Source organism: Periplaneta americana, chromosome 8 (assembly GCF_040183065.1).
Source record: "Periplaneta americana isolate PAMFEO1 chromosome 8, P.americana_PAMFEO1_priV1, whole genome shotgun sequence".
Lineage (NCBI taxonomy): Eukaryota > Metazoa > Arthropoda > Insecta > Blattodea > Blattidae > Periplaneta > Periplaneta americana.
This window is the reverse complement of record NC_091124.1, coordinates 66,796,778-67,284,364: the sequence shown is the minus strand read 5'-3', so window position 1 is coordinate 67,284,364 and position 487,587 is coordinate 66,796,778. Positions and strand designations below refer to the sequence as shown.

The following is a 487,587-nucleotide window of genomic DNA, read 5'->3' as shown; positions in this document are numbered from 1 at the left end:
TACTACCAGGCATTTAATAGTTCCCGATAATTGTCCATTACGGAGACCTGTGCCTAATTATGTCATTAAATTCCGATTACATAATTTACTTTTATAAAAATATATCTATTTTATGTCACGATCTTTTAATACGCATATCCCTACAGAGCAATACAAATTTTAAACCAAGTCCGCTGTTTAGAAGGCGTTGACTGACAATAGAAATTTAGTATCTTTTCGCTAGGTGGCAGCATTTTACAATACGTCAATAATAACTAAAAGGGGATATAAGTAATTTGTTTAGCGTTTTATAATTTCATGAAGCTCATTATTTATCCTGGGGCGGACAATTTATTACACATCTGAGTTATCTTTGTTCTTTAATTATCCAAATACATATATAATTTCGTTACAGAGGAACGCCATAATGCTACATTAATCGTATTTTTATAAGTGGTGTTTCAATCAAGGTGAAGGAAGGTGTGTGTCTGTGTGTGCGTACGATTTACTTGCGAATCTTATATGATTTCCATTTTGAAATATTAAACTCTTTCGCCATTTATACCTTTAATTTAGAATTACAGATTAATGTGTTGTCTTGTAGTAGATATGTAGTATTTAAGCTTTCTTTGCTGAAGATATTTTTCCCCCGAAATATTTTTTTTTTCACTTACATTTTTTATGTTCTTTACTTGTTCCGCTTATAGCACTCCAGTAAGAAGATATGAGTGAGGAACAGCAGTTTTGTCTGCGATGGAATAATTTCCAGGCTAACATTACGTCACAGTTTGAAGCTCTCAGGGATGAGGAGGATTTTGTAGATGTTACTTTGGCTTGTGATGGTCAGAGACTGAAAGCACATAAAGTAGTTCTGTCAGCCTGCAGTCCATACTTCAAGGAACTATTCAAAGTATGTATATTTTCTTAATAATGCATGACGTGAGATGATGATTTAAGTTCGTTCTTCACATTGATAATTTATGATTTTATTACGAAATATTGTGCATGATTATGTTGCGTAAATTAATATAGGTATTATTAATTATTTATTACATAGTGAAAAAAAACTGTCTTAGTGCAGTCGTTTTTTTACAGTTTCAGATCAAAATTGTCAGAGCCGTCACACTACTATGTAAACAGAAGTAATAATAATACACCAGTGAAACAGTTTGTTTTTGCTGCATATTTGATATCTTAGAAACCTTTTTTTAATTGTAGCTGCTAAAATTTCTCTTATAGGCCTAGTTCCACCACTTCATTGCAAAGAATAGTAGATAGGTGGCATTGCTATTCTGTTATGTAGTTTTAATATTGTAATAGCTACTGTATGTAGTTTTAATATGTTGCCTTGTTGTTATCAAATGCTTGGCTTTGGCAATGAAGCCATAAGTTCTCGCTCTCTGGAATCTCTCTGTGATGGATCCAGCAGGTAGTGCTTCACAGGTTTGAAGATAGGGGCGCGCTTCCGAACGGGGGCAGCAGCATTTCCTCTAAGGTTAGACCCCAGTTTAGTTACGTGTATATTAATCGAAAATTAGGTGCTAGAAAATATTTTGAATAGGAAGCATGTTTATATGACATTTTTTCGATTAATACACACACACCTAAACTGGGCTCTAACCTTAGGGGAAATGCCGCTACCCCTGTTCGGAAGCGCGCCCAGGTTATGATATTTAGTATGTGGAATGTAACTAGTCTTTATAGAACAGGAGGGGTAACATTAGTAGCAAAAAAAAAAAAAACTAGCTAGATATAGAATAGACTTCGTGGAAGTACAAGAGGTTAGGTTAGATGGGAATGGCATATCACAAATAGGAGATTGATTACTTGTTGTATTACGGGGAAGGAAACAATAATTACCAATTAGGAACAGTCTGCTGTCAAAAAATCTGAAAGTTAGAATTTATAAAACAGTTATATTACCGGTTGTTCTGTATGGTTGTGAAACTTGGACTCTCACTTTGAGAGAGGAACAGAGATTAAGGGTGTTTGAGAATAAGATTCTTAGGAAAATATTTGGGGCTAAGAGTGATGAAGTTACAGAAGAATGGAGAAAGTTACACAGCGCAGAACTGCACGCATTGTTTTCTTCACCTGTCAATTAGGAACATTAAATCCAGACGTTTGAGATGGGCAGGGCATGTAGCACGTATGGGCGAATACAGAAATGCATATAGAGTGTTAGTTGGTAGACCGGAGGGAAGAAGACCTTTGGGGAGGCCGAGACGTAGATGGGAGTATAATATTAAAATGGATTTGAGGGAGGTAGGATATAATGATAGAGACTGAATTAATCTTGCACAGGATAGGGACCAATGGCAAGCTTATGCGTGGGCAGCAATGAACCTCCGGGTTCCTTAAAAGCCATTTGTAAGTAAGTAAGTAGGTAGTACATATTCATGACATACATAGGGACATGCAATGTTGTACCTAGGGACTGTGGAAAATGCAACCAAGCATATATATATATATATATATATATATATATATATATATATATATAAACAGTTGAAGATTCTTATTTTTAGGCCTATAAGAACAAGAAATGAGGAAGAATTTATTAGGCATAGTTTTTTCTAATCTTGTTACCAGTTAACTCAGCACTGAGCTACAGTTATTTCATGCAGCTCGATTTAATAAATGGTAAGAAATGTACGTACCTAATGAGATTTGATGGAAAATCATCATTGAAGGTAGAAAAATCTTCTAATGTGACGAAAGCATTTCTTTGGTTGGCAGGAAAAGGTACATAACTAAAAAAGTAGATTTTTCTCTTGTATGGTACCTAATCACATGTCAAGTATTTTTTCTAATTTTTGAAATAATAAAATTTGTTTTATGTTAAATTGAAAAGGGTCTTACTTTGACCAACATACACGAATTTCATTATTATACTTTTATTTAGTTAATAAATTAAAAAAAAAAATCTCTCCTGAAAAATTAATTTTTTTGACTTACGTGCCTTATCCCAACAACCAAAGATTTATTTTAATAATAAACTGAAAATATTGATATTCTTTTAGCTCATGCTTTTCTTTTGCTGAAAAAAAGAGAGAGAGAGGGAGAGAGAGATATATCTCCATGCCAACCCTAAACACTATAATCTACAACCATCTAAATAAAATAACATACAAACCATCGTTTCATAACACTTGCAGTACTTTCTGGCAAACATAAAAAAATAATTTCTAAACTAGAGAATTAGCTACGGTAGCTTTCAACTGTGCCATTACAGTTACGACCAAATAGAACTAAATACACATTGTTGCCAAATAAGGGCATGACATTGACGTATGACATTGTCAGAAGGAGAAATTTATTTCTCTCTCTACCTCTTTTGTTCTCAACATTACTGAGAGATACCACCACTGTTAGCGACAATGTTAGATAGGATTTATGAGCAGATACATTTATATTAGTCTAAATTAGATACACGGACAGTGATGAGGCTTATTAATATTTTGAAATAGGGCGATACTCTCGTTAGGATTATGTTGTTTTTTTTAAGTATTTTGAAATATATTCTCTTTAGAATTATGTCGTCCCTTATGAGTATTTTCAAATATATTGATTTAGCATTAGATACTGTTATTTTTCTTATCAGAAAATCCCTACAGTAACAGTTTGGCTGTGGCGCATGTGTGGACCTCTCATGCAGTGCCAGCATGATCCTTATCTGGATTTATTTTTGCGTACACATTCCAGATCAAATTAAGAAGTTCCCTTTGTGCTCCAGTTACGCATCTTGCATATACAAAGGTTAGATTAGGTTAGTTTAGGTTTTTATTAACCAAGTCTGCGCATGCACAGCCAAACTGTTCCTGTCGTGAGCCGCACGTAAAACGCTGTCATAATGACGTAATTAACGCTAAATGGCAAATATTAACCGCAAAATTACTTTCGTTCATCTCAATGATATTCCCTTTACCACACCTTTTTTTCCCCCTATGGAATCAATTATATAAGAATATAGTTGCGAATTTTATTACTACCTTTCGATTGTCTTTTGTTTCACAAGGCTCTGTATGACTCAGTGACTAGTGGCCAGTGTAATTGGCATTGCTCTACCGTATGTATTATCCAGTTGTTCCAAAATAATTAATCATAGTAATTGATGACGTTGTTATGACATCCATTCTCCAATCTAGCAAACATAACTCAGTACCGATATACTATAATAGTAAAACCGAATTTCAGTATATGTTCAGGATATGATTTATACTTGGCAAAAGTATTTACAAGTAACATGCACTATTCCACATTGCCCTTCATTTTTTAAAGTCTACCTCGGCCTCAGAGAAACTGGACTATAAGATAAGAACAGTTGATTGCCGAAGTACCTTTCTCATGTAATAAGTACAGCATCAATCTGACTATCTGCATACTGAGAATTATGGAATAACTTCCTCATATGGGAGAGTGGGGACGTTCGAGATTTGAAGCACTGTACTTCATTCACTGCCCTGTCCTTACACGAACTTTTGTTCCTCAAGTCTTCTTTGCATATCTGAATAATTGTAGATTTCTATGCAAAATGATGTCAAAGAAAATGGTATTATTGATAAAATATATTAATGTACCCACAGACATTCCCTTGTACATCCATCTCTTGTGTCCATTTGTATATCATACTATAGAAAGATGGGTAACTTCTGGTGCTGGATCCTGGATTCATTCTGCTGGTATTATTACCTTAATTTCATTCAGACACTAGATAACCATAGCAATTGATAAAGCGTCGTAAGATAAACCAATTAAAATAAAATAAAAAATTGATGTTTTCATAATCATTCAATTTTTTTGTCATAGCAGGATGTCTTTCGCCCTCTTTAATTAATTGTTCAATATTCTCCTCTTGTAACAGTGCTAACTTCCATACTCGATGATTATGGAGAGAAAAAATGTGGAGCGAAAGTGAACAAGAGAATGACTGTTTAATCATATGTGTACGCATGCTCACTAACTGAACTGTTGTATCATTTATTAGCTACATGCTTCAAGTAACGACGACAGGACAGTTGCCCGATGGTTAAGTCTTACTTGTGTGCTAGTCCTAATAGTCATTTATCTAAATTCTTCCTCAGACTGTCTGTAATGGATTTCTCACCCTACCTTTGAACATTGCAGTTGATCATCGCTTATTATTTAATCTTTCTTTATTTTTTGAGAGGAACATAGATCAGTTAAAAATAAGATAAAGCAAAAATTTGCTGCTGTTCATTCGAAGTTTTGCTTTGGCAACCATTTTCATTTGTTTCTTTTACAGTCTCTTACATCATACCTTTGAAATATAAAAATCTGAGCCATTTTTTGTCATTTCATCTTCAGTTAGAAAATAATCTTCATTCCCACCATTTTGAAGTTCTTAGGCTCACTTTTGTGATTTAAATGCTTCAAAAGTCAAATTTTTGTGCTCATTACACTTACATTAATTAATGAATCAATGAAATTAATTAATTATCAAATTCACTTGATTTATTTTTAACAATTCAAATATATTCTTACAATAAAGTGCTGTCATACCCGTTTTGGGGTTTGCAGTGAGCCAAAATTTAAGTTTTATTCCATTACCAATGTACTGTCGTGACATGTTAGCATGAAATTAGGTTTTCCCTGAAGCAACATACGACATCATAGTGACAGCAGACAAATATTACAGAATATCACAGCATGATGCAACGAACCAGAGAAGGCTTGGTCATTAGCAGCTACGTATGGTATGAGAAATGACGTAGAAGAGCCTGTTTTATGTAACTATATTTTAAAGGGAAACTCATGTTGCAAGTCTTCAGTGATAAGGAAATAGGTGTATATTGGTGTAAACACATTAAAGAAAATACTGATGTCGTATACTAAGAATTGCAAAATTTAATTTACTAAGCCTGAAATTTGACAGTTGTGTTAGACCAAGCTGGTGTATTGATTATTTCTGTCAGAACATGGCATTAAAAGAATTAGTTATGTAATGGTACACAAGTAGGAAAGTAGGTTACAAAAGTAACCACTGTATTAAGTAAAGTTTGTCAGATTGTCATTTATTATCCAACAGTGTACACTTGACTGATAAATGTAATGCTAATCATCCTTATCCACGAATATCATATAGTGAAACTATAGTTTACTTTGCTTTCTTCGACTTTGTCTATGGTGCGCTATATGGAGGTGATTCTACATTCACCAAGCATGGCAATAACAAAATTATTGAATGGTTATATGGAAAACAAGACTACTTCCTGAAAATATACTTCAAAAATAGTCTTTTTCTACCTCAAATTCCACTTGGATTTTCCAGTGTTTGACCTTGGATCTCTGATGTAGAAAAGCAGTATGCTATACCCCTTTTCATGCGACTTAGTTCATGGAGGTAGTGGCTTTTTAGCTGTCCAGAACAACATGGGAACCACCAGCGTGGCTCAATTGGCTAAGGTACTTGCCTCCCAATTCAGAGTTGCACTTGGGTGCAGGTTAGATCCCTGCTTAGACTGATTATCTGGTTGGGTTTTTTCCGATGTTCTTCCCAACTGTAAGGCGAATATCAGATAATCTGTGGCGAATCCTCGACTTCATCTTGCTAAATACCATCTCGCTATCATAAATCCCATCAACACTAAATAACATAGTAGTTGATACAGCGTCGTTAAATAACCTAGTATAAAAGAAACATGAGCCATTCGTACTTGTGCAATGTTTCCTAGTTTTAATGTTTAGAATCAGTTGCTGATAGTTATGGTTAAGTTAAATATTACATGTGCCCAGACAAAATATTGTAGCCACGAAGAAGATGAGCTGTATGAACTAAATCGCATGAAAAGCATTATAGTATAACACTAGGTAATTATGTAGTAAACATTGGCCAGGCCATCTTCCCACAGTAGAGGTCCAGGTACATACTTTCCTGTTATAAAATGTAAAGAGGTTGACAATAATATGTCAATCATAAGAAAACGTTGAACATTTTATTAAAATATACATATTCCATTTCCAGAAATTCTTACCTGCTCTAATCCATAATCCATAAATCTACAGTCACATAATAACTACTTTTAAGAACTGAAATGTTTCTCGTCTCTAGGCTAAACCATATGCTTGCTGTTCTGGATATCTAGACTTCGAAAGTTAGATACTAGTTGACTAGTTGGCATGGTGCTGGAAATAGTTATGTAGGTATCATTATTCTGAACCATAACTTTTTGGGCCTTTACTGTTCCATTTGGAAAATTTTTGTGAAAGGAAAATTCAAGAAGAAAATATGAAATCCAATGATAAGAGAGTTGGCAAAAAAAAAATAAATAAATAAAAAAAATAGAAAACACGGTTTTTCTTCTTTAAACTTCTTTTTATACTGTTTTAAACAGTGCCATGAAATAGTGCATTTTTTAAAATACATTGTTGTCATCATCGTCATCACTAATGCTGAGAAAACATGTTTTTTACATAGGATTGCCAGATGTTTATTGTAAAAATTAGTGAAATTCTCGGTTTTTAAGAAAAATTCGGGAAACCGGCATTCTAGACATTCTAAATGTATTATGTTGTTATTCATAAAATTAACTACAAACTGAAAAAAAAATGTATATATATTTTATAAAACATTGTGAATTTAATAAAAAAAACAATATTTTCAAATTTACTTCAGTTTGATTGCTTACTTTTCTCTGAAGATCTAGCATCTTTTAACAGTGAGGAGTAGTTTTTTGACATTATAAAAAAAAGCTTGAGAATTCAGTTTTGAATTGGCACAAACTTTAATTCTGATTTCACTAAAACAGTGGAGCGAGCATCTGTTCCTTCAGTTCCATTTGTGATTCATTGTGAGCTTAACAGGGATTATTCTGCGTGGACACAAGCCAATTATACACAGCTTTCCAACTCTTTAAATAAACACATTTATTTTTTTTTATGGAGGATCCTCAACAGAACCAGGTGGCCCGGGTTCGAATCCTGGTCGGGGCAAGTTACCTGGTTGAGGTTTTTTCCGGGGTTTTCCCTCAACCCAATACGAGCAAATGCTGGGTAACTTTCGGTGCTGGACCCCGGACTCATTTCACCGGCATTATCACCTTCATATCATTCAGACGCTAAATAACCTAGATGTTGATACAGCGTCGTAAAATAACCAATAAAAAAAATCCTCAACAGAATTTCGCTTCCCTAAATATTTAGATAGCATAATTAAAATACCAATTACTTTGGGTTTACTATTTATTACTTGGACCACACAAAAGAAACACAAAGACACATTTCCAATCGAACTGAATATCCGGATTTCTGCTTTCTTATGATGTCACTATTGAGTATCAATTAGGCCTAGTGAGCAAGTGATCATGATCGAATGATTACTTGTACCATAGAGAAGGCTGCCAAACTCGCATGTGTTTTTCATGTACTCAACAACCAAAACACTTTATGAAATAGAGACTGTTTTAATGTTAAGAAGTCTGCTATTGCTGGTGAAATTTTAGAATGTAAAAAATTACTAGAACATACAGAGGAAGAGGCTATTTTTTTAATTATGAATAACTTCAAAAGATTAGAATTAAGTTTGTAATGGGACTGGTGTGTGTGCCCATAGATGGAATTGTTTTATTGACAAAATGGATTTGCGAAATTAACCCCAAAATAATTTGGCAACATTGCATATACACAGAGAAAACTTGATCACAAAAAAATATAACTCCTGATTCACACGAAATGCTGAACATTGCTGTAAAAGTGATAAATTTAATCAAGTCGCTTGCACGAACTCCCGTCTTTTTAAAACATTGTATGAGGAAAAAGGATACACTCACACACACTCCACTGGTTTTTGCACACTGAGGTGCAATGGTCATTATGAGGACATGTATTGACTTGGCTCTCTGAATTGAAAAAAGGAGATAAAGTAACCCATTTCCTTAAAAAATTGAAATCGGATCTGGTGACATATTTTGGAGATGAATGGCTTATTTGACAGATATTTTCAATAAAAATTAAATTATCTCAATCTTTAAGTCCAAGGTTTCGACAAAAATATATTTAAAGCTACATACGAGAAAGTGAAAGTTTTATTTTGGATTGACACATTAATAAAGTTTTTCCAACTCTGAATATAATGGACGAAATGAAGTTATTGCTGATGAGGTTTTGGAAATCAAATCACCTAGAAAATCTCAGCATACAGTTTTTGAAATACTTTCCAGAAATTGAGAAAAAAGATAACACACAAGATTGGATCACAAATCCAAATACCATTTCCATTACAGACATCAGTTCCTCTGAACTTCTCTTAAAAGTGAAAGAATGTCTGCTAAAAGTGTCTGTTGATAGTTCACTGAAAATAAAATCCGAAAACTTGTCAGTTTGTGACTTTTGGTGTTATGCTCACAAAGAGTATCTGGAACTTAATGTTACTGCCATTTCACACTTTCTGTCATTCCCCTCTAGTTGTTTGTGTGAACAGGGTTTCTCTGCATTGACATCAGCCAAAAAGAAACACAGAAATTGCTTAAATCCAGAATTACCTCTGATACTTGCACTCACGAAGATTCAGCCAGAATTGGTGGCGTGCTGAGACCAACCTCAGCCATTTCATTAACAGCTCAGAACCATTTAAGTTAATATCTTCTCCTTCTTCTTCTTCTTCAGTCCCTTCTGCTGCTAAGTGTCAGGTTCGCCGCTCTCCATCCATTTCATCCATTTTTCCCTGTCTCTACACATTCTCTTCATCTCTACCATTGTTTAAGTTAATATAATAAAATAATTTATCTTTTCTATAATATTTATTTAATAACATGATTCTCTTTTTTTATCCTCTGATTGAGATTATGGCTGATATGTACATCTATTATCAGGCAGTACACCTCACTTGACAATATGTGTCAGAGGAAGAACAATTGTTTGTATGCATCTGAAGTCTGACTAGTGTAATATGTAACTAGTCGGTGATGTATGCAATGGAGGGGGGAAAGAAAGTGGCCACCCTACCCCATTGTCTCCTGGCCTAGTTGCCTCATAAGTGGTGCCGTCTTGGTATCACTTGTGAGGTTCAGACCTGTCTTTGGACAGTTGACTAAACAACACAGCATTCTCTTATTTGTAGTTTAAAACTGGGTGATTTGTTAATTAATAAATTATTAAGTTTAATTTAGGTAAGGTATAGGTATGTATAATTTGAATGAAACATAACTTTGGGGGTACAAGTTTCAGGGGAATAGTGTCTCTAGGGGTATGGTGAATAGAAATGTAGAATACTACTGTTTTAATTATATGGTTTTAAACGTTGTTTATTATTAATGGAGGTACACGCAAAGGTAAGTCTGTACAAACCGAAATCCATAGGGAAATACCCTCGTGTATGGACGAAATGTGTTAAGGCTTTTGGCCTTCAGGTTAGTCTCCAGATTTCTGCAGCTGCTTGAATTTTTACGACATTTTCCAAATTAAGCAGAAGAAAAAGTAAACATAGAAACAAATGACATTCTGAGTATGTGGTCGAGATTTCGTCATTTCGTTTTACGCAATTCTCTGTAGTGAAATGGCATAAGCTATGAAAGTACAGATTTGAAAAACTATTCTCACGCATTTATATGAACGTAGAGCCATAAAGAAACAGTAATTGGGGAATTATTGATATCAGTGACGTCTTTTTTAACTATGTCTATGAGGTAAGTCTGGGATTGTATGGACAATCTTTAAGTTAGACATAACTCTCTTAGGTAAGTCTGTACAGATGTGTCTGATAAATCTTAGCGTGTGTGAGGCCCTTTAGTCATATCTGCAGACAGTCCTCTAAGACTCTTCTTGTGACTTGCTATCATAACAGCATTAACAACAGCTTTGGTTTCGAGAAAACTTCTACATCCACCAGTGTGTCTTTTGTTAACAGATCCACTTTCTTTAAACATGTGATACCATTACATTATCAACTTGTAATTTGAACACTACACCTTATAGCAAACACGACATTGAATTGATGTTATACTTTCAAATTCTGTAAGCCACAACCAACATGCTCACTGCCTTGCAGTAAACACCAGTTGTTTATTAATTTGTTGCAAAATTATAATCTGATTTATTTTGTTTGTAAAAAGAATGATACAAAGTACTTGTGTTTTAACATCATCCCATTAAAACTGAAATAACTTTGTATTACTCCTGATATAATATTATTTTTGTAGCGATTTTATGTCCTTATTCTGATACGATCAGTTTGAGAGGTGACGAAAGTGTGGAACACATTATTCATAAGTAGCACCAACTAGCAAAGGAATGGAAATAGATCAGAAAAATGATTGGTGATCTTCATTTTAAATCTTCACTTTCGTTCTGTTGAGTTATTTCATGTAAATTTATCTTTATTTTTTTAATTGTAGTATAACAACTACCCCAGTCATTACTGTAGTAGGTGCAACTGTGCAACATATTGGTTATTTGTAATAAAACTGAATTAATATTTTCTGTTTATGATGGCTGTAGGTAGTTCTTCTTCCCCTCTTACCATATTGATGCTCTTGAGTTTCATATGTTTAAATTTTTGTTTCTTTTAAACTTACAATGATGATTATGTCTATGCACAATTTTTGTGCATTATTTAATTAGCATTTGCATTTATTAACATGTAGAATTAAAATAACATAGTAAGAAAAATAAAAATATGTTGTAACACTCCAGAATGGGAGCAACTTCTATCCTCAGGACAAGTGTGCGTAATAGATATTCTGTTAAGATTTTATGGGCAGCCATACAATTTTACTGTAATCTTCATTCAATACAAGAAGACTCCGCATTTCAACAAACAAGACACAAAATCCTTTTATGCCTTGACTGCTTATTGGTACCCATATTCATGCCAGAAAGAATGTACTTACATTATGAACCATCCACAAATGGTAACAAGACTGAGTTTAAGTCACTGCTGAAAGAATCGTCTGCAGTATTGATGACGATTTGATCAACAACATTGTCAATTGTTATATCCCACTCCCACATCTTCTGCTCTTCTCTGTCCATGTGGTTTATTGCAGCTTGCCAACTTCTAATATTGATTTGAGAAAGTGCATTGCTTAGCAATGTCTACACATCCTGTGACTTTAAGTTGTGTTTTTTCTGGCCACACAGCCCTTAATTCACCTTGAAATCAATTCAGTGGGATTTAAAATCCAATTGGTAGCAATCTTAGAACTTCGTCACCAGCTGAACTGTCAATTTTATCCACAATGTACATATCACAATTGCTCAGGAATTTTTCGGTTAGCTAAAACTAAGAGTTCAGCTTGGATCAGGTACTCTTCAACAATCTCATTTTTTATTTCAGCTAGTCAATAAGGCACCATTCCAGGATTTATTGTGCCTTTTTTCAATTCTCATTGTGATATAGAGTGCTATTTTTCACTGTTGCACTGTTTGGTTCTAGTTTCGATGGTACACTTTCAAACCTCACTTCAAACACTTCCCTGTTCATGTCTTTGGGTAGTCATCCATCTTATTCGATTCAAATAAGTAGCAGCAGGCTGGCACCTTCACAAAACCACTGACATGTGTGTGACAGTTAACCTCTTGACCTTCCCAGATGGATTTTTTATGGCAATGGATAACACCTCCAAGAAAGCTTAACTTTTGCTTTTGCTGTAATGTATACCTATGTTTTCTTTGTCATGTGTTCAGCATTCACCCATGTCTCATCAAGCTAGCATATTCTGCGTTTTTCTTCCATGTGTTGTCATATTGACTATAAGTATCATCTCTATCGTGATGCTACATCATCCTTGTTAAGTATCACAGATTTCTTGTCTCTTTCTTTCGTACATAAAACCTTCAATTAATCGGTATAAAATCGTCCTACTGAAGTGTGGCAGTTCTGAGTCAGAATTTTGTCTGTAGTTGGTTGTTTATTTTTATAAAAAACTTATGTAATGACGAATAGCACTTTTAACAAATTTGTCACACACATTGATTACATGGTTTTCCACATTCCGTTTCTTCTGGGTGTACGAACAGTTCCAGTTGTTCGAAATTCTCTCAGAATCATTCCAACACTACTGACATCCACTTCTGTGAGTTCAGCTATCAGCTTTTCAACTTGTCTTCCAGGTAATGTTGGGTTTTTCTGTGACAGTACCTCAAAAACATAAAACAATTTGTTTGTCACTGCTTCTAAAGAGTTTCCTTTTGTGATGTTTGAGCTGTGAACTACCAGCCTACACTATCACGTATGTTGCAATGTCACACAGCACTGATTCTGTATACAGAACTAAGAGCATACAGAAACTAACTGATTGACCACTGTTCCCATTTCTGTGTTTAAGTTATATTGTGAGTGGCGACACAGTCATATATAAATTACACAATCTGGTTGTCATCTTATCATGCCTCCTGCTCGACCCCACCTACAAATCACATTTCTTCTTGACAGCATTTATTACTTTTCCAAGGACTTCATATATTGTATTTCCTTTTCATATTTGGAATAACAGCACATTTCCTATTAAGTCTTCATAAATGTGGAGTGTCGTTTCAAATTGTATTAAATACATCCTCGGTCGAAATTTAGTTTGAAGCGATTTTGCATAGCTGAGACGGTATTCTTTAAGACCCTGATCTCATATTGGAGCAATTCGTATTCTTTCCCGCCTTTTTTCTACGATGAAAATTATGTGTTGGATCAAATCGTATTATGTACAACTCCCATGATGTGTCGGATCAAATCGTATTATGTACAACTTCCATTAGTTAAAATCTTAAATGGACAGCATTGGCCAGCGTGTTGTATCTTCCTGCCATTATTGAGTTTCCCGCTGTTTTACAACATTGTGATTATCAAGGTATGTACAATAGCAAAATCTATTAAGAGCAGTAAGGGAATCAGAGAGAGGAGTGGTGGTGCCCGAAAGAGAGCACTATATGTAGCTAAGAAGAGGGAAGTAGTGTAATTTATCTCTAAATTAAGAGCAAGTGGTCCACACCTGTGGAGTAACGGTGAGCACGTCTGGCCGCGAAACCAGGTGGCCCGGGTTTGATTCCTGTTCGGGGCAAGTTACCTAGTTGAGGTTTTTTCCGGGGTTTTCCCTCAACCCTATATGAGCAAATGTTGGATAACTATCGGTGCTGGACCCCGGACTCATTTCACCGGCATTATCATCTTTACTTCATTCATATGCTAAATAACCTCAGATGTTGATAGAGCGTCGTAAAATAACCTACTATAAGAAAGAGCAAGGGAATCACATTACAATAGAAGTAAAAGTCAGAGACTTTATTTGGCTTCTGACTTAAATATTACAAAGCTCTTCAAAATGTACAATTAAAGTGTTAACACCCGACTTAAGAGTAAAAAGATTGTTTCTTTTTTTTCCCAAATATTTCTCGGACAGAATTCAATAGGCTATAGGATTTTGTACACCGGCCAATGATGAATGCAGTTATTGCGCACACATGCTGTTCCAAATAAGAAACTGCGATGATACACTGAAAAAGTCTAGGCTCTTAGTCGATTTAGGCGCACATAAGCTTCGTGCCAATACGTTCCATAAATTTATGAGAACAGAACCTAATGAGACACAGTCATTTTGTTTCGACTTACAGCAACTGCAACCGCTCTCGAAACTCAGCATAGGTGAAGTATATTATTCAAGACAATTAGCTTTCTATACTCTCTGTGTAACTCATAAAGCTTCACAGAAGCCAAATTTCTTTACATGAAATGAAGCACAGGCTGGGCGGGCGCTATTGAAGTGGCATCTTGTGTCACTACGTTTATCAGTGAATTTAATTTCGACAGTTCACCAAATGTATTAGGCTGTTCACCGATGAATGTGGTGGACAAAATAGCACGCATTTCGTGCATGTTCTTGGTCTTTGGCTCCAAAGAAAAGCACGTCCTCAGGTTTCTGAAAATCTGTTAGTTTTTCGGTAAGAGGCCATTCTCTTCTACCAGCTGACAGAGCCTTTGGGCTACTAGAAAAGGTTTTGCGTGAGAAGAATGAAATTCTTACTCCTGAGGAGTATAAGGCGATATATGAAACAGTGGGGACAGTAAAATATTTAGGCACAGATTGGCATGTCAGGGATTTCAAGCTCTTGGCTAATGAATTTCATAACCTCAGTGGCATAAAAGAAATGAAAAGAATAATGCTAAAGAAATGCGAGAAGAATGGGAAAGTGAATGTCACTTTCAAAATGAAACCTACATATCGATATGACTATCCATCTAAATCATGTGCTAGTCTGATGAAACGTGGTATGTTCATGGATCATGTCAAAGTACCTCCGAAAGTCACCACCTTAAGATCAATCAGTAATGGCAAAAAATCTGATTTGCTAAATCTACTCAATAGTACATTCGGAGAAAATTGGAAAGAGGTTGATTCAGTGAAATTGTATGATTTTGTTATTAATACAAATCAGATTAGTGAAAGTTAAAACAATGAGAATGAAGAATCTGATTGTTTGCATGAAGAATCACGTATAGATAGAATTTAAAATGTTAATGAAATTGTGTGAGCAATTTAAAGCAATGACTAATACATTTTCCAGTGTTCACGCCACATTTCATAAATTTGTTACAAAGCTTACTTACTTAAATATTGTAATACTGTATTTTAATACAAATCTTTACAACATATTTTTTTAAATTTTATTATAAAGTTTACAAAAATATGTAATATTGTAATACAAGTGTTCACACATTTCGTAGTTTTGTTATTAAAGCTTACTTAGATATTGCAGTAATTAATACAAGTGTTCACACCATATTTCATAATTTTGTTATAGAGCTTAATAAAATACTGATATATAAGGATTGAGGAATAAAGTATACAGAGTGGGCAAAAAGTCCCATTACTCCATGTTATTTTGTGTCATGAGAATAATGGGGAACATCTGACTCTTTAGATACTTAGGTATACACAATTAGTGTACAGTGGTTATTTTGTTTGTATGTTTGAATTATGACCACAATTACATCAATAGTGTGCATATTTGAGATATTTAAGATATTTAAGGGGGTAACGGAACTTTGTGCTCACCCTGTAGATGCCATAATTATTTAAAATTTATATTCAATGTGAGTTAGAGATCGACCCGGGTGGCCGCACGATCCAAAGTATGTCTCTTTAGGCAGCTCCGTTCGAAAGGTTGCAGGTAAGAAACTCGCTGTCCCTTATCATTATTTTTCAGCAGAAAGCAATAAAAACTATTGATGTATCGTCCTACGTAGTATGCTGCTGTAAGAACCACAGAAAAAACTGACAAATGACAGGGCACAATTCAGCATGGTTTATAGATGCAAATCGTATTATGTGACAAAATCGCTTCAAAACATATTAAATACACTGTGTCGGTGCAAAACGTATTAAGTGCAAACTTCAATTGACAATATCATGCATTAGATTAAACAATCAGTGTCAGTGTTTATTACATTTGGTGTCATTTCACAATGCCTAAAAAATGACATTAAGATATTTAAAATTTTTCCATTATCTTAGCCGTTAAACATTTTTTACGTTTCCTGTAAAATTTGTTTTTCTGCATTTAATACGATTTGAAACGACACTCCACAAATGTGTTTTCAGACAGGGAACTAATTAATGTCATGTTCTAGGTGCAATAAAGAGGATCTTTGTCCATTAGCCAATATGATGGGCTTCAGATACGTGTACTTGTTTACATGCAGAATCTTCTTGTATGGAATGAAGGTTAACAGTGCTAGTCTCTCATATTGCAGAGAATACATCAAATCAGAGCATACATTTTTTTTGCTTATTTCTGCAGATGATTTGCTTGAAGATCAACCATTCAAATTTTCATATCAATATATTCCCACATTTAGCTTTGCATTTATCCAATTCCTTTTCAGTTTAATAATTCCTGTATTTCATTTTACTTCAGTTCTCTTTGCTGTGTATCTTTCATCGTGAAATCAAGAAAAACATAATTAAATTTCCATTGTTGGTAGCTGCATTACACTAGACTGGAATGCTTGCGTGAATGACTCAAGTCAAGTGTCTGCCATTAGTAAAAAAATATATATCGATGGCCCAGTTCAAAAGGGAAACAACTCAAAATTTAAAAGTTTTGAGAAACTGCATTTTAAAGCTTTATTTTGCTGTGAAAAAAAAAAAAAAAGATCGTTGAAATTACTCCAAATTTTGTTAATGATGTTTTATATTATATACTATAAGTTTCAAATTAATGTGTTAATTGGATTTTTCACAGCAACACAAAGCTTTAAAATCCAGGTTTTTCAAAACTTTAAATTTTGAATTGGGTCCTTGATACAGTATATACATATTTTGTGGTGGAAACATTGTAGCTCTCTTTTAATACTAGATTTAATGTAAGTTGCTCAGTCAACATTGTTGTTGAAAGGATGTGTATTATTGATCCAGGATGTAATCACAGTAGAAAAGTGGTCACATTTAAATTAGGCCTACTGTAATTCTTCAATAGGTAAACACGGCATTCACTTTTTTTTTTTTTTTTAAGATACAGAGAAATTGATAAAATGGATTGGGAATATAGATATGGCGTTAAAATTTCATGAAAACTTGGAAATTATGCATTCAATTGTTCATACTGCTTGAACTACCAGAAAACTGATTAAATATGGGTCCAGAAAGAGCTTAGAGATGAGAACAAAGAAATTATATTTTTAGGATATGCAGTGTTCTGAAAAATCGTCTGGCTGAAGGAAATGAGTTCCAGAAAAAATTGTATGTGATGAAATGTAGATGCTTCATTTCGAGCCAGGATCCAGAAGGTAGAACATGAAGTGAAGGCATCCATCCTCATCTGTTAAGAAAAAGTTTAAATCTCAACCATCTGCAGGCGAAGTAATGTTTTGGATATTAAAGGGGTAATTTACTGTGAATATGAATAACGAGTTCACGACTTGCTGAGAGCCAAAGTAAAGCCAGCATCACAGCAGAGACATCGTAGAATACGAAAAAGGGAAGGGCCTACTTCAGGATGACACTCGTCTTTACCATGCCCATTCCATTATCGAATCCATTGGACAAGTAGCCTGGGAGAATCTGCCATGTCCCCACTACTGTCAGACTGTCACTTGTTTGATCCCATAAAAGACACCCTCAGATGAATCAGATTCAATGTTAACAGTCAAGTGAAAACAAAAGTATGACTGCAGAATAAATATTTCTTGTCTGCAGAAATTAGAAAGTTTGTAAATTGATGAGACTAATGCATACTTGTACAAGGGGAATGTATTGAAAAAGAGAGAGTTTTATTTTTTTAATTCATACTGAATCATTCTAATTTATTTATTTATTTATTGAATTATCTAGTACAGTGTTTCTCAAACTTTTTTCAAATGGGGACCACTTTTTTTAAGTCAGAACAGTTCCGCGGACCACCTTACTTTTGTTCCCTTCGAAAGCAAATTCATTATTTTTGTAGTAAGCCTATATTTTAATACCAATATACTTATACTTTAAAATAGAATTAATTAATTATAATACTTTTGTAATTATATTTTTTGTAGCCAATCACAAGTAACTTATAACAAATTCTGTGCATTGTTGATTCATCGCTTGCCTGTTAGCAGTTAGTTGTTTGAAATTCTTCTTATGTGGTACACGCTAGTAGTTGTCCATGTCTCTGTTAAATAGTGCCCCTTATAAATAATGGAAAACTGGCTTTGATCCGGATCTTTGAAAAGAAAGGAACATGATGATACACTGCATTTAGGCAGTGCTAATAGTTTAGAAGCTGTGTGTGAAGTAATATATTAATTATAGTGCCATTAAAGAAATACCTAGTCCTAGTGGTAGCTATTCAAAGAAAAAATACTTTCGTAAATATGACAAGAGTTACTTGGTATGGCAATGAGAGTCAACCAAAACCTCGTTTGTTACGAAGTGCTTTCAAACGAGTGTATGAAACCCGCAAAATTGAAACAGCACTTAGAGATGAAACACTCAAGTGTAACTGTCGGATTTTAAAATAGGCGGAGTCTAAAATTTCTTATATCGTCATCTGGAAAAAAAAAAAAAAAAAAAAAAAAAATTAATGCAGAAACATGTCCGATTTTCAACAAGTAAAGATGCAATTTGGCACGTTGTATTATTGATGTGCGAAGTACAGTACATGTCCATTTCAATGTGCAGACTGAGTGTCGGCAAAACTATTAAGAAAGTCATCAATACATGAAAAGGTTCGGTATTTTAATCCTCTGTTATGAATTCGAGTGTTCTCTGGCTGGGTTACAGTCTCGGCACCAGGTATGCAGGGAAAAGATGGCGAGAAACACCACGTTCATACTGCTTTAAATCCCTCTTTTGTTGTTGAGAGTAGAGTGGGAAGTGGGTAGACGGGTAGGGTAAGAAATTTCATAAAATATTAGTACTGGGAGAAAAAGTGAAAGGCGATTGTCATTTGTAATTTCCAAAGTCTCAGATTTTCAGCTATAGTGTGATACACAATTCATTTGAATTTTATTTTTTCTTCTGTCCTTTTTGAAGACCGCAAGGACAGAACAGGTGGTCTGCGGACCATAGTTTGAGAAACGCTGATCTAGTATATTTCGCAAAATTGTTAGAAAAAGTCACAAAACGTTGAAAAGAGACCGCAATGGATCCACCAGGGTATGCTACATGAAGGCAGAAGATACTTTAAAACTACTGATGGTCACACAAACCTCCAACCTGTTTGGAAGCTGTCACTGATAAATTGGGAGTTTTAAAACAATTCAATTACATGTCTTGTATTATGTTTTAATTATTTTAAATTAAAATGTATAGTTATAAATTTTTTGGTTTCAGTTTTGTGTAATTACTTAGAATTGTTGTATATTAAATGTTTTCAGAGCAATCCGTGCAAACATCCTATCTTGTTCCTTCGTGATGTTGCATTTCATCATTTACGTGCACTGGTTGAGTTCATGTATGCAGGTGAGGTTAATGTGGCACAAGCACAGCTGTCAGCTTTCCTACGTACGGCAGAGTCATTACAGATCAGGGGGTTAACAGAAGCTCCACAACGGCATAAACAAGCCTATATAAGAGTAAGTAATATTTCATTGCGTTACATAAAATAATCGCATTTTTAATTGATTCATAGACATAATTACTTTGAAATTCATATTTCACTATTTAGTCAAGCACATCTTGTGTACAGTTAGGTATAATATTTATAAAGATCTCTTATGAAGTAAAGTATGACAAGTGTTATCCATAATTTTATTGCTTCATCTTTAAATTCTTAAGCAGTTTAAAACATGAAGGGATGGGAGAGGAGGAAAGCAAATATTTTCCATAATATTGGGGAACAAACCTGACAGGCCGCTTCCTGCAAAGGAAACATTGGTGAATGTCGAACTTCGCCATATTCGACAAAATGAACTGAGCATAATGCCTGTCATGCACGATAATAATAGGTAGTATGAAATAATTTAGACCTATTTTATTTATTAACAGGTTGAATATTCTATGCTAAAATAATGTGTAGTATGAAAATGAATACTGTAATTATAGACAGTTTGGATATTGTAGCTTTTATTGAAAACAAGAATGTAACTTTATTGTTACGACAATAATAATCACTCTCTACAATTTAATTCTACTCCCGTCAACAATGGGATTTCCACTCCACACAGTAACACAGTATTCGTTGCACTCCACAGACGACAATGACAATTTACTTGGATTATTGAGAACAACAATGAACTGTTAATCTTAACTAATGTTCACAAAGCACTATTTACAAAACAGAACTGTCAGTTCTCAGTTCACAGTTCGTTTGCCTTGGCTAGCTCTTCTAGCTCAGTCACTCAAGTTCACAGTATCTCGAACCCCAGACCTTCAGAGACAATCCGCTGAACTTCGAACTCAGGTCCCCCAACTGCGGTCCACTGCACTCAAACTCAGGACTTCTGGCTCCACAGTTACGGACACAACTCAAGTCGAACTTCGTTCTCAAAGCTGGCTTCACTGCTACACAAGACTGGCTGGCTTGTTGTCCACTGACTATAACAACACTACTACTACTACTACTCAAGTTCACTTGCGTGTTGTATTTATAACTAAACCATAGTTACGAGAAATTTCTACGATGCTAGAGATTTCCACGGATGTCAGGATGGCATTCTCGAATAATCTGGATATCTCCCCTCTCTGCCGCGGTCGCTCTCTCTCTCCTCTCCTCCCTCCTTTCTACGCCACAGCACATGCCACAGGAAGCAGATGCGCGCGCACTTGCGCCGAACCACGGCCAACCTTGTAATCCTTCTGCCAGTCGTAAGATCGTATCCCAGCTCTGTCACAATATTATAAGTTATAATGATGTGCAGCATGAAAATGAAACTATTATTTCTATGGAATTATGAAATTTATTTTATATTATGCTGTTCATGTCATTCTACTTCCATCATCTGTATAGTCACACATCTACTGCTGCTGAGCAACTGTGGTTTATTTGAATTTTATGTGAAGAATGTAATTCTGTCGTTCACTCGTACAGTAAACACTATCAAGCATAAAAATATTGTGATTTATTTATATGTGTATTTCTGTTAATGTTTAATCATAATTTTGTAACAAAATTATCTGCAACTATATAGAACTTACAAGATTTGTTCTAAAATCCTTACGCAGCTAAAAGCGTCAAGGGTTGAGAGAGGAGGGTAGGAGAGGAGAGGCAAGCGAGTTTGAAGGGGCAAGTTCGAATGAGTTGGCCAGATCCGCTTCTTCAAAGTAGACTTCGGTTCTTGTCACGCTCGATAAACTAGAACTGAACATAGTGCCTGAAATGCATGACACTAGTCCCTAACACCACGGCATGACGCGTCCTCAGGTTCCAGTTAGAGGAGACGGTCTCCAGTTATGGAGTGTAGCTTCTGAATAAGCAGTCGCAGACAGCTGATAAGAGGTGGTCCTTCAGCTTTGGGGTTGAGCAAAGGCTAACAACCCATCACCATAAAAAACAGCTTTTTATGAAACCCCATAATAAACCTCAGAATGGGACTGATCCTCTGGCACGACCACAGCAAAGAGGTCGGAGGGAAAAAGACCTTTTGGGAGGCCGAGACATAGATGGGAGGATATTAAAATGAATTTGAGGAAAGTGGGATATGATGATAGAGACTGGATTAATCTTGCTAGGATAGGGACTGATGGCGGGCTTATATGAGGGTGGCAATGAATCTTTGGATTCTCTAAAAGCCATAAGTAAGTATTGTCCAAATATCGCACTTATGTTAGGCCCAGGGTCGTTTCCCTTCTGAATTTCAATTGCAGCTTGATGAATTATACATTGATTTGCTCTCTATATAGTATATCCAGTCCATTTTATTTGTTTGCTTTAATTTTAGTCACAACATTTTGTTCTTTTAGTGAATCATAAATTTCGTGATTATGTCAAGTGTCTCACTGGATTAAATATTGGCCCATTAGACCGAATATGCTTCTCAATATTTTTTTTTTTCAAAATCCTCAAGTATATAAGTTTCGTTGCATTGCAAATGTGAATTATAAAATAAATATATAAAATAGGTAGAATAAATTGAAAATGTTATAGTCGCATATATATGGATCATATGCAGAGGCTAAGAGAAAGGCAGAAAAAAGGAAAGACTGGAGAATGCTGGGTTTGCAGTGAAAGACCTGCCCTTGGGCAGAACACTGTGAATGAATGAATAGTCTTATATACGTATTAGTAGTAGTGTGAAATTATAGCATTAATTTTTTGTATATAAAGCAAAAATATAAAAAGATAGCATTTTTTTTAGAATTAATTATTTGAAAATTGGCTAAAACCTGTTCTATTATTTTATGTATTTGAGAGTGGTAAATGAAAATAAGATATGTATTTGGAATGGACGTACCATTGTAACATTTTACGTTGTTTAGTTAAATAACTATAGTTTCAATTACGTTTATCTAAAAAAAAAGGACACAGAGAAACAAAAGCTATGTTATACAGTTCTAATATGATTTTCTAAGGTCACTTTTTCCCCACTGAAGTCGAGTAATACACACACCTTACATTGAAATGGTACTGTCACATAAAATTTATGTCTCTTTATGGATTCGATCGCAGTGCACAGTTATACATTCAAGATGACCCATTTTGCTATAACATTATAACTTATAAGACTGAATGAATGTTCATAGTATAAGGACATATACTGTGGAATGTTTGTGTTTAAATTCAATGGCGACTGCAATTATTGTGATTTAAAAATAACAGTCGAAATATTACGAACAGCTGGTGTCTCCCCTCACCCCTACCTGGGAACAGTAACCATGTACATGTCGGAGAGTATCAGAGTTAAACTCTTTGGTCCACTTGCTTTGCAACAGATGGAAGTAAGGATAATATTTTGCATGTGTGGTTCACGATATGCCAGTCCACAAAAATTAAGTTCCTGGTTGTGTCCTGAAGAATGAAACATGATCGGAAACATTTATTCAAGATGAAATTTAAAAGCTGATTATGCATTTTTCATAATCCCACATAATATTTCACTGAAAATACAATTTATTGAGGTAATATCAATTTATAGCATTACTTCGCTATAATAAAACTGACTTCAAAGAGTTGCAATTATAATGAAGTGTTAAGAAAACTGAAAAAAAGGAGCAAAAAGTACTCTCCTTTATTTTATCATGTTTATTGCAATTGCGATATTTTCATGCCTCTTCGTATTAGTATTCCAGCATTTCTGTTGCTTTCATATATTTCAGCAGCAACACCATCAGCAGTCACATCATCCTCAACCACAGCAACAAACAAATGTTCCATCAGAGGTAGTGACAGGTATCGGTCTTGACTCAAGTTCAGCTGCAGAGGAAATAGCCTCTTCCCCTGAATGTGTGGGAATTGACGAGGATGAAGACGGTTTAAGTATGAGTCCTGGGGGAGGATCGTCTCCAAACCCAGCGAAACGACAGTGCCTACAGCAGGATGGTGACATTACACATCAGCGTGCTCAGACCTCCACGTCGTCATCCCATTCTGACCTCAGACAAGAGTTAGAGGTGTCATCGAAGGACAATCCAACAGAACTTGTGGAGGTCAGCTTTTGTTAAAAATTATTTTTTGCCTTAATTGAATTTTATTACAGTTACTATTTTTATTCACTGAAACTTTGATTTGTGATTGAAACACCTAGATTTTATGTTAATTTTTTGTATTACTCTCACGTCATAATGTTTCATCTATACATTAGGAATTGGGTTTAAGAAATTGATGGAAATTAATTTTCTTTTAGACTAAGAATGGAACTGTTAATGAGCTCATGTCGAAACTTTCCTCAAACTGTGCAAGTTGATTTCTGAAGCAGATTCGCGAATATAAAAAAAAAGATTTACTGCCCCATACTAAGTGTAAGGATGTGAGAACTTAGAACGTTGAATTAAGAAACAACTGCACATACTAGGAGAGAATAGTTGAATTTGCTATCCTTTGTGAATCCCTACTTTTTTTTTTGTACTTCTTTATCATACAATATGTTTCATTACACAATATAATTCTACATGCTTTGGTTGTCTTATTAGCAATTTATAAATATTTTTCTTAGTTATGTACAATACAATAATTGATGTTTGAAAGTTAGACAAATGACTTAGTGTCAAGTGTCTGGGCATTAAATGAAATAATAATAAATGCTTTGAAAGTTCGCACAAGTTTATAGTTCATAATGATAAATAATATTGATATTTATTTGTTATACTCCAATTTTACCTGAGATAGGTATGTTAGGGTTATAAATACATCATTATAATATTTATATGATTTCGATTAATTAAATCTCATATTGAAATTTTTTTAAGTACAGTCTGATATAATTTATATTACATGGCTGGATGAGGTAAATATTGATATAATCAGGAAAATTAAACATAAACATATTTCATATTATAAAAGACTTGCATAGTTTGATATCACCAACTTATATATTTATGTATCAATTACAGAAACGGTAAATATACTGGAACAAAATATTGTATAAAAATAATATACCATAACGACAAATAAAGGAAATAATTTATATTTCAGAAACAATCATTAAACAAAGTTATTTCCCATACAATAATAAATACTATATTATACAAACAGAAGGTGCCACGATTTTGTGATCAGGATCTACATATGTAATATATTTTACAATGAATAAATATCACAGTTAATGTTGTCGAGTTTATAAAATTTTACAGTGTTTCTTCTTCTGTGGACTTTCTGGGCCACTATATTTCAATATAAATTAAGGATTTTTTGCTGTTTCTGATATGGATCCTTTCTCTAATTTGTTTTTCACTATGTAATCATGAGCACTAATAACTCATTTCTTCGATTGATTTATTAAAGTACTGATAGATTTTCGTCTAGGAGCTGGGTGCTGTACTGTCCACAGAGATGCCTGTATTACTTGTCTTACTTTATTCACACCACTACTTACACTGTTCATTATTCACAAATTTATTTTAATTGTCTTTATTATCTACAACAACGTCATTATTTACATTAACTTCACATGGTCTGCACATCTTTGAAAACACTCATGTCTCTCGATAATTGCAAGAAGCAGTTGGACGACTAATAGGAATATTGGCAATGGTCTCTTCTTGCTGGGTTTGAGTGACACATGCTTTCGTCTGTGTCTTCTGAAAGCCATAAATTTGAAGGCATCCCGTCAGGGGAGGCAAAGGTTTCATTAAAGCATGCTGACCTATATGTCCACCGAGCGAACAAACTTTATCACAAGGAACTTCCAAGTCCTGTTCTAATATTAAGTTCGGAGAAATTCGAGCATGAAGAGGGAATTCTCTTGAAGGACAAGGAAAATTTTTCCAAAAGAACTTCCATTACTGTTATAGACTTGTTTTTTTTTTCTCTATTCTTTTAGAGGAGAGCCTGTAGGCAAGCTCCGCAGCCTTAGGTTTATTTTGCAACCTCCTGTGTTGTAGACTTAATTGTAACTCAAGTAGTTCAAGGCCAGAGTTCGTTTTCCAACAAATTCTGTAAGATTATTGTTTGGTAAACAATATATGGTGGCATGGCAGATTTTGTAAGAATATGGGTGCCGAAACAGGTCTAAAAAAGCCGAATTCTTGATGGACGACCATTTCAGTTTTCATTACCATACCACCGTTCTTATACAAAGTTGTTTCTGATCTCTGGAAATAAATTTTGAATGACGTCATGTGCGTCAGGAGTCACACGACAGCTGAACTGTGGTGAGAGGTGACAGACCAGTAGTGAGTGATTTCATAGTCAGAGTGCACGGTGTCTCACAGCAGGAATGACCAAGAAAATCGAGCCTTTTTTGGGAGGGGTGCATTACGACCCTATCCAATGTGAAGTACAGTTTAGTGAAAATAAAAGAAGTCTGCAAAAACCTTGGTTTCATTATTTCCAAGAAAGGCACCTTCTGTGTACCTAATAAGACTGGCAAAGCTCAGATGGGATTAATTCCAGAGGGGAAAAAGCAAGCAAATCCACCCCCTGCCACAAACAGCACCCCCAAAATGATACAAGTAATCCCATCCAAGCTTTACCAGTCTTATTAGGTACACAGAAGATGCCTTTCTTGGAAATAACGAAACCACGTTTTTTGCAGACTTCTTTTACTTTCATTAAACTGTACTTGGCATTGGAAAGGGTCGCAATGTACCCCTCCCAAAAAAGGCTTCTTTTTCTTGGCTATTGCTGCTGTGAGACACCGTGCACTCCAACTATGAAATCACTCACTACTGGTCTGTCACCTCTCACCACAGTTCAGTTGTCTTGTGGCTCCTGAAGCATATGATGTCATTCAAAATTCGTTTCCATACATTGAAAACAACCCTCTGTATATCATTATCACTGTGACCTCTGCAGTGAGAAGCAGTGTTAAAATGAATGAAAATTTACAGTGGTTTATATTAATTACCACAATCTTATGGACGTTGTCTCCCTTAACGTGTAATAATATGTATCAAATTGTTTGTACAGCCGAAGTTGGAGCTCCCTGACTATAGTAGTGATGGGGAAAGCAAGACTGGTACTGCAGCTTTCCTTGGACTAGACTCCAATTCCGTTGATGTGAATGCATCGTTTGCAGCTGCATTACATGGTAAGTTAGGGAAAGTGGTATGTACTGTAAAATTAACTTCTTGTGTTGAACAGTGTTGCCAGAGTACTCCAACTTGTTCAGCAACAATAGCAATTTATTTTTGTTCTGAGAAAGATATTACACAATCTTCAGAAGTTGAAAAATATTATTAGGGTTTAAATATCCAGTCCAACTGTAGCTTGTGTCTGATATTTTGATGTTGATAATCCTCCAGCATTCCATTGGAGTATTTTGCAAGCTGCAGTCTTGGACTGTTTTGCTCTTAAAAGAGCAGTTTTTTGAGAAGCATGGCCATTTATGTTACTCATTTTGCACTACCCAGGGGGACACATATGACTTAAAGAACGTCATGGACGCGAGTAACTTTATCCCAGAAGCAGAAGTACTCCATAAAATTGATCAACAATCACAAGGGAAAAATGGGCAGATATCAACAAACTTTGGAAAACATATAGCTTAAAACCAAGACAAGAAGCTGTTGCCACCTTCAGATTAAACACCGGTCATGACTGCCTTGTAGCACATCTCTGCAAAATTAGAATCCTTAATACTGAAGAATGCCCCTTATGCAACTTACCAGGTTCATCTATGGGAAGAGAACACCTATTCACATGCACTGCACTTAACAAGGAAGCACAACAAAATAAAAATTTCTCTCAACTTTATTGGGAAGCAAGAAGCAAAATGGGTTAAATGATCCCAAATTGCGGCCATTAAGAGAACAACAACAACAACAACTATAACTATAGCTTGCGTTAGTTTCTTACGATATTTTGTTGTATAAATGTAAATTATTATTTGGAACATTTGTTAAATTATTGATTTAAAATTGGGTTTAATTGCGTATTTTTTAACGCCCTAAAAATGATTTCATACTGTACCCAGTCTTGCCATAAGTACTGTTACAAACTATTGATGCATACTGTAAACCAGTTTTATGGGTAATAAACCACTCTTGTGTTGACTGTCACCCTGGATCATTGTGACTTCGTCGTGACAGAGAAAGCACATACGAGCAGTTTTCAGCATGGAATGAGGAGACTACGAAAATCATGTTGCTGTGATAGCGTTGCATAAAATTGGAAAGTGCTAGTGAAATTTTCCAGATCTTTAAAAGATAAAGGGTGCTATTCATAAACATTTCGCTAGCCTGCACTACGAGCATGCTAAACTAGCCGCGGCTATCGACTGGTTATTTGTACAGGATTCATATCATATCGCTAACACTGGTTTATGAATACGAAAAGCGTTAGTTTGCTGATCATCCACTGGAAGCCTGGGCTAAGAATGTCTATGAATACGGCCCAAAAAGACTAAAGATTAGTCGAATGTTTGTTCACCTGACCATCCAAAGGTGCATTGAAACTGGGTTTGTTAAGAATCGCCGTAGGGAGAGTCGACCTCGAAATGTACGGATCGCAGTGACACAGAAGGCAGTGGCGGCACGAATATGCCGAAATCCTGTCTGGAAGCAGTCAGTCATGGTGCCATAGCTACTCATATTGAAAAGATATATGTCCAAGCTGCTTAGTGAGGATCTTGGACTTACTGCTTATCGCTGAAGTACCGGACATTACCTCAACACACGGTTGAAGAAGCATAGACTGCTAAAATGCAGACACCTCCTGCAGCGTTATGCTCATAATGGACATCGAAGAATTCTCTTTACTGAAGAGAAAATTTTCACCATTGAAAAGAGATTGACTCGCCAGAATGATAGGGTGTATGCTCTTCCTCTAAGGAAGCCCGTGCAAAAATTCCAGAAGTTCAGAGGGACCATTATCCCTCCTAGTTATGGTTTGGTGCTGGATGAGTTATTCTGGTGCCTCCCAGTTGCATTTTTGTGTGGTCAGTGCTTGAGAGCATTGTTTGTAAGAAGAGACAGCCCACAATTGTAAGTTTGAAGTGTTCGTTGTTGGTAGCAGTGGCGGATTTTTCAATGGAGGCTATGTGTGCTGCAATAGAAGAATGGCGAAAAAGACTTTGAGCCCATATGAGTGCAAAAGGCTGTCATTTTGAAAACTGATCAGTGCTATATGCGTCAAAAACATGTAAGTACAACATGCTAAAATAGCATTAAAATATTTCAAACCATATTCGAGTTTTCAATTAATTACTTCGTGACAGTATTTATGGTAGACTGGGTATTTACTTCTCTGTCTCTATTTGCTCAAAATTCGGATGCGAAAAATCGGGGGAAGAGGGAGGACACAATGACTACAGAAGATTGGGAATGAACTGGTTATAAATAACATAAAACAATTCATGTACTAATCCAATTAATGCTATTTATATATGAGAGTTAGTCAGAAAGTAATGCCTCCTATTTTTTTCTCCTTAAATAAGTTGATAATGTGAAAAATTTGAATTTTGCTCAATTCCTCCAACCTTCTTCTTCAGTCCACTGCAATAACAGCTTCCTAAGTGAAGAGATTGTAGCAGTGCATCAGTTCAGAAAATGGCAGACATCGACATATGTATAAGACAGCATGCTGTGATAGAATTCCTGAATGCAGAAGATGAAATACCCATTTACATTCATGAAAGGCTAAAGAAGGCTTATGGAGATGCAACAGTGAATGTCAGCACTGTTAGATGATGGGTTCGTTGCTCTACAAGTACAGATACTGAAGGGGAAACACTGTTGGCTGATGAAAAGTGAAGCGACCGGCTGGTGACTGCAGTGACTCCACACAACATCCAGCAAGTCGACATCATTCATGATGACCGCCAAGTAATAGCAGATGAATTGTGTTGTATGTTCTTCATTGGTAGAGGCATTGTGTGAGGCCATTATTGATAAACTGGGCTACTCTAAAGTTTGTACACACTGGGTACCAAATTTGTTGACTGACCCGAATAAAGAGGCAAGGAAAACAATAGCCTCCGACCTGTTGCAACTCTTCAGGTGGAGTGGAAGGAGTTCTTGGCGAAAATGGAGATGAGACTTGGATTCATTTTTTGAACCTGAGTCCAAGGGGTAGACGGTGAAATGACATCACACAACGTTGTCGAAGAAGAAAAGATTCAGAACTGTGCGATCTGCACAATAAATTCTGTCCAGTTTGTCGAAACGTTCAAGAAACTTAAAATGCGTCTTCGGCGAGTTCACCCATCAAAAGCATCTTCTTTTGCACAATGCAAGACTCTTTGAAGATGAGGAGACCCTGAAAAATTCTGTGCGCCAGTGGCTGAAGAAGAAGGACCGTAAGTTTTACCGCACTGGAATACATGCTCTTGTTTCAAGGTGGACAAAAGCTGGGGGAAAAGTGACAAATTAATCGTGAATGTTGTGGCTGTTATGCTATGTAAATTTCATTTCATTTAATTTTCTTGTAAATTAAAAGAGAAAAAATAGGAGGCATTACATTCTGACGCCCTTCGTACTAATAAAATTAATGTTTAATATTAAGCTACAAATACATAATTTTATACAATTGCGTAATTATGGGAAGTTTTGTGGCTTTTCTTTGTAGGCTTACCTTTGTGTGTCAGTTCTAATGGTGATAGCCTACCTTGATTAACCTCGGATCGTGGTCTTAAACTTGCATACGCTATTAGTATCAAAATTAATTTCTTACTTACATAAAGCATATAAACTTAAAAGTGTTCTACATTCCACTACTTTCCTCAGACAAATTCAGCTCATCACCATGTTGTCAGGAGAATCTCGAGTCTCACTATAGAAAGGATAGATAATGACATTGTGTTTTCCACGCATGTTTTTGCGATATTTAGAATCTTCACGAAAGGTGCTTTTGAAAGAAAAAGGGATGTCCATTTTTTATCTAAGAAGGGGAAATGGATACAGTGAAAGACCTGCCCTTGGGCAGAACACTATGAATGAATGAGGAGGATTATGTTAGGAAAATGGAATTCTGAAAAATATGATCTAAAACTATGGGTGCGGAGAATTACTTGAGTAAATATGAATATGCCATTCTTTATTAAAATTAACTTTCCCATCGCTTTTGTAGACTTTGTTTTTAGTATATTGGTCCGAATCTAGTCTGATGTTTTTGCATAAAAACAGCCATTTAAAAACCGTACTCATATTATAATTGCAGCCTAGCCCTTTTCAATCATGAAAGGAGTGTATTGTATAGGATGTGTAGACTTTAAACAGTACAATGTTTATAATAACATTCTGACAGTAAGGATATTTTTTGAGAGGATTACTGGTGTGAAAAGGAATTCAGTTCCAGTTCAGAAGATAAGGCGATAGGAGGAGGAATGAAAGAAGATGAAGAAGAAAAAAGATTATAATGATGAAGACTGGCAGTGATGAGAAGAGAATGTTGCTGAAGAATGAAACTTAAACTTGAAAATAGCTTTAATTAAGTGTAGAAGTTTTTGAAAATGTAGGTAGTATTGTATTTAGATTTTTTTTTCCACATAGAACAACTGAAAACTTTGAGTTGTATTATATTGAACATTATACTAGATTCAGATCTATGTAGCATTGCAGCTCGAAGTGTGAACTGGAAAGTTCTCAAATAATTTTTAATGAAAGTTTCATTTGGATTTGGTCAATATTTTCTTGTGATCAAGTTTTATTAGTAAAATATACGTATTTCGACTAATTATGATTAGGAAATGAGCAGAAAAAAATATTTTTACTATGAATTAGCTCTACTCTGGTAAAATTCTGTTCATTCTGTTCATATATTTTTAATAATTTGTAATGATAATGCTTTAAATTATAATATCAACTTTGGTAAGAAGATTTTCGAAATATAAAATGTGCTGTATTTATGTCACCATTGTGGTCCAATGGCTAGAGCTAGAGCACTGGACTAATTTTGTGGACCTGGATTCGATCACCAGTGTACTCCTAATCTACGAAATGTGTTGGACAAACCCATGGTCCAGGTAACATAGAAGTTTTGCCCGGGAGCTTTGGTTTCCCTGTGGCATGCCAACAAATCTCCGTCTCATCTCGTTGCAATTGTAGTGTAGACTAGCCTCCTGTGGCACAGCTTGTGCAGTGACTTTGTTGATAAATTGGTCTACACAACTAGCTCCATATGCCTGAATGGCAAATAGTCAAGTACCTTCCATTAGAAAAAAAAAATATATGTATATTTAATTAATGTAAAATGTTTATGGACTTACTCTTTACTTGAACTGTAAAGTTTTCTTTAGGGGTAATGAAGTACAGGTTAATGGAGCTAGTTATAAACAATTGTGGTTATTTGTGTTATATTGGGTAAATAGCCACAAATGTTGCAATAAAATTCGAAAATTCGCGTGGAAAGACCTGCAAAGCTGATTTTCAAAATGATATTGAGAGAAACTGTAATGATACGTGACTTTTGAAATAGTGATTTATTATTCTGTTCTAGGTGGAGGAATGGACATCCTACCTGGGCCTTCAGGACAAAGCTTTTTAGGAGAACCTTCAGGAAATTTGGATTCAGGGCAAGGTAAGATGATCCATGTTAAGTTTGAAAAAGAGAGGGCAGGTAGGCAGGGTCCTGGTGGGGTGCAGTTTGTGAACGGTGGTCTGAAGGGGTGGGCATGCAGAATGTAGGGTTAGAGGGATGCAGATTTCAAAAGGCTGTGGCACTTTTTACATTATGATATGCACTATATGCAGCCAAGAAACATTATTTTTTAAATAAAAGCATATACATTGAATTTATATCAGCTGATAATTATTTTACTGTAACTGCAAGTAAGTGCATACTATATGTACAGCATTAAACATTTCTGATATGCGTTTTTTCTCTTTGACATAATTTGTGAACATGGTGGACTGAAATATATCAGTGTCATTGAATTTTGAATTGTTTCCAAAGTAGTTGTGCACACTTACAGTTTTTCGCAAGACAGTATTCTGATTTCACGTGAATTCAGTACGTGAAATTAAAACTGAATGATTTCACGTGTTACAGACCTGAGACACATGTTGGCTGTATTGTAGTGCACTTCTAAATTTGGAAATGAAAGAAAGGACATAAAGTCACTCTTAATGAATTTGAAAAATTAGTGCCAAACCTCTAAATCCATCAGTTGAGGAAACGCATTGCGTTATTCTTTGTTACTTGTTACAGTGGACCATCGCAAACTGCACTCGCTGGACCCGCGCCCCTGCCCAATCTGCAACCGCATGTACAGTAACCTGTCGAACCTCCGTCAGCACGTTCGCCTGATCCACAACCCCCAAACCGTGGCTTGTCCGCTCTGCAGCAAGCCGTTCAAGACCAAGCTCTATCTCAAGCGTCACCTCATGAGCTTCCATGAAATACTTTGTGGCAATAATGGTCAAGGAGGTTCCAAACAGGGTGCTGAGTTCTATCCTCCTCCACCACAAGTATTCCTGGGCCCCCCTCCTGTTAGTGAAGAAGAAGAAGGCAAGAAAAACTCCGAAAGTTTGTCTAAGGGCAAAGATCAACAAAATCCTCTTGAGATATTTCACATTCCTCGAGGCAATGTGCTACATCATTCTTTACCACAGACTATGCATGAAGATAAGTCTGGAAGTAAGGCCAAGGATATCTCTGAGCTGTACCATCATAGAAATTTCATGGGTTCGTTTCACCATGAAGACAAAATGAACTACCAAAATTCCATTAAAACTAAACATAATTCACCGAATATGGATATGTTTCATATGCCACGCATTTTCCAGAGTATTATCACACATGCATCGACGCACGGAAATGAAGACAGAAGTAATTTTCTGCCATCCGCAAATGCTTCCCAGCATTCGAAAACGAAGGAAGGTCAGCTTTCAATTAGGAATTTCCAAAACGAAGAAGAGAAAGGAAGTTTTCACACAAAGAATAAAGAAATACAGCAAGGACAGAACTCTGACTTCTTCCAATCTCCTCGAGGTTTTCCAAGTGCCTCACAATCTACTTGTGAGGAGAAAACTGGCAATTTCCAATCCCAATCTTCTGCTCATGGAAAAAGTAAAGATCTTTCACATTCTGACATGTATCATACAAATCGAAGTTTCAGCAACAGTGAGGAGAAAAATATTTATACTGGTACATCTGAAGAAAAAGATGTGTATACAACCCAAAATCATAAGGAAGAGCAGGGTCTTTTAGGTCCTTCACAAGTTCGAAATCAAGATAATACAGTTAGTAGTGACTTCCGTTCCTCTGTAAACCAAGAAAACTCATCATGTGCTAGTTTTATGGGTGCCCTGTCTCTGTCAAGTAACGAAAATACCAGGTTAGCCCTCATGAACCAGTCCTTGCAAGGATCTAGTGGTGAAGGACTGCATTTTCTCAACCAGCAGTCCAATGGAAAACAAGACACATCATTTCTGAGTGAGCCATTTACACAAACGAAACATGCACAACCTGAATCAGAAATGGAGACCGAGTCGATTAATCATGAACAGAATACTTAAGAATTGCTGATCTACGGTCCCTTTTCAATCCTTCATCACCAGCACCTGTGAATTCCACCGCTATATAGACGGAGGTATCCAAAATAATGTAAATATGAAAGCATTCAAAAGATAAAAATGCCTCTATTGTCACACACACAGTAATTTGGTAAAAACTAATGTAAATATTGATGTAGATCAGCAGCTCTCTCTATCGTTTCTCATGAGAAGAGCACATATAATTATGTGTCACTTTGAAAAAAGGTTGAAAATCATCCTTTCGTGTTGAAAAAGGTTGAAAATCATCCTTTCGTGGATTGTTTGTGTTTTATAGAAATTTACATAAAAATTGAAGTACAGAATTGGTATGATAGTTTCTATTATCAAAATGTCTGCTTGATTTGATGGCTTTTCAGTTGCTACAAAGGCAGTCTAACAAGTTAGCATTGTAGATAATGCTGATCTCTACCTTAACATCTCTTTGGAATAGGACTAGCAACGAATATTCACTTGTATCTGTATGTGATACTGAAATAGCAATATCTTCTTATTCAGATTTCTTGTAATGATACAGAATTATAAAGAAATTCGTATTCTGTCCAAGAATACTTCGTCAATTAGGGTTGTGCTCAGGCATGGGTTCAAATCCCATTTGGGCTGATTATCTGATTGGGGTTTTTTTATGAGATTCTCCCCAACTATAGTGAGGATCACGTAACTGTAGTTCCTAAAAGTATAATTTGGCCGTCACTTCAGTGTTGCCAACTAATACCAGATACCACCAAAGAGGGAAAAATCACAATGCTACATACTGAAATAATAATAATTATGTTAGTTAACAATAACAATGTCTTACTTATTTACCCCACATCTCATCTTTATATTGCGAGATGTTTTCTAAGTGGTTCAATAAATTATGGAATAGTATATTTTCCTCCTGGACTTCTCGCATATTACGTTGATAATTAGGATTAGTATGGTCTAATATTAAAATTTATTTTGCCTGGCAACGTGAAATTCATTGCTTTAAGTAAACAGTTTACGATTCACGAGACCTAACCTAAAAATGTGTTTCATCACGTGAAATGATTCCGAAAACAGAGTACTATTTTAAAATGTATAGTTTACTTAAAATATTTACAAGCACTTCTTTTCTTGGAGAAGTCGGCACCATGCTTTTTCCTTTCTTGGACATTTTAATAAAAATTTAAACACGAAAGAATTTAATTAAAATGTCAAATATATTTACGTGCATGTTTCATACAAAGTAGGTCTATAAGCTACTACTTATTTAATTACACTTACCTGAATATAGAGTTGAATTGGAATCACAATGCAACAGAACTGAATTGTGTCTATTGATATTAATATTAATATTAGTATTACTAATTAATTATTAATTCACAAGCCTAGGTACTTGCATTTTCATCAGTTTACTTTACTGCAAACCGAAGTTATTACTGCCAACATAACAGTTAGAAAATAACTGCCAGTTGTAGTATTTGTCAGTACCCGAAATTCGAAATGAAGTTGGTAAAAGAAAATTCAACCTGAGAGCTAGAAAATCACTATAATCCACTAGCCTATATAGTAATAGGGGGAAAATGGTTAGGATTCACCCTTAGGGTATTAAGTAAACTGGCCTGGACTATATGAGGTAAATGTCAGGCAGTCACATTATGAATCTTCGGACTCATCTCACCAGATAACCGTTTTACTATCACCATTCCCACTAATGCTAGATAACTCATTGCTGAGAGAATGTAATTGCTACTTCGATATCCTAAGTCATGAAAACACTGCATAAATGGCCAACTTCTTGCCTCATAACAGTTATTAGTAGAGGTGTGGAATTATAACGTTAAGTTTTTGTATTCTTAGCAAAAATGTTTTTTAAAATAGCATTTTATAGCATTAATTATTTGAAGAAATAGCATTTATTAGATAAAATCTGTTTTGCTAATTTATGTATTTGAGAGGGGTAAATAAAAGTTAAATATGGACATACCTGATCAATGGTGCAATGTTTAGTTATACAACTATAGTTTTAATTATGTTGCCAAATAAAAATAAAAAAAGGGCATAAAAACTTATTTTAATGTGAGATGCAGTTTTAATATGTTTTTCCAGGGCACCTTTTTTCCTCACTAAAGTCATATATTACACATGTCTCGCATATTAAAATGGTACTGTCACATAAAATTTATATTCCTTTATGCAGATGAAAACAAAGATCAATATTGCATATATTACACATGTCTCGCATATTAAAATGGTACTGTCACATAAAATTTATATTCCTTTATGCAGATGAAAACAAAGATCAATATTGCGCATGCACAGTTCATGGTATGCCAGACTTCACAAAAACGAAGTGTCCTGAAAATTCTGAAAACTTCATTCAAATTGAAATTAAAAAAAAAGAGTACCAGTGTGTCTACTGGTAACGAAAATAACTAAAGGGTAACTAATTTAAGCACTTGATAAGGAAATGTAACGAATTTAAGACTCAAATGGTTCTGGGAAACGAAATTATATATATTGCTCTGCTTCACTTATTTAATTTTGGGACTACTGGTTTAGTTACAGTGGTCGGTAGTCAGCAATATTGCATGTGCGAGTCTAATACAGTCTTGAAGGCTGGGACAGAAGTTGGTTTGCGTCCATTGAAATGAAGAGCAGAGAACTTAAACAAGTCTGATGACAGATCGTAAGATGACTGAAATGTGTTTAATGTTTTTTCCCATCATGCTTATGAATAATTATTAAGTTGTGGTAGTTAAAAAGTAACTAATTTTTGTTTCACATTTTCGATAGACCCCTTGATTGCTCATTCTTCAAAATTGTTTGTATTTATCTGAAAATACAATTTATCAACAGTAATCTCACTACAGTTTTTGATTTATCTGGAGAATATCAAAACTCGAGTGGGATTTAATTGACTATTACACGATTAGAAGAAAGTATATAAAGATTAGAAAAAATAAAGTACTCTAATACAATAAAATAAGTATTAATTGACTTACTAAAATTTTGTTTCACTAATGTTAACTTCACAAAAATGTTTGAACAGAGCCGCCATTTTCAATTGACTGTCTATGCAGGAAACAAATAGTGGTTGCAAAGCATGTTTTATTGTACTGTAAAGAATTTGCATTTTAAAATGTTAGCAAACAAAGAAACAAATGCTAGGGAAGTGATAAAACCAAGCAAATGTTAAGGAAGTGATAAAAACAAACAAATGCTAGGGAAATGATAAAATTGTAGCGATAAACAGCCATGATTGGTTGAAACACGTCCTTTCATGCCGTTTTATTGGTCAAAAATAGTCACAGTCTTATGCATTTATAGCATCAATTCGCAGTTATGATACTCGTTTCAAAGGGTTGCAATTGTGATGTCTTATTTTTATTACATTTATTGCAATTGCTATATTTTCATGCCTCACCTCATCTAGCCAAAAAATTATATGAAACTTAAAGCTACAGTGCTAATGTAAGGTCTGTGGAATACAATTAATGAAAATATGGATTCATGACAATGGCTGTATACTTTTCTAATTTTTGTTAATAATTTCATAAATGATAGTGAATGAAAAATGGCAAAAAAAAAAAAAAAAACATAAGAAACGGGAACAGAACTCGACAGCACTCCAGTTTTTGACAGTAATATGTAGAGAAAAAAAAATTCCTGCATAATGTGTGTATTACGTTTTCAATTGCTACTTGTGATAATATACAATTGTAATGTTGGATGCACTTCTCATCTATTCACTCTTAGGTTATACTGTATTACATTTTTTTTTTTTTTTTTTTAAATTTCGTATGTTATGCCCTTTACATTATTACTGCTCGTGTTTGATATATCGATGCTCTCAAAGTTGTACAATCAGTCTTTTTCAATATTACTTGAATGTCTGATGTCGAAACCAGCTGTGATTGTTATTTGGGATGTCAGGTAGTTATGATTTTTTCCTATAACATTTTTTTCTTCACATATAACACGCACCCTGGATTTTTAATTTAAAAATTATGGATAAAAGTGAGTGTTGTTACTCAAGTAAATAGGGTAATTACAGTTCAGTATATGATATCTGCCCTGCAATTAATTAACTGTTGAGGATTTTCATATATTTTTGGGTTTTTACCCAAAGCTTATATTTATACATTTTAAAATCTTATAGTAGGTTGGTAACGCCATTGCCCTCTGGTGGTAGAGTTATTGTGATGTTAGATTTAAACAAAACAGGACATTATACTGACAGAAAGCAAACATCCATACTTTAAACACAATTTGAACACCTCTATGCAGTATCAAAGCTGCGCATCCTTTAATGAAACGAATAAAATGAGACCAATTACTCCTACAGGATGGATTACTGTTAGGAATTTTTTTTTAAACATGTGCGAATGTCTCTAATAGATGTCACTTTTTATTAATGTTTATATAACCTGTTTTGAAAGAATTTGGTATATCCAAATTTGACTAGAATTCATGAGAATCTTTACCAAATTACCACTATGTGTGACTATGAGGCATATATATATTTACACACAGATAACAGTGACGGTGGTGGCGTGGATTTGTGTTAATTAGCAAGTGATAATATCAATGGGAACTGCTACCTCTGTCTTGACTTAACTGTGGTTAGATATTTTTTTGCTGAATGCTCCATTATTGAGTGTGCATTTTTATTCATTTTGATCACTTCTCTTCATCATTCTTAATTAATAATAAAAAATAGAAAAAAAATGAATTTGGATGTCTACTACTTAATATAATTAAGGCGAAAATTAGCAGAATGAAACCAGCCTGGCTAGGAACTACGTAGTGTCTTCATCTTAAGAACTTGACTAATAAGTTAAGAATTATATATATATCGCATTTCAGTTTTCATTTATCCACGTTATTCAGAATATGAGTTAATTAGTAGTTCTAAATTACACTTAGCCATAATTAATAAGTATTTTACTTGCATTATATACTTTAATGAATTGGGACGATAATTTATAGGTTAGAAAACATTTACTTTGTAATGAATATAAAATGAAATGCTGATACATAGATGATAGTTGATCTTAACAGATAGCTGGTTGCTTTCTGAATATGGTGTTAATTCACCGCAGATACACCACTTTTTATATTTATGAGACTTTATTTGCTTGGACAAAACTACTCTTTGGAAATGACATGCATGACGGGTGGTTGTTTCACCAGATATTCCGTACTAATTGGTGTCTTACTAGATATTCTGTACTAATATAAGTGTGCTGAGTGATGTTACAAGTTAAATTTACGTGGAGAACGTGAGAGATATGAGTCCTTGACTTTTCTCAAAATTGTTTATATAGCACTGATGAGAGTAAATTCACTTACATGTCTGTATTTCCGTGAAAATTTGAAAGAATCGCATTATTAACATGTCTTATTCCACTGTCTTGTATTTCGTGGTGCAAGAGACAATACAGGATATGCTGCCGTACTGTAAGTTGTGAACTTTTCAGTACTTTAGAGTTATATGCATTAAGTTGTTTTAAAAGTACAGTATGTTGATGATTTTTCATATCTGTAGAGATGGTATCAGTGTTTTGTGGGAAGGTGGGTGAAATTAGAAGAAGGTAACTAACAAGGAGATAGTTTTCGAAAAATAATGAGTTATTCGAATTGGGTAATCCACCTTGTCTTTGAACTTGAAATTTCAAATGTTTTGGAACTACAAAACGCGTCCATAAAGTAACTTTCCCACTCGTCCCACACCTAGCAAACCATATGTTGCGTGAAGTGACTGCATGTATGTGATAGAGTAATGTCCTGGCATGGCGCAGGTGCTAGCGGAACTTCAGTAGCTTCATTGCATTGCTTGAAATTGGACATCCCTATGCCAGCTCCCGCCATGTATGAAGTGCGTTCAGTGATGAAGTTTTTGAATGCACAGGGCATAGTGCCGATTGAAATTGATCGTCAGCTGTGCCAGGTCTATGGGCCTAATGTCATGAGCAAGCAGATGGTGTGTTGCTCCACAAGATCGTCTGTGATGATGGTTGGCCTCCCACTGCGCTCCTCGTCATGCACATTTTGGTGTCCTGAAAATTGTCTACGGCAGCATGTCTGCTTGCCCATAGACCTGGCACAGCTGACGATCAATTTCAATCGGCGCTATGCCCTATGCATTCAAAAACTTTATCACTGACTGCACTTCATACACGGCGGGAGCTGAAATAGGGATGCCCATCTTCAACCAATGCAATGAAGCTACTGAGAGCACTCGGGAATTTCCGCTAGCGCATGCGCTATGCCAGAACATTACTCTATCACGTACACGCAGTTGCTTTCTGCAACATATGGTTTGCTAGTTGGTGGGATGAGTGAGAAAATTACTTTATGGACGTGCCTCGTACATACAGGTTCCATGAGGATAAGACCTAGAGATTGCCTACTTTGTTGGACTTGTTACACCAGACTAGCCCGGATGACAGAGTAGGGGACCTCTCTGGTCTTAATCTGATTATGGAATCTGTATGTAATTCCGAAACATTGGAAATGTCAAGTTCCAGGACACGGTGGCTTACCCAAAAGCCTGATTCTAACCATACTCACTGTGAAAGCCTAAAACTCATATAATAGTGAGTTATGTTTATAAAGTACCCAAATCTCAGAGATACCTATATAGGCATTCAAAGGCAAGCAAACAATCAAAGTAGATTAAGCAGATATGAATATGCAAGATAGAAAAATTGTTTACATATACTGACTAAGAGACATTCTGAATCTGATCACTAATTTGTGGGGACCTTGAATGAGGATACCAAAAACTGAATTTCATCAGAGATTCGTCTGCATGTATAAAGCACAGAGATACATGGGTTGTTTTTTTTTATCAACATTTCTATTGGCTGTTTGCATATTTTTGTTGTAAATAATGTTTTGAAGCACATGTAAGGGTCCTGAACAGTTACCCCACTTGACAGTACCTCAGACTGGGGTGAAAGAAGATGAAGAGGTTGTATACATTTGAAACTTTTAATGAGATCAAAATAGGTAGATGATGTAAATGAAGCAAATCGAGCTTTCAGGTATACAGTAACTCCCTGTAAAGTTGATTTGAATAATTTCGAGGGAAAAATTGTTCTGGGGCCGGGTATCGAACCTGGGACCTTTGGTTAAACGTACCAATGCTCTACCAACTGAGCTACCCGGGTACTCTACCAGACACCGATCCAATTTTTCCCTCTATATCCACAGATCTCAAAGTGGGCTGACAACCGTCAACCAACATTGAGTGCACAACTAACTCTGTGTGACTTAAATTGTGGTTTTCTGTTAACAACAGTGATGTGTATTATGCAAATCAAGCTTTCAGGTAAAGTTGATTTGAATAATTTCGAGGGAAAAATTATTCTGGGGCTGGGTATCAAACCCGGGACCTTTGGTTAAATGTACCAATGATCTACCAACTGAGCTACCCGGGTACTCTACCAGACATCGAAATTATTCGATGTAAATGAATTTATACAATTTAAAATTGTAAGTTATTTAAACGTTTGTATTACAATATATGTATGAGCATCACTGTGTTAATAATTTTAATTCTGGGCAGGGTCAGTTGTAGTTAATAGTCTTTATCTTTTGCACCACAAGAGAGACGACAATGGAATGAAGATGCATCATTGGCTTAGTAACAGAAGTTAATTGTATAAACGCCATAAGAAAATTGTTTTTCTATTGTAAAAAGAAACAAAAATAAATTCAAGAAAGCATATCTTACATATGTTCTCTAACACTAGTGATTATCGTAACATATACAAATTTATCAAAATTGATGATGTGAAGTAGCACAGTTGTATGCACATACAAGAAAAATGTATGTTTTATGATTGATAATCAGAAGAGAATGAGAAAACAGTTGTGGTAGGAATTAACCTACAGTTTTATGGATGTAATTATTTATGTTGTCTTTAACATAATTATTGTCATATGCCATGAAGTATATAATAGTTCCATTTTTTATAGACTGGGGGATTACATTACCTTGAAACGTCGCATTACAATGGTAGTTCTAGACATAGTTAAAAATGTTCAAGGTTTAATAGGTAACCAATGGAGTGAAGTCTCTATTTGACCATTAGCTCTTCAAACCGAAGTGCTTCTATGCTAATGTATTAAGAAATGGAGACCGACACACTTTTCCTATAAAATTATTATTGCTGTGAAAGTTATTTTGAATGTTTTCAACTAAAATTTTGTCATCTATAATCATATATGACAGGAGCTTTACACGCAATGAATTATTGATGAGATCAACAAAACAATATTATATTATTCAGGATTTGAGAATTTTATATTATGTAATTGTGTAGAAGTGTTTTAACAGTGTTATTGTAACTATATTTTCACAAAACACACTATTTTATCGTTAGGAAGTGGAAGTTGTATTAATATAATAATTTACTTAGCATTTTTATTGTACATTTTTAAACATCTACAAATTACAGAAATATTTACTACAATTCAAAATTATTAATTTAATTCACATTTTGTTACTATCAGTAAACTTTGAGAGTCAAAGAATTAATTGGTTAATTGTTAGATTCCAGCCAAAGGAACTGAGATTCAGTTTTTTCTTCAGATTTGTCAGATTTATAATAGATTTTATGCTCGACCATGCCGTAATGTAGTAATTATACACCTGATAGCAGCCCTTTAATGGACCTCGTTAAAGTACACCTATTCATTAAAATTCAGGTGTTCCACCAATCAGAAAATACCATTGTAGCAATATGAAAGCGCAAGTATCGATTATTCTCGGATATGCAATCGGAAGACAACTAGCAAAACGTCACAGAGGCTGGAAATCCAATACTGTCGCAGAAGGTTATGTTGAAGAATCGATCCAAAATAAAATTTAAATCTCAAATACAATATTAAACTCAGTCGAAAAAAACAACACACAAATGAACATCAATTCACCATCATCTTCCAGCCTTTCACAAAGCACATTCCCGCAAATTCATTTCACCAATTGCACAATAAATCACCTATATTTGAAATAAAGTCAGTTCTGTTACTATAATAATTAGCGTTAATTGTAAATAATATTCAAATAAATTCAATTTGTCATCTCATTTTTCAGTGTCTAATTCAATTTCAAGGTTATATCAAGATTAATGTTTATTTCACTCTCTAGATTATATCAAGGTCAATGTTGACTCTCTGAAAAAATCAATACTTTTGCGTCTGCGCACATCTCACAATTTACGAGGTATTGCACAAGGTCAGTTCCGCTCCTTAGTCAGATAAGAATAACATGAATACTTATGAATAATTTCAAGTTAGAAATATGGTCGAGCATAAAAAGTCGTATGAAACTTGCCTATAATGGTAATTAAGACGCTCGTATGAAAATTATGAAACTCGCTTGCGCTCGTTTCGTAAACATACTTGCGTCTTAATTACTCGCTTGCGCTCGTTTCATAAACATACTTGCGTCTTAATTACTACCATTATAGGCTCGTTGCATAATGTACTATTTTCAAACTATCTACATTTTTTCGACACATTATAACATTATATAGATTGTATGCGAAGAGAAAGGCAGAAACTAGGAAAGATTGGAGAATCCTACATTTGCAGTGAAAAACCTGCCCTTGGGCAGAAAATTATGAATGAATTAGGTATACCGTTATGTTATTATCGTATTATCACATTGTCTCTGAAAAATCTTTGCATCTTAAAAGAAACTATTTAAATTATTACTGGTAGTATAATCGTGACTCAGCCGAAATGTTTTTAAAATAAAAAAGAATGCCTATAAGTCAGTATTAAATGAATATATGCTAAAAAAAATTAACAAAATATTACTTGTTCATTCCAGTACAAGGTATACAACAGTAGAGTTCGTTTCATCTGAATCAACCTTACATTTTGTGTCCGTAGTAGTATTTTCTAAAATGAATGTCACTAGTTTAAGCACTATGCATTGCCTTTGAGTATTGTTCTGCGTACTGCATGCATTTTCATAGTCATTATTAGCATGCCAAACTAATTGTGGGCTGTGTAATTCGAACCTATTATACTTGCAGACACATGAAGTTGTTTTGAAAGCATTTGTTGTTCTGTGTGTATTCAGTATTTGTATAAAAACTGAAGAAAAAGAGACCTTTCAGTCCAAACTGGCAAATGTTACAAAAATTAACTGTTGCAGCAAATTCCTCGTACTGTCTGGATGAATAAGGTCCAAAAATGTATGGATAAATGAGAAACACGTAACTTCATAGAAATTAATATTTTAAAAGATAACATATGTAATAAGAAATACATTACATATCTCGTTAAAACATTTCACTCTGTTTTTGTGAAACAGTCGTCCATTTCGTTTTGTTTCAATTTATCATTTACTTTTCCTTGTTATGTTCTCAAAGTCGTGAGTTTTTACCTGAGTACCCTTCAGTTGTGAATGTGTTGATGATTTTAAATTTGGGCCCATTAATTATTTACTATAAATTATTGTATATTAGGTGCTTCATTCCTGTATAAATTAATGAGTAGGTATTGAATGTGAACAATGATAAAAAAAATCTGAAGAATCACGCATAGAAAGTTCACAAACCAGCTCATTTGGGCTGAGATAATCGAAAATTTGTTGTGTATATTTTTGCAATTAGAGTATTATGACGAGGATTTATAAAGAAGTTAGCATTGTCTGGAAGATGCCAAATATAAGATGACACGTCAATAAAATCTGGTCCATTACTATATCCGTAGCATGACAGCCTTTGAAGGCTAAGGCAACCAGCCTCATGCCCACATGCCTCAGCAGAGGTGAACGATCATTTAACCAGAACGGAGGTATTGTGTGGTTAGCATGATAATTACCTCAGCTGTTACAGATGGTTTTCTTAATCAGATTTCGCTAATGTAGCTCCCCAAATTCATCACAGTGCTGGGTGGACGCCAGTATCATGCACTGGCCGAGATTTCATGAGAAAATTTCTTCCCCATGAGGTATCAAACCAGCACATTCCATAATGCAAGATCTGGGTATGATGCCACTGCGCAGGACCCATTATTATAAGCATTATCAGTATAGGCCTATATATATTAATTAAGACATTTGTGTTTTGCCACTTGTTTTATTATTACAATAATTGTGATAATAGCAGCAACAAGAAAAGTAATAATAATAATAATAATAATAATAATAATAATAATATCCCCAGAATTAGAATAAAGTGTAACATGCGACAAGTTATTAATTAGTTTAAAAGAGTTCTGGTGCAATAAAAATTTATCTTAAAGAAAATGTAATTTGCCATCCACCGTTTTTTACAAGGAACTTTCGAGTAATTATTTGAAATGAATAACTACGACATAAAATAACACGGTTAATAATTAGTTGAAAGTTTCAGGTGCAATATGTATATAAATTAAAAGATTCGTAATTTGTTGTTTAATGTTTTCTTCAAAGACTGATGACACTATTATTTCATTTTGTGTGACACACTGAAATGAAATGAAAACTGTGTCGCGAAGTAAGTTTAATTATAGTTATGTAAACTGTTAGATGTAGTGATTTCATAGCTTCGTATACACTATACGTTTGATATGAGTTAGTATTTAACAATAGAGATTTCACTTTATTGTGTTATTGTACTGGTATTTACAACATAAATGCATATAAATGTATGAAGTGTCATATTTGAAAAACGATTTGAATATTTTAAATTGAAAGTGCTGATAATTCTGGTACATTTTAATTTTTCAATAGGCAAAGGAAGACCTCTTAAGTGGTTTTCCTGAGAGTGTAAACATCAGATAATGCATAAAGATATATATTTTATATTAATTTTTACAAACCACAGCAAACCTCATGTGGCCATGGACCATGATTTGTAACTTCACTTTCAAATGTTGTGTTGGTATTTTGAATTGTTACAATTACATTTTACTCGTGTGTATATACACATATCATAAAATGAAAGAAATGTTCGTGTGTTGCTAGCAGAAGGAACATTTTGTACATGACTAATTCTATGTTTAGGTGATTCATTTGCTTCTCCCCTGACCTATTTATCCCCAAGAATCAAAAGTTGATTACTTATTTTTCAAATGGTCTCATTCTAAACTGATAAATTTGTTCTATTGGCTCCTCAACATCTCTATAGCCTTCACAGCTTCCTTACTTCTTCATTTATTAGAAAATGTCTTTCCACAGATATTTTCTTCGAGTTTCGGAAACAATCGGACTAAATCTGGTGAGTAGGGAGTGTTACTGAGAACTTTATCTTGATGAAAGAGACCTAACTTGGTCAACTATTCACGTAATTTTCTCTCATGTTTTATGTTTGATGTGAGTATATCTCCTTTTGTAAATAATCGACAATGATCGTTTCTTCATCATAGGAAACTGAGGCCATAACTTTGTCTGCAAATGATTGTCTTGAATTTGTGGAGAGGCAGAGATTCTTGATGCTTTCATTGCACACTTTCAAGTTTAGTCTCTGGATCATCATAATGTAACCAGGTTTTATCCATTGCAAACTATCCGTGAAATTACATTTGTTTGCCTTGTGCATTGTTAGTAGTTGCTGAGGAATTACAGCTCAAGATCTGTTTTGAGTTATAGTTAGTATCTCACTGATAATTTTTAATGACTAATTCATTGATCAAAATACTATGTATTATATGGTAAGATAATTTCTTGTACAGTTTGCCTGATATGCAATTGTCGGTTTTGCTTTACGAGTTCATGGATTTTGTTAACATTTCCTTCAGGGGTTACAATCACTGGTAAACGACTAGCATATTAGTCTTCACACAGTTCTCTACACCACTCAGACTTCGTGACAATACCCAAAGCTTTGCATAAATTGCATTGGATTTGAGTTGAACTCTTGCCCCTTTTCTGCGGGTATTTTGCCACAATTGTGAATAATTGTAACTGTATAGTTTTTAATGTTCAAATGTAAGTGTGATAGGTACAGGATTGAAACAGTATTGCATTGGAAATGTGTTACAAGCGGAGTAAATGGGTCACACCTCGTATTTCAATTAGCTTGTGGGGACAGTACATTCATTTTTTACAATTCTTCATTTCAGTAATGTTAAAAATAAGATTGTATATTTGCATAATATGAAATTCATATACAGTAGAGCCCTGATTATCCGTCACCCTATTAACTGATTGGTGGATTATCCATCTGTCTTTCTCTCGCTTTTTTTTTCCTACATATATATATATATATATATACATATACATATATATACACACACACATATATATGGAGTATGCTACTGTACATTATATTAGCAAGTTATTTTTTCTAGAGAGGGTTATTACAAGACTATCCTTACACAGTATGGTCTACTGTTCGAGTAGACCATGTCTTCCACGAGTATCAAAAGAAATTGTGTTGTGCAAAGTATACAAAAGTGCAAATAGAGAGGTTTGGGGAACGAGAAACTGTGACTCATCTCAGAATACGAGATTGGAGTCACAACTTTATGCAATTTAATAAAAAAAAATTAAGGATGACATATCGATGGCTGAGAATCAGATTGTTCAAAGTCCAACTTTTTATAAGAAATAAATCTGTGTTTCATTGTGTTCCAGTTCTTGTCTGCATATATGAATCGAACAAAATTGTAAATATTCCTCTCCATAAGGTTGCTATGAAACTATTCCAAGTTGTTTCATGAAGCTCTGAATGTCAGGAGCTTAAAATAACTCTCCTGAAAAAAAAAAATAGTAAAATGGACTTGGAACAGTCTGGTTCTGAGCCATTGATATATAAAGTATGTAAATCTACACTGCGAGACCTTCACTATTCCTATCTTTCCACAGATAACCATTACAAGAAATTTCCTTGTCCTCTAAAATCCCATTGTTTACAAAGACTTATATCAGTGAACTTCTGATCCACTACCTAGCATGTTCAATACAAGACCATAGAGGAAACTACGAAAGTGTAACCATTATTTATGAAAATCTTTTAAGGTACAGATTATCCGATTTTTTCCTATTAACCATTCAGCCTACCCCCTTCATTACCACGGATAATAGGGATTCTACTGTAGGTTCATTGCTTTAAAATTAGAAACATTATTATGTTATTATTATTTTAACGAGCATCTTAATTGACTCACTCCTAAGTTACTACAGTCCTTTCTTGTTCCATATGCTTTCTACTTAGATTTCTTTTATATTATAGTGAACTCTAGCAGTGAACATAGAACAGTTATATTAATTCTTAGAGACAGTTAAATGGAGTGAATGTTCACAAAATTGAATTGTTGAGGGCTGTTAATATCTTTGATATAAATGAGAAAACTAAGTGATATACGAATCCTCTAAGGGCACCTCCTTGTTTCATGTAATCTGTAGACAACAGTGAGAGAGATATAGCAGTGATAAAAAATTTTGGTTCCTCAGTGATGTAGTTTGATCATAATATGGTTGATAGTTTTGATGGGTTTGATTCCTGGAAATGGTGCAATGGCCATGGAGTAGGTTATTTTCTCACTGTGAACAGCTTTGTTATATCAATATTGCTCCATCATCATACCACAAATTATTCATTGTCAGGTAACCTCTCCACAGAAATTTTTGAAACAAGGAAATCAATCTGATTTTTTGCTAATTATGTTGTTTGATTCAAAAGTTGTTAAACATGAACATGACATTTATTTAACAGCAAATTAAATGACAAACCTATATCATTCTTCGAAATAAAGTCCAGAATTTTCGATGATAGTCCGCCATATTTCATTCAATAATTTAACTTTTATTGTGATTTCATTGTTTGGACTCAAGAGGCGATAATCTCATATAATGAATGCAGTATGGATCTCACCAAAATTACTGAAGTGTCATCCAGCAGAACATGATCACTGATCAGAATAAATTGTAATTGTTAGGTGTATTGTCTGGGATATAAGCCGGATGCAGTAAAATCTCAGTCCTTACCATTTACTTAATCTTTGCTTGTGTCAAATGAGATTTGATGGGCTGGAGTGTTGGTAAAGAACTCACTTTTGGTTGACTAAAGATGGATAGCAATTACGAACGTCATATATGGTATACGATCTGTTTCTTCAAAATACAGTATAGTTCAGCATCAACAGCAGATAATCCAGAATAAGTTAAGTATCCTTCAAAATTCCACTAAACTCAATGTAGTCTTGTGTTCAATTTAGTTTTTTCGAAGTATAGGTTGCACTTAATGGTTTCAGGGTACTCTCTGTCTTATTCTCTCTGGCACCCAAGAGATACATTTTTTATTATATGTGACTTGTTTCCTTCCCACATCGATCATATGGAGAATTTTGAAGTAAGTAATGGCTGATCTGTTACATTTGTCAGTTTATATGGATCTTGTTGAGGCCATTACTGATGAATTGAAATTATCGCAAATGATGGAAAACATTTGATTACGAAAGACTAGATGTTATCTACAATGGTTCTCCTAAGTTTTATTTGCAGGATATCAGATGACTGCGATGACAAGAATTGTCAGATTCATGTCATCTTTTTTGTAACACTGGATTCAAATTCAAATTGGTGCCGTACTTTAGTTATTATTATTCCTTTACCTTCAATTTTACAAGTTTCTTCGGCAGTTCCTTTGTACTTCAGATGCAAAAGCATATGAATAACTTTTGTCATCATCACACAATAATTCAAGCTTTTTTTTGTTATAACAAAAGATAAAAGTATTATTGTGATAGTAGCTAATTCAAATAATATTAATAAACCCTTTATAAATTTAATTAAACATTTAAAAGAAATTGTTTCTAATGACTTCTGAATCAGTCTAATGATTTTATTAGGATGTTGGAGCTCATTTGGTGAGAGCTTATTGGACACTTAATTGCAAGGATAATGTCACTTTTTACCAGAAGGAACGAGGATTAATGGGGTGGTGATAATGAGTTGGTGATTAATAGGTAGAATGATGATAGGGGAAATGGAAATGTCCTGAGGAAACCTGTTCCATTATATTTCTCCCTGCCCCCCCACCAAAAGTTCCATTTGGTTATCAGTGCGCCAAGCATTTTCTTTTCATTTTATAGCTTAGACCTAATGCCCATGTATTATTGACAGAATCTCGCATCCTGCTACAAACTTTTAAATATAAATCAGCAGGAAGGAGGGATATTGGATGTCTGAGGAGAAAATGGAAAGAATCTACAGTGTGAGTCGGAAATACTGCTACACATTTTATTGCTTCATTTGATGACAATGTTATGACTAGAGGTAATGAGACATTATCATTGGAAAAGCAGTTCTTCGAATTACAGAACATTACACAACAATACTAACTAGGATCACTTTATTGCCTCAAACTGCTTGCCGTTTACATTCAAGTATAATTGGCAATGCTTTGGAAAGTCACTCATTGCTTTATGATACTATGCTACTGTACTCCAACCACGAGAAAGTCTCAGGGGAATGAGACGCAGTGGGGTAATGCTGTGAATGAATGTTGATCTCATAAGATGTCATAAGGTCACACACGTGGGTGCACGTATCTCTATTTGCTAACTCTCACAGCACAAACAATAACACTGATACACACATACTTATACTATCCTAGTCACAAAATTAGATCACTGTTAATCTCCTGGTCTTTTAATCCCTCCATACAGGAAATAACATATGCAGGAGAGTGCATGGTTTTTAAACTGACGTTATAACGGTAATATTATCTATCTACTTCGCTCCAATAGATGATGCAATAGTAAGCACATTCCTTTCATGGTTAATCTCCTGGTTGGAGAACAGTATAGAAAATTCTCGAGTTATTGAAGAAACACATTGAAAATGAATTGCCAAAATGGATGAGAAGGATTGCTAGGAATGTGGATCTTGGAGGAGAATTTTAATGCTGTTTGGTATTGTGAAATCTTTCATGAACTTTTGATGCAAAGTGATGAACACGAACATTGCTTATTTTAACAGAACGGTACACCCCGTCATATTACTGCAGTTAGGGATATTTTGAAACATGAATTGTGAAATAGGTGGTTGGAGAGGAGAGGACCGACAGAATGGCCAGCCCACTCCCCTGATCTCACAGCCTGTGTCTGTTCATTGTAGGTTTATTTGAAGAAGAAGGTTTATACTTGGACACCGACATACTGAAAACAGCAATTGAAGAAATTCGTGTTATTTCAGTGGACATGTTTTATAAAGCAATGAGTGACTTTCCAAAGTGTTGCCAATTATGCTTGGATGTTAACGGCAAGCAATTTGAGGCAATACTGTGACTCTGGTTGGTATTGTAGTGTGTTCTTTAATTATCTGAATTGCCTTTCCAATGGAAATGTCTCATTTCCCATAGCCATAATCATATAAAGTGATCAAACGTGTAGGTATATTTCTGACTCATCTGTATTTCAACTAGTTCACAAGCCAGAACAGGACACACTCCTGCTGCTGATGCTGTTAATGGTGATGACGATGATGATGGCCCTGTTATGGTCTAATTCCACTGTTTTAGCAGACTGCCCAAAGATCTTTTTCCTCGTGGATGATAAACTTAGCATTTGGCAAGGTGTTCTTCTAGAAGTCATTCTAAGGACATGAGATCTCTATTTGTTTTCTAAAATTGGATTGATTTTTAGTTCTTCCATAATGTCAGTATTTTTGTGCTTGTCTAATTTTGTGTAGCCTGCAGTTCTTCTTAGAAACTCTATTTCATTAGCTGTGATTTTGTGTTCGTCACATTTATGTATGGTCCTCGTTTCACAAGCATATGTGAGAATTGTTTTTGCCATTGTGTAGATTCTAGTATGTTTTTGAACAAGCAAGGGTTGAAAATGTTACTAATTGCATTTGTTGCATAATTTAAACTGTTCAGTGTGGTAATATATCCTTTTCCAATTCATAACTCAAATGGTTTATTGTAAATGTATTATTACGAAGATTACCCCCATTACTTTAGTTTTATCAAGTGACATTTTCATCCCATATTCATCAGAAATAAATCCTAATTGAAAAGGCAAATTTTGAAGTCCGTCTTCAGAATCAGACAATACCACATCATATGCAAACTTAAGTATAGTTGTCTGTCTTTAAATTTCTGTTGATGCTCAAGTTTCCATGTCTTGAGGATTTCCACATTTTCGTCATGTGTATGTAATAAACATCAACGGAGATAGACTGTAAGCTTGGCAAAGACCATGATTTATCAACTTCCACTCTGTTTCCTACATGCACCGGAATGTAATTTTGTAAATTACATCTGTTAACTGGTTTGGAGCATTGCCATCTTTAAAAATTTCTAGTAATTTTTATCTATTAACTATGTCAAATGTCTTTTTAAAATTGATAAATACTAGGGGCCGTATTCATAGACATTCTTAACGCGAGCTTCCGGTGAATGATCAGCGAACTAACGTTTTAGTGATGTGATATGAATCCTATACAAGTGACCAGTCAATAGCCAGGGCTAGTTTAGCACACTCGTAATGTGGGCTAGCGAAATGTCTATGAATAGCACTCTAGATGTCTCTCGATATTACATTTTCTCTGTTTGTTAGTGTTTTTTAGTGTAAGTACTTATCTGCACATGATCTTTCTGTATGGAATCCATTTTGCTTTCCCATTAATTTGTTTTTTTAGAATGTATATAATTTTTGTTTTAAAGAGTTTTGTGTAAATTTTGTATCCAGAATTTAAGAAACTGATATCTCTGCGTGAAGAATTAACATTGATATGTGGAATATGTAGCTGTTTGGATGCAGTTACAACCAATTGGAGGTGTCTTGGAGGAGAAGTGATAGAGAAATATAAGGAAGTTAATAGTGTAAACAAAATTGAAACTATAATAGCATTTCCAAAATACCGATGACACATTAGTGGATATGTGTAATTGTAACACTTCATGTTAACTGTGGAATGATCTACCAAATCTTGGTTCCATGGCCTCACACCACTTATGATGAAGGGAGGTTGCTATATGACATTACATAGAGTTACGACCTTCCTTCATCCTTTGCAATAGACACACATACATGCATCTCAGGTTTCACAATAGAATAATGATGTCTCTGTTTAAAAGTGTATGTTTTAATTGTGGATGGATATGATTTAGCTCTCTAAGTCAAGGACGAAATGAGAGATAACATTTCTATGTCTCCATCAAAAGTCTGCACTCTTGGATGAACATGAATTAAGAAAAAAAAATGTAATATTTTTTATTCTATTTTTATTGCATCCCTTTTCATAAATATAATTTTAACATCATTTTAAAAATGAAAATAAATTCTATGTTATCTTAATTCTCTAAATCAGTGTTTTTGATATATTTACTTATTCCTTGACAATACAGTTTTATGTTTTCATCCACTGTGAGAGGACTGTGATATTAGTTACACTTTTAAACGAGACATCCCCATACAGTTTACTTGGAGTGCCCAGCATTCTGAGTTCCTATAGAGTTCGTCTTTGTTTGAATCAGATGTAATAAATACTGCAGTGCTTCAACATGTTATACATACCATACGATTAGGTAACTAATAAAGGAACTGATTGAATTTAAGAGTATTTATTAACCCACATTCTCACGAATAGCTTAATAATGAACATGAACGAACTTTTTATTCGCTTGTGTTTATTTTTTTTTGGAGCATAAGTAAAAGAATCTGAAATAACATGTTTTATCGAATTTTGGTAGTATTCAAAAGTAGAAAGTCGGTTACTATAATTATTATATTAACGTTTTGTATAAATCTATCTTTAATTGCAATTTTGAATTTGTCAATTTACATCTCTTCACCTGAAGATGATTTTTAAAAAATCGAAAATATTTGTGGATATATAACCTTGTGATGTGAAACTTAAAAACAGAAAATTGTTTTCTGTATTAATTGATAAGTTGTTGACTGAAATTATAAAACAATTCTTATTATATTTAATTGCAATGGTTAGTACAGTGACTGCAGTTTTTAAGCACTGTCTAACAGATTAATTCCATTACCTTCATATTAACTGACTTAATGTGACAATAAGTTACGAGGAGTCGATATTTTCGTCTGAAATACTTTACTTCAGATGTTGCCAACTCATTGCACTACAATGCATGACTTATATTTGTCCGCTGGACCGTTCCAGCATTCAGTGCAAATGGACAGCAACATGCTAGGAAAATGGGAGGGATCACAACTTAAGTGCGTAGTTGGTGACAAATTAAAAACATGTATTTTATGTATACAAGTATATACTTTTACCAAAACTAATTCTATACATACCGTATTTTCTAATGTTTGAAATAGTTGAAAATTACAATAATTATCCAATAGAATAACCAGCATGGAGCTATGTATAATGTGCAAATTCAGACTGTACCCTTGAAATACAGTAAAATCCCTCAAACCGGAACCCAAATAACTGACAATACCAAAACGACAACACTTTTGGCTGGGCCCACAAAAAAAATATATATATAAATATATATATATATATATATATATATATATATATATATATATATATATATATATATAAATCTGCCACAGTCTGGACTGTCAGTTTTGCCACATTAGGGAATTCATACGAACTGTCACTTTCAGTGAATATGCTAACCTAAAATTAGTGTATTATTTATGTTGTGTGGTGTGTTTTAATAAGGAAAATCCACAGACTTTTTATGTTTATTTAGTTATATTCGGACTGTCAGTGTTGCCACATTAGGAAGTTCGCAGGAACTTTCATTTTCTGTGAATATTCGAACCTAGAATTAGTGTATTATTTGGTTGTGTGATGTGTTTTAATAAGGAAAATCCACACAGTTTTTATGTTTATTCAATTATGAGAAAGTGATAGAGAAATAAGCTTCACATGGCTGCAGTTTCAACATTTGGCACCATGAAATACGAACTTTTTTTTTGTATATACCGGTATTTATTCAATTATTCGGGAACATCTCATATCCGGAAGTAGCTTGGTCCCTTTGGTGCCAGTTTAGAGGGATTCTACTGTACATTTAATATTAACACAGATTAACATTTTCTTCAATAGTTCAACAATTCTGTAAGTTTTGAAACCAGATGATGATAAAGATGGTGACATGATACCTCCAATTTTTTTTTCTGAAAATTTTGACTGAAAAACGCTAGGAGGGAAATTATGGGAGTTTTTTTCCTGGGGGGAATTGATAAAGCAGTTATTAGTGCTTGATAAGACAAATATCGTTTTTTTTTAAATTCACTTCTATATTGGATGTTGGATCTAAGTATCAGGTAGGTTCTTTCAGTTTGTGGGAAGAGATAAGGTTTATAAGCCATAAATCAGGAATTAAATTTACAAGACAAGAGAGATAAAAAAATTAAATTTACGATTAAAAAACATTAAACCAGTCATTTACTTACTACTTACAAATGGCTTTTAAGGAACCTGCAGGTTCAATTATTTAACACAAGTAAATAGCTTTAATGGGATGTGCTGTGGTACTGCTGTTAAAGTGTAATGCTGCAAAGCTGGAAGAAGGTTGTGGGTTCAATTCTCACTGGTGTCATGGATTTTCTCCATTGATATAATCCTTCTACGTCTCTGAGGTTTACTCACAGCCTCTAATAGAAATGAATAAGGTAAAGGTAACTCCTTCATATGCCATGAAGGCACTTGGGGGGGGGGCATAGCAGTAGAGCACCTCTGTTTTAGAATGAGTTGGTGTGGGCGGCACCACACTTCAACTACCTTTTACCCCCAGGAAAGACCCGGTACTCAATTTTATAGGAGGCTGACTGAACTTGGGGCCATTCTGGATGTTTGGCAACGAGAAAATTCCGTCATCACCCATGATTTAATCCTGGACCTTCCAGTCTGTAGCCAACCCGGCTGCCTAATAGAAATGAGTACCAGTGGTATTTCTATGGTGAGAAAGGCAACAGGCACAAAGTACAGACATTTCTACTGTCATTAATGCTGATTAACTGTAAAGGTGGAAGCCTTAACTTCTGCCACCTGCTGGGCCGATTTGACCTGTATTGGGGTTGGTTTTATGTTTTAAATAGCTTTAAAATAGAAAACATTTTACATACCTGGAATACTGTAAAAACTGTTAATTCACGAATAGTCTTTCGTGATTTCTACAAATTCGTCTGTGTTCAACAGAAAATTCTCTTCTACAAGTTTTTACAAACTTCACTTTATTATTAAGATTCAGTGTCAATATTTGGAAAGTAGATTTTTATTGCTGTTCAGAAATAAACCGAATGTTCTTATCTCGTAATTGAAACTTCTCAGTCACGAATATATCAATGAAAGTGGGACTGTGATGCTTTTGATTTTTTTCTTTTTGCTAAATATCGCTTTCAGCATGATTTATTGGCATATGCAAGAATGAGATTCACTTGGCCACTACTATAGCTCAGACGGTAGCAGGTTGGACTCAAGATCTGAGGCCGAGCTCGGACATGGGTTCGAGCTCGGCCTCTTGGCTGATTATCTGGTTGAGTTTTTTGTGAGGTTTACCTTAATTCTTGAGGCGAATGTTAGGTAATGCCATGGCGAATCCCTGGACATATTCTGCTCTTACCAATGCTATAGATAAGAACAATAAGTCTTCAGATCCCAGTGTGTTTGGAATAGAGGAAAAAAGGGATGAAATTCACTCTTTTATGTGATGCAAGTATCTGTGCTGCAGCAGACAAGTTAATACAGACATAGTTTCATAACAGAATCCATGTATTTTCTGTGGTCTCTGTTGCCACTATCTCAGGATAATCGATTTTAGAATAAAAAACTCAGAACTGTTGTAAAATGTTGGACCATGTCTGTAAGCTGCAAATATTGACAGTTTCGACACGTAACCAGCCCAGTAGGGTAAGGGGTTGCTGTTATTGGTGCAGTTTAGGGTATAATGAACATCACAACACAAATGTGTCTTTTAAAGCAGTGGTGGGCAGACTTCTGGGATAGCAATGTGCTGAGGTTTGTGACAATGTTAAAAATGTTTTCATGAAGGGTTACTTAAGTGACTGGCTGAGGTCTGTGAGGTCCATGACACACAGCTTTGAGGTCTGTGACAAGATTAGAGTAGATTAAATGAGGGGATAGCTAAGTAACAGGAGACCGATGATATGCACTTAGTGTTGTATCCTCTGCATATGTTGGTAATTGACATAACATGTATTTGAAAAATGGTATTTCGGCATATAAGAAAGGATACAATTTGGAGCGGATTGGTTCATGGCTTTTATAAGGGTGTCTTTTCATTTTCTAGGCTATCCCAGTGATTCCAAACATACTACGAAATAGTGCACTCTAACAAACACCTGCATAGAATTGGAATATATGTCCCCTAACTGCCCATTGTGCAACTCAAACCAAGAAATGGATTCGAAACACCTCAAAATCTGTGCTTCAGTGGCTGGCCATGATAATATCTTTGAAAAATATTGGAGTGCAAGAGGTCAAATGACTTTATTGTCAAACTCCTGGTATTAGAAAACAACAACAACTCTAATTTGTTCTTTACTGCAGGCTGCTTACACTGTCATTGATTTGATTGATTTCACGAGGGCTGGATTTGTAATGAATCTTTGCACTTAGGCCATTTAGGCCCATTGTACGTTCTATATGGGATGATTATCTAATTCTGACAGATGGCCCACGTGGCATTCATGAACTCGACGCTGACAGGCAGGCCATCCTACCTGGGCCATGCAGGTAAGGTCCCATAATTTACTGATGAGTCCCAAGCCCTTAGAACCTAGACCAGCATTGGAAACCTGTACCAGCCACCCCATATCACCCTAGCCTATTTTTACTATAACGGATGATACAGTGACACTGTTTTGTTTAGCTGCGTGGTTTTCATTTTCCGGTCGCCCGCGGCAGGAGCTTATCTGCGGCCAAGCAGCCACCCAGTCTGCCGGCACTGAAACATTTAGTATAGGAATTTGTACTTACCCATCTCAAAGTAGGTGTTGAAAATGTCCCCCACCAACTGCTACACACTGTTGACCCTTATGAAATTGTTAATTACTTTAAGAAGTTCTGCTTCACTGATTGACTCAGTTTCATAATTTCTTACATAATCTTTAAGCTCATTTATTGTATGCAAGTTTTTTTTTGCATAAACCTTATTTTTAAGTACCCTCCCCATAGATAGAAATCGCATGGTGTTAAATCTGAACTCAGTGGGGCCCACAAATTTTTACTGATAATTCTTCTTCCGAAAATTCGATGCAATTCTCGCATGGATTCTTCAGCGGTATGAGCAGTGATGGAGTCTTGTTGGAAATATACTGAGGAACGTTCTCCATAAGTCAATTGATCTAAAAATGGGTCAAGGATCTCATTCACATAATGCTCGCTGGTAATTGTGCCCTGAGTGAAATGAAAGAATCTCAACTTGGAAAGTTACTTTATTTACTTTCTATGGTTACACAGTAACTTTTCATCTAATACCAGATATTAAGAAAATGGTACTGTATTGACAAACTGTAGGAACTATTCAAAATTGCGACTGCATTGCTGACACACAAAGTATAATGCTGTATGATTGAATAATGGATCCTTTGAAATATCTATGGTCGGTTACGAAGCTCGCCAAAAGCAAGAATAATTCTAACAACTAATTCTTCTGATGTATCAATGACTGTTTCATAAACAATTGATTTAATATGATCCCAAACTCAAAAATCAATTGGAGTCATATGTGGGGAACCTGTCTGCCAAGGAATGAATCTGCCCTCCCTATCCAATGATTCGGAAAATGTACATTTAAATAATTTCGACAATTTAAGCCGAAAAGTGCGGGTGCACCATCATGTTGAAAGATCTTGTTTCTCCGAATATTAATCGGGACATCTTCAAGTAGCTCTGGAAGCATTTCCGCAAGAAAAATACTATAAACATGTTCATTCAATCGCGCAGGCATAAGATATGGCCCCACTAGATAGTTATCAACAAATCCAACCCAAATAATTACAGAAAACTTCCAATGATTGTGGAGATTCTTCACAGCTTTAGTATTTGTGTCACTCCAAATATGACTGTTGTGTGTTTTAAAAAGCGATCCCTTGATAACATGTCTCGTTTGTCCAAAATATCGACCCATCATTTTTTCCTTCATACCACTATCACTTGAAAACGAAGTATTTTCGACATTACTTTATTAAGAAAAAATATTCAATTTCATGCTCTCTATCACATCAGAAAATTAGGAATAGTTATTCTGTTACACTCTGTAGAAGTGAATTTTTCAGCTTTCCAGAAATTACAATATTACTGTATGATTTACGTTTTCTTATAAATAGAGTGCTTGGTTTCCAGTGCTGAGTACTTGACTGGATGTGTTGTTACACATACAAGTTCAGGGAGTTTTAATGTGAGATGTTTATGGCCGAGGGTCAAATAGATAATATGCTACGGAAGTTTTAGCATCTGACATCACTTGCTTAGCAACAGATCAGACTCTTGCATTAAGCGTATTCTGAATCTTACAGGACTGGTGGACAACAATGACGTCAAACTGCAGCAAAATAGGAAAAAAACTGCTGGAAGGTTTGATGGCTATCATGGCGGCTGTACAAGTTGTTGTCTGTGCTATGCTAGTAAGATTTTGCGAAATTTCCGTACTGCCATCTTGTTCAAAGAAAAGAGAGCATAAACAATTTATTTTTCGAACCGGTAGTAATAACTGGTGCGTTGACATGTTTGCTCATAAGCCATTAACATATTTTTTTCACGTTGTGCTCATTACAAACAATACATCAGAACCAAAGCAGAACACAGTGCCATGACACAACAGTGCACGATGTCATTTGTCTGCTAATTCCCGCCCTATACAAGAACCAATCAGATTCACTGATGGATCTGCCACCACCTCTGCAAGCTGATGGAACCGGTGCGACACCGTTGGAGCATCAGTGACGTTATCGTTGAAATTCGGAACACCGTGATGCTATCAGATTGCTCAGCGCTGAGATTTGGAATACGCTCATTGAATGGCATTTGCTAGAGAAAGAGACTTACTTGCATGCATTATATTTATTACGTCTCTCATCTTAGACCCATACTAATGGCTCTCCAATGAACTAGTTTAAAGGAAACATTGTAAATAAATTGCATTGCACATAAATTGTATTACATTTGACTCATCATATCCACATTCTTTATAAATAAGAACTAAGAATTCCTTAAAAATCTAAATCACATTATCACAATAACACCCAACTGAAAACATAAAAGTTTTACGCAATTATGGTGATCCTGTGAATCTACTGTCACTCTTCAAGGAAATAACCAAAAATTGAGAATAGTGTGGTGTGGATCTGAACGTAGGATTTTACCTTTTTTCATCGTTATTTATGAACAAAGTAATCTTCATATGCAGTAAATATACAGCATAATATTGAAGATAATATTTTCTCATCTGGTAGCCTCATTTCAGATTTTTGTAACCTAAAAATCCATCAACTTTGGCTGGTTTGAACAACTCCAAAGGCAATTAATAACTAGATTGGTAATGTCAAGCTCGAATGTCATCACAAACCACGTGGTGCATTCTAAAGAGTTGGGATAGATAGGTTTATTGCAGTATAGACAATAGATTCGAACCAAATTGAGTGAGTAGGTATTAAGATGTAGTCATAGTGTTTGGTCTGTATACTGTTCGCCCAACAAATAGAGAGACCTAGTTAGGAATAGAAGTACAAGTTCCCTCAGTCCCTTTCATCTTTTCTCCACTCAGTAATGACAGCTTTGGTCAACTTCTTTCACTCCTACATATTACTAGAAGTTATACAAAGTTAGATAGTAAGATACATTATTGTTTGTCTAAAAAATAAAGATACCCAATGATAGGTTTGGGTAGTTTGGAAATGCGAAGTGGTTTTTTTGCGAACAGGCTGCTGAAAGCTATAGAGAGGAAGAAATACGAGTAGCTGGAGATATTACTTAAAAAGTGACATCTGTTTCAAGAATGATTGGTCAGGGCTATACAATATTGTAAGAAAAACAACAATCTCCTTGATGTAAGATCTTCTAATTACGTGATAAACAAAATGCAGATACTTCTTATATTAGTATCATTGATTGGGTTCCCTGCTAACCCTGGTCGGATGATTGATATGATTGCCCCTGTATCTACTAACCACTTAGTCACCTTTGGTACTTTATATTGGTGTTAAATGTTTAGCAATATTAACCAAATTGTTTTAGCATGTAATAAAGAATCTAGAGTGTCTGAAAGAGAGAATTACAACATTGACTGCTTGAGGAACCTATGTTATACAGCTTAAAGTTACAATTTGACAAAATAAAATTGCTGACTTCAACAATTTTTCTGACATTTTAAAACTACAAATAGTGAACGTGTACCTACACCATTTTTTGGATGTAGAATCCCAAAGTGATACTCCAGTGCCTGCCCTGTACAGTGCAATTGTAGACAAGTGCGTAAAAATGGTCTGTATCTCAAAATGGAACATTTCAAGATTAGTGCTGCTTTTCTTTGCTGCAAGGGATATTAACATTTATGGGTGGTCTATCAACAGGAAGTATCGTGGTGGTTAAATATATTCCATCAAAGTTCTTGTCTTCATTGCTGTGGTCTTATAGCATTCTTAAAACATTTTTTTTTTCTTTTTTATTATTTTCTTTTTTTATAAAATGTGGGTTAGACTGTTTTTCCTCACATGTCTTCAATTTATCTGCATTGATTTTGGCAGTAACAGCTGTGATTCTCCAGCTTATGTCTTCCAGGTCAGCTATCCAAGTGTTGTAATTGAAGTTCTTGATCAACCCTACAAGAAAAAGTCATTGGGTATTATTTCGAGTGACGGTGATAATATGGCACCACCCAAACCCCAGTTAACTAATTAGAACATTTCTCGTTCTGAAACTCACGAATAATCAAAACCCAATGTGGTGGAGCACCATCTTGCTACATGTATCAGGTTTCAGCTTTTCTAGCTGTGGACAGGTGAATTCATTGAGTAATGTCTAGGTGAATGTTGGCATTTACAATTGGTTCATGGGGGGGGAGCATTTTGTTTATTAACATATCCTGATACATGGGATTTATTTGGAAAATATTCTTTCAAGAAACGTATTGTCTTATTCCAGCTGGTGAACCACAGCCCATGAGAGCAAATTCGGTAGGGGCAACCATATTATTTTATGTGATTTTGTGTGTGGTTTTCAATTTATAATTAAGCTTTTTTTTTAAATACATCATGAATAGTGAGCAAGGCATCTATACCATACACATAGCGTAATTCCCTCCCTTTCTTCCTATGAAATTTTCGGCCGAAAACACCAGAGAGGGAATTATGTCAGTATATTTTCCAAAGGGTGTATAAAGTAGTCTTAAGTGTTTATAAACGTAAATATAATTTTTCATTCAATTTCATGAAGGATCTGGCGGGAAAAGTGAGGATAAAAAAGATACATAAACAAATAAATATACAAGACAAAAAGAATATTATAAATTACTACAGGTAACTTAAATAAATACATCTATTTCAAATGAAAACATGTTGCATACCTAAGTTCCTTTAAAACAGTTGAATGTACAGTGTTGAGTCACAGACAGTAACCATTTATATTTTCTTCCCCTCCCATTGTCATAACTTTCATTGGTACCATCACTATTTTCACACACATCTGATTTAGATAAGACATCATCTTGTTCATTTTCACTGTTCGACAATCTATCATCCTTGGACCCATTAATAGCACAAGATATTCCATTTTTTTTTTTTTTTTTTTTTTTTTTTTAAGCTTTTGTTAGTAACTTCCTCAGTGAACAGCCAGTACTCACAAATTGTCAGCTTCTAAGGGTACCTGTAGTGAGTTAGAAAGAGAAACAACTTAGTTGAGTCAGGTACAGGTCTATTGTTAGGAGGTCATTGACTCTGGGCCTTTATGTTCGAAAATTTACAGGATGCGAAACAGATGCTATAGAAAACTTTCAACCACAAACTTTTGGAAAGGAATTCCAATATCCTTTGAGGAGAGGAAAATATGTAGTATTTAATTTAATTTCAATATTTTGAATAACAAATCTTGGGCATGGGGTAATTACGTGAGGCAGGGGGTTATGTTATGAAATACAGTAATTCACATGCTGATGTTCATGTAGACTTGCACGGACTGTGAAGGAACAACTTTCACACTCGTTCAACATTTTAATCTAACTTCCATGTTGCCAGTAACCTTCGTCAACACTTCCAGCAGTCATAAATTTTTCGTATCGAACATACATAGATGGTTGGTCTTGATTTTTATATTCAGTTATGCTGCACACTATGAACTTCGTAGAACTGCTACTGCTGTACCCAGCTTTATTTTGAGTGAATCACTTAATGCATTGCATCTTCTCTTGTACATGGCTACTCATTGTTACAGAAAACAGGCTTCTTGACAGACAATCGCCAGGTAGTAGCAAATGCAAGCTGCATGTGATCATGAGTGTCATCTAGCATTTTTTTTTAATTCTCTTTCATATGAAACCTGCACTGCAATTCTGTAATGTACGGTTAAATTTTTATTGATTATTAAAATCGTAAAGATTTTTTTAGATTCATGATGTATTTTCATCTGGGGATAGGGTGACCAACTTCTGATCACAAAAATATGGGAGACTTGGTCACGGAAAATTTTAGCACAGGTCTTTGAGATGTGAAGCCAGAATTCAATGATGGAATGGTTTATATTTATAATGTAAAACTATTAATTTAATTATAATACGAATATGATTTAGGTCACAATATTGAGCACAATAATATTTCAAAATATGCATATTTCTCAATTTTAACTTATATTTGCCAACAAAATACTAGAGAACATTTAATTTTGTCCTATCTTATCTTGTTCTTTGCAAAGCACATTCAAGACTGATGTGAGAGTCATTCATAAGAAGTGGCAATGTCGTATCACTTTAGACATAATACACCCACAGTCATTTATATGCTTTTCTTGCACTCCTTGAAGATGAACTCAGAGGTTGTGATAATTTCGTTATCTTAAGCACATTCTCTGTTATTAAGATCTAGAGTTGTTGATTATAGACCATTGGCGAAGCTAAGGTGTAAATACAGGATAGACTAAAAAAGAATCTGCTTACTTTATATCTTTTTATACAGCAGATGTTTCTCGACTTTTCAAAAATTTTTTGTGACACAGACTCCACAAGAAGGTGATCACAACCCCCAAACACAATACAGATATCGCAATATAACTTAATTGTCTTAGAGCATCCTGTTACCCAAGGATATTTCTTATACCACTAAAATTGAAAATTTCTATTTTGTCTTCCTCCATCCGGTATTTTAATATGTAAATGTAATGCCGATCACCTATCTCTGTAAGTTCATTTTGTTTCATATACCTAACTTGAAAACGGTTTCTCTTTTAATTCTTCAAATAATGGGCTCAATGTTCTCTCAGTTTAAGTCATTTTACACAAAATTAGACACATGTGCATGCACTTTTGATTGAACTAACACTCAGCAATGCAGCACATTCACAGAAGATGAACACAGCATGGCATATTATATCACTGTTGAGGCTAACCCCATGTCCTGTTAGTAAGTTGTAGCAAATCGATACCTGCTACTCCCTGGCCTTCCCTCAAGCTTGCGAGGCCATTGCATGTCACTACGAGGCTTTTGCCACAAGCCTCTTGCAGTGTAATGACTGCCAACAGTGAATTTAATATATGGAAGGATTGGAGTGAAACCAAGTGTTATGATACATCGTTAGTATGAACTTATACAGTTCCTAGATATAATAACTCAAATTTTTTGGATAGGCTAAACCTCAAAAGCCTCTTAGGAACTTCGCTACTGAAATGAAGACGAGTTTAAGTTGTATTTTGATTTATGTAATCTACAAAATCGCTCCTCCCTCAGAGTTCAGCAGTAAGTTGCTTGTAATTTGTAACGTGATATTTGCATTGAGAGAAATCGAGTGGTAAACAGAGCATGGTTTCTGTTATAATGTTGGTAACTTAAACTGCGAAAATTTCCCGCAGTTTCGAAACTCGTCTTACGTTACAGTCATGTTGCGCAGTCCATCTTGAACAGACCCATGCACGTTTTGCCCGTATGAGCTTTCTCTCGCCCTGCTGGCAAGGTGAGTCCATAGTTCTGCTCTCGGAAACAAGCTCCCCACACCAATGGCGTATATTGTACTGTAGAATTTTATGACATGAAGTGTTTTAAAGTTCAGGGAGTAATTATAATACAGAAACTATAATATTGTCATTAATTACAAATGTTATCAAAGCAGTGACGCGTTTTAATGCTAAATTCTTAACTAAAAAATATTAAAATGCATTTCAAGCATATCTCTGCTCATAAACCAACTTTTACATTTCTTTAGCAAAACATATTTCTGAGTTTCACAGTGCTGTGTGACATGGCAACAGACTGATACATTTTCATTAGATTAGGACAAAATTCTTCTGCAGACATTATTAAACATTCTTTAACGATATCTCCTTCAGCAACATTTTGAGAGGTCTTGCTAAATGTAAACATATTCAGTAACAACTGATAAGCTGGCTCGTTGTTTCTCTAAAAGCAAAATATATTTAAAATGTAATAGGTAATGATGACAGTGATAATAATAGTAATAATAATAATAATAATAATAATAATAATAATAATAATAATCTCAATTTCACTTCTTTCGTGGTGTAATTTTATCCATGTTCGCTGTGACCAAATATCGCCCCTATCAGTTATTTTAAACTAATTCAGACCTCTTTTTGTAGCAGTGCTTCTTTGAGTTCATTTATTAATTTTATTTGCTATTTACCTAGTCATAATGTTGTTGGCTGTGATATATGGAATAATGTTTCATAAGATTGAATATCTTTCACTGATTTAAATTCTTCGCACATATTAAAATATTTTGCACTTCCTTCAAATTCAATAAAGAACATTTCTTCCCAACCACACTTAAAAATAAGTTTTCTTCATCTGTACACTTGTAGGTTATTGATGTAGAGGTTAATGCTGTAACTCCATTGGTATCTTGGCAGCTGATGTCACATGAAGCAGCTTGGCAACTTGCCACATGGTGCTGTTGGTGCTTAATTCGACTATGGACTAGAGAGACTTTAGGAATTTCTCTGAAAATGAATTACTCAAGATAATGGGACCTATTTTAACTTATTTCTCATTTTATTTTACATTTTGTCGATTGTTGACAGGCAGACATGTTTAAAATAACGATGAGTAAGTCACGTAGTTCTCAGCTCGCTCCATTTTTTTTTTAGAGTTTTTTAGAGTTCAGCAGTAAGTTGCCGAGCCTGTAAGTGGTAACATGTTGTTTGTGTCGCGAGAATTTGAGAGTTAAATAAAATGTCGTTTCGGTTACATTGTTGATAACTTGAACTGGAAAAATTTCCCGCAGTTATGGAACTCTCCTCACTGCGCTGCCCCCCTCCTCAGAGCCCGTAGCCTAGTGACTAATTCGTCACTAATAATGGGTGGGGCAGGGACAGATCAAGCTACGGGAATGGAGTCAGATGGACAGAAAGGAAGAAAGAAGAAAGAGATAGAAAAAAGGGAGTTAATATAAGGGAGAACACATAGATAAATGGCTTTCATTTTTAACTTTTAGTTCCATTTTATAAAATTGTTACATTGGAATTTTTTCCAGCAGTTTTCTGAGGTCAGTTTAGAAAAATAAATTATTATGTTTGTTCTTAAAAATCCTTTATTATTTTGGACTTTTACAATATTAATAATTTTTCTGGCAGTGAACTCTTTCTTAGTAAATGGTTCCAATATTTATAAAGTGGGGCCCAGTTGTATTCTGCTACTGAGAACCGAAGTTAGAAAGTCAATACAAGTGATTAAATTGTTAATTTTTCCAAAATGTCTGGTACAATAAAAGTGATTTACATAAATATTACAGAGCTCATGGTTTCCTGTTCCTGAAATGATTTCCCCCGTTCCTTTGGCTTACAAGAATCCTGTATTCCTTCCAAGCTTCAAAATTAGAAGTTGATATATCAGTTTTAATGCATGGCAGTGTATTAGAGAATAATGCTTGAGAAGGGAATTGAATTTGACTGTGATATCAGAATAAACTCTCAGCTAATATATTCAGTAGGAACTCTATAGTTCTGTAATCAGCATGAGCTGTGCTGCACTAGAAACCGGGACCGGTCAGCAGCTTGCTGCAAATAATTTTTTACTTTAATTTTTATGAAATTTGGAGTGCTGTAACTTGCATGGAAATATGCATTGCTTTTCTTTCTAGATAAATTATAGCGTCTTACATTATGAAAACTGCTACTACATTTAACAAATAATAACCTGTTTTTTGTAATTGTCAATGTTGATTCACTTGCAAGGGCCTTAAAATTTCCAAAATACACCACTCGAATTATTAAATTGATGTATTACCCACATTCTCATAAAGTGCGGTCTGCCTTACATTCGGTAGTACATTTACAATAACTTTCGAAATCTCTCAGATACAGAATGAAAATCATAGCTGTGAAGTATATACAGTACAGTAAGAATCTGAACTTTGGAATGTTTAATGGTGTGCAATAATTTTGAAATAAATAGAAATATATAAAAAAAAATAGACATAAAACTTCTATGGATGATTTCTTCAGCCTACAACTTTTAAGCTTTGATAATGAAAATTACATTCATAGCACCTGTATATTTTGCAGTTGAAAGGAATTCTTTGTTAAGTTTCTGATTGTTCATCATTATTCGTGTAACAATGAACGCGAATGTGAGTAAATTCGGCTGGTACATAGTAATATTACAAAATCAATATATTCGATTTATACATAGTTACCATTTTAAAAACTTAAATTCTTAGGGTAGGCCCATGGATGTGAATTATTGTAGTGAATATTTATATCATGTACAACTTACAAAATTAAAATTTTCTTTCTTAATTGTGTTCATTTAAGAGTATGAATTCGTGGCTACTAGATTATGTGCCCATATAATTGTATATTATTAGCTGTAAATGAGATATATACATGCATGAAATTGAGATTTATAGGAATCACAAATTTCTTTCTATGAAATCATATTTTATTAATTTACTATAACTAAAAAAAAAATCTTATAGAGAGAAAATATTCATATTATAGTATATTGATACCTGAATTTGTAGTAAAATAATTATGTTGAACAGCTTTTAAGTCTGTGCCAAAAATATCTGAAACCTGCAGCTAAAGTCAACGTAAAAAAATACCATTGAAATAATCAGATTTTGTTTCTATTTTGCTTGTTATTTTTTTTTCTTCTAAAAATATTACGTTGATTAAAATATATTTGAAAATTATTCCAATTAGTTTACAGTTATGAATTACAAATTTATAACTAGGCCTACATTAATATAAACATTTTATAACAATTTTTTAAGATTGAAAAAATTTGTTAACATCTTTTAATCTTTGATGGACTTTCCTTATTTTATATTTTAATCAGGTATTACGAAATACATACAGTTAAAGGAAGTGATGATAATATTGAAATATACGTACATAGAATGTCTGAATCTTAATTTGAAAGTTGCGATGCTATAGGGATTATCTTTCAAGTTTATGTTAGAAATTAGTTAACGTAATTAATTCAATCTGTTTTCTTATCTTGAAATTAAATCCTGACTGGCCGGTGTGATTGCCAACTATATGTATAGATTATGGCAAACTTGATCTTTTCACATTTTACAGTTCAATAATACAGTGAATATAGACGTTTAATTTGTAATATCATAATTCTAGTGTTTATGTAAATGGGGTGGGTAGTCCAACCACAGGCATAAGATGAGAAATTTGTAAGTTTTACTTTAATGTTTCCTTCCTAATTAAAACATGTAGGATGAATTTATTGTGTAATTATTTTACAATTCATCATTACATCCTGTTACCTATTCTTTCCTGCAAGCCTTGTCCTAGTTTCATTTTTAGAAAATAACTATCATACTCTTTCTTAGTTTTCGTCTCTGATATTATCCTGAGTAATCATGCTTCATTACAAGTCGTAAAATACTTCAATGTATTTTTTAAATTTATTGCATTATTGGTTTTTTTCTAGAAAATGGATTAATAGAGAGGAAAATTCTAGTATATTGTTGTATAATTATATTTTCTGTGCAGTGATCAACAGGTTTGTAGATTCGTATAATTATATAATTTTTAAAATTTGAGATAGTTAAAATAGCCATCAGGCTCTTTTCTGCAACAGTATCTTTTAGTACATTTTAAACTGTTGTTTTAAAGATTGTGTCTTCGTCTGATATTGGAATAGTTTTGAGCAGTTTTCTGTCTGAGAAGTACCGATACTGGTGTAATATCAGGGAGTATATTTATTCTTGGGAAAGGTGATGTCACTGTCGTTAAGCTTCATACTTCGGTAATTTATTTTTATTTATTTATTTTTTAGTTGTCAAGGTCTTTCTCATAACAAGAATTGTGAAGTTTCATATTCAGTGCCATTACTACCTTAGGGGCCAGTTGTTTGATTAGCATTCTTATGCTTTATGGCCACACAATTAAACTTTTTCTCATTTGTTGAACTAAATTGGCGAAATGTTATGTGCATCAAAAATGCTTTCTTGAAAGTTATATTAAATACCTATAGTATATCTTAAACGGGATATTTCAAAAATAAAATGTTTGTACATTATACAGTCTTTGGTCTCAAAACTTCTACACATCTTACACTTACGTGGTCCGATGTTTTTGGATTTTTTCGCTATGGCGTTGATCTAAAAAGATCTAATGTTGCGACTCCATGATCAAGATAGGCAAAAGAAATACGATCATGTATGTTAGTTCCGTAACCAAGCTCTTGGTAATGGTCTTTTTTTTTATTTTTCTGTTGATGAAGCTGACACATACTTGTAGTTCCGAAACGTTGTAAGTTTTTACGTCTATTTATTTATTGAATATCCAAATTTATTGAACACTACTTTACCTTAAGTTATATTAGAGTTATTGAGATGGGCAGGGCATTAGCACGTATGGGCGAATCCAGAAATGCATATAGTGTGTTAATGCATATAGACCTTTGGGGAGGCTGAGACGTAGATGGGAAGATAATATTAAAATGGATTTGAGGGTGGTGGGATATGATGGTAGAGATTGGATTCATCTTGCTCAGGATAGGAACTGATGGCGGACTTATGTGAGGGCGGCAATGAACCTCCGGGTTCCTTAAAAGGAAGTAAGTAAGTAAGAGTTATAATTAAATACATATCTGTTACAATTACACAAAGGTTACTTACGAATACATAGGAGTAAAGTATATATATATATATATATATATAAATTACTTTCACGTGTTAATTTGAACTAAATTTAGAAATACCTTAGTTCAAATTAACACGTGAAAGTAATACACTTTATTCCTAAGTGGTAAGTATTAAAAGTTGTGTAGTCAAGATGTAGGAATACATATTACTTATAACAGACAGACTTATTACATGCAAATACATAATTATGTACACACAGAAACATAAAAAGTAGATGTATTACATAAAAATTACATACATATGACATAAAAAGCAGACATATTACACAGAAATTACATATATGACAAAAACAGATACATTGCATAAGAAACAGACACATTACGTAGAAATTACACGCATATGACATACAAAAATCATACATATTCCCTAAAAATCACACATATATGAGAAACAATGCATATTGTATAGAAATTTTACGTCTATTGTATGGTATAGAAATCAAAATACCTCGCATCATGTTGAATACCGTGGAAGTATTAAATTATATTTAATCTAGCCCTTATCTTACATAGTGTCCCAGACTATTTCTAGCTCTGAAACCTCATGAGATTTTTACCATTGTTGCTGCTTATTGGACCTTGCTGAAAAAGAAAAATAGAATTTCTGTGTAACGAAGGATTATATTGAATTTCTAGATTTAGACTATGTAGGTGATTTAAATAAACCTTTAAGAGAGGCAAAATAATAATTTTATTGTTGTTGTTATTTAGTCAACTGTCCGAAGACAGTTTGAATCTCATAAGTGACATCAATAAGGCATCGCTCATGAGGCAACTAAGCCAGAGATAATGGGTTCCTTTCCCCCTCCTTTGCATACATCTCTGACTAGTAACTTATTACACTAATCAGACTTCAGATACAAAATTATTAAAGAATAAAAATATGTTTTAGGTGACTGCTTAAATTTTATTTCTTCTTATTCTTTCCCTTCTGCTGTAAATTTCAAGTTTGTTCAAGCTGGACTTAAAAATGTAGTCCTATTGTTGTCTTGCTTGCTTACATTATGTGTTCATTATGCCTGCTCTACATTCGCGAGCGTGGAAAGATAAAATATATGCACTATATAATTGAACCACTGAGTGTAAATTATTTCATTGTTATTGTTAACAGTTTGTTAACATTGATTCGAAATTGTGCTTGATTACTTTCCTTTGGTTTGACAAGAATGAATTGCAATCTACTACAATGTAGTAGCTAAGACTATCACTTTCTGTTGCCTCTTAAAATAGCTTATTCGATAAATTTTCTGCACGCTTTTTTCTATGAAAGTGTCGAGAGACAGAAAACTGGCACTGAAAGTAAATTTTTTTAGAATGAGTGCAGAAATAAATTTTCCACTCTTACTTTCCGCACGCTTGCTAATAAATGCATCTACAGAAAAAACTTTTATTTAATTAACATTACGGTATATTGATAATAATATTCGAGTGAAATGTTTCTACAGTGATCTACAAATTACTGGTGGTTAATATTAGTATTAATCGTAAATTCTTTGATTTAATTTTCATCACCATAATACCAGTACATTAATTTTGACACATTGTTGAAACTGTAATTACACAATGTACTTAATTAGAACTGTAGTTTACATCCTTAAAATATGCGTTTCGAGATAAAATATGAAGACTGTCATTTTGATATTTATACATTTTTTCCTCATATATTTAATTCTATCATATTTGTTGAAAAAATAGCTTGTAACATATTTTTGAAAATGGTAATTGCAAAATTCGTGTTATTGGAGCGCTTGTGAACATTTTGCATTGCCCTTTCCACACTTGTATTACAGTATATTATTTTAATTTCTCGTAGTATTACTAATTTTGGAGCTTATTTCACACGACAAGTTTTGAACTGCAAATCTAACCTCGTTAGAGACGTTAGTAGCGATTTTTCAGATAACAGATGTATCTTTAATCATTAATACTACTTAAAATTTGTATGGATTATATTTTGAGACCTTGACTTGGTCTGTTTCATCGATAGCCTCGATTTCGTGCAATTTCTTGAGCAACATATATATAATATTGTTGAATGTTTATAGAGTATTTATATTGGAATATTTGCGTATAAACCTTCTTCTCTACGATTTAAGCACTTTCTATTTTCCCATTGTACGAATTGTAAAGAAAAATTGTATTGCTACGAGAAATCATTTCTAGTTTTTGAAAATATACATTTTGAATAACTCATGAACGTGGAATAACAGTGGCTCTAGAACTGTTGTGCTGCGCACTGGACAGCATACCGAAATGCATAAGGAGAAAGTATGTGTAATTTGAGATGGCTATTTATACAAATTTATGCCTTGTATTCAGCATTTTCATTTTATTTATTGTATCCCATAGATCTGACATTTGCATTGGGACAAGTCAAGAGTTATACAATATTTTACTGACATGAGTTGAGGCATATCACGCAAGCTAATGATATAGAGACATTATTATTACTACACTTTACGTTAAAGAATACTGTATTTCACCATTTGCTTAGGGACTTTTGTCAGTCTGTGAGTACAGTTCAGTGGATTGAGGTGGAACCTGTATGGTTTATAGCAGAGTTTTTATTTTGTGGCTTCCTTTATTTCATATATTTGCTTTGGATTTTCCATTAACTTGTTTATTTTACAAAATACTTCGTGAGGAGAAATAAATTGTTTAAACCCAGCTATAAGACATAACACGGGGTAACTTTGAAACGTTTCGACTATATTAAAAAAAAGAAGGAACTATTTGATTTTTTCTTGTAATAAAAAATGGCTACTTTACAGTTTAAGGGGTTAATTTATGACATTTATTGACATAATAGAAATAGTAACCCAGTCAGTTAAAAAGAGAATGAATGGAGTTTCAAAGACACCCTATATGATGGGTTTACTTTGAAACCCACTTTGATAACCAACAAAATGCAGGATTTTAACCTTGAAAGATCCATTCTCGCCCCACAGTGAAATCTGTTTGTCACTTCTCAAGTTATAGTAGTTTAACTTTATTTCTGCATGGGATGACTTAGAAACATCTTAAATACCATTATGGGAGAAGGTATATGTTTTTTATGTTTAATTTGAACTTAATATAATTAGGAACATGGTTTTACACTAACTGACTGCGCTATAAACATATAACCTAATTACAAGAAATAGAAAATAATAAAAAATACAAATATCAAACATATAAACAACAGAATAAATCCTGACAATGTTATGATTATATTGGTAGTTTCTCTTAGCTCAAGCACTCCATGACATGAATGTGTCCAGAACTTTTCACTGCTGGATCTGGTATAATAGCTATAATGTCATCACCATCCATTGTGAAAACATGTTCTACAATCCTGAACACTCTTTTTCCATTGTCGATAGACTTTAGTCCCACCACTTTACATTCACCATTCCCTACAAATATTCTGAATCACTGCCAGTTACTGGAAGTTCACTGTTTTACGTTTACCAGCCTTGAGGAGTTCTATTAAATCGGGCTCATTGGCTGCAACATGGCTGGGAGCAACATGGTACTCCTTTAGGACCATTTTCAGTCCACTTATCCCACAGATATTCAGACTTGTAGTGATATATGGCGGTAAGAGGACACCTGAAGCTGAACCACACATCAAAATAATGGTGGCTGACTTGGAGTGGTTCATTATCTTTTCAGGATATTTTATTCTTCATCGATATAAAACTTTCATTTTTCCCGGGTCATCAGAAACATTTGTTTCATTATAGTTGAAAATGTGTGTCTCTGGAATACTATCTAGTGTAACAGAGAGGTTATCAAAATATACTCTGATAACATTTTCTCTTACACTTGCTCTAGCCTTGGAAATGTTCGATGCTGTTCTTTTCCCCAAAGAATTCTTGTGTTCCCTTAACAGTCTGTATGTCCAGTCCCACCCTGGTACATACATTGTTGCTGAACTTGCTAACATCTTCTTGTTTGCCTAAATGACTTTTGACAAACTTTTGAACGTCAAGAATAGTTAGAGGAAACCCCCAGTCAGCACTTTTATTGATGGCTTGTACAATGGTTATTTTTCTCTTAGTTCATGAAAACCACTGACTGGACGGTGATGCTTCCAATGAAATTTGTTGTGAACAGTCCCTATAGGAATCTTATACCATATAGAAGCTTTTTAGTGACAATTTCCCTTCTGAAATTTTCCTCAGAGCCTCATTCAGGTCGTCCTCAGTGTAATTCTTATAGTTCCTACTGCCTAATGATTTCTTATATGAATGAGGCATTCTTTTATCAGGTTAAGTCCAAATTCTACACAAATTGCGCAAAAGATATAACCTATATTTAGTTAACATATCAAATTAATGTAAAGTAAAGAAACTAATAGAGTTCATCGCTGAAAGCAGCTCAGGGGCTTCAAAGTCACTCCGAGCATATAAAATGGTTGCCACAGATTAAATACTGAAGCCAGCTAAATAAAAAAATTATGAATACAATCTCAGAGGACCATAAAGAAATAATTTTACGTAAGAATTTTCGAGGAGCACTTACTTTGCTGTAGTTATCAATTTGAGGAAACACTTCTGTAAATTATTGTGTGTACATAATATGTGCTTACTAAGAACCAAGGATTATCTTTGCTGAAGCTTCTATGCAACCTACTGTAGAGTGCCAAAACTGCCCAGAATTGCCATTTATTAGCAAATAGTCTATGTATTATATTTATCATAAGGTTTCAACCCCCCCCCCCCCAAATTCAAAGTCACCTCATCCTACAGTTGAGATTTAGATAAAATCGTTCTGTTGAAGTTATTTGTGACTTCTGGACATGATATAGGGGAAACTATGGAGATCTGACCCATTTTAAGTATTCTGTTTTTATTTTGTTAGGGAAATCTTGTAAAATCAAATTAATTATATTGTAATAATAATAATAATAATAATAATAATAATAATAATAATAATAATAATAATAATAATGATGATGATGTTTTATTTTCACTGGCAGAGTTAAGGCCATAAGGCCTTCTCTTCCACTCAACCAGCCTTAATCAATACAATACATATTTAAATTACGAATATTTACACTACACTTAAAAGGTTCTCCAGCAATATTCTTCGGTTAAGTTTTAACGACTAGTAGACTACATATTTATTTAAATTTAGATAAACCTATAAGGTAAAGTAGTAACTTAGTTTATGAGCTAATTTAATTCAATCAATTATAATTAATTTGAGATTTGAGATAGCTAGTAGGATAGAGAAAGCATTGGGTGACTTGTAGTCATTTTAGTAGCTGCCTACTATGAACCTATATCTGTAAATATTTATTTTTATAAACTAATGCATAGCTGGTCAAAACTCTCCAGCTAAGGGAAGTTTGACCCATAGGTAATGGGAGGTTTGATCCACGTAAAAAAAAACCTTATATATATTATGTGACAATTTCTACATATAGTAAATACAGATAAACTTGAAATGAGTTATCTAATATAAAAGTAATACATAACTGAATTATAAAAACAAATTGCTATTTCTTTTGTCTTTGAAAAAAAATTCACTCAGAGTTGTCAGATTAAATGCTGTGTGTTAGCCTGTTCTTTTTCTCCTCTCATTTCCCTGGTACCTTTTCACCGCTATCTACTGCGTATTCCTAGGAGAATTATAGAATTTCTTTTGGTATTTGTTCATAATTCAATTTGGATGTAACAATTAAATAATTTTCGAGCTCGGGATTATCATATGCCGAAAGAGTTAACTTCGAACTGGATTGATGTGGATTTAGTTTTGATTTGTTGCGGACGTACATTGAGGATGATGTTAGCAAATGTTTTGTGAAGACGATTTTTGATTTTGAATCATGTATTGAAATTTAGTATCTCCTTACTATTTAATATATTATTTTTACTTGTATTTAACGATGCTTTATCAACTATTACGTTATTTAGTGTCGATGGAAATGATGGCGAGATATTTCGCGAGATGAGGCCTAGAATTCTCCACGGAATTACCCGATATTCGCTTTACAGTTTGGGAAAACCCAGGAAAGAAATCCGATCATGTAATCAGCCTGAGCGGAAATCGAACCCACACTCGCGTGCAGCTCCGGATCAGCAGAGAAACACACTACTATCTGAACTACGCTGTGACTCTCACTATTTAGACTAGAGGTTCCCTATGTCTCTAAAAACTTGTAAGGGTCGCTGTTCTCTGACTGTGAAAGTCTTATATTTTAAAATTTAAACCCTGTAAGGTGAACTAAAAAGTAGATGGAAGTATGTCAAGTAGGGAGCGACAGGTATGTAGTTGATGGCGATAACTGGAATTGGATACTTTAAAGTAGAATGGTGCAAAGTGCCAAAATGAAACACTGGAGATAAGATAAAAAAAATGTAGCTATAAGAATAATTGTACACATATTTGTCATGTTTTTTCTTACTGATAGAAAACAGCAATAGTATAGTGTTTACTCATTAATAATTGTGGTATGTAAATACATTATTTCTCCATATTTAATTATATAACACAGATTGTGAAAAGGGTTAAGTAATGGGTACAGTTGCAGTAGAATGATGCAAAGTCCAATACCTATTTTTTCCTATTCTGGAGCAATTTTTACTCATAGATCTGCTTATAGAACTCCTATGCTCCTTATTTGGAAGATAGGGAGTCATTGCTAGTAGATCCCCCTTCTTTTTTTCAGTAATTTCCTATTTTATGCTTTAACTTGAAACAATGCTGACTGCAAATCTTTCACGTTTTTTTTTTTTTTTTTCCTTTTTAAGCACTTTAATGGTAATGCATTGCTTCATTATCATGGGACTATTTCACAGAAACACTACCTGCTTTACTAACATCACACTGAATGCAACATGTCTTAGAAATATTCAAGTTCTTGATGGAAATTAGTTGATCAGCAACATCTTGCATATTAAGGAAATATGACTCTAGCATTGAAACGGTTTGAAATGGTTTTACAACTTTAGAGTCTTGTACGATTTTAAGCAGGTCACTAGGAATGAAGGCTTTTGTCACTTTCTGTCGTTTTTCAATCAAAGAGAAATCAGAATCGCATTGCAAGAAACTGTGGCTGCTGGGAAAGAAACGTTGTTCTATGTGCCCAAATATACCAATGGCAACTAAAAAGAGACACATGAAAACCATTACACGATTTTTGTTTTCAGCTGCACAGCTATCAGATTCTTCTTATTTGTTATGTCCATATTCATCAGTTTTAGTACACACGAGGCAATCTCATTGGCACCTCTACTCGCAATGCTTTCATCCCACATACACATGTAAGACTGGATTTTATCACATACACAAACTCCAAAGTTATAACGTGAAAGCTGACATCTGTAAAATATTTCGCTGTGTGTAAGTTTGGGCACAAACATGACCTGTTGAAGGTCCATTGCATTCTATGATGCAGCTCAATAGAGCTCTTACCGTCTGAAACTGCATGGTGCTGGCAACGTAACATCTAAATATCTCGCTTATGAAACATAAGTGGATGTAGCCTCTTTCATACATCATCCTCCTAGGCACATTGCACTTTTCTGCATAATAATTTCGTTTTCTATGATTTTGGCACTTTGCACCTTTCTACTTTAAAGTATCCAATTATACCTTTAGCCAAATACACTGACCATACTTTTTACGATTTTACTTCTGAATTAGTGAGACTTATACAGTGAGGTAAGCGTATGATCTCAAATGGAATGGTGATTAGTTGATTCCCTTCCCATTCTTTTCGCTGTTCTAGCAGCGTGTAGTCTGCATTCTGTCCAAGGTTATTGATCTTAAATGCGTGCGATGCTTTCTGTTGAGAGTGAAATCTGTAAATACTCCTGGAATACTGGAGAAATTAAAACATTATATACGTTTGGAAACTGAAAAAATCTTATTCACAACCAAATATTCGATGAAGCCTGATATGTCAGTATATTTGTTTTTTAACTGACATATTGAAGAACCCCGTATATCAAATTCTGGAATAATTTGACTAGTATTTTTATTTGTATTTATTGCTACGTACTACAATACAAAATTAATACACAGAATAAACATGGAACACATCCGTCTGAGCAAGCTTGTTCAGGGGAGTTCCTGTAATAACAAGTGTATAGGTACTAAACTGCAATGTAACAAGAATTCAATAAAATTATAAAATTTAATACAATAACTACAAAACAGGAATTATTGAGATAAAAATCAGAGAATAAAATCAAGAACAGAATGTAAGTTTGAATGAATAATTTTTTTTAGTTGGTTATTTAACGATGCTGTATCAACTACGAGGTTATTTAGCGTAGATGAGATTGGTGATAGCGAGATGGTATTTGGCGAGATGAGGCCGAGGATTCGCCATAGATTACCTGGCATTCACCTTACAGTTGGGGAAAATCTCGGAAAAAACCCAACCAGGTAATCAGCCCAAGCGGGGATCGAACCCGCGCCCGAACGTAACTTCAGACCGGCAGGCGAACGCCTTAAACTGACTGAGCTACGCCGGTGGCTGAATGAATAAATGTGTTGATATTAAGAAAAAGAAAAAAGAAAAAAAAAATACATGAATATTAAACAATTTCTTAATTTTATTCTCAAATTTATTAGTATTAAATTTACCTAGGTCTAGATTTATTGTTAATATGGAGTTGTATAACTTTGGTCTGTAACTCTGGCTGTGATTTAATCCAGCGGTTGTGTATCTAATATTTAGGTTCAACTATAGGTCATTTCGAGATTATAATGAATAAGAGAATGCAGCATTCATTGAAGTTTAAGTATATTTGTAACTGACAGATCTTTGACATTGTTATATCAATAAGTGTAAAAAAATTAAAATTCTTACTTTTATTATTTTTCTTATAGCCTACTTAGTGTTATATTTTTATATCTATTGTCTGTTTCTTTCCTCTGTTAATGAACTACAAAACCTGTCACCTATTCCGGCCTTTAATTTATTTAAAAATATGTTAATTTGCGTTTGAAAACTTGTTTACATCACTCAGCAAGAACAGAGATATTTGCTATTAACTATATTTGATTTGTACAACTCATCATTACCTTAGCCAGTGGTTGGGCCTGCACACTCTGATATAAAACCTAAACACATATTTGTTGTCTAATAAGAGAATAGATCTGGTAGCTGAGGTAAACCAGAGGCTGGTTGGTGGTGGTGTTCACAGGTGGTGGTGATGGTGGAGGAGTAGGCGGGGAAGATGACTCCGAGTTGACCTTCCTGAATGCAATCTCTCTTCCTTATCACTATCCACGACAATGTCCGTATTGCCCCCGTGTTCTCAGTCACTCAGGAAACTGGAAGAAACATGTAGCCACAATACACGGTAACCAAGAACGTAATATCCCGTGCTGGATGTGTGAAGGTCGCTTCAGGACATCGGAATATCTGCAGAAACACCTGGTGCGAGTTCACAAAGTGCCATGCACGCGTGGCAGGAGATCTAGCAAGCATCAGACCTGAGGGCAATGTTTAGCATTTATTTAAATGTATGTTATTTTGAAAAGTGATAAACTTTTTAAATTTAAAATGAGTTTTTGTTTCTTTATGGCAAATATGTGCAAGAAATAAGAAGAAATGAACAGTGGATCATCGAAAGAAAATGGGATCAAGTGATTTGAGATTCAGTGTGGAAGATGTTAATTATATGCAAGTAAATTAACTGAAACAAGCTAACCCTTTCAGTGGAAAAATGAATTTATATGCTGATTAACACGCATGGTTATTTGTAAGATTTTTATTATTTTAACTCTTCCTTGTCGGTAAGAAGCTGTGCATGTTGTAAAGATAACATCGTGTCACGTTGGACAGTTACTGATTTTCAGGATTTTTTTTTCTGAACTTATTTATGGAATTGTTTGAAGAGAATTTGAGAATTGATGCTAACCAACATAAGAAAAATTCAGCCATTAAATCTAATTAGATACTATGTGTCTGTGAAATTATTTGGTGGAGGATGTTGAAGGGAAGCTTTTTGTGTTTCGTTGGCTTATTGTGCTGTAATATATGTACATGAAAAGGTTCAAATCTGTTTATGAATTTTGAAACGTAGGTATCATGATTGTATTTGCAGTTTCAGATATTGAAATGTGTAAACATCTAGAATCATAGGAGAAGCTAATGAATTTGCAGTTTTATATTTTATATTTCAGTACTTTTCTATGATCAGTTGATACAAATATTGCCAATCACTTCATGTGAACTGTCAAACAAAGTAATATTCTCGGAGATACCTTCAGTGACTTGTTTATGTAAACTGAGCATTTGATATGAAAATTTGTAATTGGTTGTATCTGTGCAATTTCTTTGCATTTTTACTTTAGTTGATTAATAGTGTCATGATCCATTTCAAGATTAGAATTGGAACTAATCAGTCTGTTGAAAGATGAAAACATACGATATTTAATTTTTAGAAAGTAAAAATTTTTAAATTTTACAAAAAGAAGAATTTTACTGCGCATTTCAAAGACATGGACAAATTGCAGGATTTTTTAAATGTTTGTGTTTTATAGATAAATCACACACATTGACTTGTTTGTGCATTGTGCAGTAGGCATATTTCCTGCGACACTCATATATGTTACTTTAATTTTTTGCATTTTGAACAGACATTGGCTTTGAATGTCTGATTTGAACCATTTATCATTTTTTGAATTATAATGGCAAAAATAAGTTGTGTCCTAAAAAGTATTTTTAATCAAAATCTCTAAGTATACAGGGTGTTAAAAAAGTATCCAATATTTTAGGAGGTACTACTATGCATCAAAACAAGAAAATAATGTCTAATAAACATGAGTCCTTCAACACATACTTTCTGAGATAACACTTGTTCATAGCAGGTGCTCGATGTGACGTCCATTCCTAGCAGTGTATTCCTCTGCCCTTCAGCGTAAGGAATCACGCACTCTTTGAAATTGACCTGGTTATTCTTGATAACCAAAAATCTAGGGGATTTGGGTTTGGGGAACGAGCAGGCCAGTCAATCCAGCGGTCCTGAAATGTCAGTGTCCAGTGTTCACGCTCATTGCGGAAAAAATGTGCTGGTGTGCCATCATGCATGAACCACATCTGTAGTCTTTGCTGACATGGCACATACTCCAGCAATGTAGGCATTATGTTAATATGAAAGTCCTGATAACGAGCCCCAGTTAATCTCTATGGTAGCACGTATGGCCCTTAATCTATCACCAAGAACGCCTGCCCATAAGTTGTTTGAGAATCGGTGCTGATGCCTTATTTCTTCAACTTCAAGGGAATTTTCATCAGTCCACACATGCTGATTACGAAAATTCACAACACCATCTCTGCTGAACGCCGCTCATATCTGCAACCAGACTTTTGTTTTCAGTATTCCTTGCAACGAATCGGTATTCCATGCCTGGGTGTCAACTACGGTATGATTATCTGGTAGTCTGCTGTATTGTAGGGCAGAGAAATGCATTGCCTTAAATGGATGTTACATTGAGCACCTCCTTTGAATAAGTGTTCAGATCGCAGAAAGTATGTGTTGTAGGACCATTAGACTTTTTTTTCTTGTTTTGATGCATACGATCACCTCCTAAAATATTGGATACTTTTTTTTATCACCCTGTATATTTAGGTAGGTAGGTGGTTTATGAGGTCACGCCCAGTTCTCAATGTAACTTTCAGAGTATGTAGAAGTTAATTTGCGTTTGTTATTCCAACCCTGCTGCAGTGTTTACGAAATCATTGTATGTAAACAAATTCAAACAGTAGATTATAAAAGTTATTTTAATCGAGCAGACTGTGTCATGGGAAACGTTGCTACTTACAAATAAGTTTTTATCCCTCATGTGTGTTGATCAGGGTTGCCAGATTCTCTCGTCAAGAATCCAGGACTGGTGATGGTAGTACATACCTACACATTTGAATTAATTCAGTTTGCAGTACACTGATTTTATTTGTTTTATGTATTTCAACTGACTGTATAGGTTGTAAATTTTTAATATTGTTACAGTTTAGCTAGATCATGAAATTTCCTTTGAATTACTGATAAAGTCTGGAAAAATAATATAATATTACAGCCTGATCTATACAGAAAAAAATACACGATACAGTGTTTAAATCCTATCAATAATATGACAACTTCCAAAGCGAGTAAAGAATAAAGATACTGTATAATACCTAATACATACTATAGTATTATCATTTTTATTTCAATACAACCAGTTATAAGGTGCCAGACGGTGTTTACGACGTTGAACATACGTAGGTTGGACAGGATATTCAAAAAATTAATAAAGACTTTTAAACATAATTTTACAGAAATTAGCAATGAATTGTGTTTTTCCCCATCTTTTTGACATTCAGGAACAAATATAACTGTACCCAGGACAGAGGCCACACCATTAAAATCCACAACAATCCTGGGAAACCCAGGACGTCTGGCAATCCTGGTGTTGATATTTATAGCGAATTGTTAGTCAAACGGCTAGGACATCATCTTTCTATTGTACAGTTTTGAATTGAAATTCTGGTGAATTCAACTGGGATTCAGCAAAGTGATCTGAAACGTCAACACATTACTCATAGAAGTACATATTTGGCAAATGATGATAATATTCAAGTATATACTGTTACTAGGCTGCTTAAATAGTTCTTAGACATGGCCATAACCTTTATTTAGGAGCGAATTAAGTAACAACGAATAGCCTGTATTTCATTGTTTGAAGTGAAGTCTATTATGTTCGATTACAATCTGCCATCTTTCTGGCAGTAGTTAAATTTGGCGCTGAAGCACTCGTAATGCCGTATAGACCTCACCAATATAGGATTGAAGTGCTGTTTACGTAGAAAATGAAGTAACGATCGAGAACAGAAATGGTAAAAGATGCAGTGTTGGGCCTATTAGGAGGATGCTGTAAAAATCTCAAAACATTTCAGTTCTGCAATCTTGGCTTGTGTCAAAAGTTGTCAATAAGCTGGAACATTGCCATATTGGTAAAGTCGATGTCGGTTTATTAAAGAAGGAATGCTATTATACAAAAATATTCACCGTCAGTTATTGAGAATACAGCTCGTCAAGGAAAATACGAAAATTCAGAACAAGTTCGAAGTCAGTTATATTATAAAATTTTCACCAAACACGTGACATTGTTCTGTATCCAAAGAAATCTTGTTAAACTACGAGTTACACTTTTTGGTTACAGAATACCCACTATTTTCTTTAGTTTCTATTGCGTAACATGTTTAAGTTTCACTCACTTATGCTGTCTCTTTCAAAGTCAACGATTTTGGAGTAGGCTAACTGGCAGCAAATCGTCTGTCGTTCGGCTTATGATTTCATTAATTCGTATGAACCTTGTCAAGGGCCTTTACTGGTAAGCTGAAGCCTTTGCAAGTGACGAAAAACTGCAGATTGCGAAAGACCAAATGTTATTGACAGTGATCATGTGCTTGTAATGATCCTTAGGCCTCGGATTTCTATGACCTAAGAACTCTGGAAATATGCATGTATTTATGGCCTGAAAAAATACCAAGATATGATATAAAAACTAGGAAACAAACAAATTAAATATTAATATCCAAAAATTACTTACAATTTTTTTTACTCGCCATTCTACAAAATTGTTTTTCTGAATCTGAACTTCTTGTATTGACCATAGCGGACTGTTCAGCCTATAAACATAGAAGGCGGAAAAGAGGTGTGAAAAATGTCCAACGTGTGTCTTCTGCGTGGCTAATTTTTGTACAGGTATGTGAACAGGGTCACTGACTGTTTATGAATTACCACCTGGCAACAGCGGGGTTGGATCCTCATAAGGGTCACATATTTGGGAGGGATGAAGAGGGTGAAGGTGAGACTGACCAGCAACAATCTGGCCATATTCCTAGCATACGTTTGTCCTTTGTCTTTTGACAACTTACTGCTGGCTATCCAATTACATTCAAACTTTATAACCATAAAATATTTCTAAAGATAGGGAATCCAAAATAAATAACTAAACGCAAAAAACGCTATTATCGACATTATTTTTACTATTTTTTGGTGAAATATGACTTTATGCTACTGTAGAATATGGTAACATACATTTTTATTACTAATAAAAACTCATCGTGTTCAGAAAAGCTAGAAAAGTGTTTAATTTAACTTAAGTTTATAAAAAGTGACCAGGATAAAAATACGACATGTCATAGAAATCCGAGCCTAATAATCCTTCTTTCAATACAAGTCGCAGAGCCTTTCATTGTCAGATGGCTGCTCCGACCGATGTTTGTCTACCAGATTGATGTCACCTCCCTCATTGAAGCGCTTGAAAGAAATCGTTGGAGTACCTACTTCTATATGCCACTTCCTCACATTCAGTTTTACGGATTTTTTTTGGCAGATGCTTTTTACTTAATCATCTTCTCAGTAATGACGCAAAATATTCCTTATCTGTAGGCTATTTCTGTCATCACACATTCCGAACATAATATTCAAACATTATTTTATAACAAAAGAAACAGGAGACCACATTCATATAACAAACTGCGAATTAAATAATATAAATATAGTATTAGTGTTTCCCCAAGTTTCCCCAGACGAGTGATGGGATAGTACCAATTATAAGGGCCACAAACCGCTTCCTTCACAGTCCTGAAGTCCTTCATAATATAATTTTGTTCGTAAACTTCTCAACGTTTACGGAACAGGTCAGCCACCTGTAGAGAAGTATTGCAACTGGCTGCGTGTGCTCCCTTCTATTGAGAAGAAAGAGCATTAAAGGCAATCGCTGAAGAGCGGAAACGTCTAACAAAAAAATTAAAATTCAAACATTGGAGAAATTTGAGCTTATGTCAAACGATATGGTAGATTGACCATGTTTATTCAAAAGACATAGCACCATTGTCACGTTTGAGCGTGAACTCAGTGCGAATGGACTCTATCGTTTTCAATTAATTACATCATGTGACAAAACGTATCCCCTAGCGACCAGTTGTAGTGCAGTCAGCTGACGGTTTCTCACCATAGAGACTAGAGTTTGATCCTCGGCAGATCTGTAAGATTTGTGGTAGTTAAAGTGGCTTTGCAGGTATTCTCTGAATACTTCGATTATATATAGGACTCCATATTTTAAAATAGACATCAATTACATAAATAATACAATTGCAACGCCTCCTTTTCGGCCAGTCTTTTATTTTGTTTCGGTTTGCTTAGCCCATTAAAATAACGGCTATTTTGTTAGTGTGTTGTGTGTTGCACTGCACAGTGGGCCAGAACCAGGTAAAAATGGGACAAAAGTATAAAAATCACATATTCATAATTAGCTTTTTGATACTCTAAGACAGTCATCAGCAGAATTGTACTCACGATGGCATCAGGCAATGCAACCAGCAATACACATGACGTCGCATGGTTGTGGGTAGGGTTGAGGGCCCGCTCAGACATCAGTGGCGTGCAGCCATCACAAACTTCATATTTACTGTACCGTAACTTTCAAGGTGCCACAGAATTCTAAATTTATGTCACAAGTAGCCAATCTCAAGATAGCGAATAAACTTCCATATTTCAGCCGCGATCTTTGTTTTGATTTTTAAAGTTTCGATTTTGAAAAAAAAAAAAAAAATGTTTGCAACTGTAAGTGGAACCAAACATAGCCGCTATATTGGCGGCAAATAACCTAGGGAAGCATATTTTTCCGTAGATAGGATTTTAAATAAATTTAAACCACACAGTCTTTGCACCGTGTTTGTAAATATGTATCACTCTGTAAGTCTGCTACTACTTGCTGCATATCTGGCTTAACCTTGTTTATGTCTCTGATCAAAGGATTCGCAAAAAGTAAGAAATCATTTGCAATATTTTTAAAATCACCGAATCTCCGTTGTTAAATTTCTATTTTTAGATTTTGATAAGCATAATTATTTAAATTTGATTCAGAAATATGAGAAAGATTGTAAGCATGGGAAATAATGGAACTGTTTTTCCCTCATACTTGATTTCCAGATATTTATCATTGTAATGAATGATCGCACCATATCGTAAATATCTACTACGGTTTGCTATTGCCCTTCGTACTGCAGTTTGGATTTAAAATGTTCATAAATACCTGTGATGTTCTGATGCTCATTATGACATAGGCTACATTATAATGACGTTTAATATTGTGTTTATAAATGCCTTTTAAAACTTTCGAGCATAATAATATACTATTGTTTCCATAAGCGCAAGAAAGATACGACTCCCCATTCTTCTTTAAATAAGTTTCCTACCTTCGGACAGAGCCATGCTTACTAGCTATATGTTACGTCACTGGTAACTGCTGTACAATGTACCTGCAAAGGGTTGGTTGGGAGGGGAGATGTGTATTCCTTGCCTGCCCCTGCAACGTCACTTAGTAACAGGCATCGCGTTGACATTTCTGCCGAAAACGGGAGTGACCTTGAATCTATCATATGAACTTTATTTGTCTATTGTTGACTGCCCTGAATGTTACATTGGTGGCGACACATGTTAGATGAGCTGCATCAGCAAGTGTGGGAGTGTATAAGAGGTTGATTTTCTTACTGTAGACTGAAGATAATAGTGATATGATGGTAGCTATAAATACTTCAGACTGTGAGTTTCAATTTGCATATTAACCTTTTACAAAATAAGTAGACACTAATGAGATTATGCAGTTAATGTATAAGGTTATGTTTAGACTTTTAAGATGTCCTTCACGTTTCTTCACGCTGATTTCTTCTTTGAGCTATCAATCATATCTTACAGAGTATAAACTTGAAATCCCAGTTTGCCCTTTTTATGTAGGGAATCATTTGTCTGAAACGCGGTAATTTTCATTGCTATTGCAGGTGAGTGACGCTTTTCACGTGAGGAACTTCCTGAAGTGTTTCAGTCAAACAAAAATGAAAAAAGTGCATTTAAGATTTCATAATTTCAAAATTAGGAATAGATAATAATTATTCTGTTTTTTTTTTTTTTTTTTTTTTTTTTTTTTTTTTTTTTTTTTTTCCATATTGAAAGCTAAAATAGAGTCACATTACAGTAACTTTAATACAAGATGGCGAAAGTGCCATAGAATGAAAGAAAGATTGAAAAAAGTATGGTGATTGGTTCAGCAAGGAATTTGAAACCTTAGCACTTATAATAGATACTAATCTGTCAGAACACCAATATTCTATCCTGAGACTTGAAGCCAAATGTATAAATGCAGATTTATACCCATATTATAATGTACGCGAGGCTAAGTTTCAGTGCCATCCAGATGAAGATTTAATTACTATAACTGAAGTTAGCGCTGAAATAAGCTTACAAGGGTTGTTTGACCATACAGTTAAACGGATTGTTAGAAGTATAGAAATGATCCCCTCTCATTTTTTTGAATAGAATAACCTGACATTGTTTCGTAAAATGGGGTTGTGATGGGAGCTCAGGCTACAATTAATTTAAGCAGAAACGTACTGATGGAGACTCGTTTACTGATAGTGAAATCTTCTTAGTGTCATTTGTACCGCTATTACTGTATTGTGAGAAAGATTACAAAACAAACATTGTGTACTGGGAAAATCTACTACCATCTTAACTGAATATTGCAGGCCTATAAACATTAAACTCGAACATGAAACAAGTGGTCTGATAACAGAAGAAATTGACTGTAGCCTATTAATAATCAAATGAACAGTTTCTACATTGGACAAACAGGCAGATCATTCCAAATTCGATAAAAAACACATTAAAGCAATAACCGGAGGACACAGTACATCTACATATGCCGAACACATAACTAATGCTAACCATACATACAATAACACAGACATGGAAATCCTACACATACAACCAAAAACTCAACACACTAGAACAATATGAAATATACAGACACCAGTGGCGGCTCCTGCATATTTCTTAAGAGGAGGAAAGAAGTTAACAGCACTAAATGACACCTTCTTGAATGAAACATGCTAAAAATTAGCCTACATGCATACATGTAAGACCAGGTAGTGTTGGGGTTGGCCTTCCCTTCTGTATAGCAATAATCTGTTCTTGTAAACTGAGTTTCCTAACTTGTCCAAAATATATTATGTTTTCACTTTCATTCATTGTTGAATAATTGCACAAATTAACAATTACAAGGAAATTCACAACCTCGTAGCATTTTTCGAGCACACTACATCATCACACGTGTTGGAAGAGACTAGGTACTAACTCGTAACCGGAACCGTTTTAGGGAAATGGAAATGGGAATGGGAAATAATCTGAGGAAAGCGAGAACACTGCACCCACCCACGTGGTCTGTGTTGCCACATGTACATTTTACAAGTTCAGTATCACATACTTTTGAAGAATGTCAGTTCTTGTAAAGAGATACTATCATTATTGTTCAAAGCTGCCAGTGGCCGATTAATTTTCTATGTTAAAAACGATGTAGTTTGGAATACCTACTTTCAGTTTCAAATATATTTGTACAAAACTGACAACTTGGCTGTTGCCCTATCTAGTAAACAATGAACAGAATTGAATTTCAGGGACCAACTACGTAAAACTACTTCCTCTTTGTTTTACATAAACCCGACTTTAACTTTCAAATATCCACGAAAGTTTAAAACCATGAATAGTAGCCTATATAAAGTGCAATGAATAATATTTTTGATTTATAATTTTTAAAAAAGTTTACATGGTGTCTTTCATAGCGTTGCGTTAAAACTGTTTTTGTTGTGTCTCCTCCTAGATGTGTTATAGTCTGGTTGAATGCAACATCGTTAGGTGGCAACGATAGCGAGCTTGTTGCACGACCAGTCGGTTTCTATTTCCTGCCCATGACTGATTCAGAGGAGGATCTCCTCCCTCTCCGTTCATTTACTTGCTTTAAAACTCTGCTTCTTTCTCTGGCCGCTAGTGCGCTGTTGTCTATGTGTGTTAACTGCAGTAGAGGAGGAATGGAGTGCCTTTCCTCTACACAGGCAATCTCGCATCTTTCTCACAGTTTTCTACAGCACATGAGCGCGCGTCGTTTAAAACTCGATCAACTGAGTTTTTCTTATAGCTGTGAACTTAAAAATTATCGAATCTTCCTCGAATTTCAAGGCACATATTTTATTTGGTATTTACTTTCAAAAGAAGAAAATGTGAGGAGGACGTTCCTCCCTTCCCTCCCCCGAGGAACCGCCACTGACAGACACACTAAAACACACCCTGATCAAATTCTCAACACACAGATCAATTTCAGAACACACACTATTTGACACCACATTTCAACACTTTTCAACAATCGAACGCACCCACACAACAGGCAGCGAAGTTCGAGATGACGCCGAGATCTAATAGGCTCTGAGGATAGTGTGAAGAAGCACCGAAACAGCTGTAAGATCGCCATTTAATCAATTATTTATATTCAAGTGTTAAAAGTAGTGTACGAAAGATTCAACATGGACAACAAAATTGTTAAACAGCAAAATTTTTGACAATTTTTCGCATAATTTTTCCGAATGCGAACTTGAAGTTGCTGTCAACAGCTATAGGCTACTATACTGAACAAAAGAGTGTTAAAGACAACTTGCAGTTCTATACGGAAGACCCGACTTTCGAAATATAGATGGCTGTTCAATTGTTACAATACATAGTGTCCAACAATTTACAGGATCCATTCTGTGAAGTAACGAAGTTGTTAAATATTTTGGGTACAATACCAATGACCACTGCTGAGCTAGAAATATGTTTTTCTTGCTTGAAACGCATAAAAACGCTTTTAAGGAACACTATGTCCCAGGATCGTTTCACTGCTCTTGCAATACTGTCAATAGAAAAGAGTGTGATGTCCAAGATGGAGGGGTTTAACACCAGGGTAATTGACAAGTTCTGTAGTAGGAAGGAACGTCGTATGGACTTCATATTTCGTCACTAGGCGAGTCTCAAATTAAGATAAATACATATAAGTGTATACATTAGGTCGATATAGACATAGAGATTGCAGCACACTCATTATTTTGACCACCAGCCGCTATTGCACGTAGCGTATGTTTTCATATTATATAAAATATATGTACATTTTTCTCAGCAGAAAGGTGGAATTTTATTAAAACCTGAACAACTGTACCGGTACTCATCTATTTTATATCATTTCGAATTTCCAAGAAGAATTTTCTTGATGGCTTGTGTGCAAAATTCTTCATTAATATTTTCTTTCAGTTATTCTAAAGTGTGTGAATTATAATTAAATGTTTTTTTTTTTTTTTTTTTTTTTGCACACGCCGTGAAATAGAAAGATTTTCAGTTTCATCCATTTTGTTTTTTGTTGCGTCACCGTCACCGTTTTTGTTTGTGTATATATATATATATATATATATATATATATATATATATATATATATATTCATATGGTCGTTCATTCGTAAATTCGTTTATTGTTTCATTCGTACTTACGGCTATTAAGGAACCCGGAGGTTCATTGCCGCCCTCACATAAGCCCACCATTGGTCCATATCCTGAGCAAAATTGATCCAGTCCCTACCATCATATCCCACCTCCCTCAAATCCATTTTAATAATATCCTCCCATCTACATCTCGGCCTTCCCAAAGGTCTTATTCCCTCCGGCCTCCCAACTAACACTCTATATGCATTTCTGGATTCGGCCATACGTGCTACATGCCCTGCTCATCTCAGACATGGGGATTTAAAGTTCCTAATTATGTCAGGTGAAGAATAAAATGCGTGCAGTTCTGCGTTGTGTAACTTTCTCCATTCTCCTGTAGCATCATTTTCCTAAAATTAATTAATTAATCAATTAATTCATTCATTCATTCATTCATTCATTCATTCACAGTTTTCTGCCCAAGGACAGGTCTTTCACTGCAAACCCAGAATTCTCCAATCTGTCCTATTTTCTGCCTTCCTCTTAGTCTTCGTATATGATCCATAAATCTTAATGTCGTTTATCATCTGATATCTTCTTCTGCCACGAACTAAATGTACAGTTACCCTTAAAAAGAATGAGACGATTCTTGGTCGTCGGAAGTTAAAGTTCTACAGCGCGGTTCACTCGATATCGACGTAACGATACATAACATGAGAAATAGTACAAGAATTGTTACAAGGACCACAACAAGGACAAGGACCAGAATAAGGATCACGAAGAAGACTGCCATTTAAGGCCAGGATTTCACAACATAGTTCGAGTCATAAAATATCATTGCTTCACTGTACCGAATGGCAAATGCCTGCTAAGGGATCTACATTCTGGACTGCTGCTGTCACTGTCTTGTCTCGGTAGCTCATACAGTAGCGTGTTGGTTCCGCTGTATAACCGAAACGTCTCGTGTTCGATCCCGGGTAAAACATTTTTTTTATTGAGGTGTAATTAACTTGTTCAGAGTTCCTCGACTGTCTAATTTGTCGAAAAATATGGAATAATTTATGCCCAATTTCTGGGTTTTACAAGTTGGCTGAACCTCGTCAAAAAAAATAAAACTTACTTGGAAGTTAAAAGTATTCTTCCTCAAACAAAAATCATAAGAAACAAAAAGAGACCCGTTAACTTAAAATCTTGTCCACATGCCATCAGCTTCTATTACAGATCTAAGTCGATCCGGCATGGATGTCACGAGATTGTGAAATAAGTTCTGATCCCCGGCGAGATCTTCCCAGGTGTCAACAACTTGATCCCACAATTCGTCTCGATTTCGAGGGCGTCGGTGGGCATAGGGACTATCCTTCTCTTTTTCAATTCCACCCATAAATTTTCGATGACATTCAAATCAGGTGACTTCGGAGGCCAATTAATGATTTCGATCTCGGGTCTCCTTTGAAACCATCTTTGAATGCTTGCAGCATAGTGCACGGGATGACTATCCTGCTGGAAGAGCAATGTTCCTTCGGGAAAACGTTCTCGGGCAGAGGGAAGGAATATATTTTCCAGAATGTGCTCGTAAGTTCCCGCATTAAACCGGCCATAGATGCTTCTATAACGCCAGGTCCATCGTAAGACATCCACCCCTAACACGATATGCTAAAGCGCCCCGATCTTTCACGTCGGTGCACATAGCGCTGGTCATGTCGGAGACCATCCTCACGATAGACACGGACAGGACCTTCGTAATCACTCGAGATGGTTGTTTCGTCGGAGAAAATTACATTTCTCCAATCGAAATCCACTCGATTGGTAGCGAAGGCAAGACGGTCGACAGCTTGTGCTTCCCCCAATATTTCCATTTGCGCAGCCCTCCGGCTCCTAATACCGCGGTTCCTCAACCTGCTGATCACAGTCTGTGAAGAGCCGGGAAAGTTAAATACTGCTCTTATTTCGTTAGCAGTCAGAAAGGGGTCCTGTCGAACTGTCTCGAATAAGAGAGCATCCTCTTCCAATGAAGAAATCCGCGGACGCCCAGGAATAGGGCGATTTTCGACCTCCCCTAAATTTTGGTAACGATAATCCACCTCGCGGGTGTACTTCCAGGAACACCGACCAAACGGCCAGCAGATCTAGCCCCATATCCAGCCTCAACTAGAGCTATAACTCGCTGTCTCATGTCACGTCGGTTCGCCATTACGATGAGAAATGAGGGATGACGATAATACTTTATTGTAGACAATGACTATTTAACGTGATATAGAATTATTGAAATAAGAGACATCTTGCATAGTAAGAGTTAATAAATCAACCCTAAATTAAATATCTAAATAACAGGATATAACAGGAAGTCCAACTGTTGCGAAACTAATCAAATTAAATCTAAGCTGAAGTAGCACAGCCATTGATAAATGTTTTGTACACAGAATTAGACTGAATTCCTATTCGACAGAACCTATAATCAATGGCTTGTCTGAACATGATAAACAAATTCTAAGTGTTTCCAATGTCACTGAACAATTTCAAAATATTAATTTAAAAACTAAGAAACGATCGTAAATGTTGTATCTAATGATTATTTACATTTATGTCTACAAAATGAATCTTGGAAAAACGTATATGATACTCGTACTACTGATATTAAGAGTTAATGTATTGCATTTTTCACTTAATTTCATAATCACTTCAGTGGATTTTCTCCATTCAATGTTGTGAAAAAATTCAAAAGTAAAAACATGTAGATAACGCAGGGACTTCAAAATCTCATGTATTAAAAAGAAGAATCTATATGTAATGAGTTGCAATGTAATGATCCTCATGTTCTTAAATACTGCAAGGAGTACAGTGTAATTTATCAAAAATTATGAAAGAGGGAAATAGAATATATTTGAATAGAAAAGTACAAAATTCAGATAATGCAATTAAATCTATTCGGAATATTATTAAATTTAAACTTGTAGATATCCTAAGAAAGAAAATATTTTTTCACTAAAACCAATGATTATAAAGTAGAGGATCCCAAATCTATTGCAAATTCTTTTAACGTATTATAGTATATAGTACAGAAATATTATTGACAACTTAAACATTCAAGATTTTGCAAAAGATACTGCAATTGGTTACTTAACAGATGCATTTAATAATTAGTATTAATATATGTAATTAGTCAATAACTGCAACAGTGCTTTTCCATTCAATCATAACATGAATAAAATTGAATGCATACTAAATTAAACACTATTGCAAACATGTAGATAAAATAGTTAAAATTAACTGAAGGTGTGAGAATGAAATAATCTAAAGCCATACTTTTAACAAAAATTGTTTTGTGCGAGTGCATTTCTTACACATATGGGAAAGCTATTAATAAAATATTGTAATAATTACTCAACAAATTACATAGCCTAAGGACTCTAAACCTTTGTAAAAGTTTGTCTATTATTATATATATTTTTATAATTTCATTTTAATTGTTAGTTTTTAATATATATGCATTTACATTGTATATGTGTGTGTATAAATGCATTCATTAGATTAACGTTTATAATATTATAACTTGTAATTTTGTATTGTTTGCGATCATTAACACTTAATCTCAGGACTTTGTAAAACTCTATTTCAACGTTACTTAGCTATTTCAACGTTATTTAGACAAAAAAAATCGTTGTATAGACTAAGAATCGAACTCGCACTCTTCTACACAACACGCAGAAGTCTTACCGTCTGAGCTATTGAAACGACATGAAAGCTTTCCTTTCTGTGTGGAGTGTCGATCTAGTCATGAAGGTCCATTGTCGATTTAATTACACGATTTATGTATATATTTATCTTTCATTTACATAATATTATCATATTTTTTGCAGTTTTTGAAGTGAATTTCGGAACGATGCTAGTAACAAACCAAATAGTCTGAATTTAAGTAACTCAATATTCGTTATCTTGTGTATCAGTGCTCTGGTCTCCGATCATGCGCAGTGTCTCACATCTGAGACTTAGGAATATTCAATCGTCTCATTCTTTTTCAGGGAAACTGTACATATAGGCCCTATATATAAAATAGACCCGGTATTTTGTATTCTGTTCCTAGTCCTATCCATATTTAGGATTATTAAAAATTCACAAAATATTTGAAAGTTCTCCAACTTTATTAAGAAGTAAATTTAAAATATTAATACAATTTTGTTCGTAAAAGAATGGGGTTTATTTTCAGAAGAATATCTGTTTAAATCATTTCAATTATAGCAAATGAAATAGGAATTCAGGCCAGTCTTCTATTCTTGAGTGAGTTAATGTACACATAAGAAGCCGAGATAATGTGATAATGTGATACGTGAGCTATGCGATAGGGGAAGGAATGAGCCATCAGAAACAGAGTTTGTTTCAGACTAAAATCTATCTTCCCCTCTATACACGAAAAAAAAAAAAATGGTTCATTTTCATCTCATATTTCATTCAAAGATCCTCAGATTTGGTTAATGAAGGTGAATATGACAGCCTTTAAGAGGATTTTGCAGCTTGCTAGTGGGATGATTTTCCTGTATACATTAACTTATACATGGATCTAGAATAGATGCAGATTGGACCCTAAATTGCAGATTTTTGTGATTAAAATGGACAAGTAAAATATAAAATAAGGAGAGTTGTGCTTGGAGTACTAAGTGTACTGCAGATTCTTCTGCAGAAACAGTATTCAATGTTGTGAGAAAAATTCAGACATAATTTGGGCCTACATTAAACACATCAACACTGGAATCACTTCTGATCCAGAAGATTAAGATGGCATCACAACGAGAAGTTTGCTTCAAGAAAAGAAATTTACAGAAAAACAGCTGATAAATGCGAAACATACTATAAAGCAATTTCATGTTGAAGATATACCGATAAGCTGTCACAATTTGACTATAATTATATGTATATTTACCGCCTTTGCTTATCATACAAAATGAATGAGTTAATTAGTCATATTTTCCTCATTAACGTTTTCGGTACGTAACTTGTACCATCTTCAGATGTTTGTATATTATTTTAATTGTAAACCAAGCCTGTGGGTGCATGTATCTGGACTGAAATGGTCAGTGTTTTTGTGTATGCTGTGCGGTGTCGGTGAAGTGTTGTCATGATTACACAAATGATCACCTTAACTCTTATATGCTATTTGGTACCACACTTTATCAAACTTGAATTGCAATGTTTCTGTCGTTGTTTAAAACACTATGTAAGACACTGTTTAAAAACTGTTTAAAACGATTTAAAAATATTTAAAAGCACTTAGTTTTTACATCACTTTGACTATGTGAAGTATGTGATCACTGCTGGTTGGAAGTTAGATGAGGCACTTGTGATGATCTTGTTTAGCGTTGAGTTGGACGCAAGGTCGTGACATGACTATGTTTCTAAAAGTGATGTTGAGACACTTCTATTAGATTGATGGCTTATGTAATGTTATAACAGGATGAAGATTGTCAGGTCCGTGGCTATAGTATCGCCTGGCGTGTAGTTATGGATGTATTGGTCTGCTCGTGCTTGATGCTAGGTATCAGCCTAGAATCAAGCACGAGCAGACCAATACATCCATAACTACACGCCAGGCGATACTATAGCCACGGACCTGACAATCTTCATCCTGTTATAACATTACATAAGCCATCAATCTAATAGAAGTGTCTCAACATCACTTTTAGAAACATAGTCATGTCACGACCTTGCGTCCAACTCAACGCTAAACAAGATCACCACAAGTGCCTCATCTAACTTCCAACCAGCAGTGATCACATACTTCACATAGTCAAAGTGATGTAAAAACTAAGTGCTTTTAAATATTTTTAAATCGTTTTAAACAGTTTTTAAACAGTGTCTTACATAGTGTTTTAAACAACGACAGAAACATTGCAATTCAAGTTTGATAAAGTGTGGTACCAAATAGCATATAAGAGTTAAGGTGATCATTTGTGTAATCATGACAACACTTCACCGACACCGCACAGCATAAACAAAAACACTGACCATTTCAGTCCAGATACATGCACCCACAGGCTTGGTTTACAATTAAAATAATATACAAACATCTGAAGATGGTACAAGTTACGTACCGAAAACGTTAATGAGGAAAATACGACTAATTAACTCATTCATTTTGTATGATAAGCAAAGGCGGTAAATATACATATAATTATAGTCAAATACTATAAAGCATTTTTTTTGACAGAAGTAGTGACAGGTAACGTGTAGTTATATATATTATATCTGATTTTATACACTATGAAATTACTGATAACCAGGCTTCGGTCCTGGGCACAGAAACGCATGAAGTTCAGAACGCATGGGCAATAGTGTTGTGTTGGTCGAGTGGACTGGGAAATGGTGTGCGCCGTTACTTTGTGTCTCAACATGTAAACAGTCCGTCATAGTACGGCACAAAATATATTTCACCCTGTACAGATGCAGTATATACAGTACATTCCTAGTGTAGACAATAAATGTCTACCATTAAAGTATTAACGTGAGTTGTAACCTTCAATCAGATGTCCCTACGCCGAAGCCTGTTAAGGCTGGTTCATAATAAACCGGGAACGGAAACGACAACGAGAACGGAAATGTTAAAATAAATGTATTTAAATGTGAGCATTCGCAATAGTTAATTGTGAACGTTCACATTTAAATATATGTATTTTAACAATATTTCCGTTCTCGTTCTCGTTCTACTTTCCTTTCCCGGTGTATTGTGAACCAGCCTTTACACGTACCGCAGCCAAGCAGCAATACACACAACGGTAATGCACATTAGGATCCACCTGCGCTGTTACAGGATCCCATACGGGTCATGAGGTCATTTATACTCCGTGTACTCTAAACCTCATACTGGTTACTCTGTGTCCCTAGGCCGAAGCCTGCTGATAACTAAAAATAGGAATTTATCCACAGACTACAAGGTTAGGTATGCATAGTGTTTGTTATTGAAAGAGGGAGTGAGTGTAGCTAGCAATGCAAGTGCATGGGTACCTGTTAGGGAATTCTGCTGTGGTATAGGCAGGATGAGGGTATTGCTTTATGTGGTTAACCAACCAACGAATCACAGTCCAGTGTAAACAAACTAATTGAGGGGTTCACTGCAAGAGGGAGCTATGCCATAAAATTCTGATTAGTGAAATGTCAAGTTTTGTAGGCTCTTCCTACCATTTGTTGCTCATAGATGTGGCAGTGCACGAATCAATGCCAGAGCACTCTGACTAATTCTAGGATACGACCCTTTTCGTAACAGACTTTTTCTTCTCACGTTATGGTTAATGTGACAACTCCCTCTTGCAGCGGACCCCTCAATTGCCGGAGCACAACGCTGAACCCTACGCACGAGAAACGTATCCGCATTTAATTGCTGCGATACACATTTCAGTTGTAACTTGGCCATAACTCAGGCTTCACGTCATTCACGACGTAACAACAGTCTAAGTACATCTAACCTAATATCCTCATGTTGTCCTACCTTTACTGATAACGCACTGGAGAGCTTGGCACCTCTGACAAGGTAATCAGTTCAGAAGAAATTCGAAACCATACCCAAGCACACCTGGTTTTGGGCCAATTTCATAGAGATTTCCTTGTGAATAATTATTAGAAACTTTGAATTGAACTATAACTGAGGATTTACTTAAGATTTTCCAAAATAAATGATAACTTTTATTTATGTCATAAAGTCATTTCGATTTGTGGAAAAGGAATACCGATTTCGAAGGATGAAAGGGTACTGACCTCATTGAGGAAATCGTGAAGCACTATTTCGTGCTTTATTTACAGAAGGAACGGAATTAATGAGAAATTTCTCAGCTTTTTATTCCACCCATAGAATGAAATGGAGCAATAACTCCAAAGTGATGGATTAAATTACTTTCTTCCCCCTTCCTAATTTAAACACATCCCAGAGAACTTTTATGTTTCGGAAATTCTGCAATATTAAGAGAAGTAGTATTAATAATAATTTGCTGAAATATAAGTTTTTATTTGCCTATTTTATTCCTATTTCACTCTTAATCTCGTTCAGTTGAAGTAGATATTGAGATAGAAGCTCTTACTACGTGCCAGAGAATATGTTACAGTGCTCTCTGAACACCTTCTATTGGGGCGGTGATAATGAGAGGCGATGGAATATCGGCAGGAGAAACGAAAACCGTCTTTGTCCATAAACATTTCACTGGGACTCGTCTGGATTTGAACGTGGGTTCTTTCCGTGTAACTCAGCAGCCATAGTTATGCTTATATGTAATATTGATGGATGTAGACTGATGTATGCAAATCCTAGATGGCGATATTGGTAACAGGACACTTTGTGGTGAAAATGCAAGTTTTCGGAATGTCTGTCCAGCCGTGATTGTTATTCTGGGAAACCACGAAATGTAGCTTAGGTATTATAATAATCCATGATTGCAAAATTCTCTTCCGCAAAGCTGTTAAGTACAGAATGTTGTTGGGAATATGCGTCTGTCTTATGCTTTTATTGGAAATGTATTATATTGAGATAATCTTCCATCCGTGTAGTGCACACATGTTTGTTCATGTTGAATGCGATTTTATAGTGTGAAGAGTCTGGCGTAATGCTCATTAGGTATTCCGTCAAGCTTCTCTTTGATGCCTGGTTTTAAAATCTGAGTGAGGGTAGGGAAATACTGTGGAAGACTCTACACAATATTTTTTTCACTTTTTCTCAATATGGTGTCTTGAAATTTTAACAAAGTTGCTTCTTGAATTCCTAAAGAAGAAAAAAAAACATATATGAAATAATTATATACAAGTTGAAGCAGTATGACTATTTTAATGTAATTTTGTTTGGGATATTATTAAATCTTGCTTTATTTTTTTAAGTAGGCTATTTTACGACGCTTTATCAACATCTTAGGTTATTTAGCTTCTGATGGTGAGATGAAGATGATAATGGCGGTGAAATGAGTCCGGAGTCCAGCACCGATAGTTACCCAGCATTTGCTCGTATTGGGTTGAGGAAAAACGCCGGAAAAAGCCTCAACTAGGTAACTTTCCCCGACCGGGAATAGAACCCGAGCCACCTGGTTTCGCTGCCAGACGAGCTAACCGTTATTCCACAGGTGTGGACCTCTTGCTTTCTTACCTGCCTGTTTTTAACACTATAAATTGCATGACGAGGCAATAAGAAGAGTTGCTGTCATGTTTGTTATTAATTATAAAAGGTAAACAAAAGGAAATGGAAAGAGAATACACTTAGAATCCTCGTTGGAAAACTGACGAAACACATTTTATACTATATTATATATCTTTAGGGGAGAAGGAAAGAAAACGTGGAGGATGATTAAGAAGATAACGTTAGCATGCCGAAACAAGCTGTTCAGTATTTCACTTCTGATGATGGCGACTACTGCTAGTAAGTAGTAAATGTTACTTCACCCATTTCAAGAGAAATATTTTTATTAAACTGTACCACATCTTGCTATTATCTAGATCAGTGGTTCCCAATTAGCTAAGGACTGCGGACCCTCTGTTTTTTAAATTCGAACCACGGACCCTCTGCTTTTGAAAATGTTGATATCTGTATATTAACGTATGCGAAGCATTTAGTTTTTTTAGAAAATATGATTCAGATCTAGTTAGAAAAAGAGAGAAACATTGAATTTTATTAACTTATATTACAAAATATAACATGTCCTGAAACAACTCAACCTAATAATTATGATAATTATGATGAGACAAGTGAATGCCTCTTTTTGTTCTAAACTATCTCTTCTACATCCTCTTCAACACTTTATACTTTTAGTTTAAATCTGGATCAACATTGTGCCGATTTATATCCTTGTCCATTAACTAGATTTGGAAATGTTTTTTCCGTAAAAATATGTGGAAAAGAGGGAACTAAATAACTTATTTTAAAATTGTTTTCACGTAATTTCTTATAATCAGGAACAAAATAATCACTCAGAATGAATCTAGTGTTCATTATTAATTTTTTTTAATGAATAGTCACAAACCTCAAGTGCAACTTGTTTTTCCACAGACTAGTTACCTGGTTGAGCGTTTACCTGGAGTTTTCCCTCAATCCATTAGAGTAAATGCTGGCTAACTTTCGTTGGTTGACCTTGGACTCATTTCGCTGGCATTATCACTTTATTTTCACTCACGCTAGATAACCATCGCAGTTGATAAAGCGTCGTAAAATAAACCAATTAATCTTCCACTGATAGAGTGGTTAATTGTGCATCACCACATTCAAAAGTATTCCTTGGCTGTGAGTTTTCAGTATTTGGTGTAGAGAAGAAATTGCTGAAGCAAGCACTAAATCACGCAGATGATAAGTGATGTGCGTTGTCATTTGTTTAAAATAACTGTAATAAACATAATATTACGTTGACACTACTTTTTTTGACGGAAGCTCTTCTAGACATTATGTTCCCGTCATCTCTGGCACAATCCTTAATTTCAAAGTCAATTATGACAATTAAGTGCAGACGCGAAATTCTATGTAGTGATTTTGAGTGTGTCTACATACATGAAACAAAAATGTAATTATTGTTGTTAAATCTTATTTAATTATTTCACATATCACTAAAATATATTTCAGAATGTTTACTTATTATTTTAAAGCTGGTTTATGCCAATAGTTTCATTGTGGGTAGACTATATCCTACAATGTTTGAAATCATGTGGAAACTTCAGTTGCCAGAGAGCCAGTGAGCAGTACGGTATGCAAAAGTGTGCACATTTTGTTCTATATGTCAGATGATAATTTACTCACTGTGAGCCAGATTTTAAACGCCATAAAAATCATCTCTCTAGTGCTCAGTGGCAACTAAAGTTTCCATGAAATTTTGGAATCTTCTGACGCCTGTGGAATTTTTTTAGTATTTTTTTCCTATTATATGAGCGATGAATAGATCAGGAATATGTGAAAGAATGTAGAAAATTAAAACGAAAATAATTCTTAGCACTAATGGGTTAACTCCTGGTAGTAACTCTTCTTCAGTGAATTCCAGAAATATCTCTAGTATTCACATATTAGCAATGATACCATCTTGAACTCAGTTTGTCCACAATTGTAATTAATTAATTACTACGTGATTCTCTTATTCAATTTACATAAATACCTTGAAGCCTAGTGATGAGATCGTTCAAATATGCCAGAACATCTTCTTCGATTAAGTAGGCTGTACTATATACAACTGCGCAAAATTTGTTCAGTTGACGACTTGAAAATTTTGAATCTGTAAGAAAATTAGTTACTTCATCGGTGGAGTTTTTCCTTGCAAGAACTCTATTGGTTGTGTTATTTGGACCCCCGGAGATTCCACGTACCACTATTTGTAATCACTAACCTAGATAATGTTCTCCTTTTTAATTAAATTGTGTATTTACAAGCACATACGCTATACTAATAATTGAATATTACTAATATGAATTGCACCATTTGTTAGAAAAATAGATATAAATACATTTTTTAAAAGCCATTCCTAAAAGTAGCTCTTTTAATGCCAGGTAAGCGCGTTAAAAATTGCCTTATACTGTAGCGTGTGAAAAGTACTTTTACCACTAGTGATAAAAGTGTTTTAACACTGACAGTTCAATGTTTGTAATGATAACGTAAGGTTCAGTATTTTATGAACATAGTCACATGAGTTGGTGGAGCCATATGGTCAGTGTCAGTAGTGTAACCACACAGTGTTATGTTAATTCGAGGCACAGATGGTGTGACATTATGAGGTACCTCGAGACAGCTAAAAACAATCATATTAGGGTAAACCGGCTAATTTTGTGGTATTAAGCTTGACCTATAGAAAGTTGGGAATACAAATTATGGAATCAATAAACAGTTTAAAACACGCTTTAATATTCGAGCTCAAAGAAAATTGCATGCTTTCAATATTTCAATAACTTTTATTGCTTCTCTTGAAGAAAATAAATCTATACTATTTCATGACAGTTTTTTGCACTACGTCTAATTTCGTGGTATACTACGTTTAATTACATGGCAATAACTTCATTCTGAATTTCTCAGATTGTGAAGAGTAACGGTAACATTTAAAGTTACATTTACAGTTTGAAATTCCTTGGCACTTTTCATGACACCAGTAGTTGCATTCTGTGCAGTGAATCCAGATTTCACTATTGATATCATCAGTAAAATTCCCTGAGAAAGATGCACAGATATATCCACTAACTTTATTCCTAAATTTATTTCGCATTTCTTTCCTGTTTCCCCTTGCAGAGCATGAATGCTTTTTGACATTTACAGTTTTTCTGCATTTTGGGGGGGGGGTCTGGCATTCTCAGCGGCGCTGTCTTGGCGTCTTGAGGCACCGTTCGTGGATCATTCTCTTCTTCGCAGAAAGATACGAGGTTTTTGAGTAGCACTTTTCCTTTTTCTTATTTCCAAAATAGATGTAATGGACATCAAAGGGCTCCTTAGAGTGTTGCAACAAACAGCAGCTTCCTTTTGTTCGGATTCCTTTTCACTAGGAGGTGATCGATGAACTTTGGACACTTGCAACGCCTGATCTTTGACGGTTGATAGGGGAAATCTCAGTTTTCGAGTTTACGATGTTCCTTCCTTCAGTATTGGAAGGTAATCTATTTCGGTAGGCTTGCACCCCTTCCTTTTGAGATGATCAAGAACCCTACAACGCCATAACGTCTTCAAAGAGCTGTAGACACCAACGTCCAAAGGCTGTAGCAAGTGGGTCGTATAGCGTGGAAATGTTTGAAAAACGATGCCGTTCTCCTTTCCGAATCTGAGTGCATTAGGTGCCACGTAACTGCTATGAGAATCCAGCATCATAATTATGGGTGTCTCAGTAGGGGTGAAGTCGACGAAATACCTCGAAAAATATAAGCAAATTTGTGATGTTACCCAGACGTTAGATGGAGACTATGCATTTGGATGGAGCTGCTCTGCGAACATCGTCTGACAAAAGCTGCCCTTTAGAGATGACGAGTGATAATTCAGCTTCACCAGTATAGTAGTCGTTTCACCATTCGTGCAGTTGTCTGCTGGAAAACGTTCCTCATTCCTTTCGGATTTATCACTCTCTGCTGTTTTGTAACAATACCGAAGCCGCTTTTGACGAGATCTCATATTCTGTTCAGAGAGACCACTCTTCTGTAGTCAGACTTCCGAACTGTCGTAAAATCTACCAACTATCTCCCTCTTTGAAGACTAGAGTTTGGTTCATGGAAATATTTTGAGGCTGTCTCTCAGCCAATTTGTAGCATTTGGAAAGTGCTGTCAACCAGTCCCACCCCGTTATTCCTTTTTTGGGCATTGAAATACTTTTTATTTCTGACTGAAAACTTCGCGTCTCATGTCAGTAGCCAACAGTCCTAATCATAATTCCTGCATCTCTACAACATAAGTGACAAGCTCAGTCTCTTGTTTTGATATTGAGCAAAAAGATCTGCCCATTTTTACAGTAGACATCTTGAGGGCGTAACCTTCAGTCTATCACGAAGAACCATTTAAAATATCTTGCACTCTTTAGTCGCCTTATAAGCTGTCCACCCTTAATCAAGAATGCACAAAAAAAGCATTTTGCTTGTTCTTTTCGGCGTATTTAGCTCCATATTTGCCCCTGTTATTTTCAGACTTCTGTAACCCACAACATTCTTTTTTATTAATGGATTCCTCCCCTAAGATATCATTGTCTTTTATCTAAATAGTTTGCGTACCTGTCGTCAGATATTGCTCCTAGTAATGTTTTACAAAATGAATGCTTACTAAGCGGTTAAAAATGATGGAAAAATGCTAAGAAATGGCCTGCCCAACTTAAGGTCTCCAGACTCTAAATAATACAAAAGCACATAATTGTTTATGTAACATTGTTTGAAATGTGTACTAACCTTTCTACTAGGAAAAGAGGAGAAAACAGCAACAACATACCAATAATCTTGAGTTAACTTTCACACTCACGAAAATCTTGAAGTTTTGTTCCCCAGGTGAATACACAAGTTAAATTCTACAAGTGGGTGTGCAAAAAAACAAAATTATACTAGCATTTGATGCGTTTTATTTGTGTAGAAAATTATTTGCATTAATGGCCCAAAGTTTAATTTTCATTGATCTCAAAACTCATTTTTATTACTTATCTCCCTTTACCCAAACATTATCGATAGCGCATCCTCTGTGTAGGCCTACTGTTTAAATGTAATTTATGCTTAAGAGAAGTAGACGAGGGCGTGATGTTACGTCACGGACGAGAGAAACATCCAGAGAATCGCTGGTCATCAATTATAGATTAATGCTTGATGACTGTGGTTGTGATGTTGGTGATGATGGTGATAATAATATTATTATTATTATTATCATTATTATGAATTGCAGATTATTTATAAAGCATGCTGTTAAAGTAGTAGTTTGATTACAATTATGTAACCGCAGAGTATGTAATTCAACAGTATTGAAGTAACGAAACTGAAATGGCAATCAAATGAAGCAGCATTGGAATGCATATGAAGATTGATTGATGGGTTTGGGGTTGGCTCTCAGCTGTTCTGCCTACCGACTACAGCCTATGTTTGTATGAAATTCACGGTCAGCGATTTACTGGATTGTTAGAGTGCTGTTTTCATAAGCGAGGCGTGTGATTGTTCACAACTTCAATGAGCAATACGGTACTGAATAATAGCCTATTCATTAGAGCGCATCCGTCGTTCAGATAACTATCCGACGTTTTTTTTTTTATTTAAAGGGCCCTCCAATCCCGGATGCACTGCAGTCTATAGGCTCACTGTACACTGTGATGGTAATCATATACAGGGTGATTGTGAAGTAGTAGTAAATATTTTTGTGGGTGGTAATATCACAGTCTAGTATATACAGTCACGAAGCTCAATACGTTGTAAATATGCATCCATAGATAGTTGCTAACCACTAGGATCGCTACTATCGCCTCATCACAGACAACGCGAAATAGTACCGGCACAGTCTATTGTTTCTAGTACCTTCAAAACTCAAGCTTCGTGACTGTATGTACTAGACTGTGGTAATATCGACTATTCTGAGAATAAATTTCTTGTAAACTTGTGTCCAAATTTCAGTGAGTGTCGAGATACAGCTGTTTGAATGTTACGCATGACAGCTCTTACAAATGGTACAAAGGAACGATAAGTAATTAAGTAAGCTACTGTTGACTGCGTACAAAGGAATAGTACGTGTCGTTTTTCTGAGATCGTCTGGGGACAGCACTGTTCATAATGGGTGTAGAGCAGCCGTGTCGAAAATGTGACTCACGAGCACATTGTGGCTCGCAATGATAGCTGTGCATTTCTCTTACTTCCTGCCTTCCTCAACCCCACCCTCTCACTCACTGAATCAAACTTCGTTCCATTTGCTTATTTGTCTCTCACCTACGAGTGGCGTATCGTCCAGTGTCTCTCTTGAAACCAATGCACCTCTGTAAAAGTGAAAGTTTCAAGGAGGATGGGAGGACGTATTTTTTGTTGCCAATATGATGAGAATATTAAATATATGATTTGTTCACAAGTATTACGAGGAAAACGGTTGCATAACATAAAACAGCATTATACTACATGTCACTCATGAAACATTAAAAGGTGAAGTATTATTATTATTATTATTATTATTATTATTATTATTATTATTATTATTGTTATTATCATCTCTGTACGTCGATCCTTTTTCAGCAGATATATGAATAATGCCGTTAGATCTTCAATTTAAACTCGCAGATTTATAATGTGATATTAAATGAAAGCTATATGTAAGGACTTGACAAATGTTGAACTTTTCAAATCTTTGCTAAAAAATAAATACCCGAAGCTTCGTTTTTTCGCTTGCTCTGTTGAAACCATGTTCGCTACAACTTACGTTTGTGAAAAATTATTTTCAACAATGAAAATAGTAAAAACCAAATTCAGATTACAACTGACAGACAAATACCTTCGTGATCAACTACGACCGGCAGTAAGTGACATAATTCCTGATTTTGAAACTCTGTCGCAGAGACATTCTGAAGACAATAGGTTGTAATAATGTGTCCTATGTTTTTTTGTTCATTTCTTTTTTCGTTACACGTACTAAACATTAGTTTGTAACCTTATACTGTATAAAATTATATTTAAGTGCTTGACTAAGGAAAATGAAATCCGTTAATAAGTCAGACAGTTGCTTCACTTCCCCTTCGGGAGTCCGCCTCCCTCCATAGGTGCTATGCACGTTGCAGGTTACACAGTGGCTCGGCGCACGATGATATTTTCGCCACGGCTGGTGTAGAGAAACAGCTGTTTGTAGTTAGCCCATACAAGTCTGAAACAGATGACAAGCACTCAGCACTCTGAAGAACATGTGACTCCAGCTGTATTCTTACGCTGTTGGGTATTACAAGAATTTCTAACAATGCCGCACATCTTTATGATTTATTTATGGGTTTTGTGTTGGAAGTGTTATAGCTGTTCATAGCGGTATTGCAGTAAACGATGTAGAGCTTTCCGCATTGGCCAACGCATGGAAAAACATTTTCTGTCACAGTAGTGTTGCCCTTGTGGACGAAAAAATTGAAATGAAGGACTACCATGAAGCGCTGATTAGTGATGATGACTTGAGACCGGAATTTAGCCACTACTCTTTGAAGTTAAGCGAGTACGGAGTTTGTGCAATGAGCCCCATATGACTTGACGAAGAGTAGTGGCGCGTGATGCTGTATGACAGTGGTCGTCAGCACTCGCTGAAATGGGTAAAGGGTAAGCGGAACCGTCTCGTGTGCCCCGTCGTGCAGCAGGAAGAAGTAGAGAGCATACCCGCTAGCAGCTACGAATGCACCGTAGTGCAGTGTGTTCTCCGTGGGTAAGAGATGCTAGCCTCAGGGTGCTCTGTGCTGATGATCGCTGCTGTTTGATTAAAACAGACGGTTCCCGCATCAAGGGCAACAAACACACACATGAAAGAATGATTTCAAGAGTAGGGCTGTGTTGTGTATTACAAAAGAATAAACATAGTCTTTGTTGTAAACTTTTAAGTTTAAATGTTACTATTTCACAGACAATACTCATAATGAAATATTTAAACGTACATTATAACAACCTAAGATGTAAAATTTTAAGTTAAAATGTTACTGTTTCATAGGTACCGCTCTTAATGGAAAGTTTAACGATAATCTTTGTTGTAAAATTTTAACTCAAAATAACGGTACAACTGTAACACCGGAGCTGCCCTGAATGAAATGTTTAAACGTGTATTACAATAATCTTTGCTGTAAAATTTAACTTAAAGTACCTTACTATTATAACACGGGTACTGCTTTTCTGTACACGTGTACTTTCAAACATAATTTTTAAAGTGCTTGTCCTCAACTTTGGTTGAAAGGAAAGTTGGCCTGCACCATCATTTCATATAGATCTCTGCTAAATTCGTTCTCTGGCACTGAATTACTAGTTGAAAGTAGATCGCCAGACTCCGTTCTTTCTATCAATTTCAAATTTTTATATGTTTTTTAATTACAATGCTGCTGTAAATACCATCTTTTAGAACAAATTATGTCAGTCTTACATAAATTACACACAATTATGTCGCCATTTAGACATACTGTCTTTCGAATTTCTCTACACACTTCTGTACTTTCGTACACTTATTTTTAGGCACCTTTATTTCAACTAGTAGTGCATAGCCTAATATCTAGGGCACGGATTTTTATGCGCTAAAAAAAGAGAAGAGAAGAGGAGAAACGAAAGAGAAACAAAAGTACACATTAAGTTGGAGGTCTTTGTATGTTTCGAGTATTTGTCTGTGGTATTGAGTGTGTATTATCGACGCTCTGAAAAAGGTATCGAATGTTGAGTATTGAGAAATTGTGATGTCGATTTAGCTGTAGTTGGCAATCTCGGTTATTGTGTATCCACGCTGCGGGAAACTGTATTCTGTATGAGAAATTGTGGTGCCAAGGGGGTGGGAGGAGGAATCCGAAACATTTCCCAAGGTAAGCGTCTCCTTCTAAGGTTTTCCTACGCGGTTTACTTGTAGTTATTTATTTAGCGACATTTTTAAATTGCAGAGACTATTTAAAACCGGTGAAATAATGATAAAGAAAATATATCTAAATGATCGGAAGAAACCCGCCCCATAACCGTTTGTGCTTTACAAAATCTCATAGGCCGGGAGTCGAATTTCTGCGCACTATGTGAGAGGCCGCCTATCTGATCAGATTGCAGAATGTGAGGTCGAGCGTGATAATTATGTGAAGTGTTAGTCTTGGTCGCGAATATTGATGCCTGGGTGGCGCTTGTTGTGTTGTTGCAGTAGCGATGGGCGGCGACGTGGTCTCGGGTGGGCTGGCAGTGCTGCGCGTACCCTGGGAGGCTCCCCGGCCGTGTCCCGTGTGTCGCCGCATCTACAGCAACAACAGCAACCTGCGCCGCCACATGAAAACTGTGCATTCGGACAAACCTCGCGAGCGCCTGCGTCCAGGGCGGTCCCGGTACAAGTACTCGCTCATGTTCCAACAGGGGCAGCCGCCGTCGCAATAGAGAAGCTGCGGTCTAGACGTTAACTACACTGTGTGTGCCATATGTTTTAGCTCGAGCAATGTACGGTTGTCGCCATTTTCGAGTGGAGTTGTAGCTGTCTACAATTTAACTGTTTTGGAAACTTCAGATCAAGATTTTGGGGTGATTGTATTATTGAAAAACTCTTAGGTGTTTACGCCAAGATAAGTACGAAAATTTCCACCATTTCGTAACTTTTCGGTTCCAGCTGCAGTTAGATAGCTTTTTTATGTTATTACACTGATGATACAAGATAGTCCTGCTATTTCTCAATTAAGAGTTTAAAGTGAGAAGGTTTCTAGGAATGGATGACTGATTCCCGGAAGATAATGGGATTCATATATCCAAAAGTGTTGATAGAAAACGTCTACATAAACGAATTCTTATATAGAGTTTTTGAAAAGTAACGCGTGATTACAATTAAAATTGAATGAAGAAATTTTGGATAAAAAGCTTATACACGTTAAACCCTTTATTTTGAAAAGGATATTTCTATGGTATCAAAATATTCTTGCGACTATTGTGCGGATTATGCCTTATCGAAAACATAACGTCCTATAATTTTCTTTTTACGAGTATACATACAGTATTATAAATTCATTTATATGCGCGTAACATCTGTGGTCATATCGCGTGTGCAGGATCTTTGAGTATATCATTAGGCCGTTGACTATTGTCGAGTTTCTGTTTGTATTATCGTGTGTTATAGATGCCCTGTGTTCATGTACTGTCGGTAACTCAGGAGAAGACGAGCGAGGAGTGAAGAAAAAAGGGTGATTAATAGATAACGTTACGACAACAAGTGCAATACTTGTACTACTAGTAAGTGGGAACATTATTTCCGCTTACCAGTAGTACAAGTATTGCACTATTGTCGTAAAATTATCTAGTAATTACCCTTTCTCCTCACTCCGCGCTCGTCTTCTCCTGAGTCACCGACAGTAACTGATTTAGATTTTGTTTTAATATTTATGATATTTGTGATAAATAATGTTATGTAAATTTCCAATTAGAGTTTGCCTTTGTGACTGAGGAAAACCATGAAAAAACCCTAGTCCCTAGCTGGCTACGTGATTTGAACCCGGGACCTCCCGAGTCTCAAACGTTAGTCTACTGTCTGAGCCATCTCGTTCAGTATATAGCTTTCTTAATATCACCTAAAAGAGCATATCGTCGGCTTACAAGCAAAACACATTAAGTCAAAAATATTACCTCGGATGAAAGCTCTTGACAAAATTGAACCCTCAAAATATGATTTTTAGTAAGTTGTTTCTTTTTATGTGTATTTAATTTTCCAATTCTAAGTTTATACACATATATTATGTAATGCACATTATATACACCTTTTTCTCAGAAATAATATTTTTGACTTAATGTATCTGACGATATTTTTATGCATTTACTAATTTTCTTTATGCAGAAGCACTATGGTTATGGTTACTATGGTAATAATTTAAAATTGTTCATATACAGTATTTTGTTAGTCTTCTCTCTATGAAACAGGATCTACAGACCAATTATTTAGTCTTGACAGCTCAGCGACGCGAAAGAGGGGAAGTAGTAGGAGTAGTGGGGAGAGTTCCCGAGTAGAGATAAGGGCGATCGGCCGATAAAGGAATGCAGTACAGCTTAACTATACTGGAAACAACGCTATACCGCATGCGTGACATCCGATCACTCTGACTGCAGGCGACAGACTAACCTGAACATTCCTTGGCGTAACTTAATGGACTCGCCTGACCAAGACGCACATCGCCGGCAACTGTCAGAACTAAATAATCGTACTGTACATTAGATACATGTCTCGAAAGCAACTGCCTTGAGAATATTGGAAATTAGTGAATATCACCCTTATGAAGTTCAACCCTATCAGGAGTTGATGGAAGACGACTTTGATAGGAGGTTGCGTTTCATATTATCTGAATTTAGCTTCGATTCTACTCACAGTTGACTGAAAAATTGGGGGCCGAGTTGAATGAGTTTTGTTAAAAAGTTGCATACCTCTTATTGTCTACGTCTTCTGTCACCAAATCCTGTTATAGTCAGGATCTCATTTCTCTCATTTTCTATTAAAATTGTCTTGTTTATGTTGATTTCATAAAGAAACCTTTTCATAACACAAGAACTAACAAAATTGATCAATAATAAAATCATCGACCACCTCTAGCATACTGGTCTCTTATGCAGAGGGCCCGGGTTCGATTCCCGGTCGGGTTGAATTTCCTGGTTGAGGCTTTTCAGGGTTTTTCCTCAACCGTAAGGCAAATGCCAGGAAATTCGGGCCACAACATCCCTGAAAATCACCGGCCTCATTCATCACCGAAATCATATTCATAACAAATCAGTAATATATATATATACAGTCGCCATCTAGTTCACAACAATAGAACCAGTCTCAACAATAGTATACAGATCTTCGGACTTCAACCAAAGATTAACTCGCGATATGATCAAAGATGTTAAAGCGAGTATAAATAACAGCGAGGAAAAAAAAATCATAGTGACTCTAGTCATAGTGATTCTGTATAATACAAATTAAATATTGCATAAAAAAGCCTACTCTTTCAGATGATATTAAAAATCTATAGGATTTCATTTAAAAATGTCGATGACGTCACAAGTCGTACAACAATAATCGCAAAAATTATTTTGCTCCCATAAACACAAGGCTTGACGTGCTAGCTTTCTGTCCAAAATACTCTCCTTCAATTTTAATTTAAGTTTTGCTTCACTTTCGAAAAACCTAATTTAAAGGAGATATAGGAAAACAAAAGAAAATTATAAAGGTCAGTATTGGTGCTGCTGGTTTCCCAAAGCATGAGAGAAAAGGAAGATCAAAATAACACGATACAAGAACTGCAAACCGTCCACAGATCTTTACCTGGCATGTTGTGGCGGACCTCTGAATTATAATCCGTTTCTGGAATCTGTAGAGTATAGGAGACAGAACAATTCCTTGGCGCAGCTGTCGAGTGAAGGGGAGGCAGTCCAGTGACTGCTCTGGGGGAAAGCATTGCTTGAAGACGAGCGTCTAAAATGCCACCCTACCTATCACCTTCTGCTACTCGCATCTTACCCCTTAGCGGCCGTGAGCCGTAGCAGCCCGCAACACACTCCCGCACTGATAGGCTCCGGCCATTCGCTTGTCATCGACTTCATCCAAATACGTCGACTTACTTTACGGATTTCAGAAACGGAGTGTAGTTGAGGAAATTATACGTAAAATTGAAACACATTTTCTAGCACACTCTAAGCAACGGAATTAGTAAGTTATTTATATTTTTTGTTCAGTAACTTCGAAGCCATGTCATTCATTGTATTGCATTCAAAACATCCAGGGAAAAATGTTCTTCGATTTATTTGCGGACAAATCGCAATATAGCGAACGTAGAAGCTCCGCCCACGACTCCTTCCACTTTTCCCCTACTAGCTCACCAGACACTCTACGTGATAGGCGAGTGTTGTGTCGAATGCACATTTCATGTGGGTGGGGATAACTTCCCCTACTGGCGTTCGCTATATTGCGATTTATCCTTATTTGCATATAAATTAACTTAGAATCAAAACGAATATGTAGGGGAGAGTCGGGTAGTATCGGACATCGGGTAGTATCGGACAGTGCGTTTCTTTCATGTATCACCTTATGGTAGTACCTGAATGACATGGTTACGTTTCTCTGTGCGACATCACAGAAACGTAACCATGTCAATCAGGTACTATCATCGTGTGGTAGATGAAAGAAACTCACTGTCCGATATTACCCGCTGTCCGATACTATCCGACTCTCCCCTAATGTTTTTATAATAATTGAACTGGCTTGTAATAGATGTAAGTGTAGGACTTTTTGCCGTCTTTCATATTATTTTCATTGAATGAATCTTTGCTGTTCTCACTAAAATAGGCTATTTCATATGTTTTTTTTTTCTTTTAAGAATCTTTCTAACCCCCTTAAAGGAATGTACTGTTGCATAAAAAATTAGAAATAATAATAATAATAATAATAATAATAATAATAATAATAATAATAATAAAAATTGTTAAGTAAAGCAGCAAGATTCCGAAAATTCCATGCCGTTGTGGAGCTGTATTTGATTAAATTCTATTGCTGGCTGTTGAAGATAACGTACATTCGTCCTCTTTTTGAAAGTTTCACTGTTCTCTTTCCTCATTTCTGTTCAATATATCTGCCCGTCTTTGAAGTCTGATTACAAATTCCTCTTTGCCGTTCTTAAAATGCACTTATATTCAGACGAGTCGCTCATTTTTTTGCAATTGTAATGCAGACTCTCTCGTTCAGAACAGTCACAACCAAAATCAGGGGTGTCATGTCGCAAACGTGCCATACAATGCTCTCTGATAATTGTATTTCTTAATGGGGCTCCTTCAGCAATATTTTGTATAAATTTATATGTAGAACATAATTACAGTGAAACTTCTTTGAATTGATAATAATTTAAGAGGAGAGTTGGTGGCTAATAGCTTATTTTCTGAATGGGAAGAGAGTTTTAAGTACAGCACTATTGTAGTCATTAAGGTATAGATCTATCACAGTACAACAGTATACTTTATGAAACTAATTCTAATCTAAAATAAAAATAGACTCATTGTGTATCTACCCGTCAGTTTTCTAATCGACAAATGAATTGGAATTTCGTACTCATTCATTTAACGACTCAAAAAGGAGGTCGCGATAATTTAATGATCTATATAGGGTGTTTCGATTTAAGTGATGTAGAAAGGTTTCACTGTAATTATTTTTCATAGCCATTGTTTACAAGTCTGTATCACACTCTGAAGCTAAAGAATGGCTTGAATCCTTACGGATCAGAGTTGAATTTTTAGTAGACAAAAAGGATAAATAAGATTTTTGTTGCACTAGTAATAATATCTAAACTGCCAAAGACAATGAATGTTAAATAGTAACATTAAAGGTGCGAAATTAAAAATGTCTTAAAGAAATTGGTTTACATAAATTGAAATTTACAGTTTCACAATTTAAGATAGTGAAATTTTGCAGTAAAATAAAAAATACAGATAAAAACAATTAAAATAAAATGTGAAAATTCAATTGTAATTGGAATTGAGGTACGTACAAGTGTCGCCGTAAAATCTACAAAGCTATCATAGAAATTTCATTAATTATTGTTGTTGTTGGGAGTCAAAATTTATGACAGAATGACACGAATTGTTTTGTTATGGTCCCTCTAGCGCCCACCATTAAACCGATGACTTGTATGTCCCTGAGTTTAAGTGACGTTTTGTAATAGTAATTGGTTCATAAATTGCCCTTTTCTTTTGATTGACTTCCTCGAGTTGATTCTGATGCGTCTCGAATCTGATGGTTGGATCCAGGATATAACCTTTTGTCTCTCCAGGTTTAAATGTTATAATATCAATACGCCAAAGACTTCCAGTATCCGCTAGTCCGTGAACTTCTTCGCAGGTAGTGTAGCCATTGGACTTAAGGAATGTTGTTTTGTAAGACTAATGTGATGAAAATGGTATTGTATAAAATGCCTAACAATCAAGCCTAGAATATAGATCTACCCTGTGGTTAGAGTGATAGAGTTCCAGACTACAAATATAGTAGAGATTCTGACATGAACTTTTAAATTTGTTTTACTGGATGGGTGTCTCTTTTTTGTATTCATCCTACATTACTTAATGTGGTGTTCCGCGTCGTGCTAAACACATTACCGGTATTCCCTCATTTTTAATCTCTACTGTACCGCGGACAAAAATTTATTCCTGTAATTGGAGCCTGCCATAGCGCAATCAGCGACACGACTTTCTATTCACTGGTGCGGGGATCGATCGCTGGAAAGTCCATTGAAATGTGCGGTGGAGAAAGTGACTTTGGACATGTTGCCTCCAGTGTTGCCAACACGGTGCTTTACACACTAAATTTAGTTTTTTTTTAGTCCCCTGTCAGTGGCTAAAATTCATTAAACGGTAGGCAGTGGGAAATCTAGTTTATTTTAATGTCAGTGGAAATTTTTAGTGATTTTTCAATAATTCTCAAGCACATCTGTAAGGCAGATTGCATATAAAACACTTTCGACACTTTCGACGATGGCCATTATCTTTTCAAAATACTTGTTTTGCAATATTACATGTCTAGCAATGTACAGTAGTGGCAAAAAAAACCGGACCGACCCTTGTAGCTGATTTCAGAGCTTTGTTCACTCCAGAGCACGATAGACTGGTAACTAAGACTTTCGTGGTTCGAATTCTGTCTGGGAAGGAAACTTTTTTTTTGTTCCTTATTCAAATTTATTCCCAATACTTTTCGTTATTGGCCCCTGTCCTTGGCTAGTGAGCGAGCTTTGTGTTGCGTCATAAGAAAGAAATTTAATCACAAAATTTGCATAGGAGGGGAAGAGGGAAGAGGAAGAAGGAAAATAATATCTATGCTAGTAGCCGAGAGACACTCATGTCAACAAAATATGTCAACATGACATTGTTTAGTCAACAGACGTAGTGATTAGTAAAGAGACGTGTGAACTAATATATTGTGTTTTAAGACGGAGTGTACCGCGACATGATAAAAGGAAGTGTTAGGTGTTATGACTGTTCGACCTCACCTGTGTGACTCAGCTCACCAGTAGTGATGAGTAACTCGCTCTTAGTCTATCTACTTACTTTTTACAGGGGCCAAAATCCCTGAATCAAGCTATACACTGATTTGAAAGGATGGCGGGACTAGTCGTCAGGGTGTTAGCGGTTAGATCGGTTCGGCGTAGGTGGGATCGGTGAGCTTGCAACTCTCAGGGGCGCACGATAGACCTCAGTTCGCAGTGCACAGGGATGTTTCCCTCTCGCCCTCATACAAATGGAAAAAAGCAGATTGTGGTAAACTATCCCTCATAGATTTTTAAAGTCCATTACTACCAACACTACCATTACCACCGCTTAGCTTAGCGTGGGTTCGATTCCCGCTTGGGTTGATTATCTGGTTGGGTTTCCCGAGTTTCTCCCAAATGAAGGCGAATGTTTCTTTTGCTAACAGCATTTCCATTGACGTGAATTAATAACCTGGTAATTGATACAAAACCGTTAAAGAACTTAGTAAATAATAATAATAATAATAATAATAATAATAATAATAATAATAATAATAATACTGTAATCACTGATGCTTTTACGATTCGGCTACTTTGGCCTGTTCCGTTCTCAATTATGTGGAAGTTAGAACAGCATTTACAAATAACGAGACTTCTTAGCTATTTAATATTTTTAACGCAAGATTACTGCTTAAGATAACATAGAAAAGAAAAATATAAGCCAAGAAACATTCACTAGCGCCATTAAAAGAATATAATCTTCGCTTCTCTGCCGAGAATTGACTGGATTTGTAGCGAGATGGCTGTCACTTCGGCCACAGCGTTGACCTATCTAGAATGTATAAATGGCATTAGCTGCCAAATTTTTACAAGTGGTTTAGCACAATCCACTGAACGAATATGTTTAATAGAGTTTTTGTGTTTATCACACTTCACTTCTTAATGTAAAATATCATGTTTCTGAGATGTTACGTAGTTATCTTGGGAGAACAGCAAAAAACGTTGAAGTGGTGCGGAAAATCGACACTCTGGAGAGCTTTCTGCATGAAATTGAAGCTGTGACGTGTCACATACAGTACCTCGTCTATATGTAAATAAAGTGAACATTATTAAGCTTATAAGCAGAAAATTCACCAACTTCGTCCATATCTGTTTTCAGTTGACTTAAGTGTTGATCAAAATTAAACCTTCTGTATTTTAAAATTATTTGCGAATTTAATTGGATTCTTTTCTCTTAAATATGTGTATTGCATGAATTATTTATTCGTGAGCATTGTAATTTCGGAAATTGTGACTAGACTTCTTGAACTGGATATGCATTGCAATATAACTGATTGTGTAATCTAAACACGGAATGTGACTTTGGTAAGTGGAAAACAGTTGTCAGAGATCGTTTTATTGCATATATGAAGAATGAGAGTTAACTTGACAAAATAAACATTTCATTTCTGTTAGGTATTCCCGCACAATATGATGGCATACCAAAATTGAAAATATAAATTGAAGGTATGAGAATGGAATAGGGGTAGATTCAATAATAGCATGACAAAATGTAGAGATAACTGTACGTTTCATATGAACAAAAATGGTATTTCGAGACAAATTAAAGTACAAGACAAGAAGAAAGTCATAAAATTATTATACACTACCGGTAAAAAGTTTTCCATCACCAATGACAACTATGGATTTGTAGTTAAAACAGGGATTTCGTTTTGACTATTCTATCATATCGTAATGCTATAAAGAGAAAATATTTATTTTGTTGGTCTATTTAGTTTTTCCGATGTCTTTGTACATTGAAATAAAGTGTATCGTCGTTGTTCCTGCAATAACTCCTATGTGCAAAATATAAAATTTTTCAGTAGGAAGAAAAAACACATTTTTTCATCCTATAGCAGCCATGCATAGGAGATTGTTAATCTTATATTTTCGAAAGAAAGAAATAAATATAATTACATATAGGAGATTTTATTATTTGCTGTATCACTATTTCAGTAATTTAATAGAGCAAAAATCTTAAAATCGGTAAATATGTGACATAGGAGTTATTGCAGGAACAACGGCCATATAGTTATTTTCATAGCTGATCGAAAACTTTTAACCGGTAGTGTACCTGAAAAAGACAAATTTAACACCAAAAGGAGATGCTTATGATATAATGATGACAGTGACAAAGTGATGATTATATCCATTTTATAATAGCAAACGTTGGACTTCAAACAGGTAAACTATAACTTGGCAATTTTGGTGTAACAGCTTGAGATGGAATGTTGCTCTAAGCTCGATCGATGCAGTAATGAAGATGTAAAGCAAGAACTGAGTAACAGTCGCATGTTGTAATCATAGATAAACACGAACTATGGGGACGAACATTTGTTAGAAATGGAGCAATTAAGATTTTCCGAACCGGTCCTTTAATTTCATCCAAAATCAGAAGGAATAGAAGGCTAGCGGGAATTGTATCATAATGATAGTGGTTATCACAATTTATTCTTGTAAGAGTACCTCACAATTAAAGCAACTGATACAAGAAGAGAGTTGTTTGGTAAGTGTTGTTGAAACTGGTCACTTGTTTCGTCAAAATTTAAAGTAGATTTGGACGTATACTAACAAAATGAACGAAACAAGTGTATCGGTAAATTATTCTGTGTAGCTTCGAGTTCTGAAGTCATGGTAGCGATTGATGAGAACTGGTGATAAAAAAATGGACAATTGAAGAAGTGTGCCGTAATGTTACCAAGTATTGAGGTTAGGTTTATTAAGTTTCAATGATTTAATTCAACCATGACAGCCGTCTTTAGATCGTTGGTATCAAAAGAGCCGAAACAAAGCGCAGCCGACTCAGAAATTTCCCTCTGTTCTGTATGACAGGAGAATACATGAGATATATTCGTGTATTTTCACCATTCAGAACTAGATTCGAATAAGATATTATAATAGGTACACTTGCAGTTTTGTTTTTGTAATTTTATTTAAAAAAACAGTTGTATCGAAAGAACTATTTCTTGGACATTATAGTCTCGTTATTTGGCTGATTGATTTTTACCTTCATAATATTCACGATCTGCTGAACATTTAAAGTATAATTTAACCAAAGACACAAAACTAAAAGATTCAGGTCGTTCTTCTTTTTTTCCTTGCCCTAGATGTATGAGGATGCTGTGCTTTGTGTAGGTGTTCGAATGACTTGACCTTGAGACGTCTTTCGTTAGATAATTAATATATCTGACTTAGTACAGACAATTTTTGAAGACATGTATTTCTTGTATATGGAATATTTTAAGAGAAAGTATCATTTCTGTGGGCCTCATTCCGATCTTCTTTGTGTAGACTGGGTTTTAGACTAGAGTTTGAAGCGTCATTAACGACAAAACAGATGACTATCAATACAGACAGCTTCATTATGAGCTCAGTTTACAGTACTGTAATTTTTCTTAATAATTTGTGTACAATTCTCTCTTCATATTTAAAAACGTTATAATACGTGAAATAAAATGTCTGTGTATGTAACACTGTCTCAGTGTATTCTCCACTTTATTAGTTATTATTTAAGATTGACTAATAATTATATTTGAAGAAAAACGACACGTACAATTTTGAAAATATTGTCTGTAAAATTATTATCATGCATAACTAAAATAAATGCAATGTAGTTTATTTACGGCTTGTTTGATTTCTTTAAAAACGATACCCTGTAAAGCAATGAATTTGATCGCAGGGATTTTCATTTGTACGTGAGAAAAAATACGAGTAATTTCTCTTGAGCGGAAAGTTTAACGACACTATTTGTACATTCAGTCATCCACTTATTCGTCCATCTATCAATCCCGCTACCCGCGCTTTGAACCACCTACCTTCCCATCCACGCACACACCTACTAATCCATTTATCCATATCTGCATTCATCATAGCCCATCCACCTACGAGGGTTGTTTGAAAAGTTCATAGCTTGGCATAGAAATTAAACTACAATTATTCTGAAACAATCTTTATTCCTCAACATAATCCCCACTAAGATTCACACACTTGGTTCACCGGTGCTGCAATGCTGCTGCACCATTCTTGTACACGATTCCTCGAAGTCTGCAAAAAAGCCTTCTGCTGCTTTGATAATCTCTTCATTTGACGAGAATTTCTTCCCAGCCAAGTGGGTTTTGAGCTTCGGTAAAAGAAAGAAGCCTGAAGATGCGAGATCTGATTAGTAAGGGGGCGCGGCAACAATTCGAACCGTAGTTCTTTTAGTTTAGATACCGTGATTGCAGACGTGTGAGCAGGTGCATTGTCGTAATGAAACATTTTATTCTCGGCCATACCCGGCTTCTCGCGAATTTTTCCTTTCAGTTGCTGCAGGAGATTTGAATAATCGTTATAATGATAACGACGATTGGTAAAACCGGCCATGAATCTTGAGCCAGATGAAGATTCAACGCTCTGGGAAATTGATGAATACGTACGTGATCTTGTAACTATCTCTGGCGTTGACCAGAACTTGGACATGGATTTTAGTAACTTTAAAAGGGCATTATTTCATGGAGATAGGTATTGTTCGAAGTATTATCTGCCCAAAATTTTACAAATGGAAAAAAACAAAAGAGACGTTGAGTGGCTATGTCTTCTTCATCCGATGTTTCCTATTTGGTATACTGAAAACGGAGATATTCTTTACTTCTGGATTTAATTATTGGAAAAATTCCTCAAGAAGATCGCAGAAACACGATAATCCACCTCATCACAAGTCAAATGCGACAAACCTGGAATTTTTATTTTTTTTATTTTAGTAGGTTATTTTACGACGCTTTATCAACAGCTTAGGTTATTTAGCGTCTGAATGAGATGAAGGTGATAATGCCGGTGAAATGAGTCCGGGGTCCAGCACCGAAAGTTACCCAGCATTTGCTCATATTGGGTTGAGGGAAAACCCCGGAAAAAACCTCAACCAAGTAACTTGCCCCGACCGGGAATCGAACCCGGGCCACCTGGTTTCGCAGCCAGACGCGCTGACCGTTACTCCACAGATGTGGACTGACAAACCTGGAATTGAGAGGGGATTCAAAAGGACGGGCAGACTCTCATCTGGTGGAGCAGTTAGAGGAGAAATGAGCTATTGGAAGAATATTTTAAAAAGGGATGTTGCCAAAGACAAGCAGATGGGAAATTCTAGTAGTGACAGTTTTGTCGGTTACCTTGAATTTCTTGCTGATCGATTGTAGCTGAACACTTGGCAGTCTACTAACATGGGTTCCGACTGGATTGTTTCTCTTGAAGGCGAGGAAGATTAGAGCTGCAGCTGTCGAAGTTTGCGACGGGAACTGAGGAAGGGATAATAGTATCCACCCAACTGTACACTTTTATGTCTTTTAGGTTAGGATATATTATATAATGTGTTTTATTGTGTCATTTCCATTTTTAATATTGTGTTCTTTTAGAGAGTAGTTGGATGTAATTATAGGTGGGGGGGGGGGAACCTACAAAGGAGGACTTGTTTTGGGTACAATGCACGTACGGTCAGAAGATCCGTGCATTGGATTTTAGACAAAATTATGATAATATAAAATTTGTATGTATAATATTAGTCAATAAATCCATCTATCTATCTAAAAAAAAAAAAAAATGGGTTCCGGAAAGACCTCGCATCTGTCTGAAAGTATATATGAAGGACTAATTAATTTAATTAGTGAACATGCCCTTACATAAGTTGCGAAATATATCAAACAAACGAAATATTTCTGTATTAATATTCTCTCCACATTTGATATGATATGTAGACGAGCTTACAGCTTTACTGTACCTACGTTATGTGGATATTGACGAAACGCCAGTTGGACGGTTTCTTTGCTTCTTGCAAAATGTGAGCTATAAATCAAAATATACTGCAAATGCAATACTGAATGTTTTAAGAAATACGACATAGATAACTCAAATTGTAGATATCAATCTTATAACAATGCTTCAAACACATCTGGAACGTTCTCAGGAGTTCAGACAAGAATGAGCAACTTTGTCCCCAAGCTGACTACGTTCCATACGCTGCACGTTGTCTTAACCTTGTGGGTTCTTGTGTAGTTGAGAGTTGCAAAAATGCAGTATCCTTTTTTCTTAGGTGTTCCAAGAACTCTATAACTTTTCACGGCTTTTGCGCAACGTTAGCTAATTCGTAATCTAAAAAACAATGGAACAAAATGGTGTGGTCTGTTCAGCATGTCATGTTCCATGCTTTGCAGTAAGACTGGCAAGGAAACATCCAATTTTCAGAATCAATTTTCGATGACCGAACGTAAAAAAAGAAGATACGAAAAGAAGTTGCACTAGAAGGATATCACTACTTTGGAAAAGCTGGTATGACAATCTTTGGAAGGTTATCCTGAAAATATTTCAAGCAGAGAATACTAGGCTTCAGGAAATAAATATTGATATATGCCAAGTGGGTGACTTGTATGACTAACTGTCCGATTTATAACAGATTTAAGACAATATTTCAGTTTGAAGACCTGCTAAGCGTTCCTCTGGACTTCATACTTATGAATTTTATTAAAAAAGAAAGAAACCATCATTGAAGGTGTCATCGAAGACTCATTCATATAAATTTTGGAATCAGTACATTTAGTGAAGCTGGATAGTTGCTTTACTATAAATATAGTGTGTCGTTCAAGAATACTCTACAAATAGAGAGTAGGGGTTTAGGATAAGAGAAGAAATTAATAGAAAATTGTCTTTGTGTAACTAACGAGCATTATACCAAATGTCTGATAAAGTGAATGCAATGATGTGGAATGCAAAGCAGGAAGTTCTACATCTTCAGGATATAATAAGTTATAATGTAATATGATATTATATGGTATGATATGATATGATTTATGATATAATATAATATAATATAATATAATATAATATAATATAATATAATATAATATAATATAATATAATATAATATAATATAATATAATATAATATAATATAATATAATATATAATACAATACAGGGTGTTTCCGAGGTGGTGTTGTACAAACTTTCATGGATGATGGCGAAGGGTTCATGTATCAATTTGAGATAAGGAACCCTGGTCCAGAAATGACCGAGTCGAAAGTTACAAGCAAAAATAGTTCTGCGGAAATGAAATAATTTTATTCCTCTGTACACCTTATTTATGTGTATTTATCTGTACATCTTACACATACTGTATTTATCTGACGTTGTTTACGTTGTCTACTTACAGTATTCCATTTAGTGCGCTGTCTAAGGGATGGGGACAGGAAACTACACTAAAGCAATGCAGATAGCGTAATGTGTAAGGGACATGGTCGGTCCTGATATGCACGTCTGTAGACAGTAGTGTATGTGTACAAGTTGCAGTGTCCAGTCGATCAGTCCTAGTGAAATGGAGGAGTACATGAGAGCGGAATAAGCAGACCTGATTTTCGAATCCGGATGAGCCAATGGGAACAGCAGACAAGCTCACAGATTGTATCGGGCAAAGTACCCACGTAGGAGACATCCGGCCCTTACCATCTTTCCACGACTGTTCCAAAGGTTAAAGGAAGGAGGGCACGTGGTGCCAAATTACAATTCCATTTTCACACAACTATTTTTGCTTATAACTTTCGACTCAGTCATTTCCGGACCATGGTTCCTTATCTCAAATTGATACATGTGCCCTTCGCCATCATCCCTGAAAGTTTGTAACACCACTCGGAAACAGCCTGTATAATATAATATAATATAATATAATATAATATAATATAATATAATATAATATAATATATAATATAATATAATATAATATAATATAATATAATATAATATAATATAATATAATATAATATAATATATCTTCATATAAAGCGACGTTCCGAATTACGTCCCTCAAAACAAACTTTTCACTATGGTTCACTCAAAGTGTATTGTGCGTGTCTGTTATCACTTTAAAATTACAGGACTCGCGATTATAATTCAAACGATTAGTCGTACAGGTTTGTAGCTGCTCTCGATGCCGAGATATTATTTAGAGAAGCCACGCGGCACAGCTAATATTTATACGCAAATTCGGCGCCCTCGCGCACGTAGCGAGGGAGGGTGGTGTCATTCAGTGTGGTCACACAAGTTACATTAACTCATGGCGTAACTGCTAATAACATCAGTATTCGGATGTTACTTTTAATCTTGTTAGAGTAAGCATTTGAAATTTTATTCCGCTATATTTTTGTTTCACCACGGATCCAGGAACGGATGCCCATACTCGGTGCTGAGAAATACGTTTTCTACGTCAAAAAGTCTTCATTCTACTTAAACCGCACAGCGTACGTGAAGTGAAATGCCTTGTTTTCGGGATTATAAAATATGACACTTGTACAACACAGAAAATAGTTTATCACTTTCTGATTTTTATGTATATTAAATGATTTGACTTATGTTTGTCTCTTAAGGAGTAAGCTTACATGAAGAAGAAAACTATAAACGGTAATACCGTTACTAACATGGTAAAATAACTCAACTGTTGCGAAATTCATTAAACGTATAATGAATAATTAATTACGAGTGTAATGTAGACCCACAGTCTGTAGCGTATTCTGTATAGTCTTTGACGAACTACGCTTCTCGGCACTAGAGACATCTATGAACCACGCTCGTAGAGTCAGGACGAATAATGCCAAGATAAGCACTCTGCCATTGAACAAAAATATGTATATTATCTTCGTGACAATATGTTTTTAAGGGAAATCATATCATCGTTCTCCCGACATATCTTTGTGCAGATATTATCTCATCTCATAACTTCGTAAGTGATGTAGGTTTTGCAGCAAAATTTTAGTTGGAGTGTGTTGTGACAAGAAATTAACCTTATCTTGAAAGTAACGACAATTCGATTATATGCTCTTGAGCCCCTATTCAGCGAGGTTTCTTATCCCACTATGGTACCAGTTTCTGGTTTTTAAATGCGAAGAATTCGGTGATACCCATTTTGAATGGCTTCCAAGTTTAGGAAATTTCTTCCATGCAGGAAGTGGACCATGGATCGAGATGGTAATTTGAAAACGAAAGATCAGATTCCTCCATGGTTGTTCGAGCTGCATAGAGTCTCGCATTTCCCTGTTGCACGATAATTCTATTTCGATTAACTAATGCCGGTTACCTCTCTCTCAAAACTTCATGAACTCGTTCTAGTTGTTGAGAATAAAGATCCGCATACATTGAAACAAACTCCCATCAATCACACTTTCAAAATTCCACTAGACGCATAACATTGTTTTGGGGCAGGACTGATTTTGTTTAATGACGACTTGGCAATCTCTCGGAGATCAAGTCACTGTTTTGAGGTGTTAGGATTGTGGAAATATACCCATTTTACATCACGTGACAATTCTTCTGATGAATCTATCAGCCATTGAAATTAACGGTAAGTAGGTGACAGACATCCGCTTTGCGTTGAGCCTGTGCAGGTGTCAATTCATGAGGTTCATATCTACAACTTCTGTATGAATTTCTAAACTTCTTAATGTGGCGATGTATTATATGTTTTGAAGTACATTTTTGTGGATTTTCTTCCAGCTGCGTGTATTCTCAATATTCCATCCCTTAGGTCTTCCAGGACATTGTAAATTTTTAATGTCCTCTTCTTCATTACTAAAATCTTGAAACCTTCATTGTACTACACACTCACTAACGACACCTGTACCCTCGACTTCACATATTTTTCGAGCCGCTGCAGCAGATTTATAATGTTGTTTCCAGTAGTGCTTTAGAAGGTCTCTAATCTCAGGTTTTGTCACCTCAATTTTATATACTTTGCATGAACAAGTGACTGTCACATTCTCACAATACGCAATAATAACCATAGCGTCCTGTGAATTCTATTGCCCAACTGAAAATAATTTAAAATCTTGCTGAACACCAAACTGGAAAAACCGACATTATTTGCGAGACGGCCTAATATTTTATTTAGGTTTTTGTAGATTAGAATGAAATCTCCATTCAAAGAAAAGAGAAGGAACGGAAGATCTTGTTCCTTTTCTTTAATTTCGAATCTTTGGTTAAGAAGGCTTATGCTGTTCTGGGTGTGTCCTGTAGAATATAGACATTGAGATTCACAAACATCGTAATATTGAGGCTCGACTGTTCTTAAAACTTTTCATTCAAACGCAATATCCATTTTACAGCCGGTTGAGTTATTTTTTTTTTAATCAGACTTGTTTGTATGTCTTGTGGAAATCATTTCTGTGCAGCAGAGCGTTTCTCAAACACATGAGCCGAATGTCCAGTTCTATGAAATATTGTGGGTTTAATATTTATGTTTTCATTATTTGCCACATTTCTTCCGTACGCTATGCGTAATGTTCATTCGTACGATACTTCATCTATCTCCTGTTTTTTTTTTTTTTTTTTTCCGTTTTTACTAAAAATCATTAAAATGAATTCTTTGAAAGTTACCTCTCCCAACCAGTTTATTCTCTTATCTCAACAGGTGTTAGAATGACTTCAGACATTTTCTTATCGTTATTCGTTTGTTATTTTGCATGAATAAACTTTGTATCATGTGCTATATACGGAGCCTGAATCATTCGTTACTTTAAATGTCTTCATTTTGTTTTCTTATCTGGGTTGTCTGTAGGTGTGCATTGCAGGCAGTTGCACAGAAGAGAACTCGGCGGCAAGTACTGAAGATTTGAGGCTCGATTCCCAAGTTACACAGGACAGAACTTGTTAGGTTAAGTGTTCTGCTGCCTATTATCGTGATGTAATGCTGTGCCCGAAGAAACTGTGTTCCATGGGCCACTATAGTCCCGTCGCTCTTATTTCCGGCAGCCAATCACGTTGCAGGTCGGCTACATTTAAACATGTGCGTCTTGTGCTTCGCTGCTGATGACATTATGCACTTCCTAAGGTTCGATACATACTTAATATAATCATCCGCCATTTTGGCTCTTTCGTTGGCGTTCGCAGAAATTACACGAGGACGTTATTTGCCGCTCAATTATTTGCTGAATTACAGTGCGTTTGATTTATTATCATAGAAGCAACGACATGATAATATTTAACGGTTCGGCAAAGAGATTCCTCGTCTGGTAGCTCGGCAACGAAAGGACAAATATGGCGAACGATACTACACCTACCTAGACGTCATAGAGCTTTCACTTCCTAAGGCGTAAGCAAAGAGGAGGAGTCACTCCAGAAATATCAGCGACGCGACTATAGTACAGTTCGACAAAAGACAATTCGAATTCCTTGCGGAGAGCGCAAAACTACTTGAGTTCTGTGGGAAGTCATTTGGGAAGGCAAACGAATTCATTGCCGCCATGATAGTAACAATTTGCTTCCCACTTTGCAGACTTAGGACTGCCAGAAACAAGATTACATATATCCTAAATTAAAACTAGTCTGATTATTGTAAAATGTTACTAGTCAGCTATGTATGAAATGGAGGGGGGTTAAGAAACTTGATACCTTACGCCATTAACTCCTGGCTTATTTGTCTCATGTGTGATGCCTTATTGGTATCACTTATGAGATTCAAACCTGTCTTCGAACAATTGATTAAACAAGTAAATACTAACGAATGTCGCGAATATGATTAAAAATTGTTGCTTATTTTTATTTATTATTTATTTATTCTGGTGTAGTTAACTATTTTGTATAATTAAACTGAACTGTGCCCGAGCACGAGCTTCTGCTTTTTCGGGCTGCAGTGCCTAATGTAGCTGAAACGTAATGTATTAAATAAATAAATTTGAAATTTTGAAATTTCAAAATAAAAATGTGTACAACAATAAAAGGACTGTTTAGAGTTTTTAATTTAATAATGATGATGATGATGATAATAATAATAATAATAATAATAATAATAATAATAATATCTTCATATTCTTCTTCTTCTTCTTCTAAACTTCAGAAATTAGACATTTCTATGTCCATTACTGCAATATTCTTCGCGGACGTCTGTTTCTTTTTCCTTGAGGTTTATATTTGTTTCTCAAGACCGGAATCCTTTCTTCATTCATTCGGTTCGTTTGCTCTTTCCAGTTGTGTTCATTTTCTTCACTTTTATCATACACTTTATAGATATTTATATACATAGCTCTCGGATATTTTCATTTCTTATTTTTTTTACTTGGTTATTTAACAACGCTGTATGAACTGCGAGGTTATTTGGCGTCGATGGAATTGGTGATAGCGAGATGGTATTTGGCAAGATGAGGCCGAGGATTCGCCAAAGATTACCTGACATTCACCTTAGGGCTGGAAAAAAGTCGGAAAAAATCCAAGAGGGAATCGAACCTGCGCCCAAGCGCAACTCCTGATCGGCAGGCAAGCAAGCTCCTTATCCGACTGAACTACACCGGTGGCCCATTTCTTATTAGGTCTTATCTAGTATATCCTTTCATTTTCCTTAAAATTCTAATTTCTGCTGCCTGTGTTTTACTTCTGTATTTTTATTTTATTATCCACGATTCACTGCCATACTTGAGCACCGTAACTGCCATTGTAGTGTAGAACTTCAGTTTTGTTTCTTTGTTTTTCGTTTTATAAAATTGTCATTATAGTTCTGCATATTTGTTGAAATTTAATTACTGTTTCTTCTTTCAGTATATTTATCGACACCGAACTTATATCACAGCCTGTTCCAGGCATTTATTTTCAACAGGTATTTTCGATCTTAGTGGATATTTACGTCGGTGCACCATTACTTTTGTCTTTTTTTATGGAAATTTTAATAGTACATTATGCAACGAGCCTATAATGATAGTAATTAAGAATCGAGAGTATATATGTATGAAACGAGCGCAAGCGAGTTTCATAATTTTCATACGAGCTTCTTAATTACCATTATAGGCGAGTTTCATACGACTTTTTATGCTCGACCATATTTCTAACTTGAAATTACCGGTATTCAGATGTATACATTTTATTTGTAGGTATCTGACAAGATCGAAAGTGACCTTGTTCTAGGTCGTGAATTGTGAGATTTGCGCAGACGCGAAAGTATTGATTTTTTCCGAGGAACAATAATGTCATTGACCTTGACGTAGTCCCGTTAAACTTGATAATATTATAATATTATAACCTTGATTATTGAATTCGACATTGAAAAACGAGATGACAAATTAAATTTATTTGAATATTATTTACAATTAACGTTAATTATTATAGTAACAGAACATAACCTTTTGCGACAGTATTGGATTTCCAGCCTGCGTGACTTTTCGCTAATTCTCTTTCGATTGCATATCCGAGAATAATCGATACTTGCGGTTTTATAACGGTACAAAGCTGACTTGTCATTGGCTGAACACATGTAAGCTGAGTTATCATTGGCTGAAGACCTGTACTTTAATGAGTAGGTGTACTTTAATGACATGCATTAAAGGACTGCTACCGGGGCGGGTGTATAATTAGTACATTTCGGCATGGTCGAGCACAAAATTGTATTCGCTGCTCAATTGACTCATTGTGTGTACGGAGGTTTTCTTTACTATCTTGTATGATCGAAATTTCGTCAGCATATGGTTTAACTTCTAAATGAAAATTTTTACGCAACTGTATCACTTTATTATTATTATTATTATTATTATTATCGTGTATTTATTTTTCATACAGCTCTAATAATGAAATGTTTCACATCATCAATTCATAGTTTCTCTTGAACGTTAGTACATGGATCAACAGCCTACAAAAATGTCAAAATAAAACGAATCTCACATACAATTTTTTTACCTTATTCGTAAACAGATCTGTGGAATCTACTTTATTTAGCGTGGGTTTATGAGGATTTATTCCACCTTCAAAATGAAATATCAGAGGTAGGGGGTTCCATTTGAAAATTTCAAAGTGGTGTTCCTTGGCGGTAACGGAGTGGTACCTAAAATGTTATCAATGTTGGTTTTATACTTATCCCTTCATATCTACTAGTAAATGGAACGTGTTTTTTTTTGTTTAAATGAACTTTCCTTTAAATAGATAGCTATTGGGACTGACTATTTTTAAATTGGAAGATCTGTTATATGCGTACTTCCATACAAAAAAAAAAAAAAACAGTAGTGGGGTAGAAACAAAAATTATTTTATTGTGACTTTTGTTATTAGACGTTGCTCCCAGTAACATTTTTCAAGTATTCCTGAAACGACTGACTGTCTTAACAGATACTGTGTGAAAATACTGTATAACTTAATCATAAACAATGTGAAGTTTACATTAAATCATTTTGTTATCCATCGGCGTAACTCAGGCGGTAGGCGCATTTGCCTACTGATCTGGAGCTGCACTCGTGCATGTGTTCGTTACCCGCTTGGACTAATACATTGGTTAGGTTTTTCCGAAGTTTTTGCCAACTGTAAAGCGAATTACAGGTAATTTCATAATGAACTCTGGTTTCATTTCTTCAGATATCTAGATATCACTAATTCCATGACCCTAAATAACATAGTAGTTGAGGTAGTGTCATTAAATAACCGACTAAAAATTATTTTATATTTTTGAATGTGTTCATTTCTTGTCTTGTCAGAATTTGGAAAATATAAACTAATTTATGTACAATGTACAGAGGATCTGATTTATTTTAGAATGTGTTAATTTTTTTGTCAGTAATATCTTTAGAACTTAAAGCATTAATGAATATTGTTGCTACGAGTATTATTGTTTTGAAGCAGCTTTGTAAATACGAATACTATACCTACCTGCTTCGAGGTACCGGCACGTGAAATTTCAGTGGAAACTGTGACCTAGTTTTCCGAAGAATGTGTTCATTTTATGGAGCGAAGAAGCGAAATGATTATGGTAAATTACTAATTAAGTATATTTGCGTTGCTTGGTGGTAATTCTCTTCCTGTTTGTCGATTGGTCTACATTATATTTCATGGCTGAGCATGGTGAATTCATCAATAACGATTCTAAGCTATCTATTCAGTAGGAAGGTCTTAAGTCAGTCACATCTATCTGGTTAATTAGTTCGTGTTGCGAGATGCCTTCACTCAAGCTATTCTCTATAGCCGCGCTCTCTTTGTATCTCTTCTAATTAGTGTTTGCTCACGATCCGAAACGAAGTCTCTGATGTGTAGGAATCGACTGCTTAAGTCATAAAAGCCTTTTGTGGAACGAAGTGCCTCTAAAATACATTGCAATTATATAGTTTTTTAACGCCACCACTCAGTGGAACTGCTCAGCAGTGCCACAGCAGTTAGTTTCAATTGAGGTATTTACACATGGAGCACAACCGAGCCATTCTGATGGCCGGTGGTCAATCCTTGGCGCCATTGGTAATAAAACATTGGTTTAAATTGCTTTCACACATGGAGCGCAACCGAGACACTGCGACTGCCAGTCGCGAATCCTCAATGCCAGTATCTCTGCAAGTTTCAGCTGACAAAGTAATGGAGCTGTTTACGTAATGAAGTTAATGACGCGTTTAAGCCACACAGTAGCGCCACTCGAGAGCGATTCTAAGTGGCTGTGTGTAAAATGACAGTTTAAGAAAAATATCCATATTCATACAGGATACAGGGAGGTAGGGTGTTCATGCTTTCTGGAACTCGGCATTATGGGAAGTGATATCATAGCTTCACATTTCGACTGCATTTGATCCTTAAAATAAATTAACTAGATACGTAATTGTGCATGCGGTTTCGTTTGAACCAATCAATGTTAGTTATCTGCTGTAAGGACTGTGGCTTAGCGTTAGCGCGCTGGTTTTCCATCCGGATGTCACTGTTCCATTCCTGGTCTGATCGTGATAGAATTTTTGGTCAACAAATCAGACGTTGCAGAGTGGTTTTCTCGTTGTACTCCCGTTTCCCTCTCATTCCACTAACACACTGCCCCGCCCAGCCTCCCTCATTTAATCTATCATGCACAAAAATAAAAATTGACTGGAGTGAAGTCTTTGAAGTAATACGAATTTGCGATGCTGATATGGGACCTACCTGCGACTTTGAGCTGCATATACAATGCTCTCATTTTATGAGGAAATTTCGCACCATTCCGCCGCCGGCCGACTTCCTGCTCTCCCGACCGCAGCGTAGGAAGCTAGTTGTACAAAACATCCCGTGCTTTCAGTTAGTTGATTTGCCAGTAGTAACGGAACACGCCGGGGTTCCGCTGTAAACTAATTTCCTCGTAAAATGAGAGCAGTGTACGAGTATGTGGAATGTTATTTAATATCATTTTTTTTCGCAACCAAATTTTGATTATCTGCATATAAAATTGTTTCAATAATTTTACGTTCAGCTACTTTGGTTCCATTTGTTTTCATGAATTTCCAAAAAATAAAAAAAAAAGAAATAAAATAATAATAATAATAATAATAATAATAATAATATTTTATTTAGGACTGCTTCGGTGTCTTAGTGCTAGTACGCTGGGCTTATAAGCCAGGAAGTCCGAGTTCACATCCCTTCGATTCACCCTGAATTTATAACTTGTGTTGGATAAGCCCATTGTCTAGGCAGCACAGGCGTTTTACCCGGGTGCTCCGGTTCCCTATGACATCCCAACAATTCTTTTTACGAGTATAATGTAGACCCACCGCCTGTGGTGAACTCTGGACATTGTCTGACGAAGTAATTGGTCTACGATTATCAGTACTGGCGGCATCTATCAGCCTCGATCGTAGAGGCTGTGCGAATAACGGCAAGTTAAGGACTCCGCCAGTGCACAAAAACATTTTATTTAGGTAGAAGTAGAAATTTAGTGGGAAGACAGATAAAGGTATAGAGATGCTTGTCGGGTGGAACGTCGAGCATCCCCATGCATTTCAGCGCAAAAATGTTTTTTGGGCACCTGTGATGGAATGAATTGCGTGCCGATTATGCCGGCCCCAACATTCTCCTCACTACGAATTCCTTTCTAGCCTTCATACCCGTATACCATAGCTCTGATGGTAACATACCGTTCTTCATAGAACTACAGAACGGAAATGATATAACTGTACAGAGTCAGGGAGGCAATAGAATACCTTAAATTTTATAAAAACACCTGTTATGCGTTTTGTAATTAAGTGCACGGGTAATTAGAAAATTATGCTGACAGTCTACGTAGTTTGGCAAGAGAGCATCGCCGGCTTACCTACGAATACACATACGAACTCGGGTCTGAAGGGCTTAGTCACTGCAGCAGGATTTCAAGACTTTCAAATGGCAGGAAATAACGATACAGATTAATATTTTTATTTAATTTGCAAAAAAAGTCAATTTTATTGGAAAAGTACAAAGGGGTAATTCATTCCTTATGAGTTTTTCTAAAGACAGAAGAAAAATCAGTATCGTATGGATGGTACTTAACGAGTAAAACAATGTTAACATTTAGGAGATTTTTTTCTGAAAATAGTATTCATTTGAAACTAATATTATAGGGTGTATTAGAATTTTTTTTTATACTTTATCCAACGGCTGCCAGGAAATTAAAAGGAAGATAGCAATGGCCAAGGAAGCTTTTGATAGAACAAGGATCATCTTCTGCGGACCTCTAGAAAAAGAACTAAGGAAGAGGCTAGTGAAGTGCTTTGTATGGAGTGTGGCATTGTATGGGGCAGACACATGGGCATTACGACGAAGTGAAGAGAAGCGAATAGAAGCATTTGAAACGTGGATATGGAGAAGAATGGCACATGTGAAGTGGACAGAATAAGAAATAAAGTTGTGTTGGAAAGAGTGGCTCAAGAAAGAATAATGCTGAAACTAATCAGGAAGAGGAAAAGGAATTGGTTGGGTCACTGGCTGAGAATAAACTGCTTACTGAAGGATGCACTGGAAGGAATGGTGAACGAGGGAAGACTTTGGGGTAGAAGTAGGTATCAGATGATAGACGACATTAAATGTATGGATCGTATGAGGAAACAAGGAGGAAGGCAGAAAATAGGAAAGACTGGAGAAAGCTGGGTTTGCAGTGAAAGACCTGCCCTTGGGCAGAACACTAAATGAATGAATGAACTCGGTGCAAGGAATAAGGTATTAAAATCTGCACAATGTATTCCTTCCACTCTGTATTTGAGTCTTCATATCCTCGCAAGGGTGTGATCCTGTGGGGACTCCGGTGCCTGTGTATAAAAATACAAGAGTGGTCTAGAACTCACCACCACTGCCATCTAGCAATGTTTTGAGAAATCGCGAGGAACATCAAGTAGCGGACGATAGATTTGACGTCACGTAGCACAAGAGACACCCTATTTTATGAAGCTAAAATAATAATGAAAGGGATTAATTTTAAGAGTATTAGTGGAATGAGGACGGAAAAACTTGAGAACCCCGAGAAATACCTTCACAGTCTTGGCTTTGTCCACCAAATACAACTCCGCCATCGCCGAGATTTGAACTCGGGTTCGCGGCTTTCGTAAGCCAACGCTCTGCCGATTGAAGTAACAGGACGGTTAGTCCATCGCTGTGAACTAACGGTTAGCATGTCCGACCGTGAAACGAGCGAATCCGGGTTCAAATCCTGCTTAGTTGAGGTTTTTTCTTAGGTTTTCCTCAGTCCATTAAAAACAAATGCTGGGTAACTTTCGGCGCTAATCCCTGGACTCATTTCGCTGGCATTATCAACTTCATTTCACTCAGACGCTAGATAACCAACGCAGTTGTTAAAGTCAAGAAAGTCAATGAAAAACAACGCTGGTAAAGTATGGGGAACAAACCACAGACTTGCTGTGAGCGTGGATTAATTTATTGATGTGTGTACGTGTCGTAATTGGAAATGGTTTTTTTTTTTTTCCGAGTGTCAGGGCCTGAGAAGAGGAAGGAGCAATCCAAACAAATATGCTTGAAATCGGTGCGACGTATATGATGTCAAACTACATCTTCTTTGCCCCATAATCCTCCGCGAAATACCACCAATCGCCAAATATTCAATTGCTACTATCGGTTTTGATCATACGTAAACGGTTCAGAATGGATGTGGAGGTAACAGAGTATTAGCAGATTATTATATCAATGTACAATTCACTGTATATTTATTAAAAGTGTTATGGTTGTGACATGGTCTGAACACTTCATTTCCACATCCTTTCTTTTATCAAAAAGAATGTTGGTACTCCTTCATATGTTAAAGCATAGGGGAACATATCAACGGACATATTCTACAGTTGAGCCGAACATAATATTAGCTTATTTATAAAAAATAACACCTGCTGAACTTGACTACACTTTTGAAATATTCACAACACGAAACAATTTGTATTGTAATAATATTAACAAAACAGCTGATAAACACATTGGAAAAAGAGATGAATTATGGGTAATTTGACGACTATATTAGTACACCTTTTTGGTTCCATTGTTTCAAGCTTATGACCCGGGGTTGATCAGAGCTCTAACTAGCCGTTATTCGCTCCTACTCTAAGAGTGGGCTCATAGGTGTCTGTAGTATCGTGAAGCGTAGATCACATATTTCGTTAAAGACTATCTAGGGTGCATCACAGGCCATGGGTCTATATTATACTCATAATGAATGAATGAATGATGATCACGATGACGACGACGATGATGATGATGATAATGATGATGAATTGTTAGGATGTCACAGGGGAATCGGAGTGCCCTGAGAAGAACCCTATGTTGCCTGGACCACTGGCTTGCCCAACAAGTTATAAATTCAGGATGAAACGGAATTTGAACCTTGGCTCCTTTTTGGTTTATAAGCCCAACGCGCACTGAGTCACCGTGGCGGTTGTTGGAAATGTCCAAAGTAAAATATTTCTGTAAATCCTTTTCATGTTTTCTCCACTTCTTGTGAGAAGTTACTGTACATCCTATACAATCAGTACCTGTGCTCTTTCTCTGTAATAAGAAAGTCTGTATTTATCCTCTTTTCTTCGCCAGTAATCTGGTCTTCAAAGAGGTAATTCAATATCTGCCCCCTACCTTATTGTAGTCTCTTAAACGCCCACAAATGGGGGCGCTGTGTGTCTTTTGTCACGTTACACTACATCTTCAAGATTGTATGTTAAGATCGATTTTAACAAGGAAAATATAGCAATCATGCTTCCTTTGTCTCTGAAACAGGGCAAACACGTCTCGGGTATCTAGAAAATATGCTAGCTCTCGAGATAAGAACATAATGTAATACATGTTGTGGAATTAGGTTTTGTGAACAGTGTAACCTTGGAAAACATACACTTGTATTCTTACACCTTTATACACATAAATTGTGGCAGACACCATGTTATTTAAAAAAAAAAAAATGTAAGCAGGTCAACATATCTGAATACATACGCTTACTTCTTAACTGATGAAATAGATAGCAAATTATATTTAAACCTGTCTTTGTGCGCAATTTTAAGAAGTGTTTATTTGTAATGGTTGGTACGTACATGAAGCTGATTTTTTTGCAGTTGCTTTAGTGTTATCCTAGATCATATTGTATACCCCAGATAGGTCGGCCTTATAGGCTTTGACGTTAACAACTTTTGTCAGGTTTACTACGCTGCCATCTAGTTGCTACATAAGAAGTCACGTTATAATTTCCATTTGAATTGCATTAGCGACTGTACTGCCATCTCGTGTTCGTTTACGGCGGTCGGGTGGCGATCCTGGCGGTTGTTCTCTTCAAAGTGCAAACGATTTTAACATAGCGATGACCTATCTATTACATATATGATCTAGGGTGTTATTCTCACTGCCCCATGGAAGACGAACTATTATAGTCGCGACGCTGTTATTCCCGGCGTGACTCCTCCTCTTTGCTTACGTCTTAGGAAGTGAAGGCTCTATAAAGTCATCATCATCATCATCATCATCATCGTGATCATCATTCATTCATTCATTCATTCGTGCTATTTGTAGGCTAAAGAAGATGGAGTGTCAAGTGAGAAAAAAACGAAAACGAACACTTCCAACATATTCTTATGTTCGCTATTTTTGTTCTTTCGTTGCCTAGCTACCAGACGAGGGATCTATTTGCCACACCGTTAAACATTATCATGTCGTAGCTCCTATGATAATAAATCAAACGCACTGTAATTCAGCAAATAATTGAGCGGCAAATAACGTCCTCGTGTGCTTTCTGCGAACGCCAACGAAAGAGCCAAAATGGAGGGCGATTATATATTAAGTATTTATCCAGCCTTATGCAATGCTTTACATCTTCATCAGCGAATCACAAGACGCACACATTTAAATGTAGCCGACCTGCCGGAAATTAGAGCGACGGGACTATAGGTTGATGTATAAGTTCGTAGCGTTTTTGTTCATTGCAACACTGCATTGTTAGGAGGTTGTTTATCGTTTATCATTTGTCATTTGTTTTTGGAATGTCGTGCTTGTAATTACGCTTTGCATTTTGCGGCTTTTAACAATTCTCCATCATCATCATCATCGTGATCATCATTAATTCATTCATTAGTGCTATTTGTAGGCTAAGGAAGATGGAGAGTCAAGTGAGAAAAAAACGAAAACGAACACTTCCAACATATTCTTCTGTTTGAGTTTAATAAAGAAGCAAAGGCAGCGGAGACGGCTCGAAACATTTTTGCCGTGTACTGGAAGAATGCCATAGGAGAAAGCACTGCAAGAAAATGGTTCCTCTCGTTACAACACACAACACCCCACATAAAAGTCAAATGTCCACCGGCGTAGCTCAGTCGGTTGAGGCGCTTGCCTGCCGATCCGGAGTTGCGCTCGGGCGTTGGTTCGATTGCCGCTTGGACTGGTTACCTGATTGGGGTTTTTCCGAGGTTTTCCCCAATCGTTAGGCGAATGTCAGGTAATCTATGGCGAATCCTCGGCCTCATCTCACCAAATACCATCTCGTTATCACCAATCCCATCGACGCTAAATAACCTTGTAGTTGATGCAGCGTCGTTAAATAACCAAGTAAATAAAATAAATACACAGAAGATGATGTTATGCGAATGGCGGGATAAAGAAGGCGTCGTGTACTACAAATTGCTTCTCAGAAAAAAATATTTTTTTTTCGTTAGGTACTAGAAATGTTGAAAACTTGTATTCCCATGAAAGTTTCAAGATCGACGTTTTCAGCTTTACCTCAGTTTGTTCTTGTGTGTTGTGTAATGAAAATATATCTAATTCTGAAGCTTCATTACCTTTCTCAATAAAAAGAAAACCAGTAGAGAGATGGATTAAAACCATTTTCCTAAAGAAGCTCTAAATTATGAAGTGTCAGGCAGAGGGGATATATAAGGCAAGGAGGTGAGCCATATTTAATAGGGTTGAAAAAGGCGGCACTTTTCCTGAATTATACAAGAATAATAATAATTGAGTTTTAATCGTGCTCTGGTGCCTTTGGAAAGAAAGTGAGTTGGCCGAGCTAAGGCTGAGCCGTGTAAATGACAGGACAATCTGAAATATTCGGATGGACTCTTTCCCACATCCATTTAGTCAACTACAAATTTTTCAAGATTTGTTGAAGATCGAATTCTGTATCTTTAGTGAGAAGCGGCCAGATGATTGAGTTACAGACAGATGAGCATGTTTCCAGGTTTTATGCTGTCACAGGTGCAAATTACGCTACTGATGTCAGACATCGCTTTCGCATGGCAAACACAAACAATTACCGTCACTCCAACAAGCTCGAATTCAACCTGCCACAATGGATGGGTTTGAAGGCAAAGTTAAGTGTATGGCTGCAATTGCAAGGTCGTTACACGGTTAGAACTTGTCTTATTGGGCCCTTCATTATATTATTATTAACTTATTATTATTATTATTATTATTATTATTATTATTATTATTATTATTATTATTATTATTATTACTAATACTACTATTACATGCAGTGGCGCCAAATTTTTGAAAACATTGAGTGGGCTCGAACCAACCTCGGGCCATAAGCTTGAAACTGTGGAACCAAAAAGGTGTACTAGTATGGCCGTCAAATTACCCATAGTTCATCTCTTTTTCCGGTTCGTTTATCAGCTGTTTTGTCCGTATTATTATGATTACAAATTGTTTCATGTTGTTGTGAATATTTCAAAAGTGTAGTTAAGTTCAGCAGGTGTTATTGTTTTTTTTTATAAATAAGCTAATATTCTGTTCGGCTCAACTGTAGAATATGTCCGTTGATGAGTCCCCCTGTACTTTAACATATGAAGGAATGCCAACATCCTTCTTGATAAGAGAAAGAATGTGGAAGTGTTCAGTCCATGTCAGAAGCATAATACTTTTAATAAATATACAGTGAAATATGTATTGATATAATAATCTGCTAGTAGTCCTATTACCCCCACATCCATTCTAATCCATTTACGTATAGGGTAACTTAGTCGGAATCGGGTCAATTTCAAGAATTTGTTTCCCACGGCAAGCATAAATGTTTTCTATCACGTGGTGCCATCTATCGTCAATCAGTAGAACTTCTTCTATGTGTTTGGCGCCAAAGCTTGTGGTTAATGTTTGTGTTAAAGCTGTGAATAATCGAGGAAGAAGACATGTAAAAGATAAGAGCTATTTGTAGATTGTATTTTAAATTATCTTTTTTAAGTTTTCCGTTATTGTACAATGAACGTAGTTCAGAATTTCCCTGACTTGTGCATAGAATAAAGTGCATTTCCTATAGCATAGGTTATGGTATTGAGGATGGTGTAAAGTTTACGTCAGTAGTACCAACCTATGTTTTCTAATGTCACTACATTTCGGGTGAATAGGGTCACACAATTACTGGTAAATAGGGTCAATGTCTACACGGATTTTAAGTGCATTTTTTTATTTCTTTGTCGCATATGCCTAGTAATACAAACAATATGTCTCAAATGCAGAAAGCCATCAAGGAATTTCGAGGGAGGAGTCAACACCATGCAGCCCATCTCTATGGAGTTCCGCATTCATATCTACAGCGCGTCTGCAAAGCGGTGAAGATATGCCCTTAAAAGTAAAGGTGGTCAAATAACGTTCAATCAGAAACAAGAGAAGGACCTTGTATCCAGAATAACAAAACTAAATGCTTGCGGATTTGGTAAAGACTCTTTAACTGTACGTAAAGTGGCTTTTGATTTCGCTGAGGCAAACAACATCAAATATCATTTTTTAAAAGAAAAGCAGATGGCCGCAAACGATTGGTTAGTTGGTTTTCGGAAACGAAATCGAGAGATAGCATTGAGAAAAGCAGAGGGTCTGTCACTCGCTCTTTGGAATAGACTCAACAGGAAAGACGTAACTGAGTATTTTAACCTTCTGAAGGAAACTGCAAAGGCACTTGATTTAGTTAATAAACCGCATATAATATACAATGCCGATGAATCTGGTTGCCAGTTGAATAACAAGCCAACCAAGAACATTTTTTATACTCTCAAACTTCTGTTGAAAGAGGAGAGCTCGTTACTGTATTAACTTGTACCAATGCCACAGGAAATTCATCCCACCATTCATAATTTTTAAGGATGGATTGACAAGGAAATGTTCCTGTGTTGGCTGCGTTATTTTCAAACTCATCGGATTCCTGGACCGTGTGTTCTACTTGCTGATGGCCATGCATCTCACAAGAGTTTGTCTGTACTACAATTTTGTGAGGAACATGATATTCATATGGTATGTCTGCCAAGCCACACAACCCATAGGCTACAGCCTTTAGAAGGTCCTTTTTTAAACCTATCAAAACATACTACGACAGTGAATGTAACAAGTTTTTTCGGAACACAGAGGGTGAAATAAAAATAAGTAAAATTACCTTTGGTAAGATTTTCAGAGAAGCTTGGTTGAAATCAGCTACACCAGCAATTGCTAAAGCTGAATTCAGGTCAACAGATGTCTATCCTCTGAATGAAAATACAGTTTCAGAGCATGAATATCTACCTGGAGAATGCTTGATAAGTTGATCTCAACCAAAAACTTCAGGAGAGCTAGATGTTCCTAAAGAATTGAAGATTAATGTTCCTGAAACCGATACCGACCATGAAGCAACGGCTAGTGTATTCTTCAATGGTTTAATGCCTTTTCCGAAGAAAACTACTCCGCAAAAAGAATCAAAAAGTAAGCTGAAAGCTGCTTTGCTAATTTCTCCGCAGAGCATTAAAGAAAGGAAGAAATAGGAACAAAAACGTTCTTAGAAACAAAACAAATAATGTAATGTCGTGCCTAAAATAAATAGGCCTAGGCCAGCAGCTGCAAAGAAACGATTACTTTCAGAGTCGTCATCTTCTGAACACGAAGACATGGACACAGAACATGAACAAAATAACAGCCCTTGTGGATTCTTTCCGTGAAATATAGTGATCCTCGCTCAGCGGAACTTGGGGACTGGATTAAATGCATGGGAGGCGGAAAAGAATGGTACCACGAACATTGTGTTGGGGCCAAGGGAAGGAAGAAGTTCATTTGTGGCAAATGCAGGTTGAATGATTAAAATTTGGAACTTATTTGTGATCCAAAGAACATGTAACAGCATTGTAAGAGTGACCCCATTCGCCCTAATGGTTGACCCGATTTAGCCTAACTTCGTAGGGTGAATAGGGTCGTGCAGTGGAGTGAAATTAATATATATCGTTCATAGGTTTTTGTTGTTATTGAATTTAACGCTAATGTGATTTGTTGCTTAAAGACTAATCTAAACGGTGCTGTATTTTATTTTTAATAAATACTAAATTGTTAAACGTCATCTCGATATTTGTAAATTTTGACCCTATTCAGACTAAGTTACCCTAACCAAAACCGACAGTAGCAATTTAATATTTGGCAATTTGGGGTATTTCGCGGTGGATTATGGGGCGTAAAAGGTGTAGTTTGACGTCATATCCGTCTCACCGATTTCAAGCATATTTGCCTTGGAGTACTCCCTCCTTTCATTTTATCCTCTCAGGCTCAAACACTTGAGGTATAAGTTAAGATAAATCTCATACGTAATAATGATAAAACGGCAAATTATTGCTGAAAAATAATAAGTGTTGCGTACTTATCCGATATTTTTTTGTTTTTAAATTCTAATCTTCAAGGTCCAACTTTAACCGTGTTCACCGTTCAGGATAAGATTGAAGCAACAACAAAGAAATGAAACTTGTGGTGTCGCTGAATTATTAATCGAGAATTCGATTCATTTTCATTCTCTCAGTGATTTTCTAGCAATACAATGATGATGAACTCTCGTCCGATATGTTTGGGCGTATAAAGAAACACTTTCATTGAATGATATTAAAATTAAAAGCACATTATCCGTTCTGCAATAAAAAGACAACAGTGTGAAAAATCTCTTCTTCGAGATGATAACAATTTGTCCGTAAAAAGTTAAGAGGCGCTGTTGAAATGATTACAATTGGATACGGTACTTAACAGTAGAAAGGTGCACATTGCCAAATTTATTAACAGTGTTTTAGCAATGTGTAACTTTTGATCTTTATAACAATTTTAAGAATATATTTTTTAGAATAGTACTTACGACAACACTTTTCACCAATCTTTATCAATAGTTTGGTGTTACTATTTAAATTAATACACTAAGAGACAAACAAACTTCACAATTTATGAAATGTAGTCTATTGAGTCTCAAAAACATTTCGTAGGTACTGTGATCCATTTATTATCCACAAATCTGTTAATTTCTGCAAATACTTCCATTAAAGTGGTTTTGCAGACTGGAAGAAAATCAGCTTCACCACTTGAATATCATATGTGCTATGTTGACTGGTATGACAGTAAAGAGACCTAACAGAAACGTTGATTGTTGATTAATCTTGGTCATATAATTTAGAAAATAAAGCTATTTTCTATTTGGGTGTCAGTTCACTGCATTTTATTCTGCATTTTCATGCCACTTACATTAAAGAGGGTCGACCTGGTTGGCAAGTGGTATAGCGCTGGCCTTCTATGCTCATTAAAGAGGAACGTGCTAATTTAATGATATTTCCTCCATTTTCTAGATTTGTAATATTGGGAATTGAAAAGTTTAATACAAACCAGTTTTGTCATCTAGAGGTAATACATTATGTTTCTATGTAATTCATTGCTCTACATTATCTACATATTATGTTGCATATACGATTTACGTACTTTATCTTCCTTTTTGTAGAAAACATGCCTTTTTCCATAACTTCACTATTAATACAACAAGTAAACAACGGAGGGAAATCAAAACGAAGGCACATTGCACTTTTTTTTATGACAGAGCCCTGGTAACTTTGCACGACTGTCGTCTTTTGGTGGTCTTACTAACACGCTACAATCTTCTCTGGCCCTAGCCCTGTTGATATGTAATGCCCCTTGGCAATTTACATCATTCTAGTGAAATATCACATTTTTGGCACTTAGCACCTTTATACTGTTAAGTATCCAATTATGTTCTGATTCGAGCTTAAAAGTCGTGTTTCCTACGATATCCCTGTTGCATGCACCACTCATATCCTGATGTTTTTTCTAATTGCAATTAAACATCAACATACTGTACCCGAGTACATGCTCATTTCGGGTATCTATTCAAATGTAAATTATGAATGAATTTGAACTTATGTGAGATAGCATTTCTTGCTCAATCTTCTTGCAAACAAATATAAAATACTGTACACTTAATGTTAAAATAGACAAGCGACATTGAATCCGATTTCATGAACCAACATCAGCCGTTCCACTGATAATTTCATGACAAATGTAAAAACTGATTTCATTTTCTTAGCAGATACATGATAGAACGTAAAATAACTTCGTATTTATGTACAGTATCTTCAGATTATAACCAAAAGCTAAAACTGAAATTAATATCTCTGTCAACTTTTAAAAATGTTAAAATCACCACATTATGAAAATTGTTGATGAGTAGATCATGAATACCAGCCTAAATTGTATAAAAGATTTTGGGAGCTCGCCAAAATGAAATATCAGCTTCAAGGGGTCCGTGACACTAAAAAGGTTGTGAACCACTGCCCTATACAACACCACAAGAGATTACGTTGGCAGCGAAAAAACATCCACGTCCTAACTAGGATCAGATATCAGGATTATGGCTTCCACGCAGCTTTTGCGTGACCGGAAACTCGGTGAGATTGGTTTGCAAATTTTATAAGGTACTGTACAGGAGGACTTAAAAGCGGCTGTTGTTCGTAAAGAGAGGAATAGAGGAACTTACTAATGTTATAGGTGGCAGTAAAGGGAACCGATACCACATAGAAACGGATTGAGATGAAAGTCTCTGCGAAGTTTATTTGGTGTCCACCATTGTTTTCATCTCACAGCACGGTTTACAATAGAACTGTGTGGCTCAATTAGGTGTAATTAGTGAAGGGCTGTTTGATTAGTAAGACAGATTAGATTTATCGCCATTGCAGCGAATAGAGGAAGCTTTCGTAGCACGTATCGTATCTGTCATTTGTTTGTTGGTCCATTGTTAATTTCTGACGACGTCGCGTAGAAAGAAGATTAATTACATAGAAGTATCGTTATCTAGCCTCTATAGAGGTCAGATAGAATACTCCTCCATCATACGCGTCCTATGAAGGCATAGGGAAATATGAATGCAAAATTCTTGTAGGCTATTCCTTATAAATAAATAATTACGAAATTAAGATTATCGCATTTTGATGGTGATTAAACAAAGGTGAAAATAAATAAATAAATTTATGACTATTTTAAAGCGAAAATTTTTCATAAAAAAAAGGACAAAAAAGGGAAAGTTATAGCCAAAAAAAAAAAAGGACTTGAAAAAGGACTATATTACTCCCCAAAACATACTTCAGCACATTCATGGATATATATGGCACACACAATCTTACTTTTATCTCTTCACAACATAAGGGAAGTGTTGTATTTGATATGGTCAAAAAAGGACTTCAAAAAGGATTATATTACTCCCTGAAAAAGGTGCTATTTTAATTGAAAACACACTTCAGCACATTCATGGATACACATAGCACACACAAGCTTATATTTATCACTTCACAACATAAGGAAAGTGTTCTATTTGATCATATTCAACATTTTAATGTGTTTCAATATGATTGTGTCTCTTTGAATGCAGAATGTCTTTATAAACAGAAAATGGCCACTCAACATCAACTGAAACCAGGGGTGAAAATTTTCTTTATATCCTGAACTCTAAATCAGCACACATTAATAGTTTTTCAGTGTCTGGAATCAGAAGAAGAACGATATTTATTTTCGCTTGCCCAGGAAGTTTTAGGCCTATCGGAGAAAATATAGGAAAATTATCTAAATGTTTGCGATATTCTGTCAAAAAAAGGACCAAAATAAGAGATGTTTTCAAAAAAAAAAGGGGGAAAAAAAAGGGAATATGGACTGAAAAAGGGGGAAAAAGGGAAGTCAAAACCACATAATTTGGTTGGTGGAAGATAGTTTTGAACATCGTAATTAATTATTTCATGTTTCGTGTTGAAATAAAAAAAGGGATTCCCTTTACAATTCGATCTCTATTGATGACTAATTAAATAAATAGTGAGTGAGTGAATAAATAAATAAGTAAATAAATAAATAAATAAATAAATAAATAAATAAATAAATAAATAAATAAATAAATAAATAAATAAATAAAGTAATTAAGTGAGTAAGTGCATGAGTGAATGTGTAAGTAAGTGAGTAAGTGCGTGAGGTGATTTTAATATATTGACTATGTTTAATATAGGTGAATCTAGATTTAGTATAATTAAGGGAATATTGGATTTATTATTTATGGCTATTATATGTGGTGTTTTTCTTAGTTGAATTATTTTTGCTACTCCATTAATAATTTGTTTACCTTTTTATTTAAAAACTTTAGTATTGTTGGTTAGGTTTTTGGGTGGTTAATTTGGGTATGATGGGTGTGTGGTGAGAAAGTGACTGAGTGAGTGAGTCAGTAAATGAGTTAGTGAGTAATTAATGAATAAATAAATAAACAAATAAAGTAAATAAGTAAGTAATTAAGGAAGTTATTAAGTAATTGAGTGAGTGAACGAGTGAGTGAGCCTTCCTTTTCATTCGACCGTTCCCTTGTAGCCACTCCTTTATTGTTCCATCTTTTGTTTAAGCGTGCCGTATATTTGCTCTTTATCACACTTCAACCGCGTCATTATTTCTGTAGCGTATTATATATTTAAAAAAAAAGTTAAACTTCTTTGGTGGCATGCGTCCTCGGAGGAATTTCAGGTGCATTTTTGTGTGTATTTTAGACAGAAAGGGAAAGCTCACGAGCGGTTTCATTGGCTTTAAATTACATTTGGTCTGAAATACGGCAAGACAACTAACAGTATTGGGTTTTGCCATTTATTGTAGTTTACAAAATAAATTACTTAAAAAGTTTGTATTGCGGTAAATTGATTGGAACGGTCGTACGGAGAAGCTTGCAGTCACTGCAGGAGTTCAGTTGCAGGATTTTAGTCGATTTCCACTGAAAAGACCGGTTGCTTATTTGGTTAATGTCTCCTTCAGCTGTGATTGATGATCCTTACTGTACTGTGCTAGTTGGCTAGTGTAAAAAAATTCAATGCTTTAAGTGGGGGCACAATCGGAGCAGAATTCATTACCACCGATGAAAGAGCGATGGGCAAGAGTGATGACTGTGAATGGAATTTCTGTTTTGCGGTAAATAAAATTCAAACTTTCAGTTGATGAATTATTCATTTTGTGTAAATCGTAGTAAATAAGATTTTATTTTGTTATTTCGTGTTAAGCAAGTATACATTATTATTATTATTATTATTATTATTATTATTATTATTATTATTATTATTATCATCATCATCATCATCATCATCATATATTTTTTAAATTTACTTTCAGTGGTTACTTCAATTAACACAGGAATACTTGGCGAAGGGAAAATTGTAGAAATAAAGCAACATCTTCTTTAGCCGCCTTGGTAACTCAGTTGACAAAGCGCTCGCTTACGACGACCACGAACCCGAATTCAAATATCTGCGATGGCGGAGTTGTATTCGTGGTGGACAAAACCAAGTTTGTGAAGCTTTTCCTCTGGGTCTTCTCGTTTTTCCACCAACACTTTCCACAATAATTGTTCCCCTTAAATTATTATCTCCGTTTCGAGAAATAGGACATCTCCTGTGTTTGCGTGAAGCCAAATTGGCCGTCCGCCGCGGTAGATGTTCCTTGCTGTTTGTCGAAAGATTGGTAGATGGCAGTGGGTTCTAGTTGACTCAAAGATCTATAATAAGAGGCATCGAAACCCTTACGACCACCTGGGATGTGGTATATGGATTTCAAGGCAGGAGAGAAATGTGTACGGTGCGGACGGGGGAACTGACCTATCTGAGCAGCACTTTCGGCACGGAACTCATTTCATCACGGGTGCACAAAGAGCCTTTTTGGCCTTTTTATGCTAGAATGCTTAGAAGTGCTTAATGTCCCGCCCGATAAGCACCTATACCCATACCTATATATTCTTTTTATTAATAAATATTAATATTTTAAATAAAAAGATGGGATTATTGCATTATTTACCTGCATTACTCATCTCCGATTTGCACATAATTGTATTATATAAATAATCTTGTTCATATACCAGTACTGTCCACACCTGTGGAGTAACGATTAGCGCGTCTGGCCGCAAAACCAGGTGGCCAGGGTTCAATTGCCGGTCGGGGCATGTTACTGGTTGAGGTTTTTTCTGGGGTTTTCCCTCAACCCAATATGAGCAAATGCTGGGTAATTTTCGATGGTGGACTCCAGACTCATTTCACCTGCATTATCACTTTCATCTCATTCAGACGCTAAATAACCTAAGATGTTGATAAAGTGTCGTAAAATAACCTAATAAAATAAAAAATATACCAGTACTGTGCCAGAACATACATACAAATAGATAATTTTAAATCCGAGTTTACGTTGTTTATGGAATGAAAATGAACATCACAATGAAGCAGTATTTTGGTACAAATATTCTATTAAATATCTCTCTGCCTCTGTGCAACGTCACAGTTTTGCAGTGAGGGGCACGAGATATAGAAGTTCGCAATGCTTTTTGACGCTCTGACGTCCCCGACCAAGATCATCCACTTGAAATTTACCGCTCATTCACCGGCAGAGATATAATAAAAGAACTGTAATCTAGTAGCAATGCCCGTATGACAATGTGCTTGTCTACCTTATTAATGCGGGACTGTTTTCACATTTAACAAGTGATTGAATGGATTCAGTACTTGGGATATTCTCCAGCACAGGGATTGTATGTTTTATTTCTGTAAGCGTTTCAGTGTCTTCAAGATAGGACTTTGAAAAGTAATCGAGGTTAAGGAGCGATAATAATTATCTTGAGTAAAAAAAAAATCACGAGAAAATGTTTTCTATTTTGCATAGAAAGCATTATATGTGAAACTTAATATTTCACAGTAAGGTATATGCCATTTTTGTTTTATTTCGTCAATGAAAATATATCGTTTGTTCCTCATTAACAGGTGAAATTATTAACTTTTGTACTGTTTCTGCACATTTCACGTTTCCATCGGGTCTAGGATATTTCGTAACCGGAAATTTCGTCACCCTTATAGTTTGTCACCTATTTTTCGTCATTAGTTTTTTGGTCATAAAATACATTTTGTCATCATGTTTTTTTTGTCACTTTTCTTTTATACTGAGGTGCGTTCGTCATCAAAATAATACAGAAAATTACATTCAGGCTGTTTTTATTATGAGTCCAAAGTATCTGTATAATTATTTTAGTGCTCTGTATTAACATGGCTTTTAAATTGCATACATTCATCCTGTTTTTATGGAGATTCAACCAAAATTCCCACTGAAGTTGTGCTCTGTAGGTTCTTTTGTAGGTCTAATGGTTTTCTTATCTGAGGAAATAGTCATCAGTGAATTATAAATGTCGCGCTGATCACATCTCTATACAATCCCGATCTTCGTAATTTTGTGCTTTGTATGCATATGTCCATTATATGTCGATCAACTTATTTCTTGCTGCTCTATTACTTTTTATGAATCGCAATAATTCCGCCATACCTTAACTTGAAGATTTTGAAACCAATGAATCCTGTAACTTGAAGATTTCGAATCCAAAAAATCAATGTATCCAAACGAAATGAATGATATGAACGCAATGAATCCTGTAGGCCCTAACTTTAAGATTTCGAAACCAAAAAATGAATGTATCCTTGGAAACGAAATGAACAATGAAGTAGGAGGTTTTATATTACTCGTACGTATCATTTTATATAGGTATCATCAAGGAAAGCGATACGAAGGGGGGAAAAATTGTGGTGGCGAATAGTGATGAGGAAATTAAATTGGTGACAAAATATGGTGGTGATAAAAGTGATTTGGTGACAAAATATGGTGGTGACAAAACTGAATCGGTGACAAAATGTTGTAGTGACAAAATGCCATATGTGACGAAATCACCGGGTGAAGAAAAATCGGTGACGAAAATTCCGGATCCCGTTTCCATCAATATTGAAAATTTATTCTGTATCTCGAACTATGAATTTACTTTTGAAAAATAGCCGGTATATTTTGACTGGAGCGCTCTCTCTCAGATACAGAATTCTTTTATGTATCAGATATTCGATACACTCCTACCGCTTTACTCACTAAAATATGAAACAATATTAAAGGTTTTTATTATTGTTACAAAACCAGCGTTCATTGCCTGGTTCGAATTGACATGTGTATGACTTTGCGCTAGTGAGGCCTGAGATTTCCGTTCTCTATCCAACAATCTTCAAGAGAACTCGTTTGACAAGAAAGATGCTTTACAAACTTGGCTTGGCTACTTCTTTATGCAAATCGGCAGATTTCTTTAGAAGCGGAATTGAAAAACTACTTCGGCGTTTGGAAAGTGTAATAGATAATGTAGGAGAATATAATACTGATTCATTTCGGTCTTATATTCCTCTAAACTAAAATAATAACTTTTTCCACAGCGAAGAAAACGCTACGAAATTTTGCATCAACTCTATATAATGTATGGTGTGAATGCCGTTTTAAGAATGTAACATATGAAGATAGATAGAGTAAGTTAACTGCAAACATCTTTATTCCACGAACCGCCACTGACATGATAATGTAAGGAAACATAATCTTTAGGTACAACTGTACTTCAAGTTTAAATCACCATCTTGTGTCCCCGAGTGTACGTAACAGACTGTTGTATGGCTTAGCTTGGGTAGACTATAAAGTGTGTTGAATAGTAGAGGCAAGTTACTGCTAGCGCTGTTCTTCGCAGGTGTAAGTTTCATTCCCTGTTGATGACTGTGGTTCATAGTAATAAAAGGTCTCAATGTCCGTTACCGTGCGAAAGATAAAGTTTATGGAAGGAAGGGACAGAGCATTTTGCGCGTGTACACAAGATCTTTCCACTCTCCAACTTTTCCATGGAAACACCAAGTTCTTTCTTACTGCGAATTCTTCCCATAGCTTTTTATTTTATCTTACAGTTAAAGTTTTAGAATATTTATGAAAATTAGCGTAATGAATTAGTACAATTTTCTATAAATTTATGTAATTTAAGGTAAGTTATCGTTTAATTTGAAGGTAGTTGTTGTTTAGTCAACTATGCGAAGACAGGTCTGAACCTCACAAGCGATACTTTTATTCACTTTTGTATTTATATCTGCTTTCTGGCAGTAGGACACACTGAACAAATAATTAAAATTAGTGACCTGCTCAATAGTTCTATTGTTGATCGTTATTTTGCAGCCCATATATTCTTTCTCTATGGATGCTATTATTATCGTTTTTGTTTCAGAAATGTTTATATGGAATTTGTTTGCTATTTAGTTTAATTTATGGGCGGCCATTTGAAGATCTTTTTCTGAATTGCCAGAGACTGTCTGATCATCTGCAAGTAGAATAGTGTTTAAAATTTTATCGTTAACTTCAAAATTACTGGTTAAGTACAATTGTCCCACAATTACTGTATAGTTTAGAAGTGAATTCACGTGTTTACTGTTTTTTTTTCGGAAATTATAACTGATTCAAGTGGTAAAGGTTTATATGAATCATCCTGTATAACCAATTTTCAAAACGTTGTAAAATTATATTCTTTACCAGCAATGAGAAATGTCCAAGCCAGATTCTTCTGATCAATACACCATTGCTTTGTCCCTCATGTAGAACCATGAAGTAAAAATTTTAAATTTAATATGCTGAAAAACGTAAGCCAAACTCACGACATACCAAACATTTAACGCAGTCAGTAAGACTTTTTCTTAGTCTGAGGATAAAACTCCAGGGCGTCCTGTTGCAATTTCTGTTGTAGTTATAGCAGGTATTAAATCGTTTATGTCCATATGCTCATTCTTATTTACGCTGACTTTACTACAGAAAGTCGTAAAGGGTACAAGAGTTACTTCATTTCTTTCCGGCACAGACTTTTGTCCTCCTACAACGTATTTTATTGCTCGTTGCATGGAATTACTGCTCCATTGTATACTAGGCCTACGTTATTTTATTTTGTAGTATCTTACCATCTAAAACTGCGAACACAAATTCCATATGATGCAATTCTGAAGGAAGTGTGCTATCCGATTACTTCAAAATATGTTATGAAGTCCTGTGCTTCGGCAATAACCTATCGTGACATCATTTTGAAACAGATTTGTCAGTGCCGTCTTATTGAGGTTCAGATATATAGCTATTCTTTTTGTATTTTTCCAGGATATAGGGTAAACTGTATAGTGATTGACCACTTAAGCTAATGAATAATAAAAAAATGAAATAGCGAAAAACAATGGTAACTTATTGAGAGAATTTTAAATGCATTGGGTCAAGTGAAGATTCAGAAACAAATCAAAATCAATAAACGAAAGAAAAATTAAAATTTTAATGCAAAGATAAATTAAATAAACACAACAAGTCCACTTTTACAGTTATTGACCTTCTACTGCACAGTTATTGACCACACGCTTATTAGTGATTGACCGTCTACTGCACGGTTATTGAACACTCACTTATTAGTGATTGATCAACATATTTTCACATTTTTCACTTTTTTCTTGTCTGTTTCGTTTCTCTTGTTCTGATCTTTCTCATTAACAACTCTTCGCCACCGGCGTAGATCTGTCGGATAAGGCGTTTGCCTGCCCATCCGGAGTTTCGTTCGGGCACGGGTTCAATTCCCGCTTGGACTGATTACATGGTTGGGTTTTTTTCCAAGGTTTTGCCCAACCGTAAGGCAAATGTCAGGTAATCTATGACGAATCCTCGGCCTCATCTCGCCAAATACCATCTCACGATCATCAATCCTATCGACGCTAAATAACTTCGTAGTTGATACAGTGTCGTTAAATATCCAAGTTAAAAAAATAAAAAAGAACTCTTCTCGCTGCCTTTTCTCTCATCTCTTATTCGCTTCCTTTCTTCTCTTGCCTCTTCTTCCATTGTTCTCTTTTGTGCCTTATCAGAAGCAAGTGTGTGTCATTTCTCTGATGTTATTACAAATGGCTTCCCCAGCACTGGGCGAGGACCAAAGGACACTTTTCCTTCAACGGGATATTTGTTTCTGGACGCCAAGGTTGCTTTCAGGAAAGTTTTCTTGGCAGCTTCATTTAAATCAATTCCACTGCGGACAGGTTCTATAGCGTTTCGTAAAGCTTCCTCTGTATAATGCACTTTACCTGGCTTAGGCATTATAATATTGTATCAGTCCTGTAAAAATCCCCATCATTTAACCGATAACATGTATAGAATTGGAGCAAATTGGTCGTTATTCTAACAAATAATTTATAAACGACCAGTCGCTGTAGTTTGCGGACATTCACTTTATAGTGATTGACCACGGGGCATTTTTATGTCATATAAAAACTTTTACAAAATAATATTCTGTGGACGGAAACGTTATACCTTTTCTCACACTATGAGTGCGAAAACGAGCACCATAATTTATGTATTCTTTGCAGAATAAATAAATTATTGTGTGCATTATTCTTAGCAATTACTCTAGTTACTTACACTTGTTTACGTTCAGTTGCATTTCCAATCGATTTCAGTCCTCTCAGACAACAGACACTAACTCAGTGGGATGAACAGTGACAACTAGCCACAAATAAGGGTTGTTACTAGGGGTATATGCAGCAAAAAGTGAAATCACGATCGTGGTTTATTCACAGTATACTTGAAAAAAGGAAGCGGTCAATCACCGTATACTGGTCAATAACTACCTAGTTTACCCTATTCTTATTTTATAATGTTTACTTCTACGAAAAAGTACGACGTTAAATGCTATATAGAGTGTTCATTTAATATATAGAATACGAATCATAACTTCTTACGTTTTAATTTTGCAAAAGAAAAAGTCTATAAAAACTGTTGGAGATAAACCATACAATATGATACACGTGTTCAAAAAAGTAGTTATTCAGTCATACAGGGTATGATATTAGGCTTTAATTTTTTTAATGGCACCGTATTTTAAGATTTATATATTCCGAGTCACCATTAAATTTTACTTATGAATGCGTAGAAATTTTATCCGTTGTGCAAATCCAAGTCCACAGGCTAGTCTCCTCGTGTATGGACGAAAAGTATGAAGGCTTTTGGCCTTGAGACAACCTCCAGACTTCTATGCGAACTGCATTTGAAGCCCTTAGGAACAGATATCACGTGACTCAGTTTCGGGAACACAGCATACCTGAAAAAACCTTTGACGTTCTGTCAACCCACTTGAGGTATGTGGATATAAGGGGAAAATAGAGCCGAGCTTTACAAAGAGTTATACCCGAAAAAGCCAAATGTGTATGTCTTTACATACTTATTTGTCTCAAGTTTGAAGTCCATGAAACAAGAATAAAATAATATATACAGTGGATACAAAAAGTATTTGCACACCCATGTTTTTTTAATGTTCAAAGAAATAATAACGATGATTTTATGAATACAAGTTTAGTAAGTAGCAGCATGGAAAGAACAACTTATATAATCAATAACAATTGCATATAGTTACAAAATAAAATTACAAACTAAAAACTGCATTTTTAATCTTAAAAAAAGTATTTGCATAGCCAGTAAATTAAATGATAAACTCAAGCAAACTAGAGAAGTCTCTCTCAGTACTTTGTGTGAAATCCATTGGCTTCAACCACGGCTTCTAGTCTTCGTGGCATGGCGTGCACTAACTTCCTTGTTGTATCGGGAGGAATTTTAGTCCATTCTTCCATAAGAGCATTATGAAGATTTATCTTGTTTGATATGCGGTGTTTTCTGATTTCTTTGCCCAATAAGTGCTACAAATTCTCAATTGGATTCAGATCAGGTGATTGAGGTGGGGTCACAAGCCTTCTGGGTGTGTTATACAACAACCACATCTTTATTATTTGAGCATTGTGGTTGGGGTCGTTGTCTTGTTGGAAATAATAATTTTCAATTTTTCTGCGCTAAGTAAATTATGGCGCAACAGCTCGATATACAGTCTGTAATTCATTATTCCATGAATTATTGCTAAATTTCCCACTCCAGAGGATTCCATGCAACCCCAAACCAAGATATGACCGCTACCGTGTTTTACTTTGACTGTAAGATTTTCCTTTTTCAGTTCCTGATTATGTCTCCGCCATACTGACTTTCTTTCATCAGAACCAAATAGATTGTACTTGCCCTCGTCGGAAAAAATAAACTTGTCCCAAAATTCCAGGGGCTTACCTTTGTATTCTTTAGCGAAATCCAACTGTTTGTTCCTATTGGTTTCACTAAAGTAGGATTTTTTTTCTCGGAGTTCGGCCATGGAATTTAGTACTATGCAAAACATTCCTGATAGTCTGAAGACTAACCTGCTTGACCGACGTTGTAGAAATGTCAGCAGCTAGGGTTACAGCGCTTCGGAATGGATCTTTGATGACAGTGTGAATTATTTGACGTCTCTCCCTAAGTGTAAGAATTTTGGTCTTCCTGTTCGCGGTTTATTGACTGTTCGAGTCTCCTCGTACTTCTTGCACAAATAACACAGTATAAAAAGGCAGGAACAGATCTCTTCAAAATTTACGGCAATTCTGGCTTTGCCAAAGTTGAAAAACAGTTCTACCCCGCATGGACTCTGGTAACTCTAATGCTTTCGGACTCATGTCGCTTATTGGTGTTCTATCCTTCAATACACATACTAATCTCCACTATAACATCAAATATTTCATTTGATGTGATTTAGCCAATAAAATAGGACTTATGCATTGAGAGTTTTAATCTGCAAATACTTTTTTTACTACAATAAATTAAAGTTTTCAGATCCTTATTTCAATTTGTAGCTGTACGCAATTCTTATCAAGTACATAGCTCTTAATATTACTACTGTTACTTGTTACAATAGTATTTATAAAATTTTCCTTGATATTTATTTAAATATTAAGAAAAACAAGAGTGTGCAAATACTTTTTGTATCCACTGTACGTAGTTAAAAGACACGAAACGCGGGTGAATGAGTGAAAATTCTACGCATTCTAAAAATTTAATGGATATTCGGAATATGTAGATCTTAAAATAGGGTGCCATTACTTACTTACTTACTTACTTACTGGCTTTTAAGGAACCCGGAGGTTCATTGCCGCACTCACATAAGCCCGCCATTGGTCCCTATCCTGAGGTAGATTAATCCATTCTCTATCATCATATCCCACCTCCTTCAAATCCATTTTAATATTATCTTCCCATCTACGAATCGGCCTCCCTAAAGGTCTTTTTCCCTCCGGTCTCCCAATTAACACTCTATATACATTTCTGGATTCACCCATACGTGCTACATGCCCTGCCCATCTCAAAGTCTGGATTTAATGTTCCTAATTATGTCAGATGAAGAATACAATGTGTGCAGTTCTGTGTTGTGCAACTTTCTCCATTCTCCTGTAACTTCATCCCTCTTAGCCCCAAATATTTTCCTAAGCACCTTATTCTCAAACACCTTTAACCTATGTTCCTCTCTCAAAGTGAGAGTCCAAGTTTCACAACCATAAAGAACAACCGGTAATATAACTGTTTTATAAATTCTAACTTTCAGATTTTTTTACAACAGACTGGATGATAAAAGCTTCTCAACAGAATAATAACAGGCATTTCCCATATTTATTCTGTGTTTAATTTCCTCCCGAGTATCATTTACATTTGTTACTGTTGCTTCAAGATATTTGAACTTCTCCATCTCTTCAAAAGATAAATTTCCAATTTTTATATTTCCATTTCGTACAATATTCTCGTCACGAGACATAATCATATACTTTATCTTTTCGGGATTTACTTCCAAACCTATCTCTTTACTTGCTTCCAGTAAAATTCCCGTGTTGTCCCTAATCGTTTGTGGATTTTCTCCTAACATATTCATGTCATCCGCATAGACAAGCATCTGATGTAACCCGTTCAATTCCAAACCCTCTCTGTTATCTTGGACTTTCCTAATGGCATACTCTAGAGCAAAGTTAAAAAGTAAAGGTGATAATGCATCTCCTTGCTTAAGCCCACAGTGAATTGGAAACGCATCTGACAGAAACTGACCTATACGAACTCTGCTGTACGTTTCACTGAGACACATGTTAATTAATCGAACTAGTTTCTTGGGAATACCAAATTCAATAAGAATATCATATAAAGCTTCTCTCTTAACCGAGTCATATGCCTTTTTTAAATCTATGAATAACTGATGCACTGTACCCTTATACTCCCATTTTTTCTCCATTATCTGTCGAATACAAAATATCTGGTCAATAGGGTGCCATTAAAAAAATTAAGTTTACTGTCACATCATGTATGCCTGAATAACTTTCTTCGAACACTAGTATCATGTTGTATGGTTTATCTCAAATAGCTCTCCTATAAAACTTTTTTTTTTTTTGTAAAATTAAAATTTAAGAAGTAAAGAGTAATATTCCATACTTAATACTCTGTACAGATTCATAAACTGAACAATCGTCACACTGAGAAATCATAATTTTTTCCATCGATATGTGTTCGTCAAACACAGGGAATTAAGACTGTTAAAATAAAAAAACAGTGGCATACTGTCACTGTATCTAGTTTACGTAACTGTGCTTTATTCATTAGTGTAGTGCATTACATTCGCTATGTTCGGTTCACATTGTCAAGTATGGCGGCGAAGTTCGATATTCACTGATGCTCGGTCTACAGAAGGAAACCTGTCTTGTTTGTTCTACAGTAGAGCGTCTCGTTTAGGCACAGTGGAAACGTAAAGAAAGTGCAGGTAACGTGTGGGAGAGGACGAGCCGTACGATAAACACGAGGGATGCACAAGGTTTTAGTTACAACATTTATGGCGGAGCATTAAATTGAAATTATGTTTTCGAAAACACCCAAACCAAAAGAACACAAATTGCATAACTTTATCAATCATACACACATTTTAACAAACAAGCAATTGTAATGTTGAAATAATTCAATATAACAAATCAAATTTTGCTACTTATATGATATTGCTTTCATGAAGTATTTTTACGGTCATAAATTTCATTCTCTGTATGACTAACATAATATCACCGTCTTTTGTGGCCGAATTAACAATACTACAGTATATTGTTCTAAAGTGACAACACTATTTCCTACACATAATAATTATCCCTTCTCAAAGTTCAATTTATTTAGGTACAGTACAGAAGACGGTGATATTATGTTAGTCATACAAAGAATGAAATTCATGACCGTAAAAATGCTCCTTGAAAACAATATCATATAGACCAGAGGTCTCCAAAAAGCGTATCGTCATTCTTGCTCTCGATGCTGCCCGCCGAACACAGTGTGCTGTAGGACTAGAGAAGGGGAAGAGACTCGTACCTCAACAGATGGGAGCGGTCAGTGGGGGATCGCGGCAACGGTCTGCTTATGTTTACAAATAATAACATCAAAAGAATAAGAAATATCATACGTTTGTATATTATTTTGACATATTATGAAGCTGGAGCCCCGTCTGTTGCTATAGACACAAGCCATTGCAAATTCAACTTCGTCTGTTCTATGGTGTCTTTCAGTGCCTGGAAGAGATGTTCTCCAGTTGTACTTTGTAATTACATCTAGAAGACATTCAGACACAGTAAAATGTTCATTAACTCCTCGAATGAAAATGGCTAGGTTAGCTTCGTCATTTCTATCTGTGCTTTCGTTCAATGCAAGTGAATAAGCTACAAACTGGTTAATTGTGATTTCGACTTCAGATTCAATTACATTTACAATCTTAAAATTCCTTCTCTGAACTGTAATTGGAAACAATTTAATTTTCTTAAACTTTGACTTTGTTCTGAACACAGTATTTTAGTAACGTCCTGTATGCACGATTTTACAAATGATGCTTGTGTAAAGGGCTTCATTGATTTTCCAATATTCCAAGCTAGAACATAGCTAGCAAGAAGCTTTTTTGTTTAAGACTGAGAACACTTGTATGATTTGTGTTTGCATTTTCTTGTTTTATATTTATAAAATATTTGTAGGCCTAAGCATTTCACCTAAAATTAAACAAAAAACTATAAGTATGTCATGCGGAACTGAGTGCAAACGTATTGTAATATACTGATTATTATGTATAACCAACAGTTATACAGATAGCCCCAAAATAAATTATTTTCGCATGTCCAACATTCCTGTAATTGTGTGATATTCTTTGTGAAGAGTCGAGTAGTATCATCGCATGTTGAATTTTAACACATCCTTAAGAATTTTCTAACAAATTAAGGATTTCACATTCTCCCCACCAAGACAAAATATTTATCTTCCCTTTCATCCTTGAATGTACTACGTCCATGATTAGGAGACATTGTGAAACAGTGGAACACGCCGACCAACACAGTGATAATGGCAGTCCGCCACTGCTCTTCGTTTGCGCATAAACCTGAGTATAGTACAGGTTGGGATGGGTGAGGCGGAGCGCGCTCATTACATACTGGCTCGGTTCCGTTCAGGGGCTTACTCGCGAGTACGATTTTGGAGACGTCTGATATAGACTAAGTAGCAAAATTTGATTTGTTATATTGAATTATTTCAACATTACAATTCCTTGTTTGTTAAAATGTGTATATGATAATGTTATACAATTTGTGTTCTTTTATTTTGTGTGTTTTTGGAAAATATAATGTCAATTAATGTCAATTAATATAAAATTAATTGTTACTAAAACCTTGTGCATCCCTCGTGTTTATCGTACTGCTCGACGTCCCCCACACGTTACCTGCACTTTGTTTACGTTTCCACTGTGCCTAAACGAGACGCTCTACCGTACCTTGTTATAAAAGTATTCGATGTCCTCCATACCACTCCTTCTTGTTTTAACCGTATAAAGATTTCAGCACAGATCTTGCGTTTAGTTTTCCGTATGAAATAAAACGGAAATTTGTAATGTCTTGTTAGACTGTCTGATGTTCGAACGTTGCAGGACACTAATATTTACATCAAATTATTTTTCGTGTCTTTTTATTTTATTTTGTATTTTATGTTTCTGTGACCTTTCTTTATATTTCTTATTTATTAATTCCCATCAACTTTTATTCGCATCCCTTTTCTGTGTGTATTCCAGTCTATTTTTTATTTATGTTAATTTTGTATCTTTATTTCATTCGTTTTCTATCTTTTATTCCTATCTTTCTTTTTATTTTCTTCCTCCATTTTATTTGTTGCGATTTCTTCCTCTCTTTATACCTTTATACCTTTTCTGTTTTCAATTCATCAAAAAATGTGTTCTTTGTTAACATTCGCTACGTAGAAAGTAGGGTAAGCATTACGATACAGTGAGACTGTAAGTTATTGATGACGTGTTCCGGCAGTGGACAAGTTGATTAAATTCTGCTTCCGCTTGTGTTCACCGTCGGTCTTCCCAATACGACAAAGGAAAGCGTCCAGACATGTCATAGAATCAATCTCCTGATACAGGGTTGCCCATGCCATCATTAAGACCGATGTGTTTTCTTTAAACTTTCACCGACGAAGACTTTTCAAGGAGACTAAAGTTGACCTCTTGAAGTCCGTAGCGCTTACACAAAAGATACAGTGTACAGGCCGGAGGTATATGAAAGATAGAAGCTCATTAGCTTGTCTCTTTGTCTGTCAGCTACGTTATACGAAGCGGCTAAACGGCGTAAGTTTCGTACATACTATATAACTTAGCTAATCCACTATGAGACGGTTGCACCAACACAAGAAACATACATCCACACTAGTTCTTACACAATTCACTCCACGGTCGTCCTGGATATAATAGCGCCTGTCTGCACGAGCGTATCTGCCGGCAGCAATGATACCACGTGGCGGTATGGCGAATTTTTGCTCACTCTGTACATTCATATACAGATTACTATTGTTGTCTTGCTTTTTGGCCAATTCCTTTGCTAGGCGAGACGCAGAGAAAAATGTAGTGGGAAGAGCTAGGGAAGTCTTCTGCGCTTATGTGGCAGTTTACGACCACCCCTCCAGCACATCGGTCTGTGAATACATAGGCCTACAGTCTGATGCTTTGTTAATATGGGATATTTTATTTCAACAAACATGTTTTATCTTAATTCACAGAGAAGCTATGTACTTTCCATCAATTCCTGTAATCCCAAAACTGATAAATAAAAAGTAAGAACGCGTAGGATGGTTTAAGGCAATGTTTTCAGCTCAAATAATACCTTATCCCAACCTTTTTTGACTGACGACACACTTTACTGAACGCCTCTAATATAGCGACACACTTATTTGTTTAATAATAATAATAATAATAATAATAATAATAATAATAATAATAAAACAACAACCAGTGCTTTTCTTCTGGAGAATTTGTGTAGAATACTTGTATAGGTCTATTATAACGAACGGGAAGATGATTACTGTTCACTGCACGAGAATTTTGTCGTTTTTAACCTCCTTTTCGTCCAACTAAGACTTTCAAAGCCTAAGCGGAATTTAAAAATATATGTAATAATAAAAACACACATATTTTGGTTCAATGATGAAAAATGCAACAAAAAGGTACCGGAATGTCGTTGTAGCGCGTTCCGCCAGAAAAAAGCATTGATAACAACTTATATAAATAGTATCGGACATCCAGTGTTGTAGATAAGTCGATGTTAACACGCAATCGAAAATTCTATATAAAAAACAAGCAACAACTTGAGTGGAATTATAAAAAAAAAAACAATAGTATGTGTCAAAAATCCCCATCTATCTATGTCCGATAAAAGATTTTTATTATCGTTTTTAAAACTCGTCTATTTAAATTAATGTGAAGTCTGCGCTTGTTGGATTGCATAGAGTTTCTCTGTACTACGTAGTCTTATGGTTGACAGTCTAAGACGTAAATCATCTTCAGGATGTAATAGTCTATTCCTTTTTTTAGATTTCACTATTTTCATGGTAGAAAATGTTGATTTACACAAGTATGACGTTGAAAATTGGAGTTCTAAATGTCTTTTTAGTTTATGCGGCACCATCGACTGATTTGACAAAACATTTCCGCATATAAGACACTCGGGATTTTGTTTATATTCAAAGCCATGCCACGTAAATCCATATTGCAATTAGTACTCATCACTATATTTACGAAACGCAGTACGTTTTTGTGAACACTGAAGGGAATTTTCGCTCACATTATTTGAATTAGTACTGCTGTCATCTAACTCAGAAGTTGATTCAGATTGTCTTTTTCGAATTAAAAATGTTATCATGATAAAATCTAAATAAAGCACTTTTGGTAAAATAGTTGCACTATTACCCGCTCACCCTATATACAGAAAGTGACCAATATGTTCGGACGATTCTAAACTTAGTTTATTACTAAGTGGGAAGAGTAAACGAATTAGTAAGTATTGTTGCAGGTGTTCGATTTCATTCGAATTATCGCCAGGCAGAAAAATTAAACTGAGCATTGTTACAGTTATTCACGTTTCATTGATAAAGTCTGTCTCAAAATAAAATGCACCATATCAAAGACTTCGTTGTAAATTTAAAATTCTGTGCAAAGAGATTTTCTGGATGGTATAAAATTTATTTTTCAATTCCAAAATTTCGCGACACACTCCATGGGGCTGCGCGACACACCGGTTGGAAACCCCTGCCCTACCGTACGAGAAGCTGTAAAGTCCGATCGCTCATTTGATACCCTTTGCATTATTATTCATGTTTTCTAAAGGTTATCGCCGGCGATGAAAGGGAGGCGGGTTTTCTTTCAATAATAAACACAGTCGCGGAAATGGAAGTTTCTAGTTATGCGCTGTTGTCACGTCCCTTTCATTCATTGTTTTTGTAGTAGATTATTTTGCGACACTTTATCAACATCTTAGGTTATTTAGCGTCTGAATGAGATGAAAGTGATAATACCGGTGAAATGAGTCCGGGGTCCAGCACCGAAAGTTATCCAGCATTTGCTCATATTGGGTTGAGGGAAAACCCCGGAAAAAAACCTCGATCAGGTAACTTGCCCCGACCGGGAATCGAACCCGTGCCACCAGATGCGCTGACCGTTACTCCACAGATTGATGTGAACTCATTCATTGTTAAACAATAGAATCGAATGTGATTGATATATAAACAGAGCGCTAATAAAAGCTTAGACACAATCTGGCAACATGTAAATGACTCCACATGGACTTAGTTAACAACTGCCAATAAATAATAAGAGAACATGCCGAACGACGTAGCATATATGGAAAGTGATTCTACTGAATTTCTGCGTTAGTTACAAGCAATGGATGGACAATACGAGTATATTATGTCACGGCTTCCTTGCTACAAAATATACTACGACCAAATAGCTTTTCGATGAGAGCAGAATGAATCTAGTAGGCTGTGATCGGAAAAGAGAACTGCAAAGTTAAAACTTAGCCAACTTTTCGTTCCGGGCTCCGGCAAACTTCTCGTTAATTGTGAATGCTCACATTTAAGTACATTTATTAAAAAAAAAAATCCGTTCTCGTTTCCATTTCCGGTTTATTTTGAACAAGTCTTTATTCATAGCTTATTTCATTCCTTTCGTTAGAGTCACTAATCTTACATCAAATCGTATTTATTTATCCTAATTTCATAACCTTAATCCCTATAATAGACGTTATCACGCGATTATAGAAATTACCTCAAATCTCCCTTCAATTTTTTGTTTATCAAACCGTAACGATTTCGGTTTAATTTATTGTCCAGTATTAATCCCACAATTTTTAATTTTTTTTACTATTCTATTAACTGTTCTTCCATTGAGCTTAGTAATTCCTGAAAAACAAACGTTCCTGAAGTTCTTTACTGCTCTGGATAGCTGAGTGTTTTTTTCTGGAAAGAATTACAATAAATTAATATCTTTCATTCAGTAGTAAATCTCTAAGCCACTTTTCGGAAGTACACCCACACAAGCAACGAAATATTACTGAACTGAAGCTTATTGGTGGATTAACTCAGCGCCACTCAATCCGGTGTAGCGGCCCGCCTACACAATTTGTATTCCAACCTACAGAGGTTCGAAACAAATGAATGACACTGTATACAGGTGGAACCATAAGTAATGTCATTAATTTCAGGGAATTATACTTCGAGATATTTCTAACAAAAAAGTTAAATACAATTTTGCCCGTTTCTGTTTGCTTTTCGAGATTAAAATTGTTTTATATGAAACATTTTATAGCATATTGTTGTGATGTACCGAAGTACATATGATATTTCCGTCCAGGAATTCTGCGTTATCATATGATAGATGGGTGGAGCGGAGAAAAATTCTCTCCGGCATCGGGACTCGAACCCGGTTGTTCAGCTCTACGTGCTGACGCTTTATCCACTAAGACACACTGGATTCCAGTTCCGACGCCAGATTGAATCCTCTCGGTTTTCCTTTTGTGGTCAACCCTCATGCACTGTGTCACAGATGTGTGACAGTGGCACAATGTCCAACACACTATGTGCAGAGGTGCACTCATTACGAGTGACCAAGTGGCCAGGATCCGACGGAATGAGCGTCGTCTTAAAACTAAGAGATTCAATCCGTCATCTGAACTGGAATCCGGTGTGACTTAGTGGATAAAGCGTCAGCACGTATAGAGCTGAAAACCCGGGTTCGAGCCCCGGTGCCGGAGAGAATTTTTCTACGTTCCACCCATCCTTCATCATATTTTATAGCGTGTTTTTGGAAAGCCATTGATTTAATTCCCAATACGTTCAGTCAGTTTAAGAGAGTAGGGTCCACACCTGTGGAGTAACGGTTAGCACGGCTGGCCGCGAAACCAGGTGGCCCGGGTTCTAATCTCGGTCGGGGCAAGTTAACTGGTCGAGGTTTTTTCCGGGGTTTTCCCTCAACCTAATCTGAGCAAATGCTGGGTAACTTTCGGTGTTGGACCCCGGACTCATTTCACCGGCATTATCACCTTCATATCATTCAGACGCTAAATAACCTAAGATGTTGATACAGCGTCGTAAAATAACCTACTTAAAAATTAAGAGAGTAGGTTATTATTATAATAAATAATTGAAATAATTTTAGTTTTGTCCTTTAAATGTGGAGAAATTTGATATGAACAAATGTAACATTTTAAAATTCCTTTTCAGAACGAAAAGTTATATTCGTTCGGATCAAATTTCTGCATATTTAAAGAATAAAACAAAAATTCCTTCAATAATTTACTATCGTAATACACTGCTCTCTTAAATTGATTGAGCATATTGGAAATTAATTCAGTATATCTCTCAAAGTACGCTATGAAATGTTTAATATAAAACAATTTTTATCTCGAAAAGGAAGCAAAAACGAGCAAAGTAAAATTGTATTAAACTTTCTGTTTGAAATATTTCAAAGAATAGCCCTTTCAAATTAATGGCATTACTTACGGTTCACCCTGTATGTTTTTATTAATTAGTGCCGCACGATAGAGAAACATGATACTAAATTTGGCTATTCTATAGTGAGACACGGTAGTAGGCCTACTATAATTCACTGAATAAAAGACGAGCATTTTCATAAAAACGGTATGGGGTTTCGCATTGTCCTGTTTCGATTAACGAATGCCGGGTACCTCTCTCTCAAAACTTCATGAACTAGTTAAGCTGTCGATAATAAGATCCGCATCGACTGCACGTCCGTTTGGAACAAACTTCCAGTGAGTCACGGCTTTAAAATTCTGCCAGATACATAACGTTACTTTGGGGGCGAACCGATTTTTACGACTTTGGCAGACTGACAGGGATTGACCCACTGTTTTAAGGTGTCAGGGTTGCAGCGAGATACCCATTTTTCATCACATGTGATGGTCCTTCTCATGACTCTATCATTCATGCGATTAGCGGTAAGCTGACAACAGATATCCGCTCTGCATTGAGCCTGTTCAAATGTGAATTTATGAGGTGCTGATCTACAATTTCTGTGTGGTTTTCTAAGGGTCTTAGTGTAGCGATGTATTGTATCTTTTGAAGCACCATTTCTTCTGATAACCTAAGAGTACTTTTTTTTTTGGTAGATTTAGGCTACTTCCAAAACTCTGTGTTTCAATATTTCGTTGAGGAATTTCAAGCGCGGGCATATTGTACCTTGTATTGACAAGGAGTCTAGAGACGTTCCACTTAGGCCGACTGCATCCTGCATCCTGTCTCGGACAGGACGGTTTTGTCTCGGACCGTTCAATGTGACGATTATTACATACATTGTTTTGAAGTTGCAGCATTCTGCATCGGACATTCATCTCGGAACGACATACCTGCCTTAGGTCTTCCAGAAGGATGTAAAACTTTAATGTCTCCTTCTCCATTATTGAGGCGCAAGAATCATCATTGTGCTTTTGGGCATCAGTAGTACATGTCGAACGGAGTCGAACGTGATCTCCCTCCCTCCACACCCCTAGCTGGGGTACCTGTCCGACCGGTTGAAGCACTGGCGGTCAGCGGTGGATTTCACTAAAAAAAATGTCGCTCACTAAGGAAGCTCCTGAAGTAAAAAAGTGCAAAAATATTATTTCCACAAAGAATGGAAAAATGAATTCTTTTGTTGCGAAGAAGGGGAAAGCGTTAGGTGCTTATTATGCTACAAGATTTTACTAGCACATTGAGCGACATTATGAAAAGACTCGTTTTAATGGGACAATTTTTTTATTTTATTTTTTATAATAATAGTAGTCCACACCTGTGGAGTAACGGTTAGCGCGTCTGGCCGCGAAACCCCAAGTGCAAGTGCACAAATATGGCTGGTTTAGATGTATATAAGCTTAAACAACTTTGCAAAGTAAAATATTCACATCTTTGGAGTTATGTTATGAAAATTGCTTCTATGTTTGGCTCAACCTTTATTTGTGAACAGTTTTTTTTCTCAGTTGGCCATTGTAAAATCCAAATCAAGATCACGCATTTCAGACGAAAATTTATTCTATCAGCTCACAATTGCAATGTCTGACATAACTCCCAATTTTGAAACACTTGCTGATTTACGTGACGAAGAAAAACAAACGAATCCTTTCTTTTAAGGGCATGAGTCAATTGACGTAAATTGACAAAAACAACAAAGAACTACAGTAAGAAGTTAAAAAAATAGCCTAATTGTTGTTTTTCTGTTTCTTAGTAATCTGCTTGATATTTTGTTAAGAATCTATTTTTCCTTAGTTTCTTAATTTTATTTTGAAAGGATGCAAATTAGTGACTGATGCCCTTTCAAAACAAATAGGTTCAGATTATGGCATTCCTTTTTAACTGTTGTGGAATTTTACGTTTTATATCATTTTATAAGGTTTTTACAGTAATTGTTTAAATTAGAAATACAGTTATGTTTCAGCTTTTTGTAAAATAGTTTGTATTTGTTTTGGAAAATTTGTTTTCTTTCATTGTCATTATTCATAAAAATAACATTTGTAGAAAACTGTGTATCTTTTTGTCCTGCATAATTACTTAACGTTCCGTGTTTCAATAAACGCGATCCACCGCTGAGTATTACGTTAACAGGTGATGCGTGTTGCAGCAATCAGAGTAGTACGGCGCATCTCTTTAAATGCCCACGTCTAGTAAGAGCGTATTCCGAATCTCAGCGGTGAGCAATCTGATGGGATCACGGTGTTCCGAATTTCACCGATGGCGACACTGATGCTCCACCGGTGTCGCACCGGTGCCATCAGCTTGCAGAGGTAGTGGCAGTCCCCATCAGCCGCCATCAGTGAATCTGATTGGTTCTTGTATAGGGCGGGAATTAGCAGACGAATGACATCGTGCACTGTTGTGTCATGGCGGTGTGTTCTGCTTTGGTTCTGCTGTATTGTTTGTAATGAGCACAACGTAAAAACAGTATGTTAATGGCTTATGAGCGAACATGTCAAAGGACCAGTTATTACTAGTGGTTCAAGAAATAAATTGTTTATGCTCTCTTTTCTTTGAACGAAATGGCAGTACGGAAATTTCGCAAAATCTTACTAGCATAGCACAGACAACAACTTGTACAGTCGCCATGACAGCCATCGATCCTTCCAGCATTTTATTCCTATTTCGCTGCAGCGTGACGTCATTGTTGTCCACCGATCCGGTGAGATTCGGAATACGCTGCAAGAATCTTCACTATTCTTCGAGCCGCGGCAGCAGTTTTGTAATCTTGTTCGCAATAGTGCTTTAAAAAGACTCTAATCTCAAATTTTATCATCTCTATTTTATATTCTTTGTATTAACAATCAACGACTGTTACAAACTTACAATATGCAATAATGACCATAGCGTCAGGACTCTACAGTAAGTTACATTGCCCAACTAAAGACGGTGACGCTAATATAACCTCGGCAGTTGCGAGCGCCGTTAAATAAACCATGATTTAAATTTCTACCTACACCCTTCTGTCTCCATATTCATAACGGGATTGACATAAGCCCTGCTTACCTATAGTACACTAGACGAATGCACGGTGAGACTGCAGCGACGAGGGATCAGCGCGGTGCCGGGGATTTATCTAAACATTGACATCGGACTATCATTCATGCCTTACGCGAGAATCGAACTTATGACCCGGCTTCCAGCAAATGTTAAAACTGCAACTTAGCTGTTATCTACATCCTGCCGAGTATTGAGTGATACTACACAAATATAGACATATCTAATACTGAAATATGTTGCACTTATGCTATGACCGCGAGACATTCAAATTCTGATAGACGCCTGAAAGGACAGATCTTTCCAAAACCCACAACAAAGGGTTGTAGTAGCCCGCGTTTATTGCATTTACGATCCCTAGTGGCACTTGCACGGAACAAAAGCATTGCATTGCCGGTTACTGATCAGAATTTACATATTTTTTTATTGCAGTTGTAGTGGAAATTTTGCGTTTTGAGTGTTTGACGTACAACGCTTAGATTCAAAGCTAGCAGAGCGTGGGTGACTTGTTCAATGTAGTGTGTGAAATTGCCGCTTCACATTTCATGGCCGTTCAACGTTAGGTAAAGCCAATTTACTGATGCTGAAATATCTTGACTGCGAGCTGGATGCTTACCGTAATGTTTTGATGTGTGTGCTGGATCACATGTCATTTCATCAATCTGCATCAGTGTTCTTTTATCTAATGGCGGGCTCTTGACTTCCGTCATTAACCCATGCGTCCCCATCTGTGAGCGACGCACCGAAGATGTAGTTCTTTTAGCCTCCCTTAACTGTTGTCCTTAGTGTATCATGCTAAGCGAACTAAATACACTACCCAACAAAAAAACTTCTTTGTCATACCTCTGCGATAAAAACAGGCGATTCTTAACGAAAAAGTTGCGCTGATTTTGAAAATCGCCATAGAAATCTCCTATCACGTCAGGTTACAAAGATATAAACAGATTTAAAATCTCACATACGCCTTTTCAGATAAAATATTATGTTTGATTAATTCTTATGATATAATGACGTATTGATTCTAGGTTAAGATGAATTCACAAATGTAGTTTTATATACATGGGCCATATTTTGAGGAACATGCCTGTAAATTTGCTTAAGTGTTTGGTAGGCTAATATGCAGATGCTCCGTCAATCTTGTCTTCATTGGGGACAGTATATGCAATTGTTTAATAGCAAGTGTCATTTCAGACTCACTGCTTCATCTTCGCGTTGTTTTTCTTAAACAGTGTAATATATCTAGGCACAGGTTGGTCACTTTAACGTTTTATCGGTTGCAGACACAGTGATTGAGATCTTTTATTTTCCAACGTGGGGCACCCCTAAGGTGAAATTCATTGCTTTCTTCACATACAAAGTAAGTTGTTATTGGTTTGGTTTACCGACCTACGGCATGTAGACCGGCCGGCGCTAGTCTACCGTCTGCTGTCCACTGTGCTCCTGGTTTCCCTTCACTTTAGACGCGCCATGCGTGTTGTGCAATTGTGCGATTGTTGTGAGTGCAGTTTCATGTGAGATACCGCATTTATATGGCTTGCTATTTGACTCTAGAAGAAAATAGTATTTTTAGCTATAAAATGACCGTAAGCTAAAATTGAAATTAAAATTAGATTACTAACCTTTTCAGTCGTCATCAATCAACTCGAGATATGATGACGTTGTTTTATATTCCACGTGAAGTTGACATGCACATGTCATTGGTAGACATGTGCCGTCTTTTTTGTGATTGGAGCGGTATCTCAGAAGGCCTATCAAGAAAAACAACTCTTATCTCTTTAAAGCAACGCTTCCGATTTGTAAGCAACTGGATGTTAATTCACCAATGCAACTATACCAAAAATCTATTAACATAGTTTCGCAATCACGTTTTATTGATTTTAGTCCAGACTATGAAAGGACATTGTATGAACTGTTGGCTGTCATTATAGGCCAATTAAGTGGCACATAATTAATTTATCCGTCCCACCACTACGTTGATCACACTAGTTTTTATTGTGAATATTTTTTGTTTAAACTACCTATGGTATTGACAGCAACCAACAACTTCATATGTCAAAATATTCAGTTTTACAGGAGAGCGAAAAAACATTTTAATATCTTGATAACGAACAAATATCTGACATAAGAGAGTATTGAAATATCTTCTTCTAAAGTTTGTATTCATGCCTTGACATAAGATGTGCTAGCAGAAAATCCGAAAGACTTTTTTTGATAGAAATAAAGTGAAATCTCATTTTGTTATTTTATTTTTTACATACGAGGTTGCTGATCAATACTGTTGATATATAATTAGCTTCTTACTGTTTTAATATTTTTTATCTCATCTCTAAGTAGGTATATGATTAGAAGTTCTTACAACTCTACTACTTTGCATCGTATTTTCGTGTTCGAAACTCCTTCGAATTACAGGTGCAGCCGTTACTTCGTAAAACGTTACGAGCAATAAATTTCCGACCTATTATTCACATCCACACTTCTTCCCGAGGGAAGACGTGTTAACGATTTTATCGCCTTTAAAAATTCATCGCTCTTCGCTGAGTACAATGTCGAGCTCTCGATCTCGGAAGACGAACGTTCACTTGAGTAGCACATCTTGAAAGCAATTCCTTAAAATCCGTTTCTGCTTACACTATTATTTTAACACGTATACAGGCTAATCAGTAAGTTACAAATCGAAATAGCGACATATTTTTTTTTAAAGAGGAGCCTGAAGCTGTAACCTCTAGATGACAGTATTATCAAGGTGTCAAGATAATCGAAGTGCAAAGAAGCGGCACAAACGAAAATAAGAAGCAGCGGTTGCGAGATGGCGGCACCTCTTAACAAGTGTATTATTATCGAGTGGTGCTTCGTTGTGTGGGTTTTGAGGGCAAAAGATCTGTAGCAAATTATATTCATAAAGAAATGCTGTCCGTGTATGTTGAACTTTACTTGTCACGTGAAGTTGTGTACAGTTGGGTGTAGAAATTTTCTGAAGGATGAATCGAACACCGAGTCGGCCGGCTAGTGGAAATCGTCACGCCAAATGTGTAACAGATTGATGAATTGATTCGAGGAGGCAGGATTAAGGGAACGATATGCTAACCCGAATAGTCACAGATGACGAGTCTTGGGTCCATCACAAGCCTGACACAAAGCGTGCATCAATGTTCGGATCAAGTCGGCAGTGACACACTCGTGCAGAGGTGCGACCATTTTACGACTGTTGATTCTTTGTTTCTCTTGTGTGCACATCGAAAAAATGGATCATTCTGCCTCATCCCCTGATAGAGCCAGGTCCTACTTCGCGGACGAGTAACCTGATAAGCCCAGGGACCTCGAGCCCCAAGCCCTTCCTGCTGAGCCGACGCTGACAGGTGGGCCTCCTGCCTCAGCCCCTGATAGAGCCAGGTCCCGTCCGTATACGATTAGCCTGATAAGCTCCAAGCCCATTCCTATATCAGCATCGGAAACCCGTACGACCTCAAGACTTCACAGCAGCCTATTTTACTATTACAGATGATAGATGAAATGAGAGGGAGGTCGAGAGTGTTGGTGGAGTGACAGCGGAAATGGAAATTCCCCGAGAAAACCACTGTGCATCGTCCGCTTTGTCCACCACAAATTCCATCACGACCAGCTCGGGGATCGAACCCGGGCCGCCTGGATGGAAGATCAGTCCGCTAGCGCTTGAGTCACAGGGGCTATTAGAACTATACATTTAACATATAATTCAGTTGCGTCACAATAGTATATGCTTGAATTAGAGATGAACAACGATCGAGAAAGCAATACTAGCAGCGCCCACAAAGCCGAAAACCCGCACGACAGTGTTGTATACGTCGCGTCGTTGACGTAAAGACTGCTTGTGAGTGTTCCGAGACTCGAGATTGATCAGTCCCGAAGTCAAACAGCCTTGAATCGCCACAGTTGTTTATGCCTGACTGAACTTTTATCTACTCTGGCAACTGTTACATATCTATAAACAATCAAGTAGCCTATTTGAAACATCACCTCTGCCTTTCAGTGTATAATAATCCGTTCCCCAGTCTTTATTTAATTACTAGGCCCTTATTAAAAGACTAGGAATTTTCTTTTCATATGTTTGAGATCAAGTGTGCAATCTCAAGTAAAAAGATATTAACGTTATGTTTTATGTTTCTTAGAAATGAAAATTTATTTGAGAATTGTTTTTTTTTTCTATTTATATCACCATATGTAATATATAATAGAACCAGAACATTTTGATAACTAAGATACTGTTTTGTTTTGTCTTTTTGTCTCATTTAAACATTTATAATGTTATATTTCAATTATGTATGTTATTCAAAGTTACGAAATCTTTCCACGCCGACCAAATGCTATTTCGAGAAAGATGAGCGAGACTCGAAGCGCACGAGAACGACGAGACGAGACTAGAAAGACAAATGCAACGAACACAGCGAGCGAGAGCGGCAGTTAGTTTTGTTCATCTCTAGCTTGAATAGTCTCTTCCTCAAAACCACAGACGACTGGTGTCTTGTTTGTAGTTTAAACAAAGTGTCTCAGCCTCTTTTGACCTTACGCTATGTCAGTATCCTACATTCAGTGCGGTCTCTTGTCTCAGAATCGAACCATTTCCAGTCTTGGTAGAAGAATAGCACTCTTGGGATTAAAATAACAGTGGAATGAAATTTTCCTTTAGTGTCATTGCCTAGAGTCAACTAAGTTGTTATACCGTTTGTAAATGGGTTTAGTGGAAAGTTGTATCTTTTCCCTGTAGGATGAATAAACATTTATCTGTCTTATTGTTGCTGAGTATCTTGATAGGACGCAATTCTTACTACATTGCCAACGGCACGACTTTCCTTTGTCAGCGTGATGTGATGTGTTCTTCCACATTTTCAACTCATGGAAGTTCAACTCTTTACCTCTGACATGACGATGAAAGCACTCCGAAAGCGTAGGTTCAAATTATGTTAGAAAAAAATTTGCGCGTCGGTGGATATTATGATATTTAGCTCTTTAAGGAATTGGTTCTTATTTATAAGGATTGTGAATATGACTGAGAATGAAATAAATTTAATTCAATTTATGTGCTGTATTAATGATTATTTTTTCATTATTTATTTATTGACTATACAGCATGCTTCTGTACAAGTATTTACAAAGCAATTACTGTGTTTCATCTGAATTGGTTTATTGGGGAGCCGTTAGTATGGGTCTATGGTAAGATAAATAATAATTCATGTAAGGAAGTAAGTCTATCCGTCCAGCAAGCACCATATCCGTGCAATAATCTGACCCGTTGCTAAGCATATGCCGTTAGAATAGTGTAATATAACTCATACTTGCAATTAGTTACTTATGGCTTTTAAAAAACCCGGAGCTTCATTGCCGCCATCACATAAGCCCGCCTTCGGTCCCTATCCTGAGCAAGATTAATCCAGTCTCTACACTTATATCCTATCTCCCTCAAATCCATTTCAATATTATCCTCCCATCTATGTCTCGGCCTTCCCAAAGATCTTTTTCCCTCAGGCCTCGCAACTAACACTCTATATGCATTTCTGGATTCGCCCATACGTGCTACATGCCCTGCCCATCTTAAACATCTGGATTTAATGTTCTTAATTATGTTAGGCGAAGAATACAACGCGTGCAGTTCTGCGTGTGTAACTTTCTCCATTCTCCTATAACTTCATCCCTCTTAGCCCCAAATATTTTTCTAAGCATCTTATTCTCAAACACCTTTAACCTCTGTTCCTCTCTCAAAGTGAGAGTCCAAGTTTCACAACCATACAGAACAACCGATAATATAACTGTTTTATAAATTCTAACTTTCAACCTTTTTGAGAGCAGACTGTATGACAAAAGCTTCTCAGTCGAATAATAACAGACATTTCCCATATTTATTCTGCGTTTAATTCCCTCCCGAATGTCATTTATATTTGTTACTGTTGCTCCAAGATATTTGAATTTTTCCACCCCTTCAAAGAATAAATTTCCAATTTTTATATGTCCATTCAATATTCTGGTCACGAGACATAATCATATACTTTGTCTTTTCGGGATATACTTCAAAACATATCTCTTTACTTGCTTCAAGTAAACTTCCCGTGTTTTCCCTAATCGTTTGTGGATTTTCTCCGAACATATTCACGTAATCCGCATAGACAGTAAGTCATTGCCGTTGCTAAGCAAGTGACGTCAGATGTTGAAATTTCCGTAACGTTTTATCCGTTTGATCCCCAAGCATAAACATTTTACGTTAGAACTCATAGTAGGTAGATAGATAGGCAGATAGATAAAGTGACTGGGTTAGGTAAATAATATGTTACTAGCTATAATCTTTTCGCTGTAAGAAAAATCCTAATGTAAACAATAGCACGTGACTGAAGTGAGGCTTCATTGGCCGCTGTTTGACGCCATAGATTCTCAGTACGTGTTCCCGCCTACTGTTGTACACTCTGTTTCATGTTAAACAATTCCCGTTACTCGTCAAGTAGGCCTAACCTCACTACTATGCATTCGTTTGCTTAGGAAACATTTGCTTTATAATTACTGCAATTAAATTATTTTTAAGTCTTGTGTCTTCACAATGGACAGTTGAGGACACAGAACCATACTTCAATACCACGTGCTTACGTTGACAACTACGAGCTCAAGTGACGCCAGCTTGTTACAAGAACAGACTACCTCGGTATTACTGTTGGTATTCATCCGCGTTTATAGTACATAACAAAATATAAAAGTAGCTTTTCTTTTACATAGCGTTTTACACATGAATGAAGTTAAATGTTTCATCGTATTTAACAACTAGAATTCAATTTTTTATTTTCAAATAATACAAGATTGTGGTTTCCAAATACGAACTATATTTTCCTGCGTCATGTGAGTGTTTCGACTGGGAGCCAATCACGGGTATGACAGCAACGTGCTTATGTTTATATTAGGATTTTTCTTACAGCGAAAACAGTATAGGTGTATGGATAAATGGATGGATGGATGGATGACATATAAAGGCAGACAAATAGATAGGTAACGGGTAAAAGAAAACGGACAGACAGAATTACGGACGGACAGACAGACAGACAGACATGTCATGCAGTTCAATATGTAGGTTGGTAAGTTGATTAAATTATTGACAGTCGTCGAGCTTATTAAATAAGCCAGCTGGGCAAATCACATTCGCCACAGGAAAAGTTTTGTGTTATATAATACGGTTCGTGGATGAATAGGTACAGTGGACAATGTCGCTCGAAATTAATATTTTTCTTTTTAATTATTCTTTTGTTGCAAGTAGGCCATAGCTCTGGTCAACCAGCTCTCTATGACACGAATCCCTATTTACATTATAAATCATTTCATTCATCGATTTGTAATTTAAATGTCTGCCAAATATTGTAGTGTAAAAGCTATGAAGGGAAGATTCTTTTGTAATGAATTCGTTGATCAGAGCGCGTAATTTACGGTTTATCTGACTACCCCATTCTACATAGGAAAGGTACTGTATAACTGAGATATCGAGCTGATTGCAGCTATTATTCTTGCAGCACATTGGCTTCAAACTTGAGAACACGACGCCTTGTCAGAAACTTTAATAAATAGGTTCCACGTCGATAATACTTCGAGGCTTATAAGCGAGCCGTGTATAATATAACGAATGAGTGTTTTGTTGCTAGATTTATCGCCTTAGCCCATGCACTGTGACGCCATGACCTTCTTTGTGTAAGCCCCATACAAATTCTAGAGTTGGAAGGTAGGATGGTAGCAGAACTCCGTATTCCCAACTTCTTGGCTGAGAGACCCTGTGTATACTTAGGTTATTTTGTAGACTGGACATGCAGATAATTTTTCACTTTCTTAACCCATTAACAGCCAAATTATTTTTTTTCGTATAAATAATGTGAAATTTTAGGACTGAAACCGTGTTATTATTCTCTACATAATTTTATTGTGTTAGAAAGGAGATATAAACCTCTGTTCTCAAATGAGGACACTAGCCTTATGTGATTTACGAACTTTCAATAAACAAAAAATTGTTATAAATAATTTTCTGTTATACACAGACTACATTGTTGAATAATTTCAAGAGAAAAATTGTTCCTGGGCCGGGTATCGATCCCGGGACCCTTCGCTTAGCGCACGAATGCTCTACCGACTGAGCTACCCCAGGAACTATACACGATACCATCACAATTCTTCCCTTTATATCCACACAACTCAAATGGGATGACAAGACGTCAGAAACCCAATTCTGTGTGACTTAAATTGTGGCTTTCTGTTGACGTACTTTCAGTAACAAATATATTATGCAAATCTGACTTTCAGGTAGGAGCTCCCTGTGAAGCAGGCTTGAATAATTTCAAGGGAAAAATTGTTCCGGGGCCGGGTATCGATCCCGGAACCCTTCGCTTAGCGCACGAATGCTCTACCGACTGAGCTACCCCAGGAACTATACACGACACCGTGGATATAAAGGGTAGAATTGTGACGCTGTCGTATATAGTTCCTGAGGTAGCTCAGTCGGTAAAGCATTCGTACGCTAAGCGAAGAGTCCCGGGATCGAAACCCGGCCCCGGAACAATTTTTCCCTTCAAATTATTCAAGCCTTCTTCACAGGGATCTTCTACCTGAAAATCAGATTTGCAGACTACATTGTTGTTCTTATTTTACATTATAATGTTCGAAAACAACTAACACAATTTTACATTGTATTTCATGCAGTGGGTATTCCTTTACAATCAAGAAGGGACTTTAGAACTTTTTCGTGTGGATTTGCCAGTTCGTAAATAAAATTAACTCGCTCACTTAAAATAACATTTAAAGTAAATCTAATTTGTATCTCAACCCTAAGTTCGAACTAAAACCCACGAATGTGGTATGTTCGTACATGCACAAGTACCTTTCAGCACTACACTCATTTCGCTTAGTGATGGAGGAAATAAATTAAATACCGAAACCTAATTTCGATAAACAATATATATCGCAGAAATATATCGATATATCGAATGATTATGGATATATCGCTATTGCGTAAGCAAATTACATTTTCAGGCATACATTTACTGTATTACAATAAAATTACTTAAATTTTAATATTTCTTTTTACCATTGAAATTAACATCATAACAGTCAAAAGAATAAATGTAAAACTGTAACAATAAACAATAAATTTTCAATACCATATGATGTAGGTCCTAACCTAAATCAAAATTATGGTGGAGGCAAGGGAGCTTAAATGATAAAGTGGGAAAGAGTTAAGTGAACTCTACATGGTTGAGTATTTGATATTGGGACACAATTCAATTATTCTAATGTTATATAGGACTCAATTCAGGACACAGATACAATGCTCTTTTCTACCTAACAACGTAATGATTTTTAAATGTAAGTAAACAGAACTTGTAATTATTTTTAAATCTAAGTAAACCATACTTATAATGTTACAAGTTTTAACAAACTTCACAGTTGATTTGATACAATCCTTCTATAGTAAGTTCCCATTGCCAGTTAATGTTACACTCAAACAACAATGATGATGATTATAGGGATAGAATTTTTATGCACTAAAAGATATAATAAAAAAACAGAATGTCAGCACTAGGTTGTGCATAGAAATCATAGACATAAACAAATGTCATATCGGTATTAAATCCTTGTTTCTCTTTCCATTTCAGAATATAGAAATACAAGTTTTGATACCCGTTTTGAGGTCAAACGGTTCCCTTTCAGGGTGGAATTTGCTCTCCTGCCATGGAGAACATTAATAACAATAGTAAAACAGTAGTAGATAAACCTCCCGTCTGTCTCACGTTCGCACACGCTGTATTTTGAATTTGGTGCTGCATGTTAAACAGTTTGAATTCGAATTCCAGTCCAGCCAATTAGAACAAGGTATTGAGTGAGGTTGCACAATTATGTAACTGTCCACCTTCAGTAGCGCCATCTCTCGGGAATTATCGGAGTTGTCTAGTGTGGATTTTGTTGTTGATAATGATAATAATTCCACAAAAAAATCGATAAATTTATAAAAAAAACCGATATAATACGATATATCGAAACGAAAATATCGGTAATTCGTAAAAACCGATATATCGTTCCCATTTCTAATTCTCTCTCAACTCACTCACTGCACTGGAACTACGACACATTTCACTGATACTATTCTGATTTCACTATCAGTTCAAAAACCATAATCCCACATAAAATGAGGATGTTGAAAGAAGAATTAATAATTTAGTTTATATATTCCTACAGAAACCAGTAAATCCTAAAACGTCTCTTTTAATCATATAATCTCGAGGCCTTGATGACGGTTGCGGTGGAATTCAACTGTGTATGGTCATAGCAGTCTGTATGGAGTATTTAATTGAGCGGAAGGGCGTCGCTCGAGCGTCGTGTCGCTCTCTTTGGTGTGACGCCCTTGGCTATCGCACGCATAATCGATGGATCATGTAATCGACTCGCTATTGGAATTATTTGAATAACCTTTGATAGGCGTGTTTACTGAGTGACTCGTTCCTCTTACTCACTGTTTACCGTGCGTGCGGAAGGTGTTATTAATATTTATGCAGCTGATTGCTGTTTGCCTAGCTATGACGCCTCAGGTGGCTGATGCATTCCAATCAACACTCTTACAACTTTCTCCAGTCCCAGAAGTTTTGTTACATTGCTGTGCAAGTTCAGAGTTCTTTCCCATGCATCAACGTCCGTTCTTTGAGATGATAATCTAGTAATGCCAATTTTTAAAAAAGGAGATAGGAATGACTGTGAAAATTACAAAGCATTAGTCTTCTAAATTCAGGATATGATATGATATGGTATATTTCGTCACAGCATGTAATGGTGTACCTCACATTTCTGTATCCGGTGCCACCATTAACATATTATTATAATAACACATTTTTTGCAGTACACGTCTACACAAATATTCCCAATTACAGTATGTACTTTTTTGTTACTTGGTCAAACTCCCCTTCAGTATTTTTCCTACATTTCATTTACTATTCTCGTTGCTACAACATTCTGTTTTGAAATTACAACTCATTTCTGAGGAATACGGGATGGAAATTTCCAGTTAATAAAACTAAAGTAATGGGATTCATGGGAAAAAATAATCTCGTCAGCAAAGTTTCCCTTTGTAATAAACCTGTAGAACAGATCTCATGTTTTAAATATTTGGGTTATCATTTGAACATATGTATCTACAAAATACAATAATAAATAAATACACAAATAAATAATACTTTAAACTCTCCAGAAATATCCTTCATATTTGTGCCGTTTTTAGGCGTTTAATAATATTTACGTTCTATTAATTTGAGAAAAATTCGTTCCGTCACCGGATATCGAACCCGGGACCTCTCAGCTATGCGCGCTGAGCGCTCTTTCCAACTGAGCCATACCGGAACATGATCCACGGTGCCGACCGAACTCCTCTAATTGTATTGTATTACTAATGTTGTTGAAAATGGCCATAAAGTCATTTAAATATGCGCTCCTGCATACATGGCCTGAAAGCCTTAAATGCAGGTAGTAGGCTATTGATAATACAATACAATGAGAGGAGTTTGGCCGGCACCGTGGATCGTGTCCCGGTATGGCTCAGATGGAAAGAGCGCTCAGCGCGCACAGCTGAGAAGTCCCGGGTTTGATTCCCGGCGCCGGAACGAATTTTTCTCAAAATTAATATATATTTACAGTATGGCTACTTATAGTCATTGATTATTCAATAAGGATGTCTAGACCTCATATAAGAATATGTATGTATAAATATTTACGTTGTCAAAAATACTTAGGCGTGAACGTTTTGGTTTCGTTAACATAGAATATAATAGAACAGAATAGAATAGAATGTTTTATTTTCGCTGGCAGAGTTAAGGCCATAAGGCCTTCTCTTCCACTCAACCAGCCTTAATAAATACAATACAATACATATTTAAATTACGAATATTTACACTACACTTAAAAGATTCTCCAGCAATATTCTTCAATTAAGTTTTAACGACTAGTACATGTTTATTTAAATTTAGATGAACCTATAAGATAAAGTAATAACTTAATTTGAGCTAATTTAATTCAATCAATTATAATTGAGTTAAGATAGCTAGTAAAATGATGAGAATTAATTTAATATAAGTTTACTAGAACTATGTTATAGGGAGAAAAAATATAAATCTAAAATATATTTATATAATGAAAATATTAATGTAATGAAATTTTGCCATTAGAGGTTTTGTATTCTATTTAGAGAAATTAATGGTAATAATAAGAATGGACAGATGTTAGTTTCATTATATGTAATAAATATTAATCAGCAATTAATTTGTTAAGTAAGAATTTATGTAATTTTGACCTAAATGAAGTTATTGTCCAACAACCCCTTACATCACTCGGAAGCGAGTTCCAATTTCTAGCAACTGAAACTGTATAGGATGAAGAATATAAAGATGTCTTGTGATAGGGTATAATGAGTAAATTGTTATAATGAGATTTCCAATTTCTAGCAACTGAAACTGTATAGGATGAAGAATATAAAGATGTCTTGTGATAGGGTATAATGAGTAAATTGTTGTAATGAGATTTCCAATTTCTAGCAACTGAAACTGTATAGGATGAAGAATATAAAGATGTCTTGTGATAGGGTATAATGAGTAAATTATTATAATGAGATCTGGTACTTAGCTGATGATATGCGGATAAATTTTGAAAACGAGAAGCCAAATAGATTGAAGTAGCGGTGCGCAGAATTTGAAATAAGAGAATAAGAGAATGCAGGGCTCTTCGATCACTTAGCCTTAACCAAGACAGATTTTGGAAAGACGGGGAAACATGATCATACTTACGATATTGCAAATATAACGGACGTACGCATTATGCACACGTTGTTGCCTGCTGCTCAAATTTGCATTTCGGTTACTTAATATAATATCGCAGTAGTCGAAGTGTGGCATCACGAGTGTTTGTACAAATGTACAAGGATTAATTTTAATTTGCTTGGATAGTATAGCTAAGTTGATGATTTCCTATCTCAAAATCATCATATCTTTTATTAATATTTTAATTGCTTTAATTATTTTACTTGTGTTAATGTTTATCATTGTACGGCTAATGATTCTCGTCAAATGCATCTGCATTAAACAAATAATATTCTTGAGAGCTGTGCTATTTTACATATGAATTAACACTTCACAGGTTGAAGCATAGCATGTCCTTTTAAACTGCAAGATTTAGGGACTTATGAAAAAGTTTTCTCTCGAGTTATATGACAAAACAAAATGCGGTTCTTCTACTTTCTATTCAAGTATTCAAACGCAGTGGTTGAACAAAGAATTCAAGCCGAAGCAATTTTTTATTTTATTTTGAGCAGTTTCGCTTCGCCGCTGCCCAACCTAATTAATTACAGCCCCGACGATCGAACGGAATTAAAATTGTGAGCGCTGTAACCCAATTTTATGACATTCCTCATACTACAGTTCCTATAAATTGTTGCTGAATTCCAGAACCTTCATGCTAGAATTGATATGTGTTACTTTGACCATTTTGATTCGTACAGATAATTCACTTTGTAATATGAATTGCTTTTGTTGTACTGCACCCCATTGTGGTTATACGCCATACGGCATTCACAAGAACATAGTAGGCTGTTAATCTTTCTATACAATTGTGTAAGCTTTTTGTACGTCAAGAATAGAATTTCCTTTGTGACTTCTAAATAAACTCCAATTAAATTTCAATTAAAACGTACTGAAGCAAGCATTTTATCTTGCTATTAATTTGTTATACCGTCATTTCCCATAACTATGGTCCTGGAACACAACTATGATCCACGATACAACCATTCAAATTTTGTTTATCTATGCTTTTGCTGTACTGTAGTTTGAAATCAAGTCACTGCAGCTATCTACGATCGGTCTGTTACTTTTACAATGTTCTTTGAATGGTTGTATCGTGGACCATTGTTATGTTCCAGGACCATAGTTGTGGGAAATGACGGTACTTTCTTTTGTGACTACTTCCTTTTATTTGGGTTTTAACGAAAACTCAAAAAAAGAAAAAACAGAGTTTCAGACAATATTTTTCTCTGAATACACTGCATGTATTTCACCAAAACAATAAATTCAGGTTACGAAATATTCTTCTTCTTATATAAAATATTATACAGGATGATTCACAATACGAAACGCCATTTAACAAAATAATGTTACGTATTTATGTCTTCTTCCACACTATAATGTCATTTTTTGTAGCATTCATGATACACACATATTCTATATTTTTCAAATTTCTATGTTCTTTTTGCAACAGTGCACTCTTATTTTCGAATGATGAGATTCTGATAGCTAGATTTTTGTAGCTCAAGGCATAATACATTGTTTAGAATAGTGGTTTACAAACTTTTTGAAAGTGTGACTCATTTTTGGGGGAGACTTCTGTTTGAAATCTCCTACTACCGTACCGTTTCTTGACCCCATAAGAAAAATACAAATCCCTGTAAAATCGCAAACAATTGTAATTTTATTCAATAACAGTAAATACCACCCAAATTACGATCTTAATAAGCTATTTGATTATTTTCCGGAGAAACTCAAAACCATTACGATAGTCACAGATGGATACTGAATACATTTTTTAGGTAGTTGCGTTCAACTAGCTTAAATTAAAAAAAAAAAAAAAAAAATATATATATATATATATATATATATATATATATATATATATATATATAGCCTATATTAAGAAAAACTTAATTGAAATATGTACCTAATGATGGAATGTTGAAAATAGACCTTTTTCGCAGAGTACAGACCAGTTTTATATGAAAGAATACCTCGGGCTTGAAAAAGAAGCTCTTAAATTTGTGTTAGCATTTCGTCGTTATTCATGCAATAACTCCTATGTGACATATTTATCGATTTTCAGATTTTTGTTCTATTAAATAACTTAAATAGCGATACAGCAAATAATAAAATCTCCTATATGTAATTATATTTCTTTCTTTCGAAAATGTAAGAATTCACAATCTCCTATGTACGGCTGCATAGGATGAATAAATGTGTTTTTCCTCCTACTGAAAAAAATATATATATTGTACATAGGAGTTGTTGCAGGAACAACGACGATTTGCAACTTCGTACATGTTTATTTATGCAAAGTGAATTTTTCGTCTATGATTGTCATCAAAACAAAAGCAAAAAATCTCCTTGATCTCGAAAATAATTTCACTGTATGTGTATCGAATACTTAGTTCAGATTAGAGAAGCTATTTTCTGAAAAAGCAGACAAATTTACCACATTAATTAGTTTTTTTAAATTATTATTATTACTTTTTAAAATTGTTATGTTATCAGCTGTTACCATAAATACAGAATAAATGTATGCTAACAAGGCGTTTTTTGTTTTATTTTGTAACTCCTCTCGCGATCAGCTCTTTACACGACATCCCAAGAGGTCGCGACCCACACTTTGGGAACTACTGGTTTAGAATATGCGGAATTTTGGCGTATGTCACCTCTCAGTGAATTGTTATAGGCTATGTACTAAGCAACGTATTTCGTAGAAACGCTTTGTAACTGCGCGCTTTGTTTCTATACAATACCTGAAACTTTAGGGATGTTTCAACTCAGTAACAGTCCGTAAAATTCTGTACTCTTTAACTGCGATTTCTGTCTAGAGCTAGACATTGAGGCCATTGAATTGTTCCTAATTGACGTAGAAATGTTTGTACAATCGCGCACCGTTATTGGCCTTTACTTTGTCTGACATTAACCTTCTCCGTTTGATGCAGTTTCAGACAAAATTATCATAATTACACAATTCTGCTTGTTATCAAATCGCTTCTGTAGTTTGCTTTCATGTTACATGTACTATTTTTACTGGAAGCGCAGTTGTCACTCGACGGTCTCTGAGAAGTCCACATATTTTGTTAGTTTCCCATTATCTTTCTAACATTCTACTGAGATAAAAAAGAGCGTATTTTTCTTAGTTTTCAGTTTGTATATGTATGTATGTATGTATGTATGTATGTATGTATGTATGTATGTATGTATGTATGTATGTATGTATGTATGTATGTATGTATGTATGTATGTATGTATGTATGTATGTATGTGTGTGTGTGAGCGTGCGTGCGTGCGTGCATGCATGTATGTATGTATGTATGTATGAATGTGCGTTTGCTGCACAAAATAATAATATATAATTTGAACTTGTAATGGAAATTATGGGAAGACGGCTGAACGGATATTAATGAATGACCCTGCATTTTGAAGATTAATATCCAAGAATACGGGGAAAAATAATAGTTTTCAGTGGAACGTCAATTTTCCTACATAATTTTCCTGTTTTCCAAAAACCATCTGGGGCCAGTTCCTGGAACTAATGGCTTTGCAAAAGAAGACAAAGCATACCCTAAAATAAATATCACCTGCAGGATTGCCAAAATAATATTTATAACTCAGATTTTCTGACGTCATAATGCCAATAGGTCGATCTTCATTCCTGTAATTTTCTGAGAACGTCTCATTATTGGTTATTAAAAATTTTCAAAACTTAATGAGAACATTTTGCTTGTTATTTTTTTAATTCAAGTGGTCGGAATTATTAAGAATTTGTCAGTTTTATGTCTGGCGCAAAATGGCTGTTGACCAGTGTTATCGTTCTCAAAGAAATAAGTACCGATGATTCCATCCAAATGATGCCATTGCACACCAAACTGTGACTTTGACACTGTATAATGGTTCCTCATGCTTTTCATAAGGGTTAGTTGGTGACCTGTATCGAAAGATTTGTTTATTGACGTATCCAGAGAGATGAAAATGAGCTTCATCATTCATCAGCATTGGCCTATTGTGGACAGTGTCTTTGTTAACATTTAGATCGAAGAATTATTGGCAAAAACTCATGCGGTTTACTTTATCAGCACCTTTTAATGTCCGCACTACTTTTAATTTTGTATGGATGCATGTGTAAGTCCTTATGAAGAATTCTTCGAATACTGATGTTTCACAAACCCAGCGAAATTGCATGACGACGGGCAGAACATTTAGGACTACGGATTATAGCAACTCTTACGGCGTTGATGTTTTCTGGGGTACGTACAGACCTTTGCTTACCTGAAGACTAGACTTCTTCTTTAATGCAGAACCAGTTACTTCAAAGTTTTGAATCCAAATTTTTATTGCATGGGCTGATGGTATCGGATCATTGCGATGGAAATTGTAATGACGTCGAAATAGTCGTTGTGCAGTAAAAAACTATAATTATTTTTGTAATATGCCTTAATAGCAAAAGCACATTGTTCACCCATCCAACGATCCATTATAAACAAATGCTATCGAGTGAAGAATAGATTGTTGCATGTAACAATGAATTGTATAATAAAGATGGTGTATTAATTACGGACAAATTTGAAATAGCTCAGGAGTTTAATAATTATTTTTCAAATATTGGCATTCAAATTCCTTCTAGTATAAGAACTAGGAAGAGTGGTAATTTTTGTAATAATATGAAACAACTAGTCTTCTATGTTTTTGTTCCCTGTAACAGAAAATGAAATAATTAAACATATTTCCTCATTAAAAAATAACATAAGCCCTGGTGAAGATGCTATACCCTCGAAAATATTTAAACTGTTCAGTATTTTCTTGGCTAAACCGCTTGTTCATGTATTTAATTTGTGCTTCTTACATGCTAAATTTTCAGATAAATTGAAAAATCTATAATTGTCCCTATTTTCAAATCAGGAGATAAAAAATGCATGAACAATTACCGACCAATATCTTTACTCTCATGTATATCTAAACTCTTAGTGAAATGCATAAAAAGTCGTTTATTAAATTATTTTGACAAATACAACGTACTTTCTTCAAATCAATTCGGTTTTAGAAATAAACTTGGCACAGATGACGCTATTTCATGTGTTACAAACAAAATCATATGTGAGTTAGACCGAGGGAATAAATGCTTGGGTATATTTTTGGATATTCGAAAAGCATTGTTAACCATGATACTTTATTAGAGAAATTAAAATTGTTAGGCATTAATGGCCATGTTCTAAGTTTATTTAAGTCATATTTGAATAACAAAAATCAAGTAACTAAAATTGATAATGAATTTAGTTTTACTCAAAACATAAAAGTATGGGTCCCTCAGGGCACAGTTCTTGGTTCAATTTTATTCTTGATTTATATAAATGATTTGTTATTAACAGATTTACGCAAATATAATGGGGTTATATATTCATGATGATACCGTAATTCTTTTTGGTGAACAATCTTGGGAAGGCACTTATATTAATGCGAATAATGGATTACAGGTAATTAAAGAGTGGTTTGATTCAAACGCTCTTTCCTTAAACACATCCAAAACAACTGTTGTTCCATTTTCACTAAGGTCCAGTGGTCTTCAATCTCCTCAATCTTCCTTTAGGCTCAAAATTCATCATTCAGATTGTCCTTCTCAAAATTATGAATGTCCCATATTAACCGAATCCTCAGAAGTTAAGTATTTAGGCATTACGATCGACCAACACTTACGATGGAACAAATATATTACATATTTATGCAATAGATTACGTAAAACAATTTATATCTTTGTTATACTTCGGTCATATTTACCAATTAACATTTTACGTCTCATTTATTTAGCTTTATTTCAATCCATTCTCAGTATGGAATTTTAGGGTGGGGAAATGCTTGTAATTCTAATCTCACTCCACTAATACTTATTCAGAAAAGAATAATTAAAATATGCCTTAATAAACCAATTGATTACTCATCTGAGCTTTTGTTTACTGATTTTAATGTTTTGAAAATTAAACAGATTTATTATATTGCCTTATTAATCTTCATACATAAAAACCGTAATAAATTCAAATTGTATCATCATAAATATGGAACTAAAAGATCCGATTTTATACGACTAGAGGAACCAAAGTGTTTCACAAGCACAGCTCTGAGCCATGGTACCTACTTTGGTCCAAGGTTATGCAATAAAATAATTGATAAATACCCAAATTTGGAAAATTTTAGTATCAGGAATTTCAAAAATAGCGTTAGGAATTTAATTTTTAAAGAATATAATATATTGATTTAATATGTATATGTATTTGTATGACTTAAATTGTTAAAATTGAAATTGTATTTTTAAATTTAATTTATTCCTGTAATTTTTTTTTTGACCCAGTTTGTGTCAAAAAATTATCTTTGTGTTTATCTTTGTGTTTAGATATCTCCCTGAGCACAAGTTTTTTACTCCTTCAGGGAAGAACTAAGATTGTATTTCTGTCAATGTTATTTTATTAACAATAAACAATAAACAATTAAAATACCCGACAACAGCCGAAAAGACACGAATCTGAAAATCGCCCGTTTCATTGGCTCACCTTGTATTATTAGGTTTAAGTTCAAAAACAATAACTGAAAGAATGTATATAAGGACTAGCGTACTGAAGTGCATTGTAACAGGTCATGAGGTAATGGTGGCTTGCGGGAATTGTTGAACTTCTTTAAAGTTATTTTTACTTTTAAGAATTTGAAGAAACACGGTTCTAAATGACTGAGGACACCACAAACTGCTGGCGTTTCATACGTCATGTACGGTATATTATTGTTCAGGTACCAATTACAAGTAAAGACTCTTGATATAATCAAGTGAATATTATCGAAAATACCTTTTCTGGTCATGACGCTGTAAATCAGAGTCGGGAAAAATGTAAGGAGCAATTGATGCAGCCTGCATGACGACAAAATGATAAGGTGGGGAGAATAAGAAATAGGATACATTACTGTTCTCCAACCAGGAGATTAACCGTGAAAGGAATGTGCTTACTATTGCATTACCTATTGGAGCGAAGTAAATAGATAATATTACAGTTATAACGTCAGTTTAAAAAACATGCGCTCTCCTGCATACGTTATTTCCTGTATGGAGGGATTAAAAGACCAGGAGATTAACCGTGATCTAATTTTGTAACTAGAGTAGTATAAATGTGTGTATCAGTGTTATCGTTTGTGCTTTGAGAGTTAGCCAATGGAGATGCATGTACCCACGTGTGTGACCTTATGACATCTTATGACATCAACATTAATTCATAGCATTACCATTCTACGCATCATTCCCTTGAGACTTTTTCCTAGTTGGAGTACAGTAATGATTATCTACGGTTGGTTGGGAGGTTAGTCTGACTTCACGGCGATCACAGAGTTTGCTTTGTGTTGCCCGCCTGTGCTGTAAATAAAGGAAGTTTTAACTCTACCCACTCTATGGCTGAGAACAGTCCTTATTGTAACTATGGGGCGCAGTGCGGAGCTGTAAATTACCCAGGGACACTGCAGGACCGCACTCCGCTTGCATATCGGAAATTGAATTTGAAGAGGAAATCATCTTAACATAATCGGCTCTAATGTCGCTAATACATTATAATGTCGTGCAGCTTGTTGAGTTGTTTTTAATACTTTGTTTCGTTGTTCGTATCTCTGTTGCATATTTTGTTCACAACACCATTATCATAACACGATTACTTATGCAGACACATATACAGAAATATGGCTTGTAAATGTGGATGAAGAAGCTATAGATACTAAAATATACATTCTATAATGTGTTTGCTTTATGTGCATAGAAATTCCAGTTCATGTAAATTTAATGCTAGAGACTTTATGTCGATGCATTTACTTTGTTCTCTGCTCAGGATTAGGGTTTTGGATATTCTACCGTGTCTGGAACGTTATATTTTTGACGTCTCGGAACTAGAGTGCATACATTTTACCTTTCTACACTCGCATGTACGCAACTGTGCTGTACGCTACCGCGTCCACTATATCCGCGAGCGTAGAAAGATAAAATGTATACACTATAATACGAATTCAATTTAGTGGACTGCAAAGGAAATTTTCGCTCGTTCGTTTTCGTTCGAAGGTCCCGCACTGGAGGGCGTTTCCTTGGAGCGAAGAGCGCACTAAATCATGTTGCCGAGCGAACTATGCTCACGTGGAACGAGATTCATAGGAATCAACTGGGAATCATTAAAACATTTACTTGGAAGCGGACACAGCTTGCAGTACTTTTTACTATAGCCCAATGAGTTAGATAAATTCTGTAGGATAATGAAGGTTAGAAAAATAGAAAATAATACAGGGGATATCTTTTAACTGTCCCGGAGAGTTGGAATTTCCCGGTCGCGGCCGCATAAGCGACTGTCTCCCACTATGCATGCACTCACTGTTCGCCTGGCAGGCAAGAAATCAATGTACAGTTATTTGTACTTACCCAGCTCTTTAAGTGTCCCCCATCATAAATGCTAACCACACATACAGAGACATCAACACAGACATGGAAATTCTACACATCCAACCAAAAAGCCAGAAACTAAACACACTAGAACAATACGAAATATACAAACACACAAAAACACATCCAAATGAAATTGTCAACACACAACTCAATTTCAGAACATACACACTCTTTGACTCCACATTACACTATATAAACACACCCCCACATGAAACAAGACAAAAGGCGCCAAGACCAGCAATAACCAGTTCTGATGATGGCCAATAGCAGGCCGAAACATGTTAACAAGATAACACGTGAAAGACACATAATACGTTTTCCAAAGTGATATAATGTTAAAAGTTGTGTAATCAAGATGAATATCATTTTGTTGATGTTTAGTCAACTGTCCGAAGACAGGTCCGAACCTCACAAGTGATATCAATATGGCACCACTTATGAGGCAACTAGGCCAGGAGATAATGGGGTAGGGTGGCCAGTTCCTTTTCCCGTTCCATTGCATACATCACCGATTAGCTACATATTACACTAATCAGACTTCACATGCATACAAACAATTGCTCTTCCCCTGACATATCATCAAGTGAGATGTACTGTCTGATAATACTAGATGTAGGTTACATATCAGACAGAACCTCAATCAGAAATAGGTCACTCATTCTTTACAATAAAATTAAATAATCCTTAAATCACACCACTCGATCAGCCTATCAGGCTACCGTCACTTCACATAATATGCAACTGCAAAAGCAAAGTAATGTAAATATTTCAACAGTGAGCATTCTTAACTACGTCGCAGTACAGTTTGAAATATCTGTAAGGACGTTTTGGTTCACAATTTGATCGGGTATGTTAAATTAAACCGTAAGTGCAAGGCCAGTAACTGCTGTCAATCCCTCTCCTTCATGTTCCTAGAATATTAAAAATTCTATATTTTTTCTAAGTTAAATATTACATGCGCTCAGATAAAGTATTGTAGCCATGATGAAGATGAGACATATGAACTGGGTAGCATGAAAAGCACTATAGCTATTATTATTATTGTTATTATTAATACGCCTGTTATTATTATTATTATTATTATTATTATTATTATTATTATTATTATTACATACCGTAGTCGGCCTCGGTAGCGTAGTTGGTATAGCGCTGGCCTTCTATGCTCGAGGTTGCGGGTTCGATTCCGGTTCAGATAGATGCATTTAAGTATGTTTAAATGCGACAGGCTCACGTCAGTATATTTACTGACATGTAAAAGAAATCCTGCGGGACAAAATTCCGGCACACCGGCGACGCTGATATAACTTTTGCAGTTGCGAGCGTCATTAAATAAACCATATATTTTTTTAACATACTGTACTTGCTGATGCTTATAAGTATGGAGTAACTTACTGAAGTATAGATGTAGTACAGTCTTTTCAAAGTAGTGTTAGAGTGTTACAAAAGGCCGTATGGGCTTAACTCTGCCATATTAAATAAACCATTATTATTATTATTATTATTATTATTATTATTATTACTACTACTATTATTTTGTGAAACAACTTTTAACTCTAAGAGCATTTACTTTAGTAGTTCCTACTTTTAAGTAGGCCTACTAGTCCCAGGCCATATTTCCAACCATGAAATAACTAGCCTATATTACTTTTGCCAAACTTGACAATAAATCCTACATTAAGATTCTGTTGAGTGTGTCTGAGTCGACAAAAAATCTAATAAAATTTATAGTTAGTCATCACCTTGGTAATAAAATCCATGTCTTAACTTTGTAACCAGTTCTACTTATTCGTATCGTAGACGTCAAGGAAGTCTTTAATAAATCCGCAATGATTACTAGTCGCAGCTGGGTTTCGTGTCATGCAGACAGTAAAAACAGCCATTACAGAGGATCTCACTGGCTCGATAAATCGATGGTGGCAGGAATTAAATTGACTGAGAACCTGTCAGGAAAGACGCGCGTTAGGTCCTACACACTAACAACTTGCACCTGCCGCACCCGACTGTTTTGTGTAATGAGGTCAGCGGTGCGCAGAAATGCATCCCAGTAAATTGCCCTTAGAACACTCTTCATTTTCCTACATTTCGCCGAGGTGTGTTGGAGATGGAACAACTAAATAGTGATGGGCAGAATCCTGCACTGCGTGAATGCACTGTGCAAGACATACTGTATACAGGGTGTAACAAAAATAGTAGCCAAATGAATTCCTCATATGTGGAGAAGAAAAAAAGGTTATATGAACATGGGTCCGGAAATTCCTCGTTGCCGCGCTGGAGAGGTTATAAGGAGAATCATTGTACACTACAAAACTTAGGTATTGGTTGATTAATATTTCAGTATGTGTACAGTAGCGGAAAAAAAAAACCGGACCGACCCTTGTAGCTGATTTCAGAGCCTTGTTCACTCCAGAGCACGTTAGACTGGTAACTAAGACTTTCGTGGTTCGAATCCTGCCTGGGAAGGAAACTTTTTTTGTTCCTTATTCAAATTTATTGCCAATACTTTTCGATTGCTGGTAAAATTCATGTTCTGGGAATAATAAGTTAATTAAGTAGTAAAATATTGCTGCAATCGAAAAGTATTGGGAATAAATTTGAATAAGGAACAAAAAAAGTTTCCTTCCCAGGCAGGATTCGAACCACGAAAGTCTTAGTTACCAGTCTATCGTGCTCTGGAGTGAACAAGGCTCTGAAATCAGCTACAAGGGTCGGTCCGGTTTTTTTGCCACTACTGTACATTGTTTACAGGAACTGTTCAAAATGTCCACCTCCTGCCTGAATACAGGCCGCAGTTCGTCGCATTGACGTCCGGACCTGCTCACAAATTCCTGGCGTAACACGTATTGTCCGACAGTGTTGCTCAATTCCCAGGCGGAGAGTTTCCACATCGTTCACAGGAGTCGAATACACAAGCGACTTCAAGTGTCCCCACAAGTAGAAGTGCAGTGGGTTGAGATCTGGTGAGAGTGGAGGCCAAGAAGTTGTTCCACTTCGCCCTATCCATCGGCTAGGGAATGTTGCATTAACATGTCTACGTACATCCAGACTGAAATGTGTACGAATTAAGCAACGTTGTCGGACAATACGTGCTATGCCAGAAATTTGGGAGAAGGTCCGGACGTCAGTGCGACGACAAACTGCGGCCTGTATTCAGGCATGAGGTGGACATTTTGAACAGTTCCTGTAAACAAATGTACACAGACTGAAACATTAATCAACAATATCTAACTTCTGTAGTCCACAATGATCTTCCTTGTAACTCCTATAACGCGGCATTTCTAGACCTATGTTCATATAACCTTTTTTTCTTCTCTACATATGAGGAATCCACATCTGAAGTTTTTCTCGCACTTTATTAATTTATTTCAAGTTATTTTAAATAGTCTAGGTCACTCCTATCTTGAGAACGTAACAACCTGGTTAGACCAAGAGAAACGCTGGATTCAGACTGTGACAGACCATAATATGCCTGTAGTCTTAAGTAGTCTAAAACGTAAATGGGATGGACAACAACCTGCATGAAGTTCGACCATGTCGATGTATTCTGCTTGTTGGAACATACAATATTATATCCAATCTTATGCCGCTTGAATTTTGGTGTCACGAGTTTCAGAGATTCGAACCATGAATGATTACCAACGGTATGATTTGATTTTTATAGCTATTGCTGTGAAATATTCTGGTTCATATGATGTTTCGATCGATTACTCTGGCTAAGAGCCATGGACTACCTTGATAGATCCTCGTATGAGAAATGACTGTTTCTTTATTGAAACGCATTGTATGAATTAATATAGCTAGCAGTCAATCTAGCCATCTATGTCTAGTATTTTACCTGTTTTCAATTCGTTACTAAAACTAAATACAAGCACTGCAAGTTACAGAATTTCAGCGACGAAAAGTACAGTGTTCTTAATATATATGGCTGCCGCAGCACGGAACCTGGCTTCCGGTCGACAGGTGGAGCATCAGCCGGTAAAATGCTGCCTACAACGGCGGAAGCAGAAATTAATTATGGAATCTACGTATCTTACATAGATGTTGAAAGTGTCGTTCTTCCGCTCGTGTAGAAGCTTGATATCATGAGAATATGTTGTTACTCATTAGTCTAAGCCCATGAACTGAAATTCTTCTTATTTCATGCTCAGTATTAGCTTGGAGTTCCTCTGATATGTAAGAATTCGTGCGAAACACTTTGTCTTTCAATAAAAATCCTCTTCTGTCAGAAACGGCGGAAGCAGAAATTAATTATGGAATCTACGTATCTTACATAGATGTTGAAAGTGTCGTTCTTCCGCTCGTGTAGAAGCTTGATATCATGAGAATATGTTGTTACTCATTAGTCTAAGCCCATGAACTGAAATTCTTCTTAATTCATGCTCAGTATTAGCTTGGAGTTCCTCTGATATGTAAGAATTCGTGCGAAACACTTTGTCTTTCAATAAAAATCCTCTTCTGTCAGTTGCTGAAGTAATGGCTTTATGATTAGTGTCTGATACTGATCAGCATATTGCCTCACGATAAAATATAAAATATTGGAGCTCTTATTTTTATTGCACTTATTGCACACCACACCAATTTTCTGCTCATAATAGGGATCACGCGAATTACAGGTTTTTTCGGAAAGCCAATACCGATTATTATGTGAGTTCACACGCCCGTTTAGAAGAAACCGAGATTCGTCTAAATATAAAAGAAGTTGTGAAGTAATTTCACCACTCTGAACTGAATTCGGAAACCAATTGCAGTAAAGCACTCTTTGAACGGATCACCTTTTAGCAAAGTATGAATACGTTGATGAGTTCAGACGAATGACAACATATTGTCACATATTAAGCTTGTATACTAGCGGAAGGATGGCACTTTCAACGTCTACTGTGAAGTAGGTTTCATAATCCATTTCTGCTACCGCCGTTGTAGGCAGCATTTTACCGGCTGATACTCGACCTGTCGCCCGGAAGCCAGATTTCGTGCTACGGCAGCCATATAAATTAAGGACCCTGTGTTGTGTGTTCGCCCCTAGTCGTGTTGTGCGTGATGCCTAAAACTATTTATAAACTGTTTGAGTCAGACATCTGGTACAAAGCAGTTGTGTAGCAGGTTTTCCCTGAATACTTTATTTCTTGTGCTATTACAATTTAACTGCCGGATCATTATTTTATAGTCATCTCTGAATGGCACCTGCAGTTTAAAAATTATGTTTAGTAAAGATTACCAATATAAGACTTTCTCCTGAGGTGATATGCTGGAAGCACATATGAGGCTTGGAAAGATAAAATGGTACTTTCATCTGCTATCGCGAGGATCACTGTGCCAGTTTCTCCGCCGATTTCCCTTATTTTATTTTCTCATATTGTATTAGAGTTAGTAATGGGGCGGTCGATACGTAGGGACTTTGGGGATGAACAGCACTTCAGACTTGACCAAGTAATGTCTGAGTCTGGGAATTTAGATGTTAAGTGGAATACATTTCACCGACCGTGACTGAATCGACAAACGAGGAGCGGTTTAAGAGACATCTTCTTTAATTAAATGCGATGAAGCTATTTTCAAACAAAATTCATAGATTTTAATACAACTTTCTATCATCATCATCATCATCATCATCATCATCATCATCATCGCCATTGTCATCGTCATATTCCTATTTATGATTATACACGGTTACGTCTCCTAGAAGCTGGGAGTTTTATTCCTAACTTCTCGGAGATGTAAGGGTAGGCCTTTACAGGATGCGGCAAATTACTTTTAAAAGTTTTTGAGGTTGTAGACTGGATCAAAAGGGACATATTAAGGTAGGAAACCATGAATCAACAATGCGTATTAGTCCACTAAGGGCATAAATTCTATAACATCGATATTTTTTAGACATAGGCAACTTCTGATATGACATTCTACCAATAAGTGTGCAGTTACATGAATGACATAGCCAGCCAGTGGCATATTTAGCGATATAGGCCTAGTTAACATATTATGTGAACATTTTGTGAAAAAATCAACTTTTTCTTGTTCATAATATCTAATGTATTGGTACTTACGTCCCGCGCCATGGCGTCGTGGTCTAAGGCATCCTGCCCAGGACTCGCGTTACGGAATGCGCGCTGGTTCGAATCCTCATGGGGGAAGACATTTTCTCATGAAATTTCGGCCAGTGTATGGAACCGGTGGCCACCCAGCATCGTGATGCACTTGAGGAGCTACGATAGGTAGCGAAAATCCGGTTTCGCAAACCAGCTGTAACGACTGGGGGGATCGTCGTGCTAACCACACGATATCTCCATTCTGGTTGGATGGTCGTCCACCTCTGCTTCAGCATGTGGACATAAGGCCAGCAGCCGGATGGTCGATCTTGGCCTTTCATGGGCTGTAGCGCCACGGGTTTTTTTATTGGTACTTATACATTCTTAAATTTAACAATGTCTGATATAGAACGATATGTATGTATGTATGTATGTATGTATGTATGTATGTATGTATGTATGTATGTATGTATGTATGTATGTATCTGTATGTATGTATGTATGTATGTATGTATGTATGTATGTATGTATGTATGTAAAGTAAGTTTCAGTGATGTCAATGGCATTGGTACGCACTAGAAATTAGAGGAGAGCCAAAAGTGACAAAATAATACTAATTTCCCTAGAGTCATAATGCATTTCACAGTATTGAAGATCAACAAAATGTGGAAATTGTTTGTTATTAAATTATTTGGCCCTTATTATTATTATTATTATTATTATTATTATTATTATTATTATTATTACTATTTCAATATAAAGTAACACAACTAATGCTTATATATTTTATTGGTCTTTTGAAATTGAAGGGCGGACTCTGCTACTCTTCCGCAAAATCATATCAATACGAGCAGGTTGTTTTGTTTCATCAGTAATCTGTTTTGAATTTGGAAATTTAGAAAATAAAGTGTCACATACAGCTAGAAGGCACTCCATAACAATTTGCTTATCTATAAATGACAATTTCTGTTACGTGGTGCGGTGCTTTTGTTGTCAATTGGTTTTTATGTTCAGAGGAATACATTACTTTCTGTTCAGATATTACGGACTTTTTAACGTTTTCAGTTTTTCTATCCTTGATTGAGAATGTTTTGGATATTTGTTACCAAAAATTTGAATGCGCGCTATTGTAATTACTATTGAGATAGAAACGTTTATAACCTGTTATTATATCAAGACATACTAAGCACATAGACATGACATTACCATTTTTCAAAGAATGCAAATAGGTCTCCGTGTCATTGTTGAACACCTTCACTGGCTGTAATAATGTAGGATAGCCAAAGATTTCTCCAGTTGTGCATTATTACAGAAATTAGAAAAGTAATACTTAGAAAAGAAATAGTAATAGTAATATTAGTTCAAGAGCCGGAATAAATGTCTTTGAGAGCCGCATGCGGCCCGCGGTATAGTTCATAACAATATAGTATCGGGTTAAACTCGAGATGTGAGCGGTTCTATTCCCGTTTGTTTGCGTTTTCGGTGAGGTTTTCTCTAATTTCGGCGCTGGATCGTGGACTCATTTCGCTGGTATTATTACCTTTATCGCATTCAGACGCTAGGTAGTCATATCAGTTGATACAACGTCGTAAAAAACCAATAACCAACGAACCAATTCCTAAACAGGGAATTGCTGAAGTCGGAATAGGTCACGAGGTATAATTCTGGTAATGCTGTTGCTGCTAACGCTACGGTTTAGGATTGCATAATGAAATTAAAGATCTCTAGAACATTGGGAGGATGAGCTCTAATTATTGTAAGATGGAAGATATCATACATTGCTACTCGTATAGACTTTCTTATACGTGCACTGCACAAGCTCGATTCGACGTTATTGGCCCCTGTCCTTGGTTGTTTGGCTAGTGAGCAAGCTGTGTGTTGGGTCATAAGAAAAAAAATATTTAATCATAAGTGTGCATAAGAGGGGAAGAGGGAGGAGGAAGAATGAAAATAATATTTATGCTCGTAGCTGAGGGACACTCATATCAACAAAATGTAAGTCATCATGACATTGTTTAGTCAACAGACGTAGTTGTTATAGGTACCCTGTCCACACCTGTGGAGTAACGGTCAGCGCGTCTGGCCGCGAAACCAGGTGGCCCGGGTTCGAATCCCGGTCGGGGCAAGTTACCTGGTTGAGGTTTTTTCCGGGGTTTTCCCTCAACCTAATACGAGCAAATGCTGGGTAACTTTCGGTGCTGGACCCCGGACTCATTTCACCGGCATTTTCACCTTCATTTCATTCAGACGCTAAATAACCTAGATGTTGATACAGCGCCGTAAAATAACCCAATAACCTAAAATAAAATATAGGTATCCTACAAGCAAAACTCAGCTCGGACTCCTCGTGGCGCGCATGCTATATCCCTCTTACTCCCCTTCAGTAGGCGTGAGAGCATGCCGGGAACGGGAGCATACGTCATCTGCGCGAGACAGGCACGCCCGCTGGTTTCTGCGCACTGAGTTTTCCTTGTTAGATGTCTACAGCAGAGCAGTGTATATTGGTGTAATATACACTGCTCTGGTCTGTAGTAACCGGACGTTTGGAAGAATATTGCGTTTTTAAGGCGGAGTGTACCGCGACATGATAAGAAGGAAGTGTTAGGTGTTATGAATGTGTGGCCTGACCTGTGTGATGAGTAACTCGCTCTTAGTCTATCTACTTACTTTTTGCAGGGGCCAAAATCCCTGAATCAAGCTTGTAACAGAAATATTTAATGCCCATGGACTATAGCTTTTAAATTAACTATTCAGTTTTTGTCTCATGCTATAAAATAATAAAGAGAGGCGTGTCGGATGTGCGATCTGTCATATATAACAGAGCATAATAACATTTTTGATATGCAATACTTAGAACGCGTTTGGTGATGCAGATTTGAGTTTTGTTTTTAGTGTTTTGTTGCATGTCAATGAAGTTAAATTATCGAACATTCTTCGCTTAATTAGCTAACTGTGGAAAATATCCACTAAATGAATAATGTTAGGAACATATATTTTATCTGAACTAATGGTTTATCATTTTGCTGCTTTTAGTTTCCAGATTACATTAAGGTCAGATGCAAAAGCGTTGTCTGTGATGTGGTTGGCATAATTGAGTCCGAAACAGAATGAATTACCCGATATTGTGGTGGTGTGGTCGGTGTTATCTGTTTAATAACCCAGTATAATGCAGTGTGTCATTCCCCTTGAAATTGATACTATTTTTGCATTTCATTTCGTAATTGACTTATAGAGTCACAGTTCTCACACCGTCCAGAGACGCTTAATGAAATGATATTAATTTAGTCTTTCTTCTTCTTTTTCCCATACGAAATAGACTGTCTGTTCCATTCTTCCTGATTCTACCCACCCTTCACTGAGTGTACCGAGTCTTCTTTTGCCTTAGTAGGTCTACTACGTACCTATGTCTCCTCAATAGGTATGGGGTGTGACTTTAGAATTGACCTTCAAAATGTAACACTTCCTTGTGCTTTGATTTTCCTTATTCTCCTTTCATTCATTTTTCTTGCATTCCCCTTGTCTTTCGCCAGTTTTCACTTGTTCTCCTTGTCTTTTCTTTGTTTCCTTTGTTGTCTCCTTGTCATTTTATTCTCCTTTTCTCCCTATCTTCCCTTGTTTTCTTTGTATTTTTCTTGTTCTCCTTGTATTTCTCTTGTTCTCCTTTTATTCTCCTTGTTCTGGTAGTAACCTTTTTCTCATTGTCAACGTTCATAGTGTAATGTACGTACTGTATATTAAGATTTTTAAAAATATTATTTTCAAAATATATACTATCGTGCAAAAGAATACTGTAAAATACACGTTTGTGAAGTGCGTTACGAAATCTCGGAAATTGAAAAACTCGCTCTGCTCGTTTTTCAAACTTTTTCTCGATTTTGTAAAAAGGCACTTGCCAACCTTGTATCGTAATATGGAATGCGATGAACTGAATTTTTGCGAATGCTTAAAATGTAGAGAAATAGGTGTATGTATCAGTCTTAAGACATTGATTCTCTAAATCTAGGGAAGAAAATAAAAATATTAGCATATGAGGAATTGCTAATACAGTGACTCCGCTTTGGTTGTACGGAAAGTATTGCTGAGAACATTTTGTCAAAAGATGTAATATGAAAAATATAAAAATTTGAACTAAATATTTTATCGCTAAGATAACTTCATTCCTTATCATTTGGAGCACGTAATATCATTACAAAATAAGCCTTTAAATATTAATAGTTTAGTTTATATATTTGATAATTATGCAACCGGTACAATAAATCTGTTACTTGAACAGTTTTTTCAGTAGCAACTAGGTAACTCAATTTTTTACACTGTAGAGAACAACAATAACATTACTCTTAAACTGACTGGACTCAACGCTGTTTGCAAGACAAGCAAATAACTTTTCCGAATTTTCTGGCAAAATATTTCACCTTATATCAGTTAATATTGTTTTGTACGATGAAAATTACTGCTTCACGTCATGTGATGTAATGAGAACTTGTTTCGTTCTACATTTGGTGGTTTAATATTTGTCTAATCTTCAAACACTTTACTGATAGATTATAGAATACAATAGGTCCTTTTCCAACAGTAAATTCACTTTAGCAGAAACGGCTTTTTTAGAAGTACTGGAATTTGTTTTGGTGTGTCTAATTCACTGACACTTCTAATTCAGTGACTGAAGAGAAACTTGAAGATTTCACTTGCTCTTGGGAATCCCTGAATGCAGGTGGAATGAATGACATGGATTTTTCGAGTGTTTCCTAGAAAACATCTCTATTATATCCTTATAACATCTGAAAATCCGGTTTAGTGGTAATTACAAAAATATTAACGGGGGGGGGGGAACTCGTACAAAAGATATAAAATGTGGGAATTTTTTTATTAATATAATTTTACCGAAACTTTTGAACTATTAATATTTTTGTGCTTTAATTGAATTCTACGCATCGTGAATCGTGAAAGTCCTTGTTCCCATATCGCTAGCAGGCATGGTTTAGGGGTGCCGAACTGAGGCTCCCGGCAGAGCCGCGCTATATAGTATTATAGTTGTTGTCAAGGACGTAGCCGCGTTGACCAAAGGTAGCCGAATGGTTCTCACCAGCGCAGCGCGAAGGTAGGGGAAGCCTGCGAACGCGCGATATTGAAAGACTAGTCAGCTCTGTATCAACAAACGCTTTTTTTTTTTTTTTTTTTTTTTTTTTTTTTTTTTTCATGAATTTATGTGAGAGAAATGCAATGAGTGTTTTCCGTTAAAGGAAAAAATGCTTATTGGGATAATAAACGTACTTCTTAGCGTCAAATAGATTTATTTACATCTTACATTTTGGAGGAACAAACTGCTTTCGTAGAAAGCTGACAACGTGTTCTCTTCATAACAAGTTCATGAATGTTTTGCGTTAATTGTCTTAGCTGTCATTAACCGAAGATAATTAGACAAGTGTTTAGCCGACATTCTGCTACGAATATGAAACTTTGTTAGTTTCATTAATAAAAGTGCAGCTTCACAAATATAAGTCGTCGCGAACAGTGAAAACACATTTGCAAAACACACTTGCTATAGGAAATCGTGCTAAAACTGCGTCTTATCTCTTTGTTCGCCTGTCTCTTTTACGCGGAGGATGATCTACACACTTCACTCATAATTTATTAGATTTCGTATGTTAAACATAAAGAATACACTATTAATCACGGTTCAACTTAATGACATTCACCTAAAAGGTACACAAGAGTAGTAAAATACAGTATTACTCGACCGAGGCCAGTGGACTCCTGCAGCCTGCAGCGCCACTTGTACTCCTACGTTCGTATAGCGTCATCGCTATAGTTCACATTACGACCGCGTCTCCACTCGCCTCGGTCGAGTAATAATCACAGTATGGTTATACCAACTCTACTCCGTTGAACACAATGAATGCGCTTTGTTTATATTTCTCTGCTTATGTATTGCTTTCTAGGCAATAGAGTGGGTTGCGTTTAGTTTGTGATCTCCACCTCTACTTTTCCTACCCATGAATCCCATGCTTTCGCGTAATCTTCTGTAATCTGTTCGAACCCCGTAGCTTGTTTTTAGATTCGTCTCCACAGAGCAGCGCCGCTCGCATTTACATGGCCCGCGCTCTGTTCGCTACAAGAACCGAAGACACTTCACCTTTGGCTCTCGGGAGAGCCTCGAATCTGATTGTCGAAGCCTCGAGCACCGAAAAAGCCTCAGTCCGGCACTCCTGGTTTAGAATGTGGAATTTAATATTTTTCCTGTCGCTAGTCATCACGATACCTGACGGATTCATCCAGTACAACATATTTCTGGTCGTTTTATTTTGACAGGTTATAATACGTAGGCCTATTGAATTTGCACAAACGTGCAAAACAAATGCAGACAGCATACCTTAACGTCACATCTTTTCCTTACTCTTTTGAAAACGGGTCCACTGTATAGGAAGATTAAGCAACTTTGGAAATTCGAAATGGGCGATTAAGGTATTTCGTGATTGATCCCGTCTCCCCATCCTCCTTCATTGGCCGGTCTGCGGTTGTCAGCTCCTTACGCATCGCAGTCTATCAGATCAATGCGCTATTGTACTATTATGCTATTCAACTAGACCACTCCAACATCCAGTGTCCTTAACATGGAGATACAGGTACTTCATGTGGTAAATGCTGAAATGTTCTGGTTACAATCTGTTACGTCTCAAAACTGATAATTAATTAATATTACACTATGTTATGTCCTAAAATTAATAACTGTGTTACAGTCTGTTACGTCTCAAAATGTATACCTAATTGTATGACGGTGATGGCAAAACGGTGCTGGTAGTGGTGGTGGTGGTGGTATTGTTGTTGATGTGATATTAATGGGTGATATTGGAGGTGGAAGTAATTGAGATAACATTAAAAATTATGATACTTAAATTGCTCAAATAGACCTACTCTTTAGCATATCGTTTGAATATCATTTTAATGAGGTACAGAAAAAATTGTACATATTATATTTTCCAGTTTTCATCATCACAGTTATCATTAAGTTTTCAAGGATATAGGCCATGTTCACCCTTTCCTGCCTTCGAATTCATCCATCAGTTTCTTTATTGGTCACCTCTGCTGTCTTCTTCCTTTTGTAATATATTTAATTAATTCTGGATAACTTTATCTGGACGTTCGGTTTACATGTTCAGTTCGTTGTATCTTGCTGTTTTCCCCCAAAATAAGGGTTACTTTAGTTCTTGCAAAATTTGCCATTTCGTCTCAGGCCTGACCAATTGTATCGTGCTGTTCTTCGCGCAAATCTTGGTGGATTTTATTCTCTATGTGTCTTTAGTAGTCCAACTATCACTGCCATTATTGAAAGGGTTATATGGTTTTATAATTTTAATATTGTAATCTTTTTTACTTAGTGGAGTTGGGAAATATTATCAATTTCTGTTTTTCTTTTTTAATTTTGAAATTTTCTTGTCAATGTATTTTTTAGTTTCATGTGAAACAACTTCCTAAATGTTTGAATTTGTTTACATGTCCATAATTTTGTTGTTAATCATTAATATTTTCCTTTTAATTTGGTTCTTACCTCGAAATATCAGTACTTTTAATTTTCTTGTCGAAATTATTAAACTGTGTATTCTTTTAGAATTTTGTTTAATTTGTGACTTTCAGTCTGTATGTTATCTTCTGAATCTGATATGGGCTTACCATCTGCGAATAATGTAGTAGAAATTTTCTTCTGTTTTGTTATTTGAATTCGTCCATTATTGAATTCTCCCACTTGTTTGGAATATCATCCTTGTAAATATTGAATAATGCTGGCCAAAGCAAACAGCCCTACCTCAGTTTCTGGTTAATATCTCCTTGTGAGATTTTAGTATTAATTTGTATTATTATTTTGCTTTCTGTGTAAATTTCTACTATTTCTTGTAATAATTTGTTTGGAATGTTTCTTGATTCTAGGATTACAAACAGCATTTGCCTGGCTAGCTATAGAAGACTTTTTTTTAAGTCAAAAACAACCAGTGGCGTATACTGGTTAAAGGATTTGGGCTACCGCTGACCCTATTATTACACAAAATATATCTAACAATTACTTTAATTTTAATTACTATGGTAAAACTAATAATACAAAATTATTACATTATGTTATATTATAAACTTTTTCTTTTGTAATTTCCTTGGGCTACCGCCGGTAGCCCCGGTAGCCCGCAAAATACGCCCCTGAAAACAACATATGTTTTTCTAAGTCTTGTTGTCTCCTTTTCTCCATGATTAAATTTTAGAATGAACGTTGCATCAATGCACGATCAGCCTTTTCTGAAGCCATTTTGTTCTTCAGACGTTATGAACTTTTTTGATACAGATCCCAATAATGAAATGTTATCCATAATTGAATTTCATTAACTCGATTTCCTTTTAAGTTCATCGTGCCAACGATGTTTTTAGTAAATCCTAAATGAGTGTCAATAATATTTTATAAACTTGTCCAGTTATAATAAGAATTAAGTCCTAACATGTATTGTCTTCACATCATACTTTCAAGATTAAAAGCAATTACAAATTCCATGGGTAAAAGTGTGTTTTCGGAGTTCGTCCTCCGAAAGTGTGTTGTCTTCGCTTCTGCTAAAGAATCTTGTCCACTACTCTCCCTTATTTCATAAAAAGAAGAAAATCAGTGCCTAATTTTAAATGCTATCGAATAGCACTTGAGAATTGCTTAATTTGTACATTAACAGGCGATGATAAGTCTATTCTATTTTCATATTTAAAGAATCAATTCTTGTTTATTGAAAATAATCTGTCCACTTATTTTAAGTCAGTTTTCTTTGCAATTGACTCATGTTCACCAGAAATTAATAAGATTTATACTAATAATATTTCAGAATGCAAGATTGAAAATATTCTAGTTACAGTAGTTATTTGACATTTTATTTAATATTGGTCATAGGATTTCATTGGAGCCTCACACAATTATACACATATACTTCATTATAGTAATATGTAAACATATCTTTTTGTCACGAGTCCTACCTTTCCTTCATGAAATACAAGGGAACATGACCGATATATTATGCCCATATACCAGTTAGTATTTATTAGTAGGTCTACTTATGTTGTAGTTCAAGAAAAGGAACGACTGTTAATAACAGTCTGTTATTCAGAGCTTGATTTTATTTGACGAACTGAGAAACATACTCATAAAATTATGTAAACTCATGATACAAGGGAGGTTTAAATGCCAGAACAGCAAATAAATTATTGTTCCTCTATATATATACTTTCCTACAAATTATACACGCAATTGGAATACCTGTAGTACAATGTTATTAGTTCAAAATATTGTTGCAAAGACAGTAAACAATATGACTGGATTTAACAGCTGATATATCGTGTACGTTTTCAGAAGGCAAAATTTATGTTCTAAATGTTTCTTTTTTCCTTTCCATAGCACTGTCTATTTGAAATATTACTTATTTTGGAAATTACTGAAGTAATAATTGGGAACATGCACCTTACTCTATTTCCTACAAAAATATGTGAAATATAAGTACAAAATATATTAACATGAATTAACATAAACATTCTAAATTCCCTTAATAAATAAAACATTGGTCATAGTTCAGTTTGGTGACGGCTTCACAGCAAAAGAACCGGTCATTTTCCATTATCTTGATTTCCATTCGCATTGCATCATTAATCATTCAACTGTATCTATCATCTCACAAACTCGGAATATATTCATTAGTTTAAAAGAAACGCTATGTTGAAATTACCTTATTGTATTTTCGCACATACGGAAGAAATGTTCATCCCATACGTGACAACTAGTTCATCGAATAAAGCGAATAAATCGTTTGTCTATTGTTCCGTCATCAGGCATGGAAAGCGGCCGAACGAGACAAGGACGATCGGCCGGCGATTGGTCGAGGATTTTAGCACGTGATCGCCGTTCTGGCAGCGGATTCGTTCCAGAGTCGGGAGATGACGGAATCACTAACGGATTGGTGAGTTCAAACTGCTGACAATGGTAATAATGAAAGTCTCTTTCCATCCGACAATATAATCGTCCTCTTCACATTCTCTTCATCGTTTAGTATTTAAATAATTATCATGTAACAGTTCTATACAGAAACATAACGACATAAATCTGCATTCTGTGAAGAGTGAACAGTTTATTATTGTCGTTAAATGTCTTCGAAGATCACTTGCAATAATCGTGGCCACTTTCGTGTTTGGCTGTCGCAGGTGTGCCTGGGGGAAGGGGTGTCTGTGGCTGCTGATCAGCTCCGTTCTCTCAACTGGACCGACTACCGGAAGTTGACTCGCGGTCTGGCAGCCATCTTGTTCAGCCCGGCCGAGTTAGCTACGCGATCTGTCACTGGACAGCGCTGGAGTCGTGCTGGCATTGCCGGGGGTTACCGTCCCATCAAACCGGCTCTTGATCGCGCCAAAGTTCAAGCCATCATAAGTGAGTCGACCATTCTGTATCTATTTGCTTTCACGAAAGCAACTCACAGAAATCACATTTGCGAGAAGGGAGTTTTCAGCACGTTCAACTAGCGAGAAGAAACCGCATAAATATATCCGAAATTTAAATAAAATTTTCGCGTATTGAAAAATACTTTCGAATACAAGTCGAGTCTAAAATGTTTCGGAAAACTTCTAGGCATTGGAGATGGAGACAAAGTAAATATAGGGTTTTTAAAAAGTAAGACGTAATTTTATCTGCTCATATTTTCATCATTTTCTACACAATCTTAAAAATTCTGGTACTGGCATCTTACACAAGAAATGAGATTTATTGCATCACCACCCATTGCCATAACTTCATCCTAGATGATGTATGTGTCCTTCATTTTTTCTTGTAAAGGGTTCAGCAAAAAGATCTTAACATTTTTTAAAATGAGGCAACACAGTTGTATTTTAATGTAAGTTGTTTTTATTATTTTATCGAAAATAGGCATTATTGCCATTTACTGATGTAAAAGAACAATATTAGATTTTGAAAATTACACCCTGCAAATGACGTCCATTTTTTCTAATGCACTCATGGAGCCTGACGACGGGCGGTCTTTGGTCTTCCTGTTGCCTTGCGTTTTGATGCTGAGGAAGTCGTTCTATTGTTGTTCTGGGAACTCGCACATGTCGTCCCACATCGAAATGTTGTCGGAACCGACGCTGCGTAAGAAATACTGAATTATTTGTTTTGGAAAACATCTCCACGAAAAACGCCCAATGCTATGCGTTCCATGTATCAATTACAACTGAAATGACGTCAGTAATGGCGTTCATTCCCTATCCTCCCTTCGCGACTGTCTCAGTTACAGTTACTGCCAACCTAAAAACGTCAGATCTTTTTGCCGTACCGTGTACAAGTAACAACCTTTCTTCAATGCTGTATACAGCAACTCTGAGTTCGTGTTCTCTGAAATATCTGCCACACTGTGTGCGATAAAGTCCTTCAACTCATCAATTATCTTAGGTTTGCTCAAGAACACTCTTTCCTTCAGATAGCACACACAGCCAATGATCTGTTGGGTTAATATCTGGCGATATTGCACGCCAAGTTAAAGGTAAGTGCCTACTGATAACACGAACACCAGAACAATGAAAGCGATCTCGTTGCCATGGCGATGCAAAAAAATCCCATTTCTTACGTAATAGATAGGGTTCGAATAAAGTAGCTGTATCAGGATAGGCATCCTTGGTCCTTTGCGTTTTGTTTACAAACATTAACTAGTTGTCGCGTGTCCCCCAGCCGACAGTAGTGACGACGTATATTCAGTTTCTATCGACTGTACTGTCCATTCATTGATGTTTTAGCAAGGGGGTGTAGAGCGCTCTTCCCAGTAGGTAGAGTTTTAGTTAGTGGAAGAGGGCAGTGTTTACTTAGTCTGAAGCAAGTCAAGGGCTACGTCGTCACTACTGTCGGCTGGAGGATACGCGGCAACTATAGAGGATTCCAGTTTAAGAAAAACGCATTGATCTTATGGGCCTTGCCTAGTACACTGTTGCCGCAAAATGCCTCCGTTAGAAGAAAGAGTGAGATATAGTATCTCTGTCTCACTCTCTTCCTAACACGTACATTGTTCTCGGAAGTTCATCGCACAAGACAGGTACGTCGAGTCCACTCAGATGATAAAAAAATAACTATTAATGCCATAATGATTCCTGAGAAACGTACATTATATTTTATATACATTATAATTAGGCTTCGGACATTTAGACCATGAACCAACTTTTAAACACCTAAATTAGGCTCTAAAATGATCATAAGTAAGCATTAAAATACAATTTTAGGTATCTACCTAAAAAGTTACTGCAATTACAAATAATAGTACCATTAATAATAATAATAATAATAATAATAATAATAATAATAATAAAAGAAGAAGAAGAACTGTGTCAAACATCAATAGTTATTTTATTCGGTTAAGAAGCTCGTACAATACACATTTAAGATTATGTGTAGCACACGTTATTAACTTCACACTATAGTCAAACAAGAACTTAAGTTACATATCTTAAGCCTTTGTTGTTTTACTGGCAGTTAAATTTTGTGTACTTTATATAATAAACCTGTTGTACCTGTTTTAACAGTGTGAAATCTTAGCCTCAACTGTACCACCCCTACTTGTCTGTTAAATTCCTCAGCGGGGATGTTTGGCAAGAAAGCGAAAGGCTATTCTTCCAATTTAGCTGTTACCCCGTTATTCGTAAATTAAATATATGGTAATTTTAGAGGTGTAACAATATTTTAGCACATAAAATCGCTCTAGTTATCAATGAAATTATGTTGTATGGATTAAAGGAAACTAATTAATTCCCATTTCTCAAGAAAAGACTTATAAATAGTTGATGGAACAGCCCCCATATGTTCAATGCTTTTTTCTTAACGTGGAATCTCTAGAGCTAATGTTTGTAGACAAAACGCACTCCTATCCTGATGCAGCTACTTTATCCGAACCTTAGTAAAATGCTAGTACCAAAATGTTTAAGATTGTGTAGAAAATGAAGAAAGTATAAATATTTAAAGTTACCTCTTTCGAAAGTTTTGAAGAACTCTGTACAGACAACAAAATTCGGATGTCATGACAGGAATCTATTAGCTTCTGATATATGAAGCATTATAGGCGTATTATGTGATTGACAGTTTAGAATGTGCCATGTAATATTAGTTGATTTGAGTTGAATTACTTTTTTGAGTATATAATTATATTAAACGAAGAATTTATTAGGTACTGAATGTTTCAGTATACATACAGTAGATAATAGTAAATGATAAGCACTTGTGAGTAGGCTACAAATTGGAAATAAACAAAATTAATGCGTAAATAAAGATGTAAGGTATCGTTCCCTTAATTTATAAATTCTGTTAAACAACTTTATGATTCTGACTTAATAATTTTAGGAAATAGGCCCTATTTAAAATGTTTCCGCATGGACTCTGTCATTCAAATATACGTTACAGTTATAATAGGCCTATATTATGTAATCGAACATCATTAACAGTGTGAATATGCGTATAACACAGCCTACAGCCATATTTCTGATAATTATATTATTCCGTCATATTCCGTACATAAAAGAATGCAGGCCATTGCCAGCTAAACATCAGGTCACTTTGATAGTTGGTTGCTGATTGGCGTTGTGTATGCGAGAACAGTTAGCGTGATGTAAGTAACTTAATTATTCAGCTTTTTAATTCCACAACATTAAGTGCTATTTCAACTGTATGTAGAATACCGATGTAGTCCAGACATTCATGCTTTGTTTAATGCATTTACAATGACCAGATCTATCTTTATCAATGTCAAGCACTAAGTTTCCTTATTAAGGTAATCCACATTATAAACGTTGCACCTACTGGAACATAACTTTGTCTTAGATTATAAATATGCTGGAAGTCATGATATTCGAAGTTAATACAACTTGGATTCGTTTTTATTTAGTGTTTTAAGAAAATTGCACTATGTTACAAGAATAGTTGTTTGCAGAAATGAAAGTTGTTTGGTCGTACTGTTCCTTTTTTATGCCGTAAATCCGAAATTGAAAGTCATAGGTACAGGAGTAATTATTTAGATATAGTCTTTAAGTGTGTTCGCTTTAAATAAATGCCCTAAACCAATCTTTACTTACATCTTGAAAATGTAGGCCTGCATGACTGGTTTTCCACTACCTTATAAATTTAATCTTTGTCTTTTAATATAAAGGGGCTCAAAAATACATATTTAGTTTTTTGTGATCGTTATCTAGATTGGAGTTACTGAAACGTCACAATAGTTTCATTCCAGCACCCTAAACGAAAGTGATTGGTAGCAATTTATGATACTATAGCAGATTTTAAAAATTATAAAAGTCAGTATTCAGTAAAATATAATTTTATATTATAGGATTGTCCTGGAGATTCTGAAGCGTAAAAAACACAAATTTTACAGGGTTGTTTCCGATCTCTGATAACGAATTTTAATGACATCATGTGCGTCAGGATCACATGACAGCTGAACTGTGGCGCGAGGTGGCAGATCAGTAGTGAGTAATCTCATAGTCAGAGTGCACGGCGACTCACAGCAGAAATTCCCAAGAAAATCGAGTCTTTTTGGGAGAGGTACATAACAACCCTTTCCGATGCCAAGTACAGTTAAATGAAAATAAAAGAATCCTGCAATAAACGAGGTTTCGTTATTTCCAAGAAAGGCATCTTCTCTGTGCTTAATAAGATTAGTAAAGTTCGAATGGAATTAATTTGTATCATCTCGTGGGATGCGACGACTTGTGATGGGGGGGGTGGATTTTCTTTCTTTTTCCACTCTGAAATTAATCCCATCCGAGCTTTACCAGTCTTATTAGGTACACAGAAGGTGCCTTTCTTGGAAATAACGAAACCACGTTTTTTGCAGGCTCCTGTGATTTTCACGTAACTGTACTTGGCATCGGAAAGGGTTGGTATATATCCCTCCCAAAAAAGCTCGATTTTCTTGGACATTGCTACTGTGATACACCGTGCACTCTGATTATGAAATCCCTCACTACTGATCTGTCACTTCTCGCCGCAATTCAGCTGTCGGTGTGATTCCTGACCCACATGACATCATTCAAATTCGTTATCAGAGATCGAAAACAACTCTGTAGTTTCAGGAAATTATATTTGTTAAAGAAGGTACTTTTGTGATCATATTTGAGAACGGAGAAGAGGAATAATTATTGGCATGATGCAAATGAAACTTCGTAAAAATTTTTATAGGCCTATCGATGAAAGTACTGAAAATAAAATTAATGTAGGCCTACCCAATTATATGTGGAAACTCAGTTTAATTTAATATTGACCATGTAACTTACACCATGTAATATTACTGATGACATGATTAAAGTTCGCTGACTGTCACTGATTCTTACAACCTATTTTCTGTTTAGAAGTTATGTACTTTTGACTTTCCTACAATGACCTAAAGTTTTCTGCTTTGATACCATAGAAGTAGCTTTTCATCTCCAAGTTTTGACATGAAATACTGATAGGTTTTTATTTTTTATTTTATTTTTTTTAATTTTTATCGTTCCATTGCATTAAAAAATTCGCATCTCCTTCAAATTATTATACTTCGAAAAAGTTTTTAGATAATGCTTCTGAACTGTAGTTAATTTTGGTTTCAACTATTCTATTCTAATCAGCTGTCTTTCTATACGTGTTGACGAAATGCTTTAATACGTACAGTAAGGATAAAACTGATTATCGCGGCTTATAATAAATTTCTGCCGCATTTCATACAATTTGTGCTTGGAAACGTGCTGAAAATAAGTCAGTTGCTTCTTTATTACAAACAATCCTTACCAAATAAATATTAATACATTTAAATAATTTTATTGTCAGCATACCTGCTAGCAAATGAAAGAATATTATTTTGGTAAAACTATCCCTTTTCTTTTTAATTTGCATTTGTAAATAAACTAAATTTTTTACATTTTTTAAAGAATACTTTAAAAATTTTTCAAAATTCCGCCTCCTTTTCCATTAAAATGTTTGGATGAAGTCGACATGCGGTGGGATTGATGTTCTTGCAGATCACGTGACCAGCAGGTTCCCATCCGTTGGAGTCACCAAAATCAAACAAGTGCTGGCGTACAAGTGTAAGGAGAGTGCCTCGTCCTTCAGGGTGCAAAACGTCCGATCTTTTGGGTCAGTATTACTTTATTTTACCAGGCAACTGGGTCTGACACTTACCCCTTGTATTGTTTGTTACGCATTGTGAGAATAACACTTTGAAACTTCATATTTCAAATGTGACATGTTTGATGTTATTGTGCGGCATTATATCGTGCAACACCTTTACAGTATTTATATTATTTTGTGTGATATCACCGGTATTGAACTTCAGTTTCTCATTTTTATCGTGAAAGTCTCATAAAATGTGACAAGAGTGTTGTTTTTAGTCTATGCATCGTGCGACTAATTGCAATTGCTCACTAAGTTTCGAAAATTGCCATATTGTTATGTTCTGTTTTGAGATCAATACCAGTGTTCGGAATCGCATTTGACAGGAACATCGCACTATTTCTGTATTTAAACCGTATCACTCTTGATAACGTAGTAAACCAGTCAGTATGATGTACAGGCCGAATGTTTAGTCCTGACAGTTCAGCGACGCGAAAGAGGGGAGTAATAGGAGGAGTGGGGAGAGTTTCGGAGTAGAGATAAGGGTGAGCGATTGGTAAAGGAATGCAGTACACCTTAATTGTACTGGAAACACACTGCTCTACCGCACGCATGACATCCGATCGCTCCGAAGGCAAGCGAGTGATTAACCCAAACACCCAAACACCCTTGGCGTAACTAAATGGACTCGCCGGCGACTGTCAGGACTAAGTAATCGTACTGTACTAGGAGGAATAGGGAGAGTTCCGGAGTAATGATAAGAGGGAGCGGTCGGCAAAGGAATGCAGTACAGCTTATTTGTACCGCTGCACGCATGACATCCGATCGCTCCGAAGGCAAGCGAGTGAATAACCCAAACACCCCTTGGCGTAACTAAATGGACTCGCCTGACCCAGGCCCAAACCCCGACGACTGTCAGGACTAAATAATCGTACTGTAAATTGTATGTCGGTAGCAGGGATTATAAATAATTTCTTTTGACAATCATAATAAATTGTTGCTGAGGCAAGATGGCCCATTTCTCAACATGGAATTCACAAATGCCACCCAGGCATTCTGACTTGCAAAATCATCGTATATACAGGGTGAACCGTAAATAATGTAATTAATTTCAGGGTGTTATTCTTTGAGATATTTCCAACAAAAAAAGTGTAATAGTACAGTTTAGCTTATTTTTGCTTCCTTTTCGAGATAAAAGTTGTTTTATGTGAAACATTTCATAGCGTGTTTTGGGAAAGTCATTGATTTACTTCTCAATATGCTCAGTCAGTTTAAGAGAGCAGTGCATTATGATAATAAATGCTTGAAAGAATTTTAGTTTAGCCCTTTAAATGTGGAGAAATTGGATCCGGACAAATGCAACTTTTCGTTCTGCAAAGAAATTTTACGAAATGCAGAAATCTGATGCGAACAAATGTAACTTTTCGTTCAGCAAAGCAATTTTACAATGTTACATTTGTTCGGATCAAATTTCTGCAAATTTAAAGGACAAAACTAAAATTCTTTCAAGGATTTATTATCATAATACACTGCTCTCTTAAATTGATTGAGCATATTGGAAATTAAATCAATGGCTTTTCACAACATACTATGAAATGTTTTATATGAAACATTTTTTTATCTCGAAAAGGAAGCAAAAACAAACAAAATTGTATTAAACTTTTTTGTTTGAAGTTTCTCAAAGAATAACCCTTGAAATATTAATGACGTTACTTAACGGTTGAACCTGTATAGGCTTACACTGTGCTTATGAGTACTGTACCTAGTTATATGAATTCATCCGTAGTTTAATCCTGGAAACACAAGCCAAACCAAGAAATCCGACTACATACGCTGAAGTCTGTTTCATGGTTAATAATACAGTCTCGAGAGACGAGGCTCTATTTTTTTAAGTAGGTTATTTTACGACGCTGTATCAACATCTTAGGCTATTTAGCGTCTGAATGAAATGCAGGTGATAATGCTGGTGAAATGAGTCCGGGGTCCTACACCGATAGTTACCCAGTATTTGCTCATATTGTGTTGAGGGAAAACCCCCAGAAAAAACCTCAACCAGGTAACTTGTCCCAACCGGGATTCGAACCCCGCCCACCTGGCTTTGCGGCCAGACGCGCTAACTGTTACTACACAGGTGTGGACACGAGGCTCAGGTCATTTCCATCCTCTGTAGCGGTGTCACAACTGGTTTTGTTGTATCAGAGCATGTGTACAAGATACAGAGCCTGATACGAAGACACGTGATACAAGTCTCAACATGTCCCGGATGGATCGCTGTGTAAGAACATCCATTTCATGAAAAAGAAAACAAAATAACTTGATCTTTTGGAGGGGCAACCCCCAACTCTATTATCAGTGAAACATGAGAGTACTTCACCCATTTGTTCAACCATTTTCCACATAACGTTCTTTGCTTTCTCTTTTAAATTTTCATGAAAGAAACATCTGTGTACATATACATATACAGTACATGGGTCATTCCACGAAAATATCAACCTCCATGTCCATTTGCGAAACTATCCAAACCGCATCATGTGATATATGTATGAAATCCTCAAACTCTCTACTTTTCGGAAATGAAAGCCATTTTTGCATAGGAAAATGGATATTGAAGTAAATTTGAAGAATTGTAGTGGAAGTAATTTATACTGCGAAAGTCGACAAAAATGCATTAAGTTTAATTGATTAGGAATTATGATTTAATAACGGGACCAAGTTCACAAGGAACTTTAGAGTTTTCCTTGTCATTAGAGTGCCAGTTTGATTCGAAAATCTTATGGATTGCAATTTCAATCGTTGATATTTAAAGGTTACTATACTGCGTCGTATCTGGAACGAAATTACGTTTTTTCTGTATAAAAAGTTAACCTTTATTTGTTCTTAGAAAATATAATTTGTCATCAAAAACTATATGAACGATCTTTTCATTTAAGAGGATATTTTGTGAATTGAAAGTGCGTCATATCCGGAACGAAAATTCTTCATTGATTTTCGAGACAGAGTAATTGCGTCCTACTAACGTATTTATTTAAATTAAGTAATATAAATAGGATCATGTTAATGCTGCAATAATATCACTTCTCACCCTCTCTTATCCACCACTTGTTCATTCAAGGTACACAGTGTTCAAGTAAGTAAGGCAGGATCAATAGTGGATTGGGTTGTTTCCAGCGTGTCATTATAGAAACCAATAAAGAAATCCAAAGAAACTTGCATTTAAAGAAGAATGGGAGGAAAAATACTCCTGTTGTGAGTTAATTACATATCCATAATTAAGGTAATTCCGGGAGAGTTGCCCCACTTAAGGTTTTTATCGTTTAAAAATTAAACAAACCGAAGCAGATATTTTATTCATGTGTTATAGCATGTGAAATACATTAAAGGTTTATGTAAAATATGAAACAATCGATAATTCATACACAACAAGTGGTAAAATAAACATTAGTCAGATATGATATCACTGTGATATACACACATATAGGGGAGAGATGCCCCGCTGTGGTAATTCCCAAATTAAACTATTAATTTGATAAATAACATTCTAAATAATGTTGCTTATTTTATTTTTGCAATAAGTTCATTTTCTGAGCTCGTTTTTCAGTGCGACCACACATATGGCACTTAGCCCACATGTTATGGAACTTCTTGCAGGAAAGTCACTGAATCCAAACAACAACTTCCTTCATATGATAAAATTTTAAAGGCACTCAACAAAGTAGGAACTATCTACTTTGTTTCATTTGACGACACTGTCTTCATATTTTTCTCCAAAAGTGTCTTCTATATCTACTAGATTTTGAAGAATTTGACTTTGAGCTTTTTGGAACTGGGAGGGTTTCAAAGATGGTGTTTCCATTTTTATCTCCACCTGTAACGCGTTCTACCGATCGCTTTCTTTTTTCACAGGAAAAGATATTGCTGGCACATAGTTCATTTCATGAAAGGATTTGAAAGGAGTCGCTGTCGCTGAATTTGCCATTGTGGCACTTGAGCCGAAATTACAACTTATTATTCCGTTATCATTAGAACTTGTAGCCGATAAAAGTTTTCTTTTCTTTGAAATTTCCTGAAGAGGCACAGAAAGGAATTCTTACAGCTTTGTTGTTGATTGATGCATCATAAATAGTGAAGAGGTGCTCAGGAACTGCATCTGGATTGAGGTCCGAAACCTCTGGCTCGAAATCCAAATGACCTCTCTATTACTACCAACGCAGCATTTGTCCAGCTTTCTAGATGGATAGTCAGGCTTACTTTTTATAAGCCGTCCATTGCTGTGATTCTCTTCTTGAAATAGTGCTTGAGAGACTTAAAATGTGAGCGATCAAGAGATTGAAGTGCCTAAGTTGCATAGGCTGGTAGGCAGACAATTGTGATTCATTATCCTCATTCTAGCATTTTATGTTATCTAAATATGCTGAATGTTCATCCAAAATTAGGAGAATCTTGCAAGGATTCTTTCTTGGAGTAAAATTTTCTTCAATCGCTTCATAAATAATTCTGATGGAACATAGGACGATTTTGGATCCATATAAACTCCCGTTTCTGCTAGGAATCCGTCAAATAACTTCCATTTTTCGTCTCAAACATTGCCGTTGGAAGAAATGTTCCCTCCGAATTGCAACATGTTATGACAGAATCACTTCCACCTTTCTCGCTTGAAGTTAGGACTTGAACATCTTTGGATCCCTTTTTCTCAACCACATTTCCTTGTAAATTTGTTTAGTTGGCTGCCACTTTCCTCTATTTTATGTGGCTTTTCACAAATTGCGATCACTTAGAGTTGTTTCCAGTAGGTCAAAATACTGCTTGACGTCTTGTCTCGATATACCTTGACCTCTTCAGAGAGATGGATGATCCTTCTGACTGCCTGACAGGTAACTCAAGGTTTCGCTCTAGGAAGAATTGCAGCCTTTGGATGTTTCTTGAAGACTCCACTGGATTTCAGTCGGTGGATTGTTCTCTAAATAATTCCATAACAGTGCGATGCTTTATTAATTCCCAATTCCCCAAAAAGTTACAGTAAGATTGAAGAAGTCTCTGGGATTGCATTGACTAACGTTTGGTCGTGAAATGTGTCTATCAAACACAACTTTGGATATCCCTTAAAATTTTGAAACCCCTCAACTTTGGGCACCTATTGAAAATATCGCTGCAACAAGTTTAGAATACCGGTATTCCTCAAAATGTTCATGGATTTCAACATTGGACACCTCTTGAAAATATGTGATCATCGAGCAAGTTTTGGACACCCTTTAAAAATTATTGGCCTCTAATATATAATAATTATATTCTAATATAATAATTCAATTAAAATTCCAATAAATTCAGCAAGGACACTAATAATAATTAGTTATGTATATCACTCTTAAGTACATGGGGCGTCTCTCCCTCAAACAGGTGGGGCATCTCTCCCTTTTGCATGACCATTACGCCTTATGTATTTAAGGGCAACCGTAATGGACAATTACTTAATTCCTTTTTTTAGAATGGAGTACAATGCATGTACTTGTCAAATATATTGGATTAAGCAACATATACATAGCCATTATCCCAATTACGAATTTTGAAAAATTATAAATATTATAACAAAGCCTATGAAAAACAGCATTTCCTTTTTCTATTCACTTTTCACACACAAAAAAAACCGTCACAAAGATTGCACTGCTTGCCTTCCAGGGTGGTATACGAATTAAACAAATGGTCCCAAGGTCGATTCCTTAGAGGTTTTGAGATAAGGAGAAAAGGAGGGTGGGGCGACTCTCCCCGTGGGGCATCTCTCCCTGAATTACCTTAATTACTAATGCGTAATATTTAAACCGAGTATCAAATAATAGAAAAAAATAATAATATTAAAGAAAAATGGAAAATAAACGAACCAATATACGACACATTAAAATAAATTAAACTGATATTTACTTCTGTTTAGTCCATTGTCCGTCTCTGAGCACGGAAACATCGAAAATTTTTGAGTATAAATATACCCAACCCTTTCTCCTCGATACATATGTTAATTCGGAAGAATTGCTAGATATTTAAAGATGGAAAACATTGAAAGTAGCAAGAAATGATACCTTAAGTGAAGTCGTGGATATATTGAAAACGTTGCTGCCCAAGATCATCATTCACTGGTTTGTGACAAAGCGATAGTCGTTACATTTAAGGAAAATTCGTAATTGTGCTGATGGTGAAAACGTGGTAATTCAGGTAGATTTCGCGGAAAACTTCACAGTCCAATATCGAGATGAGGTACAAATTGCGCATTGGTATCAGGATCAAATTTTAATTTTCACGGCCGTAGTGTAGCTGGATGATAGAAAGTATATTACGCCATAGTGTCGGATTATTAATTATCTTATGACAAGCTTACAGTGTCTTTGTTCATTGACTACACAATTACAGACCTTGAATTCAAACTAATAGAGTAACATTAAAACATTTCATTTCTTCTCGATGGAGCTGCCTCACAATTAAAACAGCGGTTCAATTTCGTGTGCGAATATTTGACAACCATAAACTCTACGCACATTGTGGACTTGGAGTTTTTTAGTGGCCATTGCAAGGGGGTGCTGTAGACGGAGTGGGAGAAACGGTGAAGAGGCTTACGAACAACTATCGTTGTTTTGAAGAAGCATACGCTAGACTTGTGTTATCAGAAACCAATGGGATAAATATTACGCTTATCACCGAAGGAGAGGTGAAAGGTAATGCAACTCATACCTCGCTCGCTGTGGGAAAAAGTGAGACGAATACTTTCGAAGCATAAACTACATCGTATTGAGCCTATAGGAATAAGTCATAGGATGTGTTGTACTGTTTAACCTAGGGATACAGAACTGGCGAGAGAGGGGTGGAAAGCATGGGGAAAGCGTTGGTTCCCCGTCCACAGTCCTCCGGCGTTGAATGACGTATATCTGTGGCCCGTACGCAATCACATAAGACAGACACTGAATACAAATCCCCTCCCCTACCAAGTCAATGACGCGGGGATGGAAGGAAGGGGCGAGTGACGAATTCGATGAGTGACGCAACGCCACAATTGTCGCCCAGTTCTGCAAGCCTGGTTTAAACATACTGTATATCTCAATGCAAAGACATGAATATCTGGCTTTTGAAGTAATGTTAAGTTGGTTAATATTTGAAAAATGAACTTAAAACCAGTCATAGGCGGAGAGAACCGTTTCCTTGTGGGGGGGGGGGCAAAGCAAAACCATAGAATCCTCATATAACGGGGTTATGGGGACATCATTTACCTCCTCCCCCCGTTATAGCTAGACAGTGGTGCAGTATATCGGAATATGATCATTTAATAAAGGTATTTTCGAGGGCATGTTTCTTACAGTGTTATATCCATATCTGCAATGTTTTGGGCCGAGTTGTATAGGGCTTGAACTGTAGGTCAACTACAAATTATAATAGGGCATAACTTAAAGCAATCTTCCTCTGTTGTCTCTCATACAGAAACATATCCATGCATCAATAAAACTACGTAATAGTGCTAACAGAAACTTTTTTATATGAAGCTTACTTTCCTGAATATATCATATGAAATGTAAACTCTAATTATTTTATTTAATCTTGTCTTTAAGTTTACACATTATACCGGGGTTACTTTTTTTCTGCATTGTTGTGCAGTATGTTATTCATACATCTCCAAGTGGCGGCCTGAACACCTGCAGACTTCTAACACATGAGTACAGTCTGTTACAAAATAAAAATTACATTGCTGCCATTCCTCAAATGAGGTATAGAAATTGTTATACATTCAGAAATTCAAAATAAATATTATAGTCCAGACACATGCTCTGAAGACATTAATTCATCAATTTAAGCACAGAAACTTAATCATAAACAAAAGCAAAATAGATCTTCTGAATTCAATATTTTCTAACGTTAATAGAAAAAAAGAATTTCAGTTAAGTTTGGGGGGGCAGCCTATGAAACCAGCCTCGTTATATTTTGAATAAAATAAGCCATAACAGCTACAGTGAATTCGTAGTCCCGAAATTTGAGAATAATACATTAATACAAATTAATTACTTTATGATAGTCGAGCTATTGAAAGTAATTGAAATTTATGTGTCAATGATGCATTTGAAGTACCTAATTTGTTAACAAAAGTGTTTTTTTTTTAATTATACACACCTGAGTCAGGTTTTTCACATTGTTTGTGTAATCTTTATGTAATATTATAGCAGCATGTTAAGAAATATATACAATTTTATAACTTTTGTAAGGGCATTTTCGGACGTCATGTCCGGAACGCACGTTTCATTTAATTTCTGGCGAAGTTTTCTTGTTATGAAGTTCCTAAAAGCGTTAAAATAAACCTTGTTGTCTTAATCGAAAGAGGGCAGATTCAAAAACATATGCCACGTTTTTCCCCCGAAAAAATATCACAGAAATAAACGTAATTAACGGGTTTAATCCCACAAAAATGTAGTCCCAGTGTCATGTCCGGAACGATGGAATAACCCACATGCAAACGAAAAGAAAAACAAGCAAGTAAACTGACAGACACGCGGACAGGTCTCATATTTATTTATTAACTTCAGAAATATTCGTAACATTCTTTGCATTTTGTGTGAACTCTTCGTCTGTTTTGGTGATTTCTTTCACTATTATTTTCGTGGTAATTGAAAAGCTCACAGACGGAGAACGAGAGCAACGTTTCAATTAAGAATTTCACTGTAGATCTAATTGTTTGAAGAATCGCAGAGACAACACTGACGTCGATTGACCTAGACAATTAGGGTCAGTAAAGAGACGGGACAAAGGATTTGAAATTGACAGGGACAGTGAGAAGGGAGAAACGGAGGCTGTCGATAATGTGATAGAAATTGGAGCTGACGTATTGTTTGAAGGCGGCAGAGGACGAGCGAATTCCAATGCGATTAAAATGTAATTTATTACGAGAATTGAAAAAGAAAAAAAACTCCTGTGATTGAAGAAGCTGTACTTTAAGGATGAGCCAACTTTCATTGCTGTATATTGTTCGTTTCATATATTGTTTACACTCAGTTATTCTCCCTGTTGCAATAATATCGCTATCTGGCTTGTAGTTCAATAAAATAATTATATTCTGACTCCTATTTATGAAGCCACTGATACTTCTACTTTTTAAATTCAACATCATACAAAGTGCCATTCTGCAAAAATCTATTTTGAGATATTCATGCAAATGCATTGAAAAATTAGTCTTTCTTTTTTGCAATGGCAGGACCCTTAACTTGTCGTTATTCATCCCTATTCTACGAACGTGGCTCATAGAATTCGACAGTACACTTAGTTCGTCAGAGACTATCCAGAGTGCACTACAGGCGGTGGCTCTACATTAAATTTGTAATGAATAATGAAAATCTCTGTGTTGCCTGGACAACGGAGTTGCCCAAAAGAATTAGAAATTTCAGAGTCGATCGGCAAGAATTTGAATCCGAGTTTTCTGGTTTATAAGCCCAGCGACCTAACACTGACTCACAGTTACTGTTAAAAAATTAGTTTAATGTGCCGTTTGTCAGCCTTTCTTGTAGGGTAAATTGTTCGTGTTCAGTACCGTTATCTACGAGTTAATTAATTTGGGACTGATACAGATTGAACGAATTACTCTGAATCAAGCAGATGATTTTCTTCGTAATTTTCGGTATTACGCAGAATAAACGGGCAAACGAAATTACATGGTTCGTATTATCATCCTTCATGCATTTTCCTACCTATAGCAATTTACATATCTTGGTCTCTGCATCGTTTTGATGTGAATACCGTAGGCCTATGTCTTTGTTATAGATACAATAAAATTGACTACAAACTCTAGCATTTTTAGTGTAATACGAAGCTGAAGAATTCTCCGCTAGATATTGCACATGTTAAAGTATAGGCTACGCATGTTGCCATCTGTCGAGTGTTGCGTAACATACTTGGAAGTTAATAAGCGACGGCCGTGTTCTAATAAGCAACTAGCGTTATGTGCATATAACCGAATACTGTCAAGGAAGTTATGTTATCAGTGAACGAGTCCGTGTGATAGAGAGGAGTAAACTGAAAATGGAAGAATGCATTATCCAAAAATATGAAAATGCAACCTTTGTAATCTTCTCATAAATTGATAAAGAAGAGTGCTGTACTCCAACCACGAGAAAGTCTCCAGGGAATGAAATAAAGCGGGGTGATGCTGTGAATGAATGGTGATGTCATAAGATGTCATAAGGTCACACACGTGGGTACTCGTATCTCTATTGGCTATCTCTCAAAGCACAAACCATAACATTGATATACACATTTTGATACTACCCTAGTTACAAAATTAGATCACTGTTAATTTCCTGGTCTTTTAATCCCTCCATATAGGAAATAACATATGCAGGAGAGCTCATGATTTTTAAACTGACGTTATAACTCTAATATTATCTATATATTTCGCTCCAATAGATGACGCAGTAGTAAGCACATTCCTTTCACGGTTTATTTCCTGGTTGGAGAACAGTAATAAGGAACGGAATATGGAATTTATGCAATTAAACAATAACAGTGATACTCCTAATGATAAAAAGTAAGAACAGAATAAACAATGACATAAAATAAGATATTTCCACGCAATCATCGGGATTCTTTGAACTCCCTGTCACATTTTTTGGACACCCGACGTTTCTTCTTTCTATTGGTCGTTAGTTATATATTTTATAGAACGGTCTGACAGTATACATTCTTTGGACGTGGGATCTACACTTATTTCTACGACTAGAACGCCCTCTCTTCAGGAGATATAAATATGGAGGACCCTTACTCGGGGTTAAGAGGGAAGACAAAGGGCAAGTGAAGCTCTTGGCCTGGAGGAGTTCGCCCTGAAGACAAATCATGTTGGTCTAGCTGTATAAAGAGGTAATCCCGCTCACTAGATTTCGTTAGCCTAAAGCTTGTAACCGCATCTGAAGAAAAGATCATTACTGAGCGTTTACGTTGTTCACATTAAAGTTGGAAAATATTTTCCCCAGAGAAATTAATTATTTTTATATAAATAATTATAGTTCTACTCTTTGATTCTCATACTCGAAGTCTGATTTGCCAACCATCGCCTGCACGACGGAAGAATAAACAAAAAGTCCACTTGACGTGGAAAATAAACCTTCTATGTCTCTTGCATGCGCCGTAGTTGCCTGGTCTAAGGTGTCATGCCTTGGACTAACAATAGCGAATACGCTCTTAAGGCTGGTTCACAATAAACCGGGAACGAGAACCAGAATGAAAACGAGAAGCAGAGGACGTGAATATGAACATTTTTGATTCACAATAAACCGAGAACGTAGACGACTATGCATATCGATATGTATGTCAATAACGATATGTAAAGTCGATATTACGCATTCTGATGTTATTTGCGTATAATTGACCAATGGCGTTCTCTCATGAGTACAAGACAGCCAACATAAACACAGGTTAAACAACTTCGAAATTTCAACTGAAACATTTCATTAGGTACGGTACTATAAATATGCCCATGCATCTTTATTATCACAACCTATTTTAAGTCTACCATAACGTAAAATAATTAGAGAAGAAACATTTGTAATAGAACAAAAATGAACACAACAGTAGTTATTGAATTGAAGCGTGAATATGTAGTGTGTAATATAACCAATACAGTAATAAAATATGATTCGCTTCCGATGCAGCTATTGAAAGCCACGTATTCTCCTTCATTTTCTCATCTTTAGGCTATACGAGGCACGCGCCGCTTATCGTAAAAGTGAGGATTTTCCTCAACACTCAATATTAGAATATCATCAAATAAAACTTGCTCCATGGTGCACAGCACAGAACAAAATAATGCATAGGTTATGTCACGGTCTTCTTGCTACAAAATATACGACGACAAAATAGCTTTTAGATGGCAATAGAATGAATCTAGTGGGCTGTGATCGGAAACGTGAACGCCAAAGTTGAAACTTGACCAACTCTCCGTTCCCGATCTCGGGCTGCGGCAAGCTTTTCGTTAATTGTGAATGCTCACATTTAAATGTATACATTTTAACAATTTTACCGTTTTCGTTTTCGCTCCGATTCTCGTTTCCGGTTTATTGTGAACCAGCCTTTATTCGAGTCTTCATGGCAAAGAAATTTTCTCATAAAATCTCAACCAATGTGTCCACCCAGTTTCGTGATGAATTTTGGGAACTACAATGGTAGCGGAATACAGTTTCATAAGCTAACAGTAACTGCTGGGATTATAATTGTGTTGACCACACTTTACTCCCATACTCGTTAGATGATCGTTCACCTCTGCTGATGCATATGGACATGACGCAAGCAGTCGTGTGGTCGGCCTTTTCCCACAATGTGCTGCAGCACCACGGATTATTTTTTATTTTACGTTTCATTGCAAGAGCCATCGATCGTTCTTGTCTATTCTTCCCAATTAATTTAACTTGACGATGGTTTTACATCAGTTTATAGTAACAATTTAATTGAACGGATATGGTAGTCTTCAGAATTTGGTGAATGGAATGATTGCATTGATTTAACACGTCATCTGCTTCATGATTGCATCAGCGAACAGTAAAAATAGATAAGTGAAAAACTAGGAAGCTAACAAACGTTTGATTGTGGGTGAATGGAAGCGACTCCAAACAACATTGACTCTCTGAACGACCAAATACACTTACGGATGCATTGGGATACACGACAAATTGGCTTCAAAAAAAAAAAAAAAAAAACCAACAAAAAGCTCTGTCCGTTGTTTGTATGCCATTCGCCGGATATTCCTTTTTTGTTTTTTCCATAGAGCATATTCTCGTCGCTGTTAGAGCTTTGTAGCACCATTCAGTAGTGAGCCACTCAACGGTCGACAACAAAAGATCTTTGAACGCCGTGTTTTTTGCGTCCCAGGTAACCCATTTCTCTGCTTTAATCACAGAAGTGGACATATGATGTCTCTTCGCATTATGTTTTTGACGCTGTACATACGTAATCCCTCTGCAACAGTGGGAGGTCTCTCAGCAGCTTCTGATGACTTCCATTTCTGTTGTATTAATTTTTCGGCACGTTAGTTACACGTGAAATTTGTGTTATTACATATTCTCAGCGGGGATTCGTTTTTGTATCATTAAAGGGGAGTGGTCAAGACATATCACGAGTTATGCGTTGTGTAAATGTGTTTACTGTTTGTGCTTTATTTTCAGATATACGCTGTAAAATTTACCTGGTGACACGCTGACACCTATTAAAAATTTCAGTCTCTGAGACGGGTTGAAGAGGATATACCCACACACAACGATATGCTTATAATAACGAATGAATACTTTCATAATTCCATTTGTTATGTCACTCATGTGTAGTTAGTTGAGAGTAGTTAACACTAGAATACTATTTGATTTTGTCTTGTTATTAAATTAATATTTTCATTCTTTACTAATGCAGTAGGCTGTTACAGCGAATAAAATTATGATGCGATGTATGTAAATCAAATATTTTATACACTAATATAAGTTATTATCATTAATGTATTATTTGGTATTCTTTTCATTTCATTTTTTTATTTCATTTATTATATTCCATGGATCTTACATTAGCAATGAAGCTTTAAGATATGGAACAAGTCAAAATTTTACAATATTACAATTACAATTTTTACAATATTTTACAATTTTTACAGTTTTATTTACAATTTTGTAATTTTCTACAATTTGTTACAATTATCTACAATTTTTTACAATATTTTGGCGAGATGTAGTGAGATGAGGTGAGGCCCGAGGATTCGCCAAAAGATTACCTGGTATGATTGGGGAAAACTTCGGAAAAACCCAACCAGGTAATCAGACCAAAGGGGGTGAAATGAATTGAGGCCGAGGACTCGCCATAGACCATCCGGCTTCAGTCCCACGTCTGAGGAAAACCTCTGAAGAAACCAATTCAATGAGACCAAACGGGGGATCCAACCCAAGCCCGAGCGCAGCTCCGGATCAGCAGGCCAGCGAGTCTGCCGACTGAGCTACATCGATAGCTCTACTAAAAATATACAGTACATAGCCAATCAAATTATTTAAATTTACAAACGCAAACGATTCTTCACCAGTTGAGCTATAATATATAATACAAAACAAGTACCGTATTTTTAGTGGGTTATTTTACGACGCTGTATCATCACCTCAGGTTATTTAGCGTCTGAATGAAATGAAGGCGATAATGCCGGTGAAATGAATCCGGGGTCCAACACCTATAGTTACCCAGCATTTGCTCGTATTGGGTTGAGGGAAAACCCGGATAAACCTCAATCAGGTAACTTGCCCGACCGGGATTCGAACCCGGGCCACCTGTTTTCGCTATCAGACACGCTAACCGTTACTCCACAGTTGTGGACGTTATTCTATTCGCGAAATAGTCTTACTAAATATCACCAGTGCAGAGTGTTTCACAATTATAGCCACAAATAGTCATGTGACTTAGTTCATGAAGGTCGCAGCTTTTTAGCTGCCCAGAACAATACGAGCCATTCGCATTTAAGCAGCGTTGCCTTGTTTCAAAGTTAAGACTCAGTCGCTGTTAGTTACGGTAAGTTAAATATTGCATGCGCCCAGAGCTACAAAGAAGATTATACGTATTAATTAAGTCGCGTGAAAAGCATTAAATAGGATACTGAAAGAAAACAAAACGTCCTATTAATAATAATAATAATAATAATAATAATAATAATAATAATAATAATAATTATAGATCCGTAAACAAACCGTTTCAGAAATAAATGATGTCATCACTGTGGCCACAAACGGAATATAGGTAATTACTTCGTACTTCTTACCTAGTAGACTTAATGGTCGTGCGTACCTCCATTTTTTCCGACATGAGCTACGCGACCTTTAGGTTGTTCCTTTTTGGGAAAGGCAACTGCTGTGATACATATATGACGAAGCACCGGCTCACTTTCATTTGAACGTTAGAAAGTTTTTACGCACAAGCTTCCACAACAGGTGGATCGGTGGCTTACAAACATCATGGTCTCCCAAGTCTCCCGACTTCAGTCCTCTGGACTTTTTGTTTGTGAATATTTGAAATGTATTCTAGCCCTCTTGATAATGCATTGTCAATGGTTGTCAACACATTAAATCAGTCTTAGGAAGTTCGTACAAAACATTGATTTCAAGTTGAGAGCGGCAGGCATGTAGGTCAATTGCACTGGCGCACTATACTCTGTTTATATAAACAACTCACAGCATATTCGCAACTATGGGTGGATGACTTATGTCACTACATTACAATAATACGCAGTAAAGAAGCAGTTTCATACTAACGTTCGCAATGAGGTTGTGCAGTTTAATGAGCGGTTTCCAACGAGATAGAAGTTAAATCCTCCAATCACAAGAAGTTGAATGCAATACGTCAAGCATTTGCTGGTAATCTTAGTAACAAATGCAGAAACACTTTACTGGAAATTAGTTAATTTTTTTTTCACATTCATATCTATTACATATTTATTATCTTATACGACTTTCAGGCAGTGCTGTCATGGAGGCCATACGGGACATACATGGGTATGGGAACTTACAATTTTTTTAATTAATCGTATGGGGAAGATAAAATTTTGTCTGTACGGAGCCATACGGCATATGGGTGCTTAAGTTTTATACGCAGAGATTTGTACAGATCTTAGATCATCTCTTGCTGTCCCTAATGTAATTTGTTTGATGTTCATAAACAAAAATTGTCCACTTCTGCAGCACTGGAATCCAGAATTATATAATAGTACATTATGCAACGAGTCTATAATGGTAGTAATTAAGACGCTCGTATGAAAATTACCATTATAGTTAAGTTTCATACGACTTTTCATGCTCGACCATATTTCTAACTTGAAATTATTCATAAGTAAGTATTCATGTTATTCTTATCTGACTGAGGAGCGAAACTGACCTTGTGCAATCCCTCGTAAATTGTGAGATGTGCGCAGACGCGAAAGTATTGATTTTTCCCGAGAAACAGATGTCGACATTGACCTTGACATTGAAAAACGAGATGACAAATTTAATTTATTTGAATATTATTTACAATTAACGCTAACTGTTATAGTAACAGAACTGACTTTATTTCAAATATAGGTGATTTATTGATTTATTATTGTCTTTCGATTGCATATCCGAGAATAATCGATACTTGCGCTTTCATATTGCTACAATGGTATTTTCTGATTGGTGGAACACCCGAACTTTAATGAATAGGTGTACTTTAATGAGGTCCATTAAAGGGCTGCTACCAGGTGTATAATTACTACATTTCGGCATGGTCGAGCATAAAATAATGATTGAAAACAAGAAGTGCTGCAAATACACACTCCAAGATTCATTGAGACAAGTGTGCATCTACGGTGGGACTAGGCCTACATGGTGTATTCTTTAAATCAAGCTTGTTGTACAATTAAAATGTGAAGCAAAACAATTTCATTTTATTTCTTCTTTAATATTAGAAAAATCATTAAATGACAGTCGGAGAGATAGAGAGAGGAGAGTAAAATATATTTCAAGGGAGGAAACAAGGGGTGGAGCGTAGACTGTTCAAAGACGAATTAGTAATTATATTTCCTTTAACTTCAGATATTGCACAGAAACGATATGTTGATAATTCTACCTCCTTTCACCGCGGAGAGTAGACCTACTCAGGTACGAGTTGATAATCATAGATTCTTGACTACAGAGACTACTCAGATGACGATTTTCAAAACTACTGACACACGGTGAGTTGACAACTGCAAGCACAGGGACTAGCCAGAGAAAATGAGTTGATAAATCAGATTTTATTATTTTTATTTAGTCCCCTTTTAAGTTGGCTATAATACTTTTTCTGCGTCATACTATTTTTGACAAATAAAACGCTACGAAAGGACGTCTTTCAACCAATCATGGCTGCTTATCGCACAATTTTATAGTTTCCCTAGCATTTGCTTATTTTTATCACTACCCTAGCATTTGTTTCTTTGTTTGCCAACATTTGGAACTGCACTGGTCTGAACGTAAAAAAAAAAAAAAAAAAAAAAAAAAAATTACAAACCACTCCAGTCGATGCACATCAGTTTCAAATATGACTCGCATTGGCATTCAAGAAGAAGACTTAATAAAGATCACTGGTCATAGCTATGGATCTTCCCTGAAATCATATTTACAAATAAATGAAGAGCACCATTCGGAAATCTTGAATAAGTTGAGGAATACACCATGTACATTAACGAGTTCCACTTCTTTTACGCACATGTCCAATATAAGATCAACTGAACCACCAACCACTAAAACATTCGAATTTGAAAATCGTACTTTCAGTAATTGTTCCTTTTTAAATTATTCATGTTTATTTTTTACGAGTATTTCATCATCATTAATTAAAACTTTTCTTGTTTATTTCATCATCCCTAATTAAAACTTTTCCAACACTTGTTCATATTATTTAGATTATGTTGTAGCTTCTGCTATATTATGATATTATGGATACTTACGTATCAAGAGATTGTTTAATATTAAGATTTATTGAAAATTATCTGTCAAGTGACGTTGATTACTGGGATCCGGATAATTGAAGTGGAATGCAACTATTTTAATAAAAATGAAACTGAAACAAGCAAAGCCTTCTTGACTAGCAACCGTCCACAGAGTTCAATGAAGATTCCATAGTTGGCACAACTGATAACAAAACAGCTAATCCTAACACACTACTGCCATCTAGCGTAATATTTGTAATGTTGAGATGGTACAATAATACATTTGAAGACAGTTGTATTTTCGTAAGTTAATTAATATTTTATTGTATTGGAGTACTTCGTTAATCTTTATATATGTACTTTCTTCTAATCGTGTAATAATCAATTAAATCCCAATCTAGTTTTGATTTTCTCTAGATAAATCGAAACCTCTAGTGAGATTACTGTTGAAAAACTATCCAGAGACACGTTGATAATAGTACATTATGCAACGAGCCTATAATGAAGGTAATTAAGAAGTGAGTATGGATATTTATGAAACGAGCGCAAGCGAGTTTCATAATTTTCATACGAGCTTCTTAATTACCATTATAGGCGAGTTTCATACGACTTTTTATGCTCGACCATATTTCTAACTTGATATTATTAATTTTATTGTATCTGACCTGGAGCAATGTCCCGTATGTTGTGAGATGTGCGCAGACACGAAAGTATTGATTTTTTCCGAGGAACAGATGTGCACATTGACCTTGCTAGGCCATAAGAACCTACAGAGATGACATTGAAATAAAATTAGACATTGAAAAACGAGATGACAAATTGAATTTATTTGAATATTATTTACAATTAACGCTAATTATTATAGTAACAGAACATAATCTTCTGCGACAGTATTGGATTTCCAGCCTCCGTGACTTTTCGCTAATTCTCTTTCGATTGCAAATCCGAGAATAATCGATACTTGCGGTTTTATAACGGTAGAAAGCTGACCTGTCATTGGCTGAACAGTTGTAACCTGAGTCGTCATTGGCTGAAAGACCTGACCTTTAATGAGTAGGTGTACTTTAATGACATACATTAAAGGTCTGCTACCAGGTGTGTAATTACTACATTTCGGAATGGTCGAGCATAAAATATGATTACAATCCCTCATTTAGATTGCCTTTTATATTACAGAAGGTTTAAATTGAATGTGAGATTGTGACACTGCTACGATGGAGAAATAATAGAGGATGAGTATTTCAAGACAAGCTGGGTTGCTTGAAAAGCCTAAATTCTGTCTGGCAATCATAGATCCGAAGGATCTGCTCGGAATCTAATCCAAAGCCCTAGAGTGATAATCCTCAAGCGTCTGAGCCACGGCTTGGCTGGCGATTGAGTTCATCAACAGTGATGAAATCCCAGGATGACCACTGCATATGGTGGTGGTGTTGGTTATATGGACGACACGAATTGAGTAGCTGCTGTGATGAATGGGTGTGGTTTTGTGGCCATGGGTTGCGGTGGGGTCGTTTAATATTCAATCACGATAATGAAGTCGCATTGGAGATGTGCACCAATATGCATACCAAGTAGGCCTACATAGTTCGTCACTACATCACCTCAAACATCATTACTACAATAATAATAATAATAATAATAATAATAATAATAATAATAATAATAATAATAATAATAATAATAATAATGGAACATTTTTATTTTTCATTATCAAACTTCCTCAATTCCTTAAGGCCTTATATAGATATTGCTCCCCATCTGTTCGTTTTCCTCATATACTTTCTAATTCTTTTGTGCAAACGGCTGTATTCAGTTTTCACTTCTCTTGCGTCTTTGTCTTCATCTGTATCAGTCTAAATCGGGGAACCCATTTGCAATTACAAGTGCTCATGAAAAAGGCAATGATTTTATTTTTATTTTCATAGGTTGGTAGTTATAACTCGTTCGGTGTATATTTTCGTCCCTCTTTACGATCAACATTCGGTCAGAGCGGGTATAAACGCTCTGATACGGTATTGAATACTGAAATCTGAATACGCTGAACTTCAGACTGCGGACTGGCAGGTATAGATCTGGTATGATTAAAATGTAAACATAAATAACATTTTTAAAACATTAGCCTATAAGGAGAAAATCCACAAACTGTTAGAGAAAACAGGGGAATTTTCCTTGAAGCAAGTAAAGAGATGGGTTTGGAAGTAAATCTCGAAAAGATAAAGTAGGCCTATATGATTATGTCTCGTGACAAGAACATAGCTCGAAATGGAAATATAAAAATTGGAAGTTTATCTTTTGAAAAGGTGCAAACATTCAAATATCTCAGAACAACAGTAACAATATAAATGACATTTGGGAGGAAATTAAACGCAGAATGAATATGGGAAATGCCTGTTACTATTCCGTTGAGAAGGTTCTGTCATCCAGTCTGCTCTCAAAAAGGTTGAAAGTTAGAATTTATAAAACAGTTATATTACCGGTTGCACTGTATGGTTGTGAAACTTTGACTCTCACTTTGAGAGAGGAACAGAGATTAAAGGTGTATGAGAATAAGATGCTTAGGAAAATATTTGGGGCTAAGAGGGATGAAGTTATAGGAGAATGGAAAATGTTACACACGCAGAACTGCACGCGTTGTATTCTTCGCCTGACATAATTAGGAACATTAAATCCAGACGTATGAGATGGACAGGGCATGTAGCACGTATGAGTGAATCCAGAAATGTATACTGAGTGTTAGTTGGGAGGGAAAAAGATCTTTGGGGAGGCCGAGACATAGATGGGATAATAATATTAAAATGGATTTGAGGGAGGTAGGACATAATGGTAGGAACTGGATTAATCTTATTATTGTGATGTACCGAATTCAGCATTACCAAATGATGAAGTAAGATGGGTGGAGCGGAGAAAAATTCTCCCCGGCACCGGGACTGGAACCCGGGTTTTCAGCTCTACGTGCTGACGTTTTATCCACTAAGCCGCAACGAATTCCAGTTCCGATGCCGGATTGAATCCTCTCTATTTAAGTTCCACCTCTTAGTTTCCCTTTAGTGGCCAACCCTCATGCTCTGTGTCACAGATGTGTGACAGTGGCACAATGTGCAACACACTATGTGCAGAAGTGCACTCATTACGAGTGACTAAGTGGCCGGGGTCCGACGGAATATGATAGAATGACGAGAGTGGCGAAAACAGTCATCATTACAGTACGTCATTACATTTATTACAATACACTGCTTTCTTAAATTGTCTAAGCATATTGGAAATTAAATCAATGGCTTTCCCAAAATACGCAATGAAATATTTCATATAAAACAGCTTTTATCTCGAAAAGGAACTAAAAACGAGCAAATTTATTTGAAATATCTCAGAGTGTTAAAAATTGTGTAACCAAGTTATATTAAAAAATTCGTTATTATTTTTTTTTTATCCTGTCCAGCCTATATTGAATATCATCATCATCATCATCATCATCATCATCATCATCGACTGGCACTTCCTATCGGGCTCTATTGAAGTAAAAACGATAGTACCATAGTATGTATTAGGTATTATAAAGTATTTTGTGCGAGATCGTGCGTATTTGCTTGGTTTCCGCACAAAACCAATCCGCGGAAAGTCTAAAATTCCACATTCAGTATTCCCAACCTAACACACATAACAATTTCCCTCTTCTTACCGCTTAAGTGACATATTGATTTTACTACTTTAGGCTTTTAACATATTATTTTTAGAGACGTTCAATATAGTAATAATTATAAATTGGAAACTTACCACTGCAATTTCACCTAAATTACACTGTTAATTATTGTTTTTAAATATTTGCAAAAATTAAGTAAACTCTACAACTCCACTAAAGTTACTGCATTCGTGATGCAAGTAACATTAAGGAAGCCGTGAAAAAATCAAGAAGATTCCAGACTCATCATAGACTGGGGGGGGGGGGGGAAAGACAGACGTATATCACGGCCTGCTGGAGTATAGTAAACACAGAAAACATTTTAAAGCAACAATGTTGAAGATAGATATTTTTGTTTTGCAAATTTGCCGTCATTGAACAGAAGCCAAGATGGAGATTTCATTGCAACTAATTAGAAATTCCTCTTTCAGGTATGTAATAAACGATCTTCGCACAAAATAATGTACGATACACGAGCGGTATGTTTTCTTTCAATTCTCGGAAATTAAAGAAGCTCAACTACGTTTCGCTTTTTCAAACTTTTCCTCGAACATGAAAACTTCAACATACCGCTCTTGTAACGCATATTATTATTTCTTCTTTACTATCTTTCGAAGTTTATTTATTATGGATAGCATTTAAAGACTGTATTGTCGCTCGTTTTTTTGTGTAATATGATATTTTTTTCCCAGACTTTATAAAATATTCCAACGAAATTTCATAATCCAGCAACGATATAACAAAATTAAAAGCTTAGGCCCTATACCTATAATTAGTTGCAATACATAAAATCAGTTGCATTGCAAATTTAATTATTAATTCAAATGTTTAGTGACTTTAAGGTACGCAAAATAATCATCTGTCCTGGATTTCTGATGAGAGAATTTAGTAAACTTGCGCAAGAAGGCCTGTTCAACCCAAATTAAATAAAAAAATAGTGCTATACACATACAAATGCAATGGAATGCCGTTTTCTTTGCAAATGATACTGAAAACGTGTATTTCTTGAAATTATTGCTGTCTATTTTTGCAGCGTCTCAGTGCGTACTTTTTCTTATAACTACTGTATAATGTGGAAGTATTAGAAGAAAAACGCTACAAATTGATCATTATGAATATTTCATTTTGACTGCAGACAGTGAATTTGGACTTCTTGTTATATTGACTTCTTGGACTAGATAGCTGAGTTACAAGCCCGGTGTTTCAATTAGTGAGGTAGGATTGATTCAGAGAATACAATTTATAGTGGTGCTTTGCAAGTGCTGTGCAGGCTGCAGACAATTACTGCGCCAACAGTAACCGCTTTAATCCACAAAGCTACCTGTTCTTTGAGGTAGTGCAGGGCAGGTGTGAAGAAAAACCACAATTTGCGGTATAGTGTGATGTCTCAAGAGTCACTAAACGTTCCGCTACGGACGCTTTGATCCTTGTGAAGTTCGTAATTGAACAGTGATAAGTCTAGTTAATATCGGGAACATCTGGGTTCTACAGTGTGTGTCACAGTTTAGTTCCTTATGCAGAATGGGCGCGTTTCCAGGCGTCTTTTCCTCTAACAAGAATATTATATATATATATATATATATATATATATATATATATATATATATGGATAGCGGTCTAAATTGGAACACTCAAGTAACACTCACTTGCAAAAAAAAATTTTTTCTCAACTTCACCCCTTGTTTCATAAGAAAGAATTTCTACCACTTAGTCTAAAAAAGAATCTTATTCAGACGCTTGTAATGCCCCATTTTGATTATTGTGATTCCTTGCTAACGTAAGTTCAGTCTTAGCTAAGAGACTACAACGTGTTCATAATGTGTGCATACGATTCATCTGCAATACTCGTAAATTTGATCATATAACACCTTCCCTCCAGTTACTTTCAAGGGTTCGTCTGAAGGAACGAAGAACAATACATTCACAGTCTCTTCTATTTAGAATCGTGCATACTTCTACTCCGAATTATCTGTTATCGCGCTTTCAATTTCTTGCAACTCTTCGAAACCGGCATCAAGGAATTCTTTCTGTCCTTTTTTACCTTGGGGAATTTAATTGAAGTGAATTTTTATGGCTGGCAGAGTAATTATCTCATGCCCCCATGTTTTAAATTGCTACCAGTGAACTTCATTAGAACTAGGTACCCAGCTTCGAAGCCGAAAATTTCTGTCCCTTAACACAGAACGTCTTTATACTCATCCTCCTAAACTGTAGAAATACCTCGCCTCTGGAGTTCGTGACCTAGCCTTTACAGAGAGGCCAGCAGAAATGGGTGGGGGAAACTGGGATGCGACGTAACCAAACGACGTAACAGTACCTGTGCGAAAATACCCATGATTTATAAAATGAATGCTCTTTTTTCACTGGAAAATACGACCATATTTCGCGAACGTACTGTACTCACTCATTTAGTACTGTTTACCATGACCGTACGAATCTGACTGTATATGTGGCCTTGCTTCTGTGTGGAGGACGTGTGGAAGTTTACTAGTAGAAGGGGTGAGAGTGAAGTACATTAAAAAACTCAGGTACAATAAAAATTGAAGTAAAAATAAAATGATAGATGTAACAGCTGTTGAAATAAATAAGCTTCTTCACATTCATATTAACTACTGAATTATTGATGCTAGCGAGATGGTATTTTGTGAGCTGAGGCCGAATTTGTCATTTGATTACCAGACATTCTTCTTAGAATTAGGTAAACCTTTAAAAACACTCAACCTAAGCGGAAATCGAACTCTGTCGCGGGGACTACCTTGGCTCTCCAGGCTAATCATATTGTTAGGTGTTCGCGTAGGCTTCCGCGGCTGGTGTACATGGTGTGTGGATAAGGTTCAGGGCTTCTACCGCGTTGTCTTGGTGTTGGTGGCTGACGTTTCGACCGCTGTGTTGTGGTCATCTTCAAAGCAGTTGTTGGATAAGGAAATAGTCTGCGAGCTCGTATATATTCGACAATATCAAGATAATAGATAAAGAAGACAACTTATACAAAAGACTGGTTAAAGAAGCCTTCCACATCAAACAACATCAACAAGGACGAGGGGTTACAACTCAGCAACTCATGGGGAAGTCTATTCCAAGATCATACTTAGGAACGAGAAACCAGGTCTCCACATGTACGCGGCGCCCTCCCCCTCCCCCTTCATCCGGACATCGGGCACGGTATCAAGGTCACTCTTTCGGACCTTATGAGGGCCAGTATTTAATATGAATACTCCCCTTCATACAGACCTCAACCGGATTGGACAACGTAGGACCAATCAGATGCCAGAAGGAGAACCTACGACTTATCACCGCAAGTACTCCCCCCATCGAGACTACTGTGTGTGTGTGTGTGTGTATATATATATATATATATATATATATATATATATATATATATATATATATATACGAGCTCGCAGACTATATCCTTATCCAACAACTGCTCTGAAGATGACCACAACACAGCAGTCGAAACGTCAGCCATCAACTCCAAGACAACGCGGTAGAAGCCTTGAAGCTTATCCACACACCATAATCATATTGTTATTGCGTCGAATTGCTCATTTTTGTAAGATAATTTTTAAGTTTTTGCACAGCTGTTATGCGTTTCTGCAGTATCTACAGAGGTAGTATTGCATATTGGTGATAAAGGGTTGCGGTTTGAGTGACACTTTTAATTAAAATTCGTAGCCTACATGTGTCTTTTTCAATTCATATATTTGTGCAATGCAATGCCCATGATTAACGACGAAGTCATCAAGGTTCTGCTTTTCCGATATTTAATAATGTAATGTAGAAGGATTTTAAATGGAGCTTAGAGAGCGATCCCCCTATGGAAAATAAAAAAAAAAAATCTCACACTACATAAATCTACGGAATGCTAATTTATTGATCATTTCCTACCAAAGCGCATTGATTCCACGCTCTGTAGAAGGTTTGAAGTTATGGAGAAGTTTTTTTTTTATCCTGAGTACAGTTGAGTCTGATTCAACGAACTAATTGAGAGAGTATTCGTAATATTTTCCGTTATTACCGGTTAACATGTAAGTGGGATTTTTAGTTGGTTATTTAACAACGCTGTACTGTTTTACATGGTTATTTAACGACGCTGTGTCAACTACAAGGTTATTTGGCGTTGATAGCGAGAGGGTATTTGGCGAGATGACACCTAGAATTCGCCATAGATTACCTAACATTTGCCTTCCGGTTGAGGAAGACTTCGGAAAACCCCAACCATGTAATCAGTTCAAGCGAGAATGGAACCCACGCCCGATCGCAACTTCGGATCATCAGCAAGCGCCTCAGCCAACTGAGATACGCCGGTGGCTACAACGCTATACTAACTGCTATGTTATTTATTTAACAACGCTGTACTAACCACTAGGATATTTAGCATCGGTGGAATTGGTGATAACACTGATAACGAGATGGCATTTGGCGAGATGAGGCATAGGATTCGCCAGGGATTACCTGACATTCGTCTTATTGTGGGTAAGAACCTAGGAAGAAACCAAACCAGGTAGTCAGTACGAGAGGAAATCGAACTCACTCCTGAGTACAGCTTCGAATCAGCAAGCAAAGGAACTACCGCCTGAGCTACACCGGTGGCTATAAATAATATTAATAGGGACATATTTTTTAAGGAAAAGAATACAGTGAATATAAATGGTAGAATTATTTCAACACGTGATTAACAACTTGAAACTGAATATAATATATAAATAATAGTTTTTAACTTTAATTACAAAGATATAATGATGTATTCTTGTGATCATATATCCGGAGTCGCAATAAGATAAATAACGAAGGAACGCATCAATCTTGAACAGCTTCCCACTCTGATACTGCTACTGGATCGCAATATTTCTCGTCAACCTATGAAATGATCATGATTTTTTAGTTGGTTATTTAACGACGCTGTATCAACTACTAGGTTATTTAGCGTCAATGAGATTGGTGATGGCGAGATGAGGCCGAGGATTCGCTATAGATTATTTGACATTCGTCTTACAGTTGGGGAAAACCTCGGAAAAACCCAACCAGGTAATAAGCCCAAGCGGGAATCGAAGCCCAACCCGAGCGCATCCACGGATATCACTTTATCATATCCGAATAACTTTTATAGTAGGTGTATAAAATTGTTATTTAATGAGAAATCAATGTATGATCTGAAACCACTGGGTTTATTTTGATTCCGAAAGAAACACATACTATGAATCATTATTATTAAATAATCGCATTCTTCCAGAAGTTATCTGGAGAATTTGGAATACAATTGCGGAAAAATAAATCACAAAGAATGAAAAATAGTAAATTAATAGTTATATTTGCTCAAGCTGTGAATAATGGCTAGTATTAGATCCCATGCCATCCATAAAATTCGCTCAGGGCCAAAAATTTGACCCTTTTCAACAGTTACCAAAAGTAGCCAATTGGCTTTTTCTCTTAAATTGAAACTACTCATCCTGCCTGTGATTTGTTATGGTTTTTGTAAAGACAAATACGAATGTTTGGGTTAGACCTAAAATAAATTGTCCACGAACCTATTTGTCCTCCATAGTTTCTAAATTTAGGCCTTCATTTCTGGTGATCTATGACGCCTTTAACTTTTCGGGCGTGAATCACAAATTCGCAGAGTCGTAGTTTGAGTCCTGACTCTCAGGGATTAACTTGACTCTTTTCGGATTCTAGTCCCGAGAGTCACGTTGCCCACCCCAAAGACGATCCTGTAGAGGATTGTCTATGTGAAGAGCCTATGTTTGATGAATAGCGATAGGCTGTTCCTTCTGTATGTATCGTAGAAGGATACGTTCTCATTTTGGCCTTTTCACTCCAAAATTATTCAAGGTACTGCAGTGAAATAGTGTACCCCGAAGAGTGACATGTGACCAACAAGCATGGAGCTCTAACAGATGTTCCATCAACCCCTAGAACTCTTGCAAAGACATGAGAAGTATAGGTATCCTACAAGCAAAACTCAGCTCGGACGTCTTGCAGCGCGCATGCTATACTCCTCTTCCCCCTGCATTAGGCTTGAGAGCATGCTGGGAACGGGAGCATACGTCATCTGGGCGAGACAGTCACGCCCGCTGGTTTCTGCGCACTGAGTTTTCCTTGTTGGATGCCTATAGCAACACTTCTACTTTATTTTTTCTTTTCTTTCTAATTTAAGATAATTGCAGTTCAAATTTAATTTTCTTTCGAACTATATGAATGGAGGAAGGATTTTGCAAAATTTCCAAATCCTAAATCTTACACCAGTGGAAAAATATTACGATCATTGCTAAGTATGTACAGTATGGTATTTTATGTATGTCGTTCCGTTTGAATCGCAGCGAGTCCTGTAGCTAGCATTAGAAATCCTTGAAAGTTAGTACAATTCCCAGAGGCACTGTGAAACAGATAGCAGGCACTCTTTGAGTGTAGGTTTTGCAGCGAAAGTAGTGCACGAGGACATTAATTCTTCACTTTATGGCTTTCACTTGCAGGAAGTTTGAAGCTCAAACTTGAGCTGTCTAGCTAAGTTCTGCAGCATTTCCATAAAACTGGACAATTTGGTTCTTGCAAAAGACCAAGTTCTGAGAATGTCAACAGTCTTATTATGCTTCTTCAGTCTTGTAATATTCTCTTCCATTCCATTCTGTTCGCAAATTTGTTGCATTTTATTTTCTTCCCTATTGATTTATTCTATTCTCTTTGTAATTTAACTCCCCGTAATATAGTCTGTTCTATTCTATTTCATTCCAATCTGTTGTACTCCTCCCCTATATCATATATTCTACTCTACGATAATAATATAGGCCTATGTCATGTTGCATTCAATTTTTACTTCATTTTATTTTGATCTATTGTCTTGAGGTCTTCTCTATTGCGCTTCATTCTACCTCATTGTTCCATTCTCTAAATCTTTTCTGCTCTGATACATTTTAATTAATTCCTTTCAGTTTCTACCTCATTGTTCCATTCTCTAAATCTTTTCTACTCTGATACATTTTAATTAATTCCTTTCAGTTTCATTGCATTCCATCATTTTCTACTCCATCTGTTGCAATTCATCGTATTTACTCCATCGCTTCACAGTCCATTCCATCCTATAGGCTACTATTTCACCACTAATCTAATTCTGTTCCATTCCATTCCATTCTACTCTGCTTCAACTCTTCCTCTTTCATTCCATTCTATTCTACTACAGACCATTCTGTTCTACTTCATCTCATCCTGTTTCATGTTATTCTGTCTTACTGCGTTCTATTTCATTGTCTTACTCCATCTCATCTCGTTCCGTACAATTCTATACTACACCATTTCTTCCTGTTCCATTCCATTCTACTCCATTTAGTCCTTTTTCAGACCATTCTGTTCTACATCTCGTCCTGTTCCAGACCATTCTGTTCTACTTCATCTCATCCTGTTCCATTTCATTCTGTCTTACTCCATCTCATCTTGTTCCGTTCAGTTCTATACTACACCATCTCTTTTTGTTCCATTCTGTTCTACTCCATCTAGTCCTTTTTCAGACCATTCTGTTCTACTCCATCTCTTCCTGTTCCATTTTATTCTGTCTTATTCCATCCCATCCTGTTCCATTCCATTCTATTCTGCTCCATCTCTTCTTGTTTCATTCCATTCTATTCTACTGCCTCTCTCTCTTTTCCATTGCATTTTGTTCTATTTCATCTCTTCGTGTTCTATTCCATACCATTCTATTCTGATCCGCCCGGTCCATTTCCTTCCGCTCTATTCTATTACATCGTATTCTGATCCATTCCTTCCTGTTTTTGTCCATACCTTTCTCGTCTGATCCATCCTGGTCCATTCCCTTCCGCTCTTCCATTTAATCCTATTCTATATTTCTTCTCTTCGTGTTCTATTCGATACCAATCTATTCTGATCTATCATGTTCCATTCGCTTCCGCTCTACTCCGTTACATCCTATTCTAATCCTGTTTTTTTCGTACCATTCTAGTCTGATCCGCCTGTTACATTTCATTCCGCTCTATTCCATTTCATCCTATTCTAATCAATTTCTTCCTGTCCTTTGCATAGCAGTCTATTCTGAGCTATCATGTTCCATTCACTTCCGCTCTATTCCGTTACTTCCTATTCTAATCCATTTCTTCCTGTTTTTTCATACCATTATAATCTGATCCACCCTGTTCCATTTCCTTCCGCTTTACTCCGTTACATCCTATTCTAATCAATTTCTTCCTGTTCTTTTGCATAGCAGTCTATTCTGATCTATCATGTTCCATTCACTTCCGCTCTATTCCGTTACATCCTATTCTAATCCATTTCCTTCCGCTCTATTTCGTTTCTAATCCATTTCGTCTTGTTCTTTGTCATATCATTCTATTCTGGAGCATCTTATTTCATTTCCTTCGTCTTATTCCATTCTATTCTGCTGAGATCCATTCTCTTAAATTCCTCCCCTTCCGTTGTTTTCTGTTCTAATCCAGATTGCTCCATTCCCATATTTTGCATTCCAATTTCTTCCGTTATGCTCTTCTTATTCTCCAATTCTTTTCGAACTCTGATCCATTCTGTATCCTTTCGTCCCTTTGTTTTTATTTTGTTCTGATGCACTCTGGTTCATCTCTCAGTTTATCTTTGAAATAAATTAATATTAATCAGTTCACTAATTTACCGTGGTAGCGAGATTCAGGTCTCAATCATAGCGATTTCAGGTACTGTGCCTGTTCTAGAGAAATATCAAATTTGCTGAATGGGCAAATTTCCTTCGGTTACTATGTGAATTTTACTCTGGTTTTTAAACATATTCTCTGTCGCCAATACCACGACCACCACCACCACCACCGCCGCCGCCGCCGCCGCCGCCACCACTATTACCTCAAACACTGCCTCTCAAGTAAACATTCTCATCTGGGTAGATGAAAAAAGTTATTCTTTTTTTCTTATCATGTGCTTATACAAATTTTGGCCACTCGAGCACAATTATGAGGATCATAAAATATGTTTCCTGGGGCCGTTTATAGAAAGAAAACAATCTCATGGAAAGATTTATTGGAACAGATACAGGAATTGTTGAACTATTTTTCAACATATTCCCCACCGGAATTGAGACATTTGTCATACCGTGGGATCAACTTTTATAGCCTATCCCTGTGTCGTAGAAGTCTGCCGCCTGGTATCGGAACCAGTGTGTGATAGCCGTCTGCATCTCTCTGTCGATCCCATGGTAGGCCTATGACAAATGTTTCAATTCCAGTGGGGAATATGTTGAAACATAGACTACCTCAACAGTTGTATCTGTTCCAATAAATTTTTCCAGTAAAATTGTGTTTTCTTTCTGTAAACGTTCCGAGGGAAACTTACGTTTTTACGGCCCTCGTAAATGCTGTCGAGTGGCCAAAATTTGTATTAGCACTTATTTTGACGTTATTAACATAGTAGAAGAAAAACAAAAGTAACTTTTTTATCTTCTCCCATGAGAATGTTTGATTATCAGTTTTATCAATCCGAACTACATGTAATACATGCTAGACAACAGCAGATTAATATTTGAGTAGCTACTTGAACTGAAGACATATCGATAGAAAATAAAACTAAATGAATGCAATTTTTGTAAAAGCAACGATTTATTACAACACTATAAAGTTAAAAGGAAAATGTGTACGAAATTTTGGTGGAAACCCGTTATTATGTATTTACTGTAGATGTTTAGAAATTGTCTATAGTAATGTCACGAGAGGTCTGAGATTTATTAGAACTAATTCGTGAATAAAATAAAAATGTAAATAATATATCCCTAAAATTCGCTAACAAAAAGTTAATATTTGACCATTTACGAATACTTAACCTATGCAGACATTGTGAAGTTGAAATAGATGATTACCGATTACTGCAATGTAGAAATTGGATGTTAATCAGTAATGCCAATTGCGAAAAGCGAAATGCAGGTTTAATAATGTTAATTACATGTACTGCGCTGTTCTCTTATTATTATAACAGAAATACATTTTCACTAACTGCTGAAATGATAATTTAATTTAAACACTTTATAATATAATTACAAGTAACCCGATTAATACATTAATTAAATGAATTACTGAAAAAGCAGTTATCAAATCTGAATGGAGGAATTTAATTTTTTTCAGATAGCCTACAATGGACATGGAATTAAAAGATATAGATGTGGAAGTAGAATTTCGCACTTTATTTAGTACTTCATCGTTACATTACACACTACACCGAGAACTAAGAACTGTGTAATATGTGTGTGGGGACAGCTATATAGCAATACTTATGTATTGACAGCGAGACATGTTGCTACACAGTGAAGCCTTCTCTATATAGATAATTAAAACACAAATTTTATTACGCCATATGGAAGACAGTTTGTATATATTACTATACAAGGTCTTTGGGTTTGATATGCGATGATGTTACATAAATGTGAACATCTGACTTTCTATTAATTGTTTAATTCAATTCACATAATACAAATTTTATAGGCTACAATTATAGGTTAGGTTACCTGTGGGAGCTGGACCAATGTCAGCTGTGCCTTATTTCGACCTTTACTCCATGTTACAGGAAAGCATTTTTATAGCTCGACAAACGCATTCTCGCTGTAGTGTGTAACGGAACTAAAGCTGCATCTACACAGTTCAATATTCCAATCGCGTATGCATACAATCTGGGAAGAATATTGAAAGAATCAAGTTTAAAAGGTACGTTCAATTAAGATGCACGAAGATTTTGTTTCTAGATGGTGCGCTGTTTTGAACGTCGTCTTCACTGCGTAAATATATTGATTAATATTAAATATCAATCTTGCATTCATTGCTTTAAAGTTGAAAGAAAAGTTTAACAGTGTAGTTGCATCTTAATGTATTCATGATCATCGATTTACGGGGAAACAGTTGGCAACAACGACTAAACAAAAGAACGACCATGCGATAAAGTGATAGCGATAAATCTAGCTGCAAAAATTATCGCGATGTTTGACTGTGATTGGTTGGAATTAACAATTTCATTACACTTCATTGGTCGAAAATGGAATGACGTCATATAAAGGAAATAGCCCTCCAAACATCCCTATCCCTATATGTAAGCTTATATCACTGTATCAGTTTTCGAGAGCTGAAATACTGATATTAAATTGAGTATTATCTGTTCGATTGTATGCGTGATTATGGATTGTAGTAAAGAAGAAACCATTTCGAGCTATTTGAGGCCCGACTTTGATCTGAATGCGTGGGTAGCGACAGACAAACCAGCTTTGTTACTGATACCGTTGCTGGCGTTGTCGGAATAGTTTGCACAGCCACATAATGGTAGAGGTACATTTACAACATGGCAGATGTGGAAGATTGCGGAAGAATTTCATTCATACATAATAAGTTCTGTGCTTCACTGAGCGGCGATGTGTATCATGTTCAAGGCCTGCATACAGAAAGGATTGCCGTCGTTTACTATTCTCGTATCGCAATTTCTTTGTAATTAGAATTCTTTATTTAGTGCCAATTTTAAAGTAACTTACAAAGACTTTTCAGAGGCAGTGAAATGATTATAAATTGATAATAAACAAACAGAATGAACAATTATAGGAACAGCCGAAATATTAGCAAAAGCTTGGCTTAGTCACATTGTGTCAAGCCGTCTTAGTAGCTCAGTTGACAGAGTGCTTGATTACGACGACCGCGGACGCAAGTTAAAATCCGGATTTTTTTACGACAATTTATCAACTTCTGTGGTTATCTAGTGCCTGGATGATATGAAGGTAATAATGCCAGCGAAATGAGTCCAGGATCCAACGCCGAAAGTCACCCAGCATTTACTCTTAATTGGTTGAGGGAAACCCCGGAAAAACCTCAACCAGGTATCTTGTCCCAACCAGGATTTCAACCCGGGCCCGCCCGTTTTCAAATCCACCTTTTCTTTTTTTGCAAATTTTTTCTATGGAAGGAAATGACAAATGAATCCCTAAATATTTCTGGATACTGAAGTGTAGTCTTTATATATATATATATATATATATATATATATATATATTATTCCATCAGCTTATATCGGTCGTGATGGCCCTTCACATTACTGCATACAGTGCCATCACTCCCTTGGATACATAATTTTCTGCTTACGCTTTTTTAAACATTCGGCTATTACATATAAATGACCCTAATCACTTTTCTAATACGTCACTCATCTCTGTTTCCCTCCTTTTTCTATTTATCCTTTCCTTTCCTAGTTATCTATCTTATTCTAACTAATCTCATTTAACTAAACAATCACTTCTCACAACCTCTTATTACTTGTTCCCCACATTGTTTACATTAGTTGAACTCTTTCATAGTTGTTAACTTATTTATTCACTTGAATCACTAACGTTCACTAACCACTTAGTCCCATTAATCTACTCTGTATATTTTCAGACGAAGTAGTTTCTACAGTTTCATTGCATTTCTATTCCTAGTTTCTTTATTAAATTTATATCATTACTTACTTATTATCACTCTCTGCTTATTACTTGTATCTTATCCTTTTTCACTATTATTCCCTTGTCTTACCGTCTTTTATGTCACAATCACTCTTTTCATTTTATCACTTTCCTATGTTTGAAGTGTAGTTTAAAAGATACTTCCTAACTCCTGCTATAATAATAAAAAAATTGAAATATCAGTTTGCAGTTAACGTCTGCGAAGCAAAATTATTTAAATAATTCTCTAATTATATATATTATTTAATGTACCGAAGTATATATGATGTTTCCATGCAGATATTCTGCGTCATCGTACGATGAAAGAGTAGTGGAACGGAGAAAAATGTTCTCCGGCACCGGGATTTGAACCCGGGTTTCCAGCTCTATGTGCTGATGCTTTATCCACTAAGCCACACCTGATTCCCATCCCGGTGTCGGATCGATTCGTTTCAGTTTAAGTTCCACCTCTTGGGTTCCCTCTAGTGGCCTGCCCTCTGCACTACGTCATAAATATCTATGAACGTAGGACAATGTCCACGTTTGTGCGGAAGTGCACTCGTTATGAGTGACTGATTGGCCGGGATCCGACGGAATAAGCGCCATCTTAAATCACAAAGTGATTTATGCATATCGTAGGCCTGTATATTATTTAATGTACCGGAATACATATAATGTTTCCAAGCAAATATATTCTGCGTCAGTCCACACTTGTGGAGTAACGGTCAGCGCGTCTGGCCGCGAAACCAGGTGGCCCGGGTTCGAATCCCGGTTGGGGCAAGTTACCTGGTTGAGGTTTTTTCCGGGTTTTTCCCTCAACCCAATACGAGCAAATGCTGGGTAACTTTCGGTGCTGGACCCCGGACTCATTTCACCGGCATTATCACCTTCATATCATTCAGACGCTAAATAACCTAGATGTTGATACAGCGTCGTAAAATAACCCAATAAAATAAAAAAAAAATATTCTGCGTCATCGTACGATGAAAGAGGGAACCCAAGAGATGGAACTTAAACTGAGACGATTCGATCCGACACCGGGATGGGAATCCGGCGTGGCTTAGTGGATAAAGCATCAGCACGTAGAGCTGAAAACCCGGGTTCAAATCCCGGTGCCGGAGAGAATTTTTCTCCGTTCCACTACTCTTTCATCGTAATTCTCTAATTCCTAAGCAATTAAAAATAAAATACTTGAATAATTTCACTATTTTGATTCTTTTCATTATTGTTTTTATAATCTGATTTTCAAAATGATAAATCCTTGACGTAATGAACTGATGTTTAATAGTAATATACGTTACAAGAGCGGTATGTTGACGTTTTCATGGTCGAGGAAAAGATTGAAAAAGCGAAACGTAGTTGAGCTTTTTTAATTTCCGAGAACATGAAAACAAACATACCGCTCGTGTATCGTACATTATTTTGTGCGAAGATCGTTTATTACATACCTGAAAGACGAATTTCTAATTAGTTGCAATGAAATATCCATGTTGGTTTCTGTTTAATGACGGCAACTTCGGAAAACCAAAATATCTTTCTTCAACATTGTTGCTATAAAATGTTTTCTGTGTTTACTATACTCCAGCAGGCCGTGATATACGCCTGTATTTTTTTCCCCTAGTCTATAAATGCGAACTTAAAACAAACGGTAAGGTTATGTAATGATTTATTTTTCATTTTAATATTTTAACAATATTATTTATATAACGTATTGCAGTAATAACATCGGCATCTGGAATCTTGTTGATTTTTTCATGGCTTCCTTAATGTTACTTGTATCGGGAATGCAATAAGTTTCGTGGAGTAGTAGACTTTACTTAATTTTTTGCAAATATTTAAAAACAATAATTAACATTGCAATTTAGGTGAAATTGCAGTGGTAAGTTTCCAATGTATAATTATTACTATGTTAAACGTCTCTAAAAATAATATGTTAAAAGCCTAAAGCAGTAAAATGAATGTCGCGCTTTAGCGGTAAGAAGAGGGAAATTGTTATGTGTGTTACGTTGGGAATACTGAATGTGGTATTTCACACTTACCGCGTATTGGTTCTGTGCGGAAAACAAGCAAATACGCACGATCTCGCACAAAATATTTTGTCTGATATTATACGAAGTTCAACCCTACATACCAGTGAGTCTCGCAAAATGGGCATTCCCTACTGCCACCGCATTCGATCGTGAGCGCAGGTCCCTATTCTACGATCCGGAGAGAGAAGTCTATCATACTGTGGAGGTCAGGGGTAGAGGACAGTCAGACCAAGTGATGGGACACATCTCTGAATGGACTGCAATAAATAATGCAAACATTCTTCTTCCTACTCCTTGTAAGAAAACATTCGCCATAAATTCCGTTCGATGTCCTTTCGAAATGATTCGGACGGTTTTGAATTGATGTAGTCCAAAGTAAAACACATACGGTAAATTACACTACGTTTATTTCGTTCTCAGTCATATTCAAAAACCTTATAAATGATAAACAATTTGTTAGAAATCTAAATACTATCCAACCGAGAGCATAAACGTTTCGCGCAATTACAGGAGTAGTTACTATGTGAATCTCCTGTCGCTTTTTAACACCAAACATAGAGTAACTACAGGGACATCATTTTATTTTTGCTAACATTTTTAATATTAACTTGCCTATACCTCTGGATCAACGCCGTTTGCTACTCCCTTCCACGACTGGAGTTCGATGATACTGGCGTAATATACAAACAGATCACTTTACTAGTTATAGGAGGGAAAAAAAAGTAGTTCATCCATTTACGTAAACTAGGAAATATTGCGCTTTTGAGTTCGATAATTTTCATTAGGTTTTTGTTTAATCAAAATACAATACAGTATTAACAATGAGTGTTTTTACTCACGAACTGAGCTGTCCATGTTGACGTATTCATTATGCATTGTATATTATACTGTCTACAGCACATTAGCGTACAATATAGAGAATGAAGTTAAATTGAAAAATAATCATAATATGGATATTTAAACACATTTTTTTTAAATGATGGCCGTTCATTTCGATACAGACTTCAATTCTAATGTGCATATTATCGCACTATAGACTACTGTACCTATTCCCAATTACCAGTTTCGTTCTTCGTACTAGTAACTCATGTTGAAATAATTCTGTATCTACTCTATAAAAGAGTACCTTACGCACTGTAAATTCAATCTTCACTTCTGCCCGATCCGAAAAGATAAAATTACTGAGACATGCTATCTACTGTCCGTCCAAGTGGTTATGTCGTAGGGTCGTAGAAAGGGAGGAAATCACATGACATTAACGAGGCCCTATTATTTAAGTTATTTTAAACAGTTGTATAATATTACGTAGACGTCCAATTCCTAACAGAAATTAATGTTCTCAGAAAAGAGCTAAGACAGCTCAGCCACTAGCTGGCGAATAAAATCTGGTGGGGGAAACCGGGATACGACGTAGGCAAATGGACGACAGTACCCGTGCGAAAATGATTCAATATTGAAAGCTCTTTCGTCACTGGAAAACGCGAACATATTTTTGAACGTACTGTTTACTATGACCGTAAGACTACTATGACTGTATATGCGGTTTTGGATCTGTGTGGAGGACGGTTGTAGTTCATTAGTAGAAGAGGTGGGAGTGAAGTACATTCAAAAACTCAGGTACAATAAAAATTGAAGTAAAAATAAAATTATGTCCCTGTATTTGTCAAACAACAGGGTAGCACAGTCAAGTATATACAGACAGGAAGCTTGAGTTGTGAGGATGCTAGGAACAATAGACTGTGGCGGTAATATTTCGCATTGTGTGTAATGAGGCGATATTAGCGATCCTAGTGGTTAGCAACTATCTATGGATGCATATTTACAACGTATTGAGCTTCGTGACTGTACATATTAGACTGTGAGGATAGCCTACCCTTTTCCATGTTGACTACTTCCACTTTTATAAAATTCTAGTTTTTCAAGTAAAGCTCCCTGTGAAGCAAACTTGAATAGTTTCAGAAAACCACAATTCCAATTCACACAGAATTTGTGTGCACTCGATATGGATCTCTGGCGTCTTGTCAGCCCACTCGAGTTGTGTGGATATAAGGGGAAAAATTGAGACGGTGTCGGGTGGAGTTCCTGGGTAGCTCAGTTGGTAGAGCACTGGTACCCGAAGCCTTGCACTGCAGTCTGAGGCTTGTTGTACTTACCACTTATATTCTGTGAATGATTGGGTAGCCGGACTGCCGCACTCTTGTACTAGTACAGCACGCTGCACCGTGAACTTAACCCGGGCTATGGTATGGTTTTTTTTTTATTTTAGTAGGTTATTTTACGACGATTTATCAATATCTTAGATTGTTTAGCATCTGAATGAGATGAAGGTGATAATGCCGGTGAAATGAGTCCGGAGTTCAGCACCGAAAGTTGCCCAGCATTTGCTTATATTGGGTTGAGGGAAAACTCCGGAAAAAACCTCAACCAGGTAACTAGCACCAACCAGGAATCGAACCCGGGTCACCTGGTTTCGCGGCCAGACACGCTAACAGTTATTCCACAGGTGTGGACGCTATGGTATGGTTGATGATGATGATGATGATGATAAGTGGATTAATGATGGCGAAATGAGTCCGAGGCCCAACGCCGAAAGTTACCCAGAAATTTTGCTTCAATTGGTTGAGGGAAAACCCCGAAAAAACCCCAATTAGGATTTGAACGCGGACCCGCTCGTTTCACTGTCAGACGCGCTGACTGTTACTCCACAGCGGTGGATACTCTTGACCTCTTAGCTATTCTTTGTTGATATTACTCTTAGTCCATCCAGTTGTTTGTGCTAAACTTTCACTTTTACATTCTCTAGACTTAAAGGGATAAACTGTAAAATTTTCTCACACACGCATTGGCCTCGGTAGCGTAGTTGGTACAGTGCTAGCCTTCTATGCTTGAGGTTGGGGGTTCGATCCCTGCCCAGGTCGATGGCATTTAAGTGTGTTTAAATGCGACAGACTCATGTCAGTAGATTTACTGGCATGTAAAAGAAATCCTGCGGGACAAAATTCCGGCACACCGACGACGCTGATATAACCTCTCCAGTTGCGAGCGTCGTTAAATGAACCATAATTTAATTAATTTCTCACGCACGCACGCTCGCGCGCGCGCACACACAAACACACGCACACACACATACACAAAGGGAGAGAGAGATATATTTATTATACCCTTTCAAGCCATCGTCTTTCACGTAGTGCACACAAAGAGAAAATTGTTCAACAGAAGACACGTAACTTAGTCTCATCTGAAATAACTGAGTAACATATTGCACTGTTCACATCTGGCACTATTTTTCCTTTTAATTACAGAATCACGTGGATTTCAATGGTTCGTACGGGTTACAAAAACAGGGTTGCCTCGTGTGCCAAATGTACGAGAATTTCATATAAACGACAATTTTTGTTAAGTTATAAAAACTGATTACATAATAACTTTTACTGCTTTCAAATTCCCAACAATAGCGTCAAATGATAATATTGTTTACAAGCCAAGAGATTCTATGATTTGGGTTTGGACATTCCAAATTACATTAGTAGCATTTCTGTCACAACTAGAAAAATGGTTCGTAAACTCAGTTTCCCGCATTTACGCGAGCTCTTACAATAGCTACAAAATTTCCTTCATTCTCTGCTGCGTGTTCAGTTGTATCCAACTCACCACGGTCCCTATAAGCACGTAACGGCAGACCCTGTCATCTACTTAGTATGACTGTTTCGATTATTGGCTTGAGTTTTTTTTTTTCCTGTTTTCCAAAACCTGAGTTCTCTGTCCATCATCGATACTCAAATCAATAGATAGCGGTAATTTCTTTCCAGACATTATATCTACAAAGTTACCTGCTTTCAGTTGTGGCGCAGTGATACGATATTGTGGCTATGAGGGTACAAGAAGTCTTGATTTTGTACTGTAAATACGTGTAACTTTCTGTATAACGCAATATTTTAAAGTTTGACATACTCTGAAAATGAGATTTAGCTACTGCACTTTAGAACAAGTAGCAGGCGAGCGGACCTACTAACAAAAATTCAATAGGCTCATTATTTTATAAGTTAGTGTCCTTATTTCATAGTAGGCCTATATTTGTGTTTGTAAATGTGACACCCTTTCTTTGAAATTATTTGTAACAAATAAAATTAATATTTCAGTTAAATTTAACTATATGTGTTCTAAAGGTAACTAATATTACAAGTACACTATATTATCTGAAGCCCCCCCCCCCAAAAAAAAAAACAAATCCTGGATGCGCACCTGATAACGAAAGTCCAACGTTAACTTTAATGGGGTTCACGTAAGATTATTTTCTAAAAAGCTAATATGGTCGTCTTTTCAATGTCGTCAACTGTTACCAGATATCACCAAAGCAGGTAAAATGGCAATGCCATATATAATAATAATAATAATAATAATAATAATAATAATAATAATAATTATTATTATTATTATTATTATTATAATGATAATAATAAGACTTATAATAGATTGATTGATTGGTTGATTGATTGATTGATTGATATAATATTAAAATGTATTTTGTCTGGCAACATGAAATTCAGAGGTTTGACTGGACAGTTTACGATTCATAAGACCTAACCTAAAAGTGTATTTTGTTTGACTACATGAAATGAATAGCAGAAACCCTGAGAATCGAATAACACTTTAAAATGTATAATGTTCATTTATTATTTATTAATATTAATATTACTAATAATACTATTAGTTACGTTCAAATTTCAAATAACACTTACTAGTAACTTTCGTTCATGAATGTTAGCACATCTTTAAAGATAAACAATGCCGTCAACATAACAGTTAGTAACTATCAAGTATAATATTTGTCAGGACCGAAATTCAAAATAATGTTTGCAAAAGAAAATTCAACCTGACAACTATAAAATTACTATAATCCATTAGCATATCGTCGTTGATTTTATGAAACCTCCTACGTGACAGTACACAACATAATTTTTAGGATGAAAAAAAATTACGGTAATAAAAAATCAATGGGCCTACTATAAGAATATGAAGTAGTTCGATAGAAAACGTTGGTGAATGTGGTGAACATAAAGGATGAATTTTTTCTTCCTTCTGAAAAAAAATGTTTTCTGTACTGTCACATAGAAGGTTTCATAAAATAACGACGATATGTAATAATAGAGAGAAAATAAATTTCACCCTCAGTGTGTATAGTAAGGACACCCGGACTATATGGGTATATCTCAACATCCCTCAGTATAATATAATGTTGAGGATCGGAGCTACCGGAAGAAGGTTAAGCATTGGTTGTCTGCTAGGGCAGACTTACAGATGGAGATTCTTTCAAGAACTACGAAATTATGTACAAAGAAATCTCTCTCTCGGCGTTATAACATTCGTAATATATTTCCAATTTTTGTTTATACATGGCACGTTCATGGACAACTCTCCTAATGAGTTATCAGGACTAGAATAATATTATTGTATCTTCATATTGATGGCTAAGAATTGATACCTCGTATCAAAATGGTCATTTAATTTAACTATATTGTTATTTAGATTAAGTACATTATTATTATGTTCACAAAATTAGACAGTTAAATAACATTTTGTCCTCAAGTAGAAGATCTTGCAAATCAGAAACATATATAACTATTTTGTCTATTTTTGGGAAAATCGACTCTTAAACCAGATGTTTGATTCACCTGAAAATTTATAGATACGAGGTATCACTTCTTAGCCATCGATATTTACTTAAATCTGTTTGTATTTGATGTGATTTGCCATCGATTTTCCTTATCTGAATAATCTTATTGCCAGTGGTAAAAACAGCGAGAGAATTTCGGCACAGATACGAGAAATTGCAGGAAGAATTCCATAGAATCTTTTCGAAATACTTGGCAACGTCTGTAGCTTTACCACTTTGCGGATGCGATGTATTTACAACTATTCCTTTGAATATCTACTAGCCAAAGAATTCAGAATGCAACCTAGTGTACAGCCCATACAGACTGATTGATGTATTGGAGTCTTTGAATGCAACTTCAAAGAAGTACAGGCTCGTTTCTCTTGCGGGTATGTAAGCTGGCACGTCCGCAACCAATAATACAAATCCTTTGCTGAGGAAACGCCAAACATTGCATGTACTTTCCAAAATTACAGCAAGGCAAAAATTTCAGAGATATGCGTTCAATCCACTAATAGTCGCAGAAGAATCTCTTGGACTGTCACCCACCATTACCACTAAACGACATGTCACAGAAGTTGAGAGGATACGAAGGCATTTATTTTCCCTTCTTCTTGTCCTGAGCCCATCAGCGACTGAGCCGTAGCTGTTACCTCTTATACCATCACCTCCCAAGCAGTACACATAAAGAAATAAATATTAAATTAAGTAAACAAGAGAATATAAAATGCAGACACACTGATGTTTGACAAGATATGATATGATAATGCCGTTGTTAGAATATTTTAAACTATTTAATATAATTGAATAAGGAATAATGGTTTGTATTGAGAATACCTTACGATGTACCGAAGTACATACGATATTTCCATGCAGAAATTCTGCGTCATCATATGATGAAAGATGTGTGGAACGGAGAAAAATTCTCCGGGATTTGAATCCGGGTTTTCAGCTCTATGCGAAAATAATCACTTAGTGATTTAAGACGGCGCTTATTCCGTCGGATCCCGGCCGCTTAGTCACTCGTAATGAGCGCACCTCTGCACATTAATGTGTTGGACTTTGTTGCACTGCCACACATCTGTGACGCAGTGCATGAGGGTTGGCCACTAGAGGGAACCTAAGAGGTGGAACTTAAACTGAGAGGATTCTGTCCGGCATCGGAATGGGAATCCGGTGTGGCTTGATGGATAAAGCGTTAGCACGTAGAGCTGAAAACCGGGGTTCAAATCCCGGTGCCGGAGAGGATTTTTCTCCGTTCCACTCATCCTTCATCGTTGTATTGAGAAGTCAAGGGGAGCGACACAGTGCAGATTTTTCCTTCGTAATGTAGGGTGAAGAAAACAATTATCTTCTGTTGTCACTAGCTTTTTAATGTGCCAATTGATATAAACAACAATTTAAATGAAGTAGAAACGCTTAGTATAGACTAGCGAAATATACACTCAGGGACAAAAAAAAAAAAAAAAAAAACCGGACACCTCTATATTTGCTTGTATTTTGTTGCCAATTATTTCAAAATGAAACAAAACCCATTTAAACAAAATAATATTTCATTTAGCACCTTATACGACAACATTCGAAAAAAAATCTCTGATGAGAAAATTTATAAAAAATTACAAAGGGCGTATAACTATGGCATCGTTTGGTCTAACTGTTTTTTTCATTTTATGGTGCCTTAAACATTAAAAACTCTTTTTAGTAACGGCTATTACCCCCTCTGGCTTGAATAACTGCAGCCATACGTCTTGGCATGCTCTCAATTTGGTTAGCAATGTCTTCTTGAGGAATAAGTTCCCATTCTTCGCCAAGTGCTCGCCTCAACTCTTGTAACGATTCTGGTGTCGGTCGTCTATTCTTAACACGCCGTCCCAGCATGCCCCACACGTGTTCAATTGGGTTCATGTCTGGACTCCTTGCTGGCCATGGAAGAACATGGATTCCCACTTCTTGGAGATAATCTCCGACCGATGGGCAATATGCAGCCGTGCATTATCATGCATTAAAACAAAATTATCGCCTACAAATTGGCCAAATGGCACAACATGATCAGCCAAACATTCATTTATATACCTATCAGCTGTTAGTCTTCCATTTTCAACAAAAACCAACTCTGTACGAGCATCCGTACACACTCCTGCCCAAACCATCACTCCACCACCTCCATACGGCACATTTTCGGAAATGCAACACTGTGAAAATCGTTCTGCCCTCCTTCTCCAAACTCTTTCACGTCCATCAGGTGAGCACAGATTGAAACGGGACTCATCGGTGAACAGAACACAGCTCCACTGTCCATTTCTCGAATCCCTGTGATCATTTGCAAAACGCAGTCGTTCACCTCGATGCATCCTGAGAAGTCTGGGACCAGTTGCAGGTCTACTTGATATCAGTCCACTTGCTTTCAACCTCCTTCTAACTGTTTTGGCCGAAATTGGGCGTCCATGCATGTTAACAAATTGCTGGGCTACACTAGTAGCTGGCAGGTTGCGCTCCCTAAGAACTCTCAACATCATATACCTGTCTTCATTTGGATTTGTAGCTCTTGGACGACCCGAACCTGGTCTTCTGGTATATTCTAGGGTCTCTCTATACCGTTTTATGGCATCATGGGTTGTGCTTCTAGCCATATTCATAACATTTGCAATGTAACGCACACTGCGTCCATAATCGTAAAGGGCTACAGCTCGAGCCACATCTTCAGGTCGCATCTTGTTTTAAGACAAATGTTACAACCCCACTTAAACTCAGAAAATGTAAAAATAAAGAAATAACGAATGATAACGATAATGAAGCACAAAATGGTTGAGACAAAATTGTTATAGCTGAGACTCCGAAAGTAAAATTGGAATATTTGGTTGTAATGGCTTGTATATAAAACAAAAAACAATCAGCAATGTATACACGTCTCCATAATAACAGATGGCTACCATAATATTGTATGAGAAAATAATGTTTTGCAAAATACCAGCAAATATTAAAGTGTTCGGTTTTTTTTTTGTCCCTGAGTGTAGATTACTGGTAAAATGTTCAATAATGAAATTTGTCACTGTATTGAAAGTCAATTAGGCCTATTCGAATTTTTGTGAGATGAATAGTAGCATCTTCCCCTTCACTGTTGGTAGAGAGTGTGAGTAGAGGGGAAAGGCCTATCAACCAAACTGAACTGGGGAGCAATTGTTATTAGCTTATGTTAAGCATTTTTTTTTCTCAAATGCAGACCCTTAATTTGCCGTCATTCGCCCCGATTAGTCGCGACTCTACGAGCGTGGCTCATAGATGTCTAGTGCCGAGAAGTACTACTACTTAGTTCGTCAGAGGCTATTCAGAATGCTCCACAGGACGGGATCTACGTTGCACTCGTAAATATATTGAAAACGTTTCACACCAAGTGCCATTTTGTTTACAGCTTCTTGTATTAAAACTTCTGGCCTCCTCCTACGCTTCTTATTCACATTCACTTCCGTTCTTTCTTTTATTAGATAATGCATTTTATTAGGATGACTAATTGACGTCGTACAAAATTTTGTCCAATATTCTTTTGAGGAGATTAACTCCGTACGTAGATGAAATTATTGGGGATCATCAGTGCGGTTTTCGGCGTAATAGATCGACTATTGATCAGATTTTTTGTATTCGGCAGATAATGGAGAAAAAATGGGAGTATAAGGGTACAGTACATCAGTTATTCATAGATTTCAAAAAGGCATATGACTCGGTTAAGAGGGAAGTATTATATGATATTCTTATTGAATTTGGTATTCCCAAGAAACTAGTTCGATTAATTAAAATGTGTCTCAGTGAAACATACAGCAGAGTCCGTATAGGTCAGTTTCTATCTGATCCTTTTCCAATTCACTGCGGGCTAAAGCAGGGAGATGCACTATCACCTTTACTTTTTAACTTCGCTTTAGAATATGCCATTAGGAAAGTTCAGGATAACAGGCAGGGTTTGGAATTGAACGGGCTACATCAGCTTCTTGTCTATGCAGATGACGTGAATATGTTAGGAGAAAATACACAAACGGTTAGGGAAAACACGGAAATTTTACTTGAAGCAAGTAAAGCGATCGGTTTGGAAGTAAATCCCGAAAAGACAAAGTATATGATTATGTCTCGTGACGGGAATATTGTACGAAATGGAAATATAAATATTGGAGATTTATCCTTCGAAGAGGTGGAAAAATTCAAATATCTTGGAGCAACAGTAACAAATGTAAATGACACTCGGGAGGAAATTAAACGCAGAATAAATATGGGAAATGCGTGTTATTATTCGGTTGAGAAGCTCTTGTCATCCAGTCTGCTGTCCAAAAATCTGAAAGTTAGAATTTATAAAACAGTTATATTACCGGTTGTTCTATATGGCTGTGAAACTTGGACTCTCACTCTGAGAGAGGAACATAGGTTAAGGGTGTTTGAGAATAAGGTGCTTAGGAAAATATTTGGGGCTAAGCGGGATGAAGTTACAGGAGAATGGAGAAAGTTACACAACACAGAACTACACGCATTGTATTCTTCACCTGACATAATTAGGAACTTGAAATCCAGACGTTTGAGATGGGCAGGGCATGTAGCACGTATGGGCGAATCCAGAAATGCATATAGAGTGTTAGTTGGGAGACCGGAGGGAAAAAGACCTTTAGGAAGGCCGAGACGTAGATGGGAGGATAATATTAAAATGGATTTGAGGGAGGTGGGGTATGATGATACAGACTGGCTTAATCTTGCACAGGATAGGGACCGATGGCGGGCTTATGTGAGGGCGGCAATGAACCTTCGGGTTCCTTAAAAGCCATTTGTAAGTAAGTAAGAACTTTGGAAACTGAAAAATGGTCTTGCAAATAAACCTTGGTTTTTTGTTTATTTCACGACGCTTTATCAATTGTGATGGTTATCTTGCGTGTGAGTGATATTGCCAGCGAAATGAGTCCAGGGTTCAGCGTCGAAATTACTGCTGATCAATCCTTCTTTCTTCCCCACCTATTCTCCTTTTCCTTCTATCTTTCTTCTCCACTTTCATATTTTCCTTCGTTCTTTTTGTTCTAATTCTTCTCTTGCTCTTTCTCCTTCTTCTAGTTGATTTCCTCTCACACTGCTTCACTAAGATCCTCGTCGGGTGTTCGGCGTTGTAATCCTCCGTTCAGAAACAGGGTAGAACAACGCAAAGCAGATTGTCGCGAGAAAATCGCGACCTTTGGTCCGAACTGTAGCAGCGACGGCTATGTCAAGGGAGAAAATGGGTGTCCATCTTGTGTTCTGCACGTGACAGCGCGCTTCCTTTATACGTGGTTCGTGACACGCATATGGAGGCGGAATGTATGGTCCATTTCGTTCCATTGCATTGAATGTAGCACACAGTAATAAATCAAAGGCTTTGTCAGAGTTCTCTTGAGACGACAACTTAGGCCTACATATGGCGATAGGATTCGATAAGTTTACACATAAATAAGGGAGAGTTATGTTCCGAATTTTGGGTAAAAGCTATTGAACGGTTTGTCATCACCATAAGCATCATCGTCATCATATGATTAACTTCATGACGTATGTGTATATTTATTCACACTGCAAATGGGTATATACCCGGTGGCAGTGGTAACTAATTACACTCATTAATGACAATTAGTAAAAAATACATTAATAATAAATTAATAGTAATAACTTACTAATAATAATAAATAATAATAATAATTATACTTACTGGCTTTTAAGAAACCCGGAGGTTCATTGCCGCCCTCACATAAGCCCGCCATTGGTCCCTATCCTGAGCAAGATTAATCCAGTCTGTACCATCATATCCCACCTAATAATAATAATAATAATAATAATAATAATAATAATAATAATAATAATAATAATAACGGGAAGCATCCTAAATTAAATGAAGCACAATCACTTAAAATAACATTTAAAGTAAATCTAATTTGTATCTTAACCCTAAGTTCGAAATAAAATCCACGAGTATGATATGTTCATACCTGCACAAGTACTTTTCAGCACTACACTTATTTCGCTGACAACTCACTCACTGCACTGAAACTACGACACATTTCTCTGATTCTACCCTGATTTCAGTAACACTTCAAAAAGATTTCACTGTTCGAATACTTTGCACTACCACTATAACTGTAAAACTTCACTGACAAACACACTTCACTGACACAACACACTTCTTCACTGATACAACAATTCAAATAACAAAATATCAATTACACCCTCTAAATAGTGTGTATAATATACTACCGTCTATTAGTAAAGTCTTTAAGCCTATTTTTAAATACATTTTTGGTTATTGGTAAAGCCTTTAGTAAGTCTGCAGGTAAAGCATTCCAGTCTCTGATAGTACGATTGAGAAAAGAATAGCTACTTTCCAGTGTCCGTCCTCTACGTAAGCGTAGGCCCCATAATATTTTCAGTTTCAATAGCTGACCTCGTTCTGTTACGTGCTCTTCCATTAAATGGAGAGTAAATTGAGAGCATTGCAATAGTACATGAAATATATTTCGACGTCTTCACAGAAATATGAGCTTTTAGCATCCTTGGTAATCTGAAAAGTGATTTGAGCATTTGGACTGCCTGTATATAGCAGATTTTGCTCATATCTAACCTAGTTCCTACGAATAAATTTATCGGTAATGATGAACAAAAAATATTTTGTTCTTTTTCTTCTCCTTCCTATCATGTATTAAGCTTGGAGGCGTGTTACGGTCTCACTCCATCGTTTCAGCGGACGGCCCAAAGATTTTGTTCCTAAAGGGGGGTAATTTAGTGCTTGACGTGGTATCCTTGTTCTAAGCATCCTGAATATATGAGATTTCAATTTCTGTTATAATTTGAAATTTTCTCTAAAATTGGGTCAGTATTTAATTCCTTCAAAATATCCTAATTTTTCTTCTTGTCTAATCTAGCGTAGTTCTTCTTAAAAACTTCATTTCATTGGTAGTGATTTGGTGTTCATCACATTTACGTACGGTCCAAAGCTTCACTTCCATACATGAGAACAGGTCTCGCCAGTGTTTTATAGGCTTTAATTCTTGTATGTTTTTGGACAAGAGAAGGTTTGAAAAAAAATGTAATAGTTTTTAGGAAAATAATAATGAGCTTTTATTTAAAACTAATGACAGAATTACAATTTACTGCAAACTATACGATTTTGTTTGTGAATTTTCCATTACATAGAATAAACTGACATGAAATAGTATCGTTCTTATGAAAGAAAAATTATTACGTGGTATAAATTAATAATAATTATTTACATAATCATTTCTACGTACTCTTTTATGGTATTACTTCAGCCGCCTTCGTCATAGAACAGTGGTGGGAAAAATGAACGCAACCCACAAGACATGATTTAAATATCAACTACATACTGTGGGAGGGGTTGCACTCTACAGTGCAGTGACGGATTTACAGACAGTTGCGCCACTGCACTCCTAACTACCATATGTAATTAGAATAGTTCATTCACGTGATATTTAATTAATCATTTTTCAAAGCAATTTCTTGGAAATTGGGATTTATATCTGTGCATGCTATTTTCAGTTGCGCAAGGAGATGAACTGAACTTTATAAATTTCGTTTTAGAAAACAGCTGTTCGCACTGGTAGATTGATGAATACATACCGTCATTTCCCATAACTATGGTCCTGGAACACAACTATGGTCCACGATACAACCATTCAAAGATCATTGTAGAAGTAAGATAGACCGTTCGTAGATAGCTGCAGTGACTTCAATTCAAACTACAGTGCAGCTAGAATATAGATAAACGAGGTAGGTACTACGTTATGGAATACAACATTTGAATAGTTGTATCGTGGACAATAGTTATGTTCCAGGACCATAGTTATGGGAAATGACGGTTCTCATTAATTGTGACACAAACTAAGTAGTGGATATGTGATACTGGACATCTTTTAACAAATTTACCCCCCCCCCCGTAGACCTTCACATTCTGCTTTCAAGAAGCCATCATTCTGCAAATTCAGTACCTCTAACTGCAATTCTGGGATAACATTTTCAATTTAAACATGAAAAGGAGTGGCAAAAATATTGAAATCTTTCTCCATCCTTTGAAAATCACTAAATCTGTGTTCTTTGAACTCGTATAACAGGTGATCTATTTTAAGAATGTACATATTTAAGTTCGCGTCCTGAATATTTGTAACTAATCCTAAACATGAGAAATGAAAGAACCGCCTTTCTTGTAAGTGTGATATCCTCTCGATTCATATGATTCTGCGAAAGACATTGTATCACTAATGAAGCTCCGAAGTACAGCAATCCAGTATAATCCGCCACGTACACGCGCAGTATTTTTCTGGAGTGGGGGAAGGGGAAGGTAGGGGGCAAGTTTGATGCTTCGTTGAGGTCTGACGTCACTGCGGCAATGCCGCAGGAATGCCCACCATTGTCATAGAAGAATCGACATAAAAGAGCACCGTACTGGTGTGCAGAGATAAGCTAAGCAAACTAGACTGCTGTTTAGATTACTGGGCCTGTATTCTATAGAGTGATTCTTATATACCCTGACCAAAATTTTTTGTTGTTGATCACAAACGATTGAGTGGAAACTGCTCTACCGTATTTTATTACGTAAGCTCCTTTCTCACTTAATTCCTCCTTTAAAGGTTTTCATTAAAATAATAGAAACACATTCACTCACTCACTCACTCACTCACTCACTCACTCACTCACTCACTCACTCACTCACTCACTCACTCACTCACTCACGCGCTCACTCCATCTAAACATTTTCATTTTTTATAGAAAATATTAAAGACTGAAGTACTTCGTATTTGGTTGTCTCATTGTGTTAATATAAATCACAATGGCCAAGTATGGTAACTTAACTCTAATGACTATTTTATAAATTTAAACCCCCTCAGGAAACACATTCCTTACCTATAGTCTTTTAAACCAGAATTTTCAGAAAAAAAATGGAGGAAATTACGTGATAATTTATGGAAATGAGAATTTTCAGGAAACTTATCTTCTCTCGAAGCGGCCGAGTATTGGCAACTGACTACGGAATGAAGGGTCCGGTGTTCGATTCCGGGAAGTGATGAGATTTTCTCGTTGCCGAACTTCCAGAACGGCCCGAAGGTTTACTCAACCTCCTATCAAATTGAGTGCCGTTTTCTTTCCCGGAGATAAAAAGGCGGTCGGAGCGTGGTGCCAACCATGCCACCTCATTCTAGTGCCAAGATCAAGAAAACATGATGCTCTATCTCCATGTCTCCCCCCCCCCCCCGAGTCTTCATGGAGTGTGTAGAGGATAACGGTACCTTTATCTTTACCTTCTGTCATCTTGAGCACATCACATCCTATGAGTAGTATGTCCTAAAAGTAGCTGCTGTCTTTTTCCAGGCACATATCGACTTGGCTGTTTCATGTCTCAATGTTGCATCATCAAAACTCTTGTTCCTAATGTTTCCCGCTAAGTTGTCAGTGGTTTGGGGCATGTTATGTACATACACACTTTGCTTAAGACAGCTCCAAGAAAAAAAACCCGAGATGGCAAGGTCAGGCGATCGTGGTGGCCACAGATTCTTGGCAGCGATACTGGATTGTCGTCATTGACTCAAGTGATGTGGGGCATGTCGTTTCATCGTGCTGGAAGAAATTCTTTGTCAGTTGTATATCAAGTTTAATAACTATGAAAAAATGATGCGATGTGTCATGGTGTTTAACGTCCCTCGGAAAAAAGGACCGGTGATCATCACACCAGATATTATGACGCATCAAAATCTCTATTTCGCCAGTTGAAATGACGATTCGTGAATAAGGTTTATCAGTAGTCCAAATCGTGGAATCTCGTTAGTGTATACATACCCAGACAAATGGAACAACGCTTTATCCGTAAACCATGTGGCGTCTAGAATTTCAGGCATATATTGCGTACAAACTCCTAAAACCACAAACAGTATCAAAATTATTCCAGGGCCGGGTATCGAACCCGGAACCTTTGGCTGAGCGCGCCAACGCTCTACGGTCTCAGCTACCCAGGATTTATACCAGACCCCGGCTCAATTTTCTTCTTGTATCCACATACCTGAAGTGGATTGACAGATCGTCATAACCCAACATTGAGTGCACAAATACTGTGTGAGTTAAATTTGTGGTTTTCTGTTATCGAAACAATATCGAATCCTTATGCAGATCTGACTTTCAGGTAGAAGCTCCCTGTGAAGTAGGCTTGAATAATTTCAAGGGAAAAATTGTTCCGGGGCCGGGTATCGATCCCGGGACCCTTCGCTTAGCGCACGAATGCTCTACCGACTGAGCTATCCCAGGAACTATACACGACACCATCACAATTCTTCCCTTTATATCCACACAACACAAATGGGCTGGCAAGACGCCAGAACCCAACTTTGAGTGCACACAATTCTGTGTGACTTAAATTGTGGTTTTCTATTAACGTACCTACAGTGAGTGGTTTTGTTGAGCACGAGAGCAGATAGTAGTTATGTTAGTAGGAATGTTGTTCTTGGGGTAGCTCAGTCGGTAGAGCATTCGTGCGCTAAGCGAAGGGTCCCGGAATCGATACCCGGCCCCGGAACAATTTTTCCCTTGAAATTGTTCAATATCGAATCCTGTTTCCCTTTTCTGGTTTCAGCAGCTGATACGCTGACTCACTCTGTATGGCCAAAGCTTTGCTATCGTTATTGTCCTCTGACATCTTGAGTAAGAGTATCCTTACTCTAGTGAAAGCTGTCGCAAGAATTTTTGAGTAACTATAGCACACATTCATTACTGCAACCTTTGGTAATGGTGGTCGATTTTTGCCTCGTGTATTGAGAGGAACCCTGCAGCTTCCGTGACAAATCACGTACTTCATTTGGACGGAACATATCGCACACCATATTTTATCTTGATTAGCGGCTGTGTTGGAAGAAATGATCTAGTAATCCAGTAAATTTTTCAGTGGGAATCCAGGTGGTCGTCTGTTCAGAGGACGACCCAAAAAGAATGATTAGACGATGTGAAAGAGGATTTTAAGAAGATGGGAGTGAAAAGATGGAGATTGAGGCGGTGAGTAGAATGGGCTAGAATTGTTCAGGATGCCAAAGCCCTTCATGGGCTGTAGCGCCGAGGAGTAACTCAGTAACCTAGTAAATTCGCACGAAAAACACAAGTTCTTTGAAAAACTACAGTATTTTGTTTCGTGCTGATGTCGTGGTGTTATTGGTACTTAGCGTTCGTACTTGCATAACGGTCTCATGTTAGCATAAAGTATTTAGCAATTGACACATGCTTCGAAACGAATTCCTGCCACCATTACTGATCTACAGTGTGTTTCCGAGGTGATGTTACAAACTTTCAGGGATGATGGCGAAGGGCACATATATCAATTTGAGATAAGGAACCCTGGTCCGGAAATGACGAGTCGAAAGTTACAAGCAAAAATAGTTCTGTGGAAATGAAATAATTTTATTCCTCTGTACACCTTATTTATGTGTATTTATCTGTACATCTTACACATACTGTATTCATCTGATGTTGTTTACGTTGTCTACTTACAGTATTCCATTCAGTGCGCTGTCTGAGGGATGGGGACAGGAAACTACACTAAAGCAATGCAGATAGCGTAATGTGTAACGGACATGGTCGGTCCTGATATGCACGTCTGTAGACAGCAGTGTATGTGTACAAGTTGCAGTGTCAGTCCTAGTGTAATGGAGGAGTACACGAGAGCAGAATAAGCAGACCTGATTTTCGAATACGGATGAGCCAATGGGAACAGTAGACAAGCTCAAAGATTGTATCGTGCAAGTACCCACGTAGGAAACATCCGACCCATACCATTTTTCCACGACTGTTCCAAAAGTTAAGGGAAGGAGGGCACGTGGTGCCAAATTACAATTCTATTTCCACACAATTATATTTGTTTATAACTTTCGACTCATTGTCAGTCATTTCCGGACGATGGTTCCTTATCTCAAATTGATACATGTGCCCTTCGCCATCATCCCTGAAAGTTTGTAACAACACCTCGGAAGCACCTTGTATAATACAATTATTGTAGAGTTGGGTTCTATTGCGTGTTCAGTTCAAAGTGTGTCATGGCTCGCTGTATGCCGTCATGTGGCTAGCCGATGAGCCTAGAGAATTCAATCTTCGTACAATTCCGCAAAGGCGTATTACCTATGTGCCAGAGAAGTTGCCTGGCAAGTACGGCGTTCATTCTGAAGAGTACTTACCGATACGTACGGTATTGCCAGTAGTGGCAGGAATGTGAGCTGTTTGGAAACACGTATTGTGGTGAGTTTTTTTCTTTATGGGGAGAGGGTTAAGACGATTACTTACGTATTTGTTGACATTAACTTCGACGGTCAACATGGACACGGAGCATTTGATTTGTATTGTGGAATGTTGCCATTACCGATGATAACAAATACCCTGCGTACGATTTGCCCGCGCAAAATACAGTTCGAAAGAGGTTATTGTAGCACACAGACCGTACAGACCGCCATCTATTGCTACGACGTTCAAATTATACCGTACACGTTCTCAAGTTCAGATTGAACGCCTTAAATAATAGGCAACTTCTCTGACATAAAAGCTGAAACTCGCTTCAAATCGCTGACTCACAACAGTGACGTCATGACACACTTTGAAATGAACACCCAGTATATGAATTACTCTGCTCTTTCTATTTTGAGCCTAATGAGTACCCGTAAAGAACAAATAATAAAATAAGTTAGCCATTATTATCAACAGATCTCGTATTTTAGGCTAAATGCCTATTTTTTCTATAGGGATAAACTGAAACTCGTTGAGTATCTTCCCACTCGGTGCCTCCTCTCAGTGTCCCACTCCCGGAGTTCGATGCCCAGTTGGGCAACTACCCGTCGCACCATGTCTTCCGACTGCTCCCACGTCTCTCTTTCCTCGTCCGGTACGCCGTAAATTACAATAGTCTATTATTACGTCTGGACTGATTCTCCAGATAGTCAATTTTACCTTCTAGGATTTCAACCTTTGATGTTACCGAGGCCAACGCGGTTTCTATATCCAGAAATCTCTTTGTCACAGAGTCCACTCTATAGAATCCTTCTCGTATCTCTGCCCTCATGTCCTCTATCATCTTCTTCAGTGCCTCCATTCTCCCCTTCACTAGACACATGCACCCGGCAACACTCTGCTCTCCACCACAGCTGCTGACCGAATCTACATTTTATAAAAAATATTAACGTTTGGAAGGGATTTGTGGTGCCTAAAATGCCTTTTTGAACATTATGACGTTTGTTAAGGTTTTAAGAGCCTAAAAAGATTGATTTCTATTTTAATTTTTTTTTCATATAGCAATGAAATGATAAATGATACTCGGGAGGAAATTAAACACAGAATAAATATGGGAAATTCCTGTTATTATTCGGTTGAGAAGCTTTTATCATCCAGTCTGCTGTCAAAAAATCTGAAAGCTAGAATTTATAAAACAGTTATATTACCGGCTGTTCTTTATGGTTGTGAAACTTGGACTTGGGCTTGGGTGTTGGAGAATAAGGTGCTTAGGAAAATATTTGGGGCTAAGAGGGATGAAGTTACAGGAGAATGGAGAAAGTTACACAACACAGAACTGCACGCATTGTATTCTTCGCCTGAGATAATTAGGAACATTAAATCCAGACGTTTGAGATGGGCAGGGCATGTAGCACGTATGGGCGAATCCAGAAATGCATATAGAGTGTTAGTTGGGAGGCCGGAGGGAAAAAGACCTTTAGGGAGGCCGAGACGTAGGTGGGAAGATAATGTTAAAATGGATTTGAGGGAAGTGGGATATGATGATAGAGAATGTATTAATCCAGCTCAGAATAGGGCTTATGTGACGGCGGCAATGAACCTCCGGGTTCCTTAAACGCCAGTAAGTAAGTAAGCAATGAAAGGTAAAGTTTTGAATATCATGTATGGGTTTAGTTCAAAGACCTTGTAAATGAAAAAATTCCTGGAAAGTGACTGGTTTTTTTGAGCACGTGAGCAGATATGTTATGAATGGGGAAGATGTACTTTTCTTTAAAGAAATCAACGTGACAGTTATAGATTTATTGTCAACATTACAGATATTATTCTGTATGAGAAATTAATAAACCTATAATATTCTCATAGCTGCAGTGCAAATGTCTGTACAGATTACTGTGCACTTAACTGCGGAATCCCGGCCAAACTAGTCACTAAGCTGAGTGCGCCCCTATTATAATGGCAGTTGACATTGGACATATACGTTAACATATATGCCTAACTTGGAGTCTGGCCACAAAGGGAAACATTGAAGGAGGAGAATTCGATCCGGTGCTGTGGATTGAATTCGGCATAGCTCAGTGGTCAGAGCGCTTGGTACGTAGAAACAAGGACCCGGGTTCGATCCCCGGCGCTGGAGCGAATTTTTCTCCTCAAATATTAAATGACAGTTATTGTTACTAGATTTAAATCTGCACCCGTTATTTCGGTATCATTGAAAATAAGTTTTTCCTCTTATAAAATGGTTCTGTCTATGAAAAGGCAGAAGTTTCAAAACAGAAAATTGATTTGACTGCCTCCATGGTCTGTTGGTCAGCATGCTGGCTTCCAGATCTGGAGGTTCCGGGTTCGATTCCCGGGCTCGGCTCTCGGTGAATTTTTCTTGAAGAAGAATGAAGTATGAATGTGAGTGTGCCGGGTTATTGTTAATTAGCCAATCATTAAAATATAAAGTACATGAGGACTGTTGCTGGGCAGTAACCTAAACACACGTTTCAGCGTCACATTTTTGACAAGTAACTCCATCTGTCAGCACAACCATAAAGCACTAATAGATGCTATAGAGTTACCAACAAGGAAAAAAAAAAAATAAATTGATAAAAAAAACTTTTTATTTGTTGAATTGCAAATTATGAATAATGTGTTAATTTTAAATTAATTGGTAATTTAATTAATTTAGTTGTAATATTAGCAATCACGTATCAGCAGCCATGGGGCAACAATGCTCATGAATTCACGAATATTACACCATAATTTAAAACATAACAAAAATGAAATTTCTCACCACAATAATTTTGGCCGTTTTTGTCATATACATGTCCAAAACTGACCATCTACCACATCGTTAGATAGGACGTGAACCGTTGTTGATCTGGCTTGTCGTCCGTGGTCTCTCAGATCACCAGACTTGACAACATGTGACTTATTTTTTTGGAGTGTGTGAAGGACACAGTTCATGCGCCACCTCTACCCCAAGACCCTGAATAAGTAAAACATCGGATCATTGCTGCGATTGCATCCATAAACAGAGGTATGTTGGAGATATGGCAAGAATTTGAATATCGTGTTAATGTATGCCCTGTAACAAGGGGCTCTCACATTGAGTGGTTATAAAGTGCCAATAAAAAATTTGAAAGTTTCTTAAACAAATTATTTACACAAAGTTATTTTAGACTTACAATTAGTACTTACTTAAGGGGTTATGTACAGCTTACAGCAATAACATTTTTGGAAATATTCAACATTTTTTTCCTCCATTACTGTATCTTGTACAGTAATGAAAATTGGTATGTGTAAAACACTATCCTTCTGCTATATGAAAAAAAAAAACATTTTTACGATTTAAAAAAAAATTATATATATATATTTTTTTTTCGAAATTCTAAATGGTGGCAGTTTACTGTGCAGAGATGAAGCGTTTCCCTCATAACTCATAAACTTGTTAACTTTTTCATGTTCTCTCTCTTTCATTTTATTACTGAAACTCATGTTTACAATATAATGTTCTTTCAACTACATTCCCTAATAAATAATATTTTTTTATTTTGTGTTAGAAGAAAGTAGCTACTGATATTTGACCATTTTTTAAAATTAATTTATTTTATCAGAGAATCTGTCAAAGGTAGAGAAATGATCTTGCATCATATTGTAGATATGACATGCATAAATACACACAAAAAGTTTCATCACAGAATGTTGGTTAGTTTTTGAGTTATGTGGGAAACACTTAATCACTTCTCAGTGAAATACATTTTGGAAGAAAAAAAAAGATGAAAATATTTTTTAATCTTAAAAATATTTTTTTTAATATAGCAGAAGGACAGTGTTTTGCACATACTAATTTTCATTATAGTACAAGATACAGTAATGGAGGAAAAAAATGTTGAATATTTCCAAAATTTTACTGCTGTACCTAACCCCTTAATAATAACCATATAAAAAGTGTTACTATAATTTTGAAACACGGTGTATAACAGGTAATTTAGATAAAATAGATATGAGGAAATAATATTTAGAAAGGAAAGATATGAAAGATTTCGTAAAATATTATCATTGTTATTTAGACTTTCTGGTAAACGTGGTCTTGAAAGACCCTGGGAGATATGGATGTGATTTTCAGAATAGGTCATAAGATCTGTCCCTTAATAGGAGGAGCAGACAGAAGAAAGAAATTCAGTGGACAATAACATCGAAAAATACGAGTAAACTGATGCCAGAATACGAATAAATATTCGAAGTTGAATGGTAGAATATGAGTCGTAATAATGACGTACTTCACTAACTCTTTCTGCTTTAAGTAAATTATTGTAGTTAGTGAATGACGAAATGACATTCGCTAGAGGATGATTCTTCTTTATTAACGAATTTCGCATCTAAATAAAGACAGTGAATCTCATGAAAATTACATTACTATATCAGACTTTAAGATAAATTATTACGAATTTAGGTCGTAATATTCTGGAATCTAGAGGACATTTGTCGTCACTAATCCCGTGGGAAATTTCGTACATCAGTAGCTACATTACCACGATGTTACGAATATGCTCGATGGCACTAGAAAAGGCTTCGTCAGTCAGAACGTTGAATGTAATAGTGTCGTGGTGACATTTCTTCCAACCGCGATGAAATGAATGAATCGTAAAGAAGACTGATATGGTGATTCTGCAGTTTGTAGGCCTATGTCTTCAAAGAGTTCATACAATATTTTGACAGTTTTACGCAACAAACTGACATGTATACGCTGTTCATTCCTTGCGTTGTCTGTTATTATTATTATTATTATTATTATTATTATTATTATTCCATTGTTTCGTTCCCAGTCGTCCCACGTTCATTATTCCATTCGAGGTGTATACTAGTACATGACACAGTCATTAGGCCTACTTATTGTTATCTTCAGCTTTATCTTATTTTTTTTTCCAAGGCTGGTATCTGACTGCGTCTTTTACCCCTAATCACATATATAACAGATTACTCATCCCTATGTTAAAATAGGTAGCACTTTGAAGAGAACAACCGCCAGGATCGCCACCCGTCCGCATAAACGAACACGAGATGGCAGTACAGTCGCTAATGCAATTCAAATGGAAGTTATGACGTCACTCCTTATGTAACAACTAGATTGCAGCATAATAAACCTGACAAAAGTTTACTGTAGATATTTCATTTTCTATTAAATATGTTTGATTAATAAATTAAATTTGATGTGATCTAACGATTGTAATGATTGTTAAAGTTAATATTGAGTAGATCAGAAAATAGATAATTCATATATAAGCCTATAAGGCTGAACAATCTGTTATATATGTGATCTACGCTTTCACCTAGTGTCCCCTTTTAGGGCCGATGCAATATATCATTTTGCCGTCCTTAGTGTACCATGAGAAGGGATGTGCATGATGATTAATGAGTAATGGTGAAATGCCGGTAGGGGAAACAGGAGTAGCCCGCGAAAATCTGCCATCCGAGCACTGTCTTTGTCCACAACAATTTCCATTTGGGTACACTGGGATTCGAACTCATATTACTAGCGTGGAAAACTGACGATCTATCAATTAGGTTAACGGTGCGTCTATCTTCTAATGTAAATACTTCACTTAACTTTATTTTCACCGAATCTTTCTCAACCTTTTAGCATTGTGAAAATGTTCATTTTACGTACAACCAGCTGTTGACTGCGCAGACCCATACTTTTTAGCCGCGTCAGTGTTCTTAAGCCCGCTATTTAAATCACTAAATGCACCTAATTTAGTCTCCGAACTGATTATGTTTATCCTACCAGAAGAAATTTGACATCTCCTTTAGCTGAACCTAAATGTTGCACAAGCACTAGAATAAATCATAGCCAGAGTTGCGGGCCAAGGTTATACAACTCTTTTTTGATCATAAATCCTGACCTAGGTTATTTTGAGTTTAATAAATTTAAGAAAAAAAATAAGAAAATAATTTATTATTCATGTGCCTTTGCCTTTGTCTTTCTTCTTCTTCTTCTTCTTCTTCTTCTTCTTCTTCTTCTTCTTCTTCTTAATTTCAGTATTCTCTTTATTCATTCCAACTTATATTCTGTTCTTGACTTGATTCTCTACTTTTATATTCGTAATTATCCCTGTTTTGTAATAATTATATTGGTTTTGTAATTTTATTGAATCTTTGTTATGTTCCATTTAGTACAAAATAGTTATTTATAGGAACCACACCCGAACACGAGCTTGCTCAAACGGGTGTGCGCCACGTCAATGATATGTATTTATTTTATATTGTATGTAGTAATAAATAAATAAAATTGTTTCCGTGTTACACCTGCCGTCATTAACAGCTAACACTCGGATATGAAAGACGTCAGTGACAGGGATCATAAAGACAAATCCTGTTAAGTTTTGCGCGCCCTTCAAGCAAGTAAAGATTGTATTATAACTAGGGATCATATTTCTATGACCTAAGAACTGGAAATCTGCATGCACGCATGCCCTAAAAATACAAAAATATTATATAACTTCGAAATATGACGAAAATGAAATTATTAAATATTGTCCAAAAATTACTTATAAAACGTTTTATATTCGCCATTCCATAAAATTGTTTTTGTGGATATTAACTCATTACATTGGCCATAGCGCACTGTTCAGCCTAAAAATATGAGTAAAAAGGTGTGAAAATGTACAACGTCCGCCCTCTGCGTGACTATTTTTTTCAGAGCTATCTTAACAGGGTCACTGACTGTTATGAATGATCATCCTGCAACAGCAAGGTTGGAACCTCGTGTTACATTTTGGGAGGGGTGAAGAGGGTGAAGGAGAGACCGATCAACAATAATCTCTTTTGTCCTTCGCGTTTTCACATCTTACAGCTGGCGAATCTAGTTACCTTCAAACTTTATTTAACCGGTAACTATTTCTAAGGAAAGTAAATCTAAAATAAATAACCAAACGAAAACAAAATCTCTTACCATTATCGATACAAAACAAGTGAATAATACTTGGAGAACTGTTGAACTATTGCAATATGATCAAAAATAGCTTTTCTACCAATTTTTTTGATCAAATAAGGTAAAATATGCGTTTTTAGGACCGATGAAATCGTGTCATCGTGTTCAGAGAAGTTAGAAATGTATTTATTTATTTGCTAAAGTTTGTAAAAAGAAACCGGGATAAAGATATAACATCTTAGAAATGCGAGTCCTAATTATAACACACTCCTTGCACAGAATGTCAAGATCGGTCAGCAAAATTATGAAAGAAGATAGACGATAGGATAGGACAGGGATACATAACTGGCGAGAGAGGGGTGGAAGGCATAGGGAAAGCGTTGGTTCCCCGTCCACAGTCCACCGACGTTGAATGACGTATCTATGGCCCGTACGCAATCACATAAGACAGATACTGAATACAAATTCCCTCCCTTTCAAGTCATGACGCGGGGGTCGAAGGAAGGGGTGAGTGACATTCCGATGAGTGACGTAACGCCACAATTTTCGCCCAGTTCTGCAAGCCTGTGATGGGATTTGAGAAAACATATTTAAGAGGGCGATACCAATTCAAAAGTGAAATAGTCTTGAACAAGAAAACTAAGTGAATTTAAAAAAAAAGATCATGTTTCTATAGTTCCGTCGGGGTTTCTCTAAAATTTGACCATCGTTGTAATGATGGATAAAATATATTTAAAAAAGGCTATAGGAAATACGCCGGGACTGATAAAAATATGTCGTCGCAACAGGGTTTTTATCCTTATTTCGATTTTTGTTGTACGAAGGTTCGAGTGTATTATCTGTGCATTTCGAACTGGCGGCACAAGATCAAGCAGTGAAGTGCATTTTCCACGTGTGCTTACTCCAATCCTGGATCATTGTTCTCAACTAAAGTCAGTTGGGACAGCCGGAATTACCAGTGCTTCAGTTCACAATTTTCAGTTCAGTGACTCGTTCGTGGTTTGTACTTTCGTAGCCTACGTTTATATGTAACTTTGATCCGCCAGTTCGAAATACACAGATAATAGTAGTTTTTGAACGCCAAGAATTCTCTGTCTTTTTTCTTGTCAGTCGCTAATGAAAGAAAGTTCTTACAATCAGATATTTTTCTAAGGCTGGAGCCTGCTATACAGTTCATGTCAGCATGGCAAACATGTGAACAAAATATTCACGGTCCATTACTTCGGCCGCTGAGGAAATGGAGAAACGGAGTAGCTATGTTTGGTCAGTTGCTGAATTGAAGATAGAACAAGATAGAACGCGACGCAGAAACAACATACCACTTCTGACTTAATCTTTGTGTAGTACATGTGACAACATTGCCTTGCTGTATTTGCAGTGTTGGCAGCGCTGCTAGTATTCACAGCAGTTTGATATAGGCTAATCGCGTGCTGGACAACGTACATTCTGCGATCCTTTATTGTTGGCCAGTTTGCTTAACTCCCGCCTTCCCCATACATTATGCATTCTGTTAGTTGCACATCATATCAAGCTGTTCCCTTCCGACATGTAACAATGGGTATTTCCTTTAGTTAAAGATCATTCATTGACGTAAGTCTATTTATCAATTCCTTGACAGTTAAAAATTAACCTCGTAATGCGAAAACTTTTAATCTTTATGCTACCGTTTTTGTCGTCTCTGGTACATATTTACTTTTATGATCAAACAAAACACTAAATGTTTTGATCTTTTGGACGCTTTTGTGAATAACAAGGTTATGAAAATAGGTATAATTGAGCAGTTCAGAGCAGATGTGGTGTAAGTCAAGAATGGGTAATGAGGGTTGAAGTAAACATTCTATAAAATACAGCGCAAAGTAGCAATTAATATTCACTTTATTTAAACTATCAGTAGTCAGTGGATAGCAACAACGACATATTAATTGCTACTTTTGCGCTGTATTTTACAGAATTTTTACTTTAAACCTTATTATTCAATTTTGACTTACACCACTTTTATTCTGAACGGCTCAATTATAACGTATCCACCGTAAATTGTGTAGCCTATGTACTATATTTTAAAACTGTAATGTATGGCAATTATGGAGTATTATGTCTTAGATACGGAAAATTATGCTGAAGACTGAATATTCATTGCATAGCATAGCAGATACTATAAAAAGAAATATACTGAAATAATACAATAAATACACTTACTAAATTTCATAAAATTATGACAATCCTTATAATATTGCCTGTGATTTTATTTTATGCTTAATAAAAACATACAGGATGGTTCACGAGGAGTTACCGCCGCTTAGGGAATTTATCTCCGACGACATTCTCAGCTAAAATTTCATATACTGTAAACATGGGTTCTATTCTCAATATTTTCAGAGTTACACTAATTTGAAGTTGTTTGTAAAATACCTTTTTTTGTTTAGTTTTAAGGGTAAAAGAATATTACAATAATAGAGAATGAAGTCGGCCTGGGTGGCAGAGTTGGTACAGCGCTGGCCTTCTGTGCCCTTGCGGGTTCGATCCCGGCCCAGGTCGATGGCATTTAAGGTGCTTAAATGCGACAGGCTTATGGCTTATGTCACTAGATTTAGTGGCATGTAAAAGAACTCCTGCGGGACAAAATTCCGACACACCGGCGACGCTGATATAACCTCTGCAGTTGCGATCGTCGTTAAATAAACCATAATTCACATTTTTTTTTAGAGAGAATGAACTATTCAGAAGTATTATTTCTTTAATTGGCTACTTTTCTGAAGCTAAAAATGTGTTGTTTATACCTTGGTTCCTTTGTACAGATTTTTTTTTTTCAGTTTTTAACTAAAAATTACATTACATTTACGCACTTATCACAACAATTGTTACAAACTTCTAGCAAATTTATTATTTACAGTTCAATTTTGCATCCTAATGTACCTAGTGTAACTCTGAAAATATTGAGAATGTGACATAGGTTTATATGCCATTTTTTGCTCAAAATGTTTTCGGAAATATGCTCCGTAAGTTGCGGTAATTCCTCGTGGTTCACCCTGTAGATTCTAACAAAAACAAGCATAATCTCTTATTACATTCTAAAACAAAATTTTCAAATACTTTTGGCCCCATTTTAAACAAAGGTACATGGAGAATCCTAAAAAAATAATGAACTTAGAAGCCTGTATAAGATTCAAATATAGTGACACTGAAGAGCCGAAGACTGCGATGGCTAGCCCACATTCTACGTCGAGACAGACAAATCTCCTCAGAAGAGAAATGGAGATGAACCCAAAAGGGAAAAAGTCACTGGGCAGACGACTGTGATGGAAAGATCAAGAAGGCACCATTCTTCGACTACTGAGAAGTTATCAAGATGCAGCTGAAGACAGGAATCTCTGGACAGCTTTAGTGAATAAGGCCAAAAACCGACACCGGTTTGAGTAGCCATTAATTGAATGGCAATCTTTGTATTAACATATGGTTCAGAAACAAAGACTTTAACAAAATAAACTTGATACAATGAAAATGTGACATTTTTTTCCCTTACTTAATCCTCCTTTCGGTTCGGAAAGATTTAATTATTTATCGTGTTGTCAATGACGTTTCAGCTTACAATTTATCTTCTTTCACTATTTTTGCAAAACACACCCGAATTAAATCATTTACTGTGCACTCAAATAACATAATGCATTGATTTTCTACATTGCAAACAAAAGAGACGTTTTTATCCCCAGAAAGAAAAATATTTGTTTTCAGTTATAAACTCTACGGGTTAATTAAATTATTGAAGTGAAATATTTATTTTATGCCATCAGTATCGAACAAACCTATGGGCAGAGTCACGTCCATACACTAATACATGAACAAACAATTTACGAGAAAAGCTTATTTAAAAACCGAATTAATTACACAATTAAAAAAACATTATAAAAGGGTATGTAATTTGTTAAACTTTTCGACAGCTATTGAATTAAATCAGATTTTAGGTTTGTGCAACCTTACATTGGATGTAACAAGGAAATAATTGCGGCTTGTTTGATAATTATAAACTTGGGTTTTCGAATGGTAACTAACCCAGCCAATTTCTTTTTACTTTAATTAAACATTTGAAATTAAACATATTAGTGCCAATATTCTTTCTTGAATAAATAAAATCCTGTATCACCAACCATAAGAAGAAGTGGTTATAATGCCTAAAGCTTTCTTGTGCAAAAGTGGAATTTTAGAGTCACTACAACTATTACCTTATATGAATACACCGTATGACAGAGTTCTATGAAAAAGCATAAGTTCGTTTAATATATCTTTTAGATACTTGGCTCTTTAAGTGTCTTAGCAGGCATGCAACCCTAGATAATCTTATACAGAGAAGTGTAGGGGAGAGTCGGGTAGTATCGGACAGTGCGTTTCTTTCATCTACCACCATATGGTAGTACCTGAATGACATGGTTACGTTTCTGTATGCGACATCACAGAAACGTAACCATGTCAATCAGGTAATATCATCGTGTGGTAGATGAAAGAAACTTACTGTCCGATATTACCCAATGTCGGATATTACCCGACTCTCCCCTATGTATTTCATTTTAGATATATTTCCGTGAATTAGCTCTTCCGTGTTACTCTGTGTTTGTAAAGTCATGGTGGTGTTTTAAAAGGTTATACAGAGTGTTCGTCAGGCAAAGGTAAATGTCATAGCTCTTTTACTGTAGCCTAGTATATCGGACGCAGGTGCCTAGGAAATAATGTGTAGGTCCTACACATCCTTTGGATCGAACGTGGGAAGGTTTTGTGTTTTGTTTAATATGGGCAGTTAATACAGGGGGTGTCAAGGTTAGAGTGTTAGTATACAGCTGACTTACATTAAACGCAGTTCAGTTTAGTTTGTGGATTTGCAGTGCACATTAAAACAGCAAATTTTCATTATGATACGTTTATTACGAAGAAATCGTACAGTCCACACCTGTGGAGTAACGGCTAGCGCGACTGGCAGCGAAACCAGGTGGCCCGGGTTCGATTCCTGGTCGGGGCAAGTTACCTGGTTGAGGTTTTTTCCGGGGTTTTCCCTCAACCAAATATGAGCAAATGCTAGGTAACTTTCGGTGCTGGACCCCGGACTCATTTCACCGGCATTATCACCTTCGTCTCATTCAGACGCTAAATAACCTAAGCTGTTGATAAAGCGTCGTAAAATAACCTAATAAAATAAAAAAATATAAAAATCGTACAAAAAGACAAGTCTTTTGCTATATATTTTTACGGAAATATCCTGACATTCAACAACCATCTGATATAGCAATCCAGCATTTGGTGAACAAGTGAGAGAAACTTGTTCAATTTTTAATAAAAAGGTGCTACGAAATCGCGTTCTAACTGGAGAAGAACTCGATGACATAGACTATAGGCTAGAAAAGTCCCCAACTTATTATAAGGTACCGGTACATAGAGAGTTGGGGTATTCTTCACACTCCAGTTTCAACGTGATCCTCTAATAAAGATAAAAATTTTAGAGCCCACAAAATAATGTTATTAACAAAAAGAAAAGTTCTCTCAGGCTCTAATGCTTGTACTTTCACGATGCATGTTGTTACTCTTGTTGCATTTTATAGCTGCTGATTCTGAGAATCAGCAAGAATTTGCATTGCCTTGTTGTATGCTCTATGCATCGTATGGAATTCAAATTTGATATGCAATCTACAATTTTTATTATTAAACAGTATGTTTTTTTCTCAGGAAATATTTTCCTTTAGAGCAAATAATGTAAACTTTTTCTCCCTCGGTTTTGATATTCTATTTCCATCACGTATACTCGTATCCGTCCTCTACAGAAGCGCGTTTCCAGTGCAGTGCGATTTAAGTAGTGGTGCATGACTTGATTAGAGAAATACGTTTCACTAGAGTTTCAGAATTGTTCACAGAGATCGCCCTTATCGTGAAGGGCAGTGGAACGTGATAATGAAACTTGAAGTCTGGTTTAGGGCGTTGATTAGCGATACAGACATAGCGAGAAAAGCTCTAGAATTATAATGAATGCATTAGACTCGCGTGAAATTGAAACTCGCATTGCATGAAGTGAAATGCGTTTTAATAAGATGAAAGAGAGCGTGGAATTATACTAAAAAGACAAACATGAATTTTAGATGAGTAATACATATGTCACTGATACGGCATCATGTGACTCCAACAGTCAACAAAACCACATGAAAAGCCCTAGATGGCGAACTATACTCAGCGCATTTCGAACTGGCGGATCAAGGTCAAACAATGGAGTGCATTTGCCACGCGTGCTTACCTCCAATCCTGGACCATTGTCTTCTACTAAAGTCAGCTGATATCAGTGCTTCAGTTCACAGTTCAGTTCAGTGACTCGTGCGTGTTTTGTACGTTTGTACGTGATCTTGATCCGCCAGATCGAAATGCGCGGACTAATCCACAAAGCATTCCTCCATGGGAAAAGGTGGGCGGTGCTTTGATGATGACAACATTCAGTGTGACCAACATTCTGTAACTTCCCGTTTTCAAGGTTTTGGATTAAATTGTGCTGACTAAAATGCATAAGCGTCGTTAAAAGCGATTTTTCTAATAGTACGTAGACCATTGTGATGTTAATATGTTTTATGTCCACTCAGTTTAGATCTTTGTTTTGGAGACTTAGTTACAGTTTCTTTGTTTCTACGTTTGTGACTCATGCTTTTTTCTTTTCAAATATATTCTTTTAGGCTATAAATTCAACCCAACGTGAATTTGATAGGATAGAGTGTGTAGTTAATATTTTTAAAAGTTATTTTGAAATCATGTTGTAGTTCCGGAGACACTGTATGTTCAAAATGTAAAGGAGATTGCAATAATTGACTTCTTAGATGTACAGCAATGTTATTGTTTACTTCAAAACGAAGTAACAAGTCGTTTCTGCTTGAGGAGAGTGAAATATTTCTCTAGGGTAACTTAGGGTCTGTTGGACAGTGGGGCATGTTGGACACTTTGAACTTCGTGTTACCTCGCCACTTGAGGGCACCATATTCTGCTAGAAGTCAAATGATGGAAGTAGCCCCAATACTTTTCGATTGCAGCGATATTTTACTACTTAATTAACTTATTATTCCCAGAACATGAATTTTACCAGCAATCGAAAAGTATTGGGAATAAATTTGAATAAGAAAGAAAAGTTTCCTTCCCAGGCAGGATTCGAACCACGAAAATCTTAGTTACCAGTCTATCGTGCTCTGGAGTGAACAAGGCTCTGAAATAGCTACAAGGGTGGGTCCGGATTTTTTTTTGCCACTTCTGTACACAATTATAAACAGAATTCTTCGCTGAAAGAGTAAAAAACTCGTGCTAAGGAAGTTATCCGGGCACATACTTAGCAAGGATAAACATTATTATTAGGCACATAGTGGGTTAAAAAACTTGAGGACAAATAAACTTAAAAATACAAATTCAATATTAACAATTTAAATCGTAGAAATATATATTAAAGAAATTTATTTTCTATGAAAATTAAATTCCTAACGATATTTTTTAATTTTCTGACACTAAAATTTTCCAAACTTGGGTATTAGGTTGCCAATTTCCTCTATAGGCCTTTCGTTTGTAACAGCAATAATCTTAATTAAAACGTTCTCCGTGTTCATCACTCACGGCACCCAGGTTAGGAGGAAAGAAGTCCATGTAGGATCAAGGAAATGTGTTTTCAATTGCATGGCTGGCTGATTTGCTTTACGAGGGTGGGCCAGGTGCTGGTCCGTACATTTAGGCACTCTTTGGCCCATTATGCGCCCTATGTACGCAGTGATTGTCGAAATACGACGAGTGGCCTGAGTGGCATTCGTGGCCAGGCCCCGTTTTGCAGACGACTAGCCTGATAAGCGCCAGGGACACGGAACCCCAAGCCCTTTCTGTCATGATCGGCTGAGAGGTGGGCTACCCTGCTTCAGTGACTGATAGAGCCAGATCTCTTCTGCATACAAGTATACTCCGTTTCTGAAATCTGCAAAGTTAGTGCATTTGGGTGGAGACGAGACAAGCGAATGGGCAGAGCCTAGCAGTGCGGAAGTGTGTTGCGGGATGCATCTGTTCGTGGCCGCTAAGGGGTAAGATTCGCGGTGGCATCTTGAGTTCAGATACAAATGATCCCTTCTCTGCCGACGCTCGCTCCTTTGAAACAATCCTTCCCCCAGAGCGGTCATTGGTCTGGCCCCCTCTATTCACCACTTGCGCAAAGGACTTGTTTTGGCTTATATACTCTACAGGTTGTAGACACGGAGTTTAGCCTGATACGTTTCAGGGGCTCGAAGCCTCAAGCCCTTCTTAAATCAGCATCAGAAATCCGTAGGTACTACCCCCAAGACTTCACCTCAGCCAGTTTTTACTCTTGCAGATGATAGATGAAGTTAGGGGGAGGTGGAAACTGTTGTTAGAATGATGTAGGGAAACGGGAGTACCCCAAAGACCAGCCTTCTAGTCCTTGAGCCACAGACGTGACTTTCATTTACATATGAGGGAATCAGAAGCAAAGCGGTATAAGTGCACTTAAGTTATTTTTTTAGAAAATGTGGTCGAAAGTACTTAAGCTTTCGTAAATTCCGTGAAATATTTTATTTAAATTTTAATGTGTAGTGTGATTAAAATATATCTGCAGTGCTTGGGAAAAGTGACATAAGTCAGTTTCCACAAATCTTTTTTGATAATTTATTGACAACTTGCGGAACATCTGCTCGCTTGGAAAAAAAATACATATAAGTATTTCTCCCATTACAATAATTCATACAGAAAAAAAAATCAAATCGACATAAACCAGTGTAAGTTGTCAATAAATTATCAAAAAAGGTTTGTGGAAACTGACTTATGTCACTTTTCCCAAGCACTGCAGATATATCCTTTTGCCATTAAAATTCTTAGATGCTTTAGCTTCCCCTGGCTGCACTTAAATCATGTTCTTAAAAATGTCACTTGTACTTCTTTGCTTCTGATCTCCACATATACACACGCCATAGTTTTATATGCCTTTAGCATATCGTCAGAAGAAGTGACAGGCAACGTGTAGTTTATATAATATTGTTTACATCTGATTTTATGCGAACGCGGACTGGGATTACTGCTAACCCATTTGAAAGATTGGCAATTGAGGCGTTCCGTAAGAGAAGGGCGAACCCGCCAAATGTATTTTATTATTTGGGGGGGGGTTATTTTACGACGCTGTATCAACATCTAGGTTATTTAGCGTCTGAATGAAATGAAGGTGATAATGCCGGTGAAATGAGTCCGGGGTCCAGCACCGAAAGTTACCCAGCATTTGCTCGTATTGGGTTGAGGGAAAACCCCGGAAAAAAGCTCAACCAGGTAACTTTCCCCGACCGGGATTCGAGCACAGGCCACCTGGTTTCGCGGCCAGACTTGTTAACCGTTACTCCACAGGTGTGGACCCCGCCAAATGTACCTGTAGAGATAATCTATGTTCAAAGTATTTTACCTATAAACGAGATAAGGGCGAATACGCCAAGGACACGTCTGTAAATAAGGATAATTATTTTGTACACTGAAAAACGAATACCTTTATTGAAAATTGCAATTAAATGTTGAATTTAATATTCCAAGTTAATAGTGATCATAGGTGACATTATGAATTCGTCAATATTATGGGAATAATTTGAAAACAGTACCTATATTAGAAAAGCAAACGGCGTAGAATGAACTCAATAGTGACTGACATTAATAACAATGTAATGATAATAATAATAATAATAATAATAATAATAATAAATAAAAACACTTAATCGCATGGTGATATGACATTTACAAAGTGTTTGAAATTATTAATAAACAAAGAATAAGTAGATGCTTGTCATGTCATTATCCTTGCTATCAAAAGTGGTCTCACTTGTTCTGGGAAGAGATGCGCTAATAATCCATTGCATCATCTTCATGAAGATATTCCTCTAAGTCGGTCAATGCTAATTTTCGTACTTATGTACGATTCACCTTTGTTCCTTTTAATCCTAGCTTGTACATTTTTCCATTTTTCGACATACCTCTGACGTTTCCTACAATAACCAGATATGCCTGGTTGATTATCACTGTCACTATTACTCATAATAAGCTATTACAATGTTGTACTCGTCTGTGTAGTTACAGCAACACAGAGACAATGAATGGTGCGCGCCTTCAGGCAGAGTGGCGTATTCGCCCTTCTCGTACGGAGTAATATGAATATTATGAACCTGTCACAGACTACGCAGTTTCTCCAACCTTACAAACAATGATAATTTCTATATAGTAATGGCGAGCCCACCTACGTCTGCCAGGCTTATGTTGCAGATATATGTCTTAAATATTCGGAAAAATTCGACTCTTGGCGGGCTCGCGGGCTCGCCTTTCTCTTGCGGAACGCCTAAATTGTAAAACATTATTAAGCCGCCAAGATTTTTCAGCGTATTTGGCTTGCCCAAGATGTGTCACGCTAGTTGAACGTCCATATTATGGAATAAAAACTTGTTTCTCAATATTGCAGGGTTTATAAAGTCCGTAACCGGATCTCTGGTTCGGGACGGAATCAAGATTGTTGTTCTCTGCCCATTATTGAAGTGCAGGTGATAATCCACACAACCTTCTGAATGACTGAGTTTGATGTGTGTTGATTATGGCTGTCAAATGCGTAATGCGTAGGATAATACTGATCAGTGTAGCAAGTGTCCACACATCAGACGTGTACTATGTATTATGTGTAAACACAATTAACTACGCTGTCTATTAATAGGCGTACACATGAACCTATATCTCGAGTTGTACAAAGAAAGGACAGCTTAACAGGTGCACGTATGTCGTTCTTGCTCAGAACACTCACGCATATTTGAAATATATTTGTTTCTGCCGATATTTTCTCCCTCCCCTCACTCTTTCTCCTCTTCTTTTCTTCCTTCCTTTCTCCCGCCCTCTCCTTGTCTCTTTTCCATATTCTCTCTCTGTTTTTCCTGAAATTTCACAAGTTCGCTAGAAATGAAAAGCAAGTTACACTTATATTAATTTCGCTAGGACTGGTACTCGAACTGCCGACGGTATGGTGTAACATTCGTAGGCTATAGGTGTTGTCGCGTTTCGGCGGTTTCGATTCCCGGCAAGAAATTTATGGTGGACAAACCAGAAAGAAGGGTTTTCTCTGTGTACGCCTGTTTCCCTCTATCATTCCACCAACACTCTCCACTTCCCCCTCATTTCATCTATCATCTGCAAGAGTAAAAATCAGTGAGCTCTATACTATACTGGAGGCACCCCCGCAATTTTCTTTCTTGTCTGAAAGCGTGACTGTAGACGCCATGTTGGAGAGAGTATTGCTCTCTCTTTCTAACTAACGTGTTTCAATGAGTCTTTCGTGAGGTTCATGTTGCACATGCGCAGTAAGCAATAAAATTACTGTTATTGTGTACGATACCATTTACTGTAAGAAAGACAAGGACAACACTATGTTAGAAAGAGATAGCAATACGCTCAGGCGCTCAGCACTCGCGTCACGCTTTTAAAGCATTGAGTTGTGGCTCCAGTATACAGTATAATATAGAGCTCACTGTTAAAAATAGATCTGTGTGAAGTCTTAGGGGTAGTACAGGTTTCCGATGCTGATATAAGAAGGACTTGGAGCTCCGGGTCCCTGGGCGTTACCAGTGTGCTCGTCTGCTGATGTAACGTGACTCTATCAAGGGCTAGGGTAGGATGGCCCACCTGTCAGCGTTGGGTTCATGACTTTCACCCAGACCACCTGTCGAACTTGAACAATCATCGCATATGCAGGGTGTTTCAAGAGGAATGTAAAATAATTTAGGATAATGTAGTTTGGGTTAACTTAGATCGATTTAACCTGATATACCTATGTCCGAAATGTAACGGTTTGGAAGTTATTGTTGGGCGAACTTTTAAATAGAGATAGGAATTATAGACGTATTTCTACGTTTTAGAACACTGTGATTTGATAACATTATTGAGAATGCTACATCTTTTGTTGTTCTAATAAGTGTATTTCATAATTAAGTATAAATTCAGTAAGAAAATAAAATAATAATTGCACAAGATAAATTATTAAGGTTGCTCTTCTCCTTGATTCCATGAATTGTAGATTCATATCAGGTAACGATGCCGGTTCTCTTTCAGATCTCGGTGAAACATTTGGTAGCTTGCCAGTTTCAGATAACTTCCGGGAAACACGAGAAGACACACAGCTAAATGGAGTCCTACGATTAGGAAAGACTCGCGTCGTCAGCATTCCTCAACATCAGCTAATGCAGGGATGTCAAAACGATTACGTCCTCATACTACAAGCAATACAAATCCAACAAGGTTCACTTATCAGCAAGATAAAGTACAATAATCTCTCTTGAGGAAATGTTGTGCGGGTTCTTGAGAGCACGCAGTGCAGGCGTTTTGACATCCTTGAGCTAATGCATTACCATCACAAAATCCATAAACAAAAACATTTCTGCATATTCACTATGCGAATACACCATTAAATGCCAAGTGAACGTGTATTCAGTTGTGCGTGTTGCTGAGGCGTTGCGGTGCCCAGATGTTGCCGTGTGCAAAATATCAAGTATAGTACACGGAACTGCAAGACGTTTCAATATTTCTGCCCTTAATTTCTCTCCAACCGTTAAACTTCGGACATAGGTATATGAGGTTAAATCGATGTAAGTTAGGTTAACTCAAACTACATTATCCTGAAGTATTTTAGATTCCTCCTGAGACACTCTGTATAGAGCGCACAATGGTCGAAAGCATGCCTAAGTGTACGAAGCCTCCCGGATCTAGTCCTCGAAAAGTCAAGCCAAGACTGCGTCTGTTCTCAGCCGTCTTACAGGGTAAACGGAAATATTTTGTATTTGCCTTTGGAATACCTAGTAGCCTAATTCTGTAACAGTGAAATTGATATCACCTCTTCACATTGCAAACGTTTCAAATAGATATCACTTGACTACTAATTCGTCGTGTGGGGTCGAATATCTGTAAATACAGCACATTATATGTGTGGGGATGAATAACTGTTAATAACAATGTCGAGCAGACCATTTTTCTCTCTTCATTGACAGAAGACGCACGACACGCACGTGGAACTTCTCAGCCTTAGAAAGATTGTTTTATTCACTTTGTGTTCATTCCAGATACGCATTTAAGTCAGTTTAACAATTTCAGTGTACTGCATCACGTACATTCGAATTACCGTACTGTTCTGAGTGTGTTTTTATATCTTGCTTAGTTTTAGTGTGCTTTTTTGGGTTTTCCTATTTTTCTATAACAGTAATTAATGTTTTAATTTTCCTATATATGGACACTGCTAGCTATATTTGAGTTTAAATAATAGCTAGATTTTCTAATACTGTTAGCGATTACCAGATCATTTTCTGGTGCTGACGGTGTTCCGTCGAGGTATTTCATCATATTCTTCGAACATGTCTGCCTGGGTAGTGTAGTCGGTATAGCGCTGGTCCTTTATGCTCGAGGTTGCGTGTTCGATCTCGGCTCAGGTCGATGGCATTTAAGTGTGCTTAAATGCGACAGGCTCATGTCAGTAGATTTACTGGCATGTAAAATAACTCCTGCGGGACAAAATTTCGGCACATCGGCGAAGCTGATATAGGCTAACCTCGGCAGTTGCGAGCGTCCTTAAATAGACCATAATTTAGAATTTTCTTCGAACATCAAGAGAAAAGTCTTGGGCCTCTGCATGACTGTGGGCTTTCGCCGCTAATTCTGTCTGAGGCCCTAACCATCTGATGTCATTTGAAGGAAATTTACTATGTGTAATTTAAAAAATGTATTTGCTTAATATAGGCCTAAAATTGATTGCATACTTTATTACACTTATCTTCATAACATATTGTTGTTGTTTAGTTAACTGTCCGAAGACAGGTCTGAATCTCACAAGTGATACCAATAAGGCACCACTTATGAGACGACTAGGCGAGGAGATAATAGGGTAGGGTGGCCAATTCATTTCCCCCTTCATAACATACAGTATGGCATATAGAGGAACAAATGAACACCAGTAACAACAAAGGAAATAAGTGTAATGCGTAATATGAAAGAAATGCAAGAATAGAATAAATTACAATTAGGTACTTACTAAACAGAAGAGCAAATAAGTACATACATTCTATTGTAATGATTACACTTTAAACTCAAAATTCATACCTCTAAACAGTAGTTGTTAATGCCTTTTAATTACTTTAAGTAGATGCATTATTTTATTAATAAATCAATTTTAAGAATAGATGTTTCGCTCTTGACGATACCAACTTAATACCTGAATGAAGGAATGAATGAATGAGTGAGTGAATGATGAATCAATGAATGAATGAATGAATGAATCAATCAATCAATCAATTAATGAATGAACCAATCAGTGAATCACTGAATCAGTCAATGAACCAATTAATGAAGCCATGGATGAATGAAACAGCGAGTCGATGGATGGATGATTGATAGATTGATTGATCGTAGTGAGAGAAGGAGAATTATCAATTAAATAGTAGGTCTACACGATGATAATCGCGTCCTTGCAAGGGTTCTTGGAACTCCTGCATGGCTCAGTGTGGTCTGCCTTTACCGTCCATCCACAAAGAGTGAGAAACAACTCGAATATTCGTTAAATCGGACCTGACACACTCCGGGAGACGTAGGGTAAGATTGCTATCAATGGGCCGGTTCCTTCGATGGGCCGGCTCGATATCTCCATATGTATTGACAATAGGCACACTCTTGTTGCTGTTTAGTGTATTTCGGGTTGCCAACATGTCGCCATATTAGTTGCGAGTTGCTCGACGCAGATCCAAAGCAGCAGTGAAAGAAGGTATGATTTTCACGTTTTTCTTCTAATTTACTAATGTAATGAAGGAAGCATTTCTGTCAAATATTAATACTTTATAAATTTCTACAGACAGTGTCTGAAAGTACGGCGAATTCTCGTTATTTAGTCATATTTACATTATAAATTTAGTTACTATCAACGGAGACAGGACCATGTTAAACGATGCAGTGCTAGTTGCCTTCAATGAGCCACTCCGAGTTGCTATGAATGGGCTAGTGGCCCAATGATGGAAACCGTACCCGCGCGCACTTTCGTAATTATTGTTTCGAATTAGTTAACAAAGAGCCGTGCTAGCTGATTTAATACGTGTATAATGTAAACGAATGATTAGTTATACATTCATATATTATAAATATATATGTTTTCTTTCCTAGAAGCTGTCAAAAATGAAATACGGTCAGTGGCAGGAAGATGATATGAGTCGTGCTTTAGCTGCAGTACGAAATGGAGACATGGGTGTCAATGATGCTGCCAGAACATATAGTGTGCCCAGGGTAACATTACAAAGACATTTAACGGGCAAGAATTATTTTGCTGTTGAACATAAAAAAAAATATAGATAGCATAGCTGACCTTCCCGCAGAAGTGTTGCTCATGTTCTCTGAGGAATTTATGTTGGTATTACACCCAGAGAACTGCGCTTGCTAGCATTTGATATAACAGAAAGGAACGAAATTCTTCACAGATTCAGCAAAGAAAAGAGAATGGCCGGAAAGAAATGGTATTATGTATTTAAGAGGAGACATCCTCAACTTAACTTGCATCAACCAGAGTCGACCTCTTTTGCTCGAGCTAAGAGGTTTGATAAAGAAACGTAAGACACTTTTTTGATATCTTGCATAAAATTTTTTATGTAAACCAACTCGATTCAACGGGAGTATTCAACGTTGTTGAGACTGGTTTATCAACTGTGTAAAAGAAACTTAGAAAGGTGCTCGCCTTCAAAGGTAAAAGATCAGTGGAGAAAGAGGTTCCACTACTACTCCAATTTTCTGCACAATTGCTGCGTGTCATTATGTTCCACCACTGATCATCTACAAACGTTCGCGTTCTGGGGAAAGGTTAGAAAATGGAGCTCCACCTGGAACAATTTTTGCTTATAATCCTGAAAGTGGATACATTAACAAAGATGTATTTGTGAGGTGGTTAAGGCATTTCATCGACACTGTCCTTCCTTCAAAGGAAAGAGAAGTCTTGCTTCTTCCCGATGGACATTCAACTCACACCAGAAATCTCGATGCTCTAGATATTGCTCGAGAGAATGGAGTCATCATGCTGGCACTTCCAGGACACACCTCTCATAGGTTGCAGTCACCGGACGTGTCGTTTTTTAAGCATTTGAATAAGCAAACCTGAAGTTGTTACTCATTTTCATATTCCACGACTGTCTAGTAAAGCGTATGGACTGGCGTCAACAATATGGACTGCAGTGAATGGATTTTCAAAATATTGGATTTTGACGAGTCAATAGGGATGTGTTCCAAAATTGGCATTTTGTGGCAGCGATGCAGTTTGAAACAAATGATGTTCCCGTTATGGAAGCTTGTACAATTGAGCTTGTCAATGAAGAAATTCCAGAACCAAATAGGCCTAATACCAAGATTCCAGGAAAAGAGAGCAATACATCTGGAAATTAAGATAGTGTAGAATCTCTTCCTGCTGATGCAGCAACATTGGTACCAAAATTGCAAGTTTCCTTGGGTGAAATCTCTCCTATATCAAACAAAATTTCTCTCGAAAGAAGTGCAAATAAAGCTGAGAAAATGATAATGATCACGAGTAGTCCGTACAAGCAGAGACTGGAAGAGGTAAAAAGCAAACAACTAAAAGGAGATGTCTTGAAAATTCTGCACTGGAGAAGTCAGCTCAAACCAAACTCTCGTTTTCTTCAAATGGTTCAACGAGATGTAATTCTAACAAGGAGTCATGGTATTGTGGCATCTGTTGCAATTGCATAAAAGAAGATATGATTCACTGTCTGTCATGTAACGAGTGGGTTCATGAGAATTGTGCTGGTGTTACAAAAGGAGCCAAAGTATTCTATTGCGAAAACTGTGACTAAAGTGTGACAATATTTTATAAAAGTTTCGTTTTTTTCTCATGTTAGCTGCTATAAAGAAAACTGAATTCATGGTTTCCATTGCACGTTCTTTTTCAACTTTTTCAGTTTTTTATTTGGTCAGCCAACGAGAGAAGAAGGATAGAGTTTAGAGTTAAATAATGTTATTCAATTGTTTTGGTATGTTTTGTTTTCAGTGTATATAAAAAGTTGTTTTTTTATTAGCTTTTAAACTATGGTTATTTTGAAATGTTTTAGTTTTGTTTAATCACACTATAGAACAAATAGGGCCTAAAGTGTTTTCTTTTTATTTCTGTAAGATCGTAAATCATTTGAGATAGAAATGCTGCAGGTCGAAGGCTGATTACAAACTAGCAATGATGTATTTCGTTTTCTTGTGTTAATGAAATATCTGAAGATTTTTAAAGTGCCCTAATGGTCTTGCTTGGGATCGAATACATATTCTGTGGTTCCATATGCCAACACACTATTCCTATTAATGCCGAAGATATTGTGTATTGGCATTTATTTAGATGTGGGTTGTTATTTAACAATATTATTCTGCAGCCCATTCATGGAAACTACTTGGCCCAAAGAAGGAAACGAGTCTCCTTCATTGGGCCGATGATGCTTATCTTTATTTTCCAAATATTTCATTAACATCGAATACATATAACTTCTATTTGTAGCGTAGTGAAATACAGAAGGCAATATTTAAGTTTACTTGAAAAGGGAAATAAATATTACTTCATCCGACGATATTATATAAGATTTCTTTTAAGTGGCCCATTGATAGCAACCTTCCCCTAAGAGCTTCGTATACTGACTACACCATCAGACGTTCAATAGCAATATATAATTTCTATTTTTCATAACCGGTTGTGCACTACTCTAATTCATACATTATGTTTGTGTGCAGTTGCTCCTTAAGCCTTGGTTTTTCTGAACCGACGCATGAGAAGTGCGAGGCCTGCCTCGCACAAATCCGGACTGCACGAGAGATAGTGAGTGGTTTCTATAACTGCGAGAAACCACTCACCTCGCACCTCGCACTTCGCATGCGTCGGTTCAGGAAAACCAAGGCTTTATGTGGAATGCCAGTAAATTATTATTTTTTAATTTGCATGCAGCATTAATGTCATGTTTGCGGATGTCTGTTTGCAGTCCTCGTGGCGGAACTTGACGAGGCGGTCTCGACGGACGCGGTCGCGGGGCAGGGGGTGGGTCCGCATGAGCCCCTGGCGTGTCGGCTGTGCGGGAAGCTCATCTCCCGGCGCTCGAACCTGTACAAGCACCTGGCGCGGGTCCACACGGCGCTGCCCGCGGCGCGCTGCGACGTCTGCGGCAAGTGGGTGAAGAACAAGTACGCCATGCGCGACCACCAGCGCCTGCGACACACCGTCACCACGCAGCACCTGCCCTAGGAGCGCCACGCTGATCTACACTATAAGCACACAGATTCGTGACATTTAAACGAAGGAGTAACAAATGCAATACTTTTATATGAACATAGATAATATTTTTTTGCATGTACCAGTAATTCTTTAGCATTTTTTCTATCATGTCATGTCATGTCATTACGTTTGCCATAATCATCAGTATCGGTCTTCTTCACGAATTTAGATTCATGTGGTCTATTTCTATTGAAAATAAATCGCTTTTTAAGGGCGTAAGTCAGGAAAAGTAAATGTGTGGGAAATTGAAAAGAAAACTGTTAGAGAAAAATTATTTGGAAATATGTAATTGCACACATGTGGACTGATAGTCTAGGTTACAGTTGTTGGTTTTTGAAGTAATTATACGCGTTATGCGGATGCTTAAGGTTTTATTGAGATTTAAAATATGAAAAAGCTGTCCTTTTAAAAGATAATACATTTTATAACAAGTAAAATCAAATAAGATATACGTAGATATGGGTTATTCCATACAAAATTTTAAGAATATGCCAGCGATGTCATGAATTTTTTTGGGCTTTTAATATAATAATGTTATTATGAAAATAAATTAAACTGCCAACTATGACCGTCATATCATTAATATTTTAGTCATATGGATGACTGAAAAATGGATGGCAGTTACATGTTATCCATCATTTAAAATATTCTAAACACCCTGTATGAAGTGTCATCGAAACTAAACAGACGCCATTGTAAACCTGAATAACCATATTTTAATACCTTAAAGACTAATCCGAATAATATTGAGGCATGCTCATAAAAACACCTCATTGAAAAAAAGAAATAGTTTTATATTCGTATGCAACAAATTAAATTCATGCGAATTTCATTCGTATTAAATAAAATTTTATTCCTAATCCATCTCCCAAGTTTTATGACTTTATGTAAAAAAAACCTGTGAATAATTAAATTAATAAAATTATTAATTTTTGTTCCGATTTTGAAAATCGCTTGCTATGTGTGGCGGTCGCAGCGTTCGCGAGACTTCATAACGATTAGTAATCTGAAATGTCCGTCTCCCTAACCTTGATCGCGCAACATTCTGTACGACAGGAGAGCCTACCTGCTGAGCTCCTTTGTTCCGGTGAGTTATTTTTATTAAAAACTGACATGATATTTAAGTCAGCATTCTGAAATTTTCACAGTGGAATCAATATACCCTAAAGAATTAAACACATGTTTTTCGTCTGTAAAAATGAATTGCATTTTGTTTTATATATTTTTTAATTATTTTGCGGTGGGTAACTATTTAAAAAATTATATATATATATATATATATTTTTTTTTTTCATTTTAAGGGCATTTATAAACAAGGCTCTCCTTTTTCGAATACCATTGAAATCACTTTTCCATCTTCCTTTACATAGTAAGAAAACTTCAATGAATGAAACCGTGTTCTTTGTTAAACCAATATTTTAAATTCTGATTACTGCCAAACTATGAAAAATGTAAATATAGTATTGCTTGAAATTCATATTTAGAACATACAAAATAACCTACTACAATATTTTTAACTTTTGAGACATCATGGTTCAAAAATATACTTTTTTGCATGGAATGACCCAATAATAATATTTTCGTGCTATTCTTGAATTACTTTACTGGAAATCATACACAATCAAAGGAAAATATCACGAATGATGAAGAGAAATTGGGATGTTCTGTTTTCCAGTCATCCTATGTTGCTTTACTGTCTGTAGGCCAGCTGAAAAGCTCTTCATGAAATGCCGTATGCTCACTTGATATGTAGGGCCTGCTGCTTAATTTTTTTTTTCCAAGTTTTACACTTTTTTCTGTTTTATTGGCACTTTTCCTGCTGGGTAGACTGGACATGTTGGTGGACGAATAGATTCTCGCAGAAGTGCCATGAAGAATACATAGCTTACTGATTCATTAATACTACTAGATACTTTGATGTATCCAAGTCTGTCATGTGTATACTCAAAGTGGAATAGGTTACACACTGCAAAATTGATTATTTCATTTCTTTGTTTGTTTCTTCTTTCTTCAGAAACAGCAGTATTTTTGTAATATTTCTTCTGTGTTCAACTGTTCGCACTCAGTCACCACAGCCAATTGAATAATTTTAAAACGATGCATGTCATTGGCTACTGATCAATTAAAACAAATTGTGATTTTAACTTGCCTCTAACAAGCCAACGAACAATGTTATTGGCGCTCTTTCAAGCAAAAACGATGGGTTTATCGATGTACTTTCGAAACTACGATAAAAATGAAAATGTAAAAAATGATGACTTATGCGCTTTTAAAAAATCCAATTAATATGTATTTCATCATTCTCAAAGCTCAGTCAATTCATCTTTTATCTTTAATAAGGTAAAACCTCTGTTAATCGAATGAAGGATGCTGGCTCTATTGTGGACAAGCAAAATTCCGGATAATAAATGTTTTTACCCTTTTTTTAGAGTAAGAAGGTTAGAAACTAACTTGTAAGTTGTGTACATGAAAACGTCACGTGTATTAAAAAAAATGATACAATGCATTTAGTAGGTACTTTGTCGACACAGCGAACATGCGTTTCGATGACTGCAGGAATCATACTGTGTGACGTCATACGTTTTGACATTCAACTCGCCGCTACTCAAGATTACCAATACTGGAGAACGATAGCTAAATGTACAGTAATATAGCCAGACAACATTCAAAACATAGCGCTACCGTTCTCGAGTAGCGCATGACGTCATTGTTTCACACCCACTAATTACTACGGGCGAATTCACATGCACTAAAAAACGGGAAAATATGCGTGCACGTATACACTTAAAAGCCACGATATATTCACTAAAAATAACAAAATATGCACTCTTAAAATTAAAAAAAAAGAAATGTTAGCAATTTACTATTATTGACGGTTTTTCTGTTACAATAAGAATATTGAGACACCATCAGTTGCAAAAGTTGCTCATCCTTCAATCCACTGCTTAAGCAGTATTATTCTAGCACATTTTTCGTTAGACATCTTTGTTAAACCAATTCAAAATTAATAATTTCCTTGCAGCTAAGCTGTTCTAAAATACAATGCACTCTACACACTGTTGAAGTTTCTAAGACCTGTCACTATAATAAAATCTTTGTTGAAGCACATTGCTCTGCCAGCTAAAATAAATTATTATTATTATTATTATTATTATTATTATTATTATTATTATTGCTAAAATACCAAAATATGCTTTTATATGCACTAAACGCTAAAATATGCAATAACTTCTTAAATATGCATATATATAATATGCACTAAAAAAATCTTGACCTTTGGTTACAAGTAACTTGAAATGGATTTATGTAATGGTAGCATGCAACTAAGGATTGAAACATGCAAATATGTTAAAAATCCGCTCCTACTAACTACTAATAACAAAAAGCGTGACAGAGAGGTAGGCATTTTACACTTTAAGAGTAAACTGAAATACGCTAACGTAGTATGAATACAACAGTGTTCTGTTACATTATCTAGAGTAAACCGTACTTATTAAGAACAGATCTGTACTCTTCAAGGAACTCTAAATAAATGACTTAATCCTCATTCCAATCTGACCAGTAGTAACATTTTGTTTCTGCACACTTTGAAATATATGTTGCCCGGCTATAGATTTGTAAATTATAACAGTGGAGGATTATTGCTACTAATATTTTAATTTTGAAAACACAGTATATTTATTTTATAATTTTGTGATTACCAGCTACAATAAAGGGTTGTGGCTTGGTTTAAAGGAATCGCTGCTTCACTTCCACTTATGAAGTAAGCAATACGCCTAGCCTGACTGTGTAAAACCGGTATTTAGCTCTCCTTGCACAGGACTATCTTTCTTCACCGGTGCTTTAAGACTGACTGACTGATGCAGCGTGTAAAGTTTAGCGATGTTCTTTACGTGACCTTTGGTAGCGCTAGCTATTGCGGCGAAGTCCACATAATCGAGCAACAGCAGCGCATCCAATACGATACTCATGTTCTCTGTTCGACCAGAACAGTATTAACAAATCTAAATATTTATTCTTCACTGTTCCTTTAAATTTTCTTTCGGGTTTCATGTTCGTATATTTTTCTGACAGCAATGTCACGCCCGCTTAATGCTAGGAATAGGTTTAGTCGGCTCGATTAAACAATAAGACGTGTTGTTACCCTCGCAAGCCTTCCTCTGACCTGCTTAATGACAATTGCTTGTTTTTGAAACTGCTTCTACTTTGCCCTTATACTTCACCCATAAAGTGTTGCAATTAAAAATAATTATGAGTGTACAATAGATCGTACTTAAATGTTGTATTTCATAAATACAGTACATAATATGAATTTTTAATTTTCTGTGTAAAAATTCAATTACACGTTACACGTTTCGGTTGACAGAATTTGTTTAACGGAGGTTTTACTGTATATTTTTAAAATCTTCATGGAAATCTTTCTTAACTCTTTCATGAAATATCTTTTAGCAGTTTAGTTTACGTTTATCACATCCTTTTAAATTGAAACTGGAGTTTGCATCTTTAGTAGGTTAGTGCTTTGAAATATGAGATTATTCGGCGAAGTCAGGTTCGAATCTCTCCACTTATTGAACTGATACTTGTGATGGACAAAATCGGAGAGTGAGGTTTTTCCTTCAACGTTACAAATTCTGTTCCAGGAAAAATTACATTTCATCCTACAATTTTATGGGTTTATTTTACGACGCTATATTATCTGCGATGGTTATCTAGCATTTGAGTGAAATGAAGGTGACAATACCAGCGAAATGAGTCCAAGGTCCAGCGCCGAAAGTTACCCAAAACTTGCTCTTGATGGGTTGAGAGAAAACCCCGAAAAAATCTCTTCGTATCATTTCATGTCATAAATATGATTTCTGGGTAAGACATACTAGCTTTTGTGCTACTGGATGAGGTTAATTAGAATGTGCTAGTGTTCGAGGAATGGTCATGGTACAAGTCTAAGATTAAATGGCATCCCGCTGGTATTTCAAGATTTTTTGAATTTCTGGTGACCGTTAGCCATCTTTGCGGTATTTCCGGGGCTGAAATGCCAGTCGTAGTGTTTTCCGTTCATTTTGTTCCTATCGCCTGTGGATTATTGCAGAAGCAATATATCTAAATGGTCTACAAGCAGAAGGTTTTCGTCTACCTTTTCATCTATATATGCACACAACCAACAATTTCTGTATGTTTTCCTCATTTGTCTCTTGTCTCAACAGAGTGTAACGCGTTGTTGTGTGGAAGAATTTAATATTTCAGTTGAGGTTAGTTTGTTCCATTTCTTTTTTCTAGCCAAAGTTTTATCTCCATATGTTGGTGTAGAAGTTGCCAAGGTATTTTAGCTTCTCTGTCTATGAGTTTGTTTTACACAATTTCGTTTTGGAACATGCTTTAATAAGTTAAATAGTTTTAGAATTTTTTTTTAATTCAATCCAAATTTATTTTAAATTCATTTTTTACAATGTATTACAGCACAGTTAATTTTATACATTAACTTGATGTGATATGTTGCTTTCAATTACATGTATTTCTTTTCAGTCCCAAAAGATGACAAACCGGAAAATTTTGTGTAATTTTAATTACAATGTGGTTTTAAATGTTACATTACGTTTAAAGATTTCCTTCAGTATGGCAAATGGATCGAAGTGACATTACATGCAACATCCCATGTCGGATTTTACAGAAAAAATACTGTTTCTTTTTTGTCATTGAAATTGCCCGAATTTTTCTGAATTTTCCCTGCGCTTGTGGTAAACATATCACTGTCAGAAACCATGCTGCAGGCAAATGTCAGGTGTCACGCGTCAAAGTTACGACTAATATAACATGTCTCTCCGTACCCAGTGAAACTAAACGGATTCGTTTATATATTTGCCAAAAGCTCACATTTTTAATTTTTATGATCACTTTATTAAGCCTTGTTTCTATTAATTTTTAATAAAGTATGGCTCTAAGAATAAGAGCTCGCGTTTTTTGGACTGACATATTTAGAAAAAGAGGTATGTGTTCATGGAAGGCTAAATTTATTGACACAAGGTCATATTTCATATATAAATTCATAGGAGAGCATAGTCTCCGACTTCTTTGAAATATTTGGGGGTTGGAGGGGGGGTAGGACTCTGCAGAAAAGTCCGAAAAAACGTTAATTGCTGTTTCTCAAAAATTCCCTTACATATTTTACAGAAAATAATGTTGTCTGATTTTTCATATGGAAATTTCTTTAAATCAAAATGGTTGAAAACTACGACCCTTATGCACTACCCTTCCTCTTTCTCTGCTTTGTTAACCTTTCGTTGACCTTTGTAGTGGTGATGAACATGAGCTGTTAGTTTCACTACCACTACTACAATCCTTATTATTTGTTCCCGTTCATTGCAGTTTTATTTTGGACGTTTACTTTATTAAGAATTTATCCTTTATCAATGGTTATATTGCAGTCATTGATCACTCAACAAGCACGCACCCGCTAGGATAATCATCAAAGGAACGATCACTAAAACTGCATGTTGATAACGGTTGATTTTAAATTTGGAAACAAATTTTATCGTTTATGAAAAAATATTGAACATTGATAACAATAATTTGTTCACTGATATTAGGGAAAAATACAATCGAATGCACTGTTAATTGAATTCTTAATACACGAATATTTTTTTTACCCACGATTTAACCTAACGCTAACATTCTAACTCTGTCTGTACTCATAACTATTCACTAGTGTTGAAAGTTAAGGTATACATCCAACTGGACTAGTCCAAAAAAATTGATTTTTCTGTTTTGTCCAAAATCTGGAGTATAGAATTTCCTCTTTGTGTCTGTGGGAGATTTTTCTAAATATCTATATTAATTTCCTAGTTATGGCCAAATATATGCACCAGGAGAATACTAGACGGCACCATCTTTTGGTATGTTTGTCGCTCGTTCTCCGTAACTTAAAATTTTCAAATCATTTCCCTCATATTCAACAACTATTAAAGATAGTTGCATCAATTTCTCATGGTTATTGTATGTCATGATGTACTGTGTGAATTTATACAGGATTCGCCAGAGAAACGGGCGATTTTAAAGTACGCGCTATAGAAATATTGTAGGCTATAGAAGGTGCTATTATCTGTTGTTATATTGCCAAAAATATGCTATTTACGTAGCGTTACATGATCAGTCGTCATGGAACAATGGAACGGCGCACAGCGTGCATATGTAATCAAAGCGTTTTACAAAAACAATGACAGTTACGAGGCTATTGACAGTTCTTCCACGCGGTGGCTTTCTCTTCATAGCAGATCCTGTAATCCATAATTTGGTGGCATGTGCGCTAGGCACAGAATCATGACGTCCGATATTGAAATGTGTACGAAAATCTCGTCTAGCAACCTCGCAACTCTCGTTGTTGTTAACGATTTGATTGCATAATATGCATGCTGTGCACCGTTCCATTGGTCCATGGCGACTGCAGCTTATTGGGAATTACAAGTATGGACACTTCGCGTCGGTACCTTTGATGTAGCAGGACTGATGACCATCAAACCAGCTTGAGCGTGAGATGCTGCTTTTTCCCTGGAGTCGTTGCTGACACACCAGTTAACAGTCGACACAACGGAATATAACAGACATACATTTGATACATCTAGCTACATTATGTAGGCCTATTCAAATAAAATAAATTGGACTCATGAAATAATAAACCCGTCATTGTCTGTAATGTGTAGACTCTAGAGATCCTTTATAATGAGATTTGAGACGTTGACCCCATCAACAATTAAAATATGCAATGATTTGATGGCGCTAAAAATGGAAAAACAGAACTCCTATGAGAAGTAAAACCATATGCCTATATATTTTATACAAATATTAAACGAATTTGATACATAATTTTATAATGTATTATATTATTTTATAATATAACTTATTATATATAAAACATAAAAAAGTATTATTACAACTAGTTTGTCACTGAGAAATAGGAGAAGCTGTTAACTTGAATTTATTTGAAGCAAAGCGTTACTGGATTATGCAACAAGGTAGGCGATGTTTCGATCCTGTGTCTCAACTCTTATATTCAATTATTATCTTAGCGTGTGCTCGATTACACTAACCTCTAGCGCTTGAAAGTGGAACTAAACGCCGGCGCACAGGGACACAAAACAGGAAAATTCGCTGAGTGTCCATTCTGTATAATCCCTATTCGCTGGCGATTGAGCACGTAACGCTACGTAAATGGCATAGTTTTGGCAATATAACAATAAATAACAGCACCTTCTATTGCCTACAATATTTCTGTAGCCCGTTTCCCTGGCGAAACCTGTATATTCGTTTTATTATTAATAAAAAAAATATTGAAAATATGTTTGAGTAAACATTTTCAGGAAATTAAAAAATAGTAATAAAAAGTAGTACTTAAATTGAAGATAATTTAATGGTGCCACAACCTTCTGGAATTGCAAGGACAGAAGACATTTAAGATATTTTTGAAAATTGTGGGAGCTAGGAGAGAAACTGGTATTGGTCGTAAAAAAATTTCCAAAATTACGAAAATTTTAAACATATCAATGTTTTTTTTAATCCAAGTAACGGTTCTTGTAAATTAAGATATGAGTAATAACCTCGCAAATTTTTAACTTCATTCATTGAGGGAGACTTGAGAAAATGGGTGAAAAACGTAGTTTTTAAGCTAGATGTACTTCCTTATGCAAGTACATTTATAAGTAAGCATAGGTATAATAATATAACCTGAATTGACTAATCCTATCCTAATTTAAATTAGGGAAATCATTGTCCTACTTTCAGTCGCTGAGCAATAATGAAATAGTCATATTACTTATCGTAACTAAACCTAACAAATTCTCTGAGAAGCTTTCAGTTTTACTAAGATGCATTGAAAGTTCTAATCCAAAAGTATCTCTAATCATAGGTTTGTTCTAACGAGCAATTCAGAATGCGTTACGAACTAATACTGAACATCTTTTGACGCATGCACCAGTTGTGTACATTCTCAGAACTAATTCGAGATTTTACGTTGTTGGAACGTTTCTTGAACTGATCTTTCACGTCCTTTTGAGTTTCTTCTCATATTAAAATTCCATTGACTTTCCTATCTTAATTCATCATAAAATATATCTTTATCACCTTCCAAATCACTCATGATCGACTATTTTTTCATTTTAACCTACCCAGTCTCGAAGCGTTTTAATTTTAGCCACAGATCAAACCATCTGCGCATACGTTAGTAGTTCAGAATTCCCAGTTCCTGCTCTTAATCAAGAACCAATTTCACTCGTTCCGAACGAGTTCCAAAGCACGTTGGAACAGGAAACTGGGAGTTCAGAATTGGTTCTGAATCAGTTCAAGTTTGTTGGAACGAACATTGAGATACTGCGCATGAGCAGGCAATTTAGAATCGATTCTGAACCGCGCTGGAACAAACCTATTGTCAGTCAGATGTAGTAGTGATTTTTTTGACCACCAATATTGTCATACTCCATTTTGTAACACGAAATGACGCGCTATGTCCTAAGCATTTCTATAAGCAGGCCAGGACAATATAAAATTTGTCTTTAAAATGTAGTATGGCTTTCAGCTAGAGACAAAGGATTTAATAACCCAGAGATCGTGTCATTCGTTATCAATCTAGTTCCATATTTGAACAGTCGAGACCTGTATGGATTTTGAAATGGTAGGCTTGTGAAAGTGTGAGTGACGGTATGTAGGCTCTTTTATTTAAACCATCTTTTGAACTGAAATGGAAAAGCAAGAGGCATCAAGTAGGTACTTGAAGATTCGCATTTGTATTTTCTTGCATGTGTATGCATATCGAATCCTAAATTTGGTTGGAGCTTAGCCGAGTTATTAGCTTATCTTTCTGTGATTGGTATATTTTTCTAGAATAGGCTAGTAAGCAGTATCCTAAGTCTAAGCATTTGTTACGTGCGTAAAAAACTACTGAAAATACAATACTAAGGGCTATATTCATAGACTTTCTTAGTGCGGGCTTCCGGTGGATGATCAGCGAACTAACGTTTTTCATATTCATAAACCAGTGTTAGCGATATGATATGATATGATATGATATGATATGATATGATATGATATGATATGATATGATATGATATGATATGATATGATATGATATGATATGATATGAATTCTGTACAAGTGATCAGTCGATAGCCGGGGCTAGTTTAGCACGCTCGTAGCGCAGGCTGGCGAAATGTCTATGCATAGCACCCTTAATGTTTAGTGAGTTTAGACAACAGTCCGAAGACTGATTGGTGTCATAAGTGACACCAATATGGCACAACTCATGAAGAAACTAAAACTAGGGGATAATGGTGTAGGGTAGGTAGTTCCTTTACCATTGCATACTTCGCTGACTAGTAACATATTTCAGTTATCGAACCTAAAGATATGCGCAACAATTGTTCTTCCTCTGACACATATCAAGTGAGATGTACTGCCTGATAATATTGCGTAGATGCGAAAGTACATAGCGTTTTTCTCTGTGAATAGTAATTTATAGTATAAGAGATTAAAATTAGATTTTATTCGGGCGTTAATTTCCACGAGCGCATAAAACCTGCTTACTTTCGTGTGCTATACAATGTTTTATCCATTACTTTGTATCTAAATTTAATTTTAAATTGCATTCCTTTTCTTTGTAATCTGTTGTTTGTGAAGAAGTTATTTAATGAATGAATGTGTGAATTTTGTTGTTGCTAATGCGTTGGTTGTCCTGGAGAGATCTATTTAAAAAAAATCAATTCGCTGATGTGAATAAAGCCATTGTTTAGTTTGGTAAGAACAGTGAAATAAAGTCCAGTTTAGATACTAGTCGTGGATAAATGTTTTTATTTGAGAGGAATAGAAGACAGAGATGAATCTGTAACATATTGTTCTATATTACCTATGACTCTGTGCCAATGCTGGGGGTGGGTTTTCAACTCCACGTTTAAAGAAATCTGCTGGTTTGGAGTTAAAGAAGTAGTCAAGCCAAGTTTGTAAAGCATCTTCGTTATCAAAGAAGTTTCCTTGAAGATTGTTGGATAGAGAACGGAAAAGGTGGAAATCTGAGGACGCAAGATCGGGAGAATATGGGGCATATGAAATCACTTCCCAATGAAGCTTCCGGATAGCTGATTTTGTCATGTTGGTGCATTATCGTGTTGCAGCAGGACTTGATGCAGTCTTCTTCAATTTTGCGGCCATAAGGTGTCTGAGTTGTTGAGAATAAATGTCAGCAGTTGTGGTAACATTCCTGGGAAGCAATTCGTAGTACATGACACCTTTATCCCACCAGATACTAACTTTTGTACGGGATGTTGTATGTTGAAATGACGGAACCATTTTCTTCCAGTGCTTTCTCCGATGGCATTCATCCCGTTTGTGATACAGATGTTTCGAGCCGCCTCCACTGCCTTTGCACCTCTATTAAACAGAAAAATATGTCGGAAATGTTAGTTTTTTTTCCACTTGACATTCCATCTTCTTTAGCCCACAAATAGCACAAACTTTCTTCAAATCAGCAAAATATGATGCTTATTTACAAGCACAATACTTCAGATAACAAATGACAAATGACAAACGATAAAGTCTCCTAGCAACGTAGTGTTGTGATGAACAAAAGCGTTACGAACTTGTGCATCAAACTAATAGCTGTAACACAGTCTAGTATATACAGTCACGAAGCTTGAGTTGTGAGGATGCTAGGAACAATAGACTGTGCCGGAATTATTTCGCATTGTCTGTAATGAGGCGATAGTAGCGATCCTAGTGGTTAGCAACTGTCTATGGATGCATATTTACTACGTATTGAGCTTTGTGACTGTATATAATAGACTGTGGTTGTACCAGCCAGAACCTCAATCAGACGTACCAATACTAAAATACTCCTTAATTTTTATCTTCCCTAAATTTTTTTCTTAATTTTTTCAACTTGCGTAGAAGCACTTAAGGCATAATTCATTAGACACTCTTAAGGATATCAGTGGTATTGCCACCATGTGTGACTGGGGAAGGGTGTTCACATGGGCAAATTTTAATGTGTAACCATTTCCCTTTGTGCCTCATATAATATAAATTGTTATTGAAATAGGTTATTACTGGCTGGTCAAAGAAAATTTTTATGTTATTATATAACACTACTATTAGCATGCATAATTTTATTGTGCACCAACTAGACGCGAAACGAAAATTGCACACTCCTAGAGCCAAACAATAAGTTGAAGCTAAGGTTTCCCACATTAAAACATTAACATTGTCACCCTCTGCATTGAATAGAAAATGTGAAGCAAATGCTAAAGAAAATATGTGATCTAGATATAATAATTGAAGCATTTAGAAGCCAAACTCATTCATAAAGATTAAAACTTAAAGAGTAGGTAAGTTGATGAAATTAAAAGCTCTGAAAGTATCGGTATAATAAATGGACTCAAGCAGTTAATTGTTTAATAAGTTCTTTGCTAGGATACGCTCTGACCACTCAGCTGAATTGTATTGAAAGTAGAGTTAATTTAGTTCCTAAACATTAAATTAAAGTAATAAATAAATTGTGTTGGAAGTGACCTGAAATTAGTTTTAGTTGCGCTTTCAATACTTGTGTGGAGAGGAAGTGTACAGGACGATGGATATGGGTTAACTTTGGTAGGATCTAGCCTTCCAAAAATTCCTTCTGTTGCAGTCCATGGCTGAAACCATGCGTTTGTGATAGTTTATCTAAACCTTCCACCATTGTCACTGTAAAATCTTAAACTTTAATTAGTATCGCTCACTGGTTTATTTCAGGGAAAAGTTGTAAGATTTTTCTTGTCATTGAAGGTAGCATTTTTTATGTTGAAATTCGTTCATGTATCTACACTTTCCATGATTATTAAGAACAACAATTGTACCTACTTCGCACCTTTGTCGTAGTCTCCGACAATTGAAGACCTATCTTTCCAAAAGGACTAAGCGCCAAAAACGACTTTCTGAGATACTGATTAAGAAAAGCCAGTTAAGATATCTCCGAGAATGAATCACTTACAGTTGAGCTACGACTGAGCCCATTGAGTAAGATATTCTCATATGGATGCATCTCCCTTAGATTGAATGAAATGAAATTTGAAAAAATTGGGAATTAAGGTCTTCAATGATCTATGACAATAGAATCAGAGTAGGAATAATGTATATTTAGTCAACAGTCCGAAAACTGGTTGAAACTTCATAAATGACACCAATAAGGTATCACTCATGAGGAAACTAAGCCAGGAGATAATGGGGTAGGGTGGCCAGTTCCTTAGTAAGAGTAAAATGAGTATATTTATTTTTACCTGCATTTTTAATATCACTGTTGACTTTTATAAATGTAATAATACTAATGTAATGTATATGTTGCCCTTGAGTTCATGGAAAGTAAATATTTGTATAATGATTGCTAAGCAAATGAATGAAAGATATTATTTCCAGACTTATGGGAAGGTCATGGACTATTTCTGATTTACTTCATTCTCATATCATATCATATAACATTACCAAAATTGTAAAAATGTTCTTTCACCGTTATTTGAGCACGTAATAACTGTTAAAGAATGTTTTACCATGATCTATCATGGATGATCCTTATAGTGTAAATCAGCTCGTAATACCTTGTTCGAGGACGTCAAGAAGCTATATTATTGTGTTGTGAACTCCTGTAATCACAATGTTGAAAGATTTTAAATACATTTGGAAGATTGTAATATTCGTTTCAGAAAATGAGACTTAAAGTGGAATATATAAATAAAACTTAGAATAACCAAACGGATGCTGGATGATAATATAATAGTGATCTAATTTATTTAGGAACTTGTCTTTTAATTTCCTGTTTTGATTCTGTGGATACGTAAATTGATTTAATTGACAAATATGTAAAATTGTCACACCTTTTCATTATGATGGTTATTATTATTTTAGCTGAGGTTACAAATATAATCAGTGTTCACATTGTTGAAACTCATATTTTTCTTTATTATAATGTCTATAATGTATGAAAGATGATTACAACGGCCTGACTGATGCATATGTCCTAATCATGTTCATGTGGTGTACCACATCCAAACGGTAGCATTAACACATGCTGAAACTGTAAGTAGTATCAGTTATAAAGGATCAATTAAAAGGATACGGATTTGGAAATTATTACAGTTTATTTCAATTTTAAATTTGAAAATGATTTCTCGTATATTATCAAATCATTCCTAGCAATAATATGTTAACATAAGCAGGTAAGTGCTCTCATTTCACAAAGATTTGTAAGTACTTTACTTCTTCTTTTTCCCTCCTGCTTCTTCTTCTTCTTCTTCTTTGTACTTCTTACACATCTTTTACACTTACTCCACTCCAAATCTTTCTTTTTCTCCCTCTATCCTCCTCCTCTTCTTCTTCTTCTTCTTCTTCTTCTTCTTCTTCTTCTTCTTCTCTAATCCTACTTCTTTTCTCATTGGTCCTACATATTTTCCTCTTGCTCCTAATACTTCCTCCTTGTCCTCTTAATCCTACTTCTTTCTCTATTACTGTTCCGATACCTTTTCATCTGCTTCAAATATATACTCCTTTTCTTATTAATTCTACTTCTCTCTCTATTACAGCTGTTACATCTTCTCCTCCTCTTCCTTCTAATACTTTCTTCTTCTTCTTCTTCTTCTTCTTCTTCTTCTCTTAATCCTATTTCTTTCTCTAATTACTGCTCCGACATCTTTTCACCTTGATCCTAATACTTATTCCTTTTCTTTTTAATCCTATTTCTTTCTCTATTATTGCTCTTACATCCTCTCCGTTTGCTTTTTATACTTCCTTCTTTTCTTCTTATTTTCCTATTTCATTATTCTAATATTTTCTCCTGCTTACTTATCCTACATATTTTCTTCTAGCTTCTAATACTTCCTTCTTTTTCTATTAATCCTACTTCCTTCTTTCAACTTTTCTTTTTGCTCTTAATACTTTCTTCTTTTCCTCTTAATTCTGCTTTCTCTGTTATTGTTCTTACACCTTCTCCTCTTGCTCTTAATATTTCCTTCTTTTCCTCTTACTCCTTAATACACTGCGTGGCAAAAGTCTCTCCGCAGTGAACTCAGAGTCGCATGGGAATGCTTAAGTTGGCAGCACTAAGATAAGGCGAGGGAGCAGCGGTGCTGGCCTTTACCTAGTGCAGGTAGTAACTGAATAGCATTCTACGTACGTATAGCTGATAGTGGACGTTATGGTTGTAAGCGAAATTCGTTACCAACGTAACTGAGTATAACTGAGTGTGCTAGCGCATCGCCCTCGCAACGGAGAAACTTATGCGACACAATGTACTTTCTCCTTTTCCTCTTAATCCTACTTCTTTCTCTTTCTTGCTCCTAATACTTTTTATTTTTCTCTTAATCATACTGATTTCTCTATTACTGCTCCTACATATTTTTTTCTTGCTCCTATTGCTTAATTCTTTTTCTCCCAGTCCCACAGAAAATAAGTGGAATTTGCTACTAAATGTTTTCCGCTGGCTCCTAGCGCTTTCTTCTTCCCTCTTAATCCTTCTTTCCCTCTTATTTCTACTAAATCTTTCCTTCTTGCTCCTAATACTTTGCTCTTCTCTTAATCTTCATTTTTTCTCTTATTGCTAACAAATCTTTCTCTGTTACTCCTACTACTTCCTTCTAATAGTCTCAAGTTATTACTATCCCTTCAGTTTAAATTAAGCAATTTATATGTTTCTTTCTTGTGATGTTATTTACTACAGTATATATATATATATATATATATATATATATATATATATATATATATAACTTAAAAGTTAGACATTTAGAGGGTAAAAAAAATTAAAAGCCAAACCACATCTAGGACTCAAAGTGATCTCCCGCCTTCTTTGGTAAGGATGTTAAAAAAAAAAAAAAGAAAGGAAAATATTTATTTGCTTGGTGTCTAATTTTTTGGAGACGAATGAGTCATCTTTGTGCTCTCCACCCTCCTAACACAAACTTTCTTAAAAATAAAAGGAAATTCAAGACATATTCAGTTAACAAAATACTATGACATTGAAATGACAAATTGCAAATCTCAAACAAGTTTCTTACAAAGGTTCTATTACCATAAAAAAACGCTACGAACTCAAACATTAACTTGTTTTGTATGAGTTTACAGTAAGCCGAATTCCCCGGTTTTGAAAGTAAACTCCACTGAAATGGAACGAGATTTGTCGCTAATTAATATCAATGATTGATGAACCGTGCCGTTGTATACACACTCTATCATCCATCGACAGAAAGTAAGGTCTTTCTTGTAATCTAGGAGCGACATATATACGCTATAGAAATGTGTAGGGTTAGAATATCAAGTTCGTAAGTGTCTTTACAGCTGGTGCTCGCGAAATAACGCATTTTTTTTTTTTGCTACTAGCGCAGCGTAGCTTCGAGGTAATGTTTGGGATGCGTTTTTTTGCTGCTAGTATAAGACGAATATCAGGTGATTTTATGACGAAATCTCGGACTCATCTTACAAAATGCTCTTTTGATATCACCAATCCCACCGACAATAGATAATTTCGTAGTGATGCAGCATCGTTAAATAAGCGATTCAGAATACCGCACTGCTGATTAAACGGCAAATTCAATTTTTTCGGACTTAGTTCTCTATATAGGGCCTACTAAGGCAGTGGTTCCCAAAGTGTGGGTCGCGATCCCTTGGAGGATCGTGTAAAGAGCTGAGAGGGGTCGCGAGATAGTTACAAAATAAAACAAAAATACCTTATTAACACACATTTACTTTGCACTTAGAAACATAAACAACTTTGAACATAAAAATAAAAAAAAAACTATCAGTGGTTATAAAATAAAAAATAATTAAATGTGCCTGTTTTTCAGAACGTGACCTCTCAAATCTGGACTTAGTATTCGATACACACAGTGATACCATTTTCAAATTCGAGATATCTCGCTTTTGTTTCGATGGAAATCATAGAAGAGAATGAATGCGAGATTGCAAATGTTACAAAAAATTTAAGAACTCCTTTTGTAAACTCGAGGTATTCTTTTGTTGGAAAACTGGTCAACACTGCAAAAAAGGTACAGTTTCAACGTTCCACCAATAGGTTCAAATTTCAATGAGTTTTTTCTTCATATTTGTTTTTAATTTCAGCCACTTAAGCGCAACAGATTCTGTATACATCTGTGACTGCCGTAATTGTTTTGAGTTTCTTTCGGAAAATACTCAGAAACCTGTTGTTTAAAATCGTACTTTGGGTGTTATCGACGGGTTATGAGTAAAATTATAATTTACGATTTTACAGGGACTTGTTTTTTGATTGGAGTCAAGAACCGGTACGGTAGTGGGTGGGGGGAGGTTCGGAAACTAAATTCTCCCCAAAAGTGGGCCGCGTCTTCAAGACGTTTGGGAACCACTGTACTGGGGTGTATGTTTTCGAGTATGCCTTGAGTGATGACTCTCTCGGGACTAAGATTTCTTGTTACCAACTCATCCAGTTTCTCTCCACTTCATAAATAAATCCATCGCAAAAGTTTTCAACTGTAGGCTCTATTGCACTCCGGAAAAGTTTTCACACAATTGAACACATCTTTCGAAAGACTTCTTTAACAGGTGAGTTTCAACAGCAACAAAACTCGTTATTCAATCGAATATTCAGCCTTATTACCAAGCAAATCTTGTCACAGTTTAGAACATTTATTCACACCACACAAGGCCAAAAGTTAGTAAGTCTGGTATATGACGAAGCAAAAGAAAACTTCAGGAAAACCAAGAGAATAAGAAAAAAACTACAACATTCTAAGGGCTACCATAGACGAAGGACGCCATTGCGTTCAGTCACTGGAAAGATAAATATTGAATAAAGCTTCTGTATAATATTCCTGGGATCAAATTTACCGCTGCATTAGCAAAGAATTTTGTTCCATCGTCATATTAGCATTCGTTTAATTTTCATAAATTTGTACGTTTCAAAGCCATGCTTCCTGCAGGTGCTTTATATTTGAAAGGCATAATCAATATAAAACTGAACGAACTTTTTAATATAAAGTGGTGTCTTTTATGAAATAATCAGTACCAAGCAAAAAATCATGTTAAACCTCTTAATACAATCTCGTATAGTGATGAGCACGTAATAAGAACAAGAACTGAGGACAAATTACAAAGTAATGGCTTTAAATTACACAATGCACGCAGAGAATATGAATTGAAAAAAAGATCTAAGGCCGTAATATTTCAGGAAAACATATTAGGTTGAGAATGACATTAAAAGCAAAACCATAAATGAAGTTAGGATTCAATTACCTAGGTACTTATATATCTTTTGATCATGAGAATGATATAGGAAATAAAATAAAAAAGGTTAGTCTACCTGTACAGTAATTTATCGAACATTGAACAAAAAATTGATAATAGAAATCCAGTAAGATTTTATAAAACTGTGCTCTTCCAATATTATTTCACGGGTTCGCCGCCTAGGTAGTTCAGAGTAAGTGCATACCCAGAGTAGCGTAATCGGCCGCCATTGTTATTCCATTTCAACACGCTTGGGACAGGAACATTTAAAGTAAAATTCAATTTAGGCCAGTATCCATGGCCCTTAAAATTTAAAATATTTGATTCTGATTTAGGTTACATAAGCTACATTCACTATAAACCCAGCATTCTCCAATCTTTCCTATTTTTGCCTTCCTTTTAGTCTCCGCATAAGATCCATATATCATAATGTTGTATATCACCTGATATCTTCTTCTGCCCCGAACTCTTCTCCCGTTCACTATTCCTTCCAGTGCATCCGTCAGTACGGCAAATAGCGCGCGCTGGAATAACAATGGCTGAAGAATCTGCCTTTGGACAGAAAATTGTAAATGAATGAATGGCTATTTATCTGATAGAGAAAGGTATATACAGAATGTCCCATTTATCTTACTCGCCTAAAATAAATGTTTCCTTAAATGCCAAATGAAAAGTTGTTTGAAACAAAAGTAGTTTAAGCACAATGGGGAATTAAGACTATGGGCATATCTTTCTTATAAACCTGTTCATAAAGACTTCATTTCTTTAAATGGCAACATATACTTTTCACTCAAGGAATCACTTAACTTCTTGAAGGCCTATTCAAGAATGTATTATTGTGTACCATTCCAATACACAAAATATTAAGGTGTGCATAGGAATATATGGAATTCATAGTGTACCTACCAGAGTGCTGCAGAACAACGCTTACAACCAGTTTATATTCGACCGGTTGCAGATCAACCGGTGAGGTTGCATATTCGTTCGAATATCCGGCCTTGAAGCGGTTGCGCCTGGCTAGACAGAACCACAGATATCGAGGACAGAATACCAAGCACATTTCACCATACAGGATGTCTGATGACATTTTGTAACTACACAAATGGAAATTAAAAAAGGGATAGCTTGAAATTCTTAGGAAAATAAACGTTTGAGATGGGCAGGGCATGTAGCACGTATGTACGAATTCATAAATGCATGTAGAGTGTTAGTTGGGAGACTGGAGGGAAAAAAACCTTTGAGAAGGCTGAGACGTATATGGGAAAATAATATTAAAATTGATTTGAGAGAAGTGGGATATGATGATAGAGACTGAATTATCTTGCACACGATAGGGACCGATGGCGGGCTTATGTGAAAGCAGTAATGAATCCGCGGGTCCTTAAAAGATATAAGGAAGTAAGTTAGCTTGAACTAGAGTTATAATTGATTGGACACTTTGGTACATTTGTCTTCATAACTGATATATGTAGCTAAATCAACTAATTGACACCGGTAACAACAAAGGAAATAAGCGTAATGTATAGATGAAATCTGACGTGTAAACAATTACAAGAGTAAAATAAATTACAATTACTTACAAAAGAGAAGAGCAAATATGTACACACTATTGTAACGTTCATACTTTAAACTCAAAATACATAGGCTACCTCTGAAAAAAGTACAGTCTATGTCTTTTAATTATTCTAAGTGGATGTATTATTATTTCTCTAATAAATCGTTTTTAGGGAGATAACAAGTTATTAACAAAAATGAAAGCACTCTCAATTCTAATAATTGTAGTTTCGTGATGCGTGCTTCAATCAATGAGAAGAGAGGAAGAAATATCATTTGAAAGGTACACGATGATAATCGCGTTCTTGCAACGATTCTTGGAACTCCCGGATGGCTCAATATTATCTGTCGTTCATGATCGAGAGCCGTCCAACTGAGTGAGACTCGGACATTCGTTAAACCGAACGTTGGACTACTCCGCGAGACGGAAGAGCTTCGCATACTGTCTATAGCGCCAGGCGTTCAGTAGCAATCTGTCTGTTCTATCTTTCGTAACCGGTTATGCAGGACTCTAGTAAGTACTTACAGCAAGTTCGAAATGAAACAGAACTTTCTACATTTTGGTGCACCTACCAATAAAACAGAATATTTAGGCCTACATGTCCTGCCCCAAGGGGTGACCATTGAAATTAATGCCTAAATACAATCTTTGAATGAATGACTCCATAGATCGTTGTAGTGTTGCCTATTGAACGGATGTACAAGCATGAGTAATACACTGCTGGATGTTCTCTGGTGTTGCTGAAACATTTCGATAGACAGCATCCTTGAAAGCTCCCCAAATAAAAAAATCTAGTGACGTAAATTCAGAACGAGCAGGCCAACTAACTGGTCTACTACGTCCAATCCACCTACCAGGATATTTTTGGTACAGAATACTATGGGTTCTTAAGGTGTTATGTGGTGGGCATCCATAATTCCAGTACCACATAGCCAATCTGTTCCTCAAATGCATAGCCTTCTAAAAATCAGAAAAATGATTCTTACAATTCTCGCATATCGTCTGCCATTTAGGAACCATCAATAAAATTAAATCCCATAACGATATTTGAATGCTACAAAGTGTCATTTTACTTCGGACTTGCAGTACGTACGTACACTATGAGTTCAATATTCTTTTCCACTCCTTAATGTTAATGTTATGTTTTATTTAACGACGTTCGCAATTGCCGAGGTTATATCAGCGTCGCCGGTGTGCCAGAATTTTGTCCCGAAAGAGTTCTTTTACATGCAGATAAATCTACTGACATGATCCTGTCGCATTTAAGCACACTTAAATGCCATCGACCTGGCCCGGGATCGAACTCGCAACCTCGGGCATAGAAGACCAGCGCTATACCAACTATGCCAACCAGGCCGATGCCACCCCTTAATATTTTGTTTATTAGACTGGTACATTGTGATGTATTTTTGAACAGGCATTAAAGAAATTAAATGATTCATTGAATAAAATGTACATGGTGTCATTTGAAGAAATGAAGTCAATACTCGTAGATCTTTAATGAACAAGGTTATAAGAAATATATGCCCATGGTATCAATTTCCCATTATTATTTTTTTAGTTGGTTATTTAACGACGCTGTATCAACTGCTAGGTCATTTAGCGTTGATGAGATTGGTGATAGCGAGATGGTATTTGTCGAGATGAGGCCGAGGATTCGCCATAGATTACCTGGCATTCACGGTTGAGGAAAACCTCAGAAAAAAACAACTAGATAATCAGTCCAAGCGGGGATCGAACCCGCGTCCGAACATAACTTCAGACCGGCAGGTAAGCGCCTTAACCGACTGAGCCACGCCGGTGGCTAATTTCCCATTATACTTAAACAACTTGGGTCTGAAACAAATTTTAATTTTGCACCTGAGAAGAAACGTATTTTGAGTTAGCAAGATAAATGGGACACTCCGTATATATACCTTATATACGCCATGAAGACACTTGGGGGACATGAGAGTAGAGCTTTCTTAACATCGGCACTAGAATGAGATGATGTGGTTGACACCATGTTCCGACCGCCTTTTATCTCCGGGAAAGTCCCGGTACTTAATTTTATAGAAAGCGAGTCCTGGAAGTTTTGGCATGAGAAAATTTCGTCACCAACAGGGATTGAACTTAGAACCTTTCAGTCTGTAGCCAGTTGGTCTGCCAACTGAGGAACCTGGCCTCCATGTTTTATCTGATATTTCGGGCAAATATCAATTAATTAATAAATTCAGTGTCTTTAACTCATTCAATTGCGAAAATATACGCACAATTGAGATATTAATTCGCAGAGCAGTGGGATTTTCTTCCACCCTTTCATAGAATAAAAAAATCCACAATCGTGTTCAATTCATATCTACAGCCATATTGTGGGCGTCCTCTTTTATGTTGCCTAGGAGATATCCATGTTAATATTCTCTTAGGCATTTTTGATCCCTGTCCAAAATATATTATATATAGGCCTACTTCGTATATATTTTTATTGGCAATCTCAATCATATAGCAGCATTCCATCTTTCCGTTATCAGGCGCGACTGGTTTTTGTAACGTGCTTCGTGGTCTCGCAGTACGACGACATTTCTTCCATTAATATCTCCTTCTACCATCTCCAACGTTCTTTCCTTTTTATCATTGCAGAAGGGATCCTCTGATATATTATTTTAGGTCAGAGGTTCTTCATTCATTCTCAAGAAATGGCCAAAGCTATCTCAGGCTTTGCTTTCAATCTAACCTGAAATTATGTCGTTTAATTCCATTACATTCCTAATATCTCGTGGTTTTATGTAAATACGATATTATTTCATTTTTGTTCAGATTGCGCATCTCTATCTGTAAGAACACTTTATCTTCTTTATTAAATGCTTGATATTCAGTTCAGAATTTAGAGTATTTTACTTTGGTTCTTCCAGCCACTTCGTTAATGCTATCGGAAATGTTTCATTTCACTAAACTGAAAAGAGATATCTATTCCTTGCGTATTTCTGTTACATTTTATATTCTCCTCAAAAACAAGTAGTGGAGAAATTCGAACTACAGTAGAATCTGGGTTATATGTAGCCCAGTTATAGGCCTACGTAATTCTGATTCATGCGTAATTATGCATTTAATTACATATAAATTAATTCAGAATTTACATCCTTTGACACGGAAAATGGTCGCTCTGTAACGTAAATTTGTCGAAGTGTCGTTCGGGTTAACGCGCGTTGCACACGAAGGAATATTTATCATCTAGGTCCGAGGATGAAGTCAAGACGCATCAGCGACTTCTCTATATCACGAAACGACGACATATTCCCTACGAAGCCTTCATGGCTTAGCGATGAAGCTCTTTCTTCTCGTTACAAAGACCGGGCTTCAAATTTCTCTATGTAAAACGCACGCGTGTAATAGTCGATGTTTTCTCATGACACAAACTCTGGTTGATACATACAGAGTGTTCGTCAGGAATCAGATTTCGCTTAGGTAAATACCGTCGGTTTTTACTGTTACAGATCGAAAGCGACTGCCGGAGAAATATTGTGTACATATCTCCAGATCGAGACTTTGAAGTTTTTGTGTTGCTTGGTATGAACAGACACAGACTGAAAGGACGTAAAGGTTAGAGCATTAGTATACAGCTGACTTCCATTCAGTGCAGTTAAATTTAACTCGTGGCAATTCAGTACATATTATAACAACAACTCTTCATTTAAGATACGTATGTTATGAATAAATCATACAAAAATTGTTGTGATATATTTCTAAGAAGATATCCTGACGTTCAACAACCTCTGATTCAACAGTCCAATATTTAGTAAAACAATTGAGAGAATCGGCTCATTTTTAAATAAAGAGAAATCGGAGAAATCTTCTAATTGAAGGGAGACTTTATATATAACATAGCCTATAGGTAGAACAGTCTCCCATGAAATCATTACGAAATTTATCTGAACAGGTAACTTGGAAAGCGACGAAGTTGTTAAAGTTAAAGTCATATTTAAGAGAAAAATCGTTCATAAATTGAATGAAAATAATCATGTGCCTAGGATTAAATTTTTCTATAGAGATAAAGTCCAGCGTGTGTTTAGAAATCTTTTCAGAAAATGTGAAATGTGTATTAGAGAGGATGGTTGATAATTTTAATCCAGTACGTACTTATAAGATAAGCCAATAAATCATATCTGCAACGTAACATAGGCGAGAGATTTTACTTCCAAAAGCTGACACGCCGAATAACTGTTAAGTGTGCTTTTATTCTTCATGTCACTTTTGGAACGGCGCCATCCTAAGCGGATAGCACACCGTACAATGGAGCAGGTGAAAGTGTAAATCACTGTTGAAGGGAGGGAAAGAGCGTTGGCGCATCTTAATGATTCGAAGATGTGTTTTAGTAAAAGCGTGTCAAAATTACACAAGAACTTGGAGATGTTCTGCTGGACATTTTGAGATAGGGAACTTGAGGTCTGGGATGCCAGACTTAGCAGTATTGGACTTAAACATATCTATCGCTGACGCTTACTGTTTGCATATTATTTACATTTTAAAATTATTTTTATATAATTTACAAACATGAGTTAAGCACTTACCATTTTTTTACCTCACAACAGTAGCTCAAAGTTCCTGTTACCAACTTCAATGCAAGTATTACATCGGCGTCGAGATTCTGCCGCACCTTTTCAACTATCCTTCGCTTGTTTTTAATCACATGACAAGCGGCTGCAATTCTGGCAACTAATTACAAGTCCGTGTTTACTGAATTCTTATAAATAAGTGATTTTAGTTATCAACATAGGAAATAATAGAATGGATTCATGTCGAGTGGCCACGTAGGGTTAGAATAGGGTCTCCTCTTCCAATCCAGCGACCAGGAAATGTATCATCCAGATGGCTGCGGACATCTACACTGAAATGAGTCGATGCTCCGTCGTGCTGAAGTCATTCTCTTGCGGGCAAGAAAGATAAGTCCTCCAACTCGTGTAAAACTCTTTACACAAACGAAAATTACATGAGTACATCAGACGGACAGATAGGAAATACGGCCTAATGAGATAGTCTTGTAGTCTACAATGCCAACCCAGATATTTACAGCGAAACTGACTCGATCGCCTTAATCTGAATGCACATCCCAAATTCCCTATCTGAAAATGTTCAGTAGAGCGTCCTTTACGTTTAATTTTTGCATGCTTTTACTTAATATATAACAAGTAATGAACCACATGAAAACATGGCAAAACGGGACAGTTTGATAATACAATTTCCTTTATTTGTGGTAATGACGTAACACAATGCACAGCGTCCGAAAAATCATACACATGTTAAATGTGTAGCCACAGATTCAAATGATAGTACTAATTTATTTACAAGACTGAAAAGGTATAGGCTATTGCGATACAAGTGTCATAAGTGAGACCTACGGGAACGAGGAAAAGTTTAAAAAGACGAGATGAAGTCCAGTCTTTTCAATTTCTCAATTTCTGTAATACACTTAACACACATATATTGCGTACTATTTTTGCACGATGGGTATTTACTATGTGAATTAGTTTATATTTTATTTTAACTAAAATACTCGTATTATATGTTTTATGGGTATTTATATGAAATGTATTATATTACGATAGAGATTAAAAGATAAATCGCGTATATTGTTATTATGACAATTTGTTTGTAATAGTATATTACTAGAGACCGGAAGTTTAGGCATTATGAATCATTAAAATAGGCAGGCAAAAAGGCATCATAAATAGCTAAAATAGGCAGGCAAAAAGGCATTATAAATAGCTGAAATACGCAATAAAAGGCAATTACAAAAACCTTGCACTAGACCCACAACCTTGCACTTTCCACAAAGGGATTTCGGCAGCAAGAAAAGCTTTACATACGTCGAATGCAAATTGAGATTTTCGATTCAATGTTGCAATTACTGTTGGAAGCAAAGAAATCTTCTTCCCAGTAGCCTTGGAAAGTGCATTTTTGTGTTTGCTTGTACTGATATGTTGCGATATGAAATATTTCTTTTCGTAGTTCAATGACTGCTCACATATTTTGCATGTACAAAATACGTCGGATCCCAAAGTATTAACGTAACTTTGCAATTTACTGCTAAAGGTACACTGCATTTCGGCATCTTGCTGCTAGCTACAACAACGTCGCAATGAAAACTGAAAGGAAAATAACCGTTAAAAATAACGTTAGACTCGCACTCATTCTTGCCTTGTCAAATAAACACAAGCGATAATTAAAACGCGTACTGTTATACATTTTTGCACGGCAGCACTCATTGTTGCAAAAAGAATATGAACTGACTGAAAGACATACATTCGGTGAAGTCACTTTCATTGTAGCGGTTATAGAAATAGATTAGAATATACCTATAGGCAATTTTTAATAATAAATTAATAAATAATAGATCAATAATCAAATAAAGGCAAAAAAAGGATTTATTTTGTAAATTAGGCATTTATATTAAAAAAGGCAGAAAAGGGCAACATAAAACTGTGACGTTTCAATCATAAAAGTATAATTCGTACAGATTTACTTTCAAAATGAAGATAGATTTCACACATTTAAAAAGGCATTCTGCCGAAGTTCCGGTCTCTGTATATTACGATACAAGGTTGGGAAGTGTTTTTGACAAAATCGAAGAAAAGTTTGAAAAACGAGCAGAGCGATTCTCAACAAGAAGTTTGTCATAGGCGTCGTTAGATGGCAGGAATAGTTTTAATTACAACACTAGAGCAGTTATTTGTAATATATCAACATACTTATCTAGGTTTGCAACTCTGAATTCAGTAAAATCAACTTCCAACAGTGGATGCCGTTTGCTGTAACGACGAAAAACGCTATCGTGCAAAAATAAGTATTGTTGTCCGTGTCGCCATATCTTGAAAGGTATATAAGCAACTCGATCTGTTATTTATTTTCAAATTATTATGAAAAAAGTTATGGTTGACGTGTGCAATGATGTAGAAATCGAAGAGGCTTGGATGACTGGATGCAGTGGTGATATTCGGCCGGTTCGCACCTGTTCCGACGAACCGGTTGTTAAATTAATTCTAGGAAATATTTGAAATTATCATGGACATATACCGTGTATGTTTAACATAGATAAGCATGAGAGAACTGGTTGTTAAACTTTTTGAATATCACCACTGGCTGGATGTATCGAGGAATTACATTTAATAATTGCATAAATTGCAATGTCAAAATAAATATCTCAAAATAAATGTTGTATTATGATGAATTTACTTAGGCACTAGTGCTTTTGGTCAGTATTTTAACATTGAGATTTATTTTGTTTCCATAGCAACTAGATTATGTATGGGAATGTCAACCGTTGCTTACGAGATTATACAAGCTGGCGCATAGAGCTTGAAAAACGAGTCTGAAGTGGTTCCCTCGTAATGCCAATTCCGCCGCTCGGAGCGCTGTTCTGCCCTATATATTCATAACAGAACACTTAAAAGACATTGACATTTGGGACATTTAAAGGACTCATCATTGCTTATTAAATGCTTCGTACAATATTTTATGGACAATAGACGTAATTTGCAAACTTCTACTCCTCAATTATATTACAATAAAAGGCTGTCATTCTTGATATTAAAACATATTACATATAAACTGAGGGACTGTCTGCTCTGTACTTCAGTTCATACACCAAACATTTCCGGAAATAAATTAACTTGACATCTTACATATACGCACTATAGCCTACCCTTTTCACCTAATATTATTAATATTGTTATTAAATAAGATATTGCAACTAATTAAGGTACTGCATTATCTTTAATTTCCCTTGAATTCACAATTACGCATTTGCAAGAAGGCCTAACTTTTCCCTCTCTTTTTAAAAAAAATACGGACGTCACAATAACTGAGAAGTATAATTATTGCGCGATTTTTTCTTGCAGTGGTGAAAACATTTCTATAGGCCTACTGATTAATCTATTGAGCATAGTAATAGTAAACGCTGTAGTATTTTAGTGCGTGTACGCCTACTCAGCTCTTGTAAAACGAAATTTTCACTTTCACTTTCAACGGAACACTCACTTATATTCAGGTCTTGTATCTTGCAGTAAATTATCCATTTGTGATCATCTTTCCAATATAACCTCCCATTGAAACGACCACTTAAAATCATGAGCTAGAATTTATTATTTTAAAAACATTTCCACGTACATACTGTTATAATTGTTATGAACCACAATACAAAAGACAACACTGTGAAATTGGATTAATTTACCAAGATCAACATCAATACCGGTAGTATAAAATCACATATAGGCCTAGGCTATATTATTTCATTACTTTATGGTATTAATTAGAAGAATTAATTCTGAAGAATTTACAAATATGCTGAAATAATTTATGACACCTCTTATAGAAATGTAAAAATATGTATGTACATTTTGAAACAATGGGTATAGCACCACTTGAAAATGTTGAGCATTTTAACAGTAACTTGTAAATTGTTCCATCACGTTGTCTATAGTGTTCATTTATTGTAGCACTTTTAGAACGAACGTGGTTCACATACATAAGAAGAAATGACGATGGAATGAGTCTAACACATGCAGTTTTCTTTAATTTTTAGCAAATGATGAAGTTGAATATATACTGTTACTTCATATCCTAACATAAGTAGAGTTGCCACCATAGATGTAACACCTGAAATTAATATTATAAAATAAATTAATGTATTGGTAATGATATAAGAATAAAAAGAAATTAGGCTAGACATAACCTCACAAAATTACAAACACATGCTTAAAAAAAAAAAAAAAAAAACTTTACGTATCCGTATATAATAAAACTAGATATTCCAGATATAATTTGTTTCACACGATAACCACCTGCCTATTTCGGCAGCAGCCATTATTAGTTACAGTTTGAGGTGCATACCTAATCTCATACTAACCTTGTTAAGTTCTCTAACCTAATTCACTGATAATTACGTAACAATACACAGGTCTAAAATACAGACAAATACACATTAATTACCTAATAAGTACAGCATGAAGATAATTCATTACTTTTGTCGGTATTTTCTAAAAGAGAAAGGGAAAACAGTAACAAAATTATCTTCAATGTTTACATCACGTCGTTCACATTTTCATTAGGCCTATATCAGTAATGCTTGGTAAGTGAAACAATGCATGAAATTATTTTACATTTCGGGTCACATCATTCGAGAGTCGGAAAATGCAATTCGCCACTTTTAACATAGCATTGCTTGTTATATGAGAGAACTTTGACATTTACCTTAACCTATAAAGATACGACCTGTTGGTACCGAGTTCTTCACATAGCAAAACACAGACAATTTTCGAATATAACTTAGCTGAACAAACTTCAAATAACACTGTAATATGCTTGGCATATTTATAATATTCGTACTCAATCAGTAATGCACAATTAATCGAACTATTTTCACGATGCACAATGCTTTGTAATGGTACTATTCATCATTTCATAGGGCAGAGAGGCGAACCTAGCGGCAGAAATTGTCATGACTCACAGAGACCTACTCTCGATCGTGCTATGCGCCAGCTTGTGTAATCCCGTAAGCAACGATGTCAACAATATATGCGTAAGTACTGAAACGTAGTTACATCGTGCGAAAATGAATAATAAGCCAAGGTTTAAAAACATTGGAACTATGCATGACTGAAGAAAAGTGTAGTATTATATGAAAAAGAATTGTACAATAATAATAATAATAATAATAATAATAATAATAATAATAATAATAATAATAATAATAATAATAATTGAACTACTACCTGATATGTACATCTGCTATCAGACAGAACATCTCATTTGAAGGTATGTGTCAGTTGAAGAACAATATTAGTATGCATCTGAAGTCTGATTAGTGTAAGTGTACCAGTATCTAGTCAGAGATGTAAGCAATGAAGGGGAAAAGGAACTGGCAATCCTATCCCATTATCTGCTTGGTTAATTGCCTCATACGTGGTGCCTTATTGGTGTCACTTGTTAGGTTCAAACCTGTCTTTGGACAGTTGACTAAACAATAATAATAATAATAATAATAATAATAATAATAATAATAATAACGTAATAAATATATTTTGTTTGAAGTTGCTTATACAATTTCGCGAAGGGAACGCCACGCAACTAGTAAAGAGTTAGTTTAATGTGAAGGACAAGAAGCTATTGTTCACAATTTCAGAAACAATTGACTTGCTGAAGCCGTAACTTACTTGTTACCCTACATTGAATTTAATTACGAAAAGAACTGTCAAGTATCTTTTATATATACCGTTCATTAGATTTCATTAGGAGCAATTTATTAGCTAACTTGCCGAGTAACACGCTTATTTACTTACACTTTATTTTCTCAAATATATAAAGTTACATTCCACCAATTCCAGGCTACTCTCTTAATCACTCCTAACTTCAGTATACGCCGGATTCTTATTTTAATAGATGTTACTCGTAAACAAGAATTTTCCCCGGAGAAAATTTCGAAACTAAGGGAGTAATAGTACCAGTACAGTGTGTTTTCGGATAAAGTGTACCTTTTTTACGGAGGAGGTGCCCGAAGGCTTACACTCAGCCTGAGGTTTATTGTGCTTACCTCGCCTGTCTGTGAATGATATTTGTCGCCGAACGGTCGCGCACTAAAATGTACCTTATGATAAATAACTGAAGTGTGAAGATTTATAACTGTATTTTGAAAATAAAGTTTTGGTTTTGAGTGAATAAAGTATTTACTTTACGTAATTTAGTTATAAGGTTAACATAATACAATTATTTCCCTTCACAAGTTTGGCAGACTAAAATTTTCCCATTCGTGGTGTAATTTTAAAATTCTTGTAACAACCGACCCAATAACGACATATTGAAAAATGTTAGTCTTGAAATTGTCACCCTGCACTTAAGAAATTTGAGTAAGGAATAAAACGTTCAGTGACATTCGTGAATCAGACGCTGAAAGGTGGGCCATCATGCCTCAGCCCTCACAGATCCGCCTCCCGATCTAATAAGACGAATACCTGATAAGCACTAGGATCCGGAGCCTCAAGTCCTTTCTATATTAGCATTGGAGACCCGCACTAGCCACAGGACTTCACACCCAACTGTTTTTAAATATTGAATATGATAGGTGGGATGTGGAGATTGTTGGTGAAATAATAGTGGAAAACGGAAGTACCCCAAGAAAAACATTCCGCAACGTCTGCTTTGCCCGTTAAAAATTCCATCACGCCCTAGCCGAGGATCAAACTCGGGTCGCCTGGACGGAAGACCTCGCGCACTAGCATTCGAGCCTTGACACGTATTTAACATGTTACATGCCAGCGTGACTTATATTTTGTGCCTAACGCAGGCAGGAAAAACAACTTCACAGTCTCTTGTATAAGCGCCCAATTCAACTAAAAAATAGCCTTTATAAATAGCGGAATGTACAATTTATGTATTTGGAATAGAATGGAATTTTCGGGAGGGGGCACTGTGACCTAGCACTGCGACCTGTTGCGATTTGTTGTGCTAATCCTCAAACTAGGCGCATTCCCAAACTCAAACCGTTTGACTACACTAAGGTTCGCCGCGTACCCAGGTTTCGCGCAGCCACGCCACTCGTCCCTAGCCCAGTCCTCTCCGTGCCAGCCGGCGCGCGCGGAGTTCGGGGAATGCTATGGAATGGTGACGAAATAGAGAAATGTTGACGGAATAAAAAATCCCTGACCTGCCCAGGACTCGAACCTGGACCGCCTGCAGGTCCGACCATTCAGCCACCATAGAGGACAATTTATGTAATATACAGTATATCAATTACACACAGTAGGGTGTAAAATATATTGTTGTGTTTAACTAAGTTTTATTCAGAATATTCTGATACTGAATGTACAGTAGTGGCAAAAAAAAAACAGACCGATCCTTGTAGCTGATTTCAGAGCCTTGTTCACTCCAGAGCACGATAGACTGATAACTAAGACTTTAGTGGTTAGAATCCTGCCTGGGAAGGAAACTTTTTTTGTTCCTTATTCAAATTTATTCCCAATACTTTTCGATTGCAGCGATATTTTACTACTTAATTAACTTATTATTCCCAGAACATGAATTTTACCAGCAATCGAAAAGTATTGGGAATAAATGTGAATAAGGAACAAAAAAAAAAAAATCTCTTCCCAGGCAAGATTCGAACCACGAAAGTCGTAGTTACCAGTCTATCGTGCTCTGAATTGAACAAGGCTCTGATATCAGCTACAAGGGTCGGTCCGGTTTTTTTTGCCACTACTGTACTTATCTTCCTTTATTCAATGCTGTGTCCAATCTTTTACTTATCACTTAATTTATTTCGCACTTTAGTATGAATGTCATCCTCTGTGGAGTTTAGTGCTGAGAGGAATGCTGTTCCGACTAGTCTAGCGCGGTACTGGAGTGGGAGGGAACAGTGACAGCGGCAGTCTGGAAGGAAGTACAATCATACTGAAAACATTCGCCCAATTTACGAGAGCAGTATGCCTATTAGTTTTCTAATGTATTTTTGGCGAGATAGAGATAGGCCTACAAGTATTGTAGAAAATTAATTAATCAATAATTAAATTATTTATTTATTTATTCATTCGGGTGAAGTTAAGGCCATCACACCACCAGAAATACAAATACAATAAATAAATAAAAATAGAAATTATAATACAACTACAATAATATAAATGAAAAGAAGAATCATACTATAAAATTTAGTGATTAGTAGAATTGAATTAAATTTGTAAAGTAATCAATTTAAATATATTGTATGGCCGCGATAAGTATCGAGCTGAACTCCCAAGTCTGAGAATGACCCCTGATCACATGTATGACATAATCGCGATAAGAGAGACGCCTTAACAGCATTTTACAATAGTACTACCGTACAAAAAAATTCTCTCTTCAGAAGAAGTGAATTTCCGTAAATGATAACAAGACAACTCTCTATGGCTATAGTGGCAAACTTTTATTTATGCTCATCAGCTCATTACCGAAACTAGTGTGTACTGCACAAATTCCTTATGACGTTATTAAACATTAAGCAATAAGTAAGTAAAATACAAATATATACATAGACTGGCCACCTTGAATATTTTAAAATGGCACTTTCTTACTGAAAGTACAAGGGTGGAAAGGGAATGCGAAAGATAGAAACAAATGTTGGAGCACGTAGGAGCGGTCAAGGTTTGCAATAGGCTGTAGTACCAATGTTGTTGTTGATATAATTATGGTTTATTTAACGACGCTCGCAACTGCAGAGATTATAATAGCGTCGCCGGTGTGCCGGAATTTTATCCAGCAGGAGTTCTTTTACATGCCAGTAACTCTACTGACATGAGCCTGTCGCATTTAAACACACTTAAATGCCATTGACCTCGGCCGGGATCGAACGCGCAACCTCGAGCATAGAAGGCCTGCGCTATATCAACTGCGCTACCGAGGGCGACGTTGTTGATGATGATGATGATGATGATGATGATGAAGTCTTCAAATATAAATCTGCAGTTCACTTTTGCAGATAATTTGACAGGTGTTATTTGTTTTTAAAACCATCTACAGTGTTCAGTATATAGCTAATTTACAAATTATTTCAATGAAAAATAGCTTGTAAATCAACACTGAAATTTCTGAAGTACGAGTAATTAGGCGTACTATCATTGTAAAATTTCCTTACAGGAAAAGTAAATAAACGACTTAAAATTTATTTTTAAATAATGCGAATTATTGATGAAACAGCAATGAGCTGTAATGACAGTAGAAATAAAGTCTTAACTCTTTTTACCTGGAATTGTTTCAATGTCATCTGGTCGCTCGCTAGCCATTTTCCGGATTCTTATGACATTTGCATTACTAACGCCGGCGTATTTAGCAGCTCTGGATATAGCCTGCCTTAGGGGAGCGATTAGCCTCTTGTTTCGAGCCTCTTCGTCGCAACATTCTATTATATTCTTTATAATCTTCCTCTCTCTACTATGTATTACTTGGCCACGCCGTCGAGTTGATCTTAGTTGCTCCATTGCTAAATACAAACTGTGAGGAGGTAATGTTTTCGTACTGGTGATACTCAGTGTTATCTGAGGTCCGCAGAATGCACACAGAGGTGACGAGGTTGTCTTCTCTTTTCCCCACTTCCCCGCTCTCAGAAGTCGCTACTAAACGCGGCCCTACAATACTCTACTGCTGAACTCACTTGAGAAGTAAAACTACTTGATTTGTATTTTAAGATATTACCAACACATGATTTTCGCATAACATTATAGGAATCTGTTTTCCACGATACAAATCACACATATTCCAAAATTCCAATAGAATAAAACCAAAAACCTTTCCACAGCATGTTTCCTTAAAAATGACTTTCAATAGTGAGTAATTCATATAAGATTAACATAGCTAACATCAGTGAGATGTTTGAGCAAAAATTGCAACAATATGTTTAATATATTAATAAAACCATATAGACCTAGGTAAACATGTATATGAAATATTCACACTCTACTACAAACTAAAGACTACATATTTTTGGACGATTAATACTTCCCACTCCGCTCGGCTCGGCTTGGCTGTAGCAACAAAAGGATCTACCTGCAACCCTCCCGCACCGATGGCAAGAATACCTCAGGTCGCAGCGCTAAACTCGTCGGAGGAAGACAGTATTAATCAGTCAACCCTTTTATTTCTGTTTATTAGTTTAGCTGTTTTCAATCATTAATAAAACTAAAATACAAGCGCTGCGGGTAAGAGAATTTCAACGACGATAAGTGTCTATCCCTAGTCGTGTTGTGCGTGATGCCTAAAACAATTTATGAACGGCTTGAGTCAGGCATCCTGTATTTCATGTACAAAGTATGTGTGTGTGTATGTATGTGTGTATCTACTATCTATCCACTTCATTTGCGTGATTCGGATTCCGCATATTGCGGATAGATGGCAGGACTGTGACCAATTTTCAAGTTGCACACCACTTCGGCGGGCCACGTTATGCATAATGTGTACCTGTGAAGAGTTATGTCGTGTACTAGGATGAGTGCATGTGTAAGAGTAAATATTACTAGATTATATTTTCTTCAGCCGCGTTACAGTCAGTGTCATGATCCCATTATAGCACCAACTGTCACTATGACCCAGCAATGCGACCTTTCAAGATCTGTTGCGCTAGCCCTCAAGCTAGGCGCATTTCCAAATCCACACTGGCTGACTACACAAGGTTCTCTGCGTACCCAGTTTCGAACAGGAAAAACCACTCGTCCCTATGCCAGCCCCCTCCGTGCATCTTCAGCCAGCTTTCGGCGAATGCTATGGAATGACCAAATGAAAGTTATTGATGTAATGCTGTAGATCAGTCATGTCAACTGATGCCCACAGGCGCAAGCGCACGCTTTAGAGCTCAGAGGAGCCTGAGAGCTTTACAGCTGAAAGGAAAAAGACAGATGAAAGAGGTAGTATATGCCGCTTGGTCGAGCTATATACAGGGATGGTCAACATTGATTCAATGGATAAAGGGAAGAGAACTTATTAAAACTGTATCCATGTTAATTTTTAGATTTGTCTGAAAACTATAAGTGCATTATAAGAATGTAACTTTTAATTTTAATGCTCATTTTTCACAAGCGTGTTTTTTTTATTCAAAAGGAGTATTTTCTTAACTTTTTAGAGAAAAGTGAAAATTTCACGTATGTTTACTTAGTAGCCTTACGGGTATTGAAACAGTGTTTTCGTAAATCTAATATATCGTAAATACGTAATACTGAAGATAGTGTATTAAAAATTTTGAAAATATTCGCATGGAAAATGTTTGTAAGGAAATGAATTAACAAAGCAACTACTGTTACGTCATAAACAAAATATATGTACTCATGTGTTGGTAAAGACGTCCGCTCTATAACTTCAGTAGATTTCGAGAAAATAATTTAATATTCTGATGATAGGAAGTTGAGTACCAATATAACCTTTAAAGCATCATGTGATAAGAGTTTTGATATGTAATATTAGTTACAGTTAAAACATATACGTAGGTAAATTTGCTTTGTACTATAATATTGTTTTCATTAGTTTATTGATTACCTTTATAAGGCTAAAATACCAGCAATATCAATTCCAACTTATCATGTCATACTCGGTCTCTTTTTTTGGGATATCACATTTTTTATGAATGATGTGTTTCATTCACTTACTACAATATAGTTTACTGCTCTGGAATTTATGTCAATATTCCTTCTTTACTCTTTGTTATGTTATTAACGTTTAAAACACAACTGGAATATTAAGAAATTGGTGTTAGTATTTTTGTTTTGCAGACAATATGGAAAATATGAAACAGAAAGGAGTCATATAAAAATAACGACATAACATTTAATGTTTCGCTTGACGTTTGTACACCACTATTTTCTCAATCTCACAGGCTGCTTATTTATATCCATTATCCTTCCTCCTTTCATACCTAGCGATTAATGCCCACGGACGACGTCAAGGTCAGTAAAATGCGCTTGCTTTGACATCACTGGTGTAGATGCCTAAGGCCCGTAATACACTTGAAGAGTTTTCGCTAGCGAGAAATGTGTTGCGAGAAAGAGGCGAAGAGCCTTCCTCCACACACTTGGCGAGTTCTCGCTATCACAGATCACACCTCGCTATGATCATCTAGGCACTGCCTTCATGCAGAAAGCATTTATCTGATTATAGTAAAGACTCGTTGGGGGAAATGTTATAGGTTATGTATTTACGTATATTGTCGTACTTGAATATATAACCTGTAAGTATATTGGCGTACTTTACAAATTACGTACGAACGCTATGTTGAATTCTTAGTATTCAGATGATGAGGAAATGGAGTTACATGAATATACTTTGTTCATGAAAAGAAGAAGTAGGCCTAAAATTAAAGCCAGAAATATCTGAAAATCACATTGTATCTTGCGAAAATAAGGGCGAGTTTGGGACACTGGTTTCGATTTGAATGATGACACGTTTAGGCGTTATTTCAGGTTCAATGGACCACAATTTTTTTTTTTTTTTTGCTATTCATGATCTGATAGAGAATTCTTTGCTATATTCTGATTAAAATGTAAACTGTTAAGACATGTAGATACATTACTTCAAATGTTTAATGAATACTATTAAATCTCATCAAAATAAAATATAGCCCTATTTATTTTCAGATAATCTGATATTTGTCTCCAGATTTCTTCTTTAAGTTTCGTGCTTTTATAGTTTTCATCCCGTGTATCATATAAATAGGCCTACGGGTGATATTGTACAAGTTCGATAAGTTCCTGACTGCAATTATCAGCCATCTTTCCTCATTTTCAAATAAAAACAATACAATTCATCGCCACCTGTGATATCTTTTTCTACATTCAATCGTCGTAAAGAGTATAAATGTCAAACATCTTTGATAAATGTGTCAAGAAAATTCGCTGCGCTACCGATTCCAGCGATAGAATCTCTTCCAGTGTATGGACGTCCATTTGAATCCATGTTATCAATTTTTTTATTTTTTTTTTCGCAACACATTTCTCGCTGGCGAAAACTGTGCAAGTGTGTTACGGGCCTAATATGTGGAAAAGGGGAAAACTCCGACAGCGATTTTGCCCGCCACAAGTGTCTCTATGGAATTTTCAATGAAAAATCTCAAGCCTGACCGAGACTCGAATCCGGACCGTCTACGTGACAGTCTGAAGCTCTGACTGTTCAGCCACCGCAGGGGTTTGCTCTGTGTAGCCACCCTGTCATTCTCTAAGTCTGTCCTTTCCGGGCACCCTGTTCCGTTCCTCTTGGTCGGCGTCAGGCCGCGTTTCCATCGATTACAAGCATTTCTCAGACCGATTTATTCATTCTGTTACAGTACGTCTTCAATCTGCTGCACATTTCCGTTCGACAGCAAACTTTTAAACCGTCAAGTCTGATGTCAGCTGCCTACTTATAATAGATTAAGAAGGAATGGAAATTACTTTTACATCTTCACACAATCCCATTTCGAAATGTCGTATTGCATCAGTTTCTATTAGTACGAAATCTATTTCGGTTTACAGAAGTTCTCCGTGCCGTACTATTCATGGGAGTATTTTCTCACAAGTTAATGCGACACAGTAGATAAAACTTTAGGTTTTATAAAAAGAATTGTGGTTTATTTAACGATGCTCGCAACTGCAGAGGTTATATCAGTGTCGCCGGTGTGCCGGAATTTTGTTCCGCAGGAGCCTGACATGAGCCTGTCCCATTTAAGCATACTTAAATGCCATCGACCTCTGCCGGAATCGAACCCGCAACCTCGAGCATAGAAGGCCAACGATACGGGAACAAGGTCGGCGTGTAGTTCATAATGTTGTTAAGTTTTAGTGAGGAAGAAAGTAGACTACGTATCTTATCATCAAAACGTGCGATGAAATATACATCGTCTCAATAAACAGACTGTAAAAATATGAAAGATACAAAGGGGAAGAAGGTCACTTCTAGGAAAAGTGAATTAAGCAATGAATAATGTCATTTATTTGCCAACAAACAGACTCTCAAAATAATGCTAACTTTCAAATCTACGGAATACAGAAGCGCTGAATGTCCTATGATTACATGGGAGGGTGAATTCTTTTGAAGTCTGAGGCAAAGAAAACACATCTAAACCTATACAGAACATTGTAATTTCATGCTAATGAGCGACACGGATAAATCCGAAAGAGGTGCAGTCTTTTACAAAAAACTGAACTGAGTATCATGTTCAAAAGTTGCTTACAAATGCTAAAATAAAAAATTAAATAATAAAAAACAGTGGACATAAAACTCTACCGGTATGTAAAATTGCAAGTGTGTGAATGTTTGTGACCTCCCGCTCTTTTAATTTCCAAGGCTAGTGTCCTCTGACGTGGAACGAACATTTTTCACAATAGAAAACATTGTTCAGAAACAATCGATATGCATTTAAATTCGAGAATTTATTTGTTATAGTTATGCGGAACGAACATTTTCGCAATAGAAAACATTGTTCAGAAACAATCGACATGCATTTAAATTCGAGAATTTATTTGTTATAGTTATGCGGAACGAACATTTTCGCAATATAAAACATTGTTCAGAAACAATCGACATGCATTTAAATTCGAGAATTTATTTGTTATATTTATGCGGAACGAACATTTTCGCAATAGAAAACATTGTTCAGAAACAATCGACATGCATTTAAATTCGAGAATTTATTTGTTATAGTTATGTGGAACGAACATTTTCACAATAGAAAACATTGTTCAGAAACAATCGACATGCATTTAAATTCGAGAATTTATTTGTTTTACTTATGCACTGCAACTCTAATGAAACTACAAGCAACTAATGTTTGACCGTTATTGGTGTGTACAAGTCACTTTGTTTCTAGATCTATATCAGAAGTGGTACTTGATTCAAATTTTGGCTATGTATTTTTAATATTTTGGAGAATATTTTTGTATTTTGTATCGCATAAAAATAAATAACATATTTTTAGCACAAAAATCTGCTCTCTAATATTAACATGTTATCTATTTTTTAAATGTTTTTATTGTTCTATTCGAAAAATAGTCATTAAATGCCACGCCAGGTTTTTATTTTCTTTAGATAAAACGAAAACTTCTTGTGGTATTATCTGTGAAAATTATGGATGTATATCCGGGTACATGGCGACATTATTATTTAGTGTGAAGTTAATGTTATTTTATATTTATAATCTTAGAACTGGGCTCCAGAGAGACATTTTAACGATCCTACCACCCAGTCTCTGGAGCTTTCGGAATACCGAGAGCTGCTAGTGTTGCCCCTAAAACAGTAAAATCTTGTTATTTATAGGCGTAACGGCTTTGGGTCGGGTCACAGTTAGGTCTAGTGGCTAAGATTAACAAATTGAGCATTATAAGGGGTAAAATGAATTATGACTTTAGTTCGATGTACGCTAGAGACAGCATTTCCATTCCAAGGTAGAGAGAACTAACGCTGTGCAGAAACTAATGTAGTTTTCATATAGTATTAATGACGAATTTTAAATGTTCTATTGTTTTGTCTAATGATCAGAGGTCAGGGTCTATTGGTCCCTGCGGTAGCTGCGTAATCTACAACCAGTGATATTCAACCTTTTCTTTCTCGCCGTACCCCTAGAGAAACTTTTCCACTGATACTTGTACCCCAAAATTGTTATGCTTATTATTAGAGCCAGGATGTTTAGACATTTATAAAAGTTAAAATAGGTAGGCAAAAAAAGGCAATAAAACGTAAAAAAGGCACAATAATCTTTAAATAAGGCATTATAAATTTTAAAAAGGCATAATATATTTTAGCAATAATTTTAAATTATATCAACATAAATAACATTTTTAATTTCTAGGTGACACTTGTTAACTTATAAAATACTATTTTTCGTGATTAACTGTCTTATCACAAACCTTACATAACAAAACTGTTCCATCGGTTGAAAACGCATGGTCACCAAATTCACTATACAGACAGACAGACATATAGATAGATAGATAGATAGATAGATAGATAGATAGATAGATAGATAGATAGATAGATAGATAGATAGATAGATAGATAGATAGATAGATAGATAGATAGATAGATAGATAGATAGATAGATAGATAGATAGGTAGGTAGGTAGGTAGGTAGTTAGGTAGGTAGGTAGGTAGGTAGATAGACATACAGACAGACATACAGACAGACAGACAGACAGACAGACAGATAGATAGATAGATAGATAGATAGATAGATAGATAGATAGATAGACAGACAGACAGACAGATAGATAGATAGATAGATAGATAGATAGATAGATAGATAGATAGATAGATAGATAGATAGATAGATAGATAGATAGATAGATAGATAGATAGATAGATAGTTGGCTAATAAATAAAAATAAATAAATAAATAAATAAATAAATAAATAAATAAATATTTGGAACTGCAGACCGAGAGGTCAAAGAATCGTTAGTCACTTTATGAGGTAGTGAAGGGTTTAGCTGTAATGTGAAAGAGGTTTATGGACTACGCCATATTGTTTTATGTGATGGTGATGATATTTATAACGGAATTGCTCCATATACCGTAAAATGTGTCGGATAGTAGTCGTGTATATGTAGTACACTTGGGAATACGTTCTGGCTCCAGTGACTTCGTGTTGGTTTGTGCACTGGTAGAGCTTTGCCAGACAGTGACTGATAACCTTAACAAAAAACAGATGCGCTTTTATGTTCTTAGAAACTACGTGGCAAGAAGTCGCTCTTAAGATGAGACATTTTATCAGCGACTTAAACAGGACGGCGACCTGATTTACGATGTTATAGACGGCGCGGAATGCCATGCTGCAGTAACCGGTAACATCACCGGGTTCAGAACTGGACACGATTTTGCACATAGTCGGTTTAGAACTAGTATAGGAGAGGAAGCAAGACCTGTCCTGTAACCTTATCATGTGCCGTGGCTGTTTCACCAATGCATATGGAGGAGGAAGATAGGTTTTAGGCCAGATCACATATTATAACAGATTGCTCAGCCTTATAAGCTTTGACGATAACAGCTTTTATCAATTTCACTATGCTGCCATCTAGCTACTGCATAAGAAGTCACATTGTAACTCTCATTTGAATTGCATTGAGCAACTGTACTTCCATCTAGCGGTCGTTCTCAGTCGATAGTGGCGATCCTGGTGGTTGTTCTCTTCCACATGTTACCGATTTTAACATGGGGATGGCCAATCTGTTATATATCAGGGGTTTTAGTCTGAGATGAACTTGCGTGTCGGTAGATTCGAAAAAAAGACTTCATGATATAGGCCAGGCTTGCACAAGGTTTGCGCTCTCCCAGTCGCTCACAGCTCGCGGGCGGAATGCAGATATTGGCTGCGCTCTGTATAAAGGTGGACTGGAAGAAGGGGTGATCTCGTACAAAATGTACACAAAAGAAAGTACTAGTACGAGTGTTCATGAAATGAATTCACGTTCAGTGTTTACAAAACTATCTTGGACTATTATTAATTAATAAAGAAATGTTTATTTTACAGAAATAATAGAAATTCTATAGCTACTTAAATATACAATATCATTTCGTTATATTTTTATTTATCAGTACGTCAAAACGGGGTTTTATGCTGTTGGCAGCTGAAAGGAACAGTACTGATCGTAATGAAACATCAGTTACAGATGTTCGATGCTTCCTTTATTAAAGTTGATTATAGAAAACAGTTGCTCACAAATATAAATGTTGAGCCAAACATAGCAATCATTTTCACAGCCAGTCTGTGCAGTCGTGGATATTATTGCTGAGGTTTAGTCTTGTAAAACTCAACCAGACTAGTAGTATTATTCAAACGGTCTTTAGCCCTTAAGTCACATTGAAGATCAATAAGTTCAAGCTGTAAATCGTACGACATTGTTTCAACTGGTGTTGAAGGAATTTATTATGATAACTTTAAACTTCTTTCCAATGAAGACAAGATCTTGGAACCTAGAATTAAATTAATTTTGAATTAAAATTATTTGTACATACTCGTTTAACATGGCTTCATCACGAGCAGTTTCTATCGTTGTAAAGTGAGCCATATTACCTTCCCAAAACTGACTTACGAAAAGTGTAAGTTTACTACTGAAATTCTGCAATTTATTCAACATATCAATAAAGAGCTGGCTTTTTCCCTGGAGAGAGATATTTAAATTGCTGAAGATTAATAAATTCTAACGTACCCTACCCCATGTAATAATGAAACTTTCAACTCCTGAACCTTTTTAATGCGATCTTCACCAACAAAACCTTCGTATCTCTATGTGTGAACTAGTAATGACGCATTATATTATATTTTCTCTTTCTTTCAAACTTTTGTGGCAGATAAGTATTGACTCCAGCTGCTGTGAAAAAATAAGCATTTTCCCATGCAATATTGAAAGAATTTGCCTGATGATCACGTTTTCCGTCTTTTAGATTCCTCCATTATGTAACCATAGATAGGCAAAGTGAAATAGCTACTGATAATACACTCTACACCAAATACCTGCATGGACTATCCTCTACCTGGATCAGGCCTACATCATTCCGACGTACCTTTCCGGCGAGCTGTTAGACGACTCTACCGCTCCGAAGGAGCGGCCGCGCTCAACGAGCGCCGTTTGTGCAGGCCTGATATAGGCTATAGCAGGGTTCTCAACCTATGGTACGCGTACCACTGGTGTTACGTGAGTCACTGTTGTGTGGTTCTTAAAGAAAGTGTGAATTAAAAATTGAATTACTATAAAATAGGAAAATATTATATGTAGCTCTTTTCAAACTTCAAGTAATGAAAAATATGACTTGAATAATGTGTGTTTGGATATAAAATTGCTGGTAAAATTCATGTTCTGGGAATAATAAGTTAATTAAGTAGTAAAATATCGCTCCAATCGAAACGTATTGGGAATAAATTTGAATAAGGAACAAAAAAAGTTTCCTTCCCAAACAGGATTCGAACCACGAAAGTCTTAGTTACCAGTCTATCGTGCTCTGGAGTGAACAAGGCTCTGAAATCAGCTACAAGGGTCGGTCCGGTTTTTTTTGCCACTACATAATGTAAATAAACGTAGAAACTTAATCTGAAATGTAAGCAATATTAATATTTTAAAGTGCATTCACTGAACGCTAGAAATACAGTATGTAGCTCAAACGACTATATCGCCAAGTTTATTTGGGGTTCTGACTGAAGAGGAAGACAGTTCACTGCGCTGCCTTACGTGCTGCATATGGTCAACTTATCGATGCCTTCTTAATGCACTAATGATAATAATTTTATCAGGATGACCCTTTCAGTATTGCAGTGTATTGTTATCTACTCTAAACATTTCATGCTAAAATGGTCACTGCATTTCTATAAAGTTCTGTTTGTTGCCGAAAAAAGATCCTCGATATTTAAGCCTGTAGGAATTTGTTTTTTTAAACAGTAATTCTACAAAACAACTAGATTAAAGGAAGCACCATTTTTTCTTTCACAATTGCGTGCTACGAATATTATAGAGTACTAAAAACGTAATTCTACTTTCCGATACCTGTACTTTCCACAGAAGTACTCACCTGTTGAACATAGCAGTGAATGGACGTATAGTCGCCATATTGATCACATCAGTGCACTAAAAAGGCTCCCTTGCTGTACGATACAGGCCCCCAAAGGGGGTAATATTAAACCGCCTCCCCAGGGATGCAGAATGGAGCGCCAATTGTGGCATGCGTCACAAGCCGAAATACATCATTGATCCCTTCTTTAACTCCACACGTGATTCACATGATAGGGTAGAGGGGATTTGTATTAAGTTTAACCTGTCTAGTGGAGGAATTCAGCGCAATGTAGTTCGGAAAATATCAATTTAAAGGGCAAGAGGGAAATGAGTACTTCTGTATTCAAAACAATCATAAAGCACGTATGAGTTCTGTGTTTGGTTCTACATACGTACTGTATATGTGAGCAAACGTTCCGGAACATGAACTCCATTAAGAGCGATAATCCTAAATTGACAGATCCACATCTGATTTCACTCCTCAGGCTAAAGGTACAGCCTAACATAACGAAACTGGTGAACAAAAATAGAATGCAGAGAGTGACGCACGTTGTAGTTGAAACTAAGTTCATTACAGGAGTTATTTTACTTTATATTCACATGAGAAATTAATTTTTTTTAGTTGTTATGAGATCAGTAGTCAATTTTACTTAAAATATAATATAATTACGTAGAATACTTTTATACTTTTCGTTCATTCATTCAGTGTTCTGTCCAAAGGCATGTCTTTCACTGCAATCTCGGCTTTCTCCAATCTTTCCTATTTTCTGCCTTCCTCTTTGTCTCCTTACATGATCCGTCCTTACGTTTAGAGTTTGATTTCTTATATCCATAGGAAGGCTATTACAAAATTTTACTGCCATATAACGCACTCCTTTTTGATAGAACGATAAATTTGCTGACAGACTATGAAAGTAATTTTTTGACGCGTATTTATGCTATGAACTGTTTAATTAGTTACAAAGTTTTCACTGTTTACATACGAGGAAATTTATTAATTAAAATATATATTGACGGGCCTTGGGCATTATTTGTAATTTTTTTAAAGTGGTCCTACACGAAACCTTAGATTTGACACCTACTGTTATTGTAATTACTCTTTTTTTTGTAGTAGGAATATACTGTTACTATATGTAGGATTTCCCCAGAATATTATTCCAAAACTCATTACCGAGTGGAAGTAGGCCTATGAAAAATACATTGTTTTAAGGTATTGATATTTACTACCTCTTGCATAGATCTATTAGCAAAATATGCTGAATTTAGTTGGGGGTAATTATTTAATATGATTTTTTCAATTTAACGTATTGCCGATTTGTAAGACAAGAAATTTGGTTATTGTTCTTTCTATTAGGGACCTGTTAATTATTATTGGGCTTGAAATTTGCGAGGTTGAATTTGGGATGATTTAAATTAGTTTTATTACAATTTAATACTGACTTATTGGATGAGTACCAATCACATATTTTGAGAAGAATTGCCTCTGTTGCAGATTGGAATGCGTTAGAGTTATTGGCTGTAACTAATTATTAGTGAAATAGTCTAAACAAATACCACTTGTGTTGTTTATTTACTTCTGATGAATTTACTCACAGCTGTGATGCTCCTGAATGAGCAGCATTCGTGGTATTGTCTATGATAATAGAAGATTAATAATGCAATTAGTTATTAGTTATGACTAGACTTCGTTGAATTGCCACACGCAGCGTGAAATCAGGTTGCCGATGTACGGTAGTATAGAAAAGGTGAGCGACCGCCCGGTCTTGTAGTATAAGCAGTTCATGTTAAGAGTTGTGACCGGTCCAAATAGATAGAGCAGCTACAGCTAATGTATACCTAAGTAAGCACTTGGAATAGTCAAAGCTTAACATTTGTTCAGTGCAGACAAGAATTCAATCAAACATACTACAATGAGAATGTTGCTGTTCCAAATAATTACCTTTGGAATACCCTTACCCCGCAGCCAGTCTTGACCCGTTGAAAAACGTGATTGGATGCTGTTAATTTTTATTCAGAATATTACGGCAAAATAATGGAGGTAATTAATGCATTAGATAGCACAGACAGTTCCGCTGTTGCAGCTGTAAAATCATTGCCTTCTGAACAGCTATTGGAAGATATTCTGTTCATTGATTCTGATTTTAAAATCGTGTCCAAAACATCACCCTGTTAGAATCGTCTAAACTACAACTCTCAAAAGTCCTTGATATAGTGGATAAAGTATCACAAATCGTTATCCAAAATAACAATTCACTAATTTCAGAAAAAGTGAAATGAAAGTTGAGAAATATTATTGCTAAAAATTCTGCCTATTCACAACTTCGTACTATAAATGATGTACTATCACGTCACGACAAGACATGTGAAATTGGTGTGCTAAAAAGTAGTGACGTCCCGTTCTTCAAATATACACCTATTACATCGTGTGATGTTGAACGTACATTTTCCTAAAATAAAAACTGTTTAAGTGACCATCGGAGGAGGTTACTTTGCAGTCGCTCAAAATGTACGTAACTCTTCACTGCAATGCACATATTCAGGATGATGTGAGTATATTACATTAAATTTTAAGAGTTAATACTGTACATCTCACTACAAAATAATTGTATGTTTACATGTTTAGACATTTGCTACTTCAGTGATCATTCATTATATTTCTTGAATGCAGGATTCAGGTTTTATTGTAACCGCAGTATACTGCTCAGTGTTTACATCAGAGGCATACTCCATCCGTTACACGGTTACACGTCCCTTTCTCATATAGTCTATACCGCGAGCGTAGTAAACCTTACGATTCTCGTGGCAATTCCACGAAGTCTAGTTATGACAAATTATTTTTCTCGACAAATCTTTGCGAAATAGACCCAAGTTGATTGAAACTTTTCTGTTCGGAATGATTCCAGAAATATGTAATTGAATTGGTGACATTATTTTTCGGTACACACTGTATAACACTCAGACCTATTAAAGACCTACAAGTATAAACATTTGATTAATAAATTCAGCGAAACGAATACTGGAACAATACATTAGATGTCTTGATTTAGAGCTGTTACGTTCCTGTTATTCTATAAGATGATGGAGACATCATTTTCTCTTGAAGGAAACAAACATGTGGGTAGTTACCCGGAACTAGTCTTAACATCTTTGAACTATTTGCGACCCACAGCTTCTGCCAGAGATTACTTCTTTCCAGAACGTTGAACAATTTCACGAAAGTTTAGCTTTCTCTACAGCACACTTCTAGAAGATGGATCGGCAAAGGAGGAAACAATTTTATATTACCCACATTCTCTTGAAGTAAACGTTCATTTAATCGTGGCATTAAAGGACCTATGTGCAAGATATGTGAGCCAAAATATCTCCAAACTACTGTGTGAACACAAGAGTCTGAAATACAAATGTATTAATTACAACCCACGGAGCAGAGTTGTCACCCATTTCTCTCTCATATGCATCACTTATTAAATAAAAACAATTGTTCACTCTTCAACATTTGAGCTCTTTAGCCTTTCTTCGATCTATACAGATTTCGCTTTCCCTTAGCTCTGTAGGCTTATATTTGTAAATAAAATCCTAATATTAGCCGTTCGGCTAATATGACTAGCAGATGCTAATTTCGTAATTGCAACATTTCTAGTGATTTTCACTGTGTTCTGTTGCAGAATATTTGTCTCAGTTCGAATGACTTCTTTGTAGTTGTAGTAACTTCAGTAACGAGGCGTAATATTTTGTGAATGTAAGCACTCTTGGATGTAAACTAAATTGATCACTGAAGAAGGGAATTATTATTATTATTATTATTATTATTATTATTATTATTATTATTATTATTGTTATTACTACTACTACTGCTACTACTAAATGTTAAATGTTATGTTTTATTTAACGACGCTCGCAACTGCAGAGGTTATATCAGCGTCGCTGGATGCGCCGGAATTTTGTCCCGCAGGAGTTCTTTTACATGCTAGTAAATCTACTGACATGAGCCTGTCGCATTTATGCACACTTAAAATACTACTACTACTACTACTACTACTACTACTACTACTACTACTATTACTATTACTACTATTACTACTACTACTTATATATACCGGGGTAGCTCGGTCGGTTAAGGCGCTTGCCTACCTATCCGGAGTTGCGCTCGGGCGCGGGTTCGATTTCCGCTTGGGCTGATTACCTGTTTGGGTTTTTTCCGAGGTTTTCCTCAACCGTAAGGCAAATGTCAGGTAAGCTATGGTGAATCCTCGGCCTCATCTCGCTGTCACCAATTCCATCGGCGCTAAATAACCTCGTAGTTGATACAGCGTCGTTATATAACCAAGCAAAACAAAAAAACTACTACTTATGGCTTTTAAGGAACCCAGAGGCTCATTGCCGCCCTCACATAAGCCCGCCATGGGTCCCTATCCTGAGCAAAATTAATCCAATCTCTATCATCATATCCCACTTCCCTCAAATCCATTTTAATATTATCCTCCCATCTACGTCTCGGCCTCGCCAAAGGTCTTTTTCTCTCCAGTCTCCCAACTAATACTCTACATGCATGTCTGATTAGCCCGTACGTGCTACATGCCCTGCTCATCTCAAACGTCTGGATTTAATGTTCCTAATTATTTCAGATGAAGAATACAAAGCGTGCAGTTCTGTGTTGTGTAACTTTCTCCATTCTCCTGTAACTTCATCCCTCTTAGCTCCAAATATTTTCCTAAGCACCTTATTCTCAAACACCCTTAACTTCTGTTCCTCTCTCAAAGTGAGAGTTCAAGTTTCACAATCATACAGAGGAACCGGTAATATAACTGTTTTATAAAATCTAACTCAGATTTATTGAGAGTATAGACTGGATAACAAAAGCTTCTCAACCGAAAGTAACACGCATTTCCCATATTTATTCTGCGTTTAATTTCCTACCGAGTGTCATTTATATTTATTACTGTTGCTCTAATTATTATTATTATTATTATTATTATTATTATTATTATTATTATTGTTATTATTGTTATTATTATCATCACCATCACCATCATCATCATCATCATCATCACAACCGAATCAATATTATAATTTAATTTGTAAACAGTCAAAGGAAAAGCTAGAAAAATCATATCAGAAGGCTGGATAGAACACTCATCCCGAAAGAAATTCTGTAGTATGCTCCTCGTGGGAAGAAGATCAGTTGGTCGCCCGGTTAAGAGATGGAGTGTTGTGAGACCGTAAGAGACCACTTGGTCCGCACCCTTAAGACACAGACAGTGTGACGTCATGACTTAGATTTGGTATAACGTCGAATTCTCAAAAAAAAAAAAAAAAAAAAAAAAAACACCTATCTCTAGGGGAGAGTCGTTCCACGACCTCAACCATTGTTTATGCTACCGTTGTCTGTTCTTCTCCTTTACAAATACTAAAACTGAGAAATGTGTAAATGATAGTAAAGGATAAAATATGAATATACAGTTTGTTTTACGAGTTGTCTTTCGTAGCTGCTGAGAGTAGTTGCTCGAATATGGAATAAATAGCGCTTTCACCATCATATCCTCGGGGTCTAGCAATTTTATTTCTATGCAATGAAAATGAAGAGAAATATACCACAAGATATCATTAGTACAAATGCGTTGAATTATTTCAAGTTGCTAGTATGTTGTCCGGAAGGCTTTTGCTTTGACCAATATTCTGTGCTAATGATTCAAATTCAGATCTCTAACTGGTGTACAATACCCTCGAAACAAGGCTATGCTACAGAAACTTTGTGAAGTGGAAGTTTAAACTAAGATCCTACAGTATTCTCTGTAACTTTGTCTTAACAGTAATTACAGCTGTTCAGGATATTCCGTATAACTACCTCATTCAATTTGCCGATGTTTTGTTGTCCTACATGATCCAGCTCCGGCCCAGACACAATTATTCACGAAGGAAACTGTGATTAAGGTACTGGCCTGGAAGAGTCTATGTTTTATACTGCAAACAAAGCGATTGTGGAGAAATATTCTATCGAATATTTCATACTCCCAATCAACAACATTCCACCATTGATCTGTTACTCGTATCGTCACTTTATCTTCTTAAGAATGCTGAAAATAATTCCTGTGTAATTTTTTGTTAACTATTACACTTTTACTACGTCATACTACTTTTGACCAATAAAACGGTACGAAAGGACATGTTTCAACCAATCGTGGCTGTTTATCGCTACAATTTTATCACTTACCTAGCATTTGTTTATTTTCATCACTTTTCTAGCATTTGTTTTTATCACTTCCTTAGCATTTGTTTCTTTGTTTACTAACATTTCAAACCGCAAACGACACTATAAAATATGCTTTTTGATCGTCATTTGTTTCCTGCATAGATAGTCGACTGAAAATGGCGGCTCCGTTCAAACGTTTTGGTGAAGGTGACATTAGTGAAATAGAATTTTAAGTCCGTTAATATATATTTTATTGTATTAGAGTAGCCTACTTTATTTCATCTAATCTGTATATACGTTCTTCTGTTTTTATCACCTACCTACCATTTCGCATTCCCAGACATACATCACTCAATGATATCATTAAAAGATCTCTGACATCTTGTGGCATCCCGTCTCTTTCGGAACCACCAGGTATTAGTCGCGCGGATGGTAAACGGCCCGATGGTCTCACCTTAATTCCATGGTCTAGAGGAAAATCTTTAATTTGGGACTCCACATGCGTTGACACTCCAACTCCATCTCACTTGCCGAATACCTCCAGACGCGCAGTATCTGCTGCTGAATTAGCCGTAAAGAAAAAAAGTCAATAAATATGCTCATCTTTTAGACAATTATATCTTTATCCCCTTTGCTGTGGAGACCTTCGGTCCTTGGAGTCATGACGCTAAAGTTTTGGTGTCTCAAATCGGCCAAATTTTTATCTCCATTACTGGTGATCGACGTTGCACTACTTATTTGCGTCAACGCTTAAGTATTGCTATTCAAAGCGGAAATGCAATGAGCGTTTTAGATATTCTTCCCTAATCAAGTCCTTTAGACGAACTCTTTCTTCTGTAAAATTTATTAAGTATTCTATGAGTAAATATTTGTAATTTGTTTCTTTGTTCGCCAACATTTCAAACCATAAACTCTTTACGGTACTTTGAAACATGCTTTGAGATCGTCATTTGCTTACCGCATAGACAGTCAACTGAAAATGGCTGCTCCGTTCAAACGTTTTGGTGAAGTTAACATTAGTAAAATAGAATTTTGGTAAGGCAATTAATACAGTATTTTATTGTATTAGAGTACTTTATTTCTTCTAATCTTTATATACTTCCTTCTAATCGTGTAATAGTCGATTAAATCCGACTCGAGTTTTGATTTTCCCCAGATAAATCGAAAACTCTAGTGAGATTACTGTTAATAAAATCAACGTAGGAGGAATTATCTCAGAGTACTTAGTATTTTTTACAATTTTCATTCTATCATGACTCTGAAATTCCCTAGCTCTTTTCTCACTATAGTAGAGGAAAGTGCCCTAAACCGGACTCCTCTCCCTAAAGTGGACCCCCCGGTCTCCTGGCTCTGCATTCTCTTGAACTCTAGCAGAACTAAGTGTAAATAGTAGTTTAGGCTTCTACCACTCTGTAGCGGAGCACACACGTCGCCCGCTTCACTTGTTGCTTATCAGTCCGCAATTACGTGTTTTGACAGTGGAAAAAGATTTTTACACTGTGCTACATTTTTAGTTTTTTCTCCTACATATTGGCAGGTAAACCATTCGATCTATATATATCCTTAAATGGTAAGGTTTAAGGTTACTGCTTGTCATTAAACCGTTTAATTTAGATATTTGGTTAAAAATCTATTGAGTTAACAAAATGTTGGCTATAGTCGCGTAAACCGGACCCCCTTCAGTTGCCTAAACCAGACCCCTTATTTTTTCATGTTTAAAGTCTACCTGTATTTGTACACACTCTTATTTTCTTGGAATTCTGTTCCAAATTTCAAGGGAATAATGGGGAAGGAAGGAACAATCTTTACAGCGTACCATTCAGAGTGGATCCAAATGAACTCCTTCACTCAGTGGTTTCGACACTTCATCGAGTTTGCCAATCCTACAAAGGAAAAACCTGTGCTGTTGCTCTTGAATGGCCACTTTAGCCACACACAGAATATTGATCTGATGAACTTGGCAAAAACAAATCATGTTATAATTGTGTCGTTGCCAACTCACTCTTCACACAAACTACAATAATCTTTGGACAAAACTTTCATGGTTCCCCTGAAAGTTCACTATAGCAAGGAAATCAGGCAGTGGTTAAGGCACAATGAACGTGCTGTCAGTGCTTTTGATGCAATGGACCTGTTTGGCAAAGCCTATATTAGATGCCAAACAGCTCAAATAGCAATCAATGGATTTAAAGCAACCCTTGAGCAAGAAGCTGTTTTCAGATGCCGAATACATTGAAGAGTCAAACAAAAAACGAGATTTCTCTTTCTATGAATCTGTGTTAAAGAAACGAACAGCAGAAAACCAGAGCTTTCCAGAGAACGGAGAAGAATGTGATGTGAACGAGCCACAAGTTATTATAGAGTTTGACTCAAATCAACGATCAAAATCTTCGGCAGGTCAGGGTGTTCCTCTCTCATCAGCTACACTTGAGGATCCTCAGGGTTCCACATCTTCTAAGACAAGCCCGTTTGACATCACTCCCATTCCAAAAAAAAAAAGAGGTTCTCGAATAGGGGGCGAAAGATCTGCAATTCTACGATCATCACATCTACGTCTTATGAAGCCCAATTGGTGGAAGCTAAGAAAGCTAAAGAAGCAATGGAAGCTGAACAACAAGCACAGAATCATGCGGCCAGGGACGTGGTTCAGAAGTACAGCCTTCAAGAAAAGGGAAAGGGCTCGTGAAAAATCGTCTAAATTTTGTGAAAAATGTGAGAATCAAGAACTGAAGATGAAAACAACGTGACCTCTGGAATATCTGAATTGGATCTCTTCTCGAAAGTTTTCCCATCTAAAGATGATGCTTGGTATGTGTGTTTTGTGACAGAAAATTTTCGGAGGATTCTAAAGGGGAGCTTTGGGTCATTTGCGTTAAGTGCTGGGACTGAAAAGGACATGAACATCTGCGATTTTTGTCCCTAAACGATTTAATTCTGTTGTACGTTTTATGTATCTGTTTTGAATACATCCTATATCTCTTTTTAAAAACTAAAACCTGTAATTGTAATATTATACTTATACTTTGAAACTAGATTATGTTTTCTCTTATTTAATACCTTTTTCCAAATTTGTTGAGAGTTATTTTGATTATTTTTACAAGGGTCCGCTTTCGGCAACTATTTTTCAAATCGCCAAAGTGTAAGGTTATTGAAAATAATTTTTTTTCACATCAATTTTTAATTATATTTTCTAAAAGTAAAATGTAAATGGTGCATAACATTATAAAGTAAATATTACATACTTTTAAAACATAATTTTTTACTGTTTTATATATTTTTTTAATCAAAAACAAAATGGGGGTCCGGTTTTGGGCACTTTCCTCTATATATCAGGGACGGGGAACAGCATCTCTCAGACAGCTTACAAAAAAACATTCTGATGGGGGCAGTTAAAAAAGTTAAATTTTTTTCTTTCACCATATAAATAATGTCAAAAGAAATGCTTATACATATTTTGGCCACTCGACCGCAATTACGAGGGCCGTAAAAAATAAGTTCACCAGGGGCCGTTAACGGAAAGAAAACAATTTCATCTGACAAATTTATTGGAACGGACACAGCAATTATTGAGCTACTTTTCAACATATTCCCCAACGGAATTGAGACATTTGTCATATCACGGTATCGACAGAGAGGTACAGATAGCTGTCAAACTCTGGTTCCGATCCCAGGCGGCTGACTTCTACGACACAGGGATACAAAAATTGATCCCATGGTATGACAAATGTCTGAATTCCAGTTGGGATATGTTGACAATTAGCGCAGCAATTGCTGTACTGTTTCAATAAATCTTTCCATGCAATTGTGCTTTTTTATGTAAACGGCACCAGGGCAAATCACTTTCTGGACGGCCTTATAATTGCGGTCGAGTGGCCAAAATTTGTATAAGCACTTGTTTTGAGATTATTAACATGGTGGAAGGAAAAAATTTAACTTTTTTATCTGCCCCCATCGGAATGTTTGCTTGTTAGCTTCTCTTGCTATAGTTGCTGTTAGGTACTCGTGCTTTATGCAATGTTTACAATACGAGTTCCCCGTAACTGGTATATATGGATAATGTCCATAGTTTACATTAAAATACTTTTTCGGTGGTCTAATGTGCATCATGTCCTTCTATAATATGGCTATTATAGGTAATACCTCATATCTCGTAAAATCTAACTGCGAGTGAGGGGAAGGAAAATGTGAACTGAGAAGCTATACTTCGACTTGCAAGCTAGCTAACTCGCTTACTCCTATCATAAGGTTCTTACTATGAAATACCGTACGTTGCACGAATGCATTAATTTGGTTAATATCTACATTATTCCGTCACAATTCCTCCATTTCGTCATAATATCATTGCATTCGCAGATCGCCGGCTGACGATGCATGGAGGAGGCTGGTCTAGAGACAGAGGGGTTGCCTGCTCGATACCTCGGTACGTAGCGAACCTTAGTGTAGTCAGCCGGTATGGGTTTGGGAATGCGCCTAGTTTGAGGGTTAGCGCAATAGATCATAACAGGTCGCAGTGTTGGGCCACAGTGCCCCCTCTCCCGTAAATTCCATTTCAATTCCATTCCATTCCATTCCATTCCAGTGATATTGTGTTCTTGAAATGTTCTGTTAGTATCGAATTATATTAAAAATGAAAGTAAATATTGAGTAAATTCATTGATATAACAGTTAATAGCCTACATAACCTTTAGTGAATAACATAACCGTGTAGCTGTATTTTTGACCGTGTATGTCCGCAAATACTGTAAAACACATACCGGTAATGTGGTTACTAACGCACTATTGCAGTATTCACGACCGAACATGAATGAATCGGAAAATGCTCGTCTAACCATACCCTGAGAGCGTGATAGATGTGGTGAAAAGATACCCGGGCGACTTCAAACAAGCGCAGTGGTCCGTCTAAATGCGACTGTCGATTTAGATTGTGTTGGCCATGTTCTTTGATGTTGTGTGCTCCATTCGGGCGTAAACCTCTACTAATAGCATTTCTGCGTTTTCAAATGTCATCCTCTTATTTTAGAGATAGTAACGGCAGCATTACAATGCTTTATTGTAGATTTAATTTGATATTGTACGAATAGCTCTATACCAGGTGCCAATGCTATTCATTTGGCCGGTTCGTCCAAGTATTGTTAGATTTTAACGAATGTTAAACTCTAGCCAGTTTGTTAAATATAATTTTTTCATGTCTTCAACACTAGTTTGGCTTTACAGATTGTTAAGTGTTTGTAGGATTTTAGGCAGTTAATTCATTTGACAGATAGTTAAATATGGCAGGTGACACCACAGCTGTTCAAACAGAAGTTGTGAAAATAATATTTTTGTCTCTCTTTAAGGAATGTTTCGTGAATTACATATTATAACATTTAAAAGACACTTTGGAAAGCGAATATAGGGAAGATAATCTTCAAAAGTGAACTAATTATCATATCGGCTGCTATTTTGATACTGAGCTATTATATATTGAATATTTAGAAAATGTGGTTTCTCAACGTGGCAAGATAACTAGGAATGATGATTCATATACTATGCATGATACTCAATTGGTGACTACAGATTTTCAAAACAAGTAGGCCTCAAAATTTTACAATAAATTTAAACCAGATTTGAATATCCTACAAACAGAAATAGGCCACTTACTCCAATTCAACATGTACTACTTACTCTTGATTCTATCAAGAAATGGATTCAGAACATCTCAAAATCTCTGCGTCAGTGGCTAACCATGACAATATCTTTGAAAAATATTGGAGTGCAAGAGGTCAAATGACTTTATTGTCAAATGCCTGGCATTAGAAAACAACAACAACAAACAACAACTCTTGATTCTATGATACTGGCTCTTTTCAACTAACTATAGCCAATGTCAATAGTGTGTGAAAATACACAGTGAGTATTATATTAAAAAAGGTTTCAGCAGAAATTGCTTCTTTGAAAAGTCATCTGTTAGCATTAGTACTATAATCTACAACTTTCATTTGTTTTCTTCTTTATCGATCATGGCCTACTATACGACGTTATTATTTTATACATGTTTTATGACTTACTATACAATACAGAATTTAAACAATATTATCAGCGAATAAAAAATTGCCTTACATGTGCAAAATCATTACCAACTGCTACTGAGTAGTTAAAATAGTGTCAACGATTTAAAGTTAAGTGTTGGTTGTTTTAAACAAAATGATGTTGAAGAAATGGAAAATACATTAACAAAAGTTAAAAATAAACAGACTGTTAATTTTACAGTAGTTAAGGCAAATTAAACATTTCCTGGAGAAACTGGCCAATTATCTGTTAACTAGGTGCGAGGGCGCCAATGGAGGAGCATTGCCATGGACAGAACTTAATGAAGGTGAATAACTTAACCAGCGCTCAGCCGCCTGAAAGCGAGAGAAATTTATTACAAGGGTTGCTAATTTTCCAACATTTCCTAGTTTAATGAGCTATTCCCCAGGATTAGATCAAATAGCTCTTAGTAACGGACAGGTCCTCTGTCTTCTATAATGATAGAGCTGATATATAGCTAGAAGAGTTGGCTGTTACTGCATCTGTGACGCAGTGCAAGTTCAAATTTTATTCTTACACCACGTTCAACGAAGTCTTAAATCATACTACCGAGTCGGTCACCTCTTTTCGAACTCTATAATCATTTGTTCCAGGTTGACCTTTCTGACGGTATATCGATACCTTCGCTTCTTTTCCAGCAGAAATGAACAACATATTGAAGCATGTTAACGCTAAGCCAGTGGTGGCAAAAATTGTAACTACTTCTCTCGATCGGTAATGCAGGTAACTATCATACAAAGAATATTATTACTAGTATTTTTCATATTATTCCCAAAAGGAGTTTAATGATTTATCACTTCAAATTAAATGTTAACCACATTATGCATACCATATACAGTTTTTGGTTTGACATAATATGAATATGCAAATACTGTAATGGTTGAACATTAAACTGAAAACCATTGATAACACATTCCCTCTGCTACGCAATCTGTTCACATCAACGAACTGTGTCTTTAATTTAATATCCAAACGTATAATTTTGCCAACATCTAATAATTGACCAACTGAACAAATGTGGCTAATATAGCTACTTCGATTCCAACTCAAATTGTAAATCGGCTGTACAAAAAGACGATTTTATAGTTCAACTAGTGGCTTGTGCAGCAAATGCTGCTGCAAATTAAGTTCGTTAGACGTTCAAACAAATATTTTTCAGGTTTATTTTCAATGAAGAATACTTGTCTTTTTAATAGTTATTTGCTTCCATAATAATGAAACATATTCCCTCTGAATGGATTTTTTTAGGCCAAATATTTTCTCTTGAACCTATCCAACTTCAGTTTTTGAGTTTCAACGCGAAAACGCAAGTATCAATGTCAGGACGATAGCAGTAGCTATTTCAGGTCATTGTGGAATGTAGGCGAAAGTTAAAAAAAAATCAGGTTTGCTAAGCTTTCGAACAATAGCATTTTCGTATAGCTGCTGCATGTAGAACTTGAAATGTAGAGCGTAAAATCATTTTATCCTACTAAGAGATTTTGCTGAAGTGATCTGGAGACTACAAAATTTTCTAGGCCTCTTATTTTATCAGTAAGTAATACCTTTTGATCTTTCCTTAGGAACTGTAATTTTTGCGCTCTGTCGAGTCAATATTGAAGACAATGACACATATCAATATCTACACTACACCGCCATTAAGTATATGAAAAAGACCCAACCCCACTGGGCTAATAAGTATAAAAATATTTGATTTTTAATAACAATATTATTATCTTACTTAAGTTTTGTAGTTATATATAGCAGCCACTCAGTAAATTATAGAAATGAAGATCTAAATTAAGATATTCTCTACATTTACTTACATAACCTCAAAACGTTTCACTTTCATGTCATCAATATAGCATCAATATTATGCACAATTAATGAAAAATAGATGCATCATGATATTAACTGTAATAATATTTAATTTCTAATGATAATAATGTCATCAAACCACCTCAAGTTTCGTAGATTTGAATATCCAATACACAGCTGTACTCAGAAAATTGTTATACACTGCAGAATCAGTTTTTAATAACAAATTGAATTGAGCTCTAAATATGTCGGCAATCCTGCAGGTCATGGCCTTCGTGTAATAGCCTGTTATTTATTGTAGTTTGTGTTTTGTTCTGAAATTCAATCAAGTCGGCCGTGATTCGATAAAATTATTTCTCAAAACTGGCAACAGATGGATTTGGGAAAATAGGAAAATTATGTAGGAAAATTGACATTTCACTGAAAACTACTACTTTTCCGAAAAACTTTGGGTTCCAAGCTTCAAAATGAGGGGCCATTTATTAAAATCCGTTCAGCCGTTTTCCCATAATTTCCATTACCAGTTCAAATTATATATATAGATAATAATAATAATAATAATAATAATAATAAGAAGAAGAAGAAGAAGAAGAAGAAATAAAATGAAGAAGGTTAACTACTGGTAATGTTAATAAAACAAACATATTTTATTAATATAGTATGAGGTTATATAGGAAAATAAAAATACCTAAAATTTACAGATTAAAATATAATACATGTTAAATCACTTAACAATTAGTCACTACTATACATTAAAAGGGTCGAATTCACAACCCTGCATTTTAGCATTTTTATGCGTCTAGAGACCGGAGAAAGAGATTTTGAATTTATAGTATAGAAAATTTTGTCTACTCTCAGTTCTTTCGTAGGAATAAGAAAGCTCACATTATTACTTACGAAATATTCGCAGATAATAGCTAGATAATATTTTTATTGCAAGCAAAAATTACATACAAGAACAAAGATTTTACAATACTATTGTACTGTAATACTCGTATATCAATATTCGAAATTGATTACCAATCTCATAGTCAAATAACCTACATATTACAAATTATTGTATAGGCTAAATACAGTTAAACTGGGTCACACCCGAAAAAGCAAGATGAGGTCAGGTGTGACCAATAATGAAAAGTGGTGACCAATAATGAAAACTGTCACCCTTGATGACTTTACAAAAGAATGTGTAACTAAATTCATGTATAATATTAATAATAATAATATTAATAATAATAATAATAATAATAATAATAATAATAATAATAACAATAATAATGTTGTAAAACTGATAAATCCCGTAAATAATGGGCATTTTTAATATATTTAAAATTGTCAGGTTTGCACAACGCTTTTATGTCCAATTTTTTCCCATCATTCTCATTGGAACACAGCTATCACATTGCGACCCAATGCAGCAAACTAAGTAACTTCTACGTTGCTTCTACGAGGGTGCAACTTCCATCATAAGAGTTAAACCCCCATGGCATGGTCACCATGGTGAAACAAAAAAATGACAGAAATTCAAATGTAATGACACTTTCCGCCATAGGCGAATTCTAATATTATTATTAGTTAGACCATGAACCACTGTAATTTATGCGACCACGCCCAATGACGCCACCTCCTCATGCTACGAAGATGAGGGCGCCGAAGTTGGTTATAAAATTAGTCACGACACTCGGCTTCTGTAAGTAATATCTCGGAATCGAGAGCAGCTACAGACGTCTGCGACCACTCGTTTGATTTGAAAGGGCAAATTCTGCAATATTCAAATGATAAACAATAGATATGTGTAATATATTTTGAACCATAGTGAAAAAAAATACCCGAGATGACACAACACTAGATTAAGTTCCGAAACTTGATGACGTATTCTAAGTGCCGGTATATACCTGATACCGGCAGAGTTCATTAATAAAATAACATCCCTACTAAAAATGACGTGTAACAGTTTAAAAAACAATACCGTTTAAATATATTTGACAATCTAAAACCTTTACGAGGTATGCTATGGTGGGTCAAGGCCGACTGCTGGATTCACGTCCACGTACCTTATAGTAGCAGGTGGACGAGGGTTTCGTGCTGTTAGCACGGTGATCCCCGTATCCGTTTTAGTTGGCTTACTCACTGTAGCTCCCACAATTCATCACGGTGCTGAGTGGGCACCGGTTCCATACACTGGCAGAAAATTCCTGAGAAAATAAATTCCCCCATGAAGACTCGAACCGACACTCATTCCTAGGCCACGCAGTTATGGCGTGGGGCATAGTAGACGATAAATAATAAAAGTGGTTACGAAAACAAAGCTTTCCGTCCGGTTAACTTTTGACTACATATTATAATACTGCGCTGAAACTGTAATTTACTTGCCCGAAAACATGGGAGGTAAATCTGTATGTTATGATTAAAATATATATATATATATATATATATATATATATATATATATATATATAGTGTTATTAAATATATTTTGAATACTAAGAGGTTAGAGGAGCCAAATACAGAGCAATCCATATAAAACTTTACAATTTAGTGAGTTATAATTTCCCTCTGGAAGCTAGTATAAACTTTGAAATTGAGTTTAATGATCTCAGTGGCTCTGGAAGAATCACCATGACTAGAAAAGTAGTATATTACGATGCTGACATCACGCTGCAGCTCTGAATTAAGACGGCCATATCCTAATGCGGTTTCATTACGAGTCATGTGGAAAAGATAAGGATCTAAAATATTGCAATATTTAAAATATGTAAAGAAGGTGCTAACAATGTCAATGTTCACAGTTTAACGTGTTACTCCACATTATACTTCCAAACCATCTTCACATTTCAGTTGCGGATGAGACATCCATGTTTGTTTAGTGAACAAGTCATCAATCGAGCAAGCATTTTCGTTTACTAGCTACTACGCAGTTGATTGCTATGCACTATGTGGCTTTGGACTATGACTTCTGACGTCATATCCGGCTAGTTCACTTCAACTGTAAATATAGCTTTAAGACGCGCGCTATATTGATACCCTATCATCCATTGTTGACTATTATGCCTATTGTTGGCTATTAGTAATTAGTTTTGCAGTCATAACACAAATATGCAGTTCTCAATTCGACAGACAAATTTCTTGACTCAAACACAACGGGGATTTCGAGAGAATTCGGTGTGCGCATTGTTTGAACTAGGCCAACAATTTTATCGATGTGAGTGGAAAACACAAACCTGCAATAAATTAGTCAAGATTGCGTTGATGATGTTCGAGGACGTTTAGTGAACTCACCAAAGAAATCACTGCGCCGATTGACCCAGGAAACAGGCTACTCGTATGGCATATGTCAGAGAGCTGCAAAGAAATCGAGGATACGCTTCACAGAACGTCAAGGAATAGGGTGCGACGTGTATGGATGCAGGTGGAAGATATTTTCAATATTTATTCTGAGAAATCTCCCACGGTTAATCTGTAATATTAATAACAGATTGCATGCATTTGCTATTATTGATTCAGAAGTTATCATTAAAATGGTAAAGGTTTGTATGGATTGCTCTATATAATCAACATATTTATCACAAACTTGTGGGGGATGAGTGTGCCAATCAGAAATGAGTTCTTACATACTCAGCTTTGCGGGCGACCAAGACGAAGAAGATCTATGATACGATATATTATTTTTCTTTTAATTTCCTCAACATAGAGCTAAGCTGGTAGTTACTTACAAATGGCTTTTAAACAACCCGGAGGTTCATTGCCGCCCTCACATAAGCCCGCCATCGATCCCTAGCCTGAGCAAGAGCAATCCAGCCACCGGCATGGCTCAGTCGGTTAAGGCGTTTGCTTGCCGATTTGAAGTTGTGTTCGGCCGCGGGTTCGATCCCCGCTGATTACCTGCTTCGGTTTTTTTGAGGTTTTCCCCAACCGTAATGTGAATGCAAGGTAATCTATGGAGAATCCTTGGTCTCATCTCGCCAAATATCATCTCGCTATCATCAATCTCATCGACGCTAAATAACCTAGTATTTGATACAGCGTCGTTAAATAACCAACAAAAATAAAAGATCAATCCAGTCTCTACCATTATATCCCACCTGCCTCAAATCTATTTTTATATTATCTTCCCATCTATGTCTCGGCCTCCCCAAAGGTCTTTTCCTTCCGGCCTCCCAACTAATACTCTATATGCATTTCTGGATTCGCTCATACATGCTACATGCCCTGCCCATCTCAAACGTCTGGATTTAATATTCATAATTATATCATGTGACGAATAAAATGCGTGCAGTTCTGCGTTTAACTTTCTCCATTCTCCTGTAATTTCATCCCTCAAATATTTTCCTAAGCACCTTATTCTCGAACACCCTTAACCTGTATTCCTCTCTCAAAGTGAAAGTCCAAGTTTCACAACCATACAGAACAACTGGTAATATAACTGTTTTATAAATTCTAACGTTCATGTGTTTTGAGAGCAGAATGGATGACAAAAGCTTCTGAACCGAATAATAACATGCATTTTCCATATTTATTCTACATTTAATTTCCTCTCGAGTGTAATTTATTTTTTAGTGTTCCTCCAATATATTTGAACTTTTCCACCTTTCCAAAGGATAAATTTCTAATTTTTATATTTCCATTTCGTACAATATTCTGGTCACGAGACGTACGTAATCATATACTTTTTCACTATTTACTTCCAAACCTATCTCTTTACTTGATTCAAGTAAAATCCTCGTGTTTCTCTAATAGTTCGTGGATTTTCTCCTAACATATTCACGTCATCCGCATAGACAAGCAGCTGATGTAACCCGTTCAATTCCAAAACCTGTTTGTTGTCCTGGACTTCCCTAATAGCATATTCTAGAGCAAAGTTAAAAAGTAAAGGTGATAGTGCATCTCCTTCCCTTAGCTCGTAGTGAATTGGAAAATTATCAGATAGAAACTGGCCGATACGGACTCTGCTGTACGTTTCACTGAGACATTTTAATTAATGGAACTAATTTCTTGTTAATAACAAATTCAATAAGATTATTATATAAAACTTTTTGAAATCTATGAATAACTGATGTACCCCAATTTTTTTTTCCAATATCTGTTGAATACAAAAAAAGCTAAGCTGGTATGGAAGTAAATTAAAAAAATGAATATCTGGCAATCGAAGAATTGAAGAATTTAGATATGGAAGAGAACCTGGAAATTAGATGATGCAACAAATTTATATCTTTTGTTTTGATCATTTAAAGAAATGAAAGCACAGGAAAAGACAAAAGCGGTAGACTTAATAAAAGAACATATAGGCTATTCCGCAATTAAATTCAGTTTTATTGGAAACATGTATCACAAAATGTTCAGAATCTTTTATATTTAAAACAATGATGAGAAGCATTATGACATATGGTTCAGAAAATTGAATAAACGAAATGTATTATACAAAAGCATATTGTATACTTCAGAAATGGGTTATTGGAGATGATGATGAGGACCAACAACCATGGACAAAGCAATGAAGAAATTTGAAGGCAAATGCAAGAAGATATAGATGTTTTATTATAAGCAGAAGAAAAGAGATTACATTGGTGTGTCCGCGTCAGAAGAGCAGATGAAAACCAGTGTATAAATAAAGTCGCTGAGTGGAATAATGATATATCTGTTTTCAATGCACGTTTCTTCGAAACATGTTGTAGTTTTTCTATCTTATTTTATATTTTAAAAAATGAATAAAAACGCTGTTGCTTTCATCTTGTTTTCCCTTTCCAATACAAATTATTATACGTATTGATTCCTTTTGTACCAGGCTCTGCCTATTTGAAGAAGAAGAAGCAGCTTTGAAACAAAAGCTAGTTGTCATTTTTTCTTCTCCGTTGAGTTTCATGGTCGAATGAGTGCTGTTTGTTTTCCTTCGCAACTTCAATTTCTACGGAATTATTGCTTGTAACTTGTTTTGGAGCTTGGTCTGTGCCGCAACTGTGGAAATGAGTTTCTCATATCTGCTGCGAGCACTAACGTTAAAAATTGAAATCCTTCCAGAGAACGGCAGAGAAAGTATTCCGCGTAAAAAAGACAGCCTACACTCCGACTTCTGTTCTTTATTGTCGAGCACGAGGAACTTCATATTTCCTTCAGAGTTTCTTGAAGCCAGAAAATTTTGTGTTTTATGAGACCGTCATGCTGTTTTTATTATGAAACGGCTTTCAATTTGAATCTAACATATGCTGATATTATTTCTTTGACCCAATCAAAGAGAAAGATACAAGAGAAAATAAACTGGACTCCGGTCCAGAACTTCGAATCACGACTAACATATCAATGTCAATTTCATTTCTTGATATTTCCATGTGTTTTAGTCAAGTGTCATCATTCACTCTTTGTGTAAGAAGGTAAAGCCTTAAAGTGTGAGTTTCACACGGACATTCATTCATTCATTCATTCATTCATTCATTCATTCATTCATACAGTAGAACCACAGTCTAGTACAGCGTTGTCAGACACAGCCTAAACGGAGCGGAGCGCTCCACTATAACTCGTTATGTGCTCCGGTGCTTCCACAGGCATAAGCAAGTTCACGCTCCGACTGGACGTCTCTAGTACCACAACCGGTTTCGGAGCTTACAACTCTGACACTACTGGTCTAGTATATGCAATCACGAAGCTTTAGTTGTGAGGGTGCTAGGAACAATAGACTGTGCTGGTACTATTTCGCATTGTCTGTAATGAGGCGATATTAGCGATTCTAGTGGTTAGCAACTATCTGTGGATGCATATTTACTACACATTGAGCTTCGTGACTGTATAATTAGACTATTGTAGAACCCCGCTAGTACGAACTAATTGAGACCGGGGGCTTGTTTGATAATTATCGAAATTTCATATCAAACGAGGGGCAGGAATGAAAATAGGGAAACAACGCCTTATATCCTCTCCATCCTTCATTGCAAGCGAAGCTAGTATGATCTATGTGCATCTAACTTGTACTCAAAGTAATTAAACGCAGGTCTCTAGTTATTACATAATACAAAGTGATTTCGTAGAACTTTCCGTGGCCAGCAGTCACATACACATATACGAAAATGGTGTCTTAGCTGGGGATCTCAAGCTCATGATCTACAGAAAATAAATTATTGAAAATGTACAGTTACTCTTAAAAAGAATGAGACGATTCTTGGTCGTCGGAAGTTAAAGTTCTACAGCGCGGTTCACTCGATATCGACGTAACGATACATAACATGAGAAATAGTACAAGAATTGTTACAAGGACCACAACAAGGACAAGGACCAGAATAAGGATCACGAAGAAGACTGCCATTTAAGGCCAGGATTTCACAACATAGCTCGAGTAACAAAATATCATTGCTTCACTGTACCGAATGGCAAATGCCTGCTAAGGGATCTACATTCTGGACTGCTGCTGTCACTGTCTTGTCTCGGTAGCTCATACAGTAGCGTGTTGGTTCCGCTGTATAACCGAAACGTCTCGTGTTCGATCCCGGGTAAAACATTTTTTTTATTGAGGTGTAATTAATTTGTTCAGAGTTCCTCGACTGTCTAATTTGTCGAAAAATATGGAATAATTTATGCCCAATTTCTGGGTTTTACAAGTTGGCTGAACCTCGTCAAAAAAAAAAAAAAATAAAATTTACTTGGAAGTTAAAAGTATTCTTCCCCAAACAAAAATCATAAGAAACAAGAAAAGACCTGTTAACTTAAAATCTTGTCCACATACCATCAGCTTCCATTACAGATCTAAGTCGATCCGGCATGGATGTCACGAGGTTGTGAAATAAGTTCTGATCCCCGGCGAGATCTTCCCAGGTGTCAACAACTTGATCCCACAATTCGTCTCGATTTCGAGGGCGTCGGTGGGCATAGGGACTATCCTTCTCTTTTTCAATTCCACCCATAAATTTTCGATGACATTCAAATCAGGTGACTTCGGAGGCTAATTAATGATTTCGATCTCGGGTCTCCTTTGAAACCATCTTTGAATGCTTGCAGCATAGTGCACGGGATGGCTATCCTGCTGGAAGAGCAATGTTCCTTCGGGAAAACGTTCTCGGGCGGAGGGAAGGAATATATTTTCCAGAATGTGCTCGTAAGTTCCCGCATTAAACCGGCCATAGATGCTTCTATAACGCCAGGTCCATCGTAAGACATCCACCCCCAACACGATATGCTAAAGCGCCCCGATCTTTCACGTCGGTGCACATAGCGCTGGTCATGTCGGAGACCATCCTCACGATATACACGGACAGGACCTTCGTAATCACTCGAGATGGTTGTTTCGTCGGAGAAAATTACATTTCTCCAATCGAAATCCACTCGATTGGTAGCGAAGGCAAGACGGTCGACAGCTTGTGCTTCCCCCAATATTTCCATTTGCGCAGCCCTCCGGCTCCTAATACCGCGGTTCCTCAACCTGATGATCACAGTCTGTGAAGAGCCGGGAAAGTTAGATACTGCTCTTATTTCGTTAGCAGTCAGAAAGGGGTCCTGTCGAACTGTCTCGAATAATAGAGCATCCTCTTCCAATGAAGAAATCCGCGGACTCCCAGGAATAGGGCGATTTTGGACCTCCCCTAAATTTTGGTAACGATAACCCACCTCGCGGCTGTACTTCCAGGAACACCGACCAAACGGCCAGCAGATCTAGCCCCATATCCAGCCTCAACTAGAGCTATAACTCGCTGTCTCATGTCACGTCGGTTCGCCATTACGATGAGAAATGAGGGATGACGATAATACTTTATTGTAGACAATGACTATTTAACGTGATATAGAATTATTGAAATAAGAGGCATCTTGCATAGTAAGAGTTAATAAATCAACCCTAAATTAAATATCTAAATAACAGGATATAACAGGAAGTCCAACTGTTGCGAAACTAATCAAATTAAATCTAAGCTGAAGTAGCACAGCCATTGATAAATGTTTTGTACACAGAATTAGACTGAATTAGTATTCGACAGAACCTATAATCAATGGCTTGTCTGAACATGATAAACAAATCCTAAGTGTTTCCAATGTCACTGAACAATTTCAAAATATTAATTTAAAAACTAAGAAAGGATCATAAATGTTGTATCTAATGATTATTTACATTTATGTCTACAAAATGAATCTTGGAAAAACGTATATGATACTGGCACTACTGATATTAAGAGTTAATGTATTGCATTTTTCACTTAATTTCATAATCGCTTCAGTGGATTTTCTCCACTCAATGTTGTGAAAAAATTCAAAAGTAAAAACATGTAGATAACGCAGGGACTTCAAAATCTCATGTATTAAAAAGAAGAATCTATATGTAATGAGTTGCAATGTAATGATTCTCATGTTCTTAAATAGTGCAAGGAGTACAGTGTAATTTATCAAAAATTATGAAAGAGGGAAATAGAATATATTTGAATAGAAAAGTACAAAATTCAGATAATGCAATTAAATCTATTCGGAATATTATTAAATTTAAACTTGTAGATATCCTAAGAAAAAAAATATTTTTTCACTAAAACCAATGATTATAAAGTAGAGGATCCCAAATCTATTGCAAATTCTTTTAACGTATTATAGTATATAGTACAGAAATATTATTGACAACTTAAACATTCAAGATTTTGCAAAAGATACTGCAATTGGTTACTTAACAGATGCATTTAATAATTAGTATTAATATATGTAATTAGTCAATAACTGCAACAGTGCTTTTCCATTCAATCATAACATGAATAAAATTGAATGCATACTAAATTAAACACTATTGCAAACACGTAGATAAAATAGTTAAAATTAACTGAAGGTGTGAGAATGAAATAATCTAAAGCCATACTTTTAACAAAAATTGTTTTGTGCGAGTGCATTTCTTACACATATGGGAAAGCTATTAATAAAATATTGTAATAATTACTCAACAAATTACATAGCCTAAGGACTCTAAACCTTTGTAAAAGTTTGTCTATTATTATATATATATATATTTTTATAATTTCATTTTAATTGTTAGTTTTTAATATATATGCATTTACATTGTATATGTGTGTGTATAAATGCATTCATTAGATTGACGTTTATAATATTATAACTTGTAATTTTGTATTGTTTGCGATCATTAACACTTAATCTCAGGACTTTGTAAAACTCTATTTCAACGTTACTTAGCTATTTCAACGTTATTTAGACAAAAAAAATCGTTGTATAGACTACGAATCGAACTCGCACTCTTCTACACAACACGCAGAAGTCTTACCGTCTGAGCTATTGAAACGACATGAAAGCTTTCCTTTCTGTGTGGAGTGTCGATCTAGTCATGAAGGTCCATTGTCGATTTAACTACACGATTTATGTATATATTTATCTTTCATTTACGTAATATTATCATATTTTTTGCAGTTTTTGAAGTGAATTTCGGAACGATGGTAGTAACAAACCAAATAGTCTGAATTTAAGTAACTCAATATTCGTTATCTTGTGTATCAGTGCTCTGGTCTCCGATCATGCGCAGTGTCTCACATCTGAGACTTAGGAATATTCAATCGTCTCATCCTTTTTCAGGGAAACTGTACGTATGCAGATAAATCGCTTTTGAATGATATAGTTTACAGATAATACATCGTGGAAAAAAATTTCTCGTAGCAATACCAGTAAAATCATTAATGTTTTAATCAACAATGTGGTGAATATGGAAATCCAAAATGTAACAAATGAAAACCCTATTATTTGTTCAGCAAAGCGATGTTTTCGTGTTCTATTTCAAATGATAAAATATTTAATAAGGTTTTAAATCTTGAATTCACTTTCGAATGACCTAATATTTTATTTCAAATAATAAATCCGTAACTATCAGTGTTATATGTTTTTGAACACTTCAAAACAAATTCTCTAACATTCCTCCATAATGTGATTTTGTGATTGTTTATGATGGTACATGAGAAACAAAATATTTTTGCTGTACTTTTCAGATATTTTAGAAATGTTATTCGTTAGGTATTTAGGCATTGCAGATAACAAAGTAATATCACAGTCTAGTACGAGTATATATAGTAACGAAGCTTGAGTTGTTGATGATACTATAAAGAATAGACTGTGCCGGTACTATTTCCCGTCTGTAATGAGGCGATATTAGCGATCCCACTGGTTAGCAACTATCTATGGATACATATTCCGTACGTATTGAGCTTCGTGACTGTATATACTAGACTGTGGTAATATACTGCATTTAAGAAGTGTCTGTTTCAGGGTTTGAGCTCAGAATGGGTCTATAATTTTTTTTTATTTTCAAAAACCGCTTAAATTACTTCTGGAAAGAAGATCTTCAATTAATGCATTGATACTTTACAACCAACTAGTATAATGTTTTTAACTCTCGATATAGTAAATAATTATAGATCTAATGGTTAGCGCGTCTGGCCGCGAAACCAGGTGGCCTGGGTTCAATTCCCGGCCGGGGAAAGTTACCTGGTTGAGGTTTTTTCAGGGTTTTCCCTCGATCCAATATGAGCAAATGCTGGGAACTTTCGGTGTTGGACCCCGGACTGATTTCACCGGCATTATCACCTTCATTTCATTGAGACGCTAAATAACCTAAGACGTTGATAAAGCGTCGTAAAATAACCTACTAACATAAAAAATGATCATTTCTGAGAGTTAATAACTTGTAATTTGAAGAAAATAGTTCGATGTACATTTTCATGCAATAGTCTATGCTGCAGACGTAAAATCTACCGTGCGCTTGTGTGTGTTGTAGTGCGAGCGAGGTGTGTGACGCCATCTCCTTCAGGCTCACATTTTCTCCACGTCACTTTCACTTGCGTTCACGCCCGTCATTTATCCCCCGTCACTGGTCTGACCCACATGGCAGTGACCCACGATTCATTGCTCACATGCTCTACCAAGATCGAAGAGGTACGCTAGACGCAATCATAGATTTGTTGGGCGCAACCTGCCTGGCGTGCAATTTGTATTAGAACACAATTCATTACAGACTTGGACTAAACTCTGTGCCAACATCATTCACTAAAGAGAATTTACTAATAATTGTTCTCTTTCTGAGGAGTGTAACTATGACAGAGGTGACATCTAATTGTTTCTGTATATAAAATGCAAGAAAACGAAGTGCTGATGTTAGAACCGAGCAACTATTTCATTGACAGTATGATAATAATAATAATAATAATAATAATAATAATAATAATAATAATAATGCTGACCATGATTCTATTCACTTGCACGTAAACAAACCCGTACCTATCGTAAAAGAACAGTAAACCTAATTTCTGGGGCACTAAGTTTCGCTGCCTGCTCATGTCAAATGATCTTCTTTTATTTACAGTATATAAGTGTTATTCGTACATCTCATATATTGTTAAACTAACCTTTTAAATTACCTTGAAATTCAAAATATATCAATAAAACTAAATTCATTATGTTTAATGAGTTAAACACGAACGTAGTGACATGAATAAAATTAATTTACATACACCTATTACATAAAAATTTAAAACTACATATTCCGTGAAATTCATGTAACACTGTTGTTCGTACACTTACCCCATTGATAGAGGGTAGTTACGTTTAGATGCATAGTAAACAAGCATGCAGTGCGCACAGGGTTGTCTTTCAGTGGAGGTCACTTGCTGTTAGTCTGTCATTCAGAATTGTGTACAGTGGAGCGTCGTAAGGAGCTCAGTCCCGATTTAAATGAAGTTATTGTTCGCCTGGCTCTGAAAGGCTACTCCTGTAGAAAAATAGGTAAAGTAGTGCATAAAATACATTCTACAGTACAACACATTGTAGAAAAATGTCGAAATCATGAATAACTTGGCAAGAAAAAGCAAGCAAAAATTGCTAAATGCACGTGACGAGAGATTCATAGTTAATCAAGTTGTCAAAAATCCTAGAATAAGTGTTCCACAAATTCGAGTCATGATTTGAAGAGTCTTCAAACACGAAGATCAGTAATCAAATTGTCCGGCTTGTGTTGTGGAAAAATGGTTACCATGGCAGAAGACCACGAAAGAGGCCGTACATTTGTGAGACAAATCAAGCTCGAAGATTGGACTTAGATAAGGAACATGTTGGTAAGAATGAGGAATTTGGGAACAGGGTGATTTCGTCAAATGACACGAAATCTTTATGGTTCCGATGACATTCATAGGATATGGAGAAAGCCCAACACAGATAGCGACAGAAACAACGCATTACCTACAGCAGCCGCGGCGAAAATGCGACTCACGAGCACATTGTGGCTCGCAGTGCTTTTCTCTCGCTTCCTACCTACAACCCCCACCCTCTTACTAATTGGAGTCAAACTCCGTTCTATTTGTATTTGTCTCGGACCTGCGAGTGGCGTATCGTCGCAATATCTCTCTCGAAACCATGTACCTCTATAAAAAACGAAAGTTTCAAGTAGGATGGGAGGATGCATTCTTTTGCTTACAATATGATGAAAATATTAAATGTATGATTTGTTCACAAATGTTACTAGGAAAACGGTTGTATAACATAAAACGGCATTATAAGTTATTACATGTTACTGATGAAACATTAAAAGGTTAAGTGTTATTATTATTATTATTATTATTATTATTATTGTTATCATCATTATCATCTCTGTACGTCGATTCTTTTACAGCAGATGCACGAATAATGCGGTTATATTTTCAATTTAAACTCACAGATTTATAATGTGACGTTAAATGAAAGCTAGATGTAAGGACTTGACAGATATTGAACTTTTCAAATCTTTGGAAAAAAATAAATATTTGAAGCTTCGTTCTTTCGCTTACTCTGTTGAAGCCATGTTCGCTGTAACTTACGTTTGTGAAAAATTATTTTCAACAATGAAAATAGTAAAAATCAAATTTAGATCACGACTGACAGACAAATACCTTCGTGATCAACTACGATTGGCAGTAAGTGACATAATTCCTGATTTTGAAACTTTGTCGCAGAGACATTCTGAAGACAGTTAATTTTAGGTTGTGATAATGTGTCCTATGTTTTCTCGTTCATTTCTTTCTTCGTTACACGTCCTAAACATTAACTTCCCCTTCGGTTGTCCGCCTCCCTCCATAGGTGCTATGCACGTTGCAGCTTACACAGTGGCTCGGCGCACCATGGCCTTTTCGCCACGGCTGACCTACAGTGAAACACAGGAGTGGATGCTTATTGTGGAGATGATATGTCTGCAAATGGTGTGGGGAATATTGAGTTCAATGATGGGATTATGGATAAGTATGTGTACAATAACATTTTAAGGTCAAATGTTAGGCAGATTGCACAAAAAATAGGGATGTCACTTGTGTACATGTTCCAACAAGACAATGACAGGAAACATACTGTTCAAATAATAATTGGCTCATATGGGATATATCCCAACAACTGCGAACACCTCCTCAATCACCAGACTTAAACCCCATCGAACATTTGTTGGAAATTTTGAAAAGGAATATGAGAAAGAAGAAATGTACAACCCTAGAAGATTTAAAACATGTAGTCAGAGAAAAATGGTCTAAAATCAAACCAGAACAGTGTAAAAACTTGGTAACATGGAGATGCCAAGCAGTAATAAAGTCGAAAATTATGCTACAAGATATTAATTGTTTTTCAAAAGTGTAAATTTTCAGAGTAAACAAACAAGACTCTTACATAGAAATTGGACAAGTTTTTGTTTATTTTGTTTTGTTAAATTTATTCAGAAATTTAGCCTATATTATATTTTTTGACTTTAATATATTCCAAAATCCATGTGTAATAGTTCCTCTCATTTGAAAAGAAATTAAAGTATATATTATTTTCATATGATAAATTAGCGTTTTATCTTGAAAATAGACCTGTACTAACAATATTATTATATAGCTGTATAGTGTGAATTTATTTCAACTCAACAATAGGATTTTATTCTTCCAACAATAATTCCTTTCTACAATTCACCTTAAACGCTCTCGTCAACAATAGGAATTTTCACTTAACACAGTATTCGTTATAACACTCCACTGACGGCAATGACAATTTACTTGGACTATTACGAACAACAATGAACTGTTAATCTTAACTAATATTTACAAATCAGAACTATCTGTTCTCAGTTCACAGTTCTTCTACCTCAGTCACTCGAGTTCACAGTATCTCGAACCACAGACCTTCAGAGACAGTTCACTGTACTCGAACTCAGGTCCCTCCAACTGCGGTCCACTGCACTCGAACTCAGGTCCCTCCAACTGCGGTCCACTGCACTCGAACTCAGGCCTTCGGATGCTGGCACAGTTGCGGACGCACACTCGAGTCGAACTCCGGTACACAAGTCTTGCTTGCTCTGGCTTACTCTCTGACTGGCTGACTAATCAACTGAAAACTGCTCGAGTTCGCTGGCGTTTCTTCTTTTATAGCGAAATCATAGTTGCGAGAAATTTCTACAGGTGTGCAGAGAATTATCTGGATATCTCCACTTCGACGCACTTCTCGAAGAGTCGGGAGGGTCCGACCCCCCTTTTCCGTACGCAGCAGTTGCGCGCGCGCACTCTCCCTCGTCGGGTAGGCCCTTTCCCCTCTCGCCGCTCGCCGTCCCTCAGTGCTCCGTGAAGCCCGCGCGATCTGCTTTCTTGTGGGACGCTGGTCGTGAGTTCGAATCTCACGTCGCTGTCACATTTCTCCCTCCTTAGGACTGCTCGTCTCGGGCAGTCCCTTGGTAGGCTGCTAATCGATCCAGATGCACCACCATCATCTTCCCTCGAGGTTGTCGCTGGATGCGGTACACCACGTCGTTGATCCGGGTCACCACGCGGTATGGTCCATCCCAGGCACGCTGCAGCTTTGGTGATTTCCCTTTGGTCCTGGTAGGTCGATACAGCCACACCAGGTCGCCCTCCTGGAATCCTGCAGAGTTGGCTAATCTGTCGTAGCGCACCTTCATCCTGTCGCTGGCCATCTTGAGGTGCTCTCTGGCCAGTTGGTGAACTCCATTCAACTTCTCGGTGAGTTCTGCCACATAGTCAGTCGCTGGCTGGTTCGGCGCTGGGTGGCGTGCCAAACAGCAGATCACAGGGCGCGCGCACTCTCCCTCGTCGGGTAGGCCCTTTCCCCTCTCGCCGCGCGCCGTCCCTCAGTGCTCCGTGAAGCCCGCGCGATCTGCTTTCTTGTGGGACGCTGGTCGTGAGTTCGAATCTCACGTCGCTGTCACAATATGTTTCATTTTTAAGTTCTGGAAGATGAATGTAACAATTTTGAAGTTTTTAATATTTTTTGCAACTTTCTTGACTTAATAAAGGATAGAATGAGACATTTCGCATCGTCGTACATAAATGCTTTAGTTTTCTTACAATTTCATGTATGCTACGGAATTATATATACAAGGGTATTAAAGAAAAGCATTCAATATATTTTGAGAGGTGGTAGTATTGAAATAAAAAAAATGTCTAATAAAAATGGGTCCTAAAATTCATATCTTCCGAGATGCAAGTACCTGTTCTCAATATCATATGAAATACACAATGTGATTTCCATTCATTTTTACTCATCTTTCTGCCCTACCTCTTAGAACGGTCTCATATCTGGTATATATCTTTTGTTTACTGTATTTCCGATATGATACTGTATGTCCACTAGGAAACAAGCAAAGAGTTCACGTTATAAGATACTGTATGCTGCTCTTACAGTAGCAATTTCAAAGCCCTTGCCTCATACAAAATTTAATTTTAGGATCCATATTTATTGTACATTTTTTTCATGTTTCAATGAATACAACCTTCTCTCAGAATATTAATTTTTTTTAATGGAACTCACATTGAGAATCACCTGTAATGTTGATGAACAAGTACTCAAATGTTATCTCGGAAAATATTAATTTTAGATTACATTTTTATTTGATTTTTTTTGTCTTTTTTATGAATATTATCACCTCTAAAAATACTGAACTTTTTTTTACACCTTGTGTAGCCACACGACATTATATTGCATTGAATGAGAATTAGATATGTAAAACAGTTGTGTTTAACGTGATGAATGTTATTTTATTATTTAGTCGTTGTATTAAAAATTTAGAGTGCTATGCATAGACATTTCGCTAGCCCGCGCTACGAGCGTGCTAAACTAGCCCCGGCTATCGACTGATGACTTGTACAGAATTCATGTCATGTCATGTCATGGCAAGTCATATCATATCATATCATATCATATCATATCATATCATATCATATCATATCATATCGCTAACACTGGTTTATGAAAAAAGTTAGTTCGCTGATCATCCACCTGAAGCCCGCGCTAAGAATGTCTATGAATATGGCCCTTATAATTTAATTTGTAGTAAAAATATATCTTTGTAATGTACACCCCTATTATTGCTAGTAGTCATGTGTGCACAGTCTAAATTTATAAGCACGTTTGAAATATTGTTATCTTTATAAGCTGAGTAACTCGGATACATCACATTAGTCCAACCATACAGCAGCCTTCGATTGGGCAGAGTGATGTTGCAGTAAACTGCACACGTCGTCAGGGACTCCTTTTGAAGGGGGAAGATTGTGAATGTGAATAGGACATCCACTTGAGTCAGAGCAGAGCAGAATCACTCGAAACTAGTATGGTATTGACTCTTTTTTATGCTCTAACGATCCTACATCTGTGTACTCAAAGTAACAAAAGAAGCTTCCAAAATCATATGGCAGAAACCTCATACAAAGGTTTTGTTCGAGTAGATATTATGAAAGAAAGTTAAACTTGCTGCACTAGAGTGACTGTTTAACAAAATTCTACTTATATTAATTTTTAGAAAGTTATGTACTCATTCATGTCATGCAAGGAGATATTACTATGAAGTACCGAACTACATATGATATTTCCGTGCAGGAATTCTGCATTACCATATGGAGAGGAATGGGTAGATCGGAGAAAAATTCTCTCCGGCACCAGAACCCAAACCCGGGTTTTCAGCTCTACGTGCTGATGCTTTGTCCACAAGCCACACCGGATTCAAGTTCCGATGCCGGATTGAATCCTTTTCAGTTTAAGTTTTTCCTCTCTGTTTCCCATTTGGTGGCCTACTCTCATGTACTATGACACAGAATATGTGACAGTGGCATAATGTCCAACACTATGTACAGAGGTGCACTCATTACGAGCGACTAAGTGACCGGGATCCGACGGAACAAGGCGCCGCGCGCCGTCTTGAATCACAAAATGCAGGAATTCTGCATTACCATGCGATGAAAAATGGGTAGAACGGATTCTAGCTCCTATATCAGTATACAGGATGATTCACAGGATTTACCGTCCTTTACGGAGCTTATTTATGAAAACGTTTTGAGCAAAAAATGTCATATAAACATAGTTCCTATTCTCAATATTTTCACAGATACACTAATTAAAAGTTGTTTGTAAAATATGTTTTATATTTAGTTTGAAGGTAAAAGAATAATGCAAATAGAGAATGAACTATTCAGAAGTGTCATTTCTTTAATTGACAAGTATTGTTAAGCTAAAATTGTGCTGTGAACTCCATAGTTGCTTCGTACAGACATATTTTTCTATTTTTAACTAGAAAGTTACATTATTCTTACGCACTTATCACAACAATTATTACAAATAACATCACTTCCACCGACTTAATTATTTGCAGTTCAATTTAGCATCCTAATTTACAGTCTTGGAGAGCTTACAACACATTTTAAAAAATGTCGCCGTCCGCTTGAGTACACTTGGCCGCACGCTTGTGAACGGCACTCGTCGCTCTACGTAACTGCATACGGCTATCTTTGATTTCCGTAGCGCTCGCGCTGACTGCTGACTGCACTCTGACCAAGATCACGCGTTCACAGCAATGCGTTCCAATAACGAAACGTAACTCTGTAGATATTGAGAATAGGACCCATGTTTATATGACATTTTTTGCTCAGAATGTCTTGGGAAATAAGCTCCGTAAAGGACGGTAAATCCTCGTGAATCACCCTGTATATATATACACACAGGGTGTTTCAAATATACGGGGCATAATTTCAGGTATTTGTTTCCCACATGTAGACAATCAAAATAGTTCATTACAACATGTGTCCGGAAATGCTTTTTTCCGAGTTATGGCCTTCACAACATTGAAATTCACCGGAACGTTTTTCTTTCCGCAGGTCGTTGCCGTCAAAGGAGACATTAAGAGGGCACTCTGACAGTTCATTCCGAGGCGAAGGTTACATTCAGTGTTGTGTAGGCGTTAGACTGTGCGACATGTATTCAAATCAAGAGCTGGCAGAGATACACTTCATGTACGGTAAGGCGGACGGCAATGCTGCGCTGGCTCGTCGTTTGTACCAGGAGAGGTACCCACAGCGACAATGTCCAGATCGGAAGACATTTGTACGTCTCCATTACAGTCTGTGCGAGTATGGAAAATTTAACTCTCCTGGTTTGGGAAGGGGACGACCAAGATCTACAACTCCAGAAGTACAGGAGGAGATTCTGGAGGCTGTGAACGTGAGTCCTTCTATCAGCACACGAAGGGTAGCGTTGCAAGTCAATGTTCCTCATACGACTGTCTGGAGACTGTTGAAAGAGTATCAATTGTATCCTTATCATTTGCAACGTATACAGGCCCTGTCACCAGCAGATTACCCTGCACGAGTTAGGTTCTGTCAGTGGTTCTTGCAGCAGTGTGGTGTAATTCCGAACTTTCCTGCCTTAGTATTATTTACAGATGAAGCACAGTTCACACGAGATGGCATAACAAATTTCCACAATCAGCATGTATGGGCGTATGAAAACCCACGTGCAACTGTTCCATCTCATCACCAGGTGCGGTTCTCTCCCAACATGTGGGCCGGTATCATTGGTGATCGATTAGTTGGACCCAATGTACTTGTAAACAGACTTACGGGGAAGGCGTACACAAACTTCGTGGAAAACACCATACCTCATGTTTTAGAAGACACTCCACTGATCAATCGTCAACACATTCACTTCTTGCATGATGGCGCTCCTGCACACTTCAGTCGTACGGCTCGCCGGTACTTGGATCAAAGGTTTCCTGAGCGATGGATAGGTAGAGGTGGTCCAATTGCTTGGCCTCCACGCTCACCTGATCTGAACCCTCTCGATTTCTACTTGTGGGGCCATTTAAAATCATTGGTTTATTCGTCTCCGGTGCCTGATTTGGAATCCCTTCGGAATCGAATTGTGGCATGTTCTGAGGACATACGCAATACTCCTGGAGTTTGGGATCGTGTTCGCAGGTCAATGAGACATCGATGTGAGGTCTGTATTCAAGCAGGAGGTGGACATTTTGAACATCTTCTGTAATGACAACGACCTGCGGAAAGAAAAACGTTCCGGTGAATTTCAGTGTTATGAAGGCCATAACTAGGAAATGAAGCATTTCCGGACACATGTTGTAATGAACTATTTTGATTGTCTACATGTGGGAAATACATACCTGAAATTATGCTCCGTATTTTTTAAACACCCTGTATATCCGGTGTGGCTTAGTGGATAAAGCGTCAGCACATAGAGCTGAAAACCCGGTTGAATCCCGGTGACAAAGAGAATTTTATATATACACACAGAGACTAAGACGTTTCACTTCTGAAACTAGGAACGACTATACATTTACATCTATGTCATAGGAAATATTGTTCTTGTATTGAAGACGCTCTGGCCGAGAATAAAATTGTGAAAAGAAGATATTCTGCCCCCTTTTCACTCACAAATAATGCATTTCACAAGATTCTCGTTCATAAGCACTCGTCAACGTCACCACGGCATCAGCAACCCTATTTGAGTCCTCTAACTACGTCACAAAGCCATCGAAAGGAGCGACACTATCCCATCCAATTCTCGTAAACATTTGGCTTCATATTGGCTGCGTTCAGCCGGGACAGCGCTAACTCGGCTATTAATTTTTGATGAGTGGCATCAACTGTGGGGGGCTGAACTACCTAATTCCAAAATGTCCGCTATGTTTACAAACAATCATATACTTTTTCCTCCGTTGAGTGCGCACGCAGCGAATAAAGTTTTGCTACAAAAAATGACGACTGCTATTACAACGAAGCCGAAGCGCTGTCGGTCAGCAAGGCGTTCAAAGTTTTTGCTGCCGTAGTGCTGCCCCGGCTTCATCGGAGTTCCGAATGGGTCCCTTTGGGGCAGTGGCCGGTCGATGGAAGAAGCGTTGAAGATGCCAAGGCAATGGAACTTATTATAACGACGATAACAACTCAGCCAATCAATAAGTGAACTATGCAGTGCAATGAATAAAGTGCGTCCCAGGCCTTTTACAGGAGAAATAAACAAAGCATCACTATATTCCTCGTGAAAGCACGTGGCAATGGATAATAGAGGGAAGATGTATTACTCGTAGTAAGGATACATTCATTATAGTACGATTTACATATAAATACCAAAATAAGCCGTAATATTTTTTAGTGAGTTATTTTACGATGTTTTATCAACTGCTGTGGTTATCTGAGATGAAGGTGATAATGTCGGCGAAATGAGTCCAGGGTCCAGCGCCGAAAGTTACCCAGCCTTTGCTCTTAATGGGTTGCGGGAAAATTCCGGAAAAAACCTCAACCAGGTAATTTGTCTCAAGCAGGATTTGATTCCGGGCCCGCTCGTTTTACGGTCAGGCATAATAAGCCGCACAAATATAATTATACCAAATATTTTGTTCAGATATGGAATTTAGGGTCAATTCTAATAGATGATTGAGTCCACATCTGTGGAGTAACGGTCAGAGCGTCTGGCCGCGAAACCAGGTGGCCCGGGTTCGATTCCCGGTCGGGGCAAGTTACCTGGTTGAGGTTTCTTCCGGGGTTTTCCCTCAACCCAATATGAACAAACGCTGGGTAACTTTCTGTGCTGGACCCCGGACTCATTTCACCGGCATTATCACCATCTCATTCAGACGCTAAATAACCTGAGATGTTGATAAAGCGTCGTAAAATAACCTACTAAAAATAGATGATTGAGAGTTTCAAAAAGTTACTGAAATTAAATACCTAGGAAGTATAATTAATGAAACAGGCTTATTTGGGAAAGAAATTGAACACAGACTCATTACGGCAAATAAATGTTATTACTCCCTTCATAAATTGCTTAGTTCCAAACTCCTTTCTAGATTATCAAAATTAAGATGCTATAAAACAATAATCCTACCAACTCTCCTACATTGCTGCGAAACTTGTATATTAAAAAAATGCGTTTTTACTTTTGAGAACAAAATCTTGAGGAAGATTTTTGATCCCATTCAAGAAAATAACACATGGAGAATTTTGAAGAACAAGGAATTAAGGGATATTTATAAAGATCCGGACATAATAGCCTTAATAAAAATTCGAAGACTACATTGGCTTGACACTTTCTATGGCGTGATGAAGACTCTCTTCTACGAAAGCGTTCGACTATTCTCCAAGATGTAAGAGACTTTTGGTAGACCTCGTCTCCGTTGGCAGGACCAAGTATATGATAATCTTTGTACAGTGGGAGGACGACAAGAAGATGCAGAGAACAGAGATGAATGGCGATATATCGTGAATGAGGCTAAAAACCACTTAGGTTTTGAAATGCCCTAAATTGAATTGAATTTTATGGAATTTAATTTCTGATATAAAAATTGTGAACTGCAGATTCAATTCCACATTATTTAGTTCCGAATTGCGTCGTCACATTTGTTAACTATGGTTGTATGCAGCGCACGTTCTCCACGATAGATATCCTTTTCGCCCGTTCGTAACTCCTAAAGCTTGTTGATTCAACATATCTTTAGACACCGGCTAAGACACTTGCCTCCCGATCCGGCGTTGCGCTCGGGCGAACCGAAGTTTTTCGCACCCGTAAGGAAAATATCAGGTAATCTATGTCGATTCCTCGATCTCATCTGGCCAAATACCATTTCGATATTACCAATCCCATCGACGCTAAATAACCTAGTAGCGTCTTTAAATAACTAACTAGAAATAAACATTAGAATTGGATGGTACCTGCTGCTTATTCGATACACTGATAGGTATCTTACATATTACATACAAGACATAACTTAAGTTATATTAGATGAGGTAGGCCCTATATGATCAATAGTTGAGCCGTTCAGAGCAAAAGTGGGGTAAGTCAAAATTGGGTAATGAGCAGATAGTGTATGCGGGATGGCTTAAGGAAAAGTGAAGTTGTTTCATATCGGAATATATGGCACGTGCTGCGTCATTCGTCTTTTTGTACCTGGCGAGTACAGCAGCATATATAACGAAGGAACCCCGGTCCACATTGCAACGCAATGTGTGCAGTTGTGTTATCCTGCTCAAGTATTGAGTACGAGTTGACTAGTGTAGTGCTGATTCATTCATAATGTCGAAGTCAAATCGTTACATTCGCTCAGAGATACGAAATGCAATTAAGAAGTATGAGAGTGACATTTTATGTATTAACGAAGACAATATCGTGTGTAATGTATGTAAAATTGAAATAAAAACCAGAACAACTCAGGCTATAGAGAAACATTGCAACAGTACATCGCACAGGAAATGCGTTGAAATGAAATCTGAGGAATCATCATCATCATCATCATCATCATCATCATCATCATCATTTCGTTGTGCGGGTCTAAACGACACGTGCAACATGATGCTCACTGCAAATATTCCTCTAAAGAAATTGAGTGATCCCCATTTTAGAGGTTTTCTTCAGAAGTTCTCTCGAGACAAAAACTGTTTAAGCGTTAGGCGAAGACTATTCAGCTTCGAGAACTTACGAGTCGTTTACTGTAACGCTGGTAATTGCATCAATGATGACGAGGACTGAACTTGCAAGGTATGTGCTACAGTACGTTATTTTTCTTTTCCTTCTGACTGTACGGAGATATAGTAGCATGTTGACATTGTCTGTTTACGTTTAAAACCTGTTGAGCGATTGGTTCGAATGAAAAAAATGTAACATACAGTAAATGTGTACCTATATTCAACGATACGTCATCCCACATCCACTGTCTAGTAATGAGGTTTAAAGTAAAAATTCTGTAAAATACAGCGCAAAGTAGCAATTAATATGTCGTTCGTGCTATCCACTGACTACTAATAGGTTAAATAAATTGATATTAATTGCTACTTTGCGCTGTATTTTACAGAATGTTTACTTTAACCCTCATTACCCATTCTTGACTTACACCACTTCTGCTCTGAACGGGTTAGTTGTGGTTTCCGTGTAGGAACGCCCTATATGATTTTAATTCTGATGTCCACTCACGTAATCCAACGCTCAATATATACCGAGAGATGTGTAGGATACCTATCACTTCGGTTAATACAGGTTACAGGTCATTTTCTTCATGACCATAATATCATGTTGAAATATAACATTGTCTCACATTTCTTCAGCTATGTAAATTAACTGATTTACGAATCAGGATTTCGCTACATATCGTAGCTCCCTAAATTAATCACGATGCTGGGTGGGCATCGGTCCCATACACGGGCCGAAATTTCATGAGAAAATTCCTTCCCCCACAAGGACTCGAACCAGCGCGCATTTCGTAACGCGAATCCAAACGCGATGCCTTAGATCACGACGCTAAGGCGAGGGAAAATTAGTGGAAGACTGTGGTCTTGAAAATTTGATAATTTGCATGAAATAGTCGTCGGAATTACATAAAATACATGTAGTGTCCAGTGACACCGTTTATTTTTTCCGCTTCTGTTACAGTTAGTTTTCGCAGCCATCATTTAAGCTTTTATTGACTGTGATTTCAAAATGTGAGCAACATGGCCTCGGTAGTTTAGATAGGAGTCTGTTGAACCCTCATTATATAATCTGTTCGCCATACACTGCATATGTTAAAGCAGGGGTTAGAAAAAAATTCTTGCGAGGTTCTGTGGCTTAAGTGATGCAAGGTAAGGTACGAAACAAAATATGAAACCCATAACATAACATGCAGCATATGCTCAGCTGAACTTTGTTATTGTGAACACGGTTTGTGACACCTCGGCTGTAACGACAATAATTAAGAAGTAAGATTTTTATCTGTAGTAAAGAAATGTGATTTATAATTTTTATAACAAGTTTTTAATAAACAATTATTTTTCAGTAATAGTGTTAATTTTCTAAGAATTCATATTCTAGGTTAATCTGAGAATATCTTTCAGAGGAATTCGCAGGCTGGCGATAATTTCATCAATGACAAATACCGTTTTCAGATACCGTGACAAATTAATGTTACGGACCGATAACTAGATTTCTAAGGAAAGAGGCTGTAGTGTGGGATAGGTCAATTTTTTTCTGTCGTGTCCAAAACCCTTTACAGGCCATAAATTAGCAGGCCAAGTTGTGTACCTACTGTAACCTTACCTACATATATGTATTATAACAGACCTGCCCAGTCTGCCCGCACACAATGCAATGAGCTGCTCGCGTCGCAGTTTAACTTTTCGCCGCAGGATCGTTAATCACCGACCTTAAACTGTATTGGTTCACATGGTACGGAACCATAAATGACAGACTTTTAAAGATGCTCTTGAAACCACATTTAAACAATTCATGCAACAAATATAGTACGGAATATTATGTTACTTATTTGATGTGCCTTATAAGTTGACGCGTAGGGATGCATTTATTTCCAATATAAACAGTGTGGTACGGTACTTCGTCCTTGTCGATGATCCAACTGCAGCTTATATTTTTTATTTTAGTAGGCTATTTTACGACGCTATATCAACAGCTTAGGTTATTTAGCGTCTGAATGAGATGAAGGTGATAATGCCGGTGAAATGAGTCCGGGGTCTAGCACCGAAAGTTACCCAGCATTTGCTCATACTGGGTTGAGGGAAAACCCCGGAAAAACCTCAACCAGGTAACTTGTCCCAACCGGGAATCGAACCCGAGCTACCCGGTTTCGCGGCCAGACGCGCTAACCGTTACTCCACAGGTGTGGACTGCAGCTTATATTTTGTGCACTTTTCTCGACAAGAGTTTAGAGTGAAGTGCTGTTTTCTTATAACTTTTCTCTTCTAACATTGTCCGACAAAAATTACTAATGTAGGACCTGAGGAATTTGTTTAATAGGAGGTCACATAATTTTGACTCGTGTTTACCATCATTTGTAGGACTGTCACATTTCACACTAGGATTTCGAATTCAGACAGGATCTAGACTATCTTTAATTCTTTTTAAGGGATTTTTATCTTTGCATAGGCTTTGTATGGAAGAGAGATCTTTGTTGCAGAATCGAAGGCACAGACTATTTTCAGGAATTTCAATGTAGGGTAAAAATATCCTCCTCTGTTGAGCTTTTCAAAGAAACGGAGAGAGAGAGAGAGAGAGAGAGAGAGAGAGAGAGAGAGAGCAGGGATAACGACATCCTTAGATTGTCCTTCACAATTCGTATCAAATAATCAAATAGCTAGCAATAACAGCTATAATATTGCTGTAGTTAATGTGGATTCAATGTTATTGTTGCTATGTTCTAAGTCTTCTAAGAGGGGGAAAAGAATTTCTATTAATGTTGAATTGTTATTATTGTTATTATTATTATTAGAATTTCTATTAGTGTTGAATTGTTATTAATGTTATTATTATTATTATTATTATTATTATTATTATTATTATTATTACTGCAGTATTAGATGTAGGTCTAGTTGTAACCCAGACAGTAGAGAGTTTTCGCATCCTCGACGCCTGCTTAACGACTAACGCTATGTTGAGGCCATTGAGGAAAAAGCCAATCAAAGCCATTCACTTCACGTATTTCAATAGCGGAATAACGTGGACGGCGAATGAAGTTTACCGTAGGCCTCATTCGGTGTTAAAATATGGCATTTCGTTTGAGATTTACCCTAGGAATAACTTTTTATCTACTTGGAACAGCTCAAGATGCATAAATTATTCAGGGCAAAGTACAAGAAGGTTCAGGAAAGTATTTTTCGTTGAAATTCCAACAGATAAAAAGGTTGATTCGTGACTACTCCCCCAATTGAAAACGCTCCTTTGTTTAACTCGTCGTAACTCGGTAACCAGTAAAGATTTTGAGTAGCGACCATTCTTAAAAGTAATTTCAATTACCTTCTCAACATTTCTCTCGCTTTGACCCCCATCTAATGTGAAAAAAAAAATGTTCACCGCTTATCAACTTTTGAAGATGGATATGTCTATACTGAACAAATTACATCGAAGTTAGTATTTTTCCGTACTTTTCAAAAAATTATATTCCTTTCTAATTTTTTCTACGCTTTTCTTAGATTGATTCACTATCATAGGAGCTACGACATGATAAGTGTTAAAGGAACGAGAAATATCGTATACCGTAATGAATTCTTTCCGAAGTTTTACGAATGTTAACTTACGTCACCAAGTACGCCACTACTGACGTCAACATAGCATTAACTGTTTATCTTACTGGAGAGTGCGAAAACTCTCTATTCAATTCAAACTGCAACGTCAAACATTCATTTTGTAAACAAGTGTTACTTAGGCCTATAAGGCAATGCAGCAAAGTGCAAAAAAAATCTTAAATGTGTGGGAGATTAAGTTAATGCTATAAAAAATCGAAAGTGGTATAAAGAAAGCTGATGTGTGCCGTAAATTTGGTCTGATTAAAGAAGAATTCGATGGTGTTCGGGTAAAGGGGGTTAAGTCATTTTTTGTGCAGATAGTCTAGTTTTTGTTCCCAGGGAATACACAAGTTAAATTCTACAGGTGGGTGGACAAAAAAGCAAGATAATACTAGCAATTGATGTGTTTTATTTGTGTAGGAAATTATTTGCAATAAGGGTCCGAAGTTGAATTTCTATTTATCTCAAAATTAATTTTTATGACTAATCTCCCTTTACCCAAACACCATCGGATTTGATTTTCAGATGCAATATTTCGTAAAACTGAAGCAGAAAAAAAATGTAAAAATTTCTTCAACCTACATACGTTCTTCAAATCATACTTGTTTAGTGTTTAGAAGACACTTCGGGCGGGAACAGGTGGAGCAGTCATTATTGGTTGAAACACGTCGTTCCATACCGTTTTATTGGTCAAAAATAGTATGACGTAGTAAAAGTGTAATAGTCGTAATAATTATATTTTACTTTATCAATTCGCAAACATAATTTGTTGTTGTTAGTTTCTAAGTACAACGTAAATGTATGGTATGGTAATAAAGTGTTTCTCGTTTTATTTTGTAAATCATCTTACGACTCCCTCAGCTCTTTACACGACTCCTATTTTGGGAACCAATGATGTAGAATTTACTACGTACTTAATAATAATTTATATAATCCTGTTAAGTATTGTTTTCAAAATAATGAAAAAGAAAAACAAAAAACAAAAACGAGTAAAGTATTAAAATGTTGTAATACTGTAAGCCTGTATAAAGTTACAAATTTAATTATAGTGGTGTAAAAAATGGGCCTACGTAATATTTTGAACGTTTATTATTCATTCCTTGAATTTCAGGTGCCTACTTTATTTATTTATTTATTCGTCGATTTATTTTTATGGCAATACTCGATATATTGCGACATAATTGCTATAAACGAGTTCAACTGTGTATTGTAACCATGTGTTCACGATGTTTTGGGCTCAATTTCTGTTTCCATCTTTGTTTCGGTCTAGACATAGATGGGTTGCCTATCTTCCGGCTAGTTACACTTGTCTAGCCAAAATAACGGTTTTACTCTCGAGTGATATAATCTTTAAACAGTTCGGAACTATAGAAACTCTAGAAGTAGAATCTTAACAAAGTTGTGGAACTTGAGACACAGTTACAACCCAAGTCGTGCTCGGTTTACCAGAAGTTACAAGCCTGCCTCACAATACAAATAAAGGAAGTTCAACGAAGCCAAGGGAAATAGATTTATTGCCAGAAAAATCGATGTCATCAACAAGAGACATACTTTCTCATTGTACGTTTGGAGAGTTTACAGCAATTTCATTTGTTTCGACGTTTTGTAAATGATATTCCTGCTTATTGCTTAGTTTCTTTTACTCTTTTCTAAAAGACATTATTAAATAATTTAGTATGCACCCAGTTAAGAAGACAAAACTAGTTTTCTGGACTAAGTGAAAATGTTTTTTTTTCTGAGACTGTGCTATCTGTATTAAGTTGTAAGTTGGCGGTGAAGTAGATGAATATAATTAATTTTAAATTACTTAACAGGAATATCTACTGCTACATTGTAATCGCTTCTAGTAAGAATTTAATAAGTTCGATTAATCAGAAGTCAGGAAAGATTTGAAAGTTCTTTAACTTTGTTAAGAAATAAGTTTATAGAAAATAACCGACGGAGGCTAACGAAGATCCTGTCAAACAGGTATACGGTAGCAACCCTTCTTGTTACTGATTGTCAAGGTTCGCCCTAACGTTCCAACTCAACGGCGCACGGTAGGATATTTGCAGTGGAAACTGGCCAAATTCAATTTTGCAAAGTTTACTATTTCTCAACAACAACGCATGCCTATCACAGCTAAAGGGTCTACGAACTGAAATACAATGCTGTCTTTATGCCTGAGCTACGCGCCACGCTGAGCTATCAGTCTAAATTTAGCGTTTGCTGAGAGTGGTCGTGTTTCTCTCGACGCTTTTCGGGGCTGCTCTACATAAACACTGTTGTAGTTTTTGTTTGAGTTGAAATATACGAAGATGATGTTATGGATTCTTTAGAATAAGGTATGTTAATGGCCCCTGCATTACTTTTATAATGTATATTAAAACGTATCGTGAAGAAATCATTATTAACATGCCTGAAGTGGCTGTATCTTGTAGCCTATGTACAATATCAAGAAAATGCATTGGTTAATGCTTAATTTACTTTGCGTACAAAGATATACATTACTGATAAATAGTATTGAATGTGAGGCGGCACATGAAGATCATGGCTTCATTAATGATCGGACATCCTCTCTCCTTTCTTCGTGGAAGTTTTCTTCTTGTGGACTTTCTACCCGTGCTGAAGCAGGTAGGCTGCACATTAAATGAGAAAGATCTCTTCCAGCGAAATAGAGTTAGGAAATGATCCCAGAATGGAGGCAGCATTCCCTCGCTGAACCGCTATAATAATATATAATAATAATAATAATAATAATAATAATAGTAATAATATTAAATTAGTTAAATATAAGGCATATAAATGCCAGAGATATATTTTGCTAGTTTGAATATCACTTAAGATGTGTCTAGTATCAAAGATGGACAAAAGTCAGTTTTATTATTTTATCAGTAGAGCCATATTTTTGTTTCATTATGTTAACTTCTGCTATAAGACATTAAAATTTTAGTATGTCATATTGGTAACATTATTAACAAATAATTCAGGTCTTCACTTAAAATCATTAGTTCAAACACTTTGAAACTCTGCTTTAAAATGGCATTTTCCACCTATGATACTTAATTGACTTCTGTCCGTTTTTGAAACAAAGATGCAAATGTGCTTTTTTGAAACATACAAACCCGAATCAGGATAATGATGGAAAAGCCCTATGGAAGCTATGATTTTATTCTAAAACTAATATTTAACTGTAAAATTTATAAAAATTCAAATTTCATAATAATATCACTCTCACTTTTTAGTTTTTATTTTACTGTAATTTTATTCTGCACAGATAACTCGTAGGTCATTTAAAGGGCCTTCAAAATAATCACATTCACTCTGAAAGTCGAAATTTTTATCAGAACTCTGGATTACAGTACTATACCATTGAAGACAAGGGTTTGCCTTAGCACATTTCCATTGTTTAGGATTAAATTTACGTTTTATAGTCAGTTCAGACATACTCTCCAACTTATTTCGCCCCAAAATTCTTATATTTCAATACAATTTCGAAATAAAAGGGACGTAATCATTAAAATATATAACCTCATCAGAAATGTCAGAATGTAAACATTAATTGGTCACCATGACAGTTTTAAGCCATTTCTAGCAATGTGATTGGCGGAAATGGTCATGTCCGCATTTGAAACGAACTACTGTATGTATGGAGGTGTCCGATTATAAAAGTAACAACAAATTTTAACGTTCACAAAAGCACGTAAATTTCAGTGTCTGAAATAAACGGACCACAGATATGGAAAGACTGCGAAAAATACTAACTTATAAGAACTGAGCTATAACTAAATTTCGATAAAAATGGTGTATGTCCGTCTTTGATACCAAAATCCTCATAATTGTCAGTATTTCGTTATACTTCTAACCTTTTCTAAGTGCTCAAATTCAATTCAGAATAAAGCACAATTATCTGAAAAGATATTCCATGCAAAAGCAGTCACAGAATGCCGCATAAGTATGTAAGTTATATATATATTTTTTCTCTCTCTAACAAATGGAATTTTCTGAAAAATACAAAACTACAATTATTGACGGTTTCCTTTCAAGGGTCTTCAAGGACTACAACCACATGTCAAAAATATATTTGCGCTTTAATTGACGCCTCAGAAGAAGCTACTTTTGAGAAAAAACTTGAATATGTGGAAAAAATCTTCTGATAAATATTGTAGGGACGAATATCAATAAAAATTTTGAAGCATACACTATCTGATACATAGAATCAAGTGAGATGTACTGCCTGAGAGTAGATGTAGAACAATAATATTATCCAATTCTTTCGTTCTCATTTTTCTGTTTTCTTTCACAAAAAATAATATTCATGAGTCAACCAACTTTATAATTTTTTTCTCAAGAAAGTAAGGTGTCAAAATTGAAATTATACTATGCAATCTATTGCCACCGAGTATGTTTATTGATATTATTTTTTAAATTAGTGTTAAATAGTTAACCTTAGAAACAGATTTTTTGCCGTTCTTGAAAAATCTACTTTTTTCACTCACTTCCTTCCTGAAATGACCGAATCATTTATATTCGTTCTGAAATATCATTCTATTTTCTATATTTTGTGCTCAATCTTTCTTACTGCTTGTATTTCAAATGCTGTATCAATGAAAATTAGTTGTACACTTTTCATCTTATACTCTACATGAAACATAAATAATTCTATGTTAAATTATATCTTCGGGTTAATATTAAATTCAAGAAAGATTTTTTTTTCTGTATTAAGTTTGTTCTTTACTCTTTTTAATTTAATTACCAGTATTACGTTAGCAGAAGTTAAACTCATTAATTTATAAAGCGATTAGTTATAAGCTGGAAGGAAGGCGACTCATTCCCAACCAGAGATAAGATTATTTTATTTAATTGACGTGTAATTTCAGGATTATTAATCTTTTATATAATTAGTATCGGCCATTTCCTCTGGAAAATTTCCTTCTGCCTCCAGCTACCGCTGTTCCTGGTGTGCATACAGAGCATACTGTTGGGTAAATTAACAATTCTTTCATCGTGATCGTCATAATACACTTCTGAAAATGGAAATTGCAACACCAAGAAGGAATTGTTTGATTATTCTGAATTTTATGTTATTAATTGGGTAGATGGTCCCACGCCGTGGCGTCGTGGTCTAAGACATCCTTCCTAGGACTCGCGTTACGGAATGCGCACTGGTTCGAGTCTTCATTAGAAAGAAATTTTCTCATGAAATTTCGGTCAGTGTATGGGACCGGTACCAACCCAGCATCCTGATTCACTTAGAGAGCTATAATAGATAGCGAAAATCCGGTTTCGAAAACTAGCTATAAAGACTGGGGAATCCACACCAGTGGAGTAACGGTCAGCGCGTCTGGCCGCGAAACCAGGTGGCCCGGGTTCGATTCCCGGTCGGAGCAAGTTCCCTGGTTGAGGTTTTTTTTCGGGGTTTTCCCTCAACCCAATATGAGCAAATGCTGGGTAGCGTTTGGTGTTGGACCTCGGACTCATTTCACCGGCATTATCACTTTCATCTCATTCAGACACTAAATAATCTAAGCTATTGATAAAGCGTCGTAAAATAACCTACTAAAAAAAAGACTGGGGGGATTACCGTGCTAACCACACGATACCTTCACTCTGGTTGGATGATCGTCCACCTCTGCTTCTGCATGCGGACGTGAGGCCAGCAGCCGGCTGGTCGGTCTTGGCCCTTCATGGATTGTAGCACCACGGAAATAATAAATAAAATAATAAATTGAGTAGATGAAGGTAAGTAAACAATATTAGTTTCAGCGCTATATGATTGTTTACAAAGCGGTCCCACGTCTTTGGCAGTTAAAAAATCACCTTCTTGTATGCAGCGAACTGTGCTGTGTAGCTGACTGTCTGGGAGTGAAGTGAAGTGATCTGATGTCAAACTTTACCCAGACGACGCAGAAGAATGCAGTATTAACAGCTATGACATTAGAGAGTGCCTATATAAGGGTGGCTTATTTCTTAGGAATTCCGCTGCACATGTTGGTCGAAATGCATCTACAGTGCAATGGTCAAATGAAGGGACACTTGCACGTAGACCTGCTACAGGACCACGCAGAATGACAACAGAGAGAGAAGATCGATGCATCAATCGGGTGTCTCTAAAGAAATCCCGAGCAACGTCAGCTGAAATTCGTACAACTGTGGCTCCCCATGTTACCAGACAAACAGTTGGTAACCGTTTACTTGAAGCTGGCTTGCGATCTCGTGTTGCTGCAACTGGTGTCCCATTGAGTCGCCAGCATCGTAAAGTAAGGCTGGCCTGGTGTCAGGAAAGATCGCACTGGAAAGAAGAGCGACAAAGAGTCATCTTTAGTGATAAATCTCGATTTTGTTTTGGCCACAATGATCATCCTTGAAAGGCAACGAAACAAATTGGAAAGAAATTGCAAGTCTTTATAAATGGCACGTTACAGCACGACAGTGCTTGTTCTCACACTTCAGTCACCACCATGGACGCTCTCGAACACATCACAACACTATCATGGCCCGTCAGGTCTCCGGACTTAAGTCTGTTCGAACATATGTGGAATATGAAGGATCGAAGAGCGTACAATTCTCCATAGTCACCCCTTGCTATTGCATAACTAATCCTTGCAGTTTAATAAACGTGGAATGACACTCCTCAGGAAGAAATCCATGATCTTATTGGCTTCATGCCTCGAAGAATTCAAAACTATATTGTGGCTCTCGGAGGCCACATCCTCTACTGAATTTTGTAATAAGGTGAGCACAGAGGAATCTGAATTTATCATTGCATCACTGTCAAACACTCTTCCTATACCTTCAGTTTCAGCTTTATTTTTCCATCCGATCATGATGTTGCAACTTCCATGTTGAATAATGTAGTGATCATCATCATCATCATCATCATCATCACTTCAATTTGTCTCTTCTGCACTCTCATGAGCACCATGTACCAACACTATTTCATTTTTTTTTCATTTCATTTATTATATTCCATAGATACTATATTAGCAATGAAGTTTTAAGATGTGGAAGAAGTCAGAATTTTACAAGATTACAATTACATTTCACCGGCATTATCACCTTCATCTCATTCAGACGCTAAATAACTTTAGCTGTTGACAAAGCGTCGTAAAATAACCTATTTAAAAAAAAAAGACTGGGGATCACCGTGCTAACCACACGATACCTTCATTCTGGTTGGATGATCGTCCACCTCTGCTTCGGCATGTGTACATGAGGCCAGCAGCCGCCTGGTCGGTCGTGGCTCTTCATGGGCTGTAGCACCACGGAAATAATAAATAAAAAAAAATAAATTGGGTAGATGAAGGTAAGTAAACGATATTAGTTTCAGCGCTATATTTTTACATATTTTTTTACAATTTTTACAATATTTTACAATCTTTACAATTTTGCAATTTTCTACAATTCTTTACAATTTTCTACAATTCTTTACAATTTTTTGGCGAGATGTAGGGAGATGAGGTGAAGCCCGAGGATTCGCCAAAAGATTACCTGGCATTTGCCTTATGGTTGGGGAAAACCTAGGAAAAAACCGAACTAGGTAATCGGACCAAAACGGGGAATTGGTCAGGATAGTACAGTACACTGTCTAAGACAGTGATTCTTAAGCATGGATCTCGAGGGAGAGGTTGATGGTTCATGTATATACAAAAATGTATATATGTAAATTTGCAATACAAAAGCCTAAAAAATCAGTTTCTGTTTCGATAATTTTAAAAATGTATATCATAAGGTTTCAAATACAACGGTGCATAATCGTCTTGATTTTTAACAATGAGTACAGTAATTTCTCAGACATTAATAAACATAATTATTCATTGATTGAGGTTCTCAATGATAATGTAACATCAGACAGTACATATCGCTTGACGACATGTGTCAGAAGAACAACAATTATTTATATACATTTGAAGTCTGATTAGTGTAATATATTACTAGTCAGCGATGTATGCAATTGAGGGGAAAAGAACCTGAGCAGCCTAATTCATTATCTCCTGGCTTCATGAATGATGTCTTGTTGGTGTCACATAGAGTTTCCAAACTATCTTTGGACAGTTGACTAAGCAGCAACTGAAAGTTAAGTAATATAATTAAAATTATGATAAAAAAACACTAATCGAAGAAAAAAAAGAAAGGAAAAATTATCCATATGAAACAAGTTAATAGCACATAATATTTAATTCTCTTGCTGAAAATTTCATTATTAAGGTTACTTAATTCGGTAATAGTTTAATTAACTGATTGTATAATCTTGGTTCATAATAAGAAGAATGAATTTGCCCAGTTTTTTTTATTGCATTTTGGTTAAAGTAAAAGAGGTAATATATTTCGCCTGGTAATATGAAATGCTCCTATGTCATCGTTATACATATGACTGTTATGAAGCAAATTCAACAGAGTTAAATATTATGAACATAAAATTCGGAAAAAAATGAAATGTGTTGAAATATATTGGGTAATCAACAGGTTTTTGGGAAACAAATTTTAATTATTTCTTTCTTGAGCAAAGACAAAGGAGTAAGATATTTAGCAATAATTTCTCTAACCAATTATACGTCGAGGCAATGGACACACGCATATAATTCTTAAAATGTGAATGGATTAATAATTTCGGAGAATGACAAATTGATAAAGAATTTTCTTTGCGTAATGCAATATGAAAACATAAAATATCTGAACGTGGTTATGAAGAATAATTTCTCAAGTGTAGAAATATCTACTTACTGTACTAACATACAAACTGAAAAGTAGGATACACAAAGAATAAGAAATCATTTTATGATGAGGTTGTAAAAGGCTTTTAATATCGTCATTGTTCCTCCAATAACTATGTGACATATTTATCGATTTTCAGATTTTTGCTCTATTAAATAATTTAAACAGTGATACAGCAAATAATAAAATCTCCTATATGTAATTATATTTCTTTCTTTCTAAAATGTAAGAATTCACAATCCCATATGTACGGCTGACATAGGATGAATAAATGCGTTCTTTCCTCCTACTTAAAAATGGTATATTTTGCACATAGGAGTTATTGCAGGAACAACGACGATATGTACTTTGAAACTGTAGGAAGTGGAGTTGGTGCAATTAATTGTAAGTTATATTGAAAATATCCTTGGAGTGTAGGATTGCGAAATCTCGTATATACCTCTAATCTCAGGTAAAAATTCTCAGCACTGAAGCATTTTCTCTGCAATCCAGTACGAAGTGGAAGTGGAAGCAGATCCATACATCAGAGAGAATTGATGCAGTGCACGCTATAATAGGGTTATCTTGGAGTATGCGATGCTCTGTGCCTACAAATCTTAACATATTAATCAGTATATGTGGTATTGACGTATCCGACAGCGATAAATCAGTGCGGATTAATTTTGCAGTGAAATTATCGGCAAAGTTAATTCTGTTCTAGATATGGCAAGACTATGGAGAGACGATACTGACTCAAAGACAAGGTCAGTTACCGGTACCGGTATTACTTGAAGTCTTGTTATTAATTTGACTTTAGGAAAACAAGTTTTAAGAAACAACACTACAGTATAACCCATAAAAGTAAATGTCAAATTTATACATTTTCAAGCCTTGAACCTGGAGTAGCTACAGATGAAAGTAATTGCTTCAGGGAAATTTGCTTTCCAAAAGAACTGACAAATAGTCGAGCGTTCATATCATCTTCAGCATTATTCTTACAAGATCAGCAACAATGATAATGATAATATTGAGGATATGGTAATGATAATGAAGATAATATTAATAACGGTAATGATAGTATTGATTATAATTATAATGACTATTATAGTTTTACTACGCCATACTACTTTTGACCAATAAAACGGTACGAAAGGACGTCTTTCAACCAATAATGGCTGCTTATCACACAATTTTATCGCTTCCCTAGCATTTGTTTAATTTTATCGTTTCCCTATCATTTGTTTGTTTTTATCACTACTCTAGCATTTGTTTTTTTGTTTGCCAACACTTCAAACCGCACTGGTCTGGACGTCAAAAAAACATAAAATCACAAACCACTCCAGTCGATGCATAACAGTTTCAAATATGACTCTCATTGGCATTCAAGAACAAGAACGGTCAGCGCGTCTGGCTGCGAAACCAGGTGGCCCGGGTTCGAATCCCGGTCGGGGCAAGTTACCTGGTTGAGGTTTTTTCCGGGGTTTCCCCTCAACCCAATACGAGCAAATGCTGGGTAACTTTCGGTGCTGGACCCCGGATTCATTTCACCGGCATTATCATCTTCATATCATTCAGACGCTAAATAACCTAGATGTTGATACAGCGTCGTAAAATAACCCAATAAAATAAAAAAAATAAAAAGAACAAGAATTAATAAAGATCACTGGACATAGCTATGCAACGAGTTCCATTTCTTGTACGCACACGTCCAATATAACATCAACTGAACTACCAACCACCAAAACACTCAAATTTGAAAATTGTACTTTCAATAATTGTTTCTTTTAAAATGATTCATGTTTATTTTTTATTTCATCTTCCTTAATTAAAACTTTTCTTATTTATTTCATCATCCATAATTAAAACTTTTCTAACACTTGTTTATATTATTTAGGATATGTTATAGCTTCTACTATATGATATTATGGATAGTCACGTAACAGAGATTGTTTAATATTAAGATTTATTGAAAATCATCTGTCAAGTGATGTTGATTACTAGGATCCGGATAATTCAAGTGGAATGCAACTGTTTTAATAAAACTGAAACAACCAACAAAGCCTTCTTGACTAGTAACCGTCCACAGAGTTCAATGAAGATTCCATAGTTTGCACAACTGATAACAAGAAAACAGCTAAGCATAACACACTACTGCCATCTAGCGTAATATTTGTAATGTTGAGATTGTACAATAATACATTTGAAGACAGTTGTATTTTCGTAACTCAATTAATATTTTATTGTATTAGAGTACTTTATTTCTTCTAACCTTTATATACTTTCTTCTAATCGTGTAATAGTCAATTAAATCCCACTCGAGTTTTGATTTTCTTTAGATAAATCAAAACCTCTAGTGAGATTACTGTTGACAATATGATACTTTAACGATGAGAATGAAAATGATTATAATTTGATTGCGATGATAATGATAATGTTAATGCCGATGATAATGATGATAATATTAATGACGATGATAATATTCGTAATATTAGTGACAATAATGATGACGATAATAATAATAATAATAATAATAATAATCAAACTCACACGGAATTGGGTCATATGACCAGTTCCGGCCTCAGTGAACTACTGTAGAAGTATCTTCAGAGGACGCCATTGATTTCTTCTGTCCTGTGGTCTGTATTTGAGAATTAATTGTGGAATTTTGTCCCTGTTCATTCTCCGCACATGTTGGATCCAGTTACTTTATTATTGTTATTATTATTATTATTATTATTATTATTAGTCAAAATGGGTTTTAAATTAATTGTAAACGTCTTACAATTAGATACGTTTGTGATACCGTCATGTGTATTCAGCTGTTTTCCTTACAAATTTCATTTCTGCTGTTGTAATTCATGCTTTGTCTCGTTTGAAAGTGCTACAGTCTCTGTTATTACTGTTATTATACAGATATTAATACTCTCTGTTGCTATTACAATATCTCTCGTTTACGTAGGCATGTTTTAAAATAAATGACATTTCCAATATTTCCTGGCCCTGTTCTTGCATGAGTAGGTTAAACTTAGCATTCGCTAACGAAACGAGGTCAGATTTCTTAAACTTGACTCATCTTTTCAACACGCGACATCTGTGAAGTGTGTTTTCATCTACATTCACAAGTTTTTATCCTTTCAATTTATCTCCTGTCTGTGATTTAAAGAGGAGAAGACAAGATTAGAATGTTACGAATGACGTGACGATAAATACGTATCTTATACAGCAGAGACGCCAATGAGAAGCGACATAAATTAATGACGGCCAACATATTACAAGTAAAGCTTCTTACCATAACTTGTCTACACATAAGAAGATTTAGATACACAATAAATCAGCAACCCTTCATTATGATGTAACTTTAGTTACATCCCGTTACATCCCTAGCTAGGTGAAAAGAGATCTAGCTAAATAGTTGTATCAAGAATACCATAGTAAAGGTCTTTAATACAGTACTACTTCATTCTGAGTGTGAGAAGGCCTACAAGTGAACGTAGGCTATGCTTATTGTTAGAATACCTGAAAGAGAGGAAGACTCGGAGAGAATATTTGTGCAAAAATACTGTTTTTTTTTGTGCCATTGGGATAAAAAATTGACGGAGTTCCGTCCTGATCCTTTCCAACATTTTCGGAAGACATAAAATACAATGTCATCACCATGGGCATCACCATCTTGAAGATGTGAGTTTCAGACCCATTTCGTCCTTGTTAAGTAATTCCTATACATGTACTGAATTATCTATCTAAATCTGCAGATATACAGGATGTAAGGGGTATAAGTGCCGTCCTTTTCACAGTCGTCGGGTGCAGTCTACAGGATCAAAAATGTCCATACAACATAGGTCAAAACTTGATAGATTTCCCAGAAAAAATATTTCTTCTCTTATTTTATTCGCGTTATACTGATTATATCGTTAGAAAAATTACGAAAACAATTACAGCAATAGGTATATCTAGCAAAGAGTTAATATAGTTTAAATAGGCTACATATTTGTGTGTTCTATTATGTTTTCGTGAAATTAAATAAAATTGGACGCTTAAATTTGTTAAAATTCTGGCGTGAGAGACGTGGCAACATGTTCAGCAGACAGTACTCTGCACTGACGTACGTACATGCCAGCTGAGTTCAAGTTCCCTGTCCATAGGTCTACTGCCGAGCAGATGAGAGTTCGGTGCCAGGTATTCGATAAATAACTTGCAATGTCATTAACAGTTTAGGAATATCATATGTTATTAATTTATGGAGAAAGTCGTCGTAATTCAAGTGAGGCAAGATGTAGCGTCAATGTTTTCCAGAATGAAGGTTACCGGTACCTAATCGCCGAACTTTTGTAGCGGTTTCTCCACGATTATTAGAAACTGGCAGTCTCTTACCTCGTTTCGAAAATCATACAAACAGAAATTTCTTTAAAAATGTTACTACTTTATGAAGCGGGAGAGATTAAAATGTTGCATTAAAAAAAGTTCGTGTGATTTTCTGCAGTAAACCATTGTTGTTTATTTTTTAGACGTACAATAAAAAATGGACCAATATTCCCAATATTGTTAAAAAAAATGGAAATTTACCATAAAGTTCTATTAATGAGATTGAAATTTTGTATTTGCTGTTCGTTTTATGTAAACAACGGTCCGCTCCCTGCATTAGAACAGAGCATCTGTTTTGTACCGGTTTGTCTGTATCCTCTTATAAACTTATAAACTCCCTCCTCCCCGTCCAGCAACGTTGCCAAACGCCTAATATTGTAAACTTTAATAATAATTGGTTAAATATTTCAATTGGAAAAAAAAATTGTTAGGACTTTTTTTCTTCTTTATGACATAAACAATTATCAGTTAAAATAATGGGACTTATAGACCTTACACTCTGTATACACATTTATTTTCGGTTTATAACAAAACCCATAGTTCAGAATGAGATCGTCTTCTATTCTGTTCAGACGTTGAAACCATTTACTTCTACTGTTAATCCTGTATACTTTTTAAATCATTTAATATTCAATATTCCTTTTTGAGGCACACCGTTAGCGCGTCGACATTCCATACTGGTTACTCCGGGTTCGAATCCCGGCAGGTCCAAGTGGAAAATGTAGTGGACAAAGATGGTGCCTGTTGGTAGGTTTTCGCGGTGTTCCATTTCCCCTCCCGTAATTTAAACATTGGTCCATTAATCATTATCATGCGATGCTATGTAAATCGTCTCCCAAGGTGCACCAAGGACAACGCCTACGACGGATAAAGGCCCATTCACAATGAAAATTAAACATAACCTTAACATAAACACAGAAGTTTGCGCCCAGGCTACCAAATGGGATCATTCACAATGATTCAGATAAGCATTAACATAAACATTGCCGTAATACATTAGAATGAAAGTTTGCAAACTCCAAACTTTCATGCTTATGCTTATGTGATTTGTAAACAGAACACAATCGTGGAGCGCTGAAGTATACTACAGAATATGAGGAAATGGCGTCGTTGTTATGTTTCCATGGTTACCAAGTATGTTTGCTGTTATGTTTATGTTCCCATCGTGAATGATGGTATGACTAATTGCTTTTACCGTAACGTTTATATTCTTGAGTTAACTCTTACGTTATGTTTAATTTTCATTGTGAATGAGCCTTAAAAGTACTGTCCGTTACTCAGGAGAATACGAGCGGAAAGAATGTGACCTTCTTGACTATTGCTGTTGATTATTATAAACATCGCTCAGATAAGCATCCCAGTAGCCAGGTTATTACTCGTACAGGAAACATGAGTAACAATGCGTATGGAAATTAAAGCTAAGTTGAACAGAAGGAGACCTAATGTTTCCGCTTACTGCAGTACAAATATTGCACGTGTTGTCGTACGTTATCCGTTTACATCCCTTCCTCCTCAGTCCGCTCTCGTCTTCTCCTGAGTCACCGACAGTACTACAGCTTTGGCGTGTCGCCCACATATAGGGACTCTTTGATGAACGACGTAACTCAAGTGCCTACCAATAGATTAAAATAAATAATCCTCTGTGGTGTCATTTGTTTCTTGTAACATAATGGTGTCTTGAACTGTAGATCGAAAGAAACGCGTTTTTAAGGTTATGTAACGACGATATATATATATATATATATATATATATATATATATATATATATATATCAACTACATCGATGGAATTTGTCATAGAAAAATGGTATTTGAAGATATAAGACTGAGGATTCGTCTTATAGTTGGGAAAACCTTGGAAACATGCAACAGCCCGCGCATGAGAAATCTATTTCAATAGGATATTTCTGGTGTTGATTTGGTTAGTGTCCAGATAACTGCGTTATAAATTAAAAATATAATAGTCATTGATTTGTAAAGTTTTGATTTTATTGCTTGTAGAAAACTTCCCACGTCTTTCCGATTACAGAATAATCAGTAACATATCGGAATTATATATAATTTGTCACTTTCTGCAGAAATTGTTCTGTATCAACAAAGCATCATGAATACTTGAACATATCAGTGACATGTATACACAACGTCGAGGTTTGCAAGGAACATATTGACGTAAAGATATTGCATATCCTAGAGGTTTAACGTTCTACTTGAACGATAGATCCAAGTTCGCGGAAATATCAGTCACACCTGACAGTGAGTGATGTAAAACCCTGCTCCTGCTCTCACATTCTTCTTGGAACCTCTACTATGTTCAACGAGATGTGACGACAGCAAAGCGTAACGCTAACATACAAAATTCTGTCACTCTGAAGTGTTTCTCTTCATTGAGCTTCAACAGGCAGTAGTTCTTTAGTTCCTTCATCGATAGCTGCGCCCTCACACAGCCATTTCGCAACTTCTCACTAACCCGGAATGGGATTTGGTTTCCCGAATAGATTTCTTGATTCCTTTGCCGCTTCAGTTTTACTGAAATATCATTATTCACCTGAAGTATTATTTTCATATTGTTTAGTGTTAATTTTGTTATGCAATTTTTTTTGTAATGTTAGTATTCTGTTCTTTAACTTTTCGTTAAATTTTCACTGCTTGTGTACTTTGTGACTTGACAGAGTGTAAGAGAATGCCCTATGACCTTAACTCTGCCAGTATAAATAAATAGATAAATAAATAAATAAATAAATAAATAAATAAATAAATAAATAAAATAAATAAATAAATAAACAAACAAACAAAGAACCAAACAAACAAACAAGTAAATAAGTAAATAGACAGATAGATAAGAAAGTAAATAAATTCTTCTTCTTCTTCTTCTTCTTATTATTATTATTATTATCATTATTATTATTACAGAAAAATTTAACGGGTAGTACTTTGGACTATTCTGAGTGAGTAAAAAGTGCATGTAAACAAGTGTCAAATTTCCAATGGGTGTGGAGATAACAGCTGTTCGAATGTAACGCATAATAAGATTTACAAGTGGTAAGAAGGAAGAACATGATTATATTTGTTGCTTATTTACGTGGTATCATTTCATCAGTTCCATTCACTCCTCTGCTCTGTCGACAACAGTGAGTATTGCTCTTCTGAGGTCATATGGAGGTATTACATTGCCAGCGACCAATTGGTCCTTGCGTTTACTTTGTTTTGTAGACTATGCTTTTCATGCACCCTCACATAAAAAAACCGACAAGACTGAGGTCCGGGGACCTTGGTGGTCAATGTACAGAAGCTTCATCACATTGGAAGAATATTCTCTTCCTTGTAGTGAAGGGAACTACGAATACGGCTTTAGTTTTTATCTTGTCTTTTTATTGTAGATTTTCTGGCTTCTGTGGAATTTTTTTGAGTGGACGTAGGAACCTGTCAAATGTAGGAACATGGTAAATATTGAGTTGATCACGCTACATCCTATTCAGAGAATGAAAAAAAAATTAAGACGATAATTAATTAAAAATCAAATGTGAGTATTAATACATTAATTTTATGCTTGTTAAATCTCACTTCTGGCTCGTACAAACTAGTCCGTAGGGGAGGGATAATTCTTTGCATTACACATGAGAGATGAATAGTGAAGGGATTCTCCTGGTGAGGGATCAACTCGAAGCAGAGATCACCTTCTGAAGACAACACGAAGACATTATAGACATATGGAAATTAAACGCCAATCGCAAACGATTAGGGAAAACAGGGAAATTTTACTTGAAGCAAGTGAAGCGGTTTGGAAATAGATCCAGAAAAGACAAGATATTTAATTATGTCTCGTGACCAGAATATTGTACGAAATGGAAATACTATAAAAATTGGAGATTTATCTTTCGAAGAGGTGGAAAAATTCAGTATCTTGAAACAGCAATGACAAATATAAATGACACTCGGAAGGAAATTAAATGCAGAATAAATATGGGAAATGTGTATATTATTCAGTTGAGAAGCTTTCGTCATCTAGTCCACTGTCAAAAAATCTTAAAGTTAGAATTTATAAAACAGTTATATTACCGATTGTTCTGCATGGTTGTGAAACTTGGACTCTCACTTTGAGAGAGGAACAGAGATTAAGGGTGTTTGAGAATAAGGTTCTTAGGAAAATATTTGGGGCTAAGAGAGATGAAGTTACAGGAGAATGGAGAAAGTTACACAACGTAGAACTGCACGCATTGTATTCTTCACCTGACATGATTAGAAACATTAAATCCAGACGTTTGAGATAGGTAGGGCATGTAGCACGTATGGGCGAATCCAGAAATGCATGTAGAGTGTTAGTTGAGAGGCCGAGACGTACGATAATATTAAAATGGATTTGAGAGAGATGGGATATGATAGAGACTGGATTAATCTTACACAGGATAGAGACTGATGGCGGGCTTGTGTGAGGGCGACAATGAACCTGCGGCTTTCTTAAAAGCCATTTGTAAGTAAGTAAGTGGTCCACCGTTGTGGCTGAGGGGTTAGAAAGTCTAACTCCGAGCCCAGCGGTCCCGGGTTCGATTCCCGATCAGGGCGAGTTGCCTGGGAGAGGTTTTTTCGAGGTTTTTCTCTCACTCCTATGGATGAATGTCAGGTAACTTTATCGGGCAATTGGAACCCCACTCATGCAGATCACTCTACAGGCGGCCTCCCGAAGCTGCTGACTCTCTCGACCGGCCTCCGTGGAATGTAGTTCAGCGATGTTGGATGGCTTCTGCAATGGCACCCGAAGCGGACCTACTCGGTGGAGGAGTTTCGCCTCGGACCGACAGGGGGGCTTGGGGGAATTTGCCGAAGCAGGAATGGTATATGATTCTGTCGGCTGTATGGACCGGTCGTTAAGGGAATCATGTGTTTAGGGCGGTGCGCGTAGGGATCTGTTGCATGCAACTCATTCCATATCGAGGGTTGACGCATTAGATCTTAATAGGACACAGTGCTGGGTCGTCCGTGCCCCCTCTGTTAAATTCCATTCCATTCCATTCCACTCCAAGTAAATAAGTGTTTATATACAGATTGTCTGCCTTCATTTCTTAAATATACTTTTTTTTCTGCCATGTTTTGTGTATTTAAGTATATAATTTCAGTGAAATAAATAGGATTGAAGCCTTGATCATATGTGCCTAAAATGTCTAGTTTTACTAAGTAGAGCCTAAATTATTAAATTTTGAGCTTATTTTAGTCACCAAAACTACAATTTTAGTACCTAAAAATTCGTTGTCTGGTAATAATGTACCGGTAATGAAATTAACTCCATTTGCAACTTCAACGAATGTTATCATCTTTTCATATGATAATACATGATTAGATTACTGCTGTAATAATAATAATAATAATAATAATAATAATAATAATAATAATAATAATAACGATAATAATAATAATAATAGTAATAGTATAATTAGTACACAATTCCTTTACGAATACAAGGTAGCTGGATCAAGACCAATAAGCTTCAGCTATTGGTGATGATGCAAATGATGATTTAATAGGATTTAGCAGAATAGCTATTCCTGTTCCTCCTGGCAGTCTACCAATTCCCTTGGGCGCCAGAGACAATGCCGGAGACTTCAAGTAGGAATGTTAAGTTCGTCGTGTTACTCCTAGACAAATGATTTACTTTAAAGTTTCCACCAATAAAAATAACATTTTCGTAACTTTGAATGTGTTCAGAAGAATTCAAAATGCAATGTAAGTTTTACAGTTTTAAAATAATCGATCCCCTACATCAAAACCGGACGAGGACGATGAAACTTGGTATAACTCTTCGAGTATTAATTTCTTTTGTAGTTTTGTTTTGTTATTTAGGTAGGTCCCTATACTTCTTGCTTCCATGTGACGAAAGACTTTAGATTTCTTTAAAAGACTATTTCGAGACTGAATCTGGACTGCTTCATATTCAACTCTTATGTCGTTAGCATTCATAACTTCTTGACGCTCGCTGCACACAAGTCTGCTTCACTCATTACTTTGCCACAAGAACTTTCTGGAAGCGAGATTACTTTAGTTATTTACATTTATCACTCAGATGGCTTTAATAGGACTGTCTCGAAAATTTATGTTACAGACAAAGATTTTCAGTCTTGCACTCATATGTAGTACAGTTGATGTCTTCTCCGGTATCCTATTTCCTTAACTTCAGTAGATGGAAACCAATGTTATTTTGTAGCTGACTTATATGACGAGTGAACAGCGGTGAAGAATGACTGAAAGACGAGAATGAAACAGTTTTAGGTTACCCATCTAGCAGCTGGTTTTCACCACAATTTTAAACATTTATCGAAAATTGATCCATAGTGAAATTGGGAGAGGAGTACGTCAAGGATGTCCTTTATCATCTACCCTGTTCAACATCTACTTGGAGGATTTACTAAAGAACTGTTTTCAGAACATGGGAGGAGCGATAGTAGGAGGAAGAAGAATAAGGTGGATAAGATTTTTCTGATGATATGGCGTTGTTAGTAGAAGAGGAAATTATACTAAAGAATATTATACTACTGGAGCTAAATGCCAGCTGTGAGCAGTACGGAATGAAGATAAATGAAAATAAGACAAAGAGCACGGTCATAGAAAGAAGAATACAGAGAATAAACTTGTGAATTATAAATGAGGCAGTAGAGCAAGTGGACAGCTTCAGATACTAGGGGTGTACTATAAGCAGTAACAAGAGCTGCTGTCAGGAAGTTAAAAGGAGGATAGCAATGGCAAAGGGAGCCTTTAATAGAAAAAGAGTATCTTCTGCGGACCTCTGGAAAAAGAACTAAGGAAGAGACTAGTGAAATGCTTTGTATGGAGTGTGGTATTGTATGGGGCAGAAACATGGACATTACAACGAAGTGAAGAGAAGCGACTAGAAGCATTTGAAATGTGGATATGAAGAAGAATGGAACGTGTGAAATGGACATACAGAATAAGAAATGAAGCTGGGTTGGAAAGAGTGGGTGAAGAAAGAATGATGCTGAAACTAATCAAAAAGAGAAAAAGGAATTGGTTGGGTTAATGGCTGAGAAGAAACTACCTACTGAAGGATGCACTGGAAGGAATGATGAACGGAAGAAGAGTTCGGGGTAGAAGAAGATATCAAATGGTAGACAACAATAAGATATGTGGATTATATGAGGAAACAAAGAGGAAGGCAGAAAATAGGAAAGACTGCAGAAAGCTGGGTTTGCAGTGAAAGAGATGCCCTTGGGCAGAATAGTAAATGAATGAATCCATATCAGTACACGGATTTCGAAAGTAATAAGAGAAAGACAGAGAAAGGAAAAATTATTTTAAGTTGAATTTGACTTTGTAGGGTTTCATATTTTTCTGTGAAGTCGAGTGTTTACAATGTTTGTCCTTAGGTTTGAGGACCGGTGGTTTTCTGATGTAATTTTAAAGGACTATAAAAGCTCTTAGCGTGGCTTCTTTCTAAGTGTAAGTAAATGTGGCAGATCAGTGCTGTATATTTAAGAATCTCAAAAATATGCTGACCCTCAATGAGAGACGTGAAACAAAATTAATCGGTCGTAGCTCGGCCAAGTCAAAATTCAAATCCACTATACTCCCCGGTAAACGTCCTCATATGATCTTGAACAGCTTCACGACTTCCGCGAGTCAGAGAAATGCAGCGTCAATTCTAAAGCAACGACTAAAAGATGTCGATAACTAAAAACGGAAGCTATTAACTAATAATTAAACCAACTGACTGAAAACAAATCTATGAAGCAAGGGAACAAACAATCAACCAATGAATACCAACCAAATAATCAATCTATTTATAGTGGCTTTAACTCCTAAGTTATATCGCGACCATCTATAGTATGCTGTTGGGAATGTTTGTTGTTTTTCTACTGTGTTTTATTATTTTGTGCTAACTGGGATACAATCCGTTATTCGCCTGTATTCAGTCAAAGAAAACTACGAAAAAATCTCGATCGAACCCGGTACTTCCTACATAAAAGTTCAATGCGTCACCACAGAGCCATCTTGCTTTATTATATTGCGAAGTTTGGAGAGAAACTACAGAAACGTGATTTAATGACTGGCGCAAGATAATTTTCTTAAACCTATTTACATAAAAATGGCTTTTGGCATACGATCTATCTGTGTGTGCTGCATTTCTTCGTAGGCTTTTGACTTCTGTTCGTATTCAATATCAACAATTAAATTCATCTGTGAATATTGCACTTAAAATATGTCACTTTTGTTATTGAAATAAGGAAATTGCATTTAATTCGGGGCATGGAAAATATATCGCCCGTAAAAAGATACTCGGAGAGAATATGCTAATTACTTGTTCATTTTCAGCCACGGGAATTAAGTATGGGGCAACATCCTTTCTAGCCTTTTTGTTACGAATCTTTTCAGAATTTGCTGGGAATCGATCGCTGTCCGTTTCAAAACATATTACCATCTGAAGGTTAAACTAGGATTGCAGGAAGGATCTAAGTTCTGAGTTGTAAACTCTATTATTGTTCTATATGCGTCTTTTATTGTAATTTGAATAAAGTTGAATAACCGTTGTGGGCAGAGAACGTCATTAAATCAGGAAAACTCAGCAAAGAAGTAGAAAGAAACTTTCCACGTCTTCCGCAAGGAACACTGCTCTCACTCTTAGCGAATCTTTATTAAATGAATCCCGCCTTTCTAATAGAGTTCACAATTCGCTTCAGTAATTCCACTTCCTGCAACGCGAAGTAGATCTCTGAGGATCTTCATCGTCTTTTCTTAAGATAATTTTAATTGCGGTTGAATACATCTTAAGTTATAATTCTTTAGACAGATTCTGATATCTGTTCAAAAAATTGCTTTGTGTCATTTAAAGTGAAGCTTTGTTTAAATATATGTACGACATATGTTATCAAATATTTTTCATATAACAATACGGTACATCATAAAGGATTTTCTTTCGGACATTAACAGCAACCTTACTTCTATCCCATTTTGACATGAAATTGCAATGGATATCTGTTATTATGGTATTAATGAGATAATGTTACGACGATAATGGAGTCACAGGGGAATGGGAATTGCAAGAGAAGTACTGGACAATGACTACACTACAGCAACTTGAGCCCTTTCTCAACACAAGAGAAATTACTTGGGATTGAATTACAATTTTTTTTAATAAGAAATCGTCAGCTAACTGACTTACCTGTACTTGGATATATTGATTTTACCCGATTTCATTTCAATTAACCTTATCCATATTTTCTGATTTAAACTGTATACCCGTTCTGATTTCATTCGATTCTCACAAGAGCTACCATCTAATTCTACCTGGTATGTTTCAGTCTCCTCTGATACATTTCAATTTGATTTAACATGATATTCTCACCTGCTAAGATGTATTCAGACAAAATGTGAGATGATGTGATCTAATGTAATAAGTTTGATCTTATATAATATTTTCTGTTCTTACATAATACATTCAGATATCATCTGACCTTACTTTCATGATCTTAGTTAACATTTTATGATCTTATCTAATATTTTACGATATTGTCTAACATTTTATGATATCTATTATTTTAAGATCTTATCTAACATCTTATGACCTTATCTATCAGTTTAGGATCTTATCTACCATTTTAGGATCTTAACTAACGTGTGTTCCCATACGACAAGTTCTGAATTGATTTGGCACGTACTAAACTAGTCGTACATAACGTAATTTCATCTCGTTTGAACTACTTGATCTCATTTCGTTTGACACTGACCTAATATAATTTCGTTTGAGCTGACTTGAACTAAACTAACATGAACTCTATAGTATCGGAACAAATCGGCCTATCATATATATGCATATTTATGAATATAAATTTGAATATAAATATTCAAGTGCATAACAGAATATAAACATATTAACAGTACATAACTGTTGAATTACCCCAGCTAAATAGTCACTTAGCATATACGTGCGCTGCTGTATAATGATGCTTAATGCGTATAATGACGTAATGTCAGACCATGGAATAGGCCACAAGGGAAACTATGGAGATAAATTTGGTCGGTACTATGGATAGATCCCCGGCCAGTATAGTTTCAACTGACTTCATCTCATTTCGTTTGAACTGGCTTGAACTAAACTATTGGTATTGGTATTATTTGTTAATAGTTCAAAAGTACATAAACTTAATCTTAAAACTGATACATTCACAAATAATGATAATACACAATATTTACAAAATTTAATAACACATTTTCTATCATATAATTATTCAACTTATGTTGGTTTAACTTACACTTACTTCTGGTTTTAGTGCAAGTTTTCACCCTATCGCATTTATTTTACACATTCAAAACTTGTTTACATGCTAAGTTTGAAATTCTCATTTCTTTCCTTTCTTTTTTTTTTAATTCTATAATAAACAAGTGTATACAAATCGTCCCTGCTGCTATATTCATCTAATTATCTTTTACCACAGTCATATTTATATTTAAATTTGAACTAAACTCGCTTGAACTGACTTTGCACATATCGATTGAACTGGTCTCATTTCGTTTTGAACTGAATGGAACTAAACTAGTTTGAACTCGCTTGAACCTATATAGTTTGAACTGAGCTGATCTCATTTCATTTGAAGTAAATTGAAATAAACTAGCTTGAACTTTCTCGATTCCATATCATTTTAACAGACCTGATCTCATTTCATTTTGAACTGACCTGAACTAAACTATTTTTAACTTGCTTGATCCTATATCTTTTGATATCACCTGATCTCATCTGTTTTGAACTTACCTGATCTCACTTCGTTTGAACTCATCTGATCTCACTACGTTTGAACTGACTTGATCTCACTACGTTTGGACCGAGTTGATCTCACTTCATTTGAAATGACTTGAACTAAACTACTGTAGTTTGAACTCGCTTAATCCCATATCGTTTCAACTGACCCGGTCCAGTATCACTTAAACCGTTCTGATCTCATTTCGTTTGAACTGATTTGAGATACACTGGTTTCAACTCTCAAGATTCCATACCGTTTGAATTGACCTGATCTTAATGACCGTATTTCGTTCGATCTCACTTGATCAGAAAACAGAAAAACTAGTTTAAATTAGCTTCATAGCATATCGTTTGAACTGACCTGACCTTTGATCTTATTTCGCTTGAATTGACATGATGTCATCTCGTTTGAAGTAATCTTATCTCATATCATTCCAACTGAATTGATCTCTTCTCGCTTGAATTGAGCTGACTTCTGTCGCTTGAACTAAACATGTTTAACTTATTTAAACTGACCAATGTAATCCTACATGAACTGACATGATTTGGTCTGACTTGACCTGTGGGTACTCTGTTTGTTTAACAGCTAATTAAAGTTAAGGAAGTAAATATCTCATTTTGTTTTTTGTTGTTTTAAATAGACTTTCATCCTTTAAAATAATTACTTAGTGCTGAAATCTTCAGATATAGTCTCGTAGACCTTACTGAGCTTTTAGTCTGACAGTTTGTATAATTCTATTTGTGAGAAAACCATCAAACATAAAATGATCCCTGTTGGTAAACAGGTCGTTATGAAGACGGTCATAACTTAGGCTTGACATGAAATATCTTGTAAATCTTGCTTCGAAATTTATCACTCAATGACAATATTGTTACATGTGCTCAAAATATGTGACACACCACTCCCAACTTTACGAATATTTCTCGTTGGATAGAAACTTTGCTAAAGATTTTTTATCATAATCAAAATTCCATAACCTTCAACAGGTGTGAACTCACAAACCTTTATATAATATCAAGCAAAGTAAATGTTCGAAATTAGAGGACAGCACACTCCAACTTTTCTAGCTATGATAAGATTTGAAGTTTATTGAGCAGTGTGAAATGGAAGTACTAGCGAAGTTACTTTCGCAACTACTTTATCTAGCAGAAATCTCAAAGTGTTTGTCGAGATTGAATTTATTTTTTTCCTAGCGAGAAGCTGAACTTTTTCTTATGGAGTACGTTCTTCATTACATTACATTATTTCCGATATGTTCTGACGTAGGAATAGAGACCTCTAACACCAAATCTTTCCACTCGTTTGTAATTCATTGTCATGTTGATCATATTGCTGTCACATTAATGGAACGTCTACCAGAAGCATCAATCATTGCCACTCAAATTACACCAGTGCGTTGTGGGATATAGCACGACACAAAAAATATAACAAACAGTTTGTTATGATTTAATTTTCTGTTATTAAGACTGACATGACTATCATTTATTTGTCTTTATCTGACAATATTGGCGTCGATAGGTACGCTTTACACTTTTCTTTGCGGACGTCGCATGAGAAGACAGCAAAAACTTAATCTACAAGTAATAATTATTTCGGACGGGTTAATTAATCCCATTGTCTTACCCCTACTTTGTCTTAGGCTATCACTTTTCTTCTTTCTGCCCCTCAAGTTTAAACCAAGATTTATCTAAGTTTCCTTTGACGCTTGGTTTCCAATGTCTCATTTTCAACATGTTTTCCGTTGATGGGCGCTTTTCTCAATCAATTTCTTCCAAAGAAAATGTTCCCAATGACAATATTTTTTCCAAAATAAAATTTTCCCAAATATATATATTTCGCAAAGGATACTTTTTCTAACTACAAAATGATTAAGGCTTAGAAAGACAAGTTATGACCTTTTGACTTCAAGTATGTTAATATACTGTATATATCATAATTTTCCTTCAATTCTTGGTATCTGGATAGAATGTTACAAATAATTTAGTAGCCCGGACATCTTCGTTGTCTGGAGCATGCTGATGTGACTGTTGCAGTCTTTTTAATACTATATTTTCGCCGTTTAGTTCTGTTATGCCTGTTGCAAGACACTCATTATTCCTTCGAGAGTTGCAATATGTTTTTCCATTCTTTTCCGAATGTTTATAATAAAGATGCCAATCGAAATGAAGTAACCGTCCTTTATAGGGAGTATTAATTAATTCCGCCATTGTGTCACGAGAAGAAACTACAACAAATTTGGAATTATATCAAAGAGAAGAAACTAGAACAAATTTGGAATTATATCAATGAGAAGAAACTACAACAAATTTTGAATTTTATCAAAGAGAAGAAACTAGAACAAATTTGGAATTATATCAATGAGAAGAAACTACAACAAATTTGGAATTATATCAATGAGAAGATATTACAACAAATTTGGAATTATGTTAATGAGAAGAAACTACAATAAATTTGGAATTATGTTAATGAGAAGAAACTATAACAAATTTGGAATTAGGTTAATGAGGAGGAACTACAACACATTTTGGGTTATGTAGTTGGCATACAGAAAACAAACACAAGTGTTACTACAGAATCCTACATACACTACAAACAGTTGTTAAGGTATCATGTTGGAGGAAAATATTATATTGGAAATTAGGTTTTGAAACCGGAGGGAGAGGAAAGAATGGATTGGAAAAAATATAATGGGAAAACGTGAATTGGTAGTTGTGCATCTTTGGGAGTATAAAATTTAAGGAAAAAAAAAAAGAGTGAGAATATTGGATTGGGAAAAGTGTCCTACAATCCATGTTTTCAATTAGTTATGCGGTTACTATGTTCATTTAATAATCGTAATTTTCATTCAAATTCCTGTTAATGAATAGGATTTTGTATTCTTCCCTAATAGTAGGCTTCAGAATTTAATTTCTGAATCGCATTTGAGAAATTTTCATAATTATGATAAGAATCTCAAATTTTGATTTGATGAAAAATAATAGGTGAATTTTTCTTAGAGTCGTCTCAATCAAGGACGTAATCTTTTACATGACTAAATTTAGAACACGGGACCACTGGTTTTAATTCCCTACCGGAGAAAGTCATACAAAGGATTTTATCGTCTTTAAAATTCTATCATTCTTATCTGAGTTAGAACCGTCTTGGTACTGACATCACCTTCTTGTTTCGAGACCCAATAAATTTAGGAGTTTATTTTCCTTCTCTTCGTACAGCTTAATGGTGGCAATAGGAACATTTTGCCTTTTCCTTACTGTCGTAGTTTCATCGATATGATTTTTTTTTATTTCTGCTCCATACTTCAACGCTCAAGTTAACACTGTTCTTAAAAGTAATGTATAAATTCCAGGCTTTTTTTATTACGTTTTTATTTATCGCACTTGTGGACTTGAGAGCAATAGTAGTTTAACCAACATTTTTATCGAAATTGAAATTAATACATTTGCAAATGCAAAACCATCATTTAAGTTGTATATTAAGTCATTGCAATGGCTTAGATACTATTGAAAGTCGTCGTTGGTGAATCAGTGTTTATCGTAAGTCATCCCAAGTGAATTAGTCGTCCCTAATGGATTAACGAATATCGAATATGTCTTTGGTGGGCTACTGATTATCGAAAGTCGTCCTTAGTGGACTAGTGATAGTTGAAAATCGTCTTTGGTGGATTAGTGATTATCAAAAGTCGTCTTTGGTGGATTAGTGATTATCGAAAGTCATTTTTGGTGGATTAGTGATTATTGAAAGCTGTCTTTGGCGGATTAGTGATTATCGAAAAAGGTATTTGGTGGATAAGTGCTTATCGAAAGTCGTCTTTGGCGGATTAGTGATTATCGAAAGTCGTCTTTGGTGCATTAGTGATTATCGAAAGCCGTTTTTGGTGGATTAGTGATTATCGAAAAAGGTATTTGGTGGATAAGTGCTTATCAAAAGCTGTCTTTGGTGCATTAGTGATTATCGAAAGTCGTCTTTAGTGAATTAATGATTGTTGAAAGTCGTCCCTAGTAGATTAGTGACTATCGGAAGTCGTCTTTGGTGGGCTAGTGATTATCGAATGTCTACTGGATTACTGACTATTGAAAATCGTCCTTAATGGATCTAATAATAACTAGTGACTGTCGCACCAATACATGGGTTCCTGTATGAAAATTGTTCATATAGATAATTTCTACCACCTCTAAAATTCTGTAACAAAGTCTACGAAATTATAAACGAAGGAAAAATTTAACAATTTATAAAATTGAAAGAAGTATGTCGATTACGTCATATAGTACCTGGGAATAATTTGATTACTTATTATCATTAGTAAAATTAACAATTCTAACAAAGTATTGTCCACACCTGTGCAGTAACGGTCAGCGCGTCTGGCCGCGTGGCCCGGGTTCGATTCCCGGTCGGGGCAAGTGACCTGGTTGAGGTTTTTTCCGGGGTTTTCCCTCAACCTAATTGAGCAAATGCTGAGTAACTTTCGGTGCTGGACCCCGGATTCATTTCACCGGCATTATCAGCTTCATCTCATTCAGACGCTAAATAACCGAAGATGTTGATAAAGCGTCGTAAAATAATCTACTAAAAAAAACAAAGTATTAATGTTGATCAAATTTTATGGCGTTCAATCACAATGCTGTCAAATATTAACTCTTTACAGTAATTTTCAAATTTATAGTAAGAGAAGAATACTTGCATTTTTTCTCGTTTCTTAAAAATTGTTGGATATACCACTATTGTTCTGAAGTCCACAGTTGTGCTGTTGAGACATCCGGGTATTTTATAGTTTTATTAGCTTGATTTATTGCCTTATTCAGTATTCTTTCTATTTATTTCCATCCCTAAATAATTAAATTTCTCTCCTCCCTCTACAGTCTTTCCTTCAGTATCTAGTTTGCCTCTTGCAGTTTATTCTGACCCACTTTAATTTTTTTTTGATACCCGTTCGTGGCCATAGCGCATGCAGTCGCTAAGGCAAAATTATAATACAGTGTGAAATTAACGATCGTGAGGTTGAATCCCGAATAAGGCATAAATGTTATATACCTTATAAATTCAATATTCAGCTTTGTCTTAGGTTTAGAACCGTCGTATCTTAATACATTATTCACTGTAAAAAATATATAATATAATTTAATTCTGTATGGCTGTGAATCTTGGACTCTCACTTTGAGAGAGGAACAGAGATTAAGGGTGTTTGAGAATATGGTTCTTAGGAAAATATTTGGGGCTAAGAGGGATGAGGTTACAGGAGAATGGAGAAAGTTACACAAAGCAGAGCTGCACGCATTGTATTCTTCACCTGACATAATTAGGAACATTAAATCCAGACGTTTGAGATGGGCAGGGCATGTAGCACGTATGGGCGAATCCAGAAATGCATATAGAGTGTTAGTTGGGAGGCCGGAGGGAAAAAGACCTTTGGGGAGGCCGAGACGTAGATGGGAAGATAATGTTAAAATGGATTTGAGGGAGGTGGGATATGATGGTAGAGAGTGGATTAATCTTGCTCAGGATAGGGACCGATGGCGGGCTTATGTGAGGGCGGCAATGAACCTCCGGGTTCCTTAAAAGCCAGTAAGTAAGTACTGTAAGTAAGTAAGTAAGTAAGTAAGTAAGTAAGTAAGTAAATAAGGAAGTAAGTATAACTTCATTGCTTAATTAAACAGTAATTTCAACACCTTAAAAGATGTGTTACCTAGCTCCTGCAAGACTTTGTTCAAATATGTGTATATCGTTCAATGTTCTGTAGTGGAGTTGTTTCTTCTTAGTTAAATTTCGTGTAAATAGATTCAGAATGGTTCCAGAGATTTTACTGGTCAAATTTCATTCTCTATAGGAAAATATGACCGCCGAGTAGAGATGATGGTAATACAATTTTGACCAGTCCATGGTCTATCTCTTACTATAATTTATCACAGAGCTTTTGGAATAGGAGGTGAAGATTTTCGCAAACACGTGCTGACGGGTGTGGGAGACAGCAACGGCGATCTCCTGCTCTTTCTTGACATCAACACTAACAAGAGGTGTTGTGGTCAGGATCATTCTTCAGCTGCCTTAAAACCAGTGGCGTATACTGGTTAAAGGGTTTGGGCTACCGCTGACCCTATTATTACACAAAATATATCTAACAATTGCTTTAATTTTAATTACTATGGTAAAACTAATAATACAAAATTATTACATTATGTTATATTATAAACTTTTTCTTTTGTAATTTCCTTGGGCTACCGCCGGTAGCCCCGGTAGCCCGCAAAATACGCCCCTGCTTAAAACTCCCGAAAGAGTTCCGATATTCAGTTTTGTAGAAGGCAGAGTTAGTCCCAAAATCACACGAAGCTTTTTGTCTCCACCTGAATCTGAAATCCTGTTGTTCAGTAGTCCAATTATCTGTCACTCTATGAGGAGAATAAATTCATCTCTAAAGTGATACAAGTCTTCCCGCCTTCATTTCTGTCTGATTAATCCAGCTGTTCTCTTTCTTCCAAAAAGAAGTCATAAACAAATACAGAAGCACTTAGGCACGTATGAGTGACCAGCTTTACTGTGCTATTATGTTTCATTTCCTGGATCTCCTCAGGAGAATCTTCAGAAGACAGAAGGAATTAAGTTCAAAATCTCCTTTTTGAGATATCGTGAGATGTTCCACGTTTTCTAAATGTTCTCCATTCTAAAAAATATAAAAAAACGATATGAAACGTGGTGTTAGTTATTTAATTTTAGTGGCAGCAACTATGTTTAAATACATTTGTCTTGTTTTATTTTGCCAGCAATCAACAGAAACATTTTTACACATCTTCGCCACTTACTTTCTTCGAATATCGAAAAATACACGAAATTATCCATCCCTGCAATTCGGGAGTACTAGCATCAAAAGAAGCGTAAAATCCTGTATTAGTACTTGAATTAATCATAACTTAAAAATCCATATTCTGGCGCCTACTTCACTTAGCTTCCTATCACCTTCTGGCGCAAGATGTGTTTACTGAGGTATGGATACTTGTTATGGCTTAAGTCTGACAATTCAGCAGAATATGACTCAATATCCATTCCATATTTCCTACATGTTGAGTCTTCTGTGAGGCTAGCACGTTATATAGATGTTTATTTATAGAACTCCTCCTACCCATATTAAGATTCTCTTTTCCAGAGCTAGGAGTTCTTTAGTAAGTCAGGTTTTGGTTCCCCAATAAGGTGCTTGACCTGTCTCATACCTAGTGTAGATCTCCAAGCTCTCAGTAAAACCCTTATTATGTTGTCCTTTGGAGCCTGTTTGATTATACGAGGGTCACTCCAAAAGCAATGCACAACATTTATTTAAAACTAGCCGTACCCGTGCTCTCCGCTGCACCTATTAGAAATAAATATAAAGTAATTACATAATTAAAATAGGACGTTTGATCCAGGCAACAACTTTTACAACAGCGCAAGATAATCTGCTTCGCTCATTACCCAATTTTTTTTGCATTGCATTTATTGCATATATATTTTATGTATTTTAACACGATTCAATAGAGCATAGTTAAAATTTGAATTATAAAATAATGGATTGCTAAGCTAACGTACTATTACTGCATACTAAATTAATACACTCTCTTTGTTCGTTAATTCTCTGAGATTAAAATGAGTGTACATAAATATTATTTTAAGAAATACAGAAAACGAATGTACAAAAATAGCCTATAAAATTTTCTTGCATAAGAAGCTATTTTAATCTTACCTGTCCTCGATTTACTCAGACGTTACTGTATTAACATTATAGCATTATATCCATCTAGAGAAACTACACTTTTCAATGGTGAAATAATAATTAATTATACAAATCGGTTAATTTAGCTTCTGATATTAATTCATACAAACACAGAAACATTCTCTGTAGGCTATGTTTAATAGCTTTCGATTGTTGTTGTCCAAGGTCCCTTATAGACGAAGTCATTTGTTCTTAATTCATTGCACCGTCTTAGATGGCGTTATTTTAATTTTAAAACTCATTTATCTCATTAAATATCAGTCTTATCAAAATTTTGTAAGGAGTAAAACTTATCGGAAAACATTTTTAAAGAAACTTTTGCTATGTAACATTTTTTACAAAAATCAATAATTATCGAGATATTTCGATTTATTTAATTCAGGCCCCTTATAACCCCCCTTTAAATAAAGTATTTTGAATGCCATATAGCCTAAAATCTAAGTTACAACGAACTTAATTTATATTCCAATTTTCATATAAATCGGTTCAGCCATTATCGCGTGAAAAGGTAACAAACATACAGACAGACATACAAACAAAAATTTAAAAAATGCGATTTTCGGTTTCAGGGTGGTTAATTATATATGTTAGGACCAATTATTTTTGGAAAATCGAAAATTACCAGAAAAATTTCGGCTACAGATTTATTATTAATATAGATTACAATTTTGTCTTACAGCTTTGCTATTTTCACAGAATCATCCTTTAGGAACAAAATGTCACTTTTCCACATAATCCCCGTCCCTTTCAACTGCCTAATGCCAACTTGGAACGAGGGCCTGTATACCTGCACGGTGAAAGTCTGGACCAACACTAACATACATCACACTAACATACGAAAACGAAAACACACACAAGATTGCAACCTCATTCAAGAAATTAAATTACAACATCACATACAGAACAAATAATACTCTACAAAAACATCTCAACACACAAACAACACAAACAAACAAATACAACCACACAGGCGTATACAAACTCAAATGTAACACCTGCAATAACTTCTACATAGGACAGACAGACAGATCATTTCAAACACGTTACAAAGAACACATCACAGCCATAACAAAATTACAAAACACTTCCACATATGCAGAATACATCACAAATGCTAACCACACCTACAGAGACATCAACACAAACGTGGAAATTCTACACATCCAACCCAAAAGCCAGTAACTAAACACACTAGAACAATACGAAATATACAGACACACAAAAACACATCGAAATGAAATTCTCAACACACAACTCAATTTCAGAACACACACACTCTTTGACTCCACATTACACTACACAAACACACCCCCACAGGAAACAAGACAAATGCATCAAGACCAGCAACAACCAGTTCTGAAGAAGGTCAATAACAGACCGAAACATGTTAACCAGGTACGGTAGAATTAACACGAGGACATAATATAATACATATTCCGAAGTGATATAGGCAGTGTTAAAAGTTGTGTAATCAAGATGTACATTTTATTTCAGTAATTTACTAGGCCTATAAGATATCACAAGGAGATAAAGATATAAAATTAGGCTATTGCTAATTTTCCCGGCCAAGAATTTATGTGAAAAGATCGTTTCGGCATTTCGGAAATTAAAATAAATTTTTTTACAGAAATTGAATAGAGTCTGGTGCTGCACATGCCTCGCAGAAACGATATCGCACCCACGACTTCAAAGATTATCGCGGAAGTCAGTACCACCGTTGTCAGGGTGATTACAAATTCTACGTAATAATTACTACAACGGTGATTTTAATCACTTTGTATAGCTCATTTTTTACGCAATCCTGATTTGATGTTGAGCTGCTGTATAGCTACGTAAACGCGTTCCATGACAAATTTGTTAAATGAAGGTAATTTGTTAGGTCTCATTTTTGCACGTTTTATCAGTATTGTGTGTCATGACATATTAAACAAATTGTACACTAATTTCTCAGCGTTTTTTTTTTCGTCTTTTGAAAGTGAAGCACATATTCATACGTTTAGCTAATTTCAGTAGGTGTTTTACTGTCAAATTCTATGTTCATAATTATGATGACAAATTTCATACACCAAAACACATTTTGGATTCCTTCATGATAATATAATTGTTACAAATCAATTATTTGTATATCTGGTGAACCATCTGGAATCTGTTGGTAAAGCTGTAAATCAATTTGACGTTGTACATATATGGTGTTTCTCTTTTTTTTTTTTAGTTGGTTATTTAACGACGCTGTATCAAGTACTAGGTTATTTAGCATCGATGGGATTAGTGCTAGCGAGGTGGTATTTGGCGAGATGAGGCCGAAGATTCGTCATAAATTACCTGACATTTGCCTTACAGTTGGGGAAAATCTCGGAAAAACCCCAACCAGGTAATCGGCTCAAGCGGGAATCGAACCCACACCCAAGCGCAACTCCGGATCGGTAGGTAAGAGCCTCAGCCGTGGCCCTTGTGTTTCTTTGCAAGAACTTTTTTTAGAATATTGTTTTTGATAAAAAAAATTAAAGTTAGATTAAAATGGCATTGCTTATTTTAGTCTAAGTACACTTCTCTAGTGTCAGTGTAATTTGAAAAGAGCTTTTCCATAAATATAAAAATAGGTTGATGCTTAAGTTCGTAACTAATTTTTTACCACAACACTACATTGTTAGGAGATTGTTTATCGTTCGTCATTTGTCATTTCTTATTTGGAGTGTTGTGCTTGTAAATACGCTTTGAATTTTTCTTACTTGAAGAAAGTTTGTTCTATATGTGGGCTAAAGAAAATTAAGTGCCAAGTGGAAAAAACGAATACTTCCGGCATATTCTTCTGTTCTAGTTTAATAGAGGAGCAAAGGCAGCCAAGCGGATCGAAACATTTGTGCCCTGTATGGTTAGAATGCAATCGGAGAAAGCACTGCAAGAAAATGGTTCTGTCGTTTGAACACACAACACTCCGTACAAAAGTAGTGACCATTCACAGAAGATGATGTTATTCGTCTGATGGGATAAAGAAGACGTCGTGTACTATGAATTGCTTCTCGAGAATCTAACCATAACTGCTGACATTTATTGCCAACAACTCAGACGCCTTGCGGCCGCAATTGAAGAAAAACCACCGGAAAGACTGCATCAAGTGCTATTGCAACACGATAATGAACGTTGCACTCCACTAACCGACGAAAGCAGCTATCCAGAAGCTCGGATGTTTGGAATATGATTCCACATCCCCCATATTCTCCCGATCTTGCGCCCTCAAGATTTCCAACTATTTTGTTTTGTATCCAACAAATTTTAAGGAAACTCCTTTAATAACGAAGATGCTTTACAAACTTGGCTCGACGACTTCTTTAACTCCAGACCAGCAGATTTCTTGAAATCGGAATCGGAAAACTACCCCAGCGTTGCAGAGAGTCATAAACAGGGAACGGATTTATATGGACTAAAAATATATGAAATATGTAAATATATATGTAGTTATTTTTACCAAAATATGGAATTAAATATGGATTTTTACCAAAATATGGAATTAAATATGGACTTAAAATTATAAAAAAATGACTATGTACGTTAAATATTGGTACATTTTAATCAAACTAAACAAAAAATATAATGGACGTACCTTATCTTCCAATGTAGTTTCAACAAAACACAATTTTTATTGTCTGTTACCATAACAATAGGTTACAAACATTTCTTTCAAGTGCTGAAAAGTGAATCTTCTTCTATTGTCTCTGAGGATAGATTTATACTGACTAAAAGAGCGTTCGACGTCACAAGAAGTAACTGGTACATAATTCAATTTCACAATGTCTGCTGGGGATAAGTCCAAGTTAATCTTCACTGTTGATTCACCACTCATCACAGCAACAACCTTTTGTAGTTCTTCATATCCAGGGTTTTTTGAAAGTACAGTGTCCACCTTAGCTCTTACTGCATCTGCAACTTTACCTCTACCACGATTCAGTTGTTCCACAGTACTATTTATAATTTCAAAACTTTCAGATAGTGAAAGGTGCCTATTTTGGAGACTTTTGAGCGTTTTTATGATGCATGAAAATGTATGCTGAATGTGAGCTAAGTAATTCTTCACACTTACGTCACAGGTAACTGTTTTCGCAGTATCAATTGAGACTGCATCTTCAGAGTCCAATGCAAGGAGAACATTGTTAATAGAGTCTATATGTTCGGCATAATATTCAACTGCTTCTAGCCATGTACCCCATCTAGTTAAAATTGGCTTTGGTGGCAATGGAATTTCAGGGTACATTTCTTTCAACACGTTAACTCTACTGGGAGCTTTGAGAAATACTTTTTTCACTGATGAAATCAACAAATCTACTTTAGGGAAATTGTCTCTGACCACTTCTGCCACACGATGAAATGCATGCGCCACACAAGTAAAATGAGTCAATTTAGGATATACAACAGATAATGCTTGTCCAGCTTTGACCATATAAGGGGCAGCATCGCTAATAAAGAATAACACATTATCGTACATAATACCCTTTGGCCACAGGATACCCATAGCTTCGTTGAACAGTTTAACTATAGTTTTGTTATTGCACTTTTCTAGAACATCACAATGTAAAAGAATTCGTTCAGAATATTGTTCACTTAACAAACCGATAACTACATTACCAACAAGTCTACCTTCTTTGTCGGGAGTCTCATCAATGGAAACCCAAATTGAACTATCTTTAATTTCATCTCTTATCTTCTGTATTGTCTCATCGTAGATGGATGGAGCATACGTCTTCCTAAGTGTTGACTCATCCGGGATTGTATGTTGAGTATATTTTTCAAGGAATTCCCTGAAGACCTTATTCTTTAGTTTGTAGAGAGGAATATCAGCAGAGATGAGAGAACGGCACAGGTCGATGTTAAACTCAGATCTTACATTCGATGTTGTTGGTTGTGTTAAAAACAATTGTCTCTGCTTGGAATTTAGTTGTTTGTTGGCCTGATGTTTACTAGTTGTAATGTGTTGTTGCACCAGGAACTTTTGTGTAGATGATACTGCACACTGACACAAATTACAAAATAATATTTTATTGTCAGTTGATAAACCATCTTCTTTAAATTCTGAAATGTAACTTGTTAGTTTTGATTTTAAATTGACTGAATGACGTACTTTTGGCATATTTACCGTCTTTATAGTATGATTTACAAAACTGAACCTATGTGTACTCTGACTGGCATTTAACTGTTGAGCTGCACAACTGAAGTCTGTTAAAAATTTTAAATTAAATTAATACAGTTTTGTAACTTACTTTCCCATTGTTGATAGGACTGCTAATTTTCAAATAACTCTGATGTTAAAGGGATTACTGAACATGTGTTTAAATCTCTATTGTTGAAATGTATTTTTAAAAGTTAATGGAATTTTGTTTTGTTTTATTGTTAAACCTAATATAATATGGACTGTTTTATATGAAATATGGAAAATATATGGAAATTAACGAAAATATGTACTAAACTCTAAAATATGGAAAAATATGGAAAATAAAAGTAGGATTTTTCAACACTACACATTGTGAAACATAAAGATAATGCAAAATATAAATTATATTAGCTTTATAAGTAAATATGTATTTACATATAAATCCTTTCCCTGGTCATAAATAATGTAGGAGATTATATTACTGGTTAATTTCTGGCTTCTATTCACATCAACAACTTTTTTCACAGCGAAAAAAAGCTATGAACTTTTGCATCAACCGAATATAAGGTTCTGTTGATTGGAAGTGAATAATTTTAATTTGAAAATGTATACAATATATTCATTTTCCATTCGTAAACAAGTCAAGCTTAATGAAATAAATTTTTATATTAATGAGGAAATATTATTGATTGTTGAGTGATAACGTTTGTTTTATAGATCAGTTTCAGTTATGTTTACACTTTTAAATCATACAATCTAAGTCCTATAAGAGTTTAATATATTAAACTCTGAAATATAACTTGCATTTCGTTTCTTTTGACGTATATGTATATTCCGAAGGGCCATTAGAAAAATCCGGGTCCTGGGATGAAATTAGAGAACGAAAAGTCAGGTACTTATACTTGTGATAAGTTAAAAAGTATAAGACTTATGAATGATATTAAACATTACGTAAATGGATCATAAAATAAAATGTTTTAAGATGATACAATTATATTATTTTACATTAGTAACATTTTAACAGTAGCATTGTTTATTACAAAGTATAGCAAATACTGTAGAATGCCAACACGTGAATCATCTTCAAGATGCAGCAATTTGTTCCTTTGTTTAGATTTCACAATTTTTACGGTAGAAAATGCTGAGTCACATAAGTATGACGTTGAAAACGGCACTTGTAAATGTATTTTTTGTTTATTCCGCAATATCGACCGATATGATAAAACATTTCCATATACAATATACTCGGGATTTTGTTTATATTCGTCTCCACGCCACGTAAAACCATATTGCAAGACGTATTCATCCCTATATTAACGAAATGCAGGGAATTTTCGCTCACATTATTTGAATTAGCACTGCTGTCATCTGACCCCGAACTTGATTCAGATTGTCTTTTTCGAATTAAAGATTTGCCAATATCGATAGCGACTTCGACTCAGTATTTCTTTTACAGCCCAGTGTACATGTCGACCTATATTAATTTCTGCAAGAAAGATATATTTTTACCGAAACATGTAGGTCTAACTTTCCTACAAAAATTATAGTGCTTATTTCAAAGATCAGTTTTGATTGTGTTAGGTTAGAGCAGTGGTTCCCAAAACCTTTTTTGACTGACGACACACTTTATTGAAGCTCATGAAATCGCGACACAATTTTTTGTTTTTATTAATAATAATAATAATAATAATAATAATAATAAAATAATAATATAATAATAATAATAATCAGGGAACGGATTTATATGGACTAAAAATATATGAAATATGTAAATATATATGTAGTTATTTTTACCAAAATATGGAATTAAATATGGATTTTTACCAAAATATGGAATTAAATATGGACTTAAAATTATAAAAAAAATGACTATGTACGTTAAATATTGGTACATTTTAATCAAACTAAACAAAAAATATAATGGACGTACCTTATCTTCCAATGTAGTTTCAACAAAACACAATTTTTATTGTCTGTTACCATAACAATAGGTTACAAACATTTCTTTCAAGTGCTGAAAAGTGAATCTTCTTCTATTGTCTCTGAGGATAGATTTATACTGACTAAAAGAGCGTTCGACGTCACAAGAAGTAACTGGTACATAATTCAATTTCACAATGTCTGCTGGGGATAAGTCCAAGTTAATCTTCACTGTTGATTCACCACTCATCACAGCAACAACCTTTTGTAGTTCTTCATATCCAGGGTTTTTTGAAAGTACAGTGTCCACCTTAGCTCTTACTGCATCTGCAACTTTACCTCTACCACGATTCAGTTGTTCCACAGTACTATTTATAATTTCAAAACTTTCAGATAGTGAAAGGTGCCTATTTTGGAGACTTTTGAGCGTTTTTATGATGCATGAAAATGTATGCTGAATGTGAGCTAAGTCATTCTTCACACTTATGTCACAGGTAACTGTTTTCGCAGTATCAATTGAGACTGCATCTTCAGAGTCCAATGCAAGGAGAACATTGTTAATAGAGTCTATATGTTCGGCATAATATTCAACTGCTTCTAGCCATGTACCCCATCTAGTTAAAATTGGCTTTGGTGGCAATGGAATTTCAGGGTACATTTCTTTCAACACGTTAACTCTACTGGGAGCTTTGAGAAATACTTTTTTCACTGATGAAATCAACAAATCTACTTTAGGGAAATTGTCTCTGACCACTTTTGCCACACGATGAAATGCATGCGCCACACAAGTAAAATGAGTCAATTTAGGATATACAACAGATAATGCTTGTCCAGCTTTGACCATATAAGGGGCAGCATCGCTAATAAAGAATAACACATTATCGTACATAATACCCTTTGGCCACAGGATACCCATAGCTTCGTTGAACAGTTTAACTATAGTTTTGTTATTGCACTTTTCTAGAACATCACAATGTAAAAGAATTCGTTCAGAATATTGTTCACTTAACAAACCGATAACTACATTACCAACAAGTCTACCTTCTTTGTCGGGAGTCTCATCAATGGAAACCCAAATTGAACTATCTTTAATTTCATCTCTTATCTTCTGTATTGTCTCATCGTAGATGGATGGAGCATACGTCTTCCTAAGTGTTGACTCATCCGGGATTGTATGTTGAGTATATTTTTCAAGGAATTCCCTGAAGACCTTATTCTTTAGTTTGTAGAGAGGAATATCAGCAGAGATGAGAGAACGGCACAGGTCGATGTTAAACTCAGATCTTACATTCGATGTTGTTGGTTGTGTTAAAAACAATTGTCTCTGCTTGGAATTTAGTTGTTTGTTGGCCTGATGTTTACTAGTTGTAATGTGTTGTTGCACCAGGAACTTTTGTGTAGATGATACTGCACACTGACACAAATTACAAAATAATATTTTATTGTCAGTTGATAAACCATCTTCTTTAAATTCTGAAATGTAACTTGTTAGTTTTGATTTTAAATTGACTGAATGACGTACTTTTGGCATATTTACCGTCTTTATAGTATGATTTACAAAACTGAACCTATGTGTACTCTGACTGGCATTTAACTGTTGAGCTGCACAACTGAAATCTGTTAAAAATTTTAAATTAAATTAATACAGTTTTGTAACTTACTTTCCCATTGTTGATAGGACTGCTAATTTTCAAATAACTCTGATGTTAAAGGGATTACTGAACATGTGTTTAAATCTCTATTGTTGAAATGTATTTTTAAAAGTTAATGGAATTTTGTTTTGTTTTATTGTTAAACCTAATATAATATGGACTGTTTTATATGAAATATGGAAAATATATGGAAATTAACGAAAATATGTACTAAACTCTAAAATATGGAAAAATATGGAAAATAAAAGTAGGATTTTTCAACCCTACACATTGTGAAACATAAAGATAATGCAAAATATAAATTATATTAGCTTTATAAGTAAATATGTATTTACATATAAATCCTTTCCCTGATAATAATAATAATAACCAGTGCTTTTCTTCTGGAGAAAAATATGATTATTCTTCACAGCACGGAAATTTTGTGATTTTTATCCTAGTTTTCGTCAAATTACGACTTTCAAGATCTAAGCGGAATTCAAAGAAAAATTATATTAAAAAGTAGATATGTACATATATTTCGGTTCCCTGATGAATGCAACAAAAAGTGCCGGAACGCCGTTCAAGCGCGTTCCGCGAGAAAAAAATGTCTGATAACTTCTATGTAGTGTCGGACAACCAGTATTGTAGATAGGTCGATGTTAACACGCAATCAAAAATGCTTAAGAAAGAAAAAAAAAGCAGCAACTTGAAGCAGCAAAGGTATGTGTCAAAAATCCAAACTATCTATGCTGGATGTCGGATAAAAGATTTTTATTATCGTTTTTGAAAACTCACTTATTTGAATTAATGTGAAGTCTGCGCTTTGTAGATTGCACAGAGTTTCTCTATATATGGCCTTATGGTTAACAGGCCAACACGTGAATCATCTTCAAGATGCAGCAATTTGTTCCTTTGTTTAGATTTCACAATTTTTACGGTAGAAAATGCTGAGTCACATAAGTATGACGTTGAAAACGGCACTTGTAAATGTATTTTTTGTTTATTCCGCAATATCGACCGATATGATAAAACATTTCCAAATACAATATACTCGGGATTTTGTTTATATTCGTCTCCACGCCACGTAAAACCATATTGCAAGACGTATTCATCACTATATTAACGAAACGCAGGGAATTTTCGCTCACATTATTTGAATTAGCACTGCTGTCATCTGACCCCGAACTTGATTCAGATTGTCTTTTTCGAATTAAAGATTTGCCAATGATAAAATCTAAATAAAGCAGTTTTGATAAAATAGTCGCACTATCACCCGCTCACACGTATATACTGAAACTGACCAATATGTTCGTACGATTCTTAACTCTGTTTATTACTATAGTCGCGACGCTGTTATTTCCGGCGTGACTCCTCCTTTTTGCTTACGTCTAGGAAGTGAAGGCTCTATAAAGTCTAGGTAGGTAGTATCGTTCCCCATTTTTGTTCTTTCGTTGCCGAGCTACCAGACGAGGGATCTATTTGCCACACCGTTAAACATTATCATGTCGTAGCTCCTATGATAATAAATAAAACGCACTGTAATTCAGCAAATAATTGAGCGGTAAATAACGTCCTCGTTGGCTTTCTGCGAACGCCAACGAAAGAGCCAAAATGGCGGGCGATTATATTAAGTATTTATCGAGCCTTAACAAATGAATAACGTCTTCATAAGCGTATCACAAGACGCACACGTTTAAATGTAGCCGAACTGCAACGCGATTGGCTGCCGGAAATTAGAGCGACGGGAAGAATAAACGAATTACTAAGCATTGTTGCAGGTGTTCACTTTCATTCGAATTATCGCCAAGCAGAAAAATTAAACTGAGCATTGTTGCAGATGTTCACGTTTCATTGGTAAAGTCTGTCTCAAAATAAAATGTACCATATGAAAGACGTCGTTGTAAATAAAAAAATTCGTTATAAAGAGACTTTCTGGATGGTATAAAATTTATTTTCCAATTCCAAAATTTCGCGACACACTCCATGGGGCTGCGCGACTGCAATACACCGGTTGGGAACCACTGGGTTAGAGAACTGTAGGTTCTACTGAAATGTTAAATACGAGAAGTCAGCTGTTGGTGAATGTTATTATTACTCAGTTTAAGACCATGTTGAGGTTGTGTGTAATTCCAAGAAACAATCCACACGCTGTGCAATACTGTAATGTTCCAGAGGAATTAATGTAGTCAATTTAGCGGCAACCGACTGCAGTACTGAATTCCCTGACCTGCTATGTTTTTGCACATGAAATCAAGAGAAGTTCATTAGCAGCTGTTGTGTGTCGTTCTTTGCATGACATTATTAATATGCAAATATAAAACATGAGCATCGCGACGGAGCTCGATAATTTAAGCAGGAACGAGGGAATGAAATAGCGACCCACATGACTAGGCTCGTCTGACAGTGAAAGGTATTGTGAGCGGAAAAGTAAAAAGAAAAATACATGCAGTTGAAAGCGAAGTTAATTTTTTCTTTCAATCAGTCGGGATGGTTATGTCAGAAGCTGATGAATTCAGATTTAAATTTTCAAGGGATAGTTGTCTCTCTTTCTAGAAAAAGTTATTAATTTTCTCCATCCGTAGTCTATTGAAAGATAAAAAATATTTGCAACTAATATACATTCTGGTGACTTTCATGCAGAGCACTTTTTTCAGTTCTTCTTGGATTTACGCATTTTTGAATGCCAAAATCAGCGTCATTTGTCCATAATTCACATGGGTTTCCCCATTAGATTCCTATTCACCCAACATTTTGTTGGGGAAATTAATTATTTATCACTAGGGAATTCAGTAAAGCTGAACACTGAAATAAATTCACTCTGTATTTAAGTAACCATTCCTACCATATTTTTAACGGCGACAATGTCGTCAAAGCGAAAAAAGTTTCCATATCAGTCCATAAAATAAAACAAACTATAGTCCCGGCAGCCAATCGCGTTGCAGATCGGCTACATTTAAACGTGTGCGTCTTGTGATTCGCTTATGAAGACGTTATTCATTTCTTAAGGCTCGATAAATACTTAATATTATTGCCCGCCATTTTGGCTCTTTCGTTGGCGTTCGCAGAAAGCACACGAAGACGTTATTTGCCGCTCAATTTTTTGCTGAATTACAGTGCGTTTGATTTATTATCATAGGAGCTACGACATGATAATGTTTAACGGTGTGGCAAATAGATTCCTCGTATGGTAGCTCGACAACGAAAGAACAAAAATGGCGAACGATACTACTACCTAGTATTTATAGAGCCTTCACTTCCTAAGACGTAAGCAAAGAGGAGGAGTCACGCCGGGAATAACAGCGTCACGACTTTAATAAAGAATATCACATGATCATCTACATAGCAGTTTAAGCTTTTATTATTCAAAGGTGTGCAAACAGTAAGGGATAAGATTTCTGTACATAAAATAATTTAACAAGTTTCATAATTTTAAGAACTGCATTATAACTGGAGTCCTGCGTTTGGTTACTCTGAATAAAAGTTAGATGTACATCGACCATACTAGCTTCGTATGGTACGGAGAGCAAATTGCGTATCAACAGTTCACGCAGTCTTCCCGCACGCTCCGGTACTCTGTGGATACGCCTGTTTATTTGTGTACCTGTGTGTATAGGTCGTGAGCAACAGAAATAGTACTCGTATGCAAAATAGTATTTGAATTTAATAACAACAGTAACAAAGTATTTATTTAAAGGCAGCTTACATGCAATAAAAGATCATTTTTACTAGGGAAAGACAAAACGGAAAAAAAAATCAGGAGCCAGCCCCTTTATTTTCAAGAGCCACCGCATTTTGACCACATAGGTCTATGCAATGAGAAAACCATTTTAACTAACATAAAGGATACATTTACTTAAATACAGTCTGATCCCTTTGAGTATGGATAATATTAATTTATTATTATAAAGCGATTATGACAGTAGGAAAAATTTCTTGCTGGTTATAATATGATTAAAAGATGGGAGTTTCCATTATGACAGGCAACAGTGCATTATCTGAAAGGACAAATAAAAATCGTAGATGATTAAAATGGCTACTACAAATCAACAGCGGGCACAATGTGTTCTGTGGTATGCTAAATTTGAGAGTGTTAAAAGAGTTCAAAGGGAATTTCGACGTGAATATGGTGTGCATAATGTACCTAAATACGAATCCATAATGTTGTGGTATCGAACATTTTGTGTCAAAAAAACATGCAGAAGGTCGCAGGCGAAACCCAGTACGAGAAGCAGCTATCTCTTAGCTTGGTTCCCAAACTTCCCAGATCTAACCCTTCCTGTAGGATTTTGTTAAAAATATCGTCTATTCGCAGAAACTCAGGAACATTGATTTGAGAGTAAAAATTACTCAAGCTTTTCAACAAATCACCCCTCTTATGTTACGATGGACATGCGCTGAATTGCATCACCGTTATGAGTTGTGCAAGGTGCGCAATGGGGGTCATGTTGAGCTCTGAGAAATCTCCCATCTTTCAGTGTTGTATGCACAAAGTTTCAACAAATAAAGTTTAGTAGTAAATGTTTTACGGTGTTTTTATTTTATTCATACCCAAACGAATCACTCTGCATATTAAACAATATTAAATATCTATGCAGGGCAAACACACGCTCTCAGAGACGCTCTGAAGCTATGCAGTAAAATATCTTGAGATGCATAACAAATGTAACGATATAATTTAAAAGCACGTTCGAATTTCCGCTTTTGTTAACATTAGGCTACGTATTAGTCGTAGTGACATGAAAGAAATCGAAGTCTTAAACAATTCTGAATTCAATAAAAAAACTCAGGCGGCATATAAAAATTTTTAGTCGCCACGGCTACCTGGTGCCAAGAATTTGTCTACCCCTAATTTTTACAATGAGTAAAACCTATCTATATACTTTAGATGTCATTATACTTTAGAATTAAAAAATCAAAAAACATAAATGTCAACACAAAATTAAAATAAAACAAATTATAAGTCCGTGCTTTACGAGTCTCTACGCATTACAATCCATGTAAACATTTTAAGTGTTTCAAACAAAAATGTTTTCCTCCTTTCTGATAAAATCTACACTCCATACATACCTACACTGTTCCGGGTTGCTTGTAGGCTTTAAGCCTTGGTTTTTCTGAACCGACGCATGCGAGTTGCGAGGTGCGAGGGCACACATCCGGACTACACGAGAGATAATGAGCGGTTTTTCTAACTGCGAGGTACGCAGAGCTCGCACGTCGCAGCCATAGAAAACACTCACTATCTCTCTTGTAGTACGGATTTGTGCGAGGCAGGCCTCGCACGTCGCATGCGTCGGTTCAGAAAAACCAAGGCTTCAGGTAACCAACCGCAGGACTCCAATCAGGCCTATAACATATTTATCACAAAATATTGGTTTTAAAAACCGTTAAGCCTTGGTTTTTCTGAACCGACGCATGCGACGTGCGAGACCCGCCTCGCACAAATCGGGACTACACGAGAGATAGTGAGTGGTTTCTATAACTGCGAGATGCGAGGTCTGCGCACCTCGCAACTATAGAAACCACTCACAAATCCGGACTACACGAGAGATAGTGAATGGTTTCTATAGTTGCGAGGTACGCAGACCTCGCATCTCGCAGTTATAGAAACCATTCACTATCTCTCGTGAAGTCCGGATTTGTGCGAGGCGGGCTGCGCCAACACACCAAAATAAGAAATGGAATGTAATATTATTCCAATATTGCAGCATCATCATCATCATCATCCTATGTAGTGCATATCTGACTCGAGACATAGTCTACTAATTTAGAGTAAAGAATAATAATGAATTACAGTTATGTGAAAGATTTAATACTCTTAGAAATCTTGTAAGAGGATATTTCGTCTTAATTATCCCGACATAATTATACAGTCAGTTATCGAAACCTTTATGTAGTAGCAAAGTTTAGAGTTACTATTAATTATAATATTACATTTAAACATCACAAAGTTAATTATAACGAATAAGACCTTTAAAAATGTTAAAAATGTAGTTTTTTATTTTAGAATTCTAATGGTTTTAAAAACATCAACACTTCCATGTCACTTTCATTTGTCTTATTCGTACACTACACGAGAGATAGTGAATGGTTTCTATAGTTGCGAGGTACGCAGACCTCGCATCTCGCAGTTATAGAAACCACTCACTATCTCTCGTGAAGTCCGGATTTGTGCGAGGCGGGCTTCGCCAACACACCAAAATAAGAAATGGAATATAATATTATTCCAATATTGCAGCATCATCATCATCCTATGTAGTGCAAATCTGACTCGAGACATAGTCTACTAATTTAGAGTAAAGAATAATAATGAATTACAATTATGTGAAAGATTTAATACTCTTAGAAATCTTGTAAGAGGATATTTCGTCTTAATTATCCCGACATAATTATACAGTCAGTTATCGAAACCTTTATGTAGTAGCAAAGTTTAGAGTTACTATTAATTATAATATTACATTTAAACATCACAAAGTCAATTATAACGAATAAGACCTTTACAAATGTTAAAAATGTAGTTTTTTATTTTAGAATTCTAATGGTTTTAAAAACATCAACACTTCCATGTCACTTTCATTTGTCTTATTCGTACAAAATTAGATTACGCTTGTATAATTTGGTTTCCTTTTTGTGAATCGTGTACACAACAGATCGAAAAAGTTCAAAAACTTTTCTTGAATTTTTTTTTTTATTTTAAAAGTATAATCATTCATTTTTATAGTACAAAATTTTGTATAGTAATTTATTCTCCAAATTCAAATTACCATCACTCAATACACGTAATTAATAGCTGAAGAATTTGTTCGTTTTTAAATCTATCTGGGAGCAATAGTAACAAATATATATGATACTCGGGAGGGGAAATATGGGAAATGCCTTTTATTATTCGGTTGAGAAACTTTTATCATCCAGTCTGCTGTCGAAAGATCTGAAAGTTAGAATTTATAAAACAATTATATTACCGGTTGTTCTGTATGGTTGTGAAACTTGGACTCTCACTTTGAGAGAGGAACAGAGATTAAGGGTGTTTGAGAATAAGGTACTTAGGAAAATATTTGGGGCTAAGAGGGATGAAGTTACTTCCACATCCAGTTTCTTCAAGTGAGATAACTAGCCACCCTTTTCTCTACCTGCGTGAAAACAATAGACAAATATTTTTCATGACTCGTGACCATTTAGGGTCAAGTTCATTTTGCGCATTTCACACAATAGGGGAGGAAGGAAGGAAGTATTAAAATATTATCAGAGGAAAATTAAAAAACATACTTCTAAGAAATTCAAAGAAGTAAGGAAACCAACTTTGGATATAGACAAGGGTATAAAAAAGCTTCAAGAGGTAAAAATATGCTGAATATAACCAATAGATCATTAAAATATGCCCTGTCAGGATAAAACTGTCAAATATGCACAAATATACTCTTACAAACTACCTTAATTTAATTAGTTTTCGTCATAAGATGGATTTCTGTACATTTTAGCAACTTATTGGCCGTATAAGAAAAAATATTCTGCATCATGAAAATCCTAGCCCTATTGATTATCATAAAGTTGATATTAGTGTACATCTCTTCAGCTGCCTCTAATATTGTAAGGCAGTGATGTCAACTGATGCTCATAGGAGCAAGCGTGCACTTTAGAGCCCAGGAGAGCCTGAGCGCTTTACAGCGGAAAGGAAAGAGACAGACGAAATACGTAGTGTATGCCGCTTGGTCGAGCTATATACAGGGATGGCCAGCACTGATTCAATGGATAAAGGGTAGAGAACTTATTAAAACTGTATCCATGTTAATTTTTAGATTTGTCTGAGAAATATAAGTGCATTATAAGAATGCAAGTTTTAATTTTAATGTTCATTTTTTACAAGTTTGCTTTTTTATTCAAAAGGAATATTTTCTCAACTTTTTTACAGAAAAGTGAAATTTTTAGATATGTTTGTTTAGTAGCCTTACATGTACAATGTTTTCGTAAATCTAATATATCGTAAATACGTATTACTGAAGATAGTGTATGTTTGGAAATATTCGCATGGAAAATGTTTGTAAGGAAATGAATTAAAGCAAATACTGTTACATCACAAACAAAAGATATGCGGCTATATGTTGGTAAAAGTCAGCTCTATAGCTTCAGCAGATTTCGAGATAATTTAATATTATGATAAAAGAAAGTTGAGCACCAATATCACTTAAAAGCATAATTAGATAAGAGTTTTATCATTTAATATTAGTTACAGTTAAAACATATACCTAGACAACTTTGCTTTGTACTATAATATTGTTTTGATTACTGTTATAAGGCTAAAGATACCATCAATATCAATTTCAACTTATCGTGTCATATTCAGTGTCTTTCTTTGGGATAACATTTTCTTTATGAATGATGTGTTTAATCCACTTAGTACAGTATAGTTGTAGTTATTATGGAATTTGTGTGAATATTCCTTCTTTATTCTTTATTATGTTACTAACGTTCCAAACACAACTCCAATATTAGGCTAAGAAATAGGTGTTAGTACGTTTGTTTTACAGACAATATAGAAAAATAACAAACAGAAAGAAGCCATATAAAAATAACGACATAAAATTTTACGTTCCGTTTGAAGTTTGTGCACCACTATTTTCTTAATCCAACAGGCTGCTTATTCCTCCTAGCATACCGAGCGCTTAATGCCCGTGCACGACGTCAAGGTCAGAAAAATGCGCTTGCTATGACATCACTTCGTAAGGAAACATAGATCACACTTCTTTAATTCACATCCATCACCCCAGAAACGTTTCTTCCAAATACTTTCTCTTCACCTTACATAAACATATACAGTCTTACTAATAAACCGTGTATAGTTTTTATACGCGACTTATGCAGAGTTGAGACAGAAAACGTTACTAATAAACCATGCATAAGCGATGGACGTATAAACAGGCTGTAACTATACAATGGGAATTCCTTTGCAGTAGTTATATACACGAAACCCCTTGTTTAAGCGTTGTATTTAGAGAAAAAATGGCCGCCTCTCTAACAGCTGTTCGTATCGACTGTCATTTTATGATGATGGTGGCCTTGTAATCTCAGAAGAACAAATCAAAGAGCACAGAAAAATTAGAATAATATTGCTGCAGTTTGTACTCTTTGACCAAAATATAGTGTGGTAATCGATTAGAGCCAGTTGTACTATCGATACTTAACACGCCACACTAGAGCGCTCTACCGGATGCAATAGAGAACCTCAGATATTCTATTATCTTTCGTAACGAAGTAATGACGAAACTATGACGTAGCTGTGTAACAGTTATACTGTTATACACGACGTATGTAGTGATTATTAGTAAGGAATTTACACACGACGTATAAACGAGCTACTCATTGTGTAAGTATAAGACAGTTAAACGTCTGTATATAGAGTTTTTATTAGTAAGACCGATAAAGTATATGTATGTACATATACAGAAATGTTGGCAGGCACCTGATAGGTGTCTAGTTGTCTCATTGTCCCGAGTTAGTGGAAGTAATCCCAACACAATAGGGATTTGCGCCGTAATGCATCCACGTGCCGCACATCACGTTCCCATTATGCGTCGCGATTTAGTGGGAAAAGGCCTTGGCCTATGTTGGTAACGTGTCACGCTTCCATGATGATCAGTTTTGCCATGGACAAGCTTCTCATTTGGCCGCTGTTTGGTGAATTACATGTCCTAGCTGACTTCCTAAATCTTGTACAGAAATCCCACTTCCTGTGAATCCCTTATGTCAAATTAAAAGAGAACATAGTCGAAGTAACTTCAAGTTCTGCTTTACAGATTGTACTACCATCGTGTATCGATCGGCATTTCCTAATAGGTGTAGACTACAAGCATAGACAAGTCATGAAAAGCATTTCTTAAGATCTGAGATAATAATAACAAAGCTAATTGAGGATCGTTTTTGCAAAACTTGCTAACTGAAAAAACTAAATTTTATAGGAGAGACAAAACACTATAGTAAGCAAGTTTTGCTGTATCTCTTACTTATAGCAGAAAGCAAGTTTTGAAAAAACGATCACACTTTGACACACTACTATGAAGAGAAAAAACCCAATTTTACTAAGACGCTTTGAACATCATGTAGAGGCCTGCCTTATGTTAACGAATCCATCAAAATCTCAATTTTTCAAATTTTGCAGTTAGCAAGTTTTGCAAAAACGGTCCTCAATTACACTAGTCTATAAATTTAAACTTTTTGTCTGTAACATGGATAAAATTAGGCCACTTTTACTAAATCGACTCTCCTAAATAGGAAAATGATAGTAAAAATGTTATAAGAAGTAACGTTTTTGTGTTACATAAGTGTAATAGATTCGCCCAAAAGCACAAAATTATTTTACTTTACATGTAATACTGATATTGCCATTAATGTAATAGTTTTATTAAGCAAAATAAGTAAGAGGAAACATGAAGTTTACATAAAAAACAACAGAGAACTCTGAATGTATGCTAATATTAAAAATGTAGTCATAAATTCTCATTTTATGTAGTAAAAATCGCTAGTTTTTCATAACTTGAATTGAATTGAATTGAATGTTAGCCATGATGTCCCACGTCGGGCACAGGTCTCCTGTGATGGGGTTAGAACCCCCTCAACAGGGATGGCTCAAGTGTACTCGCTTGGTGAGCCAATCCAGGCGAGCTTGTCGTGTATAATTACTACTTTTGTGACATGATTAATAACCCTGTTAGACTTTAACTAGTCTCAGCACTCTGTTCTTTGCTCATTTTTTTTGCACTACACACATTATACTGACACTGGCATTTTGATAAACACTGATTGCTATTTACACTATTTAACTGACACTTTCTCAACACTGACTTTACTATTTACGAAACTTATCTCACACTCACTAATACTGACTTTACTATTTACAATATCTTAACACTGATTACGTCATCTATTTACAATGACCTTCCCTAGTTCTTTCCACAAAACTCTGTTCTTTGCTGTCCTCGACCACTGTTTCCCCGCCTCTTTGGTAAACATGTCAGACCATCTGAGCCGTGGTCTTCCCTCTCCTCTCTTTCCGACGTAGGGGTCCCATATCGTGACTGCATGGGTCCATCTTGTCTGGTATAGTCTCGCCACATGTCCCCCCCCCCCCCCAGGTCCACTTCGTTGCCGTGGCACGTTCTGCTGCATCAGTAGTGTTCGTTAGTCTTTGTCTTATTAAACTTTAATATAATTCTATATATTATTTTAAATTATGACTAAAAGGAAAAGTATTGTCTAAGGAATCACCCTTGTAAACCTGTTTGCCAGTAAACTGAAGTATACAACGTATATTATTTTTTTTCTTGTATAAATTGGAACATTTACAATTACTTTTTCCTGTTGTGGACAGTGCCACTTTCTCTAACCAAAAACCAGCAGCAGTCGCCCATCATCTTCCTTGATACCACTAGTCCATTTTTTTAATATACTGATGGAATCTCTCCCCTTGTTCGTGCTCATAGCTGCCACGTTTTGGGGAAAAGTCGAGATAGGAATGGAACTCAGGTCATGTGTTACGGGCTTAGTTGCAGATAAAACATTATATTGTGTTTTTTTTTCATTAGCCCTAATTTTTGTTAGAAACAACAGTCTTCAGCATAGCTGGTTGGTTCACGCCAGATCATTGGAACCGCGAGAGATATAATAATAATAATAATAATAATAATAATAATAATAATAATAATAATAATAACTTATTTTAGCTGGCAGAGAGTTAAGGCAGTATCTGACGCACATATTCTGAACTCGCTGTAACTTGACTGACAGTTCAGAATTTAGGTCACTTAACAAAAGTCACAATAATCGAAGTGCGGCATTACTAGGGTTTGTACTAGGGTAAGTTTTAGTTGCTGGGGCAAGAAGTTTCTTAAGCGACTCAAACAGTGAATGGAGGAACAGATTTTTTTTATCGTTTCTTTAACTTGAAAATTCCAACTTAGATTATTATCGTAAAAGAAGCCAAGATTTTTTACGACAGATAAATAAGGGATTAGCGTGTTGTTAAGGGTAACAACTGAAAGATTACTGTTATTAAGAGAGTTAACTAAACGCTTATGACCAATAATTATGGCTTGAGTCTTATTTGGATTAAGTGCGAGTCCGAAATTGGCCGCCCAAGTGGAGACAGTGGCTAGGTCACAATTCAACTTGTCAATTGATTCATTGATGGTATTGGGTCTGGAATGTATGTAAAGTTGTAGGTCGTCGGCATAGAGGTGATATCGGCAATAATGTAAGTTTTTTGATACGTCATTAATGTAGATAGAGAAGAGTAGTGGTTCTAATACGGAGCCCTGCGGCACTCCCGCCTTTGTGCATCGCCATTGGGAGAACTGATTACCAAGTGAAACACACTGTTGGCGGTCATGTAGGTAGGAGTCTATGTCAGAGTTCTGTCACCATTCATCCACTGAATAAGGGTAGAATAACACATTATGCAGCATACATGAGGGGCCCACGGTTTGTCTTCTTCATCTGCTCGGCATTCAAAATACTTATAATAAGTTTCTTTTACTTTTCTGTTAATGATCGACGGTGATGTTTCACTGTAAACTGCCCACATTGTATAACAGAAACTGTTTGGCGAAATTCACATGCGCGGCGAAATTTCTCTATTACAAGAAAAAAAGTACTTCACACTCGCTTGAAACCACTCACCACAAGCAGAAACAAATCTAAACTGAAACTAATATATCAATTCTTAGTCATTTCCTTTCGACCTGGTGCTTAGAGTAATAAAGTAATAAGAGGGAGGGACAAACATTCTGCTTTTTAGCAAACTTACAAATATGGCATAAAGCTAATGACTCAGGGCTCTTTTCAGATCTTCAAGAATGAAATATAATTATGTAAACCTGTGTGCAGAAAGATTTCTATAGATTCTTTAAGAACTCCAATGTGCAGTATCCCACTTTTCTTTTCTAATTTTCCCTGTGTTTATTATATTTTCATGATTTAAAAAAATGAAGGGTCATGGAACATTTTCACACTCATAATATTCGTTAATAGCACATGCGAATTGACTTATAATGCCTATTTTCATCCATATCACAAAAACCTTGTTAACCAGTGTTGTTATTGAATATTTTTAAATACCATATTGAAAGAGAACATCGTGTTTTATTTTCAGGCATTGAGAATAATCATAAAAGAGCAATTTATTATCTACTCGTGTAGTTTTTAATCTCTTTACACTCGCAGACCGGAGATACAGAGGAAAATTTCGAGGTGCATTGAGAGAAAAAAATGGCAGTGAAACTTTGGTTCTAAACCGTTTGACGTATGAGTAATTTACGATTACTGTTTAGTCTTTAGGCAATGCAATAAATAACCGTTTATAAATTACCCTTTGTGTTCTTTTTTTATTTCCAGTATATATTTTCAATTACAATTGTAAATGTTACTTCAAATTAGTTACACTTAAAATATAATAGGTATATATAATAATGGTCACCAGCGTAGCTCAGTCGGCTAAGGCGCTTGTCTGCCGAACCTGAGTTGCGCTCGGGCGCGGGTTCGATCCCCGCTTGGGCAGATTACCTTTTCTGGGATATTTTAGAGGTTTTCTCCAATCGTAAGGCGAATGTCAGATAATGTATAGCGAATCCTCGGCATCGTCTCGCCATATACCATCTCGCTATCACCAATCCCATCGACGCTAAATAACATAGTTGATACAGCGTCGTTAAATAACCAAGTAAAAAAGTATATGTGGTAATATAATTTCTAAAAACTGCCACGCACCTTTATTATTGCAATTAAATGCTTATAATTTCCAAACAACTGATGTTACTTCAAATCTGAAACCATATTAGAAAGCTTGAATTTTTCTTTACCTATTTTGTAAACAGTATATCTATACATCTTTAATACTTTAATTACTATAGGGATGGGATAGTCTGAAGTTGTGCTTGGGCTGGCTACCTGGTTGGGTTTTTTCCGAGGTTTTCCCCAACCGTAATGTAAATGCTAGGTAATCTATGGCGAATCCTCGACCTCATCTCGCCAAATATCATCTCGCTATCACCAATCTCATCGACGCTAAATAACCTAGCAGTTGATACAGCGTCGTTAATTAAGCAAAAAATAAAAAAAAAACTATAGGGATATGCGCTATGAAGAGGAATTTTACATTGAGTAGCCCAGATGCAAAACCAGCTAACTGTCAAAAAAATGAAAAATGAGATAATGGTAACCATGGTTTCAGTTCGTCATTAGCTACGTAATAAGCCATACATTCGGTTACAAATCCAACTCTAAACCCTTTAAATCTAGTAAATAAAATTGCATACGGTTGCAAAACCTGCTAAGTGTGGAGAGCGTAAGGATGCAATACCTGCTAACTGCACAATGCCATGTTTACTTTTGCAAAACCTGCTAAATGTCACTGAGACAACATGGCCATATTGAGAGTTACGGATGCAAAAGCTGCTATTTCGATCTCCATAAGGATTACATTGAGCATACTAAAATAACAAATAAGATATTATTAGACGCTGATAATAAAGCTACTTTTTGCTCGTATAGTTAAATTGACTATACTGCTGCATTTAAGACATCAGCTGAGAGATTCTGCCTGCGCTTTATCGGAGTCTTCTAACCTTTTATGTTACGTGTGTTGAAGTCTTGAAGTGGTTACTGTAATTACCTTGCAGTTTTTTCGACTTTTGCCGAAATGAGTGTGGATGGATATGGTGTATCCTGTTTCAATAACTCTGTTAGTGTTGAGGGAGAAGATACAGATGATGAATAGAGTGGTACCAGTGAAAAGACGAATCCAAAAGTTTAAACAATGAAGGTAAACATTTCCAAAAGGACTACATTGCAATGGGTGTCATCCTTAAAGAAGCAAACATCAGGGACATTGAAAGACTTCTGGAATTGCACTTCGGGTAGGACTGGTTTCGGAATGCAAACCTGACATTCTACACAGAAATGTTCAACCAGCAGCAAGACCTTGCTGTTGCAGACCTTAGTGAAGATGAGTATGAACATACGGATGCAGTGGACTTCGAACCATGGATGAGGAAGAACTGAATATTTTGTAAAGTGTTATATTACATTGATGTTTGTAGAAATTGCAACACCAAGAAGGATACATGTGACTGAAATGAAATTGATATCACAGTTTAGATACATGACAATACACAAAGGCTTAGAATTACAGAACTGTACCTGATCTGTATGATTTCAGTATGGAGTGAAGCCTCCATGCTCTGCAATCAGAGCTTCTAAGCGTCGTGGTATGGAATCAAAGAGTTCCTGGATATGTTCCTGGGGAATCTCCCTCCACGCAATTTGTATGCGAGTCCACAAAGCTTCCAAGAGTGTGTGCTGGAGGACCATGACGAACAAGTTGCCGACCAACCATATCCCAGACATGTTCGATGGGCGAAATATCTGGCGAACGTGCAGGCCAGGAAAGCAGTGATACCTGTCGTTCTTCGAAGAAGACTTGCACAATCCTCGCCACATGTGACCGGACATTGTCCTGCTGAAATATGGCATGTGGAGTTGCCTGAGGGAGGGGCAGTACCTCAGACTCTAAGACCTCTCTAATGTAGCGGTTGAAATTAAGATTGTCCTGAATACGTAGGAAGCGAGATCGCATATTGTATCACACTAGGAACTTGTCCGCAATGCCGCTCAATGCAGGCTCTCAGACTGCGTTCACCACGGTAGCGCTTAACACGTATGTGACCATCACTGCAGGCCAAGTTGAAGCGGGACTCGTACGAACACACTACATTTGGTACTCTGTTTTACACATCTCCCGAGTTTGGGTTCGTTCGGTCCATTCTTTCTGGGTGTTGCACTTTTCACAAACAGTAGTACATAAGGAAACCTTCAAACTATAACATTAGTATTCTATTCTCTTTTTTACTTTTTTATAGTACAATGTTTGTGTGTTTGATAATATTTAGGTATGTAACGAAAATAAGAATATTCTCTTCTACCGTCAGTTTGTTTCCAAGTTAGTCTTGTCAGATAAACTGTTAACATTGATCAAATACCAGGTTTTGCAAACTAATGTATCGTTAATATGGCTACCTATAGAGTTGCAAATCCTGCTAACTGCTCTGTTCGGCTGCAAAACCTGCTATTTACAAATTAATATACAAAATAACTAATTACCTATTAATCATATATTTCTGAGCTGTAGGAAGACAGACTAAATATTTTTTCCCCATTATTTAAACTAGAAATCATGCCTCTAGCATCTGTGGATAAGTTTTTACACAATTTTCCTCATTTGCCAAAATTCGTCTAACTTGCAAATAGCTGGTTTTGCAAATTGGCTACTCATTGGCAAATCTTTAATTCGAAAAAGACAATCTGAATCAAGTTCGGGGTCAGATGACAGCAGTGCTAATTCAAATAATGTGAGCGAAAATTCCCTGCGTTTCGTTAATATAGTGATGAATACGTCTTACAATATGGTTTTACGTGGCGTGGAGACGAATATAAACAAAATCCCGAGTATATTGTATATGGAAATGTTTTATCATATCGGTCGATATTGCGGAATAAACAAAAAATACATTTACAAGTGCCGTTTTCAACGTCATACTTATGTGACTCAGCATTTTCTACCGTAAAAATTGTGAAATCTAAACAAAGGAACAAATTGCTGCATCTTGAAGATGATTCACGTGTTGGCCTGTTAACCATAAGGCCATATATAGAGAAACTCTGTGCAATCTACAAAGCGCAGACTTCACATTAATTCAAATAAGTGAGTTTTCAAAAACGATAATAAAAATCTTTTATCCGACATCCAGCATAGATAGTTTGGATTTTTGACACATACCTTTGCTGCTTCAAGTTGCTGCTTTTTTTTTCTTTCTTAAGCATTTTTGATTGCGTGTTAACATCGACCTATCTACAATACTGGTTGTCCGACACTACATAGAAGTTATCAGACATTTTTTTCTCGCGGAACGCGCTTGAACGGCGTTCCGGCACTTTTTGTTGCATTCATCAGGGAACCGAAATATATGTACATATCTACTTTTTAATATAATTTTTCTTTGAATTCCGCTTAGATCTTGAAAGTCGTAATTTGACGAAAACTAGGATAAAAATCACAAAATTTCCGTGCAGTGAAGAATAATCATATTTTTCTCCAGAAGAAAAGCACTGGTTATTATTATTATTATATTATTATTTTATTATTATTATTATTATTATTATTATTATTATTATTATTATTAATAAAAACAAAAAATTGTGTCGCGATTTCATGAGCTTCAATAAAGTGTGTCGTCAGTCAAAAAAGGTTTTGGGAACCACTGCTCTAACCTAACACAATCAAAACTGATCTTTGAAATAAGCACTATACTTTTTGTAGGAAAGTTAGACCTACATGTTTCGGTAAAAATATATCTTTCTTGCAGAAATTAATATAGGTCGACATGTACACTGGGCTGTAAAAGAAATACTGAGTCGAAGTCGCTATCGATTCGAAATATTATCGTGTTATGGTTACTTCGCTTAGGAAACAATAGAAATAGAGATACACAGAAGGCAATTGTAAACTCTGTTATCATTATATCACTCAATAATACATTTTTTTTGTTAATACAATATGAAACGTAACTGGTCATATAGATCGATTGACAGCATCCGTGGATAGTAAGGAAAGCTATGCAATACCATGTAACTACGGTTTCACTATTTTCGAATAGTAGGTCCTATTCTTATTAATGTTGTAAAATAAAAGTATATGAATAATTTAAAATCAATTCGTATTAAATAATAACGTGAATATAGTATAAAAGTCGTATTTATGTTAAAAAAAACTAATCTCACGAAAATAGCTTTCCATCTCGCAATGTTTGCTAAAGTCCTCGGAAAACGATATAATTTCTTATCGTCATTTCTTTTCCAGTCCAGTGTACAAGGCGTCTCACATAAACGGACTTTTTTAATTTGCTGAAAAAATTTTCCTGTCAATGTTACCAACAATTTTTGACCGTCATTTGTGTAACAATACTACGCCATTTGCTAAAACAATGTTTGACCGTTATCCGTTTAAAATACTATTACAGAAACATGGATCGATGGAATGGATCTCTATGATCAATAGCTGTTAAAGTTTTTATAAAAATGGTGCGATCTCTTCAGGGAGATAATCGGCCCATAGTTTTGAGAAGATGACCAGGGACGAACAGCCACGGTAACATCTGTCAGGTATGCCAACATGGTAAACACATTCTTCGTAAGGGAACTTGCTAGATTCCCTATACAAAGGACATATTGGTTCCAGCAAGACTGGGCTACATTTCATTCAGAGAGAATTTCTATGCAAGCAGTAAGTTAAATTTTCCACAACTGCGTCATCTCCAGGAATGGTGACATTGATTGGCCTCCCAGGTCCCCTGACTTAACTGCGTGTGATTATTTGATTATTTCCTGTGGGGGCACTTGAAAAGTAAAGTGTATGCAAGTCTGCCACACAGCATTGAAGAGCTCAAGAATAACATCCGTGTTGAAACCGAATTCATTCCTATTGCGATGTTGAAACATGTCATGATTAGAGAGGCGATGTTACATCGCAATATCTAAATATATTGTGCAGGTAGTAACAATCTAGTTGGCCGTGATTTAGATTTTGCTTCCATTTTGCAAATTCGTTAAATACAAATCTGCACGAAGAGGTAGAAGAGGAATTCGAGGCCAATTTTCCGAAGTGCGAGTTATAACAAGCTCAGGGATTCATAAACTAGCGAATACATTCAAAACGATAGGTTCAGTGTGGAATAAAAAGATCAAATAAATCCTACAGTGTTAAAGCGTGAAAAGCTTTATGACATCAGTGAAAGAACGTCTTGAGAAATCTCCTAGAAAATGCATAAGAAAACTTGCACAGCAAACCGACATTTCTTATTCTTCTGCTCAGAAAGTAAAAGAAAAAAATGTATAGGTCTACTGTATGGATCTTACTAATAAATCGTGTATAGTTTTTATACGAGATTTATGTAGATTTGGGACAGAAAATGTTACTAATAAACCATGCATAAGCGATGGATGTATAAAGAGCCTGTAACTATACATGGAAATTGCTTTGTTGTAGTTATATACATGAAACCTCGTGGCCCATGCAACACAGGAGTTTCTCCCTATCACCTTGATATCCCAAGAATTCTCCATCAACATCATTCATCATTACAAGTATAATGCAGACTCCTCTCCTGTAGTGCACTCTAGATAGTTTCTGACGAGCTATGTGGCCTACGCATCTCGGCAATATCGACATCTATGAGCCACGTTCGTAGATTCGGGGCGAATAACGGCAAGTTAAGGACCCTGCCATTGCACAAAAAAATATTAGGCAATTTAAACCTTTTCCACTCTGTAGATGATTAGTAAATAACTGAAAAGAAAATGTAATATCTGTAACATACAAATCTGTATGCATCTATATGCATACTTACCTAACTACATAAACGACGCTATAACTAAAGTTAATGATGACTTGAATTCAATATCCATATCATCGAAAACGCACGGATCTCATTTAAATGCAAGTAAATCACAGGCTATCTTAATAGAACATCAAAGATCGAAGTGTGCCAAACTAAATTTGCCACCGATAATTGTAAATAATACTACTATTCCATACAGTTCGACTGTGAAGAATCTTGGAATTTATATGGATTGTCACCTGGAATGGAATGAACAATTAATCACACTCCTAAATTTTTTTTTATTATTCACTCATTAAAGCGACTGACGCACTTTCTTCCTGATAAATTAAAATTAATCTTTGTACAAACACTCGTGATACCACACTTCGACTACTGCGATATTATATTAAGTAACCTAAATGCAAATTTGAGCAGCAGGCTACAACGTGTGCATAATGCGGGCGTCCGTTATGTTTGCAATATTCGTAAGTATGATCATGTTTCCCCGTCTTTCCTAAATCTGTCTAGGCTAAGGCTAAATGATCGATAAGCCCTACATTGTATTTCAAATTCTGCGCACCGCTACTTCAATCTATTTGGCTTCTCGTTTTCAAAATTTATCCGTATATCATCAGCTAAGTACCGGGTCTCATCATAACAATTTACTCATTATACCCTATCACAAGACATCTTTATATTCTTCATCCAATACAGTTTCAGTTGCTAGAAATTGGAACTCGCTTCCGAGTGATGTAAGGGGTTGTTGGACAATAACCTCATTTAGGTCAAAATTACATAAATTCTTATTTAACAGATTAACTACTGATTAATATTTGTTATTTATAATGAAACTAACATCTGTCCATTATTATTATTATCATTAATTTCTCTAAATAGAATACAAAACCTCTAATGGCAAAATTTCTTTACATTAATATTCTCATTATATAAATATATTTTAGATTTATATTTTTTCCCCTATAACATAGTTCTAGTAAACGTATTAAATTAATTCTCATCATTTTACTAGCTATCTCAACTTAATTATAATTGAGTGAATTAAATTAGCTCATAAATTGTGTTATTACTTTATCCTATAGGCTTATCTAAATTTAAATAAACATGTACTAGTCGTTAAAACTAAACTGAAGAATATTGCTGGAGAATCTTTTCAGTGTAGTGTGAATATTCGTAATTTAAATATGTATTGTATTGTATTGATTAAGGCTGGTTGAGTGGAAGAGAAGACCTTATGGTCTTAACTCTGCCAGCGAAAATAAGTCATTCTATTCTAACACTCTCTAATACTGTAATAGGAAATGTGGTGCTATATATTTAGACTGATATGTGCCCTTTATGCACTCATCGAACGACTGAATTGAAGTACTGAAGTAGTAATACCAGTAAAAAGATACAGAAGGATTGTATAGAAGCAACAATGTTTCGAAAGGAAAATCCGCGGGAGATCCCTGCATCACAATAGTGTGAATACACAGAAAAAAGAGTGGCGGATGTGGATGAAACGCATCTGAAGCTGAGATGTAATCATTTCGGCATCAAGTTCAGCGACCGGCAGACTCCGTTACAACCCAAGCAAACTCTGGTTCATTCGTTCGGAAGCAGAGCTCCGGTTATAGCAAGTAAAGCTCTTTTCTTCTTAAGTATCATTACCATCGTCTTCGTAATCTCGAGTCCAAACATTTCTTTGTTTATCGATCACTTAGAATTCAGAAGATGCTCAGAGTTGGTGAGAGCAAGACATAACGTTAGAAAACTCTGATAAAGGAGCGACAGCTAAAACAGAAGAACACAGAAAAAATGTCATTGAATTCCTTCAACCAAAATTGTTACACAATCAACCGGGTTCGCACTTTTTTTTCTTTTGGTAAAATGGCGTCAACTGTATCAACTATAAGGATATGATCAGGGCGTTCCATTGTTAGCACTATCAATATCATCATGCTCGTTCATAACATCTTAGCGGATAATTACAACCGTATTCATTGTTGTCATCACGGTCATCTTGTCATTGTTATTTTCGTCACCGTCATTATACTCGTCATTGCCGTTATCATTTGCACCGTAGTTATTCTTGGAACCGTTGTCATCACTGACACCATTGTCGTTATCCTTGACACCGCCGATATCATAGATATTGTTATCATTTTCGTCACCGTCATCTCTGTCACTGTCATTATTTTCTTCAATATCATTTTTGTAACATCATTTGTCATCTTCATTTAGTCGCTGTTGTTAATTTTGTCACTGTCATCGATATTTTTGTCGCTGTCATAGTTTTTGTAGCTGTCGTCGGAGTTTTTGTCGCTGTCGTCGTAGTTTTTGTCGCTGTCGTCGGAGTTTTTATCGCTGTCGTCGGAGTTTTTATCGCTGTTGTCGGAGTTCTTGTCGCTGTCGTAGTTTTTATCGCTGTCATTGTAGTTTTTGTTGCTGTCGTCGTAGTTTTTGACGCTGTCGTCGGAGCTTTTGTCGCTGTCATCGGAGTTTTTGTCGCTGTCGTCGGAGTTTTTCTCGCTATCGTCGTAGTTTTGTCGCTGTCATCGGAGTTTTTGTCGCTGCCGTCGTATTTTTGTCGCTGTCGTCGGAGTTTTTGTCGCTGTCATCGAGTTTTTGTCGCTGTTGTAGTATTTGTCGCTGTCATCGGAGTTTTTGTCGCTGTCGTCGTAGTTTTTGTAGTCGTAGTTTCTGAATTTGTCGTCGTCGTTTTGTCGCCGCCGTCGTCGTGTTTGTCACCGTCGTCATTTTTTTAGCCGTCGTCGTCGTGTTTGTCACCGTCGTCATTTAGTCATTGCTATCATTAATTTTGTCTCTGTCAGTATTTTTGTCGCTGTCGTCGTTTTTATAAATGAAGTATTTACGCTTTATCAACTGCTATAGTTACCTAGCGTCTAAGTGAGATAATGGTGATAATGCTAGCGAGATGAGTCTAGGGTCCAGTGCCGAAAGTTAATTACCCAGCATTTGCTGTTTATCGGTTGAGGGAAAATCTCAGAACTTCTACCAACCAGGATTTGAATCCAGGTCCTCTAATTTCAGGTTAACCGTTATTCCATGGTGGTAGATTCTCCAACAAACGGCCAGAAACATGGAACGTCGTGTTCACGTGTGCCTTGAAGCAAACGGAGGGAATTTTCAGCATTTAATGTAAAGGTAAAGTAATCTCCCGGATATTCTGTACATTTAAGATGCAATACAAAGTTACTAGGATCCTTCTTGTTAAAATACGTAAACACATAATTAAAATCCTGAGTTTTATATGAATCACTCTGTACAACACGTGCCTTACTGGGATACGGGGAATGCATTTTCATGTTGTGATTTGAGAGAGTACACGCGGTCAAAAACGCCGCGCTATGAAAGGAACAAGCATCAGTTCGAAATAGAGCACAACTTTGATTATTTCAGGTGCACAAATTGTCAACAATGCACTAACTAATTAAGGATATGAAAGAGTGAAGAATGAGGAGATCAGAGGTTTCCTGCCAGAGCAGATTTAAAACAAAATTCGGTCTTTTCCCCGCTATGCGCCTTTTTCCAGGAATAGTACATTTTTAAATGTATTATTATTGTTGTTATTATTATTATTATTATTATTATTATTATTATTATTGTTATTCGAGAATTGGCCGTTATTCATAGTTTATTTCATTAATTTCATTGCACACACTTAAATCATACAGCTACTTGTATTTGCAGTATCATTGTCGAGTTTATCAGACAGGACGCAAGGTAAGCATTTCTCTGTCCACCGAAGTCGGATGGCGTCAGTTTAATTTCCTTTCCACCAAATCATTTCACTTTTTTCTCTTAGTATAGATTTAATTATATGCGTTATACGTCAAGAAACTAAAACAAAAAAGACATACCGCTACCAAAGTTGGCATTTATTCGCATAGTTAGATAAGAGTTTTTTAATACCAGAAAGAATGAGAAATCAGCGATTCTGAGTTAAGTTAAGGAATTTAGGATATTCGGACGTTCTTCCCTACTTTGCAGGGGTGAGATGGCTAACGTGACGCCACTGTGCAGAACGCAGCTGAGACAAAAAACGTTGGAGTGAAGCTTTAGAGAAGATCAGAGCAAAACGAAAAGTATAATGGTAGGAGACTGGTTAAATAGCACAAACAATAAAATTGTAGAACAAATGCGGTTCTTCAGGTGGACATCTCAATATATGAAAAGAAAGAATACACAGTTTTTTATTTGTTCACTCCTGAGAGCACTATTGAAGCACCAAATTGTTTAAGTTCCCAGAAAATTTATTCGTTCGCTTTCCGACGCTTTATCTTGCCGATTCACAGTGGACGTGGTTTTTGCACTAGCTCGACAACTCCATTCTATTGAACCAGACAGGCTTGTTTACAAAAGGAGAATATGCAGTGAAGTCTGACGCCAATTGAAAAGTCCTATATAGGGGAGTAGAGCTATCCAGTAGTACTCTTCTGGTATGCTGTTACAGCTTCTTTTTCGTATGCAGCTGCGACATCGTCTTGCCTGTCTTTGGGCCAAAACTAGACTCTCTTAAATGACAGACTTCCCTGACCATGTGGTCAGCGCAGAGACGTTGTATGACAAGTACAAGACAAGGGAGAAAGGCTGAATCCAGTGGAATAGATAGATAAATCTTCTCCACGCTTGGAATCGAACCACAGACATTTCCTTTGGGAAAGATACACTCTATTCACTGAGTCATAGCGGTGGACATGGTGTTCAAACTGCTGTTGTACATTGTGATTCAAATTTTGGTTAATCCATCTGAATTTATAGCTTGTATTGGACAACAAAGATGTTTTTTCCGAGCACTCCTTTTCGTCTATGACATTCCAACAATAAATTGTCCGTCATCACCATCATCGTAATTCAATACGAATCGAACGTAGGTACACTACTCACCAGGAATCTGAAAGCATAGCGGCCGATAGCGTCGTCTGTAAAACAGAGAGTGCTCGTGCGCGAGCATATACTGCCTGTAGGGTATTAATTCTACCACCGCGTGACGTCACTCATGCTTGCAGATCCGAGGCGGAAAGAGTAGATTCACAACCTCTGGTGCATTCTGGATATTCTGTGACTATACTTGTTTTTTTGAAAGATGGGACATGACAGGAGCGTTGCGATCGGAAAAACAACTGAATGTCACATAGCGTGGTAGGCCTGTTGCTATGGTAACAACGGTTGAGTTGACAAACTTACCGTTCCCATCTGGTGAGTGCTTAATAGCTATCTTGGGGACATTTATTGTGCACACAATGTTAGCATTGGTATGTTTCATGTTTGATTCTCTGTCGATTTTTGTATTGTTTTCTTATCTTCGCGTCAATTGTCAATGAATTTTTTAACGTCAGCCATCTTAACGTCAATTGCTAGCTTCCATCAGGTGGCAGCATGGTAGTTCATATTGGCAACATAGCAATGTAGTTCAAGCTCGGCCGCTTAACTGTCATGCCCCATCTTTAAAAAAAAAAGTATAAGTGATCTAAGCTTCTCAGCACTAGCGACATCTATTAGCCCGCTCTTAAAGTCAGGGGAATAATGGCAAGCGTAAAAGGTCCCACCACAGCCATAAAAGAATACTTCTATCTACAACATCAACCTAAAAACATTTGGTATTCTGTCGTGTTATTCTATTATGCTAGATGAATTCATTCCCATGTACTGCTTCCTTGGGTATTCCCCTCAATTACCAGAAGATGTGACCGGATAATCATTCTGGTGAATTTATTAAACGCTTGTGAATCATCTATTGTTTCCCGTCGACCTGGTTGGCGAGTTGGTATAGCGCTGGCCTTCTATGCCCAAGGTTCCAAGGTTGCGGGTTCGATCCCTGGCCAGGTCGATGGCAATTAAGTGTGCTTAAATGCGACAGGCTCATGTCAGTAGATTTACTGGCATGTAAAAGAACTCCTGCGGGACAAAATTCCGGCACATCCTGCGACGCTGATATAACCTCTGCAGTTGCGAGCGTCGTTAAATAAAACATAACATCTATTGTTCCTAATTTAATATCTCTTAACATATGGGAAAACAATGTTAGGGACTTAATTTTTAAATTTCTAGCCACTCTGAAAATCTCACTTAAATTACCAACAAGTGTTAAAATACTCCCTTCGGCCTTAATTCAAAGGTGTTATTGTTTAGCGCAGGGTTGTCAGTGAGTAAAAATGAATTTCACATATCAGTGTGACAGAATCCACGTACCGGTATGTGAGAAACAATTCGCGTCGCGTAAATCAGTTATGACAATATTGCTTCCAGCCACTTTCCACGAAGTTTGGATAGCTTTCTGCCGAAGTTTTAAAAATGAACAATACATGCACGAATTCGCTTAATTGTTGTCCGGAATTTCTTAATTACACTAGTAGCATATCTTCCCCTCTTTAGCCCCTTCATTTATTAATTTCATTTTGTTATGAGTTGTTCCGATAAGCAAGTTATAATATATATTAAGTTTCAAATTAGATAAGCACAGACGGCCCATTTGAAACTTAATATTATATTACCCTTCATTTATGACGTATACACCCTTCAGAACGGTACTTCGGATTGATTATTTGATACTGACACCTTGTTTTACGGGTGATATCCCATAGAACATATAGAATATTTATTTATTTATTTATTTATTTATTTATTTATTTATTTATTTATTTATTTTTGAGAGAATTATTTTAAGCTGTAAGAATTTAACCTGATCATAGTGGAAATATTTACTTACATGTCCCGCGCCGTGGCGTCGTGGTCTAAGACATCCTGTCTAGGACTTGCGTCACGGAATGCGCGCAGGTTCGAGTCCTCATGGGGGAAGAAATTTTCTCATGAAATTTCGGCTAGTGTATGGGACCGGTGCCCACACAGCATCGTGATGCACTTGGGGAGCTACGATAGGTAGCGAAATCCGGTTACGCAAACCAGCTAAAACGGCTGGGGGGCTCATCGTGCTAACCACACGATACCTCCATTCTGGTTGGATGATCGTCCACCTCTGCTTCGGTATGTGGCCGTGAGGCCAGCAGCCGGGTGGTCAGTCTTGGCCCTTCGTGGACTCTAGCGCCACGGATTATTATTATTATTATTATTATTATTATTATTATTATTATTATTATTATTATTTACTTACACGCACCAACAATTGAACTTCGATTCTTGGTTTAATGATTACAGTGAGTCATAAATAAATAGCGGAAAAAATATAAATAATATTTTTGAAAAATCTGAAATTCATACCCCCAACATAATAAAGAAAATATGAATTTTTCTGAAAAAAAAAAGAAAGAAAGATAAATTAACGTATCTTAGTGCTACACGACTGGAAATGAACGTCTGTCTGTTAGCGTTGCCAATCTCAACACGAGCGAGTCAACTACAAACGTCCCGAAATTCAGCTGCAAATACGCTAGAAACTAGATGTCATAAAAGCAAGTAAATAACAATGAAACACAACCCCCCGCCAAATTGAGAAAAACTTACTCTTCCCGCTCATATGCATCTCATTGTCGAATTGTAGCTCGGTGAAAAATGTTATCAGAGACCAATTTTTTTCCTGCTTATAGTAGAGACTACAAGGAGACAACTTTTGTACACCCTTATGTTTTGAATTTCGAATTTTTTTTTTCGATACGCACTAGTAGGCAATACTCAATGAAGATTCCGTCGGGTGTCGGCGAATTCACGAATATAGGAATTATCAGTAAGGTAGTAGACGCTATTCACGTAACAGGGAAATATTATTGCGAATGGAAATGCTTTCCTTACCATGAATAAGCGTCGCAGTAGTCGGAATTCAGCCCGTAACCTACATGTTCTGTGTATATGTTCGCAAGTTTGAGGACATCTTATAGGTATTGGACAGTGAGAAAATAAATTTGATACAAGGAAGATACATTGAAGTGAGCATTCACATATGGTAACTTGGTCGATTCTCAATTCAGTTCCGACTATGCGGGTGCTCGTGTAAAGCGGGTTAAGTCAAATTGTAAAGTATGTAAACTTCTCTCCTTTGGTACTGAACAAAACCCTTTGTCACAAAATACAGATCACTATAACTGAATCATGAGTGGAAGCATGATATAACCCGTTTAACACAAGACATAAGTAATCCCGCTTTAGCCAATTCATAGTTAACTCACCCGCGCATTCTGCTACAAGCTACGCGACTAAAAATCAAGTTACGTTTAGCAGAATTCGGCCACTGTTGGCAACACTCGGGACTGTACACAAAACTGGTCACTGGATCTGCTATTGTAATAGGTTGCTTGTGATTGGATAATTTTAATGTGGTATGACATTGGGTATGACACATGTTATTCAATTAATCAATCGTTTAGTTTGTTGCAATATGCGTAAAATGTACTAAATTACAAAATATATTAAATAATATTTGATATAAACTGTAAAAATAGATGGATACAAAGAATATTAATGAAATAATAATACTGGTAATAATAATAATAATAATAATAATAATAACAATACTAATAATAATCATAATAATACGGAGCAATGCAGTTTAGAAATTTATAATACATTTACAGTGGTGTCAAGAAATTCACTAATAGCCTACTATAGAATGGATGGTTGATTAAACAGTTATACAAAACAGATTTAAACTGTATATAACTTGCATCTTGTGCCTTTTGTGGTAACTTATTAAACATTGTTATAGCAATAGAATTGAACCATTTTTTGAAATTACGTAATCTATAGTCCCGTCGCTCTAATTTCCGGCAGCCAATCGCGTTGCAGTTCGGCTACATTTAAACGTGTGCGTCTTGTGATTCGCTGATGAATACAATATTCATTTCTTAAGGCTCGATAAATACTTAATATAATCGCCCGCCATTTTGGCTCTTTCGTTGGCGTTCGCAGAAAGCACACGAAGACGTTATTTGCCGCTCAATTATTTGCTGAATTACAGTGCGTTTGATTTATTATCATAGGAGCAACGACATGATAATGTTTAACGGTGTGGCAGATAGATTCCTCGTATGGTAGCTCGGCAACGAAAGAACAAAAATGGCGAACGATACTACCTACCTAGACTTTATAGAGCCTTCACTTCCTAAGACGTAAGCAAAGAGGAGGAGTCACGCCGGGAATAACAGCGTCGCGACTATAACTCTAGGTTCTGAAAGACAGTAATTGTACCTTATTATAGTGGTGAAATTCTGTTTTGGGGTGATAAGTATTAAGGTGTTTATTAATTTTTATTAGACATTGGAATATATATAAATTTATGGCAGTTAAAATTTCTTCTTGAATAAATAATGATCTATGGTGAGCGTCATATGTAGAGTCTGTCATTGTTATTCTTCCTTTAAGGAAATCGAAGCCCGTCTCCAAAACTCTCCGGTAGATCAGAAATACATCGAAGGAAGTTCGATGTTGGGAAATCTGAACAAATATGAAGATTTGTTCAGAATGTGAACATCTTTACGAAATATTATGAAACATGAAAAAAAAATACACCCGTTGTAATTGCATTTATGACGAAACATAAAAATTTTGAGACCCAGGACTCTGCTCTTAATGGCGTAAAATATGAAATTTCATATTTTTTCGCGCTCTAGCGATAAATCAGGTTGTGACTGACACTACGTGGGCGAATTCACATGAGCGGCGTTACCTTGCCCTATAACAATTTATGATCCAGGGGTGACAAAAGCGAATCATGAATTGTTACTTGGCGAGGAAACGCCGAGTCTCCCACACATGCGCAGTGTCATTCACAACCTTATTTATAGTTTACGGGTTTGATTCCCGACTATATCCAGGACATTTTTCATGGTTTTAAGGCCTGAAATGACCTTGTAATAGGAAAAATAAGTAATCCACTATAGCTGGCGGACACTAGTTAAATAAAAACCGTTTAATAATTTCATTGGAACTCACAACACTGATGACGCGGCATCGCTATCCATAGAGGCATAAATCATCTCTAGGCACTGCAGCCCAAAGAAGATTTTTGTGCACCTGTTGTGGAATTAATTACGTACTATACCAACTGTACTGCACGGCTAAGCCGGTCCTACCATCTACCACACTACGCATTCCTCGTCATTCTTGTAAACCATATACCATATTTCTGGTGGTGATCTGCCGATTTTCATAGATGTATATATACGAGGTCGGACAATAAAATAATGATACTGATTCTGTCTCACCTGATGAGGCAATCCTGCAGCCTCCTACCAGAGATATGTTTGACCTTAGTCCTTCCTCCACGCGAATTCCAACTGGCACCATCCTGCAAGCCGTAAGTGTGGAGTAACTACTTGATTAGTGGAGTTGTGTGTTTGCTCCTCGTCAATCGCACGATATCGCGCTCGGTGAGAATGTCACGACAACGTATGGAAAGCTTCAGCAGGCTTTTGGAAATGAAGTGATGTCAAGAGCACATGATTTCCGAAGGCATAAAATGTTTGCCGATGGCGGAAGCAACGTTGAAGATGAACAACAACAACTGCACGGACAGATAACATTTCCAGGATACGTGAAGTTGTGCGAACTGATAAGCGATTAACAGCCAAAATGATAGCACAAGAATTGAACATGAATCGGGAAACTGTTCGTCTCATTCTAACTGAAGATCTAGGATTGAGAAAAAATTGTGCAAATGTCGTTCCAAAAAATCTCACCGGGCAACGAGAAATGTGGTTGCTCATCTGTCTCAACACTGCCACAGCCTCCATATTCACTCGACCTTGCTCCATGCGACTTCTTCTAATTTCCAGAAGAAAAATAAGTTGTGAAAGGAGGCCATTTTTAAACAACAAAAAACGTCCAAAAGGCCGTAACCGAGGCACTAAACAGTGTCTCAAAGGATGAGTTTCACAGCTGCTACCAGCAGTGGTAGCACCGTTGGAATAAGTGTGTGCAGTCTCAAGGGAACTACTTTGAAGGTGGTCACATTGTAGTTGGTTAAAAATGCAAGTAAAAGTATTTTTAAACCAGTCTTATTACTTTAATGTCCGACCTTGTATATGAATCCTCATATTCCAGCCAGACCAACAAACTGGTAGATTCGGAGCTCTTTAATACATAATTTATTATGAGTCATCTACGAGGGTGCTTCAAAAAGTAAGGTAACAAGAGCTCTCACAGACAAACTTTATTTCACAGGCAGATATACTAATACACAGCAGTAGGGCACTGGTACGCATTACTTTTCAACATAGTTATCATGCTTGTGCAAGAATTTGTACTAACGGTAAACCAAGACATCGAAGCCGGCATAGAAGAAATCTGCGTCAAGTCCCTGAAGTCACGTCATGAAGGCTTGCTGAACAGCCGTATCGTTGTTGAATTGCTTACTACCCAGGTGCTTCTTCAACGGTCTAAATAGATAGAAATCATTGGGTACCAGGTAGGGGCTGTAGGTAGGTTGGTCCAATCCCTTTCACAGGTAGCGCTGTTTCGCACCGTACATCTAAACAAGTTGAGAACGAATTTCTGCTGGTGAGGTGCCCTTCAGATGCAAAAACCGGATTACACTACTCAGTTCCACGTCTGACCATGTTTCCGTACGCGCAATTATCTTACAACTGATATTGAGGGCCTGAAGCAACATATGCGACATTTAATAACTGCGTGATAAAGCTGTGGTCTGCTGCTGCAGCCCTGGCGGAAAATTGGAACAAGAGGGGGAATTGTTAACCGTAAGAGAACACTCTTCGCTCATGTCACCTTACTTTTTTCATCACCACCGTAGAACTGACCCCTCTGCGAAGCATAGACTTAAGCTGTTGTTATTTGATGCTGAATCATTTATAACGAAAGTGTTTAGTGAGTTTTCTTCAAACATGGAAAATATTGAAAACTGATAAGATTTTGTGAATTCTTGAGAAGTAAAGTATGACTATAACAATAGTAACAACAATAATACCGATAATAATAATAATAATAATAATAATAATAATAATAATAATAATAATAATATATTAAGGGAAGTCGAATAGTAGGTATTTAGCTCAGTAGTTAGAGCACCCAGTACGTAGAATTGGGAGTTCCGGGTTCAATCTCCGGCGCCAGAGCGAATTTTTTTTTCCATTAATAACCAATGATAACCATAATAGGTAATTCGGTAGGACCAAAATTTAATCTTGACGCAAATATATTCTGTTACTTTTTTCTTTCGGCATGTCGGCGATTGAACTTGTAAGCAGATGGATTCTGTACTGGTTCTTCGTTTGATTGTACAGTAGTGGCAAAAAAAAAAACTGGACCGACCCTTGTAGCTGATTTCAGAGCCTTGTTCACTTCAGAGCACTATAGACTGGTAACTAAGACTTTCGTGGTTCGAATCCTGCCTGGGAAGGAAACTTTTTTTGTTCCTTATTCAAATTTATTTGCAGTACTTTTCGATTGCAGCGATATTTTACCACTTAATTAACTTATTATTCCCAGAACATGAATTTTACCAGGAATCGAAAAGTATTGGGAATACATTTGAATAAGGAACAAAAAAAAGTTTCCTTCCCAGGCAGGAATCGAACCACGAAGGTCTTAGTTACCAGTCTATTGTGCTCTGGAGTGAACAAGGCTCTGAAATCAGCTACAAGGGTCGGTCTGGTTTGTTTTTTTTTTTTGCCACTACTGTACAGTAAAACTTGTTGATATGAAGATAAACTCCACGAGACTTCATTGTTGCAGGTGTTTAAATACATTCCGTTTTGTTTCAATTAAATCAGAACGGACAATAAAAATTAAGTTGAATCTCCTTCCAGCGTTTCATTTGCTCCAACTTACTTTCGTAGAATGACGTCATCTGATTGTCTTTAAAGCGTTGCGGCGAGTAAGCGGTTGTTGCACTACACTCGCTGACTGCCGTATTGTTGAGGTGCAGACACTGGACGCCCGTTCTCACGCCGTAATCCCCACGTCTCGCAGCTCGCCATGCCCCGATGCGCTGATCAGCACAAATCCAGGCTGATGATCGCTCACCCGCTCTAATTTTACTAGGAAAGTCCGTTGGAAAATGAAATCAGGGGTATCAATATCTAGAGTTCCTCTTCACCATCCACTGGCTTCTTTTTTACATTGACTGTTCTGTTTAGATAGCTTGGCCGGTGTTATGCGCGAACATATTTGAGTAGGGGTGATGTGGAGCGAGCAGTGAACTCTATACTAAACAGGAGGCACAACTCAATGCTTTAAAAGCGTGACGTGAATGCTGAGCGCCTGAGCGTATTGCTTTCTCTTTCTAACATAGTGTTGTCCTTGTTTCTCTTGCAGTGAATGCTATCGTACACAATAACGGTATTTTTTATTGCTTACTGCGCATGTGCAACATGAAAGATTCATTGAAACATATTATTTAGAAAGAGAGAGCAATACCTTCACCAACAATCACGCTTTTAGACAGAAAATAGCATTGCGATAGTGCCTCCAGTTTAGTATAGAGTTCACTGGGAGCGAGTCAGTTTCAGTGTTGCCAGGTTGCTGTAACCTAAAAATCCCAACTACCCTTATAAAATACCCCTACTTCACGCCAGAAAGCCCTATAAAAATTATTTTATGTAATATAAGCAGAAAGTAAGTAATAGGAGTAATACAGTAGAACTGTATTATTTAATGGGCAAATAAAGATAAGTTTTTGAGTCTCAAACAATAAAATTAACAATTAACTGCTATATTGCATATAAACAAATGAAAATATCCCGCAATAGTATAACTTATTATGAAACTAGTTTATTTTATAAACACATTTTTTGTTTCGATCAGTCTTTATTCTTTCACTTATATACAAAATGTACCTATAAATATGCCATACGTTTTAAGTTATTAGGATCAAAGGCGGGAAGCTACTGTACGTCAGTGTTAAAAAAAATCTGTCCGTAGCATCCAAGGGTGCTATTAACAGACATTTCGCTAGCTCGCGCTACGAGCGTGCTAAACTAGCCCCGGCTATCGACTGGTTACTTGTACAGGATTCATATCATATCATATATCGCTAACACTGGTTTATGAACACGAAAAATATTAGTTCGCTGATCATCCACCGGAAGCCAGCGCTAAGAATGTCTATGAATACGGCCCCTAGTGACTTTAGAAAAATATTATTCAACGTTAAAAACACCCATGTCCTAGACCTTAGGACCTAGAGGGAAACAAAACAAAATAGTAAATGATGATGATTATTATGTTTTTACTTCACGATATTCAGATGTCATTGACTGGTAATGTATTTATATGCACTAAATTTGGTAAAAATATATAAAAAAACACAAAATAAATGTTTTTACAAGCCGTGTTACGTATTTCTTACAAAATGAGGTTAGAAATTCAGTGGTATTTGGATTATAAAATAATATATACGACATCGAACATGAAAGTGCTGTGTAGTTCGTCTGCTCTGAAAACTGACTGGTGGAGGAAGAGGTGACTTTATAATTTTTTCCTTACGCCTGAAGTGATGTCTCTCTGTAGCATGTTTTTTTAATTACATATTTATATTCTCATAAAACGTTGTGCTTGATGTTGAAACTTGCGACTTTAATTAAAGAAAGTGCTTCAAAAGTTACACTAATTAACGTGTTTCCTTTTCGTTCCTGAAACTCAGGCAAATTTATATTCCCTCAATCAGAATATGAAAAAGTACTTTTACAGTTTTCTAAGAAAACGAGAGCATGATTATTGTTGTTTAATTACACAATTGACGAGAAAAGAGAACGTGAACATATTGTTTTATACATTTGTTTTTTGTTAACTTTTATATAACAGTTTTAACTTTAATTATAGAAATCGTGAGATGTCATTTATGTGAAGGACATTTTCAACAGAGACTTGGAAAATAAGCACTTACGAATATACGAATTGTAAACCAGAGAACTCCAGATTCTGGCTTAATGGGATTGGGCAGACAACAGAGGGGAATGGGAAAGATTTCCAACGTTAGAATGCACAGGCTTTTCGAGGTCCGGGCTCGGGATGGATCCGTGCACTTAGGGCGGAATCCTAGAACGAACGCACCCTTACGGCTCCTTTCATTAAGGAAGGAAAAAGAAAGGTACTTTGTTTGAACTCAAAAACGCATTCTACAGCCACCTTAATCAAGGCTGGATATTAGGACTTCCCGTGAATGGCTCGATGTAGCTTATTATCAAAATATTACATATTTTTCCCATATGTTGATCACAGAAAAAATATTGCTAGTTACGGTACCTAGTAATTTCATATGATGAAAATAAAAATAATTTGATGAACGTAAGAAATGTCTTTTGGAACCGTTATTTAAAAATTATTAAAAATATACAGGATGGAAGTGAAATAGCTTTGCGGATTTTCAGAGCGAATAGCTCATGTTGTATGTAACAAAAAAACTGTAATGTCATATTGGTGGAAAGTTAAGACAGACAGACAGACAGATACTTTATTGCTTGGACATAAATACAATATGCATAGAATCGTCAATATAAACAAAGTGATACAAAAGTATTTGCCAAGTTAAAATAGTCGTTAATGCTATACAAACTGTGTTCATACAATTTTCTTTTAATTAACGATTTGAATAAATCGTAATTTAAATTTTTAGTTGAACTTGGTAACTTATTAGGCCTATACAACTTCAGAGACATAAAAAAAAATATTTTGTGTATTCTTGTATCTGCATAAATCAAGTCTTATATCATTGCAACTTGTCGTATGGTGTCCGTGAAAATTCAAGTTCAGTGGGAGATTATCGATATTAAATTTAGTATATAACAAACACTGCAATACACATAACGATGGAAGAATGAGAATTTTACAGGATTGAAATAAAGGTTTACAATGTTCTTTTGGTCCAGTACCACAAATAATTCTCACTGCACTGCATTAACGCACATTAGTTCTTCTTCCGAAATTGCAGCAATTTTCCTTGGTATATTGTCTTTCAGTTCTTCTAACAGTTACAGCGTCGATTTTTCGCTGTGGTAACTCGTGTTTGATTCCCGGTGGATCGAAGTGGAATTTTTGGTCCACAAAGACGGTACTTGGTGGTAAATTTTCTCAGGTTACTCCAGTTCTCCTGTCGGCATTCCATCATCATCATCATCATCATCATCATCATCATCATCAAGAGGTGATATGTAGTTTCTTCTTGAACGGTGTATCAAAGGGCAACAGAAATGTTAGCAGGTACAAAATGAGGAAGGCTTGTCATTAAGATTGTTGTTGTTGTTGTTTAGTCAACTATCCGAAAACAGGTCTGAACTCAACAAGTGATACAAACAAGGTATCACTTATGAGGCAACTAGGCAAGGAGATAATGAGGTAGGGTTGCTAGTTCCTTCCCCCCTCCATTGCATACATCGCCGATTGGTACATATTACACTAATCAAATTTCAGATGCATACAAGCAAGTTCTTTCTCTGTGACACATATCGTGAAGTGAGCTGCACTGCTTGATAATAGATGTAAGATTGTGGATAAAATTTGAAAGAGATTAGAATATATTCTTCTTCTTTTCCAAGATCTTCTCGATCTGCTTCCTGTTGGTGAATTATCTGTAACAGTCTTCAAAACTTTGTTCTTTTCTCTTGCTGGAGATATATTTAGACTATTAATCAGTTCCACTATTCGTTCGTTCATCCATTCTTTTATTGATTGAATTTCACACTGCTGTCTAATAGTCTTGTTTCTAACGTATATTTTCTTAAGATATTCAGTTCTGTTATTTCTATGATTTGTTCAGTTTTTGTTGCGTCTGCTCGTTCTTCATAGGATTAAGTAAGGACGGGCTGTGTAGCCGATATATGAATTCTGACTTTAGTTTCTTCTCTCAGGTATTTATTCCGCCATATTTTATCCTTGAGACAGCCCAATACTCTTGCGGCCTTATAGAAGACACGTTTATTTCAAACTAAAGTGAAAAGATTAAAGAATATTACTACACTCTCATTTTAGTTGAATATTCTAGAGCTCATAAACAATAATGATGCATATTTCACGTTATAAAAGCAAAATTTTAAAACATTTAAAACTCTAAAGGAAAAAATAAAAATACAATATGCTTATTTTACGTTAAAGTAACGAACAAAATTAAAATAGTAATATTATGAAACAAGTGTATAATGTCATAGTTTATTACATGAGTAAATATTATGAAACGAACGTAGTGAGTTTCATACCTTTTACCCTAGATCATATATGTAACAGATAACTCATCGCTACGTTAAAATCTGCAGCAATTTGAAGAGAACAACCGCCAGGATCGCCACCCATCCGACGTAAACCAACACGAGATGGCAGTACAGTCGCTAATGCAATTCAAATGGGAATTATGACGTGACTCCTTATATAAGAACTAGATGGCAGCGTAGTAAACCTGACAAAAGTTGTTAACGTTAAAGCCTATAAGGCCGACCTATCTGGGGTATATATGATCTAGGCTTTTACGAATGAAATAATTGTATAACATCTTAAATGAGTTTCACACGCTATTTTTATACGACAGCATTAAAAAGCAATATTAATAAAGAAATAACATCAGATTTGTTATCATGGGTACTTTGATATCATGATCTATGAATAGAGAGGTTTTTTTTCTCAGAGCGGGCCGATTCACCCGAAATGATTTAGTGACTTATTTCAACAGCTGGCAGCACTGACTCATGAGGCAGACATACACTCACCACCCAAGCGAGAATTTCTATATCACTTTTACTTATTATCTCACAGAGAACAAGATTCTAAAAAATATTCACATTATACAATAATAAGAATAATGTAATAGTACATTATGCAACGACCCTATAATGATAGTAATTAAGACGCGAGTATGTTTGTTTATGAAATGAGCGCAAGCGAGTTTCATAATTTTCATACGAGCGTCTTAATTATCATTATAGGCAAGTTTCATACGACATTTATGCTCGACCATATTTCTAACTTGAAATTATTCAGAAGTATTCATTTTATTCCACGGAAATTTTACTTGAAGCAAGTAAAGGGATCGGTTTGGAAGTAAATCCCGAAAAGACAAAGAATATGATTATGTCTCGTGACCAGAATATTGTACGAAATGGAAATATAAAAATTGGAGATTTATCCTTCGAAGAGGTGGAAAAATTCAAATATCTTGGAGCAACAGTAACAAAAATAAATGACACTCGGGAGGAAATTAAACGGAGAATAAATATGGGAAATACGTGTTATTATTCGGTTGAGAAGCTCTTATCATCCAGTCTGCTGTCCAAAAATCTGAAAGTTAGAATTTATAAAACGGTTATATTACCGGTTGTTCTTTATGGTTGTGAAACTTGGACTCTCACTCTGAGAGAGGAACATAGGTTAAGGGTGTTTGAGAATAAGGTGCTTAGGAAAATATTTGGGGCTAAGCGGGATGAAGTTACAGGAGAATGGAGAAGGTTACACAATGCAGAACTGCACGCATTGTATTCGTCACCTGACATAATTAGGAACATTAAATCTAGACTTTTGAGATGGGCAGGGCATGTAGCACGTATGGGCGAATCCAGAAATGCATATAGAGTGGTAGTTGGGAGACCGGAGGGAAAAAGACCTTTAGGGAGGCCGAAACGTAGATGGGAGGATAATATTAAAATGGATTTGAGGGAGGTGGGATATGATGATAGAGACTGGATTAATCTTGCACAGGATAGGGACCGATGGCGGGCTTATGTGAGGGTGGCAATGAACCTTCGGGTTCCTTAAAAGCCATTTGTAAGTAAGTAAGTAAGTATTCATTTTATTCGTATCTGACTGAAGATCGGAAGTGACCTTGTGCATAGCTCGTAAATTGTGAGATGTGCGCAGACGCGAAAGTAATGATTTTTTCCGAGGAACAATAATGTCATTGACATTGATGTAATCTAAAGAATAACATGAACTGATTTTGATATAACCTGGAAATTGATTTAGAATTGAAAAACGAGATGACAAATTGAATTTATTTGAATATTACTTACAATTAACGCTAATTATTATAGTAACAGAACATAACCTTCCGTGACAGTATTGGATTTCCAGCCTCCGTGACGTTTCCCTCGTTGTCTTTCGATTGCATATCCGAGAATAATCGAAAACCTGAACTTTAATGAATAGGTGTACTTTAATGACATTCATTAAAGGACTGCTACCAGGTGTATAATTACTACATTTCGGCATAGTCGAGCATAAAGTATTTTAAAAACAGCTGTATTTACCTCATCTAACTCCATCCTCCTGCAAACAATGATGATTTTTACAAAGAAAGTAAGAAAGAAAGAAAGAAAGAAAGAAAGAAAGAAAGAAAGAAAGAAAGACTACTTCCTCGCGATTCCAGTTTTATCACCTTCTAAGGAATTCTAAAGTAACTCATGAGATATTTTAGTTTATTTTATGACGCTTTATCAACATCTTAGGTTATTTAGCGTCTAAATGAGATGAAGGTGATAATGCCGGTGAAATGAGTCCGGGGTCCAGCACCGAAAGTTACCCAGCATTTGCTCATATTGGGTTGGGGGAAAACCTCGGAAAAAACCCTCAACCAGGTAACTTGCCCCAACCGGGAATCGAACCCGAGCCAACTAGTTTCGCGCTAACCATTACTGCACAGGTGTGGACCCCGTGAGATGTTAGCACCTTACAAACTAGTGTCGATGACACTGATATTAAATGTTTTCTAACTTTGGTCCGATTCACCCGCTGGGCCTATTCGCCCCCTCTTACCCTACCGCATTTTTAGCTGTTCAAATAACGTCATATTTGTGTGTTTAAGTCATATTACAACGTACTTGCTCAATATCGCATTCTAAGAGTTTACACGTAGCGTAATTGTATTTCACATGTGTATTTATGTCATAAACTTGCTTTTATTACGGTATGACGCCATTAATTAAAATGTCACCGATCTGCTAAAACATGTGTAAACTCGTGTTTAAAACTGTTTTGGGATTATTTTTTTCATTACACTGAACTTCTGCCACAGACGGACGAGATTAGTGCGCTGTAATGCTAATTAGACACGCTGGATGAATATTCACAGCTATAGCGATCCAGCAACATGCAAGTTTATTTGATCGAGTGCGTGAGTGTAGCAGTTTCCAAACCCACGTCATCAATTATCAACGTAGTGTTCACCCATTGTTTTTAATACTCGGAAAGTAGAGCTTCGCATGCTCGACATATAGTGCATTATTGAAAATTATTCTATTAACATTAAATTTATATAAATCTGAAATGCTTTAAATTGATGACTGCACCGACACGGTTATATTTACCAGAATGTTCGAATCTGGGGAAATAATGACTGAGAATAAACCTTATAAATAGGGCCCTGAAGTTAATGCATTTACATGTTTTTTCTTAGGGGTTAAAAATGTTTGCTTATACATTATGTGCACGAATTATGAAATTTTCAGTTATTTGAACATGATTTTATGGTGCATATAACTGCATATTTTCGTGATTTAGTTAAATGCATCATATTTCAATATTTTAGTGCCTATTTGGCATATTTTAATGAGTTTTATGGTTTTTATTTTTTTCTTCATCTGGATCATATAGGCAGTAACGTTGCGCGTGATGATGCCTTAAATAAGGAACAAAAGACGATACCTTATCTTCTTAATGTATGTGAATTGCTGGCCACTAACAATGTAACTGTGACCCAGTGTGTGATGGACTCCTTGAAATTATTATGGCCTTCTCAAATCAAATACGATCGGTTACTTTCATTTGTTACCGATGCAGATACTTATATGGTAAAATCAGGAGAAACACTGAACGCTATTTTGTGCGAGATCGTGCGTATTTGCTTGGTTTCCGCACAAAACAATCCGCGGAAAGTCTAAAATTCCACATTCAGTATTCCCAACCTAACACACATAACAATTTACCTCTTCTTACCGCTTAAGTGACATATTGATTTTACTGCTTTAGGCTCTTAACATATTATTTTTAGAGACGTTCAATATAGTAATAATTATAAATTGGAAAATTACCACTGCAATTTCACCTAAATTGCGCTGTTAATTATTGTTTTTAAATATTTGAAAAAAAATTAAGTAAACTCTACAGCTCCACTAAAGTTACTGCATTCGTGATGCAAGTAACATTAACGAAGCCGTGAAAAAATCAACAAGATTCCAGACTCATCATAGACTGGGGGGAAAAAGAGACAGACGTATATCACGGCCTCCTGGAGTATAGTAAACATAGAAAACATTTTAAAGCAACAATGTTGAAGATAGATATTTTTGTTTTGCAAATTTGCCGTCATTGAACAGAAACCAAGATGGAGATTTCATTGCAACTAATTAGAAATTCCTCTTTCAGGTATGTAATAAACGATCTTGGGACAAAATAATGTACGATACACGAGCGGTATGTTTTCTTTCAATTCTCGGAAATTAAAAAAGCTCAACTACGTTTCGCTTTTTCAAAACTTTTCCTGGAACATGAAAACTTCAACATACCGCTCTTGTAACGCATATTACTATTTCCTAACTTAATTCATATAATTTGTGTCGCACATGCTCTTCAACGCATTGCTGAAACAATACGTAATTCTTTCCAATTGGTAGATAGATTTGTGGCCTCTACAAAGAGAATTTTTGTTAAATCTCCTTCAAGAGTCAAGTTGTTTAGATCAACAGCACCTAATATCCCACTTCCTCCTGCGCCAGTGTTAACTCGATGGGAAACATGGCTGGATGCAGCTTTGTATTATGCTCAACACAAAGAAATGGTCAAAAAGATTAATTCATTGAACTCGAATGATGCTACACCAATAGATACAGTGCAAAATGTTCTGTCAGGCACTGAGTTAGAAGAGAATCTTGTTATCATATCTGCCCATTTTTCTTTCTTATCAACAGCCATAATGTCACTGGAAGCCGTAGGATCTCCCTTAAATGAATCAATTACTGTTTTTGAAAAAAAAAAAAAACAATATGCTATCTTGAGTTCTGTTCCTGGTAGTATAGGACAAAACGTGAAAGAGAAAGTGATTTATGTAATTTAAAAAAAATCCTGGTTATAAACAGATCTACGATATTCGAGACATCCTCGAAGGAAAACCGTCACACCAAGAGACTTGCCTCTCTCTTTGGAGCAGTTAACATCATTTAAATATGCCCCATTAACATCTTGTGACGTGGATAGAAGTTTTTCACGTTACAAAAGTATTTTGCGAGACAACAGACGAAGCTTTTCAGTTGAAAATTTGTGCAAAGTGATGGTTGTGAACTGTAATTCATCAGTCAACATTGGCAGCGGGACTACTTCTGCTTCAACCTCTAAGGAATAACGTAAGTTTATTATTATTAATACTAACTCGTCCTGTCTACTGCGAAGGGACATTAATTCTTTTAATTTAATAGTGCTTATTTACTGGCATATTTTCAAGTTTTTAAGGGCATATTTGCATGCATATTTTATAGTTTTTTAGGGCATGAACTTCCGAGCCCTAGTTATAAAATATAAAATACATTCGACGAATTAATGGAAAACGAAAATTTGGCCAAATTAATAGTGATAGTTGTATTTTATTTATCTATGTTTTGAACTACTAAGTGTTATTCGACGTCTAAATTCAACTTAAGCAAGAAATGGCCGACAAACACAATCAGGTACAGGGTTCTTTCACTTGCCGTAAATATGCGACATAGGTCTCGTAACTATAGTTTCCTTCTGAAGAGAGACATATTAAGCCTTGGTCTGTCTAAACCGACGCATGCGGGCCTCGCATAAATCCGGACTGTGTTTCTATAGCTACGAGGTTCACAGTCCGGATTTGTGCGAGGCGGACTTCGCACCTTGCATCTCGCATGCGTCGGTTCAGAAAAACCAAGGCTTTACGGATTTTAACGCACTTTAAAGTCCATCATCTTTGGGAGGGGTTGAATCCTCGAACCTCGAATTGAATCCACGGTGTGGCACGCTAAGTATACCTCTTCATAGAACATCTTGTTATTCATCATCTTTTACAGTATCCACCTCGCGACAATGGAATTCCTTGTCACAAAGTATTAGGGGCTGCAAGACAATAAACATTTTAAAAAATAGCTTAAAGGATAACCTTCTTAGCAATTCACTCTAATTATACTGACTTAACGGTCACTGACTATATGGTAACTTCCTTCTTTGGACATGCATCTTTATAGCGCTGTATTTTCAAAATTGTCTCTCAATAATCTCTTCCTATTATCCAACATTATTTGAAGTATATTAATATTCTATGTATTTTAGTTTAATTCTGTTACACAGTTTGAATTTAATTGTTTAATTAATAGTTCATAGAATTTTACGGTTTAATTCATAAGTAACCTTGAATACACGTAACTTTTATCGAAATCAAATTGTTGTACTCTTTGTAGCTTGTAAGTTAATCCATATGTATGAATACTTTTTGTTGGTTGAGTGGAGGAGAAGGCCCTACAGTCTTAACACTGCCAGCTAAAATAAATTATTATTATTATTATTATTATTATTATTATTATTATTATTATTATTATTATTATTATTATTATTATTATCAGACATCGGATTCTAGGGCAAATGCCTATTTTGTTTCTTTAGGAGAAAAGTAAAAATAATTATTAATATTTGTGTTTCATGGAAATTGAAAGGTATTCAAAGAGTTTTATAGTGCCCTAAAACGGTTATTAGAGCCTAATTTGTTAATATTCGCCTAAAAATGCCTAACTCACTGTAAAGTTTCGCATTTTACTCTTACTTTTTATAATTTATACATGCATTCACTGCGAAATTTAAGGCATTTAAAAAGTGGAAAGTTTGCTTCACACCGGCCATGAAACCATTGATAATGGAAACAAAATGTTTTGAATCTCACGACACTCGCAATAGATTTCACCGAATTTAACATGTTTGGAGGCATAAATGCCGACAAAGAACCAACCTTAGTTTTGAAGCAGGCAACAATCACAACATGTGCTGCTACCGATTCAGAGATATACTATACTATAAAATGACTGTTTTCGGTCTGAAACCGATTAGCTGTACTGCCCTTCAGAGTGTCATAAAATCACAATTTTTGGAGAAAGAGTGTTTTTGAAATATTTATGAAAAGTCGTAAAACTGCGAATTAGTAGGGTAAATCGTTACCAAATATTTAAAAGAATGGCCCTCCTAGTGTTAACACTACCAGGAAATGCAACAATAAGTGGAACTTTGTATTTTTGTCCAATTGAATCTCAATAACAACGGTTCATTTGAATGCTCGTTAACACTCGTTAACAATTGCTCTTTCCCTCACCTTATTTGTGTTGAGAAGTTTTGAGCGGTAGGACGTTTTCCTGTGAAGTTTAACGCGATAATGCCGAAAAATATAAGTGCAAAATCTACATTGATCCGGCAATGGCTAACAGAATATTCAGATTTCACTTATGATGGAAAAATAATATTCTGCAAGATTTGTAGCAAACAGGTATGTAACAATAGTTGAAATATATAAATTCTATTAATTTTAATGAGTAGGCCTATAATATTTATACATTGACTGAGCTATCCTGAGGTGTAATTCTTTTTAAGACCACTACACTTTAACCTTTTAAATTCCGACAGTTAAGTATTTGCAGGTCATTAAGATTTTGATTGTTCGAACCCACTAACTTTGTGATAGAAATACGGCAATACAACAATTAGGATTTTATTTTAATTCAGTTTACTTTACATTTTTAGATTTCGCAAGAAAAGAAGTGCCACCTAAAGCAGCATGTGCAAGGAGCGGCTCATAAGGCTAAAGCTCAGCAGAAAAATCAACTGCAACAAACTTTACTAACACAGCCTACTTCATCCAATCTCAGCAGCAATTTCTATGCTGATTTAACTAGAGCGTTTGTTGCTGCTAACATTCCCTGGAATGCAATTGAAAATCCGGTTTTAAGACAGTTTTTACAAAAATACTGCAAACAAAATATCCCATCTAAGTCGACCCTAAGAAAAAATTACTTAGACAGAATATACAATGAAACTTTAGCTTCCATTCGGGAGGATATAGGTGATTCTTACATATGGGTCTCTGTGGATGAAACCTCAGATCCTATGAATAGGTATATAGCAACTATGGTAGTAGGAAAACTTAGTCCTGATGGACCTTCGATTCCACACCTCGTATGTGTTAAGGAACTTTCGAAAGTGAATAGCCAAGCCATTGCTTATTTTGTAAATAAAGGCCTACAGTCTTTATACTGAGGTAATATAGACGATTCTAAAGTTCTGTTGTTTTGTACTGATGCTGCCTCATACATGGTTGCTGCAGCTCCACTTCTTAAAACATTTTATCCTAACCTCACGCATGTAACCTGTCTAGCACATGGCCTTCACAGGGTTTCTGAAACAATCCGGAATGAATTTCCTCTTGTCAATTCGTTTATTTCTAACACAAAAAAATGTTTTTGTAAAGCCCCATCCAGGATTTCAATATTCAGAGAGAACTTTCCAGATATCCCACTCCCACCTCAGCCGGTTGTTACACGATGGGGAACCTGGATTCAGTCAGTGGTGTATTATTCTAAGTATTTTAAAGAAGTGGTCACAGTTATTGATAAATTACCTGAAACTGATAGTGCAGCGTGTGTGAAAGCAGTGAAAGATTGTCTGAATGACTCACGAGTGAAAAACGATATTGCCTACATAACATCAAACTTTTCTTTCATACCTGCAAGCATTGAACAATCAGAACGTGAAAAACAATCTCTTTGTAGCCAAATAGCAATAGTAAAGGGAGCTCAAGTGAACATACATTCTGCTTTGGGCGAAACTGGGAAAAAAGTTAAAAATAAGTGGGACAACGTATTAAATAAGAATGTAGGATTTTAATTGTTGGAAAAAGTATCAAGAGTGATATCGGGGGAAAGTGTAAATGTTCCAGTAAGTATTGATGATTCTATTGTACGTAATTTAAAATTTGCACCTCTCACATCAGTTTCGGTTGAAAGAAGTTTTTCTGCTTTCAAAATGATTCTCAGTGACAAAAGGCAAAGGTTAACTGTGGAGAATTTAGAAAAAATTCTGGTGGTGTACTGTGCAGATAATTATAATAAAGTCTGAGCATGGAACTGAATTTCAATAACTTAAAATGAGTAATCTTGATATCAATAATCATTATTTCATTAGTTTCAATATATTAAATTTGTGCAGCTCTGTTTATAAATATAATATAGTATTCTTTTTTAATGTTTAAACATACTTTTTTGTGCGTATTTTAGTGTATAACTAAAAATTTCAGTGAAAGAAATAAGTATGATACCTTGATGTGCCTAAAATGCGTATTTTCATTAAAATAGAGCCTAATTTTACAAATTTTGAGCTTATTTTAGGCGCCTAAAACTGCAATTTTTAGTGCCTAAAAATCCGATGTCTAATTATTATTATTATTATTTTTATTGTTATTATTATTATTATTATTATTATTATTATTATTATTATTATTATTATAAATCTTCAAGAATGATCTGATCCAATTACGCAAATAAAAATGTAAAATTCAAATTTAACATTTTCATTACTTAAGCCTTGTTTTTTTCAGAAGGAATAATAACAGAGATGGTAACATGGTCTATTCTGAGTGAGTAGAAGTTCATATAAACATCTGTCCAATTTTCTGTGGCATGGGGATACAGCTGTTTGATGGCACGCATTAAGATTCTTACAAAATGTATGAAGGGAAGATAAATGATTTACTGATTGCATTTATGATTTAAAGAAAGAAATTGTTAAAAAATCCTTCTACCGACTTCAATGTATTTTTAACGCTATTGGCAGTAATATGTGTTGCTCCTCTCAGGTCATCTTGGTGTTCTTTTATGATAGTAGAATTATTCATAATGCGAGCGACCAATTTGTGTCTTGTGTTTACTTCTCATTGTGAACTTCGCCTTTTATCCTAAGACCAAGGTCTGGGGACATTGGTTCGATTACCTGACCGACCAGCCTGACTGTGGTTTTTCCGTGGTTTTTCACAGTTACTTAGGCAAATGCCGGATTGTAATTTTCATTGCCACGGTCAATTTTCCCTACCCCTCCCGTGTAGAAAAAGAATTTAAATTTAATATCATATCATTCATCTTTCTCATCTCATTCAATATACATATTCAGATCAAGACGCATGTCTTCATCCGCTTACGGAAGGGGGCGTCTTCTCCGCAGACGTTCCTGGTTTCCAAACTTCCGTAATACCTCTGCCAGGATTCATTCTTTAAGAGCACTTTCAAGGGCGTTTCGAATGGATCCTGTGCTGCTTGGCCACCTTGGCGGTATGAACATAGAGCGGGGGAGAGTAGGAGGCCCCCATTGGGTGAGCGGGTGAGAAGTCACATGCGGCCGGTGGGCTGGTACACTCTCATCTTCATTCATCCCATAAATTCGGGGTGCACAATATACCTCAGTATGGTCGACATGCAAAGAGTCGTCCTAACCCGCCCGTAGCCACCGTGACCTGACCTAACCTAATTTAAAAATATGAAATCCGACATAAAGTGAAATAAAAGAATGAAATGTGTGAAACTCGTAAAACATACAGTGAGATAAAATGTGTCAACTTTTTTATGCTTGCTTTTGGTAGAAGAGGCCCTGAAGTGTGTATTCCATAAAAATATCAATATCAATATTTTCAGAACTACGACTTCATTCCTACATGTCTCGTAACAAGAGAGTAAGAAACTATGCAGTCACAGCGGTACCAAACCATTACCCTTGCAGAGCAGAAGCAATAAGAATGTAAAACGAGAAAAATGACTAGCGTACCGGTACGTACTTGTATTTGTCAGGAGTAAGACGTTTCTAGAACAATCAGTGTAACATTTGGGATTCGAAATGGTTACTTGGTGGACGGAAGGCAAATTTATCTTCAACAAGAGTGACACGTACTTAAGACAACAGCTCTTACAGCTTCTTTTTGGTTAAATACTATTTCCTTTTTCCTTTCATCTCTTTCTGAGTCATTCTCCAAGGAAACTCGACATCCAGCCATTAATAATGTGAAGTTTTTCTCCTCCTACAACGTGATCTGTAAGACAAATATAAGAACTGATTCGAAATAGTCAAATACAAAAGTACATATAAGGCGATGTATACCTTTTTGTCTTTGGATATATGACTTCAGACAAGATGGCAGAAGTGAACGGAATACAAGATAAGTTAAGATATGCGTCGTTGGTAGCTAAATTGGTAGAGAGCTGGGGTACTATAGCGGTCATCAGTTTAAATCTCGGTGATTGCAAAATTGTATTTGTGCTGGAAAAATCAAGGTTTTGACAGTTTTTCTTGGGGTTCTCCCGTTTTCCCCTCTTCATTGCACCAACACTCTGCACGATTTCCCTTTCATTATCATCTCCGTTTCGAAAAACAGGTTACTTACTTCTGTTTGTTCGACATCGTATCGACTTTTCATAGTAGCAGGTGTTCTTCGTGGTTTGTCTAAAGATTGGTAGATGGCAGTGAAGATGGGTCCCAGACGACATCCAGACAAGATCTACATAGATCTACATAACAAAAATCCCAAATTCCATAACAGGACTATAGACGTGGCTAACGAGAAAGACAGGCTTCGGCACGAATAGGAGTCACGTGATTATCATGGTCTAGTCATGGCCACCTTGACAATCGCCTAATATAAATACATGTTCAAAGTTGTAAAAAACAGAGGAATTGCCATATTAAACTCATGTTAAACGTGCATTTATATATAAACTTGTTCAATGTTGGCCATGTTATGACTAAGAATGTGACGTCGCGCCGTAGCCTGTCTTTCTTGTTAGCCACGGCTATAGACAGCTGACGTGGATGTCTGAAGTACTGCCATAGTCTACTATATACAGTCACGAAGCTTGAGTTTTGAGGGTGCTAGAAACAATAGACTGTGCCGATACTATTTTGCATTGCCTGTAATGAGGCGATATTAGCGATCCTAGTGGTGAGCAACTATCTAATGTTTGCATATTTACTACGTATTGAGCTTCGCGACTGTATATACTAGACTGTGGTACTGCTATGTCAGGAGCTTGATTATTATACTGTTAGTTTTTAATAAGATAATCTCTAAAATGTACTACCACAATAGTGTTTCTCTGATTAGTCATGTTGAAAGAAAATTGTTAATTTGATTATATTATTGAAAATCACTCTAATTAAAATTAATAATTTCTGTAAAGATACTTGAATTTGTAATAATAGTCTTCTTTCAACGTGTTTGAGTTCAGAATGTTCACAAAAAATTGAACTTCTTAACATAATTTCTTTTTAAGATGTGTGTAATAATTGCAAATGAAGAACTTTTTTTTTCATATAGTATGCAATGGTGAGTAAAAAGGAAAGAGTGCAATTAAGAGTTGCGTTTCATACCTCAAAATATTTTTAAACGATCCATTATAACGCTGTGGAATTACATGAAATTATGGCTGAAACTTTCCGTGTATTTCCAGTCTAAATACGAGCATATTAGCAAATTTAGAATCTTTTTCCTTACGCTCACATGCGAGTACCCTTCAGATTTCTCATATTAACAGTTGAAATAAGTCTATTATAGTTTGTGCACCCCCATTGAATTCTAATTAATCTGATCGCTTTCGTTTATCATAACATCCATTGCTATTGCATAAAGGCTTTTGTACAGAATAAAACTGAATAAAATAAAACAACAATGAATTGAATGGAAGTTAAATTTAGCTGTAGCTACTATGTACGAGTATTAAATCTCTTGACTGTAAAGTGACTTCGTTACTGCCTGTATTATGTTTTCTGCACCAAGTGAAAGCATAAAGGGGAAGCATGCAATGCATGTTATTGCACAACCAACTGTAATTTGTTTCACGCTATAAAACCTCGTAACATTTTGTCGAGCTTAATGTAGGAGAAAGCCATTTGAGGTTTCGAATTACATACGGTAATTGAAACAAAAACTGAATAGCACTAAAATGGAGTTAGATCGCAAGATAACATTAAGGTGCCGGTATGTAAAATGTTTTAGGATAAATTTCAATAGGTAACAAACCATGAAATCCATCATCATTACTTAGCGTTATGGTCTCTTTCTACGCATTCAAATTGATTGTTTCACCGAATGCCGGTCACCTCTCAACTCAGTATTCTTACACAACAACGAGGTGCTAATTTTAGAAAACTGAGGTCTTGCATATTCTTCTCACTTTCATGAGTTATGCCATTTGGCCTGTTTTGGGATCTTTGTTATTTCTTATTATGATCAATGATTTGCCATTTAATATTAATATTGAATCTGTTTTATTTGCATATGATACCACACTTTATGCTATTGATAGCAATGTGAATGAATTGAAAGTAACAATCACTCAATCTTTTGATAAAGCTGCTTCTTTTTTTTGGCTAATGGTCTTTGCCTCAATGACAACAAGACTCAGAGTATTTCATTTTCGTTCCGTAGAGAGGTATGTGATAATACCCTTCAACAGGTTAAACTCTTGGGTGTTGTTCTTGGCTCTAAGTTGTCATGGAAAGGTCATATTAATGACCTATGTATTAGATTGTCAAAAGTAATCTATTTGTTAAGGAGACTTAGATACCTTGTACCTAAAGAATTTCTTAGAATCTCGTATTTTGCTTTTTTAATAGTATTATTACTTATGGGGATGACGTGAATATGTTGGGAGAAAATCCACAAACGATTAGGGAAACCACGGGGATTTTACTGGAAGCAAGTAAAGAGATAGGTTTGGAAGTAAATCCTGAAAAGACAAAGTATATGATTATGTCTCGTGACGAGAGTATTGTACGAAATGGAAATATAAAAATTGGAAATTTATCTTTCGAAAAGGTGGAGAAGTTCAAATATTTTGGAGCAACAGTAACAAATATAAATGATACTCGGGAGGAAATTAAACGCAGAATAAATATGGGAAATGCCTGTTATTATTCCGTTGAGAAGTTTTTATCATCCAGTTTGCTATCAAAAAATCTGAAAGTTAGAATTTATAAAACAGTTATATTACCGGTTGTTCTTTATGGTTGTGAAACTTGGACTCTTACTTTGAGAGAGGAACATAGGTTAAAGGTGTTTGAGAATAAGGTTCTTAGAAAAATATTTGGGGCTAAGAGGGATGAAGTTACAGGAGAATGGAGAAAGTTGCACAACGCAGAACTGCACGCATTGTATTCTTCACCTGACATAATTAGGAACATTAAATCCAGACGTTTGAGATGGGCAGGGCATGTAGCACGTATGGGCGAATCCAGAAATGCATATAGAGTGTTAGTTGGGAGGCCGGAGGGAAAAAGACCTTTGGGGAGGCCAAGACGTAGATGGGAAGATAATATTAAAATGGATTTAAGGGAGGTGGGCTATGATGATAGAGAATGGATTAATCTTGCTCGGGATAGGGACCGATGGCGGGCTTATGTGAGGGCGGCAATGAACCTCCGGGTTCCTTAAAAGAAAGTAAGTAAGTAAGTAAGTAAGTAAGTAAGTAAAGTAAGTATTATTACTTATGGTATTCATTTGTGGGGAAATTGTCAGAAAATTGATCAAGTGCTTCTTTTGCAAAAAATGGCAATACGCATTTTGACTGATTCTGATTTTGATGCTCACTGCAGACCTTTTTTTATTTCTGAAAGATTTTTAACTGTTGTGAATTTGTATATTTTCCATTGTTTGATTAAAATTAAGTCAAATTTAAACAGTTATTATCCACATAGCGAGTTTCATCATTATGATACAAGACATAATTACCAGCTTGTGACCCCTAGGGTTAGATTAGCCAAGTCTAAACAATGGTTTACATCAACTATTGCATTGTCTGTGTTTAATAAACTTACTTACAGTGCATATATTGTTAATTTTAATACATTTAGGTTTGTTATTCGTGACTAGCTAATCAAAAACCCTTTTTATGATATAAATGAATTTATGGAAACTAATGTTGATATAGTATTTTAGTTTGTTTATCTTGTTTTCTTTTGACTTTGTCTATGTAGGGTAAGGATGGGGCAAACGGACAGTCTAAGCAAATTTTTCGAAATAACACGACAACATTTCACATTTCAACCTTCTTTTTAACTTGCTAATATCTTAAAATCTTTATTCGAATTAATGCTGACACTAACACTTCTTAAAAAAAATTATTCTATTCAGGAAAATTTAAACAATTGTATGATCATCATATGTCCGTTTGCCCCTATAGTGCGGGGCAAATGGACACTTTCTTGGGGCAAACGGACACTTCATTGTTTAATCACTCTCATCACTGTAGCAACCCTCACAAACGAAGTACGGATCATTTCCATTTTCCACACACACAACATGGAACCAGGAGGCACAATTGAGACATTTCACCCAGTTTTCGCCTTGCTTATATAGCTTTTTACACACTTTGCACATGTCATCACTGTCCTTAGCACGCGCATCAGATTTCGTTTTCTTTGTGTTCCTAGCTGCTGCCTTGGCCTTTTTGTTCTTGAGTTCGGCGATGAATGATGGATTTGTCAAAATTTGAGATTCTCCCACTTTACGTTTTCTTTGTCCAATTCCTGAAGTTGATGGAATTGGGCTAAGTTCCTCAAGACTTCTTCCGTTTGGAATTTCTTCTCTCGGCTGTGTCACAGTGCTCTCTCTTAACTCCTCCGCTTCATTATTTCGTGGTGATGAAGTATGGCCTACTGTTTGCACTTCTGGATTCTCTGCATTTGGAAGTGAGGAATTTGTGACTTCGTGAACAGCTGCAGGAACAAATACATGGTCAGGCAAGCGATCCGGGTTGAATGGATGAATTCCGCAAGCGTCGAAGCCATGTACAGCATTCCCGACTGTGGCTGCCCGATTCCATGCTTCGGCAAAAATAGCTCCAAATGCCACTTTGTTGATCCCTTTGCCGGGATTTCTTCTTACGTAGCTTCTGCAGCTATCATTGTAGAATGTCTTCAGAGGACCAAAGAGAGCAACATCAAGCGGTTGTAGTCTGTGGGTACTGTGTGGAGGCAAACACAGCATATGTACATTGTTGACGACAGCCTTCTCTAGAGTAGGGGGATCTGAGCAGTGAGAGCCATGTCCATCCAGAATTAGTATTACAGGTCCAAGAGGCTTCACATTAATAAAATGATCCAAGAACTGGGAAAACTGTTCCCATTTCATATACCCGCTCTCTGAGAGGACAATTTTTGTTCCGGATGGCATTCCTAATTCAAAGTTGTCATTATATCTCTGTCCTTTCATGACCACGAAAGGAGGAACATACTGTCCTGTCGCAGAAACACATGCCATCACACTAACTGTTTCTCCCTTTTCACAGTTAGTCTGGCTAACCACGTCTCTTTTGCCACGCATGGATATAACCTTCCTTGGTTTGTAAATCAACTGTAGGCCCGTCTCGTCGCAGTTGTAAATATGTGAAGGTTTGTTCCATAGGCTCAGTTCATCCATCAGTTTTGACAAATTGCTGTAAAATACAGCGATTTTGTCTTTGGTCATTCCTTTGGCTCGAGAGTACGACAGACCTTCAGCAACGCGTAAACTAAGATTTTGGTGACGACTGAGAAACCCTCTAATCCAGTCTTTTCCCGCAGCTTGAAGATCGTTGTTGAAATTGTGCTTTATTCCATTGGAAAATGCATATCTGTAAGCAAGGCTACGTAGTTCCTTGTACGTTAACCCGTACCCAATGGTGTCGAGTTTGAGAAGGTGTTCTACAAACTGCAATTCAGTCTCTTTTGTAAATGTTGTGTGCTGTCCGAATTTTGGAATGTTTTCATTGCTTATGACCCTCCTCCTTAGAGTATTTCGGGGAACTGAAAATGTTTTAGCCGCCGTGGATAGAGGCATTCTATCGACTTTAAACGCCCTCATCGCTAGTTGCATATTTTCTTCACTCCAAGAGCATCTGTCTGTTGTTCTTACACGATCTCGTACCATTCTGTAATTAAAATATAATCCAAAAATAAGCAATAACGATTAAAATTTATTTAATTAATTAGATATTTAAGGAGGTTTATATGAGTACAGTAGCGGATACACGTTTCACAAAAAAAAAAAAATTACAGATCTAAATAAACATTCTAATTGGCTTCATATTGAAAGTTCAGATTTTTAAATACCGGTATGTATTTAAAAAAATTGCAATACGTCTGCTCTAGAAAATTGCTAATTTTTCATTCAAATTTAACCACTGAGGTCCATCGTCTATATTATGATCTCAGCTTTAAGTAAAAAAAATAGTAATTGGCTTGCGTTTACTCAGTTTAGGTGTAATCTTGTTTTTTTTTTGTGATTATCTTACATGAATTTTTTTTAAAGAAAAATTCTATTCCAGAAACATATTCACAGTTACTGCATATATTATATATAAAATTAAAGATAAACTCATGTAGAATAAGCTTGCAAAATTTGAATAAAATCCATTTAGAAACAGTAAAGTTATTAATTGCATAAGGACTTCAAATAAAAAAAATAGAACGTGTCCGTGTGCCCCCACTGGCAGATGTCCGTCTGCCCCCAAGTGCACGGTTTGCTTTTAGTGTATGAAAAATCCAACAGATGGAAGAAGTATGTTGTTCCGGTAATCTAGCTGGCAGAGGAGGCTCTGAACTACCGCCATCTCATGCCACAACGTCCGGGACTCTATAGAAATCTCAACAATCCTTAATTCCTAAAAATGTTTTTGTATAAAACCCACTTCTGAACAAAATATATTTCTTACCTGTTCAAGTTTTTAAGCAAGATGATGACCTAAAATGGCGATTTCCAGCAGAATCTTTACACACACGTTTAAACACGTCTCACTGCAACAGCTTGACTCACAGGAAGTGGTATTGCCAACTTCAACAATATTAAAGCGCTAATTTTCTTACCGAGTGTCCGTTTGCCCCCATGTCCGTTTGCCCCATCCTTACCCTATCTGTGATACCATGACTGTTTTCATCAATAAATCAATATTCTACCTCTGTCTTGGACATCAGGGATCTCTGCGGCCTGTGGGCTATGAGAGTCGGTAAATGCCTATAAATTCTGTAAAATCCTAGAAAATTTTACTTTACTTTTAAGGAGGTAAGGTAAACTCCTAGAAGTATTCCGAAAACACTACCATGTAATCTCCGAGGAGTAAATATTGTGAATTGCAGTACTATACTGCAATATGAACTTCCAGCAAAGTTTATTAGTAAAAAATTTTCCTTTCCAACTTTATCAGGCTCAGAACAGTCAGCGATATATGTGGTTTAGATACTCGTACTATGTTTCAATAGGCCTACTAATGAAACAGTACATACAAATGCGGTTAATCTTTCAGTACTAACGAATCTTTTTGATATGTTACTGAATACTGATGTTGTTAAAATTTTTGTGTTTTACTCTGTCGCCATAAAATAAAAGATTTAATTGTAAATCACAGTTTTCTTTGCTTACGGAACTAAGATATTCTTTTCACACTTGAAAATCGATATGCGGTATTCCTCATATTTTTCCAACTCCGTTTTATCATATTTATTTTTCAGATGAGACGATCGTCTAACAAGTCCAGATCTGATGAAGTTTTCTGTAATAATATCACAAGAGATCTGAGATTTGCCGATAAATCCACGAGCGAAGCGAGCGACCTCGGATGACATTTATTAGGACTATTTCGTGAATAAAATAAAAATGTAAATGATATATACCTAAAATTCGCTCACAAAATATTAATAATTGTATATTTATGAATACTTAACCTATTCAGACATTGTGATGTCGAAATGGATGAATAACGCTTAATGCAATAAAGCAGCCGTGGCGAGAACGTGACTCGCGAGACATTGTGGCTCTCAGTGATAGCTGAGCATTTCGCTTGCTTCTAACCTCCGCTAACCCCCAACCTCTCAGTCACTGGAGTCAAACTCCGTTCCATTTGTATTTGTTTCTGATCTGCGAATGGCATATACCTATGTCTCTCTCGAAACCATGTACGAAAGTTTCAAGTAGGATGGGAGGATGCATTTTTTTTGCTGTCAATATGATGAGAATATTAAATGTATGGTTTGTTCACAAGTATTACGAAGAAAACGGTAGTATAACATAAAACGGCATTATACTACATGTTAATCATGAAACATTAAAAGGTTAAGTGCTATTGTCATCATCATCATCATCATCATCATCATCATCATCTCTGTACGTCGACCCTTTTTCAGCAGATGTACGAATAATGCGGTTAGCTCTTCAATTTGAACTCACTGATTTACTATGTGATGTCAAATGAAAGCTAGATGTAAGGATGTGACAAATATTGAACTTTCAAATCGTTGCCAAAAAATAAATATCCGAAGCTTCGTTCTTTCGCTTGCTCTGTTGAAGCCATGTTCGCTACAACCTACGTTTGTGAAAAATTATTTTCAACAATTAAAATAATAAAAACCAAATTTAGATCACGACTGACAGACAAATAGCTTCGTGATCACTACCACTGGCAGTAAGTGACATAATTCCTGATTTTGAAACTTTGTCGCAGAGACATTCTGAAGAGAGTTAATTTTAGGTTGTGATATTGTTCATTTATTGTTCATTTCTTTCTTCGTTACACGTACTAAACATTAGTTTGTAGCCTTGTATTGTATAAAATTATATTTAAGTGCTTGACGTAAGGAAAATGAAAATCCGTTAATAAGTCAGACAATTGCTTCACTTCCCCTTCGGGTGTCCGCCTCCCTCCATAGGTGCTATGCACATTGCAGGTTACACAGTGGCTCAGTGGATGATTACATTTTCGCCACCGCTGCAATAAAGAAATTTAATGTTATTCAGTAATGACAATTGAGAAAAGCAAAATACATGTTTAAAAATGTTAATTATATGTACTGCGTTTTCTCTTGTCATTATAACAAATACGTTTTCATTATCTACTGAAATCATAGTTTTATTTAAACAGTTTATAGTATAATTACAAATAAATTGATTAATACATTAATTAAATGAACAATTGTTATAAGAGAATGTCGTTTTCTTTAGATACAATTGACATGGAATTAGAAGATGAGGATATAGATGTGGAAGTAGGATTTTGCACTTCATTTAGTACAATAGATTCATGCTCATCGAATTATGTAAAAACTGTTGGCGGCACTGACTAAACAAAAGAACGACCATACGATAAATTGATAGTGATAAATCGAGCTGCAGAAATTATCGCGAGGTATGACTGTGATTAGATGGAATTCAAAATTTCATTATGCTTCATTGGCCGAAAATGGAATGACGTCAAATAAACGAAATAGTTATTTTAATATACGTGTGAATTTGCAGTTCTTTTAAAACATCTACAAATAGGACAAACATTAGGATGACTGTGTATGAATTCGATATTAAGTTGAGCATGGAAATGGTTCACACGCATTAGTGTCAAGTCACACTTGTCGAGAGCAGAGGCCCATAAACTTGCGGGAAGCAGACTATCTTCAGATATGCACTGTAGTTGTGCACTATATAATTGAAGAATGGGCATAAACAAAGGCTGGAAGCGCCAAAGAGACAAACGGTAGAAAACAGAGCTTTCTTGTGCAACTAGTAATGTAATATCATACGTTTTGCACATCTAGTGGAGAAACTAGGGCTATATAAAATTACAATGGGACTTATCATTTTTCTCAGTAAATTGAGCCAGGGATATAGACTCTATTTAAAAAGAACTAATTTTCTAAGATATTTGCACTTATAGCCTTTTCATGTTCCGTCTTCAATTGCAATACTCATCAAGCTTTTCACATTGGGGTTTTATGGGCATGAAATAATAGACGAGACAATCAATCAGATACCTATTTCGCTGGCATAAACGACAACCAAACAAGTATATTAAGAATTTTGCAACCTCGGTCTCAGTTGCTGAATTTTGTTGTGCCAACTTTGACACAGATGGAAATTGCAACCTTTTATTTGCAACAGAAGTTTCCCGTTTTGACTTAACCTCGAACACTTCCATGGCATTCACACATTGTCGTAGTTTCATGGCACATACAGATTGTGTGCAAGAGTTCAGAGACAGTTGAAGTTCAAAATGGGTGTCATATAATTCGATATAATATCAATTTCATGCGCAATGTTGACACTGTTCCATTGCTGCTTACCAAAATATATTTCTATGCGTTAACCTACCATTTTTGGGATTCTACAGCGGTCCATTCTATCAAGATGACCTTTCCAAGCTATCTCTATATTGTTCAATATTGCAAATATATTTAATTTATTTCCTATTATTGATTCTTGATGTTATCCAATTTTGTAGATCCTTATTTCATACATTGTCAGTAAACTAATGTGCAGAGGTACTTAATGTGACCGAAGTAAATCTTATTACCGATAACCTCCAAGAAAACCTTTCACTAAAAGTACGAACTTAAAGGACATAGGACTACTCGGTGTGTGGATGGGAGGATGAATAATAATTATTGTCTTGAAATAGGAAACAAATGAAGCGACTTAAATCCATGACGTAGATGGTTAATTAATAAAATTAATAATAAATTACGTGTAAATATCTCATAATAAACGTGCCTTGTGCACACAAGGCTTGTAAATTCAATATTTAGGCTCGGAAAAGCGATTCACTATCAGTTTTACTAAGTATGCATCTTTGTATTTCAAATTTGGTCAAACAGATACGTTTCTAGTTTGTTACTTTACTTCGTTTTAACGAGGTTTCACTTTCAGCAGTTGCATTGGATTCCCATTATCAACCTATTACAATCACTCCAGGAATCATCTTCAAGTTCTATGGAAAGTTTCAAACATCTCTACTAAAAAATTATCAGACTTCTTAACACCATAAGGGTAGAATTTTGTTAATTATGACCATCGTCATCCATCATCATCAATTATCATCTTGCACACCTTAGGTGACAGTTCCTCCTCTAGGAATTTACATATCTTGGTCTGTACATCGTTTCCTTGGAGCCTGATGCTTTTCTCTTTGCTGGTCTATAGTTATTTATTGTATCTTTGGACGTAGAATATCCACTTCTGTATTCCTTTATTTTATCACTAAAATTATACAGGGACATCATTTTATTTTTACTTCAATTTTTATTGTACCTGAGTTTTTGAATGTACTTCACTCCCACCCCTCCTACTAAGGAAGTTCCAACTCCACACAGAACCAAGACCGCAGATAGTAAGCAGTACTAAGTTACTGAGTATAGTACGTTCCAGAAATATGTTGGCGTTTTCCAGTGACGAAAGAGCTTTCAATATTGAATCATATTTTCGCACAGGTACTGTCCGGTTGCCTACGTCGCATCCCGATTTCCCCCACCTGCTTCTGCTCGCCCCTCTGTAATAGCTGGGCTGTCTTAGCTCTTTTCTGAAAACATTAATTTCTCTTAGGAATTGGAAGTTTACGTAATATTATACAGCTGTTTAATTTAACTTAAATAAAAGGGCCTCGTTAAGTAATTAACTGTCACGTGATTTCCTCCCTTTCTACAATCCTGCGGCATAACTACTTGGACGGACAGTAGATAGCATGTCTGAGTAATTTTATATTTTCGAGTCGGGCAGAAGTGAAGATTGAATTTACAGTACGTAGAGTAGGTACAGAATTATTTCAACATGAGTTACTAGTACGAAGGACGAAACTGGCAATTGGAATTAGATGCAATAGTCTATAGTGCGATAATATGCACAAAAGAACTGAAGCCTGTATCGAAATGAACGGCCACCATTTTAAAAATTGTGTTTAAATATTCATATTATGATTATTTTTCAATTTAAGTTCTTCCTCTATATTGTATGCTAATGTGCTGTAGATAGTATACACTGCATAATGAATACGTTCGCATGGACAACTCACTTCGTGAGTAAAAACACTTATTCTTAATACAGTACTGTACTTTGATTAAAGAAAAATCTAATGAAAATTATCAGACTCAAAATCGCGATATTTCCTAGTTTACGTAAATGGATGAACTACTTTTCTTCCATCCTATACCTAGTAGAGTGATTTGTGTTTTACGCCAGTATCATCGAACTCCAGTCTTGGAGGGGGGAGCAAGCGGTGTTTCCGGTTCTCTAAAGGTATAGACAGGTTAATATTAAAAATGTTAGTAAAAATAAAATGATATCCCTGGATATGTCTAGTTAATTACATGTGTTTTAATTTTTTATGTTCTGTTTTTAGATATCCTAATATTGTTCGTAAAAAATTCATTCCTTTTTGTACTCATTGTCTCTTTTCTTCGTCACCCATGTCTCACTCCTATGTAATAGCTTTGGCATTGCCATGACTTTATAGAATTTTAATTTAGCGTCTTTCCTTCTTTAATTTTGTACTGCTATTCCTGTCGTTCCACTCAAATATTTAAATGTTCCCATGTTTTTATGGTTTTTTTTTTAATTCTTAGTGAGTGACATAGTGCAACCTAAATATTTAAACTCACAACTTGTTCAATGCAATTTTTGTTATTATTATTTTAAATCTTGCTTGTTGTGCATCATAGAAAGTTTTGACTTTACTTTTGTTGTTCTTGTGTTTAGTCAACTGTCCGGAGACAGGTCTGGACCCCACAAGTGACACCAACAAGGCATAATTCATGAGGCAACTAGGCTAGGAGATAATGGGGTAGGTTGGCCAATTCCTTTCCCCCTTCATTCCATACATCGCTAACTAGATACATATTACACTAATCAGACTTCAGTGTATACAAACAATTGTTCTTCCTCTGACACATATCGTCAAGTGAGATGTACTGCCTGATACTAAATGCACATATCAGCCAGAACCCCAATAAGAGGTAACTTTACTTTTATTAGCATATATTGTCATATTATATTTTATTGCTATTTTATTAAACTCATATTTTGCTTTTTGCAGATGTCTTCAGATTTGGCTATAATCAATATCAGTCATCTGCTAATGGACATGTAATGGCATATTTTTTAATTAAAAGTTAAATTTTCAAAAGTATAAATCGCTATTTATTCTGAACATTCTAACCTATTTATATGACGCAGATTCGTTCGTTGTACTGTACGAGAGGACAAACATACCTTAGCTATAAAATCTTCGGCAGTCGACTGCTAAACAGTGGGTCTTCTACGAATCGTTAAATGTAAGAATACACAACTCATGTTGTCTTTGCACTTTCTGCATCTTCTAGGCCGACAGTGAAAATCAATGTTGGAGTAAACACACTTTGAAGATTCGTAAGAAGCTAACAAATATCCAAACCAGACAAATAAATATTACAAACCAATGCTAACAAAATACAGTGAACTCTCTTGCACTTAATATCACCTCCTGAATAGCCTCTATGGTTTCAAAGAGACGTTGAAGAAATAATTATGTTACATGCACTTAAAATCCCGCGTTTATTATCACAACAAATTTCGAAAGTTTTCTAAGACCGAATGTACACAGAGACAAAGGTTCGCTATACCGCCATGGGCCATTGTAGCTTGAACTACCGAGTTCATATTGGAAGCCGCTATGCTGTTGTACGTTTCTTTGTATTTATAATATGTTTAAACGAGCACTTCTTGGATATTTGTTAATTTTATCTTGAAACCAAGTCTAAGATTTTGATGAAATGGCGACTCTATCTTTTCCGAGTGCGAGAAAACGATTCAAATAGGTCTCGAGTGTGGAGAAACCCATTTAGAGGGCTAAATTAAACGGGGAATTCTTCTATATTTGTACATTTTATCTTGAAAACGGATCTAATAGTTTTGTTGAAATGAGGTAAATCCGTTTTTGGGTGCGAGAAAGAGATTTATCTAGATTTCGTCTTTGGGAAATCTCATTTAAGGAGTTAAGGGGTCATGTATAGTATTGAAGGCAAAGCAAATTTACATTATTTATTTTTTATTTCATTAAATAGACTTTCGTCCTCAGTTTAGTGAAGAAATTGAAATATCACCAATACGTTTCGAATTATAATGATATAGGATGAGAGTTCATCGTCATTTGTTGCTGCAAAGTCACTGAGAATTGGAAATGAATCACATTTTCCACAAGTTTAATCTCTTTATCATTGGTCTAACCATGGAAAAGAACGTTGTAACTGTAATTGATATTGATTTACGTAATTAATATGTCAAGTGTGTTTACATGTATGCAGCAAGGTGTATAAATATGCAAATAACTTGCTGATAAGCATGCAGCAGGAATTTAGACTGACCTACTGTACGCACTTAAAAATTACCGATTCAGCTGTTGCAGTGTGCGGTATGATGACGCGGAATAATTAGTTAACATGCATAAGTGAACCTATCACTAAACAGAAATACGAAAGTTATAGAATAAATTTAGATGATTAAAGTAAAAAAGAAAAATGGATTTAAAAATGTTTATGGTAGAAAATTGTCAAAAGGAGCAAATAAATAAGTTCTAAAGTTTTAATGGTTATCAAGATTGGTTTAAAGACGCACTAAAACCAGACTAAGTGCAAGTTTGAACCAATAAATTACTGAGATTTGCGATAGATTAATTAGTTTAGGAAACTGTATATTTATTATGTATAACTACTTTTTGTATATAGATTTTTTTTTAATATTAAGTTTGTACTTTTGTGAACTAATATCAACAAATCTATCATTGGTCTAACCTTATCATGAACAGTAAACACTGTTAAGGTTGGCCTCTGAAGACTGGAATTTAGAGAATTTATCAGATACAGGCAGGTAAGCAAAGCTTGTAAGTCAAGTGAAGTTCCTCAGGCGATCTCATTCCTCTTAGACTTTGAGTCTCAAAATTCTGAGATACACGACAAATATTCCAACAAACTGAGAAAAATAAATACACATGATAAGTTAAGTTTAATATAAATATCGTTTGAAAACAAGCCTTAGTTCCTCGAACAAGTTTCTAATTAATTTTGGACCCTAGATTGGCAACCACTCTCTCAAGCTATATTTTTATACTCTCCGCTTGATGAGAGAAGCTAATTCCTTGATAACGTATGTTATAACTCATTATTCTCACATTATTTATGAAGATAAATGGGAGTAAAGAACAAGAATGTGATGGAGACCTGATATCTAAAAATGTTTCTTCATATGAAATGCGTACAGAATGCACTTCGTATTTCATTAAAATATTTTTATAATTAAATTTTGCACTACAGTGGAAAAACAGAAGACATAAATTTAGGATCACTGTTCATATCCAAAAACAAAACCTTCATGCCGATATAAATAACGCTTGAACGTCATGCCGCATTGTCAATAAATTACACAATGTCGGATTGTGACGTGTTTTTGCGGACTTTTTGCGAAAATCCATATAGATATATGTGGGTATTTGTGTAACTAATCGCTCGCTCCTTATACGTCTGTCAGAATTATTTGTAGTCACAAGTTGCACTTCAATTGAAAGTTGCGCACTCTGAAAAATGCACTTCAAGTACATCGATTCAGAAGACAGAAAAAAAGCAACAGTGTCTTCTCTGTAAGCAGACAGGCCTATTGGGTTTGGACTTTCCTATTGTTGAAATATGAGAAAACGTAATGCTTCGAAGAATGGATCGATCAGTGATTAGAGCTAATGGAAGCGAAGAAAGAAAAAAAAAATAGACCATAAATTCAGCTTATCCTTTGTATAGATAGGAAAAAATGAATGCCACTAAAATGACACATGCTTTCTCTGTATGTGTTGCCACACGTTTCCTACATTTAACTGTATTAAGAGCTTCAAATCGAAAGACAAAAAAATTACTATGTCAATCGAAAGCTATATTTTACATTTATTTTGTTCCCACTTCCTATGAGAAAAATATTTAAAAAACATAGAAGGAAATGGAAGGCATGGGAGTGAATGGACAGTGTGATAAAGTTGCATAGGTACATGGTATAGTTATTATACTGTAGAATGTTCTGTATTGGTCAATAATTTTCTATTAGGCCTACCTATCTAAGGAAATATTTCTGAAATGTTGTAACGCTTTATAAAAGCGTCAAAGGAATTAGCAGTAGGCCTACGTCAGTTCATGAACTATGTATCCCGACACCAGTGGTCGAACTACGAGCCCCAATGACCCAAAACCTAGGGTTCTAATTATTACTAGGGCTATTATTACAATTGTAATGAATGAATGAATTTAGCCATTATGTCCCGTGAAGGGCAAAGGCCTCCTATAAAAGGAGTGGCTCGTTATTACTCGCCTGGTGAGCCATTCCAGGCGAAATTTCACTTTGTCGGCTTGTATACCTTTTAAACTAATGTACACTATATACCAGTAGTCGTCATTATAAGCTATTAACACTATAGGGGAGACCCAGGCAAAACGAATAACCCGGGCAAAGAGAATAATCCCTATTTCTTAGAAACGCCAAAGGTAGCGCTTTCTGCTATGTTGGGGAAGAATTCCTACCAGATTTTGCTGCTGGAACTGACTTGTCGTCATTCTAGCTAGTAAGAGAAGAAGTCTGCGTGTGTTTGAAGAAAATTAAATGTTTACTTCAAATATTTCAAGGTAAGAGAAACATATATACAACATACACTACTGTAGAAACTCTTTGTTATTTGATAGTAATATATAGACGATAGAATTAATTCTAAAATGCCGTACTTACGAAGATTATTGACGTTTTTGTTTGTATAACCTTAAATGAAAAGCGAAGTGGCGTCTGCGGGCAAAATGAATAGGGCAAAGTAGATAACTTATCCGCTTTGCCCTGCCACCTTTATTTGACTATATAAGTGTCCGCTGTATTTTTGTATGTATTTGCCTATTGTAATAAAGCGTGTTAGATAATTTTACATAGTGGAGGCATTAAGTCACACTAATTAAATTATAAATCAGCAACACTGATCTTAATTTTTACTTAAGAAGGTCGTAATGTGTTTTCAGATGGTTTAATTTTTCAAGAGGAAGACGGAGCAAGCCAAGTGACCTGAAGAAGCCATGAAGAAAGCACTTTAAGAAATAAAATCATCCAATCAGTGGTTCTGCTATCTGGCCATACAACCATAATGTGTTTGTTGATGAAGAGTTTGCTCCAGATGAACATACAGATCGCCCACTTGAGACAGAAATCAGCGAAACGACTGCTGGCTCAGATTTAACAAATTCTGCAGTGCCAGCTTCTTCAGCGGCTGAAGAAACAGTTAATGCTCACTCAGAATCAACCACATCTCTGATGTCTGCATCTTCAGAGATTGACGAAATAATCAATACATCAATTGGATATGAAATTTCTAAAATTGATATTGGTGATAGGTTATTATCTATTAAGTTTTATTTATATTCAAGATTTATAGGTTCTATATGGTTTATACCTTATATTTCTACTTATACACTCAGATTTTCAATTTCGGTTACACCAAAACCCTCGACATCGTCAGCAGGAGAACCCAAGTTTTTGATTTAGACCAGTGTCAAAAGTGGATGCTCAAAAGATACGATTTCAACGAAGAAAATGTCAGTGCTCAGGAGAAAAGCAGAAGAAATCCAACTCTTCAGTGCCAGTGAAACGTCGACTTGTTCAAATTTGTATTTTGTACTAATCTAACGTGCTGTAAAGGGCTGTAATAACATTTCTTACAGTCTCATATGCCTCATTAACATCGTGTTTATGTGTTGACTAAATTTGATTATCAGTGAATAGAAATTAAATAGAAAGGTGAAAATGTTATAGGGATATTCACTTTGCCCGGGTTAATTATTCGCTTTGCCCTTGTACCCGCGCAAAGTGAATAATTAACTATATTTTCTTTCTCAAATCATATCACTCTCCGTAGGTACGAGAAACGAATTGCTGTTTTGTAGATATGTAGACAACATGTGTCACAACCAAACTCATGAAGTTTTTATTTCGGCAGCACTAAAATATAGCCTGTGGCATTGTTTATTCTTAGCTTATCCGCTTTGCCCGGGTTTTCCCTACACTGTAACATTTCTAACTATTTCTAGTTCGTATTAGTCCTAGTTCGTTCCACTGAGATCTGTCCCTTGCTCTTCTTGACCACTGTTTGTCCGTCGTCTTCACAAACATATGCGCCTGAGTCGTCTGGTTCGACTTGGTTCATATTGCTTCACAATGTAACCAGTCATATACTTTTAGAATTATCACTAAAGCCCGGATTTCTAAGCACAATCAAACAGTAAAATAAGAAAGCAAATAAGCAAGAAAAATAATGAAACTAAGCACCAAAGTAAGCAAAAAACGAATACATGGAAACAGTAAAATAAGCACGAAAAATGCTGAAAATAAACACCAAAATAAGCAAAAACGAATACACGGAAATATGATGATAAATTATTTGTTTCGTAGAACCCTAACCTTATTTAAGGCTGTCACAGTATACAAGGAAGGTCAACCTGAGATCTTCCTGTGTGAAACTCCTGCGTCTGTCAGTGAAGAACGATTTGTACAGTGAAAATGTTCCTTCGACGTCGCATGACTTCACAGGCGCATGTGAAAAGCACCCCAGTTTTTCTTCGGTGAATTCCTCTTCAATATCCGTTTCTTCACCAGGAAGCTTTTCAGAAATTTGACACAGTGTTTTGTAACCGGAATTTTTCTGTAATACCTGACTGAATTTGTCCAACACAATTTTTGCAACCCCATGTGTTTCTGAAGATAATGTTATCTAAATTTTGTCTATCAGAGAAAGTGAATGTTCCAAGGAATTATTTCGAGCTTCCAACTGCTTTAAAATTTCGTATATTTTGGAGAAACGGTTATGGATGTACTGAATCTTTTCTTGGATGCCGTTTTTAGGAAAATATTCTTGGCTGTGGCAGTGCTGATTGCATCTTCTGCATTTAAGGAATTCAAAACATTTTTAACTTCACTGAAATGTTCTGCGTAGTATGACACAGCCTGTAACCACGTACCCTATCGAGTTAAGATTGGCTGAGGAGGTAAAGACAAATTTGGAAGGAGTTCACGAAATTTTTAAATTCTAATCAGTGACTTTATAAACACTTTCTTCACGCTGAAAACAAGAAGATCCACGTCTTTATACTGCCTAATAGCAGAAGCTTGGCGGGGAATCCCAAGTTTCTCTCCTAATTAGAACTACGCAGTATTATTTCACAACATCTTGGGTCAGCATTGCTTTCTTACGCATTCGACTGAAGTTAATTTTTTATTAGTCAATAAGAAAAGGAATCATTTATAGGCCTAAATGAAGGCTAGGAGTGGAATACGCACTTTTAAAATTACAGTTTTGGGTAAAATATGCTATTTTAATTAAAAATCGTAAAATAAGTAAGCAAAAACGTTTTCCTGCGAAATAAGCATTTATAAGCACTAACAAACATAGTTAAAACTGCTTATCTAGGTGTGTCTTACGAAGTATAACCTTTCTGCTTATCTTTAAAATTGTGGAAAAGAATATGCATTTTGCTTAGAAATCCGGGCTTTAGTGATCACTAAGAAAATAACTCATGACTTCAAGTCATCCCTCGTATCGCCTTACGAGGATACGAGTCACAGTTCAAACTTGCTGGACTCATTTAGGATGACACATTCTGTCAGACCATGTAAGTTTGACCCCAGCCTGGAAGAATTCAATAAAACTGAGTGCTTCCAGCAACTCTGCCTCTTTCGTTTAGCTGTCGTCGAATTGACAATAATTAACCAGCGAGCTTCACGTCTCAAGTCTCGGGTTCAAACCTTGACTAATTACTTAGCTGACATGTAGATCAGTCTAAGAGGATTGTACATAACCGGCTGTTCAATATTCAATAAAACAAAGTGATATCAAATTGGCTTCTCATTCCGATTGAATCTAGATATTACTCAGCGCGAAATTGAAGCTACGGAACCGTTAGCTTCAAGTATTCGCAAACTAAAAGACTTGTTAAGCTGCAAACTTAACTCATGGATTTCGATAAGAAGCTGGCTGAGTGAGGATCGATCGCGCTTGTCTTTATTTTTTTCGACAAAAGTTTCATCCGTCTTCATTGTTAAGTTCAACCCTGCATGGTAATTTCAAATTAATTTCATTTATTAATTGGGTTATTTTATGTATTATTAATTGTAATTACTGTGTACAATTGTATAGTGTATTCTTATTGTATTGTATGTATATAATTGTATTGTGTATTGTAATTTTATTGTGTATTGTTTATATTGTGTATACCACTGCCACCGAGTGCTTGCACACTTGCAGTGTAAATAAATACATATATACATACAAACAAATATTTAAATTAATTATAGCCTACACTAATGAACATGAGAAAACAAACATAGTACAAAATTGTTGGTCACTGAAAGGTTCTGACTTCAGTGTTAGAATGAAAGGCAAAAACTACATAGGAAGCAGGAGAAATTATACATTTACTAAAATCACTGGTGACCAGTGTAATCTTGGAAAAGAGAGAAATAACTACAGAGAAAAATTTAAGTTCGAGAGAGTATAAAAGAGAAAGAAGCTTATTTTTTTACTTAGTTATTTAACGACACTGTATCAACTGCTGGGCTATTTAGCGTCGATGAAATTGGTGATAACGAAGCGCTGTTTGACGAGATGATGCCGAGGATTCTCTATAGATTACCTGACATTCGCCGTATGATTTGGGAAACCTCGGAAAAACCCAAGCAGGAAGGAATCGAATCCAAGCCAGAGCGCAACTCCGGATCAGCAAACGCGCTACCGCTGAGCTACACTGGTGGCTGAGAGAAAGAGCTAATAAGAGAAATAAAAAGCGGGAAAGGGTGAAAATAAAAGAAGTTAAGAAATAAATTAATAGAAATTAATAAAGCAAAGAGGATTTTTTGGAAAGGACGCAGTATAGGAGAAATAAGAGTGACGAAAGGAAGGGGAAGAGAGGAGAGAAAAAATGAATTGCTGGCTTTTCTTATACCGTAGTACGGTATATTCCACAACACATACTCGAAAATAATAGAATTGGGAACAATAAGATTGCAACGCTACTTTAGAAAGAGCCATCTGGTTTAAAGTTGTAAAGACGTGTACAGAAAAGAGAAGACAATATTCTCCGTGGTAAAGGAATTTTGCTCTAAATGTCGTCTGTCGATAGAAAATGCGATCTGTGAGGGAGGAGAGCGGGTTCTGCGAAGTCGCCCCGAGTGCTAAATTCCAGTACAATGGAACGCTGTCTCACCACAAAGCCCCCTTGTCATCATCAATATAGGTCTCGTTTGAACTTGACTCCAGGAATAGTATCCCGCGCTCTTGGCTTTATTGTTTATGGAGGCACAGAAACAGCATCGGGTCCAAAGAATTCTCTACTAAAACCCAAGCATTTTAGTCCTTCTGTTGATAAGTTCGGAAATAAGGTCGTGGGGAAATGTATGTGTTCTATTACATTAACACTTTTGGGACATCAAAGAGCTGAAAGATGCAAATGTCTGTAATAATATACTTCGGCATGCTATCGAATGTTAGAGGGCAATGAAGCTTCCTGAGACGGTTTCGAAGTTTGTTGTTGTCAATCTGTCTGAGATATAATTTTCTTACAGAATATTTTAAGAGTGTAATTTTGGCTACAGTTAGAATTATGGATGAGTGCAAGAATCAGCCATGTCCATCTGAGCTAAATTTTCAGGAGACACAAGAGCTGAATTTTTCAATATGCAACAAAAATACAGAGGTTTCTTTCTGTTTTAAAATAAAATATATAGTTACTCACGATCTATCAAACATAATTCGTTCGTCTGCTCGTACGTTCGCCCATTCATTCATTCATTCATTCATTCATTCATTCATTCATTCACTCATTCATTCTCCACTCGTTCATTCATCTACTCGTTCATTCATCTACTCGTTCATTAATTTATTCGTTCATTCATCCACTCGTTCATTATGTACTCGTTCATTCATCTATTCGTTCATTCATCCACTCTCTAAATCGAGGCTGACGAGAAGCAGAATAATGCAAGTAGGAGATAGTTCAGGGAGCAGTGATGAAGGAAGAGGGGAAAACAAGGTGAAAATACAGTATGACTTAAGGAAATGGTGTGGAGGGGAAATAAATCGTGAGAAAAGAAAACTAAGACCTAAAAAGTAGCAATGTGGAAAAGTGAGTAGTGAAAAGTGCAAATAAAATTAGATGTAGAGTGAGGGGATATGTGTCATACAGGAGGGGGTTATAGTATTTTTAGGTATAATGATGAGTTAGGAGTAATGTAGTGGAAGAATTGATTACAGATAAAAAAATATTAGTGGAAGAATTGCAATAAGAAATTTAAACAAACAAAGTAATGTCCTAATTGACTTATACGAGAGGCATTGTAAAACGGGGAGACGGCACTGTATGCTAATAATGTGAAGTGCCGCCTCACCGAAAGGCAAATATATACATTCATACATTCATCCACTCGTTCATTCATACACTTATTTATTCCTTCATTCATCCACTCGTTCATTCATCCAACTACTCATTCATCTAGTCGTTCATTCATCTACTCGTTCATTCATTTACTCTTTCATTCATCTACTTATTCATTAATCATTCATTCATTGTTTCCTGCCCAATGACATGTCCTTCACTGCAAACTCAGTATTCTTGAATCTTCCCTCTTTCCTTTCTTCCTCTTGGTCTCCGCATACGGTTCATATTTCTTAATGTTGTCCATCATCTGATATCTTTTGTTCCAAACTTTTTCCTTTTCTCCGTTACTTCCAGTGCATCCTTCAGTAGGCAGATTCTTATTAGCCAGTGGCCTAGCCAATTTCTTTTTGTCTTTCTAATCAGTTTCAGCATTATAATAATAATTATAGTAATATTACTTGTTTAAAAACATTTTTTATAGATTCCAGAAATGACTTGCTTTCGTACAAAATAGTATGTAAGGACACTTTTTAATTATAATTAATTTGAAATAAATATACGATATACAGGACATATCAAAAGTCCGGTAACACTTTCAATATTTTATTACACGAAAACTACTAATGATAGCACTTTCAAACACACGTCAGTTAAAGTCAAACTCTCAAAGTTCTGTTTACACCTTACAGAGATGCAATGTGTGAACCACGAGTGACTCGGCAGATGTCCAAACGATAATCAAACTCTTCCCATACACTTTTCAACATATCCTCTGTGACCGTGGCGGCAGCTTCTCGAATTCTGGTTTTTAGTTCCTCTAAATCACGTGGCAAAGGCGGTACAAACACACGGTCCTTTAGGTACCCCAATAGAAAAAAGTCACAAGCAGTCATATCGAGTTACCTTGGTGGCCATGTCATGAAACATCTGTCCCTTACTCCAGCACGTTCTATCCAACGATTAGACATCTCCGTATCCAGGTAAGCACGAACTGCATTGTGGAAATGTGGCGGAGCCCCATCTTGCTGAAAGATGACATCGTCATCGAACTCTTATCTAAGTTGAGGCACCAACCATTGCTCCAACATGTCCAGATATGAATGTCCAGTCACAGTAGCCTCAATGAAGAAGAAAATTCCGTACAGTTTTCGTTGTGACAAGGCGCAGAAAACATTCACCTTTGGTGAATCACGCTCATGTTTAATGATTCTGTGAGGTTTCTGTGTATCCCAAACACGACAGTTGTGCTTGTTAATTTTCCCACTCGTATGGAATGTCGCTTCGTCACTGAAAATTAAGCGGCTGAATAAGTCATCGTCGTCTTCTGCCTGTTGTAGCTGGCAAGAAAACTCTTAGCGCTTGCGTTTCTCATCCTCATTTAGCATTTGCAGAAGCTGCAGTGTGTATGCTTTCATAGCCAGCCTCTTACGCAAAATCCTCCAAACAGTCATTGAAGGAAGTTGAGGCTCACGGGACGCTCTATGGACTGATTTCCTCGGGTTCCTTACGAATGTTTCTCTGACTCGCTCAACGTTCGCTTCACTCACCCTGGGACGGCCACTCCTCTTTTGCGGACACAAGCAACCCGTGGTTTCAAATTTACGATACCAATGGTAAATTACCTTCCTACTTGGTGCTTCTTTTCCATACTTGGTCCGGAATTTTCGTTGCACATCGGTAGCACTCTGGTTTGTATGCAATTTCGTTGCACATCGGTAGCACTCTGGTTTGTATGCAATTGTAACACGCAGAAAGCTCGCTCAGCGCCAGTATTCGCCATTGCTGTAACTAACGCCAACTGTCGGTAAATTATGCAACTATGCGGTACTATTCGAAACTTTGTTGAGTTTGACTTTAAACTGACGTGTGTTTGAAGTGCTATCATTTGTAGTTTTTGTGTAATAAAACATTGAAAGTGTTACTGGACTTTTGATATGCCCTGTACAGCATTAAGGGACAACTCTGGTGAAAAATGTGAAAATTTAGGATTTTTTTTTTCGAATTAAGAACACTTATAATGTGTGTAATTTCATTCTGTATGATTAAACATTATGAGACAATAACAATGCTACAGAAGCTTTCCCATTTTCGGATTTATTTTAATATTTTTCCTTCCTGGCTCACACGACCAGTGATGTCAACGCTAAATTGTGAAAATTAATGTCTATGAAAGAAAAAAGTTCGCGGAAATAATAATAGAAATCAGTTATAGGAAACATCAATTATAATTATAATAAAATAATAGGGCATATATATATAACATAATTACTGCTGTTGTTAGGAATATAAATAATGAGAAATAATTGTGTTATAATTCAATTTATTCAAATTTAATTTTGTATTGAATTTAACTTTCAGTTTATTTTGTTTATAATACATTAATATGTATTCCTGTAGTTACACAAGTATTTTCTATGAAATTTGTCACTTAGGCCCTTTTTCTATGTTGTAATTTCTTGCTTAATCCATATTAAAACAATATACCATGACTTTAACGTGTTTTTCCAAATACGCGTTTGCTTTCTGAGCAGTTAATGAGGATTATTTTAGTATCACGGAATTAGGATATCACTCACGGAACTAGGAAACCAGTATCACGGAATTTGGATCCCTGTCACGGATTTAGAAGCCACTGTATAACAATGAAGAATCATATATTATATACCAAACTTGTGAAACTGTTGACACTGAATGTTGTAAAATCTGTAGCTAAAGGTCCAAATAACGTCATTTAGGTGTTATTTGAAAATTTTTATTACAATTTTGGCATAAATATATAGACTTTATTAAATATGTCACGAAATTAGGCAGTCTTACCCTACATATCAGCCAGTACCTCAATCAGATTGCTGTCTAATTGAGAAAAAATGAATTATACATTTTGAATTCAATAATTCCCAAACTAAAGAACATAAATAGGAGAAATAATGCTCGCAGTTATTTCTCTAACTATTCTTCACCACACTTCCAAATTTTATAAACTTAAAATTAAATTTGATTACAAATATGGGATGCCCAAAAATACTAAACAACGAAATTAAAAATGTATGATTAAAAACTAGGAAATAAATTACTTCAAAATATTCATTATTTG

General features: G+C 36.0%; 1 protein-coding gene across 6 annotated transcripts; it reads left to right on the top strand.

The window, feature by feature from the left end:
* Window positions 1-219: 219 nt before the first annotated feature.
* On the top strand, window positions 220-303,758 carry LOC138704784 (protein abrupt-like). 6 transcript variants are annotated; one of them, XM_069833028.1, is made up of 10 exons: window positions 226-459; window positions 687-889; window positions 19,778-19,975; window positions 23,655-23,984; window positions 26,905-27,025; window positions 32,371-32,451; window positions 204,627-204,754; window positions 204,996-205,218; window positions 210,810-210,924; window positions 289,339-303,758. In XM_069833028.1, the coding sequence occupies exons 2-10, from the start codon at window positions 704-706 to the stop codon at window positions 289,355-289,357; spliced, it is 1,401 nt and encodes a 466-aa protein (XP_069689129.1). In that variant the 5' UTR covers window positions 226-459; window positions 687-703; the 3' UTR covers window positions 289,358-303,758. The 6 variants fall into 6 exon arrangements, with proteins under 6 accessions (XP_069689127.1, XP_069689126.1, XP_069689129.1 ...); XM_069833029.1 differs by lacking the exon at window positions 289,339-303,758 and adding an exon at window positions 224,067-224,194; XM_069833026.1 differs by lacking the exons at window positions 204,627-204,754; window positions 204,996-205,218; window positions 210,810-210,924; window positions 289,339-303,758 and adding an exon at window positions 33,082-37,998 and having other exon boundaries at window positions 220-459; window positions 23,658-23,984.
* The last annotated feature ends 183,829 nt before the right edge of the window (window positions 303,759-487,587 follow it).

What these genes read in the sequence shown, in the direction of transcription:
- LOC138704784 (XM_069833025.1), top strand. Translation starts at nt 704, where the DNA reads ATGAGTGAGGAACAGCAGTTTTGTCTGCGATGGAATAATTTCCAGGCT. An exon ending in ATCCAACAGAACTTGTGGAG is followed by an intron (nt 23,985 to 26,904) that starts GTCAGCTTTTGT and finishes TTGTTTGTACAG; the next exon opens with CCGAAGTTGGAGCTCCCTGA. An exon ending in GTTTGCAGCTGCATTACATG is followed by an intron (nt 27,026 to 32,370) that starts GTAAGTTAGGGA and finishes ATTCTGTTCTAG; the next exon opens with GTGGAGGAATGGACATCCTA.